The sequence below is a fragment of the Lepidochelys kempii genome, chromosome 11 (genome assembly GCF_965140285.1).
Source record: "Lepidochelys kempii isolate rLepKem1 chromosome 11, rLepKem1.hap1, whole genome shotgun sequence".
In the NCBI taxonomy this organism is placed as follows: domain Eukaryota; kingdom Metazoa; phylum Chordata; order Testudines; family Cheloniidae; genus Lepidochelys; species Lepidochelys kempii.
The window spans coordinates 12,821,937-13,378,011 of NC_136390.1; the positions used below are offsets into that span (position 1 = coordinate 12,821,937).

General features: G+C 42.2%; 6 protein-coding genes and 2 long non-coding RNA genes across 29 annotated transcripts; 3 read left to right on the forward strand and 5 right to left on the reverse strand.

The window, feature by feature from the left end:
- Nucleotides 1–16,423: 16,423 nt before the first annotated feature.
- HEG1 (heart development protein with EGF like domains 1) lies at nt 16,424–109,912 on the reverse strand. Of its 7 annotated transcripts, none has more exons than XM_073305161.2 (27): nt 109,600–109,912; nt 80,232–80,576; nt 79,093–79,239; nt 76,049–76,381; nt 74,166–74,507; nt 72,103–72,444; nt 71,184–71,528; nt 70,110–70,451; nt 68,314–68,655; nt 67,238–67,579; nt 65,243–65,584; nt 62,811–63,152; nt 60,197–60,538; nt 58,197–58,541; nt 57,276–57,617; nt 54,739–56,145; nt 51,093–51,209; nt 50,438–50,557; nt 47,456–47,550; nt 44,785–44,843; nt 44,015–44,175; nt 40,599–40,733; nt 28,521–28,563; nt 28,359–28,396; nt 27,020–27,107; nt 24,614–24,788; nt 16,424–22,950 (listed from the first exon to the last, which is right to left on the reverse strand). In XM_073305161.2, the coding sequence occupies exons 1-27, from the start codon at nt 109,901–109,903 to the stop codon at nt 22,801–22,803; spliced, it is 7,485 nt and encodes a 2,494-aa protein (XP_073161262.1). In that variant the 5' UTR covers nt 109,904–109,912; the 3' UTR covers nt 16,424–22,800. The 7 variants fall into 7 exon arrangements, with proteins under 7 accessions (XP_073161262.1, XP_078710914.1, XP_073161260.1 ...); XM_078854788.1 differs by having other exon boundaries at nt 65,330–65,584; nt 79,093–79,419; XM_073305159.2 differs by having other exon boundaries at nt 79,093–79,419.
- Nucleotides 109,913–122,393: 12,481 nt separating this feature from the next.
- SLC12A8 (solute carrier family 12 member 8) lies at nt 122,394–217,989 on the reverse strand. 10 transcript variants are annotated; one of them, XM_073305176.1, is made up of 14 exons: nt 217,788–217,989; nt 211,438–211,666; nt 206,699–206,845; nt 202,027–202,218; nt 196,839–197,070; nt 170,591–170,704; nt 154,442–154,529; nt 152,440–152,527; nt 143,894–144,040; nt 138,186–138,873; nt 136,874–136,971; nt 131,059–131,176; nt 129,408–129,468; nt 122,394–126,123 (listed from the first exon to the last, which is right to left on the reverse strand). In XM_073305176.1, exons 2-14 carry the CDS (start codon nt 211,555–211,557, stop codon nt 125,958–125,960), a joined length of 2,259 nt encoding a protein of 752 aa, XP_073161277.1. In that variant the 5' UTR covers nt 211,558–211,666; nt 217,788–217,989; the 3' UTR covers nt 122,394–125,957. The 10 variants fall into 10 exon arrangements, with proteins under 10 accessions (XP_073161277.1, XP_073161275.1, XP_073161281.1 ...); XM_073305174.1 differs by having other exon boundaries at nt 217,709–217,989; XM_073305180.1 differs by lacking the exon at nt 211,438–211,666 and adding an exon at nt 207,884–208,016 and having other exon boundaries at nt 217,788–217,985.
- Nucleotides 217,389–246,022, forward strand: LOC140895465 (uncharacterized). Its single transcript, XR_012154201.2, has 3 exons — nt 217,389–217,533; nt 243,446–243,577; nt 245,410–246,022. It is a non-coding gene; the product is annotated as an uncharacterized LOC140895465 (long non-coding RNA).
- Nucleotides 231,434–278,792, reverse strand: ZNF148 (zinc finger protein 148). Of its 3 annotated transcripts, XM_073305170.2 has the most exons (8): nt 278,575–278,792; nt 256,445–256,842; nt 254,269–254,614; nt 252,688–252,813; nt 247,379–247,502; nt 246,555–246,638; nt 239,934–240,052; nt 231,434–239,681 (listed from the first exon to the last, which is right to left on the reverse strand). In XM_073305170.2, exons 3-8 carry the CDS (start codon nt 254,596–254,598, stop codon nt 238,086–238,088), a joined length of 2,379 nt encoding a protein of 792 aa, XP_073161271.1. In that variant the 5' UTR covers nt 254,599–254,614; nt 256,445–256,842; nt 278,575–278,792; the 3' UTR covers nt 231,434–238,085. The 3 variants fall into 3 exon arrangements, with proteins under 3 accessions (XP_073161271.1, XP_073161270.1, XP_073161272.1); XM_073305169.2 differs by lacking the exon at nt 256,445–256,842; XM_073305171.2 differs by lacking the exons at nt 246,555–246,638; nt 256,445–256,842.
- On the forward strand, nt 278,786–314,044 carry LOC140895464 (uncharacterized). Its single transcript, XR_012154200.1, has 3 exons — nt 278,786–278,988; nt 309,894–310,014; nt 312,077–314,044. It is a non-coding gene; the product is annotated as an uncharacterized LOC140895464 (long non-coding RNA).
- Nucleotides 314,045–324,532: 10,488 nt separating this feature from the next.
- SNX4 (sorting nexin 4) lies at nt 324,533–408,479 on the reverse strand. Of its 3 annotated transcripts, none has more exons than XM_073305188.1 (14): nt 408,336–408,479; nt 373,516–373,634; nt 359,981–360,119; nt 359,748–359,897; nt 357,647–357,694; nt 351,867–351,922; nt 345,201–345,273; nt 342,851–342,912; nt 340,676–340,741; nt 334,580–334,669; nt 333,299–333,398; nt 331,930–332,075; nt 330,421–330,535; nt 324,533–326,663 (listed from the first exon to the last, which is right to left on the reverse strand). In XM_073305188.1, exons 1-14 carry the CDS (start codon nt 408,462–408,464, stop codon nt 326,616–326,618), a joined length of 1,341 nt encoding a protein of 446 aa, XP_073161289.1. In that variant the 5' UTR covers nt 408,465–408,479; the 3' UTR covers nt 324,533–326,615. The 3 variants fall into 3 exon arrangements, with proteins under 3 accessions (XP_073161289.1, XP_073161290.1, XP_073161291.1); XM_073305189.1 differs by lacking the exon at nt 408,336–408,479 and adding an exon at nt 380,014–380,190; XM_073305190.2 differs by lacking the exon at nt 408,336–408,479 and adding an exon at nt 380,076–380,168.
- On the forward strand, nt 397,253–482,175 carry LOC140895462 (TGF-beta receptor type-2). 3 transcript variants are annotated; one of them, XM_073305185.2, is made up of 8 exons: nt 397,253–398,490; nt 433,260–433,410; nt 448,910–449,112; nt 456,158–456,972; nt 457,716–457,857; nt 460,258–460,385; nt 464,195–465,605; nt 481,305–482,175. In XM_073305185.2, the coding sequence occupies exons 1-7, from the start codon at nt 398,439–398,441 to the stop codon at nt 464,375–464,377; spliced, it is 1,674 nt and encodes a 557-aa protein (XP_073161286.1). In that variant the 5' UTR covers nt 397,253–398,438; the 3' UTR covers nt 464,378–465,605; nt 481,305–482,175. The 3 variants fall into 3 exon arrangements, with proteins under 3 accessions (XP_073161286.1, XP_073161287.1, XP_073161288.1); XM_073305186.2 differs by having other exon boundaries at nt 464,195–465,367; nt 481,305–482,174; XM_073305187.2 differs by lacking the exon at nt 433,260–433,410 and having other exon boundaries at nt 397,254–398,490.
- OSBPL11 (oxysterol binding protein like 11) lies at nt 464,590–537,117 on the reverse strand. The gene is made up of 13 exons (XM_073305184.2): nt 536,469–537,117; nt 509,413–509,481; nt 507,376–507,551; nt 506,547–506,626; nt 504,131–504,313; nt 495,826–496,024; nt 486,482–486,627; nt 484,780–484,920; nt 482,426–482,924; nt 480,374–480,560; nt 475,586–475,768; nt 474,216–474,369; nt 464,590–471,293 (listed from the first exon to the last, which is right to left on the reverse strand). Exons 1-13 carry the CDS (start codon nt 536,606–536,608, stop codon nt 471,216–471,218), a joined length of 2,235 nt encoding a protein of 744 aa, XP_073161285.1. The 5' UTR covers nt 536,609–537,117; the 3' UTR covers nt 464,590–471,215.
- Nucleotides 537,118–556,075: the final 18,958 nt, after the last annotated feature.

The following is a 556,075-nucleotide window of genomic DNA, read 5'->3' on the forward strand; positions in this document are numbered from 1 at the left end:
GAGGCCCAGTTTAGAGGGTGACGTTCAATTGCACATTTCCCCCACCTCCCTACACACACCTCCTCAGCAGCTGTGTCCCCCAGCCACAGCCCAGTGCTGCTTAACATCTCCGAAAGTCAGGCCATTTTCCTTTTAAATATATGACTTCTAACCGCTCAGAGTCCATTTGATCCTGGAAATGGATATGAAAAACCTTTACTAACCAGGCTCTGGAGGGCATTCAAAAGAGGGGTTAATCTTAAATAATTGTTTTGTCACTGTTTCCCTACCTCAGTGTGAGATCCTCCTGGCACTTCCTGGTTCACTAAAAAGAGCTCAGAATTCATTACCAAAAATGCAATGGTATTTGACACAATGCTACCTGTGAAACAGGAAATACAGCACCAAATATATTGGCAAATATAGTGCCAATCTATTATCTTTCCGGGTACAGAAGTTAAGCTGACTGGTCTGTTAGTAATTCCCCGGGTTTTTCTTATTTCACTTTTTATAATCAAGCAAATAATTAAGCAATCAACTTGCAAACATCTAGAAGATAAGGTGATAAGCAACAGTCAGCATGGATTTGTCAGGAACAAATCATGTCAAATCAACCTCATAGCTTTCTTTGATAGGGTAACAAGCCTTGTGGATGGGGGGAAGCGGTAGATGTGGTATATCTTGATTTCAGTAAAGCTTTTGATATTGTCTCGCATGACATCATAAACAAACTAGGGTAATACAATCTAGATGGAACTATTATAAGGTGGGTGCATAACTGGTTGGAAAACCATTCCCAGAGAGTGGTTATCAGTGGTTCGCAGTCATGATGGAGGGGCATAATGAGTGGGGTCCTGCAGGGATCAGTTCTGGGTCCGGTTCTGTTCAATAACTTCATCAATGATTTAGATAATGGCATAGAGAGTACACTTATAAAGTTTGTGGATGATACCAAGCTAGGAGGAGGTTGAAAGTTCTTTGGAGGATAGAATTATAATTCAAAATGATCTGGACAAACTAGAGAAATGGTCTGAAGTAAATAGGATGAAAGTCAATAAGGACAAATGCAAAGTACTCCACTTAGGAAGGAACAACCAGTTGCACACATGCAAAATGGGAAATGATGGCCTAGGAAGGAGTACTGTGGAAAGGGATCTGGGGGCCATAGTGGATCACAAGCTAAATATGAGTCAACAGTGTAAGTTGCAAAAAAAAAAAAGGGCAGCAAACATCATTCTGGGATGTATGAGCAGGAGTGTTGTAAACAAGACATGAGAAGTAATTCTTCCACTCTACTCCGCACTGATTAGGCCTCACTGGAGTATTGTATCCAGTTCTGGGCGCTACGTTTCAGGCAAGATGTGGACAAAAGAAATTCCAGAGAAGAGCAACAAAAATGATTAAAGGTCTAGAAAACATGATCTATGAGGGAAGATTGAAAAAAATTGGGTTTGTTTATTCTGGAAAAGAGAAGCCTGAGCAGGGACATGATAACAGTTTTCAAGAACATAAAAGGTTGTTACAAGGAGGAGGGAGAAAAATTGTTGTTCTTAACCACCGAGGATAGGACAAGCAATGGGCTTAAATTGCAGCAAGTTGGACATTAGGTTTAGGTAGGACATTAGGAAAAACTTCTAAATTGACAGGGTGGTTAAGCACTGGAATAAATTGCCTAGGGAGGTGATGGAATCTCCATCATTGGAGATTTTTAAGACCAGGTTAGACAAACACCTGTCAGGGATGGCCTAGATAACACTGAGTCCTGCCATGAGTGCAGGGGACTGGACTAGAAGAACTCTCGAGGTCCCTTCCAGTCCTATGATTCTAAGAGGATTGCAAAGAGGGAAGATTATGAAAGAATTGTGTGTAGATCCTTAGTGGTATAAATTGGCGGAGCTTTGCTGGCTATGCAAATGTATGTCAATTGAGTATCTGGCCCTGACTATTTTTATAAGGTAAATTAAAACTTATTTCTGTGAGGAATGCACTTCAAGGCCTGGATAGTGGGGGGCATTTAGCACATTATTTTAAACTTAACTCAATTTTTATTTTTGCCTTGTCATTTTCTGTTAACGCAGTTACATCTTGAAGAAGCCCATTTGTATCTGAAACACGTGTCATGGAGCACTCACTCGCGGACTGGCACCTCCTCCTGGTCATTCTGGGGATTAGCTTGAGGCTGACACCCCCGTCTGCATTCTGCACCCCACCACTCCTTCTCCGCAGTCCACCTGCAGCCCCCCTTCACAGTGTCAGAAACCGTAGTGTCCTCTTCATGGCTCAGCCCTCCGGCCATGTCACTGTTCATGTTCCCCCCTTCCAGGGGAATTTAGCTTCTAGTCCAGCCACTTCCCCAGTGGTGAGTGGGGGGACCCAGGGCTGCCCACTATTCCATGTCCCAGCACAGGGACCTGGTGGATTTCAGCCTCCTTCTGCACCCCTTTGTCTCTACTACCGGTACATTTCCCTAAGGCCACTTTCCAAGGCCACAGCACCCTCCTCAGTCTCAGCAGCCCATCCAGAGCTCTCTCTCTTCTTCCCAGGTTCCTGCCTGCACTGCTCTGTCCAAGGTGCTACAGGTCTGCAGCCTACTCCAGGCACAGTGTTCCCTCCTCAAGCTCCAGGCAGCTACTGACATTGGGGGCCCCCACATCCCCCCCACCATGGGGCCCCATCTCCCCACTCCTCCCCTTCCCCCCAAGGCCCTGCCTCCTGGCCTGGCTGGAAGTCAGGCTGTGGTATGACCTGCCCAGGGAGCCTGGGCTGCTGTGGGGAGTCCGGGATCCTCCACATGTCCTGGATGGCAGGCCCTGGGAGGCAGAGGCATGGGTCAGGGGCTGGTCTCAGGTACCCCAGCTCCTTGCCCAGGGCACGTGGAGGGTCTGGGGCTCCCCACAGCTGCCCTGGCTCCCTGGGAGGCTGTTATTACAGTCTAGGGTGACCATACATCCTGTTTTGTCCAGGACAGTCCCCTTTTTAAGCTCTGGCCCAGACATCCCAAATTTTTTGGCAAAATTGGGCCTTTGTCCAGCATCAACTGGCAAGAGCAAGTGGGACAAATTCCCAGTTTGGCCAAAAAGAAACTTGGAGAGGGGACAGCTCTGTGGGAGGTGGTAGGAAAATGAGTTCAGGAGGGTCCTAAAAGGAAGGTCTGTTTACAAATACAGGGAACAAAGGAGCAGTATGTATATATATTTTAAGAAGAGGGCAAATTTTGGCTGTCTAAAAGGCCCATTCAAATAGGGAATGAAGGAATCTGAGTGTGGGTGAGAGGGGAGCAGAGCCAAGCCCAGATAGCTGAAAGATAATGTACTGGGCTGGCTGGAAAAGTCTTTTAAAAAAAACAGCTATGGGGGGAAACCAGCTATTTACTAAAAACAAAGGAACCGTGTACAGTTGCTGTACGTTATTTTACCCCCTTTATTGTTTTACATGAGTTAGAACTGCCTATCTTATGGCAACTGGTTTAATACAGAAAAACACAATGATTTAAAATACTTCAGTTATTCCTGTTTAACTTAGATACGATATGTACATTTCCCTTTTTTAGGTGGTTTGAGAAGCTGATGTAGTCAGAGCATCTGAGCACGGGCAGTGGAAACGAGTTCTCTTCCTCGTGAGGTGATCTTTGCTTCTTGCATACCTTTGCATTGTCTGAGTTTCCACATCATAAACGATTTGTACGTACTTACCTCCCAGCAGGGAGTGAGGATTAATTATTTAGCTTTTATAAAGCAGCTCGACGTTTAAAAACACTAAATATAAGCTTCATATTTATTGGGAAACTACTAGATGGTCAGCTGCTCAGAATGGGAGCCGTGTCTCTTTACATGTCAAAGAATCCAACAATAATATAACATAGGCAGCATAGAAATACATATGAATGAAAATAAGTGGTTCAATGGACTAAAAATGTGGCTATCTTAAAGTTGTGATCTTGTCAATAAATTGTTTGGTTTTGAATTAATAACCCCGCTGCTACCTGTGATGGTAGTTTTGGAACCTGTAGTTTCCGGTGAGTGACTGTGGCCAGCCGCAGCTGTCTGTACACATAATACAGCATTATGCCAGAGAACTCTGCCTAAGTGCCAAATATTGTAATAGCTAAGACATGAGGTTTGTTATTAAAACAGTGTTGTCTCTTGGTAAGTGTTGGAGACTGGCAGTCAGAACTGTTGGGTTCTCTAACTAGCCGTGATAGTTGAGTCACTTTCTGCTTGAGTGTAGGCAATTCCCTTAACCTCTGTGTGTGTTTCACTATACCCATGTGTAAACTGGGTGGAAGGAGAGGGTTTGGGGGGGGCAGTTCCGCACGGGAGGGAGGGGGGAACATACTCACCCACACACAGCTCCGGCGTCTGGCCTAGCCAGGGGATGGGGCCTCAGAAGGAAGAGGAGGAGCTGGGCGACATCGCCCCAGCGGGAAGGAGAGGAGGAGAGGGGCCGGTGTTACGGCTATCCTATGCGGCCCCTCAATTGGCTGGGGCCCTGCCCCTGGTTAGGGCTCATTGGCAAGTTTTAGCAAAGAATCTTGGGTATTCACTTGCATGTCCTTATTCAGAATGCTCTTTTAGGTCACATTGATTCCATGGCAGCATGGGTGTCCATTTTCAGGGAACAAATGTAAAGGTCCAAGTGTTGCATCTGGATTCAGGTAGTGATTTCTTGTAGGCTTTGCAAGTTACAATCGTAGCTGGATTTTATTGCTTTTGGCATCCAAACCTCTATTGCACCTGAACAGTCAATGAAGATTTTTCATAGCTCATCTGTAGTCCAGGATTTCAGTTCTCCTCTTGTAGGCCATACAACAATTATAGCTGTGATCATAAGATAAAGGGGTAAGGAATTGATAGCTGGAATGCAAGAGACCTGTAGGCCTAGACTTGCAAGAATAGTTTAAGCAGTTAGCATAAGTATAAGGCCTTATAGCCTAAGTAGGACTAGTTGATCAATAAAATAGCTTTAGTAAACTAACAGTGACCTTAAGTCACAAGATGGCACAAGATTTTGTTTATTGTTTTGTAATAATCATGCATGTTGTAAACTGCTCGTTGGTAACTGCATGCAGGCCGTTTGTACCATCATCGTGTTTTTGGAGGGCTACATTAGCAGATGCTCAACCACAGGTAACCATAGTAATCCAACTGATGTATATGTTACTGAGCCTTGCCTAATTAGTATCCTAATATACAGCACCACCGTGGCTCACCGCCCTCACTTGAAGAAATAGAAAAGGCAATCGGTATGATGAGCTCAGGAAAGTCCTGGGGCAGAGATGGAATACTGGCAGAAATATATAAATCTACAGGTCCAAATATATAAATCTGTGGTAACAACACTCCAGAAGATCCTTACTGACATCTGGGACAATGACGAAATGCCACAAGACTTCAAAGATGCCACAATTATTCCTTTATTTAAAAATAAAGGCAGCAAAATGGTCTGTGATAATACTGTGGGATATCTCTCCTGTTTGTTGCCAGAAAAATCTTTGCTCATGTCCTCCTGAACCGACTAATTTCATCTGTCTCAGAAGCCAGTCTAACTGAGACTCAGTATGGATTCAGACCTGGTCGTAGCACCATAGACATGATTTTCAGTATCAGGCAAATACAAGAAAAATGTATTGAACAAAACATGGATCTGTTCAGTGTCTTCATTGATCTGACAAAAGCATTTGATATAGTCAATAGAGAAGGATTATGGATGATCCTCAGCAAACTTAGTTGCCCACCAAAACTGGTAAAGATCATTCGTTTATTTCATGTGGGGATGCAAGGTCAGGTACTTTTTAATAGAAATCTCACTGACTCCTTTCCCATTTCAAACGGAGTCAAACAAAGCTGTGTCCTTGCCCCTGTACTGTTCAACCTCTTCTTCACTCAAGTTCTCAACCATGCTACAAACAGGCTCCACAGAAGCATATACATCAGACACAGACACGATGGCTCAGTCTTCAATCTTAAAAGGCTTAGAGCGAAAAACAAAGTAACAGAACTACTAACAAGAGAAGCGCTCTTTGCGGATGATTGTGCCCTCCTAGCACACACAGAGGGAGCTCTCCAGTGCATCGTAGATTGCTTCACTGAAGCATCAAAATGGTTTGGCCTCACCATCACCCTGGAGAAAACTGAGGGGTTGCATCAACCATCGTCACCGCTCCATGCCCTATCCCCAAGCATCTCCACGAGTGGAATCCCGCTAAAGGAAGTTGACAGTTTTACCTGTCTCGACAGCAACATCTCCCATGATGGATCTCTTGACCAAGAGATCACGAACAGGGCACAGAAAGCTTCTCTGTCATTAGGAAAGCTGTGTAACAAAGTCCTGAAATCCCACAACATACCCCTCTCAACAAAAATAAAACGTTATCATGCTTTTGTGCTCACATCTTTCCTCTCTGGCTGTGAGACCTGGACACCATACAAATGGCATATCAAACAGCTAGAGGCCTCCCATAGGCGGTCTCTGTGCGCCATTATGGGGATCTGCTGGCAGGACAAAATTAGCAATCTGGAGGTTCTCCAAAAGTCAAATGCCATAAGCATCGAGGCCATGCTGATAAAAGCCCAACTACGCTGGATTGGACACATTATTAGGATGCCTGAACATCGACTCCCCAGAAACATTTTCTATGGAGAATTGGCACAAAGACATGAGAATCAAGACCGCCCCAGAAAGCACTACAAGGACAGCATCAAGAACAGCACACACTTTGGTGCAATAAAACCGGATGATCTTGAGAAGGTTGCGTTAAGTAGATCAGCATGGCACCACACAGCACTCAGAGCTTTCCAAGCCTTTGAAGAGGACAGAAGTAATCGACTGTTAGCTGCAAGGGAAAAGCATCATACTACTGCTATAGCTACCAAGACACTCACAGATGACTTTGTCTGCCTGATCTCCTCACAAGCATGTGCGTCTCGCTTTGGACTTCAGAGTCCCTCCAGAATCCACAAAAAGAGAGAGCATGAAAACGTCATCATCGAACCGACGGACTACACATATATACATTTCCTACAGACTAACCTATACGATACGGGAACCCCAATATTATTAGAGTGAGGAAGTTAAGATATAGTAAAGGAGGGAAGAGCTATGCATACATATGCATGAAGGACAGTGAGGCTTATACAACATGTGGTCTCAGGTACAGCCATTGGAGGTCTTCATCAGCATGCTGGAGTTGTACTAGGATCTGTCTCAACCCTTTAGAGCTCCCCGCAAGGACACAGTGAGTATATACCTGTGACGGTCATGCTGACAGTGTTATATTACATCACCTCACTTGTTTGGACTGTTTTACTTATTGGACTAATCATTGTAATCATAAAACTTTTATAGTTACGGAGGGTCTTCCGTGAGTGTGAGTGCTGTTGTCCTTGCCAGGCCCTATGGGGCTGCCAAACCAGTAATTCTGATAATACTGGGCCCGATCTTGGAACAAGAACCTACCAGTTACAGAGTGCTAATTGGGCAAACTAAATCAATACTATAATCACTAAACAATCAATACGTCAGACAACAGGTGTCCCTGGGTAAGCCCTGAGAGGCACATGGCAACTCCTCCTAGACTGGAGTCAAGATATCTCACTTCTGGAAGATTTAGAGTTAAAAATAATATTCAGTCTGTGGTGAAGATTTAAATGCCTGTTTGCTGCAGTAGCATGGTACTTCCTCTTTGGTTTCTTCTTGGTTTTGTTGTGCTGTTCCTCATGTGGTATTTCTTCATTTTTCTTGCTCAACTTATATAATTAGAGGAAGAGTTGGAGCGCACTCTTGGCCAGAGGAGGGGGAGGGAGAAGGCGGCGATTGGGTGATCACTGTTTTGAGTAACAATTGGTAAGGAAGGAGAGTTGTTTTGTTTGCTTGTTACATAGGAGTCTTGTTGTTGCTGAGGGAGTGAGCGTTAGAGACACCAGCCACAGGAATAGAACCAAAATAAGGAAAAGGCTCCTGAATAAGAAATAAGTGGTTGTACAGGACCCTGTAACCCATACTTAGCGGTGGCAGAGGAAGCTGATTTTCTTCTGTAAGGAACAACATAATACAGAGCATAACTGTGGTGGTGTCTGTAACAGTTGAAAGGTCCCAGAGCGCCTCTGGACCGTTCCCCTTAATGGTGGTCAGGTATGAGTATGCGGATTTACCCGATCCCACAGCGACCTTGGTGGAAAGCTTGGGGCAATAACAAAAGAGGGAACTACCCTGACCCTCTATTGATGTAATACTTTTTTGGGACCATAAGGGATAAGAAAGGAATACACGCAGACCGGTCAATAAGGCGAATGAGAAAAGCTAGGTATGGGGAGGTGGGGATTGACTCCGCTACACAAGCTTATAAGTGGTTTTGTTGTTGAAGCAATTGTAATATATTTTGGGGGGAAATGAGTATCAGGGTACACAGTGTTCAGTGGTGGCTACAATCCCTTTGGCCTTGCAATTGTAGTTATATGTGTTCAAATACATTGAGGCAGCTGTGGTCATGAACAGGGACAAGACGTTTTTGAGCAACTCAACAGGCTTTCTAGGTCATCTGTTTGAAGCAAAGGCGATTAAAGAAAAGAGCAAGGAGATAAAAGGCGCAGCTGTAGAATATCAGTTTGTGGCAATGTGTTAGGGCAAAGATTAAGGAGAAAGGTAAAGCAACTTGGCCAGGTGCAACAGGAATTAAAGAAGGAGAGGAGGTTCTCTCAGGGTTAAACAAGCAACTAGGGTCATTGAGACAGACACACCTCACTCTTACCCATAAGCAGCAAGAGTTGGAGGATATGTTTGAAGGAAGTAAGTGTGAGATGGGGGAAATCTGGGAAGGTGCATGTGTGAGGCATCTGAAGGTGATTGAGAGCTTGAGGTCTTTTGCAGAGCGTAGGGTAGAAACGGGGCAGCTGCTAGAGCACATTAATGGGTTGCAAAGTTCTTGTCATGAGCTGGAGACAGCCATGGATAGGGTGAATCAACAAGTGGTGACAGTCACAGCAGGAGCCTCTTCTGGGAGCTCACAGGCTGTAGAAAAGCTGAGTATTCAAGAGCAAGTGATTCCTTTGAAGGTTGCCAAGATGGAGGATGCAAGCAAGGAAGGGAGTCAGCCAGCTGTTCCCATTAGTAGGTGGCTCTGGACCTGGAGACATCAGTACCTCTGGGGCTTGTCACTAGAAGCAGAGCTAAGCAGATGGCAGAGCTGGAGGAATCTGCATTGGTTGCAGTAGGCTATAGCAACACAGCACACCTGGCAGGGAGTGTAAGGAAGTTGGCGGTTTCAGTACAGTGGGTGGTGTGCAGGCTGAAAGGGTGATAAAAGGGAGGCGACAGGCAGCTCAGAGAGAGACGGGGGTGATTGGAAGCAGCAGTGGAAGAGAGATATAGTGCTTCAGAAGGATCAGATCAGGAAGATGTAGGAGGCAAGACTGGCTCAGAAGTGGTGGACAAGGGGTGTAGCCCATACTTTCCCAGGAAAGTAGTGGCAAGCCAGCCTTTGTTTACTAGTCTTGTTGCGGGGCTGGAAAGAGTTACAGCAGAAGTGAAATGAGCATTGGCTGCAGGTGATGATTTTATTGAAAAAAAAAAGTCCAGTGAGGACTCTATGGAACCACCTGCCCTTACACCTGTTTTATGCTATCGGACAACCCCTCTCGAGCACATGAAGACAAGGCTGGCTTGCTGGCCATTCTGCCTAGATCACTACCCCAGTCTAGGGAAGGAAGCCAAACAATCAGGCGTTTGACTTTGACTGTTCCCATTGCTCACTCCCTCCGCCCTGCCTCTCCCCTGGACGATGAAGAGCTGGAAAGAGTCCCAGTTGGGATTATAGTGATCACCAGTTGTGCCTCAGGGATTCTGAGGTTGACCCTGCTATGAATGGTCTAGTGACGAGGAGGTTGGATGTGAAACCTCTCCTTTTCCCATAGCTGTGGTCACTGATGTAAAAACATTAGATTTTGTAGCCAAGTCTGCTGGTCCTATGCAAAAAGGAGGCGGTGGCTGTGAATGCCCAGCATCTGGAAGCCAGAGACTCTATGCTGCAGAAACTAAAAGATGTAACATTCTGGTAGCATCAGTATAAGGGTCACAAACACAACCTGTGGTTATGATGGAAGGAGCCCCCAGCCACCAGGGCGTGGAGCACATGGGCATTCCTTCTTCTCCCCGAGATTCAGCAGGAGGCAAAGTCATGCCCGTACACCTCATGGGAGTGGGGCTTTGCCCTCTCCTAGTTGTCAGGGTCCACCCTGAACAGGTGCTGTGGGGGAGGCATGTACTCTGTTTCAGGTGACACACCCAGGCCTAGGCAGTTACTGGAGGAAAGATGATCCACCCCGCCTATAGCTTAGCAGAAAGAGGAATTTGGACCTGCTTTGCTTAAACTGCAATGAGCAGTGACTGCACAACACAGATGTCAAAGGCCTTCAGCAATAAATGAAAGATATGATCCTAGCCTGTCAGCCCCACCCATCCCATTCCATGAGCTACATCATACGAGCCTTCCTTTCTCATGGCTTCTCCTTCCCGCTTCAGGGTCAGCTGGCCATTATGGAGGGGAACCACAGGCATGACTCCAACAAGCCCTGTGTAGTATTGGGGCCTCTTTAGGCACTGACACAAACAGAAGACCCCTATATCAGCGATGGTGAGGGGCTGCCATCTTATTTTTGTTATCAATACTGGGGCAGCCATCAGCATAATTTGGGACGGGGATCCACAACATTCTCCCTGGTCCTCGGGAACAACCAAAGTCCTAGCCACATTTATAAACATCTGTGTAACAGTGAGACTTTCACGACCACTTGTAATTCAAGTGGGAAACACGAGGAGAGTGCTTGTATTTCCAAATATCAAATTACCTAACCCTTACAGTAATTTATTGGGATCAGATTTTTCTGAGTGATCTTGGAGGTATTGTTGATCTGACTAACCAGCTTTTGTGTGTTCCAGCAGCAAGGGAATTAGACTGTCGACTAGTGGTCATACCTGTGTGTGGTTTGGTGACACCAGTGGAAAAGCCAGTGGTCTGTGACCTGGATAAAGTGGTAGAGAAACATGCAAGACAGAAGGTGTTACAGGCATTGAGTCTGAAACTTGGAAATGTCTGTGCCAAACACAAGCATGATTTGTGGGCGTATGGTAGTTACCATTTTCGTGGATGGTGGAGACGTGCCTGCACAAAGACAGCACCCCTTCCTGGATAAAGCCCCTATACATGTTCCTATGGCATCCCATTTAGAGCAAGGAGTTCTTCACAGATGTACATCAACTGCTTATTTACCTTTCTGGCTCATCCAGAAGCCAGATGGCTCCTCATGCCTTATCATTGATTACAGGCACCTCAATCAGGCCACACCTTCCTATACAACCACAATAGCTAAAATGGCAGATTTAACTAAGTCATTTTCCCCCAAAGCTGTGTGGTTTACAGTCCTGGATATAGGTAATGGCTTTTGGGCTTTACTGCTAGTCAGAGCGTCACAGTACAGGTTTGCATTTACCTTCCAGGCGGTCCAGTTCACTGGGGAAAGATTACCCCAGGGATATCATAACACTCCCACAATACTCCATGCCCAGCTGGAGCAGGTGTTATCATGATTTTCCCAACTTTCTGTTGTGTTTCAATATGTAGATGACATCTGTCTAGTAACTCGGATGAAAGAAGACCATCTAGAGAGACTGGATGAGCTCTTACAGCTCCTTGAAGCTGCCAGATTAAAGTGTAACCCTACCGAAGCACAACTAATGGCCACTCAAAGTTTCTTTCTTCGGAATCACCTTGACAAGATGGGGAAGGACCCTTGCACAGAAAAAGGCAGGTGCTGTCCGAGCATTGCCTCTGCCGAAGAGGCTGCAGCCTTGCGGAACTTTTGGGCATTAACAGGATATCACTGGGATTTTATTCCTAACTAGGCCTCTACTGCGTGGCCTTTATACCAACTTTGGAAAAACCATGTAGCTTGGGAATGGACTCAGCAACACACGGAAGTATTGCCACTCAAACCTATCACAGTCCCCAGTGGAAATTGCTCTCAGGATCATCTTCTATCATTAGATACTTTTTCCCTACCCAGAAAGCCTTCAACATGCCCATTAAATGTTATTCAACAATACAAGACCAGAGTCATAATATTAATAGTTTTATTGTATTCTTTTATGATGCTGACTAGAACGCCAGACATAATTGTACTGGATGCAGGTATAAAAATAATCCAATCCTTAAAAATTATACTTTGCTACTACAGTGCTGTATAATTAGTGGAGGTTGCAAATATGATACAACTTTAAATAACACTGGTTTGGAAAATTAATTAAAAAACTACTCAGAAGCTAACATTCAGAGATATGAGAAAGGAAATCCAGAACAATGTAAAAGACATAAAGCAGGTCTACTGACTGTACATTCATTTTAATAATAGAAACATAAACAAATGTCACATCTTTGCCTTTTGCCACAGACTTTGCTGAAGGTGAACTTTACTGATGCAATTCTGAAGACTATTCCAGCAGTAGTAATGATTCGTGTATCATGTTTGCTTCGTCTTAAGAAAAAGTCCTAGAGAATTTAACAGGGATGAAACCAATAGGTTTCCTCTAAAAACCTAAACCATTTAATAAGGGAGAATATCCTTCCTGTAACTTAATAAGGGAAAAAGAAAAGGAGGACTTGTGGCACCTTAGAGACTAACCAATTTATTAGAGCATAAGCTTTCGTGAGCTACAGCTCACTTCCTCAGATGCATATCGTGGAAACTGCAGCAGGCTTTATATATACACAGAGAATATGAAACAATACCTATTCCCACCCCACTGTCCTGCTGGTAATAGCTTAATAAGGGAAGATATCCTTCCTGTAAGTTCTTCTTTAACCATTCTACATGATTGTATAGCAGGGATACAATTCTCTATCAAATTTTGTAGGATTGTTCAAGAAAAGTTATCCTTTTCTGTTACGTTCCATAGGACTTTCCCACAGCTCACTGTTGTAGTTTTCAGACCTGTGGGCCACACCCTTCACTTATTACTTTAACAAAGTTCCCATTGATTTCAATTAGAGTTTTGCCAGAATAGGCACTCCAGGACCTCACCATTTAATTACTACTTCAAAAGAATATCAGGCCAATACTTCTCAGGTCTCCCTCATCATTAGGGATATCCCTCAGGTTGAACCCAAATTCCACGCATCACACATGAAATAATTATTGTCCTACTTGGAGCAAGGTTTTTACAAAAAAAAAGCCAAATAATTTAACTGGCTGAGCCATTTATTTCTTCTTTTTGGCTTATTGTTTTGGCTCATTTTCTCGCATCATTATGGGTCTTTGTCCTGCATTGGACCTTTGTGGATTCAGGGCAATGAAAAAATAAATATGATTTATTTGGCTCTGTGAAACTTACAAGACACACACAGTATATTAGACACAGCCCATCAACATTGGCATGCTCTGTGTTCTTATTTCCAATGGGGCATTTGAGAGTAAATTGGCCAGTGGTTTCTCAGTACAGGAAACACCATCTTTAGCCCTAGAAGGCTTTCGTATAGGAGAGATGTTGCTCAATTATTAAAGGTTTCCCCACCTAAAACAACGTACGAAATTCTCATTCATTCTTTCTTTAAGAAGGTGCTCCAGATCTTGAAAAATAACGTATGTACAAGCTCACATACCACAGGGTTTGCTACACTATTAAGTACACATTTTAAAATTAAACACAATATTAAAGGTGGTAAATAGTCATACAAATGGCCAGAGTTGAAGTAATGCATGCAGTGAAGCACAATTCATCCTGAAGTTGGCGTGAATTGAGGCTTGAATCAAACACCCATTAAAATCAGTGGGAGTGTGTTCCCATTGACTTTAATGGCAGTTGGATTAGGTCCTGGGTCTGCTAAGAAGCACAAATAATAGCACAGAAAGAAGAACATTTAAGTAAAATGTATCTGTTTCTTTTGATTTTAAGGAAGAAATCTGAAGATTAAACATTGACTAGAGGGAATGAGGAATCCAGATAAATTTGGAAAAGAGACTGGAACTGACAAGTGCTGGGAAGGAATCCCTATAAAGTACTACAGCATTCGACAGTAATGGCCAAACCCACTACATTTGATCATAGTGGTCGGGGAAAGTCCGGTGGAATACTGCAGGAGAAATATATATAATAAGGGAACAAGTTCCTATTTAGATGCATCAGTACAGGATTTTTAAATGTATTTTGCTCCTGATACCTCAGGCAAATGCACCTGCAGTGCTGAGCCCTGTCGGGGCTAGGAGGGGTGGAGTGCGATGGCATTAGACAGGGGTGTCAGAACTTTATAGGAAACGTGGCAACAGAACAAGGATGAATTGTCTCAGTGTTGCTTAATGTATTAGGGGGCACAGGGCAAATTGCATTGACAGTTCTGCTCTTTGTTCTGGTTACGGCCCTGTTTAAAGCTTTGAAGTTCTGTTCGCACATTGCCACGTTCTACTGCAGACGAGAGGTTAGCAGCAAATCACACCAACAAAGCAATCAAGTCCCCTCTCAAATTTAGTGGTGGGTCTTGAACGCCCCCAATAGCCAGGCCAAATTTTGCTGTTCTATTCATCTTAAGTTGGCTGTCCCTCTGAACCTGGCTATTGGGGGCATTCAGCCCATAAAAGCCCCTCGGGCACAGCAGTGTCAAAACAATTGATAAGTCACCATAAAAAACCCCCAACCACATAGACAGCTTTTCCTACCAAGTAACAAAGTTGGTACTTTTTCAAAAGTGAATCAACACCCCACCTACAAGGCTGCCTGTTGGCCTGGTTCTGCTATGATTGGCCAAGCAAGCTGACCAAGCTTTGATGCCTGCTCCTGGTCTCTTGCTCTGCATGCCAGCAGGGGCTAGGAGACCTGCAGATGCAACATGCTAAATTTATGGTGGATGCATAAGTGGAGATGGGATAAACCTCATCTTGCTGAATCACTTGTAGCCTATTAATCAGCAATACTGAAATACTCTGAATGGAGTTCTATCCAACCCTCCTTGCTCAGGAGAATGGCAGCCATGACACATGGAAGCAGTATTAAGAGTGGCCTAAATGTTCAATTTCAGGTACCTAAAATTAGGAAACATAACCACTGGAAAAACCAGGCTACCTTGATTTAGCTGTGTGTCTATGGATTTAGCTTAACATAAGGTGCCAAAGTTTGAAAACATTGCCCTAGGGGCTGAGGGTAAAGAGGAGCAATGGTTTATCATCTGGAACACTTCCATACCTACAGATAGGAATAACAAACAATGTACCATTAGTGTATGGGGCTTAGATACCAAGGTGATAGCGAGATAGAAATAGATGCAGTAGATAGAAATAGACAGGATTAGTGTTTTGTTTTTAATTGAAGCGAACAATGAAAAAAATGTATCATATCCTCGTCACATGTAGTGATGATCAGGACGGACTCTAGCTGTTGCATTTATAGCACTAAACACTAAGGTGCATTGCACCCAACTAGCATTCTCTGCATTAGCAGAGTTAGGATTGTGTCAGTATGTGGCAAAAATTGGAAAATTATATTCTCCGCATACTGTGTTTGAGGGGATCAGCAATCAGAAAGACTGGCTTCGAAATGGCCTGTTTCATGGGGGACATTTTTGATAGCACTGGTATTCTGAAGAATTTCACACAAAAAGTGAAATTCACCCTTGTGCAGAGAGCCACCACCAGCCCTATGCACTAAGTCCCACTTAAATTCTCTAAGTAGAGTTTAAGTCGGAATTGTATGAGGCATAGGTTGCATGCTGACTGTTTACACAGGGTAGATTTCACCCTGGCTGCAGATAACCATTGCAAATTTTCCTAAATGTTGCTGTGAGAAAAAGCGATGTTTCCATTTGCAACCAAGACAGAATGTACAGTAGCTCTATGAGCCCAAGAGTTCATTTAGGTACCAGTCTGAAAGCATGTGGCGTCTTTAAAGGATAAACACTAGTGTAAAAAAATATTTTCTTATCACTACCTGCTGTGCTATGTACAAAGGTTCAATAAAATAAAGATAAGAGTTCTTTCTGGAAAAATCCTGCAGCCATTACCCATGGACTAGAATCAATGTTTCTCAACCTTTTTGCTACCAGGAACCAGCTTGCTGACTTCCTACAGTGTGTCAGAGAGATCTTGGGGACCAGTGCTGGTCCATGAACTCGTCATTGAGAAACACTCTTGAGGTCTCTCGCAGTCCTACATTTCTGTGATTCAGGTAATCCCGCTGATTTTAATGGGACTGTTCACATGATTACAGGCTGCAGGTATGCACCCAAACGGGGGTTTAGAAACAAAGACATTAAAATGAACAGTTAACAGTTAGAAAAGGAATACTTGTGGCACCTTAGAGACTAACAAATTTATTTGAGCATAAGCTGTAGCTCACGAAAGCTTATGCTCAAATAAATTTGTTAGTCTCTAAGGTGCCACAAGTACTCCTTTTCTTTTTGCAAATACAGACTAACACAGCGGCTACTCTGAAAGTTAACAATTAGACTGTTTAGTGATCCAAAGTTGGAGTGATCCTTTCAGTTCTAGGTACTGGTCCTGCAGCCCTTACTCACACAGGTAGTCCCACTAACTTCAGTGGGACTGCTCATATAGAGCTCAACTCCTGTGAGTGATTGGGCCTCCTTAACTCTTAGTGAATCATTAGGAACTGAGCACTTTGCAGGATTAGATGCCTAAAGGCTACTTGTGTGAGGGCTGCAGGATCAAGTCCCTCATTTGTATCATCAGATAAGCCTATGATGGGATGTAGCACTAAGACAGCAGCCCCCAGCGAGGGGGGCAAAAGCATCATTCACTGAATGGAAATACTGATTAAAGTGCCAGGGGTTTCTAACAGCTATATTGAAAGTTTAGATCCTTTATCATAGAATCATAGACGTGTAGGACTAGAAGGGATCTTCAGAGGTCCTCTAGTCCATCCTCTGCAATGAGCAGAACCAACTAAACCTAGACCATTCCTGACAGGTGTTTGTCGAACTTGTTCTTAAACACTGCCAGTGGCAGGGATTCCACAGCCTCCCTTGGTAACCTATTCCAGTGCTTACCTATCCCGCCACTGTTACAATGATCAACACCCCCACAACATACCTTTCAAAATCCACGGATCCTACACATGCCTATCACAACATATGATGGTACCTCATCCAGTGCACTAACTGCCCCAACAACAACTATGTGGGTGAAACCAGGCAACCACTACGCCCTCAAATGAACTCACACAGGAAAATGATAAAAGACAAAAACACCCAGTCACCTGTGGGTGAACACTTTTCACAAAGCAATGTGACCTTTCAGTCCTCGTCCTCAAAGGAAACCTGCACAACACTTTCAAAAGATGAGCCGGGGAGCTTATATTCATTACTCTGCTAGACCCTAAAAAACATGGACTGAAGTGAGACACTGGATTTATTGTTTATTACAATAATCTGTAACACACTAACCCCTCTTTTTGTTAACAGGCCACTCTACGTTGAATGGTTCCTTACCATATGTACTAACTACTTATGCTAAACAACCTGTTCCACTTGCATTTTGCTGTGATGCTGGGAGTATCTTTTCCCAGACCCAAAGAAGAACTCAGTGTGGTTCGAAAGCTCGTCTCTCTCACCAACAGAAGTTGGTCCAACAAAAGATATTACCTCACCCACTTTGTCTCTCTAATATCCTTGTAGTTAGACAGTTTTTCCAATCATGTAACCTACATCTCCCTTGCTGCAGACTAAGCCCATTACTTCTTGTCCTACCTTCAGTGGACAAGGAGAACAACTTATCACTGTCTTCTTTATAACAGCCCTATCTGACTGCTGTTATCAGGTCCCTGCTCAGTCTTCTTTTCTCAACACTAAACACACCGGTTTTTTAACCTTTCCTTATAGGTCTGGTTTTCTAAACCTTTTATCATTTTTGTTGCTCTCCTCCAGACTCTCCTCCATTTGTCCACATCTTTCCTAAAGTGTGGCACACGGAAATGGGCACAGTACTCCATATGAGGTCTCATCAGTGCACAGCAGAGTGGTTAACATATACCAGAATGTTATTTGTCTTTTTTACAACTGCATCACATTGTTGGCTCATGCTTAATTTGTGATCCACTATAACCATCAGCTCCTTTTCTCACCTTGTGCAGTAATACTTTCTAGCCAGTTATGTTTATCTATTAAGCTGTTTTGTGTATTATAACTAATCACTAGAGTTTTCCTTTAAGTAGAGCTCCTTAGGCAGGAGCGGATTATGCAAGAATCACACCGCCTGCTTGTTCAGACTTGAGATATGTTAAATATTACCATCTGTGGCCCTGAGCCTGCACAAGGTAGGTATGAAGTTCAAGGCAAGATCAAAAGCCATAAGCAGGGTGGGAAGAACAGGCGACGCTGACCCTGCATCACTGAGAATGCTGGTGCACAATCACATTGTTACTTCTGCCTATTGCTTGCAGCAGTAACATAAAAAGCAGAGTGCGCAGTTAAGTGCTGTATTTACACACTGCGGATCACACTTAAGCAAATGTCTCCTCAGATACACTCCTCTGTTGCACCTCTCTTATCTCGCAATCTCAAGAGCAAGGGACAAGGCATGAACAGGGGTCTGAAACCTACTGCCATGAAGTACAGAGAAGGAGAGGTTACTCACCTAGTGCAGCAACTGGAGTTCTTTGAGATGTATGTTCCTGTGGGTGCTCCACTTCAGTTGCACCTGCGCCTTTGATCAGAGGTTTTTGATAGCAGCACCCGTTCGGCCCATAATGTGCCCCACACATCCTTGTACACCGGCACAAAGCCTATATGGGGCCGCTGGGAACCACCCTCAGTTCCTTCTCCACCGCAAGTCCCACAAAGGAGACTCCAAAGCCAAGGGGAAGGAGGGCGGGTGGTGGAGCACCCATAGGGACACACATGTCGAAGAACTACAGTTACTGCACAAGGTGATTAACCTCTCCTTCTTCCTCAAGTAGTGTCCCTGTGGGTGCGCCACTTCAGGGGACGTCAGAGCAGTACACCCCTAAGAAGGTGAGAGGTTTGGACCAGGGTCCAATACAGAAGAGAGAACTGCATCGCCTACAGCCACATCTGATCTTGCAGCAGACACCAAGGCACAGTGATTAGAAAAGGTAGGTGCCGAGGGTCATGTCACGCTCCACAGATGTCTACACATCCTTAAGCCAGACTGTAGAAGGAGAAAGTACTCTAGTGGAATGTACTATCACTCTTGAAGGGGGCTGAATCTGAGTTTTGTCATAATAGACTGTAATACATCAGAGATTCACTTTGAAAACTTCTGTTTTGAAATAACCGAACCCTTGTTTCTGTCTGCAATGGACACAAATAGTCTAGGAGACCTTCTAAAAGGTTTGGTCCTATCTAAATAAAAAGCTAATGCTTTCCCAACATCTAGAGTATGCAACATGGCTTCTTGACTAGTCCAATGTGGTGCTGGGGGAAAACAAACAAACCAGGCGATTGATGGCTTGATTAATAAGAAATTCTGAGGACATTTTAGGTAAAAATCTGGGATGGGCCCACAGAGATACTTTCTCTGTAAAGAATACCATAAATGGGGGGGTGGTGGTGGTCCACCATTAAAGTCCCCAATTCTCTGACCCTTTGGGCAGAAGTTATAGCTATCAAGAAGAATGTCTTCACTGATTGATCTAATAAAGAACAAGTACCTAGTGGTTCAAAGGGGTACTTCATCAGGCAATACAGGACTAGGTTCAAGTCCCAGCTAGGAGTAGAGTCTCTGATTTGTGGGTAGAGATTCAACAAACCTCTTAGGAATCTTACCATGGCTGGATGAGCAAAGAGCGAAAAACCCCTTATGGGTATGTGAAAGGCTGTTATTGCTGCTAAGTTATAGCCTAATGCAGTTCATAGAAAGATCCAATGTTTTCAATTCCAGCAGGTAATCCAGTTGATGACTAGAATAGCCTCATGACAAGAGAAACACCTTTTTAAATCCCAGGAAGCCTAGCAATCCCAAGAAAATTAACAACAAATTGATCCCTACTGAAGGGGGGAATGGGACTCAACACTAACTATATATATGAACAAAAATGTTTTAAATAATATTTTAAACTTTTTTGTTGAAAGAAAAGAAAGAAAGAAAGAAAGAAAGCTGTTCCAACAACGACAAACAGTACATATTAACCAACAAACTAAATTCTGAATACAAGCAGAGAACAGGCACAATTGTAGACTCTGTCTCAGGCCGCAGGTGCTTGAGAAGGAACTGAGGGTGGTTCGTCCACACAGCCTCATATAGTCTCTGTGTGGGGCAGGAGGAGTGTGGGGTACATATGCGGACCAAGCAGATGCTGCTACCAAAAATCTCCGATCAATGGCTTAAGCACACCTGAAGTAGAGCACCCACAGGGACACTGCTCTCAAAGAAGAACTAATGCCTAGTACTGAATCTTACTTGTGTGTCTGTTCACACTTGAGATGGGACACAACAACTTGCTGAGTGCTGGGCAAGACTCTTTAGGATCACAGGCTCTATGGCAAACAAACACTATTAAGTATCAGAGGGGTAGCCGTGTTAGTCTGGATCTGTAAAAGCGGCAAGGAGTCCTGTGGCACCTTATATAAGGTGCCATAGGACTCAAACACTATTAAGTGTCAGTTAATTGAGGGTCTGTCTTCACTATAGAGTTAACTCATGTGACCTTCACTGCAGTTACTGCTCTAGATTTAGCCTAGCCAGAGTGAGAGCAGCCACTCTGGGATACAGCACTCAAGTTCCTGCATCCACACTCATGCTGTACTCATTCATATGTGGCACTAAGAATTCTAAGGGCACGTTCCATTGTTAAGCGCTGCAGTAAGCAAAGCCACTCTATAAATTCTTCCCCATGTATTATGGGAGAACCTGTCAGCCTTTTCTGAGCACACAGGAGGAATTGTGGGAAAGCATTGTAAGATTAGTGGCACTAGAGTGGAGCTAGCCTGCATCCACACTGCAAAGAGATAATGTTAATAGCTGATTTGAGTTTAGTTTATACCCCACCTCAGATCAGCTAACTCGGGTTAAGGATTTTTGTGTGTGGAAGGGCATTGAGGTAGGGCCAACTTGAGTTATAATTTGAGTTCACTTTGCAATGAAGACAAACTCTAAGAGTATTTGATTAACTTGATCTTCACCAAGCACCCAACCCTGCACAGAGTGAAGTCAGAGAGCTTTGGATCAGATCCTTAGTTAGGAATGTAATAAATTATCAATTTGGAGCTTCTTCCTCAATGATCAACAGACATTTTTACAACAGCCAAATGTGATATCTTCAAAAATACGTATGTTCAGGGAAGCTACACAGTATTACCAAACAGGATGGGAGAAACAAGTTCAGAGTTTTTCAAGAATGAAACAATTGTGAAGTTAGACCCTATTGAAAAATGCAGAAAGACCTTCATAACAAATATTTTGTAGTTTTTCATGCAAATTTGTTGGTGATCATTCAAATTTTCTAGAATCACAGACTATACAATAAACTTGTAAAAAATGCTTTTTAGTAAAAATGTTGAATTTTTTTGGGTCAAAATGTCACAAATTCCCGACCAGCTCCATTTGCAGTGACTAACTGTCAATCCAATGCGAATTGCCAGCTAATAGGACTGACACAGAGAAGACAGATGGAAGTCCTTAACAGTTTTTTTGTGATCCAAAGCCTTGTGCTGCTCCCACAGTCAAATGCATCTGGCCACAACAGGCCTGATTTTCTGATGTGCTGAGTAGCTCTGCAGCGCCCATTGAAATCATGGCAGCTGTGGCTGTCTGGATCCAATGCAAAGTCTAAAATTCATGGTACATAAATCCAACCAGGGCTATAATACTTCTGTTCTCGCCCACTTTCTCCCTGGAGTTCATTATGGCTACACACATTTTCTGCAAAGCAATGCGATCTACCTCAACAATTCTATGTTGTAATTTATTACTCCATTAATGAATACTTTATCTGATCTTGCTGCTTTTAAAAAGCATTTAAATCCCTGCTGGAGGTTGTGTGACTTACCACAATATAATAATACAAGCTTTGAACAACATTGCAAATCAGTGGGCAATACACTGTCACATGCAGACATTTCCAAACACAAAGGAGATTTTCAAAGCAGTGCAAGGGATTAGTTATACCTTTTCCCACTAAAATTAAGACAGTGTGGCTAAATCCCCCATACTCCTTTGAAAATGTCAACCTATGAATTCAGCCATCATTGCCAGATGCAGTGCTTAGTTAAGCGCTGAGACATTTGACAGAATGACACACCAATAAAGACAAATAATATTTAGTGGACACCCCAGCTCCCCTGTTGCATAGGAAGCAGATCAAACCAGGGAAAGGCAGAGAAGGGTCTGAAATGAACATACACTTCCTACCCAAAAAGAGCACACACTGTATCTTTGAAAGCTGGCCAAGAGGAAACACACAGTAGTCAGACCAATATCTGTAATTTTACGATATCTGTAAACAAAACACTCCCTAGTGGTATCAATTTTAGAGTGCAGGCAACAATTAGTCTGTACTGATCTATTAACAAATTCATGTTATGTGACGTCAATGGCGAAGATAAAAGTGGAGCACGCACGTTAAGCTTTCTTATACTTCCACCTGGGTCTTTTACAGATTTGCATATTGGCTCATTCTTCCCCTCCATCTTCGCTACTCAACAACTACAAATGCATTTTCAAGGCAGCAATGCTCCGTGTTCTTTTGAGTTCAAAGTCTTTCCTGTATGTGAAGATTAAGACTGATATCGGCTGAACTGTCATGTGACAGAGTGTACCTGGTAAACAAGGACACGTATCTATGTTGATCTTCCACTCCCATACAATTATGTTAAAAATAGTCTCTTCGTCTGGTTTCGTCACTAATAAAGGATGGGTTATATTGTCCAGGGTAGATGCATGAATGTCGGGATCCAGGTAAACCAGTGTAAGGAGGATAAAGTCCATTTCTTTCCAGTTCAGCGTTTCTTAGGCCAGTTGCCTATAGTATAAAAAAGAAAAGAAAAGGCTCTTATTCTGAGGCCTGATTCCTATTTCAAATGTAGCCTTAAAATCTTTTCTTTCTCCAGACTCAAGTGATGAAACAGACAAACACTTGAATTTGTTTGTTTTTATTTTTCTTGTCCGAGTTCCCTTTTATTTCAGGTATTTATTTATCTGATGTAAATTAGCATCGCTTCAGTGAAGTCAATGGAGCTATGTTACATAAGAACGGCCATACTGGGTCAGACCAAAGGTCCATCTAGCCCAGTATCCTGTCTTCCGACAGTGGCCAATGCCAGGGGCTTCAAAGGGAACAAAATGTTGATTTACATCAGCTGAGGATCTGGACCATAATTTTAAGCAATGATTGAATACAGTTATTTCAGTGGCTACACGGAAATGTCGTCATTTGAGATGATCTCTCAGATCCATCCCACCTGCTATTTCAGGATTGTTGTTACTTGCTATTTTCTAGGGCTTTTAGTTGTTTGTTCAGTCTAATTTTAAATATCTCAAGCAACGGGGACGTGCCTAGACTTGATCTCTGATTCCACGATGCGCACTCTCAGAGCAGTGGAATAGCGGGACTCTGTGAGGCTCATTAATACATTGTGAACATTTATCTCTATTACCACCATATGTGTGCAAATGCAACCGTCTGGCTAACTCTCAATCGACAAAGTGATACAGGCCCAAACCACTGGTTAGTTCAAATCACTGTTGTTAGCCTTTGCACCTGGTAATTAAGAGGGGACAGGATCTGGAAACTATCAAGGTTTAGCAAACACTTCCTCAGTCACTGTGAATGCAAAGGGAGGCGCTATGCACCTGAAGAGCGCAAATACATCAGCACAGTGTGCTGTGGGAATACCCCTCTTAGGGAGCCCAGAAAGATGTTAGTAGCTCAGCTTTCAAAGAGAAGCTAATGACACATGGAAGCCTCTGAAAAAAGTGCCATTTAGAGACAACTCTGCTGAGTCACCATAGTAAATTATTGGGTACCATCTGGATACCAGCAGGATCTTTGCTTCGTAACGCTTAGACTGTGGAATCCTTACTCACATTGAGAAGTGCCCTTGAGTAGCATGAAACCATTGTTTGATCCTGTTGTGAGGCTCATCATTCCTGTACAATGCACCTGTGCAGGCCCTGTACCAACCACCTGCAAAAACTCACCTTCCTGTTTATTGGTTATCATAAAGGACTTCAGAAAAGTTTGGGAAACCCCTCAATTTCCAAGGTGCTTTTGCTTTCTGAGAGCAGGGACAAGGGCCAATTCCATTGCTATGGTATATCCCAATAAATGTGCTCTGGAAAAACTTAAATTTACCTTGCAAATAAAATGCAAATCAAAACAAAGTAATGCTCATAGTCCTCTTATATCACTGGACAACATCATTGCAAAATATGGACCTGATCCTTCAGCATTTACTCACATGAGTAACCACATTGACTACATTAGATTTACTCACATGAGTAATGGTTTGCAGGCTCAGAAACTGTGCCCGCAAGACTCCCAAAACTCTATTCATAACCTCAGGCATTTGCTTTTGTCTTTTTGTCTTACATGCCATGCGTCCACATCTCAGGTAGCAAAGGATATAATATCTCTGGACCATCAGACAAAAGAGACAGTATAGATGGAACCCAGGAATAGATACCGAATAATATACATCCGTCATCTGCAGCAGGTTTTTAGTGCTTCCGTTTTCTTGCATTTCTATGGTCTCTCTGCCCCACTCCTGTGCTCGAGGATTCTTGGGGTACTCAGCATATGGCGACATTTGGAAATCCCCACTCTTGAAGATGAGTTTACTTATGTCATTCTTATTCTTCCTGTTTTAAAAAAAAAAAGTTAAAAGGCAAAACTGACCTTGCTGTCTTGTTACGGTGACCTGATCTAAGGAGATTTGCCCTGATTCCAGGCAGTGAATCATAGAATATCAGGGTTGGAAGGGACATCAGGAGGTCATCTAGTCCAATCCCCTGCTCAAAGCAGGACCAATCCCCAACTAAAGCATCCCAGCCAGGGCTTTGTCAAGCCTGACCTTAAAAACCTCAAAGGAAGGAGATTCCACCACCTCCTTAGGTAACACATTCTAGTGGTGTGAACCCAGACTGTAGGTGAAGAAAACTCCAGTTTTCTCCAATGCAGCTTATCACTGGAATAAGCTGCACTAGTGTAAAAATTGCAGCTTTTCTTCTTCACAGTCAGGGTTTGCACTGGTGCACACTTGATTGGAATCCCCAGTGCAGACAAGCCCAAACCTTGTGACTAAGGCAGGAATGACTTAACAGTGAGGGTAATTAACCACTGGAACAACTTACCCAGTGATGTGGTGGATTCTCCGTCACTTGAAGTCTTTACATAAGGCCTGTCTATCTTTCTAAAAGGGATGCGCTTTAGCTCAAATACAAGTTATGGGCTTGATGCAGGAATCATTGGGTGAGAGTCTATGGCCTGTTTTACACAGGAGATCAGATTAGGTTATCATAATGGTCCTGTTTGGCCTTAAAAATCAGTGAATTGATGTATCTTAGTTCACAGAAGAGTCATGGAAGTGTCAAAAGTCAGGGAAAGGTGACAGAAAACATGGAAATCAAGCTCCTCAAGTTTCTGTACATTTGAATAGACGTATTTTGCAGGTATAATGAAACTGCTTGGACCAATGCCCTAGGCAGCTGGTCTGAACCCCCTGAATCTCAAAAACATCCCTCCCGCAAACAACCCGCCTATCTACTGTATTTTATGAGAATCTCCTTTGGAGGAGATTTAGATCCAAAACTGTGTCCCCAAAGAGGGTGATATCCCAATGCTGAACATATATGCTACTGAGTGGATAGTCTACTTAAGGAAGGGAGGTGATCTTGTACCTAGATATGAAGACAAGGAGTCAGGACACCTTGGTTCTGTTCTTTGCTATACCACTGACTTGCTAGGTGCCCCTGACACAATCATGTTACCCATCTACAGAACTGGTATCATAATACTTGTCTACTTCACAAAAGTGTGGTACAGTTTTAATTAATATTGTAAAGTGCTATATTAAATACACTGAGTATAGTTCTATTTAACTATGGGGTAAATCCTGCCTCTCATTCGGTGCTTAATTTGCAATGAAAGAGGTGCTGGGGCTCAAGCCTTTAGATATGGGCTTCAAGCAATTTTTTTACTTTCATAACTGACGCGGCAAGCCCAGAGGTGCCGGGGCTATGAACTGCCAAGCTTAAAGATGCTGGGGCTCAGCCCTGGCACAAATTAAGTGTTGCTTCCAGTCCATAGGTACAGAAGGCCTCCTGGCCAGGGTAAATTTGTGGTGCCAAAGAGAGGCAGCACTTGTAAGAACATGTAGAGGCCTGCACTTCATGTGTGATATGGAATCCAGCTCTGCAGAACCTTGCTACATGGCCACGAAGAGGGTGTCTGAGCAGTGGGGCTGGGCTGGGGTTTGGAGGTGACTAGAGCATTACCCACTACCCAAAATCCTCTAGTCTTTCCTATTGCATAAATTATTTCTTTCATCTCAGCTGGAGTTGCCTTTGCAAGGCAGCTCCTTTGCTGCTCCATGGCTCGGAGTAGGCAGGATTCCTTTATCTCCCCATCCCAATGAACATGATTCCCAGCAATCAGCTGAGTTACTTGGGCTGGCTCCTGGGAAAAAAAAAGATTTTCCCCAAAGTGTAAGTACAATATATCCCTTGGTAACTCCACTAAATATATTTCAGAGTAGCAGCTGTGTTAGTCTGTATCCGCAAAAAGAAAAGGAGGTCTTGTGGCACCTTAGAGACTAACAAATTTATCTGAGCATAAGCTTTCGTGAGCTACAGCTCACTTCATCAGATGCATCCGATGAAGTGAGCTGTAGCTCACGAAAGCTTATGCTCAGATAAATTTGTTAGTCTCTAAGGTGCCACAAGTCCTCCTTTTCTTTTTACTAAATATATTGTTTACACTAGGTTTTGTTCTCTGCATGTTTGGCCTTTCAGCTCTAGAGGTGAGGCACCAAGTCCTGTATAATCCATTAACATCAATAACACAGGACTGGCGTCTGGTTTATGATACCTACCGGCAGCAAGTGATGATCAGTGCTATCCCCAGGATAAGCAGAAGTCCCCCTCCTGCAGCTGCAATCACCACGGTGATTAGCTGATACGCTAAACACAAGAGACACAGGAGACCTCACTCACTGAGAAATGATAACATGCTTGTAAATATTTAAGTGAGTATACAGGTATATAGCTACATATCCATCAGGCAAAAGGATTAGGAATTATCTTCTCTTGTTCAATAATTATCAAATAGGACATTAAATTATGTCAAGTAGAGCTGGGGAGTTTTGGAGGACAGAGTAGAAAAATGGGAACTGTTAGACATGGAAAAACAGGTCCCCATTTTGGGACAGTTTGTACTTATGAAAATATGAAAGGTGTGCAACGAAAAGTCTGCCAATTCACTTCAGATCATCTTTAAGCAGCAGTGATCAGCTCATGACAGACTGTACTTTTTCACTTCCTCTGCAGCATGGGGCACGGGTCCCCTGCAGGTTTAAACTAGTGTAAATGGTGAATTCTCTATAAGTTGAAGTCTTTAAACCATGATTTGATGACTTCAGTAACTCAGCCAGAGGTTATGGGTTTGTTACAGGCGTGCGTGGAAGAGGTTATGTGGCCTGCAACGTGCAGAAGGTCAGACCAGATGACCACAATGGTCCCTTCTGACCTTAAAGTCTGTGGGTCTATATGTGTGCAGAGGAGGCCTCCAAGAAGTCATTTGTGTAATAATGTTGAGTAGAGCTGATCGAAAAAATGGATGGAACACTCTTCCATCAGAAAATTCAGTTTGATCAAAATTGAAACTTATTGCAGGAACAAGAAGATCTCAACAAGATGTTCAATGGTAAAATTTTGAAATGATTTGTTATGACTTTCTTGTTTGTTTCATTTTGTTTAGACATTTAGATTAGATTAGATTACATTATTAATGTTTTGATATTATTAAATGAAACTATATGATGCTTTCAAATGAAATGATTTTTGAATTTCTGTTCTGAGAAAAATTTTGAAATTTCAAATTTTGGCCCAATTTGGGACTTTTTTCCACCCAAAATGTTGGAATTTTCTGACCAGCTTTAATGTTAAACAAATGACCACACCACATCAGCAATAAAACTTACTACTCCAACTTTCTAGCATTGTGTAAGAGTTCTATTTTATAAAAAGTATAAGAATTTCTCATTAGTGCTGACTGGTAACTGTGATCCAAGGAAAATTCTGCCCAGCTAAGTAGAAGAACAAAACACTCTGATTGCAGTTCAGGCTGAAAACATATCAGAAATAGAAGAGGCCTTTGTGCCCTCATGACCCTAACGAAGAATAACGTGAAAGGACAAGAAGTTCCATACTTACGGTTTCTACAGTTCAATCCCCCTAAGCCGAACGGGCACCTGTAACATGAAAGAACTATGAGTTTTAAACATCTGAGCCTTAGTTGTGACAACATGTTACCAAAGCTATTTTGGGAGTGGGTGCGGAAAAGGGGGTTAGGTTAAGAAACAGAGATTACTATACCTCACACACGTCTCATTTTCAAGCCTATATCCATCTTCGCAAGCTAGAAAATGAAAGAGAAAGGTGATGAGCACCCCTCAGTGGCGAACTGTAAGTAGGTTTGTATTTATTATTTGTATTGCTGTAGCTAGAAGCTCTAGTCACAGACTCATAGAAGTGTAGAACTGGAAGGGACCTCCATATGTCATCCAATCCAGCCCCTGCACTCAAGGCAGGACTTGGGGCATGTCTACACTTAAAATGCTTCTTTGGCACAGCTGTACCGATGCCGCTGTAGTGCTTTAATGAAAATACTCTAAGTCTGTTGGCTTAGTCAGTCCACCTCCCCAAGAGGCAGTAGCAGTGTCGGTGGGAGAAACTCTTCCACCAACATAGCGCTGTCTACACGGGGGGGTTAGGTTGTGGATTTTTCACACCCCCAAGTGACATAGTTATACCAAGATAGGTCTGTAGTGGAGACCAGACCCAAGTAATAACTAGACCATTCATGACAGGCGTTTGTCTAATCGGTTCTTAAAAGCCTCCAACAATGGAGATTCCACAACCTTTGTAGGCTATTTGTTCCAGTGCTTAACCACCCTGACAGGAAGTTTTTCCTAATGTCCAATCTAAACTTCCCTTGCTGCAATTTAAGCCCATTGCTTCTTGTCCTATCCTCAGAGGTTAAGGAGAATCAGTTTTCACCCTCCTCCTTGTAACAACCTTTTAGGTACTTGAAAACAATGATCATGTCCCCTCTCAGTCTTCTCTTCTCCAGATGAAAGAACCCCAGTTTTTTAAATCTTTCCTCATAGGTCATGTTTTCTAGACCTTTAATCATTTTTGTTGCTCTTCTCTGGACTTTCTCCAATTTGTCCACATCCTTCCTGAAAGGTGGTGCGCAGGACTAGGCAACAAAATGGCAGATGAAATTCAATGTTGATAAGTGCAAAGTAATGCACATTGGAAAACATAATCCCAACTATACAAATAAAATGATCTAAATGAGCTGTTACCACTCAAGAAAGAGATCTTGGAATCATTGTGGATAGTTCTCTGAAAACATCCACTCCATGTGCAGCAGCAGTCAAAAGAATGCTGGGAATCATTAGGAAAGGGATAGATAATAAGACAGAAAATATCATATTGCCTCTATGTCAATCCATGGCACGCCCACATCTTGAATACTGCGTGCAGATGTGGTCGTCCCATCTCAATAAAGAGACACTGGAATTGGAAAAGGTACAGAAAAGGACAAGAAAAATGATGAGGGGTATGGAACAGCTTCCGTCTGAGGAGAGATTAATAAAACTGAGACTTTTTAGCTTGGAAAAGAGAGGACTAAGGGGGGATACGATTGAGGTCTATAAAATCATGACTGGTGTGGCGAAAGTAAATAAGGAAGTGTTATTTACTTCTCATAGCACAAGAATTAGGGATCACCTAATGAAATTAATAGGCAGCAGGTTTAAAACAAACAAAAGGAAGTATTTCTTCACACAATGCACAGTCAGCCTGTGGAACTCTTTGTCTAAGGATGTTGGAAAGGCCAAGACTCTAACAGGGTTCAAAAAAGAACTAGATAATTCATTGAGGATAGGTCCATTGATGGCTATTAGCCAGGATGGGCAGGGATTGTGTCCGTAGCCTCTGTTTGCCAGAAGCTGGGAATGAGCAACAGGGTTGGATCACTTGTTGATTACCTGTTCTGTTCACTTTCTCTGAAGAACCTGGCATTGGCCACTGTCAGAAGACAGAAGATAGATGGACCTTTGGTCTGACCCAGTATGGCCGTTCTTAAATTCTTACATTCGGCTGACTCCCTGGACCCCTTCTGGGGGGCTGCGTCTACACTGCAAAGCAATAAGGCTTGGATCCTGGTTCCCGGCTTAACTTGAGCTTGGATCCTCCAGCCCTGCAAGGTCCTGGGACCCTGCTTCTGAGCCCTGGGTTAGTGCAATTGCAGTGTAGACGCAAGGGGGGTTAGCTTGGAGCCCAGGATCAAGGGTGGGCTTATATTACAGTGTAAATATACTCTTGAAATCTTCAGAGCTTGAAAAGAAAAGACAGGCAGCATCTCAGCTCTTTTCCAAACATACGCACACAAGCTGCAACCACAACAAAGCCTAAAGGTCAAGCATTTGGGATTGTTAATACATAATCTGAGATGGTGAAGGAATGCAGGAGCCATGGCTCTCAGTATGAGGCAGGAAATGCAACATATGATAAAGAAGAGGTCAATATTCACTGCCATGTATAGCAAAATAGAAGCACAAGCTCTTACTAACAAGAAGCTAGGCATTATTTCTGGCATTCCTGGTGCTTTAAAGGCCTCCCATCAAGAGAGCCGAGTACAATGGGGTCCTGGTCCATGAATGAGGCTCTACAAAAATAAATAATAATAATAGGAACTCAGCTATCAGATCACACTGTGCAATTGCTATCAATTTTGGCCCATGCTTAACTTTATGCACAAGAGTAGCCACCTGTCACAGGGCAGTGCCTGTCTGGAGCATCCTCTGGTGGCAGTCTGAGGCATGACAAGCATACCTGCCTCAGTTTCCCTCCTTCAGACTCCCCAAGCTGTCTTTCTGAGTATGAATGGCCCTTGTGGGGTTCGAATGGCCCTTGTGGGGTTTATTTAAAAATAAACCATCTAAACCATAATGAAACAAGACCCAACCAAGTCCCACAACCCGAGTCCAGAGAGAACATCGAATAGAGCCCCAGTGTTATTTTGCCATGCCCCAGATCTCCAGTACAGCACCCCATTCCTCACCATGCCTCAGCCCTCCTGTACGGCTCCAGCATCCCTCATGGTGCCTCACTCCCAGCCTTCTGGCCCTCTAGCTTCAGCTCTCCAACTCTGAGAGCCAGCAGACATCTCCCTCTGTTGCTCTGAGCCTTCAGCCCTCTCCAGCCATGACTTTCTGGCCCAGGAAGGATGGCTGGCTATCCCCTCCATTGGCTTCCTAGCCCTCAGATCTTTTCAGCCTGCTGGCTCTGGCTTTGGCTCTTGAATAGTCAGCAGGCTAGCTCCTCTGCTGGCTTCCTGATAATTCCTCCTCCTTTCCAGGGAGGGCCACAGACAGCTCTCTGTTGCTTTTCCCAGAGACTTCCTTCTGTCTCTCCCTGATCCTTTAACCCCCAGGTGCTGCCCTGTCCTCTTAATTGTCCAAAAGGGAACACCTATCCTGGCACAAGGGAGCTGAACTTACTTCAATGATGGGGGTGTGCCAGACTGTGAAACCCCCCAACTGCCTTCAATGGGACCAATTAAGTGCCTTGCTGGATTGGAGCCTCAGATAACAATTAGAGCTGGTCCAAATGTTTTTATGAAACACAGGTTTCAGAGTAACAGCCGTGTTAGTCTGTATTCTTACATTTGGGGACAATGTATACCTTCAGATCAGCGGCACTGCTATGGGTACCCGCATGGCCCCACAGTATGCCAACATTTTTATGGCTGATTTAGAACAACGCTTCCTCAGCTCTCGTCCCCTAAAGCCCCTACTCTACTTGCACTATATTGATGACATCTTCATCATCTGCACCCATGGAAAAGAAGCTCTTGAGGAATTCCACCATGATTTCAACAATTTCCATCCCACCACCAACCTCAGCCTGGTCCAGTCCACACAAGAGATCCACTTCCTGGACACTACAGTGCTAATAAACAATGGTCACATAAACACCACCCTATACCGGAAACCTACTGACCACTATTCCTACCTGCATGCCTCCAGCTTTCACCCTGACCACACCACACGATCCATCACCTACAGCCAAGCTCTGCGATACAACCGCATTTGCTCCAACCCCTCAGACAGAGACAAACACCTACAAGATCTCTGTCAAGCTTTCTTACAACTACAATACCCACCTGCGGAAGTAAAGAAACAGATTGATAGAGCCAGAAGAGTTCCCAGAAGTTACCTACTACAGGACAGGCCTAACAAAGAAAATAACAGAACGCCACTAGCCGTCACCTTCAGCCCCCAACTAAAACCCCTCCAACGCATTATTAAGGATCTACAACCTATCCTAAAGGATGACCCAACACTCTCACAAATCTTGGGAGACAGGCCAGTCCTTGCCTACAGACAGCCCCGCAACCTGAAGCAAATACTCACCAACAACCACATACCACACAACAGAACCACTAACCCAGGAACTTATCCTTGCAACAAAGCCCGTTGCCAACTGTGCCCACATATCTATTCAGGGGACACCATCACAGGGCCTAATAACATCAGCCACACTATCAGAGGCTCGTTCACCTGCACATCCACCAATGTGATATATGCCATCATGTGCCAGCAATGCCCCTCTGCCATGTACATTGGTCAAACTGGACAGTCTCTACGTAAAAGAATAAATGGACACAAATCAGATGTCAAGAATTATAACATTCATAAACCAGTCGGAGAACACTTCAATCTCTCTGGTCACGCAATCACAGACATGAAGGTCGCTATCTTAAAACAAAAAAACTTCAAATCCAGACTCCAGCGAGAAACTGCTGAATTGGAATTCATTTGCAAATTGGATACTATTAATTTAGGCTTAAATAGAGACTGGGAGTGGCTAAGTCATTATGCAAGGTAGCCTATTTCCCCTTGTTCTTTCCTACCCCCCCCCGCGCCCCCCAGATGTTCTGGTTTAACTTGGATTTAAACTTGGAGAGTGGTCAGTTTGGATGAGCTATTACCAGCAGGAGAGTGAGTTTGTGTGTGTATGGGGGTGGGGGTGAGAAAACCTGGATTTGTGCTGGAAATGGCCCACCTTGATTATCATGCACATTGTAGGGAGAGTGGTCACTTTGGATGAGCTATTACCAGCAGGATAGTGAGTGTGTGTGGTTTTTGGGAGGGGGGTGAGGGGGTGAGAGAACCTGGATTTGTGCAGGAAATGGCCCAACTTGATTATCATGCACATTGTGTAGAGAGTTGTCACTTTGGATGGGCTATCACCAGCAGGAGAGTGAATTTGTGTGGGGGGGTGGAGGGTGAGAAAACCTGGATTTGTGCTGGAAATGGCCCAACTTGATGATCACTTTAGATAAGCTATTACCAGCAGGACAGTGGGGTGGGAGGAGGTATTGTTTCATATTCTCTGTGTGTATATAAAGTCTGCTGCAGTTTCCATGGTATGCATCCGATGAAGTGAGCTGTAGCTCACGAAAGCTCATGCTCAAATAAATTGGTTAGTCTCTAAGGTGCCACAAGTACTCCTTTTCTTTTTATGAAACACGTTTCCACCAGAAAATGGAATTTCATCAGCATCAAAACTTTTTGTGAGAATATGTCCATTTCAATGAAATTTTGTTTTAAAAATATTGGAAACGAAGCATTCTGATTTTTCGTTTTGAAATTTATATATATTTTTAGATGTCAGAATTGGAACAATGTTTCAATTTAATCAAAACAGAGCATTTCAAGTAATCTAAAACAGATTTTTTTTTAATTTTGTTTCTAAACTTTTTGTTTTTTCTGTTTTCATTCCAATTCAGTAGCACGGAGCTCTTTCTTCCGTTAGGAGGTCAAACTGCATGTCCTTCTCTAAGGCCAAAACTAGTGATGATGATCTGACAAGATGTGCAGTCAGCCACCATCCTCTAGCCCTATTACTTTTCAGAGTCCAAATACATCATTTTCTTATGTTCCTAAACTGCACCGGCCCACTGTGATGTGATCAACCTAACCACACATCCTTGGACTCTTGTTGACTCTGGGCCAACACTTTCTAATTTGTACTTCCATCTTAAAGCAGAATATAAACCATATGGGATCTGTAATAAGAACCCAAAGCTATACTTAAAGAAGAGACTACATGTGATAAACACAGCTGACCAGTGAAGGCCACTGCTAACCCACAGCAATACAACTGACAACATCTTTGTCTCCTAGCTCTATGACTGTTGTGTGCAGTTTGCAACGTACGAAATGCCTTTAAAGTTCTTGTATAGCTGGATGAGTAGATATCTAGTCATAACACTGTATCTCTGTGTTCAGATATTTGGCAAGGAAAAGAAAAGTGTGTGACCTTAATCTGTACACAATTCAGATGTGTTGGCAACATCATCATAATAGACCAGGAGAATTCTGTAGCAGGGGGATCTTATAACACCAATAGTAATTGATAGACTCCTCAATTTTAAGGCCAGAAGAGACCACTGTGATCATCTCCTGCATAGCATGGGCTATAGGATTTCCCTGAATTAATTTCTATTTGAAATCCAATAGCTGTGGTTTTACTGGAGCATATCTTTTAGGGAAACCTCCAATTTTGATTTTAAAATTTTCAGTGATGGAGAATCCACTGCCCTGACTGTTCAAAATTTTATTACTTCTTAAAGGTAATTTTAGTCTAAAATTTGTCCAGTTTATTTTTAGTCTAAATTTGTCTAGTTGTAATTTCCAGCCATTCGATCTTGTTATATTTTGTCTGCTAGAAGGAAGAACCCTCTATTATAATATTTCTCTTCCCCATGTAGATACTCAACCTTCTCTTTGATAAGATACATGGATTGAGTTCCTTGAGTTTACCACTGTAAAATAGGTTTTCCAATCCTTAATCATTCTCATGGTTTTTCTCAGAACATTCTCCAATGTTTCAACATCCTTCTTGAACTGTGGACACCAGAAATGGACACAGTATTCCAGAATAATTGCACCACTTCCAAATGTAAAGGCAATATAACCTCCCTACCCCTACTTGACAATCCCCTGTTTATACATTCAAAGATCTCATTAGCCTTGTTAGCCAGTATTGCACAGCGAGTTTATATTCTGATGCTTATCCATCAGGATCCCCAAGTCTTTTTCAGAAGCACTGCTTCCCAGGATAGAGTCCCCCATCCTTTAAGTACAGCCTACACTCTTTGTTCCTAGATGTGTACCATTACATTTGGCAGTATTGCTTGCTCCCAGATTACTATATGGTCCAAATCGCTCTGTATGAGTGACCTGTCCAAACTCAATGTTGGGTCATCTTCAAACTTTATCAGTGATGATTTTACATTTTATTTCAGATCATTGATAAAAATGATAAATAGCATAGGGCCAAGAATTAATCCCTGAGGGAACCCACTAGAAACCCACCAGTTGATTCCCCATTTACAACAACATGTTGAGACCTATTAATTACCGAGTTTTTAATCCATTTAATACATGCCACTGGTGATTTTGTTTTGTTCTAGTTTCTTAATCAAAATGCTGCGTGGTACCAAGACAAATGTGTTACAGAAGTCTAAGTATATTATACCAACTTTGTTATCTATATCAACCAAACTTGTAATCTCGTTAAAAAAAAAATCAGGTTACTTTGATAGGATCTTTCTTCCATCAACCCATGTTGACTGGCATTAGTTATATTACCCTCCTTCAATTCTTTATTAATTGAGTCTCATATAAGCCATTCTATTGTTTTGCACAGGAATTATGTCAGGCTGACAGGCCTATAATTGCCCAGATCATCTTGTTTACCCTGTTAATATATTGGCACAACATTAGCTATTTTCCAGTCCTCTGGATCTTTTCCAGTGTTCTAGGACTTATTAAAAATCAACATTAATGGTCAAGTGAGCTCCTCAGTCAACTCTTTTAAAACTCTTGAGTGCAACTCTTTTAAAAAACTTGAGTGTCAGTTTTCTGGACATGTTGATTTAAAACTATCTGATGTTAGTAGCTACTATTTAACATTTTCCTTAGTTATTGTCGGAATGAAAAGTATTTCATCATATGATATGAATACATTATCTGATTTTTCCCAGAATGGAAATATGTACTGTACACTTCTGCCTTTTCTGCTCGACTGCTCTACCATTTCCATCGAATAATGGGCCAGTACCATTAGAAGGGCTTCTTCAGTTCCTGAAATACTTAAGAAACTCTTTCCTATTGTACTTAACTCTTCTGGCCATAGATTTCTCCTTGTATCCTTTTCCTTCCCTTACCAAATATTTCCATTGCTATCAACTTTCCCTTTTTTCCATTTGTTATTTACATTATTTTGTATTGCTGCTTTCATTTCTCTTTTAAACCAGTCTGGCTTTTTTTTTTAACCATTTCCCCCCCAATATCTTGCTATTGTAGTTTTTTTTGGATATTTAGTTGCCGATCATCATTCATAATTAAGTCTGTCCATCATACTCTTTGTATTAGATTTATTATGAACTTTCTCTTTTGACATTTACAAAATCAAGGAAGAGTCCACAAGTAGAAGGACAAGTGATAAGTACAAAATTATATACACCTGACCTATACATAATAGTGAGGTGTCAGCAGAAGAGCAGAGTGGTTTGTTCATGTTACCAGATCCAGGAGAGGAAAACTGAGTAACTAGATTGGGCATTACAGAACCCTGTGTTGGGAGCAATCCTATCTCCCAGGCTGCACTCCACAAAGGTGACTGCAGCCCTAGCACTCTTCTGCTGCTTGGGAAGTGGGGAAGGACTGGCGGATTTTGTGGCCCAACCTGCCCCCAATCCCTCACCCACAGGGATGCCACTGCACAGTGGTGCAGTCAGTGCACCCCCCCGCTTACTGCAAACAAAATTCTCCAGTCCCACAGACAGGAAAGCTATCACACAGAGGGCAGGGGCAGGTCCTGAATGCCCCACTTCGGTGCATCCTAGGGTTCTTCAAATGTAATGCAGAGCTGCAGAACTTTTTGCTCCTATTTCCCTTTCACTACCCCCCCCCTCCCGCTCTCCCCCTCCTGTCATGCAGCTTCCCTCCCACACCTCTCCCCAGTTCCTTTGAATCTGCTTCGAGGAGAGCTCACTGTGCCACTCCCACTCTCCTAGTTTTTAACTATTACCGGCTATTCCAAAATCTAAACATCGGTGTAGTCCGGGAGAGGCAGGGGGTGCGTTGCCTCCGCAAGCTGCGGAACTGGACCCCCACACACGTCCCCATTGGCCGGACTGGAGCTGCCCCCCAAATACAGAAGTCAAACTATGCCTATGAACCTAAACTGGGAGGTGGAAGGGGGGCAGAGGGGTATTAAGGACTAGAGAGGCCTGCAGCCAGGCAGAACTTTCAACTCCAGTCCTCTTTTGACTTTTCACTCAGGATTTCTTTTTGTCCAGCTCGACCTCCCTCACCCAGTGAATGCCTGAGGGGTCTCTTGGAACCTTTTGGATGGGAGGAAGTGATCAGAGCCTTTCTCTGCTCACACAAGGACACTTGGTTTTACTGAGAAAAATGCACCCTGCAGAAGCTGACAGGGCGAGCCTGTGGTGGCCTTTTCTTCATCAACCCTGCAGGCTTGGTGTTCTGTCCTGGAAAGGATGGGAACAGGGGCTACCTGGAGATGAATGGAACGTATGATGAATGGTATTTAGGCTGAGATTTTCAAGCTCCCTCCAGCTCCTTTGAGAACCCCTCCCTTAAACCTTATTGATACTAGATATTTGTGGAGCCAGAATTACCAGGTGGCAGATTTCCCACAAGTGGGCTTTAGCTTTTTGCCAGGAAAGAGACACTCCTGGAGGTTTGCTGCTGACCATTCACCATGCCTTAGGTGCTCTCCAAATCACACCCAACTTTCTGTAAAGGATTCCGGGTAGCTCAGTACAAAAGGCACTTCCCACAGGAAGAAACACTATAATTAGAATTACCACTTGCGAGCATTTAACATGATATGGGCTACATTTTCACCACCCACAATCAGGGCCAGTTTTTCCAGACACTCAGTCCCCTTCTAGGCACCTGTATGCAGAGCAGGTTTTCAAAAGAGCTCAGCACATTGGGTTTGGTACTCTTTTGAAAAAAATCTCTGTAAATGTCAAATTGGGAGCTGCTGGGTGCTGAGTCCTTTCGAAAATCTGGATTGCACAATGGGGGCTAAATGGGAGCACAGCTTTGTCAAAAATCGGGCCCCAACTACAAATGCTGAGCACTTGAAAAATCTAGCCATGAGCTCTTTCAAAGATCTTACCCCACTCTCACTACAGCAGATGGCTTCCTGCTCTGTCCCCAGCTCTTGATAACATGGAGGTAAAATTCCCCTCAACACAGCTGTGTGTAAAACGCCATCTGCCCTAGAGCAATTTTCACCTATGCCATTTGCAAGCTCATGGAGGTGTCATCCTGTCTAAAATGTGTGGTGCCCGATTGTCCTGCTCATTTGATCATAACAGAGGTGATGGTGTGTCTTTTATTGCTCTGCTGCAAGCCCCTTGACCAATAAACGTATCCTATTTATTTTACAGATGGAATGAGAACAGAATTATCCCATCCCATCTGAGGTACTTACAATGCCCCTATTACCATAGTATTTGAGCATCTCATAATCTTTATTCTTCTCACAGCATTCCCCAGGGGATGAATAAGTACTATTACCCCCATTTTACAGGTGGGAAAGCTGAGGCACAGAGAAATGAAATGACTTGCCCAAAGTCATAGAGGAAGTCTGTGCCAGAGCAAGAAACTAAAAGCTGGATCTCCCAAGGCCCAGGCTAGCACCCTAACCATTGGACCATCCTTCTTCTCAGCCCCACCCCCTGCAAGGTACACTGCAGCAATCTCTGCATCATTTGATACCCACCTTCCTCCATTCTTAGAAGGAAAAAAAGGAACGCTACTTTCTCGGACTGGAGCCGATTGAAATAAAAACTAGATGTTATTTTATGTGGGTTTCACGCATCCTGTCTCCGCCTCTTTGTTGCTGTTAGATGCCAGTGCTGCTGGAGATCCCATTACATGTATGAGGGAAAGCAGGGAAACATTATCACATATTTTTGATCGAAGGCAGATTAGATTATTTTAAGCTTACTTCAAAGCCACTGCAGACCTGACTAGAATTGTTTAGTGCTGGTTGACAAGGTTCTTTCATTGTGCTGTCGACAAGAAACTAGCCAACTAAGGATGGCAAGGTTAAGGACTAATTGGGGATAGTCAACATATTTAACAAAAATACCCCCCTACACACAGGCACCCCCTGCCCCACATGTATACACTCACAAAGGATTCATTTGTTTTACAATAGCACTTACAGATCCCAATTGAGATTGGGGCCACATTGTGCAAGGCGCTGTATATAAATATAGCAAGAGATATACCTTGTCTCAAAGAGCTCACAAATAAAGGTGGGGTGGGAAAACACAGGCACAATCAGGTGAAGTGTCCTGCCCAAGATCACACAGAATGGCTGAACCAGGGTTGGAAGCCAGGACTCTGGGTCCCAATCCAATGTCCATGTGGTCTCTTACAAATTGTGATATTGTCAAAACATGACTAATCACCAACTGGCTGCTTCATACAGACAGAGAGGGGAATAGGGTGTCATCTTTTGTAGACTGTGAGCTCTTTGGAGCAGGGACACTCTTCCCACACGTTTATACAGCATCTAGCATGTTGCACTCACAGCCAGAAACAAAAGTACATAATAACCATCAAAGTCATAAGTGTATTCATGATCAGGAAGCTGGACTTTTTACAACACACCACAGTATTGACTAATCTAAGCAGGCAATGGGCTCCACTGAACCTAGGTACATTTATTTTGATCACCGCAGGAGCAAAATTGACCATAGTTTATTTAAAATGTAGTGAAATAGCTCTGTGTCTGCTAAGGCACTAGTTAAGATACTGGCTCTTGTATTTAAATGTCTATTATGACCCTTTTTAAGATCAAATAAATTCACACTCCTTCTCAGCTACTTGGTCATTTCAAAATACTAAGGATGCATCAATACAGCTTGTGAATTTAAAACAATTATCTTTACTTCCCCTGGAGTTCAGACAAAAGAGCAACACAAAAAAGTGTGCTATGTTATCTGTGCACTATGCCACTGAACTGTTGCCTCTGGCATTCCAACCCCTTGTCTCTTTTCACTGGATCTTTCTGACTTGCACAGCATGCTCCCGAAAGCGATAATATTATGATAACTGTAGTGAGAGAGTATCTTCAAGTTCTTCTGTAAAGCACCATATCCAAATGGAGGAAATCTAAACTGTTAATATTTATTCATAACACTACGCTGCTTAGCATGCAAAGAAATACAAAGAACACATGTGTGAAAATCATTTCAACTGGAAACAAAATATTAAGCAAAAACCAAAGCAAATCTGGCTGTGAAAAGAACAATACCTCTGCAGGAATGATCCATCTTGTTGTATTTAAAGTATCCACTCTTGCACTGGCAGACTGCAATGCCATCCAAGTCATTGCATTCCGAAGTCTCTCTGTCACATTCAGGGTCCTTCTGTTTACACAATCCACCAACTACCATAAAGACATCACCAATATCAGCTCATGTCCTTGTAAATTCACTGTTATGCATGTTGATCATCAGCTTTCCCCATGTATCACACTTAGATCAGGTAATGCTTTCCCCTATTTCTTTATTAACATTTGCTCCCTTTTGAGATAAAGCCACAGGACCCGATATGGCAGTCCCTACAACAGAGATTGGCCCAAATATGTAGGGAACGGTTGGAACCAGAACATGGATCTGAATTCTACAGCTGTCCCTAGCTCTGTGATATATATCCTTTTTGTTATGTGATTGTACGATGGGGTTCTTGTCTATGATTGTGGTCCCTAGCCACTACCACAATGCAAATAATAAATAATAATATAATGGGCATGAATTAAAATTCTGCATCTGTACACTCCCTGGCTTTGGAGGGCTTATAACCTGGATGAGATTTTTGCCCATTTCTGCACTAAATACATAATGTATTTATTAAGAGGGTCAATATTTGAACGCAGATATTAGAGATAGAAAAGACCTACTGAGTCATCAGGTCTATCTCCTACCAACCAACACAGCATTGTTCCCTGCAATATATTCTTGGGTGCTTTGTCCAACCCTGACAGAATTCAGCAGTCTCACAGATCTCTCCATTACGAAGTTGTACATGATATTCAGTCTAAATGTGTATGAAATCTTCAGTTAAAAAAAAAGAATTTGTATATGCTGTTCTTTTTGCCATACACAACTTGTACTTCCAGTCTAGATGATTTCTTTCAGATTAAGGGACACAAATATTAAATCCCTGTTAGAGAGATACCAGAGTATCCTTCACTCTGTAAAGCTCTTCCAGCGTAAATGCCCTCACATCTCCGCCTTCTAGCAGACAGACAGACAGACCACTGACATGTAAAGATGTAGTATATGTAAGGAGAACCACAGCAGCATGCTCCACAAATACTGTTATAATTTCAGCCAAGATGTAGTTTCCCCACACTTCTGGTACAACCAAACCAAACTAGGAGACTAGAGAAAGAGAGGGGTATGGCCCACCGCTCTTAGCATAGAACCAGGAGCTAGAAACTCATGAATTTTAATCCTAGATCTAATCTTGAGTCTATGGGTATGTCTACACTGCAATAAAAACTGGTGGCTGGCCCTTGCCAGATGACTTGGGCTCCTGTGGCTTGGGCTAAGGGGCTGCTTAACTGTGATGTAGACACTGGGGCCCAGGCTAAAGCCTGGGCTCCAGGACCCTGCGAGATTGGAGGGTCCCAGAGCTTGGGCTGCAGAACCGAGCCCAAACAATTACACTGCAATTAAATAGCCCCTTAGCCCGAGATTGGCGAGCCCAAGTCAGCTAGCATGGGCCAGCCATGGTTGTCTATCTGCAGTGTAGAACACTATGTGGCCTTGGGCAAATGACTTAACCTTGCCTCATTTCCATTCTCTTTAATACGGCAACACAGGGAAATGAGCAATTAATGTTTGTGAAGTACTTTGAAGACGAGAAGGGCTATATAAGTACAAGGTATTATTGAGTAAATTCTGCAGTATAGGAATGCGCTCCCCAAAACCAGTTTTGAGCTTTTACAGATTATGGACCAGGCTGTGCAATACATATAATCACAGAACAAGGAAACCCCAATAACCATCTGATCACTGTAATGGACCCAAATCCTCTCCACAGGCTTAAGCAGCATGAAAATGCATCCCATCATCTTAATGCTGAGTCACAGAATGTGGTTGGCCCAATAAAAGAATTAAGAGAACTAGAGTTACTTACTGCCTGTAAAGATTCATAACTGAACTACAGGCCTGTTCCAGCACCCTCTTCAGAAAGACTTCCATTAGCTTCGCTGGGCTTTGGTTCAGGCCTGACTGAGGAGAGCTGGGTCAAGCTGTGTGAACTTGGGTAATAATAAATCACTGCTACAATTTCTACGCCAATATGTTTCCCAACTGGAGCTCATAACCCTTTACTGTCCCAGCTCTTCTCGATTCCCTTCCCTCCTGAATTTGTCAGCTTGATTTTCAATGTGTGTGTCAGAGAATAATTTGTGCTGTCAACAATTCTGTTTATCTTTAACGGGAAATTAGACACTAACCCTCACAAAACAAAAGAGCGGAAGAGGCCCCCGCTGGACTTGGGCTCAGCTGGCCTATCAAATCAAATGCCACCACTTTAATTGGGCTGGCGGCAGGAATTAGCAGGTGAAGAGCTCTGGCATGTGTTATGCAGGAGGTCAGACAAGATGAGCAAAATAGGCTCTGTCTGGCCTTAAAATCTATGAGAAAAGGAGTTTAAAACTCCCAAATTTCTCATTTTTATGCTTATTTAGCTTAAATGGCCAGACCAATTTTTCTTTCAGACTCAGACCCAAGGCTAAATGTTGCCAACTCTCATCTTCAAAGCAAAACATCTACAAGTACGTCACAAAGCTCTGGATGCAGATTTTTTTTTTTAATGGAAACCTTGTCTCTCAAATGTCCCTCATTTCATGGGATAGCACTCATTTTAGTCTGAAGGCTACCTGTGTTGCACACACATTTGGGGTCCCCTCACTTGGACTGTAACATCAGTCTCATGAAATGGAGTCTATAGAAACCTATGTCCATGGAAGGAAGGAATTCCACAGCATTTTGAAGTTTCCTGCATGCATCATGTTTTGGTCCCTAGTCACACACTGCATCCCATGGTTGGGCCTGGGCAGGTGAAGGGGTCTGTATAGAAATGTTACTCAGCCTCGAACCATTTTAATACTGTTCACTTTTACCAGTGGAATCTGGCACCAAGAAAAACCCAACCCACAGCACATACAGATTAACCATAGCAGCAAAGAAAGGCTATCATCAAATTGACGGGGAGGGCTTGTCTCACTATAAACCTCACCTTGCTGTCACCCTCCCCTTTTTTAGCAGCTCTAAGCCCTGCACTCAAACCATTTTGATAGGTTCAAACCACGTGGTTAGAATAAGTCTCGTATTTTTTTTGATCTGGATGGGATTCAATGCCGTACCCCAGAGAGGAAAGGACCATTCACAGTAACTGTAATTCTGCGCGGTGTAATGTCTTTCACCCCTCTAACATTTTCATAAAGAGGCAGATTACTCACACATGCGGGTAAGATAAAACTTGACATCTGCAGTCTTTTTTTACACCGCAGGGGCTTTAAGATGACTTCCATTTAAATGAGATACATATTTGAAAGGGACTTTTCAGAAGGCCACAGTCACTTTAAGAACAAACAAACAAATAAAAAGCTGATTGTTTTGCAGTTTCATTATGATCAATCCGGAAGTTATTTACCTCTGGGGAGCAGCGTATACTTGGAGATGAACTGGCAGGTTTCAGCAGGAGTTTTGCAAGCACTAATGTAGCTTCGTACACTGCTAACAATGTCAAAGAGCGTCACGTTGGATGCTAAAGAAAAGGTGGTTTGGACTGAAACTCGGACAGAATTGGACTCCCTGCCAAAAAAAACCTATGCATCATCGTTTGCATTTTATTTCATTGTTAATATGTCCTCGGCAGATTGCTATTAATATCAGTAATACGTAGCGTGCATACAACACTTGATGTATATTGAAAAGACTGTCCAAACATTAGCTAAGTCCCCATAACAACCCTGTCTTATGTTACCCCCACTTTACAGACACGGCAAACATATACATTTAAGACCCAATTCCGTCCACAGTGGGATACAAGTAATTCACAATGAAGCCAATAAGAGGAGATACTCGTATTTTTCAGGGGCAAAGTTAGGCCTAGGGATATTAATGACCTGATTTTGAAAACAGGTGTCATTGACTTCACTGGGAACTGGGGTTGGTCAGCACTTCTGAAAATCAGGCCATAAGTGACTTGCCTAAGGCCACAAAGAAAGTCAGTGGCAGAGCACTACAGTGTTCCTTGCTCCCAGTTCCATAGCGAGTCCTCTTATGCCACATTGTGTCTATCTTATTATCAGCTGCAAAGCTTGGATCCAGAGCTGAACTTCCCCAGAGTTTTAGGCTGTTCAGATCAAGGAGGTAGCTTCTCCCCTATCCCCGACACATGCATTGTATTATATTCCTTACCTTGCAGCTTTAACTACTGAGTTGTAATAGCCAGGTAACTCTGAGAGAGACACGTTCAGCTGAAGGAAAGAATGGATATTCTATTACTGTTCGGGAATTAAACAGGGACCTCTGACCTTCGCAACAGCCTCCTATTTTAATGAGACAGAGGGGCTTTGTATTGTCAACAAGGGAAGGATGAAGTCGCCATTGTGCAGCTTTGGACATGAGCAAAGTCCTATGGTTTATAAAAATGGGCATCTGTCCCAGGCCTGCTGTGCAGTGAGCACGATGGGCGAGGACCAGCCAGCAAAGCAGTGGGGAAAGAGGCCTGCATAAGGCACTATTCAGAACGACACACTTGGATGCTGCACATTATCAAAGACGCCTCCCCCCGAATCCCACCCTCAAGGAAAGAGTCTCGGACTCAGTCATTTATTTTGATTTCTCCTAAGTCTGTTTAGTCAATATCATGGAGGCTGTCATTCCCTCTTCCTGTTGCTTTAGCTACGTCACCAGGCAAGCTGCCTTGCTTGGTGAACAGGCACAGTGAACTGCTGGGACCAAGGGCTGCTAAAAAGCTGATCTAACTTGTGTGAAGACAAGAATGAATACATGGTAGGCAAGAGAACTACCCCTGGTATGAATGATTAACCGGCTACCTCTCCACTGTGAGGCAGGAGTTTGATTCACCTGCTTGCGTACACAAACCCGCACTCGCTCGTATTGAGCTACGCGAGTTGCAATAGCTGTGTAGACATCGTAGCGGCCGCGGAGGCCTGGCTTCGTTGCGCCGAGAATAAACCTGCCTGAAACTGGTGGAGATGTACTTGGCACAGCTATGCCATACGGCCACTGCCAGGGCTACCATGGCTACACTGCTATTGATTCTCGTGGCTAGCTTGCTGAGAAGAAAGGAGTATGTGTACGCAAGCAGGGGAATCACAACCCTAGCTCGCAGTGTACTCAGAGCCACAGCTCTCTTTTCCAAGCAACTTCAGCACCAGGTTGGTATTTATGAGACTTGTTGCTGAAACTGGGGGAGCCCAGGATTATTGGTCCTGAGTTTGCCTCCGAACCGGAAATAAAGATCTTTATAACCCCTACGCCGGAAACTGCAGTACAACAAGCCACTAGGGGGAGGGCACTCAATAGAAGCCTATAGGCAACCCCAGCCTAGTCAGAATGAGCTTTGCCTTAGTCTAACTCACTCAGCTTCCTTGAAGCAGGGTCTCTCCACTGAGGTATTGATGGGATGGGATGAACTAAGATTCAAAAAATGAGCAGATCTTTGAACATAATTATCAGCCTAATCACCCATCCTTATTTCCTGCCTGGGCAAGCCATCCCTCAGCCAAGAGAGAAAAAAGGAGCTGATGATTCAAGTTCCACACCTAACAAAAAGAAAAGGAGGACTCGTGGTGCCTTAGAGACTAACCAATTTATCAGACCACAAGTCCTCCTTTCTATTTGCGAATACAGACTAACACGGCTGCTACTCTGACACCTAACAAAGCCCATCCCCTGGCATGAAGGAAGAGCTGAAGTTATTCTTTCTTGTCCCATTTCTCACTGCTGAAGCTTGGTTCTCCAGGTGCATAATCAACTGTAGTTTCTGCCTTCCCAGAGATGGGCAACTTAGATTGGAATAGCATGAACACCAACCAGTATTATTTGGCTATATGCAGTTAGTCTAATGTTACCACTATGTGAACTCTTCTGCAAATGCAGCATTCTTATAATTTATTTGTATTGTGGTAGCAACCAGGAGCTCCAGTCATAGACTAGAACCCCACTGAGCTAGATGCTGTACAAACAGAACAAAAGGACAAGTCTTGCTCCAAAGAGCTGATTCATTTTTTCTTCCCACACAAACATAAATTCTGTCATGAAGCACTGGAATAACAGAATCATAGAATCATAGGACTGGAAGGGACCTCGAGAGGTCTTCTAGCCCAGTCCCCTGCACTCATGGCAGGACTAAGTGTTATCTAGGCCATCCCTGACAGGTGTTTGTCTAACTTGTTCTTAAAAATCTCCAATGATGGAGGTTCCACAATCTCTCTAGGCAATTTATTTCAGTGCTTAATCATCCTGACTGTTAGGAAGATTTTCCTAATGTCCAACTTAAACCTCCCTTGCTTCAATTTAAGCCCATTGCTTCTTGTCCTATCCTCAGAGGTTAAGGAAAACAATTTTTCTCCCTCCTCCTTGTAACAACCTTTTATGTACTTGAAAACTGTTATGTCCCCTCTCAGTGTTCTTTTCACCAGACTAAACAAACCCAGTTTTTTCAATCTTCCCTCATAGGTCACATTTTCTAGACCTTTCATCATTTTTGTTGCTCTTCTCTGGACTTTCTCCAATTTGTCCACATCTTTCCTGAAATGTGGCACCCAGAACTGGACACAACACTCCAGTTGAGGCCTAATCAGTGCAAAGTAGAGCAGAAGAATTATGAAGCATCATGTCTTGCTGACAACATATTTTACAGTCTCTGAGGAAAAGTCCCTAGCATCTGACATGGTCATGACATAGTAAATGACGAATGCCTGAACCAGAAAATGTCATTGGTATAAAGATGAACCCATGATTTACAGTCTCTGTATCTTGTGCTTTGTTGCACAGATCATGACACTGGATGAAATCTACATGAAGCAGCATTTGTTAGTGTTCTAGAAATGACACTTACCATTGTTATTATTTCATCTTCAATTCGATGGAGTTCAGAATACTTCCCATGAGTAGTGTTCAGTTTCAGTGCAACTTGACCAAAAAATGTTCTTACTAAAATTAAAAACAAAGCCTGTTAGCTACAATTCATGCAGCTTTGATACCCCAGGCTGAGATCTTATCATGTCCCATGAGCTAGACAGAGTTTAGTCTGGTTGAAAACTATAGCAATGGGAAACCTATGAATGAGTTTACCACTAATAAAGCACAGATCCCATGGGATTCTTCACAAGAGATTGTGTGTCAGCCCCAGTGGTGCTAGCTAAATTCCAGCTCAGACAGTTATATATAATCTAACTGAATACTCCTGCAGCTTAAATTGAAGAGAGAGTTGTTCTTTTTAATTTCCTGTCCTAACCCATTGTGCAGTGGTACTACTTGCTGTTAATCAGTCTGCATTCCGCCCAAGAGGTAACTATATTTCAGTGCTGGGTGCAATAATTCTTGTACTATATAATCTCTCTGTCTTTATCGGGACATTTATATGGTTACTCTGAAGGTCTTGATAGACTAAGATAATCTGCCTCCCCCCCCCACACACACACACCAAGTCTCTTTTTTATACTGCATATATTTTGCTCATTCCATTTCTAATTTTCCATTCTTTGCATCATGTATCTTGATCTTGCTGTTTTGTTTTTTTTTAATTTTTCCAAATCCTTTCTATGTTGTGGTGCCCAAAATTGCATACAGTTGTCGAGGTGAAGCTGCTGTGAATAACCTCAGCATGGCCAACTCTCATGATTTTCAGGTATGATTCGCCATATTTGGTGGTTTTCTTAAAGCCTCAGCTACTGGAGGCATGTGATTAGGTGAGAATCTCAGCTTTCTTCCTTTTTTTTTTATTTATTTAATATAACAGTAATTTTCTAGCCCTTGTCAGTGTAGAGAAAAACTTGAAAATGTGACCCAGGTGTAAACTTGTGATGGGGTCTACAGGCCCCACACTGAAGTTGGGCTGGGAGTGGAGCAATATTGTGCTAAGGGGTGGGCCCTGCCTATGTGCACGGCATATTCCCACAGCAGGGACACTGGTAGCTCAGAGAAGTGGGGAGGGAGCTGCAAGCTCCACCAGGAAGCAAGACTAAAGCTGAGGGCTATGTCAGGAGTGGCAACAGCTTTGTGAAGGCTGCTCTAGAAGCAGGGATTTGGGTACCCCCACTTTTGGGGAGCTGAAAGCCCTAAAAGAGATTACTTCAACATGACACTAAGAGACTGAAGATTGTCTCTGAAGCCAGTGACCATGCTCCAATTGGAATAGCTCCAGACTGGTAGGAAGTGACCCAGAGGAAAATATAATTTAGGGTAGCTCAATAGCTGGGCCAGATGCTTTGATAAACCCCTAGGGCACTGGGTCAGGACCCAGTGGAACAGGTGGGCCCAGATCCCCCTACCTTGCCCACTCCCCCACACCTCTATAGTGACAGAACCTCTGTGAAAGCAATCTGAGCACACAGAAGTGATTAAGGCTGCAGCCAGGGCCCCTTTGGGTTGACTAGGCTGGCAGAAACTATAAGTCCACGACCCAACCGCTAGGACAGCTGATCATCGGACCATCCCGCTACAAACCTCTAGATTCAAAAACTAGAAGGCAAATAAAAATAATTCAAAATCTATTTCTTTTTTAAATCTTGTGGTTTTTAAGCTAATTTATTGATTTTGGGGGTGCCTGACTCATGAGTTTTGAAAGCTTGGGGTTGGAAATATTTAATTGTTAAATATATGAGAGAAGAGATGTCAAGTTTGTGTGGGATTTAGGTAACTTTGGGACTGAAATGTGTGATGCCCTTTGAGATGAGGTACAGTTTAGAGTTAAAAGCACTCTTGCCTACCTAGATTTATACAAGCCTCAGGGCAGAAGCTAATAACCCAAGTTGGAATTTGGTCAGAATAGCAGTGATTCTACCCCTAAATCTTCTATTAAATGTCATTAGACTGTCAGTGAAAATGGAGGATCACAGCTTCAGCTTTATATCCCATCCAAAAGACAAATACAGTTGCTGATAACATTATAAAGCCTCCAATCCTTTCCCATGCCTTCAGGCTACACACAGAGGCCAGGTGCTCCTCTCACGGCAAGTTTTGTACCAGAGAAACCTCACTGACGTCTCTGATTCCTGATTTACACTGGCATAATCAGAAGAGAATTAGATTCACAGTGTTTATATAATCTGCCCTTAGTCCAAAATAAAATAAAATCATTTGCTACCCTAGCAGTCCATCTTAAAAATGCCCTTCATTAATACCTCAGGCATGATTCAACAGCACTATTTTCATATTTGTAATTCTTTCAGATCGTGGCTCACAGTAAAGTCTTGTAAAACAGTCACTTCTACAATGGGTCATGAGAAAAGCGTGAAATTCAGAGTCTTTCTGCATATAGAGGTGATGGAACTTGGATATTGAATAATTGTGCTATATGCGAAACGAAAGCTACAAAATAAGGCCTTGTTCCTACAAAGACTTATACAGTTGCTTAAATTTATGCACATGATTAGTCTAACTGAAGGCAAATTTCACAATGGCCCTACTAACATGCGCCTAAGTCTTTGTAGGAGTAGGATCTAAGTATTTTGTGAAATTCTTTTGGATTGTTAGAATTTGTTAAAAAAAAAAAACAACCCTGGATTTTCTGTCCTGAAAATACAAATAAACCTGTAACCATTATTTGAAATATGATGTTTCTATAGCTTTATGAAAGTGGAGGAAATCGTTAAATATCACTGAATCCCCAGGACATTCCACCACAAAATACATGAGACTACATATCGGTAAAGACAATAAAAGACAATTATGCTCATGGAAACCAGTTATCAGTAGCTAAATTTTAAAGGAAAGGATTTTTCTGATTCCTGGTTTTATTTCTGTCTCAGAAGATTTTTATTTTTAACCAAGTATTTCTTTCTTTCTTTCTTTTTTTTTTGCAGTTCAATTCTCTTACCTAAGTTGCATTTTCCTTTTTCTAGCTGGTATCCAAGAGGACATTTGCAGACATAGGAGCCGTGAGTATTATTACATGTGGCCAGAGCTGGGCATGGATTAGAAAGACATTCATCCACATCTGAAACAAGGGAGAAAACAGAACAGTTGGTAGAATTACAAGAAATCATTGGCAGTAGAACTAGAAGACCCTCTGCGTATTGCTGTACGACTCACTGCATCATTACCACTTATTATTATTTATCGTGTTCTTGATCATCCTACCGAAGCTGAGTGAATAAATGCAAATAAATGCAAATTCCCATTCTCATTGTTTTACTGACTTTGCTTCAGCCCCAGTGAATAATAATGCCTAGCTCTTATCAATCACTTTTAATCAGTAGATCTCAAAGTGCCTTATAAAGGATATCCCCATTATCCCCACTAACACACAAAAAGGTGAAGGAACTTGCCCAAGGTCACCCAACAGGCTAGTGGCAAAACCAGAACCAGAACCCAGGTCTTCTAAGTTCCACACTGGTACTCTAGCCACTGGGGTCACAGCCTGTTTCTACAAACTGCTATCACTCAGGCAATGCAGATTGATTTCTTTGATGTTGCTTGAATTGTCACCAATATAAGATGGAGGAGCCATTGGCTGCAATATTGTCCTTTACCTTCCCTGCAGTCTTCTCCTTGCCAGGCTGGTGAACACTTGCACTGATATTTGCCCATAACACCATTAATAACGCATTTTCCATCATGCAGACAAGGGTTTGTGGAGCAGATATTGACTGTGAAATAAGACATTTGGGGGATTAATTCCTGGCTTGACTAGCATGACTGTAGTTTTGTCTAGTTGCTATGCATGCCGTACAACTGCACATGCAAATTCTTGGGGGGAAAACCATTGGATTCTCACCCTCTTTTCTGCCATATCTGGAAATGCTCTTCATGATGCAAGTGTTAGTCTCATTAGCAGGAAGATAAATTATGCACATGTCCAAGTGAAGAACATAGCCAGAAGGGCTGGCTCGTTTGTTGATTACACGGGATTACAAGACAAGCTAGGGGGCACATGTCACTCGGATCTGTTTTCTGGTTATTACTGAGCAGTGTAATTCACAAAGGCTGTAAGGATGGTTTTAGGGTTAAAGCACAGGAGTCAGGAACTCCCGTGGGCTGTTGCTGGCTCTGCTGCAGGCTGACGGTGTGGCCGCAGACAGGTCACGGAGGCCCACACATTTCAAAAATGGCCACTGATTTTTGGTGTCCAGCCTGAGACAAACTGATTTTTCAGAGTTGCTGAGCGCTCACCCTGGTGACGTCTCCCGAGCGGAGTTATGAGCGTTCAGCACCTCTGACAAGCAGGGCCAGTAACGTAGCCAAGGGGGAAGCGGGGGGAGCGGCCGCTCCCCCTCTGAGCACAAGCGGAGCCTTTTTGATTTCTAGGTGCCTTTTTTCATTTATTCACCCGGCAGTGCTCCGGCTCCTCGGCGGCGGGGGCCTTCGCGCGCTCCGGCTCCTCGGCTGCACTTCAGCAGCAGGGGCCTTCAGTGCCGCCAAGGACCCGGAGCCCCACGCAGTGAGTACAAGCGAGTAGCACCTCTTTTTTATGTCCGCTGCCCCTGTTCACTCCACCTAGCTACGCCACTGAGCAGGGCTAATGTGTCTCAAGCACGGCACCCAAAAATTAAGTAACCAAAAGGTACTTCTCTGTCTTTCAGTTTTCCTGCTGTAATATGGGGAGGAAACCGATTACCAAAAACAGCGTGAGGGGGGGGAGGAGGCATGGAATTGCATGGACGCTTTTAAGGCTTCAGACCTTATTTTTTTAAATATGAATTTGTCAATATTTTGAAACCTGGTGGGAGAAGTAATTGTGAAAACACGGAAAATTTTTCCCGTTTTTTTTTTTTTAAATGTCAAGATTTGGAATAGTGCTAAAAATCGTGAAATTAAAAAAATGTTGACCAGCTCTAAGAATGATGAGATAGGCATGGGACTCCGCCCTGCAACTCATATTCATTTCAGTATTCCCACCGAAATCAACGGGCTTGCTTGCATCAGAAAGGCCAGCAGAACTGGGCTATTAATTCCTTAACGTTTCTAAAGCAGTTTGGAAGGCATTACAAAAATACAGAGCGTTATTAAATCCATAGTACAAAGTGTTAATCCAGGTCACTGAAAGGACTTCCTCTTTACAGTAAATGTCAGAACCGTACTTTTTAAAAAAGAATAAAGTAGCAAACCATGAATCGCTCAATAAAAAGAGGCTACATTAAACTAGGTTCTCACCTAAAATGCATGAACCCATGTCACTATTCCCAATAGAATACTTATATACTTAAATACAATCTGTAATAAAAATATTCAGTCGTAGAGTTCAGTCCCGTAAACACTTATTAGTGGCTGTAGTACTTTCTACTTTATGTAGGTCCTACGGATGTTAAAGGGGTGACCGAAGTCAGTAAACATTACACTGTTTAGCGTTTTCAGCCCCAAGGGCTTTAATTATGGATTATATTTCCATTCTGATAAAAACCTTACTTAATATATTTAATTGAGACAATAAGGAGACTAGACTGCCTGACGCCCTTGGGTTTTTGTGATACAAAGTCCTTCACGCACTCCTCCCAGTGTACTGATGACCTAGCGACAGCTACCTTTCCTCAACCCCCTTAGTCCCTTAAGGATAAGTACATGAGTCACCATTCCAGTTCACTCCTAGAAAGAGTTTTCCCCTAGCCAAGTGTGAAGATGCTTGCTTCTGCCAAATTATGTATTCTTGTTTTATGAAGTGGAGTTTTTGCCAAAGTTTCTGCTTCTAATATCAATATGGTTTCATTTTCTTAACACACAACTGGCTACGACAAAAGGCAAAACTGGAACTTGTGCTTAACGCTTTTCCCCACTTTTCTTCAAAATATAAAATATAATAATGGCTATGACTATGAGTGGCAATAGACTCAGCAAGGATACAGAATGTGGCCTAGACTTTCGCTAACAAGTGACAAATGCAAAATAATGCACATTGGAAAACATAATACTAACTATACACACAAAATGATGGGGTCTAAAGGAGCTGTTACCACTCAAGAAAGAGATCTTGGAGTCATTGTGGATAGTTCTCTGAAAACGACTGTTCAGCATGCAGCAGCAGTCAAAAAAGCTAACAGAATGTTACGAACCATTAGGAAAGGGATAGATAAGAAGACATAATGTCACTATATAAATCCAGGGTATGCCCACACCATGAATACTGTGTGCAGTTCTGATTGCCTCATCTCAAAAAAGATATATTAGAACTGGAAAAAGTACAGAGAAGGGCAACAAAAATGATTATGAGTATAGAACAGCTTCCATATGAGAAGAGATTACAAAGACTGGGAGCGTCCATGTTAGAAAAGAGACAACTGAGGTGGGGATATGATAGAGGCTTATACAATCATGAATGGTGTGGAGGAAGTGAATAGGGAAGTGTTATTTATTTCTTCACATAACACAAGAACCAAGGCTCAGCCAATGAAATTAATAAGCAACAAATTTAAAACTAACATAAGTAAGTCCTTGTTCACACAACACATAGTCAATTTATGGATTTTGGTGCCAGCGGATGTTGTGAAGGCCAAAAGTATAACTGGGTTCAAAAAAGAATTCATGGAGAATAGGTCCATCAATGGCTATTAGCCAAGATGGTCAGGGACACAACCATGTGTTCAGGTTGTCTCTAAGCCTCTGACTGCCAGAAGCTGGGACTGGACGACAGTAGATAGATCACTCAATAATTGCCCTGTTCTGTTCATTCCCTCTGAAGCATCTGGCATCAGCCACTGTCAGAAGACAGGATGCTGGGCTAGAAAGATCGTTGGTCTAACCCAGGACAGCCATTCTTTTGTTCTTATGACAGGCCCTTTTGAGGGAGATTATATATATAGAGAGAGAAAATGATCATAGGTTGTAATAACAGGACAAGCTCCAATGCAAATACTAATGCTGGCCAACTGTCTTTCCTCATTAACAAGACATATATTTATATGTATCTATTTTTTTAATTAGAAATAAAGAAATTGTTAATTTTAAATGTACAAGCAGAGCTGGTCGACGGTTTTTGAATTTCAATTAACTTTTGGTAAAATTTCCACCAAAATTTTCCGCATTTTTCAACAGGGGGATCTATTAAACTCTCTCCTTTTGTTTCAAATGCTTAATACCTAGAATTAAGACTAACTCATATCCTCAAAGATTTTCATACAAGCTATGTCTGATGTTCTCTCCATTCTACATATCCAATGTTTCTGGGCAACCTTTTAGGTGTTTTACCTGTTGTATGAGAAGAAGTTACTAATGCCCTTGTGCGACTTAACAGAGCAATAGTAGTTGGTTTGATAGCTGCTGCCGAAGTGGTGGAAAACCCTACAGTGGTTTTGCTAGGGGAAGATGTTTTGGAAGGATGTGTAGCTGGGATATTTTCTTCAGTGATTTTAATGCTAGTTGCAGTGCTAGTTTCCATTGTTTTTGTAGTTACTCCAGTTATGTAGGCCAGTGTCGTGGCAACAGCAGTTTTAACTCTGCGAGTTTTTGTAGTAAGAGAATGATCTGTAGTTGGCACAGAATGTGGTGGCCCAAAAGTCATGTCTGTTGACAGTGTAACAGTTTTCCCTGTTGTTAATTCTGCTGCGGGAAACACATCCCTTTGACTTGTCGTATTTGGCAAGATACTGGTCGATGCTTTTGTCATCTCAGTGTGTTGGGTTTCCTTGCTCAGACTTGGAGCAGCTGTTGTCAGAAGCAAAGTTGTCTTTTCAAAATGGTCCCCACTGGAAGTGAAGGTTCCTCCTGTGGAGCTCTCTGTTGCAAGTGTGGAAGCTGATGTGGATGGAGAGCTACTGCTGAGCTGTTCCATAGGTTCAGTCTGAAGAGGAAGTGGTCCTTTGGTTTTTAAAGTAGTGCTCTCTTCCAACTGGTGTGGTCTGCTGTGATTGCTGTACTGTCTGGGTGTACTCCCATAGAACACAGCAGTCGATGGCTCCATTCTGTCTGTCCCTCCCGATGTAATCATGGACCCACTGGTTTGAAAACTGTCACCAGTCTGTGATGGTGAAGATGATGAAGAAAATGAAGGTAATAAAGGAAATGATGCAACTGATGAGGAGGTGGATAAAGATGACGGCAAAGATGGTGGTGGGAGTGACAATGATGGTATCACTGATGAAGAGGATGGTAGAGATGACTCTGATGATGCAAATGAATGAGGTGGCGATGGTGTTGATGAAAGCAAGTGATGTACTGATGACTCCGAGGAAGAGGATGGAAATACTGGCGAAGATAATGATGAGCTGCCAGTTAGTGACGATTCAGTGCCAGTGAAAAACAGAGTTGCATTTTGTAGATTGACTGTAGAAGAGTAAGTTGGCATTTTGGAAGAACGTACAAGCAAAGGCTCCGTAGATGGAGCAATTAAATCCCCATCACTTGATGCCATGTTACTTCCTCTGCTCTGAGCCATAAAAGATGAGGATTGTGCTAAATCTGAAGAGTTGGAAATTTCAGCATAAAAAGTGGAACTTTCTGATGATTCGGCAGAGGTGCTGTTATTTGATATAGACAGTAATGTCCTGTCTCCACCTCTACTGAATGTGGTTGGAATGTACATGCTGTCAGTGCGAGAAACAGAGATCCTTTTCTCAGTGTCGATGCTGCTAACTGGTTGATGGCTACTTGCAATGCCTGGAATAGAAGAAAAAAAGTAACATGACAGTAATATATATCAAAATATTTTGGCATTTTACTGAAATTATATGTCTGATACATAAAATGTACTAGTCTGTATATTGGTCCACTCAGTCCGTCAGTTTATAAGGCGGTTATCTGCCAGTGAAAACTAGCTTGAGCGCAATGCTTTTGCAAATGTAACTATATTGTAATTTTTAACACCTTCTGAAATCTTAACCTCAGACTCTTGCAGCCTTGAGTCCCGCACAGGAACTGTACGTTCACTAACAAGTATTTTTACCTCTTTTCAACATGTTGCCTTTTCACATGATTGAGTACCGTGTCCTCTTCTTGTGCTTTGTGAAAGGGTAAACAGAAAAGTCCATTTGTCCTCTATGTCATTCAGAATGACCTTATCCTCTAACTCTCTTCCTCCATTCCAAACTAAGTAAAACCCATCTTTTTTTAAATCCGGTTTTGCACAGAAGAATTCTCATGCCTCCATAGGAAGAAAATACTTTCAAGGACATGTTCTATGTTAGTGTGCATAAAATAAAATAATGTCTTACAAAAATTCACTGATCAAAGACTTTATAATCAGGAAACCTCAGAAGTACAACACGTCACTTTGAAAAGTTAGCCGTGGATGACACAGAATATTAACATTTATTTTACAGTTAATCACAGGAAGACTGTGTGTATAGCGAATTTCAGCGTTTACAGGGAGTTTGGCAACGTTCTTGGAAGTACAGGATGGGATTTTCAAAAGCCCTCTGAATTGGCCTAATTCTGCTCTACTACTGAAAGTTCCCATTGGCTTAGGCCAACCAGGAGCACTTTTGAAAATACCACCCATTAAAAATAAGGAAGAATGCAAACGACTGGCATATCTATTGAGTTTCTTACTAAGACTAGCCAGTCAAGAATCACAGTGTCAATGTTCATAATTCTAGCTGGCTGGATGTTTACGCTTTTGGAAAGATTCCCCAGAATGTATGAGCTTGCCTTTGATTCGGTTACTTTAGATAGCACATGGATATATGGGAGCACCATCTGTCTGCACACATGCAAAGTATTCAATGCACTGGTGAGATTTTGTATATAAGACTGGCATTCTCACGGTGACATACACACAAAACACTTACTTGAAGGATCATTTTGGAAAGAAGAGTAAGTTGGTATCTTGGAAGAACGAACAAAGAAAGTCTCAGTTGAAGACCCGGTGAAACCCATATCATTTGCTGAGATACTTGTCCCTCTAGTCTGTGCCATTGAAGGTGACTGAATTAATTCTGAGGAATTGGCAATTTCTGTATATGAAGTGGAGCTCTCTGTTGTATGGGCAGATGTGCTATTTGTCAGAGATTGTGACGTCCTCTCTCCACCTCCGGTTAACGTAGCTGAACTGTACATACGGTCAGTATAAGGACTGGAAATCTTTTTTTCTGTTTTTGAGCTGCTAAGAGACTGATGGTTACTTCCAATGGCTGAAATGGGATTAAAAGGTGGAAATTAAATTTTATATGCACAAATCCGAATGAAATTGTGAGTTTTATAATAATTTTACCCTGAAATACAGGGCCAAATAACTCCAGCCACTTAAATGGAGCTATGCATGGGATTAATTTGGTTTATAGACACTTTTTACAGAAATAATAGTGGTGTATGAACCACTGAGTATTTAAAAAAACAATATAATTTCTTTAGATGGAAACCTTTATAACCGGGACTTTCTGAGGATGAAAGGTATTGACACAATGTGTGTCAGTAGAGTTGGAATGATCCAGTAGAAGTGCTTGTATGACCTGGACTAGTCAGGAAGTGAACAGTCTCCTACACTAAGACGACACGGTCCACTTTCCTACACTGTTAGATTACTGTTAAGTACCAAATGCAGGGCAGGTGATCTCATTGAAGAGAATCATTACTGCTTACAAATACTGCGCCTGGCAACTGCAGTGGCTTTGAATTTATTAGCAATAATAGTATGTATAACCCACATTGGGGAGGAGTGGGAGAGAATGTTTTTCTTATCAAAATGAGATTTTTGAGTTCAGAAAACTCACTGGGTGTATCATTTGGTAAAGTCAACGTTGAGCTCTTGGAAGAATGTGTAAGCAAAGACTTGGTGGAAAGCTCCGTGAAACTGGCATCACTTGATGAGATATTGAAACCTCCAGCCTGTGATACAGAAGATAAGAACTGGGTTGAATCTGAAGACTTGGCTGCGTCTATATTATGAGTGGAGATTTCTGTTGCCGCAGTTGATGTGCTGCTGTGAGTTTGAGATTGGGATGTCCTCTCCCCACCTCTGGTGAATGTTGTTGACACGTACGTACTATGAGTAGGAGAACTGGAAATCCCTTTTTCTCTATCTGAAATTGTAACTGATTGATGGCTACTTCCAACTCCTGAAAAGGAATTAAAATCTGAAAATTAAAGTTTTTATATGCACATCTTGAGCAGAACAACAATACTTCTTTACACACACACAAACACACACACACACACACACCTGAAAACAAATCTGGCATTATTCACTCTTTACAATGTTATAATTATTTAAAAGATAATCATTCATTAAAACCTACCGCTTAGATTCCTCTAGCTGTTCCAGAGGAGAAAGGTAGCAGAGAGTTGGATCCTGGCAACACAATGGCCAGCAGAAAATTCCATTTGTGCAGGGAGCTATTAGATGGCATAACTGGCTTCTACACCAACTGCCCATCACACCCAACCTGAAAGGTGGAATATTGGAGGCATGCTGGGACATATGAGGAAAAAGGACAGAACATGCCTGTACTATACCAATTCTTTGTAGGCTTATGATCCCATAGGGATATAGCCAGCTGGTGTAAGTTAGAGCAGCCCCTAAGCTGATCTAACTTATGCCTATGGGCCAGGGCCAGTGCAAATGCACCATGAGAATCAGGGAGGTGTAACTTGATCTCTGCTAGTTCCCTTCCTCCTGCACTAAGCAGACCTCAGCACAGGAATCTGAGCCTTTATATTCAGAAATCTTCAGAAGTTTGGGCATCTCTTTGTAAAATGCAGGCTCCGAAAGCCATAAAAGGGGTTACTAAAACAAAATTGGTAATTAAATTCAGTGAAGATAGTCATTGGAATTCAATACATATAGAAATAGAGGTACAGTCTACAGGTACAGTTTAAATCTAAGCAGTACCGATTGTATGCCTCTACAGTCCAGCTAGTTGGTAAAGAATCACTAAAGGTATGTCTACACTGCAGGTAGACACCTGCGGCTGGCCCATACCAGCTGACTCAGGCTCACAGGAGTTTAATTGCAGCGTAGATGTTTGGGCTTTGGATGCAGCAAAGGTCTGGGACCCTCCCACTTTGGGGCGCCTGCGAGCCTGGACTCCAGCCCAAGCCCCAGTGTTTACACTGCAATTAAACAGTTCCTTAGCCCAAGCCCTGAAAGCCTGAGTTAGCCGGCACAGGCCAGCCGCAGGTTTTCAATACCCTAACGGCCTGAATCTCCTCTCTTATTCACACTAATATCTTACAATACATGTAATCCCATTCAGTATAATGGGAGTACTTGCAGGGTATGGCACTGCTGGACATGAGCAATTGTTCCAGAATCTGGCAGAGAAAAAAATACCATTGTAGAGGGGGAAAATGGGTTATTATTTTTTTAAGGTGATTAAAATATTCAGAGCAATGCTAGAAGAGAAGGTTGGTCCAGGGTTAGGGTGCTAGCTTGGGACCCCCATATTTAGTTCCCTGATCTTCTGCAAACTTCCTGTCTGACCTTAGACAAGTCACTTGGTTTTTCACTGCCTCAGTTCCGCATCGGTCAAACGGGGATAACAGCGCTCAGCTACCTCACCAGCGTGTTGGGAGAATAAATACATTAAAGAGTGTTAGGCGCTCAGACACGATAGTATTAGAGGCCATATAAGGACCTTTCAAAGGTATAAGTCTGAGTTAAAGAGCAACTGATTTTTTAATGAAAAGGGTTGACTTAGTTTTTGGGAGTGGGAGGTTCTTTCTTATTGTTTTTTAAACTGTACGATAACCAGCTGGGAATTGCAAAACTCACCAGCAAGATCATTTGATGGCGACGAATGAGTTGGGATCTTGGAAGAATGTGTAAGCAAAGGCTCTGTTGAAGGCTCAGCGAAGTCACTTGATGAGATATTACTTCCTCCAGTCTCTGCTACAGAAGATGAGGGCTGGGGTAAATCTGAAGACTCAGTATTTTCTAAGATAGAAGTAGAGCTTTCTGCTGCATCAGGTGATGTGCTGCTGTTTGTTAGGGACCTGAAAGTCTTCTCTCCTCCTCTGGTGAATGTCGCTGAAATGTAAGTACTGGTGGTATGCAAATCAGAAGTCCTTTTCTCTGTAGCTGAGATGCTAATTGGTTGGTGGCTACTTTCCACAGCTAAAATATGATAAAGAAAAAATAGAATTTCATATGCATAAATCCAAACACATGAATGAGTTTTCTTCCAACAGAACACACATGAATACAGTGCATGTATGAATATTAAAACAAGGTAAGTTTCAGTCTGGAGAAAATGCTGCTTTGGAAAGACATGTACACTTCATATTCAGTAACCCCTGAAATTACTATTTGCAAAAAAGAATATTAGAGCCATGAATAGTGCCACCAAAAAAATAACTGAGACTAACAAGCCACATTCTTAAATTCACCATCCAGTTACACTGCTTGCATTGCATGCTACTGGCACTTACAAAAATTTTTAAACTGTAGAAATAATATCAGTACGAGGGCTGGAAATTGTTTTTCCTTTATTTGAGTGGCTAAGGTACTGATAATTATGTCCAATGGGAGCTATAGTATCCAAAGGTGGAAATTACATTAAATCAGAATGGATTTGTGAATTCTATAATAATTTTGCTTGAAATACAGGACCAAATAAATCCATTAACTAAAATGGAGCTACACATGAGATGAATTTGGTTGATAAAGAATAGATCAAGAAAAATAGTTGTGCATAGATCATTGTGTATTTAAAATAAAATATTTTCTATTGATTGAAATTTTTATAAACAGAACTCTCGGAGGATGCAGGGTATAGACAAAATGAGTATCACTAGAGCTTGAATAATGTCTACAAATCATTATAATCAAAGTGTGACTCAAACTGGTCAAGTAGCTGGCACTCTCCTACACCAAAAAGATGTGGTCCACTTTCCCATGTTGTTACTTCAACAACACTTATAAACTGATTGTGTGTGTATATATATATACACACACACGCATGTAAAAACAAACCTGGAAATTGTTCAGTCTTTAGAAAATGATAACTTAAAAGAAAACAGTTCAGTGAAACTTGTGGCTTAGATTCCAGTGACTGACGCAGACGAGGAAAATGGTAGAGAATAATGGAACTTGACCTAAATGGCCAGCAGAAAATTCCCTTGATGAAGGGAAGGTCTCAGCTGGCTTCTTCACCAACTGCCCCTCACAAGCAACCTGGAAGGTGGAGTACTGGATGCATTCTGGGGCTAGCAAGGGGGCAGGGCATACCTTTACTACATCAGTTCTCAGGAGAGTTATGGTTCCATAGCCCTAAACTGCTCTAAGTTATGCTGATGGGCCTGGGCCAGTGCACATGCATAGGAGAATGAGGAAGATGTAACATTGATCCAAAGAAATTTCCCCTCCTCCTATGCTGAGCAGATCTTGGCTCAGGAATTTCAGCCTTTATAATCAGGAATCTTTAGACATGTTAACATCTCTATAAAAAGTGGGCTCAAAAAGACATAAAGGGTGTTACGAAAGCAAAGTTGGAGCACTGAAGTTGATGACTGAAATTCAGTACCTACAGAAATATTTAAAAGTACAGTCCACAAGTGCAGTTTAAATGTAAACTATCAAGATTGAATGCCTTTTCCTATCCCACTGGTTGGTCATGAGTCACTAAGGGCCTGAATCTTTCCCCTTACACTGAGTAAAACTTTCCTCTGCAAGCATTCCCATTCAGCATAATGGGACTACTTGCAGGGCACGGCACTGTTGGATGTGAGCTATGGGGGCAAAATCTGGCAGAGAAAAAATGGTGTCATTGTAGAGAAAAAATGGCTTTTTTTCAAGCAATTAAAATATTAAGCTCCATGCTAGAAGGGAAGGCTGGTCCAGCTGGAAGAGTGCTAGCTTGGGACTTGGGAAGCCTGAGGTCAAGTCCCAGCTCTGCTACAAATCTCCCTGTGTGCCTTTAACAGATCTCTTTGTGTCTCCATTTCCCATCTGTAAAATGGGGATAATAGTACTTCCCTGACACACAAGGCTGTTGTGAGGAAAAATACATTAAAGATTGTTAGGTGCTCATATACCAAGGTAACAGAGGCAATATAAGGACCTGTGCACCTCAGTCCCTCCTATCCTCTGCCTGTGGCACATAATAGTCTAGTATCCTGTGGGCTGTAATACTGTGGTCTCATTTCTGTCATCAGGTTAAGTGGGCGGATGCTTGGTGCTGTTGGCGGCCTGTGATAAACAGGAGGCCAGACTTAATGATCTAGTGGTTCCTGTGGCCTTAAACTCTGACTCTATGGCCTTTGCTGGGTTTGAGTTACTAAAGAGCATCTGATTCCTTAAAAAACGGGTTGACTGAGATTTCTGGGAGTGAAGGGTTCTTTTTATCTTTTTTTATTACTGTGCAATAACCAGTTATCACAAAACCCACCTGCAAGATCATTTGGTGAAGATGAATAACTTGGGATCTTGGAAGAATGTGTAAGCAAAGGCTCTGTGGAAGGTTCAGTGAAGTCACTTGATGAGATATTACTTCCTCCAGCCTGGGCTACAGAAGACGAGGGCTGTGGTAAATCTGAAGACTTGGAATTTTCTAAGTAAGAAGTGGAGCTGTCTGACACATCAGGCAAGGTGCTGCTGTAGGTTAGAGACCTTAATGTCCTCTTTTCACCTCTGATGGATGTCGTTGAAATATAGGTACTGGAAGTATGCAAATCAGAAGTCCTTGTTTCTGTAGCTGAGATGCTAATTGGTTGGTGGCTACTTCCAATACCTAAAGTGGGATGAAAAGATAGAAATTACATTTCATATGCCCAAATCTGATTGGATTTGTGAGGTCTACAATAATTTTGCCCCGAAATACAGGACCAATTATGTCCCACATATCATTCCATCAATTTAAAGGGAGCTAAATATGGGATGAATTTGGCTTATAAAAATGAGATAAAGAACAACAAGCTGTGTATAAATCACTGCGTATTTAAACAACAATATATTATCTATTGATTCAAACCTTCATAAGAAGGATTCTCGAAGGATGAAAGGTACAGACCACAATGAATTTTATTAAACTTAGAATGATGCATTAGAATGATTATAAATAAACCATGACCCAAACTAGCCAGGTGGTAGGCACTCTCCCGTTAAGAAGATGTGATTCACTTTCCTACATTTTTAGTGTAACACTTATTGATACATATACACATTGCATGGGAAAATAAATCCAGAAATTATTCAGTCTTTAGAAAATGATAACTACTTAAAAGGAAATTACTGAGTGAAACCCGTGGCTTAGATTCCTCTAGTTGTTCCAGTGGAAAAAGGTTTTAGAGATTTGAGCTCTGTGGAAAAACAGATTTTTTAGCTCTCTGGCAATTAAAAAAAACCCAAAAACCAAAGCCAAAGTTTTGGGTTGGCCAAACAACAAAATGATTTGAAATTTTAGGCGAATAAAAAGTTAAAAAATGAATTTCAGTCGAACAAGAGTTTTATTTTGATATCAATACATTAAAAATATTTTTGTATTTAAAAAAATTAAAAATTGAAGGAGATTTCTAAATGAAAAGTCATTTCAAACCAAAAAATGAAAACAATTTATTTAAAAAATATCAAAATGAAATATTTTGACTTTTTTATAGTTTTGCCTAGTTCAGGCAGACAGAGCGATGGAAGTTAGCCCTATGGCCATAGGGAAGCTCTCAGCTGCCGTAGCTGGCTTCTATGTCAACTGCCCCTCACACACAGTCTGGAAGGTAGAGTTTTGGAGGCACATTAGGAATGGCAAGGGGGCAGGACAGGGCGTTACACCATTACACCAATTCTAGATAGGCGTATGGTCCCACAGGGAGATAGCCAGCTGGTGTAAATTAGAGCAACTCAAAGGTGCTTTAACTTATGCCAATGGGCCAGGCCCAGTACAAAGGCACCAAGAAAATCAGGGAAGTTCAACTTGCTCCCTGGCAATTGCCTGCCTCCTGTACCACACAGAACTCAGCACAGGAATCTGAGCCTTTACATTCAGAAATCTTAAGAAACGTTGGAATCTGTCTGTAAAAAATGGGCTTAAAGCCATCAAAGATGATACTAAAGCAAAGTTTGTATTGAAATGCAGTGAAGTTATTGAAGGTTTCAGTCAATGACTTTTGAACTGGAATTCAACAACTCTAGAAATATTTAGAGGTACAGCCCACAGGTACAGTGTAAGTATAAATTAGCAAGATTGAATGCCTTGCTAACCTAGCTAGCAGGTAAAGAATCCCTAAGGGCCTGATTTCCCCTCTTACTCACACTGAGTAATACCCTCCTCTGCAAGTAGTCTCATTCAGCGTAAAGGGAGTACTTGCAAGGCATGGTACTGCTGGACATGAGCAATGGTGGCAGGATCTGGCAGAGAAAAAATAGTGATATTGTAGAGAAATACACAGATTACTACTTTTTTTTAATGAAAGTGATTAAAATGATCAGAACAGTGTAGATGGGTAATATGGTCCTGGGACTACGGTGCTAGGTCGGGACTTGAGAGACCTGGCTTAAGTTTCCTTCTCTACCACAGACTTCCTGTATGATCTATGGGTAAGTCACTTAGCATCTCTGTGCCTCAGTTCCCCATCTGTACAATGGGGATAATAATCCTTACCTTGCCGGGGTGTTGTGAGGATATACACGTTAAAGATTGTTAGGCACTCAGATACTATTGTAACAGCGGGGGAATATAAGGACCTTTGGTAGGTCTGAGTTTGAGTTAAAGAGCAACTGATTCTATTAAAAAAAAAGGTTGACTCGGATTTTGGGGGGTGAGAGGTTCTTATTATTGTTTTATGTTTGTAAACGGTGCACTAACCCATTGGGAATCACAAAACCCACCTGCAAGATCATTTGGGGAAGACGAATAACTTGGGATCTTGGAAGAATGTGTAAGCAAAGACTTTGTGGAAGGCTCAATGAAGTCACCTGATGAGATATTATTTCCTCCAGCCTGGGCTACAGCAGACGAGGGCTGCGGTAAATCTGAAGATTTGGTATTTTCTAAGTAAGAAGTGGAGCTGTCTGACACATCAGGCAAGGTGCTGCTGTAGGTTAGAGACCTTAATGTCCTCTTTTCACCTCTGATGGATGTCGTTGAAATATAGGTACTGGAAGTATGCACATCAGAAGTCCTTGTTTCTGTAGCTGAGATGCTAATTGGTTGGTGGCTACTTCCAATACCTAAAGTGGGATGAAAAGACAGAAATTAAATTTCATATGCCCAAATCTGATTGGATTTGTGAGGTCTACAATAATTTTGCCCTGAAAAACAGAACCAATTAGGTTCCATATATCATTCCATCAATTTAAAGGAAGCTAAATATGGGATGAATTTGGCTTATAAAAACGAGATCAAGAACAACAAGCTGTGTATAAATCACGGGGTATTTAAAAAATAATATATTTTCTACTGATTGAAACTTTCATAAGAAGGACTCTCCAATGGTGAAAGGTATGGACCAGAATGAATTTCATTAGACTTGGAATGATGCATTAAAATGATTATAAATAAAGCATGGCCCAAACTAGCCAGGTGGTAGGCACTCTCCCGTTAAGCAGATGTGATCCATTTTTGTACATTGTTAGTTTAATAACACTTATTTATTGATACATATAGACACTGCGTGGGAAAACAAATCTGGAAGGTATTCAGTCTTTTGAAAATGAATATTACTTAAAAGAAAATTACAGAGTGAAACCTGTGGCTTAAATTCCTGTAGTTGTTCCAGAGGAGAAAGGTTGCACAGAGAGCTCTATGAAAAACAAAAGGAGTACTTGTGGCACCTTAGAGACTAACAAATTTGTTTGAGCATAAGCTTTTGTGAGATGCATCCGATGAAGTGAGCTGTAGCTCACGAAAGCTTATGATCAAATAAATTTGTTAGTCTCTAAGGAGCCACAAGTACTCCTTTTCTTTTTGCGAATACAGACTAACACGGCTGCTACTCTGAAACCTATGAAAAACAGAATTTTTAGGTCTCTGGCAATTCCAGACCCTCTGCACCCTCCAACCCCACACCCCTCCAAAACCACATTTGGCGTTGAAAAGACAACACATTTTTGGTGAGACAAAAAGTAAAACCAATTCATTTCTATCAAACAAAAAAGTTTCATTTTGATTTCAAGTACTTTTAAAATATTTTTGCTTTTTAAAATAAAATTGAAGGATATTTCTAAATAAAGTCATAGCAAACTGAAAAATTAAAACAATTCATTTCCAAAATGTCAAAAGGAATGTTTTGACTTTTTTTTTTAATACTTTTTGTTGGGTTTTTTCACCTGAAGAATTTGGTGGAAGTGACATGAAATCACAGCACATTTCAGTATCACATCTTCATTTTTCACAGAAAAAAAATTTTGGTCAGAAAAATTTCACCCAGTTCAGGCAAAGAGTGATGGATTCTGGCCTTAACTGGCCAGAAGAAAATTCTTCCGGTGTAGGGGATCTCTCAACTGGCACAGAAAACTTCTACTTCAACTGCCCATCATACCCCGCCTGGAAAGTGGAATAGTGGAAGCACATTGGGGCTGGGGAGGGGGCAGGACAGGGCATGCTTGCATTATAATTCTCAAAAAGCTTATGGTTCAGTTGGGAGATAGCCATCTGGTGTAAGCTGGAGTAGCCCCTCAACTTCTCTAACTTATGTTGACGGACAACTCAGATATTATGGTAACAGAGGGTCATATAAGTAATTTTGATTGGTATAATTCTGAGTCAAAAAACAATTGATTCCTTTAAAAGAGAGTTTGACTCAATATTTGGTGGGTGGGAGGCTCTTTTTATCATTTTTTTTGAATGGTGCACTAACCAACCGGGGAAATCACAAAACCCACCTGCAAGATCATTTGGGGAAGATGAATAACTTGGGATCTTGGAAGAATGTGTAAGCAAAGGCTCCGTGGAAGGCTCAGTGAAATCACTTGATGAGATATTATTTCCTCCAGGCTGGGCTACAGCAGACGAGGGCTGCGGTAAATCTGAAGATTTGGTATTTTCTAAGTAAGAAGTGGAGCTGTCTGACACATCAGGCAAGGTGCTGCTGTAGGTTAGAGACCTTAATGTCCTCTTTTCACCTCTGATGGATGTTGTTGAAATATAGGTACTGGAAGTATGCGCATCAGACGTCCTTGTTTCTGTAGCTGAGATGCTAATTGGTTGGTGGCTACTTCCAATACCTAAAGTGGGATGAAAAGATTTTGTGAGTTCTATAATAATTTTGCCCTGAAATACAGGACCAATTTGGTCCATATCATTCATCAATTTAAAAGGAGCTAAATATGGGATGACTTTGGCTTATAAAAACAAGATTAAGAAAAACAAGCTGTGTATGAATCACAGGGTATTTTAAAAAAATATTTTCTACTAATTGAATCTTTCATAAGAAGGACTCTCCAATGGTGAAAGGTACGGACCAGAATGAATTTCATTAGTCTTGGAATGATGCATTGAAATGATTAGGCAAAGAGTGATGGATTCTGGCCTTAACTGGCCAGAAGAAAATTCTTCCGGTGTAGGGGATCTCTCAACTGGCACAGAAAGCTTCTACTTCAACTGCCCGTCATACCCCGCCTGGAAAGTGGAATAGTGGAAGCACATTGGGACTGGGGAGGGGGCAGGACAGGGCATGCCTGTATTATAATTCTCAAAAAGCTTATGGTTCAGTTGGGAGATAGCCATCTGGTGTAAGCTGGAGTAGCCCCTCAACTTCTCTAACTTATGTTGACGGACAACTCAGATATTATGGTAACAGAGGATCATATAAGTAATTTTGATTGGTATAATTCTGAGTCAAAAAAACAACTGATTCCTTTAAAAAAGAGTTTGAATCAATATTTGGTGGGTGGGAGGCTCTTTTTATCATTTTTTTTTGAATGGTGCACTAACCAACCGGGGAAATCACAAAACCCACCTGCAAGATCATTTGGGGAAGATGAATAATTTGGGATCTTGGAAGAATGCGTAAGCAAAGGCTCCGTGGAAGGCTCAGTGTAATCACTTGATGAGATATTATTTCCTCCAGCCTGTGCTACAGCAGTTGAGGGCTTGGGTAAATCTGAAGAGTTGATATTTCCTAAGTTAGATGTGGAGCTTTCTGCTGCATCAGGCAATGTGCTGCTGTTTGTTAGAGATGTTAAGGTCCTCTCTGAGCCTGAGCTGAATGTCATTGAAATATAGGTACTGGAAGTATGCACATCAGAAGTCCTTGTTTCTGTAGTTGAGATGTTAATCGGTTGGTGGCTACTTCCAATAGCTAAAATGGGATTCAAAATGGAAATTAAATTTGATATTCCCATATCTGACTGGATTTTTGAGGTCCACAATAATTTTGCCCTGAAATACAGGACCAATTATGTCCCACATATCATTCCATCAATTTAATGGGAGCTAAATATGGGATGAGTTTGTCTTATAAAAACGAGATCAAGAACAACAAACTGTGTATAAATCACAGGGTATTTAAAAACAATATATTTTAAGATTGAAAACTGATTGAAACTTTTATAAGAAGGACTCTCCAATGGTGAAAGGTATGGACCAGAATGAATTTCATTAAACTTGGAATGATGCATTGAAATGATTATAAATAAAGCATGGCCCAAACTAGCCAGGTGGTAGGCACTCTCCCGTTAAGAAGATGTGATCCATTTTCGTACATTGTTAGTTTAATAACACTTATTTATTGATACATATAGACACCGCGTGGGGAAACAAATCTGGAAGTTATTCAGTCTTTAGAAAATGGATATTACTGAAAAGAAAATTACTGAGTGAAACCTGTGGCTTAAATTCCTGTAGTTGTTCCAGAGGGGAAAGGTTGCACAGAGAGCTCTATGAAAAACAGACTTTTCAGGTCTCTGGCAATTCCAACTCCCACTTCCCCCACTGCCTTCCTCCCCCCCAAAAAAACACCCCCAAAAACTAAATTTGGCATTGAAAACACAAATTTTTCGTGAAACAAAAAGTTAAAAAAATTCATTTCCATCAAACAAAAAAGTTTCATTTTGATTTCAAGTACTTTTAAAATATTTTTGCTTTTTAAAATAAAATTGAAGGATATTTCTAAATAAAGTCATAGCAAACTGAAAAATTAAAACAATTCATTTCCAAAATGTCAAAAGGAATGTTTTGACCTTTTTTTTGTACTTTTTGTTGGGGTTTTTCACCTGAAGAATTTGGTGGAAGTGACATGAAATCACAGCACATTTCAGTATCACCACATCTTCATTTTTCACAGAAAAAAAATTTTGGTCAGAAAAATTTCACCCAGTTCAGGCAAAGAGTGATGGATTCTGGCCCTAACTGGCTAGAAGAAAATTCTTCCGGTGTAGGGGATCTCTCAACTGGCACAGAAAGCTTCTACTTCAACTGCCCGTCATACCCCGCCTGGAAAGTGGAGTAGTGGAAACACATTGGGACTGGGGAGGGGGCAGGACAGGGCATGCTTGCATTATAATTCTCAATAAGCTTATGGTTCAGTTGGGAGATAGCCAGCTGGTGTAAGCTGGAGTAGCCTCTCAACTTCTCTAACTTATGTTGATGGACCACTCAGATACTATGGTAACAGAGGGTCATATCAGTAATTTTGATTGGTATAATTCTAAGTTGAAAAAACTGATTCCTTAAAAAAGAATTTGGTGGGTAGGAGGCTCTTTTTATCATTTTTTTGAATGGTGCACTAACCAACCGGGGAATCACAAAACCCACCTGCAAGATCATTTGGGGAAGATGAATAACTTGGGATCTTGGAAGAATGTGTAAGCAAAGGCTCTGTGGAAGGCTCAGTGAAATCACTTGATGAGATATTATTTCCTCCAGGCTGGGCTACAGCAGACGAGGGCTGCGGTAAATCTGAAGATTTGGTATTTTCTAAGTAAGAAGTGGAGCTGTCTGACACATCTGGCAAGGTGCTGCTGTAGGTTAGAGACCTTAATGTCCTCTTTTCACCTCTGATGGATGTTGTTGAAATATAGGTACTGGAAGTATGCGCATCAGACGTCCTTGTTTCTGTAGCTGAGATGCTAATTGGTTGGTGGCTACTTCCAATACCTAAAGTGGGATGAAAAGATTTTGTGAGTTCTATAATAATTTTGCCCTGAAATACAGGACCAATTTGGTCCATATCATTCCATCAATTTAAAAGGAGCTAAATATGGGATGACTTTGGCTTATAAAAACAAGATTAAGAAAAACAAGCTGTGTATGAATCACAGGGTATTTTAAAAAAATATTTTCTACTGATTGAATCTTTCATAAGAAGGACTCTCCAATGGTGAAAGGTACGGACCAGAATGAATTTCATTAGTCTTGGAATGATGCATTGAAATGATTAGGCAAAGAGTGATGGATTCTGGCCTTAACTGGCCAGAAGAAAATTCTTCCGGTGTAGGGGATCTCTCAACTGGCACAGAAAGGTTCTACTTCAACTGCCCGTCATACCCCGCCTGGAAAGTGGAATAGTGGAAGCACATTGGGGCTGGGGAGGGGGCAGGACAGGGCATGCTTGCATTATAATTCTCAAAAAGCTTATGGTTCAGTTGGGAGATAGCCATCTGGTGTAAGCTGGAGTAGCCCCTCAACTTCTCTAACTTATGTTGATGGACAACTCAGATATTATGGTAACAGAGGGTCATATAAGTAATTTTGATTGGTATAATTCTGAGTCAAAAAAACAACTGATTCCTTTAAAAAAGAGTTTGAATCAATATTTGGTGGGTGGGAGGCTCTTTTTATCATTTTTTTGAATGGTGCACTAACCAACCGGGGAATCACAAAACCCACCTGCAAGATCATTTGGGGAAGACGAATAACTTGGGATCTTGGAAGAATGTGTAAGCAAAGGTTCTGTGGAAGGCTCAGTGAAATCACTTGATGAGATATTATTTCCTCTAGCCTGGGCTACAGCAGATGAGGGCTTGGGTAAATCTGAAGAGTTGATATTTCCTAAATTAGAAGTGGAGCTTTCTGCTGCATCAGGCAATGTGCTGCTGCTGTTTGTTAGAGACGTTAAGGTCCTCTCTAAGCCTGCGGTGAATGTCATTGAAATATAGGTACTGGAAGTATGCACATCAGAAGTCCTTGTTTCTGTAGTTGAGATGTTAATCGGTTGGTGGCTACTTCCAATAGCTAAAATGGGATTTAAAAACGGAAATTAAATTTGATATTCCCATATCTGACTGGATTTTTGAGGTCCACAATAATTTTGTCCTGAAATACAGAACCAATTATGTCCCACATATCATTCCATCAATTTAAAGGGAGTAAATATGGGATGAATTTGGCTTATAAAAACGAGATCAAGAACAACAAACTGTGTATAAATCACAAGGTCTTTAAAAAACAATACAATTTCTATTGATTTAAACTTTCATAAGAAGGACTCTCCAAGGGTGGAAGGTACGGACCAGAATGAATTTCATTAGACTTCGAATGATACATTGAAATGATTATAAATAAAGCATGGCCCAAACTAGCCAGGTGGTAGGCACTCTCCCGTTAAGAAGATGTGGTCCACTTTCATATACTCAGATACTATGGTAACAGAGGGTCATATAAGTAATTTTGATTGGTATAATTCTGAGTTAAAAAAACAACCGATTCCTTTAAAAAAAGAGTTTGACTCAATATTTGGTGGGTGGAAGGCCCTTTTTATGATTTTCTTTAATGGTGCACGAACCAACTGTGGAATCACAAAACCCACCTGCAAGATCATTTGGTGAAGACAAATAACTTGAGCTCTTGGAAGAATGTGTAAGCAACACCTCTGTTGAAGGGTCAGTGAAGTCAGTTGATAAGGTATTACTTGCTCCAGCCTGTGCTACAGCGGTTGAAGCCTGGGTTAAATCAGAAAATTTCGTATTTTCTAAATTAGAAGTGGAGCTTTCTGCTGCATCAGGTGATATGTTGCCGTTTGTTAGGGATCTTAATGTCCTCTCACCACCTTTGATCAATGTTGTTGAAATATATGGAGTGGTGGTATGTAAAACTGAAGTTCTTTTTTCTGTAGCTGAGCTGCTAATTGCTTGGTTGCTACGTACTATGGCTGAAACGGGATTAAAAGATAGAAATTCAATTCAATGTGGACAAATGAAAATTGATTTGCAAGTTCTATAATCCATTTTGCCCAAAATAAATAAATAATAAATCCAAAGTTTAACTCTAACTTAAATTAAGGTATGCAATGAATATGGCTTATAATGAAGAATAAAATCTGTGGGGTATTAATCATTGTGCATTAAAAAAAAACAAATCTTTTCCACTGATTGCAATTTTTATAAGCAGGTCTCTCCAAAAATGCTGACACAGTAAGTACCTAACAGTAGGAATAATGCATTAGAATTATTATAAATTATGAACCAAGCCAGTCAAGTAGCTGGCACTTTTGTACACTCATAAAATGTGGTACACTGACTTACACTGTTAGCTTAACAACACATTTCATTGATATATATATATATATATATATAAAAGGCATATGAAAATAAATGTGGAAACTTTTCAGTCTTTAGAAACTGATAATTTCTTAAAAGAAAATTGAGTGAAATCTATCACTTAGATTGATTCTTGTGGCTGATCTAAAGCAGAAAGGTTAACAGAGAGTGATGGATCTGCCTCTTAATGGCCAGCAGAAAATTCCCCAGGCATAGGGGAGTCCTCAGTTGGCATAGCTGGCTTCTACACCAACTGCCCCTCACACACATCCTGGAAGGTGGAGTATTGGAGTCATATTGGGAATGGCCAGGGGGTCTGACAGGGCATAATTCTCGATAGGCTCATTGTCCAATAAGGTGAAAGTCAGGTAGTGTAAGTTAGAGCATTCCCTAAAATGCTCTAATTTATGCTTTTGTGTCAGGGCCAACACACCATGCAAATCAGGGAGGTGTAAATTGCTTCATGCTAGTTCCCATCGTCCTGCACTGATCTCAGCACAGAAGAGAATCCGAGCCTTTATATCCAGGAATCTTTAGAAACTTTCGCTCTTTTGTAAAAAGTGGGCTCAAAAAAGCCATAAAATGCGCTACTAAAGCAAAGTAGGTAATGAAATTCAGTGAAGTTGGGAACTGAAATTCAACACCTATAGAAGTATTTAAAAGTACCACCCACAGGTATAGTTTCAAGGTACGCCATCCAAAGTTGCATGCCTTTGTCAGTCCTGCCAGTTGGTACAGAATCACTACGTGCCTGAATCTCCAATTTTACACTGTCATATCTTACAATGCATGTAGTCCCATATATCATAATGAGAGTACCTGCAGGATATGACACAGGTGGACATGGGCAATGGTGGCAAAATCTGGCAGAGAAAAAATGGTTGCATTGTAAAGAAAAAATGGATTGCGATTTAAAAAGGGAAAAAGGCTGTTAAAATATTAAGAACAGTCTAAAAGAGAGGTTGTTAGAGTGCTAGCTTAGGACCATAAGGGGAACCAAGTCCAAACACCTGGTCGGCCACAGATTACCTAGGTGATGTTGGACCAGTCAGTCTCTCTGTGCCTCAGCTCCCCATCAGCAAAATGGGGATAACAGCCCTTCCCTACCTCACAAGGGTGTTGTGAGGAGAAATACGCTAAAGACTATGCGGTGCTCAGATACTGTGGTGACGGGGGGCATATAAGGACGTTAGATAAGTATGAGTCTGAATTAAAGAGCAACTGATTCTTAAAAAAAAAAAAGAGTTGACTCAGTTTTGGGGGATGGGAGGTACTTTTTATTGTTTTTTATTTGTAAATGGTGCATTAAACAGTTGGGAATCACAAAACCCACCTGCAAAATCATTTGGGGAAGACGAATAACTTGGGACCTTGGAAGAATGTGTAAGCAAAGGCTCTGTGGAAGGCTCAGTGAAGTCACTTGATGAGATGTTACTTCCTCCAGCCTGTGCTCCAGGAGACGAGGGCTGCAGTAAATCTGAAGACTTGGTATTTTCTAAGTCAGAAGTGGAGCTGTCTGCTACATCAGGTAATATGCTGCTGTTCATTAGAGACCTTAACGTCCTCTCTCCACCTCTGGTGAATGATGTTGAAATGTATGTACTGGTGGTATGCAAAACAGAAGTCCTTTTTTCTGTAGCTGAGATGTTAATTGGTTGGTGGCTACTTCCAACGGCTAAAAGATTATAAAGATTATAATTCCATATACATAAATCCAGATATATTTTCTTCTCATATCACCCTGATGCAAATAGTGCATGTATGAATATTGAATACGGGTACTTTTCATTCTGGAGAAATTGCTAGTTTAGAGAGATCTGAACCCTTTATAGTGAGGAACAACATGTGAAATTAGTACTTGCAAAAAATTAACATAAACCATGAAAAGTGCAACTAAAAAAACTGTGGCAATAACTATCAGCATGCTTAACTTCATCATTCAGTGATATTGCTTTGCATTCCATGCTGCTAGCACTTACAAATTACAAAACAACAAAAATATTTGGAATTTAATTCAGCACGCTTAGAACACTGAATAACTAAGGGCTTGTCTACATGAGATGTTACTGTGCAGCAAGACAAGGTGGGACTCTATAGTGCACTAGCTTGCTGCATGCTAACATCCAGTGTGGACACTGCTATAATGCAGTAGAAGTCCTGGACCATTCTTTGACTTACTATACAAGCAGACATGGCCAATGCTCCTGGAACTTTTAGGGTATGGCTACACTTCAATTAAACACCTGCAGCTGGACTGTGTCAGCTGACTTCGGCTTGTGGGGCTCTGACTATCAGGCTGTTTCGGCTCAGGTTGGAGACTGGGCTCTGGGACCCTCCTCCCCTGCGGGGTCCCAGAGTCTGGACTCCAGCCCAAGCCTGAAAGTCTACACCGCAATTAAACAGCCCAGCAGCTTGAGCCAGCTGACATGAGCCAGCTGTGGGTGTTTAATGGCAGTGTAGACATACCATTTGTGCACCACAGCATTGTCCACACAGGATATTGCTGCATGGCAAACTAGTGGCTTGCTGTGTAATAGTGTCCCAGTGTAGACAAACCCTTAGAGATATTCAAAAACACATGTGATGCTAAGGGGTGGGATAAGTGGATATTAAGACTCCTTCTCCAGTGTAGCTGGCCAAGAACCACAAATCTTAGTGGACACAACAAAGTCAGCACGGCCTTTAGTTTGAATTACTGATGACCGGACTCAGTTCACAGGCAGCAGTATGGTCCAACAGATATAGCAAAGGACAAACACTCAGGAGACTTGGGTTCAAATCCCAGCTTTGATGCATGACTGGAGGTCATGCATGACTTAGAGATAGTAAAAACTATTTTTTGACAGAAAATTGGATTTTGACTAAATAAAATTTTCATGAAAAGTGTCAGCTTTCTGTGTAAAATTTTTGACTAAGTATCAAAAAATCAAAACCCTGAAAACCAAAAACTTTTCAGTTTTTCTACAAAAAGTTGAAATTTTCCACCAAAAATCCAAACCACACCTCCATTTTCCCACAAGCTCTAGTAATGATACCTACCCATGGATACCTAGCTGTGAATTTTGTTGATATCTATGGGAAAAGGCTATATAAGTGCAAAATATTATATTATTCCTCCTCTAGTAAAAGAATAATTAGGCATTTTGTTCACAAAGGCTTTTTAAAATAAATTTAAAAAACTTTAAAACAGCAAGCTAGTGGACTAATAATGCTTACCTTTGGAAGCAGTTTCTGAAGCAGAATGCGACGGTGTAAGCAAAGGATCTGTTGAAGGCTCTGTGAAATCTGTGGCAGCCAATGAGATATTAATTCCACTGGTCAGTGCTATAGAAGATATAGATGACGACTGGGTTAAATACGAAGAGCTGGACATTTCAGTACCAGAAGTAGAGCTTCCTGTTGCATTAGAAGATCTGCCGCTGTTTATTAGAGATTGTAACATCCCCTCTCCAGCTCTGGTGGATGTAGTTGAAATGTATGTACTGGCAATGTGAGAACTGGCAATATTTTTCTCTGAGCCGCTAATTGGCTGATGGCTACCTTCAATGGCTGAAATAGGATAAAGAAATATTAAAATTCCATTCTCATAAGTCAAAACACTTTGACAATTTTTCTTCCAATAATACTCAGATTCACAGTTTGTATGTAGCGGGGAAAGTGAAAATTTTGCAGCTTGGAGAAAATAAATGATACCATGGAAAGAAATTATTGACTGAAACCTTTATACCGAGGAAACCCAACAAGTATTGACAGATGTCTACTCATAGAGTCATAGAAATGTAGGGCTGGAATGGACCTCAAAAAGGTCATCTAGTACTTCCCCCTGTGCTGAGGTAAGATTAACTATACCTAGACCATCCCTGAGAGGTGTTCGTCTAACCTGTTCTTAAAAACATCCAATGACAGGGATTCTACAGCCTCCTCAGGGAACCTGTTCCTGTGCTTAACCAGCCTTGTAGTTAGAAATTTTTTCCTAATATCTAACTTAAATGTCCCTTGCTGCAAACTAAGCAAATTATTTCTTATCCTACCCTCAGTGAACATGGAGAACAATTGAACACCATCCTCTTTATAACAACTTTTTACTATTTGAAGACTTATCAGATTTCCCCCCCCCCCCCGTTTTCTCTTCTCTAGGCCCAATTCTTTCAATCTTTCCTTTGAGGTCATGTTTTCTAACCCTTTTACCATTTTTGTTGCTCTCCTCTGGATTCTCTCCAACTTGTTCATATCTTTCTTAAAGTGTGGTGCCCAAAACTGGACACAGTGCTCTCCAGCTGAGGCCTCATCAGTGCCAAGTAGAGTGGAACATTTACCTCCCATGTCTTACATACGACACTCCTGTTAATTCATCCCAGAATGACATTTGTCTTTTTTGCAGCAGCATCACACTGTTGACTCATATTCAATTTGTGATCCACTCTAGTCCCCAGACTCTTTTCTGCAGTACTGCTGCCGAGCCAGTTAGTCCCCATTTTGTATTTGTGCATTTGAGTTTTAATTCCTAAGGACAGTACTTTGAACTTGTCTTTATTGAATTTCATCTTCTCAATTTCAGACCAATTCTCCAGTTTATCAAGATCATTCTGAATTCTAATCCTGTCCTCCAAAGTGCTAGCAACCCCTCCCCGCTTGGTGTCATCTGCAAATTTTATAAGCACACTCTCCACTCCATCATCTATGTCGTTAATGAAAATATTGAATTCTATTGGACCCAGGACAGACCCTAAGGGGATCCAACTAGATATGTTCTCCCAGTTGGACAACCAACCATTGATAAAATAATGGCTAAAAATCTATTAAAGGATCAGTTAAGGAAAAAAAAATCAATGAACAAAGATGCATACTGAACTTCACCAAACTGCATTGCTTTTGCATTTTCCCCTTTGTCCCTCCCCTGTCTGTATGTTGTCCATGTAGACCCTGACCCTGCAAACAGACCCATGCAGGTGGACCGGTTCCCCAGTGAAGTCACTGAGTTTCATGTGGGGACAGATCAGCTTGCAGGATCAGGGCCTTAGAATGCATGATCGACATCTGTTGGAGAGGGCCTATCACACTGTTAGCACTAAAAGAACAATACAGTAAATCCCCAAAAATATAAAATAATAGAATAAAAATTATTTTTAAAAAGTCATCATAAATAAATAATAAAAATACCATAGCGTGTTTGCAATTAAGTTCAGCATATCTGGGAGACTGAGTACAAAGGATCTTTCTTAAATGTATGGCCTAAGTGCACAAAGTGTGAATTACCGATAATGACCTCCCTCTCCACCTCAGTTAGTTGTTCAAGAAGTACAACTACTAATCAGGCCTGGCTCTTACATAGCACTTTTCATCAGTAGGTCCCACAACGCTTTACAAAAAAGCATTTCAGAATCTCCAAGAATAACTGAACCATTACAAAAATATTATTGACTCATGAAATCTAGAGTGGCCTTTAGTGTGAATTTCTGACAAAAGGACACAATTCAGAGGAAGCCATTTGTTCCAATAGGTAGCAAACAAGACTGAGACTCAAGAGGCCTAGGTTTGCATGCTGGCTCTGTTACAGACTTCCTTTGTGACCTCAGTCAAACCATTTAACCTCTCTCTACCTCTGTTTTCCTATCTGTAATATTAGAATAATGATACTTACCCATCCTTTTGAAGCTTTATGAGATTTATGGCTGAAAAGCACTTTTCAGATTCTAAGGTCAGAAAAGACCATGGTGATCTAGTCTGACTGCCTGCTTAACAGCCATAGAATGTCAACAATCGATTCCTGTATCAAGCTTAATGACCTGTGATGGAGCTAGAGCATGTATCTTTTCAGCAAGACTTCCAAACTTGATTTAAAGATTTCACGAGAATCCCTCCTGCCCCTCAGAAAATTGTTCTAATGCTCAATTACCCTGATTAGTAAAAATCTGCAAGTTATTTCCAGTTTGAATTTGTCTGGCTTCGATTTCCAGCAACTAGGTCTTGTTATGCCTTTGTCTGCTAAATAAAAGAGGAATCTACTATCAGATACCTAATTATGCTCAAGGCAGCTCTTAACCTTATCTTTGCTAAGTAGATTGAGTTCTTTAAATCTCTTACTGCAAATCTCTTAACTGCAAGGCATATTTTACAGCTATTAAATAATTCTTGAACCCTCTCTAAATTTTCAATAAAAATTGCTAAGTGCTTAGTACTATTATTCCTATATTTTCAAAAAATGACATTTTATCATATTTTTACTGTGAAATGACAAGCCTCCGGACTGTAAAGCTCACCTGGGAGACCACTCTTTAAAGGCGAATATATAAGTAAAGGCCCTGTTGAAGACTCAGGGAGATCAGCGATAGTTGACGATCTATTACTTCCTCCAGACGGTGATATAGAAGCTGAGGAGTGGGATAGATTTGAAGACATGGCAATTTCTGAATGAGAAGAGGCGCTTTTTAGTGAATTAATCGAAGTGATGCTGTTTGTTAGCAACTGTATTGTCCTCTCCCCACCTCTGCTGAATGTGGGTGAAATGTACAAACTATCAGTATGAGAACTAGGAGTCTTTTTTTCCATATCCCAGATGCTAGCTGTCTTGTGGCTGCTTCCAATGGCTGAAATACAATAAGGAGAATTAAAATATTTGTATTGTTGTTGTGCTAACAGCACCTACAGTGGCAGCTCTTAAAGACATGCCAATTTTGGCTTATACAAGTAGCTAAAGTTGCTACAATATTTGCACTCTTACCTAAACTTCCCTATACTTCACACAGAGAATACTGCAAATACTGGGGTGATATTGTCTAATTATCCAGTGGAATTAAGCATGTTTTTAAGTGTGAACGCTGTAATCAGACACATATAGCACATGTGAGAATTTTTCAATCACTAGGGGAAAAAAAAACAACAACCCATAGCTCTGCTGCTTTTGCAAAAACTCAAGCATGTACACCGCTGTACTCCTGGTCACAGTCAATGGGACATGTGCATGAAGAAAGTTAAGTGTTTTCAGGATAAGGGTCTAAGAAAAAAATCACTGACTGAAACCTTTCTATGCAGGATCTCTACCTATAAATAAGAAAATGATGTTAGTCGCCTTAATGTTTGTAATGAAATTCAGAAGGGTTGGATGGCTGAGCTCAATAACTTAGAGACATATGTATGGTTAACATAAATTACCAATAATGGACTCCCTCTCCATGTCATTGGTTGGTCAAGAATGACAAATGAAGCTTCTAAGAAGCTCACAGAAAAAAACAGATCACCTTTCTTTAAAAAAAAAATCACCCCCTGAAATTAGGAATGTCCTAGAATATAGTTACCCAACAACAGGGCACGATTCCTTTATAAATCATTACTTACATTTGGTGCAGAGTATTGGGTGGGGTTTACCAAGACTACTGCTCTTATGGATGATAAAACTCACCTGGAGGATCACTTTGTGAAGATGAATAGGTTGGTATCTCTGAAGAATGTGCAATCAAAGGCTCCGTTCCAGGCTCAGTGAAATACATCTCACTTGAGGAGCTATTTCTTCTGTTCTGCTCTACTGAATAGGAGTGCTGGGTTAAATCTGAAGATCTGATCATTTCTGTATAAGAGGTGGTGCTTTCTGTTGCAGTTGTAGACATGGCACTGTTTGTTATAGACAGCAACGTCCTCTCTCCACTTATGGAGAATGTAGTCAGTGTCTCCATATTGTCCATAGGAGAACTGGAAGTCCTCATGTCAATATCTGAACTTCTAAGTGTCTGATAGCCGCTTCCAATGACTGAAAGGGAGGAAAAGGGAAGTGACATTTTTTTTATCTGCATGAATACCAAGTCTGCAGAATCAGATTCTGATCTCTGTTACACAGGGGGAAATCTGGAGTAATTAAGCTGAAATTCATGGAGATTCTTTGGGTTTACACCAGTGTAAATGAGAGCAGAATCTAGCCCATGATGTCAAATTCAAAAATCAATGAGTTTGTGCAATGTAAGCCATGCTGCATTTGGTTCCTTCTCTTTGTCTGGGAAACAGTTCGGGAGAATTACTCTAAAAATAGTAAAAATGAATCCCTTAAAAAGAAATTATTGATGGAATACTTATAAACTGGAATCCCTAAAAGAGCTGGTACCTCCAGGACAATTAGTCTTGGAAGCCAACTATTAGTAATGGAAGATCTATCAGGAATTTCAGTGGTTTAAAAAACTGGAGTTTAGAAACTTCTCTCTTCCTGGATAATAAGATGAAAAGTGTACTTTAAAGTCAGAGGTTGGTATAATCTAGCCAACAAAAAAGGGAGACACCAAAATATTAGGGCTGCATTAGAAAATTTTGGCCACTGTCTCTCGTAGAATCAGAAACAAAACATTGGTCTCCCTACTCTATCCTCATTTCACTCCACCACAGCTGTGTGCTATTACTTTAATGTTGATGTTAAGAGAGGCGGTTGCTTCTCTGTATCTCTAAATGTCAGACTGGGTACCCCATATTGTGCACCCCAAAAATGAAGCACTCTGGGTTGATGGGAACTCTTGTATAACAGGGCCTTAATCTCTATTTTCCACCTGTGAAACAGTCTGATAATCATAGTGCTGACCTATCTTTGTACATCCCTTTGAGGTCTGTAGATGAAAGTGAGCAATCAAGGGAAAGTGTAATTAGTTATTACCATGAAGTGAATCCTAGCTATCACAATAGTGCCTCTAATGTTCTCTGAGGATAAGTGGCATCATTTTATGATGATTACTTCTGAAAGTGGCTTCAACAGTTAAATCTACATAACGTGCAGTGATCAACTAGATGTGTGCAGCAATTTCAATCACATTCTGTACAAAGTCTGAAAAAGACAGTGATCGAGGGGAAATGGAAATAAGTCAGTAAAAACTATTCAGTACGGCTAATAGGAAAATGAGATGTAATTTTTCTTTAAATTTCCCCCCAAATACGTCATCCTTCCCTGCTCCTCATCAGAATTTGAAACTTCAATTAAAAATAGTCATATTTTCAAATGTCAAAAATTTCACCCACTCTGTACGAGGTCAAAAAATGAGACAAGATTTTGGAGAAATTTTTAGCCTGTTTTTCCATCACAATGTCAATAAAAAAAAGTCATCTATTGGAAAATATCAAAAACATTTATCCTGCCCTATTTTACTTTTTGACCAGACTTACTTTTGAAGTTCGTAATTGAAAACATTTTCAACATAGTACAAGCATTCTACTGCTGGTGTGTCACTTTGAACAGGTACGGTTGTATTCAGAGAGAAGGTGGCATTCAGAGCTAGATTAGATTTCTTCTGGCAGTCAAGGCTGATTCAGGGCTATCATTCAGGCCCAGGTTTGAGGCCCAGCACCAAAACCTAACAAGTTGTTCTCGAGAGACTTCGTCCCTAAGTAGAAGAAATCTCCCGAAACAAATTTCAGCCATTGTGGATAATGGAAATCTCAGGAGAACTGGGCTGTGATCTGACTGTGTCCAAACTGGAAAATAGGTCCCATCTGGTTTTGGATGCCATTCAGATTTGACTCGGACCACTCCTCGCTGGCCAGTTCTGACAGGCTGCAAAAGCTGTGTTCCCAGGCAGCATCAGGTGGGGAGGGGGCATCCATAGAGAAGCAAAAAGAGTTGTGAGCATCTTTGCTTTTCACTCCTCCTCCCTGTGCCAGACTCTACTGTGAGAAAGTTGAGCCAGCTCTGCACCGTGCCTCCTGCATCCAGAGACTCCACAGCCCCCAGGAAACCAATGGGAGTTAGGCACCCTGAGATTTTCAAAAGCACCTACCTGCATCTTTAGGCCCCTACATAACTTTACAAATCTGCTCCTAAAAAAGGACTGAACAGCCACTGTTCATTAGTCAGCTTCTTGGTTCCATTACAGCAGTGGTCCCCAAACATTTTTGTCCACCCCCCCTTACCTGGTCTGCACCTCCCTCCTAGAAGCAGGACTGCGGTAGAGGGTCGCGGTTGGGGGCGGGGCTGGTGCTCCGCTGGGGCCTCAGCCAGGAGCGAGCCCACAGTCGAGCCCGGAGCTGGGGGCTGCGGCTGGGAATCGGGGGCTGCAGCCGGGAGTGGGTCCACAGCTGGGACCGGGGGCCGTGGCTGGGCCCACGGTTGAGGCTGGGAGCCAGGGGCCATGACCGAGGCCGGGAGCAGAGGTGTGGCTGGGAGCGGGGCCACAGTCGGGGCCGGAATTGCAGCTGGGGCAGTCATGGCTAGGGTTGCCACTTTGATTGGATGAATTCCTGGAGATATCATTACATGACATAATCTTTCATTCCTGGAGACTTCAGGGCAATCCTGGAGGACTGGCAACCCTAGTCAGGGCCTCAGCTGGGACTGCGGTCAGGAGTGGAACCACGGCCGGGAGTGGGGCCAGGAGCCAGTGGCCGAGGCCAGACCTGGGGCTGGAGTGGAGCTAGGGGCACAGCGGGCCTGGGTGGCGCTCCCTCCCTATGAGGGCTCGCCCGGACCACCCCTGGCTCCTGGCCCGACGGTGGGTCCCCCCCCAACAAATGTTCCTCTGTGCCCCAGTAGGGGACATGCCGCACAGTTTGGGGACCACTGCATTACAGTATTAGCAAATACTGCTGACCCCAGTAAGTCTGTATGCTGGCATTGTAGTTTTAGCCTAGTACTACTCCATAGCCCAATACCTTCTGACCACAGTGCTTAACTATAACTGCAGTGAGCAGTTTGTGGAAGTCAGGCTTATACACACAAACACACACACACAATATACATAGAGAGAGAGTGTGGGTGGGGGCTTGGAAGCATCAGACTTTTATCAGTAAATGTCATCAAGTGTTGATTTCAATGTACGGACACAAAACCGACAAAAAAAAAAAAAACATTTCCATCTGTAGTAATCAAAATTTCAGAGAGGCCAAGAAAGAAAAATGCTGCTTGAGAACTTATTGGAGTTTGATTTAAGGATATTTACTTTGTCTATTTTGACCATCTCTTGTAGATAATTTGTGTTTTAACAGTTATAAAGCTTTAACTTATTTCTGAGTCTCAGAATCTCCTGTCATTAAATAATTATTATCTGACCTCTGCATCATTTCCTGCAACTGTGAAAATTTAAAACCAATAAACATTGAAAAAATGCTTATCAATAAACATCAATACTACCAATAGTAACTGTCAACATTAAAATCAAATTCTGCCAAGCGTATATGTATGGCTGTGGGAAACATGAGGATTTCAGTTCATGTTGATCTCATGAACCAAAACACATGAGTTCAGTTAATCTAAGTTTGCAGCCCCTGAGGCTTCAGTAATGTTTTGTGTTCAAATAACCCCCCAAATCTATATAAATGCCAAATCTGCCGGCTTCACTGTAAACTAAAACAAAACAAAAAGCCCACTCAGTCTTTGCTGATTACCATAAGCAATTTTCTAGGAGAGCAGCCTGAAATTCCCAAACCCTCTTTGGCTCCTGTGTGGGGAGTACGGCAAACTAGCTAGCCTGTTTCTCCATCTTCAGACGGGTAGGAAGCAGTGAGGGAGTGGGTCTGCAGCATTCCGATAAATGAGGAAAAATCTAGCGGATGAAAACCTGCTTCTCCCCCTCCACATCCAGCAGCACTGGGATTCACAAAGCTATAGCATATCCTGTGTCATCATCCCACTGCCAATTACTGACTACTGGGCACCTCAGAACAAGGTAACTGACAATCATGGAGAAAGAAGTGGGATCATCCAGACTCCACCAAAGATCATGCTGCTAAGAGGAAAACCCTGCTCGCCTTTCCTGTATTCCCCAGCCTAGCACTTTTCACAAGAGCAGGGGTGTTTATTGCCAGGCCCTGGTTAAATTCCAGGGGGGCAATTCAACCTCATTTTTAACCTTGTACGTATTCTTAATCATCTTCCCAGAAATGTCACGTAGGATTGCGGTGAGCCTGCCACACCAGAGGTGGCTGCATTTCCTGGCTGATATGAATTTCAATGTGAAATGAGTTTCAATGTGAATGCAGCAAGAAGAGAGAGGGAGATGGAAAGTATTTGATTTAGATAGTAAGTACTTTGTAGTAAGCACTTTGTTTCTAATACAGATTGTAAATCACTTGGGGCAGGGACTATCTTTTTGTTCCTAGTCCAATGGAGGCCTGGTCTATGAATAGGGCTCCTAGATACTACAGTAATATGAATAAAATAATAATACGTTTGCATAATGCTGAGTACAAACAACAACAAGAGTTTGGCAGAGTCGCTCATGTGCTTTGACATCAGCTGATGAAAGACTATGCATTCAGCTGTTACTCCCATGCAAATAAGCACCAATTGTCCCAGTTCCATTCTTCAAGCCAATATCCAGACAGAATTCTTGTATCCAGCACAGTCACAACAAGTCAAGCCTACTCCCCTTTAACAAGCTGCTTGTTGCTGCGGCCCTTTTGGATACAGGGATTCTGAAGCAGAGGGGGTCGGGCTTGGCATTTTATTTGCAAGTCAATACCCAGACTGTCCTTGTGTAGCGGGGCTGAGGCTCAAAAACGTGGGTGTGTTTGTCGAAGGGGCACCAAATTCTTCTCTGCATCCATCTGTCCCTAAAAGCTTTCAGATGTGAAATAGCAGATCACCCTGCTGGTGAAACACTGAGATGAGCTCTCGCATCCATTTTTGCTCTATACAATAAATGTAAAGTAACAGAAACTGAAAAATCCTTTTGGGGCTAAATACTGATAGAGCAAGATTTACCTTCCCAGACTATTGAGTAAATTGTCACTGAACCATCAGAAGGGCACGCTAACGTATATACGGTGATACATTCAGGCAGATTGCACAGAGCAATAATATAATTCAGGCCAAATTCAGGTGCCTAGAGTGCAACTCTGCTGTTAAAATTAATTCTGTAAAAAAGGACAGCCTGGGTCCATACTTATGGTCTCTCAGTGACTCCTGATCAAATGTCATCAGTTTAAAAGTAAAAAGACGGATGTGTTTTTTCTAGCTGCTTGCCCAGCAAACTTACCCTGGGATCTGGGTTCTTTCCTGTTTGCAACATCAGCAGTGATAAATGGCCTGCTACGCCTGTGAAGCTCCACTGTCTTCAAATTATGCCCTCACTAACACCTGTGCAATGCCACCACCTTCAAGGAGGGCAGAATCCAATACTATTCTTGGAACTTCACAGCTCAGTTGATGGTGTGCAAGTCAGAACAGAATCCAATTCATTCTCCCGGGATATAATTCAGTTTGCTTTCCTTACACTAGTTTGGCTCTGCAGGGCAAACAGGAATAAAAAGGGAGTAAAAAAACTTGTCTTAGTCACTCAAGTCAGTAGATCTAACTCTGAATACAGCCAGGGAGCAGCTCCACTGAGTAAGAAGGTGCCATTTTCAGAGCAGAATCGCACTTGCAATTTTGCCCACAAAGTATGTGCAGCTGCATGAGCGAAGGAGGAAGAAAGCATGCCAATGCAGGCTCAGTTACCTGGTTTTGAGGGCACAGTTTACTCAGTTACGTTTGAAAATCTGGCCCACATTTTGCAATAAGGACACCCAAGACAGAATGAAAGAATCAAACATGACAAAAATCTGCAATGACTGCTGAGTCCCTAGCAAGGAATATATGATCTGGGCTCATTACACAGCCATCAAGTCAATCAGAGATGTGAGACAATTACCATCAGATTGTTGTTGACTCCCTTGCAGAAACTGGTCTTCAAACATGACCCTCCACTTGTGCGGAATGACCCAGACCCAAACATCTTGCAAAATAAAATAAACACAGGACCATCTGGTCTCTTCAGATCCACTGAAGATTTAGACTATAAGCAGTCCCATAGATCAGGTACAGTTTTGTCACTTAAGATTTTGTCACATGCTAAGCTGTTCCCTTTGATTTAAAAAATAAACTCCTTCTACGCTGCCACAGCTGTCAAGACAAAAATTTTAATGGTCACGTGAAATTGTCGCAACCCCTGCAGCATCAGTATTTTTGTTTCCAGTTGGAACTATAGGACTAGCAATGATGCTTACCAGACATATCTAATCTTAAGTGCTACTTTTTCTTTGTAAGCACAAAAAGTATGCTACTTATTCACAGCGCAGTTATAACCGGTCCAGTATAAACAGATCAAGTTCCAGCAGATTTTTCAGCCCTAGTGTCTGCTGTTTTCAGCCTTGCCCTGTAACCAGCTTATGAAAGTCTTCAAACACATGCAGACACGTTAAAAGTATTTCTGTATAACATAGCTGGACTTTATTCCCTCTCCTGCGCCAGTGAGGCCCATCACAGTCCCGGTCTCTCCCTGCTTACATACCCAAAGTTCCCTTCATCCTTGGGGCTCATATCACATGTAAACTGTGCCACTCTGGAACTGGTTGTTAAGCTAAAAGCTAATCACAATGTTTTCATAAAATCATAGGGTTGGAAGAGACCTCAGGAGGTCATCTAGTCCAATCCCCTGCTCAGAGCAGGACCAACACCAACTATATCAATGGACATCATTCAAGCCGATTGTCACAAAGCACATGGTTACTAATGGTGGGCACAGTTGTGACCTAAAGGCCTTGAACGGGGAGTAGAGATTTCCACCTCCTGTTGCATCAGGCCTACCATACTGCACTCTGGACAGCATGGCAGACGCTCCCTGTGGTGGGCTGGAGGCGGGCAAGGATGAAAATTTTGCCTGTGCATCATCTCTAACTTCAGCACAGTTTAACTTCTCTGCTTCTTTACTATTATTCACCCCCAGTATTGACAGAGGTGGACTAATCTTTTTTATTCAGACTCTCTCTATCATGGCAGGTAATTTGCTTGGCTTTGCCTTTGCCATACCTCATGAGCTGGGGTGGGCAGAGCAGACCCACATAGCATGTGCAATTGGCACAACTTTTACAAGCCAGCTGGCCAAGCCTGAGAGAGACACAGGGAGGGGCAAGTGACTTGCCTAAGGTCACCCAGCAGATCCATGGCAGAACCAAAACTAGAACGCAGGTCTCCCAAGTCCCAGCCCTGCACCTGCTCCCCTGTGCCAGGCTGCTTCCCACAAGTAGCTGCTTGGCTCACCAGTGAAATGCAATCCCCTCTGATGCAGAACACTACAGAACAGTTTTAGGACAGGAAATGAAGAAGGCAATATCCAATCTGAACTACAGGGGGAATTTAGGTAGGCCAAATGTAACTATCCACACTGGAACTTGGCCAGGATGTTGAGGGACCACACCTCTACCCTTGCATGGGATCTTCCATCAGCAACTTGGTTTTATATCTGAACTGAAAGACAGCACCTCACCCCCTAAGACATTAGTACAATACTGAGTCAGACAGACACTTAATCACCAACAGCAGTCCCTTGAGCACCCAAGGATTATTCCTGGAGGTCACCCAGCCAAGTACTACACAGGCTTATCCTTGTTTAGTTTATAGAGGCTGACAAGTGAACAGCCCAGCCCTGCTCCCAGGGACGTCAACAGCAAATCCCAAACTGATTTCAAAAGAAGCAGACCCTAAAACGGGGGTCCCTTCACTGAAATGCAGGCAGCTTGGGGTGGAACACCGCTGCTGTTAAACTGCGACATGACATACATTTTAGAAGAATATTAATAATAGAAGAAGAATATTGTATAGCTTTAAAATTGCAGGGGGGTTAAAAGCCAAGAATGGGATCACCTGAGCTGAAATTTGACTACAGTGCCAGGGCTAACACCTGTACAAACCATGCAACATGAATTGATCTATCCATTTATGTCATGTTCACTGAACTGAGAAGTACTCTCCATTCTTCTCTAGAAGGGATTTCCTAATTTAACCTCCAGAAGTGAAGAAATGATCCCCTCTAACCAGGGAGCAAAATTAAATTGGAGTTAATCATTAATCAGCAAAAATTGATAAAAGATAATATCCTAGTCACCCAATTCTAGGAAACAACCACCCTTAACTCAGTTTCCATCATGTACAGCAGTCACTTCCCCCCACATGCCTGATTGTTAATCTTCCCTTCACAGCTCATTTGAGAAGAGAAGGTAACATTTAGCAGTGGAAGGACAGGCTCATTGTACGGTGCAGCTGTGTTAAGTTATTGTATGAGAAGAATAAGGTGATGTTTTGTGCCTTTCTGGGACGAAGCATACTTAAGTAGATCTCTCATAAGAAAGAGAAGCTGTAATTGTAAAGCTCCCATCTGTTCAACTACATAATCTCAGCATCAGACTGAGAGACAGAGGGAAAAAAAATCTAAACACAGAAAGCTCCTTGCCAGCTGCAGGAAAACTTTAGGACTCAGATTAGGCCATGAAGGATCAATAAAGACCAGAGCAAGCCATCGACTTGCTGAATCTGTCCAGTCTCACTAGGTGGCACATACTTCTGCTTGTGTCTTTATCAGCCACCAGGAAAATGGCTCTGTGTCATGTTTTGAAACACTGCTGCGGATGTAATGATTATGGGTGGAGGCCATTTGGGAGCCAAGTGAGTTTGTATGAACAAAAGCTACAGCCCTAAATCTGGACTGTCCAGGGCTCTGTGGGATTTTCAGTTTCCTTCCTTGTCCTTACCCTGAAACAGCACTGAGAAAAAATCTGAAGCATAAAAAAAAACCCTTTTCATGCTTTAAACTGGTCAGTTCAGTATAAACATGTTGATATTATTCCTTCAAAAGGGGCCTTTGTGTGGTGCACTAGCCACCAGAAGAGTTTAAAGGGGGGGTTGCAACATATATTTCACCTCTTCATTATTTCTATTGATATTTATAAATGGGCAAGGGACTGAAGAACATAATCTCTAGGAAATATCCTGCTAACACTAGCCAGAATCAATAGGCAAGTCCCGCAGTCTCTCTCAACCATGAGTGGCAGTAACAATGCCACAATGAAGGGCAGCATCAAAAAACATCATCTCCAGACTCCCTCTTCCTGAGAACATCCCTGGTATCCCATCCAATCTCAAGCAACTGCATGAGAAAACAGCTGGGGCTTGCACTGGGTCCTGGAGGCCAGCAAACCCAGGTTCTAGCAGGCCACCATTTTTCCATCCATGCACAGCTATTTTTTAAAATTCAGCATCTTCAGGGAAACACATTAAGTATCACTCAGTGTCCAGTATCCCCAACATGGTTTTGTTTCTGTTCAGCATTTGCACTAAGCCTCTCTACACATTCTATCCCCCAGAGAGCTACTGTGTGTCTCCAGCGAGTTATGGGACAAGGAACAGATGCACTGACAACAGACTTTACGTTCTCCCATTGCACCCATTTCACCCACCCACCCCTCTCTGCCTTCACAAGCAGAGGAGACAACAAAACAGCAAATCCAGACTGTTGCCCAGTGCTGGCTCTGCAGCACACTCCCCCTCTGTCTTCGCTCACAGAAGTCTCCCTTGGAAGGGGTAGGAGGGTACAACCGCTCTTTATGGTGTAGATCCCTCAACTTAACCTTGCAGGGCCACCCCTGTGTGAGCTCACGCTAGCTGGCTCAGCATAAACACTGCGAGCCCCACTATGACCAGCAGCACCACTGCATATGGACGTCACTGGCACATGCTGGAGCTTGGAAGTGTTATAGAGACGCATGTCCTCTTCATGGATGGCCCAGACCTCCGAAGAATCTTGGGGATGCATGGGGTTTGGAGGCTGAACCTTTCCCTGGCCTCGAGGGCAGTGAAACTTTTCCCACTTCTAAAAAGACCAACCAGGTGGAACCTCAAGCAGTTCCCAGTCTCTTAAGTGGGAAATTTGGCCCATATCTTGCATAGGTTCCTCCAAAGAAGATAATTATAACTGTCCAAGACTAATACTAGGACAACCAGCCCAGCAATGCCCACCTACAGCGCCTACCACAATGGACTCCTGGGCTATGACTTGAGCTCCTAGGTGCTACCACAATACCAATCAATAATAACAATAGTAAGCACTTACCCTAGCTCTACAATAACAAATGGACTGAGAACACCTTCCATTTTTCCCTCTCACGGATATTAGGAAATTGAAAACACACTAGTCAGATAGGCAGTGGAGCCACACAGCATGAGGCATCTATGCCAGTCACTCAAGCACGGCTCTCATTGCCTCTGCTCAGAAACACAGAACACGCTAAAACAAAAACCACAAGGGAATCTTTTCTCTGTAGCAATCGCCATCCGGCAATCAAGCTTTACGTGGGGAAACAAAAGGCTATAGGAGTCTGTGATTGAATCACTGAGGCTCACAGCTTGTCCCTTTTGGTGAGTCCTTAAAATGTAAGGGTAGGATATAAGATGGCAGGAGAGGTGAGGAAAAACTTGAAAAAGAGGGGGGAGAAAGGGGCGGGAGGAGGTTGGTCCTTTATATTTGCCTGTGATAGATTGAAAAAAAGCCTAAAGGAGTTTTGTTGTCTGGTTTTTCACCTTAGAAATCTCAGGAATGCCAAGTCTCCCTACTGTTGTTGTTGGAGAACTTCTTGGAGGAATCAGAGATGTTTATTGGGGACTTTTCTCGGCCCTTCACTGAAGGCACAGGGGTGCCAATTCCTTACTGACATGGAGCTTCTCTCTCAATGGTTTAGTTAAATAAGTGTTAATAAAAAGAAACAGAAAAAAATCTTTTAAAAACTGTGAATAACAACAACAAAAATTCCCTTCCCTTCTCAGTTAATCAGGTTTCACTTTCTGCTATGTGATCCTAATAATTCCCCAGCCACCCACAGCATGTAAAAGACCTCAATTTCTAATGGTAAATACTAGCAAGATTTCAATTTATTTTCAAAAATCTTTCAGGCCTTTCTTTTATAATGAAGCACAACAAAGAAGTCGACCACCCAATTCCTCCCCCTCACACACATTTTTTAAAGTTCCCTGGACATTTTCATTAGCTGGAAGGCAGCATCAATGCTTCAGGCCCTAAGCAGCTGAGGAAAGAGAAAAGCCCTTTAGAGATGTATTTTGCTGTCATTTTAATTTTTGCTCCCTTCTGAGGGCAGTGCTGCTGGAGTCTGTCAGACGGCTGGGAGAGGAAGTTGACTGGCAAGACTCCACCAAAGTGGAGCTGCTAGGTCATTGGAACAATAAAAAAGCAAGAAAAAACATCCTGGCTGCAAAAGAGAGAGAGAGAAAAAAAGAGTAAAGCCCATAGCAGATCCCTGGGTGTGTACAGTACAGGTTGAATGGAGTGAACTAAGCCCTAAAACATCAGGACAATGTCACTGCTGACTTTTAGAAGCATACAAGTTAATTTATAGCACAGACTTTTCTGCAGTGCTCCAGTAAGTGTAAGGAAAGAGAAAAAAAACCCCAGTGGGTCTGGAAAGTTTCTAATCATTAGAAAACTTACACGGGGCTTGATGGAACAATATTTCCGAGGCAGCTAGCCTGCTGCTCGTACATAAAGATTAATTACTCTTTGAATGTTAAACAGAGTATCACACAGCTTGTTGCTCCATTAGACAGTTTGCAGCAGCCGTTTGCACTTATTTAAATGGAAAGGCACAGGAAAACTCTCCTTCAATAGGAACAGATTTCAGTAACAACACCAGAACCGACCCCAGGAGGCGTTGAGTGATCTGCAACTCACAGATTCAGGCTCTTAAATAGGAAAAGGTGTGTGGAGCTCAAAAGTTTCAAACTGAAACTCTAGGACAGTATGCATCCGTTGAAGTGAGCTGTAGCTCACGAAACCTTATGCTCAAATAAATTGGTTAGTCTCTAAGGTGCCACAAGTACTCCTTGTCTTTTTGCGAATACAGATTAACATGGCTGCTACTCTGAAATCTACGATAGTGAACCCTAAGGCCAGAAGGGAGCATTAGACCATCACATCTGACCTCCCCTATATCACAGGTCACTGAACTTCACCTAGGTTCCCCTGCTTTGAGCCCAATAACTTGTGTTTGACTAAAGCATACCTTGAATGAGAACCCCAAAACTTTGCTGCTTGAGGCCTGGTCCACATACAGATTTTGTACCAGTATAATTATTTCAGTTAGGGGTGTGATTTTTTTACCATATGGGAGAATAAACTATACCTGGTTAAGCACTTTTTTACTGGGCTAACAGCATCTCCAGCTTTTACTATACCAGTAGAGTTGAAGTGGCATAACTTTTTGTGTTGACAAGACTTGTGTTAAAAATATTCAGCCATATTTCGTCTGCAAAAACAACCCAAGCCCTTCAAATAATTAATACTTGACATTTCTGAAAGACCTTCCATCCCAGGATCTCACAGTGCTTTACAAACATGAATGATTTACCACATACTTCCCTCCCACCCCACCCCATCCACCCGGTAGGAAAGCACTGTTTTCCCCATTTTTACAAAAAAGAAGGTACAAAGAGGTCAAGTGACTTGACCAAAGCCACAGGGGAAGTAAGTGCAGAGCCAGAATTAGAACTCCGGAACATGGTCTGCACAAGGTCACCCAGGAAGTCACTGGCAGAACTAAGAGCACAACTTCAAGCCCCTGACGTCCAACCACAAAACCATCTTTTCTCTTCTTAACTCGACGTTGTACTCCTTGAGCAGATAAAACACCCATGGGACTTTTGTTTATGTTAGGAGTACAGGATCGGGCCCTGTGTGCCTCTCATCCCATCACTCCTTCCTCAAAAATGTTATTCCACTTCAAGACCTGCCCTCCAACAGTTCTTCGCTCTTTAAACCCATTCCTACCCAGCACCTTATTCTGGCCCACTCCCAAGCTGATTCGTCTTCGAAACCTGAAAAAGGGCAGCCCAGCACTTGCAAATGTTCCCTTTGGAGTGAATTTTTAAACACGTATTTACCGTTGTCTCATTGCTTTTTAATCCCATTGTGTAACAGGGATCACATTAACATGAAGCAGGTCTGCAGTAAAAAGCTTCTTTGGTGATCAGACACTGCTGATTTGCGTTGGCTGTTAATCAGCCTCATAAAAGTGTTTATCACTTCGCATGCAGCAACACAGAAAGCATTATCCCACTGATTGAGCAGTTTGCTGGGAGCTAATAATGCATCTCCAGCAAAAGACACCTCAACTGATTCCTCTCTGCATCTCTCCACATTGCTTCCAGACAGTAGCTGAGTTCCCATTGCACATCTCAGCGCTCTCTGGGATGCAGGACTGCAGCAATGCCACTAGTCTGACTTCTGTCCAGTCACATCCTTCCAATACATGGTCTGGGAACGGTGCAGTGCTTTGGTTTGAACTGTACTTGATCTGAACACCCTATCATTTGCTTCCCCCTAATGAGCCATCCTGCCATCTGGTGCATGAAAAGCCTAAGTACTAGAACGGCTTTTCCACTGCTAATCAAAGCATAACAAAGCCTTGTTTCAATTGAACGCAAAGACTCAGGATAGGGGAGGTGGATTACAGCGTACTAAAGATCCTGTGGGTTCTAACATCTGCAGCATTCATCCCCACAAAAGCCACAATTCAGTTTGGCTGGAGGACAGGAATGAGTTTACTGCAAATGAAACTATTGGACTCAAGCAGATCTGTGCTCTGCCAGGTCTCCTTCTACAACAAAGCTGTTCAGTGACTTCTTCCATGCATCACCACTGTGCCTGGAATCTCCTTGCTGACCCCATGTGCCATGGAATCTCACTCCCCTCCTTTAAATGCCTCCCATTTGCAGACCATGGCCACGGCAAAGCACTTAATCACGTGCTCAGCTTTAAGCATGTGAATAACCCCAATGGAATTACTCATGTTCTTAAGTGCTTTGCCGGATCAAGGCAGCAGTCAGGATCTTCCAGTACCAACCTTTACCCAGGTCTTCATTATGAACTGTGTCTACGAACTTCCAAGGTATCTTTTTTAAATCCAAAGTCAAACAAAAATTATTTTACCTCATTATATCTTTCAGTGTTGCAACCCTTGTTCTCCTAGTGTTTATCATCAAACCCTTGTTGTGTAAAGTCTCATTTAGAATGTAAGTTCCTCAGAAGAGGAATTTCATTTTCAGGTTCCAACACATAAATACAGCTTTGTCTTTTCTTAGAGTCACTAAAAAGGGATATAGTCCCCATGTCTAGAATCAGATGACTTTGCTCATATGGCTGTTCTCTGTTAGATCTGCAAAGTGATACACACAGCAGCCAAGAAAAACAAATCTTACTACATATTATGACACACACCACATACTCTTATGCATATTTATTAACTGTAAAGAAAATTAATAGTTATTAAGGCCGGAAGGGACCATTATGACCATCTAATGTGACTTCCTGTGTAATACAGGCCAAAGAACCTCACCCAATAATTTCTGGGTCAAGCCCATGACTTCTGTTTGAGCTATCACAGATCTTTTAGAAAGACACCCAGCCTTGATTTAAATACTTCAAGCGAGGGAGAATCCACCACCTCCCTGGGTAAGTTTTTCCAATGCTTAATACTCTCAGAGTTAAAAATGTGCACTTTACTTTTAGTCAATTTTTCTAGCTTCATCTTCTATCATTAGCTCTTATGCATTTTTCTGCCAGATTAAAGAGCAATATACCATCAGAAGCCTATTCCCCAGGGTGGTTACTTGTAGACTGTGATCAAATCACCTCTTTAATTTCTCTTAGATAAGCTACATTGATTGAACTTCTTACATCTCTGACTTTAAGGCAGGTTTTCCTGACCTTGAATCATTCTTCTCTCTCTTTTCTAAACCATTTCCAAATTTTCAACTTTTTAGAATGTTCAAAATCCCATCTTGGCTCCGCAAAAAACGTACTATATCCCATGAGAACAGCCAGTATGATTCTGATTCTACATAGCATCCACATTGTTTGTAGGGTGTGTAATAGAAATTAAACTAGAACATTCAAAACTCTGCTTCCGCTTGAACTGGTTTCATCACTTCCTGTTCTATGCACAGAAGTGGGAATTCAGGTCAGAGTGAGAAAGTGTCTGTCAGGTTGGAGGCCGCAACACTACAATTTTTGTCCATAACAACACAAACATGCCACTATTGGACAGAAATTGCTGGCTTGGCTTGGGGGAACTGGCTTAGAGTTGCAGCAATGCTAAAATAGGGAGCTGAATTGTGTAATGGATGCTTGCATACTGCCTGTCCCACACTATACCCAGCTCATTCTCTTATTTTCATGAATCTGCAGCCCTGTGCTGCCTTATGGATGAGAGGGAAAACTCAGGTCAATGGTCATTGTGGTCAAAGTTACTGCAACACTTTTCAAAAGAGGAAGAGTTTCAAAGCCAGGGTTCAGGCCAGATTCCAAATGGGATAACCACATTCTGCTTCTGAAAATCTACCCAGTCTTTGAGTTGGGCTTAGTATAGAGCTGAGCAAATGTTGAACTTTAAAAAGGAAAAACCCAGGCATTTGGCAGGAATGATAACATAATATAAATAATAGAAAGTGACATCAAACACTTGCTTAGGAAAATAATATACTGTAAATTCTCATCACAATAACTGAAGTTTTTCAACGAGAGGTTGTGTCACCCCACAAGGGAATCAACGCCTTCCTCTCCCTGGCTGCAAAGCCCACTTTTCACCCCAGCTGTCCTGCCTTTGTCTCTCTCTCGCTTGCAAAGCTCCTTTGCGTCAACGCTACAGTGACCACACTCTTTCCAGCAGGTCCACCCATAAGTGACAGCTCCTCACCTGGAGGGCCACACCAGTTCCACAGGTGCCTAAACTTATTCCCTTTGTCGGTGTCCCATTGGTCAGCCTCACGGGTCATACGGTCTATGTCCCTCATGGCTGGCTCCTTGCACACTGCCCTTCGAAGTCCACCCACCTCTCCCTAGCAAATCTCCCTTTCACCCCAGCGCTGCCTCTTTCACCTCCTTCTTCTCTAATCGCCTTCTAACTGCCTCCATCAGGCAGATTCTGAGCCCCGTCCCAGCTCAAGCTGCCCTCTCATTAGTGGTATCTCTCCCCAGGACAGCATCCTGGGTGCTGCATCACAGCTGTCAGCCCTAACATTACCCCTCTTGGTCAAAACTGCAGCGGGTGATACTGCCAGAGCTACTACACCTGTTCAACCGAGACGAAATGCTTCGGTCAGGCTGCATGCTGGGTTTTAACATTTTTTGAAACAATACAAAAATAAAATAAAAATAAATAAAATAATGTTTTTGGCCAAGAAAATGTTGCCCTGCTCTGACTTAGTACTCAACCATCACTCACTGTCCTGCAGTGCGGTGCGCTTATGTTTTAAGATATTTTGCCATATTTCAGCCCAGCGGCGGCTACATTTCAGTGGTGGGCTATGATATTCAGCCCTCTAGGACTCCTGCTCACTGGCCAGCCATGGGGCTACTGGAAACCAATCGCCCTCAGAGTGGGACTGATAGCAACTAGCTAAGCCTTACCCCACAAGCCCTGCCTAGGAAACGAACTATTCATGACTGGTATGCTATTATAGCACCAGCGATGTCTCACTGACCCTCCCACAGCTGAGCTATCCAACTTCCCAGCAACAGAAGATGGGATTTGGGAGGAGATCGGAGAAAAATGCAAATGAGTAGATAAGCCGCTTAAGGAGAAATTAATCCCTAGGACAGATAAGGCCCCCATCCCCCTGCTCCTGGAAAAGGATGATGATCTAAACTGCACTTCCTAGATGAAGCTATAACCATCTGCCGCAGGAAGTAGTGATGGCAGTGCTGAGGGGGACACTGGAGGGTGTATCCCTTCCAAAGGTTGAGTTAGTTCCTCTCTCCTCCTACCAGGCATGGGAAGAAACTCTGACTAATAATCGCTTGATGTAATGAGCAGCTTTCAATGTGCAGCTAATGCTAGGCCATCTGTGTGATTAGCATGTACACAAATACATACACAGATAATTACACACAGCTCCTTTGTGAGCATTAGGGATGGGGACAGGGGATAGGTATTTGTGTCTACAGTTTTCACTGGCTTTTTTAAATGCCTCAGGGAGGCTCAAAACTGTGTGCCTTCTCCAGGCTCTCTGATCATTTCTCCCTAGGGACTAATTCTGCAGCGAAGAGGATATCCAGAAGAGATTCTCCCTTATGAACTATGGTTCCCAGCCTTTCCCTTAGAGTTCAGCTTCACATCTGCATCATGCCGCCAATGCAGACAAGCCTAGGACAATGGAGAATGGCAGGACAGCGCTGTAAATCTCATTAGTGTCAGTCAAGGTGGACACAGAGAGAGAGTCAGATAAGAAAGATGGAGAGATCTTTGGCAGGGTTTACACCCACTTTGCATAGGTCTGAATGGCTGCATCAGGAACAATGGAGAATCAGGCCCAGTATCTGCTTGAAATCTGTTCAAGCCACAGCCCTGGACATCCACCCACAGTGCACAGACAAGCCCCAGCTCAAAGTGATTGCTCTGGTATTCTCTCGGAATCAAGTGACAAACAAGTTCAGGCTTTAATCCAGCATGTGACCTGACTTCATCCATTGTGGTTTCTTGTGGAGATATGAACACTGGCCGCATTACTAATCCTCGGGGCTGAATTCCAAAGATCTTTTATATTAAAAAATAGGACATTCTGGCAGACTGTATTTTATGAAATGTATCTCAATACAAGTCAACAGGCATGCAATTATAGCCATTCCAGTTCTTTCATTCCAGTACAGAATTTTCCTCCTTTATATTGATCCCTTCATGTGTCCACATTTGCTTTTTCTGTGTCCCCCACATATGACTGTCTTCATGATTATTCTGAGCTCTGATCATGTTACCACTCTAGGAAACTGATTTTCAAAGAGCCTTTATTTCCTGGGTCGTCTGCCAGTCTAATACTAGACCACCAGCCTGCATTTGATAAACGAGCCGATAATATCCTAAAGAGAATTGAAATTTAGTGTTTAGCCCTGTAACCGAATCCGAATCAAATGATGAATGTTCAGATGCCTGAAGCTATTCAGGGGCATTTTTATAAGGTCTTTTAAAACTTGTGCCAAGGGTAAGAAGCCTTTTGAAGAGGTCTTTGTGAATTACAGCTGCTGAAACACTTCTCTTTGTCCTTGTAGACATGGATGCAATTATGCCCAGTTCCAAAATACAAGATAAGTGATAAATTACAAGAGCCGCATTATGCCTCACGATCAAGGTCATCCATTCGAATTCATGAGCAAAGCAGGTAACGTGCAGTTTGATGGTTTGCTGATGTGCCTTTCATGCATGTGCGTTTACAACTTAGCCGTTGGAAATGACTTTAATATGACAATGCTGTTTGCCTCATTTAAGCATAATTTCATGTGGTTTTGGCAGCCATCTTACCTTGACCTGTGAGCTTATCAGATCTCACAATCTAAGCAGGGTCCGACCTGGTCAATGTTTTTGGAGATCTCCAAAAAATCATTCAGATACACCAGAAAGTCATGTTAGTAGGTGCTGCCCTTCCCTCCAAGGCAGTACCAATGCCCAATATGGGGCTAGGGTAGCATGGGCCTGTGCTACTACAGAAGGTATCTTTTGCATAGCACTGAGATCCTGGGGCAGATCTGACCTTGTGTGAATTGTCATAGCTCAACTGAAGACAATGGAGCTCTAACATAGTCCACCAGCTTACGATCCAGCCCTGAGCCTTTAAAAGATTTCCCACAACAGTAAGTCTGTGAACGCCAGTATCCTTACAAACGTGCTGTGGCTAACGGTATTCTGTAGAGCTGAATCCCTCTTCTGATTTCAGCTGGAGAAATGCCTTTAACTTTCTCCTCAAACAACTCTTCTGGCATGTGGCAAATACAGAGTGGCTGCCACTCTCCACCCCAGAAGTGGCTGCATGTCAGTGGCCGGGTAAGTGAAGACTCAGGCTGTTTGGGATCCCTTACGTTGAAAGGCATCCCATAAATCTGAGCCGATATGATTTAGCCCATCTTGAATGAGACAGAATTGCTGATAGAGAGGGTCCTAAATGCTCACCCAACACTGATGACTATAAGGAATGCAGGGTATCTATGTAACAAATGTTGTTATGTTTTATGAAACGTTCATGGTTACAGACAGCAGGAAAGATGGTACTTGGAACAATTCATACATTATACAATAAAGTAGCTTGGATCACTAATGATGTAAGCAAGGTTATGGAAACAAAGTTGTTAAAACTACTGAGAAAATTAAAACAAACCAAAATATATAATGAAAGAAACAAGACAGGGAACATCTTTGTTACCGTCTATAAAAGGGAAACAGGCACTAATAAATCAGCTGATGCAGAGGCCTAGGTGTATGACTCTTCACTACAATGCCAAAGGCCTGGCTTCAAAGCCCTCGTGACAGAAGTGAAAATTATCTATAGCCCATGTTGTGCAAGAGGTCAAACAAATGATTGTTTTAATGGCTCCCTCTGCCTTTAAAATCTCTGAAGTCATAGCTCAGTGCAAAAAGGAGAAACGTAAAACAACCTAATTGTCAATGATAATAATGACGGGGACATTTGACCTTATATCCTAGGAATCTGCATTAAAAACCAAACAACGCACCTGCCCTAAAAGAGTTTTTACTTTACTTAGGGATAGACCATTACACGGTTTTTCTCTTTGCTCCCCAATATTTTGTGATCTCCTTGGCAGTTCAGTAGATTTGGTTTAACAGCAATGTTACAGAAATGCAGGCAACAGCTATGTTCACAGCTTGAAGAAACTGAAGTTTGCAAAGCTTCCTCTCCTCGAGGGAGCTGCATTTTTCTAAGATTATATTATTACTTGGGCTGGCCACTCAGCAACTCAGCATCATTTCCCTTTTGGGTGGGAAAGTTGTCTCCTCATCCTCTGACTCGAATTATGATTTCAGCCTGAAAGGATAAATGTAAACTCTCTGCATAATCGAAGTACAATAAGAAAGCAGTGTCTCGTGAAGCAGAAGCAGGATGTTACGATATGTATGGCCTGTGATGCCTTAAAATATAGACATACATCTGTACACATACCTATTACATCTACACAAAGAGAGGGAAACCTGGCTGGCTATTATAGAACAATTTCCCACAAATATGCACTTGAACTGTCAATACGTTCACTTAGACTGGGTTTGTGCCCCTCTTACATCTGCTCCCCATGAGCATTCTTGCCAACGAGTTTACTAACGTTCATGGAAATAGCGCATTTGAAGTGACAATTGCAAGATGGCCATGAAGAGAGCATTTTGAACATGTAATAATAATAATAATAATACCTAGCTCCTACATAGCATTCTTCCTCAGTAGATTTCAAAGCACCTAACCAAGGAGGTTAGTAATTGTGAGTATTCCCACAAGAAATTGGAGTCTATCTCGTCAATCAGCCAATCAGGAAAGAGAAAACACACCATAGGACCTACATGTCAAATTAAATATAAATAACAGAGCCCCCATTCGGGATATCAAATGCTTACAACAACAAGCTGCTTGCAAACAATTTGCAGGCTATGAATTACTCTCATCTGGTGACTAGTTCTGAATAAAGACATCAGTTTGCAGAATCCTCAGGTAAATCAGAATCCTCTGGTTAAGTTGCCTTTAAGGCTTCTTTGCTCCGCCAGAGAGTACAACGCAGCCTTAGCAGGTGCCAGGAACCAGTCCCGTGCCTTTTCACAGAAACTCAATGTGGGCTATGGGGTGAGTGGATTAATAAGATTTGAATTAACAAGGTGCTACGGTAGGTAGGGGTGGGTGTGGGGGGGTGAGTGGGGATGTTACGGTAGGTAGGGGGAATGGGTGTGTGTGTATGCAGGTAGAAAGATACCTTACTTCAAATGGGAGCGGGGGAAGACCTTGTGAGCGTCCAAAATGCCACCTTAACACACACACCCTCCCAAGAAAACACGAGAATTATTTTGGGGAAGTTCTATAGCCTGTCTTATACGGGAGGTCAGACTAGGAGGCCACAATGGGCCCTTCTGGCCTGGGAATCTATGAATCTACGTAACATCATTACCCTCACTCTAAGAAAACAAAACAGAAATCCCTGAGCATTTTAGAACTTTCTGCTGCCCACTCAGATTAAAATACAGCAAGCCTGGGCTTTTCAAAAGGACTTAGCACTGTGCGTTGGGAGCAGAGTTAGGTCAGCGCTGTGCCTTTTTGAAAATCCCGGAGTGAGTGCTCATTTGGCAAGTTCCACTTTTACGTCAAAATTGTGAAAAGGAAAAGTGGAGAAAGTTGAAATGCTCTGGGGCAGACAGGATGGAGGCTGCTTTGCCATCCAACACTCTGGCTTACACACCCCCACAAGCTGTTTTATTTAGCCTCAGTTTTGAAATCTATATACTTAACTTGGCGAGAATGCTTGCAATTCTGGCAGTCTGGCCTTTAAGCAGGGCTCTTGCTGGGATTTCAGAGAAGTTGGAGAACAGGAAAATTTGCAGCTTCTTAGAAGGAAAATAATAGAAAGCCCAGGAATAGCTTTTCCAGGGTACAGGCACATTATTGCTGCACAGGTGGGTTTTTTTGTTTAAAAGAGCAGTCTGGGGTTTTTTAATGGTGCTTTTATTATATTTCACTCATGTTTTTACTACATTATGAAAGTGCCCCCCCCAAGTGTGAGCGTTTAATAAATAAAATTATTATTGTCAAGTGAAGTACTGTTAAAGCCTCAGTTCTTCAGCCTTTACATACTCATATGATCAATGGTCCTGAACACAACTTTCAGGTCTCTCATGCCATTAAGACTTCAAGTTTTATTCACAGACTTTAAGGCCAAAAGGGACTTTTACAATCTGACTTCCTGCGTCACACAGGCTGAAGAGCCTACCGCTTACCAGTAGAATCTGCCAACTAACTTTAGCCTTCCAAGGAAACAGCTAATGCTCACACACAATTGACTGGACATTTTGTTTATACTTTCAAATACATGGTGACTCACAATGGGTCAGAACTAGGGGCCACCAATAGAGCTGGGCAGGAAATGGTTTTTGAGATTTCCAAAATTTTCCCATTCCGCTTTGGGACAACACCAAGACCTTTCAAAGTTTTTCTGAAAAAAACTGAAGAGAGAGAGACCCACCCCAGGACAACCAATACCCTGGTGGTTAGTGCACTCATCTGGGATGTGGGTCTCCAGAGACTTGAACCTGGGGCTATTGGCTATTCTAGGTAGAGTCTCTCTCTATTGTTTTAAGCAGAAATCCATCCAGGCCTTGGGAAACCCTTTCCCGATGAATGTTTCACTGAAACTTGTATAGTCTCACCAAAAAAACAACAACAAAAAAACCCACAATTTAGAAGATTTGGCATTTTCTGAGGAAAAACCGGTTCGTCAAAAAATTCTTGACCTGCTCTATCTACCATTGTTTTCCAGTGATGTAAAGAAATCTCTTTCCAAGAATGACTTGAAATATCACAGTTCTGAAGAAGCAGTCTGAAAATGTAAGACTTCTGCCCATCAGAACCACAACCTCTGAACAACTCCTTTTCAAGTTGTACGCTGAAACCACTTAAAACAAAAGTCATTTCACGCAAAACGATTTTCTGCTGCACCTCAGGAAAAACAAGTCCGTTTCTACCAGTCAGTTTCAAGATGAAACTTGCACTTGCTTCATTTATGGTAGGCACAAAAGCTCTGTAGCAAAGACTCCTATGATCTCACACACCCAAAGGGAACTCTATGGGAGATTAGGCCTGAATTCGACACAGACTGTGCCATCACACATAAAGTGAACTCCCATCTTCTCACAGTACAATTTAATTTTACAAGATGCCACTCAAGTAACTGTCCCACGATACACATCAGGGACAACAGTGGAAGTGTTACAACAAGAAAATCTGAGGACAAGAAAGTTAAGGCCCTGACTCTGCTTAAGGCTATAGGATTCATGAAACTTGGGTTTTAGGACCAGTTTAGCCACAGAATTCCACAAATGACTTAATCACTCTGTGCCTCACTGCCTCGCTGGTTAAACAGGAGTGGTGTTATCAAGATCCATTAATTTTGTGAGGTGTCCAGTTGTTACAACAAGGAGTGCAATAGACAAGGAAGGTAGAGGATGGTACCAGCAAGTGCCAGGGTACAAACTGCCTGAGATCTTAAGCAGCATTGGAGAGCTGGGGTTTAAGTTCTAGATTTAAACGATGGATCCCAGAGGATGGGGGAAAGAAACAAACTGTTCCAGACACTGAGGATGATGGGCAAAAATACCATAGTCATCCTTATCTGATCAGTACTGTTAACTCTTTTGATACTTACGTAAATCACATTCACAGAGGAACTCACCCAGGGCATGTTACAATGGCAGGAGTATGTCACTTGGACATTTCTCCTAATCCAGCATCAATTAATGCACTGTGAGAATAAACCTTTCCTATTGTTTTTCCAGCCACAAGAAAAATTGCAGCTCATTACATTACCTGTTTTAAACTAAAGCAGTGGTTACTGAGTGGCTGGGATGATCTTAGGAAGCATGCTGGACTGCTGGGCTTGTGTGAGACCTGTGATGGCTCTAATAGTTTGCAATGCAAGACTGAAACCATCAGAAATAGCTTCTGTAATAGCACTTATAATAAAGTATCTCATCTCACATTCATGATCTGCTTATTGCAATAACCCAGCATATGACAGATTCATTCCATATTAATATAGATGTCATAGTCACTGTGAGTCTGGATTACAAACGATTGCATTTCATCATTCATTAATCTGCCATTAAAATAAATGGTTACTGCTTATGGTGCCTGATTCAAAACCCACTTAAGTCAATGGAAAGACACCCATTAACTTCAGTGGACTTTCCATCAGACCCTTAATGCCTGTAAGGATCTGGGAACTGAGTAGCTCTCTCTCCCCTTCTCTTTTGTTCCCCTGAAGGAGCAAAGCTAAATCCATATAACTTCAGGGACTACAAATCTGCAGCACAAAAAATAAATTAATTTACATTTTGCATAAGGATGAGTAGGGAAGGGGGCAAGACAACAAAGTATGTTCGTGCACAGGTCTTCCAGGTACAGTTCAGAGACACGGTGCTTGATGCACCATTGCTCTGCACCTTAAGCAGTCATTTACACCAGTGCAAAGTGGGTGCGATCAGAACGGCAGTGTTTTATGTCCACTTTGCACTGATGTAAATGATTAGATAAGGTGCAGGCAACAGAGAATCGGGCTCAAGGACTGGAGGGAATCATGTGATCAATACTAACTATTGAGTAGGAGGGAGATTTGAAGCCAGCTTGAGGACATAAGCCCCCTCCCAAACCCATCTTCCTCCTCCCCAACCCTCCTAAACTTGCCGCTTCTACCAGAACGCTTCAGAGATGGGAGCGGAGGAGAGTCAATATTACACAGTTACTTCTAATGCTCATAATGTGCATTACTAAAGAAATGCAAGGCAACAACTGGCATGGAAAAGATGACGGAGGAAGGAAGGAAGGAAAGACAACACAGACATGGAAAGGAGGAATCTACTTATTTAGGCATTTGCACGGCTCCCATCATCACCATGCTATCCGAGTGCCTCACGTACCATGGCCACATAAGAGGGACAGCAGAGAAGAAAGGGGAAAAGACAGAAGGGGAAAGATTTGCTTGACTAAGGACCCTTGTCTAGATAGGAAACTTGTAGAGGCCCAGTGCTAGCCTTTATCATCATCGTTTGTATTATGGTAGCACCTAGAGGCCACAGCCCAGATCAAAGACCCATTGTACAAATACAAAGAGCAAGTGGCAGTCCCTGCCCTAAAGATTTTACAAATCAAAGTAGACACAACAGACACATATGAAAAGGGAAGTATTATTATCCCCATTTTACAGGTGAGGAAGTGGAACAGAGAAATAAAATGATTTGCCAGTGGACATAAAGAAGTCTGTGGCACAGTTAGGAACTGAACCCCAATCTCCCAAGTCCCAGTTCAATGCCCTACCCACAGGCTGGCCACTTCCTTTCAGGCACACCCCCTCATGCTATGATATTAAGATAAAACAACTGCCAATAGAAAATGCATAGCAGAGAGATTAGGTGGTCCCATAATTCCAGCTATTGCTCAAACCATTTGTCCGGTTTCTCAGCACGACTGCTTTTTCTGAACACATCTGTACCCGGATTCAGTTTCTATTTTACACAACAAGCAAAAAGGATTTGGCCTAGTCCTAATGTATTCACATCACAAAATGATTGCACAGTTTGGGCACAAACAGCCTACTGAAGGGAATGGAGGTGAAGTTGAAAGTCAAGACTGAGGTGCCCTGGCAGAGGTGTAGAGAGCAGCTTAGATAGGGCCTGCCTCTGTTATGCCTAGTTTGAACCATCTCTGTCAGCTGCTCACTTTCACAGGCATTAATTTGTAAGATTCAGTTTCACTGCAGAGCTCCTCTCTGCTGATACCATCTACTTATCTAACTCTGCTGAGAAAGAACCTTTTTCATTCTGACTTCAAAGAGAGTCAGACCACAAGCTGCCAAGATGCAATCTTCGTTTCCATGTAGCGACAGAGTGATGAGTTTACAAGAAATGCTTGTGGAAGGGTAGGCAGGATAAACAAAAGCTAACTTTTCAAGTGTCTGTAGCTCAAACCCCAAATGATTCAGTAGACCACATCAGCCTACAGCTATAATACAGAATCATTATCTTGACTGACAGGCACAGAACCTTACCTAACATCTAGTTGTCAGGACACAATGCAATTTATTATGTAGTTTACCATGGTTTCCAAAAGCCACCATGCTCACAGCCTTCCTAATTCCTCCTAGGTTAAGATGGACATAATTCATGGTCTACTACAGCATGGTAAATTCTGTGGAGAATGGCTCTCAGTGAAATGCCTGAGCAGTCACTCACAATAAGCCAAATTTATTTTAGAGCTCTTGGGCAGATTGTTTTAGTTTTTCAAACTTTAATGATTGAAATGCATTCCTCTCTCAACTCAGGAGTCGTCAGAGTCATGAAAAGATGCTGGACTGCTATCTGAGCTTAAATTATATATTTTTCTACCCATCTAGGAATTTACATGACCCTCATCATTTAAATCTGAGCACCTGATGATCATTAATGGATTTTATCTCTGTCCGGTGGGGAAGTATTGCCCCTATTTTACAGATAGGGAATTGATGCACAGAATAGGTTAAACGACTATCCAAAGGAAACATAGAGACTTCTGTGGCTGAAAATGCAATAGAACTGAGGCCTCTTAAATGGAGGCCAGTGCCCTATCTGCTGGGCTAGCCTTCCTCCCTTGTTATGCAAGCATTATTGAACATAGTTCTTTATAGAGCTTTATTTGATCCACCCAGTTATAAACTTTCTCTTATATGTGTACATTTGATAAAAGGCACCTTCTGGATATGTTAAGAAAATCAAAATAGTTTTTCAAAGTAGTTTTAACCATATGTTCTGAAATTGTAGCTCTATAAATAAAGTACATCTCTAAATAGCACACTAAATAGTTCTCTCCACAGCAGAAATTACTGGGTGAAATTCTATGGCCAGTGTGACCACGAGGTCAGTAATCATAGTGGTGGTCCCTTCTGGCTTTAAAACCACTGAAGCTATATTTATCACATGCTAGATTTCTTTACACTGTACATAGAAATCCAGTGCCATCTTTTCAAACTTATTAATCACCCTTAGAGTTACGTGTTCAAGTTGGAAAACAGGGAAGTCATGCTGTTTAAAATTATATCCACTTTCCCTATAAAAAATTTGCCCTGTGCGCCAGCCTGTGTAATGACTACCCAAGATATTTATAAAGCACCAATCTAGGCACTGACCAGTGGATACCTGTGTATAGTGTATATCTGACAGATGACTAATAAGAAGAGGATTTTACAGTCCATTGTGACTAGCTTCCCATTCTTCACAGCAGAAGTGCAGCAAAGAAAGAAAGAAATTGTTACAGTTCTAAAAAATCCCCTACATCTGGATCTGATAGGCCAGTAATCAATGTGAAGCAGGATATGGGGAAATCTGAATGAAGAAAACATCTGGGTGGTATACAGAAGAATTCTCACTGCACCTGCTGATTTCCTGCCCTGGAAGCATTGTGTAACACCTGGTAAAATATGCACCTTTGGAATGCAAACAAACAAATTGGTTAGTCTCTAAGGTGCCACAAGTACTCCTTTTCTTTTTGCAAATACAGACTAACACGGCTGCTACTCTGAAACCAACGGCCATTCTAAGAGTCGGCTATTGAACTAAGGACCATCCTGGAGCTTATCCACTTCCTACTGAAGTTCTGCTAGCCTTGTCATTTTCATTTCCACGTTGTTTTTAAAAAGCAGGAGGTAGAATCTTTTAAAGTTAATTCAGTTAGTATAGTGGAAATTTACAATCTGAAATATGTAAATGAAGGAATCTGAATGAATTTTATTGTATTCTTTGCACAAGCCTTCATCTGCTCAAACCCTCCTTTTCTACACTAGTATACAACTGTGCAATGTTCAAGTGATTTCAAGGGACCCAATAATTTATAATTACCAAAGCAAGTGAATCTGTGCTTATAATATTTCTTTACAGTTCAGTTTGATATTTTGTCACAGGCTTCTGTAGTCTGTACTTAAAAGTATAGAGGCATCATACTCTGTTTAACTTAATCATCTTTTAAACCCAGTGGTATTTCTTTTCATATTCTATTCTCTCCCAACAATGTAGCATTTAAACTTTTGAAACTCTAAACTACATCTGAGATTTTACAGAACAGCCAGGAATGTAAATTTTAATTCCATATGTATTAACTAACAGGAGACCATTTATTTTCTTTTTTACAACAGCACTTGTTTTGCATTTTAATAAAACGTTGCCACAAAAAACAGCCTGAGGAGGATTGCAAATTAAATGTAAAACCTGAAGAGGAGAAATAGTCCAAAATTTTCTCTCTCTCCTTTTGTATCATAGGTGATCAGCTACTAAGGTCACCAGAATGACACAAATGCTTACACTGATCAGGGCCTTAACCTTTGCTGTGGTACAATTCCAGTATGTTGAAAGGGATTCAGCCAACAGTACCTTTATCATGTATATGTTATCTCACAGACTTTGCAATCGGAGGCTAAACTCCTTAGCTTTCCAAGGGCACGATTCAAAGAGAGTCTGTCCATCAACTTCAAGGGGCTTTGGGTCAGACCTAAACCCAGCTGAAGGGTGACCGCTGTTCTGCAGCGCTGCCCACACACACCCCCTTGCTGGAGCTCCTACATGAACTTTCCTTTGCAGCCCTTTGTGTTGGAGATTTCCCCATTACCCAGAAACAGCTTCCCCATGCCTGTGTACCCAAATCCGCCAGGAAGTAGACTCGGGACAAGCCCCCAGCCTGCTCGCAGCGTTCCCACCGCAGCCCGGAGCCCCCAGGCAGGCTCACCCCAGCAAGTGACAATGACATAATTCCAACCATCTACCCCAGCAGCTGGTTCGCCACTTCTTAGGACAACTCCTCGCGGCTCTCTCTCTCTCCACCCTCTGGGATAACACAAACCAGAGCCCATTCCCCCTGGATACGCTCCCACGCCGCACCCCAGCGAGCGCTGCAAAGTGGCCGAGGAGGTGCATTGGCCCCCCCACATACACACATGCGACCTACTTGCCAACTTTTGAAAGCTGCAAATAGGGATTTTCGGGGTGGGAGCGGGCGACAAAATAGGGACATGCTTATTTTAAAAACCCAAACCAACTCATCCTCCCTGGAAGCGTAGCGGCGTGGAGGGGATTTTTGCAGAGGGTGGGGAGTTGCAATGCTTTTGCTCCAAAAATAGCCACACACTTGGCCCGGGTCTCTCTGCAGCTGGCTTCGGTGCTGCCCAGCCCTGCCTGTCCTTGCTGGGACGCGGGACGATCTGATCAGCCCCCCACAACCAACACACACGCTCGCTCCCGCGGGCAGCGAGCAAGGGCTGAGAAAGGGGGAGCCCCCGCCAGGCAGGGCAGCGCCTTTGCCGAAGCCAGAAGGGTGCCAGGGCTCAGGGGCACAGAGGGGCGAGCTGGGTGGGTGCCTGAGCGGGAGAGCGCCCCCCACGCCCTCCCCAGAGCAGCAGCAGCCCCTGTGCCTTGCTCCCTCCCGTCCCTGCCTCACTCACCCGGGCTGCTGGTGTGTCCTCCCGCGGCCGGCTCCGAGGTGCTGCCGGACACTGGCGGCGCCCAGGGCACGGAGCTCTCCCTCTCCCAGGGAGGCAGCCGGGAAGCAGCCGCCGCCGCCGCCGCGGCCGAGACGCCCCGGCTGGAAGAACCCTGCGGCCCCGCGGCCGGCGTGGTGGCTCCGCTGAGCTGGGTCCGAGCAGGGGGGTCGCTGGAGGAGGCGAAGGGGCCCGATCCCGCAGCGGGCTCCCGCAGCAGCAGGAGGAGGCTAAGTTGGCGCAGCAGCAAAGTGCACGTTGCTCGCATGGTGCAGCTGGGGGGGGGGGGCTTCACATGCCCGGCGCAGGTCCCACCGGCTAGTAACACTGATGCTGATGATTATTAATGAAGCCGGGGTAGAGTGGGGGGCGGGGGGAGGGGAAGGAAGCAGGAAGATCAAGGGGAAGCAGCGGCAGCAGCCCCTGCCTTAAAAGTTCCTCGGGTCCATGGGGAGGCTGAATGGGGGGATTTCATGGTCGAGCCCCCGAGGGTAACACCAGTAAGTGACTAACAGCCTCATGCTAATTACATGGAGCCTGAAAGTAAAAGGACAGGCACAGGCTCCTCCTAGAGGTTGACATCACCAGCCAAAGCCCGGCTCCGCTGGTGCCCTGGCCAGCCCTCCTCCGCAGCCCCATCCCGCGGGGAAGGGGCCGGGGGCTTTGCAGACCGGGGAGGGAGCGGGCAGGGGCACCTCAGCTTCGCCCTAAGCCCTGAGAAATGAAAAGTGCTACAGAAAGGCCAAGTGTGAGGCTTCTCCTCCCGCCGCCAAACCAGGCTGTGGACGGCACAGGAGAGGGGCAGCGATGGGGTTTTGTGAAAGCATCTGACAGCAAATAATTCCTCTGCCATTATTATTTACTTGTCAAGAGAATTGCAAGAGCCCCGGTAACAATACGTTACACGCACCCACCCACCCCTCCTCAGTTGTTCCTGCCTCTGGGCTCCCAGCTTCTCCAGCGCTGTCTGAGATTGCAAACTTGCCAGAGGAGGTTCTCTTGCTCAGATACATTTGTTAGTCTCTAAGGTGCCCCAAGTCCTCCTTTTCTTTTTGAGCACATTGGCAGCACTTAAACAACAATAAGGCCCTGGTCCATGCAGGGGTGATTTTATCCCAACACCCTGCTTGCACTTAAATATAAATGAATATATAACTAAAACGTTTGTGTGTGAGTTACCCTGGAGTAAAGGGTGTGGAACATTGTGTCACACCAGTAGTCCCCCAAGTCTGGTCTCTTGTCTCTTGTCCCTTGGCAATGACCAGTACTGCTTCAGAAGCAGATGACTAGCTGCCCAGTTGCACAATGGTAAACAAGAAGGAACAATTTTCCTCCGGACCCCCATGGTGTTCATCTGGGTCCATGAAGCATGAGATTTGGTTGCCGTTTTAGGACCCAACCTTTAATTCCCATTGAAGCTGCTCAGGAAGTGCCTTTTGCAAGATCAGGCCCTTAGCATATATAACTGCACATTCTTTCATTGGCTGTAAAGTTATCCAGCCCTGGTTTAAATTCCAGGAGAGCATTTGACTTTGCAGCCACCTGCAGTAGTGAATTCCACAGGCTGGCTGCATGCTGTGTGAAGGATTTCCTTTTATTTTTTTTTAATTACCTACCATTAACTTCATTGAGTGACCCCTTGTTCTTGTAACCTGAGAGCCAATATAAAGGATCGGCCAGATTCCTGTTTACTATACTATTTGTAACCCTAAATAGCTCACTTACATCTACTTTAAGTTTTCTCTTTCCAAGTCTAAATAAATATAGCCTGGGTAGTTTCTCCTCATCTGTAAATTCTGACAGACCTCTCACCTTCTTCTCTGCCTTTCTCTGGAGCTTTCCAGTCTCAGATTTAACTTTCTCAAAGTGCAGCACCCATAACTGAACACAAGGCTCCAAAACAGGGTGCCTCATTATTCAGTATATTGTCACTGGAGTGATACAACAAATCCACAACTACCTCGACATCCACAGCGGCCACTATGCCACACACCATGGCCACTGCGTCTCTCCTGCTCCTGAAGCACCGTCAAGCTAAAGTAGAATCAGATTAGCTGGTAGCAGTATAGGGCCTATGAGTCTGACACACACAATTGAACAGTTCTGGTTCCATCCAGTAGAGGGCAGTGGTACACATGGACCCCAGCCAGTTCATTACACTACAGTATGGTCGATATTGTTTTCTATCTTTTTTTAAAATGTACTCTGGTGTTACATTTGTTTTTAACTACTACTGCATGCTGGACAAACATCTCTTCATTGAGTCCAGTCATTCCCAAATCACTGGACACAAAGACTCATGCATGGTCAGTGCCCATTGGTGGATGATCTTAAACATTCCCCCCCCACACACACACAGTTATGCATTTCCTTACCTCCCCCATTGTGCTTCATAATCGCCCCATGTGGACTGTCTCATATGCCTCTGTGCTTTTGACAGACTTACCAAAGCAACTTGGCAATTGACCATAATCAAAAATAACTTCACTGAACTTCTCTGATAAATATATTGAAATTAAACCAATGCAAAACGTAGAACCCTAGGGCATCCAACTATGACCCTTTTCTCCACTCTGCTCACAACAGCTTTTGGTTTCCTCTTGTTAAAACCCAGGAACCGATTCAATAGAGACAGTTTTTAAAGTATTAAGAAACCGAAGCAAACAAATCACAACTACAAATCTCACATTGTACATAAAAGACCCTAATTCATGACAAAGTTGACATGAGTGAACTAGGCACCAGGCAACTAAATGAAATGATTACAAAGCAGGAGGGTAATTACTAATGCAAGAGCTGAAATGGGACATCAATTTATTTCTCAGCTAATTCTCAACTGTTTTCCCATTCATTCTTTATTGGATAACTTGTTTAAAAAATCAAAGTGAGGTAAAAGGAAGCTATTCATACTTAGCTAAGGTACCTCACAGGGCTATACTAAGGTTTAGTTAAAATTTGTAAAGTACTTTAAGATTTTTTGGATGGACTATGAAAGTATTAATATTAGCCTTTCAAGTACCCATCCTATTTACACACACTGAATTTTCTGGTTTTGCACAAAATGCTTAACGTGCCACTTTGTTTCCTGCCCCTAATAATTATTGATTCTTTGTAAACTGCTTTTAGTTGCTGGAATGAAAGTCTCTATAAAGAACAAACATTAGGTCTCACTACATCCTGTGAGGTAGCCAACTCTGATTTTAGAGATGGGGAAAGCAAGGCACAGAGATGACGTTTGATATGCCCATGGTCAGATAGCTGGGGACAGAATATAGCCCAGGCATAAACTGAGCACCAGACTTACTCTAGAGCTGAACTTGGCCCCAGTGTCATTACACTGAGTCTACTGCTCTAACACACCAGCGAACACTCCCCCCATTTCTAATCCATTTCATTGTTCCCTGCCATAATTGCACTCTCTGAAATTGTAAATCCTACGGGCAGGAGGCACAATATCAAACGCTTGCCTAAAAATCTCAATACATTATTCTGACTGTTTTGCTCAACCCGCACATTGAGAACAAGATCAGAAACACATGAATACAAAATACACATTCCGGGAGAATAACTGTGAATTATACTGTGTATAATTATTAAGTATCTCACTCTTCCACTATACATATTGCTTAGCTGGACCACCGTTATTTGTCATTGACATAACTTTACAATCAGACAAATGAGAGCTAAAAAGAAATATTAATTAAAACCAAAGATGAGCTCAAGCTTCAAATGAGGATCTGAACCTTTCTAGAATTCTAGAGCCAGGGGGGTTGGATAAATCCCTACTCAAAAGTTTCCAGGAGTGTAGATATACAAGAGAAGTGATCACAAAGCCATCTATAGAGAGAAATATATATATAATTTACACACACTCAAAGTTAAGCGTGCAGCAAAACACCAGGAATGTTGAATTAAGGGTACCACATTGTCCTTGACCTAGTGGCATCCTGGTTAAGCTTAATATAGATGGAGGAAAAACAATAATAGGAGGTGTAGGTCCCATACTGCTTCATACGATGTAACCATAGCACCTCAAGTCCCAGGCTGTTGCCTGGGGAGTAGTGCTTGGATTTGTCTTTTACAGCCCCCAGTGTAATAATTAGCCGTCGGTGTGCAGAGCTGAGCTGTGGCTAACTGGAACATTAACAAGAACGAAAACATTTAACAAGTATCTGACATAGGAAAAACATGCCCTCTCTCAGCCATTACAGTCATTACATTTACAGTCACTACTGGTACTGTATTAGCAGGCTCTTGAAATGAAAATACCCATATTCACACTTCCCCAATTTAAAGCTTTTCCACTACAACTGCCCAACTTGTTGGGGGTTTGGGATTTTTGTGTGTGAAAGTTTAAAACTATTGTTTCTTTTCTTCGTGTTCTTTTTTTAACTCTCTCCACTTCACTGTTTTACATGGGTGTAATATTCACCCTTCAAAGAGATTTCCAATGAAAATGGCAGTGCTGCCAACTCTTGCAATTTTATTGTGAGCCTTACAATATTTTGCATTTTTCTTTAAGCTTCAACTCCGAGAGTCATGTGAATACATGAGAATGTCAGCTTTCATTTTTTAAAAAGTAAGTTTCTAGCCTTAATGGCTGCAGAGAAAAGATTGATCTGAGTGTAGTTTGAAGGTTCAAAACTAGAAGGCAAATAAAAAGAATCCCCCAATTTTTTATTTTAAATCTCATTATTTTTAAGCTGCACTCATTATTTTGGGGGTCTGACTTGTGATTTTTGAATGCTTGCGGTTGCCAATAGTTAAATCACGATAATCCTTCGTTCCTCTCTAGCATTACATAACTAAGGATTTCAAATCACTTTACAAACATCAACATTGGTCAAGGTAGGAAATGACCCCTCAGATCTAGATGAAGTGTTGCATGCTGGGACCTGTAGTTTCTGTATTGAGAGAAAAAAGCATGGCTGCTATCAGATCAGTTTCACGAAAGATAAGTGAGGGCCATCAGCATTCTGCACCTTGGCCCTGTGGATCTGAACTCGGTGAAGGTTGAGCACCCCTACATTAGTACTACAGAACTGCATCCTTCACTAATGCATACAAATAATGTGCTCTGTAATGCAAAAGTGATATAAAGGCCAGCAGGCTGTTTCCTTCTCTTTTTAGGACCACAGCATCGATAAAGAATTTAAGTGCAAGAAATAGTACCACGTGTCAGATTTGCCCATGTTTATCCTGACACAAAATATTATCCAATTACCTTCCTGATACAGGCTGTGATCTAAAAACATCCAATAAAGTGAGCTGTAGCTCACGAAAGCTTATGCTCAAATAAATTTTTTAGTCTCTAAGGTGCCACAAGTACTCCATCTCTCTCTGTTTGTCTAATATAGGTGTATGAAAAATGGTTCTCATCTGCTAGTTAATTGAATCCCACACCTCACCCTGCTTGCAGAGAGGAAGAGTTTAGTTAGTTCTGCACATTGTATTTACTTTGAATTTTCTGGTCCTAACCTGAAAACTCCCAGTTCAAACTACCATGTTTTGCATAGTTTCAAGCTGAAACCATTAAAAACTCAGAGAGAGTTCCTCTGATGTAGAACTCTTACAGGATTTAGTAAGAATGAAACCTATAGATTATTTTCTATTATATTAGCTAGGACTTCTCCCTAGGGGTTCATGTGATTTCTATCCAGTATCACAAAATTCTTGCAGTTCACTTGAAATCCAGCCCAGATTTGTCCAAACCTCGGATAATACTTACAAACCTTAGACAAGTTTTGTGTTGATAATAAATTAAAAAACTTGGTGAACTTCACCTAGTTTAATGTTTGTTATAAAAGGTATTAAGATTACAAGTGGGTGAATAATTCATAATTGAGCAAATAATTTACTTCAGCACATCTTTTTTTAGTTTGGAAAGTGTCCACAAATGGATCACAGTTGACTCAAATATATTTGGTATTGGAACATTTTGGCTGAATGATTGTTTGCAAATAACGCCTAGTCTGTAGCGTGTTTGGAAGCAACTCATTGCGTCTATTCAATATTTAAAAATAGGGCTGTCAAACAATTTAAAAAAATAATTGCAATTCATCGCAAGATTAAAAAAATAGGCGTGATTAATCACAGTTTTAATCACACTGTTAAACAATAACAGAATACCAATTTAAATTTATTATAAATATTTTTGGATGTTTTTCTACATTTTCAAATAGACTAATTTCAATTACAACACAGAATACAAAGAACACAAAGTGTACAGTGCTCACTTCATATTATTTTTGATTACAAGTATTTGCACTGTAATAATGATGATAAAAAAGGGCAATCTACAAGTCAAAGCACGAAGGGGCATACAGATGTTTAGCACATCTGGCACATAAATATCTGCAACACTAGCTACAACAGTGCCATGAGAACGCCTGTTCCAGTGGTGCAAGTGGAATCAATTTCTTACTGGTACCGGGGTGGGGGGTGGCAGAAGCTAAGGGAGGGGACACGTGACCCTCCACATGACCCCACCCCACCCCCAGCCCTGTCCTCTGGTGTGGCTGCTTCTGTACAGACAGACCCAGAGGAGACGCAGCTCTGTGGAAGGGAAGGTGGCACCTGGGGTTCTGTTCCTTTTTCCGCTGCGGTTCCCGGGAGAGAGCTGAACCACAGGGCTCTCCCGGGAACCACAGCAGGGAAAGGAGCAGAACATGGGGCCACCAGTCGGCCCCATGCCAGCAGCTCCTCCAGCATGGCTGTACCGCCACCAGCCCTGTCCTTTGGCAGGGCTGCTGTACAGATGGAGGAGACCCTATGTGGAAGGGCTGGGGGCGGTACAGCTGCACCAGAGGAGGAGCTGGGCAGCACCATGGTCTGCTCCTCCTGTGTCTTTCCGGTATGCTGTACCAGCTATTAATATCTTGCTGGTATGGCGGACCAGACCGGACCGCCCTACTTGCACTGCTGGCCTGTTCTCACTTTCAGGTGACATTGTAAATAAGAAGCGGGCAGCATTATCTTCTGGAAATGTAAACAAACTTGTCTGTCTTAGGGATTGGCTGAACAAGAAGTAGGACTGAGTGGACTTGTTTGGTTTTTGAGTGCAGTTATGTGGGGGGGGAAATAATTCTACATTTGTAAGTGGCACTTTCACAATAAAGAGTTTGCACTATAATACTTGTATGAAGCTAACTGAAAAATACTTTTTCTTTTGTTCATCTTTTTTACAGTGCAAATATTTGTAATCAAAAAGCATTAACTGAGGAGCTCCAAACTATGGAATCATACTTGGAAATGGAAGCTCAACCAAACCCTGGAAAAACAATAGTAAGCACATTTCATCTTGATAATAGGAGTGCCAAAAACACACCGAAAGTAGCTTTCTATGGTAAAAATGTGCAACGCAAGTCCACTCCAAAATATCTTGGAGTGAAATTCGACTACACCCTCATCTTCCATGATCATCTTGAGAAGGAAGCTGCAAAGATAAAAACAAGAGCCAACATAATCCAGAAACTAGCAGGTACATCCTGGAGTGCATTGGCATCAGTGTTGCGAACATCTGCAATAACACTTGGACTAGATGACCTCCTGAGGTCTCTTCCAACCCTAATCTTCTATGATTCTATGTTTCAGTAGCTGACTATTGTGCACTGGTATGGAGCAGATGCATCCACACACGACTTGTGGATACCCAGCTGAATACAATGATGCGGTGCATTATGAAAACCCTTAAGTCAACTCCAACACCATGGCTACCTGTTCTAACATCGCTCCCCTGCCGATAAGCCGAACTGCTGCAACATTCCATGAAACTAAGCGAATCCAGGAAAACCAATGTCTTCCTATCCACCAAGACCTTAACACCCCCCGCAACGTCTTAAATCCCGCAAGCCCTTCTGGGAATATTCGTTTAGCCTCATGCAATCAAGCTACGATCATAAGGAGGCTTGAAAAGCAGATTGGGCTAAACAAGACTTAAAAAATAAGCACCATGTGCCAGATCTCACACAAAAGGTTCCTGTGTTTGACCTTCCACTGTCATCTTGGTCAACTCTGAACCAAATCCGAACCAACCATGGTAGATGCAGGCATCTAATGCACAAATGGAAAATCAAGGACTCCCCGGAATGCGTGTGTGGTTCCTCACGACAGACCATCGAACACATCACCATTCACTGCCCAATTTATAGATATGAAGGAGGCATCACTGCAATCAATTCTGCTACTCTTGGTGTAGCCAATTTGACTTGATCAACTTCAGGTGAAATTGTAGTTCCTGCTCTACACCAGCCATATGAAAGAAGACGACGACAGCGCCTGGCATAATAGTGGCCTGCTCCATGACTGGGCTTCCTAGGTGCTACAGTACTACAGGTAATCAATCAATATAGGGCCATGAACACTGTCAAATCCAATGAGTCCACAAAGCGCCATTTGGATTTTGGAACATTTTTTAAAATAGTATTCAGCCAGCTTTAGTTTGGATAGTCCCAGTGACTTCTAGCCCTCTCAGAGCTGACCAGAAAGCCTGCACAGCAGCACAGTTAAAATATAAAAGAAGCTCTTGCCAAGGCTTATGAGAAACATTTGGATCCAATAAAGTTACAGGTGCATTTCTTTGCAATTTCATTTTTCAAAGTGCTCTCTCTAGCTGTATATACAATACAGAGTCACTTCCATTTGCGGTGGAAACCATCCGCTTTCACACAACCAATGCAAATTCCAAATATTAGAAGTCATATCCCAAAGTTTCTGGAAGAAATCTCCCTCTCCCTCCCCCCAGCCGACTCTGTTTTCATGACAGTGAACTGGACTCCCACCCAGAAGCAGCTGTGTGCTCCAGCAATAACAGGAACCCAGTTCCTTGCAGAGAGCCTGCACAGCACTGCAGATAGGCGCTTGTGTGGCAGCAAACACAAGGTTGGAAATGGTCAACAATAAAACTATAAATAATGTGGCGATGTAGGGAGGTTCCCTTATCCTGAAGCGATAGTGGATTCAACAGATAATGCCACAGTCACTCCAGAAATGCAGCTGCTGTTCTGACCAAAAAAAGTCAAGAAAGCAAGAAAAGATTTGCTTTGGAGGGTTCCGTGCTTAATGCCTCTCTGGGACCCTGATCCAAAGTCCATGGAAAGGCTCCCATTGAGTTCCATGGGCTTTGGATCAGGCACAGAGTCTCCAGATTAACCTTGATTAGTTTGCAAGTGTTTTTTTTCCTCCTCCTAACTTAGTCAGCCCTCTTGGGATGCAAGAGTCGAGCAGCATCCTTTCCAGATCCTGGAGCAAAATTCTGCAGCTGAAAATTAGTTCCAAATTTTGCTTTCATGTACATCTGTATCAATCCAGAGTAGCCATTTAAATCAGCCCTTAACTAATCCTGGTGATGCACAAGCCGGCGTAGACTCCAGCGCACTCTCTGATTTAGCTGTGCTGGTTCGGCAGTGCCAATAGACATATAAAGTCATCAGCTATGACTTGGAATACAGGGCAGGCACCAAGGGCTGCATGCACAAGCATAAAGGTAAAAGGATTGAGCAGGTTATAAAAGCCAGAGGAAACAGAGCCTGCAGCTGCATTGCCATGAGTGTAACTCCTGCCTAGCATCCGGAGAGAGGTCAAGGATGGAGGAGAAGGCGGTGCCTCATTAGCGTGCTGAGGTTCACATTTAAGGCCATGACTCATTAGATATCCCCATTCTCCGCCTAAGCTCAGCCCTTTTCACCCTGCACACAGGTGAGAGAATAGGTACACAGGGTGCTCGGTCCAATAGGCTTACCCTTACATGCACCTACTAAGACCTTCCACTTGCAACTAAATTGAATGGTGACTGCCTTGCCCTCTGAGGGGAGCAGCTCTGTGGACCAAGCAGCTGCCATATTCCTGTAGTTGTTTCCTAAGCGTAAGTGCACTTTTAAAAACTGCACAGGAGTTGAAGTGAGAAGTGACTGGGTTTTCTAATACTAGACGGTCCTTTTCAGGGCAGGTGCTCCACTGCTCAAATAAGGTAAGTGTCTGTTCAGGGCTTTGCTGTAGTCTCAGCAACTCCTGGCCTGATTACTTTTGCTCACCCTTCATCTTCTCAACATCAGGACCAGAGATGGAGATAATTCACAGCCCAGCCATAAAACTTGGCCAGCATCAGCACACCAGAAGGCATGCAAGTCCCAACTCAACGTGCTCACAGCAGAACTGAAGGGATAGTCCCAGTGCTTTTGGGTCCATGCATTCAATGAACCAATGCACCTCATTGCTTTTGGGGGGGGCAAGATATTTTGTTTGGAGGCCCAACAAATCCCAATGTTATCCATGCAGGTAGTCCCAATTTTGAGCCATGCAGCTCCTAGGCCAACAATTAGCAACCACATCCTCAACTCCACTGGAACATTTGGTCATGAAGACTCTTTACTAGCCCTGGATCACACTGTGATTCACATCTAAAACATTAGGTCCCAAATCTAGACCTCCAAATCTAGGTCCCAATAACATGCCACTGTTATTTCGGAAATAGAAGCGAAACGATTAGGCGGCTATTTTTAAAGGTTCTACCAAATCCTGAGTCGCCAGTAACACTTTTCTTTTCTCTGTGCCTCCAACCCAGGTAACCCCCTTTTCTAAGCGAGATCAGAGCACTAGTTGTCTCTTGTGGCACCTTAGAGACTAACCAATTTATTTGAGCATAAGCTTGAAGTGAGCTGTAGCTCACGAAAGCTTATGCTCAAATAAATTGGTTAGTCTCTAAGGTGCCACAAGTCCTCCTTTTCTTTTTGTGGATACAGACTACCACGGCTGCTACTCTGAAACTAGTCTCTGTACAGCTAAAGCCATATCTTGACTGAATACAGAAGGGCCCAGAGATGCAAGGAATCTCAGACTCTCACTAACTTTAATTATAATTCTGGGGCCACTACTTGTAATTCAGCTAAACTGATTGTCTTTCCTTGGAGATTTAAATATAATGCTGCACCTTTAAGTTCAGGAAACCAAGCCAATTTCCAAGTCTGAAATTCCAGAGGGTTGGTAAAACACACTGTCTCGTTGGTAACAGACTGGCTCAGGTCCCAATAGCTCATATAATATCATGAGCAACATAATCTACAGGATCAACTTTTCTTCAATATAATGTATTGTGGTTGGTTGTTCTCTATCTAGTTTTCCATATCACTCCTATTACTATCATCTAAGCTGCAGAACTGAAAATGGCAGCTGTCTCTCTCCTTAGCCTGGTCATGCAACTAAAACATATACCAAAAGTCAGGATGGTCCGCGAGATACCCATGAGGTGAGATAAAGGATAGTTATAACACTGGACTGGGAGCTATAGATCTTGGTTCTGTTCCTGGCCTGGCCATGAGACTCCCCATGTGACCTGGCACAAATGACACAAGGCCAAGCCCACTGACTTCAACAGAGCTATGACAATTTATACCAGCTAAGGATCTCATAGACTTTAAGGCCAGAAGGGACCATCATGATCATCTAGTTTGGCCTCCTGCACATTGCCGGCCATAGGCCCCTAACCCCTTATTGTCATAGTATTTCAGTTCCCGAGCTATTATACTGCTCCTGCCTGCTATTGCTCTTGACTATGTATATTGCAAGCATTTCAGAGCAGGGATTGTCTCTTGCTACATGGTTGTGTAGCACCTAGCACAATGGAGTCCGAGTCTCAGTTGGGGGCTCTAAATACTACTGTAACACAAATAAATAGTTATACATTTAAATGGCTGCTTCACAACACTTTGGGCCTGTTTTGCTAGCAGGATAATCACATTGGAAAGAGCAGTGTAGAAAACATACCCAACCACAATACCCCCAGTTTATATTATAGTATTAACAATAAACCAAAATTCTTCTTCAGATCTGTACATTTATTTAAATAATTATTTCCTAGGTTGAATGACTTTTTACAAATCATGTTTATTTCACAGCTTTCTCCTAAAAAAAAAAAAAAAAGCTTGTTATCAATAAATCTGTGGAGTCAAAGCAAAATAGTTACTGAAATAACAAATACAAAATAGTTACAGCTAAAGTATATGAGGGTCCAGGGAGACTTTGAAGCAGAAATAGCAGGAAATTTTCTTTGTGATAGAAACCAAAGGGTACTTGCCTGGGAGTAGCGAGCAGAGATACCTCTCAGAGCTATTCTCTGAACTGATCTTAAGATAAATTATATCTTCTTGCAATCCACAGACTCTAGAGTTACTCTGCTCAAGGGAAGTTACTAACCTGGTGATAGGTTGCTGTAGGGTGGGGAATAGTAACGAATTCCCACCCACACTCTTCCTTCCCGAAAAGGGCAAGAAAAAAATATTTCATGCTCATGAAGGTTTCTCTAACGTCAGAGGAATCAAGATGTTTTAGGAAGAGGAGCATAAGTCACAAGCTAATCTTACGGACGTTCGTTTTGTTAACTTGTAGCATTGCTCAGTTCACGTCAAGAGTTTTTGCTTCTTCCTTCTATCATTTGCTGCTCGTGAAAGAGAGAGATTGAGAACATTACCTAGAGCTGCCCCGGGAGCAGCTAGCTCTGCCAGTGCACCTCAGTCTTGTCCCGAAACACAGCTGGTTCTTTGAGCATGTTGTTGATCTAGAACATATTTCATTATGCAATGGGCCTCATTCTGCTCAGATTTCAGAGTAGCAACCGTGTTAGTCTGTATTCGCAAAAAGAAAAGGAGGACTTGTGGCACCTTAGAGACTAACACATTTATTTGAGCATGAGCTTTCATGAGCTACATCCGATGAAGTGAGCTGTAGCTCACGAAAGCTTATGCTCAAATAAATGTGTTAGTCTCTAAGGTGCCACAAGTCCTCCTTTTCATTCTGCTCAGACTGGTTTTCAATGGGGTAACTGGGACTGAAGTGCTTAAGTCTGGGGTTTATGTGCCTAAGTCCCGTCGTGGATCTGGACCAAGGAGACAATGCCATGGAGAGCTACCATCTTTCAGCCCCCTCTGTACTCACTCAGATAACTCTCTCTGCACAATCAGAGCTATTTTGAACTCTATTCAGCAATGATAAAAAGCTCTTCTTCAGTCATGGAGGCAATTATTAAAGTATAATATTTAAACCTTCCAAGAGCGAGAGCAGCCGATCCCTTTAACCAGACGATACATGGTTAAAATAGGCTGTCTCTGTAATGTGATCTCCCGTGTTCAGTGCACGCCCAGGGTGTGCGTGTGACGTCTTACACTCATGTTGCTGTGACAGCCTATTATTGTGCCCATTTGTAAGAGAGATGGATTATTTCACTGGTGCACAAGTACAAGAAACCATGTATTTCAGTTCATACTCCATCTAATGCTGCAACAAGTGCCATCCTTCCTGAGGGAAGTAATGTTGCAACAGCAACACCATATTACTGCCAGAGCAAAACTATGGACATGCCAATCCTGATGCATTTGTCTAATCATATTAGGGTGAAATTCACTGTTGTGCAGAAGGCTAACAAAACCCTGTGCAGTGCTGAAGTTCACTTTCAGAGCCCCCACAATAGTCCTTAAGTGGCACTTACGGCCTTGTGGTAGGCCTCTGCACAGGACTGAATTTCCCACATTAAAGCCCAGTATAACTGACAGTACTGTTACAGGGCAAGTGGCACAAAGTTGTGTCAGAGAACATTAAGATGGAATGAGAGCGTTTGAGAGAGGTAAAGCATGTTTCGGTGTTTGTTCTGGTTTTTCTGACAGACTGACATTGATAAAACAATATGAATGGTGCACAATCAAAACCTCATTGCACAAAGCTTGAAACTATTGTTTGTATTTCCGGCCATTCACATTGTTACGTCTGACGGATAACTGAACAAACTGTGGTGGCTGATATTTAAACATTCCATAGCAAAACCAGTCATCTGGTTTTAACTAACACATTTCCCAAACAAGATATGGGTAGTAAAGGGACATTTTTCCCCTTAGATAGTTTGCTTCTGTTTGCTGTCTCTGATACCAAAGAGGGCATTAAACTGTTTAGGACCTAAGAAAGAAAATGTAAAACAAAGACTTTCTAACCATCTCTCATACCGTGCTGTGCTATCTGCTTTTCTCTTATTTAAACACCTTATTTCAGAAAAATGGGGGGCTGAATGAGCATCCTGAGATGGGATGAGCAGCAGCATATTTAGATGCCGCTAAGTCTTAAGTGCTATGAAGTTTTGCAGTCTGTGGCCCTTATTATATAACTACGGCTATATATCATACTGTAAAAGGAACAAATACAGCGTGTTGTTTGAGGGCCGAAATCAGCACGAAGAAAAGGCTGCAGATTGCAGAACTACATTAAATACAGTTTACAAAGTCATACTATGGTTAATTTGACCTTAACATTTAATCAAAATTGCCGCTTACTGCAGGATTCTGCTAGTAGGTTTCTGCTTTGAACTGATCTTTTCACAGGCAAGGTATCAGAAAAAAAGCACCTGAAGTGTCTTCACAGAGACACCTATACAAGCTCACGATCTCTAAGCATCATATACCACCACAAGTCCATTTACAGATCCAACCCTGCACCCATTTAAGTCAATGGCAAGACTCACATTGAGATCTGTGGGTATAGGATTTGGTCCTACATTAGGAAAAACATTAGGCTTTAGTTTAAGAGGTGGATGTGCATGGACTCAGAATCCCACTGAATTCAAGGGAAGTATGGATCAACATCCAAACTTTTTTATCTAGAGTACAAAACAAAACCAGAACATCAAATCCAACTCTTCTTGATATTTGGGGAAGATCAAATTTAGATTAGAACACGCTCAGGACCATTTCTATGTATTTCTATCTCGGTTTTTTTTGTTTGTTTGTTTGTTTGTTTTTTTAAAAGGAACGTTACTAAGGAATCCTGAAATGAATGTTTCTAACATGAAACAGCTTGGGGTGGGTCAACCTTCAGGCTGAGTTAATTTGACAGCGTCCCATTAATTTTCACAAGGGTGATCATTTAAGTAATGCTGAATTGTGACCAAAGCAGAAAATTAAAACGTGGAGCAAACTTTCAGTAGCATCCCAGAATAACTTTATTCATGATTTCATTGGAAAAGCTGGTTTCCCTCCACCTGGAGGAAAATATCACATGGTAGAAACAGCGCTCAAATGGGCTGACCCTGTGAGGTGCTGCTGAATGCCTTCAGCTCCCATCGAGTTCAGTGGGAGTCAAGGGCCTTCAGCCCCTTCTAGTAGCATTGGTCCCAAAGCTAGCAGGAATTCACAGAGCTTTTTCTGTAGCAGATGCAGAGAACTGGTTATTATCTCACTGAACAAGAAATAAAAAAATTGAAAGACTCAAAGATTAAAGGAAATTAATGATCACTCCCTTTTTTTATACATTTTAAATGCCCAGACTTATTTTGCAGTACTCACTACTATTTTACTACATACTCCTGAGGCCTGCTCCTTCATTTCAGACCTCTGCAGGAGCTTTGCCTGCATTGCTTCCTACCTGAAGGACTAAGCAGAAGTGATACATTTCTTCTTCTGACTGAAGTAAGGGTGTGTCCACGTATATCCTAAAAGATACTTTTTAATCATTTATATAAATTATTATTTTAACTGGGACATGTCATATTTGGAAACACTGTATACCTTCAGGAAGAGGGTCCCAGATTAGCACCTATGTTTCAAGATTCAGCTTCTCCCAATCCTCATTTCTGAAGTGATATTGAAAACAGCTCTTTAGTGCTGATAAAACATAATTTCACAGTATGACGATACAGAAGAGTTCATAAATTTAAGTGAATGGACTTGATTCCAATTTTGAACACACTTCATAATTATCTTGCCTTCACCATTTCAGCCTATACTCTAAATGCCTTAAAGCACTTTATGAGCACCAATTAATTAAAACACACATCACCCCTGTGAGGTAGAAAATTATTATTTTACAGACAGGAAAACTGGGGCATAAAGAGGTAAAGTGACTAGACTAAGTTTGCACCGAATCAGTGGCAGGACTGAGAACAGAACCCAGGAGTCTTAGGTCTCAGCTTGCTGCTCTAACCAAAAGATCACACTGCCTCCATATTCAGTCCATGGACGTTTCAAATTGCATTCTTCAAGTGTTTCTAGTTTTTGTAATATTTAGTGGGTACAGTATTTGAATTCTTTAGATTTCTAATGCTATTGTCCTCAGTTACTGATCACTTTAGTCCTTGAATTTGTTTTTCTCAACTGGCTCGAATATGGAATCCTAGTTAAAATTGCAAACTTGTCCTTTGTAAAAAAAATAAAATAAAAAGACACAACCCCAAACAGTGGAAGCATTAAAAAATATAGTCACATTGTTCAAGTAGTTTTACCAGGTGCCACAGCAGTGATTAGTGTTAAGTGGCTGCTGGAGTGAACCACCGGATCCTTTTTTTTTCTTTTTTACTGAAACTGATTGACAAACTCTTCTCTTCTGATAACAGAGGAATGGTGGTAGCGGTCTCGAGAGGCAAAATCTGCATTCTCTTCGGTGAGCTGAGTGGTCTCCATGCCAACTGTTGCAAAGGACGGTGTAACAACAATCTGCTCCTCTGGGGATGGCCTTGTCCTGAAAACAGAAAAACACACAACCTTCAGATGTCCCATTGTTTCCCAATCTATCAGCAGCTGTGCTTTGAACTATGTAAACAAAACAAATCAAATCTCTGATGCACAAAGACTTAGAAAAAAGATACTAAAAACTTTTCTTGGTGTCTATGTGAGTTGCAGAACTCAGAGAACATTTTCCTTTACTAGAAAAAAATAGTAACATTGCTCACAAAAACAACAAGGAGTCCTTGTGGCACCTTAGAGACTAACAAATTTATTTGGGCATAAGCTTTCGTGGGCTAAACCCCACTTCATCAGATGCATGGAGTGGAAAATACAGTAGAGAGGTATAAATACACAGCATCTGAAAAGATGGGAGTTGCCTTACCAAGTGGGGGGTCAGTGCTAACAAGCCAATTCAATTAAGGTGGAAGTGGGCTCCATGCTTCTGATGAAGTGGGTTTTAGCCCACGAAAGCTTATGCCCAAATAAATTGGTTAGTCTCTAAGGTGCCACAAGGACTCCTCGTTGTTTTTTGCTGATACAGACTAACATGGCTACCACTCTGAAACGAATTGTTTATAAAGATTTTCTTAATAAATATCCCTCCTCTCCTTGGTTGCTGTCCAGTTGCTCCAAAGCTCTTCAGCCACATAAAGTGAGGCAGAATTTGTTTCAATCACAGTTGCACTTTGTGGCTGCTAACAAGTAAAAAGGATAACCATATATCTTACCAACCCTTTTTGTAAGTTTACAGGCAATGTGGTTGCAGAAAAGTGAGAAGAATTTACTTCTAGTCATCCTACTCATAATAATAAAGGTCAGTCAATGTAACTTTATTCTACAGTAAGATTTTTAGTGATCTCTCTGTCTACAGAATATAATCTACTGTATTCAAGAAAACTTTTTCAAACCTAGGTGTCTAAATTTAGGCAACTCAGTATTGTCAACCTCAAGCATTCAAAAATCATGAATCAGGACCAAAAAAAGCATGAGATTGGCTTAAAAGTCTTAAGATTTTTAATAAATGGTGGGTTCTTTATTGTTGCCTCTGGTTTCTGACTCCTTAGGATGCACACGCTTCATGATTTCAAGCTTTTCTCTGCAACCATGAGGTCTAGAAACTTACTTATTTATTTTTTTAAATGAAAGCTTGAGATTTTCATGGCATCTCTTGATTCCAGGAGCTGGGGTTTGAGAAACACATCAAAATTCACATGACTCACAATACAATTGTGAAAGTTGGGAACACTGTTCCATCCATATATAATATCTGAATAAGTAGCCTGATTTTCAGAGGTGCAAAGAGCCCGTAGCTGCCTTTAAATTCATTCACCATCTTCCAAGATTGGGCCCTCAGTCTCGTTAAAATGTCCTTTCCCACCTTGCTTTGCAATTTGTAAAAATAAATCTGAAGCCAAACCACCCACAATTTATTTGTGTGTGATATCCTGGATATAACACAGCTTCGGGGGTGTGCTTTAAAAAAAGGAAAAGAAAAGAAAAAGAAAGCTCCTCTGGGAATTGACTGCAGGCATTATTATAAGGCTACCCTACCAGCTGTCTAAATTAGAGAGATTTCATCTTGTGACAAGAGATAAATAAGATCAACTTCTAACTTGGACTGCTGCCAGCCTTACACTCAATCCTTCCTAGCTGTGTCTCGACCCATCGATACTACTGACAAAAGGCACCAAGGACTCTATCATGCTGCCAAGCTGCAGTCTAAGAACCTCTGGTAATAGTGACACATCTACCCAAAGATGTGGAACTGGCTCATTACAGGGGGAAGGAACATCTCTCTTTTTACGCCCACAGGGTGCATTGCTTCTCTGTTGCACTGCAGCTCTCTGTTGTGTACTAAACTTCAGCGGGTGTTGGATATGGAATGGTCCACAGAGATTTGAAGTGGGAATAAAAAATATGCAGAGGTGTCAGGAAAGGAGAATCTTTCTCTACATTTGCAATGTGTGTATACAAAGCAAATAATGAATGTGCATATACACCTATGGGGAACTGGATGGACACAGTGTACAGGACACAGATCCTCGTGCTGGGTTTGACTCACTACGCAATGAGTAATTCTGACTAGCCGTTTAGCACTAACCCATCCATCCAGCCTGTTCTCATGCTTCACCTCATAATTCTTCTCTTTCACTCACATCGGAATACAAACGAACAATGTGAAAAAAGAAAGGGAGAAACCCCTGGACCGAATAAGACACGTAGAAAGCTTAATTGTTCCTCCTTTGCCTGTGTTTTGTCTAACTCAGGTTCTGATCCTGCTAACACTAATGAAGGTATGAAGCTTTATTCCTGGGAATAGTCCCAATGGCCACAGGAGTAAAGTTATATGCATGATTATGGGTTTGCAGGACTGGCACCTTTGAAAAAAGACTTCAAGGCAGGTCCCTTGTCTTCTTTTATATAGGGGAAGGCAGATTGTCTAGTGGAGAGGCCACTGGGCTAGGAGTCAGGATGTCTGGGCTCTATTCCTTGCTCTGCCACTGACCTGCTGGGGAACCTTGGCAAGTCACTTCACTTCCGTTTCCCTCCCACCTTTGTCGATTTAGACTGTAAACATTTTGAGACAGGAAGTGTTGATCGCTGTGCCCAGATACTTAGCACAATGCGGCCCCGGTCTTGCTTGAGGTCTTTAGGCAATAAAATAAATAAATAAATATCTAAAAAACGCCATGCGCACCGATGGTGTTATACTAAAATACAACAAGAAACAGTCATCGTCATCTATTCTGAACAGCAAGCTGTGTGGAACCTGGAACCCGACCTCTGCTTTCCTCCAGGACTTGACACTAGCCAGGATCCTCGCTAGCATTCCCATCCGAATACTGGGATAGAATATTGCTATCTAGCACATACAGGGCTTTTCTACACAGTGGGGTGATTCACTGTATGGCATTCTGATTTCTAAAGAGCACTCAGGTGGTGCACATTAATTGGTCTGTGCAGCCTCTGCTGAAGTGCACTAAAGGTTCCCTAAAGTGCATTTTCATGTAAATAGGAGTAAATATTTATTTTTGCCAGTAAAGTAAGCATATGCAACTCTGAATATAAGAAGGGGGCAGGTCTATTGATTTAAGTAGTAAATAGTTTTATGTAGTCACTTTCTCTAGCCATATCAGCACTCTAAATACAAGATGATATCAGTTATATCAAGGAACTCCAATGCACCAAAAGAGGTGTGTAACAATTCTGCAACACAGCCACATTTATGCACAATTTCAACTGTTTATTGTTAAGTGTGAGCATTACTTAGGTCACCGCCAAGTGATTAGTACCAACCTGCATGAGCTGACCAAACCTAACTTAATCCAGCTGAGAAAACTGAAGTTAGCTGCTGCCCCTGCAGAGGGAAAACACATGAAAAGTCACCATGCTGCTAATTCTCTCATAATAGCTTTACATGATCTAGGCTTGGAATAAAATCTCAAACAAATGTGCATATTGTTATTAGCCCTACTTACACAAAAGGTTACAGGTTTAATAACTGTGAGAATGTGTCTCATTTTTTCCCATACACGAAAGCTTTTTAAAGATTCTCAAGAATGTAACCTGAAGAGAGAACCATTGATTATTCCTAGACATAAGCTTTATTAAACTGCAATAATAATATACCCTATATTTTCACCAGTAGATCTCAAAGAACTTTACAAAGGAGTGTGTATCACTATCCCCATTTACAGATGGGGAAAATAGACACAGAGCAGTGAAGTGACTTGCCTGAGATCACTTGGGCAGAGTTGGGTATAGAACCCAGGGCTCCTGAGTGCCAGGCCAGTGTTCTAGTCACTAGGTAACATTGCCCCCTCTACTGCTATAGATTGTGACAAAATGTAGTGATAATTTAAGGGGGGGGGAAACTCAAAAGCATGTTCAAACTGTATAAAAAACAAAGACTGAAAAGCTAGGACGTTTTAAGTTAAGGTAAATCTTTCAAATAATATGTTGGAAAATATGGAAAGATAACATTAAGGTACTCCTAACAACCTTAACTCTGCCCCAATATTCCATATCGGAGATAAACTGAGGCTGAAAAATGGGGAACTGATGTGTAGAGGGTAGATGGGATATTCAACAACTTAACTGCTTATTTCTATGTTTCTTACAATTTGTGTTCATGGGATCTGCAATCTAGCAACCTCAAGTCTAAATTATCAAAAGAGGATATTTTCAAAAGCATGTGAGTGATTTAGGAACTCATTGACTTACTCTTAAGCAAAAGGGCATTGCAAAGGTCTTTGCATGTGATTGGCTTATACTGTACAGGCTACGGTAGCTTTGCTTTCTGAACTTGCTTTAGTATTTAATTTTGAACCTGTACAGTATAAGCCAATCACATGCAGAGACCTTTGCAATGCCCTTTTGCTTAAGAGTATTTGCTCAGATTATGTTCCTCACATATTCAACCTGTTTAATTCAGAATCAAAAGGCCCTCTTGTTTTGCCATTACAAACACTGAGATTTAATAAGATACTTATCGTAATTCCAATTTTCACAGCAGTTTTCTCAGGTGGATTTATATTGACTAATTAGGTTTATTAAAGTGTATTTATAGATTAGCCACTGATGTAATACATTTAATATCTGCAATTCCTACTAACTCTTAACATCAGTGCTTTTACTTATAGTAATTGCTCTTTCTAATTTATTTTACAGCATAGCAAAACAGCTTATTAACTTTTTAACAAGATGGTTAAACTCATCAGAAACAAAAATTAATCTGGTAATGCTAATTGTAGCCAGGAACAAATATATAACTATGTTTAAAGACTCAATTAGCAAATTTTGCTATAAACTAGCAAGGAAACAAAATCTGCCATTTGTAATGTGTAACTCACATGTTAAATGAAAATGCCTTAATTTCAAATTAACTCCAATTAAAATGTAATAGGTTTTTAAGATTATTTAAAAACAGAAGATTAAAAATACTCACCGGGGGGTAGTCCAGGACTCATTTGGCCAATGTAGAAATACAGAATAATTGCTACACTCAGATTAATGAGAGTGTAGATCCACTGAATGACAAACATGATTACAAGCGATCCGATTGCCTGTTGAAAATGCAGTGTTCAGGATTACTACACAGTGCCCGATTGTATTTCACTATTACACTAACAAATATTTCCTGCAAAATCCAGAGGATGTTTTCTGCCATTTTTCTGATCTTGTGCAAGACCTGGCAATACTCTGGCCCCTGGGGGAGTACTACCAGCTACACAGCGCGGTTGCCCAGGGCAGGAGTTTATTCTTCAGGATGAAAATAGGCCAATGCCAATGATGAAGCCAAATAAAAAGCGGCCTGTACCTATGGACAATCTAGTATTTTTATTGAGTATGACAGTACTGGAGCTTTCAAGGTGTCATTTGAACATCAGAAACTTCACCTTCACCAGCCTTGCCAAACCCTGTACACCAAACCACCCACATTTTATATTCTACCGAAAACCTTCATTCTGCACCCCCAGTGCCTCCTCTGGAGTTTTAACCAGTCACAGATCCCCTGGCCGTACCCTACTGGTCCTCTGGCCTAGCTCTCCTCTGTATAGGGGTGGGGAGAGAGCTGCCACAGAGCATGGCTGGGTGATATACAGGGCACAAAGACAGACTTCTCTGTGGCTCCCAACCCAAACACAATGGAAATACACTCTGCCCATCAAAGTCAGCAGAAGTTCAATGGGCTTCAGATCAGGCCATAAACCTGATTCCTTTGTGACTTTTTGCTTGTTTTTCGCAAATTTGGATGAACATTTTCCAAGTTTTTCACCCATCATATAGACGGGTTGAGATTTGCCACCTGTCAACATGCAGCAGAATTTCGCCCAAAGGTCATTACTATAACGATGAGAGAGATCTATGATGCAGCTGCCTTACAACATAATCATCATTATTACTATTTCCTTATTTGCTTCCTGTGGCACCGACAATGTGCAAAGAGTTGTGTCAGTATAACAGGAGGTATGGCTCCTGCCCCAAAGAGCTCACACAGAAGAAAACGGAAAGATAATATAGACAGGAGAAGGGAAACAAGGAGGGGATCAACCTAGAAGTAAAGTGGTCAAGGTGACCGCTTTGTATTATCAAACTCTGTATTACAAATTTAAAAATACAGGGTATAATTTCAAAAGCATCTAAGTTTCGTTTTCAAAAGTGACTTAGGAGCCTGAGTCCCATTGTGCCTAAGTGACTAAAGCCCAGATCCTGAAAGGCATTAAGGTGCCTAACTCCCATTAATTTCAATTAGGTACCTTTGAGGGTATGGGCCTAGACCTCTTTCAGAAAGGGACACAGGCACTTTTGAAAAATGTATCCATACAAAGTATCCCCGTGTTATCCTCAGGCACACCATCCATAGAGTCTCATAGGTGTAAGGGTAAACATGAGCTGTCAGGAGGTGTCTGAATGGGGGTCAGAGTAGTGCCAGCTTAGGAAGCGTGTTCCAGGTCCGGGGGAAAGCATGGAGATACTTGTAAGAGAAACAGTTAAGCAAATCTAGGCTGGCATTACTGCCAGAGCTGAGCAGGCAGGGGAGTGGGGCAGACAGAGGCAAGGGGTCAACAAGTATATTTATAGATGTGCACATATATTATTAAGCTTCCATATCAAGTCTTTTAAATCACTGTGTACCTACCGCAGCCCTAGTTATCCACCATGATCTCTTTCCAATCCAAATCATTCCACAGAAGCCAAGTCTGCTTTAATGACAATGTCAGAATCACCTCTTTACACAAATGTAAGAATTCCCCATGCTTATGGGAGGCGTTAACTGCAGTCGTGGTATAGGAGCTCAGTGTTTGGGAACCATGATGTTTACTGATCCAAAATGCAGGTGTTAGCTTGCAACTGCTTAGAAGATTTCATCCACTCAAGAAAAGACACCGGGCATGCATCCCACCCATCTCATCACAGTCCAGCAGGGCCTTTCTCTAGCAGTTAGCATTTGGTGAAGATGAGCTACTGAGCAATGTGGTTTGAAATGTGGTTGCCAAAGCCAAACTAAAGATAGTGGGCAATTTAATAGGTGTGCTGTAAGTTGTTTAACTGTACTCACTATACATATATATGAAATCACGTATGTGGAGACAATATCCACGTGATAAAGTGCAAAGCCATGTGATAAATTCATTTATCATGTATCGAAGGGGTATCCGTGTTAGACTGGATCTGTAAAAGCGGCAAAGAGTCCTGTGGCACCTTATAGACTAACAAACGTATTGGAGCATAAGCTTTCGTGGGTGAATACCCACTTCTTCAGATGCATGCTCCAATACGTCTGTTAGTCTATAAGGTGCCACAGGACTCTTTGCCGCTCTCATTTATCATGAACTTCTGACCACTTTTCCTGCCACCTGCTCCAATCCATCTCCCCAAGACTCATTTCAATGTTCCAAATCCCTCAGCTACTTCAGACACCTGCGATTTTTTAAAGAGAAATGTTTCCTCCTCCTTCCCCAACGGTGGGAATTCCCTCCAAAATTACTCTTGCCCCAGATCTGGGAAAAGCAAAATTCTATGCAGTAACGGTTCCTTGATACATAAAAATGGCATGGCTTCTAAGCTGACATCTGACTACACTGCACGGCTAGAAAGGGGAGCTTCACACCATTGATAAGGGGGAGATTCCTAGTCATGTTCTTTCTGGTCTGAAAAGGCCCTGAGGTACTGGCCTTTGAATATTCACATTTTTATGTATAGGAAAGCTATTTTTGGTCATTGTCAGATATTCTGATTATGTGCAGTGAGCCCTGTACAGTGGGATTCCTTCTAAGTAAGGCACCTGGGCTCTACAGGTGGAAGGCTAAAAGGTAGTCCCAATCAAAATGGAAACATTCCTAATTGGTTAGTCTCTAAGGTGCCACAAGTACTCCTTTTCTTTTTGTGAATACAGACTAACACGGCTGTTACTCTGAAACTAAACATTCCTAAAATAGTTTTCTGATACATAGGTGGCACATACAGAATGCACGTGGTATTCAGATTCTAGCAGCACAAGTCTGGATTAGACACTTCACTTCTGAGTGGCAAAGCCCTGAGTAAACTATGCTGATCATCCAACGTTAGTGCTTCTAAAAGCTTTATACCATAATACATTGCCAGACTGGATCAGACCCGAAGTCCAGTATCCTGTCTCTGACAGTGGCCAGCACCAGATGCTTCAAAGGAAGGATAGGAACCTTACCATAGGCAGATGTGGGGTAATGTGCTTCCCCATGAAGGTTTCACCCTGATCTGTACTAGCTAGAGATTGGTTTAAGTCCTGAAGCATGAGGTTTAATAAACGTTCCACAATTTTTGTTCACATTAGGTATCACTATGATATACACCATCATATAGCCCGATATCACTTTCTGTAGGGCTGAACTTTACGGGTAGCGAAGCGTCCAGAGGCACCCCTGGACTGAATAGCACCCTCAATGGCAGGAAGGCAAGTGGATGCATGTGACATAGGCAGCACATGGATTCCTCAGCCTGTTGCCAGAAATTTGAGAGAAACAAAGTAGCAAGGAGAGCATTCTTCTGCCATTTACGAAAAGGACCCATAGAAATGTGCACACCCAGCCACTGTGACCAGCCAGGTCTTGCTGACTGATTCCTGTAACACTGCCGGTCTCTCAGAAACCACTTCAAGAAAAGTGCAGTTGGCTCAGAATGCAGCAGGGAAGTTAATCATTGGTGCAAGATATCACAGCCATGTTCATCTCATTCGCACATCACAGCCTGGGCTCCCAATGGTGTGTTTCAAGCTGATTTTACACTGTCTCGTTCATAGTCTTGTTTTGCTTATTTTGCCATTGGCCTACATTTCGTCTTGCTCCTTAGACCCCAGCTTCTAACTACTATGGGCCACATTCTACTCTGGGTTACACCACCTAAATCCAGAGTAACTCTAGATTTACATCAGCAAGACTGAGAGCAGAATGCATCCCTTTCTTCCTAAATATGGATTGGAAGCAGGAAGTCAGATCCTAGGTTTGATCCTCTAAAATTATGGCGTTCCCACCCTATTTAAATAAGATCAACCACTTCTGTCCCATGTTGACTTTTAGTGAGATCCTGGCCTGGCCTGCTCACACATGGAAGGGAATAAGACAGAATACGCCCACTATCTGCATTTTGTGGTAGGTGAAAGCATCCTCTGCAGAGTCACTAAGCCCTTTCCCACTGGCCCAGGTGGGCAGTGATTGGGCGGAACGAGAATGGATAGAGCCTTGGCTCTGTGCCCCCCTCTCAATGCACAGGGCAGCACAACTGCACCAGGTAGAGTGCAGATGCAGGGTACTTGACCCTAATGCATTGAGGAGGTTCGGGATTGGGAGGCAGACTGCGACTTTGAGTCATAACCTCCTTTCTGGGCTATACCTGCAGCAGCCAAACAATGCACTGCCACATACACAGGGCTCATGGCAAAGTCACAGCTAATCATAGAATCACAGAATAACAGAGTTGGAAGGGACCTCTGGAGGCCATCTAGTCCAACCCCCTGCCCAGAGCAGCACCAATCCCAACTAAATCATCCCAGCCCGGACTTTGTCAAGCCTGACCTTAAAAACTTCTAAGGAAGGGGATTCCACCACCTCCCTAGATAACGCATTCCAGTGTTTCACCACCCTCCTAGTGAAAAAGTTTTTCCTAATATCCAACCTAAACCTCCCCCACTGCAACTTGAGACCATTACTCCTTGTCCTGTCATCTGCTATCACTGAGAATAGTCTAGATCCATCCTCTTTGGATCCACCTTTCAGGTAGTTAAAAGCAGCTATCAAATCCCCCCTCATTCTTCTCTTCCGTAAACTAAACAATCCCAGTTCCCTCAGCCTCTCCTCATAACTCATGTGTTCCAGTCCCCTAATCATTTTTGTTGCCCTTCGCTGGACTCTCTCCAATTTTTCCACATCCTTCTTGTAGTGTGGGGCCCAAAACTGGACACAGTACTCCAGATGAGGCCTCACCAATGTCGAATAGAGGGGAACGATCACATCCCTCGATCTGCTGGCAATGCCCCTACTTATACACCCCAAAATGCTATTGGCCTTCTTGGCAACAAGGGCACACTGTCGACTCATATCCAGCTTCTCGTCCACTGTCACCCCTAGGTCCTTCTCTGCAGAACTGCTGCCTAGCCATTTGGTCCCTAGTCTGTAGCTGTGCATTGGGTTCTTCCGTCCTAAGTGCAGGACCCTGCACTTATCCTTATTGAACCTCATCAGATTTCTTTTGGCCCAATCCTCCAATTTGTCTAGGTCCCTCTGTATCCTATCCCTACCCTCCAGCGTATCTACCACTCCTCCCAGTTTAGTGTCATCCGCAAACTTGCTGAGGGTGCAATCCACACCATCCTCCAGATCATTAATGAAGATATTGAACAAAACCGGCCCCAGGACCGACCCTTGGGGCACTCCGCTAGATACCTGCTGCCAACTAGACATGGAGCCATTGATCACTACCCGTTGAGCCCGACAATCTAGCCAACTTTCTACCCACCTTGTAGTGCATCCATCCAGCCCATACTTCTTTAACTTGCTGACAAGAATATTGTGGGAGACCGTGTCAAAAGCTAAGCCCTAAAGCTTTTCATTCAGCACTGTGTATCTGAGCTTTATGATTAACCAACCACATAATGACTTGGGATACTAGAAATGAAAAGCCCCTTACCAATATGCCAATATATTTTACTGCATTGATTGTGATTTGTTTATTTTTACTTTTCTACCATCCTAAAGCAATGCTCAAAGTAAAAGAAAGTGACTTACACCAACAAGGGAAACCCAGTGATTGCAGAGTCTGGAGTAGAAGGAAACTGGCATTCTCTGAATTTCTAGTTCTTGATTTTGTTGCTTTACATTTGTATCTATAGAAAGAAAAAGAAAACCGAAGCATTACAAAACCAACACAGGTGATGAAGTAGAGCCGCATCCTAGGAAGCTGCCAGGTTACCCCTTGGTTAAGGTCTTTGTCCCCAATCTACATCAAGTTACATGAAAACAAGACTTCCAGCTTGCATGACAAGGCTTAGCCAGGTTTAGCGCTGGTTGTAGAGAGGCAGTGTTGTCTAGCATTTAGAGCCGGAGACAGGGAGTCTGGGGTTCTATTCCCAGATCTGCTATGGATTCTTTGTATGACCTTGGGCAAGTCATTCCCGCTTTGTGCCTCACTTTCCTCCTATGGAGGATATAATAATAAAACCTCACCGGGGTTTGTGAAGCTTAATTAATCAACGCTTGTAGAACACTAAGAGCTCGTCTACATGAACAATTAGCTTGCGGCAAGCAGGGGTGTGACTGTACCCTGCACTAGCCTGCCCATACTAACTGTCCCCAGGGAACCTGCTGATGCGCAGTAACAGTTCATTAGTGAGCACTGATCTAGTGTTCTTTGAAATAGGACTAGATCACATGAACAAACTGTTAATGCGTGTGAGTAGGGCCCACACGTACAGTTAGTCCCTAACTGCCTAGTGTGGGCTAGATTCACACTCCAGCTTGCTGTGAACTAAATGTTTCCATAGAGAAGCCCTAAGATTCTCAGATGAAAAATTCTACAAATTCAAAGCATTAAGTATCCAGATCTACAATATAAATTAATTCAGATTCTTAGATGTAGTGATGATGATGTGACGAATTACTCATGGTCTCCTTGCACAGCATGGGTATAATTTCATTTGAAGAACAGGGCTCTAAACTCACAAACCTCCTCCCCCCAATATCAAGATGAAAACAAATGCCATAGTATGCTCAGAAATCTTTTAATGTACAGCATTAAGAATGCATTTGCAGAATAATAAGCAGCATGCTGTATACAGTGAACATTCCCACATAATTTTGCCTGTTCTCCAGCAATTAATCTTCCACAGGCAAATTAGATTGGAACCTCTCCTGTGACTCATTATGATGAACTCTACCCTCACCTATTAAAAGAAAGATATTATTGCCATGAATCACAGAATGACAGCATCATATAAAACTAGTCTCTAGCCTGCCTACAGAAAAGTGCCAGCAGGACAGAGATTATTAAGCATCCCCCCATGAAAACCCAGATGTCTATCTCGGCTCTTGTAATCTTTACCTTCCGCTTTCTGATTGGGAGGATTCTGCAGCTCATTAAAAAGCTGTTCTCCATATTCCATTAGCTCATGGTCACGTTTTTGCTCAGTGTCCACAGCTGATGATAAACACAGCTTTCTTTCACTCTGATGACTCTGTTCAGTAAAACTCTGCAGACTTTTATCATCAGGCTCTGATGTTTTGGTGCAACAGTAAGGAGCAGGGGCAATATTGTGATCGAGATCCAAGAGAAAGCTGTCTTGTAATGTTTGCTTGGCTGGCTTCTTTATCTTTCGCTGTTTGACCTTTTGGTTTAAATTCTTGTCTCTCTCTTTGCTCTCTTTACAAGTCTCTGGATCTTTATTAAGAGGCTTAAAAAGCTGGTCCATGTCTTTTGTGAATGCCAGCAAGGTGCCATCTGATCTGCTTTGAATTATTCCATCTGATCCATAACGGGAAGTTTTCTCAAAGGTTAAAGGCTGGGAAGAGTTGACAGCCCTAGACTCCTCCCTCTGTGTCCTTTTGGGTTTCTGCTGTAGGATATAACTCATAGAGACTGAGAAATAGGAGTAGTCCACAGCAATGTACGTCAGCATGAAGTTTATGGTGACTATAGGAGCAAGGATGTTCACTTGGCCAACGAAGACGAATGCCATGGTGATGAGACTCGTTAAGCAAATCGCAGCCACTGGGGTCTTGTTACGCCCTTTCTATTTTGTAAACCAAACAAACATATTTAAATATATATTTGCATTCCCCATCAACCCCAAAGTGAAGACTACCCTCTGTGTTCACACTGATAGAGGACTATCAATGTCTAAGCAATATTTTGATGGACTGGTCATGAAATAAGGGAACATATATACATATATGAACAGAAGCATCAGAGTCTAGAGGTTTAAGTGATGGACCAGGAGCCAGGAACTACCGAGTACAAATCTGACTTCTGCGACTAACTTGCTGTGTGGCCTTGGGAAGGTCACTTAACTTCACTCAGCATCTCAGGTTTCCCATCCATTAAGTAGGATAATAAAGCAATGCTCAAACTCACAGAGCATTGGGAGGATTATTATATTGTTTAGATGGTGCTTTGGAGAGGAAAATTGCTAATGATCGTTAATCATGCATTTCTAATTTCAGATCCATGCAAAAACATACACTGTTGCCAAACAAAAGGCTTGACATATACAGATACTGGAAAGGAGTTTCTGAAAATGGTTTCAACTGGCAGCTAAGCCAAGCAAGTCTTGTGGGGCAGCGGGGCAGAGGAGAGGTGCCATTTTACATGAGGAGCTGCTGGCCTGGCCTTCAAATGAGGCTAACCTGCAACCCCGGTATTACCGGATTTGGCATTTAGCATTACTCCTCTTTTTATAAAGAAGGCCCAACTGCCCTAAGGCCAAGAGGAAAGGAGCAGATTAGAGGTTAAGCAGTCAAGGATGTTAAAGGGTGTGTGTCAGGAAGAGCAACAAATGATGCCAGGCGAGGGTCAGGAAGGCAACTACCACGAGAAGTATTGTTTAGTCTTTTACTTTGGGACAGGGTGGAGGTAGCGGGAGGATGGAAAGGAGGCACAGAATGAAGTGCGTCAAGCTGAAATAAAGGACTGGGAGTTGGCAGCTCCTGAACTTTAACTCCAGGTCTAACATGCCCTTCAGTCGCCCTGGACGAGCCACTCAATGTTTCTACACTTCTGAGATGCCTGTGCAAAGGCAAGGCTCACGGGATGCCAATGAGGGCACAGTCTGATTGCAAAACCTCTCTTCCAGGCGATGCTGTGTGAGACATAAAGAACCCCTCTCCACTCTCAGGCCTTGTTTTCCCTGGGAAATTCGTGCTTAAATATAATTTTCAACAGCTGAGTTAGCTGATGGACCAGCACAGACCAGGACAAGCTGTGGGCAAATCCTACTGGGATCAGGGTTTACCTATGACTAGCAGACACAATGCTGAACACGTCCTTGTCCACACCGACCGGTCAGAATCACATCACCACTCTCAGAGATCAAATTATATTCAGTGCTAGCTCCGCAGTGAAGACAAGCCCTTCGAGCTTAGAATGAGTTTGTGGGGCTGGCAGTTAAACAAAGATTTTGCTTTTTATGTGTAAATGTGATCTGGAAATCAGCGAGACACACTCACAATGCGACTTTACTAAGCAGAACCACACTAATTAGCTTGGAGGCTCTGATGTAAACCTACAGCACCTAATAGACTCTTCTTGAGGAGTTTGCCTTTCTCTACCCAAACCCTTACATTAGTGCCTAAAGCATCACCTGGGGTAGGAAACTCTAAGGGCAAGAAGGCACCATGACAGAAGTTTATAACCATCAGTGAGGAGCAAATATCAATGCTGGAGAAGGATTATTATTAGACCGGTATAAACAGGCAATGGGACGATGACATTAAGAAAAGGGAAACTTAGCCTGAGTATAAGACAAAATTCTAAAGTGCAACATAGGACTCTGCATGGGAAGAAGCAATATTTTACAGGATCATGGCCTAGATTTATTAGGTTGTGGAATAGTCTCCCTACAGAAGTGGTGGAAGACCATTACTTGAGACTTTTAAAACTGGATTGGATGAGACACTGTCAAGAATAATCCTGCACTGAGGGATGGATTAGATGATTTAACAGGACTATTCTGGCTCTAATTTACTATCAATTATGAACTAAAATGTTATGGTTTTTAAAAAAATTAAAGTAAAAAGATTTTTGGAGGCATTTAAACATTCACCTACAGCAGGAGTTCTCAAACTGGTGGTCGGGACCCCTCAGGGGGTCGTGAGGTTACTACATGGGGGGGGGGGGGCGGTTGCGAGCTGTCAACTTCCACCCCAAACCCTGCTTGCCTCCAGCATTTACAATGGTGTTAAATATATTTAAAAGTGTGTTTAATTTATTTGGGGGGTCACACTCAAAGGCTTTCTGTGTGAAAGGGGTTGCCAGTAAAAAAGTTTGAGACCCACTGACCTACAGTATTGGAAACACGACACTCTGTTTGGGAAGGTGGCTAGTTATTTGACCATGCGGACTAATGTCACTGCCCACGCTGAGTGAAATGCACAAATGAAAGAAGCAGCATAAATGGTGAAAAGGAAATTAGATGTCTAAGCCTCTCGTGGCTTTAGCAACCCAAGGGAACATTTTCAAATAGCAGCTTGGTGCCTAACTCCCATTAGGAGTGCCTAGGTGCCTAATCCCAATAGGAGCCAGCTGCCTAAATGACATTTGTGCCTTGGACAATCTTCCTCCTTAAGGGGTTATTAGTACCACAAGCAAGACATTTAAATCATGGCTGTCCCTTTCATACAATCTTTCAGCTCTGATTGGATAAACAAGAAATAAAATAAATGCTTTTCAAATATAAAATACTAAGACTTTCACCAGCTTCCATATAAACCATAGTACTGACCATACAAAGGTAACTCCAATAGTGTCTGGAACGTACAGTCCTGTTATACCAACAGTATCACAAAATATGCCACCTTGAAATTTTTTCATCCTATATTTTCCTCTTCTGTATGTGCTTCTTTAATAAACGCACAGCTCAAAGGGAAACTATTTCCATTTCCTCCACACTCATTTATTAATAGAAAAAGTAATACATCCTGCACCTTACAGATTTTCCAACAATATGAGAAATGTGTCTCCGGCATAACAGTGTTCTCAGAAAGCATCTTAAGTATTAGAGACACTTATTGAGACAGGGAACAGATGGTACAGTCTTAGGATGCCTTTGGCCTAAGGTTAACAACACAGAAAACAACGTTCCACTCCTTCATATTAACTAGGATTCCGATGACTACAAACATGTTTAAACCACTGTATAAAAAAACCAATGCAGAATGCATTGTTACGGGCAATCCACTTCATTAACCGGCCCGCGAACCAAATCAACAGTCAATTCTCAAGGTAGCAGATACAGGCAGGGAGGAAGGAGATTTTCCCTTAATTCCTAACCTCTTTTCAAAGCACTTCCTGTTCTGGTACGTTGCCAGGACAAAGGAGTTCATATTAGGAAATGTTATGAAAAAACAGAAGCTAACTATGCCAGTGCTATGCCATGTTAGAATCAACTTTGCCACCATTGCATCAAAGTCAATGAATGACACCACAATAGTTGAGTGCAGAATTTGGCTCTTTCCACAGAAGCCACTTAACTACTTTCAATGCTTTGATTTTTTTTTAATTATGATTACTTTTATTTTAAGAACCACAGGAATATTCAAGAAACAATGCACACAAAATAGATACACTTACAGAACATTTAAAATATTAAAAACTTATTTTAAAGTAATTTTTCCTCACTTTATTTACAAAATCTTGCACATGTGAAAAATTGCTCTCTTGAAATTTTTCCAGACTGGTTTGCTATTACAGGGTTGCTTTGAGAGAGGCAGTTTTTTTCCCCTAGTTAGAAAAAAACAGAGTCAGAAAAGAAGGATTTGGTTTGAATTTATGGCCAAATCCTGCAACCCTTATTCATGTGAGCCCAGTTGAAGTAAACGGGACTACCCAGGTGTATAATGCTATGTACATGAGTAATGGTGACAGAAACAAGCCTTAGTAGTACTCAAACCAAAGCTTAGCTTAAAAGAGCATTTAAGATTTGGTCCCCAAAACTGACCTTTAAAATGTATCCGTTTATCCTTTTATTATTTTATTAGGTTTACAGAGTCCAAAATGAGTTAGGCACTCCACAATATAAATAAGAAGTGATCCCTGCCTTCTGGTGCTTACATTCTAAGACCTTGATTCTGCCACTAGCAGAACTGGGCCTAGTTTCAAACATGATGAATCAAGGGAGACGAAAAGATAGCAGGGAAGGGTTAAGGAGGAAGGACAGAGTATACAGACTCTGATTCAGCAAAGCACATAAGCATATGCTTACGCCCCATTGACTCGACTGGGACTCAAGCATGTGTGTGACATCTACATGGCCGTTTGAAGTAGTAAAGGTGGTGGGGGTGGCGGGTTAATATATTAAGACATAAATTAGCCAGTCATTTTTTTATTAACTGGCTAATTTATTGTGGGCATCATAAAAGAAGTGGGTCCTATGGAGGGACTTGAATAAAGAGAGGATAGAGGCCTTGCAGACCAGCTCACGAAGGGTTTTCCATGAGTAGGGTTCTGTCTGGAAGAGACTGATGTGGGAGAAGTGCCCTGGGGTACTGAGGAAGACATCTATGGTGGAACCGAGATGGGGGGGCATACAATGAAAGACAAAGGCAGATAAGTAAGAAGGGGCAGTTATATGGGACCTTGAAGGCAAGGACAAGAAGCTTGAACTTCCTGCCATGAAGGAGGGGGAGTCAATGGAGGGGGTTCAAAGAGCAGACAACGTGAACAGAACAACAGGCAGGGAAGAGGAACTTAGTGACTGTGTTTTGCATGGATGACAGAGGGGGGCAATATGAGTGCTGGTGAGAGCAGAGATTAAAAGAGGAGTTTACAGTAATCAAATAGGAAGATGAGGAGGACCTGGACTCAGACAGAGAGACTTCTCCCATAACTGTGTTTCTTTACAAAGCAAATATTTGAATGTCATTTCCACCTGCTGATCCCCAGTGGGGAAAAACCATGACCCCCTCCTCTCCTGGTATTTAATTACTGTACATCAGCCATGACAATCTATTGACAGCAGATTCATTGTTTCCATGCACCATTAACATTTGTCTTTTATAGAACACACAGCTAATTCTACATCATCACTGATTACTAACCCCATGTCCAAGAAAGGCCAGGGTAGGTATCACTTTTTCCTGGGCAATGCACTGAAGGATTCGGGGTGCTCCATACAAACCTCCCATGCAGGAAGCTAAGGAGGAAATGTACAATCCTAATAAAAACAAGAAACCCACCAAGGACACCTGGAAAATGCAAAGAGAAAACAAATATTTATCAGATTTTTTTTAAAAAACACTTAATTGTCTTTAAACACAGATTTTTCCAAATTAAAATCAATTAATTTCCTTTGTAAATGCTAAAGACTTTGGCAAAAATTTAACAGAAGGAGCTGTGTGAAAGTAGCAACTCAACCTGCTCTGCACTGTGAGTGTGAACTAGTAACACAGTAAAATTATCCCATGAAAGCAGAATCAGTGCTGAACATTCTGTACCAACTGGAAACCACTCGATAAGCTCACGTCCAGAAATATGTGCCACTTGGAGAAAATGCATTGAGGAAGCAGACATCTGATTCCATTTAAGCAACTGGAAGTGAGTTTGAAGGGAGTTTATTTCAGGAGTGCACACTTATATACAGAGAGCATCATACAGGAAGAGCTACACAAGGCTCTAAACCATCCAAAACAGGAAGACAAACCCCTGTGTCCCATAAGGGAATACCAATAGTGGAGGAGTAGTAGGGGAGGGGAAGATATACACAGTGCAATCAAATCAAAGCTGCCATTTAAATAAATGGGATTTCAAAAACATGTTCCAAAGGATATAATGTGACGACCTTATTTTCCTGTCTTAAATGTGTAAGGAATTTCCTTAAGTTAAATGAACATAAAACTTAAAAATCCTTAAAGCAATAGTGCTAAGTAGACTGCTTTATTCCTATTTTTGTATTTAATACCTTTGGTTCTATTGTATCCCAAACCAATATTTAAACTTTACAAAACTTTTATACAGACTCATCACTGAAGGGCAGTCACCTTTTATTACTAATATTTTGTATGATGGAAGGTGCCAATCTGGCAGGTGCAATACACACGCATAGTAAGAGTCCCTGACCTAAAGAGTTTACGATCTACATAGACAAGACAGCAGTGTAAAGGCAGTTAGTTTTCTGTAGAAATGGAAATGAATGTGGGCTTCTTATTAAGTATGAGACTCCTTGCCTCCCAGACTGACTGAGCAACTCCCACCATGTACTGACACATGAATCTGCAGAGTTGTCTAGAAGGTTATTGCGTCTCCCTGGCCCCCACATGCAGCCAGACTTGTCTGACAAGACTTGCCACAGGCTGTCATTCCTAGACAGCGTCCTGGCTTCTACTTTTGCTACTTCATGGAACAGGTTAAAAGATTTCATAGCAAATGTGTCAGCATTTCTAGGACGTGGATCCACCTTACGCACATACGAGTTCACATGCAGCTTTCTGCACAAATAAATCCACCACAACAAGCACACAACAGTTACCAGCTGGCAGAACAGGAGATATTACCAGCAGTGCTTCAGCTATGAAAGCTTGATAAACAGAGCTCATGCCATATTCTAGCCGTGTCCGCACAAGATCCAGTCATGCAAGACAAAGAGCTCCAAAAAGCTGGATAACAGTCTCTTTCCCTCCACCCAGTATTTTGGATAGGGGCTATTTTCTCCTCATGCCTCCCCACCTTGCAGCTGCCATCTTTCCTGCTGTGAAATGGACTTTTGCATAATATATGGCTACTGCTCCTTACCTAGAGATTAACTGTCATGTCTTCTCCTTCCTCTCCCAGCCTATTCAGAATACCCGGCCATTCCACTCTTCATATCCCTCCACTGAAGGAGCGTCATGCTCCATTTTCAACATACTTGCTTTAATCAAAATGGTGGAAAACAGGCAGCCCACCTTCTCACACTGAAATAAGGGGTATTTCAGAGTAACCCTCATGATTTGTAGAGCCCCAAGCTGCTGAGGGGTGGAAAGAAACATGGGGCTGTGAACTGACACAAGGAAAGGGTCTGAATTGTCTGAGGGCCCCATGGTAGATGAAGTAGCCGCAGCCTGCATTTCTCTCCTGGTGGTGGTGGAGAGAAATCATGCTGCAAGTTGCTGAGGCCTACCATGGTGTCCCAAATGTCTTGCAATTGCTTAAGGCTGGCTTTTGAACGGGTGCGGGGGGTGGGGTAGGCCAGTTCGTTTTGAAAGACAGATGCAGGAATAAGGTCTAAAGCATTCCACGAGGGAGTCTCCACTGCACCAAGAATTCTGGCCTGGGGCCCTGACATAACGCAGAGCAGGACATCCTCAACCAGTGGGGCTCGACCCAGAAGTGCATCATGAAGGGGCGACTGCTGGGTTTCAAGAAAAGAATCACTAGCAAATCCCAGACGCTTGGACGTGGGAGCAGCTAGGGCAGGGGTGTGAAGGAACAAACCAATCCCACCACCCACTGCTGCCTACCCAATCCTGCTGCAGCTCCTCATTCATGCTCCCCTATGCACCGTACTCAGCCGTAGGTAGCAATCTGAAGGCAGCAGCGCGGAAGTAAAGGTGGCACGGGATGGTATTGCCACCCTTACTTCTGTGCTGCCGCTGGCAAGGCGCTGCAATAGCCGCCGCTCTCCAGCAGCCCAGCTTTGAAGGCAGCGCAGAAGTAAGGGTGAGAATATCGTAACCCCCCTAAAATAACCTTGTGATCCCCCTGCAACTCCCTTTTGGGTCCAGACCCCTAATTTGAGAAACACTGGTCTCCCCCGTGAAATCTGCATAATATAGGGTAAAAGTACACCAAAAAAACCCAGATTTCGGGGTAGGGGAGACCAGATGTCATGGTCCGTGATGCGTTTTTCACAGCTGTGAATTTGCTAGGGCCCTAGCCATAGGGAAACGGCCCTTCAAGATGCAGCACAGCCAGTTCCACAGCCTTTTCTGGTGCCCCTCCAGAGCCGAACAGCATGAGGGCTGGGGAAGTGAGAAGCTCCACACCCAGCAGTGGCTTCGCCACCCAGGCTTCAGCAACAATCCGGTGAGCCCCTCCCGAGACCTAAAAGCAGCCATATTTTTTGGCCAAGAGCCCAATCCCACAATCCTTTGCAGGACTGGGTGGGTGGCAGTAAGGAGCCAGGGATATTTTTTTTTTCTTTTGAGGTTTCCAGAGGTAAAAGGTTGAAAGCCACTGGCACAGAGTTAGTTGAGCTGAGTGATTACTTCCAAAATGGTGGCACAGAATAGTAGGCCATATCTGAGTCTACCTGTGTAGCTTGGGATGTACCAGCTTCACAGAATAGCAGATATTCCAGTCCATTTCCCCATAATATTTGTCTCCGAAGTTGTGAACCTAGAGTCTCTCTATCTATCTAAGGTATTAATATGGCCCTCATTCCCACAGCACCTCACAACCTGTAATGTATTTATCCTGTGAGGAACGGAAGTGCTATTCTCTCATTTTGCAAATGGGGAACTGGGGAACAAAGACTCTAAGGCCAAGATTTCGAAAGGTATTTTGACATTGCTGCACTCAGCATTGCAGTGCCTAACTAATTTAGGATCCTATATACCGTTTTCAAAAGGAATTTAAGTACTTAGGAGCCAAAATCCTCAGTGGATGCGATTCAATCTCCTAAATCACTTTTGAAAATGAAATTTAGGCTCCTACAACAGTTAGGCATTGCAATGAAGAGGGCAGCAATGCCTAAATATATCTAGAAACCTGGGCCCAAACAGCTTGCCCAAAGTCACACAGGAAGTGTGTGGCCGGGCAGAGAACTGAACCCAGGTCCCCTGAGCAGCACCCTAACCACTGGACCATCCTTCCTCTCACAGGTAAAAATTTCTAAACAAACACATACCTCATCCTGTTCACTTAAGAGGTTATTCCCTGCTTCTTTGTGTTCCTGAGGTTGTACATGCCCAGCTGGTGTGTGCTTGACTAGTAGTGGTTAATAAATGTACATTTTCTAAGAAAGCTCAAGATACATTGGCCTTTCTTCTTATTTACGAAAGCAGCCTGCATTGTAAAGGAGGTTGGATGAAAAGATATAAAATTCATTCTGCTTGGAGACAGCATATAAGTTCATGCTGTGTTTTGAAAACCCTCAAACCAACCCATTTTCCCCCTCCAGGCTACCCCCTCCCCCCAAAACATACACCCTAACGAACTAATTTGGCTCCAGGAAAACAAAGTGTGTTGTGAATGGATGAAAAATACGAGAAACAAATCAATGAACAGAAATTTACATTAGAGAACAGAAGAGCCCCTTTGGATTTCAGAATGTTAATCAATACAAAAACACAATGCTATTGGTCCTATTTTTAAAAAAATACTTGAAAGAAACACTTGATTGTGTCAGGCTTTGACTATCATTTTAGTCACCAAAAACACTTGCATTTAAATGTGCTACTTGACATTCCACTCAGGGCTTAGGGGGGAAATGTCTTTTCACGGAGTTTGTCAAAAGTAAAATTAATTAATTAATTAATTTTTAAAAAGTTTAGAAAGTACAAATACTTCACAAGAAATTGGCAGCCCTAGCCTATTAGATCTCCTTTGAAGTGAAATTACTTTGTGTCCCTATTTTGTAGGTTCACAAAAATACATTCTAAGGAAGACAAGCAGCCAAATGTTTCTTTAACCACGACTGACAGAAATGGAAAGTTTGCACAGGTTTTGATGTGTAATGTTTTCTCCTCTCAAACAAGGCCAATAAAATACGAATGTGCTTATAATATTTCTAATAAGAAGCCATATTTTCTACATTTATTGCATCACCATTCATACTGAACAAGGGGAAAAGAAAATTGTATTTGTTTTTTCTTGTGTTTTTATGATATATAACAAAGGCGTAAGACTCTCTTTCCAGAAGATTCCATAGCATCATAGGAACATAGGGTTAGAAGGGACCGCAAGGGTCATCGAGTCCAGTGGTTCTCAACTGGGGATCTGGGGCACCCTACAGAGTCAGGAGCAGATTTCAGGGGATCTGCCACAATAATCCAGAGAGCAGGGCCAGTGTTAGCCTCACTGGGGTCCACAGCAGAAAGCCGAAGCCCGAGCCCCACTGCCCGAGACTGAAGCAACTTACCTTTGTAGGACTCCCTATGGCATGGGGCTCCGAGCAGTTGCCCTGCCTGCCTGCCTGCCATGCCCTAATGCCAATCCTAGCTTTTAATCTACTGGATATGCAGAAATATAGGTGTTGTGGTACATGTGGGACATGGAATTTGTATAGCATGTCGGGGGGGGGGGGTGGCTCTGAAAGAAAACGGTTGAGAACTGCTGATCTAGCCTAACCCCCTGCCAGGATGCAGGATTTTTTGTGTCTAAACCATCCAAGACAGATGGCTATCCAGCCTCCTTTGGAAAATCTCCAGTCCTCCAGTGAAGGAGCTTCCATGACCTCCCTAGGCAGTTTGCTCCTTTGTCCTACAGTTAGGAAGTTTTTCATGAGATTTAATCTAAATCTGCTATGCTGTAGTTTGAACCCATTGCCTCTTGTCCTGCCCTTTGTGGCAAAAAAGAACAACATTTCTCCATCTTTTTTATGGCAGCCTTTCAAGTATCTGAAGATCATTATCATATCCCCCATTAATCTTCTCTTTTCCAAACTAAACATACCCAGTTCCTTTAGCCTTTGCTCAGATGGCTTGCATTCCATCCCTTTGATCATCTTTGTTGTTTGCCTCTGGATTCTTTCCAGTTTCTCTACATCCTTTCGGTACATTGGTGAATAAAATTGGACACAGTACTCCAGCTGAGGCCTAACCAGCCCTGAGTAGAGCGGTACTATCACCTCCTGTGACTTGCATGCTATGCCTCTGTTAATGCAACCTGAAATAACATTTGTTTTGTTTGCAACAGCATCACATAGCTGACTCATGTTGAGGTTGTGATCCACCACAACTCCCAGATCCTTCTCAACAGTGCTGCTGCCATGCCAGTTTTCCCCCATTCTGTGCCTGTGCATTTGGTTTTACTTCCCTAAGTGTAGCACCTTACATTTGTCTTTGTTGAATTTCATTTTGTCGTCTATAGCCCAGTTCTCTAATTCATCAAAATCCCTTTGAATTTTAACTCTGCCCTCCAAAGTGTTTGCAGCACCCCTCCCAGCTTTGTATTATCTGCAAATTTGATCATTATGCTCTCTATTCTTACATCCAGATCATTAATAAAGATGTTAAATAACACCGGACCCAGGAAAGATCCCTGTGGAACCCCACTTGAGACCTCCCTCCAATCTGACATCATTCCATTAATAGTTACTCTTTGTTTGCGATGGTTTAACCAATTATTTATCCACTTAATGGTAGTTCCACCAAGCCTGCATTTGTCCAGCTTATTCATCAGAATGTCATGTTGGACTGCACCAAAAACCTTACTAAAGTCCAGGTATATTATGTCCACTGCATTCCCCCTATCTGCCAAACCAGTTACCCTGTCAAAGAAGGAAAACAAGCTATTCTGCTTGTTTGTTATGGGGTACTGAAGCTAACCTAATTTTACAAACCTTTTCTCTTCTACTTATTCATTAAAAGTACGAGGTATGTACAGTACTTTTATCATCTAAAAGAATACATTACTAGGGTGCACTGGGAGTCTCACTACAGTTTGTCTCACTGTTTCTTTGTATTTCCCCATCAGATGTGTCTCACTACAGTTTGTCTCACTGTTTCTTTGTATTTCCCCATCAGATGTGTCTACATCTAATTGTTGTCTCTATTCTTATACTAAGACTGTAAGCTTTTGGGGGCGTAAGGACCATCTTTTTTGTTCTGTTTGTATAACCCCTAGCACAATGGTCCATGACTGAGGCTCATGGGCACTATGGTAATAAAGGACTATCAACATTTATATAACAAAGACACTGAATTAAAATGGCTAGCGTAGAATTGTTCCACTTTTCTCCCAGAAACAGTGATGATTTCTGCCTTAGCTATAAGTGATATAAACCCGGTGTGATGAAGCGGGGGATTTTCTTGTTTTTTTCAATGGTTTGCATGCAGAGGGCGTGGGACTCAGTTTCCCTGGGTGTTACTGGTTTAACGAGGAGATGGGAGAGGGAGTTTGTTGTTACAGATGACCAGCGATGGAACTTGGGACCCCAGCCAATGGCCTGGAGAATGGATACCTCAGGGACTGGTGACCTGGGGACCGGGAGGCCAGCTTAGGAGTCACAGCCGGTTCTGGCCAGTGGGAGGGCAACGGGCTGTGGAGAGAGGACCCTGGTGACCTGACCAGCCAGTTGGGAACAAAGGATGGCTGAGAGGAGAGGAAGCCCAGGCGACCCTGTTTACCTGGATAGAAGACAATGGACAGAGGCAGGGCTTCGAGGCAGATGATATCAGATGCCCAGCTGGGAAGCACAGGGTCTCGGGACTGGGGAGCGAGAGCAGGCAGAGCCCACCCGGATGCAGGAGAGACCTAGATGTACTGTGCTGAGGGAGGCCAGGACTGAGGGCCCTGAGCGTTTCCTATGCTGGGTTCAGACGCTCAATAAACCCTCCTGTTTTATGCTGGCTGAGAGTCGCTCCGGTCTGGAGAACAGGGTTGCATTATTCCTTCTGGAAGTGGAGGCTCCAGGGGTCCAGAGCAAGTGGACTCCCTGAGGACGCCCACAGCAAGAGAGGCGTGCTAAGGCTCAGAGAGGTACGGTTCCAGGAGGCGGAGGGGCTTAACCCCAGAGAGAGAGTGGATCTCCAAGAAGGGCTGTCACACTAAAGGGGGTTCCCCCCAGGGACCATACGGGGCCAAGAGTGGGCATGACTTGGGAGTCTGTGATACCCCACATACAATCATATTTCAGTGTAAATCTAAACTATTTTTTCTTATCTTGGAAACAGGACAAAATCTAGGGTTGCATTCAGAGGGAAAATGAAAGCATGCAAATAGAAATTATAGCTTAAACTCTGTTAGAAGAATTAAGAATTAAATAAAAATAAAGCATGCCAAACTAATTTAATCAAAGAAATTCTGTCAAATTGCAATGAGCATATAATTTTGGATAATGGGGGATAATTGAAAATTAGCCATAAACATTTTACTTCCACTTAACGTAAGCGAGCAATGAAATACACTGAAATCTTTTCTTCTCTTTTCGTGAACCTCAGTGATAAGGTTCATTGACTATGATACTACAAACTAGCTTTGTAGGTATATGCCAATGTGGAATGCCTAGGATTTAATAATCCCATTACTTACATTGCAATTACACTAGAGTGAATAGGAAAATGTAAGCCTTGCTTGGCTTAGTAAAGATAAGCAGTGTGATTCTTTGGAGATTTCAATTAGACCTAAGCTTCCACTGATGAAAAAGGCTATACTGAATAATGTACAGTGTTTATCATTAGGCAACATTAGCATATTTTAGCTATTAAAGTTATTGCTGTGGAATTATTCCAAGATTCAGCATTACAGGTCATGTTGGAGAATGCAAGCTATTCAAATCAATTTTACCCAGGAATCTTGGGCTGGGATTTTCAAAGGAGTCTAAGGCACCAAATCCCACTGCTTTTCCCTTAGGCTCTGGAAAATCCCAGCTTAAAATAATGCCCCTGTAGACTGGAAAGCACCGTTTTCTACAATGGATTGAGTTATTTTAAATTTAACTAATTACCTTTTCTGCTATCATAAAGTCATAGCGGAGCGACTCCCGGGTACAAATGGCTCCCAGCAAGAAAACAAAGACTATATATAGAAACCACCTGCAAACAAGAGAGAGAGACACCATTTGTTCCCAAAACAATGAGTTCATTGGGCATTTTTACTATCATGAAGGCCTGAAGAAATTCAGCTACTTACAGTGACCACCATTTAAAAGCTTCACAAATAATTGACATTACTGCAATACTTGTATTCCCTGTTCTAAAATTTAGGGAGTAGCATAGTAGCATTGCCTACATGCAAAGGCAAAAGTGTAAAGTGATAAGCAGCAACTGCTATATGCTGCTTTTCCTTTATTTTTTTAAGTAGTTTATGTTTATCACAGTATTGTACTGTATTTTTTTTTTTTTTTTGGTCTCTACTGCTGCCTGACTGCGTACTTCTGGTTCCAAATGAGGGGTGTGGTTGATTGGTCAGTTCATAACTCTGGTATTTGTAACTCTGAGGTTCTATTGTATGTGAAAAATGGCCTCAGAGAGAACTACTAGATGCGAAATGTCTGAAATAGGGAAATGAGTCAATGTAAATGGACATCTTCCTTCAATCCCTCCTTAAAACTCACCTTTTCCTAAATGCCTGCAAGTGGGCATGCCAAGTCTGCGGCATATTATATTAAATGTGATTGCCTCACTTCTACCTTGTCCTTCCTGCATCTGTCTGAGGGTAGGCCGCCCAGACAGAGATGTAGCCTTCCACAAATCACTACATCCCACCATGCACAAGCAGGTGGGAATTGTTGGGGCAGGGCAGGGAATTGAGGGACCCTAGGCTCCATCCCCCACAATGCACCAGCCAGAGTAACAGCACTGGTTCTCCTCAGGGTGTACACTGTGCCAGGTAACAAATCTCAGTGACACAATCTGCCTCTCTGTCCCAAGGGATAACAGAGCAACCCACTGCCACGTGCATGGGGCAGTTGGAATTTAGCCTGCCCAGAACGATGTGTAAAATGCCTGGGGCCCAAATGACGCCAATGTTCTTTTTTAAGCCTCGGGAATGACCTTCCACGCTTCATGCAAGGTTAATCCCCAAGACTGTGTACCAGGCAATTACAAGCCTTCAAAATCATCCCACCGATAAAACGTTACCCTTTATGGCTGAGAGAGGAAATATTACCATCACACACTGCATAAAAAAAAAAAAACCTGGTCACATTACCATGCAAAAACTGATCAGGATGAGAAATGACATACAAAGAACACAGTGTCACATTCACTATGGGTTTGCCACCAGAAGGGCTCCTTTCATCTGATGCTATGTCTACACAGCAGCTGGGAGTGTGCTTTCCAGCTCGGATACACAGAGGCGCGAGCTCAGCTTGAACTAGTGCACTAAATATTTCAGTGTGGACACAGTTAGACTAGCCCGCCTGACCTCCGAGGTGTGCACACAGGTAGCTAGCCTGATCCACCTCCCATCGCGCCATGGCCACACTGCTGTTTCTAGCGCGTTAGCTTGAGCAAAGCTGGTGCGACTGTCTACCAGCACTGGGAAGCACCCTCCCAGCTGCTGTGAGGATAAACCCTAAGTCATTCTTAATAAAAAAGTACTTGAGAAATTTAGCTGCAACACGTGAGCTAATATAAATAAACGACTCAGCCTGTTTCTTTAGAAGGCTTGTAATTTTTCTTTTCTTAAAAAACCCTAAATCCAACAATTTTGAAATCTACTCCAGAGTAGTCCAATTTGACAATTCTAGAGTTAATACACATTCTGTATTAGGAAGTGGGCCCGAGGGGTGGAGAAGAATTGATTATATCCGCATTAATGAATCTCTTCACTAAAACCATCCAGAGTAGGAGTAGGTAATAGATGATAATTTGAACAAGAGCCAGACTGTAATTTTCCAGATGGGTGAGTAATAAAAGGTTGACTGGAATACGAAATAGATTGGTCACATCCAGGGCACACTCTAAACAGAAAGTAAATTCTTTTCACTCTTTCAAGCGACTTACGAAATGCCGATAGCTGCCAGAGACCCGAGTGGGATGCTGGCCACAGGCTTCTGGAGGTCTCCACTCATATTAAACCCAGCCATCACACCTGCATTTTGTAGACAAAGATAAACATAATTTGGAATTAGATCATTTATCGATCATGTCAGAACTGCAGCTATACTTTGTCACGTTGCTGATGCAAACACTATTTGCCCCATAGCCGTAGCTTTGTAAGTAAGTAGCCATTCAACCCTGTATCCAATGGTAACAAGCTACCAAAAACATGCCCACAAAGGACCCTTTGTTCAGACTGGACAATGACATGAGAAAAAAAGCATGAATTTAAACAAAAACGTCTTATCTTAATACAAACATCACGGGAAACAGTGTTGTTCAATTGTCAATAGAAAAGTGCTGCCATTCATCCCAGTGTCCAGTCAACAGGCCGTATTACCCAGCTCTGACACATGCAGTTAGACCCAGAGAGATGATAGGTTCTTACATCCAGAAGAGACAATCTTTATTATAAAATGGCTTGTACTGTCTGTGTCTACCAACGATGCCACGCACATTTAACAGATAGAGAATAATAATACTGTGCAGGCATATGGCATCTCCCATCCAGGAATCTACTTTGCAGATGTCAGTTAAAGCTCATGACACCCTGGTGAGATAGGCATTATCTCTAGCTTGCAGATAGGGAAACTGAAGCTCTGAGAGGTTAAGTGTTAAGCCCGAAGTCATACAGAAAGCACATGGTAGAACTGAGGACAATCTAACGAAACTGTTGTAATTATTTATATGCCAGTAGTTCCCAGAGGCCCCAGCTGGGATCCCGAGGCAATAGACACATAGAAATACATAGTACGGGACAGACTCTACCCCACAAAGTTTACAATCTAAATAGACATGACAGACAAAAGGATAGAAGAAAGGGAGAATTATCCCCCAGTTTGCAGCTTGGCAAAGGGAGGCACAAAGGGATTAAGTAACTGGCCCACAGTGCCTGAGTCTCGGTTCAGTGCCCATAAGCACAATACCATCCTTCCTGGTCAAAATAGCTTTTTCACACTTCCTAGAAGTATTCAGATACTGGTAAAGAGAAAAGTAGCCATGTTACTTTAAAAACATGATGAGAATTTGGACAATTAGTGTACTATTGGTTGTGCACTACTATTCTTCAGTGTACAATTAGTGTACTTATCCCCATACACCACCGTGAAGTAAGGAAATATTATTATCCCCATTTCACAGATGGGAAACTGAGTGGTCAAATGACTTGCCCAAGGTTGCACAGGAAGTCTGTGGCAGAGCAGGAAATTGACCCTGAGTCAGTTCCAGGATAGCACCCTAACTACTGAACTTCCTTCCTCCTCAGTGATGTTCAACTCATTTCCATGCAAAGTGTTTGGAAGGTGTCCCTTGCAGACTGTAGTCTGCTGGCACGGCAATGACTAGTTGCCTTTGTTGTGGGGTTTTTGCCAAGATGAATTGCTCCTGTCTAGCCTTCGGCTCAGGATGAAATGCCACACAAGGGCCAATCACTTCATGGGAGCACCTTAAAATGGCACCGACTTGCTGAATTGGAGCCTGTCGTCACTTATTCACCACCCAAACTCTGACTTCATCATTTCTGTGCAGCATTAGTTTCCCGTCTGTGAAATGGGGATAATAATACTTCCTTACTTCACAATGGTGTATGGGGATAAGTACGCTAATTACTTTGAGCCACTCTGATAGTACAGCAATGGGGCCACATAAGTATGATAGATAGATTAGATAGTGTACAAGAGTTAATGTGGGCATCATCAACCACAGAGGCCAATACAGCCTCCTCTATACGACACAGAGGCCTCAGATCTTACTGAAGAGGACCAAGGAAGTTCAGGAGTCACAGGTGGTGTCTTGCTGTTTTATTCTCAATCACCTTGTCCACAAAGGACATGTTACAGACAGGGTGATAGCTGGAGAAGATTAGCATCAAGAAGTGCTTTCCCGAGTAGCAGGTCCAACTCTTTTCAAAGAAGCAGCAACCTGCTTACCCTTAATAATAAAGTGCTCCTTCCCTGTTAAATACAAGAAAGAATGAGTCTGATCTGAAAGCAGTAGGGTGGAGTGCTCTCAAAAATTCTAGCTCTCAACAAGAAAAACTGTCCAAAAAATCAACTTGAGAAGCTGGGACATTTCTCTCCTCCAGACATAGATCAGCCCCCATGGAATCATTCATCCCCCTCCAAATTTGAACAATCTTATCTGCAGATTGTTCTCAGAGAGAATTACCCATGTCTCTGTTTCAATCCGATAGCAGCCTCGATTTTCCACACAGACCCATTATCTCACAAAGCAGATAACGGCAAGGCTGCTGGGCAAGGCAGGATAAAAACGTGGTCAATTCAGCCAGGAAACCAAGGGAGTATCAAGACAGCCTGTACATCACAACTACGCCCAATGTAATCCTATTCTGGGAATTATCCATGGGATGGACACATGAAAACTTTTGCAGAAGGGTACTACCTACATCATAGGTCAGAGACAATCAACAGCTACACCACCTCCAGTTTATAACTTAACCACCTATGATTTATCATATATAAAACCAAGATTTTTACATTTTCTAGTACATTACATTATAAATCAAGGTAGAGAGCAAGGGCCCTTTCCATTCCTCGTCTCCTTCATTCCTTCTGGAGATGGGGAATGGAAAATACCAGATAAGTGTTCATTTTTAAAAGGGGCCAAATTCTTTGCTCATGTACATTGGCACCACTCCACAGCCTTAGTGGAGCTGTGCCAGTCTGCAGATTATATAGCCCAAGACTTCTAAATCTATTTGCTGTCACTTTGAAACACCAGATGCAGTTTATTCCAGAATTCAGTTTCAATGCAAAGATATTTCACACTAAAATGACCTCAAGAGGTAAGTTACTTACTTTGTTGTCACTGGAGTTCTTTGAGATGTATGGTCCCCGTCTGTATTCCATTGTGGGTACACATGTGCTTCCTGTGCCTGAGATTGGAGAATTTTTGCAAGCAGTGTCCATTGGTTCACACCTGTGTCCCTACTCCCCTCCCGCTCTGCACGGAGGGCATAAGGGGCGGATCGACCGCTTCTTCAGTTCTTTCTCCACCACAAATCATGCCAAGATCGGAAGCAGAGTGGGTAGTGAAATACAGATAGGGGCCATGCCTCTTGAAGAACTCCAGTTACAACAAGGTAAGTAATGTTACCTTTCCTTTCTTCGAGTGCTGGTCCTTATGTGTATTCCACTGTGGGTGACTGACAAGCCGTCCTTAGAGAGAAGAAGGGTGCAAGGATGCAGGTGGTATAGCTGCTTGTAGAACTTCTGCCCAAAGGATGCATCAGTGGAGGACTCTTGGGCCATGGCATAATGCCTCATTGCCCTGAAAATGTCAAGCAGGGGACCTCTTGAAGTGATGCTACTGAGGCCGCTTGTATCTTGTAGAGTGTGCCCTTACTACATGTCGGGGAGGAAGCTGTGCCATCTGGTAACAGAGTTAAGGATATACCTGAAGAGCTACTTAGAGACCCTCTGAGAGGATACAGCTTGACCTCAAAGCTGTTCTGCTATGGCAATGAAAAATTTAGGTGACTTTCTAATGGGTTTTGTTCCCGGCAGGTAAAATGCCAATGTCGGTGCTCATTGCATGTCGAGGGAAGACCCTGCGAGTGGCTACTAGACCAAATGGAAACGCTCCATCTTGATAGTGATTGGGACTCACCATAAACCTGAGGAATCTTCTGCGGGAAGGGCAAATATCCATGTGAAAGCATGCATCTTTCACAGTGAGAACCACGGGTTCTTTTCCAGAGATGGTATCATTGATGCCACTGTAACCACACACAAAATTTTAGTTTGTGAATAAAAATGTCAAGGTGTTGCAAGTTGAGAATGGGTCTCAACTCTCCCTTCTTTTTGGGAACTAGGACATATTTTGAATAGAATCCTTTTCCCTGATGCTGAAGAGGTACCTGCTCTATTGCTCCCTGCTGAAGGCGGGATTTTATCCCCTGGGAGGAGGATCTCCTGGTGAGAATGATCTCTGGAAAGGGACAAGGAAGGGGGTTTTGAGGGGGGGTAGGGAAACTCTATGGGATAGCTGGAATGGATGATATCCAGCAAACATTTGATGTTATTGCCCTTCAACTGTGGGAAAAGAGTGCTAGGCAGCCACCAAAGGAGATCTAGGGATTAGGTGGAGATGGCACCAACAGTAGTTCACAGTTTCGGACCGTCTTGTCAAAAGTAGCCTTTGGAGATTGGGTTAATGTGACTGAAGTGGAAGGTGCAGAGTATCCTGGCCCTTGCACCCTCTGCCTTTTATGAAGAGGTTCATAAGAGCGGTGATGGTAACTGCTTATTGTATTTCCTCTGGTGGATATATACCCAGAGAGTGGAGGGTTGCCATGGAGTCCTTTAGCAAGTGCAAGTTTTATCTGTCTTTTCATGGAGAAGACGGGTCTCATAGAAGGACAAGTCTTCTACAGTGTTCTGGACCTCCCTGGCAAACCCTAGAGCATAGCCATGATTCCCAGGCAATGGCAATAGCCATTGATCTTGACGTGGTGCAGGCTGCATCAGCCGCAGATTGTAATGAAGTCATTGCCACCAGTTTGTCGTCATCAATAAGAGCCTGCAAGTGAGCCCTGTCCCTCTGGGGCAATTTGTCCCTGAAATCTATAAACTTTTAATAATGCAGAAAATCATACTTAGCCAAAAGCAATTGACAATTCAATACACTAAACTGCAGGCTTGTAGATGTAAACACCATCCTCCCCAGCTGGTCCACACACTTGGCCTCCTTATGGGTGTTGCTGCCTGGATCTCTCTGTGGCAACCTGAACAACTACGGAGCTCAGGACCGGGTGGGTAAATAGAAACTCTGCTCTGTTTGTGGGACAACGTCATGTTTCTCTGCCCTCTTGGAAGTAGGGATACATGTTACCAGTGCATGCCATACAGTCCTATCTAGCTGGATGCCAGGGGTTGCAGGAGGTCTAGGAACTTATGTTGTGTGTCCTGGACCTCCTCTAAGGAGATTTGGAATTCTTCTGCCACCTTTGGTAGCAGCTCCAGGAGTTGCTGGTCATCTCGAGGGGACAGCAAAGCTGGAGAGACCGCCTCATCGGCAGATGAGGAAGATACCTTTGTCAGTACTAGCAGAACTGGTAAATTCAGCTCATAGTCTTCCTCTTCTTTAGGGTCAGGAGGAAGTTTTGGTTGCTGATGTGACGGGCTGCTGGTGGGGTTTGCAGGCAGTAACCGGACTTTTGGTGTCCAGTCAGAAGTACTGACTGAACACCCTACAGACCACTTTTGACCAGACTTTCCGGTCAAAAACTGGGTACCAGGCAACCTAGCCTAACTGTAAAACTAGACTAACTCCACTCCCATCACTGGAGTCATAACACTGAAAATTCAGAAAAACTGAGAACAGAATTTGGACCATGGCCTTAAATTTTATTTTTTTAATGAAATCCCCAGAAAGTACAATTTACTCAGCTTCACTTCAGAAAGACAAGGTGGGTGAGGTAATATTTTTTATTGGACCAACTTCTGTTGGTGAAAGAGACAAGCTTTGTAGCTACACAGAGCTCTTCCTCAGTTCTGGGAAAGGTACTGTGAATGTCACACCCAAATACAAGGTGGAATACATTGTTTATCATAAGTAGTTAACACATAATCTAAGAAACAATTCAAGATGAGGTGGCCAATTAACACCGCTGCAGTCAAAGGACAAAAAATACAGATTAGTGGGTTACAGGTTGTTGTGATAAGCCATAAATCTAGTGTCTTTATTAAAACCATGATTTTTAGTGTCTACGAACTTATGGATTTAAGCTCTCAGGCTCATCTTCTGAAAGTGTTGTGCAGGTTTCGATTGAGGATGAGGACTGAGAGGTCAGATATGGAGTGACTGCTCTGTGAAAAGTGTTCGCTCACAGATGGTAGGATACACAGGGACTCACACATAATTGGAGCCTCACTTATCATTACACACAGCAACAGAGTTTCCTAAGTATCACTTAAATGATACATATCCAGTCTCTAATGTTAATTTACGTGTGTGGCTTTCTAGTATTAATAACTGATTTATTAAAGGCTGGCATTTGGAAAGAACTTTCCATTACTCAAATCCCCTACTTCTATACTAGGACAGTGGTTTTCACCCTTTTTTTGTTTGCAGATTGCTACAAAATTTCGAATGGAGTGCGGACCCCCATTGGAAATCTTAGACATAGTCTGCGGACCCCCAGGGGTCCATGGACCATAGACTGAAAACCTCTGTTCTATGGTAACAACCACCTTTCAAAGAGCCCTTAGATGTAGTGCCACCACACGTGGAAAACCACTGCCCTGTGACAATTGTCTCGCTCTGGGACAGTTCCAATATCCAATCCCCACTAAGTCCCCAACATACAGAACTCCACAAACCGCTTCTCCTCCACAAAGCGTACCCTAATCACTATTAATTGCTGAATCTGAACTTGAACTCTCATGGTGTCTTCCTATGAAGCTCCTCTTCACTCACAGATGTAAATCCCTCCATTTCCAGCAGAGAGAGGGTTCATTCAGGAGAGAGAGGGGTCTGTATCACCCATCACAAAATCCTCAAGTTAGAAGCTGAGGACTAGCACCCTTTGCACTCTGATAGACTGCCCCCCCCCAACGTGGCAGAACCTTCTAGTTCCAAGATTATTTCACTTCTATTATTAAAGAGTCATCATCTCAAAAACTCTCTCCTGCCAGTTCAACTGGTCTGACTCTACAGGTGGCATCCTATCCAAACACCCCTGCTCTCTACCCCCTGACCATCCCTCTGGGACCCCCACCCCTAACCAATTTTCCCTGCTCCCCACCCCCTGACCACCCCTGGGACCCCCACCTCTCTCCAACCCTCCCTGCTCTCCCTGCTCCACGTTACCTGTGGGATGGGGGAAAGGGGAGCTCAGTCCTTTCCCTGTGCGTTTCCCCTGCTCATTTGGCTGCTCTCCCTGGCAGTCGGGCAGGGCTCGCTCCCTGTCTGGGCTTAGCTGCTGGGGACAGGGCCCAAGCATGATGGGGTGGAGGGGGGCCCTGGCTTGCTCTGCCCCTGTCCCCGGCAGCAGGGCCCAAGCCCCTTGGCCGCCCCCCTGCAACCCTCCCTGATCCAGCCCCCCACCAGAACTCCCCCTGCTCCCTGTCCCCTGACCGCACCACCCTGGAGCACCAGGTCTGGCGGCGCTATAGCCGTGCCGCCTGGCTGGAGATGCAGCCACGCTGCCCAGGCACTGGGGGACTGTGACTGCGAGGGAGGCAGGGAGGAAGAGGAGCAGAATGGGAGGGGCCAGGAGCTAGCCTCCGCCCAGCACACCGCGCTGCCGGGGAGTTGGACTGGCTCCTCCGCAAGCCTGTCCTGACCCCGCTCCGTGGCAGGAGCTCGGGGGCCAGAGGGAAGGGTCCTGCAGGCCGGATATGGCCCACGGGCTGTAGTTTTCCCCCCTCTGGTCTACACTGAGGCACTACAGTGGTGCAGTTGCAGTGCTGTGGTGCTTTAAGTATAGACACACCAGGAGCCTGGGTGTGCCTGAGGCTTGGTCTACATTAGCAACTTATGTCCGTATAACTACATCACTCAGGGTTGTGGAAAATCCACACCCCTGTGCAATGCAGTTATACTGACCTAACTTCACTGAGGAGCTACAGTGGCTCAGCTGCATGGGTGCAGCTGTGCCGGTCCAGCATGTTAAATGTAGACAAGGCCTCAATTCCCCATACTTCCTTACTCCCATCTCTTTTCTTGTCTAAACATACTGCAAGTTCTTCCGGGCAAATTCTTCTGTACGTACTGCACCTAACACACTGGTACCTGGATGGGCCCTCTATGCACTGCTCTAATACAAACAGGAATGGGAGTAAGATCACACAATCACCACTGGCACATTGCTACTGCCAGGGAATTGTTTAAACCCTCCGAATAACTGACTAACCAAAATGAGGGAAGTTGTGCGTAGCAACCCAATTAATTATACTGTACATCGCAAAAAGCTGTATTTTAAGAGACTCTTGAGTATTATTACTGGTATTACAACTGCTAACCAATGAAATAATAAACTGCTGGAGCTTTAAATAAGTTCTGTCTATTAGCTTTGGCTTTCCCAGCTGCCAAGAACCAGCAGCGATGAAGCACCATTTAATAACACGAAGGCTAATTTTCTTTGCAGCTTTGTCATAAATACAGTGGAACCTCAGAGTTATGAACATCTCAGGAATGGGGGTTGTTCGTAACTCTGAACAAAACGGTACGGTGGTTCTTTCAAAAGTCTACAACTGAACATTGACTTATGCAGTAAACCCAGAACAAACAGCTACAAGGGGGGGAGGGTAGCAATTAGTCCCAGGGGGTTAAAAGGAGCCTCCCTATCCAATGAGGAGAGATAACCAAGTGGCAATAAGGTTCAACTGGAAAAGGGGCTGCTAGGGAACCAATTAGGTTCAGCTGACTCCAACTACTTGAGACCTTTTTAAACCCTCCCCTGGGTGGAAGGAGGAGGAGTGTGAGGGAGTGAGAGGAGAAGAGAAGCTGCCAGTAGGCTGTTTGCAGCAAGACACCAAACCTTCCCAGTAGGGAGGCTGCACTCCCTCCCCAGAAGGGAAGAAAAACATGCACAAGGGACTGACTGAAGAGAGGAATAGCAGGACCCTGTGCCACCTATGAGGATTTGTCTTGCCCCAAACCTGAGTCTCCAAGGCTAAAAAGGACTGAGCCTGCTGAGGCGAACAAGGTATTTTGCCATACTTGGTGTCAGCAGTGGGATTTGGTGAGTGAGTAAGGTTCTGTGGCAAGCCATCTCAGAGCAAGGTAAATCACCCCCCAAAAAAATGAAGGATGTAGTGAAGGCATTGAAACAAGCCACTGCGGCCCAACAAGAGGCTACCAGGGTACAGATGGCTGCCCAGCAAGAGTCAGTACGCGTCCAACAAGAGATGAACCAATTACTGATGAACCAGGTGGCCCAAGATCGAGCCACCCTGAATGAAGTAGTGAACCAGTTAAAAGCCCTGACCACGCTGATGCATGGGCCCGAGGGGGCCTGGCCACTGCAGGCAAGCAACTATTTACAGAAGATGACTACGGACGATGATATAGAGGCATATCTCCTCGCCTTCAATAGGACAGCATTGTGGGAGACCTGGCCCCAAGACCAGTGGGCAGGTATCCTGGCTCCATTTCTGTGTGGGGAGCTCCAGAAGGCCTATTTTGACATGACCACAGAGACAGCTATGGATTACTCCCAGCTGAAGGTGGAAATCCTGGCAAGATCAGATGTGACACCAGCCATACGGGCCCAGCGCTTCCACAAGTGGAAATACCGGGACAGCAAACCGCCGAGGTCCCAGCTATTTGATTTAATCCACCTCGCCTGGAAGTGGATCCGCCCCGAGACCTATGGGCTGAAGAAGATAGTGGAAATCCACGTGTTGGATAGGTACACGACAGGGTTGCCGCCGGACATACGAGGGTGGGTCCGCCAAAACGATCCTTCCTCCTATGATGAACTAGTTGCCCTCATAGAGAAACACTTAGCAGCCCAAGAACTTTCTCGGACCACCGGGAAAGGAAGGCGCCAGAATCGGAGACAAGTCTCTGCACCGAGGCCCCGGTTTGCCCTAGCACCAGGCCGGACTATGGAGGGGAGGAAGGAGGCGGAAGAGCAGCCAGAGATCCCAGAGAGACTTGAGGATTGGGGGAGAAAGGCTCGGAGAAGAAAGCCCAGTAGCCCGAAAAATCGGGGGCTGCCGTGAGCAGGGTACCGATGTTATGCATGTGGCGAATGGGGGCATATCACTGCCCAATGCCCAAATCTAGAAGAGCCCATGCAATGCGAACTGAGAGATATAGGGGGACCATGTGATCTAATAAGTATTATTATTTCTTACTAGACTAAGTAGGGTCTAGTAGGGATTGCGATGGTCCTTCGTAGATACACTAGACCCATTAAGATGAATGGTATAGAGACCACCGTGTTAGTAGACTCGGGAAGTGCAATCATGCTGGTCTCAGGAAAGCTGGTCGGGCAGGACCAACTACCCCGGGCCAAACGCTCAGGAATATCCTGTGTGCATGGGGATGTCAGTTACTACCCAACCATCCCCATAAAAATAGAAGTTCTCAGAAACCCCACTAAGGTGACGGTGCAAGTAGTTCCGAAACTCCCCTACCCAGTCCTTATCGGATGAGACTTCCTGGGATTTGATAGCCTACTCCCTGGGGAGAAGGTGGAAGAAAATAATGAACTCAGGATCCAGGGGGTGGCCCAGATAGATAACCACCCCCCACCCCCAGCCTTACATGAATTTGGCCAGGATTTGTTCTCCCCGCTGGGAAAGCCCAGGAAGACTTGGAGGGAACGGAGGGCGGATAAAAGGAGGGGAACGAGGATCTTGATCCAGTACCAGAAATCTACGCTTGTAGGGGAAAGAGGTGGCTCAACGGACAGCGGGGTGGGGCAGGTGATCAATGACCCAATCACCAGACCTAGTTCCCCGGGGGTTTTCCCCGAGGGGGAGTCAGAGGTAGATCCCCCTGAGTTTGGACAAATGGGGACCTCACTCGGGACTTTTGGTTAGAATCAGGCCAATTATCCAATATACAGCAATATTCGTAAAGAAGGAGATGAGGTAAATGGGGTCCCCGTGGAGGGGAGAGTTAAGGGCCCAGGGCCATATTATGTGATTAAGGGTGATCTGCTATACAGAGTAGTCCGGGTCCAAGAGCAAGTCATAGAACAACTCTTCATCCCACAGAAGCATCAGAGGGGCGTGATGGATCTGGCCCACAGCCATCTGTTCGGGGGCCATCTAGGGGTAGATAAGACCCTTGATCAGATTCTGCAGAGGTTTTTTTGGCCCGGCATTTATGCAGTGGTCCGGTGATATTGTACCTCCTGTGTGGAATGTCAGATACATGGGCCCTGACCACACCTAAGGGCCCCTTGGTACCTCTACCAATTATTGAAATCCCATTCGAGCGAATAGCTATGGACCTAGTAGGGCCATTGGAGAAGTCAGCCCGGGGTCATCAGTACATTCTGGTAGTACTAGATTATGCCACCCGAAATCCTGAGGCCATACCCGTACGGAACACTATGTCCAAGACCACAGCCAAAGAATTAGTCCGGATTTTTTCCAGAGTAGGGATACCTAAAGAGATCCTGACGGACCAAGGGAACCCCTTTGTGTCTAAGTTAATGAAGGACCTACGTACAATGCTCCATATACGGACCCTCAGGACATCAGTTTATCATCCCCAGACCGATGGTCTTGTCAAACGCTTCAATAGAACATTGAAGAATGTGCTACAGAAAGTGGTTAGTCGCGATGGGAAAGACTGGGACGCCCTGCTGCCTTACTTGCTGTTTGCTGTATGGGAGGTTCCCCAAGCTTCCACTGGATTCTCCCCATTCAAGCTATTATATGGTTGCCACCCCAGGGGCATATTGGACATGGCCAAAGAGGGCTGGGAAGAACAGCCGAATCTCGGGAGAAATGTCATTGAACATGTGTTGCAAATGAAAGACAGGATAGCTCAAGTCACCCGCTTGTGCGCGAACACCTGGAGAAGGCCTAACGGGCCCAACGGACATACTACAATCGCCAAGCAATGACCCAGAAGTTCCAGGTGGGAGACCGGGTATTAGTGCTCATACCCACAGCAGAGAGCAAGCTCCTGGCCAGGTGACAGGGGCCATATGAGATAATAGAAGCCATAGGAGAAGTCAACTATAAGGTCCAAAAGCCAGGTCGCCGGAAGCTGGAGCAGATCTACCATATAAACCTGCTGAAGCCATGGCAGGATAGAGAAGCGCATGTGGTTGCGCTAGGGGCACCATCCCCTAAAAGCGACCAGCCCGACCAAGTGAGACTATCCCCGGAGTTGACTCCGGAGCAACGATCTGAAGTGATCAGCCTGATTAAACGCAACCAGGATGTGTTCTCAGAAAAGCCAGGCAGGACTACTGAGGTTCACCATCGCATCCTCACAGAGCCTGGAGTGAAGGTGAACGTCAAACCATACTGGATCCCAGAGGCCAAAGGAGAGGAGATCAGGACAGAGGTCAGGAAAATGCTGGCCTTAGGAGTCACTGAAGAATCTCATAGCCAATGGTCAAGCCCAGTGGTTTTAGTGCCTAAGCCGGATGGCAGCGTGAGGTTCTGCAACGACTTCCGAAAGCTGAATGAGGTGTCCCAGTTTGATGCGTACCCTATACCCCGGACAGATGAGCTAATTAACAGATTGGGAAAAGCACGGTTTATATCTACCCTTGACCTGACCAAGGGCTGTTGGCAGATCCCCCTGGCCAAGGCTGACAAAGAGAAGACGGCCTTTGCTACTCCAGAGAGACTATATCAGTACACCTTCCTCCCCCTTGGGTTGCATGGGGTGCCCGCTACTTTCCAAAGGCTCATGGACAAACTGTTGCGACCACATGGCAAGTACGCGGTAGCCTACCTCGACGACGTTATCATATATAGCCGCATCTGGGGGACACACTTGGAGAAGGTGGAGGCAGTGCTGGATACCCTGAGGAAGGCGGGGCTGACGGCAAACCCCTCCAAGTGTTCGCTCGGATTAGCTGAAGCCAAATATCTTGGGTGTATAGTGGGATGGGGCGTGGGGAGGCCCCAACTCAACAAGTTAGAAGCTATACAGAAGTGGCTCCGACCACTCCGAAAAAAACAGATCAGAGCATTCCTGGGACTAGTGGGGTACTCTAGACGGTCCATTCCCCACTTTGCCACCAGGGCATGCCCATTAACGGACCTGACAAAAGCTTGGGGCCCAGACATAGTAAGATGGACGACCGCGGCTGAAAAGGCTTTTTCAGATCTACGGACGGCCCTCTGCACTGACCCCATACTCGTGGCCCCAGACTGGGGGAAGGAGTTTATCCTACAAACCGACGCCTCTGATGGAGGGTTGAGGGCGGTACTTTCACAAATGGTCGGGGATGACGAACACCCCATCCTCTTCCTCAGTAGGAAGTTCCTGCCTAGGGAACAGAAATACGACGTTGTCAAAAAAGAATGCCTGGCGGTAAAATGGGCCGTAGAAAGCCTCCGCTACTATCTAGTGGGACGGAGGTTTACCCTTGTCACGGACCATGCCCCTCTGCAGTGGATGCACCAAAATAAAGACAAAAATGCCAGAGTGACGAGATGGTTCCTGTCACTTCAACTCTTCCACTTCAGAGTACAACATAGGTCTGGAATCCAACATGGCAATGCGGATGGCCTGTCGAGAGCGCACTGTTTGCCGACCCAAGTAGCCCAACCCCGCAGTGTTGAGCGGGGGTGGGGGGGAGGCCATATGTGGTAAACCTAGCACAAACAGCTACGGGGAGGGCGGTAGTAATTAGTCCCAGGGGGTTAAAAGGCCCCTCCCTATCCACTGAAGAGAGAGAACCAAGGGGCAATAAGGTTCAGCTGGAAAAGGAGTTGCTAGGGAACCAGTTAGGTTCAGCTGACTCCAACTTGAGACCTTTTTAAACCCTCCCTTGTGTGGAAGGAGGGAGAGAGTGAGGGAGTGAGAGGAGCAGGGAAGCTGCCAGTAGGCTGTTTGCAGCAAGACACCAAACCTTCCCAGTAGGGAGGCTGCACTCCCTACTGCAGAAGGGAACGAAAACAAGCACAAAGGGCTGACTGAGGAGAGGAGTCTCCAAGGCTAAAAAGGACTGAGCCTGCTGAGGTGAACAAGGTATTTTGCCACCCTTAATACAGCTTCGCAACTTCACCATGTCGAAGAAAAATGCTGCTTTCAACCATCTTTGTTTAAATGAACCACGCACAGAAATGGTTTCCTTACCTTGTCAAATCTTTTGTTAAACTTTCCCTTTCTATTTTTTAGTAGTTGACATTTAACACAGTACTGTACTGTACAGTATTTGCTTTTGGGGCCTGTGGGGTGGCTCTGCTGCCTGATTGCGTACTTCCGGTTCCAAATGAGGGGTGTGGTCGACCAGTCAGTTCGTAACTCTGGTGTTTGTAACTCTGAGGTTTTAGCACACTCTTTTTTTCCCTATTCAGCTGGGTAGGAGCAGCGGCACTCCAGACATGGGGATGACATGGCAGCCTCCTCATAGCCAGTAGTCACGGGTAAGGGAGAAAGGAAAAACAATACCATCAACCACTACCTTGAGGCTGGACTCAGAACAGCGATTCTCCCAGGAGGGAGCACATGGTGCCATTAGCCACGCTGACAAGATAGCAGTAAAGGAAAACAAACTCTCATTGGGCACACGCGAGAAGCCGCCTGCCAAATCACTGCCCAACCTGTTTGGACTTAGAATAAGGGAGTTCAGTGAGAGGCAAATAAGAAATAACTCAAGCACTTTCACAGTGGCCCAGTCTCCATTAAGGTACTGAGCACACTCAACCACTGTGGAAGTGAAAGGAAGTAAAGGGAGCTCCCAACATTGCAGGATCGAGCCCATAGGTTGTGCAGGCAACACAACGACAGAGGATTCAGAAGCCTTTAAAGTGCTTCAGTCCTTCCATAGAGAGTGAACAAAAGAGAAACTATTCCCACTACTCAACAAAATGCATGAAATGAGACGCTCAGAGACCAAGCCTTTCTGAGTGCTGAATGTGGTCTGACAGTCTGCTAGGCCTGACACATCACCACCGCCTCTGTCCCCGCTCTGACAAATACTCCCTTTATAATCAGCATAATCAGAACACAACTACAGGAGTGTTCAAGGAAACGGGAAGCAATTCCTTTCTGTAAAAGGCCACACAAGCCATTGAAAGAAAGATTCTTCAGTCGGTCTTTGCAGTAAGTTCACGTAGCCCTGGTGATCCAACTGGGTGAACGAATATTTTGGGACAAAAGGGAAGTAACGGGAACACTTGCTCTTCCAAAGCAAATGAGGTAGATTTCTAACAAAACAAGTATTTATGCTACTGGAACACTCATTTGTTTCATCTGTTTTATGAAACCATATAATATGTCTCCCTGTATTGCAGCAACTCTGCTAATGACTTTCGGCTAGTTGCTTAGAGCTAATCCTCTGAAAATTCATTCTATAATCCAAGGATTCATCACTATGGAAACTGCTTACAATCGGTACTTTTTATAGCATAAAAACAGCATCAACAAGAGGTATTCTAACTCGAATTGATGGTGATTTCATTCCCACTTGGCATTGCCAGATTCATTTTTTATGGCCTTTTTGTTAATTTAGGGAAAGTGAAATAAAACCAGACCCACAATTACTTTTAAGAAATGTGTCAGCTGGAATGATAAGCAGTGGTACTATATCTACCACGTCACCAGCCTTCACCTCACATATGCCACCACAGCAGCAATCATTGCGAGAGTCTCTCAGTAGCTATGCTGAGAGGCTAATGCAAAACAAAATCTATAATTAGGGAGAGAGGAGAACTGTGGGCTAGTGCATTGAGTAAAGGGCTGGGAGTCAGCACAAACGGGTTTTGTTCCCAACTTTACCACGCATTTGTTGTGTGATCTTAGGCAAAACTTACCTGTGCATTAGTTGCCCCATCTAAAATGAAATAGGAATGCCCATCTACTTGAGGAGAAGCATTTAAGAATTATTACCCAAAATTTAGGAAATAAATCTTTTTCATCACCATTATAGGTAAGCACTATCAAATGTGATACGGTAGGTTAATACTGTGGCCTAAAAACACTGACCTAAACCAATGCCTAACCCTCTAGTCTGGCAGTCAGGACAGGTTTCATAGATAACAGTGGACTGCAGTCAAAGAAATCCCAGCTCCCTGTATCAAGGAGTTAAGACAAGAGTCAGTGTCCATTAGGGGAGAAAAGGCAGAAAATTAGAAGGTCACACCAATTACAGCTCAGCACCAATAGATTAAAAACAATGCGGAATTTCTGACCACCAAGAAAAAGAAGATTAAATTAAAGAGTGCAATGAGGCTGTACAGAATGTGAGGCATCCCAGAATCACTGATCCACCATGCACTCACTGAGGCAGGCTGGCATGGCCAACTCTGATAACCAAGAGAGCTGCATGCGTTGCTACCCTGAAACGGTGCTAAGACTAATTCACATTGCTTACGTGTGCTCGCCTCTATAATGCAGTTCCGGTAATAAAGCATCAGGTAATAAAATGTATAGTACCTGTAGCGGCTGGGAAAAACACTCCAAAAACGGTGAAGAAAGACTCCCCCGTACTGTAATCTGGTAGCGTGTTGTTAAACATAAGTTCTTTCGAATATCCAACAAAGCCATGTTCTGCAAACACAAGGGGTTTAAATGTAAACTGTGAGAAAATGGATTTGGAATCTGATAGATGGAAACCCTTATTTACACTCTCTCTCACACACACACACACACAGGGTATCTACACAGCAAAGAAAAGCCCATGGCTGGCCCATGCTAGCTGACTTGGGCTCACGGGGCTCGAGCTGCAGGGCTGTGTAGCCTTCTGGGCTCAGGCTGTCTACATAGCAATGAAACAGCCCCTCAGCCTGACCCCCAGGGGTCAGCTAGCACGGGCCAGCTGTGGGTGTCTAGTAGTTGCTGTGTAGACATACTCTCTCTCTCTCCCTCCCCCGCCATTGGGGAAGGTCTATTTTCCAAACACATGTGACCACACCAATTGGCTTAAGCCCTAAATTTGTAATAACTAATATGAATTCAGGAAAATATGGTCAGTCCTATTTTAAATTTCTGGAGAAACTATAGCTAAATACAACTAAAATAGGCATGGTCAGAGCATCAACTGGTGTAAATCTTCACAGCACTATTGAAATCCATGGAGCTGTGTGGATTTAAGCCAGCTGAGGACAAGGCTCACAATAACTGCCAATAAGGGCTTGTCTGTATGGAGAAACTGACTGGCAGAACTATAGCAGTATAATGATCCCACTATAGCTATGCCAGTATAAAACTCTCCACTTCTAAAGCAGAGTTATTATACTGAAATAAAGTCACTTTTATTCCAGAATCTTGTCCACATGGGAGTTATACCACTGTAGTATAATTTTAGCACTATAGATCTGCCTGTCAATTTCCCCATGTAAAGAAGCCCTAAGTCAGCATTCACAAACATTGACTGTGAGAGTTGCTCCATCAATCAATACATACAATGTATCTTTAGCACATGTTATCAATAAACTCACAGCTGAGATAAACTTGATGTACTGTAGATTCGGTCCTCTCCTGTAGGTTAGACTCAGACACAGACTGAAAACAATAAGACCCTATATTATAGCCAGAGACTCCCACGTCAAGTTTTATTCTTATCATCCCCACGTACATTGTTATTCTGTTGCCGTCTTATGGTTTCAAAAATATAGCTAAACACATGGCTGTGCACTATGACCAACAAAACTCCTTCCCAGATCTTCAGCAGATGTTTAAACTGGTGTGTAAACATGTATCATAATGAAAAACAAATGCCAATAACTGCGTACCTTCTGCTGTTGCTGGAGATTTCATGCTTCCCCGCACCCACCTCATGCTAAGTTTTTCCAGATCACACATGAATTTTGATTTAAAAAAGGAAAAGTGTTATGAAGTATGGAAAAAGGCAACTGGTGAGAGATCAGCACTGTATAAACAATAATCTCAAAGTATCTAAGAAATGTGTTCCCCCCTCCACCACCCACCCACACACTACAGACTTGGATACTGAAAATTAAACCATCTGAATTTGCCAGACATATTTGAGCCTGACAGCTCAAGGAAAGGTCATGGGATGGTCAGAGTAAAAATGGCTCGGATCATGGAAATTTGGTAAGAAGTAAATGATGCATACAACAGACTCTATAGATAAAGTGATCATATTGTCTCAGTTGACTGGGACAGTCCTGGTTTTTCATATGGTGTCCTAGTGTGGCAGGAACTTCTTTCAGGAGACTTGAACTGTACTGGTTTTCCATTTCATTAATCAAAACATTTCCTTTAATAACTACAAAATGTTTGTCCATGGCATATTATTATACCAATGAGAATTTTCCGTGTGTTTATGAGGAACTAACAGTCCAGTGGAATGAGCGTTCTGTGCAATGACCAGTGTTTCACGTGAAGAGAAAAGGTGACTGAGTGTAGACTTTATCACAGCTGTCCTTTGTCTCAAAGGGAACGTAAATGACTCTTTTGATGAAAGAGAGCTCTGCTTAAAACATCTACAAATTTTACTTCTAAAACCACAGAGAACAACAGGGCTTTGAAACCATCACAGAAAATTCATATGGCTAATCAAAAGCTCCTACCGAATCCTCAGATACTCACTGACAAAAAGCACAAAGAAATGTCTTGCTACTATATTTTTTTAATCACAGAATCTTAGAAGTGTAGGACTCGAAGGTCAACTAGTCCAATCCCCTGCACTCGTGGCAGGACTAAGTAATAACTAGATCATTCCTGACAGGCGTTTGTCTAACCTGTTCTTAAAAACTTCAATGACGGAGATTCCACAACCTCTGTAGGCAATTTGTTCCAGTGCTTAACTACCTTGACAGTTAGGAAGCTTTTCCTAATGTCCAACCTAAACCTCCCTTGCTGCAATTTAAGTCCATTGCTTCTTCTCCTTAACCTCTGAGGATAGGACAACAATTTTTCTCCCGTCAACATAGCACTGTCTATACCAGGAGTTAGGTTGGTATAACTGCTTCTGTCAAGGTTCCTTCCCCACTCTGAACTCTAGGGTACAGATGTGGGGACCTGCATGAAAACCCCCCTAAGCTTTTTTTTAGCAGCTTAGGTTAAAACTTCCCCAAGGTACAAACTATTTTACCTTTTGCCCCTGGACTTTATTGCTGCCACCACCAAGCGTCTAACAAATATATAACAGGGAAAGAGCCCGCTTGGAAATGTCTTTCCTCCCAAAAAAATCCTCCCAAACCCTACACCCTCTTTCCTGGGGAAGCCTTGATAAAAATCCTCACCAATTTGCATAGGTGAACACAGACCCAAACCCTTGGAACTTAAGAACAATGAAAAAGCAATCAGGTTCTTAAAAGAAGAATTTTAATTGAAGAAAAAGTAAAAGAATCACCTCTGTAAAATCAGGATGGTAAATACCTTACAGGGTAATCAGATTCAAAACATAGAGAATCCCTCTAGGCAAAACCTTAAGTTACAAAAAGACACAAAAACAGTAATATACATTCCATTCAGCACAACTTATTTTATCAGCCATTTAAACAAAACAGAATCTAACGCATATCTAACTAGATTGTTTATTAACCCTTTACAGGAGTTCTGACCTGCATTCTTGCTCTGGTCCCGGCAAAGGCAACACACAGACAGAGAGAGAGAGACCCTTTGTCCCCGTCCCCCTCCCCCCCCCCCCCAGCTTTGAAAGTATCTTGTCTCCTCATTGGTCATTTTGGTCAGGTGCCAGTGAGGTTGTCTTCGCTTCTTAACCCTTTACAGGTGAAAGGGTTTTTCCTCTGGCCAGGAGGGATTTAAAGGTGTTTACCCTTCCCTTTAGCTTTATGACAGCTTCCCACAGATTTTCCACAATCCTGAGCAATGTAGTTATACTGACCAAAGTTACTAATGTAGACCAAGCCTCAGGCACAAAGAGACTCATGGTATGTCTATACTTAAACCTTAGTCTGGAGATAAGAAGACTGAGGGGAGACATAACGGTTTTCAAGTACATAATAGGTTGACTTAAATGGAAGTTTTGCCCAAGTTAGGATTGCAGTAAGGCTGGCCGAAAATATTCTGTCAAAACTGTTTGATGGAAAATTGTTTTTTCAACTGAACAATTAGTTTGGGCAGAGTGTCTCTCCTATCCCAAGCAGGTAGTCAAAGAAGAGCATTAAGTACTCTGGAGCCCAACCAAAAGCATTTGCTGGGTACCCTCCTTTCTATGAAAATACAATACAAGAGATGGATTTCTTTTTGTAGGGATTCTTGCTTAAAAAGTAAATGGCATGGTCTGTCGGTTGGCTTTATGCAAGAGGAGCCCAAACTTTGACCACTGGGAGCCGCACTGGCAATAGGCCAGCCACCTGCATCTACTTTGTTTATAAATGCACAGAACTGTTAGTGATCCTTGTACTTCTTCCCCTTGTTGCATCCAGTCTTCTCCCTTTTTATTATTTACGGTCACTCGCTCCAACACACCTAATCTTAGATTGCAAGACCCGGCCCCTGTATTTGTTTTGTGAAGTATCTTGTGCACTGTGGGTGTGCTGTATAACAATTGTACTATTTGTTTGTTCTTCCATGTGCCTTGGCAGATGAATACAAAATGCCTATTGAGGAAGTTTATCCCTGACTAGCATCATCCTCACCCTCAAATCTGAAAGAGAGAAAGGCGCTGGGTCTTATTTTATGTCCTTGTGGTTCATTGTGTGCCCTCGCTCATGGATCTTGAAGGGGGTGTTAACGATTTTACCCACTGCTATTATGGTATCAGCCACAATCACAGACACACTGTATACAAACCAAAGGATGTCAGCTACAGTCCAAATAAAGGCTGAGAGCTAACTTGCTTTCAGCTTCAAAACTAACACTGCTGTTACTCTGAAATCTGGCTCCTGGTGAGAAGATTTTGAGAAAAAGTCATGCCTAGAGAAGGGGTTGGTTGGATCCCTAGGAGAACAGAGAAGCCACAGGATTTAGCTCACACTGTACTCAGATCCCTCACCCATGTTGTGTGGTATATTACAAAAGGAAACAGAAAGCATCCGTAACTCTTAACGCTTCACTCACTGAAGGCGAAGAGAAGCTTCCTCACTGAGATCTTAATGCTGATGTTGGAAGCTTTGTGTCTCCTCACCTTTGGCCAATTTTAACAGTTGAGTTTTTTCAGTTTGAAGAAGAGAAAAATACTCGAGTCAGCTTTGAGATGTGGGGCTCGAGAACACAGGACACACCTTAGTGGGCTGGCCGTGTGCAGAGCCTGAGGTTTCCGCCTAGCACTTTAAGAACTTGGAAAATGATTGATTTGGAGACCCTGCCAGCAAGCAGTGGTTATTTGGGGTCAGCCTATTATGCAACTACATAAAGGATATCTGCCCTGCCAAGTTTCATGCAACCTGGAGCTCATTACAAATTAGTCAAGTTTTGGCAGATTCAAAAAGCCTACTCAAAAGCTTAAAGTTAAGCAAACCCTGGCAGGGAGGCAGGATTGAGCATGGAACTAAATCATGCACAAGTGAAAACTACTTTAAAGAACATTCCCCCAAATGATCGTCACTTACTACACTGTACTTGTGGTTAGAGTTTTACGCATAAAGGTGGATACTAAAGGCTTGGAAGACAAGTGAGATTTTAAAAAAAATAAACCACCACTTTTCCATTCCAAATACCACAATTTGGTACCTGGCTTGGATTTTTCTCATTGAAACAGTCAGCAAGGTTTTTCTTGCAGGATGTTTCCTGGGGCTGACCCTAGAATTTTCAGGATTCTGGAGGGTAAGATGTGGGGTTAGGGGAGCCACAGCACAACTGTACAACGCTAGCGTAATTATCTCCTCTTCTCTATTTCTCTCCTTCTTCAATCACTAAATCCTGTCTGTTTCCTCACCAAAGTCGACCCTGTTCCTCTCCATCCCCATGGCCAAAACACCTGCAAAGTCCTCAGTCTTCATGAAACAGCATTTTGGGGAGTGCCTAGCCATTGGGCTATGGGATATTATGGTGCGGGTCTCTCTCAATGTCTCCTGCACTGTGTATAAATAATTAAATGTTTTTTGGAACAGGGATATGGGTCTCATCTGCCTGGTGAGTGCCTAACCATCAGGCTATACAGTCATGTCTGCTTGTACTCACACTCTCTGGTCCATTAACTATTCAAGTATTTTATTCACAGTGGAAGAGCTTCAACAGGAGAGACTGAGTCAGACCCATACCAGAATATCACATAGCCCAGTGATTAGAACTCTCTCCTACACCATAAAAGAACCACATTCACATTTCTTCTCTTCATCAGAAGCGGGGGGGGGATTGAACACGGGTCTCCCACATCCTAGGTGAGTGCCCTAACCACTGGGTTAAAAGTTATAAGGTGGACGCTCCTCCCTGCATTATGTAAATGGTATCTAAGGCCGCCCTCCCCCCTCAAAAAAAGTGGTCAAAACTATTAGGCAAATTCATATTAAATTTTCAAATAGTTTTAGTTGACCAAAACTGAATTTTTCAGGGGAAAAAAACCCAATTCATCCAAAAAAAATTCACCCAGCTCTAGTTGTGGTGTTACGTCCTTTCACCACAAAATCATCCGTACTAGCCCAGTCAGGCTGGTGGTACCCAGAGATTGTTCCTATGTTGGATGAGCTATATGAAATTAATTTGGTCTGGTCTAGTTTCCAGAGGACAAGTATCCCAAGCATAAAGCCAATACAAGTACAGTATCCTACTGAAAACCTCACCAGAGGGGCAAAACACTGACTTGAGTATGGACAGTCAACTACCCTCTCTTTCCTGGTACTGACCCTTCTACATCACAGCTGAGGTATGTATGGAGAAGCTCGCACCACCACCGCCTGTGGGGTGAATACACATAAGACTTCCGTTCATTCAGCTCATACCAGCGGTAAACTCACTAAAAAATTATACCCATAGCCCATAACAGAAGAGCAACATTTTTCTCCACCAAGAAAAAGTCAAGACTATTCTCTTAATTGTGCCCAGTGTTACTCACAGTGATTTTCTAACACAGTGCTAGGGATTAGTTTCCAAATATCCAAGTGGACGATCTCCCATCCAGGGTTAAACCTTAGAAGAAAAACAACTTGCATGCAAATGGATTCCTGAAGATCTGTAAATGGTTTCTGTAATTCATTTGCTTGTAGGGTTTCATGCTACAAATCACAATGGAGATCATGGCACAATTGCTTGCTAACATTTTGTCCCCGCCTTCCAATTTACATAAACAACTGGATTTAGTTCTTATGCAGATGATAGCCAAGATGAGATCCACTGGTTATTATGATAGTTTCGCAAGCTTCACTGAGGCATGACCCAGTGCAGGTGCCATTCGCGCTACTTTAGTTAAGATTATTATTCAGTTATAATTGCCTTTGACATCCACAAACACAGGGGAAGACACTGTCCCTGCTAATCTAAATCAGACACAACAGTAAAAGGTCAGCCAACTGTGAAGGTCACTTGAAAAGGTATAGATCTCTAGTGAGTTATCGTGATCAAAAGGCCGTGGTGAAGATGTGTGGGATCCAAGGAGGAAAATGAATGATACTGTAAGTGCCTTTCCCAACCTGCTCCAAAAAACAAAGTCTTCACACTGCAGAGTCAAAGACAACCCATACTCCCCCCACCCCCACCACCACACACAGACACCTTTCTATGATTGGGCTTTGTTTACAGTGAAATTAACAATAAGATAAAGTCCAGCTTAAACCTCCCCAGGGTGGGCAGCTCCTCAGGCTCTCGCCTTGTCACTACTTAGCCCGCACCCTAGATCCTCTCTCATGGGGGAGTCACTTCAGCCTCCCTTATATCCAGGTGGACTAACACCTATCTCAGAAAGTTAGGAGAACCTATGTAACCCTTTTCCCAGCAACACCTGTGAAATATCTGTGTGGGGTGTTTCAGCAAATGCTGCCAACCTGTTACAGGCAGGACATGGAGGGAGATCTCTGAATGAGGGAACAAAGATGAGAGACGAATACAGAAACAGAGTTTAGGAGGGAGGATTGGGAGGAGGACAGGAAGCGGGAGGGAGTCGGAAGAAAGAAGGTTTCAGAGTAACAGCCGTGTTAGTCTGTATTCGCAAAAAGAAAAGGAGTACTTGTGGCACCTTAGAGACTAACCAATTTATTAGAGCATAAGCTTTCGTGAGCTACAGCTCACTTCATCAGATGCATCTGATGAAGTGAGCTGTAGCTCACGAAAGCTTATGCTCTAATAAATTGGTTAGTCTCTAAGGTGCCACAAGTACTCCTTTTCTTTTTGGAAGAAAGAAGAGCAGAGAGAGAGGCAGAGCTGAACAGAGTTAAGTGTCAGAGTTTCTACTAATCCTACATTCAGGGATAACTTCATTGTAACAATTCACTGTGGCCCGAAACTTGGTATAGAAGGCATAAGCACAAGCGGACTTTCCCCCCCCCCCCCAAGCCCCCAAATGTTACAGGAGAAGATGTGTTCAGCTATTGCTGAGTTGTAAAACAGAACAATTCAAAAGGGAAAGATGAGTTGCCAGGTAAGCCAGATTGGATGAAGCACAAACAAAATCTTTGCCAAACCGGAACTGAGATTCAAACAAGTTTTAACATTTTTCAAACAGAGCTGAGCAGACATCCCTGCACTTCCTGATTTGCTCTAGAAATACAAGAAACTCTGCTTTAAATCATATTTTCTGACAGGCACTGGTGGATTAAAACTACTAGGATGGGGCCAGATCCACTAAAACTTGGCAGCCCCTCCACACAGACAGCAGTAGGTGTGGCATATGCTAGCTGAGTGAGGGTAACATAATTCCCAGCTGCTGCCTGCCACTGCTTTCCCTTGGACCATGCCATGATGGGACCTGCAGAGTTGAAAGAGGGTTCATAGTGCATTTCGCCCTCCCCAGAGTGTGCAGTAGCAACCAACCAACAGTGCAACCAGATTTGCGCCCTGCCACGTTCAGCATACAACTTGCCGCTGCATTCCAGGCCTCCAGCCACTGAATATGGATCCAAAAATCTTACTAAGAAGCCTGCACATGTGAGATTCCAAACCAAACAGCGCTGGACACATTTGGATCTGAACTACCAGAAGCTTTATCCAAAACAATACGTTAACACCTTTTGTGAGTCAACCCATTACTAGCACTAATTTAGGCTCCTGCTTTGCAGTCCATTAACCCCAAAACAACTTCATAAACATACATACAAAGAAAGTTTGGAAGTGTTAGTTCATGCACACTATCAGACCACTGCATGGAACATAGCAGTATTAGTTCATACAAGCACATGCACTGCAATTCTAGACACTACACAAAAGGCTAAGCACGCAGTGTTACAGTGAACCAGCTGGTGGATTGGGTTAGTCCATTTGCCACTCATCTCTGGAGTTCTGGATTCAAATCCTAGCTTTAGGTCGTAAGTGAAACAGAGTCTCGTGAAGCTTGGTTGCCCCACGAATAACTGCCTACATCTCAAAGCTGTCATAGCATTAGGGCAAGAGTGCAAATCTCAGTTCAACTCACACTAGTCGTTAAAGTAGTTATTTTAGCATAATTTGTCTGTGTTCTTATTAAAACTAATTATGGTTGAGGACATGTGGGAATACTCTGCAGATCCTGATGAAATGCAATTTTAGGTCCCACTGCTGCAAGCGGATTGTCACATCCACACAGAACCCCATTGACTTCCAGAGTCGAATGCACTAATGATGTCTCCCTTTACACATGCTAAGGCCTGAGTCTCGTAACGGGCCCTCACAATACCCCACTGGCCAACGTGAAAGACATTCTAGGATAGGTATATCGAACGCTGCAAGATGAAATCAGAAACAATAAAGAAAGGATCTGATTGTTATTTTTTCCTATTCAAAGTATACTAATGATAAAAGAAGAAGCTGACAGTGTTTATTAGAAACCCGGGTTTCCAGGTGGGTTATAAAGTAGGACAAACAATTTACTTCATGCTCAAACACAGCACACTTATATGCAATCCAAAAAAACCAAAAAAAACCATAAAACAACTCTGCATCACCATTTTTCTTGTAAAAAAAAAATTGGAGGGGGGGAAATCACTGAATAGTTTTGAAAGAAAGAAAGAAAGAATCCTGGTCTGAGATGTTTTCCTACACCCATAATAAGCAGGGCAAACCCAAAACGAAAGATTATATAAAGTCTGTAACTGAAGCAGAAAAAGCCACACTTAAAACAATCTAAAAAGACCAAGCCCTGAGAAAGGCAATTTGGACTCCTTATCTTTTGATGGAAAAGAATGTGCTCCCTTAGATTAATGACGTGTTTACCCAAAAGGAAATCACCACCCTTCTGAAGCATTGACTGTTTGTTCCTTCCAAGTTACTGTTTTCTGATTCTGAACTGATCTCCCAAACCTCCTGTTTAAAGTCAACACACAATACAACTTCCTGTCAGCTATTGGCTGTGAGGGATCCCAGAATTAACCCTCTCCCGAAAGCTGCCAAAGGTTGGAAATTTACTGCACCTGTCGTTCTGGCCACTGCCAATGTCAACAAGGAGGAAAATGTGGTATTTAGGTCACACTTCAGTCAAGCTGTACTATGCACATGCAGGAGACTGGGATTGCTCTAATTGAAAATTAGCCAGTGAAATTGTAGCAGGAGGATGAGTCAGCCCCCAATAAATATACAAATATTTGTGTATACAATGAACAAGTTAACAAGTGCAGAGACCGTCAGCGCTTTAAGGGGAAAACACTCACTGTGCATGTTTTATGATGACTAAACAGAACACTCTTTGCAAAGTTTAAACAAACAGAATGCTGCATCTTTGCAGTTCAATGCAGGTTTCAATACACGGTAACACTTTAGATTTTGCATGCATTTCTACAGCATGTCCCCAAAGGATCTCTAAATGCTTCATCAACATTTAAATAAGACCCACAGCACCCTTCTGAGGTAGGTGGTATTATTACCATTCAATAGATGGGGAAACTGAGCTAATAAGAGGTTGAGTGACTCACCAAAGCTCACCTGGTGGATTAATTACCGAGCAGGGAACTCAGGTCTCTTGCTGTAACCACAAAGTCACTCTACCTCTTCATATTATATTCCCTCCAAGGATAATACATTAATATTTACAGTATGAAGAACTGTTTATTGGATGAAGAAATAACTTAACATTAGTCAAAATAAAAGCAGGTTAAAATCTCATTGCTATTTGCTGTCCAGTAGTAAGACCTTTAAAAGGGACTTTATATTGGACAGTGCAGTGGTTCTGATGTATATTACTGAGACCTGGCTGGAGCAGAGGACTTGTTCACTCCAGGGGTTTCAGTAATTCAGCATACAAGGATGTCTAGGATAGAAGTATCCTCCGGGGGTTGTCTGGGTGAGCACGAGCCTTGGGTAAAAACAGGGAATCATTGAATATCTGTCTCTTGTATGAGTAACAAAACCAAGCATTAGGATTGTCTCCCATTGTACCAACCACCGCGCACCTCAGGGAGTTTGGCAAGTTCATCTTGGCTGTGGCAAAGTCCCCATCATTTGTTTTTCTTGAAGACCATGATGATTAGGACAGGTGGGACTCAGATTCTTTAGCCATCAAACTCCACCAGTAAATTCACTGAACTCACTGCAGCCACCTAAAGCCATTTATACTGGATCAGATCTTCCCTCTCAGCTTGTTTACTTCTTGGGTTTCCCTATTGAGATATCAATCAGCAGTCTTCATTTCAATAAATGATTACACTACTCAGACCTTCTGCTGAAAAGGTTCTAGCCAAGACTTAAAAAAGAAAAAAAAACATTAAAAAGTTAGGCTCCAAATTTCCTATTCAATTTCCGAAATAAGGGACCTGATTTTCAAAATGCTGCATTCTCTGCCTCTCCCACTGAACAAATGGAAGTCAATGGAAGGTGCAGGGTGCTCCGCGGTTTTGAAAGCCAAGAGTCTATATTATCACCTTACGCATGTATTAGCTCTGGTGAGCTCTGTGGTAATTCTGATCTCTATGCGCCCTTCTCTAAGCAGATGCTTTGAGAGTAGTGGAAGCTTATACTGAAATACTAACCCTGGTCACTAACCTACTGATACCTGTATGTTCTCATCCTGTGTTGACTTCTTGAAGAACACTGGGGTTTGAGAAGTAAAGAGACAAGGTAGGAGGTTAGAATGTAGGCAGAGAGAAACGCAGATCAAATACTATACTCCTCACCATGCTATCTGAGCACTACATGAACTGTAATGAAACAAGCCTCACAACATCCCTGTCGATGTAGTTAATAGAGGTGGTTGGAACCTCGAATTTCCACTCCAGGAGAAAATCTGAAATTTCAACAACAAAAATTGCTCTGAATCAGAACCAAAAACTGAAATTCTGAAATTTCCTGCAGAACAAAATTCTGAAATTTCATTTTGGAAACATCAAAATGACATTTCATTTACATAAGCTCAAAAAATTATGTTTTGACTTTATTAACTCAACTTCTAGGTTATATTACATTATCGTTTATAATATAATCATGTCATTTTTGTCATGTCGTGACATTATATTATATTGTGACCTCACACTGGAATAGTTGAGCCATTTAAACTATTATTTTTTTATTGTATTGTATATTGTTTGTGTATATTTTATAAATTGGTACTGTAATTGGTAAAATAGTACTATCATTGGTACTTTGTATTCTAACTGGTAATTGGTATTCTAACTGGTTTGGTAATTAGTACTTGGTTGGCTCAATTGGTATTCTAACTGGTCATTTGTAATTATTACTCTAATTAGTAATTGGTTTAGTAACTGTATGGATTTATTATTCGTTATAATTATCATTATATTATATTTTCCACATTGCAGATAGGAACCAAATGCCCCATGCACAGATTTCGATCCATTGCTGATGGTACGACAGGAAATCAAATTAAAAAAGAGAGGCAGCTGGAGAAATAATTTAATATTTGGAAATTATTTTCATAAAGAAAATAAATTAACGTACTTAGGGAGGGCTGGGCCACAAAACAGTGGAGTGACCACTAGGATGAAACACTGAAGGAATAGAATCATGCGACAGAAAAGATCTCATTAATTTAAAAACAATCATTAGTAGACAAAAAAGACAAAGTGATTTTGGTTTTATTTAATTGCCCCATTTAAACATAATGAAGAGGAGGAAAGTAGAGATTATGGGACAGTAAACATTTCCCTTGAACTACTTAACCTTGTTTGGCTTCTAGTACTAAATATACTGCAGCTATAAAGAGAGACGGGGGGAAAGGGAAACTCTAGCAGGATTTATCAAAAAAGCACAAGGCAAAATTATATCCAACACTATAGCACAAGTAGTGCTGACAGAGACAAGGAAGTTCTAAGTTGAATTGGCAAATGCTGCCAATGTTATTTCCATGGTGACTAGCTATCGTTAGCATCTCCATACAAAGACTGGTTAACATAGGGCTTTCCATCCATTGGCCCCACAGCACTTTATAAGGCAGGTAAAGCATTACCATCCCCAGTTCAGAGATGGGGAAGGGAGAGAGAGAGAGGGGCGAAGTGACAAGGCCAAGGTCACACATGTAGTACATGCTATATATTTATGAAGGAAGGGAAAATTACCAGATACTGGTTTTTTCCCCCAGAAATACATGGACGCTTTTTAAAGTTTAGGGCCTTGATTCTGTTACTTGGTGTGTATTTGCAGGGCCATGCAGAGCCCCACTGATTTCAATGGGTTTCTGCCCATATGAAATAAATTGCTGAATCAGGGCCTAGTTTGGTTGATCCTGCAGTCTGTACTTATGTGTGTAGCTCCATTGGATTCAATCCAGTAGGAAGTAAAAGAACGTGAAAAATGGAGCACTCAGAGAAATTGGAAAAACAGACCCAAAAAAACCAACAGAGAGAAGAATATGGACAGAGATGCAATTTCTGCAAACCCAATGGTTGGACTGCCCACCTGGGAAAGCATTAAATGAGCGAAGAGGATAAAGACGGATTAAAATGAAAAACAGGACTTAAGGGGAAAAAGAAGTACAACTTGATAACTGGGATGAAAGAGGTCACAGGCAGAGAACAGTGAATGGAACTTACAGGCATATTTTTCCCCGCCCACTTTATCCACCAACTCCCATCCCATGGCCAAAAGCAGAGAGAAAGAATAAAGAAAGCAAAGCAAATTCCTGTTTTTCTAAATTTAAATATCCTCTTCGTACGACAGCTATTGTTAGCTGATTCAATGCTCTTGGCTCCTTCTAAGGCTCTAACTGAGGTGTCTGAGTGGAAGTGCAAGTCCCACCTCTATGTGCAATAGGGCGACGACAGAAGTTCCTGTCAAAATTAACTAGGTAGCAGCACAAAGAACACCAGGAAAAAAGCTTGGTACCATCACCAACAGCCACTCCTGGGAGCCAGCCACAAACTCACCTCTGCTAGCACTGTTATTAACATTTGTGTCACAGTTGAACGTAGAGCACCAGCCCAAGCGCAGGGCTGCATTGCGGCAGGCACTGTATACAAACACACGGTAGGAGTCCTTCCCTCTTCCCCTAAGCAAAGAACAGTGAGTGCATAGTGGTGCTGCCACAAGACTGCAGCAGGGACTCAGAGTCTCATAATTTGGTCCCTTGTTATCTTCTCCCACCAGGGACGTAACTTGTGCCAGCCCTTTGTCCTGGCATAACTTAGTTCCCAGATGTACTGGCTCAGACATGCATTGGAGGGCATGAAGTCAAGATTCTGCCCACTCCCTGCTTATCCACTACCCACCAGCTGCCCCTGCTGTGCTGTGAGCTGAAAGCAGGTAGCCCCTGCTCAGAAGTATAGGCGTGCCTTCTGTGTCCCCGTTCCCACAGAAAGGGCACACCGACTGGCTCATGATTGAGCCCAGACCCAACAAACCTCTCCTCAGGACACTGTTCCACTCACAGCTTTGTTCACATGAACCTTCAGACATTAGAAGTTGCAAACAAAGGTGCCATTAATCAGGGATACGTCCGACTATGAGAGGACACACTCATGCAGGCATCCAAATTATCGCCCTCTCTGTTCAATGTATAAACTCCAGAGGATACCCATTAGCCTGGCCCTGGTGTCCCCCCCGCAATGCAATGCTATACCCGTGTTACTGTGTCCCCACTGTTTCTGCACTCGTCCATGTGTGTCTGAGAGCATAACCCATGGTTCTTTGTGCTGAGATTCTCTAGGATTCTTTCCCAGTAACTTGTGGGAGAATTTTTCTGGCCTGTGGGAAGTCACTGGAGGGCTACCAGCACCTGAGCGATTTAGGCTGCATCCTCATCGCAAAGTGGGTGGGTTCTAGCTCCAGTTAAAACGGAGCCAAACACTACCCCCAACGCTCAGCTGGGTTAGCTAGCCTGGGCTTAAAGAACCTCCAAACACAGGCCACAGGTTTTTGTGTGCAGACAATAGTGGGCTTTGGGCTAAAACCTGAGTAAGAGTCCAGATTAACTCTGCAGTGAAGACATGCCCTGGATAATCAAGAGGATTAGTGATGAGACATGGGCTGTGCTCCCTTCCCTGCTGCCCCTATGCATGGAATTCCCTGCATGAACTAATCCATTAGGCCATTACCCTCTCCTTCCTCAAAACACAAGCCTGCCACAAGCCCATGAGAAGTCAGTCAGACCCTGACAGCCAGATGGAGGGGCAGCTGGAAAAAGTAGATATTTAGTTTGATTACATGTAGTTTTAAAAAAATCAAATGTGTACATGTATATAAATCACTGCAACAACTGTATATACTTGCTTGTAGCCTCTGTCCACCTCCCATTGTTATCACCATCTATTTGGAGTATGGTAGGACCCACAACGCCCAATCAAGGATCAGGGCCCCATTGTGCAAGGCACTGTACAAACAACAAGGAAGACTGTCCCTGCCCAGGGAGCTCCCAACATACATGTCAGGCAGGACACAACAGATAGATGAAACAGACAAATCAGGTGAACGGATTTGAAGGATGAGGTTACAAGAAAGCAGAGCTGAGGAGAAGAGCAGAAATCACAGCTTGCTACTTGTCTAACCAAAGCCAGGGAGGAGTGATTTACAGGCATATATATGTATATTTTAAACAGTGAGGACGATGAAGCATTGGAAAACACTTCCACAGGAAGTGGTGGATTCTCCACCTCTTGAAGTCTTCAGATCAAGACCGGATGTCTTGCTGAAAGACATGCTTTAGCCAAACACAGGTTTGGGGCTCACTACAGGCCTGACTGGAAGAAATTCTATGGCTTGTGTCCAAGCAGATGATCTGATGGTCCCCTCTGGCCTCAAAAATCTATGAAGGCTGGCAAAAGCAGGTTTTACGTGAGGGTTTAAATGGAGAATATGATGGCTCCGTTAGCAACTTCAATGGAGAACTTTCTCCAGACTTGGGAGAGGGCACTGGAGAAAGTGCTGAGGTTTTTGAGGACCAGGGGACAGGTGGCCCATCAAGATTGGCACCACTGGCAGAGCGAAGGCAGGAGCTGATAGCTAAGTGTGATAATAGAACGAACAGATAGCGGGCGGCTCACTTGGCGTCTGGGTTCTACTGTAATATCAATATTTAATTACTAATAACGGTCTTTTGCACAGATGTTTGGGGGTTTTTATTTCATTTCTCTCACCTTAGTTTGCCTAAACAGATATTGTAGGTGAAATCCTGGCCCCACAGATGTCAGTGGCAAGACCCCTAGGGACTTCCATGTGGTCTGGACTTCACCCATCTCTGAGTAGCTACTCCTAAACATGGCCTTTTGGTATTTTTAAAGGGAGAAATCCAAGTCAAAAGAAAGTCACTCACCAACAGCACTGATCCCTGATCCCACTGAGGACCTCAAAAGCAGCACAGTCCAGCAGACAAAGCACTGGAGTCAGAATCAGAAATCTTAAATTCTATTCCCAGCCCTGCCACTGACCTGCTGTGTGACCCTGGGCATGTCCCTTCACCTCTCAGACAGATTCGATAATGACAAAAGATCCCTTCTGCACTCAAAATTGATGAACGTCATCAGTGGGAAATGATGGCACACAGCACCTTGCAGGAGGTGCTTGAATGCTCACAGGATTGGGTCCATAAAGGGCAGCTTGTTGTAATAAATTTCTGTCTGTGTGTCACCCTACAGACACCATCACACAAAACACTGAGTGTTGCTTAATACAATCAGAGCAGTGGGTGTACATTGGAGACTGGAAAATGAGCAGACAGACAGACACAGGCTCCAAACCTACATAGGAGTGGGAGGGTCCAAGTGTGATAACCCCAGCCTCCCAAAAAAGTTATAGATCAATTTTTTTTAAAAAATGTCTCTTTAAATACTTAGAGACTATACAGACCTGTTTAGCCTTCCTGTCAGTATCTAAACAAGAATCTTAACAATGTTATCACTTTTTAAAACACATCTATACTTCAGTTCCTACTCCATATAATTGGCAGGTAACCAGTTAATAAATTTCTTCGCCAGACTGTTGAATAGACTGGCCTATGGTCAAAAGTGATGTCACGCCGATTCAATGTGCTATAATTGGAAAAACCTGGGTAAAGCAACCACATGTATTTTAATAAATAAAGATCACATTAGCAGTCTCCTGCTTTATTCACCATTGTGTCTACCTTGTTCAGTAGCAAAGTGGGATTTTCTGTTGCCGTTTCTTCAGTGATTTCTACTTAGAATTTGATGCCAATTTCCAGATGTGTTTCAAGCCAGGAAGTCAGCAATCAGGCTGGATAAAGCCTGTGGGATTAGCTGCACATCATCATCTGACACACACATCCTTCCTGTACCTCTCTTTCAAAATGGGGCACGCCCCTTGAACCCCCCCCCAAAAAAAAACTCCATGCAGAGAAAAAGGGTTATTTTATTCTTTGATTTTTTATTTATTTTTGTGATTGAATTTCTTCAAAAAAAAAACCAAAAAAAAAACTGTCCACCAAAGCCCCTGAGACACCATTTTAAGGATCTTTACGATGGAATGTTTATACAACAGAGATCTTGATTTAATGGTGGCAGGTTCCCTCTCTGTGAAAGGGCTCATGAGAGGCTCCCCTCCTCTTATAGCCAGCTGCAGCGCTGATTAACAAATGTCACTTTTCCCTGTCCTGTTACAGGAAGCCCAGGGGATAAAAAGCCTTCAAAGAATACACCCTTCGAAGAAAAGGGAGAACAAACGTTTTTTCCGGGTTTTGCAAAGCTAGTTTCAAAATACGAAAACAAAGGGATGTGACACCAGGGATGTGGTTTATCTGAAGAATAACTCCAAAGAGAATTATCCTAACAGTAATACATTTGGAAATAACAATAGGAGAATATATTGTGTTTATGTAGCACCTCAGCTGCACACCTAAAAGCACTTTCAACCCTACCACTAATGTCTCACAGCATCTCTTATGAAGTGAAACCTCATTTTACAGATGGGGAAAAGCCACAGGCCTTGGTCCACCCTAGCACTGTAGGGTCCTATCCACAGAGAGGTTAAGTGACTTGCTCAAGGTCACACAGCAAAGTTGGCGGCAGAACCAACTCCCAGTCTGAAGGTCACACTGCTAGCCCACGCTGGGTTTAATGATATAATTTGCAGTCACAGCCAAAGAGAACACAAGAACAAAGAGAACGCATTTTCTTTTAAACGAGCATTAGACATTTAAAAATTGCAAAGCAACAATCATTTTTAGGTAAACTGCAATTCTTTTCATCTCAAAAAAGGAACAAAGCATGACAGAATTAACACCAGAACTCTCCTCCAACGCCTCGCCCACACACTCCAACCCTTTTTATTTACTCCCTCAGTAGTTCTGTTTTCATAGAATACCTGAAAGCAATTGCCAAAACAGGAAAACAGGCGCCTATTTGAAGGGAGTACTTGGGAGTAACCCTCCACAAAAATTACTAGAGATAGGCTAGGAAAATAAAAGTAGGGCATTAACAGCGGCCTTATCTTCTTTTTCCATGACTCTAATGTTCTATGCATAAAGGCCAAAAGGCTTTGCATGTTGTTCTGAAGAAGTGATCACGTATACTGCAGTAGTCTTCTATCTTTATCGTTTATTTTTTGTGGGTAGCAAATAGAGATGACTATTGAAATGTATGATCCCAGAGAAGTAAATATTCAAATACAAAGGCACAAAGACAAAAAAGAAAATGGTGTTCAGTGCAGACAAAAATAAGAATACTGTAACAAACACAAGTCCTTATTAGGGGGTCAAAGGGCATCAGGACTTTCTGGTGCTGAGGCGCGTATATTGGACTCAGTAAAAATAATACAGCGTCCAGCTAGCAAGACACTATGGCTATTTTTCATTCCCTAGCACAATAAGGCTCTCCACTTTAAGCAAGCCCCATATTTTATTGAAGCAGATGTTCATAGAAGGACCATGGGATCCAAATTTTCAGAAATAACTAGTGATTTTGGGTGCCCAACCTGAGATGCCTTAAAGGGGCCTGATTTTCAGAAAGTTCTAGTCACTTCTGGAGATTGAGGCTCTGGTGACTGTACCATGGAGCAGCTATAGAAAGCCCTGTAGTTACCAGAGAAAATGGAAGAGTGACATCGCTAGTCACACTCCGCAGAGCACTGGACTCAGTTGCATAGGAAAACTCATATACCTCCCACCATTATCTTCCCAGTCATTCATATCTAGGTAAGGAGCTTGACACAGGTCAGTTGATATTCTTACTGGTTCTCCTTCACTGCATTATTTCTCTTGGTCCTGGTTGTTAGTGCTCTTTCAGCGACATCTGAAATACACAGAGACACTTTCTGCCATCTCACATTACATCTCATCTTTAATTTGCTGCCCACTGTCACCCCCAGGATCTTGCAGCATTACTGATTACCTGGTATTACTATCCTCAGTGGGGTCTGCAACATCTCCCTACTTAGTAACCTGTCGGCTAAGTCATTATGATAACCCGCTGTGATAATTCTCTGCCTACATTTCTTACCCTGATAAGGTGAAGTAATGAATGGTTAACTGTTCTTGGGCTGCAGTTCACATCATTGTGAGCAGGGGTCAGACTGTAGCACTGTGGGGATGGGCAGGGCTATTTGCTGACTCACCCTGGCAACCAGACCAGATGAGGTTTCTTCAGCTCCAGCTCAGGGCTACAAAAGCCTGAGAGATTCTCTAAGGAAGAGTGAGCTAGAAAAACAGAGAAAGGAAGTCCAGCTGAGAAAACCCCTATTCTACAAGTACAGTCCTGCCTCAGAAGTCTAAAAATAAGGGCAAACCACAGGAAAGGAGTGAGTTTTTGGACAATATCCTGATTGTGTATGTGTGTCTGGGGATGAGTTTAGGGTGCGGGAGGAAAAGCCAGGGGACTCTGTCCAAGCAGAACCAAATAAAGACACGAGTTTAAGTATTGCTTAGGACTTATGCCTATTTTTCCTACATAAAGATACAAAGAAACATAGCCAGGGGCATCAGATGAACTATTGGTGAGGTTGACAATAAATAACAATAATAATAAATAATAATAATTAGGGCTGTCCATTAATCACAGTTCACTCACAGGATTAACTCAAAAAAACTAATCGTGATTAATCGCAGTTTTAATCGCACTGTTAAACCATAGAATACCAATTGAACTGTATTAAATATTTTGGATGTTTTTCTTCATTTTCATATAGATTGTATTCTGTGTTGTAAGTGAAATCAAAAAGTGTCCAAAAACAGAACAATGTAAAACTTTGTGCCTACAAGTCCACTCAGTCCTCCTTCTTGTTCAGCCAATTGCTCAGACAAACAAGTTTGTTTACATTTGCTGCCCTCTTCTTAGAATCATAGACGATTAGGGTTGTAAGAGACCTCAGGAGGTCATCTAGTCCAACCCCATGCTCAAAGCTGAACCAACCCCAACTCAATCATCCCAGCCAGGGCTTTGGCAAGCTGGGCCTTAAAAACCTCTAAGGATGGAGATACCACCACTTCCCTAGGTAGCCCATTCCAGTGCTTTACCACCCTCCCAGTGAAATAGTTTTTCCTAATTTCCAACCTAGACCTCTCCCACTGCAACTTGAGGCCATTACTCCTTGTTCTGTCATCTAGCGCCACTGAGAACAGCCAAGCTCCATCCTCTTTGGAACTCCCCTTCAGGTAGTTGAAGGCTGCTATCAAATCTGCCCTCACTCTTCTCTTCTGCAGACTAAATAAGCCCAGCTCCCTCAGCCTCGCCTCATAAGTCATGTGCCCCAGGCCCCTGATAATTTTCGTTGCCCTCCGCTGGACTCTCTCCAATTCGTCCACATCCTTTCAGTTTTGGGGGCCCCAAAACTGGATGCAAGACTCCAGATGTGGCCTTACCAGTGCCAAATAGAGGGCAATAATCACTTCCCTCGAGCTGCTGGCAACACTCCTACTTTTCTATCCAGCATTGCAAGGTATTTACATGACAGATATGCTGAACATTCGTTTGCCCCTTTGTGCTTCGGCCACCATTTCAGAGGACACGCTTCCATGCTGATGACGCTCATTAAAAAAAATAAAATAATTAAATTTATGACTGAACTCCTTGGGGGAGGATTGTATGTCCCCTGCTCTGTTTTACCCACATTCTGCCATATATTTCATGTTATAGCAGTCTCGGATGATGACCCAGCACATGTGGTTCATTTTAAAAACACTTTCACTGCAGATTTGACAAAATGCAAAGAAGATACCAATGTGAGATTTCAAAAGATAGCTACAGCACTCGACCCAAGTTTTAAGAATCTCAAGTGCCTTCCAAAATCTGATCGGGATGGGGTGTGGAGCGGAGCATGCTTTCAGAAGTCTTGAAAGAGCAACACGCCAATGCGGAAACTACAGAACCCAAACCACCAAAAAAAGAAAATCAACCTTCTGCGGGTGGCATCTGACTCAGATAATGAAAATGAACATGTATCTTCCACCCTGCTTTGGATTGTTATCGAGTAGAACCCGTCATCAGCATGGATGTATGTGCCCTGGAATGGTGGTTGAAGCATGAAGGGACACATGAATCTTTAGCACATCTGGCACGTAAATATCTTGCGACGCCAGCTACAACAGTGCCATGAGAACACCTGTTCTCACGTTCAGGTGACATTGTAAACAAGAAGCGGGCAGCATTATCTCCTGAAAATGTAAACAAACGTGTTTGTCTGAGCGATTGGCTGAACAAGAAGTAGTACTGAGTGGACTGCAGGCTCTAAAATTTTCCACTGTTTTATTTTTGAATGCAGTTTATTTTGTACATAATTCTACATTCGTAAATTCAACTTTCCTGATAAAGAGATTACACTACAGTACTTGTATTAGCTGAATTGCAAAATACTATTTCTTGTTTTTTACAGTGCAAATACTTGTAATCAAAAATAAATATTAAGTGAGCACTGTACACTTTGTATTCTGTGTTGTAATTGAAATCAATATATTTGAAAATGTAGAAAACATCCAAAAATATTTAAATAAATGGTATTCTATTATTGTTTAACAGTGTGGTTAATCATGTGATTAATCATAATTGATTTTTTTAAATCACTTGACAGCCCTAATAATAATAATATATTTTTAAATGTGTGTCCAGGGCATCTCTTATTATTGGATGGGCATTCATGTAGACTATTAAAAATCCAAAGAAAAAAATATATAGCACTTCCATATTTCCAAAGTGCTGTGCAGACAATAACTAGTCCCTTTTGCAAGCCTATGAGATGGAGAAACATCAAAAGTACCACCATCCCCATTTTACAGGTGGGCAAACTGTGGCCCACACAGGCTGAGTGACTTGCCATACGTCATAAAGGTAATAAGCATCAGAGTCAGGATTGAAATCCAGAACAATCTGACTCCCAATCCATGCTCATCTCCTAGACCACTGTTTCTCACAGTGCCTCTCTCTTGCCCTCGGTACCTAGGTTACTGGCCTGTTACATACTCACACTATCCTCATGTGACCAAAGTTAGCTGCCAGCCGCAACAGATCTAAAGCTGATTATATACAAATATTGAAGATGTAACATAAAGATCAAGAAGATGAAGACTGTAAAACACTGATCAAGGGCAGAAGTAGTTCTTGAGACTGGTATTCTGCCCATTGCCAAGGACAATTTATTTGTCTTTAAACCACCACACACTTCCCTTCCCTCAAAGCCAGGCAGTATTAATTTGATTTCTTGCATAGCGATTGCCCAGCTGAACGGGGTCCTTCTATTTGCAGTTACAAAATCATTTATTAATCAACAGAACGTGTGAAAAAGATCAGCTGGGTTTATCAATATTTGTATTTATCATCTGTAAATCATTAGATGTTGCCTTGTAGGAAAGGCTTCATGTAAACCGATACAATCAAGGCTAATTTATCTAGGCCACTTTAAAGGAAATCCAGACAGAGCGGGCTATTCTTTCCAAAGCCCTAGTGCTTACAATCAGGGCTGAGATACCACTCAGAGGCCTTCGGGGGTAGTGCAGGACTTCCCTTTGAATACACTTTTCAGGCAACTAAAAAAGTCTCTTATATATAGTTGTTTGTAAATCAAACAAATGAAGACTTCTCAAAACAAGCATTAAGCCAGAAGTTGGATGGTAGATACAGTCTGCACAGTTGGAGGGGAAAGAGAGTTTGGAATGAAGAGCTGGGCCCCCCATCTCCCAACCCTGAGCCACAATCAGCCTTAAGAGACTTTCCTTCACCCTGAAAATTTTCCTCTCCTCAAGTAGGCCACAGATACACTGTAGATTCCATACTGCTAAACTGGGTACCTCCCATCCACCTCCCTTCCTTTCTCCTCTCTCTTTTCTATAAGATAAATTCACGTAAGGAAAACTAATAAAGGAATAAAAAGTTCCAGCTGTAAAGTTGGGCATGTTTTCTCTCTCTCTCTCTATTTCTTATATTCCTCCTTTCATTCTCTCCTTCCAGTTCCATATTCATCCTCCTGCTATAAAGTACGTCTACACTTCAAAAAAAAGATCAGTGTCGGCAAGTATCAGAGCCCAGGTTAACTGACTCAGGCTTGTGCTACAGGGCTAAAAATAGCAGTGTAGACATTTGGGCTTGGGCAGGAGCTCAGGCTCTGAAACCCAGCGAGGGGATGGGTCTCAGAGCCTGAGCTCCAGCCTGAGCCTCTCTGGGTATGTCTACACTGCAATTAGACACCCGCAGCTGGCCCATGACAGCTGACATGGGCTCGCAGGGCTCAGGCTAAGGGGCTGTTTAATTGTGGTGTAGACGTTGCGGCTTAGCCTGCAGACCAAGCACTGGGGCTCTCCCACTTCACGGGGTCCTAGAGCCCATGCTCCACCCGAGCCTAAACATCTACACCACAATTAACCACAGCTTAGCCCAAGCCCCTTAGTCCAAGTCAACTGGCCCAGGCCAGCCTCGGGTGTCTAACTGCAGTGTAGACATAACATACATTGCTATTTTTAACCCAGTAGCATGAGCCCGAGTCAGTTGACCTGGGCTCCGAGACTTGCTACCATGGGTCTTTTTTGCAGTGTAGGCCTACCCATAGTCTCTCTCTCTCTCTCTTACATTGTACCTATTTTTTCCTCTTTATTAAAAAAGGATAGCTAGTTTTAGGCCCAGTTCCCCTCTACTCAAGACAAGTTAATTGAACAGTGAACAACTCTGGAATCCACCTCATGTTTTCTTTAGTTATAAAGCTCACTAACTCAATTTTCTGTACCTAGCACAGCACTCCTCGATTTACTTTTCTTTCCGAGCATCAGCTGAGTGATAAAGCAGGTTTAATTTTGCAACACTTACTATGATGAAATACAACATTGTTTTCCCAGAGTTTGCTTCCTCCAAACAATCCTAAAATGCTTGCGCTCAGCTCTAAGTCCTGTGCCTGTGACATCAGAATAATGCTTGCTATCAGCGTTGCAAACACAAAATATCTTGATGTGAAATTCTCTCAAACCAGCTGGGCTATAGGTGACATCTTCCCATCCCTGTTCCAGCAGTTTTTTTTTTTTAATGTTGAAATCTAAATTAAGGACAATGAAAAATGGACTTTGTGCATTTATTAAAAAAAGAGAGAGAGAGAACACTGTGGTGCATTTGGGAATGGATGGAAATCAAAGATAAAGTGACACCTTCTGTTTATTTGGATAATTGCACTTTTTTTGAGGTCAGTGTCACTTAAGCATTCCTGCACTCCTTTCGCTGCAATCCATCACATTATGCAATATGCTTCTATGACTCCTGGCTTAGAGAAAATCACATGGTTAACATTACTCCATACTGTGGGGTTATTATTAAGTGCAGCTATGTCTGTCTCCAACCCTGGACCACAATCAGCATTAAGAGACTTTCCTTATCCCAGAAAATATTCCCCACCTTAACCAGGCCACCTGTCATCCTGAAAATTTCTTTGCTTTTAAACAGACCAATATTTGCTTGAACATAAGACCAATTTTTACTAAACGTGGTACATTTCATTGTAAAAAGCTACAGAAAAGAGGACTGATATTGAAGTCACAATGAAGTGCCAGAAGTTTTCAATTTCATGCATTTTGGATAGTCTTGCTAATATTTCATCCAGCTCCAAGAGCAACTGCTGATTACAACAACAAAGGGCACATCTAAAAAGAACCGACACAAAATTTTCAAAATTATTCTCCAAATATGTATAAGGTTTTCACATTATAAGTAGAATATTTTCCTGGTGACACTCATTTATTATTTGTTTTATGGTAGCTCATTGGAGCCTCAGTCATGGACTAAGAACCCCTTGTGTTAGGTGCTGTAGAATCAAACACAGAACAAAAAGATATTCTCTGCCCTCAGAGAATTTACAATCTAAGACAAGAGACAGAAGGTGGATATAGACACACACATTGGGGGGTGGGCAGCACAAGGGAAAAAAATGAGACAATATTGCCCATACTGTCTAAACTGTTTGATGTGCTGTCATGCAATTCATTATAGGCTGACGGTTTTATTTTTTAAAGGACATTACAGGCATCAAACTGATAAGAAACACTTAATGTAAATTTGTTATCCTCAATCTTTACGGACACAAATCTTTTAAAAATTGGTTCATTGGACATAGCAGCTCTGTCTGTGCAGGCAATTTTCTATTGTTAGAAAGCTTTCAGAAACTAAGCACTCAATAAAAGATTATAGGCAATACTTTTTAAAGTAGGTACCTAAATTTAGACACCAAAGTTAGGCACCTATGATCCCATTCCTGCAAACATTGGTACTTGTGTTTAGGTATGTATCTTAGGCCTGGTCTACCTCTATCTCAGGCTGCAGCTTATGTCAACCTAATTATGTCAGTGTACAAACTATAGCCTTGCCCTGCTGATGTAAGTGCCTTATTACACTGACATCATAACCCCAACTCCACGACAGCCATAGGGCTTATGTTGGTGTAGTTAGGGTGACACAGTGGCTGTGTAGACACTGCGTTCCTTACATTGGCTGGGAGCAGGGAGCTGTGGGGGAGCAGCTGGGCTCCTGGCGGGGAGGGGTCTCAGCCTCCCCCACACACTGTCCCTCTTCAGTAGGTGGAAGCACTCCTGGTGAGGATACGCACTTCCAACAGAAGGAGGATTGTGTGGACATCAGCCACTGCAGTAATTACCGCGGTGGCTGTAAGTTGACCTAACATGGGTCGACTTCAGGCTGTACTGTAGAGATGCCCTATGTGGTTGCAGAATAGGGGCTCTGGTTAGGTGCCTAATTTTAGGGATCCACCTCTGGAAGTTTTGGTCCATATTTTTGTCTGGATTTTAAATTCACAAAATCATAAATTAAGGGAAAAACAAAATTTCACACACGTTAAATACTGTTACAACTGTAAATGTGAAGCATTCATGAAGTTTTACCTGGATCTAGGTGCGTGAACGATCCAATGACAAAGTCCAGCGTAGAAACAGCCAGCAGGAAGAGCAGTAACAGTTGGAGCCGGATTATCCATTTAACACCAGCCAGGTTAATTCCAAGCAGACCTAGTAAGACTGCCAGTGAAATGCCTCTAACTGCCCAAGTGCTGCTGAAACCCAGTAAGTTGGAGATGGATTCTGCAAACCCGGTGATGTACATAGCACCTGCAACACACTGAATGACATTTAAACATAAACACCCCCACCCCCAGCACAAGTACTGGCCAAGATGCCTGAACAGGAGGATGTTGGATGGCTCAGAGGGTTGGAGACAAGATACAGAGCCTTTAACCCTTGCATCCGATGCAGTGAGCTGTAGCTCACAAAAGCTTATGCTCAAATAAATTTGTTCATCTCTAAAGTGCCACAAGTCCTCCTTTTCTTTTTACAGATACAGACTAACACGGCTGCTACTCTGAAACCTTTCACCCTTTAGTTTCAGCCAGCCCAGGATGGAATTGACTGAAGGTTACCATCTGATGGTTGCACCACGGTGGATGCGAGAGGCGTTTGGTGATCTCAGTCGAATCCCTGCAGGACAGGCACCACATCACAATTTGCACCCTTGTTAGTGTAATCCCCCATCCACTCAGGGGGCGTTCTGTCCCCCTCGAGCGGTGGCTAGGCCACACGCAGAGATTGCTCCAGCCTTCAGTAACAGAGCTGAGCTTTTAGCTCAGGCAATAGAGGCTCCTTGTCCTGGGTTTGATGCCCACAGCCAATGACCCACCCACAGCCTTAGCATAACTTTAGCAGAGAGGCTGAGGATTCCCTGGGCCAAACATTCACATGGAGATGAAACACAAAAATGAGGTATGTTGGCAGGATAGTGAGAGAAAGTTTGGACCTGTTCCGTGGGTAAATAGGGGATTTAAGGCTCTGAGACTGTTAATCTACTGCCTTTTACCAACTCTAAAATGCACCCTTTTTTAAAACAACAGAATAAAACTCAATGAATACACAAAGCAATGGTGAGGTCAGGATGAATTTGTCATACTGACACCCCAGAGACACTGTGCCATCTCCTGAACTGTGCATTTCTCTGAAGTGAAAGAAAATATGTGTGCCCAACCAAGGCGCAAAATAAGAGCACATCTCTGTAATTTCTTGTTTTCCTTTCTTTCTGTAGAGCACCTGCTTGGAGAATGACTGATTGTTTCCCGCTTCATTGTTTTCAAGGTTTTTAACTCAGTATTTAGTTTGGATTTAAAGTTTGCTGTTCCACCGGTTCCCTGTCTCTTTACTGGAACATAGCCTGCACTTCTGATAAGCATGTATTGTGCAACTCATGTTCCATGAGCTCTGGGGACAGCCGTTTATTTTTCTTGAGGCAGAGAAGGACTTGTGTTCTTCACTGGATGTGTGTGCGTCTGCAGGAATGGCATTCCAAAGCTCAGGGAAGTGTGTGCCGGTTAAGGCCACAATTCATGCCAGAGAGAAAACACAAACCCAAGCAATCCTTTCCCTGCCCAAACCAAAATGGCACTACTGGATTTAAAGAAGAAGGAGGGGGTGGAGGAAGAGAGAGGACTTTTATTCACTGCATAACTCTCTAAACTAAAACTTCTCACCTTCCTATTATATCTGACATTTCAGCAGCAATCCTTTTCAACGTGCAGCTCATACCAAGGGTCACATTTCTAAAGTCAGGCATGGGCAGTTACATGTGAACATCAGCGTGCACCAAACATATGGGTTCAAAAAACCAGTGTGTGCACATGCAGGCATTACAAATTGGTGGCCCATATGGGTATTTGAACTGCTGTGGACTTCTGAAGTTCAGGATGAACTTCCTCAGCCAGGGTGAGTGTGCAACTTATGTTGACACAGCATGGGTCTTTGCCCCCGTCTAATGTTCAGGCCATGTATACAGGTTTGAGTCAACCACTATCTCCTGACTAATGGTCCTTGTCCTTTAGTTCAAGCAGTACAGGCTCGTGCTTTTAGATCCAGCGGTCCCAGGACAAATTACCCAATCTGGTCAGTTAGTCACAAACAGCACAAATCCCAGGAAATCCAAATCCCAGGAAAGTCAAACAAAAGACTTCTATTGACTTCAACAAGAGCCAAATCAAGCCCTTACAAACTGGTGATTAACAGACCATAGATCGGATCCTCTGCCGGGGTAAATCAGCACTGCTATATGTGGAACAATACTGATTTCCACCACTTTAGCATCTGTGCATTCAAGGACGGGTATTTCCAGGCAGACAATGGGTGCTCTCAGGTGTGGGAATCTCATAGAATCATAGAAGGTTAGGGTTGGAAGGGACCTCAGGAGGTCATCTAGTCCAACCCCCTGCTCAAAGCAGGACCAATCCCCAGTTTTTGCCCCAGACCCCTAAATGGTCCCCTCAAGGATTGAACTCACAACCCTGGGTTTAGCAGGCCAATGCTCAAACCACTGAGCTATCCCTCTCAATGCATCCATGCAATTGCACATGCTTAATTTTGAAAACTTTGCCTTCAATATGCACGTTTATCACAGAGAACTTCTAAAAATATAATTTCTGAAAGGACGCCTAGTGTCGTGATGGGTTAGTCACAAAAGATTGCATTTGAAACTTGAAAGGACAAGTAGAACCTGACTCCAGACAAAATGCATTAGCCTGAAAAGCCTAATACAAGAAAGAATCCTGAAAGCACAGAGAAATGCCATGTAGCTGTTTGCAGGAAGCACTGCAACTTAGGATTTCAGGGTTCTTTTCAACTGATTAACACCAGTTTTTGGAAGGAGTTAAATAGGATCCTCCTACTTTCGTAACAAGGCCAAGTAAGAGGAAACAGTATGTAGACTTCAAAGGATACTTCAGAGAGTGGAGAGAAAGAAGGAGCCACTGCTAGTCTCCACACTGTAAGTGTCCTTGAAGCAACAGCCTGTCTTTCCTGCGATAAACTCTACCTTCACCAGAAGAATGAAATATTTCTACGCATATAAAGATATTGCTGTGATTTCTACGGTGGAGCCAATTTCTTCATAAATGCACCATGGAAATGGGAATTTTTAAATGGTTTTGAACTATCCATCTTGAAATCAGAAATGCAGATTTCAGTGGAAAACTAACCTCTTATGAGGTTTTTGAAAACCGTATATTCAGCTTGTTGAACGGTGTAATTGGGTTTAAACGTCCACAGTTCTTGACATAAGAGCCACCTGTATCTCTGCTTTTAAACACAACTGTTTTAGAGCTGGAGCCTGACAATCCTTCCTTGCACAGGTACTTCTAGCTCAACTAACCAGGACAGAGGTTATGGTGTTCACTACCCAACTCCTTGTTTGAAACACAGATAGCCCCTCATGTGAGCTTCAGATGGATGCTGGGCCATAGAAACAATATCTAACTGAGGAGGAGAGTATGAAAAAAATACACCAGCTTTGGGACAGAACATGGTTTTCAAACTTTTTAGGCTGTGTAGCTCTTTCCAAATAATGGAGTCTACCGCATACCCCCATCTGAGGTAGACAGAAGTGACGCATGGGAGAAGGGCGGATGTGGGGTCAGTGACCTCCCCCCGCCAAGATTTCTGTCTTCCATTTAGCAAAAGCTTCCAGAAGTCACTGAACTGTGAGGCAGAGGAATGATTTTTGTGGACAAGCGGCAACGCCATGTGGTGGAGCTCGGGGTGGGAGCCCCACCTCCACCCCCTGAATCACCTCAGCAGGCCACCCAGCCTGTCTGGGGTGGAGGGGGCACAACCAAAAATTGTAACTCCAAGGAGGGCCCAGCTCTTTGCCATTCACCCCCCTAAAGTTCCTCCGTGCCCCCTTTGGGGGGCATGCCCCACCATTCAAAAATGGTTCTGAGTCTCACGGTGGCTGTAGTTTTAATTGAAAGGAGGTCAAACATTGATTAGATTGCCAAGTCTAACTACATAAAATGCATTGTCCACCATTACATGAATTTTCTGGCGTACCCCCTGAAGACAGCTCGTGTAGCCCTAGGAGTATGCGTACCCCAGTTTGAAAACCTCTGGGATAAAATACAACGCTGCTAAACAGTTGCCAGTTCCCCATCTCTCCACACCCCATATCCCCCCACATAAAACGTTTGTCTAGGTAAATACTTGGTCTGCCAGAGCCCGGATTCTATGACCTCAGGACATGCTGCACAGCTCAGTTGCTTTCCCAGGCAGGGGGGAGATTGGGGGAATTACAGTGCAAAAGGCTGGGGGAAGTCTTTTTCTTACACGTGTGACTTTTGTGCATGCCCTGTCTTATAACTATTGAATTTGTATTTTATGTCGACTTTTCGAATTGGCCAGGATTTTAAAGACAGCTGCAAGCTAATGCATTTAAATGAACTTTTCTTGTGCGCAACCTTTTCTGGTATTTCTAATACCTCTTCTTTTTTTCCAATTGCTATGGGCATTAATAATCACTTTTCTATTAGTCGGGATAGTTGTTTGTGTTTCTTAAGCCTTTAATTTCAATCCACCGCTTCAGTGGCACATTAGGGTTTCTCTGAAAACAAAGAGCTGAAAAACTGCACAAAATCAACTACTCCTAAGCTCCTCCCCAGTCAGCGCCTCCTCCACACGGGCTCGGGCTCCTCTCCGCTTCCTCAATGGCTCAGACACTATTTTGTCTCCAAACCACCTCATCTCTTTTCCCCAAGTGCTGCTCCTACGCCTCCACCCTCATAAGGAAACATTTAGTCCACTATGGGCAAATGTATAACCCCACAGCTGATCTGTAGAGTTTGTATTGTCCACTTGGCCACATAGGCTTTTTCCTCTTGAGTTTAAATATTCCCTTGCTTGTAGACGAGACGTGTTAGCTATGGCATTTTTTGTGTTTCATTCTTTCTGTTTTGGTCATTGTTCCCATGACAGTGCCTCAGGACAGCAGAGAGATTTCAGACTGTGTCAGAGATGGCTCCATACATGAGGAGGAAATCATTAGCCTCCTCATTAGCATTTCCCTGTTCAAACACGACAGGACTTGTCTGTACTCTTCGATGTATTGCTGTCGATGAGTGACAACAAGCCTGATCATACTGAGAGGAATGAAATTATATGCCTACAACTCTGCTTTTCCATGCCACCCTCCTTCTTAGTGGGATCATCTCATTTACTTTAGAGTCTGGAAGAAAAGGACTAAAGGCGTGCTTGCAGTAACAATCATTTTTACCTGACCAAAAATATAAAGGAGGCCAATGGTCCCTCCAACTTGACCACCGAGGACAGTAGAAATCATGGAATAGACTCCTCCACTTCCGATGCTGCACCGCTCACAAACCCCAATTCCAGATAAGACAGTTACCAGGGCAACCACGACAACAAAGGACACCAGAAACATGCCCATTAAAATGCCAGTGTTTCCCTGTAATGGAGAAACAAAGACATTGAAGAACACAAGGAAAATTATTCAGAGTGGGAAAAAAAAAACCATCACCTTCTGAGATTCCAGTTAACTATAACACAGTGTGTCAATTCATTGTAGGTTATTTTATATTCAGATTAAATAAAACACGCACTTCTCATCTGTAAATTGAGCAACCACAGAAATGTATGTTAATTGTAAAATTCTTGAAACATGTTCAGGTCTCTGAGGTTTAAGGGCCGTCCTTTTGTGGTATGTATGTGCAGTGCCTAGCACAATGGGCTCTTAATCCATAACTAAGGTTCCTAGATGCCACCGTAGTACAAATAATAATAATAATAAATAATAATATTTATCCCCACTGGTTCTTTCTAGGCAATTCTACCCTTATCAACAAGTGAGTGAGAGTCTCTCCAAATGAGCCCCACTTTGTATAAATTCCTGAATGCATCATGTTATCCCACTGATCCCTCGACCTGAGATTTAACACACCAGGGTGTTATCAAGGGCAGATGACTACTCAGCTAAAGTTTCACAGTTACAACTGCCTTGTAACCATGAATAATCTACCACAAGGAAAAAAGAGGGTAGGGGGGAAGAAATATTTTGATCGTTACAAATACTGGGTCAGATAAACACAAAACAAAAAACCTTAGCACCCAACAAGTCTGGAAATAAAAGTCTGGATTTTCAAACAGCTCGTTTCTTAGGCCCCTAAATGATCGGATTTTCAAAAGGGTTCGGAACCCAGAAGCTCTGATTGAGATCAAATGCTTCTGAAAATCTAAGCCACTGAGAACTACTACATTGCGAACACCCAAATCAATGAACTACAAAAACCGAAGGAAAGACTGAATGTACAAGAGAAAAAATAAACACATTATAAGTAATTGCTTGCTGGTTGTTATCTGGACTATACACTGTCTCGTGTGATGCAATATCTCAGTCCACACCCATGTGCTCCTCCAGCTTTCCACAGATGATTGGGACAGTCCTGCTTTCAAGCAGTCCTGTTCAGTGGCCTGCAACATGGAAATTGGCTCGCCTTTGGTGGTATCACAAGCGGATTTGTGCAACCTGTGACTTTTCATTTCCTGATCTAGAGCAGAGGTCCACAAACAGCTGTCTTGGCATATGGCGCTGGCTCGTCCTCTCATTCCCAGCTCTAAGCTGCATTAACAGACCTACCTGAAATCCCTTTTCCATGTATCCAACCACTGTAGCTGTGTTATGAGATGGCAAATGGGCGAGCAGGTCATCTGTGTTAGAATCCCAGAACCCTTCGGCCCACAGGCTTACAAGGAAACCCAATTCTTCCCAGAAACATGTAATGCTCTTGCCACCATGTGCCATGGAGCCTTTGGTGACTGCAGCAGGTAAGTCAGCTTGTGTGCCTTGATAGCCATGGAACTAGGCCACACATAGCCCAGGGCCTCCCACCATCTACAGCTTTAAGGGACAGCCTACCTTGTGTGCCTTCAGTTTGAAGCGTGCCACATTTGGTGGGCTATTCTATTCAAGTCAGGATTCCAAAAGTGAAATAGAATTAGAGACCGTTCAGTGCCTTCAGGGAGTCCCGGCATCAAATGCTTCTCCTGTGATCCCTGTTCTCACCGTCTTATGCTTGTTCTTCATGCTGCAGAAATCTCTTTTCCAGGGTCAAGAGTGTCTCTTTATGTTCCCGCTGAACTTCCCCAGCTAGTGTAACTCGCTGATCTCTGAATCTCAGTCACTTCCCCTGAAAACTCATCCAGGACCCAATGCCAATGCAAAGAGGATTGGAAACCTCTCCCTACCCATGCCTCCCCCCCAGCAGTGCCCCATTACTACAGTAAGATTTTGCATAATTTCTCTCCGCTGCTGGCTGCCAACTGCCTCTCTCCATTTCAGTGGCTCTTGTATCTGAGGGCATGCTGGCCTCTGGCACCATTTTGTTTCTTATCAGCAACAGACGGCTGCTGCTTCTATTTTGTGCTGGTCTAAGTCCCAGATCTTTTTGTTGGTGGTGGGTTTTTTTTTTTTTTTTTTAAAGAGAAATGTATCCAGGATGTTGCTATCATTGTGAAATCCTATTTTGATTCAATATCCTGCTGTTTTAGATGTTGATTTTATTGGATCAGTGGAAAATGAAGCCAGGGCTCATAATGAATGCAGCTGCTAGCTGGGTCTACATCACATGAACCCTTATAATCTAGTTTTGTTTTGTTTTTAGAAAAAGGAACAATTGTTTCTTTGCCTCAATTATGTACAGTCAAGTTAAGACAGTACAGAAAACTTGCATTTTTTAAAAAAACACATTGAAATACTTTCAACAGTTTTTTTTTAAATTGGTAGGAGGAGGGATGGTAGTTCTTGCCCAGTGCTTGTGGTAATGGACAGTCCATTTGGATCTACAGAAGAAACAGTCAATAACACAGACCCTAAAAACCAGAATTCATTCTTGCAGTGCTTCATGGGAAAGAATGCCACACCCAGGGATAAGAGTAGAATGCAGAGCGGGAGAGAAAAATGGAACACTGAAGCTTATTTACACGTGCGTGACAGAACATGCTACAGTTGAGAGTAAAAGGCCCAGTGTATCATTAGCATTATTATCTAATACTTCAATGTGGGCCCAAAGATCTGCAGTAAGGATCAGGGTGTCTCTTTACTGGGTGCTGGGCCAGCACAGTATATGAAGACGTGACCCCTGCTGTCTTGAAAATTTTACAATCTAAGGCCCCAATCTTGCAATCAGATCCATGCAAGTGAACACCTGTGCTTGTGTGAAGCCTCATTGACTTTAAGACCTAATACCGTTATTTTCAATCACTCCCCATTTCCCTTTTAAAAATCCTCTATTTGATGTTTTACTTTATTTATTGACTGTGCCACCAGTAACTTTCTATTAAATAGCAAAGTGACGGGTGGAGGGAATATGACAGTGTTGATGAAGGGCTTATAGAAACCTTTCTGACATCTCAGTTGAAATTAACGTGGGAAAGGGAAGTAAATGATGAAAAAACTCACCTATTATGTCTGGCTAATGAGTGTCAGTACAGGGCCCTGGGTAATCCAATTGGGAATGAGGATCTTTCTGATGATGTCACACCTGCGCTGCCAATGGACTATCAGATTTCATGAGGCAAGGATTGGGCCTGGATGATTCGTGGAGAGACCTCCAAGGAAAATCATGGCAGCTGAAGGAAGTTACATTGGTGATTCAGTGGGCGGCACTCAACTTTCTGAGTCAGTAATGAACTAATCCCTTACGTGGAACTAAGGGAGGGGGATTTCTGGACGTACAGTCTTGAATGAAGGCCTGGACCCTTTTGGTCATTGTAGACCCCAGGGCAATTCTCACAAGAGTATTGTTCCCAACAGCCAATGTGGGAACTACACTGGGCCTAGCCAGGGCTGGGAACCTCAGTACCCGTTGAACCAATATGCCAAATTTAGATTATATAATCAGGAAATGAGTTAAAGTAGTTATGCAAGGGAACTGAAGGCACTCAGAACCTGGCAGGACTGGGTTCAATGTGCATGGGTTCAACGTTTCCCCTGCAGATTCAATTGGATACGGTCATATCTACACTTCCTGCTATAAACCCTTGTGAAGTAATGCTATGTGCCTTTGAACAACTGCTTCATTTCCTCCCAGTAGTGGCAACAGGATTCATCGATATCTCCTTATTATGGGCCTGAGTCACCTCTCAGACTGCGTATCTTCGTTGATATTGTTCCAAATATACCCTGGTGCCATGGGAGATCAGAACCTGGCCCTGAATTTCTCTCCCTGTAAAAACACACAGATCCCTACCCTTTCAGAAGAAAGGAACTATATCAAATGCTAGATGTTAAAAGTTTCTTCTTGGACCTTTAAGAACAGCTGGGCTCATGACATTAAGTCCAGGCTTCAGCTCCAACAGTCCCTCAGGAAGCTTTGGTTTTCCTACATGGAAGCTGCAGAGACCAGCACAATTTTCTGAGCCAGGCTGGATCCTGAGCTGCAGTATCAGGCTACTCTTAAAGCCACGACACTGGGATATACACTACCCTTGAGCCAAGCACAGGACTCTCCTGGATATCAAGGAGAATGTTGCACAATCCAGGGCCTTTTATTCAGAACAGCAGGATCTCCATTTAAAACTGCCATGTTAGAAATACGATTGTTTCAGTGCTGCTTGGAGGAGGACAGTGGAGGATGCGTAACCATGGCAATACATTTTACCTGGAAAGTTATATTTGGATACACCATTACACACGGACTTCCCTATAAATTGTCAGGTTTGATTGGCATTTGCAGAACAGCACATTACAGAGAAAACGGCCCCAGCCGCGATGTATTTTTAGACACAGTCATTTACATTTTCAGAAGAGCAAGAAGAAAAACCAAGAGCTTTAACTGATTCACGAAGCACAAAATCAAACGTAATTGTGGTGGGGGAGAGAATAACCTACCACTTAACCCATAATGTTACCCAGTTTGTCCTTCACTCACCACTAGCCATCCAGTCCTCAGAAAAAGAACCACTCCAAAAATGTTGATCATGCAAGAAGTAAAGACACCATCCCAGGTTCCAAAGAGCACTGGCTCCCAGACGAATAGCTGTATCTTCCACCAGGGTTTGGTCTGTGTTTGCGATACCTAGAGAAAAGTAAAACCTTCAGTTACCTCCATGCTGTCGTCTGGCTGATTGCAGAAGTAGCACAGTGGCCTGCCAAGACTCCTACAACAGGGTGCTCTGTGCATGGCTACTACAGCGTCCCTTTACCTGACATTATTATATAATATATAATTATTAATTAATAATTATTATTATATTACCCACAAAGAGCAGTATATCAACGGAAAGAGGAAACCCTGAGAGGTGGGACAGGACCATGAGGGTCCACAGACCCCAGCAATGCCATGAAACTATTGCAGGCTCCACAACGTGGATGCAGAAAGCACCACTATTAGGTTCTTAATCTGCTTTCTCTGTCACATAGAACTCAGTCAAACAAGTAACACCACACTGAAGCATAAAAAAAACAGTCTCTACTGTACAGAAGGCAGGGCCACAACATCTCAATCGATCTGGCACAGGACGCTAGATGTAAAAGCTATACAGTCAGTTTTTTATCAGGCACAAAAAGATACATTACAGGAGATGCCAAATCAGCAGGTTCCCCATTAATGGAGTCATAGTGGAGTGTACTTGGGCTCTCCTCAGGTTCCCACCCCTCAGCTGTTCTTTTTAGGTGACAAATCTGAGGAACTAGCCCAGACTGAGGTATCAATAGAGGCGGTTTCAGAACAAATTGATAGATTAAATAGTAATAAGTCACCAGGACCAGATGGCATAGGCTCAAGAGTTCCAAAGGAATTCAAGTATGAAATTGCAGAGCTACTCACTGTGGTATGTAAACTAATGCTTAAATCAGTCTCTATACCAGAAGACTGACAGATAATGTGATGCCAATTTTTTTTTAAAAGGCTCCAGAGGAGATACTGGCAACTGCAAGCCAGTAAGCCTAACTTGAGGCAAATTGGTTGAAACTATAGCAAAGAACAGAATTATCAGATACACAGATGAACATGATATGTTGGGGAAGACTCAACACAGGCACAGGACCACGACCAAGTAAAGGGAAATCGTGCCTCACTGATCTATTAGAATACTCTGAGGATTTCAACACACACCTGAAGAATGGTGATCCAGTGCATACAGTGCACTTGGTCTTTCAGAAAGCCTTAGACAAAGTCCTCACCAAAGGCTCTTAGGCAAAGTAAGGAGTCATGGGATAAGAGGGAAGGTCCTCTCATGGATCAGTAGCTGGGTAAAAGGCAGGAAACAAAGGGTAGGAATAAATGGTCAGTTTTCACAGTGGAGAGTGGAAATAGCAGGGTCACTCAAGGATCTGTACTGGGACCAGCGCTGTTCAACATATTCATAAATATTCTGAAAAAGGGCATAAAATGGGGAGGTGGCAAGGTTTTCAGATGATACAAAATTCTCAAGATAGTTGAGTCCAAAGATAGTTGAGTCCAAAACAGACTGTGAAGTTACAAACGGATCTCACAAAACTGGGTGACTGGGGAACAAATGGCCGATGAAATTCAGCATTGATAAGAGCAAAGTAATGCATATTGGAAAACAATCCCAACTATACATACAAAATGATGGGGTCAAAATTAGCTGTTACCACTAAAGAGGTCATTGTGGGCAGTTCTCTGAAAACATCTGAACAACAGAAAATAATGCCACTATATAAATTCCTGGTACACCAATAACTTGAATTCTACATGCAGTTCTGCCCCATCTCAAAAATACACATTAGCATTGGAAAAAAGTACAGAGAAGGGCAACAAAAGTGATAAGGCGTATGGAGCAGCCTCCATACGAGGAGAGATTAAAAAGACTAGGTGTGCCCATTTTAGAAAAGAGACAAGAGGGGATATGATAGAGGGCTATAAAATCATGACTGGTGTGGAGAAAGTGAATAAGAAAGTGTTATTTACCTTTTCACATAACACAAGAACCAGGGGTCACCAATGAAATTAATAGGCTGCAGGTTTAAAACAAACAAAAGGCAGTATTTCTTCACACAACGCACAGTCAACCTGTGGAACTCATTGCCAGGGCACTTTATAACTGGGTTCAAAAATATAGAAGTATAACTGGGTTCAAAAAAAGAATTAGATAAGTTCATGGAGGATAGGTCCATCAATGGCTATTAGTCAGGGCTGCAACTCCATGCTCTTGGTGTTCCTAACTCTCCAACTGCTAGAAGCTGGGAGTGAATGACAGGGGATGGATCACTCAATAACTTCCCTGTTCTGTTCATTCCGTCTGAAGCATCTGGCACCAGCCACCCCCAGAAGACAGGATAGTGGGCTAGATGGACCATTGTTGTGCCGCAGTTTGGCCATTCTTATGTGCTCATGACTAAAGGCTGGGAAGTGCTCTGGGTTGACACATCCTGCTTCAGCAAAGGACATGTCCACCACCTTGGAACACTTCTGCTACAGCATATGCAGTTTACATGGTGAGGAGCTGGAGGGTGGGTGGGTGGGGAAGGAATGTAATGCCTGGGCAGAATATGGAGTGATGCTAATTCAGCTTCTGCATAGTTAAGTGTGGCTCTCCTCTGAAAAGTGCCTCTATAGAAAAGGCATCAGAGGGTTCCATGATTATTTTCTTCCAGTGACTATCCAATGTTTCCTGTTTACAAGTTCAAAGATGTTTTTTCTAACGGCCAGCCCTGCAAACTCAGCCTGGGTTTCTGAAAGACAAGGTGGGGTCTTTCTTTCTCATGGTTCAGCACCAGTACTAAAGGTTCCCCAAGCCAAATTAACCCTTCGGTGACACCTATGCAGCCCCAACATTTTCGCTGGATTTGCATACACGTAAGTGGTGGGAACTTAGTAAGCAATTCTGCTGAAGCTTCACAAGAAGAAAAAGAATCCAGCTCACTCACAGTCATAGAGTTTAAGGCCAGAGGGGACCACCAGATCATCTAGTCTGACCTCCTGTATACCACAGGCCACCACCAGCAGCCAGCGCCCGCACACTAAACCCAACAACCAAAATTAGACTGAAGTATTACAGCCCACAGGAGACTAGACTATTATGTGACATCGGCAGAGAATAGGAGGGATAGGGTGCACCAGTGCTCAAGGCCCCCACAATGGCAGGGAATCTACTCTCTCTGCGTTGGCCCTGCAGAGCTAACAGTACAAACTTGTTTTCTGTCATTACTGTAAGCAGATACCTAGCTTAGGCTGTTATTTAAGTGAATGTTACTGGCTGGTTAGCTCTCTTGACAAATAAGGGCACTTATTTGGGCGCCTAAATGTGCACTTAGAAGCCTAACATTAGGTTTTGGAAACCTCAGCCAAGGCCCGTACAGTCATAATGGAAGACTAGTATTAAGCATGGGTTTGCTTCCTGGCATGCTGTATCTTCAGGCATATACAGCATAACCACTATCAGCTCCATGATATAGACTCATGCTGAACTGCAGATAACAGAATAACTTTAACACTAAAATGTTCATTTTTAACAGTTTCAGGTGTGTAAAATGCTTTAACCCACTCTCAAGTACAATACACAGCATTCCAGGGTACAGAGTAACTGGGTCCTACATAGGAAAGCCATCAAGTGAGCAAATTTATCTGGATTTTTTTTTTTTTACAGGAATGGGAAATAAACAACATTTAAAAGATTTTACTAATGATTCTGTTATTGCTATTTGTTGGTGATTCGGTAAGTGGTGCTGTTCTCTCTGACATGGTTACAGAACCAGGCCCCCCGTATGACGGCAAGGGTTCCTACATCATTAGAGATGCGGTCTTTCAGATGAGATGCAAAACTAAAGTCTCGACAACATGCAATCATCAAGGCACTTTTCTGTGTGAGCTAGTTAACCCCGGTATCCTAGCCAAATTCTCAGTCAGGTACCTCAGTTGTCCAAGCTGTTTCAACGAGACTCAGTTCATCCTCCTTCAAATTATGGACCATCATGGGTGGTGGTAGAATCTTTTAAAAAAAATGGCCTACAGGCAACCAGACAGCAGCAATTTTCCAAATGTTACCAGAGCTGCCCTCGGAAAGAGCCGTCTGAGACGGATTCCCCAAGGAAGGGTTCTGTGCTGTACTGCGAACCATTCACCACACACAGTTGTGCTCTAAGCAGAAGTTTGCAGTGGCTCTGCTGCATGGCCTCAGAGGCAGGGAGTAGGGCCCCGGTCCATTCCTTCAGCTTTTTTAAAACAAAAAACACAAAACCATCCCCTTTTGGTACCAGCATGACTAGAACCTCATAGCGGACAAAGCCAAGAGTTAGAGTTTGGGGAAGGTGACTCTACCCTATACCGCTCTCTGGAAAAGACAGGCCCTTCCTTGCCTGACATCCAGACAAGATGTTCATCCAAGGAGTTTCATAGAGCTTTCTTGGACCAGATGCTGCAGAGGCTACTTTTGACTGGAGGAAACGTAAGACCTTGAGAAAGGGTGACCATCATGCAACTCTGATGGATCTCACTAGTGTAATAAGGTATCCATCATGTTCAAGGCCTAAGGAGGAATGAAAACCTTTCTTACTGGAACACATGTGATTTTGACATAACCTGATTAATTGCAGATATTTGTTATGTCAGTCTGTTCACCTGCCAGTTCACGATGACATCACAAGGGGCTGAAGATGGAACACAAGAGATCAGTGGCTTGGGGAGAAGGGGCCTTTTCAACATACCTGTTGTGCTTCCTCATGGAACAGCTCTTGCACATGCGTGTCACTTCTCAGGCCAGCGGCGCTATTCAGCACAAACATTTTATCTTTTATGTTAGAGCTGTATATCCAACGTGCAGTCATAATGCCAATCACAAGTCTGGGGGGCAGAGTAGGTGGTCAGCTATTCTCCCCAGACAAATTCCTGTAACACTGGGATCTCCACAGACGAGGATTCATGGTTTTGTTACTCCTAGTCAGAAGGGATGGGGAAGAAAAAGAAAGACCAACCTATTGTAATTTTCTAATTCTGCAGAAGACAAAGAAGCCCAAATCTGCCATTTAAGCAGCACCATCCTTTCAAACCATACCCTTATAACGACACCAGCATGTGAAATATAGGAGCTGCCTCTAATAAGGCATCTTGATAGAGCATGTTTAGTATGAAGACAAGAAAACAAATTCCTGACCCTGGGGAAAAATTAGTGGACCCACTGGCAGCCAAGCTCCCCTCACCCTCCATCCCACCTCCTCCTTCTCCCCGGAACGCGCCACGTCCCTGCTCCTCCGCCTACCTCCCAGCACTACCCGCCTGGCCGCTGCCAAACAGCTGTTTGGCAGCATCAGCACGCTCCAGGAGGCACGGGGGAGAAGCGGGGATGCGGTAAGCTCAGGGGAGGAGGCGGGGAAGAGGCAGGGCCGGGGCAGGGATTTGGGGAAGGAGTTGGAATAGGGGCAGGGACTTTGGGGAAGGGGTTGTAATGGTGGAGGGACAGGGGTGGGAAGGAGTGGGTCAGGGGTGGGGCCTCTTGGAAGGGGTTGAGTGGGGGTGGGGCCAGGCAAAGAGCAGGGGTCGAGCACCCAGGGGAAAGAGGGGAAGTTGGTGCCTATGATTTGTACCATACCTCAAGGCAAGGTATGCCAGGCGTGTCACAGAACAGATAGCTTGACAGGTCCCTGCCCCAAACAGCTTACAATCAAAACAGAAGTGTGCACTAACAGATGAGAGTTAGGAGCAGAGGATGGGAAGGGACTACCTGGGTCATCGAGTCCAGTCCCTGGCTATCACAGGCAACCCTGTCATATAATCCCATTCAGAAACATATCAAGCTCCATCTTAAAACTAGTTAGTGTTCTTACCCACACTACTTCAACTGGCAAACTATTCCAGAACCTCACTCCTCTGATGCTTAGAAATCTAATTTCCAACCTAAATTTATTCATGATCAGTTTATACCCATTCATTCTTGTGCAACATTGTCCTTTATCTTAGATAGCTCTTCCCTTTCCCCAGTGTTTATCCCCTGATGTATTTATAGAGACCAATCTCAGCTGGGGCAAAGGACTTAACAACAGCATAAGGATTGAACGATGATGTTTAGCGTATATTCTGATAGTTATTAAATTTGACAATGGGAACTTTTTTGTTCCTTTGGGTTTCTAACATCACTATTAATTACACTTCATGGTAATGGGACTTAACAAATACACACACAAAGAATCAATCATCATTATAAAATCCATGTTTACTTATTTGTATTTGAGTAGTGCCTAGAGACCCCAACTGAGATCGGCAATCCACTGCGCTAGGCGCTGTACAAACACATAGGGAGAGACAGTTTCTGTCCCCAGGAACATACAGTCTAAACAGAGAAAGGACGATTATTGTCCTCAGCTTGCAGGAACAGTGGGACAGAGAAATTAAGGGAATTGCCCAAGGTCACATACAACATCGGGAGGCGAGCTGGGACTTAAATCCAGATCGCTCATGTCCCGGCCCCACAAGGGCCTTACCCACAAGACCATCCTTCCTTAACCAGCCTTCCTTTCTAATTCTGCCTTTGCCTTAAAACATAACATTGCGAGCACACTAGTATAGAAACGACGTCTGTGTTCCCCAGTAGTTGCACTGATGATCCTCCTTTGTAGCATTTCTGCTGTGCCTGGTACATTGGACAGCACAGGAGGTGTTTCTTTACCCTGTGCATTTGTCCTCTTAAGCAGCAGTGAAGCAGTTAAGAGTTCATTGATTCCCTGCTGCTCATTCCCTGCTTTGAAGCAAAAAAGAAAGAAAAAAAGATCCTTGACAATATCACAATCGGCTGCTGTTTTAGGGCGGTTGGGGCTTCAAGCAGGGAAGCAGCAGCAGGAGCAGATGAACCCTTAAGTTACAAAGATTGTGTTTTTATGCAAATAGCCCCAATGATGAAACTAGAGGGAGGAGAATACAGGACATGCAGGCTTTTAGATAAAATATTTTTCAAAGCGTTCCACAAGGCATCAGACTGCTCTTTAATGGGAAGAGATTTTATTTAGTAAAGGTTCCACTGTGATCACCAAAATTCATTTAATTTATGGAAGATACACCTGGAAGTAAAAATTGAGCATCGCTGTCCTTGTTCATTTTACAGTGTTCATTTCTAAGACCCATGCGCTTGTTGGACACACATAGATAAAGCGTTCCTAGCAGCAAAAGTACATTTGCAAGAGTACATTTTCAGCAAGTTTGGAATATCAAGAAGTAATCATTCATTTACCATATCTTCCACAGGCAAATGTAAAGATCTTTTACATAGTAAGGCCCCAGTCATGAAATTTATCACTTGCAGGTGAACTGTGCTATAGGTTTCAGGACTGGGGTGCAACCTTGCCAGGATATTTTGCCCTCCTACTTTTTAAATCCTCCAACAGACTTGCTTCCTTCTTCTAGTCACTCTGGTCTCTGCAAATCCCTGCTCTCTTTTCTACTCCCCAATCCCTCTGCTTGTCTATTACTAACTTCTCTCGCTCCCTGCACACAGTCTCACCCCTGTTGGTCTGAGTGCTTTCTCCTCTGCAACTACTGCTGTATTCAACAGCCTCTCTAATTTTTCTCCCTTTCCTATAACTTAATTCTACAATGATTTGTACACATACATAAATCACAAATATTTGCATTTATTTAGCATTGCAAAGCAATTTGGGATACTGTTTTATGTAGGACACTGTGCAAGATACATAAATGAAAGGAAAATAAATATTTTGCTCTGATTTTGCAAAGACTTACACACGCTTAACTTTGTACAATGTGAGTCATCCCACTGAAGTCGACAGAATTTCTTACAGTATGTAAGATAAATAAACACACTTCTTTGCGAGATCAGGGTCTGAGATTGTAGTCTTTGGGGCAGGGACCTTCTTCTTGTTATGTGTGTGTATATAGGTGCCTAGCTCAATAATACCACCACAAAATATCCACCTAGGTTAGAACATAAGAATGGCAATACTGGTTCAGACCAATGGTCTATCTACCCCAGTATCCTGTCTTCCAGCAGTGGCCAATGCCAGATGCTTCAAAGAGAATGAATAGGACAATCATCAAGTGACCCATCTCCTGTCATTTAGTCTCAGTATCTGGCAGCCAGAGGCTTTGAGACACCCAGAGCATGGGGCTGCATCCCTGACCATTTTAACTAATAGCCACTGATTGATAAATTCTTGGACAATAGATCTAATTCTTTTTTTAATCTAGTTATAGTTTTGACCTTCACAACATCCTCTGGCAATGAGTTCCACAGGTTGACTGCATACTGTGTGAAGAAATACTTCTTTTTGTTTCTTTTAAACCTGCTGCCTATTAATTTCATTGGGTGACCCCTGGTTCTATCTAGCATTTGCCACACCATGGCTGAAGCATGTTAGGCTACATACACCATTCAAAAATTAGTCAGCTAGAATAATAATTCCTTTCCCCAAATATAAAATTAGGGCCTAATTCAAATCTTGATTGATAGTCACTTCCCCAGCACTAAATAAATCAGTGAAATGTAACCAATGACCACGTATCTGTTTCCCCATGGCTTTCATGGCTAAGAGCAAAACAAGAGCTTTTGGGGAAATATGTCCATTGCAATTTTAAGGAAAAATAATTATGTAGGATTGATTTTTTGTTTGCTTTTATGGTGATAAGTAATTTGGAAGTGGAGATACTTTCATATTTAATTATAAAGGCTTATTCTGGAAGATGAAAATTACAGGCTTTAGTGTGCATTCTGCAACTCAAACTGCCTTTGTACCTTTTCAAAGGTTTCAGAGTAGCAGCCGTGTTAGTCGGTATCCGCAAAAAGAAAAGGAGGACTGTGGCACCTTAGAGACTAACACATTTATTTGAGTCTCTAAGGTGCCACAAGTCCTCCTTTTCTTTTTACCTTTTCAAACTAAGACTATTTCATTAATAGTCACATTAAAGAAGCTTCTCAGCCAAAATCACTACTCTAAGCTACTCAACAGATGGCTGATTTTAAAGAAAAGAGGTTAATATATTTCCAACCGCAATTGTGTGTGGTCCAATGACCTCTGAAGGGGCTCCCTTCCTGTTACAGGAGTTACTTTCAAGGCTTGTTTTGTGACAGGACCCAACAGCCTAGAGTACTTTGTTTTCAATAAATCCCCTAAACCCTCATCATGGTCAAGTTTTTAAAAACACTTAATTTTGGGGACACCAAGGAAAAATGAATTAAAGATAAATCAAATGGCAGTCAGCACAATAAACTTAAATAGCACACTCAGGAACGTGTGAATATATACAAATACAACAATGCTCTCCAGGTAATGTAATATCCAAGCTAATTTTGTCACTCTTCTATATTTTGAAAACAATAGTAACAGAGTATTACATATTAAGGACAAACCTTTACTCACTCTTGTAGTATATCAATTTTACAGCCTGACCTGTCTTACTTCTATTTAAAGTTGTTTATAAGGTCCCCACCACCTTAGGTAACTAAACACTGTTACACTTATGCTGTAAATGACCACCTATAATGACAAAACAAGAACAAATCCCACTGGAAGGATTTATATAATAAAATAAATCACAGAAGTAAATGACATTTGCCACCATTGCATTGTTCACTCTGGCTGTATGTCCTCTCTCTTTCTCTGACACCCTGTCTGTCCTATTATACCAGGGGTTCTCAAACTGGGGATCAGGACCACTCAGGGGGTTGCGAGGTTATTACATGGGGGGGTCGTGAGCTGCCAGCCTCCACCCCAAACCCTGCTTTGCCCCCAGCATTTATAATGGTGTTAAATATATAAAATAGTGTTTTTAATGTATAATGGGGGGGTTGCACTCAGAGGCTTGTTATGTGAAAGGGGTCACCAGTACAAAGGTTTCAGAACCACTGATTTAGACTATAAGAGCCTGTCTCTCACTCTGTTTATACAGAGGCCAGCACAACAGGTCTCATCTGCCCTTAGGCACTACTATCATGAATATTACGGTATAAATAAAACACTGAAGTGAACGAAAACATTCTTGATGAGAGAGCTCTCACCTCTTTGACAACCTACAGAAAATACAGCCACCCACCTCTTATCCCTAACTGTTCTTTTTATTGTTTTTGAATCACAAAAAAAAGATGTCCAAGGAAGCTCACAGACGGGACAGCTCTTCCTTCCACGATTTACCAGCATACAGACTAGATCTCGGTAGCCTCTTTGAAGAAAGAAAAGGAGGACTTGTGGCACCTTAGAGACTAACCAATTTATCTGAGCATGAGCTTTCCTGAGCTTCAGCTCACTTCATCGGATGCATTCAGTGGAAGTGAAAGCTCATGCTCAAATAAATTGGTTAGTCTCTAAGGTGCCACAAGTCCTCCTTATCTCTTCGCGAATACAGACTCTGAAACCTGTCTTTGAAGAAAGTCGCTTAACCAGCCACAAACATCACCTTGCACCGCTCACAAGCCTGCTCGGGGGCCCTGAAGTGCACGTTCTCCGAAGCTGGGCTCGCCGGTCATTTCATCCCCGAGCCGTGCTGGGCAGGTGCGTGCGCCGGGCAGGTTGAGGTGGAACTTCCGAGCTGACGAGTCCTGGAAAGGAGCAGGAAGGAGGGCGAGCCCTGCCCACCTTCAAGCTGGGAGCCGCAGTTTCCTGGATCCGGGAGGCACCTGCAGCGCCCTGCCCCCGCCTTGATCTGCTTGTGAAGATCCTGCACCTGAGTCTCCCTTTCCTCTCCTGCCTGTCATTCTTCCCCCCCCCCTGCCTGCTTTGCCCTCGGAGGGGGGCAGGTAGCAGCAGCCGGGCCCCTGGTTCTCTGCTCAGTCAGGGGCAGTTTCCGAGCAGCCCGTTTACAGGGTGAGTGAAAAGAAACCAGAAGTTGTTTGCCCTGGAAGCAGCAACCCCCTGCACGGCAGCCCCCGGTGCTCGCTCCGCGCCTGGGGTCCAGCCCACACCGCCCCGTCCCGCCCCCAGCCCGTTAGCCGGCCCTGGGTTCACATACCCCCACGCAGCAGCGGCTGGCTCTGCTCACCTGGGCCCCCTGGCTGGGGCAGGGTTCACTCCCCACTCCCCCTGACTCTGGCTGGGGGCCTCCCCCAGGCTCGCCTTACCCTGGGGTGGGGCTGCGCCTCCCCTCTGCCCCGGCCGGGCCGGGCGGTGCGTTCTGCGGCGATCCGGGACCGGGGAGGCGAGCCTCCAGCCAGCACTGCCCTGCCCGCGCTCTCCTGGGCCGGGCACTCAGTGCCACGTGGGCCTGGGCCTGGCCCTGCTGGGGCTGCGGCGGCGGGACGTGGGGGTGGCCTCTCCCCAGGCAGGGACGCTCCCTGCTCCTTTGCACGGGAGCCGGAGAGCGCAACCCTAGAGCCTCCTCTCGCCGTCCAGCCGCAGTCACCCTCCGTGCCCCCGACCACAGCTAAAGGCCAGCACCCCCTTCCCCAGCATGGGGCTGGTTGTTGCTCCCGTGCTGTGCTAGGCAGCCTAAAGGGGACACAGACAACAGGGCTTCCCCAAAGAGGTCACTTGCCTCCAGAAAGCAGGATGGGGGGCAACCCCAACAGCTGGATGGCCCTTATTATTGATTTAGACTTACACACATCCAGCTAACCCACCTCTAGCTACCAAATACGGCCCTGAACCTGCCACCACTTCCTGAGGTCCGCAGGCTCTCTGCCCTGACTCAGGGGAACAAGGGCTAGGGCTTTGTCTTTCTTAGTGCTGATATTGGCATTCCCAGACTGGAAATACTCCAGCTCTCGCTCACACCAGTAAATCCAGAGTAACTCCATTACAAGGGTGTTTGATTCAGAGCTGAGAGCAGAATTAGATCCCTAGGGGGCAAATCCTAGCCCCATTGCAGTGAATGGGAAAACTCCCACTAACCTCAGGAGGGCCGCAATTTCACCCATAGTGTGTGGAGACTGGAGGTGGATGAGGCCTGTTTGGTATTTGGCCCCTCCCTAACCCTGTTTGTGCAGCATTGTGTCCTGCAATATATTTTCTATTAGTCCTAGTAAGAGACCACACTTGTTGGTTGCATCCAAAGGGAGCAGCACACGTAACAGGAGCCTTGTATAATTTTGTCTGTTACAAATACATGCAGTCAGAAGGGAGGGAATGCGACAGGTTATATATGCAAACAGAGAATGAGTCCCATTATCTGAGATAATAGGCACAACATCCTGCTTGGCAAGCCTGTTCGTTTATTCTTTATTGACACTCAGGGAACATTATTTTTTCCCCTTAAGGGCGGAGGACAATGAGGCACATAAACAGTCAAATAAGGATGCTAGGCAGCAGCATCCTGTGTTTCACGGAAAACATGAAACCGATCATCATTTCCTTATTTCTTATTCATAATGGAGGCTTTTGATTTATTTGAAAGACCTAGGACTTTGTGAAAAGAAATTCTCACACACCCAAATTCAGCCTGATGGAGCACAGTGGGCATAAATGCCCACTGTGCTCCATCAGGCTGAACTTGGGTATGTGCATAAGGCAAGGGCATTTCATAATAGCTCTTCCTAAATAGCTCCCGCTGTGGCACACTAAGGGGTTGTCTATGCTGGAAATTTGCAAAGCAGATTAAAAAAAAGAAAAGGAGTACTTGTGGCACCTTAGAGACTAACACATTTATTTGAGCATAAGCTTTCGTGAGCTACAGCTCACTTTATCAGATTAAGGCACTCTTATTCTGGAATTCCCTTCTGTCCTATTCAGGTTCTGAGGTCCTGCCCATCATCAGTATCTGAGCACCTTCCCATGGTGCATTAAGCAATGTGACTACACTTCTGTAGTCTGTTCTCTCATCCTCTCCCTCGGGGGACAAGTGTACGCTGTGGAATGCCGTATTTTGGTAGGGGTTTAGAATTTGTTATGTATTTATGCTGGAGAAGGCAAGGTCAAATAAATTTGCCTTGCACTTGGAGCAGAAGATGAAGTTTGATATGGTCCTCAGTTCCTAAGGCTTCATGCCACAGTCTCAGATCAACACCAGATAAAGTTCTGTCTCCCCCAGAGACGAGCTTTAACCTTTTTGTAGAGAGTTACATTGGGCCAAAGGCACTTAGTTGTTGCCCAGGATCTTCATCTCACACCTTTATTCAAACTTTAAGAAATCCTGCCCCCAAGCTCCTTGAAGACTGGGACTGAGACTTTGAACTGGAGTTGAAATTCTATGAGAAGCTAGTGCAGAGAGCAGAGGACAAATCTGATGCATTGGCAAAAGCGTGTGCTGCGGAGGGGGCACTCTGCAGAGTTCTGGATTAGGTGGAGTTTCCTAAGCGCTGAAGTTTTTGTCCCCACGTATATTGCATTGCAAGTAACGAAGGTATGAATAACTGAGGCCAGATCTTCATCTGCCAGGATGGGACAGTCTTCTAGCCAACCACAGATGTTAAAGTATTACTCATGGATGCTGCTATGTGAGAGCTTAACATCAGTGAGGAATCCAATTGTAGGTGGGTATGTTTAATCAAAGGAGACTGAACCGTCACTGCAAACACAGACTCAGAGACATTACGAACATAAGGGACTCTTGCGATGGTCTAATCTGACCTCCTGCATGTTGCAGGCCACAGAACCTCAGTCATCCCTGTAATAGACCCCTATCCTCAGGCTGACTTACTGATGTCCCCAAATCTTAATTTAAAGTCTTCAAGTTACAGAGAATCCACCATTTACTCTAGTTCAAACCAGCATGTGACCTATGCCCCACACTGCAGAGGAAGAGGGAAAAAACCTAAGGGGTCTCTGTCAATTTGACCAGGGGGAAAATTCCTTCCAAACCCAAAATATTGCAATCAGTTAGACCCTGAGCAGGTGGGCAAGATCCGCCAGCCAGACACCTGGGAAAGAATTTTCTGCAGTCAACTCAGGGCCCTCTCCGTCCAGTGTTCCACCTCCAGGTGTTGTAGATGTTTCCTAATAGCAGTTGCAGATCAGCCATATGCCATTGTAGGCAATTTCATCATCACATCTCAATCATAAACTTACCAAGCTCAGTCTTGAAACAAATTAGGTTTTTTGCCCCCACTACTCACCTTAGAAGGCTATTCCAGAACTTCACTCCTTTGATGATTAGAACACTTCATGTAATTTCAAGCCTAAACTTATTGATGACCAGTTTATACCCATTTGTACTTGTGCAAACATTGGCCCTTAACTTAAATAACTCCTTTCCCTCTGTGGTGTTTATCCTTCTGATGTATTTATAGAGAGCAATCATCTCTGTCCACATCCTTCCTTTTGTTAAGCTAAATAAGCCAAGCTCCTTAAGTCTCCTCTCATAAGATAGGTTCTCTATTTCTCTAACCATCCTAGTAGTTCTTTCGCTGCACCTATTCCAGCTTGCATTAATCTTTCTTAAACATGGGAGACTAGAATTGCACACAGTAGTGCAGATGAGGTCTCACCAGTGCTTGTATAATCGTAATAACACTTCCCTATCTCTACTGGAAATGCATCACCTGATGCATTCTAACAGGTTTCAGAGTAGCAGCCGTGTTAGTCTGTATCTCCAGAAAGAACAGGAGTCCTTGTGGCACCTTAAAGACTAACACATTTATTTGAACATAAGCTTTCGTGAGCTACAGCTCACTTCATCGGATGTATGCAGTGGAAAATACAGTAGGGGGGTTTTATATACACAGAGAACATGAAACAATGGATGTTATCATACACACTGTAACGAGAGTGATCAGGTAAGGTGAGCTATTACCAGCAGGAGAGGAAAAAAACCTTTTGTAGTGATAATCAAGGTGGGCCATTTCCAGCAGTTGACAAGAGCATGTAATTACACAAAGTAAAACTATCCCCATCCCCCCCCCCCCCCCCCCCCCCGTTTCTCACACCTTCTTGTCAACTGCTGGAAATGGCCCAACTTGATCATCACTACAAAAGGTTTTTTTTCCCTCTCCTGCTGGTAATAGCTCACCTTACCGGATCACTCTCGTTACAGTGTGTATGGTAACACCCATTGTTTCATGTTCTCTGTGTATATAAAATCCCCCTACTGTATTTTCAATTGCATGCATCCGATGAAGTGAGCTGTAGCTCACGAAAGCTTATGCTCAAATAAATTTGTTAGTCTCTAAGGTGCCACAAGGACTCCACAAGTACTCCTGTTCTTGATGCATCCTAGGATTCCATTAGCCTTTTTATGGCCTGCATCACATTGGCTATTCATACTCATCCTGTGATCAACCAATAAACCCAGGTCTTTCTTCTCCTCTGTCACTTCCACCTTATACATCCCCAGTTTATAGCAAAAATTCTTGTTGTTAGCCCCTAAGTGTATGACCTTGCACTATTAAATTTCATTCCATTTCTATTACCCCCATTTTCTAGGTCATCCAAATCTTCTTGTATGATACTCTAATCCTCCTTCCTATTTGCAATACCTCCTAATTAGGTAAAGTCATTTTACTGCTAGTATTGCCTACCTGACTATTACAGTCAGTGATATTGGTATTATCTTTCCTCTTGTTGTCCATTCTCCTATTCTCTGTTGTTCCTTTTCCCATTGCTATCTCTTTTGCTTGATTTTCCTCCTGCTCAAAATTAGAATCAGGTGAGGAGATTACTGTCCAACTGTCTCCCCCACACTGCTAGCTTAAAGCTCTTTTAATTAGCTGTGCCAACTACCAACCCAAAAGTCTATTTTCCTCCCTACTCAGGTGGAGTCCATTCCGAGAAAACAATACTCTGTCCATGAATGCCTCCCAGTGGTTAACCATTCCAAAGCCCTCCTTTTAGTACCACCTCCTGGACCATCTATTGATCATCATACTCTTGTCTTGCCTTCCCTTTCCTCCTCTAGGGACAGATAGAATCCCACTGAAGATCATCTGAGCCTCCTTACTTCAAGTGGCTTCTCCAGCCTGGCGTAGTCTGGCTTGATAGCAAGAACCTATCAGTATCATTTATTCCCATTTGAAGGAAAATCAATGGACTCTTTCCTGCTCCCAGTAGATCCTTTTCAGTCTCAGGTCCACATCCTGTATCTTAGCTCTCAGCAGACAGCACACCCTTCTGTTCTGCAGATCAGCTCTGGTGACAGACCTGTCTGCTGTTCTTAGTAGGGAGTCCCCAATCATGTAGACCTGTCTCTTCCTGGTGCTGGTGCAATTATTCAGTCTTCCTTCCTTCTGTTCTTTCTGGCTGCAATCTTCTTGTCTTCTCTTCTCACTTGTAGTCTTCTGCAAATAATCCTCTATCCTCCTGGCTGTCTCCATTGTCTCTTCCCACATTGTTGTAGGACTAGCCACTCTTTTCTTCTTCCTTGCTCTTTAATCTGCCCACCAGCATTACTTCTGTCTTGCTCGGGTTTTGCTTCAACCAGTGGCTCATTATCCATGAGCTGATCTCATCCAGGCCCTGGGCAATCTTGTTAATGGTATGGTCGTACATGGTGAAGAATAGGTAGAGCTGTGTGTTATCTGCATATTATTGATCCTTCAGTCCATGTTGTCTGACCAGTTCACCTAGTGGTTGCATGTAAATGTTGAAGAGGACTGGAGAATTGATCCTTGTGGGACTCCACAAATCCGGGGGTAAGTGGGGGAGGGGCAGTTTTCCCTTATTGTTTGTTGAGTGTGTTCCTTCAGGACACTTTACCCTAGACTCCTGCCACTCTTTCAGGTGAGGCAGCATTATCTCATGGTAAATAATGCCAAATGCTGCAGAGAGGTCCAGGAGGATTTGAATGGATGTCTGCCCTTTATCCATTAACTGGAGGAGTTCATCCAGCAATGACACAAAAGCAGTTTCAGCTCCATGTCCTGGCCTGAACCTAGATTGTGCTGGGTCTAGAATATTATCTTAAATTAGGTGATCTTGTAGTTGGCCTTTGCTTACCTTCTCTATGAGCTTGCTCAGGAATGGGAGGTTTCACACTGGGCAGTAATTGGCTAGAACCAATGTATCTAGGGTGGGTTTCTTTAGTGTTGGTCAGACTATTGAGTGTTTGAAGGAGGAAGGGATGATTCTGTCACTGAATAAAGTGTTGGCTACTTCAGTTGGGGAAATATTCTGGAATAGCTAAAGCATTTTAAAGTTGCACCCTACCTTATTTTGAAAATAACTTCCCCATGTAAACATCCTAAAATTGTTCTCTCAGAGACAGGAAGTGAACTGGGGTCAGAATGGTGCAATTAGGTGGAGCACAAACTCAAATGTGGTGGGTAGAAAGCTGCTCCCTGAAGGATAGGGAGGTCTAACTCAGACCTGCTGTCTAGAACAATAAATATGTATGAAAAACATCATCGACTTTTAAAAACCCACGTCCTGAGGATGTAAATCTCTAAAGATCTCTCCTTTCACCTGCCCACCCTTCCACCATCCTCCCTTCAAAGACCTATGTGTTCATTACAACTAGAAGAAAACAGATTCTCTAATCATAGAATATCAGAGTTGGAAGAGACCTCAGGAGATCATCTAGTCCAACCCCCTGCTCAAAGCAGGACCAATCCCCAATTTTTTTTTATTTTTATTTTTTGCCCCAGATCCCTAAATGGCCCCCTCAAGGATTGAACTCACAACCCTGGGTTTAGCCAATGCTCAAACCACTGAGCTATCCCTCCCTCCAGGTTTCACTTACACCAGTGCAAAACACCATTTAATTTTGTGATGTAAAATTGATGTAAACTAGAAAAATCAAGACAGCTGATTTTAGTGATTTGCGTTGGGATTCAGTGTGGATGGGGAGGAAGGTTTGTGTGCACAATTGTACTTTGAGCAAGAAGTTAAGGATAGGTTTTCAAAAGCGTTAAAAAATGACCTAAATATGCTCCTACTTAAGTCAATGGGAGTTTTACCATCATCTTCACTGGGAGCAGTTGGGTTAACACTGGGTATTTTTGAAAATCCCACCCTAGCATTTAAGTGCAACCATATGTGTTCCTGATGAGTGTTAAATTTCATTTACCTTTAAAAATGTTTAGCCCTTTAGTAAAAGGGTCCAGACTGATATGCCACAGTTATTTTTGTAAGTCTACTCAATAAATCATTCCCAAATGTATTTAAATATTTTTGAGAGAACAGTGAAAATGAGAAGTGGTAAGCAATATACTACAGAACACGCTCTAAAATTACATATGGTGTGGTGTGGTATAAATAAATTCTCTCTCTCTCCAACCTGTAAAGCGAAGCTCCTTAGTTCAGCTGTGTGGGGGGAAATATAATTAATACATTAAAACATTTCTAAAAATGTCCTAAAATATCTTTGTTATACATAAGAACAATATGAACTTGAAGTTTGATATCTTGAGTGGTTTCAGGGTCCCTATGGAAAGCCAGGAATCTCCCCTTTCCAATAATACAGAACTCCCATTTCAAGGTTATGAGATAACAGTCCTAGCAGGACTGAATATTGTTCCTCTTAGACTTTAAAATAGAAATATCTCCTTTCTCCATAAAATCATACTATGCCAGCCATTTGAAACTGCTCAGAGGATTGGAATGTGGAGGCAGATTAATGGGCAGAGTCGATGAAGCGATAAAAAGATGATCTACAACGAGAGCAAGCAAGCAGGCCGAGAACAAATTCTGGGGGCCAAGAAGTGTAGCAGATCAGACAGCAGAAAGCAGATTCTTGAGGTGCGAAAGATAGTAGCAGACAGGTTAGTCAACAAGAAGGAAGTGAGCCATATTTAAAATGGCTACCAACTTGAGTGATCATCATTTAACTAAACAGAGACTGGGAGCACTATAAGTGGAGGAAAATGTGAAAAATATTCTTACTTACAGGCATATTAATAAGGACCGTCACAAGGTTCACCTTCTGCACCACATGCAAAGCCCTTTGACCAGTCTTCTCTAACACGCACAGCAATGTGCATATTTTAAAAACAACCTCAAAAGAAAACACTCCACTACACACACAATTCTTGCCCTGGAGAGAGGATGAGAGAGAGAATGAACCACATGTGATGGAAGTTTAATTTGAACTAGCCTGGTGCTTTTGATTTAACAACAGCAAAGTCCCTGTATTTCTGCCTTTGTGAGGTGGCACTAATAATCAGATCTGACCATGAGAAAAAATCATATAGAGGCAACTGTGAAAGCTAACGTGTTCAGTGTCACAGCTTGTACTTCTGTACCTGTGCCAGCTTACCTCTCTCAAATAACAGTTTATAAGGTTATGCAGCCTAGGGAATATTATCTGTTCTGAAAGAAGGCACTGGCTAAAATAGAATATTGGTGTAATGAACTGTGTCAGCAGATAGAAATGTAACTTGTGGCTACGGTCATGAATACACATGTTTACAGACCAGTAAGAGAGCTGTACTGGCATAGAAGATATTGTAAGATACCAGAGACGTGTGTATGCTTGCAGAACCACAGCCGAACTGCTTTGCTAATCAGTGGGTAGTAGCGTACGCATCCGATGACGTGAGTGTAGCTCACGAAAGCTTATGCTCAAATAAATTTGTTGGTCTCTAAGGTGCCACAAGTCCTCCGTTTCTTTGTATGATCTGTTACAGTATCATACTTTGGCTCTTGTGTATGTGATGCACAGAAGCACTGGCCAACAAAATGAACTCCAGCTGGGAAAATGCTAGTCAGGCCAGAAAAAAGGAACAGTTATGGTTTGGTGATGCTGGGATTCAGAACACAGGGCCAAAAGCCGCCTTGCAATACACCCACAAAACTTCTGCTGAGTGCATACAACAGGGGGAAAGAATCAGTCTTTTTCAGAAAGTGCATGGCTGCTGACACCTACATAGATCAGTAGCTTGGAGTGGAAATTTGGGTGGGACCCAAATTATGGTGCATGGGCAATGATGAAAGCTCTGGTGTTACAGCGAATCATTGATACTGCATGTTACTGTGGATTATTGCATATTATATTTGAATACCAGGGCGCATGATTATAGGGGAGTGGTGTAGATAGTGCAGAGAAGGGATTTGAGAGCAGGGATGCTGGGTGCTGAGCTGCTCAGTGGAGAGGAACGAACCCTGCAGTCTCACAGGCAGGTACAGGTTAAGCTGGGGAGGGGCGCTAATCAGCATGCTTGTGGGGCCTGGCTCTCATCAAAGCCATGCAGAGCTGGAAGAAGCTTGAGGTGCTGAGCGGAGGCAGCAGTGGGACTGACAAGGCTGTTCCACTCTGCTCCCTCCCAGCCATGGCGTTCTGCAGACAGGCCAAGAACCACCCACTCTCCAGCCAGGAGTTTCTGATCCATAATCACAAGGACCTCAACTTCTGCATTCACACAGGCTTGTACTTGGGAGGGCCTGCGTGCGAGCTGGGTGGGCGATGGTCCACCGATGGCTACACCTGTGACAGACAGATTTGGAGTGGGATAGGTTGCACAGAAAATGTAGGAAATAGAAATTATTAGTGAATGACCTTTAGGAGGAGGAGGAGGAATTAAGTCCTTCAGCAAAGTAGAGTATGAACTTACAAATACCATTACCCCAACCATCCAACACTTGTGTACAATAAGTTAAGAGGCGGGGGGGGGGGGGGAACGTGTCTGTGTGTGAGAGAGAAATCATAGGCTGGTGTGCGTGTGCATGTGTGAGTTAATAGGCTGGTGTGAGTGTAGGTTGCACTGCTAAATTATGAGGAAGACAATCTAGTGTCAGAAAATTAGCACTGATAAATGTTCACTGGGAAAATGTTCTAACATCCTTTCCTATAGTGAAAGGCAGCTTAAGCATCAATTATTCTTTTTTAAATGTCAATTATTAGCTGCCATCAAGTGTGTTACTAAGATATTCCACAGAGCTGCTCTTGTTCATGTAAGGCTTCAAGGCACTCAGATAACAATGATGGGCAAGGTACCACTTGGTTGGAAGTTAGATACACAAATGAACTACAACATGTTTGTTTTTTTAAAGAAATCAAATTGCTTGGAAAGGCTCTAACAGAGGAAAAACCACTCTGCCTGTTCCACACTATCCTTAGCATTGTATTTAAAAAGAAACAACCGCCCTCAAATTTGAGGCAATCACAGCCTGAGCAATCTAAACTTTCGCCTGCCTTTTCTTGTACCAGAGAAAGTGACATAACCACCTTTGACATAGGCTGAAAGAGTCTATCCGTTCTAAACATCACAGTAGGGAAGGAATACAGGATTAGCTCACAGTATACGATTGCTGAAGGCCCAGAGCTTCCAGAGCACTCCCTGTCACCACACCGACAAGCTTCCTTCCTCCTGGCCCAAACCTTAATAGAGTAAATGAAGGGTCCAGCTTCTCTCCCTGTAGTCATAATTCTAACCTGCCTCCTGAAGAAGTCCTTTTGAAACCACCAACCACTCAATAATGACAAGAACTTGGACAACTTTCCTACCTCCGTAATAACAAGTATCGCTGACCTGCCCATATTAAACTTGTGACAAAAGGGCTCTCTGGCTTTAGCACACAACTCCCTACCTAGACTTGTATCTTTCAAACTTCCCTGAACAAGCAGCTCAGAAAATGAGTTAATGCAGTTCCAGGATACAATGATTCTGGTATACAGCTGCAGAATATATACAATATGGTTGTGGATTTTTTTAATTAACCAAGTGCCCAAACCTTCATAATGACCCTAAAAGCAGTCCCAACCACCCACAGTCCTCTGCAACTTGAGAGACCTGGTTCTATTCCCGGCTCAACCACTGGCCTGTTGGGTGATCTTGGGCAAGTCACATCCCTTCCTGTGTCTTGGTTTCCCAATCTATAAAGTGGAATAGTAAAACTGACCTCCTTTGTAAAGCTAAAGGAACAGAACAGGATTAACACCTTCGCAAAACTATCATGAAAACTTACCTACCCAGGGACAAAACCTACACTCATCTAGTCTTTACCACAATTATAATTTAAAAGTATTATGTTTTACTTGCCTGTGAAAAAATCCAGGCAGGTGGATGAGTAGAATTTTCAAGATTGGATTTACCAGGTGACATTTTACCAAACCATCATATTTAATTCCTGCAAATGATTAACAGAAGTGGACACATCTGCACACATCTGACAGGTTTAATAATTTAAAGCATGGGTTGGATGCTGTGATAGAGCATGTAAACTTGAAGGAGAGCCCTGCAGTGGAATAGAAAGGAGGCGTACAGGAAGAGGCCACTTACTTGAAAGACCATTCCAGTGTTGCTGGCTTCACCAACTTCTGAAAGGAAAACACATACCTGTTCCATTTTCAGTCCCTCTCAAAAAATTGTTGGTTCCCAATGAAAGACTTGCACTTGTTTAACTCCATGTCTTGAGAAATAGATTAGACAAAACATCACACTAGTTACTGTAGGAAACAATCATCCACTGGCTTAGGAAGGGTGATGGATGAGATCAGTACTAAGTCTATTCCAGACTCTGGTAATAACCAGCCTCCACTTATGTGAGTAGATCACTGGAGTAGAGCTTCAGCATGGTTTATCACATGAAGTAAAACGAAAATTCCAAGTTAAAGGAACAGGGATTGTATCCCTCTAAACACATGGAGCAGCAATTCTGACAGGTCAGGCTGCTAAGGAAGTCATATTAAGAGCAAGATGATTACACTTCTCTGTATAACCATAGCAAATATTAAAGATAGCTTAATGTGTTATTCTCTTTGCAATAATATTGGCTCAGTGAACAATTAGGGGATATTTGTATTCCAACTTGGTTTGCAACAATTACTACTTATAAAAGAAAACTGGGGTAGATAAATATATATATTACATCAAATTATTGACAAATGTCCCTATTTTCAAGATCACAGATCTACACTATTTCACAATATTACATTTAAAGCACGAAAGCCAACAGTCTTAGGCTATCAAGTTCAGATTTAAATGTTGCCTTTTTTCCAATAAATAACTAAAAATAAGTATCACTAAAGTAAGAAAATATAACAGAAATACAGAAAACAGATCTGCTGAATAAGGAGGTGCAACTTTCTCAGTCATATTTCAAAGTACGCCCACAATCTAAGATTTGTTTTACACATTTTTAAAATTATGACTGCAATCATGTTTACATATCTTGTGTGGTTCTTTATACATTGTTTTCTTTACAATGCTATAGGTGTACATTTCAGTAAAATCACAACAGAAGTGATGCACCATATTTATATGTATAGTGTACTCAACCCATATTTATTGGATGCATGTTTCTCGTTGCTTGCGCAACCATGTAATGGTGCACTGACTGAAAGCAATATGCATAACAGTACTTAGACTAAAAAGGAGTGGAGTAAGAAGAGTCATACTAGCTTTAACTCAGAGTTTACATGACTTTGTGTGTTATCTTTACATATACTGTGATATAGCTATCAAGTCTACTTCTTATGCAAAGTCAAACAGATTTCCAATCAGCAGATCTATACATTTCTCAAAATGATTTTGTTACTGGAAATGGTCTTATAATTATATACCAAAATCATCAATACTAAAAACATTTCAGTAAAATAATGCCACTAAAAATATGCAAAGTGACTAGAGATTAGCACTAGGGCTTGCTTTTATTTTTGATCACAAGATTTATTCTTCCTTATAAATGCACTATGCTAGGATTTGCAATTCTTCTGATGGATTCTGCTTCAATGCAGGAAGAATACGCTCTATTAAATTATATATTACACACACTGTGCATTTTTTATCCAGGATATTCAAAACTTATTAAAATTTACATTTCTGACATATACAGTTAAACGTACTAAGACCTAATTCTCATTTACACTATGGCCTCCAGTGTACATAAAAATCTGTCTCACTTATCTTTTGCTATCCTACTCCTCAGTAATGCAATCAACTCAAAATTTCTGAATTAAAATTAGTGGCAAGTGTGGTAATAATGTTCTACATCTATAGGAGGGGAAAAAACAGGAAACAAGCCCTATGAAAATGTGCTGTACCCCATAATCAAATATTTAAATATTTCACTTATTTGTTAAAATTATCCACATCATTTCTGGCATACTTGATATATTTCTACATGCCTTTGTCTGCCATGTTAAGAGATCAGATTTTGTCTTAAATCAACTAACATGAAAAATACCGCTAAACAGTTTAATTCATAAAACAGTATTCTATATTTTTATTTTTCAAACAGCCAGTGACCACATTTAAAATGCATCATTTGCAAATATAAATTATCAAACTAATAGATTAAAAATTAAAGCAAATAACGTAATTTCCTTTAGTATCACAATACATAAAAGGGTATTATAAACCCAAAATGGCTAAGTTAACCATAAGAAAACAGTAATGTCAGAAGCAATGAAACCCATTAAGCCACTTAATGAATAAATCAATTCTAAGAATACAATATCATTCACTATGACTATGCATAAAAACCATCTTCCACTGAATTATACAGGCACAACAATCCAATCGTTCATGCCATATTTTGTCAAGCAAAATTTAATTTACAATCACAGTCAAATGAATAGGAATAGCAACTGCCGAAGTATTTTAAAAATTGTTTTTAGAAGAGAAATAAAGGCAGAAAAACGATCTTTTAAACTGTATTGTTAATCAAAAAATTCATTTGGCCAAGCCTGCTAACCAAGTCGTTTTATTCTTTTGATTTTAGAGCAATACAATGCACATTTCTTTTTTTAAATTCCCACTCAAGTAAACAAAGCTCCCATTAATTTGAATGGGAGCAAGATCAAACACTAAAAACTAAACAATTCTGGTTAAATAACTTCCCTGCAAAATATTTTTCACCTTTCTGAATGGATTATTAAATTTAAATGCTTAGAGACTGCTTTGAAATGAAATAACCCTTTTATACTTTTTTGTTTGACAACTCTCTCCCTCTCTCTCTCGCACACACACACACACCCCCCCCCCACCTTTGTCATGAAATCCCTGATCTCACAGGAACTAAGACTCATCTCCTAATTTCTATCAGAAACATAAGGAATTTACAAATTCATACTTTTCAGGTTTATATAAAACCATCTATTATTTATGTACAATTTTTTTACAGATGGAATTTGAGGGTTTGTTTTGTTTTTTTTTTACACAGACAATAAAATGGACGGAGCTGATGATGTAGGTTAAAAGAATACTGTATTACCACTGAAATAAACCTATTATCCTGCCAAAAACTTAACTATAGGGTGTTGGTCTTTTTTTATTAGTTGAAATACAAAGAAGGCATATGGACTTCAGGAAAATAACACTGTATCAGAAAATGCACTGTAACAGTGTTCCTATATATATATATATATATATATATATATTCAAAATCATCATATTTCCAGACTCAATTTAGCACTACATAGTATGCCCTTGAAATAAAAGGTCACCTGTTTTATTTGGATACGAAGTTCCCTTCCAGGCAGCATTAAAATAAAGACAAGAGTACACAGACAAAATCCAGTATAATTCATTTCTGACAATGAAAATTCCCTCCATACTGTTGCAAAATTCCTTCTACTGAAACGTTTTGCTACAATAATAAAAAGCATACATTACATATAAAAGATACCAGTGTACTAAAAGTGACGGAAGTGGACTAGCAAATCCTTCAAAGCACATATTATATAACTGACTAGCATTTAAAAACATTTCTCTTATAAAATGTAGGTCATTTACATTTATAAATCTGTGTTTTTTCTAAAGCAGGGATGACTGTGTCCAAATAGCTATGCCACACTCTACCATCCAATACCTAGTCAGTTCAAACTAAAGTAAGTTTGACACCTTAATAACTGAATAAACCCATCTCATCAGTTGAGGATAGCTCACACTTAAAAGATTAGCACATAAAATGAACATACAACTTGTAGATTCACTATTTAGCTGTATATGAATTATGAAGAGAACTATTCCTTTATATTGGAGCCCCAAGTCACATCAGGTCATATCAGGACTTAAGGACTCTGAATTAAAGTACAAGAATTGTCAGGAATCAGCACAGAAGCAGAAAAGTATCTCTATTCCTTTAAAACTAAACTTTTGCAGTCTTCCTCATCTTGCAGAAGTGAAGTAAAGCCATTCATTTTTTACTGAAAGCGTGTACAGACGAAGTCATAAATCTAAAGACTGTCTCCTCTGTGACTGAAATTGTGCTGTGTAAACAATGTTATATGCTCCAACAGGAGGACAGTTGAATTTATTTATAAAAAATGATTAAGAGTATTGATTAACTCAAACAAGGCTATTAACTCCAAAACTATTTTTGGAACTATCCTTATGCTACTTGTAAAGTTAGCACTGTCATGTATTATTGCTTACATACAGTACAACATCATATGCCTTCTAACATAAAGCAGTACTGTGATTAGTTTGTATATATTTACAGAAATTTTTGTGGGTTTGTTTTTTGTTTTTTTTTTTTAAACAAGCTATAAAAACATTACATACTTTACAGACAATACAGATTTCCACATTGGTACTCAATTCAAACAAATGGAATGCAGAACAATAATCATCATCATAAAGGAAGACTGACATAAGTCCTTGATTGTCAAGACACATTTATATTTATATATAAACTCTAACTGTGCAGAATCAAAGATTCGATCATAGGTACATCCTTATTTGATAAATCATATTTACAGCAAGATATTGCATAAAAAAATAAAATAATGTTGTTTACACAATTTTAGCTTTCCATCCATTGGATTAAGGAAAGCAAGAAACAAATCTTAGAAATGTTTGCTCGCCTCAATTTGTGTATCCTAAGAAAAGAAATAGTTTTTAAAAGGAAACATAAGGTTTTTATATGCAGAGTATAACAAAAGCAACTATAAAATTTATTTCCCTGACTTAAAGCAATTTAAAACTGAACAAAAGTTCAAATTTAAACTTAAAACGTGTTTTTCATTAACAGTAATACTTTCTTAGTACATGTTCTTTGCAAAAGTGAATTCTAGTTTAATGTGTTACATGCTTAACATAAACATGCACCAACATAAAATGAATGAACTTTCAAAATTACAAGGTTTCCATTTAGTAGAACTTTTAACACTAATAAAGCATACAATTATTATTTTGCCTCAGTATTAACCACATAATTTGAAAGTCCACATGTGTATTGGTACCAACTCAAGTACCATAGCACAAGCATATGTCTCCCTGCTAAAGTTTCCAAATGTATTCCCAGGAATATTAGGAATTTCCCTGCAATTTGTAATGAATTACAAAAAAAAAAAAAAATCTAACAAGAAAATTCAGTTTGCAAATTTACATACACAGAATAATGCAATACTGCAAAATTCAGAGTAGATTATTTGGGTCATTTTCAAATTTTTGCTGCACATGATGAAAACTTAAAAATATTCAAAACAAGCATGGAATATATTGTTTAATCCAGATTTTTCAGAGGGAAAACCAAACATTTTTGAAAAAAGCCACAGTAGTACCCCATTAATGCGCAATGACGACTTGGAAAACCATTACAAATGACTGAATTTTGAGAAGTAGCAAGTAAGCAAGCAAACAAAGGCAAGGATATCACATCACAAAATGTACTTCGTTCATTTATTGCGACAACTGTAGTTAGTTTTCATTATACTACTTCAGAGTATTCTGATAAATGTTCTATAGTATACTTGGTTGAAGTAACAGTCATTAAAGTGAGACCTCACTACAGTACTTTACTATTAATACTTTGCAGAGTGGGGAGAAAGCAGATTGTATGTGTAAGAAATAGGGGGTGCTTTGATTAGCAATCAGTGAATTAGAAAGATTTTATTGTATTTCCCCTTTATCACTGAACTGCGCCCTTTCTCAACACATTGACAACCTACAATATAAATATAAAAAGTAATAAAAATGTTAAACCACAATGAGTATTTTACGGGTTGTTGTATTTTCTTCTTGCACCATAATTTTCCCACAGGCAACACCAGGAGACACACAGGGCCATGAAAAAATTCATCTTAAAGCCTGATTTAAATTCTTCATATTACTGTTTATAAGACCAGTGTATAGTAGTACACAATGCTATCCTCCTCTTCAAACTTTGTCATTTATGATTAACTCACTCTCATACCAGTACAAGAAAATGTAGATGCTTACTAATATATCTTTGCAAATCAATTCCTTCATTAGTAGTTATAATTGTGGTAAAACATAATAAAGGACTAGTGCTAAAAGGGATTCTGCCTAGTAATTTAGGCCCAAAATACTATCTATTTAAAATTATTATAGTCTGGGAGTAAATGCCCTCAATTTTCTAAATATATATTTTTCATTTATCCTGATTCTGTCACAGAAAAAACCAGCCACAAAAGATCCCACACCTTACACACACACACATCCACACCTTTCACAACCTCTAAAATAATGTAAGAGCTTTTATTGTTGGCTTGCTGGGATGTAAATGCTATTCCCAAAAGTGTGCTAACTTAATAATGGTGGTAAATGAACAATGTAGTGAATAAAAAGTCATTTTCATTTTTAGTTCCCTCAAATACATAGGGGGCACAGATGAGAATAAACATCCGTCAGATCAAAAGGGGGGAACATGTGAGTGTGTGTTAGGATGTAAACAATAAAATATGTTGAAGAGAAAAATATTTTTTTAATTGATGAAATTGTTAAAAAATACAGGCTTATCTAAAGAGGGAAATTTACTGGCAGAACAATACTGGTATGACTATAGCAACAAAATCATATTGGAAGAATTCTGCTGGTAAATTTCTCCAGGTAGAAAAGGCCTAAATTTCCACGGATTAACTATTAGCACGCCCTCTAACTATATGTATAAAGTAGATCTACAAAATAATCACCATGGGATAGAGTGGGGACTTTACATCTTGCCTTATGTCACAGAGCACAGCTGTAATACCCCAGGAACACACCAGAGAACGAACTGTGACTCAGAGAACCACAATTCCTCCTCTGGGGAGAAGCAAGTTATTTCACCCTTTGTGTGAAACACCATACTCACCACTATGCACAAAGTTAACTATTCTGGCTAGTGTGCAGAGAGTGGAGCCAAGGTCCCCCCCCTTCTCACAACAGAGTATCAGCAGAGTAGCTCGTGCCCTATTCAACATAGCCAGTCATCAATCTGGCAAGGGCCTAGTAGGCTTTACTCCCTCTTATTTCCTGTGTGTCCAACTAAATGCTGTAATAATCTAGCCCCAAAGGAACTTTCTTAAAACAATGGTAAATAAATGGTCATATATTTGCAATGGTAGGATATTAAACCAAAGATGCCGATGTAGATCTATGGGGACAGTGAAAGCTAGGATGTGATGGAAGTAATATTTAATGGAAATGAGGTATCTGCTTCATGACAGGCTGTTTCTTGTTGTGAGTTAGGTGCCATATACGTGTGTATGTCTATGCAAGTAGGACAGGAGACTCAAACAATAATGTAGAAAAAATTCAAGGGACACAATCAGGTTAGAAATATTCTTTTAAAGATGTTTCCTTATGTGTCACTAATATTGTACAATGATTTCGCTTTTCTCCCTGGATGTTTATTTTTCTACTTAACTCAGGGCCAAATCTTCAGACCTGTTACTGTAAGAAAGTGGTAGGGAATATAACCTCTTGCAGCATCATAAAACAGCTGCACATTGGGCCAACAAATCCTAAGAATAGTTAAGGCCATCACAGGGCAATAAGAATCTGGTCTCACTGTATACAAATGAGTTATGCAGGAAGCTCATGTAAATGATCTCCCTGGCCACTTGAGGTGCAGTCTATGGATTCCAGATGAATTTTCTTCCTAAAATGGGCCCAAGGGAGTTACTGCAGCTACAATGATGCAAAACAATAAAATGTGGTTACTATTTTGGGAATGGGTAAGTTGCACTCTCCCACTCGAGTCTGCTGGCTGGGGAGGGTGTTCTTCTTCAGGATGGGGCTCAACCTCCTCTCCAAGCTGATGGTTTTATTTGAGAGATGTCAGCCAGTGATAGCTCTGTAAAGGGATGTATGCATCCATATCTGTATCCCCACTTAATGGTTAATCAACCTACAATGTTAGGTTTAAACTGCCTTAAACTACCTGAACATGTACCCTCTAGGGAAAGGTGCAAAAGAATGAACATGAAGTTCAAAATTTTAAAATTGTTAAACTACACAACACATTTATGTTACTCCAATCTCACCACCTTAAAAATGCACACAGAACTATTTATCGTACCTTACTGTATACTTCAAGCCAAAGTACTATTAAGAAAACATATTCATGGTACAGAGATAAAGTTTGCAGTTTATTTATACTGTGAAATGCAACAAAAGCTTCTGATCATTCATCTATACTGAAAAAAAATTCTGTTCACTAGCATTAGTCAACAGTTTTGGTTGGTAAAATTGTAATGAACATTGTTCATTAAGAAATCGCTAAAAAGATATGAAATTAGAAGGCCCACTTCTCCAGCTTACAGGGATGCTTTAGTATTTTTAATTATCTGAATTGTCAAAGTTCTAGACAGAGAGAATTAAACCAGTTTTTACAGAAGCTAAGAAATTCCAATCTCATTTTATATTAAAAAATAATAATCAGTGTTGTATCATATGATAATGATGCAGCCATATCAGACCTAAAAATCTAAAATAGTTTTTATTCTTTGAGAAATCAAAAAATATCAAATAGAATCTAAGTGCTCTTTGTTAATCACTGTGAATGTGCAGGGTAAAGTACAATTAAGCTTTAAAATCTCAGAATACACAATTTGTGTAAGCTTTATGTAATTGGGAATGTAATCTACAGAGTATTTTAACTAAAACTTCAAAATCTTGATATCTGCATCTGAAAGAATCATAAAAAGTTATGTCTAGGTTCAACTGTACAAAGAAATATGCAACACACTTCAGGACTGAAGTAAATGCATTAGCAGACATGTATTTTGCTAAAAAAGTTTTTAAAGTATTTTAAATTAATTAAACTTTTAAATAATGGAGTTAGTCTATAAGAATTTATTATTACTTCTTTCCTCCAAAACACAGCTCAGTGTAATGCAAAGCAAAAATAAAGGGGATATGGCATATACTTCATTTTAAGAGAGAGGGAAAAAAAGGTATTTCTATAGAATACACCACTGTGGTTTAGCCATAATCTCTTGACATTTAAACTTTTAGTTTATTCTGTTTAGTATATTTAGATTCCCTGCTGAAGAGCAATGACTACACTGACAAGCTTAGAAAATGACAACAACATGACAATTACTGTTCTCCCAAGAATGTACAATGAAACCAAATAGGAAACTATTATGGGAGGAAACCTTACCTTAGGTTTTTTGTTTTGTTTTAAATTTAAGTGTATGTAAAAGAGCAATTTTCTGGTCTCGAACAAGTGAGTAATAAACTGCCTTTTATAGGGGAGACAACATGTAAGGCAGTTCAATGATTGGTGACTAACCAAAAATGAAGTTACTGATCTTGCTATATCAGCTTACTTTTGTTATAACACAACATTCTTAAAAGCTGTACAGCACTCCATCTTATACAAAGCAACACCACCCTTGACAGATCTGTTCTAAAGTGCCAATATTATTTACAAAGATTTTTTTAGCCAAAAGTCTGGCCCGTTGCGGCATCCGGTGAAGAAGTCATCCCAGCTCTATTATCATTTACATTCACCAAGGGAAATTCAGGGAATTCAGCACTTGTCCCTGGCCCTCGCAGGTTCACCTGTCCGTTGGCAGTGCTAAACTGAGGTGATATTCCAGCTCTTGCTCCATGGTATTGAGCTCTGAAGGGCTGCTCAAAGGAGCTCATTTGATAAGCCTGATGGACAGGCTGTGCCTCTGCTTTCTTCTGAGAAGTCACTTGATCCAAGAAGTCCTGTGTAGAGGAGGAGGAAGAATGATTTGCCTCATCACCTGAAAAGGGAAAAGAGTGCTGGGAATCAGCAACCATTAGTCCAAAATGAGACTTGTCTGGAGTTGTTCTTAATGGAGAGTTCATTCCTGATCGAAAGCTATTGACAGGTATAGAAGCATAGACCTGTTTGTCTATGGAAGAGAATGCTGGCTGGCTTGTAAGAGTCTGGTTATCAGTCACAAAATTAAGGCTTGGGTTGTTCAAATAGGCATCATTTTGGCTAGTTCTATCCAACGCTTGTTGTAGAAACTTTGAATATTCTTGTAACATACTGGCTTTATCTGATGAGGAAGCTTGAGAGCTTGTTCCAACAGTTTCAGACTGGGTGACCTCAGATACTTCAGAAGAATTGATTGATATACTGGAGGTCACCTCAGTATCCGTCACATTGAAAGATATTTCATGTTGTCCATTAGCCTTGTGGGAATAATGATCTAGTAGGGTTTGAAGCACCTCATCTGGAATGACATTTTTGTCATGGTTACTTTTAATTTCCACATTCAGTGCCTGTGAATCTAATATGGATGCTGTGGTACTTTCATCAATGACACTTGCTACGGCTGCCTGTGTTACTGAAGGTTGAGATGCTATAGTACCTACATTCAGGGCATATTCTCTACTATTATTACTAGCCGCTTGCAGATACCTCTTTTTCTTTAAAAACTGCATTGCGTCATCATAATTAGTGCTGCTGTGTACAGGTTTACTGGGTCCTTCCTGTAAAGTATCAACTTGGTCAATGTCAGCATTACCATCTGCGTCCAATAAACCTTGTTTATCCACAAGATCAAAGGCATACTTTGAAACCTTGTTCTCTTCATATGTAGATAAAGGTGAAATGGTCTGACTTTGCTCAAGTGGCTGTTTTAGACTTCTCTTACTATTAACTTTTTTGAGAACCAGTTTAGGTGGGTGTATTTCTCCAGAATTTGCATCTTCTAAGTGTGACCCACTGACAGAAGAATGTGGCATCTCAACAGCATATTCTGCCACCATATATTCATCCTTTACTTTAGCACTGGCAGAATACAAGGGCAAGAAGTCATTTTTATCTTTCTTCTGTTCTGATTTATCTCCAATTTCCTTGTCCACAGACTTTGCTTTCTCTGTTTTCTGCCTTTTCTTCTTTGGCAAGGAGCTATCTTTCATTGGTGTAGAGAAGCCAGGATCTTCCTCGGATGTCAAAAGGCCAACTTTGGTGGCACTTCTATTAGGTTTCTTATCACGGCTCTCATGGCACATACGTTTATGTTTCAGCACACGGTCAGTCCTGGAAAAGTACTGCAGAGGATATTTTAAGTTAGAGAAAAATATATAAATAAGAAAAGCCAACTTTGATTGTAAGTTCAGCCACTTCAACTGAAGGCTGCTCTACAACATACATTCAGTTTGCATTTGTATAATTTTTTTACATCAATTTGTAGGCTTGTCAGACTTCAAAATCTAGAGAAATTCTTGTGTGTATTACTCTAGAATCAGGTTTGTTATTTCAGTTTTTAAAATAATGTGAATTATTTCAATTAACCATCTTACCTGCAAACAATATTCACACTGGTAAGGCTTCTCTCCACTATGAGTTCTCTTGTGCCTTTCCATATGATACTTCTGTATGAACCTCATACCACATTCATCACAGCGAAATGGTTTTTCACCTAAAAACAGTCATTATATTAAAATATAGTTTAAACAAAATAAAAACAGAAAAACAAAGGGTTATTCCACATGATAACCTTGGCAAATATTACTAGCCTCTACTGGAAGTAATGGAGAAGAGGATTTAGTATGCTCCTGTTGAAAAAGCAATCTGTGTTCATTCATATAAGTCTCAATTTTCCCTGTATTCACTAATATATCAAGAATACCATGAAGGAAAGCAAAAAAGGGAATTATATACCAAGAAATTCTAATTAAAAAAGGGGAAATTTTAAGTAACCAGTTTCTATTGCCATCTCTGTTCCCTAGGTGCAGATATGTACTGTAAATCCGAAGTGTTATTTAAGATTGCATAGGATAAAAAAAAAATTTTCAAGATGAATTGTTGCCAAAAATACATATTTAGGACAATGAGAAGACTGTACTGATGACAAGGCCTAAATTCTTTCTCTTTTCTTGCACCATTTGACACTATTTTCTAAAAAAGAAATTCAAGTTTTCAAGATGTCAGTGGTTAAAAAAGTTTAAAATATCTGTGTTATTTTCTATAGTTCTCCCTCTTCTTTACCTCCATATCTGTATGAAAAGCTGAAATAATGGCCCTAAATAATTTAAGAATTTTGGTTTGATTTCTAGAATATTTCCAATAATAAGTAAAAGGCATGTTCACTTGACCTTTTCTTTTGGTAATTGAATTAAAAACAGCAAATCTCTGTAGTTAAATTCATTCTGGCAAATGGAAATGGAAGTCTTTCCCTTTGTCATATTATTCATTTGTTCAGACAACATATTCTGAATGCTATTTCCACTCCTGTGCTACCTATACCTCTCACCTAATTTGTTCTTAATTAAAAAATAAACAAAATGTATAAACATCCATTCACATTATAAAGTAACTCAGATGATCTCTCTTTGTTTTAACTTTTGTCCTTTGTCTGATGAAGCCTAAAAACAATCTACCTGTCTTGCAGAGTGTCTCTCTTTTACAGGAACTCACTGTTATTCAATGGAATTCACCTGAAGAGCAGGACATCTCTTGCATTATAGATGTAATATTAAAGCTTCAAGACTGTAGAATAAAGGCAGAAATCTTGTCTTTTTAATAACTGCAAAACAATCTGCAAAGCTAAGGCACATTAGTCTTTATGAATGAATGAATTAATTACACATATTCCCATATAAACTAGTTTCTTAAGAAGAAAAAATTACTGAGATCCTGGTATTTGTCCAGGGGAAAAAGTTCCATCTTTCATAATGGAGAGAGACTGGGGCAAAATTAAATTAAAAAAATAAATTAAACCAGTATCATCTTGGCCAATAGGGTATTATAATACAGCGTGGATTCTGTATAGATGTAAATCTCTTCAGGAAATAGGAATTACAGTATCTAGACATAAATAATATATCCCAGTCCTACCACTTCTCAATAACCATATCTAAGTCTCTGCATTATCTGGTTATGTTTTTGTTCTCCAATGTCAAACTTATTTATTGTTGTTGATGTGACTGATGGTTCTTTTTTCTGAATATTTATTATGCAATCTTGTGATTTAATGAGATAGAAAACAGGGATTCTGCTGACAGCATCTGCCAACATGGTTTTGGTCCTGGAAACAACGCAATATTTTTTATTGCAGACAATACTGGAATCCCTCTGTTTCTAGAAGTAAGGTTTAGATTGTTCCACCCTTTCCATCTGAGCTTATGTGATACTATGTTATCTGTTCTCATTATTACTAAGTTATGAATTTGATACTCAGAGGTATATTTTCCACTCAATATAGAGGAATTTAACCACATCCCAGTACTAATGTAAATAAGGGTAGCATGGCTAAAGCCTCATATAAGACACTAACATTTATAGTACTGCAGTTTTCCCTCATTATTACTTAGAATTCCAAACGGATGATGCAAAATTAAAAAAATAAACACTGTATACATTCTATGTAACCTTCCTTACAATATCCATGTAGTGAACAGATTCTCCATCTACTGTAAATAGCCTACTATTGAAGCTTACATTTTAATTATCTGAGTATCATTATTATTCTGTGATATAATTAGACAGACCTACAGTAAATCTGTATTGGAAATCTGATTCATAGAAACTAGAAAAGAAAAGACCTTTTTAGATCATCTATATATTGTCTCCCTTGGTGACCCCATCAGCTACCACAGTTTCATCTCTCACCTTTATGCAGATAGCTTCCAACGCCAGCTACTGAGTCTTGCATCTCCAGTGCTTCTCAGATACCTCCTCTTGGATGGCCTGCTGCCATCTCAAATTTATTCTCTCAGAAACTGAACTTATCTTCCATCCTGAACGCTCTTTGCTGCTCCTTCCCTGTCTACCTCTCCCCAGGCTCACATCCTCAGTATCGTCTTTGAGTTCTCTCTTCCTCCTTCCACATCTAGTCTCTAGTCTCTAGTTTGTTACTTCTTCCTTTTTAATACTATCACCAAAATCTGGTTTACTTCACTACCCACTTGCTCATAATATGTTCATCTCTTGTATTGAATATCATACATTTCTCCTCTCTGGCCTTCTAGCTTTGTACCTCTCCAACTCCAGTCTACTCAGTTTAGCCATTATTAAAGTTCTCTCTCCACTTTCACTGTAATCAGATCAGTACTTTCACACTTATTTATCTAGGTGTTTATACCACTTTTACCGTAGTGTTGTATTTTTGCCTAACCTTCTACCTGCTTCTTGAATCAAGTTCAAGAACTTCACCATTACCTTCAAAGCCCTAAAAATTCTGTTCCATCTATATTTCTGCTCTAGTTTTATACTCTATATCACTCCCATCATTCCCTATCCTGCTTTCAATCCTCTTTCCTTGCTGTTTCCTTTTCCTGTTTCCTACCATTCCCAATTTTGTGCTATCACATTGTCCCAACTTTTGGAACAACTTCCTGCTTCCTGTCTACCAAATGCTCCCCTTACTGTCATTTAAATCCCCCTTTAAAACCTAACTCTGGGGTTGGGGCAAAGATGGCTTTGCCTCCCACATTTTGGGCCTCCCCAGCCCAAATGGGAACAGCACTAGAGAAAGTTCAAACTTATTTTAGCTTTAACATCCCTATAGAAGTCATTCTGCCAGCCCGTAAAGGCTGGAGCACAGTGCTCTGTTCACACACCTCTCACCCCCAAGCATGCCTCCAGGGCTGCACAAATGGACTGTTGTAGAGCCCTTACACTGCTTTACTCTAACTGGGTAGGCCCTCGGTGGGGTGAGATGGGGAAATATGCTGGTAGGTTACTCTCCCAGTTATCTGTCCCCTTTACACCATTTGAAAAGTGTGAATGGGTCAGATCATAAGAGAGAATTTGGGGCCTTTGCGAGTATACACTAAGTACGCCTTCAAATCTAAACATTATTTCTGTCTAGATTTTGACTGGAAAGAGGAGGAATCTTGATTTGAGGAAACTGTTCCCAAATGAGCTGCTACATCTCGGAAGATATTATTCAGCAGAGTGGCATAATGTTCTTCCAGATAAAATTAAGAAATGCCTTGTGAAGGTGAGTCTGTGAAGTTAATACCACAGTTAACTCTGGTTTAAATCTCTGTAAGGATGAGTATGTTAGAAAAGTATTAAAAATGTATCAGAAAATTCATCTTCTATTCTTAAGATGATCTGATGCCTCCTGTAAACCATTTTACAGAGCTGAAAACTGAAGGTAGACTTTTTTTGTAAAATTCTATCCAACTTTTGAACCAGGACACATTATGTGACTTGATAAGATCATTAGGACACAATCTTCTTCTCTTAAACTAGGGAAAGAGTTGAGGATACATTTTCCTTAACAGGGTTAATGAGTGGGAAAAGACTGCATATAGAAGGAAAGGAATAACTTAAATGGAATGTACAATATATTATGCAGGTTACTGATCTAAGTCATATAAAGGAAAAATCACCTCAGATGTTTTGGACACATCTGTACTGAAAGTCTGTTAATATTAATTCTAAAATGTATTTACAAAGTGCAGCTACAAAGTGTAGTGAACAGGACACTTAACAGTTATGCAAGCAAACGCCTAGGAAGAACTTACAATCTAAACACAAAATTTAGACAAAAGAGTAGAAAAGGCAAGCAACATAAAAACAGTGATTGAGCAATTATGTTTGGCAGATGTCTTGTTAGTCCTAAGACTGTTTTATCTATTTTTTAAATTTTTTGTACTCAAAATGTAAAGTGAGCTGGATTAAAGAACTAGGATGTGAGGCAAGAATGCAGAGGTAGGAAGCTGGTGCAGAAAACTGTTTACAAAAGAGAAAGGGAGAGTTAGGCAGAAACACTTCCCATGGATTCTCACCCTCTTCAGACAAAAAGAATCTATGGCAATACTGAAGTTGAAGACCAAGGAAAAGACTTTTTTCTCCCAGAGTAAAATCATGGAGACAGTATTCACCTTCTAGCCACAGAAGGCAATCTTAAAATGTAAATTATTTGGAAGATCCCAGCATGCAACTGTTGAACAGCATACTGCAACACTAGACAACAATTTAGGACCAGTGGTGAAGAATACCATACCTAAATTAAAATAAAGAAGGATTTTTAGGTGTGTAGACAGTAAGGAGCCAAACTATAACTGAGGCAGGACACCAAAATCCACAGATTATAAAGCCAGAAAGGACCACTGTGATCATCTAGTCTGACCTCCGATATAACATAGGCCCATAGGTTCTATCACTACAGTTTCTGTTTATTTACTAAATGAGATTTAAAAACTTTTTAAGACAACCAAAAAAGTTATTTCCTTTTTTTCAAATAAGCCATATAAACATAATAATCACAGCTCACTGGGACTTATTAAGATTTTAAGGCAGCCCCTACTGACTGCATGCTCAGTAAAGCAGAGAATTACCTCAGTGGAGATTGTCCTAAACATTCATTTAACTGTCATCTGGAAAACACCAGGGTTCTAATGGTTTAAACCAAATCCTCTATTCCAGTTCCAAGAGAAAATTACCAAACTATGCTAAGTCAGTAGGAGGCTGAGGAGAGGGGGAAAATATTTTTCCAACAGTTCAGGAAACAGTAAGGTTAATTTGTTAAGACTGCAGTTTTTTACTCTTATACACAAAAGACTAACACACCTATGCAAGAGTTGACATAAACAAACAAACCAACTCTAAAAGCAACATAACAGCTTTCTCTCTAGGGCTGGAAATGTTGAATTTCAAAAATACTGTACTAATGACATTTACATAATGCTTGTGCCTAGCTGCTAATTGGATACATTGTCCAGTCTCATTTTCAAAGCCATGTACAGGGAAAATCTGCAGAAAAAATGATTCTGCAAAAAGTGACAACATTTAAACCCTTTGCTGCTTTCTTTTTCTTTTAAGGTGTGATCCATTCTTGACAAGATTAATATCTACACAGAGTGAAGGCAGCAGTTTCTCCAGAGTGAAGTTCACCAATTCAGAGCCAGAGGACAAACTAGGAATAGAGCAAAACCACTGGCAGAAAAAGAACGTGGGACTCTTCTGTGGCTGACTGGCCAAAGGAAACCTACTAAGTCTGGATTCATGGCATCATAAGACACAGAAATCCCATTAACAACAGGGTACTTTGTGCATGTAACTCCCTGTACACTGCTCAAAAATTCATTTTGCAGAGTTTTTAACTTTCTCAACTTTCATACACACACCTTCACATTAGTAGCATTCATATCCATTTAAATGCTACAGCCAAGAAACACTGTACACATTCACCAGCTCTGCTTTTCTGTAAAAGAGGCTGAGAAATTGGCATCCAGTCCAAAAGGACCATATCACAAAATATTTACAGAGGGATTGAAAGGCCATGCACCAAAATGCCAAAAACCCAATAAAGCCAAACCTGTTAGAGAATGTGATTTTGAACATTGCAATAAGACAAAAATAAACAAATACGCATAAACTCACTCTCATTTGTTTTAAAATTTTGGCCTTATTTGACTATATATATATATATATACACATATATACACACACACACACACACACACACATATAAAATATATTAAAATAATTCTGCATTAAAACTTTTAAAATAGAATGAAAAGTAATGCTGATGCTAATACCTTGAGGGTTAGGCATTTTGGCCATTACAGTCCTGTTAGTTTTCCTTTACTTCAATAGGAAATAAGAAATCTTCTAAGCTATGAAGACCCCAGTGAAAAAGTCAGTTTTATATGACAAAAGAGAAGATTGAAAAAATCATGGGTTGTTAAACTTTATGATTTGCCACTATGGGACTATTTTAAGAAGAATACTTAATTCCCACATTTGCTCACTACAGTTGACACTCACTTTGCAGCCAAAGAAAAGAGAAGCAATGCTAAAGCACAGAACTAAAACCACTTCTAAATGTTTTGTACCATATATGTTAAAATCAAAACAAACTCCAACAGGATATTAAGCTGCACACTTATTATTGGAAACCTGACCTGATTTGGGAAACAGTTCTTTAAGCACCCCAATAAAGATACTCAAGGCACTATACTCACCAGTATGAATCTTCTCATGTCTCTGTAGCAGGTACTTCTGTATGAAACGCATGTCGCATTGACTGCACTGAAATGGTTTTTCACCTTGAACAATATAATTCCACATCCATAAGTTAATAACTACAAACTGTTTTTTCTGATGATTACTTTGAGGAATAAAATAGTTATCTATAAGAAACCAGCATCTGAGCAGATTCCAAAATAGTCTAATACCAAAAAATTTATCCCTACTAACTATATGGACTTCAAAAAGAAAAGGAGTACTTGTGGCACCTTAGAGACTAATCAATTTATTTGAGCATAAGCTTTCGTGAGCTACAGCTCACTTCATATATGGACTTCAAAATTCTCCCCATGAGTCACATTAACACAATCATGGAGGAGTTGGAGCCGAAATGGCTGTAATTTCTTCAAGAACAAGATCAATCATGATGCTGGCATAAGTCTGCATTTTGGGTTCCGGCAAGCTACTATAATGATAAGTACCTTTTCATTTCTCCAAACCAGAGATACCTCATCAGGCAAATAAGCATCAAGAGCACATATTACAAAGGGTTCAATATTGGCACTTAGGCTACAAGTCAACCCATTACTTTCTGATAAAGAAAGAAAAGAAACCTTGTAAACAGTTATTGCCTCAGTTTAATGAACGTATGTTGATTTTTTCTGGTATTCTTTTGACACTTTGGTGCATGGAATCTCTAAGCTTAGATGCCAAGTTACCTATGCTCTTAGAACTGAAATTCGCATAGGGCTGAAAACATTTTTACTGCGAGTAAACAGATCTTTATATTGGAGAAAAGACAAGTGAAGTTAAGCAGTACCTGTATGAATGAAGACATGTCTCTGTAAATGGTAGTTGGTTCTAAAGGCAGCATTGCAATGCTCACAAACATGAGATTTGGGGGTTTTCAGACCAAGTGATCCATCCTCATTTATTGTAAGGATCTATTTTAAAAAAAGTAAAATTTGTTCTCACACTACCCACTAAAGATGTTTTATTGACTACAAATCAAAACATAAAATGAATTCGTAATGCAGAAAATTCAAATATTTCAGGTAAAAATAGTGCTAACTTCTATAAATCTACACCAATAGGATTTTGGTTTTACATTTGCAACAATTGCCTGTTCCAAACTTGTGTATCGTCAATTGTCAAGAGATATTTCCAGGGGGAGACAAATGCTGGAGACAAAAGCAATTGATGGAAAACCAGCTTACAGCTTCCCTATTCAGAGTGGAGTCACTTTAAATGTCAGTGTTTACTTTCTCCACCTGTTGGGAAGGAGGTAAAGTAAACAAACTATCTTTGGGCACAGAACCATGGATGATCATATTTTAAAGGATAAGTGGAATGTTGTATGATCTTTGTGGAAATAAAGCAAGATTGTATGATTGTCAAGATGTATAAAAGCTTATCCCTGAGTAACCACATAACCTGTCTGCTACTGCACATCATAGCTAAAATTAAGACTGGACTAATAAAACTATACCCCTGTCCAGTTACATATAAAATGTCAGTACAGAAGTATCACAGTGACTCTAATTGTTTAGTTATTTTCCATTATATTCCCTTAGCCTGACTTTCTAATTCTTTGATATAATTTCTTGGTACAGTACTTAGTAGGCTTTTATATCACTTTTGTACGCTAAGTGGCCACAAGACAACCTCTCCCAATATTCTGTAATGTGGAGATGATAAAAAAAAAAACCCACCTTGGATGCCTCCTAACTCGTTCATCTTACAGAGCCCTTCCTCACTTAGTGTATCCCTTGAGAAGATCTCCCTACCAAATTCAGCTTTCTACTTTCAATAATTTTGATGCCATAGTAGATTGTTTTTTTAAGTTGCAAGAATTTTTTAAATACTACGGAAAGTTCATTTCCACACCTCTCCCACATTTGATACAGCTCAGTACAGTTTTGCTCAAACTTGCCCCAAAATAACACCACTGGGAAGAGACCAGCAGGAAAATGGCAGCCCAACAAATGAAATTTTCAGAAAGTTTTAGGTGACTGAAAAACAGTGTTATAATAGTGTGTTATAACAGAATAATCTCAAAAAAATAGTGATTAGCTCTCTAACTATAAAAACCGAAGAAGAAACCATGCTGGCACTCTATATAGCTAGGATATTTTAACAGAACAAGCAAAAGAGCCATTTCATTGCTCTGTGATTGTGGATAAACTCAGTATTAACTCTTATTATAGGACCTTCTTTGAAAATTGTTCTAATTTTACCTGCTCATTCTGCTACAGCAAACCTCACAGACAGTTTAGGCTCTGATCGAGCACACACACTTGAAACCAATGGGATTGCTCACATGTTTATCAATAAGCACATTAATATGTTTGCAGGTGCCTTACAGATCTGTGAAGTCCAATGCTTATAAAATTATGTTCTGTAACAATATGCTACTACTTAAACGGACACTGTCAGATAAAAAAGTATATTTTATAAAACAATGAAATTTCATCACATGTATTATGTATATTACTGATATTTTAAAATAACTATGCTGAAAACAGAAAAAAACATTTCATATTCCTCCATTTTTCCTCTACATTCTGGAATCTTTTTAAATTTTCTGCATTGTAGCTCTGCTTAAATGAAGAAAATCAGTTTTGCCAATGCAGTTTTGCCAAAATGTAGTCCAAAAAATAATGGGGGTAAAAAATGAATAAAAACTGTAGGTTTTTCAAGTAGACAAGTAATAAAAGAAAAACAGTACTGAAAATATTTCAATGTATTAAGTGACCTCCACACTTAAAAACCCAGCTGTTGGACTGGCAGCAAATCAAGACCAACATGCTAGGATTATGCCATACCAATCCTTCTGCTCTTCCTGCCCTTCCTATTTTTATGAGCCAATAAAAGATTGATACAAACCCTGCTCAAGGATTTCCCTCAACCTTTTTTAATCCCTCTTCATCTCAAAAGAATGGAGCAAGCAGACAGGGAGAGAGAGGAAGGAAGCATACCCATGAATGCCATGAAGTCTTCTGAAAGAGGGACACCCACCTCCTGCACCAAACAATACTCCCACAGATGTGGTCTCTGAGGAGAAAGGGTGAGGCATTCAAGCTGGATCCCCCTCATTATAACAGAGAGAGGCGTGCTGCTCTTAGGGACCCAAGAGCTTGGAACTTGCTCCCGAACTCTATCTGAAATATTTATAATCTGTCAGCCCTTCAGGCATGCCACAAAAGCCATCTATATAAGAAGATTTGGGGGGGAGGTTATGGGATAGGTAACCCTGGGAGAATGAAAAGGCTTGTTTTGTTTCAGGAGGTTTTTCTGGGGGGCAGGAGGGGTAGAGGGAGCAGGGGAGATTTGCTGCTTTAATTTATTTGCTGGCTGGGCTGTTTCCTGAATATGCTTATTTTTATGCTATTGTGTGGTCTTCTTTATGGGACTGTGATTTTACTTAACTGCTATAGCACCTGTGTGCTTTATTTTAATTGTTGCATAAATCCAAATAAAATAAATAATTAGCTTGCGTTTTAGTAGAAGAGGGCAAACCCTTGCTGCAGACCCCATTTGGATAGCTGATCCTGGTTTTGTCTTAACAAAAACGTGCCCCTTTGATATAGGAAAATCTAAGGTCTCAGACTGTTACAGGGCAATTCTGTCCTACAGTACCCCCGCACTGCAGGCACTCCCTGTCTCAGTTTCTCCTCCCTAGAATTTTCTGTGTCTCCTAGGGTTCATGTGGCTCAGCCCTCTGGTTGGATCACTCTAAATTCAATCCCTCTTCAGGTAACAAGTCCAAACAAAAGTCTCAAAATTAACAAAACGTACTCCCTGTTCACAGTCCGTTCTGGGTTACCTTTCAGCCCCCACTCTCTCCCCTTACGTAGAAGTCCCCAGTTTGCCTCCCTGAAGCTAAGCTATAAGTTAGACAACTGTCGGACCCCAGTCAGATTCTCCCTCAGCTGGCCCCTTTCCCCCCTAATTAGTCCCCATGCTCAGAAGCCTCAGCAGACCAGGCTTCTCTTACTGATGTCTGCCCAGCTATGAGGGAGGAGACAACATTTACGGGGGTCTGCATCTCCCAGCTTACCCCCAATTGTCTGGCTGACAGGAGAGCCTGGCCGCACCCTCTCACCAAGACTCCCGGCCCTTAAAGACACAGTGATGGAATTTTCTTGCAAGCACTACTTACTCCTGGAACCACTTCTTCTCTATCAATATCTCATAGGACAGGCCTTATATTATGTATGTATAGGACCATTCAAAATCTTAAAAGGCCATGCCATCTGGCAGAGTGGGCTGACCCCTATGCGCCACCTCATTTAAAGGGCAGGCTACCCAGGTGACACAGGTAGATGGGTAAAATTGCTATATTCCTCTTGACAGTAGATCTGGAAAACAAATTCTCAAAATAATGTAGAACAACAGTTATCATGAGAACTTCTAACACAAATAAGAATACTACTCTTAAGGGAATTCTGTGCAAAAAATTAAAAATTCTATGCCAAAAAATTAAAAATTCTGCAAAATCTGCATATTTTGTCAAAATAACACAATATAATCACTATTTTCAATTATTTGCTGACAAGTATTTTGAAATAAATTACCAAAATTGAGAGATTATGTTGTTATTGTGTTATTTTCCAAATAAAATTTTGTAGAATTTTAAAATTTTTAATTTTTTGGCACGGAATTCCCTCAAGAGTACCAGGATTCTGTGTGGCACAATTTGGTGTGGGTATCTTGGTGGGGTGTCTGGGAGGGATCTGGATCACAGGGACTTGTTGTGGGGTTCTGGGTGCAGGGGGAATAGGACTCAGCAGGGGAGTCCAGGTGAAGGCAGTTAGGGCTCAACGGGGGGGTCTGGGTGCTGGAGGAGTAGGTCTTGGTGGGATGGCGGTCAGAGTGCAGCTGGTTGGGGCTCAGTGGGGTGGGGATCCAGTTGTGAGGAGCTCCCGATGCAGGGGGTAAGGCTCATCAGGATGGGGGTTCTGGGGGTTTGGTGGGGATGGTTCTGGGTGCAGGGGGCTCCTGATACACAGGGACAGTGGGATGAGGCTTGGCAGGGGGGATTTTGGTGCGGGGAGGTCCAGATGCACAGGGGTTGGGCAGATAGGGGGAGCAGCACCCTGTACATTAGCTGAGGAGCAATGGGATCAGGAAGTGGGGGAAGAGGGTCACTGTATGGGGAACTGCTTCCTGTCCACGCAACCCCCATGCATCTGGACATCCGCCCTGCTGTGCCTCACGTCCTGCACCTAGCCCCTCCCTCCAACTCTCCGCCCACAGTGCAGAGCTTCCTACAGCCAGGGGAAGTTTCTAGAGTTAATCTGACCCAGTGCCAGCTTCTCTGGGCAGTGGAGGGAGAACTCTGTCTCCATCATCCTCCTCCTTCCTCCCAGGCCCAGCCAGGACGAACATCCCTGGGCAGCCAAGGCATCCCTAAACACAACCCCCGCTCACTGTGCCGCAGTGACTTTCCTCTCCCCTGGCTGCCTGAATAGACCCTGCGGGAGAGGGGTGAGTGAGCACTGGTGCAGTTTCTCTTTGGTTCCCCACAGAAACCACTTTTCTGCGGAAAAGCGAAGAGAATCTGTGTAGGGACATATTTCTGTATGTGTGCAGCAGCGCACACTTCCCCCAGGAGTAGAATATACATAAAGACACTTAAATTTTAGGAATGCTCTCTACCGGCAGGTTATTTTACTAAATTTATGGATGAAAACTTTTAAAAAATTTTCAGAACTGTCATTTTAGATTTGTTTTTAAACTGTTCTCAATGCATAAGGGCACACAATAATTCTCAGGCTCATAGAAAGGTACAACTATTATTAGATGAACATCGTGCAATGATTTATAACTTGTCCACAAAACTACTGACTCATAATTTAAAAAAAATATTTGGAAAGGGAACTGTCTGGAGAGACAGATGTTGAAGTATATCAAAGGTTCATGTTTCTAAAAGGAGTTCAAAGAAATACACTATGAATGCCTTATATCACAGTCTTCTCTGGACTCTGGAACACTCCAAAGTTGCATCTTTACTGTACAAATAAAACAACTTCAGACATAACTACTTCGAATTCTAAAGAAATCACTCAAAGTCATAGCAAATCTACAGGTTCTTTTCAAGCTTAGTTTCTCCAAAATCAGTCTTACCTTTGCTGGTGAACGCTGTTTTCTTTTCTTCTTTTTCTGCATATCTACTGGCTCTCGTATTTGTTTTTTGTCTCTCTTCTGTTGTTCAGAGGCATCAGTAAAAGTAATTTCCTGCTTTACACTGATCTGTTAAGATACGAAGTGCCAGTTTCAGGTGAGGTTCTCATTACAAAAGAGCAATTTTTCATTTTCAGATGACAAGCGGCTGAAATAAAGGCTAAGATTTTTTCTGAAGGAATTGTCCCATGGTTTCATTCTTTCAGAAATTTAACAAAAAAGGAGTAATCAGTATCTTCAAAAGGAAGGAAAGGAAAGAATTCTATACAGATTTACAGTTTGCTCTACCTCTTCATTCATCCAAAAAATGTAGGCTTTTCTTTCTGATCTGTAGTGTCTCCTTGTGACTCCTAGTGTACATCAAAATCTCTCAGATGTGCATGTAAATCACTCTTCCATTTGTTTCATACCTATATTACTTTTGCCTGTCATATTGTCAATGCCAGGATTTTACAGAAATGGATGAATTTACTATATATTTGAGCTAAAAAACTTTTTAAGAACCTCCCAAAAGTACAGCGAATGAACTTTTTCCCAGTAATACTTCTTGATCTGTCAACTTTATTAAAAATCATATTCTTAAATATTCCTGAAATGTTTTCTAAACTGCCCAACAATCTCTGATCTGCAGTTGAAAGGAAAGCCCTCCCAATGTACATTGTTTTAACAAAACTCGTTGAAAAAAGACTATTCTTTTTTTTTTACACCTTTATAACATGTCTTTTTAAATCACTGACATTTCAGTAAACATCCAAACCGTTAAATATAAAACTTAACCGTATTAATGCATATTTTTCAAATGGAAGCCATTTCTATTCTCCCTGTAGTGGATGGAAGACACTTTCTATTAAATACTAAGGAAGACATAATATGGGCATCTACAAAGTGTCATATGTTCGACCTGTAGCATGAATGCAAGCAATAGCTGTCAAATGCTAAATTTCTATATGAGATATACTTTAAAAACATGTACATAAATGCTTCAGGTGGCAAAAAGAAAAAACATTTCCACACATGGCCAAATGTGCTTTTCATAAAACAAATAAATCATGCAGGTCCTTTAAATAATATTACTTATCCTGGTTTATATTTGCTCTTTAAAATTTATTATTGTGTGATTTTTTTAAGTGTTTAATGTTAACCAGTCAATTCATATAGTAACAAAAATATAATTATCTATTTTTTTTATAAATAGATGCTTATTATAAAAATGAAATATAGCTGGATGAAACTCACCTCAATGCAAATGACCTACAAAAGGCTGTAATACACTTTTTAAACCACACTTAAGCTCATGAACCTTGGCTTAAATGATGTACAGGGCCTTGTGTCGGCCCTCTAACGGAGATGAATTTCACCCAGTCAGCAGCTAAAGACATTTTCATAAATAGCATCTATTATTAATAAATATTTTTATAATCAAAATACAAATAACTCATTAATGTATTCCTAACATAACACAACAACATTACCAAACCATGCTTCCTAAATGAGTGTGCAATATTTCATGAAGAAAATGCTTACAGGAACATTGACTGCATACTGTAGCCCTTGAGGAAGTCTATCTTGAGCCTCCAGCTCATCATCATTTTTTACCGTCTCCTCATGGACCATGAGTTCGTCATGTGAAATCATCTCCTGCTGTCGAAGCTCATTTTCTTGTAACACTTCATCTGTTGTAAGAATTTCTTGATGTGCCATAGTCCGGTCTTGAAGCACTGTCTCTTGCCGTTCCCCAGATACTGAAGATTGGTCAGATACTGCACCCATCCCTACCATAGCCCTGGCTGACTGCATTTGGTCTATGCCACCACATTTAAGAAATAATCCTCCAAGTTTGTCTTCAATATTCATGCTTAAGTGCAATACCCTACAAAGAGAAGGATAGCAAGTGAATATCTACAAATGGGGAAGTTATTTAAAAATTTACTTGACATTTAAAAAAAAAATGTTTTACAAAATAGAGTCAACAACACATGCCTTTCTTGTAAGTACTGTCCAGGACTTTCAACACTTCATCTTTGCTGTAACAAGCTAAAGGAGATCTCTCTCTCTCTCTCACACACACACACACACTTTCAAATAGGTTATAGTTGAGTTGTGGTTGTCTTTTGACTACCGATATAACGGGGTGATACAGTAGTTATATGAATTGATAGCCAAAAGAAACTTAAATACATTCCCTACCCTTTAAAGGAAGCAAACTGCTTCCATTTTTTCTTTTCTGCCTCTCTTCCCCATCCCCTCTCCCCATTTTTGTGCCTGATCCCTCTCCTGAAGATGCCTCCTTTCGCTGCATTCTCTCTTCTCCACTCCCCTCTCTTTGTCTGTCTCTCCTGTCACCACTGCTCCAGGCTGCCAGAACAGCTTTATTGTCACAAGGGAGTGGAAAGAGAATTTTTTGGTTCTTGCTGCTGCTGTTGTTGCATGAGAAGGAAGAGGAATAGTTAAACATATTTATAGGGGGGTGATCACCTCCACACCCACTCCGACACTAGAGCATGAATCAGGGTGTTATGGGCTTAACACTGCCCACATGAATAGTGCAAAAACAGAGTAGGAAATAGGCCGTAGTTCAGCATGCTGTGCGGGAGGCTCAGCTCCACCTCAGTTAGGCTTTTTAGCTAATTAGGCTCTGGGTCAGCTCTGTCCCTAATGTTCTAACTGTTCAATTAAATAGCCAAAGAAGCCAAACCATCTTACCCAGCAGTACAGGGCTCTCCATCATCTCCTAAGAATTACACTGTGATGCCCTACAGCCAATTTAACATCCTGCTATTCCCAAAGCATACACTCCACCCACAAACTTGTATCAAACAGATCAACATGTAATGTTTAAACTTCAGTTTTCAGTTTGAAAATAGAAAATATGTCTCAAAAAACACTTGCAGTGACTGAGAAAAATAGGGAGGATTCTGGATTTATCCTAATTTCTAGTGAAGATTTGTTCATTTCACAAACTCATCACACAATCTGGCATGAAGGGCAGACTCGCCCCAAGTGGGGCCCAGGAGCATTTGATATTAGGAATGTGGCCCACTGGCAGAACAGAGTGGTGAAGATTACACATTACTGATCTGCATCATGCCTGATTCCAGACAGTACTATTAGTAGTCCTGATTCTTGTGAATATTCAATTCACTCAAGCAAATTAAAACAGAATTAAAAAGGCAGCCAACATTACCGTTCTCCAGCATTAATCTAGTCAAGACAGGAGAGGATCTGTGCCTGATCTATCACACAAGAGCAAGAATCTCTAACTCCTTGAATATGTCAGAGAGGTGGCTGATTTTTGAGACCTGCAGGATTGTCTAATAATCCTCCCCCTTTTCAAGTTCAAGTGCTCGACTGCCAAGTCAAAAGACTGAACCAGTTGGATATTCGTGGTAAAGTGGACCTTTTCCCAGTAAACTTTCCACTGCTGGAAGTCAGAATGGATTGACTACTGATGTATTCATTCAGCTTGACCCTAAATATGTAGGGTACTGACATCATTAAAAGATTTAATGATGTGGCTTCATTTCCTTTTTGGGAGACACTGAAACCCAAGCCTCTGCATACAAGAGGTCAAAGATATTTATAAATGAATAAGAAAGTAAAAAGGAACCAACAACCTTTAAAAATGTGGAAATATGAAAATGGAGGAATACATTTGAGATGAAAAAGTAAAGACTGACACTCCCCAAATCTACAACCTAACCTGTGAGGTAGCTGAAGAACAAGGCCTCTGATGAAATTAGAGAAGAGAGACTCCAACACATTTGCATGGAATTAATATTCCAGTGAGCAATACCATACAAAAAGGGCTTCCAGACCCTTTGTATTTTCCCAGAATAGATGTCCTCCTAGATTTCAACAAAAATGTTAAATACTGTCATGTTAAAAGGACTCGGTACACAAGATTCCATAAGTGTGAATATCAATGATTCAAAGAGACAGATGTTCCTGAGAGATGCAGAAACCACAGTCTGTAGGGGCAGTTTGGGGTGATGAGGATCAACAATCCTTTGTCTTCGCTGGGGAAGGTAGCAAAGTCTCTCTGCAGGCCAGCCCATGTGAAGAAGAAAGCAGTTGTCCAATCTTGCTGTTGTCAAGAGTCTGGAACAAAATAAAAGTTCAGAACTTTCTTATTTGATAAAATTTGCAAACAAATCTGTTTGTGGAAGGAAGCACATCTGGGTCAGGTAAATCCAGGTGTCCTAAATTTCCAATCTCCTGGGGAGAATTCCTTCTAACTTTGCCAATCTGTTTGCCAGTTCAGCTTTGCTAGATCTCATATACTGCTAGAGAGATAGGATTTTGAGAGCTTCTCATTTAACTTTCTGCTTCTAGTGCCATCCTGCCATCTTACAGTAGACCAGTTACAACCTTTTATATACATAGTGGATAGTCTAGCAGGAACTTTGGGAAGAAGTGATCTGGCACCAGTGGAGTACCCAGAGCTAAAGGACAGTTGGTTGAATCTGTTCTGAAATGGTATGTAGAAACAAAGTTCAAAATTTGGATTGACTGACTCTGGAAGAATACTAAAGGAGCATTATCTTGTTAAGTTTCTGAGGCTCTTTCAAACAGTCTGAGGCCATCAAACAGAACTTGTATCAGACTACCTCTCTAAGTGTGAAAAGAGCCAATCTGAGGCACTAAGGACAATTTGAAAACTTTATCCTGCTAAACTCTAGTTTTTTTCTGATCAGACAGTATGTGCTTGGGAGGGATCTAGTCAGAACGGACTAGTTTCTCCAGGGATACTTAGATAAGCAACTTTGAAGTCTTTCTTATGCATCATCTTCAGGGCATTTCTCTTCAAATGAACGGACACCGACTCTTCAATGTTTAAAGCAGGGTTAGGTTATCTCAGCTAAGTTAAAAAGTATTTCCAGTTGTCTGAATCACATATTACCAAAGAAAAGAATACGATTTCACACTTTTCAAGGGATGAAGTGCACCAGGAATGCCACCAATGATCCCAGGGAGAGAAACTGTAATCCATGGAATTTTTTTTGGAGGTAACTGGGGTTTCATGGCAGCAGGGTGAAGTAGTAGTTCTCCGTCAACGGTGCTGAAGGTTTCCTGGAGAGGACTTGCAACAAGGCAAATGCCATTCTGGGATGTAGTAACAGGAATGTTACATGTAAGACATGGGAGGTAATTGTTCTGCTCTATTTGGCACTGGTGAGTCCTCAGCTGGAGTACTGTTTCCAGTTTTGGGCACCATACTTCAAAAAAGTTATGAACAAACTGGAGAGAGTCCAAACGAGAGCAACGAAAATGATAAGAGGTTTAGAAAACATGACCTATGAGGAAAGATTGAAAGCACTGGGCATGTTTAGTCTAGAGAAGAAAAGGCCAAGGGAGGACATAATAGTCTTTAAATATGTAAAATGTTGTTATAAAGCGGACAGTTATCATTTGTTTTCCATTTCCACCCAGAATAGGCCATGTAATCATCTTAATTTGCAGCAAGGGAGATTTAGATTGGATATTAGGAAAAAATTTAACTATGAGGATAATTAAGTATTAAAACAGGTTACTGGTGAAAGCTGCAGACTCCCCATCCTTGGAGGTTTTTAAGAACAGGTTGAACAAACACCTGTCAGGGTTGGTCCAGGTATATTTAATCCTGCTCAGTGCACGAGGATGGACTAGATGATTTCTTGAGGTCCCTTCCAGCCCTACATTTCTATGATTCTATGCATGTTGAGGCCCACTGCAGTATTAGCTTATTGTACGGCAGCCTTCATAGGAACCAGCTGGAGAGGTGCTGAGATGGGGAAGTGCAAGCTGCTAAGAAGCAAGCATTCAAATGTGAAAAACAGCAGCTGCAGTCTGTCTGTTCAAGGCACAGCTGAAAGCAGTGCTAGGGACTGCTCCAGATGCAGAATATTGCCAAACTGCTCTGAAATCAGGCACAAATTGAGGAATTCCTGGATTTAAAGCTATTTCCTGGCAGAAAGGTACGGAGAATAATGAGAAAAGGGTCTCAGAAAGACAGCAAAAGAGTCTGCTGCTGCTGTCACCAATGAATTGGGGCAGACTGGTTGATACATAGCAGCAGAATGCGAGAGGAACAATTGGTAATGTGCAGCAGCTGCCTAGCAGAGGACACACACTGATAGTATATTGCATTTATTTGTAACATATTGTCAGCTGTTTTACTCCTTTAAATTGTGAGGGATATGACTACATGGCTGCTTTTCACACCGACGAGTAGGCTTAGTCCTTGGGATAGCAGGCATCAGGTACATTTTTCAAGCTCTGATCTTGAGTCACCTCAGGTGCATTATAAGAGCAGGTTTTTAGATAGCTGGCCATTCATACAAAAATAATGAGGACTCAATCTGCAGCATAACACTACAACTGATGAAACACAATCTAGTCTACATAAAATCTAAAAACAGTACCAAATAATATGAAAGTAAAGAAAAACATATAAAAATAGGCTATTAGTCCAAATGAGAAGTGTCCTGATTGGAAATGCCTTGGCAAATCAAGCACAGTTGACCACAAGATGCTTTTGGGAGGGTGGGGAGGAGGGCAGAGGTTGCTTCAGTAAGCAAAATCATATTATTTTAATTGAAACCAAGACCTGTAGTAGGTCAACCAGTAAGTTAGAACAAGCTACATCTGTGAAAGAAGATATCCCCAAAATAAGATTATCCTTGACAGAAGCCATGATAATACACACCACATACTAGTGTAAATTAGTATATACCTCATGCCATAAAACATTGTGATTCACATGGCAGTCTTTTTCCTGGGATTCAAAACTTTTATTTAATAAGATTTTTAGCACCATCTTTGAAAATATAGTTAAAAATCTCTCAATAAAGGCAGAGATCCAATTAAAAAAAGGTAACATAAAAGGTGTAACTTAAATGCTCCAAAGCTAAAAGAAATGCAGAGTTAGGGTGTTCATTGTGCTTGTTAGAGATTCCCCAAACTCAATGTCTCAAGCAAGGCACTTGAATGTGGGGCTCTACAGGACAGACTGCACAGATATGTATACCAAGAAAGAAAGAAAAAGGAAGGAAGGACTGGAGAAAAAACCTCGGAACAGTTGCTCTATCCTAGAGCTTCTTTCTCTTTTGATACAATGCTCAGCAATTGCTTGCAGAACACAGCATTTCTCACATGCGGCCACCAGAGGCTTTTCTTGCAGCCACAGCTGTCTGGGCAATGATTTGGAGGGGGAGGGGAGTAAAGCATTGGCCCCTACCCTGGGTCAGCAAGTAGGGGTTGGGGCCCTGTGCCCCTCTGGAGCCACATCGCCGGAGGAGCAGACAGCCGGTGTGACTTTCTTACCTTCCCGCGGATGGTGGGGCTCAGGCTTCCAGCTTCAGCCCGGGGTGCCACTGTGCTTCAGGGTCACCACCACCCCCATCGCCTCTGGTCTCTGCTGCCTTCCCCGGTCCCTGACCCATCCACCCCATCACCACTGGCCTCCAATGCCTCCCTACCCACCTCCCCATCCAAGGCTTAATTTGTCCCCCGGCTTGCCAGGGCTGAGTAAGTAAGTCTGCTGTGAAAACTGATATTTATATGTTTGTTAATACCACTTTTCACTGCCTCCCAGCTAGCCAACAAGTCTGCTGCGGAGAAAAGTGATATTAACAAATGGCAGTGAAAAGTAAGATTAACTAACATTCAAATATCACTTTTCACAGAAGCAGACTTACTAACTAGCAATTCTATTTAAAAAACAAAAATTATAAAACAAAAAAGCAAAAGAAACAACAACAAAAAAGACAAGAACATACATAGCACCTTATTTGTGTTTCTGTTCTGGTTAGGTCCTGTAAAGAACAGAGACAACTGCATGTTGTTATTATTATTGAGTCTGCAAAAAAAACCCTACATAAATAAATTACGATTTGGACAGGTATATGTGCATATTTATTTGTTTTTCCTAAAGTTAATTACGTTTTACAGAAAAATTGTCATAGCGGCCACCAGCCAGAGTTGGTGACCACACTCTAAGGCCACCAAAAATTTTGTTGTGAGAACCCCTTCTAGAGCCACTGAACCATGTTGCTTTGTTTCAAAAACTGCTGCTCAGACAAACCCTACTACAGCACTTCAGAACAGTTAGCTTCAGTGTGCCTCTCGTAAGTTTTTCCAAAGATTCCTGGTGCATTAAGGAGATCTAAGGATATATCTACATTACAGCTATGAACAAGCCTTCCACTTGAGTAAATGGACTTGCTAAAATTAGCAGTGTGGACATTGTGGCTCAGGCAGCATCTTGGGCTCTCAAGCCCACCCCACTCAGAATGTAAAAGGTACTTAACTGAAAATGTCTTGAAAGCAAAATGTTGTTGCCTTTGCCTATTTAGAACAAAAGGACAAATACCACCAAATTTTGACAGTGGGTAGAAAAGAAATGTGTCCTGATAATGTAACCTGATAGCCACTGCCACGTCGACCCATTCTGCACAAAATGACCCTAACAAGTTCACTAAAACAAAATATACAGAGTTGTAAAGAAGCTTAAGAGAAATAAGGTGGAAGGAATCTGAAGGATTCAGTGAAAATCCTGCAGAACTGTTAAAAAGTTCTGGACCAGCTATTATTTTATGGTTGCAGATACGGCTCAATATCATCCGGAGAGCAGAGTCAGTCCTATACGACTGGCAAAAAAGTGATATTCTACCATTTTGGAAACATAAAGGCAGCAATCAAGACTGTTGTAATTATTGTTGCATTACTCTTCTGTCCACCCCGGGGAAAGTTTTTGCTTCTCTCTTGTTGGCCCAAGCCGCTGATATCTTAAGCAATAAGACAAGACCATAACAAGCTGGTTTCATTCCCGGCTGTTCAACAACGAAAGGAGCAAATCTTCACAGCTTATTCAGAAGGCACAAGAATTCAAGTGCCCCATTCACATTACATTTGTGGATATCAAGGCGTTTGATTCTTTTGACAGGGTAACTGCTTTGGCTGATCTTGAAATTTGCAGGCATCCCTAATAAGCTCTGTAGAATGTTTAGTCTTCTACATGATGACTCCTCAAGCTTCATTCTTGTAAATCGGAAAAGAACTGTCTTCTTCCAAAATTAGGTTGGGTGTTCATCAAGGACACGTTACTACCCCTAAATTCTTCAGTGCCATCATAGATTACATGCTTGACCAGACAATAAGTAAATGCAGGTTAGGCATATGCCTTGATGATAAGAACCTTACCATCATCAATTTTGCCAACAACATAGCACTGGTTGTCAAATCAACAGACAAGCTGGTTGTGGCTCTTAAATCTCTGGAAAACTCAGCAGCCGAAATCAGCGTGAAAATTAATTGGGGTAAAGCCAAAATTCTTCCAATTTTGAATATGCTGTGGCCTTTAGCATATGGACGACCACCCATCTGGGATTGTCAGTGATTTCACCAACATTGTCTATGTTGTTGATAATACAAGCAGTGTCAAGAAAGAACCTGAAGCCTGCACTTCAAAAGCTCATCAGTAATGGGGCATTTTATTAAGAATGTCTTTCATGAACCAAACACCCTGATAAGTACAGAGACAAAGCTGAGGATAAAAAAGCTTCTGTGGTCAGTATCTGACCTATGGGACTGAAACGTGGTGCTTCTCTCTTCAAATTAAAAAAAAGTTGGACACCATTCAGATGAAGCATGTCCAAATGATCAAAAAATATCAAATGGCATGAATTAAAGTCTAATGAAGAAATCAATTTTCTAACTAAACAGGTAGTGCTTTGTCATACCGTCTCCCAACACTCTCTAAATTGGTATGGTCATCTGCTTCAAATGCCTACCAGCTTCCCTGCAAGAATCATTTTCTACTTTGACCCAATGAAACCAGGATGGAAAAGACCCCCAGAAGACCTAAAACACAATGGCTGGACAGTGTCAACAGATCCCTGTCCCCCACAGCCATTCTATCCTATAATGCACCAGATTTGACTCAGTGGACAGCAAATCATGGAGTTGCATGATGTATTCTATGGCCTGTACGCTGTCCAAATGACTGTATGAGAACTAACCTAACTCGATAATTAGGATGATAGTGACTACTCAGTGGAGTAGAACAGACACCCAGAGGAAAGAATCAGCTTGTTTAACATCAGGGTAGAATGCAAGACCAAGCTCTTTGACTGGTTGCGGATGGGTGTATATATGTGTTTTTTCTTTCATTCTTGTACAAATAAAGTTGATTTTATTAAATAATTAACATGCACCTTGAGAAACTAATTGGGTGCATTTCAGAAACTTAGATGTAAATTAATATGTGCAATACAGGCTTAGGAGAATTTGGGAGATTGTAATGAATGAACAGACAATTTGTGCAAAAGAGAAGAGAGAGGAAGTATCTCAAAAAACTGACAACGTAAATAAAAGAGGAAGGAAAATGACTATCTGCTTTCACATATCAAACATGCATTCTTTAACTTCACACTGCTTTTTAATCTAATCTATCTACCTACCTACTGTAGAATAGATGTGGTTGAAATTTTTTGCCAAAAAAATAAATTAAATTAAAAATGGCCCCTTTTTTGAAGAAAATGTTTATATATTTTTTAACATTTATTTCTAAATTTTCTGAGTTTCAAACAGAACATCAAAAAGTTTTGAGTTTTCATAATTTTCGTTTCCTCCCCCCACCCCACCTTCTCCATCCTTTTACAGAGGCAAAATGGCAAAAAGAAAAAAAGAAGAGAAAAAGGGGGGAAGGATCCCACTCCAAAATGCAACATCTGTATATTTTTAAAATAACTTTCTGGGGGGAAACTATTTACCATTTATCAGCCAATTCTACTGTGAAACTTAATTAAATAATGTATTATGAACAGATTCAGGCATTAACTCTCTCTCACTGTGCATTCCAAATTTCAGCCAAGAATAAATGTAAAAATAGTGTGTATAATGGAAATTCTATCAAATCTTTATCAACTAGATGCCATGCTAATAAATCTCTCTTCAGGATTTTCCAAAATCAAAATCAAGATAATGATGCAATGATCTTTGAGAACCCCTGGCTTACAGTAATTTGAAGAGGGTTAAGGTAAACCAAAAAAAGGTTACTTTTATTTTGGAATAAGTTATAGTAGTATAACTATACCAGTATAATTACACTGGTATAACTGATAAAAACTGGCAAAAACCTCCCTAACAAGCAACTTTTGCTGAAGCCTCATTAAAAAAAAAGTACCAGCAGCAGACACACTCTCACAACAAAAGACAAGTGGAGGATTTAAATGAATCAATCAATCAATCAAATTCACAAAGGAAAAACAAACAAACAAAAGCCTCCAGTCTAGTTCCATGGGCCATTCCATGTCTTATTCTTGTGTCTGTGTTCTTATTTTGCCAGAACCACTCAGTCCAAACTCTAACTGTATGTACACTTGTGACTAGGAAAGGTAAGACTGGTGTAGGAACCTTACTTATGCCAAAATTTACAACAGCAGAGGGTTTGTATTTAAATTCTCAAATTTAACCATTAGAATTTGTTTATAGGAGGAAATACGGAAATATTCCTGCAATTCTTTATACTAACAAAAAGAGAGATGACAAAATGACCTAATTATGCTTTAAAAATTGTAAATGCTGAACATGTTTTATTTTTATCCTTTGTATTAATAAAACAGTACTATCAGCAGAACCCTCCTCAGAAATTAAGAAAAGTAGCACTCAAGGTAATAAATTAATAGCTGTTGAGTTTTGAATTGCAAAGAAAGTTACCAAACATAAATCAATACACACACAAAAAGTTTACAGATCCCAAAATTAGAGAATTCTAACTGTACCATATGATTGAAACCCTCTTAAGACTCAGATCATCCAGCATATGCCCCTGTGAATAACTATGTTGCTGAACTTGTGCCAATATAGGCCCTGATCCTGCAAAGATGTACCTATATGCTTAATTTTGTGCACTGTGAATACCCCCATTAAAATCAACGGGACTCCTCACAGCGGAACTATTTATAGTGCATGTGTGAAAACCTTTAGAGGTTTGGGGCCATAGTCTAGAACTTCCTGCTTTTTCTAAACTCAATATTAGTTGACCATTTATCATAATCATACTGTAACGTATCTAGAACATATTCAATACTGAACAGAAGTCTCAAAAAGCTTTCCATATTACTCCAGCAACAAAGCAAGTTAAAAACCACAAATCAGTGAGGCAACCACACTTTCGCCATTCAAAAAACCATGGATGATAAAATATGCAACATTTGTTTACTTTCTGGAATGGAAAGGTCCATGAATCTTGTGACACTATATTACCAGCTTTTCTACAACATTAATAAAAGCAATATTTCAAAAACCCATTAGAATTTCTACTACTGTACGGTTGAAATGAATAGATTACATATGGTATCGGTGTCCTTACATTGTGAAACTTAAACATTAATAAATCTTAGCTCTAGTTTTAGCTTTACTATAGGTGGGATAGTAGCACTGCCTATATTTAAGGTTGCCTGACACTTCTCTGTTTTCAGTTGCTTATATCTTTGCCAAACTTCAGCTGTTTGGGTTGAAATTTTCCATACCAGATGTCTCCCATGGGCTGAATTTTTTGTTTGTTTGTTTTCTTTTTGTTTTGTTTGTGTGTTTGCTTTGAATATTTCAGCCAAAACAGTTCAGCAGTTTCTGAGAGCAAGGCCAGAGAAAAAATACTTCATTGTATTTGCCCATGTTCTTTTGCCCATATTAAAAAAATTTAGTGACCTTTTCTTTGAAAAGCTCCAATGCCCCCATCCTTTGGAGAAGGAACTTGAAATTTGGCAGGGGATGGCTTTTGTATCAGGGATGTGCCTTTTCCACCCCCGTGTCAGGGCACATCCGCAGGTGGCCTGTGTGCATTGATCAGTTACCAAGTTGCAGACAGGTTGGGGTCGGGCCAGGTCAAGATACTAGGAAGTCAGGGTCAGGCACTAGGTTATGGACGGCAGGAAAAAAGCAGAGTTGAAGATGAACCAGCGTCAGAAGTTGGAGACTAGGGTACACAGCAAGGCAAGGTCTGGAGCAGAAGCAAGGAGGCAGTCTGCATTATTACTCAGGCTGCTCCCCATGATGGCTTCCTAGTTTATATACCAGCAATCAATGGACTGAGGGGGGCCGCCACACAGGCCCTGTTGGGTGGTACTTCCTGCAGTGTCTAGCTTTACAGTGTCCTCCAGCAGAAATCCAGCCCAAGCTTCCCATTGCAATGAGGAAGTGCCAGCAACCCAGAACCTCATGGTCCCAAGTTCTAGTCCTGCATGTTTTTATACTCCATGAAAATCTACCCAAATTTAGCCAAATTATCATCCTCTGAAAAATTTCAGTTGGCACATGCTCAACAGACTTCTGTCTGTACCGGGACTGTTTGAGCAAGGACACTGGGATTGGGAGGTGAGGACAGAAACAGCAAGTGGGGGTAAGATTGAGACCAGATGAGGACCCTGGCCTCTAATCTTTACACTGGTTTCCTCAGAATACAAAATTCATGGTCTCAATCCTGATCCTCAAGGCCATCAACAGCCTGGGCCCAGGATACCTAGAAGAGCTCCTCTAAATCTCTGGAGTGAGGACCACAGCTGACAGCTCCACTCCTCAGGCACAACAGAATTGCAATTGTCTACAGCAGAGGTACAGCTTGCATGGACAGGAGAAAGAGCTATCTCAGGGGCCCATCCAAGACTGTGGAATAAACTCCCATAGTAACTGAGAGCGACCATAAACCTCACTATTACCACTGAAAGCACAAGAAAAAAATGTTATTTGACTTTGCTTGTATCAATGTAAACACAGAGTACAGTGTACATATATTGAAATTAAATAATTCCTGTACAACACTCCCCTGGAGAGAGAAACACAAGTGACAGTTACTAATGATGATGTTTAATGCACTTCTGGAAGGTGCTAAGACACTGTGATGATCAGAGCTGTATAAGAACCTCAAGAGGAGAGAACAGTAAAGGTGACACTGAAATGAGTATCAGCACTATGGGTATCTCAGGCAATATTCCATTATGATAACCCCTTCTGACTTTTTATGCATAATTAACAACAGGGGGCGGAGAACCTTTTGACAGTCCATAAAGAAGAGTGTTGAGCAATGATGAGAAAATGTCTATCACCAAATTTTGAAATCTCTCTTCCAGTTATGGAACTCAATGACTGAAGAACAATTCAGCTCATCGCAATCAGGATTAGCTGCCTGGCCACCAACAACACCATGCTATCACCTGTATCAAAGGCTGCTATCAGTATCTAACATTATCAGCAAGGATCATTAGAGCATTCAGCAAGTTGATCAGAACATGTCTGTATTACAAGACAGTTTGAACACAAACTGAAAGAAATAAAATAGCTAATCAACCACAGACTGGTGGGAACAGAGCGCCCAAGTCATGCCTTTCTCAAAAATCTTTCCCAAACATGAAAAATTAGAAACCAGGCAAAACTGCCAGAACAATACAGAATTTTTTTAAACTGAAGGCCCACACCTTCACATATTTAAGCACAGTCAAGACCTTATTAACTTAAAGAGAGTCACTGACATTTATTAGCAGCAAGCCCATTGCTAAACCACTGGCAGCCAGAGAGGTACATGACACTTGTGGTCAGAATAAACCAGGATTGGCAAACTACAGCCCGTGGGCCGGATCTGCCAGCAGAATTGCCACCTCTGTGGTGCCGCAGGCCCCGCGCCGCTCCCAGAAGCGGCCGGCACCACATTCCTGCGGGGGACAGAGGGTTCCGTGCGCTGCCCTTGCCTGTGCCCCCCGGCAGCTCCCATTGGCCGGGAACGGGGAAGCAGGTAAGTGGTGCCAGGCCGGAGCCCACACCCCGAACTGCTCCTGCACCCCACACCCCAACCCACGCCGCACCCTTCCTACACCTCAACCTCCTGCCCTGAGCCCCCGCCCCACCCTGCCTGCACCCCAACCTGCACCCTGCAATCCTCCTGCACCCCAATCCCCTGCCCTGAGTCCCCTGCCGCACCCCGTATCGCTCCTGCACCCCAACCCCCTGCCTGAGCCCCCTGCCACACCCCGCACCCCAACTCCCTGCCCTGAGCCACCTCCTGCACTCCTCCCTGCACCCCTGCCCTGAGCCCCCCCCGCACTCCCCACCCCCTTTTGCATCCCAACCCCCTTCCCTGAGCCCCATCGTACACACCACACTCCTCCCGTGCCCCAACCCTTTGCCCTGAGCCCCTTCCGGCACACCGCACCCCCTCTCACACCCCCCGCACTCCCTCCCACACCCCAACCCCCTGCCTCAGTCCTTCATGGCCCTGCATGCAATTTCCCCACCCAGATGTGGCCCTCAGGCCAAAAAAAGTTTGCCCACCCCTGGAATAACCCACTGAGAACCATTCTGATCTTGGAGTCTGAAACTCAGACTGGGTATACACATCTTGCTCAGTTTAGATATTGGTTTATGACTGTGGCATCAATCTTTTCTATCCTGATTGAACTACTGTCTAAAGAATGAGGAAAAAGTGTTAGAGCAAACAACTGCTGAATCCATTATGGGTCACTGGCATACTGTATTCACCAGACTACCAACAACGCAAACTAGTTCTGCCAGATAATTCCTCAATCTAGTCTAGACTAAGAGAACTTTAAGAAAAAGAAAAACCTATTGGCCTCCACCACAGACTCCACGTGGGCTGGCATTCACCAGGACTTCAGTCTTCTCCCTGATTTTTTAATTACTCAAGCCTTTTATTAAATCAAGCCAAAGGGATGATACAAAAAGAGAGGATGTCTTGGAGCCATTTCATGAATGGCAATGGGAAACACAGTTATACTAATCCATTAACCCACTGAAGAAATGCCTCAATAGCAATTCAGGGGAGAGCCCTCTAACAGTTCTCTGGAAGAGGCACTTTTCTGGGGAAGGACCACTGAAACTGAGCCTTGACCTCAGTGGCACTGATACCCTGATCCCTGTATGCACTAATTAAGTGACAGAATACAGTAGAACAGGCATTTGAACTGATCCAAAAACAAAGCAAAGAATGTTTCCATCTGTGTGTGTACTCCCTGTACTTAACAGGGACAAACTGATGAAAGACACTGGTTCCATGAACTCGCAGAACTGTCATCTGCACTGACTTGGAAACCTCCTAAAACTAACAGCCAAGGGGACTCCACCACCAAGCCAGAATGCATGTAAGATGGTGACTGCAACCAACATCACAAAAAAGGCAGGAAACTACGGGCTTGTCTACACTACTGTCCGGATTGACGGGCAATGATCAATCCAGTGGGGGTTGATTTATCATGTCTAGTATAGATGAGATAAATCTACCGCCGATCACTCTAGCGTTGACTCCGGTACTCCACCTCAATGAGACGGGGAAGGGAATTGACAGGAGAGCAAGGGGAATCGACGGGAGAGCGTCTCCTGTTGACACACTGCAGTGAAGACACCGCGGTAAGTAGATCTAAGTACATTGACTTCAGCTACGTTATTCATGTAGCTGAAGTTGCGTAACTTAGACCAATTTCCCGCCACCTCCCATAGTGTAGACCAGCCCTATGTTCTGGTGTAATATATGCACTCTGACTAATGTCCCACAGTCACATTCGGCACATGCTATAGCTTCTATATGGTGTTCAAGGCCTACCTAGAAGGCAATGCAGTAATTCCAGATATTAATTCCACAACGCATATAACAGCTGACCATCTAATAAGGGTTAGGTTGCTGGGCAGTTAGATATAGCTGATATACATTTTTTTAATTTAAAAATATGTAGTATAACGTGTATAATATTCATAAAAACTGTATATGCCTTTTCCTTACCTTTGTATGCTGCTTGTCTTCTCAGACTCCAAGCTCTCAGGACACAGACTATTTCCCTGTGCATGATGTGCTGCTGGGTATAAGTAAGCATGGGGACATTGTCCAGCACACTGTACTACCAGATTACAAATAAGAAGTAACAAAATAATAAGGCTACCTAGGAGTCACAAAAAAGGCATTTATCCAAAGAGTCTGAAAGAAATAGTTATGATTGTCTTGCAAAAAAGGCATTTTGGGACGTCTTTCCACCTATAGTCACAGAACACTAGCTCCAAAATCAGACGAATACATACAGGACATACAGTTAAACAACTATATTCAAATTCTAAATTCAAGAACTAAATTCAAAAAATTTGCTACTTGGCCAAAAGAATGCCATCCTCCCCAAGACCAACAATGCAGACAAAAAATACTCTCACCACACTCTTAAGATTAAATAATTTGCTTTTAGGTTAAACTCAAACTCTTCAAGTTGTAAAACTGCTAAATACAATCTTCCCTGAGCTGTTTGGTGATGCTGTTTCGAAACTCAACTGATCAGAAGGCCAGAGGTTCCAATTTTCAATGCTGGCTGTCAGCCAGACTGAATATAAAAGATCTTCCAGGCACCATAATGCATCATTCCCACTGCATAAGATGACTTGAGTTCCTAGTGCTGCCCCCTGCATGCTTCTCCCATGATGAATGCAAACACTGTTTAATTGTTTAATTAGTGTAGACCTTGAATGATACCACATTGCATAAAATGCACTGAAGATTCATGTCAGTCAACTGATTTGAGCTAGAAATACATTTTAATTTATTTAGTTCTTTGGAGCAATCATCAACTTGCATATAAATACCAAGTCTGATGGGGTGTACATAGACACCACACAGATGAGGAAGGTCCCAGACAGGCCCTGGGGGCAGCCCGGGCTAGCCCCCTCCCACCCCCCCAAGGACCTGTCAATCTTTTATGACAGGGAGGAGGCATTTAAAAGGGAGGAAACGGCAGCCAGCTATTATGGGGATGAGGAGGGAATTGCCCTAAGCAGCAGACTGCAGGAGTGACTCCTAAAGTCACAGAGGGAACTCCCAACCAGGAGACCTTCACCCTGACCTTACTGAGAGTGCAGCGAACTCCCATGGTAAGCCAGACAGACTAAGCCTGACTCAGAAGCCCAGCCAGGGAGATTTCTCAAAACTCACTATGCAGGTGCTGCATTGTTGGCAGCACTGTGGACTTTTCCCCACCTCACTTTTTGAGGGGTCCTGGGAATGGGGGTACTCTCATATGTGTTGAGGTTTGTGACTTTTCTATCCCCCATCTGGAGAGATTTAAGAAGGCTCACAAAGGACAGCCCTTCCACTCCTCCTTGCAAGTAGTAAGGAACCAGGGCCTCTGCTGGAACCACCCAATGAAAATAACTGTGTGCGGTCAGGTTCTCCTACCATCTGTGGGAACCACAGGGGACTCTGTTACACCAAGTTTTAATTCTAAAAATAAGACCTTTTGACCACAATACTGATTATGGGTTGGTGGCATCTGCACCGTAAGTAAGGTTCAGACTTGTTTTCCATCATAAGCCTTACTTTACCCCCAAAACAACCATAAAAGTTCTTTCAACTTCAAATTTGGTATAGGTGGTCTGTAGCATTAACATAATTTAAAAAAAAAAAATTAAAGGTCATTTAGACAGCCCATTTTAAAGGCGTTACAGGAGATTATGAAGTTTGCATGGAAGAAGGAGAAACCATGAGGTTTTCATAAGGTCCACAAAACAATTACCTAGCTTCTTCATGGCCTCTACATACCAACAGCATCCCTACCACACACGCACCCCTGCAACCTATCTGCTGCCCCAGTGAAGATTCACACAGGACTAAAACTGGCAGGCTTGGCTTCTTATGCAAGGCCTAAGCACCATCTTCTCCTAGATGGAAGGTGACAACCTACCCTTCTATTGTTAAGATATTAACAGTCTCAAACAAGAGTTGATTCAATACACACACAGTGGATTCTACCAAAGTGGAATGAGATCACATGCATGTTGAAGGCCAAAACTCCTCACACACTTCTAGAATACAAGCAAGTGGTAATGGCCCAAATTCATTCAGAGATTTTGCTGCATTTGATTACAATGGGGACTAATCATCACTTCTGAATCTAATAGATCATGTCCATGAAATAAATAATCGCTTCACAACAAGAAAAAACATTAGATTCTCTTTGCAAAATGAGTCAGCTAGGCTATACCAAACTGCCAACCACCTTGAACAATTCTTTTACAGGGAATATTATGGACATAATGGTAGACAAGAAAATTGCTTTTTTTCACATTCACTATACCTACCACATGACTTTAGAAATGCTCAATGCTAAAAATGATGCAACCTAAGAGCTTGACTTTTGCCATCCATCTCACTTGTCACAGGCTCTCAAGATAGCAAGGTGACCTGTGTTAAGAACCATCATAACAACGATCAAGAGCAGATGACAATCAGAATATCATAGTAGGCCACCAACAGACAGGGCCACTGGCTGTAGGATACTTTCTCTTGGAGAACTCTGAAATCTATTTGAGTCCACTAGTGTCCCTGGTAGGATCTATGAAACCAATCCTTCTTAACAGCAGCCACAAGCACATATTGTTCCAAAGGAACTGCCATGCAGGATCAGACCAATACTCCATCTAGTCCAATATCCTAGACCCAACAGTGGCCAGCACCAGGCACTTCTCAGAAAGATGCAGTAGATAGTTGTGCATAATGTGCCCTGTAAAGGTTTCATTCTAATACCTAATGGTTAGACATTGTCTTAAATCCTGAAACATATGATTCTATGAGGTTCTCTCTCTCTCTTACGAAAAGAGTATCAGAAATCTGGGTAGCTTGTTACTCATATAAACATTCAGTCCCTCTTTGAAACTTGTTAAATTCTTGGCCTCAATGACACTCCATATTAGTTTTTCCTAGGATGAGTATGTTGTAAGCAAAATCCATACATTTTAACATCCTGTCATTGTGAAACTTGCATAAGACTGCACAATGGCACACAAAGGCTGCTCTAGCCTGTCCCACATAACCTACAGATCTCAATCTTTCTCCAAGCAGCTTAGTAACAACACCTCTTTCCCTATGACTTTTGAATATTTGCAGTACTCAATGAACAAAACCCTAGGCCAGTTATCTCCATGAGTTTGGGATAAAGAAAAGGAGGAGGAGGCAGTCTAGGGACATTGGCAAAAGCAGAACACTGATGGGTCAGAGTCGGACCAGACAATCATACAGTACACTGGCAAATGAACACCCAACGTGTAACCCACTTATGATGTCTGGTGGCAGAAACAGATCAGAGACAGCAAGGGAATTGAGGATAGCTAGGTACAAGTTATACTTGTTTGGAGCACACCAGAACTCTCTCGCCCGCAACTTCATTGCTTGCAAAAATATAAATGTATTTGACATTTCTGAAAAACAGCCATTTAGAAGCAATTCAGATAGTGTAAAAATGTTTGTCTTCCCTTTCTTAAATATTTAGTGAATGTACAACTATATCACATCTGCCAGCTAACAATCTTCTTCACTCCACCTCCTTCAGTAATGTAACATTATCCAGTCACGATGTTACTTTTGCTGTAAACTGTTCCATTTGACAGACTTTTTTATATTCTATTTTGGGAAACATCGGTAGTAAAAAGTTAATTCAGCCATTGTGGAATATTACAAGAGCAAAGATAATCTTTGCAATTTTTAAGAATGGGTATATTTTTACCCTATGTATATGCAGCTTTCATTTGGAGTCCTTTGTTGTAAAATTAAGATATAGCCTCCCACTTTAAAGAGTTTATCCATACAGTCACCACAACAACTTTATGCATTATTAAAATAACTTGCTATTGCAAGGAATTATTTTGTTTTACAGTCATTTTACATGCTTCTTGATTTTTCAGTGCTAGAGATATAGACAGTTTATACTTGATAGGCTGCTCACAAATTATATCCTTCTGCTACTTGCAGGTTGGATCTTCTGCCCACACAGATTTCATTTTATCATCAGACTATTTAATTCTGCATTTATAAAAATGTCATCCTAGCCATAAAAGAAGAATCAGATAGCACTGTCTTAAAAGTTTTCTGTACAAATTGTGACAAGACGCAGATACTGTAATACTAAACTGTCAATAAAAGCAGTACAGAACACTAGCTCCAAAATCAGACCAATACATACAGCATATACAGTTAAACAACTATTTCCCACATTATTTTTCCAAACCTGAAGGCATATTTAAACCTAAATATATTTCATCACTAGTAAAAAAATGCTACTTAATTATACTGTATTCCTGAACATAAGAAAAATCTCACACTGTCATAACCATAAATGCTGGAAAAAATAGGAATTTTGGAGCAAAAGTACTATCTGATTTTTTTTTAATGGATAATTCCAGACATTGTGTAGACTGGGTTACTAGAATCGTTTCAACACATTAAAAATTTCATTAGGAATATATGTGTATGTAGATCTATCACTCTGCATGATATACTTCTCACTGCATTTCCAAAGGAAGGTAAATCTTCTTTCTGCACATTTAAAAAAATATTAAAAAAAAAAAAATCAACACACATACCAAGCAATATGAGAAAATAATTTTAAGTTTTTCTGATATATTATTTGAACTGCTAACTACAGATGAAAAAAAATCTCATTATGCAATCTGTTCAAGAAAACATTTTTAATCACAAATCCTATTGTAATAGTCTTTGTATATGTTATTTGATATTAATGTGTACTATAAATAAGATATGTTCAATCTGTATGTTAATTATTGCATTTGTAGCTTAAAGCATTGTTGATAATATATAAAAGAACACTGCTATATAGATATGAAGATTAAAAAACCTTAAAAATAATTTAATGTTTAGAATGTATAGTACTAATGAGCTAAACAGATGGGATTGTGTTTTTAACTTCACTGAAAAGTACTAAAATAAAGTGACTGACGGAATCTGTGTAACTGAAGATAAATTTTGTGAAAAACTCTCTAATAAGAGTGCCCACTCCAGAAGTAATAGCTGGAACCAACGGTTTGTGCCTTGCTGACAGTCCATGTCCTGTCAACAGTTAAATTTTTGCTCTTTAGGGACATCAAGCAATTTGTATGTGAGAAGTCGCTATTTGTTCAAGGGTCTTTATCTGTATTTCAGTGTACCCATGCGGAGATTCAGTAGCTTCAGTGGGACTTCATTTGAGCATAAGCATCCACCTACACAGGTCAGGCTGCATGCTAAGGGCCTTAGTCTATTCTCCAATCACTATGTGGCGATTTGAGAAGGCAGCTTTCATTAAAAAGCCTAGTCAAATGAAAAACGTAACAATTTAGATGATTTCAACTGAAATAATTTAATTTGCTGATTTAATTTTAGCCCTTCACTCAGTTTGAACAATACAAATAGACAAATCAGTTTCACTTTCAGATTCTCGTGAACAATGCTAACCAGCAAATATTGCAGGATAATGTTTAAACCCAAAGAGAAAACTTGTAATTTATTTATGTCTTTTTAATTTCACAAAAAACATTTCTCTTAATATTAAGGGGGAAGGTTTCATTTTTTAAAACCAAAACTAAATTAAGCCTAATCTATCTGACAGTATTTCTAACAAACTGGAATTAGGAGCCCATTCCTGCAAGCTACTCCAAGCATGCAAAGCCTAAGTGCTTTTCTACAAAGGGAAACTCAAACTGCTTGACACACTGCAGCAGTGCGCATTACAAGGGTGCAAACTGTAGAATGCTTTAATGTATTACATTCTAACTGCCTCGTACACCTTGCTGACACGCTCTAAAAGGTACCTAGCATGCACTGACAGTCTCATTTGAAACAGCACTGCATTAACACACACTAGGAACTTTTTACAATGTGTCAGCAGGGTCTACACAGGACAGTTGGCATGCAACACATTAGAGCACTCTACAATTTACACCCTTTTGGTGAGCACTGCCACACCATATAGACAAACCCCCAGGAAAGTTAAGGTGAATCAACTACAGGTGTGATGTTCATGTACATAAGTCCTGGTCTACACCTAAAACTTAGGTTGACCTAGCTACATAACTAAGGGCTGTGAAAAATATCACACCCTGTATGACCTAGTTAGGTCATACAGACTCCTGACTGTAAATACAGCTAGGTCAATGGAAGAATTCTTCCATGAATGTAGCTAAAGCCTCAGAATGGGGGGCATTTACTATAGAGATGGAAAAACCACTTCCCTCACTATCGTAAGTGTCTACATTACAGCAGCATAGCTGCAGCACTGCAGTTGTGCTACTGTAGCACTTGAAGTGTAGACATACCTCTAAGTTAAAGCATTTTAACCCGATTCACCCTACCTTTTCTGAGTGCCCTAAGTATATAAATGTTTCCACTGGAGATATTTACAATGGAACAATAGCACACTTAATATTCTTCTTCACAGGGGACTAAAACGACAAAGATCCTTGCCACCACACACATACTTAATCTCCAGTAGAAGACAAAATGTCAGTCCTGTCCAGGATTTTCCCAAAACACTAAAATATGGTGACTGATCACATTTTCATCCCCCAAACTCTCCCTTTAGGGTTCTGAAACTTAGTCTAAACTGACTGAACTCACAACTGAAAACTTTAGTTCCACCATTTCCAAATTTACATCACCAAATTTGCGGTGCACAGTCCTGTCCATGAGCTGTCAGGAATATAAGCTCAGTTCTTTTATATTTGAGTTCATAATATTTCACTGGGATAAAGCATGTCCATAATGGTGTCTTAAAACACCACTAATGTTGTTGTCACAGAAGTTCACAAATTAGAAGCAACAGTTTTCAACTTCAATAGATTTAGAATGCCATTTTCCCCCAGAATAAAGTGCTAATATTTAGATACTTATAAATTGACAACATCATTATCTGTTATATTAGAGACTTTCCATTAAAATTAATTTATTTATAAATGTTTGCAGGATCTGGACTTAAATATAGAATAGGGTAAAAATTAAATACAAGACAATAAAGCAATCAAGAACTATGCCAGAAATATATATTACCTATACACTAGTTATCCCAGGCATTTGCCTGAGGGGGTGAGGGCAGAAAATGTAAATGTTACACTGTATAGCCAAATACAGGAGGCTAGTCTCTTTATTTTGTTTTTAAATTATATTGGCAAAATAACTTTTTTTTTTTAGAATTTCTACCTATGCTAAGACACAACTATGAAGAAAACACTTTTAGAAAATCAGTTAAAAATACAATTATTATAATTAAACAGTCCCTGTTTCTTGTTTGTTTTAATACATAAATATTCTGCAATCCTTTGTGATAAAAACCCATGATAGGGATTTTTATGATAGGGAGGACTGACTTAGTAAAGCTGATTTTGCAGAGTTTTCCTCTAACCATTCCTGGGAGATCAGCATTTGTCCCTGCTGTGAAACCAACAGGATTCCAAACCAGAGCAGTCAAATTCCACTAGATACACAGAAAGACTATGTCTGATAGGCTGTGGGCCCCCCGGCACTGTCCAGGCTTCCCTCAATGACAGCTGTCCCTGGAAGCATGCACGAGTACCACAGGATAGAGAATACAGAAAAGTTAATGCAGCCTGTAGGGGCACAAACTTTTTTTTTTTGTAAATTCAAGCATTTTAAGGCTAGAAGGGACCATTATATCTTCTAGTCTGACCTCTTGTATAACATGACTCCCTTCAGGAAGTGGGATAGGATGATACCATTCCTCAACCTCTTTAACCTCCTCAGGCAAGGATCTCCAAACCTAGGGAGGGAAAGTGTAGGGACAGTGTTCCCCACAAGCAAAGGAGTAGATCTGAACATGGATGATCCACTGTGTTCAGAGAGCTTAAGTTCCAGGTACATATTCCTGGTGACTGAAAAGTAATGTTAAAGTTTGTACTTTGGCTCGTCCTTAATCTAGCATATTAAAAACAAAACAATAAAGATTCCCTTCATTTTAATAAAGTTTTCATTTTATGCAGTTTGCCTTTCCAATAATCTTTTTTTCAACGTGTTCAGGTGAAACCACCATCTCTCTGTCTCATCCTAAACTTCTAGCTTTTCAGAATCACATACATCTATTTTATGATCCATAGCCATATTCCAGGTGGGGTTGAGAAACAAAGTTAAAAGTTTGCTCACTGGATTCTATGTACAATAATACTTTACATCATTATACAGCACCTGTCAACCACAGAATTCAAAAAGGTTTATGAAAATGGGAAAGGTTAGCTAAACATGCATTATATTAGCTAAAGATGCATTATATTTGCAACATTGATGTCTAGCCCATGTCTATGCACCATTAAAGAAAAAGACTCACTATTGTGCTAATGCAGACTAAGGTTTGACAAGGGTATGGGGGGGCGAGTTTAAATCTCAATTAAATACCCGTCACAACTCCCCCACCCCTTTTTTCTCTCTCTTGTCTGAGGACTTCGAAGCAGGCACTTGTTAGCAGCTCCTGACACTAGAGAGACCACTCGCAAAGCTGCCTATAGGGAAGGGGAGGGGGCATTTCTGAGGATTAAATCCCCAAATCAGCAGCTCCCCTTCCCGAGAACAATAGAAAGTGGGGGGTGGGGGTGTCTCCAGGTCTGTCTGCCTCCCTATCCCCGAATCTCACGCCTCCGTCTTTGTCTGTCAGTCCCCCAAGTGCGAGCCCCGCTCGCGGCGGAGCAGCAGCTCTCACTCCGCCTCCTGCCCCGAACTCAGACTCCGGCAGGGAAAGCCCCGAGCGCAGCCCGCATCAAGGGGGGGAGCGGAAGGAAGCTCCCCTCACATTCACCCTCCACAGCAACAAAGGGGGGGTGGAAGCTTCCTCGCCCCCCCCCCGCCTCCTCAGGCTCTGGCCTCGCCAGCCCCGCGGGGGCTCCGGCCTCCTCCGCCCCGCTCGCGGTTCCGCAGAGGCTCCGGGCCGCTTGGCCCGCAGCGCCGCGCACAGGGAGCGGCGAGGCCCAGCTTCTCTCCCTCCCTCCTCCCTGTGCGTGAGCGGCCGGGCCGACCCAGCTCCCCCGCGCTCCGGGGCTTACCGGCCGCGGCGCTGCGAGGGGAAGGCGGGCGCGGCGCTCAGAGTCCCCGGGCCGCGGCCCCGGGCATGATGGGTCCTGAGGGAAAGTTCGGCGGCGGCGAAGGGTCCTTCCTGCTCGGCGGCTCGAGGAGCGCAGCAGCGTCGGCCTCCTCCTGGCGGTGACAGCGACAGGCCGGCCAGAGCGCCGCCGCGCCGCGGTGCAGGCTGGGAAACCGCCGGGAGGACCCGCGGCCGCCCAGGCGCCGGAGCCCTGGGAACCGCCCGGGGTACCCGCCGACGAAGCCTCGGCGGCCTGCTGGGGCGAGTGGCGGCAGCGCGCGGGAACCTCGGCACTCGGCGGGGCCGGAGTCCGGGCAGCCGGCGGAATGGAGGGAGCTGGGGCCTGAGGAACCGGCCGCCTGGGGCAGTCCCGCGGGTAGGGGCGTGGGGGCTGAGGAGCCGGTCACGCTGGGGGCTGAGGGCGGAAGGTACCTGGAGAACCGGTCACTCTGGGGGCTGGAGAACCGGTCACATTGCGGGGTAGGGAGCGGAGCGGGGGGTGTGGGGAGCTGGTCATACTAGGGGCTGGGGGGGCTGGAGAACCGGTCACATTGCGGGGTAGGGAGCAGAGCGGGGGTTGTGGGGAGCTGGTCATACTAGGGGCTGGGGGGGGGCTGGAGAACCGGTCACATTGCGGGGTAGGGAGCAGAGTGGGGGGGGTGGGGAGCTGGTCATACTAGGGGCTGGGGGGGGGCTGGAGAACTGGTCACATTGCGGGGTAGGGAGCAGAGCGGGGGTGGGTGGGGAGCTGGTCATACTAGGGGCTGGGGGGGCTGGAGAACTGGTCACATTGCGGGATAGGGAGCAGAGTGAGAGGTGTAGGGAGCTGGTCATACTAGGGGCTGGGGGGGTGGCTGGAGAACTGGTCACATTGCGGGGTAGGGAGCAGAGCGGAGGGGTGGGGAGCTGGTCATACTAGGGGCTGGGGGGGTGGCTGGAGAACTGGTCACATTGCGGGGTGCGGGGGTGGGGAGCTGGTCATACTAGGGGCTGGGGGGGTGGCTGGAGAACTGGTCACATTGCGGGGTAGGGAGCAGAGCGGAGGGGTGGGGAGCTGGTCATACTAGGGGCTGGGGGGGTGGCTGGAGAACTGGTCACATTGCGGGGTGCGGGGGTGGGGAGCTGGTCATACTAGGGGCTGGGGGGGTGGCTGGAGAACTGGTCACATTGCGGGGTAGGGAGCAGAGGGGTGTGTAGGGAGCTGGTCATACTAGGGGCTGGGGGGGTGGCTGGAGAACTGGTCACATTGCGGGGTGCGGGGGTGGGGAGCTGGTCATACTAGGGGCTGGGGGGGCTGGAGAACTGGTCACATTGCGGGATAGGGAGCAGAGTGGGGGGTGTGGGGAGCTGGTCATACTAGGGGCTGGGGGGGTGTCTGGAGAACTGGTCACATTGCGGGATAGGGAGCGGAGCGGGGGGGTGGGGAGCTGGTCATACTAGGGGCTGGGGGGGCTGGAGAACTGGTCACATTGCGGGATAGGGAGCAGAGTGAGAGGTGTAGGGAGCTGGTCATACTAGGGGCTGGGGGGGGGTGGCTGGAGAACTGGTCACATTGCGGGATAGGGAGCAGAGGGGTGTGTAGGGAGCTGGTCATACTAGGGGCTGGGGGGGTGGCTGGAGAACTGGTCACATTGCGGGATAGGGAGCAGAGCGGAGGGGTGGGGAGTTGGTCATACTAGAGTCTGGGGGGGTGTCTGGAGAACTGGTCACACTGCGGGATAGGGAGCAGAGGGGTGTGTGGGGAGCTGGTCACACTGGGGCATAGGGTGGGTGTGGGGTTTTGTGAATTGGGCCTTGTATGGAGGGGCAAGAGGGGCCCTTCAAGACTGCATAGGGTCAGGGATTGGGGCAGGGCATCCCAGGCTCCAGGGAGATGAAGGGGATTTTGCAGTACTAGATGCCCCAAGGTGTGGAAATATGTGGTGAGGGGCCACAGCATCATGTGCTCTATGATGTGGCATATCCCAAAGCACTGAGAGCTAGGATGTGCAAGGAGCTTTCAGGAATGGTGTGGCCTAGCCCTTTGGAAACCTGCAGGAGCTACTCCCAGGTCAGTAGTGCCTATTGCCATGTGTACAGGGAAATTTACAGCAGTGGCAGTGTTAAATGTGTTGGGAAACCTACAGTGTAGTGAGTGTGTTGGGAAACCTGGAGAAGTAGCAGTAAACAGGTGCACAAGCACTAAGTGAAGAAAAGCAATAGGAGTAACAATGAGATAAGGAACTGCAGGAAGAGCATCAGTATGCGTCCTGGGTGCAAGGGAGCTGTGTGGGTAGCAGTATTCAGGGCTCCAAGTAGAGGAAATATACATGCGAAGTACTGACTGCAGGAACAGCAACACCAACGGCAAGAGGTACTGAAAATCTGCAGGAGTGGCAGCACTTAGTATCCCTTGTCAGATATCTGCTGGAGCAGATAAGAGGGTGTTGGATGTGGAGGAAGTTGCAGGAACAGAAGAACTGAATGGTGTAGACCAGCAAAAGCAGCAGCACCCCACCCAGCATTAGGGGTGCACAAAACCTGTTGGAATAGGCACAGCTCTGAGCACCACATCTCCAGGAAGGCTGCAGTGGTAGGAAAGTAACAAAGAGTATCCTGCATACAGGAAAACTGAGGAGGCAGACGTTCCCGCAGTCTAGGTGTATGATGCCTTCAAGGACAGAAAAACCTGTACCAAGTAGATGAGGCACATTACAAGTCTGGTAGGAATGAATGTTTGAATTCAGGAAATCTGTAGGAGTATTAGCAATGAGATCCTTGGTGTTGGACATGCTGGGGGCAGCTGAGCTCTTGGTTTAGGAATCCTGCAGGTACAAAAAATACAGACCCTCTAGAAGCCTGCATTAGCAACAACCCAGGGGCCAGGTGTCAAAAATGTGTAACGGCAGAAGCACCAAGCAGCCTCTGTGCTACAAAATTGCAAGAGCAGCTGTCTAGAATCCTGGAGAAGTTCAAGGCATGGGGAACAAAATAAAGCCAGGTGCAGGTAAAGCTGCAGGAAGAGCAGCACCAAAATGCAGATTTGTAGAAGTAGCAGCAGCAGCAAGTACGCCAGCTACCTGCACTGTTAGATGGTGTCAAGTCTAACTATTAAAATTAATTTAAAATACAATAGAGAAAAGAGAGAAATAGAGAAGAGATCACACAGTAGGACAAACCTGAAGTCATATGAACCCACCACATCCATACTTTCTACTACACACAGTCATTAAAAGTACACTTATTTTAAGCTTTTACTTTTCTTTAAAGGTCGCTGTTGGGAGAAAGGTGTTTTCCACCTTCGCTCCTTAAGGCAAATCCTGAATAACAAAGGAGCACAGCAAGGAAAGTTAATACCAATTACAAAAGCTGTCTAGACTTTAGTAGAAACGTCATATGGCATTTCCCCAGTGGCTGCGAAAGTTGGGATATCTCACCCAACACAGGAGAATATTTTGATGGCTGTTTTTTCTGTAACTTTTCACTAGTTTGAGGATTTACTTTTTTTATTTAATGACTGGGGCTTCTATCTCTGTGCCATCCAAGGGAATGGGTTTGGGGGGGCAATGATTAAGAAAATCGGAGTATGGAGGACACGGGTAATCATAAAAAGAAAAGGGGTACTTGTGGCACCTTAGAGACTAACCAATTTATTTGAGCATAAGCTTTCGTGAGCTACAGCTCACTTCGTCGGATGCATACTGTGGAAAGTGTAGAAGACCTTATTATATACACACAAAGCATGAAAAAATACCTCCTCCCACCCCACTCTCCTGCTGGTAATCGCTTATCTAAAGTTATTTAAAGTGTATTTAGATTGTAAACTCCTTAGTGCCCAAGTCTTTATGAACACCATGGGAGCTCAGCTGTGGCACGGGCACTTTAAGTGCTATTGTAACGAATAGTTACTAACATTAAAATAAATGCAGCAGGGGACTGAAGCCGGGAGCCCCAGCCCCCTACCCCTAGCTGAGGCTAGGAGCCCCCCGCCGCCTGTACATAGCCCCTAACTACCCACTCCCTGCACCCTGAGCTACTCCCCTGCCTGCAGACAGCCCTTAGCTATCCCATCCCTTTACCTTGAGTGGTTTTCAAACTTTTTGAACTGAGTCCCCCCCAAGTTATATTTTTTGGTGCGTCCACCACAGCCCAGACAGGTGGGATGGCCTGAGTGAGTTAGGGCGTGAAGGTGGTGCTCCCTTCCTGGACCCCTGGCTTGAACCATGCCAGCTTTCCTCCCCCCCCCAATAGAAATAAAACTATGCCTATGCCCAAGGGTCCCTCCCCCTGGCCCAGAGCCCTGAGTACCTGCCTCCAGAGGAGGGCCTTGGAAAGAAAAAGGTTGAGAACCCCATGCCTAGGTTATGCAGGAAGTCAGACTAGGCAATCATAATGGTCTCTTCAGGCTTTAAAAATCTATGGAATAATTTCTTCAGTATATTTTTAATAATTTTGTGACTACCGCTGTACAGTACTTTGGGTTGCACTGTGGGCCATATCTTCAAAAATGTGCAAGTTGGAGGAATTTTAGCATGTACATACCCCAAATATGGATATTTGTACACCTGAGCAGTGTGTGGATTTGTCTGTCTGTCTGCCCCCCTCTGGCAGTCAAACATCTAGAGACCACGAGCAGGTGATGTTCCTGTTTTGCTCCAAATAAATGTCCCTGTCTAGCAAAACACTTAAGCACACGCGTAAAGGGAAGAATGCATTGAAGTGTTTTTGTGGATGGGGCTAACATCTGCACATGCTGTGCAAGGTCATACTTACCAATAAAGCCAAATCCTGTGAAGTGGATAATTCAAACAACTGCAGAAGGTGTTTTCTTCCAAAGCTAGGGTGTCCTACAGGATCTCACTGTCTGCCGCAAGGCTTATGCCTTTCTTCCGTATTCTGGTAGTTTAACAAGCTGCATCTGCACAATGAAGTCAGCAGGTGTTATCAGCTTTGTGCAATTTTTAACTCCTGTTAATAGGGTGCCTCAATAGATGACCTCTTCTCTTTGGAAGGGCATAGATCTTGCTATCTGGTTATATTGTGATGCATTGCTAAGGACAAAATATCACTGAAGTTAAGCTATAGTTTGAGGATTTGTATTATGCTGGCTCTTTGCACACAGGTTTATTCAAACCTTTTGGAAATTGTATTGTGTAATAGATCTGTAAGAACAAAGGAAGGAGTTAATAAAGTATGACTACTTTGCAAGCAGTCATTTTGCATTTTGTTCAAATACAACAAGAAACAGTTGTGGTTGACTTGCTTGCTGAACAAAATGAAAGACCAGATATTCTAAAAATAGGGTTATAGAAACCAAGAAAAATTGTACACCTATGAAATTGATTTTTTTCCTTCAAAGGCAATTAATTTCATAACTATTCATTTTTACTTATCAAAAATTTTGAATCTCATTAAAGGAGGGAGTAAAGAACCTCACTTAACTTGACTTTAAAATACATTTCAGGATTACAGGCCTCTAGCAGAGTCTGCATAACACTTTTTCCTAGGATGCATCAGTGGGAACCTGCTTTTCAACAGTGCGTTTGGCAATTAATAGTGTAATTTGAGGAAGGATTATCTTGTAGTTAAAGCACTGAATTGAGAGTCAGCAGGTTCTGATCTTGGCTCTTGCCTAACATTTCCTCTAAGACCTTGACAAGATACTTAGGGCCAGATTTTCAAATGTCGTCTGACTACAGGTACCTCCATTTTGGGGGCATTTTTTCAGAGGTGCTCAGCACCTGAAAATATAGAAGTGAGATCTGCAGGTGGTGCAGTTCTTCTGAAAGTGAGGCTAGAGCAGCGGTTCTCAAACTGTGGGTCGGGACTCCAAAGTGGGTCACGGCCCTGTTTTATTGGGGTCCACTAGGGCTGGCTTAGACTTGCTGGGGCCAAAGCCCAAGCCCGAAGGCTTCAGCCCTGGGTGGCAGGGCTCATGTTACAGCCCCCTGCCTGGGGCTGAAGCCCCCAGGATTGCAGGGCTTGGATGGGCTCAGGCTTCAGTCCACCCTCCTGGGGTCCTGTAGTAATTTTTTTGTCAGAAGGGGGTTACTGTGCAATGAAGTTTGAGAATCCTGGGCTAGAGGCATACAAAGTTAAGCACCCAAAAATTGAGGCACTTGTAACTAGTGGACACTTGAAAATTTAGGCCTTATCCTCATCTTTAAGATGAGGAAACTAACACAGAGGTTGTTAATTACACAACTCATAGGGCTGTTATGAGGCTTAATTGTTAATGTTTATATACTTTGAAATACTTGGATGGAAGGAGTTAAACATTGCAAACCAGCATAAGAAACAGAGTAGGACAAATGTGTCCTTTTAAAACTTTTCCAAAATACTGCATTGGATTGTTGGTTTTGCTTGTGTCTAATATTTTGCTATGGCCATAGAAATATTTATATGTTTTCATTAGGTAAAAAATTCAATACTATTTAATCTAAAACACCAAAAAATAAAATGAATACCATCAGAATCTCTCCAGCTATGGGCAACCCTAAAACAGTAGCAAACTAACGTGCATACGCTCTGGGAGGAAACAGATTTCAGTTTCAAGTTTCCAAGGGGCTTATAATGAACCACAGTAAGTAACTTATTTTTAAAGTAATTAAAATTGCCTATTCTTTTTCCTTTTAAGCTCAGAGTGAATTACAAGGATAGGAAGCAGGAACGATCGTAAACATTGTAACTGGGATCTTTGGGGGATATTGATTGTTTAAGACCAGCTAAAAACCATGTCTTCATAAATTTTTTTAAATCCATGAACCATTCTGATCGTCTAGACCAGTGGACACCAACCCATTGATCACGATTGACTGGTCAATCCTGGGGACTCTCCCAGTCGATCACGATCTCCGGTTGCAGCGGGGCTGCCTATCACTAAGGCAGACTCCCTGCCTGCTGTGGCCCCATGCCGCTCTCAGAAGCGGCCAGCACGCCCCAGCAGCTCCCATTGGGTGGGGAACTGTGGCTAATGGAAGCTTTAGGTGCGGTGCCTGCAGAGAGGAGCAATGCGCAGGGGCACGTTGGCCCCTTCCGGGAGCGGTGTGGGGCCATGGCAGGCAAGGAGCCTGCCTTACCTCAATAGGTGGTGCAGCGAGGCTAAATGCCACCTGGTGGGAGGCCACACTCCAACCCTGAGACCCCTCCTGGAGCCAGCACCCCATATCCCCTCCTGCACCTCAAACCCCAGCCCTGAGCCCCCTCCCAAAACCAAATACCCTGCACTCCAACACTCTGCCCCAGCCCGGAGCCCCCTCCTGCACCCCAAATTCCTGCCCCAGCCCTGAGCCCCTTCCCAGAGCCAGCACCTCACACCCCCTCCTGCACCCAAACACCCGCCCAGAGCTTGTATCCCTCACCCTCTCTTCCACCCCTGCCCCAGGCTCAGCCCAGAGCCCCTACCCCCTCCCAAACCCCAACCTCCTTCCCCAGCCCGGTGAAAGAAAGGAAGGGTGGGAGAGAGCAAATGACCGGGGGGCGGGGATTGGAGTGAGTGGGGTAGGGCCTCGGGGAAGGGGTGGGATAGATCCTGGGTTGTCCTTAAAATTCAAAAAGTGATCTTGGGCATAAAAAGGTTGGAGACTACTGGTCTAGACTGAGCTGCATAACAAGAAAAAAGACTTCACTTGGTAATTTCTGTATCAAGCCCATAACTTTTTGAACTATTGCGTATTTTGTAGAAAGATAGTCAGTCTTGACTTAGAGAAAGAATCCTCCATCTCTCTAGTTCAGTTGTCAGAGTGGCTCATTACCTTCACTGTTAAAAATGCGTACCTTATTTCTTGTTTAAAATTGTCTTGCTTCAGCATCCAATCATTGGAGCCTGTTATGCCCCTTTCTGCTAGAAGGAAAAAAAAAAAGTTATCTACTACTCAAAATCTCTTCCCCATGTAAGTAATTATAGGCCATGATCAAGTCACTTCTTAGCCTTCTCCTGGATAAACTGAAATCAATTGAACTTCTTAAATCTCTTACTGTAAGGCCTGTTTGTCAGACTGCAAATCTTGTTTTTTTCACAACTCTTACCAATTTTTCAACATTTTTTTTGAAGTGTTGACGCTAGCACTGGACCCAGGATTCTAGGAATGGTCTCACTAAAGCTGGATACAGAGAGAATGCCACCTCCTTGCTTCTACTTGATACTCCCATGCGGGCCCTGCTTATATCAAGGATTGCTTTAGCTCTCTTAGCTGCAGCATCATTTCTGCTATTCTGAGTCATTCCACTGACTCACTCTGTGTCAAGACCAGGTTATTTCGCCTTTTTGTTTCTGTGCTTCCCCATCAATAAAATGGGGATACAACTTCTCCCTCCCTCTCTTTTCCATGAGCTTGTTGTGGCCTCTGAAGTCCTGCTTAGTAGCCTCAGTCTTCCAAACACAGACTTAATTTCACACACACGAGAAATCCCACGGAACTCAGTGTGACCAAGTATGTGCAGGATCAGAGCCAATGTTTGTATAGATCTTTGACACTGTGAAATGCTACATAAACAACTGTATTTTTACTGAGCATTTTAAACCCATACCAAACCTCACACAAAAACCAACTTAAGGAGGGGGAAGTCAATTGGTGGACCAAAGGGCAAATCCAGACAGTCAGATGCTTTTGAACAGACTGTGAAGTCTTTTTATTTACTTATTATTTTCTCTGGTGTCTGGACCTTGATTATCCCTTGAACAAGAAATTTGGACCTTGACAAAAGATAATTGATTACCCCTGGTTTAAGGTGTCATTAAAGTTGAGTATATCTCAGTAATTTAAAGGTAAAACACTTTACCTGGATGTTAAAGTATGGAAATGCACAGGTAACCACGCAAACAACACTATTATTATCTTGTAGTGAGTCTATGCAGAAACCAAACAATTATAGAATCCTAGACTTAAAGGTCAGAAGGGACCATTATGATCATCTAGTCTGACCTCCTGCATAACGCAGGCCACGGAATCTCACCCACTAACTCCTGTAGCAAACCCCTAACTTATGTCTGAGCTATTGAAATCCTCAAATCGTGGTTTAAAGACTTAAAGGTGCAGAGAAGCCCCCAGCAAATGACTCGTGCCCCACGCTGCCGAGGAAGGCGAAAAAATTATGATTAAAGGATTATAGTATTTGTGGTACTAGATTGATCTGATTTTTAATTATATTGGATTTTTTGCCTTATGGATTGTTTTTACAAATGTTGGTTTTGGCATCAAGTGTTTGTATCTAAGAAACCTACACCTCTACATGAAAATGCTTTGAAATTGAATGAACCACAGACAGCATGGCTCTCATTAGACAAGCTAGTTCTGGGTTTATTCTGGGAAGTATGTAATACATTGGCTTAGGACATATGACTGGCCCTGGCGAAGATAATCCTTGACACAACTAATAATGGAGTTAGTTGTTGGCTCACGTGGTATAGGTTTGTGCATTTGGGCCCCAGTTCAGCAGAGTACTGAAGTACATGACTAATTTTAAACAACAAGGTAGCTCAGGTGCAGTTTACATGCTCAAAGTTAGACGTGCTCAAGTACCTTGCTGAATTGGGGTCTTGGTGTCAAAGGTCCAGTTTTGAGCCCCATTGATGATCATAACTGTATCTAGGGTTTATGACACAGTTGGGTGCATTTCAGGAATAAAAGAAATGACTCTTCAGCAGTGCCTATGGGAATGAGGGATGAATGCCAAACCTTGCAGAGATAATTATCAATAGTTAGAAAATGATAGCTACCAAAAGTAGGAAAGTCTCCTTCCATCCACTCTTCAGTTCAAATACTTCACGTAGGATAAGAGGGAGTTTAATGAATATCAGTACAAATACCCAATGAGGAAAAGCAAATGAGAAACCATTGAAGTGTTTATTGTCATTTCACCATCCCTAATTGAATTTGTGGTTTAATTTTTATATTGGGTTTTTAATTAGTCAAACAGGCTCTAAAATTAAAAGTTACTGAAGTAAAATCCTTAGAGGCGGCAAGACAGGGGGAAAAAAAAGAAACAACCAAACAAACATCTCAGTGAGAACACAGCTCCCTACCACTCAACCAGGAAGGCAAGGCGTGAACCCATATGGCTAAATGGAAAGTTTTGAGAATCTATTCAAACCTTTGGTATTTGGAAATTTGACTGTGGCGAAGCCAATTAAAATGGGAGCATGTTGCAACGTGCAGTAAGAGGAAAATTAGAAGGTCCCAAATAGATTTCAAAGAGCAAATAAAGGTGTTAAATAAATAAGCAAGCAAGCCAAGAAATTCAAGTTTCTTCAGAAACAGACACTTGAAAAAGAATGTGTGAGTCTGCTGGATCACTAAGGTTTAAAGGGAACAACTGAGAGAGGGGGACGCAGCTGAGGAGTTATATGATTTGCATCAAGTCTCCACCATCTAGAATGGTGGAAGATTTCTTCCCCAGATCTGCTGTTTTCTGGTAATAAAGATGGGTGCTGTCAGAGATTGAAGTGTTAGGAGGCACTGGAGCAGGGTGATCATTTAAAAAGCAGTAAGTCACCAACCCTAAATGGTACATCCAAGGGTTCTGAAGGAATTTAGATATGAAGTCGCTGAGCTGCTAACAAGAATAGGCAATCTAGTAAACACTGTTCAGGAAGATTGGAGGGGTATCAAATGCTGTACCTATATTTAAAAAGGCTCTAGAGTGATCCAGGGAATTATAAACCGGCAAACTTTACATCTGTTCTGGCAAATTGGTTGAAATAATAATTCAAAGCAGAACACCACATGGAAGATCAGAATGGATCTCCTCAGCAGTTTCTGCAAGGAAAAATAGTGTCCCATTCATAGAATTCTTTGACTGTGTCAACATAGTGAATAAAGGAGGACTGACTCAATTTATTTGGACTTCCAAAGGGCCTTTGACAGGGTCCTACAGAAGAGGCTAGTAAAGTAGCTAAAATAGTCCTGGGGTGAGAGGCAAGGTGTGTCATTGTCAACAAGCTAAAAGACTGAGTCAGAAAGCAAAGTAGATTAAATGGTCAATTTTCATCATGGCAAAAGGTTAAGGGGAAGTCACATGGTTCCAAGTTTAATATATTTATTAATTATCTTGAAAAGGGGGTTAAACAATAAGGTAGGAAGATTTGCAGATGAGTAGGTTACCTAGATTAGTCTTCTCTGGTTCTGACTATGAGCAACATCAGAGACATCCTAAACAAACCAGGTGAAGAGGCAACGTGATGGCAAATGAAATTCAGTGTCCATAAATGTAAAGTAATAATGCACACTGGAGGAAAAATATAAATTACTCTTAGACCATACAGGGTTGTAAGTTAAGTCATCTGAAGAAAGGGACCTGGGCATCACTGTAGACCATTCAATGAAGACCTCTGCTCAATGTGCAGCTGCTGTCAAAAAAGCAAACAATTCGTTTAAGGTGTGTAAGGAATAGGTTGGGGAATAATACAAAAAATGTTGCATGTCTTAATATAAATCAATGAATATTGTGGACAGTACTGGTTACCCCATGTCAAAAAGATTATTCAGTGGGGCGGGGTGGGAGAAGAGTGAGTTCAAGGAAGTGGAATGAGAATGATCAAGGGCATGGAAAACTCTGATGAAGAGAAATTGAAAAGATGACAACAGTTTATCTAAGAAAGGAGATGAATAAAAGGGGTTAGGATAACAGTATATAGGATGAGTGGCACAGAGAAGGTAGTTCAGGTACATTTGTTCTTCCTGTCTCATAAAATAAGAACAAGGGGACATTCAATGAAATTAAAGGTGGGAAATTCAAAACTGATTTAAAAAAAAATCAACATTTTAATCACATTCTCAAATGTGTGAAAAAGTGGAACTCATTGCCACAGGAATCATTGAGACTAGGGCTGTTGATTAATCACAGTTAACACAAGATTAACTCAAAATAATTAATCACTATTAAAAAAAATCAATCACAATCGCACTGTTAAACAATAGATTACCAACTGAAATTTATTAAGTATTTTTGGATGTTTCTACATTTTCAAATATATTGATTTCAATTACAACACAGAATACAAAGTGTACAGTACTCACTTCACTTTTTTTATTACAAATATTTGCACTGTAAAAATGTTAAAGAAATTGTTTTCAGTTCACCTCATACAAGTACTGTAGTGCAATCTCTTTATCATGAAAGTTGAACTTACAAATGTAGAATTATGTACCAAAAAATAACTGCACTCAAAACAATGCAGTTGTTTAGAGCCTGCAAGTCCACTCAATCCTACTTCTTGTTCAGTCAATTGCTAAGACAAACAGGTTTGTTTACATTTGCAGGAGATAATGCTGCCCGCTTCTTATTCACAATGTCACCTGAAAGTGACAACAGGTGTTTGCATGGCACTTTTGTAGCCAGCATTGCAAGGTATTTACGTGCCAGATATGCTAAATATTCACATGCCCCTTCATGCTTTGGCCACCATTGCAGAGGACATTATTCCATGCTGATGATGCTCTTTTAAAAAAAATAAAAAGTGTTCATTAAATTTGTGACTGATCTCCTTGGGGGAGAATTGTATGCCTTCTGCTCTGTTTTACCCACATTCTGCCATATATTTCATGTTATAGCAATCTGAAATGATGACCCAGCACTTGTTGTTTGTTTTAAGAAGATTTCTAAAGATATCTACAGTACTCGACCCAAGGTTTAAGAATCTGAAGTGCCTTCCAAAATCTGAGCGGGACGAGGTGTAGAGCATGCTTTCAGAAGTCTTAAAAGAGCAACACTCTGATACAGAAACTACAAAACCCTAACTACCAAAAAAGAAAATCAACCTTCTGCTGATGGCATCTGACTCAGATGATGAAAATGAATATGTCTCAGTCCGCACTGTTTTGGATCATTATCGACCAGAACCTGTCATCAGCATGGACACGTACTCTGGAAGGGTAGTTAAAGCATGAAGGGACATATGAATCTTTAGCACATCTGGCACACAAATATCTTGCAACATCAGCTACAGTAGTGCCATGCAAACACCTGTTCTCACTTTCAGGTGACATTGTAAACAAGAAGTGGGCAGTATTATCTCCTGCAAATGTAAACAAACTTGTTTGAGCAATTGGCTGAACAAGAAGTAGGACTGAGTGGACTTGTAGGCTCTAAAGTTTTATATTGTTTTATTTTTGAGTGCAGTTATTTTTTGTACCTAATTCTACATTTGTAAGTTCAACTTTCATGATAAAGCGATTGCACTATATTATTTGTATTAGGTGAATTGAAAAATACTATTTCTTTTGTTTTTTACTATGCAAATATTTGTAACCAAAAATAATAACATAAAGTGAGCACTGTACACTTGCATTCTGTGTGGTAATTGAAATCAATATATTTGAAAATGTAGAAAACATCCAAAAATATTTAAATAAATGGTATTTATTATTCTTTAACAGTGCAGTTAATCGTGCAATTAACTGCAATTCTTTTTTTTAATTGCACAATTAATTACAATTAATTTTTTTAATCGCTTGACAGCCCTAATTGAGACCAGTAATTTAAGCGTAAAAGAGGGATTGGATAATTATATCGCTATCAAGAATATTCAGAGTTATTAACACCACGAATTGTGGAAAGGATACTAAACTTTGTGCTTCAGGATTCAAGCCAGTCCCTTACAATTAGTGTTCAGGGAACAAATTATCCCACATCTGGCCACTCTAGGCTTCTTTCCTCTGAAACATCTGGTTACGTCACTGTCAGGATTCTGAACTAGATGGACCTCAGCTCTAATCCAGTATGGCAATTCCTACGTTCCTATATTCTAGTGTAAAAGCAGTGTAGCCCATATTAAATAAATTAAAAACTGGTTAGTTGATAGATCACAATAAATCATAAATGGGAGTGCTTCTAGTTTATGGATTTGTTCTTGCCCCATTGCTATTCAATAACTTTATCAGTAATCTGGAAGAAGATATAATCATTACCATTAAAATCTGTAGATGACACAAACATCTGGGAAGTAGAAAATAATGACGGAAACAAGACAATCATACAGGCTAACATGAATTGCTTGGTCAGGTGGGCTCATTTGAATGACATGCTGTGACAATTTGCTGTGGTTCCCCCTATTGTGAGCCACTGCGTTACTCCTCAGCAAGTGAGAGTTATGCTGCTGCTAAGAGAAAAGGAGTACTTGTGGCACCTTAGAGACTAACCAATTTATTTGAGCATGAGCTTTCGTGAGAGCTGTAGTTGATGAACTGGTAGTTGGTTAGTCTCTAAGGTGCCACAAGTACTCCTTTTCTTTTTGCGAATACAGACTAACACGGCTGTTACTCTGAAAGCTGCTGCTAAGCTGTATGACAGCTCCCCGACATGACATCTTGTCTGCCTTCTCAGCAAACTCTCCTGGACTCTGCCAGTCCAAACCATGCCTAGCGGGTAACAATTAATGAACCCTAATTCCTGAGTCCCTCAGTGACATCTTTCTCTGCACGCTCAGCTCCTCTTACTGTATCACCCACATAATCTTACCAAGTTCACTGTTCCTTTAATGAGACAAGTACACAGCAGCTTATTATCTTAACTGCGGTTAACAAACACTATTTCAATCAAAGCACTGAGCTGACTAATGGTAAAACTACAAGAAGTTTACTAACAAAAAGAACATAGGTTTAAGGGATAAGGATAGACATGGTTACAAATGAACAAAAGTAAAAAAAAAACAAACCACACATATTTCTAAGACTAAAATTCAAACTAAAGTATTTTGTTCAAAGAAGTTTTTCTCCCCACAGTCTTTCTCCCAACCTGGCTGGCTAGAGTTTTAACCAGGACCTAACACACGGAGCTCAAACCACTTGGTTTCTCTGACTCCTTAGGTGAAGGCTAACTCAGGGGTTCACTCCTCCTCTCTTTATAGTCCAGTAAACCTTTGAAATGGATCCCCAGATAAAGTTCCTTTCCCCTTCTGGGTGCAGATGCCATGCCCTGAAGGGTAGACTCCAAGCTGGTTTCTTCCAAGCTGGTGATTTTTACAATGCAAATGATCTCTTCTTTCAATCTCCAATACAACTGAATAGCCCACTTAATGTGGCCAGAACTGGTCTGAAGTGTTGGCTTCTTTCCTTTGTCTGGAGAAAACCTGTTTATCAAGTCCCCCTGCTAATCTTTGTTTAAACACATTTTAGTCACATATTTCCAGTGAGTCTGGCAAGTTCTTTGTAGGTTAACTGTACATACATCACACAAGAATATTAACGATCAGTGGGTTATTAGTTTTCCAATGATAGTTAACTGAAAGGTGACGTGTAATATATCATGACAACAGTGTGCCATCTGGCATTGGGGCAATCTTAGGGTCATACATGCATTTTAGTACAGCCAGATACAAGGCCATACATTTGGAGACAAAGAATCATAGTAATGTAAGGCTGGAAGGGAGTTCAAGAGACAGGACCAAGCAAACCTAGACCATCCCTGACAGGTGTTTGTCTAACCTGTCCTTCAAAACCTCCAGTGACAGGGGTTCCATTTATGGGTCATACTTATAAAATCTTTGGAGTAATAATAGATAAGCACCTGAACATGAGCTCCTAGTACGATGTTGTAGCTAAGTGTGAACATGATTCTCAGATGTTTTAGTAGGGGAGTGGCAACTAGGAGTAAGAAGGTATTACCTCTATATATGGCTTCAGTAACACCATTAGTTTGTCCACTTCACAAAAGGTGTTGAAAAATCAGAAAAGATTCAGAAAAGAGTTAAAAGATTGGTTTGAGCTCTGGAAAACACACCTTATAGTGAGCATTTTAAGGAACTCAATCTATAAATTTATCCAAAAGAAGGTTTAAGAGGTGACTTCAGTATGGCCTAAAAGTACCTGTGTGGGGAAGAGATTTCTGAGAGCAGATGGCTCTCTAATCTAGCAGAAAAATAAAATTTAATGTTTGAAAGATGAAACTAGATAACTTCAGATTAGAAATAAGGCACACATTTTTAACAGTAAGGGAAATAAACTGCTGGAAAAATTTATCTAGGGACATGGTTGATTCTCCATTACTCCAAGTCTTTAAATCAAGATTCAGAGGAACAGCCGTGTTAGTCTGTATTCGCAAAAAGAAAAGGAGTACTTGTGGCACCTTAGAGACTAACCAATTTATTTGAGCATGAGCTTTCGTGAGCTACAGCTCACTTCATCAGATGATGAAGTGAGCTGTAGCTCACGAAAGCTCATGCTCAAATAAATTGGTTAGTCTCTAAGGTGCCACAAGTACTCCTTTTCTTTAAATCAAGATTGAATGTCTTTCTAAAAATATACATGATAGCCCAAATAAAAATTATGAGTTTGATGCAGAGATTACCAGGTGAGGTGCTTTGGACTGTGTTCTACAGGAGGTCAGACTAGATGCTCATAATGGTCCCTTTAGGCCTTAACATTAATCTATGACCTTTCCACGTGGTTTTGCATGATTTCCCTCTATTTTACTCCTCTCCCTCACGGTCCCTCTGTTGAGCTGACATTCCATCCCATCAGTGCTATTCTTTAGCTATCCAGGTTGCTAGAATGAGATGCACTGCATCCTGTTATATTGAAAGCCCAAGCCTCCATGCTAATGCCAGTGCAACAAGCAAGAGTCAACATCTGACATTCAAACTCTTGCCCCTCCTTTGCTACTTCTTGCCTGCCAGGCTACTCACATTCCAAATATTTCAAAAACAACCTGCCAGATATGTTGATAAGCCATACAACATGTTAGGACTAGACAATTCAAAGGCAAATTTTTAATTAGTTGTGTTCCTAAATAAGAATAGGAAAGTAGAATTGAAAAGATTTTGAAACAGGGAGGAGGAATGTTTCTTAGAGAAATAAATACTTTAAAATGTAAACCCATGAAGCCAAATTTCATCCTCAGTTACACCTATACAACCCCAATGGAATGGAGGTCAGAATTGGCCCAGTCACTATTTTTAACTCAAGTTTTGTGATCTGATCCAACAAGATTGATGCTTACCCGAAAAGTTACTGTGCAGCCCTCTAAAAGGCTTCTAGTTAATATTTTCCTAATCACGTAAGTAAATTACATGTGCTAATATTCTTTCAAGTGTATACATATCCAGTTGTTTTGGGAAATATGCAGTTTATCTAGGAATAAACAATGTCTAACAATCCCCAGCCTGTACTAAAACATTCACAAAGAGTCTCTGTAAACATAGGGACAAAGGTCTTCATTACAAAGTCTTATCCCAAGTTAAACAAACCATTACAGAAGCTATTACTGAATAACCACTGCCACAGGTCTTGTATTTATGTATAAATTTCATATCAGTATATCGACTGTGAAATTTAAGACCTGTGCTTAAAGGGAATCCTAAAACAAGAGCAAACAATTATGTAGATATACATTGGAAAGATGCCAGAGCTTGTCAGAAATTGGGTTAAGAAGCTTTCAACTGTAAGAGAGCAATAATACAAAACAGCTGCCAACAAATAGAAGATTTCAGGGAAGGAATCTGGCCCCATATGAAGCAACACAACTGAGCATTAAAAATGTGACCTTTTTTATGCTAATGTGTCAAAATCTTTATTTTATAACTGGAATGATGTCCATGCTAGAAACTTTTTCCTTGACTTAAGTTTGGTAAATAGGGGCACAATATACTGTGTGTTCTTCCTGTGGATGACCCCATTAATTTCTCCAAGGAAGAGCCAGCTAAAATTGATGATTTTCAGGCAACAGCATGGAGGCATTCATTATTTCTCCATGGTTTTCAAAATGACACATGAATCAAAAGGCTGCCTTTCATCTACCCTGACTCTGATTAGTGGCTCCCTTCTATTCTTAACCAGTGAGAGCTATTGAGATTAATGCACCTACAAACTTCAGATTAAATGCTCTGGAGTATCCAGAGAGACACTTGTAAAGTCCTAATCACCATGGCCTAACACTATTATGCTCCTTCATGAGAAAAATGAATCACTTTACGCTCCAACGTGAGATCCGGTATGACGGCACATCCTGCCTTCTCGTTTTTAGCTCAGCCTATGAAGATTTGTATCTCCAGTTCACGCAGCCTTGAAAGTCCTTTCTAAAGCTAGGTCAGATGGCTCAAGTTCACAAAGATTGCTCAGGGTACTTCCAGGGAACCTGTTACCAAATGCTAAGCATGCCTAGAAAACCTGATTGAACCCTATGGGCATGTACATTAACATGGCTAGAACAGTATTTTAAAAGTTCTGTGAGGAGTTGGGGAGATCCCAGCCCAATAACAACAAAAGCTTTCAATAAATATCGCTTTCAAAAATATTTACTAAGTTATGCCTTCCAGCTGGAAAGCAGAGGAAGGTTCTTTGCTTAAGAATCAGCTGTGATTAAAAAGTGTCTTGTTATTGATTGAAAGGACATTTCCCGTTTGAGTGCTGATAGCATATGGTGCATACCCAACAAGACAAGAAAGGGACTAAAAATCCTTCACCAGGGTAAATGGGGGAAGGAACTTGCCCAAGCCTAAGAGAAGCTGCCTGAGCTGCAATGGATGTAGGGGGAGGACTCCATCTGAAACCAAAGAAGCAGCAGATAGAAAAGCGGGGTTGGGATGAAAAAGTGGATTTTTTTCCCTCCATGTAATCTGGAGATAGAAGTTGCCATGAGGCCCTGAAGTAAAGGACCTGACTTGATCCTGAACTTGCCCAAGACTGAGACATGATTTCTTTAATACGATGCTGAGGAAGGGATTTGTCCACTGTCACCTTCTCCAGAGGTTCCATCCGTTGGTGTTACAGCTCCTGGGATGTGGTGCTGTCTAAAACCCGTTGCCTCCAACTGCTTCAAAAAGTTTATCTTAATTTTCACAAGCCTGAGGCCTTGACAGCTGTAGAGGAATGGAATATAAAGTAGCCTCAGGGTTTCCTTTTCAGATTTCAAAAACTGATAAAATATCTAGAAGTTTAAATTCCACATTACATGCAAAAAATATGGAACCACTGATTCAACAGAGAAAGGCAGGCCTCTGGAGATGGGCTAAACTTCCTGTAGCCTTTATGGGGAAAAAATAGCTTTATTTAAAAACAAAACAAAAAAAGACACCATACTATCCTGGATTCCTTATCAAATGCTTCATGACAGACTGAAATCAATACTGTTCGCTAACCATAATGCAGTTTGGAAGACAATAAAAAAAAATCTTTGGCTTCCCTTTAAAATTGTATATTTAGATCAAGATTAAGGCAGCTTTAATTTTGCCATCATAACTACTGCAGATCAGCTCATTTGGTGTATTTAGTTAAAATGGATAATAGGAGACCATAATTGTACTTGGACACAAATTGAGCAATATTATGTAGATCAGTCCCATTTAAAAAACATGTTGTTTTGAAATACAATCCACTTATGTACTCCCCATCCCTCATTAAACAAAAAATATTTGACAATATTGGGGAGCTGTCAAAAAGGGTTTCTGCACTGTAGCTATGCACACTTGTCAATAACCCTAATTTTCCTATAGGAAGTAATTGCTAGACAAAAAATAGACAGAAAAAGGACTGACTGCCATGATGTCCTTAAAACATGTAGCATTGCTTCTTTGCGGAATACATTAATAAAGCCAGCAATATGAACCATCATTCCATTTTGCAGGCAAAGTATTTTATTGAACTAATTCTTTTATAATCCTAAAAGGTACCTGAACCCCAATTAGAAAAAGTAGCAAAAGGTTCAGGGAAAGTTCTCTCCCAGCCTGCAAAAAATACTGAAAACAACAATACAAAAATAGTTGATAGACTGGATCAAAAGTGAAACGATGGTGTCATAAATACAAAGGGAAGGGTAACCACCTTTCTGTATACAGTGCTATAAAATCCCTCCTGGCCAGAGGCAACATCCTGTTACCTGTAAAGGGTTAAGAAGCTCAGCTAACCTGGCTGGCACCTGACCCAAAGGACCAATAAGGGGACAAGATACTTTCAAATCTTGGGGAGGGAAGGCGTTTGTTTTGTGCTGTTTGTTTACGTGGTTGTTCTCCCTTGGGACTGAGAGAGGCCAGACAGAAAGCCATCTTCTCCAGCCCATCCTAATCCAAGTCTCCAATATTGCAACCAGTATAGGTAAGCCAAGCAAGGCGGATTAGTTTATCTTTTGTTTTATGTGAATTTTCCCTGTGTTAAGAGGTAGGTTTATTCCTGTTTTCTGTAACTTTAAGGTTTTGCCCAGAGGTGGATCCTCTGTGTTTTGAATCTGAATACCCTGTAAAGTATTTTTCATACTGATTTTACAGAGATGATTTTTACCTTTCTTTTTTTTTTAAATAAAATCCTTCTTTTAAGATCCTGATTGATTTTTCCATTGTTCCAAGATCTAGGAGTTTGGGTCTTTGAGGGCGTTGTAACAGATTGGTTAGGATATTATTCTCAAGCCTCCCTAGGAGAGGGGGTGTGCAGGGCTTGGGGGGATATTTGGGGGGGGAAGACATCTCCAACTGGTCTCTTTCCCTGTTCTTTGTTTAAAACGCTTGGTGGTGGCAGCATAGGGTTCAAGGACAAGGCAAAGTTTGTACCTTGGGGAAGGTTTTAACCTAAGCTGGTAAGAATAAGCTTAGGGGGTCTTTCATGCGGGTCCCCACGTCTGTACCCTAGAGTTCAGAGTGGGGAAGGAACCCTGACAGATGGTAAAACAGCTCCTCTTCCATATGTAAAAAACCATTTTCACATTTAAGGCATGTGCTAATCTTAGACAAACAATTTTTTATCTTATATAAATTATATTAATACATCTTTGAAAGTAATATTATGCCAGACATTTGTCTAAAAAGATATCATGACACTCAGTTTTGTACATTATGGTCAGTGCCAAAAAGAAAAAAAAATCAATATTACAGGATCAAAGTTTGTTCTTTGAAGAATATATTTTTCATATCCTTATAGCTCAAGAAATAGGAGTATATATGTTGGGGTAAAATGGGATAAGAAAAAATAATGAGACATGCAAAGGTATAATATTTTTCTTGTCATTGCAAAGAAATGTATTCTAAAAGCACTGCATTATAGCAACTATTCCCAATTATACAATGTTGAAACAATACTTACCCATTAAAAGCAAGGTAATTTTTAAAGACAAATAGTTCTGTGTACTAGAGTATTTAAAAATGTTATTTACCATTGAAAGTGGTTACAGTCTAAATAGTCACTTCTCTTATTATTCCTAGTAAATATTTATATTATAGTAGCACCCAAAGGGCCCATTTATGATTGGGGGACCTCTTGTGCTGGGTGCGGGACAAAGAACAAAGAGGCACAATCCTTGCCCTAAATGGTTTACAATCTAAAGAGACAAAAATTAAGGAAGGGGGATACAACATTTTTTCCTTCCTATTTGTGAGCGTATCCAGTTTCTTACTGAAATGGAGTCATGTACAGTGGTTCTCGAGCAAGGGGTCCAAGACCCCCAGGGGGCCACGAGCATGGCCAGCATTAGACTCACTGGGGCCCAGGACAGAAAGCCAAAGCCCTGCCGCATGGGGTTGAAGCCTGGGGCCCTGAGCCCTGCCACCTGAGGCCGAAGCCTGAGCAATGTACCTTTGTGGGGGCTCCTATGGCATTAGGCCCCAGGAAATTGCCCTGCTTGCTACCCCCTAACACCGGCCCTGACTTTTATATGCAGAAAACCCATTATTGTGACACAGGTGGGCTGTGGCGTTTTTATAGCATGTTGGGGGGGCCTCAGAAAGAAAAACGTTGAGAACCCAACGTAGAACATACTTTCACAAGTTATGAGATTTAGTATTGTAGCTGCAACTAAGTTTTAAAAAATATAAATAAAAGGAATGTTGACCTTAAATTGCCTGCTGTACCCAGAAAATGCTGGCAGAAGAGAGCAAAATAGAGTGTTACGGGCTAATTCTGTAGAAGTTGATCATCCTGAATTCTCAGTGGGACCTACTGGTAGGATTAGACGCTCATTTAGCAGTTTTCATAGTATTGTTTATATTACAAGGTTATGGTGAAACTAACGTCTCAGAAAAAAGTTTTTTTACCATGGTCAAAGTTAATGGTAGCGCTGAAACAAATAAACAACTGATGGCAACAACTGAAAGTTTGTGCATTTGAGTGAATGAGCGGCTCTTCAGCTTTTTCTGGGATGAATCATTTATTCTTTCCCCTGTGTTTCTTTATCCTTTTCCTTCAATAAATATTGTGACTAAAAGATTAATAATTCCATCCTGTTTGTGAAACATCATAATCTAGAAAAATTGATATTGGTCATTAAACACTAAGCTGTTTAATTGTCAGTAGGTGTCACCCCACTATGAAGCACATTGCTGCTTAATAGCCCACAAAATACTCAAAACATGCAATGCACATCAAAAGTCACCATTTCAATACAGGAACAAACTGAAACACAAACACTGTGAAGCAGCAATCAGGATTTAAGTGCATTCTCAGTGTTTTAAGATTGGTATCCCAGAAAGAGGCATTCAAACAAAAGCTACTTCATTCCCCTGGTTTCCCAGTGCACCTTGGCTTCTCCATGTCCGGGCTTTGTAGATGGTCCCTCACCTAAAGAATTTAAACAGTTCAGTGTCTTGTCAGACCAGTGAGCTTATTGTCAGCCGTTGGGTGGCCTGTATTCCTTAAACCCAGTCTCCTTGACCTGCAATCTCACCTAGGGTTCAGGGGTTGCACAGCCAGCCTCTAAGGTCTGAGTTTCTGGGCTCTCAGGAGTAGGGTGATCATATTTTCCCCAAAGGAAAACAGGACACCCCTGGGCCAGCCTGAGACACAAGCCTTCCCTGCCTCCCACCGGCATGGAGCCAGGTTGAGGTCCCCTCTGGGGCTGGCGCCAGTGCCCCCCCCCCACCGCTGCCCCCATACACAGGGCCACTCTAGCTCCCCCCACACACACCCCATGTGCAGGACTGGTCCTCTGAGCCTGTCCCATTCACCCATGGGGCTGGTGGTCCAAGTCCCCCCGCCACAAGCTTGCACACCGGGCTGCCCAAGGCCCCTCTCCCCACTTCATGTGGGGCTGGCCGGCCACCCCAAGCCTCTCTCTAGCCCTCCAGTGCAGAGATGGCGTTGCCACTTGGTCTGGTGTTGCCCCACCCCACGTTCCTCCATGCTAGGGGTCCCACCCAACCCCACTTTTTTGACAAATGCCCAGTTTGTCAAAAAAGTCAGGACGGCCAGGACAGAGCCTAAAAAAGGGACTGTCCCGGCCAAAACCGGACATATGGTCACCTCCTCAGGAGCCCTGCCTGCAGCTCCCTACGTAGTTCTTTCCCTCACCTCTCTAGGCTGACAGGTGCGCACAGGGAGCAATCTTCCCCCTGATGACTCATGGCCCTGTAGGAGTCTTATTACTCCATGCAGCTATGCAGGTATTTGCTAACAACCTGTCGCTGTCTCCCCCTTTATAAATGCCAAGTGCCTTCTCTGCAGGCCCATGGGGCAGCAGGAAATCAGTCCAGGAAATCACTGGACCCCTCTCCCTTTTAAAGGGGCTAGCCACTCTGTGACACCTTCCCATTCCCCCACCTTCTGGGAACCTTAAATATCCTCCTGTTTTCTTTAAACTCCTTCTATCTCTCTCTGCAGTTTTTGCACCAGAAGCTCTTGATGCCCTGAAGCTAGGGGGGGAACGAGAAACTCACATCACTTCACATGCCATAAGGGAGTGTAAAAAGGAGAACCCACCTGAGTCTCTTTTTAAAGCAATGTTCTGATAAAGTGGCAGAAATCAATCAGATATTTGCTCCTTCTTATGGTGCAGAGACCACAAGTTACATTTTGCATGAAGGACACAGGCCCTTCTTAACAAGCCAGTGGAAACCCTCTGTGGACATTCCCTCCGGATTCCTGACTGGGATTTGAAATAGCCAGAGAAGAGACTGCCCCAGGACAATCCATCCAAGGTTTTACACCCAGTACAGAGTATCTTAGGACAGGACCTGGGGAGTTTAACCAGTGCTGCATGGGTCCCTGTACAGTATAGACATGATCTGTACAGCTCATTGTTATGTACCTCATTACTGAATCTCAAGACTCCCAGTAACCAGGGACACAACACTATTCAGTGCTCTTGTCTCTGCAGCACTTTACTTTTGCAGATTGCTAATTGGCTACCAATTGAAACCATCTCTCTAGCCTTTCCCTTTTACACTATAAATGCCCAGAGTGAACAACAGATGTGGGTAAACAGCATTCCAGCCTCTTTCTACAGTGGCGTCTAATTCATCTGTCCTTAACCTGCATCCCAGGGACACTCGCTTGATTCAGCATTTAAATTATTATTTGCATCCGCCAGCTCCAAAAGCGTGTTGCCTGTCATTGTTATACTAGTTGCATCTGAATTTCAGGTTTTAATATAGCTCATTTAGAACATCAGTGTCATTGCTGTAAGCAACAGGACATGAGGAATGCTCAGGTGCAGCATCGCTTATTTAATTGTGCTACAAGACTGTCAGAAATAATCGGAATAAGGTAAGGAGAGTTTCACAGCGATCAAAGAGAGATAAAGCTCAGCAAATACCATGGAAGGGGCCTTTGAGAGAGGAAATCAGGACTAGGTTTTATCTGGTATTAAATGAGAAGAACAACCTGGGGAATGGTAGCTTGTCATAACAGCCTAGGAAATTAGGTACTGAAAAGTGTGCTGCATAAAGAAAAAAGTATCTCAGCTGTAAATATGCTGACCCAGTTTCTCATAAGATGTATGCTCAAACCACATTTGTCGTATTTCTATCTGAGATAGGGCCCAAGAAGACAACAGATCCAAATCCCCCCAAACCAGCTGCAGCCAATTTCACGTCTAGCTCCATGCTAGGCTGAATGAAGATTCCAGATCTGTCCACTCAGAACTTTGGGGAAGTCTGGATAGGTTTCTAAACTTTGTGGCCTGGACAGGGCTTCATGTGTGCCAGGGCTTGTAGACGCTGAGCCCCAGCACCTCCAAGCTTGGCAGTTCATAGCCCCAGCACCTCTGGGATTGCTGCATCAGTTATGAATGTAAAAAAAAATTGCTTGAGCCCCAGGACCTCTTTTTCATTGCAAATTAAACACTGGGTCTGGACCCCTCCTATCTACTCCATTAGTTAACCTTACTCAGAAAAGTAATTAGCGTTATTTTAAATTCTGCTGAACCAAACTGCATTTACTGGAAGCCACTGCTTCTAGATCTCTTAAAGGCACAGTGCACTACAAAACTGCCTTCAGTTCAAAGCAGTTCATACTGTTCCATGCTGGGGATGCAGATTGCCCCAATGGGCATGAGCGGGAGCAAGGAGGCGGCCGAGGGGAAACTAGGGAATGGATTTGCAGAAGGACAGTACGTGGCCCAAGCAGCAAGCAAGGCAGGTGATTTTTACATGTTGATGGTTATGGATAAATATATTGTCACACCAGGTATGGATAACAATGGTATAGTAACAAATCCACTTTTTGAAAGTTCTTTTCTACTAGCTCATATTCCATTCAGAAAATGTTTAGTACATCCCTAAGAGTTGTCATTTTACTATGAAATTTGTCAAATGCCAAAAGAGAAAAGAAAGTTTAAGCACATTAACATGCTTCCCACCCTCCCCCATTGCATATAATTGAATGATAGCAAATTGAATTAAAGAGTCAGCTTTTGCCAATAGTTATCACAGAATCAGAGATTAGATACTGCAAATGCTTCCTATACCAAGGACAGGAAATATAAGGGGTGACTCTGTAGTAACTATGGCAAAGCCAGACAATGTTCATGATTGTTTATGTATGGTAAGAGCTGGTGGAACTGGTGATTATGAATAATAATCATTGCGCGTGATTTTGGGGCCCAACTGAGACCACTAAAAAGGCACCTGACTTTCTGAAGTTGGGTGTTGAGCACTTTCAAAAGTCAGGCCCCTTTAAAAGTGTCTCAACTGGGGCCCACAAAAATTGAGACACCCAAAATCACTGGTCAGTTTTAAAAAAAAATCTTAGCCCTACGCCCTTTCCTTTTGTTTCTCTCTCTCTCTCTCTCTCGTGAGTGAATCATTCATGAGCTAATCCCGATTTTCTTCAGAGAAAATTTTTGAATGACAAATATATGTGGATGAATGATGTTCAGAGCATGAGTCAGCTGTCTGAAGATTGTTTGCTTCAACTGTTCTCTATGTTGTGTGCTCAGTGACCTCAAACTCCTAATGTACCGTTTCTGCTTCCTGACTCTTTGACCAATGTTTTAGACAAGAGAACAGCACATAAGGAACAATGCAGTTCATGGCATGAATAATCATTCATGCTAACACTGTGAAATTTTTGGGAAATCCACAAACATTTTCACAAATGCCTAGCTGTTTGAATACTCAAGACCAACAAATAATACTCCATGAATCATAGAGAACTGCACCCAGCACTTATATTAGCTAAAATATTTGCAAATAAGGGGTTTGTTTTGTTTTTTGACTAACAGATTAGATAGATCTATTAGCAGCAGCCTTTTGACAAAATCATGCATGGAAAGAGATTCTATTACTATACTTGATCTGTACTGCCACTGTACATCATCTGACCTATTTTAAAGACACATTAACTATTTAAATAGAAATTTCTTGAAATCCTGAGATCATTTACAAGAGATCTTATTAATACACAGTGCATTTATTGGTTCAGAGCTAACAGACCCAACCAGTGCTCAGTGAATTAAGTATGTCAGTGTTTATAGAGAGTGGTGTTCAAACAACAGCATCATAATTGACCTAAAAGTAGGTGCCAATTTACACAGATAGTGGCAGGATTATTTTTTCCTTTAAGAAAAAAAATGAATTTGCGCATTGGCAGTTGCTTTGTGTAATATGTATGATTCACTACTTAGTGTCTTCTGGCGGGCTGGATAGGAGTCTCCGGCCTGATCTTTTCCACTGTATTTTGCAGGACTGCAACCAAATATCAGATAGCATTATGTAAGGCACGGGAAATATCAAATGAGACCATCATCCATCTTGTCTAATATCCTACTTTGGACATGGCCAATGTCCAGTGTTTTCAAAGGAGGAATCCAGGTGCCCAACTATTAAAGTATTAATTTGCATTTCTCTTTCATGTGGGAGAATGTGTGTTTAAACTGGAATGGTCTATTTGGGGATGCAAAAGAGCAGCATGCTGCCATTTCTCTATAGACCAGGGGTCGGCAACCTTTCAGAAGTGGTGTGCCGAGTCTTCATTTATTCACTTTAATTTAAGGTTTCGCATGCCAGTGATACATTGTAACATTTTTTAGAAGGTCTCTCTCTATAAGTCTATATATTATATAACTAAACTATTGTCATATGTAAAGTAAACAAGGTTTTCAAAATGTTTAAGAAGCTTCATTTAAAATTAAATTAAAATGCTGATCTTATGGCACCGGCCCATTCAGCCTGGGGTTCATTCACCTAGGCCAGCAGTCTGGGGTTCCGTTCACCTAGGCCGGCAGTGGGCTGAGTGGGGGCCTGCGGCCAGGACCCTGGCTGGCAAGGGACTGGCAGCCAGAACCCCAGACCGGCAACAGGCTGAGCGGGGCTGGTGGCCGGGACCCCAGACTGGCAGTGGGCTAAGCGGCTCAGCCCGCTGCCGGTCTGGGGTTCAGTCCGCCAGCTCCTGCCAGCCAGGGTTCCAGCTACCAGCCCAGCTCAGCCCAGCTCAGCCCGCTGCCAGTCTGGGATCCCGGCCCTGCCCACATAGAGTGGGTACCTACCTTCTCCCTGGTTCTAGCCCATTCTCTTCCTCTCTCTCTGCACTGAGCTGAGGGTGGGAGTGCACTGAGCACAGGGCTGAGGGTGAAGAATTAGGCTGGGGGTTGGGGTGCAGGGTCTGGCCAGGAGCTAGAATGAGGGAGGGGGCTCAGGGTTGGGGCAAGAGGTTTGGGCGTGGAGTGCTTACCTGGGCAGCTTCCATTTGGTGTGAGGGGTGTAGGTGGAAATGTGGGAGGGTGCAGGAGCTCCTGTTTGGTGCTCAGGGTGGGGGTGGGAATGTGGGGGGTGCAAGAGTCAGGACATGGGGTATGAGGGGGCTGGGTATGGGTGGGGGGGTGCAGGAGTCAGGGCTGGGGTCGTGGGGGGTGCAGAGGTCAGGGCAGGAGGTTGGGTGTCTGTGAGGAGGGTGCAGGGATCAGGGCAGAGGGCTGGGTGTGTGTGAGGGGAATATAAGGGTCAGGGCAGAGGGCTGGGTGTGTGGGCTGGGGTGGTGGGGGTGCTCCCATCCCCCTGCTCAGAGCAGCTCACAGTAGGGAGCTGGAGGGGATATGCCCTGATTCCACCCCCCTTCCCCAAGGCCCCGTCCCCACCTCTTCTCCACCTCCTCCCCGGAGCAGGAACATGCTGTTCCACTTCTCCCTCTCCCTCACAAGGGCCATCAGTTGATCAGTGGCAGGGAGGGAGAGGAGATGGGGCAGGAACCCAGCATGTTGGAAGAAGAGGCAGGGGAGTCGGGGAGCTTGCCTGCCCTGCAGCAGCAGCCGCCAGGACCAAGCTTCTTCATCCTGCCCGGGAGGGGGCGGAGAAGAGCGGGCCAGGGTGGGCAGGGTTTTTAATGGCACGCGGCTGCCTGCCGGGGTCCTGGCCTGGGTTCGGCAGCGTGCTGAGTGGGGCCGGTGGCCAGGACCCGGCAGGCAGCAGCGTGCCATTAAAAATTGGCTCGCGGGCCGTCTTTGGCACGTGCCATAGGTTGCCGACCCCTGCTATAGATCTTATGAAGAATCTTTGGCACCAGTGGTAAGAAGAAGCAACTGAGACATAGAACTTTGGTTTGAACTCCATCATGGCCCTCCTCAGCTCATTAGCTAAATGGGAAAATGAGTGCTGTCCCCCATAGCTCCTACTACAGGCTTTCGTAACAAAGCTTATAGGAAAGGGTGGCCTGCTTATAATCCTCAAGCAGTAGTTGAGGGTCGGTTATAGTATGGGAAGGATGGATGCCCCATTATTTTTACAAGCATGTAAAAAGGGATGTTATTTTGTGCTACTTAGAATTGCTTTTCCCTGTGCTGTTTTTGGAACATGCATTGCCATAGCCCAGGAAGAACATGGAATACTATTGTTGCTGAAGTGGTACAGTCTCTGTGTCAGCAAACTGCTTACCAAAGGCAGGAGGGGTCACACAGCCAGACTGCACCATCGTGATATGACCATGTTTGTGGCTCTTGTGTGGGGTGGAAGGTGGAGCTGGAACACCAAAGGCAGGGAATGGGCCGGCCTGAGTTGGGAAACCCTGGCTGGTAAGCTCTCTCTAAGAATTAAGCAGCACACACAGTCCAGCAGGGCTCCTCCACCACATGGCTTTGATTGCTCTTTATGCTTCAGATACATCAGAACATAGCAGCAGTTATGTGATGCCCCCTTTCCTACTCCCTGGCTTTGAGTTTGCTTTTTCTCACAGCTACCCAGCTGGTGGGCTATTTACCTCGTTAGCTCATGAGGCTCTGTACAAGTGCAAATGATCCCTTCTACCCTTCCAAACTCAAACTACCTAAGTCCCTTCTACTCAGATCATATAGTGCCCTGGGTGCTGTAAGTGACCAGGGAGCTGGTTTCCAAAGGGCTCAGTTTATAGCTACTAATAGCACCCTGTTACATACCTCCCCACTTTAGGTGTCCCAGCTTGGCTACAGCCCCCTCTTTTCCACTGGGGGATCAGTTTTCTCCTTGATCATGCTCTACTTTCCTTATGGGGGCAGCGATCTCTCATCCCCTCTGAGTTCCTTTAGTCTTCCTTTCCATGGACGCTGATGGTTTCCTATTCTCCATCCACAGAATAAGCACTCTTTAGTTGAGGGGGGGGTCTACCCCCCAATTCCATTTCCTCCCACAGGCCATCACATCAGGGACAACCCACAGCCTTTTGCCATGGATCTATCCTATCCTTTGTCGAGCAAGCCATGACATCCTTCCTTGCCAGCAACACACCATCTGATGGCCTCTGCTCCCCTTCGGTCTTAAGCCCCTGGGGACTTTCCCTTCCTCTGGGCCCACTAGCAGTTGGGTTCACCTCCCACTCTTTTGGGTTGTTCTTGTATGGGTGACTACTGCATCTTCACCCCCTTCTCCAGGTTCTCTTCTGCCCCAGTGTTTCCTACCTGGCCTCCACTTTCTTGGCTTGTTAGTTTCTGTCTAGTGTTCTCTCCCTTCTTGTGGGCTTTGGATACCATGCTCCGCCATACTCACTCTGTTTTCTGCCCTCCATTGATGTTTCTTCCACTGGGCTTCCCTTCATGGGTTCCAATCAGTCCCATGACAACAAGATGGGACCACGTTCCCACTACCCAACCCTGTTCCATCAAGAACCTCCCATGTTCCCCTAGTGGGACTACTGCCACCAGATAAGTGTTTTTTTCCCCACGTATTCGCTCTATGCCTAGAGTGTTCCCCTCCCAAAACCACTGCAGTTTAACCAGCCTGCTCTGCAAAAATGAGCAACTGGCCACTGAATCAATAACTCCCATCTCTGGCCTTCTGCCCACCTTAACGGTCATTGTTTTTACTCTCTCCCAGTCCAGCCACAATATGCCCCAGTCCTTGTTCCATATACACATAGTCCCGCTTAATGTGGCCTTTTCCCCAGCACTGGTAGCAGGTTATAGCCCAACTGGACAAAATGGCCTTTTTTCCCCCTTCTTGTCTCTCTGAGTCATAGGCCTTACTCTTTGAGGGATCTCACCCTTCCTCTGCTTGTGTAGGACAAGCCACTTTCCTTGGAAATTCTGCTTCCATACAGTCCTCGGCAAATTTTACTACTGTCTCCATCATCTCTGGTTTGTGTCGCCTCACTAGACCTTAGTGGTATCTGGGAGGATTTGCATAAACCACTCTAATATCACAGCATTCACGACCACTTTGATATCTTGCCCCCTGGACCTCAACCATTGGTTGGCCCAATCATTAAACTCCTGGACCATACCCTTCAAGTCCACCTAGCTGCCCTAAACTTCTGTAGGTACATTTCAGCTGACAAGCCAACAGGGTCCAATATAGCAGCCTTTAACACGTCATAGTTCTTGGCCTGCTCCTCGCTCAAAGTCATGTAAGTGGCATGGGTGTCTCCCACCAAATAAGGGGCTAATTGTAGGGATTATCCTACACTTTATCCCAGCACTCACTAGTAGCAATTCTTTCAAAAATCAGTTGGAACACATTGGGATCACCCCTGGGGCCTCTTTTAGAGAGTCCTAGCCCCCCCTCAACTTCCATTCCCCCAGCAGGCCTCATCATGTTTTGTAATTGCTGTTGTACCTTGGTCTGCTCCTTCATGAATTCCTGAAACACCCACTGTTGCTCCACCTACCATCCCAGTAGAGCTTGTCGCTCAGTCTGCTGGAATGCCTGCAACACCCTCGGCATCTCCTTCTGTTGGTCTACCAGCCACCACATCAGCTTCTCCTCTCTTCCAGGTTCAGCTTGGCCTCTCACAGGCCACCTACCAACCCTTCCTGGTTCTGGCTGACAAGTAGATCCCAGACAAGCCCCCACTTAGAAACAAGCTCTTCCTTCATCTCCTAGAAGTCCTGGCTGGTAAGCCCTCTTTGTGAATTAAGCAATACACACAGTCCAGCAGGGTCCTCCCCTGGGTGCCTATATTTCTTTTTGTGCTCCAGGTAAGTCACAACATAGCCTCAGTCATGTGAAACCCCCTTTCCTTCTTTCTAGCTCAGCTTTTTATAGTGTTTGCTTTCCTCTCACAGCTGGTCGGGGCATTAGCTCATCAGGCTCTACAGGTGCAAGTGATCCCTTCTACCTTTCCTAACCCAAACTACCAAAGTCCCTCCTGGTCCAACTACTTCCAGGCCCTGGGTGTTCTAAGTGACCAGGCTGCTGGCTTTCAAAGGACTCCATTGCTATCTGTTAATAGCAGCCTGGTATGGGGGAGGGGGTATTGGAGGTTGGTAGGACACACATCATCACCCAATTAACCCTATCTAGATTATTAGTGAAAGGTAAAACAGCACCAGTCTGTTACTTTTTTCTGCAGGGCCCCTCTGCAGAGATGACTTGTACCTGCTGATATTTGGGGGGTGAGGGGGAGGCAAAATGTAAGGGGGGGGACCTATTTATTCCACTTCATCTCTGGGAGGAAACTTCTAGCCCCACCTCCCTAGGCCAAGGCAGCCAATTCCACCGGCCAGGGGGGCAGGGTGGAGGGCTCACAACAACACAGTTTCTCCCTGGACTCCGGAGTGCCTGTGTCCTCAGGGACACCTCAGCAGCGGGATGGGTGCAGGCAAAGCCCTTAACTTGGCCTGAGCAGAGGGAATCTGCTCCCAGCGCCTTCCCCTGTGACTCCGCGCCCTGCCTTGGTCCGCTGCGCTCTCCCCACCAAAGTTTCCTGCAAGGAGAGGTTCTGCCCTTCTCCTGCTGCATCTCCCACTCACAAGCATATTTCCAGGCGGGGAGTGGAGGGGGCAGGACAGAGCTGTTTCTCACGCCAGGTGAGAGTGGCTGCCCTGGTAGGGCTGCCAATTTTAGTTGGACGTATTCTTGGAGATTTCATCACATGACATAATCTTTAATTAAAGGTTAATCTTTAATTCCTGGAGACTCCCGGACAATCCTGGAGCGCTGGCAACCCTACTCCCCAGGTGGCTGCCTCTGTGCAGTGTGGGAGCTGCCTGCGAAAGAGCCTGGCTGGGGAGGCAGTGGTGGCCCACTCCCGACCTGGGCCTGGCTGCCAAAGACAGGGGCCAAGCGAGTCGGACATGTACCAGGGGTGGAGGCTCCAGTTCATTTGTCCCCTCTCCCCAGCGGCTGGGCCTGGGTTGGGAGTAGAGGGGGCAGGCTACCTCCACCTCCCCAGCCAGGCTCTCGCAAACAGCCACCATGTTGCACAGAGGTAGCCACCCAGAGCAGCCACAGTCACCCAGCAGAAGTGGTGGCTCCATCTGGCCCGGCTGTCGGGGGAGCGGCTAAGTGAGCTGAAACTGGCCGAGGGGAAAACAGAGGGAGAAGGACAAAGCTGCCCTTCCTCCTGGCAGGCTGAGCAGAGCAAGCCCTGCAAGGGAAGCTCAGCACACACAGAAGTCTGGTGGGAGGGCATGTGACCCCACAGGTTGGTGCGTTGCTAATATTTCTGTTTTCCTTTAGTTCAGAAACCAAAACTGACTGAAGTGCAGCTCTCTATCATGTTCCTGGAGGGAAGGGGAGGCCTGGCCCACTCTTCCCTTTGATTGTTTCAGGAAAATTACCCTACAGGCCTGATTCAGCAAACTTGTACTACCCTAGAAGTCAATCAGATTATTAGGGTAAATAAGGATTTGGAGGATCAAGGCCTCATGTTGCATCCAGCTGTGGATGTTCATGGGGCACTCCCCCACATGCCGACCCATTTCCAATTGAGAAGTCAGAGGTTTATTATAGACGCAAGTCATCCCACCACATTGAAGATCAGTGTATTGGCACAGAGTGCAGTCCATTCTGAACTGCCAGGGAAGAACTCGCCTTACAAACTAACCACTAACTGGTTGGTGTAGCAACATACAAAGTGCAAAAACACATCACATATGTTGCTTTCCTTTTCCTTTCCTGCACAGATGTTAAATTAAAACACAGGGAAGCCCAAAATATTTCTGTTCTGTTCTAGGCCTGGGAGGCCTGGCAGGGGTGCTCCAAAAAAGCGAGGCTTAAACGCGGCAAAGCAGCGAATAATCGGCTTTATTGAAGGCAAGTGACACACCCGCAACAGAGACTGCAAGCATTGCTGTCACGGAGGCAGAGAGCCCAGCGCACCGGAGCAATGCCTGGGATGGAGTCCAACGAAGGGGCGGATAGCAAGCATTAATATACACTTAACATTATCAGCTCATGTATAAATACTGAGGGGTTGTGCTCCTTTACTGGCAAGGGGCCACACGAGGCAGTCAAGGCCGGTTGAGGACCAGTTTCGACCAGTTCCTCATATCCGACACTGACAGATAGTAACCGTCTGCACGAGAAAGCGTTCTTCCCTAACTAGGCCGTCACAGAGTCTTCCGCAGTCCCTTACAATTTCATTAACCTATTTCTGTGCATTATTCAACAAAACATTTAAAAGCAAGTTCTGACCTTGCATATGCTACTCCTGGGGGAATTCTGCACCACTGAACGTGTGCAGAATTCACATCCCCCGAAGATTTCTTTGCTTCCCTGCAGAAAAATGACTTTCTGACTGGGAAGCAAAGGGAAGCAGCAAGAGTGGTCACGCACCCCTCCTCAGCAGAGCAGATGCATTGTTTCAGGTACCCAGAGCAGTTGGCAGAGAGGTAAATCACAGCAGGGACTGGGGATGCCCTGGGTGGTGGTTCTTACCCTGCACCGGTCCCAGCTGCTAGTCCTGGCTGGACTGGGGATGGGGAAGGAAGGGACTTCCTCTTCCCCTGCAAGGAGCAGCCGTGGCCAGGTCAGACACACCACCAGAAACCTTCCCTGGCTGTAGGAAGCTCTGCCCCCATCACCCACTTCCTGCCCCATTGCTCGTCAGCTGCTGGGAGAGGGATCACTATATGGGGAGCTGCTCCCCATCCGCCACCCTTACATCTGGACCCCCCCATACCCAGACTCCACTGTTGAGCCTCACCTGCCCGCACCCAGAACCTCCCAAATGAGCCTCCCCACACCCAAACCCCCACTCCACTGAGTCTCACCCCCTGCATCCCCTCACTGGGCCCTCCACACAAACTCCCATCCCACCAAGCCCCACTCCGCCAGCACCCAGACACCCCTGCTGAACCCCACACACCTGATGCCCCACTGAGCACCATCCCCTCATACCCAGACCCCCCCCCTCCTGAGCCCCAACCATCTTCACCTGGACCCCTCTGCAGAGTCCCATTACCCCTGCACCCAGAACCTCCAAATCCCCCTGCACCAAACTGCCTGCACACAGATTGCCCCACACAGAACTGTCTCACCCCACACCAAGCCCCTCTATGAACCTACCTGCCCCACACCTGGTGCGCCTGGTATGGAGGGGCAGGTCTGGGGCAGACCTGGCTCTTGTGCTGTGTCAGGGTCAGGTGCTGCTTCACTGCCACGTCTGTGTCCTGCGGGGGCTGCAGGGTGATCTCCCACCTCTGTGCAGCCAATGGCTTGTGCTCCCCACTGCCATGCTGGAGCCTCCACATTTGTTTACTGACAAATAAAATTTGCAGAATTTTAAAATATTGTGTGCAGAATTTTTTTGGGGTGCAGAATTTTTAATTTTTTGGTACAGAATTCCCTCAGGAGTAATATGCAGAAGCAGTTCCCAAGACTTTAAAGGAAGCTCCATGTGCAACATCCAAAGGCAGAATACGATCATAATGTTTTTCCCAAAAAAGTGCAGATTAATGTAGCTTTTGCTCCTCACTTACAGTACAAGTATATTAGTAGAGAAGATAGAACAGGGCAGGATCAACATCTGCAGAGAAAGCACTCAAAGAGTCTCTGGACTCAGACAACACAGAGGTAGGATTGCTATAACTAGAATGCCCAGAGGGTTTGGGTATGGATTCATTGTACTCTGTGATCTGCATTGACTTCCATTTTATTTTCAGGTCAGTGAAAAAAATGTGTTACCTAAGGATTACCTTTTAGGATTGCCCTCTTGCTCAGTCCAGGATATTTGGATTGCACCTCTCTTCCTGTAAATACTGATAGCATCTCAGATGCATTCAGGAGGCTCTGAAGTTTGGTCACACACACCCCTGCTGCCCTCATTCTGGATGAATAGTTCCAGCACTGTTTTGAAAGACTAAATTCTTATTAGGATGTTACCATAACACCTGTTAAATCATATTCACTACCCATATGGACTCCGTAGAGATGATCAAAGATGGACTTTATACATGCAGAGAATTGTTTAGGGTGGCGCGAGGGAATCAGGGTGGTAAAATAGGACTACCAGAAAGAAAATAATCAGGTAACAAATGTTCCATCCTGGACCATGATCTTTACCTGAACTGGGGACATTTAGGACATAGAGAACAGTAAGGAAATAGTAGGGACTAGGAGATATGTAAGATGGAAAGGATTTCCTTAAAAATTAATATAGTGAGACTTTTAAGGGACTTTATGGAGAATGTTCCTGATGAAGGGTGCTTCTACAGAGGAATGAAGGCTAAGCCTGGAGTGTTTTCTCAATGAGTTAATGGATGACCAAGTGGATTAGAAATTTCCTCTGTAGCAGCAGATTCTGTTTCTGCCCAGGATGTCATTGTGGCGCATGTTGAATGGGCTCTGATTCCTTCTTGGACAAGTTTGTCACAGATGTGTAAGCTGCAGCAATACTTGTCCACTTGGCTCTGGAAGGTTTAGGATTTTCAGGGCCAGGCACGTAGGGTGAAAGGAAACAAATAAAAGGTGATGTTTTCCTGGACTGCTCTGCGCTACTATGGTAAATTTTAGCAACTCAGGCAAATTAAAAGGAAGTAGTGATCTCCTGTGATATATAATGAGAGTTCACTTTACTCATGACTGCTTCTGCAGTACGAGGAACCACTTGGGCTCCTTGGAAGGTGCAGTAAGACTTGTGCTTTCTAAAAGCAGAAATTTCAGAGACTCCCACTCATTCAGAAGGGAGAATGTACATCTTTGCCACAAACTTTTTTGTTAGAGTGAACTTGTCTTTGCTGTGCGTGGAACGGAGGGACTAACAGCAACAGAGCAGGCAGAAGTGAACAGATGTTGTTGAATGCAGTTTCCTGGCTTCTGCTATTTTTTGCTGATTTTTTTCCCCGTGTTCACACTATGATAAGTGGACTAAGAATTAAAATGCAACCATGTGACAATTTTCTCTTACATGAACCAAAATGCATCTTTTGATTCGGTAACTGTTGGTTAGTTACAGTCTCTGTGCCTTAAACTGAATATTACATACTTTCTTATGGCCAGCAATGAAATAGTGGTTGCGAATGCAGTGGACACACCATGTTGTCTTTCCTGCCCAAAGCCGGAAGGGACTTTCTCTGTATGACATGCAAACTGGTGGCTGTGCTGTAAGAAAAGATTCGTGGTCTGGAAGGACAATTACAGACACTGTGGAGCACCAGAAAGACTGAGGTGTTTTTGGAGAATCAGATCCAGGAAGCATCACAATTTCAAAGTCCTGAAAGGAACCGGTCTCCAAGGAACCAGAAAAAGTGGAAACTAGAGGAAACTTGGCTGTTCATAGTCACCAGAGGCAAGAGGACCAGGTGGCATTCTACATAGCTGGAAGCAAAAGTGGAAGGGCAGGCTGTGACTACTAGAGAGAAGAGGACTAGGAAGAACAGCACAAAGCTAGATGTAGCCACTCGTTATGTTCTCAGGCTGGAAACTGCAGAAAACATCTCTGATGATCAAGCTGGATGAATGGAATGGAGAGTTGTATGGGACATACCTGCTAATGGCTTCTCAAACCAACCTAAAAGAAAAGGGAAGTGTGTACACAAAGAGAGCTCCTGCTGCCCAAGGAAGACTGATGATCCTTGTTGGCGGATTCTGTACTAAGAAGAATGGGAAGAACATTCTGCAAGAGACAACAGGATGGTGTGCTGTCTTCCTGGAGACAAGACACAGGATGTCACTCCAAGATCGGTTAGGGATCTGAAGTCAATAGGCCAGGCACCACTGGTGATGGATGCGTGTCAGCACTAATGACAATGCTTTGCAGGATACCTCAGAGAACAGAGATGACTTCAGGGAACACTGAAGGTTGCCGAAGAAAAAGAACGTCCAAGTGATCTTCTAACAGAGCTTTCCTGTCCCATGAGTGAAGGAAGACAGAAGGCGGAAGATTCTGGAAATGAACAGCTGGGTGAGTAAGTCATGTAAAGTAGAGGGTTTGGGTTTTGTGGAACATTGGTCCACCTCTTGTGGGGAGAGGGGGACAGAGCTAGGATGCCCTCCTTCTCGGAAGAAGGGGAACCAATCTTCTAGGGGACTGGCTGTCCAGTGTAGTCAGAAAGGCATTAAACAAACGACAACAAGAGGGGTGGGTGAAAAAAGGGGAACAAATAAGCACTTATTTAAAACTAAATCATGATGTTGAGAACGGAAGGAATTAAGGCACCAAGGGATGTGAAAAAAAATTCTCTAATTTCGTATGTAACAAAGCTAGGAGCCTGGGTAACAAAGGGAATTGGAATTGTTAATTTATAAGTGCAAAGTCAACCTTATTGGTATACTGAAACCTGGTGGGAAGATTCATCCAACACAGGAGAATTCTATATTAAACTTTGACAGGTTTCAGAGTAACAGCTGTGTTAGTCTGTATTCGCAAAAAGAAAAGGAGTACTTGTGGCACCTTAGAGACTAACCAATTTATTTGAGCATAAGCTTTCGTGAGCTGAGCTCACGAAAGCTTATGCTCAAATAAATTGGTTAGTCTCTAAGGTGCCACAAGTACTCCTTTTCTTTATATTAAACTTTGTCTTCACAGAGAAAGGGGAATTGATTACAGAAGTAAAAAATTTTTGTGGGTGCTTAGGTGGCAAATGATCATTTTTTGTGTGTAAACAGAATCGAGTCCAACCAGTGATATTTTTACACAGTACTTTAACAGGGCTAATTTCGTGAAGCTGAAAGTGATCATGAGCCAAAATCACATGAGAGAAACTGAATAGAAAAATGTGAATGGTAACTGAGAACTTTTAAAGATTATTTGATTAAAATGCACTCAAAATCCACAATTGAGAAAGGTTATATAGGTTGAAACAAAAACACAAAACAACCTGGCTTAGAGGGGAAGTAAAACCAGCTTTAAAAATATAATAAATGGAAAAACGGAGAAGTTTATAGCATGAATATAAATGAGAAACTAGGAATTGTAGAAAATTGATCAGGGAAGCAAAAGTCCACAAAGAGAAATCAATGACCTGCTGATTTAGGGACAATAAAGAAGGAGTTTAAAGTAGACGAAGAACAAAAGGAATTCTAACAATGGAATTGGTCCATTACTAGATGGAAATGGTAGAATTGTCAATAATGCAGAAAAGGCAGAAGCATTTAGTAAATATTTCTGTTCTGTGTTTGGGTAAAAGCTAGATGATGTATTCATATCATGAGGATGAGGATGAAATACTTTCCATCCCAACAATAACACAGGAGGATATTAAACAGTAGCTAATAAAGACAGACATTTTTAAACCAGCAGCTCCAGATTAAAAAACAACTCCTCCTGAATGCAAGTTAAGAGCTGACTCATGAGCTCTCTGGATTGTTAATGTTGATTTTCAATACATCTTGGAACAGTGGGAAAAATCCAGAGGACTGGAAGAAACCTAATGTTATGCCAAAATTTTAAAAGGTTAAATGGGATGATCCAGATAGTTATAGGCCTGTCAGCCTGACATTGATGCTAAGGAAAATAATGGGATGGATGACACAGGACTTGATTAATAAAGAATTAAGGGTGAGGGGGCAATATAATTAATGCCAATCAACACAGGTTTATGGAAAACAGATCTCAAACTAACCTGATATTTTTTGCTGAGATTACAAGTTTGGTTGATAAAAGCTAATAGTGTTGATGTAATATACTTGGACTTCTCTAAGGCATTTGACTAGGTACCACACAGCATTTTGATTAAGAAACTGGAATGAGACAAAAATCAGCACTGGCATTCATTCAATGGATTAAAAACTGGTTAATTGATAGGTCTCAAAATGTAATTGTAAATGGGGAATCATCATCAAGCAGGTGTGTTTCTAATGAGGTCCCTCAGGGATTGGTTCTTGGCCCTACGATATTTAATATTTTATCGATGACCTGGAAGAAAACAAAATCATCACTGAAAGTTTGCAGATGACACAAAGATTTGGGGAATAGTAAACGATGAAGAGGACAGGTCACTGATATAGAGTACTCTGGATTGCATGGTAAAGTGTGAGCAAACAAACAATATGCATTGCAATATGACCAACAATGTCATACTTCTAGAAGCAATGAACATAGGCCATACTAAAAGGATGGGAGTCGCTATCCTGGGAAATAGTGACTCTGAAAAAGACTAGGGTGTCATGCTGGCTAAAATGCTAAATGTTAGTTCCTTGTGTGATGCTGTGGCCAAAAAGGCTAATAAATCCTTGGATGCATAAATAGGGGAATAGCAAGCAGGAGTAGAGAAGTTAGATTACCCCTGTATTTGGCACTGGTGAGACCTCTACTGAAATACTATGTTCAGTTTTGGTGTCCACACTTGACGGAGGATGTTGAAAAACTGAAGAGGGTCAGAAAAATGACATGAGAATGTTTCCCACTGTTTTGATCAATCTTACTTATGAGAGACTGAAGGAGCTCAATCCTGCTTAGCTTATGAAAGAGAAAGGGGCAACCTGATCACAGTCTGTAAGTATCTACATGTGGCATAGCAATTTGATAAGAAAGCTCTGTAATCTAGCAGACAAAATGGCTGGAAGTTGAAGCTAGACAAATTCAGACTTGAAATGAGGTGCACATTTTGAACAGTCATTGGATCAGTTTACCAAGGAGTATGGTGGATTTTCCAGCACTAGAAACTTTTAAATCCAGATTGGATGGCTTTCTAAAAGATATATTGTAGTTCAAACAGGAATTAATTTGTATATATCCTATGGCCTATGTTATGCAGAAGGGCAGACTAGATGGTCATGATGGTCCCTTCTGACTTTAGAACATATGAATCTCACAGACAATTGTTAATCTAGCCCAAGGAAATTAGCATTAGATGAAAACTATGGGATAAATTCTGTCCTCAGAGCTATACACGGGGCTCCCACTGTGTCAATGGAAACTGCACACACATCTGAGAGCCAAGATTGGTGGGTTACATACAATCATTCTAAAACACACTGCAGCCAATTAATTTGCAGAAAACTACATTGAAGTCAATGGAGTTAATCAGTGAAATTTTGAGTTCATTACTACAGTCATATACAGTACTTCTTTATATTTAAAATGCTCTCTAGAGAACATTATCAGAATGGAAACTGAATATTTGTATGACTGCTATAGACAGTGGTGAATGGCTGCAGTATTTGTCTCCATGGTGTGTATAGTTTACATTAGCCCAATCTGAATTACTTTTTAAGAGACACAAGAGGGCGAGCTAAATTGTATTTTTCTTTTTGCTACATTAATTCCATATGTGCACAGTGAACTTTACCAGAATGCTAAATAGAAGTAGATTATTGACATTCATTTATATGCAGCTATTTTCTAAAGCGAGTGTGATTGTTTTCACCATGTGCCAGAATATGTAAAGAAACCCATTTGTCTGTCAAAACATTTACTGTAAGTAAACAAGATGATCATCACAGCTCACTGAATTAATGGGGTGAATCCTGTAACTGCTCTGTGAGCTAGTACATCGAACACATCACCAGCCACCGACAGTACCAGGAGGGGTGAGCCGGTACAACATCGTGCATCAACTATGGGAAAGGGACTGAGAGGTTTTTTCCATTGGACCATATGAACTGGAACCATAAACTCACTGAACATTAAATCCCACCAAATGAGGGTAGATCCATCTCCATCGTCATATCCACTCATTATACTCCACACCTGAACATAGCCATTATATGGACAACATACCCCCATATCTCAATGTCTGTACTTTGACCCGTTAAACTTTTACCTCCAACCGGGGAGATTGCAGATTATGTATTCCTTACGCCACTCGTTCCTAAACCGAATTTCGCACCCCTTGATAATCTGTACCTTATTCCCTGATAACCAGAAACTTGTATGCTTAAACTCTGTACCGTTTTCTTTTTACTTAAACATTATCTTAATAAAATTACTCATACAAGTTGTCCTGCTGGATCCATGGGACTAGTCACAGGAGCGTTTGCATGCTCAGGCTCTGGGCTTTATCCTGAGTTCTGAAGCCCATCAAGATAGATGCAACTTCATCCCCCACCCCAGGTTCAAGCAGGTTCTGTTTAAAAAAAATGCAGTATTGCAGACTGACAGTTCTGCTGCTCATTTAATCAGTTGCTAGAGTTTGCCACCCCCAAATCTTACCAGCGTTGAGCAAAATTCTTTTAAAGAGATTGTGCTCATCTCCACACCAGCTTCAAACACAGCTGTAATTGTAAATGAAGCTGGAACCAACTACTATTGCTGTTTGCATTCTGGTATGTTAGGCACTGTCCTCACCCTCATTGACACACAGGCCCTGGCCCACAGCGCTCACCCTGTATGCTCAGTTTTGAAAAATTCTAAGCGTAGGGATCAGTCACTTCAGCTCCTGGCAGGCATCCCCTGTTGTTTCTAAGGGAGGTGAGACGTGCAGGGAGTCAGTGGCAGAGCTAGAACTGGAACCCCTGCTCCCAATCCTGTGCCATAAGCCCAAGGCCAGACCCTTTTTCTCCTTAATTATGATGAACGTTTAAACCAACTTGTGTCCAGAGTATTTATGACAATCACTCCTTCCACTATCACGAGGCAGGGTGGTCTAGGAATAAGCCACTAAATTAGGAGTTAATGTGCTAAATTTTAGAAGTCATAGATTCTATTCCTGGCTCTGTCTCTGCTCTGTGACTGCGAGCACATCTTGTTACCTCTCTGCCTCTCGTCCCCTTTTGTTGGTCTGGTGTATTTAGCTTGTAAGCTCTGTAAAGCAGCACCTGTTTCTTACTATGTGTTTGCACGGTGCTTACAGTTTGACTGGGACCTTTGGGTACTACCGGAATGCAAACATATAATACAACCACATAAGTGATATCACTGCTAGTTTAGTCTGCCCGTCCAAGAAAAACACCTCAGACCTGGAAGGAGTAGAGAAAAAGCCATGAAAGCACTTGATAATGGTAGACTTCCCAGATAGTATTCTTTGGCTCTAAAGGACAAGGGTCACCATCTAACATACAATATATGGCTTTGATTAAGATGGATTGGAAAGAGGCAAAGATGCAACAGCCTGAGAAGATGTCAAAATGAAGCTCGATACCTCATGGGTGTAAGTTCTTGGGGGGTAGTATTGTGTTTTTGTTATGTTTGTGCAGGACCTAGCACAATGGGGCCCTGACCTGTGACTGAGGTCCCTGGGCACTGCCAATAAAATTAATATTTCCTTCCTTCTGGTCTGATATCAAATAGCACTTCTAAGAAGACTTCTCTTATCTCAGGACATCACCAATGCAGGGTTGATGAGATTCAGACCACTGCACCACCACTATGAAGAGGAAAACCAAGGAATTTTTCTGATCATGTAGTAATTAAGCTTTTATAATTATCTCGCTCTTTTCTGACCCACCTCAGTTTTTCAACATCCTTCATCAAGTGGACACACACACACACTATCAAATGGAAGGCAAGACATTGAAACACAATGGCAATAGAGTTGATATTTTGGATGCCCAGCCATGAAAAAGGACTCCTAACAAAAGAAATACATCACAATGGTAGGGAGACTTCATCAAGGCCAGGCTGTTTGGGCATATTGTGCAATTTAAAAATGGTCAAATATGGAGAGAGCCAAGGGCTCTATTTCCTCTGAAGTTAGCAATAAAACCGAGTGATGGTAAAGAGTCCGTGGAGAAATGCACCCCCAATTACCTCACCCAAGTATTGAGAAAGGATGCAAATTGAAAATATATATATATATATAATTTTAAAACAGAGCTGATCAGAGAACTTATAAGTAGAAGGAAACATTGTAACGCATTTCCGTGATAGATGTCATGCACCTGACAGCACCAGAAGATGTTGATGATGGAGCAGTTTGGTCCGACAGCTGCAACGTAGACAACGGACCCAATACTACATTACAAAAGTGCCCTTGTGGAGCGGAGACTAGAAACTTGGTGGGTCAGCTACAAACACACAAGCTTTTGCTACTTGAGCTAAAGGAGATATTATGCTTTCAAGTCTGTGACTAAACAAAGGAAGAAGCAGGTTTTCTCCCAGGCAGGAGAGAAGGTAGCACTGGGGAATCAAAACAATGAATGGAAGCCAAATTTACATACGAATCAGCAGGGGTCGGGAAACCCACAGAAAGGGAAGAACAGCATGAGGTCATCCTGGGTCTGGGGACTAAACAGTGAGTTTGGTAAGATCGAAGGAGAAAGAAGCCTATTGGCATCCATCATTGGATAGACACAGCAGGCCAGAAATCTTGCAAGCTGAGAAAGATGAGTCCTTCAGCCAGGGGGTTTGAAGTCTCAAGTTTCTCACCTATATTCAGTTCCCAGTTTAGGCAAAGATCTTCCCTAGGAAGACAAGGGAAACCAGCACTTCGTAATTCTATGGAAGGTGCTGACAGAGAACAACAGCCATGGCTGGGAAGAAAAAAAGATTGGTACGAAATCTACGTTGAACCAAGGCAGTAGCTTATTAAGTCAGTCATTAAAAGCGTATTTCTATTTTATTTGCTTGCTGAACACTACACAGACATGCAGAGAACAGCATTCTTGTCTTCTGGCTGTTGGTATCATGCTATGAGCCAAAGCAGCAGAGCATTTAAGGCACCCAGGACTAGAGCACGTGGTGAGAACCTCTCCTTGGTCTAGACTGCACCCAAAACATGACTGTAGGTCTGAGCTCTTTGAATGAAATAAAAAATCAAAATCTGTAATAACAAAACCAAACACATGGAAAAGGAGAAGAAAATAGCATAGCCAAAGATAGAATGCATCTTGTTTCTGGGTTGCACTTCAGTTGCTGGAAGACCTTAGGCAGAGTGCACAACCCCGTTACCAATTCTGGGACTACATTGGCTCTGGAAAACATTTGGCTAAATTGTCCTTTTTTCCTTTGGCTAGTCTGCTGGAGGCAAATTTTTCATCACCGACTAGGGTGCCAAAATTTGCTTGTTGCTTGCCAAACTGGTCCTAGCAAAGAATTGCAATGTTAAGTCTGTCTTCGCCAGATCAGCTGGACACTCAAATAAGAGAGAAAGCAAGAGAGAGACCGCTAAAAAAGAGGTAGGAGAGATTAGCTGGAAAAGGTAAAGTAGGAAACTTGGGTTCACGTCTCTGGAACTTATCAATACACAACTATGGAGATGCCTCTATCTGGGATGACGATCTTTCAGGATCAGAAAGTAGTAGTGAATGGCACAGTGGTGAATTCCTGAGTCCCGGCATGGTGTGCTGGAGATGGCAATGACAATGCTGGTTAATGCTTCCTGCCACATGTAAGTGGCCAAGACCTCCAGCAATATTCAAGAGGGGTTGGCAACTGTCCCATCAAAACTGACCATGCAAGAACATATAGTCTATACTGGCGAATCTCTTCCTGTGACCTGCTTGCGGCCCAATCAGCACACAGCTGCAGCCTATGTGACAGCCTCGAGGCCATACAGGGAGTATATATATTGTGTGGATGCGACCCACATAACGCACAGAGAGCTGCATATGCAGATCACAATGATAAATAGGTTTAGAACCACTGGTCTATATGGACACTTCATTATAGCAGCATTTTGGTCTGTTCCGCGAATAGTTTTGTAACTGCGGACAATTTAAGAATTAAGCCAAGGGCAGGGATTTCAGAACTGTTCCTAAGGTGTAAAAGGTATTTTGTGGGTTCTGCAGACTGCATCATGGCCGTGCATACTTCACAAAGTATGCATTTTCTAAAGTGCACTTGTTATGTGGACCTTATTAGCAACATGGAAACTGCCGTTAAAAAGAGAATGTCCCCTCCAAAATTTGGCAAAGCCACCAGTAGTTGCCAAGACCAACAAATATGGAGTTTCTAAGCCAAAGTAGGAAGAATGTGACAGAAATTGACCCCAGTTTAATTTTTACACTTTTGTCTCTTCCAAGTTTTGTCAGATTTGATTAAACCTTTCCAAAAAAGTTTTTCCTTGAGTAAGGGAACGGTACATATGAAACTCACATGGCTCCATTCTATCAAAAGATAGGGTGGGGCCAAAGATGAACTTTTAATGGTAATCTAGTTTCAACCTTAGCCAGACACTAGCTTCTTTACATAAATAGCAAGTCAGTCACTTCGTGATTTTTAAAAACATTAAACCCAACTTTGGAGCCTAATCTCTGCAATGTTCTTTTAAGGCCCAAACAGTGCAAAAATCTGAACCCAAATATGGAGCAATAGTTTTCAAAATCTAAAATAAAGTATTTTGCAAAATAAACAAACACAACAAAAATATCAAAGAGCAGTTTTATTTAGCATATTTGGCACAAAGCTTACAAGAACTGTTTTGTTCCCTTCTCAAATTTAAGTCAACTAGCAAGAAAAAAAGGCATATAATACATTTAGTAAGTTGTACAGCATGTGAAATATGGGGGGAAAGAGGCACCAGAAAGATCTATCAAACAAAATCAAAGTGCATGAAAAATATTTACTCCAAGTGCCTCCTGGTATTGGATTAAGGCACCAATACTCTAGAATGTTTACTGGATACTCTAGATGAGCAATTCCTGGTTTCTGTAATGTACAAGTCCTTACTTTACTTGTTATAGGACCTGACTACTACAGTTCTTTAAAATGGAATGATTCTGTATCTCTGTAAATATTAAAAGGAGAGACTCTTTCTGCTCAACATCACTTCTCAGAGGATGACAGATTTGTCATTATCATGTGCCTTGAAACGGTAGAGGAGCTAAAAGTATAAACTGATGTTTAACCTTTTAAATAATTCAGATCTTAGCCTACTACAGCTCTTAATGATTTAAGAGCATAAAATGCCACAGCAAAACACAGAATCTGGTATTGAGAAAATTAATAGATACATTATATAAGGTCTGTTGTATAGCGAATTTTAAAGACTTCTGGCATACATTAAATCAGTATCTGATAATTAGTGTTATTTGTAGTATATAATAAACAAACATATGTGACTCAAGTGAATATTATAGCAAATCTTCTTTTGGATTACTCATTAGGTCTGGCAAATTCCACAAAATTCCAGGGGCATTTTAAACACGTAGAAAGGCCCCATGAAACAGTAGGGGTGGGGTTTCTTAGTTTTGTTTTTGTAATTAGAAACAGCATCTCATATTTAAGATTCTGCAAAGCTAGCAAGAAATAAAAATGCTTGGCTCTTGAACAAATCGTATCATAAAGACAAATAGCTCAGTCTAACAGATTACATTTATTCATCTGCCATTTAAAATGTTACAGCCAAAACACTAAAGAACCACATTCATGTAGGTACTTGTAAAATCAGTTCAAGGTATGTATCTGCAATATTGAAACATGGTGTTTCAAGAGCCAAGCAAAGCCTAGTCAGACTGGTGATTTGCAGAACACCATGAATCTTAAATATTCAAAAGAAAACCAGCTATTTTGATGTTCCACGTATTCATTTTAAAGATGACTATTTCTACAGAGCTAAACGATAACTGCAGTTTTGAAAACAGGGCCACATTTATACCTGGGGTAAGCAGGTTCCATAAAATGAGTTGAAGTTGCACCTGATTACACCAGGTCTGAGTCTGGCCCTGTTGCTCAGTTGGGTCCTTACTCCTTTACTAGTAGTAGAAAATTAGATGACAGACCAATATCGGGATTAATATTCTAATGGGACACAGTAACTGAGGAGTATGGTAGAGAACTGTTGTTCAATTCCTCTACTGTACAGGGTATGAAAAAAAATCTCAGAAGTTTGAGACTGTGTTTAATCTGAATTTTGGAAAAAACAAATTTCTCCATGGAGATGCACAGGCATGTAACTATGAACTCTAAGCAGTACAATGAATTTCTGTTTTTGTTTTCTTACGGTGTAAACCTCAAGAACACAACTGTGTGTGCACCATTAAAAAGCAAACAAACAAAAAAAACCCCCAACCCTAGAGTATTACAAATCCTAACCAGCAAGGGCTGAAAGCGGGCATTGGGAGATGGTCTAATACGGAATGTGATGGTTCAGAAGATACACATAGAGAACAGTTCAGTTGTGTATGACACTATACTTTTTTGGGTTAGTCTGGACTTTCCCTAAAGCCTTTGCCTCAATGTACAGCTGCAGCTTTCATTAACCCCTTTGCCCTCAATTATTTGCTACATGTAAAATATGCCACAAAGTGACTGTTAGGGACTAACGATTTAAGGACATTTCCTTTTTGTCCTCTATTAACACAACTACAATCAGCATAAAGAAAACTGTATTTACTCAACTCATCTATTTCATGATTTACATGTAGATCATGTAGCAACTTAGTATCCATGATTGTGCACTTGTGCTTCTGTTCTCTGGCACTTTGTTGAGGAGAAATTATTTTCTGGATAATCACATTTTGCTAAAGCACTCCTTTGCGTTTGTCCAAACTTGAATTCCCTTTAAAAAAAAAAAGTGATTTTTGCTTATTCTAAACATAGGAACCTTGCAACAAATGAATAAATGTGTCACGTTTGCCTACATTACCTGTAGACTTAAGTCATGCAAAACTCCCACTAATAGGGAAAAAAAGGTTACTCACCTTTGTAACTGATGTTCTTCGAGATGTGTTGTTTGTATCCATTCCAATTAGGTGTGCGCATGTTGCATGCATGGCTGTCGGAGAATTTTTACCCTAGCAACACCCAGTGGGTTGGCTGTGAAGCCCCCTGGAGTGGCGCCTTCATGGCGCTCGATATATACCCCAGCCGACCCAGCGCCTCCTGTGTTCCTTCTTGCTGGCTACTTCGACAAAGGGGAAGGGGGACAGGTTTGGAATGGATATGAGCAACACATCCCGAAGAACAAGTTACAAAAGGGAAGTAGCCGTTTTTTCTTCTTCGAGTGCTTGCTCATATCAATTCCAATTAGGTGACTCCCGAGCCTTACCTAGGCAGTGGGGTTGGAGTGAAGCAATGTGGACTGTAGGACCACTCTACCAAATGCCGCGTTGTCTCTGGTGTGCCGGATGATGGCAAAGTGCAAAGCAAAAGTGTGTACCGTGGACCAAGTTCCGGCTCTGCAGATCTCCTGGATCGGCACCTGGGCCAGAAAAGCTGCCAACGAGGCCTGGGCCCTTGTGGAGCAAGCAGTGAGGGGTGGGATTGGTAGACTGGCCAGATCATAGCAAGCGCGGATGCAGGACGTGATCCATGAAGAGATCTGCTGAGCAGAGACCGGGAGGCCCTTCATCTCATCTGCCACCACAAAGGAGAGCTGGGTCGTCTTCCTGAATGGCTTCGTACGCTCAATGTAGAAGGCAAGGGCCTTACGGACATTGAGGGAGTGCAGCCGCTGTTCCTGGCGACTGGCATGCGGTTTTGGATAAAAACCCAGGAGAAAAATGTCCTGGCTGATATGGAAGACCGATACCACCTTGGGAAGAAAGGCCGGGTGAGGCCGAAGTTGCATCTTATATTTATGGAAGATCGTGTAGGGTGATTCCAAGGTAAGGGCTCTGAGCTCGGAGACACGCCGTGCCAACGTGATTGCGACAAGGAAAGCCATTTTCCAGGAGAGGTAGAGGAGGGAGCAGGTGGCCAGTGGCTCAAATGAGGGCCCTATGAGTCTGGGGAAGACCAGGTTAAGGTCCCATGTGGGGACTGGCTGCCAAACCTGTGGGTAGAGACGGTTCAGGCCCTTGAGGAACCTGCCAACCACAGGACTGGCAAAGATGGAGCGGCCATTCGCGCCCGGGTGAAAAGCCGAGATGGCCGCAAGGTGAACTCTGACAGAGGATGCCGCCAGACCCTGCTGTTTTAGGTCCAGGAGATACTTCAAAATAAGAGGCACGGATGCCTGGAGAGTCTGAACCTCCTAAATAAGGAGTTGCTCGTGAGAAGGATCCCTGAAGAGGGACAGGGAAGGAGGGTGGGGAGGAAGAAAACTGGAGAGAGTATCCCGCTTCCACTGTGCGGAGGACCCAGCGGTCCGTGGTTATACAAAACCAAGCACAGTGGAAATGGGATAAACGATTCAAGAAAGGTGGGGTAAGATCCTGAACAAGGTCCAGTACACTGCCCCCGGGCATCCCTTCAAAAAGCCTGTTCTGAGCCTGATGAAGGCTTGGCGGGCCCTGGCCTTGCCCAGACGGGGGTTTGGAGGGCTTTCTCCTGCCATTACACCCCCGCCTTCTATAGATATCCTGCCTCAGCCAAGGATAGGAGCGTTGTTGCAGCTGATGGGGTTTGAAGGGTTTCCGCTGAGTAGCCGGTGTGTGCATGCCCAGGGACTTCATTATCGCCCTTGAGTCCTTAAGGCTTTGTAGCCTTAAATCGGTCTTTTCCGAAAACAGTCCCTCTCCATCAAAGGGAAGGTCCTGCAGTGTTTGCTTAGGTTCCGGTGGCAGGCTGGAGGCTCTGACTCCAGGTGGCTATGGTCCAAATGGCAACGGTCTGAGAAATGCAACCCCGCCTCGGATCCCGAAGAATGAGAAAAGGAACGTGAGGGCCACGGTGGTGCCAAGCGGATCTGCACTGGGTCACGTCGACAAGGCAATGGGGAACAACGCCACGACGCTGGGAAGCGGTGCCGGGACCTGCACTGGTACCTGGAACGGCGCCTGGATCTGGGCCGAGATGATGACCGGCATTGAGAGTGGCGTCAAGTCTGGGATCTGCCTCTCGATGACGACCAGCAGACAGAGCGGTACCGCGATCGGGACCAGCGTGGGGAGTTGGAGCGGTGCCGTGAGTACGACCGGCACTGCGAAGGAGAGCGTTGCCAGGACTGCGAGCCGCATCAGGACTGTGAGTGGTGTCGGGAGTGGAAATGGTGCCAAGAATGGGATCGGTGCTGCAGCTCGACCGACAGTGCCAATGGGTGGATTAGGACTGGCTTGCCCTTGGACAGTGCTGCATGGACAGGCACCGGTGCCTTGGCATGAGGCTGAGGGGATGCCGATGCAGTCATAGCAATAAGATCCCTTGCAGCCGCAAAGGTATCCGGGATAGATGGCAACCGGACCTCAACCACGCTGTGTGTCGGGGAGTCCAGGGGTACTGGACTCAACGGCCTCCCCTCGGGGCCGGAGTCAACAGTACTGAAGCCGTAGGCTGTGCCCCTAGACGCTCTCCTGTAGGACGCGTCTCCATGGGCAGTTCCAGGGAGGCTGGTTTCTGTGGAGGTGTGCCACCCTTTTCTGGCTTTCAGTGCCACTTCTGGCCATGAGAACGGGAGCGGTGCTGGGCCGATGATGTCGGTTGTGGTGCCAGGGAGCACCGGTGCTGCGGGTCTCAATCAGAGTCCAACCATGGTGCTGTTTCTACTGCTGCCGCCAAGGCGCTGCTCACCGAGGTGCTTGGTGCTGGATCTTGGCGCACCACAGGAGGCTGAGGGCTAAGAGCTGCCTTCATGAGGAGCTGCTTTAAACGAAAGTCCCACTCCTTCTGAGTCTGGGGACAAAACCCTTTGCAGATCCTGCACTTCTCTGCTTGATGAAACTCCCCCAGACACTTCAGACAAGAGTCATGGGGTCGCCCGCTGGCATGGGCTTAGAGCAGGAACCGCAGGGCTTGAATCCCAGAGCCTTGGGCATGAGCCCAAGAGGAGAATTGGGGAGGAGGGGAAAGACCCCCCAACCCCACTAACACTATGTAAACCAAGTGTAACGAACTATAACTATCAACTATTAGGTATACCGTAGGGAGAGTGGAGAACAGCGAAGAAGGACTCCACAGTTCCAACAACCATCACAGGTGGTAAGAAGGAACTGAGCAGGCACTGGGTTGCCTGGGGTATATATCAAGCGCCATGAAGGCGCCACTCCAGGGGGCTCCACAGCCAACCCATCGGGTGTTGCTAGGGTAAAAATTCTCCAACGGCCATGCACACCTAATTGGAATCGATATGAGGAAGTACTCGAAGAAGAACTTTACATATATAAGGATGGGGAAAAGACTGAGGATTTGGTCCACACTGTTTAATGCATACTGTTACCAACACAGGAGAATCTCTCTTAACCTCAGTGCATGCCAGGAAGAGAGAGAGGAGGCAGCAAGTATATGGCATCTTGCATGCAAGGTAGACTATGCTGCAGCTCCTACTCTATTGATTTCCAGCCTTCTGCAATAGAAGTTCTCCCATTTGTTACAGATCCGTCCCTGGGTCCCCTACTACCATTTACATATTTGTCCTGTCTGTCAGAAGCAAAACCTACCTTTTTGCACATACTAATCTGCATCACAGCATAATTTATGAGGGCTTCTTTCAAGTCATGATTCTTTTGCTCTTTGAAGCGTTCAATATCTGCCCAGGCACTTTTCACAAACTCTCTGAAATGAAAACAATATAGTTTTGTCAATGTGAGTTTTTTTAAAAAATACTTAATATATTATGGGCCCCAGCCAGCTGCGACTGAATTTACTGGGAGAAGGACTCTGCCTTTGTCAATACCTGAAGTGCTACACTTTTACAGTCTACGAGTTGGATCACAGTAATTTCTATGCACCTCGGATGGGATCCTCATTTTATACTTTTACTTGCTCTAATATTGGAATGTATGTCACAATAATTCATGTAGTCCTTCAGAGATTTTTAATCGCAAATCACATAATTTTTTTATAACTGGAGACCTTCACAGATAGATCTGACTGAAGTTAATCTATATGGCCACAGAACTAAATTCATAATGAATTTATATTCAGAGCCTTGCCAGGCTCACTTAATTCTTCTGTGCCAGTGCTCTGGTGAGGGGCTTTGGGCCTCAGCATCCTCTTAGATCATCTCATTTCCTGTGAGAATCCTGTAATAGACCATCTTAAAATTCACTTGTCACGAGCATTTAAGTCAGTAATTGATGATTGCTTGAATGTTTGCAAAAAGTGGACACAAGCTTAACTGAAGCAAATTTATTTCAGAATAGAATACTCCCTTTTCTTGTTTGTCTGCAATATTTGCCTCCAGCTCTACTTAACCAGAACAGGGGCAAGTTCATACACTAAAGTAACCCATAGCTTACTGTTTGTACTGGACTTCGCAAACTAGACAAGTATTTGTTTGAAAACTGTTTCCTGAGCTATAAAAGCAGACGTCCAGCAATTCTGTCAAGATGATTAAGGAATTCAATTTACCATGTCCTAATTTCTATTGAGTATTTTGTTGTATTGAACTGCGTATGAACTGGTCTGTTTCTTATCTTTTGGTATGTAAGGATTACAGCTAACAGATAGCACACTCATCTTTCCTATAATAAAAATGAATGTGTTCGGACACAAATATATAGGTTTTGGAATGTGAGCTCCTACTAGTTAGAATACTAAGAATCAGTCATTCAAATGTAGCTTGCTGAAACATTTAATCACAAACAGAAGTCAACTATCCTTCATACAAAACTTTCTAAGGAATTATTAGCTTTAATGTCAGGAGCCATATTTATAGACTGAACTAAAACTACACCTGAATTCTACATTCAAGTAGCCACTAGAAAGCTCAAATCCTCAGTTGCTTACAGCCCACCTGTTAAATATATTACCAGATGAACATAAAACAAGAACTCAGCCATTAAATGGGCTCAGTAACTGGAAAAGCGATCAGTTCTTATATAAGCTACGCTCTCAGACCAGGAGCTAACTGAGCGTACTGTACTTAATTTCACAACTTGCAAATGACAGGAATTTTTATAGACAGCTCGTAAACACCAAGAATATATTAAAAACTCCACCTTTACCTGCCCTCCACATTTTTAGATTTCAATTGTTCTTCCCCTTCATGTATCTGTTCTTCTAGAACCTTTATTTTGCCTTCTCTTTGCTCAGGAGTTTCCTGACCAAACAGTTTGCTCGTCATTCCCTTTAGAGAAAATGTTCTCAGAGTCTAAAATCAAACAGAAAAATGCTCTTTGCTTTGTTCCAGTAGAATGATAATAATTATTTGGCTGGTGGAGTTCAGACACTGACATAAAGGGCTCTTCCATTTGAAAAATGTACTACAGCTAGATGGGTGCAAAAGGCATAGTAGTTCAAATTAAAACCAATAATTAAACAAACCTATATTAACTCCTATTTATTAAAAATTGTCTATCTGAAACTTCACATAGTCTCTAACCTCTTCAAAAACTGCCTTCAAATTACTTCCATTGCTGTATGCAGTGTTGTAGCTGTGTTGGTCCCAGGACATTAGAGAGAGACATGGTGGGTGAGGTAATATCTTTTGTTGGACCAACTTCTGTTGGAGAGAGAGACAAGCTTTCAAACTTACACAGAACTCTTCTTCAGGTTTGGGAATGTACCCAAAGAAGAGCTCTGTGTAAGCTTGAAAGCTTGTCTCTCTCACCCACAGAATTTGGTCCAGTAAAAGGTATTACCTCACCCACTTTCTCTCTTCAAATACTTTGATAGGTAAGAGTCTTATGGCCTGATCCACTGACCACCGGACTCAAGGGAATGACTCCCACTGATTTTAATGGGCTTCACTCGGGGTCCATATTTAATTAATTTGTATTCAGTCACCAATTTCTAATCTTCAAGTAATATTTCTTGTCATATTATATGAAAAAACAGTAAAATATTTCTACATTAAAATATTAATAACTTTAGCAGTAATTGTTTACTCTGTTTATTTACCTTTCAGATTAAATGCAAATATCTGTTTTTAGATATTATCTAATTCAGCCATTTTTCCTGGGGAGACGGGGGAAGGGGGAACCTAACATTTCATAATGGGGATGTTAAGCTTTTAAAAGGTACAACAAAGATTTTTTTCCCTCAGATGACTGTAACTAACCAGAAACTTTGGTCTTCGTAGTATTCTATTTCATTTCATTTGAAACACTTCAGATCACCTTACCTACAAGCCTGCATTTGCTAGGTCTTAATAAAAATAAGCCCTGCACAAACTGTATAAATCACCATGAAAATAAATTACTGTAAACCACTAAAAGATCTACAGCTCACGTGATACTTGTCATCATAACCAGCTGTCCGCATGTTATCTGTTAAATGCCATTTAGATGTCACCCTAACTTGTTTAGCTCTCTAAAAAAAAGAAAAAGAAAAAAAAATCCAAGTCTTGAAGAAGAAAATGGAAAACAGGCTCACTCCTGTTGCCAGTTCTTCACACTGTTGTTTTTTAGATGCCAGGTCCTGAGCAGCCATTTCCAAGTCATACTGCATTAGTTCATGTTTCCTGCAAACAGCCCTGAAAACATAATCAGTGAGCGATTTGTCATGTAATATTTTGTCTTGCTACGTTTTTACCACCTTCTAAGCTTTAAAAAAACAGTAAAAATGGGGTTTTTTTAGCATAAGTCATGTTCAGTTATTTATCTAGCCTGTATTTAATAGCCCTATAACAGTAAACATAACTCTGGCGCAAGCCTGCTAAATTACAAAATGTCTGGTGTGTTAAGTGATTTTATACTTCAGTGACCCTAAGTATATTCTCCTGCTGCTCCCTCTTCCATAAGCTCATACTAAGATTTTGCATGCCATATAAAACCATCCTCTATCTAAGGACATCCTTGTAAAATGGTTTCATTCAATATGTTACAGTAAAAATTCCAATAGCAGGAAACAGTTTACATGTCACTTTGGACACTGTGCCTGTGTGACAGGCAACAATGCACATTAATCTTAAGAAAACGTCTTTCACTGTAACTTAACCCAAAGTCTCCAAATTCCTTAGAGTGTACTAAAATTTTGTTTGTTTGTAAAAAGTGATAACTGTACCTAAATGTATACAGCGCCTTTCATTCAGAAGGATCACAACGTGCTTTGCAAACTTTACAAATGGATTTGCAAACACAAGTGTTGCCACTTCCTTAGTGAATGTAGCAACTGTAACAGGTCACAGCAACAGCACACAGTACTTTAGGGCAGGAAGGAGTACTAGGGGAGGCTAGGGAGGCAGAATGTATCTGTCACAACTGGAAGTTATTTGGGAAACTTAAAAAAAACTCCCATGGCTAGTTTTGAACAGCTGTAAGTGGTCAGAGACTCTCTTTTGTGTCTCATAATGGAAGATGGCATCTCTAGCAGAAGATTGTCCTGCAGCAGCATGCTGGGGCATTGATTCAAAGGGATGAGCACAGCTTAATCAACATACAGCATTACTTCTTAGAGGACCTGGATTTTGCCTGGAGGTTCTGCCATTGAATTACTAACCAGGTAAGCGATACTTAACTCTGATTGGCTTACTGGGCAATAAAAGATGCAAACAAATAAAAGATGCAAGGTATTTGCAGACTTCAGAACGTAACTGTGTAATGTTTTCTTCAAAAGTAAAAATTGTGAAGGATACAGACAGAAGTCTGCAGAGCATGTATCAAAATAAAGCAACAGAAGTACAGGGATTCCAATCTTTTATGTTAATATACTTACCGCAGAGCTTCTGCATAGAAAAGATATTCTTTTAGCTGATCTGCATAATGCTCTTCCTCTTCCAATATGTCGTCAATAGAAGCTGCATACCTGGTAAGTACAACCTTTGGTTAAACAGAAGAACCCCTGATTTAGCTTCTTAAATTATTTAAATACTGTAAAAGGGAAAGAACCCTATTTCTTAGCGGTAATCATAAGTTACCTTAAAAGTGTTCTTTATTATTGGATTTAAAAGGTATATTTTAATGCCAAACAGACTAATATAAACACTCCTAAAGGCCTGTTCCTTAAGTTATTACTACAATGAAGTGATAAATCTTACACTAGTCAACCATTTTCTGCTGAAGAAGAGGCTGTTTTTATTACAGAGAAAGGAAAAAAAATACAACTGGCTAAAGTAATTTATTCCTTTTCTTCAGTGATTTTTCAACAGGCAGCAGCAAAGTGAAAAATATTCATAAATTTCAGAGTGAGCATGGCATCTTTAAGGTTTGGTGAAGTGAACTTGATGCCTTCTAAAATGGTAGAGGCAACACTTAAGAGGTGGGTTTCACTTGACCCTCAGTCAATGGTGATGGAAACAATGGCATTTGAGAGTCCTCAGCACTTTGCAAAATCAAGCCTTTTAGTTCCTGAAGTAGAAAGTTCAACAACCTATGCTTCACAAATCAGAATGTCAGTTCAGACTAGCAGCTATATACGCAAGTCTTTGAGGAGCATATTTTCCAAAGTCCTCAGTATTGCCCTAACTGCGCCTCTTGTAGTCACTGGGAGTTTTACCACTGCTCCCATTGACTTCAATGGAGCAGCATTAGGCTGATGCAGAGACGTTTTGAAAAATCCCATCCCCTACTGTGCGTGGCAGAAAGTGACTTTTTAAATGTACAATCACTTAAAAAAGGTAAGAAATGTTGTCCAACAGCTTTCAATGGGCTCCCGTTGTTTGAAAAAAGTTAGCGTTTTCAAGCATGCTTAGGGACAGAAGTATCTCTGTAAAATGGTTACTGCACATATCTTCTTGTGTACGTTTTGAGTTGTATCTGCTTAGCCTACTGACAGAAATAAGCGTTTACTGTTGTCAGCAACACAGAGCCAATGCAGCTGGGATGAATGAGCTGTGTTATATTCCACCTCCTGTAGCATCAACAAAACCAAGTAAGTTTGGATTCTAGAGTCTTTGTTGCAAAACCTAAAGCAGAAAGTATAAAAAACCCACCAAAATTACAACAAAATATGGAAGTAACAAAACTGCCAATCACCACCACGTTCTTAGGTTTCCTGTTATTCCTTGCATCCAATACTTCATGTGCGTCTTTCACATTGTAAGATCTTGGGCAGTCTCTTCTCCTATCTGTGTTTGTGAAGAAACCAGCACAAAAGGGACCGCTGGGCACTTGTCACCGGGTAAGGCATCTTCATACCAAGCACTACCCATGCCTGGTTTTCTTCCTAAATCATGGAATTTTGAGGGACAGGGAGCAGGTGATAAAGTCAGGCCTGCTGGCATATGTAAATGACAGCCTGTTCTCAGCAGGGAGGCTCTCCAGTAACTAGGGAAGGACTGGTAGTGGCTCCCAAGCTGAAAGAGAGCTGGGAGTGTGATCTGTAAGAGAGCTGGGAGTTCCTCTATTGAGATTCCTGTAGGAAACAACTGTGGCTGTTAGGTCTGCCCTGTCAAGGGTCAGGGTAAGGAGCCCAAGGGGGGACACAGCCAGAAGTTGGGAAGCAAATCAGGGGGCCTGCTGGAAGGTGATGTGAGCCCTTATAGATGAAAAGTGAAAGTCAGTCATGTTTGGGAGAACTATTTGTAGTTTCTAGTTGGGGGACTATGGAATCCTGAGGAGAAGACATGTATAGGAACCCCTCTGCCCAATCCAAGAGCTGGAATATAGAATAAAAAAAATGTAGGGCTGGAAGAGGTTAGCTAGTCCAGCCCCAGGGGCTGAGGAAGTAAACCTAGACCATCCCCAACAGGTGTTTGTCCAACCTGTTCTTAAAAATTTCCAATGATGAGGATTCTACAACCTCCCTTGGAAGCCTACCCCAGAGCGTAACTATCCTTATTGTTAGTAATTTTTTCCTAATAGCTAACCTGAATCTCCCTTGCTCAGATCAAGTCCTTTTCTACTTGTCCTACCTTCAGTCGATCACAGACCTCCTTATAACAGTCCTGAATATATCTGAAGATTATTATCACTTCCCTCCTCAGTCTTCTTTTCTCAAGACTAACCATAGCCAGATTTGTAAGCTTTCTGCATAGGTCAGGTTTTCCAAACCTTTTATCATTTTTGTTGCTCTCCTCGGAACTCTCTCCAATTTGTCCACAACTGCCTCCTGTGTCTTACATACAACACTGCTGTTAATACATCCCAGAATGTTATTAGCCTTTTTGCAATTGCATCATATGTTGGTTCATATTCAATTTGTGATACACTGTAACCCTCAGATCCTTTTGTGCAGTACTACTGTCTAGCCAGTTATTCCCAATGTTGTAGGTGTATATTTGATTTTTCCCATCCTAGATGTAGTACTTTGCACTTGTCTTTACTGAATTTGATCCTGTTGATCTCAAACCAATACAATATATAATTTGCATATTAATAAACCAGAGCCTAGGAGTGAGATTTTGTTCTGGACTGTGACTGTTGTGTGCATGATTTTATAGAAGGGGAGAACTGAGATACAGCACATCCAAGAAGGGTCCAGGCAAGGTGACCTTGTGACAGAAGTCCAATAATGTGTTAACAGCTTGCGTTTCAAAGGAGGTAGGAAGGATACAGGGATAAATTAAATAGAAGTAAAAACACACCGCACTGGAGCTGGAGCAGGGAACATGTTTCAATGCTATCTTTAATTACTGTCTGGTTCTCCAGATACATGGCTTTTTATGTGGCCACAAAAGCAACACTTTTGTGGTCCTGTTCAGAGTTTAAAGCCCACCAGTAATGTACAGCCAAGGAGGTGAGAGAAGGCTTGAACCCCAAGCATGTTGAGAAGGTGCTGTCTTTGAGCTTGAAGGGGTATGGCTGATCTCCTGCATAATAATCCATAAAAGGGCAATGGCATCTGCCCAGTTTTGTGAGAAAGGAGCATTACCACTGTGTCTGTACCAAGACTTGAATTTAAGGCTCTGTGGATTTTTTAAAAAGTTCCTAAAACAAAAGAGTTGGGATTTTTTTAGGGCTACAGATGGACTGTACTTCAGTTGCAGCCAAGTTTTTCAAGGGAAGATTTATGACTGAATGCTAGGAGTCGTTCTGCCCAACTCCCACCTAAACATACCCTAGAGCAGAATTTATACCAAAACTTAAATCATGATTTGACAAAGTAGTAGGTCAGCAGAAGCTGCACTTCTGACTATTTGAACCCAATTTTGCACACTTTAGGCCAAAACAGGTTAAACAAATCATGGAAATCCCCAAAGAGAAAGGGAAATGCACGGCAGTGAGCATGCTTCTACAAACAGTAAAATAAATGTTTCAGAGCTAAAACTTTCCAACATACTAGATTCACCTCATAGTCAATGGGAGTTGTGCAGCTAAAATGCTCTTGTTATACTTCAAACAAATTATTTTAGGTTGTCAGTTGATTATGGTGCAGCAATGCCAGAAAGGCTGGAGTCAAGTTTCTAAATTTAGGGGGGGGTCGTTCATGTAACTGCTGACTGCACATGGGACAAATCAAGGGATAGAAAAAATGGATGGCACCATGAAAACTAATACACATACAGACACTCCCCCCATACTACACAACTATGTGGCTTCTTAAATAATAATGAGTTAAATAAAAGGGACAGAAACATTTGACTCACCATCAAAAATACTAGTAAAAATGAAGCTGGTATAAGCTGGACATGTGCAGAATAGTTTTAAATGTATTGTAGGGATAGGTTTAGATATTTATAATGTATACTTCCTGCTCAGAAACCATACTCTTTGTGCAACACTCTATACTACTTCCCATAACATTAGCTTTGGAGGGGAGGGAGAGTAGGGGAAGAAGAATTGTACTGCTCAATTATTTTTCCAGTTGATCCTGGAGGTGGGAGGGGAAAAACAAACAAACAAACAAAAAAACCCAACTTGTGAGTCATACATTGAGACCCTGAACAGGGATTTCACTACACACACCGTGAACTCCCTCATTCTCTCTCGCCCTCTCCTTCACCCCCATGGTCAACTAGTTACATGCAGTGTTGCCAATTTAGTCACTTTCCAGTCCCCCCTGTAAATTTGAATATCACATTTAGTTTCAATTCCTGGGGAAGACTGTCTCTGAATCTCACAACTGTGTCTCTGAACCTCACAACTGCTGTCTCCAGTAAAAAAAGAGCTAGGGAGGCCACTTCTGGGATCACCTGTTTGTTAGAGCAGAGAGGAAAACTATGCCATCAGAGGTCACCTTTGATTGTCATTCATTAAAGCACGGACTGATATAGGTTACCCTGGGAACTCTTCACCACCATCACTCTGGGTCTTCAACACTTAACAATGTAAAGGGCAGAAGTCTTAGGTGTTAAGTCTTACAACCCTCTTGTGCCTCTAACTGCTGTTTTATGGTAAAGTGGAGCAGGTATAAACTGGCGGGGGTATAATCTCTTGAACGAGGTATTTGTTCTATTTGCTTTGCTTTATTTGATTAAAATATCTTCTCAATGTTCTGACATCACAGCACGGTGCATGTTGATGTACCACAAAAGGGAAGCTAGGCAGGTTCAAGTAAGTTTTCATTTATCTGCAGTACTTGTTCACGCAACTGAAAATAAATTGATTTCTATGGGACTATTCAAATTTTGCAGTATTGTAATAAATATTTAACACTGCACTCCATTTCCTTATTCTTTCTATGCCCTTTTATTTGGGGTTACTTCTTGTAATGGGATTTCAGCTGTATAATAAAACTATTTTAACATTAACCATAAAAAGGTTTTTAAACATGGAAATAAATGCTTCTATGTTTCATTCCTAAACACTCATATTATTTAAGGATGTGATAAAAAATTCTCACTTTTTAAACCAAACGCTAATTTTGAGAATTCACTGTTAAACGAGCTTCTCCATAAAATTCTATCTAGCAGCAGGAATCTCAAAATTTACATCCCTTACTAAAACTGGACAAGGGCATTAACTTACAATACAGATGTAAACTGGCATCATAAAATAGTATTACTGGCAACCTAAAAGTTTTCTCATGATTCACTTTTAAAATAAGATTATCTTTTCCAATTAAAAGAGAAAATAGTCTCCTAGTTCCATTTGCAAAGCCACAGAACTCCTGAATTGGTTAAACAACTACTCTACCAGTGATTATGATTTTGTCAAGTAGAAGGAACCAGACAGAGACTGAATAAAAATTTCTCTACTATGTTTATTATTGCATAAAAAGTAAAACTAGGCAAACAAAAAGAATTCCCTATTGCTGTAGTACAGATACTATAAGCAATCCGAAGCGCTAAACAGGTTATTTTTTATTTTGAGGGTTCTGTTCTCCTTGTTTCATGTACATAACCATCATTGAATCTAATGGAAGTTAAACTTACGTAGTAAGGGGCAAACAGATACCCTTGCTGTGCTCAGTAGTGATTCCTGGTTACAACCACTATTTATTTCAGGGTGGTATTTGAAATTATTTTGGACTCCACTAAATAAGCCTTGGGTGCTGAACAGTTAAAAAAAAAGTTACTTAAACTTTTTGTTAAGTACAAATTAGTGTACCATCTACTGCATGGTGCAAAGCATTCCTGCCAAAAACAAATGGCTCTCATCAGGTCTACAGTACATTACAGTTTAATTCCACTAGTTTCTGGCATAGCAGCTTAAAAGAAAAGCTGGAAGAATTCCAAACACCTCTATAGTTTCAAAATAATAATAAAAAGTAACCCCTCTGACTCTCCTGAGGCCCTTTGAGCTACTTAATACAGTACACGGACTCTAAAAACAGCCCACATCCAAAAGTCAGTGAAATGTTGTGTACCCAATAGTAATATACCTCTCCCCCAAAGTTTTCTCAGTACATTTCTTATAGAATTCCCTGCCCCCCCTTAATATATGTGCATCTGGTATACATCAAACTATCAGATATTCACTCAGTACTTACACATCCATGTGATGGCCAGCACTCTGCAGCCCATCCCCCATCTCCTTTTCTATTGCACTCCATTCACTGGAGAAAAAAGCAAATCCAATGAGAAACAACATCACACATGAAGTTAAGGGAAGTTAATAATCAGCATCCTGTAAATAGTTTCTTTCCAGGTGATATTTGAATGGAAATTGCCTCAAAAGTTGTACCTAGCCAAACTGCTTTTCTACCTCTAAGCAGCAGCACTGAACACAATTTAATAGTGAGACAGTTTTAAAGCATTCTGGTCAGGAGTTGCCCCTGCTCCATCCCTCCCCAGACACAGACACACACACAGAGGGTTGTTGTTTTTTTAGTTCTAGTTCAAGAGGCAGGATGAAAAGAACCTTGTTTTAGTAGTGGAGGAGATTAAGAGAAATATTTTCTAACAGAATTGCAACACAAGGTTCATTCCTTTGTGTGGACACTTTTAGCGCCACTATCTGCAATACAAATGGTCTGTAAAGCTATACTACAAAATCCCAATATGGGAATCCTGCTCTTTTTTTTAAACTAATCAGAGAATAATCATTATACACGAGCAACACATCATCAGACAGAAACCTGCCACATCATACACTGGAAAAACTGATGGATTTATAGCATTCACAGTAGACTGGAGTCTCACTTCTGAAATAAGACTCTCCAAACTGGATTTTTTTCTTAGGATCACTGTATATTGTTGACTATTTCTATAAATAGGTAAAAATCACTAAAGTGCCACTCCACTAAAGAAGCCTAGAGTTACCAAACAATCATATTTTATTTATATGGAGAGATAGATGAGATAAATGATTAAGTGAATGTCAGTTTATGGATAATGCAGCCACCAAAACTGGAGTGGAGATGGCAAGCACTTAGAAGTTCACCACAAGTAAATCACAGTTATGTATTAAACTCATTATCTCTTAACTCTGCACATGTTATTTGGTTTTATCTGTTATCCTAAAAATGTACCTCCTCCCCCATCTCTTAAATATAGAATGTACTTTTAGTTATCCTCCTCTTTGTGTAATTTGTGTCTAGTATTTATTGTTCTATACTTTACATACAATTTAAATAAATTCTACTCTGTTAATGTTGACATTTGTTTATCCTTGTGTTATTACAAAAATGCACCTAATTTAATTTAAAACCCCCAACCAGAAAGACATCTGCAATCCATTAACCTGGTGAATTAAATATAGCACTTGTACAGATTGTATAAGCAGAAGGTTCCCCTTAACCAGAAGTTAGATTCTTTAATTCTCCAGCGAAATAGAAAACTTGAGTATGCAACTCAGGCACATAAATCAAAAACTATTTGTTAATTCAACTTCTAAAACGTGTACTAGAATATACCTGAGAGACTGTTGATTTTTTAATGTATTGAAAGGATCGGGGTACCTTTCAGCACTACAGATACAAAGTAACAATTTATGAACTATATAAAATAAATTAATAGGAAGCATTCTGAAGGAACAAACAGTTTAGAACTACACCTCTACCCCAATATAACACGATCCAATATAACACGAATTCAGATATAACGCGGTAAAGCAAAAATGGTTTTCTGTCTTGTCTACAACATTGGTTATCAAACTGGGGGTCACAACCCAGTTATGTGGGGGATCGTGAGCCCTGACTCTGGCAGGGACACGTGGCTGCGAGCCCCGACCCCGGGCTTGATGTGAAGGAGGACATCAGATGCACCCTTTCTAAAGCAACACCAAGAATAAAACTTCTTGTGTCAAGTACTGTATTAATAACGGATATGCTCGAGGCCAAAGCAAGTTCGATATAACACAGTTTCACCTATAACGCGGTAAGGTTTTTTGGCTCCCAAGGACCATGTTATATCGGGGTACACGTGTAATAAAAAAGACAATAATCATGAAGTTATATTATAAATAAATAAATAAATAAAATAACTTCATCCAGTTCAAACTTAAAAAGTTCAGCAAAGGTAGAGAGATCTGTGTCAAATACAGCAACTTGTCAGTGTCTTAGTACTGAGCAGTGACACTTTCCAATGCACATATTTAGTAAAACAAAATATATCAAAGTTTACATTCCAAAAATAAGGATAAATAAGCTTCATCCATTACTTGCAAACTATCTAAGCTTCAGGAAACTAGATTATGTATTTTAAAAACCTGTTCTAATTCTTACCTGAACACTCTCCCATAATTCCCATGCACTTTGTATACACCATAGAGACGGTCTGCCACTCTCTAAAACAAACATTTGTAAGTCAGTTTTTTGGACAAGCCCATTTCTTTTATATGCGGTTTACTAGCTTCTTGTAAAACATACATATCTTCAACAAAGACTAATGTTTACTGATTAACCCTTCAGGTCTACAACTGTAATTTCTCAACAGCAGTATACAAGATGAAAATGTTATTTTATAAAGGCTAAAGCATAGCTCTGACTTGTCTTTTAAGATCAACAGTATAACTTTTTTTTTTAAAATCAATGGCTTCAAACTATACTGAAAGTCACATTTAGACCATTCTATGTATGAGAATCTACAGAAATGCCCTCATACTGTCTATACATACAGTCAATCAGCCACTCTAGTTAGATCACCAACAACCGAGTTAACGTGAGGCGTGATTCATTTTACCTGTATAATGACGATGTAAGCGGACATCACACAGGGGGAATGTATGTGTGTGTCAGGGGGTTGGGAGAAGAGGGTGTATATGAAAATAGGAAGATAAAAATCTACACTTCAGTTCGGAGTTGTGGTTAAGCCTCTTCCTCTCTCTCACCCTGCATGGCCACTTCCCCATGCAGTCCTAACAAAGGGCTTAAAAATTAACTGCAAAGGAAAGCTGGGTTTGTTCAGACAAAAGAAACTTCAAGGCTTTTCCACACAGGATGAAGAATCCGAAAAGGCACAAGCCTATTTTTTTCTTTGTAATACACTACTACAAAGAATGGGAAAGGAACAGTCAACTCATCACAACACTTGTTGCTAACGCTAGAAATCAATTCATGCGTTCAGAGAATCAGAAACCTGCACATGCTACACTGTTGGTAACTATACAGTTATTGATCTTTCCCTCTACTTTACACTGAACTCTGAAGCACAACTTATTTTTGTCCTTCACAATTATTAAAGCACTGTTTGAGACGTCAGTGAGTTAAACAGAAGCTTTATAAAAGCCATAATTATTCATGTGTCAAAGAGGTAAAAAGGAAATAAGTTAGAACACTGTCATACAGCTCACACACACATGTACTGGCAGGAAGGCAAGTTACTGGAATACAAGCAATTAATCCTCTAAAGTGCCTCCACTCGACAGGGCAATCAATTACAATCCTCCCCTACAGCACACTTTCACCGAAAAGTAAACCCCTGTTGAACACACTAAGAACTAGTATCGTGCTCCCTGTTACCAGGGTTGTAATTTCCTATTTCCTTCTCTGTTTTGTATTTTTTAAGCTTGTGTTTTCAAGCCATAGTAGACAGCCATCCCGATTCCATGACATGTCCGTTCTAATCATTCTAAAGGACATTATTCATTATAGACTAGTCTGTAAGATGAAAAATGTTGTGGGGAACTTGCATAACTCGTGAATTCACACCAGAAGCTCTAGAAAACACAATATTATATGTCTATGTTCCAGAAAACTTCATGCTATTCTAACTCCTTTTTGCCACGTGAGAGAAAGGCAGAATCCTGCTAACTGCACGGTGGTGATCCAACATTTTCTAGTTGATGTGGGCTTCTGGCCCCCTTGCTTCTTCCTCCAGTGGCAACACCTATGAAGGAGATGAAGTAATACTATTCTGCTCATCTCCCTTTCTTCTGAATTGTAATTGAAGATATGCATGTTACTCTCAGGTAACAGTCTACTTCACACTTCTCACTATTTCTGTGAAATATTCAACGTTATGCTGCAGATTTTGATAGAACATGCAACAAACTGGGGTCTACAAACACTCCAAATCACTACAGGTCTTGTCTATTACTTTGGGCGTGACACTGATGTATCAACTTTGAGTCCCAAGGTTCTATTGTCCCAGCTAAGCTCCAACCATCCCTCTTCCCAATTCCCCGAGTGACATTCGTGGGGTTTTAAATTGCCAATATGATGATAAGTTACTGCATGTAAACTATTCTACAAGACAGAATAAAGCAATGAGCCAAACAACAGCATTATGAATGTTTGTGGAAGAATTTGTAAGCATTTTTTTAAACTAGAAATCTGTGGTTTAAGTATGGTCTTTTTCCAGTGACTATCAAAACATGAATAATTCAGACTGGAGAACAATATTGGAGATAAACGTTTCACACTACATCACTCCAAGCACATTTAGAATTCCTTCCCCCAAAAGTGTATTGTTATAAAATAATCTCTCCCCCGCCCCAAAAAAAACATGGGACAGTACAACAAACCAATTTCAAGTGAAGAATAAATACATCCGTTTTCTCTATTGACTGAAGAAGAAATGCTATCTTATAAATATATTATACTATTTGTCAGGACACACATGGGAAATACTTACAGCTCTGACTCGCAGAAGGTGTGATATGACAGACTGCAGTTCATCGCTGTAGTGTTTTAGCTCAGTAAATCTCCTGGGAACAGGAAACAGATAGTACATCATTAGCTATCACAAAAGCAAGCTTTCATAAATTGTAAAATAGAGCAACAACACAACAGCTGGCGACACTGAGCTTGACTTATGTTAAAGTGGAATTAGCTGTGGATTCCTAGAAAATGACAACAGAATCAAACTCCTTTTTAGCAAAGAATTACACACATGCAAAACTACTGTACTTTTATACAATAACAGTAAAGGTTCAGATCAATTCATATGCCATAAATCTAAGAAATAAATATAAACAGCAGAGGTTTTTTTCTGAAAGACTGCTGTATCTGGTTTTTTTAAGAGCACTTATGAAGTGGAATGTTATTTGATAGATATGATCTAAAGAGCAGGAAGAAACTTTTCATTTAAAATCCCATTTGATGGGTTTTATGCTTACTAATGAAAAACTGTTTAAATTCTTTTGAAGTTGATAAAATATTACCTGTACTTACAATGTGCCTTTCATGCAAGGATCTCGAACTTTAAAAAACATTAAATTAGCCTCAGAATACACCTAGGTGGTGTGTAAAATGGATATAATATCCATGGCTAAGCTGAACCCCAGAGCAGTTTGCTGACTTGCGAAAAGCCTCAAGAGGGGGTTATTTACTCCTGTGCAGATGCCCAGCTCAAGACCTATACACCATTTAAGACCAACTTAAACCCTATTTTGAAGCCTTAGATCGTGCAAAGGCATGCATATTATCCAGAGTGAAAGTAAAGAATAGGAACTCAAGAATTGACTAACTACTGAATGATAATCTGTCAATTACTGTAGTGAAAAAAAATCCAGGCCAAGATTTTAAAAATAAACAGATGCCTAAAGTTAGGCTTCTAAATTCTCAATTAGGCACCTATATATAAGTGATCTGATTTCAGAAATGATTAGAACCCAGTAGGTCTCATTGGAAAAAAAAAACAAAAAAAAAACAAGCCACTTATTTAGGTGGCTAATTATGCATTTAAGAACCAAAATTTCAGCACCCATTTAAAAAAACCCAAACTTTGCTTACACCACATGTTTCTAATATTTAGGAAATTGCGTCTCATGACATCCCATGACAGAAAAGGTCATTTATAGGCATTCTATGATTTCTATGCCTAAAGAGAGTTTTCCACAAAAATGTGTGGCATATTAGGGTTAAAGTGTACAGTTTCTTTCAAAACATTTAAAGACCAGCAGAGAAATTATAGCAGGAAACACAAATATAGCCGCTGGTGGGTGTAGTGCAACCCTTTTACCTTACGTTTTATAAAATATATGCCAGCGCAGTGTGTCAGACAGCTTCAGACATGAATGGTGAAGATATCTCAAGTAAATCAAGTACATAAGAACGGCCACACTGAGTCAGAGCAAAGGTCCATCTAGCCCAGTATCCTGTCTTCCGACAGTGGCCAATGCCAGGTGCCCCAGAGGGAATTAAAAGAACAGGTAGTCATCCAAGCTTCTGGCAAACAGAGGCTAGGGACACCATCCCTGTCCATCCTGGCTAACAGCCATTAATGGACCCATCCTCCATGAATTTATCTCGTTCTTTTTTGAACCTTTTTATAGTCTTGGCCTTCACAATATCCTCTGACAAGGAGTTCCACAGGTTGACTGTGCATTATGTGAAGAAATACTTCCTTTTTTGTTTGTTAAACCTGCTGCCTATTAATTTCATTTGGTGACCCCCTAGTTCTTGTGTTATGAGGAGGAGTAAATTAACACTTCCTTATTTACTTTCTCCATACCAGTCGTGATTTTCTAGACCTCAACCATATCCCCACTTAGTCATCTCTTTTCCAAACTGAAGAGTCCCAGTCTTATTAATCTCTCCTCAGACGGAAGCTGTTCCATACCCCTAATCATTTTTGTTGCCCTTTTCTGAATCTTTTCCAATTCCAATATATCTTTTTTGAGATGGGGCGATCACATCTGCATGCAGTATTCAAGATGTGGGAGTACCATGGATTGATATAGAGGCAATATGATACTTTCTGTCTTATTATCTATCCCTTTCTTAATGATGTCCAACATTCTGTTCACTTTTTTGACTGCCGCTGCACAGTGAGTGGATGTTTTCAGAGAACTATCCACAATGACTCCAAGATTTCTTTCTTGAGTGGTAACAGCTAATTTAGACCCCATCATTTTATAATTATAGTTGGGATTATGTTTTCCAATGTGCATTACTTTGCATTTATCAAAACTGAATTTCATCTGCCATTTTGTTGCCCAGTCACCTAGTTTTGAGTGATCCTTTTGTAGCTCTTCGCTGTTTGCCTGGGACTTAACTAACTTGAGTAGTTTTGTATTGTAAGAACCTAATGCACAGCTACAGACTAGGGACCGAATGGCTAGGCAGCAGTTCTGCGGAAAAGGACCTAGGGGTGACAGTGGACAATAAGCTGGATATGAGTCAGCAGTGTGCCCTTGTTGCCAAGAAGGCCAACGGCATTTTGGGATGTATAAGTAGGGGCATAGCGAGCAGATTGAGGGACGTGATCGTCCCCCTCTATTCGACATTGGTGAGGCCTCATCTAGAGTACTGTGTCCAGTTTTGGGCCCCACACTACAAGAAGGATGTGGAAAAATTGGAGAGAGTCCAGCGAAGGGCAACAAAAATGATTAGGGGTCTGGAACACATGACTTATGAGGAGAGGTTGAGGGAGCTGGGATTGTTTAGTCTGCAGAAGAGAAGAATGAGGGGGGATTTGATAGCTGCTTTCAACTACCTGAGAGGTGGTTCCAGAGAGGATCGTTCTAGACTATTCTCAGTGGTAGAAGAGGACAGGACAAGGAGTAATGGTCTCAAGTTGCAGTGGGGGAGGTTTAGGTTGGATATTAGGAAAAACTTCTTCACTAGGAGGGTGGTGAAACACTGGAATGCATTACCTAGGGAGGTGGTAGAATCTCCTTCCTTAGAAGTTTTTAAGTTCAGGCTTGACAAAGCCCTGACTGGGATGATTTAATTGGGGATTGGTCCTGCTTTGAGCAGGGGGTTGGACTAGATGACCTCCTGAGGTCCCTTCCAACCCTGATATTCTATGATTCTATGTATCATCTGCAAATTTTGCCACCTCACTGTTTACCCCTTTTTCCAGATCATTTATGAATATATTGAATAAGACTGGGCCCAGTATAGAGCTGTGGAGGACACCACTATTTACCTCTCTCCATTCTGAAAACTGACCATTTATTCCTCCCCTTGGTTTCCTAGTTTTAACCAGTTACCAATCCATGAGAGGACCTTCCGTCTTATCCCGTGTCTAATCCCCTTATCCCTATTACGGCCGTGCCACTCTAGCATTTCTAGTGCAGCCAAACCTTTAGCAAAGTACGACTTTGAATGCAGATGAAAAGCAGGTAACTTGAGTCAGATTCTGCTGCTTTTACAGTCGCTTTTCAGACTAGAAACACATTTTAATAGAGATACTACCAAGTAAAAAGTCACTTCTGAATGAAAATACTTCACCTACTATTACTACTAGTCATACTTAAGTTTACTATTACAATACTATAACTACTGTAAATGAAAGACACCAGAGAATTTCTCCCTTTTATTTCCAATTATTTTGTGCATTTGACAGTGAAAGTTACTATAAGTATGGGCAATTTCCCCTTCACAAAACAATAGGGGAGTAAAAGGTATTTTTAAGAATAGGTATATAGGGCAAAAAGAAACCACAAATGGCATGGGGATCCAGGCTCAAGTATACTATTGAGAATCACACGAGTTCAGCTGCCATAAGCAGAATCTATTGTCTAATATGGCTCAGCCACAGTGAAATTTCCCAGATCCTTTTTATTCTGTTTAGGAAAGTAGCTAGCATGAGAATTGTTATCTAGTGGACTTTATGAAAAAGGAACAATGCACCACTGGGAAAGCAATTTTTGACTGGATTTGAAGTACAGAAGGAAGACAACAGGAGGTTTGCAACAAAACTGGATTAGAGAATTCCATGGAAATGTCACTGCAAATTTATTTTTGAGCAACAGAAGAGCACATTTTTATCACCACTGACCTCTTCAATAAAAACCACTCAGCCTACCAGAAGACTGGTTTTGGTTTTGTTCCAAACCAACTTCAGTAGTTAGACTTTTAAAATGCTATCCAACTTTTACGGTTGGTTTAAATTAAGGATTGAGAAACCTACTGATAACTTACTACCTCAGGAACTAAGCCGACTAGTCGAGCAAAAGATACTGGTGCTCCCACACTTCCAAAACCAACCTCCTAACTGCCAACCCACCCTTTGCTGTACAAATGAATAAAACAGACTGTGTATGTAATTATAACATTTCAATCAGCTATTTAATAAACTTGTAAAAATGTTACTTGCAATAAGAGCTAATGGCACCACGGAATAGCAGGAAAAAAAGTGTCCAATATATTAGTTGTTGAATTTTCCCAATACCTATTGGATAATATATTTGTCAAATAGCATTTGGTCAGCCATTGAGCAGGCTGAATATCACAAGTATTTGGCAAATAAATTTGTTAAATATTGGTAACATCCCTAATATAACAAATTTGATAATTATTATTATCATTCAACAGACTCTATGCTACTCTTGCTTTTATTACACGTTCTTTCCATTCCTGTCTGTATTCTACTTTTTCTTTCCAAAACCAGATCATAATGCCTCTTTTTCTTAGCAGCATTTAGTATCAATTTCCTCATCTTACAGTCTTAGAAGGGACCATCAGATCATCTAGTCTGACTTCCCGTATACCACAGGCCACCAATATCACCTACCTCTCTCTTTTGCTTTCCCTTCCCCAACCCTGTGTTCTTTCCTCCATGTCCCCTTTCCAAATCTCTCTCTACAAATGCTGCATTTCTCTTTTTTGTGTTACCTCAATTTCTCACTCCCATACTAAGGAGGCTGGTAAAATTTCCAAGCCCTAAAAACAAGAGGACTAACACTACTACTCACAGACTAATAAAAAAAAGATTTTGGGGAGGGGAAGATAATATCCAAACAAGGGCCCAATTCCACTTTCAGATGCTGGAAAAGGGGAAGGTGTCATCTCTTGACACGGCTTCAGAATTCCACCCTTCAGATTCTAATAGATTTTAAGTAGTCTCTTGGTTCCCTCTGTCCAGTGTCAGACTACCCTGGGTGCTGCAGGAATGTCTGCTACTTTACCCACTCCCACTCTCCTAGGGGCTTCAGAGAGAATATCCTGTATCAGTGATTCCAAATGTTCTACTGAGGGGACGCACCAACTGCATTTTGTCTTTTTGTTGTTGTTGTTACTCACCATTACATATATGCACCCTCCACTCTGGCACCACAACCCTAATCCTAGCTCACTGAGAAGGCTGGGGAGGGGAGGGGGGAATTGGAGAGCGAGCCTACCTGCAGCAGCAGCTTCTGTCTCATGGGGCTGGGCCCAGCTCCTCACTCCAAGTGTTGCGACCTGGTGCACATGGTCTCAGCGGCACTGCAGTCTGGGGCAGCCCAAACGTGAGTGGCACTGAAACCATGTGAGCCAGGTCGCAATACCTAGAGCAGGGAGACAGGCCCAGCCCAATGGGAAAGGTGTCGCCGCTGTGGGGTGAATGCAGAGCAGGCTACTTCTCCAACACCACACTCCCCACTCATCTGTGGCTTCCTTTCCACACCAGCTGGGAGAAGTGTATGTTTGCCGAGGCCAGGGCGCAGCAATGGGTTAATCCAGCCCTAAACACAGTGAACCGTCCATAGGTGCCAACTCTGTGGGCACCCGGAGCACCCACAGAAAAAATTAGTGGATGCTTCGCACCCACCGGCAGCCAGCACCTCCCATGATCAGCTGTTCTGCGGCGTGCAGGAGGCGCTGGAGGGTGGGGAGGAGCGGGGACGGGTGCAGAACTGGGTGGGAAGAGGCGGAGCGGGGGCAGAGAAGGGTCAGGGCCTAGAGGGAAAGGGTGGAGTGGGAGCAGGGCCTGGGGTTGAGCACCCCCAGAGATAGGAAGAAGCTGGCACCTCTGGAACCGTCTGACACTTTTCTGCGACCCACTGTTTGGAATACCACTGTCCTATACTATCCTCCTCCGGCCGAAATGAGGAGTGTCTGCTACTATATACTCCCCACACTTCAGCCTCTGTTAATGGGCCTCTTATCCAGCTAATAACTCCAGTGCCTGCCTCTACAGCTACCCACAGCTTCCCAAGACATGGTAGACTGAAATTGATCTGGTTTCCAATAATAGCTGTGAAAACTGGCAGCTTGGGAACTGCAGCACTGGCAAGTGCATATATTTGTGTGTGTGCACAAGAGAGATATTGGCTATGTATGCTTGCAGATTCAGGAAGGTACCACTGCATTAATTTGCGAAGGTTTCTTTGCAAACAAAGCCTAGATTTTTTTTTCTGTTTTTTTAAATAAAAGCTTCGATTCTGCATAAGGTGATGGCATTTCCCTTAAGAGTTTCCTGCTCTCCCTGCGAACTGGGTTTTTCAAACCGCTTTTCACTGCCACTTATTGGGTTTGTTAAGGAGGTTGAAAAAGTGTACAGATAGCCTACATTCAGAAAGGAAAAATTACATAGATAGCATACACTGTCATTCGTAATTACAACTGTAATTAGTATGAAAAATCTTACCTGTCTGGGTTTTTCACTCTGAATGTTGCATTAAGAGCTTTTAACCTGGACTCTGCCTGAAAAAAAATAAAAATGTTATAATGCAATTATATTTCAAAAACATCAAGCAACAATTTCTCTTTACTGGCAGCCACAGTAGAAAGCTGCAGTTTTCTGTCATAATACTTCATCAAAAATTTCAAACATATTGAACAAATCTGACAAGTGAGGGAGCTAATGTCAATCTGCTTTTAGAGAAAAGGCTAGAAAACTAAACTGTTCTGTGAACTAGCATGTAAACAGTATCCAGTATCATTAAACTAGTATAATCATAAACCTCAGCAAAATATTCTTTTCTTAAAATGTTACACAAACCACAAAATTAAGATATATAACCCTACATTCTTTTCAGGTGATGCAAGTAGGCCTAAGGCTATATGGACAAATTTTTTTATACATTTTTCAAACCAAATAAAACCAATAGTGGAAATGAACTTTATATGCTCTGAATTACAAAAACAGTTCCCCAGTGGCATCAAACACAAACCTATTGTGTGCTCTCATTTTAAGAGTTACTGTAGAGGAAAACTATATTATATAAGAGCCAGCTTTTGATGCAGTGTTCTTTTTCAATAGATAGGAAACTGCTATACTGAATCACAAATTGGATCACTGGATTTTCTTCAGTAAAGAAATAATTGCTTTAATTAAACTTTCTGCTCTGTTTCTGAGAAAAATGTTATTCTACCAGTGCCTGCAACAGAAGTATGGAATTCCCAACACTAATTCTTGCTTTTGTATTTTAAATGTTTTAAGAATTTAGTTAGAATTAATCAGTTTTTGTGTTTACTCTGCAAAAGAGCAACACATCTCCACTTATTTTATTTGTTTTACTGTAATTCCTATTACTGTAATACCTACATGTCCTGGTCATTGGGGTCTGAGTGTGCTAGACACTGTACACACAACAAAAAGTCAGTCCCTGCATCAGATAGTAAGGCATGTCTACATGGAGACACTCAAGAAAATCAAGACAAATTAACTAAAGGTAAGAGGTCCTAAATTAGAGCACACGCAATCCCTGTGTGGATGCTCTCCTTCACAAGTTGCCAGAGTTCACTTTAGCTTAATCCTCCTTCAAATTAAAAGAGGTAGGTTTAAAAGAACCATGACTTCTGGTGCAAAAGGCTCAGTAAGAGTGATAATTCACAAGTGTACCTTCAGACAGAAAGAGTTTTTAGCAATGATGTTTGCTATAGGAATAATATTTTATGCATCAATTGTAGCAAAGTCAGCAACTCTTAGGAGCAGTTTTAAAAAGTTGTTTAGCAACTGATTCCAGTAGAACCCAGTGCTCGCTTGGAGTTAAGAGTACAAAGTTTCGCTTCATAAGCCTCTCCGTAAATTCTATTTATGAGATTGGCACCAGAACGAGACTGTTCTGCCTCCCATCACATTGTGTCCAAGCTGTACCGTGTTTGAATTTCACTGTAATATCCTTGACACTGGGATCTCATCTCATGTTGGTAGAGTGCTGAATACAATTAAAAAGCAATTTTGCTATTGCGATTGGCATGACAGCTACTGATGAGCATTATACATAAGTGTGGTCAAGGAACAAAAAGGAGTTACTTTCCAGCAGTAACTCTGCTTTTCCAAACATTCTACAGACTGAGGGAGCAAACATCCCAAACCCCGCATAGTCATCTCTCAGCGTGCAAAGGAAGGGGTTTTTAAATTTTATTTAAGAATAGATTGGCTAGTTTTCAACAAAGATAAGTGACAGGTGTCAAGACTCAATTCTACTCAAAGGTGTCTGACAACATCTTGGTCACGAGATCTGTTTCCTCTGAGCAGTCCGACTTATACTTGCTTACTTTATGGACAAAAGTATTTACACTACTTTATATACAGCTGTTCGAACTACAGAGCTAAAAGAGCTCTCAGAGAGCACGACAGTCAATTCTAATCTGGGTTGTAAATGCATCATCAAAAGGATTAACTAAATTCCAATTACAGGACCAAATTCTGCCCTCATTTACACATACGTAATCTTTCAAAGCCAATGGAGTTTCACAGGTGTAACTGAGGAAACAATTTGTCCTGCAGAATCTTTACTGTTGATGATGCACAAGAAGGAAACAATACAGCCTGACTTCTTGTGCATCATCAATCTGGCCATTTTTTACACACTTATTTCACACAAAATCATACTACAAACTAGCTAAGGGTTACTATAAAGCTAGAGCAAGTTTATGTAAGATTTCTGGACAGACATTTCTGTAAATTGAGAGTACGTGCAAAAAGAATTTACAGAGGTGGTTAAATGGAGTGAATACTTGAAGTGGAACTGGCTGTCAACTGAGACTAAGTCAAGTAGCTTTCACACACACACAAGCAAAAACTGGATGACAATATGGAATATAGCAGTTAAAAAGAGGTATTGCCTTTGTGCTCAGGCATAGCCAGTGCAGTTTTGTTAAGGTTGTTTTTTTTTTTTGGGGGGGGGGGGGAGCGCGAGGGCGGGGAGAAAAGAATTGTACACCATGTTTTTCCTCCTCCAGATTAACTATGACTGGGGTGGGAGGTGGGGAAGATAGTGCATTGTGTTTTGCCCTCTCAGAGCAAAAAATTTTGAGAGAACATTTAAACACATATTCTAAATTGCAGTATTTTGGAGGCGGGGAAACGCATTACAGCTGGCAGAGACAGAATTCTAACCCCGAGTAGTCAGAGTGATCCAAAATAAATCCTTCTGGTTTAAACACAGGATCTTCATCTGTTTGACTAGTGTATTGCAGTGTCTGGACTGTGCTATCTAATTAATCTGCAAACCCATTGGTGTTACAGAACAATGACAGCAAATGGGCCCATGACTCGCCTCTGGTCCTACACAACTACGCACTCCAAGTATAAATCTGCCTCTGATATTATTATTAAGCTACCATAAGGAACCAAATCAATCTGCTTACTAAAGACCTTTTATTTTTACATTCAGCACAGAAACTGAATGTATAATTAAAAGCTTTAGCAAAGGAAAGAGAAAGGCTCTATTCCCCATTATTTTATAAAAAATTCCTTAGAGAAACAGGGATTCCACAGAGAAAATAACCATGCACACTGTCAGAAATCTAGAAAGTGGAATGGCGATTGTCTCATCTTACATTTTACTTAAGATACCATCTGTCCTTAGACAGTTGTTTATTTTGAATATTTTGCAGTAATATAACTGTTGTTCTTTGGGTTCCTTCTTCCCCTCTCAAGTAACTTACATTTTAATAAAGGTAAATGAACTGACGAGGCCATGTATCTGACAATTTGTGTAACAGAAACTATATTTTTCTTACTTGCTCTTACATGCCATAATTTTCTCCTTTCTCCCACTATTATTCTGGAGTATCTATGTTTAGTTATTCCTAAGAGTTTAATAAAAACTTTTATTATGCCCTTCCCACCATTCTCAATGCAACTAACTAAAACCGCCCACACTGCTGTCCTCAAACACAGCCTAAAACAGAAGCTTTCATTAATTGATGATTTTGGGGTACAACATACATATGATGCCATTTAAAAATATGAGTTAGCAGCGTCTACCATCTGAATGCTTTGCAAATTATGATGTGCTATCAGTAATTTTAAGGGATGGTTCAGAAAACTGTCTTCCGCAGTTTTAACACTTAAAGAAGCAGTGCAGTGATAGGATCAAGTTTTTCCAAAAGGTCTGTCAAGCAGATGTTACATCCACATATCAGCCCATAAATAATCAAGAGGTTAATAACAGCATGGTAATTCTTGCAATTCAAATGAATACAAAGGAAAACCATTGCAAATGTTATTCCTATTTCTTAAAATTTTTAATTTTTTACCTTTTTAATATTCCCCTGTAACCCCTTCTCTCTCATTGTTTCCCTCTACTATTAAGAGAATATATATATTTCTTCCTGAATTTACAGCCTAGCTCCTTGGATAATAACTTGGCCTTTCTTTAATAAGGAATACGTATCTTCTTGTTCACCTGTTTTTTTCCATTGAACATTGACAGTACCCTTAATCACGACGTGGAAAATCCCATTATGTGGTTGAGTTCCCTAAACGCCTCAAGGTACTGAATGAGTACAGATCTTGTGACAAACTTTTTAATTAAAAAAAAAAAAGTCCACTCTTAAGACTCCAGTGCCATAAAGAAACTAGAATGATAGTCCTAGATGCCTAGCAGTGTTAGAAGAGACACCCCAAGACAAAGGTCTACCACAAATCCACAGCATGCTTAACCATAATTCTGTGTCAAAGACCCTATATTCTGCAGCAGCTTCAGATAAATAAAAGCTCCGTTTTCATTTAATGGGAAAATTACACAAAAGGAATATTGTACTGGTGTACTATTTAATTAAATCTTAAATTCAATTTATTTTATCCTGCCTCTACATTTTTGATTTTCAATTGGTTGCAGAATTTTTTACTGAACGTACATCGTGGCACTGAAGACGTGGTCTGTATGTGCTGTGTGTGTTGGGAGGGAAGGAAGCTAGAGGTTGTGGTAGGTGGATGGGGACAGGTGCAGATTTTCACACCACGCAGACAGTTTGAAATTACGGGATATGGACATCAGCAGGATGTGCCCGGTAATACAATCAGCAGTGAATTAAAGTCAAATTGCCATTATCAGTAGGAGCCAGCATTAAACTTCCTTGTGATTAATGGGGACAGATCACACCCCAGAATTATTTTTTCAGGCTTTCAGCAGATTCAGGACAACAGTACTTCATTTGTTTATACTTAGTTCACATTTGAAGGTTTTCTTTGCAACCAAGCGAATTAGAGACTATATATTTAAGATGAAGGCTTAGATTCATGCACACTATATTTTGCACCCACAGAAGCAGAGTACATATGGCTATGCCCAAAAGTTGCATCTGTCAACAGATTCCCATGTACCCATACTTTGCCTGTGTACTAATGTAACACTCAGTCACCTATTCCTGCCTGTCCTCCACCTGTTTTCCCTCTCCCATTTATTTATTGCAGTGACTTCCTCAAAACTAATTAAAATTCAAATGGTCTAATTAACCAAGTAAAATTCTGCATAACATATCTAATCTGAGACTCAACAACAGTTGAACCAGGTAGGTATTACTTGGATTACTTCCATTGCTAGGGAGCACTGTCCTTTCTCCCATCTGACCCTTTTGGCTACTCGTCCTGTCAGAGACTTCCTCCTTGGTCTTGGCCATTTCTGCTTCTCTTCTGTTGTCTTGCTCAGGTTTCTTTGAGGTATCTAACTTATCATACCAAACCCCAGGCTCTGTTTCAAAATTCATTCAGGACTGTATTCAGAGCTTCGGCTGAAGCATTTCAGAGTTATTTGTACGTTCCACCACACCACTCCAAATAAGCACCCTCTCCTTCAAGGCTGTCAACCTTTAGAGCTGGCCTTTACAGTCCTGCTTTGGCATGTTATTTGTCTCAGTTGGGTGTCACTCTGAAACCAGCTCAGTCTGCTTATAAAAATACAGGGGTCATAATTCTTAATATTAATTCTATGCTGCATCAAATATGAAACATGGGCAGATTAACTGACCTGTCACAGCTTCCCTCACTTATGAACTCTGGTAATTATCTGTTACATAATACTAGTACTACACTGTTTCCTTATATGGTCAAAATTATGCAGTTTGTCATGGGCCTGCTATTTTTAACACAACAGCAAGTATAACTCTGCAGAGACACTGAATTATGGTCTTTAATTGTGGTCAGAACAGTTCATAGGTTACAACGTTCACTACACAAATGCATACAATTACCTTTAACTGAAACCCGGTCTCGTTCACCATTTCTTTCCATCCACCTTCCTAAAAATAAAAGTTTCACTTCAGTAAACTTCACTAATAAACATATGGCACGCACAGTCTATGTGAGACATGATAACAGCACTATTTCTATGCAGAAAGGACATTGGAGAATCCTCTTTGGGTTATGTGGGAACCACAAGCATCCAAACATGGGCTCAGTCCCATTCACTAGACCAAGTTCTAAAAAAAGGTACGTCAAGGAAATCTTCCTTTCAATGTCTGGACTTAGAATAATGGGTCATTCTATACAACAGGTTTTATGTTTACCCACCATCCCCTCCTTACAACTTCTCCCCTTCACTATGTGACACCAGCAGGCTGCATTATCCTGTGTACTTAAGAGGATTCTTGTCTGACAAGCAATTCACACTTTATAGGAAGAGGGGTAATGGCAGAGTCACTTCTTTAATGTTCCCAGCCACCACCAATGTCAGGATTGAGACTGAGTTGAGGCCTCAATCTGCCTCATTTCTAGCTCATTATACGACTGGCTAAGCCATCAGACCAACAAGACCAAATGAATGAACCAGTTTTCAAAACAGTATATCTCAAAAATAGGGCACATTAATTTTTTTTTAAGAAGTGTCTTAAGTAAGAAACTGAAGTAGTCAAGATGGCAATGTTCACACTGAAAATTTAAAACTGTTCTTTTGTATTGTCTGGGTAATTCAGATGATAAACATTCAGCATGTTAACAGAATGTTCCTCCTAATAACCCACAGCAGAATACTCTAAATGTTCTAAGCTGAACTGTAATAGAGAAACTTTCACAAATAAGAAACAATATTAAGAAAGCAGAGGCAAATACCATACATGCCACTTTCCTGTAAGTTTTAATTACATTTGTCTTCATCAGGCCAATCTTCCTGTGATGATCACTATTAGCAGTGACAAAATATGATCCTAGACTTACACTAGATATTCAGTTGCAGGGTGATGGCAACAAAAAAAAAAGTTCAATCTTATCTGAGCAGAAGAAAGGAGACTAATTCTTATCAGACTGTACCTAAGATACTGCACACAGTCCTGGACCCTGACTTTACAACAAAGACAATTCTTGACACAATGGAGTAAATTCAGAGAAAAGCAAGAAAAAAGGATTAAAGAGCTGAAGGAATTAATCATAAAAATGTAGGGCTGGAAGGGATCTCAGAAGAAGTCCAGCCGCCTGTAATGTATCAAGAAAGATTAAAATGAACTAATGATGTAGCTTGCCTAAGTAAAAACTAAGTGGGAGATGCGAAAATGAAATAATTCAACCACGTAAATACCAAAATAGGCTTGAAGAATTATACTGTATGGTACAAGAGGATATGTATGTGTAACTATGAATCATGAAAAGTGTTCATTAATTTCATCCCAATGTGTAAAATGCAATATCACAACCTACTAGGCACACAAAGCAATTAAAATAATAATATTACCTCAATAAGAACACAAAACTCTGAGTCAAAAAAGAAATTTCAGTCACAGCTTTACAACATGACCTGAACATCAGTAAGTTCTAGTTCGGTTCTTTCCCCACAGTGGACACTCTAGGACTATCAGTGAGAGCATTCCAGTTGATCACAACTGTCAGACTGGAGCATGAAATAGCCAAGATCCAAACCATGTAAGGTTTAATAGATTAGTCAGTTGCATCCAAACTGCCCATCCCCTCAAAAAAACAACAAACTGGAAGTCAGTGCAATAAATGCTGCAAAATGTCTAATATGCTAAATATTTAAATTTAGTGTCAGGAAAGACTTCCTGAGTTACATTAAGTTGTGGAATAAAGTTCCAAGGGAGGTGGTAATCTCATCCCCTAATAGCCTTAGAATGAGACTGGAAAAAGAATTATAAGACACATTGTAAAGCACAACTGTGTACTGACAGGAGGTAGATTAGATAATCTAAACACTTTTCCTCCTTTAATTTGTTAATGCAGAAGTAGAGCAGGCAATAATTTATAAGTCACTGAAGAAAAGCTATTAGTCTTTAATATTTAAAAGCTGAACAACTAAGTAAAAGTGGAGGGAAGTACTTAGAAATAAAGAATGCTTTTCTACAATACCTGTGTTAAAAAGGAATAAAAAATTTTGTCCTGACAAATGATGGGATGCGAAGCCACACGTATTAGAAAGTTTTCCAAACCAATCCTTCGTCTTTCCACAAAGTCTGGATCCATGTTATCTGCTGATAACTTATGCCAAACAAACTCAGCCTGTGTGAACAGAATAGAATTAAGAGCAGCTAAATTTAGTGCTAAATGTAAGGCAAAGTGAGTTGAAGTTTCAACTTCCTTACCCTTTTTTCTGGCAAAGGTGGAACAACAATATGTGGATAGTTAACTAACAAATAATTCCTCAGCAACTCAAATTCACTGTATCGCCTCCAAAGGGAGTCTGGTGGGGAGCATTGTCCTTCAGTCTGTGACTCAACAGCTCTGAAAAATAAAATATCCCAACTGAGTGTTACTGATTTTTTCCCAAGACCATCAGTACAATTGTTACAATTCAGACATCAATTATATATATAATTTAATATAGTATATATATTTAAAAAAATCATAATAACCCACTTGTGATTATTTTAATAATTTAACATACTTCAGTATTTAAGATTATATTTTAAAAGGGACACCAAGTTATTTCACAAAGCTACCTGAACTTTCTTTTAAACCTACTACTGGTATAAGTATCCCTCAAGATTTTTACATTTACCAGTAACTGGAAGATTTGAGATTCCCCCTTCCCCAGTTTTCCTGTTTGTCTATTCTATGTATTTCGCTTCACTCTTCAGATAGTCAGTTAGGGCCCAATCCACCACACAGTTATGCATATGAGTAACTGTACTCATGCGAGTAAACTTATTATGCACTGCAGTAAGCACTGTGGTTTCAATCTTCTAAGGACCTCTAGCCCTCAAGTCCCACAGACTTCTTGAGGAGTCAAAGGCCCTCAGAACTTAACAGGAGTTTTTTGCACATTGCAGGATTGAGTTTTGTGCTTGATACAAGTAAATGTTCACTGGCTCAGCCCCATAATTAAAAAATCAGTTTTCCCTGTTTGTTTGGATCTTCACACAGCAACTGGGGAGAAAACACACATTTTAAAACACATATGTAAGTGCAATTCTAAAGCCATAAAGATGTTTAAAGAGGCCTCAGAAATAAGTATAGTACCTGAAAGATCTTTTAAGTTGACTAGACTTCAAGATGGCGTCCTTTTGCTATTCAGAGGATTTAAGAGTTTACAGAACAAAAAAACCCAAACCCAAATTAAACCAAATGGGCTAAAGGAAGGGTAAGCAGGTACAACATAAAAGTAAAGTAGTCAACGCAACTGGTTAAATCTTGATAATACAACCCTTCTCCCCACCCACCCCAAAAATATTGTATTTTGTTATTTTCATTAGACACATAATCTGCCCAAATGCCCCATAGCTTTGCTATCGTTAGTCAGCTAATTTCTTGATGGCATCATGGTAGAAGCGCATCTTCAGATGGGATTTAAATGTGGAAAATGTAGTGGCTTTCTGAACCGGTTCTGAGGAGTGTTCCATGTGTGTAAAAAGCAGCATGGAAAGAAAGTGCAGAGATGGATGAAGGAGAAGCAAAGAGAGAAGAAAACCCTGAGCATTGCAGTTAGTAGTGTTGGTGACTCCCTAGCATTCTGTCTTTGAGTCAATATAGTAAGAGGACATTGTGCCATTAAAAGCACTAGTTTTTTTAGAAAACATAAACCTGAGATCCTTACTACTCGTGGTTATTCAAGAGTCCATGTCTTTTTGCAAAAAACAGTAATGTATTTTTACTTTGGTGCACTTTGCTAATTTCGGTGTAATTATATTCTACATATAGATTTAATTGGAAACAGTATTCATCACTTCCTGTGATAAAACTGTTGTACAGTGTTGTCATGCACTTTCACACAGCTGACTTGTTTAGTCCCAAAAGTGGCTGTATTTCAGTGCTGGGTTTAAAGAATTTCTGTATTGCTACAGATTGTAAAGCATTCTGGGATCCTTTGGGATGAAAAACTATATACACATCTAATATATTAATAATAAAAGAAGTATGTACTAAATAACCCCCACCCCCCAACACACACCGGAAATTCTCCTATATTGCAACAGTACACGTTAGAATTTAACCAGAAAATATTACTGATATGTTGCTCACCTATAAAGCACCATACAGTGCAGTGGTGGGCAACCTGCGGCCCACAGACCGCACGCAGCCTGTCCGGGTAATCTGCTGGCTGGCCACGAAACAGTTTGTTTACATTGCACCGCCCGCAGCTCCCAGTGGCCGCGGTTTGCCATTCCTGGCCAATGAGAGCAAGTGGTGCAGGCCACAGGGACGTGCTGGCCGTTGCTTCCCAGAGCTCCCATTGGCCAGGAACGGCGAACCACAGCTACTGGGAGCTGCGAGCAGCCGTGCCTGTGGACAGTCAGTGTAAACAAACTGTCTCACGGCCTGCCAGAGGGTTACTCTGATGGGCCGCAAGTTGCCCACCACTGATAAAGTTAAATATGCACATGCAGAGAGAAAGTCAAAACAGGGCCCTCAATGTGCAGACCTACAGTAGACTTAAAAATATCACTACTTTTTACTAAGTGACCAAATTTAATTTTTCTAAGCAGCAGTAAATGCATTCTGGGAACTGCTGGTATAAACTTACAGTGAGTACTATTAACCCTGCCATGGGATTACCAGCTGTAAAGACTTAATAGTACTCGGCAGTACAGTGTACCATTTCTTCCAGCAGACTTAAAGCTGTACAATGTCAAGTTTGAACCTGCTCCTATCCATTGTTTCTAGCTGTGGAGAAAGATTTTTTTTAAATCTATACCGCAAAAATCACTTTTTTTGTATATAATCCAATCAACTCTCAGTGCTATTTAAAACCTGGGTTTACATCTTCCACTTTCCAAATCTCTCAAGACCAAGACCAATAGTATCAGTGAGTCAGCTCTGGAAAATCTGCACACCAGCTTGCACCTTTCAAGGGTGTCTCTGGATAGCAGCAGTCTTCAGCTAAAAACGCTGCTAATCCTTTCCCTAAATGAGCCATAAATATGCTTTTATATCATTAAAAAATTTATCTTCCCACAGAGATACTAGAAAGTCATCCAGGCTTTGGTAATACTACATTTATAAAGGCTGCAGCTGGAATTCAGTATGGCTCTCCATCACTCCTTAAGATAAAGTTAAGGAGTTTGTCTTCCATGTCTGGATCTGCCCTTAAATAATTAATAGACTAGAGCGTGCTGCTTTTTCCCCTTGTTCGTCAGCCTTCTAAAATAATTGCTCTGTTATACCCAGTGTTGCCAACTCTCACAATTTTATCACGTGTCTCAATATTTGGTGTTTTTCTTAAACCTCAGCTCCTGCAGTCAAGCATCAACTTTCATTTTAAAAAAGTCACTAGCCCCCATGGTTGAGGAAAAGAGCCAGAAATACCTTGCAGGGTAATTAGATTCAAAACATAGAGAATCCCTCTAGGCAAAACCTTAAGTTACAAAAAAGATACACAGACAGAAATAGTTATTCTATTCAGCACAATTCTTTTTTCAGCCATTTAAAGAAATCATAATCTAACAAGTACCTAGCTAGATTACTTACTAAAAGTTCTAAGACTCCATTCCTGGTCTATCCCCGGCAGAAACCAGCATATAGACAGACAGAGACCCTTTGTTTCTCTCCCTCCTCCCAGCTTTTGAAAGTATCTTGTCTCCTCATTGGTCATTTTGGTCGGGTGCCAGCGAGGTTACCTTTAGCTTCTTAACCCTTTACAGGTGAGAGGAGCTTTCCCCTGGCCAGGAGGGATTTCAAAGGGGTTTACCCTTCCCTTTATATTTATGACAACTCATATCCAGCTTCTCATTCGCTGTAACCCCTAGGTCCTTTTCCGCAGAACTGCTGCCTAGCCACTCGGTCCCTAATCTGTAGCAGTGCATGGGATTCTTTAGTCTTAAGTGCAGGACTCTGCACTTGTCCTTGTTGAACCTCATCAGATTTCTTTTGGCCCAATCTTCTAATTTGTCTAGGTCCCTCTGTATCCTATCCCTACCCTCCAGGGTATCTACCACTCCTCCCAGTTTAGTGTCATCTGCAAACTTGCTGAGGGTGCAATCCACGCCATCCTCCAGATCGTTAATGAAGATATTGAACAAAACCGGCCCCAGGACTGACACTTGGGGCACTCCACTTGATACCGGCTGCCAACTAGACATGGAGCCATTGATCACTATCTGTTGAGCCCGATGATCTAGCCAGCTTTCTATCCACCTTATAGTCCATTCATCCAGCCCATACTTCTTTAACTTGCTGGCAAGAATACTGTGGGAGACCATATCAAAAGCTTTGCTAAAGTCAAGGAATAACACGTCCACTGCTTGCCTCTCATCCACAGAGCCAGTTTTCTCGTCATTGAAGGCAATTAGGTTAGTCAGGAATGACTTGCCCTTGGTGAATGCTTTCTGACTGTTCCTGATCACAGAATCTTCTATTATAAAGCTAAGTTCTGATTGATTCCCATGAGAATCAATATAAACTAGGCAAGGGCATATTAAACTAGAAGCAGTTACATAAAAATGACACAGAAGGAGGCAAAGCTAGAATAATACTTCGTCTAGATAATACTTAGCCCTGCCATGAGTGCAGGGGACCGGACTGACCTTTCGAAGTCCCTTCCAGTCCTATGATTCTAGAAGGCTGCAGAGGAGGGTCATTTGGACCAAGGACCTAACTGTTGTTTCTTCATTTCTCACAATACTCCCATTGTATCAGCTTTGAAATGGACTGGTTGGCTCTAGCAAATATTCTTAAGGAATTACAATCTAACATGCATTGTTCCTAGTATTCATCAGTCCACGTATGGGGGGGGGGGGGGAATCACACCTCTACATGAGAGACTAAATTGAAAGCATTAAAAAAAAAAAGTGTGTGGGGGAAGGTCACCTAAATTAACCCGTTACTTCCTAGGGGAGAAGCACAAGCTTAGTCTACCTACATGGAGAGAAAGAGGAATTACATATACTACTTAAATTACTGGTTAAGGAGTCTGCACCAAGACAGAGTACCTACGTTTGTGGAAGTTGTCTCATCCGATGAAGTGAGCTGTAGCTCACGAAAGCTTATGCTCAAATAAATTTGTTAGTCTCTAAGGTGCCACAAGTCCTCCTTTTCTTATTATTTGTGTTATGGTAGCACCCAAAGCCCCAGTCATAATCAGGGTCCGGTTGTGCTAGGTGCCATATACACATATAGCAAGACAGTTTGTGCCCTAAAAAGCTTACAATCAAATAAGAATATAAGAGTAAACTAAAAAGGCAAAAGACAAAGGATAGTGATCAGTATGAATGACACAGATCAGGTTAGTTCCCTTTCCTTTTCATTTGTTATGGGGCAAGGAAGAAAGCGGGGGGGGGGGGGGGGGAAGCCTGGCAGCAGAGGGAAGAAAGCGGGGGGGGGGGGGGGGGAGGGTTGAGAGGAGGGTAGGGCAGGCAACCAACGACCACACAGAAAATAAGGTCCAGATTTCAAATTGTGAAAAGCTGCCTGCTAACATCACAAGCATCCAGACACTAGGGCAGCGTTTCTCACATGCAGCCACCAGGGGCTTTTCTTGTGGCCACCCCTCCTGGGCAGTGATGGGGGGGGGAGGTGGGAAGGAGGGAGAGCAGCAGTGGTTGGGCCCTACCCCCCTCTGCAGACACAAAAGCTGGAAGAGCAGGCAACAGGTGAGAGTTCCCCACCTTCCCAGGGACAGTGGGTTCGGGCTTCAGCCCTGGAAAGGCGGGTGGCAGGCAGTAGGCTCCAGCCACGGAGCTTCGTTCCCTGGCCGCAAGGTCATGGGCTCTGGCCCCAAGCTCACGCCCATATTACTCCTGGGCTCTGCTGCCTCCCCCAGTGTCCCATCACCCCTGGCCCCCGCTGACTCTGTACCCACCTCCCCATCCAGGGCTTAATTTGTCTCCAGACTTGCCGGAGCTGAATAAGTCTGCTGTGAAAAGTAATATCTCTATGTCAGTTAATATCACTTTTCACAGCAGACTGAGTGGCCAGCAAGTTGTTTTTGTTTGTTTGTTTTAAAGAAACCAAAAAACAAAAGAAACAACAAGAAAAAAGACAAGAACATGCAAAGCGCCTTATTCTTGCTTCTATTCTGTTTGGGTCCAGTAAACAATAACACACCTGTATATTATTTTTATTATTGAGTCTGCAAAAAATATCCTACATAAATAAATTACAATGATTTGGACATGTACTGTATGTGTGCGTATTTATTTGTTTTTCCTAAAGTTAATTAAGTATTTTAGGAAAAATGTCAGAGTGGCCACCAGCAAGACTTGGTAGCCACACTCTAGGCCACCAAAAATGTGTTGTGAGAACCCCTGCACTAGAGTCCTTGAGTACGCTTCCCCCATGCTCCCTGCTTCTGCTATTCCCAAATGTAGCTGCGGAAATCCCAGTTCCTTCCTGGGGCTGCCTCTATGATTGGGGGGGGAGGGAGGACTGCCTCCACCTTGGAAGGGCTTGCTCCCTCCTCTATATGTCTAGGGAGGATGAATTCTCCCACTCACAAAAGCCTTGGTCTGAACACAGAAGCCAATGGACTGAATGCTCTCATCCCTAGAGGTGGTCACTCCAGATTAAGTATCGAGGTATACTGACATGACAGTATTCTATGGAGATGACTTCAGTTTCCAGAGCTTTAATCAGGTACCCCCCACAAGCATTAAATTCCTTTACCATATTTTAAAAAAATAAAAATGCAATCCTACAAGACTTATGCTTCTCAAGCCTATTATTCAACTAACTTTAATACTCGTCCTAAAGCATAAACTCTTTAACTAACATTTACAGCTATTTATAGTTCAAAATATTCTTTGCTGCAGTGAATAGTTAAAAGACAAAACACCACCTCTACTTTTCCCCCCAATTTTTTTTGCTAGTCTATGAAGAAATGGATGATACGTAACTTGGAAAAATACGCAGAACTGGAGAGTTTGAGTGGGATAAGACTGGGAAAAGTAAGAGCGGATGCTTTTGCAGAATTGTGATGGACAAAAACCATACAAATCTTGATTGTGAACCTTCATCCACAGAATTGGCTTTTTCAATAAGGTACTAATGAGGGACTGGAATTTTGTGGGGATGGATTTGGGAGAAGCAGGCAAGATGGGAGAAAGCATTTTTTAATTTTATAAAATATGTCTCCACATGGCTGCATTATGAAGCCATAAAATGTCACCGATTACAAGAATCCTTCTCTCGAGGATCTTGTTCCAAAAGGAAGTAGAAATTCACAGAGGTACTCATTACACTTAATACCTTCACTACCATCTAATTTTTGAGGCCACATTATGAACTCCATCATAAAATGCAAGTATTGTAGACCCAGCTTCAATTAAGATCATAATCACTTGTTGACATTCAATCAAACTTTTCAATTTGTTTTGGTTTTAAAAATACAATATAATGCTTGTACAATGTTCAGATAGGAAAACCATATGTTTCCCCTCAAAGTACAGTTCTAACAATACACTTTATTCATTGGCTGAACCAGCCTGCCTGGAAAAAATTAAATGACAAAAATTAAAACCTTCAACTTTTACCTTCATAACTGATGTTATCATAAGTGATTAGGAGATTAGGTTACTCTAAAAGCCACATTCCTTTACCCTAATTCAAAGCGCCAATGTGAAAAATTTAGCTCATCTACTTAACTTCTTCCCATTTGCTATATAAACTAATGATCTGAAATGAGCCATTAAACAGCTCTTAATGTAATACAAAGAGAAATTACTGCAGGAATCTTAAATGAGAAAGGAAGGAAACATATGAGCTTTATTTCCTTGTAAAACCAACAGCCCCCTTTAACTGTTTAAGCTACATGGTTAGGTTTTGCCTTTGATCTTTCAGGACTGGAGCAATAAATGACACTGTTGCTCCACTGAAGCACACCGTGTTGATCCTCTATATAGATGCTATATATGTGTACCCTTTAGAAGAGTCATGCAGTCCTTCCCTCACTACCTCTCCAAAAATGGATCTCTATATTGGGATCTCATGACAAACAGAATAAAACCATTAAGGTACAGTAATGTCAAACACCATTTGCAAGTTACCAATCACAGTGTGCCAAAATATATTGATAAAAGGTAGTTTCGTTGGCAGAAAACACTTTTGCATCCAAGAATCACCAACTGGCAAAAAACAAACAAAAAACCCGCCCAAAAACAGGGTTAGCAGGGTTCATCCCCCTAAATCCCCTGAATAAGAATTTAGGACAAGGGTCAAGTCAACACATGGACTGAACCTGAACCTGTGCCTCCAGCAGTGGAAAGATATTTAAAAAAAAACCATACAGACACAAACTTACCATGTTTAGTTCAGTGTTATCTTAGATTTAGCAGATATTCTTACTATACATCATGAATAGTCACCCTGCCTAATGAAGAGATCATACTTTGTTACTTTTCTTTTTAGTAAAGCCTGCATTCTACCATCTTTATATGTTACATCATACCTATCTGGTCATATGCCTTCATCATGAAATCTGAAAACCTATGTCAGTGCTGATGTACTATACTGCCCCCATGGAATAATACTGAATTGTGAAACTTAATTTCTGTTCCACGGAGAAGACAGAAACCCTCACAATACTGTGGTGTAGGGGATAGGGCACTGAGGAGGAGCCAGCAGGCTATGACTCCAGGATCACTTCTCTCACTATCTGTATTTATATATACTTTAAAACCCCTTAAAGTTAAGCAATGGCTCTGATCCCAGACCCTTGGGGGAGGCAAGTATAATTTCTTCCATTTTACAAATAATTTAGCTGAGAGCTTACAAGATCATTTCTACCAGAACTAGAAACAAAACTTGGGTCAAAGCCATGCTGCCCAACGGGCTTTCCTACTGAATGCAACAAACTAAGGTACTTGGCAATCCTGTCTAACTACTATCCCACGCTCTTCCCAGAATCCAGGAATCCTGATACCTGACTATTTGCTATGGTGGTAGACTGTTATGTGTTACAGTACTTCCCCCTCTACTGGCTGGTCTACATGACGGCTAAAACTTTATACTTTAGCTCAAGTAGCAGGGGTCTTTAAGTCTTTGGTTCAAACCCTGCCAACGACCCAAGTGACGGTGTCCTTATTGTTGCATATGATAGAAATTCTATTTTTCCAGTTTTCTTTTTAAGACAACTAGATTTAAAAAGAGAACCACCCTTGAGCAGATTCCATGGTTAAAAGCCATTACAGTTTTTCAGCTGTGGCAGTATGGAACACAGGTGGATCACATTTCATTCACCTGTCTCACATTTCAGTTGTTTCTATCAAACACTGGCAGGTTTAAAAGCTGCCAAAGAGAGCTGTCATCAAACAAAATCACTTATATCAATATTTTCAGTACCTAAAGCTCTTTTATTTAAATTTAAAATTGCCTGGTTTTTCAGAGGTGCTGAATACTTGCATTTCCTCCGGCATGAAATAGGAGTTGCAGGTGCTCAGCATCTCTGAAAATCAGGCAACCATTATTTAGGTGCCTGACTTTTAGGCACCCATGTTCACCCTAGCTTCTCTGCCTCATTTGTACAATGTGGATGGCATTTACCTACTTATCTCAGAGGGATACTGCAAAGACAGGTGTATGTTTATCAAGTGCTTTGAAGAGGAAAAGTGCTCTGACAGTGATTTTATGGAAGCTGTGTTACGGATACACTATCTCAGGACTGTTAGAAAATAGAAAACTGAAGAAAAAAGTTTTATCCGTAAGATCTTTTGAGTCAATGCTAACAATGTAAACCAAGAATTTAAATAAAATGGGATCCCTTTGGGAAGTCCGACATCTGAGATACGCTGGACTTTCGCAGCCTACAGAGCTGCAATGTGTTGTCAGAGAAAGAAATCCACACCAAGTTTTCTAATTGTCACTGATAAACAACAGATCAATAAGGAAATCCTATCAGATGATGGTGTGGTGAAACTTTAGGAAAAGAATGTATGCTGTGAATTTTAAAGGAAGATGGAGATACTATCACTTGCATTTTGAAACAAACCAGTTAGTGAGTTTCATTGACGCCCAGTGATAGTTTGAAACACATTAGGTCTTCTCACGGCTCAGTTTAGGGCGATCAGATGTCCCGATTTTATAGGGACAGTCCCGATATTTGGGGCTTTTTCTTATATAGGCTCCTATTATCCCCCACCCTCTGTCCCAATTTTTCACACTTGCTGTCTGGTCACCCTAGCTCAGTTTGTATATGTGCCCAGCTTGGTATATTTCCAATAGCCACATACTTATCTTCCATTACCAAGGCACATTCATAAGAACGGCCATATTGGGTCAGACAAAGGTCCATCTAGCCCAGTATCCTGTCTTCTGACAGTGGCCAATGCCAGGTGCCCAGAGGGAATGAACAGAATAGGCAATCATCAAGTGATCCATTCCCTGTCGCTCATTCTGGCAAACAGAAGCTAGGGACACCATCCCTGCCCATCCTGGCTAATAGCCATTGATGGACCCATCCTCCATGAATTTATCTAGTTCTTTTTTGAACCCTGTTATAGTCCTGGCCTTCACAACATCCTCTGGCAAAGAGTTCCACAGGTTGACTGCGTGCTGTGTGAAGAAATACTTCCTTTTGTTTGTTTTAAACCTGCTGCCTATTAATTTCATTTGATGACCCCTAGCTCTTGTGTTAAGAGAATGAGTAAATAGCACCTTATTTACTTTCTCTACACCAGCCATGATTGTATAGACCTCAATCATATCCCCACTTAGTCATCTCTTTTCCAAGCTGAAGAGTCCCAGTCTTATTAATCTCTCCTCAGACGGAAGCTGTTCCATACCCTTAATCATTTTTGTTGCTCTTTTCTGAACCCTTTCCAATTCCAATATACCTTTTTTGAGCTGGGACGACCACATCTGCACACAGTATTCAAGATGTGAGCGTACCATGGATTGATCTGGAGGCAATATGATATTTTCTATCGCTTTCTTAATGATTCCCAACATTCTATTCGCTTTTTTGGACTGCCGCTGCCGCATTCAAGTTTAGTTCACTCTTAGTTATTTGTACAATTTGACTTAAAAAACAACCACCACCCCCACATATTTAAAACCTGGACAGTGGAAATCTTGAAACCCATGGATAATTGTAAATATAATGCAACTGTTATTTAATGTTCTTCTTTCATACTATTGTGAACGAATTTTATTCCTTAGCTACAGAATAACAAAATATCCTATTATCTTCAGGAATATTGTGAAGCCCACTCAAAATTTACAAGCTCAGTATGAAGTCAGTTTAATAGCTTGCAATTACATTTGTACTGGGAAGCCAGCACTCCTTGCAAACAGAATGGGACAAATCCACATTTTCAGTATTTGTCTGACAACTGTGTAATTGGCCTTAGTAGTTGCTGGCCACTGAATAAGAATCTGAGTGGTAATGTGTGAGAACATGGGCAATGAGAGACAACTCTGGCACTGGGAAACAGCTGCGCAAGCAAAAGTGATGGGAACTGGAGAAGGCATCAGCATGGTTTGGGGCTGTATAGAGAGACTAGAGTTGTGCTAACAACTGATTTTCCAGCTTGGCCGAACCAGAAAAAAAAAACTGTTTCAGGTCAAACATTTCATTTGACCCAAAATATTTCATTTAAAGGATTTTCCTTTATATCAGTCTGAACAGAAAAAGATCAAAATGCTTGTTTTGAAATTATTGAAATAGAATGGTTCGTTTTTTTCAGAACTGTTTTGGTATTTTCAGCCACAACAATTCGTTAATTTGACATTGATTTGCGAAACATTTTGGTCAACCTAAAATATGCATTTTCTGGCAAAAAAGTATTATCTGAAAATTTTGCCCAGCTCTAACAGAGGCACACCAGAGTGCACTTCATATCACATAGCCACTAGAACTATTAAATATTGCCCCTCCCTAGCTGTCAAATAAAAATACCATTTTGCCAGTATTTGTACCTGAATAAAAGATTCAAACACATCCCTAACTTTAATATAGTACATTTTAAAGAAAAAAATTCTATAGTTTTATAAATGTACATGTAACCAACTACCCAAAGCTACAGTAGTGGGAAATATGTATGTTACTCCTATAAATACAAATAAAGCAGGAATTTCTCTCCTGGAGCCTTTGTTTTATGAAGTTAAACTTCCGAAGTGAGAGAGAACCTCATGTACTCTATTAACATATACAGGCATGATGCACAAAAAAGATGTTATGACCTATTCTTAGAATTGAGGATAATATATGACAGAAGTATTTCTGTATGAGTATGTTGTAGCTTTACAGTATCAACAATCAGTGTGAAATAAATTATCCTACAAAGGAATGTTTGAAAGCCATTACAAATTAAAGAGCCACTTAACTACTTAACGGGGTGCCTCATATCCTGGAAAATGTCACTTACGTTGCAATTTAAACTCCTCACAATATATGAATTTAGTATCTGTGTAAAAGATCATTAAACTTTATTAGTTTCACAAAGTTCTATGTAGACCTCACCTTTCCAGATTTACTCATAAAATATACATACATATACATGCTACTGATGTCAATGGCAACAGGTATAGTACCCTATCTAGGGCTGGATTGTGAACCTTTTACTTTTTTGAATAGCAGCAATCTCCACAAGCTGTCCCATTTATGGGACCACTTAGAGAATAAAGTGCTTTCCAAAATGAGTAAAGGTATCAAAGTGGCTCTTCGACAGGGGGAAATCTATCTTGTGAAAAAGTCTGACCTGTTTTTTTTGGGTTTTTTTGTTTGTTTTTTTACAATTGTTCACTACTGCTTCAACATTTAAAATTGCAAATAGTCTTCATTGCGTAGACAGAAATGTGTTTGCCATATCTGCATTACATATACAGTTAATAGTACTTGATTTGAAAAACCGTTTAAGCAACAAAAACTATTTCCACTTAAAAAACAACAAAAGTATGCCTGAACTGGTACTTGGTAAGAGGAGTAGGTTAATTAAATACTTACTTTAAAATGCCCCTCAAAGAGGAAAACATTAATTTGATTTCATCAGTACCTTTTTTTTTTAAAAGATAAATTTAGCATACAGCTAAATGCTATGAGTTTTGACTTAAGTAGCGCGATTCAAAATATATGATATCTCTTTGCTTTACTGTATGCCAAATAAGTCAAATCATTATTTTCAGCCACAATGTACATTCTGACCAAGCACATTTCACCCCGAAAATCAAGCATGCATCAAGGAAGGTTGCTGTTTAACAGTGTCAAAAAATCTTTCAGATGCACCTTCCAAAAAACACAGGATGAACAGTTACCTACGATATGGATTAGAGCTGCTCATCCAGAGGGCATGTCTACACTAGCAGCCAGATCAACGGGCAGCGATAGATCCATCCAGGGTTGATCTATCGTGTCTAGTATTGATAAATCGACCGCCGATTGCTCTAGCCTTGACTCCGGTACTCCACTTCAACGAGAAGCGCAAGGGGAATCGTCAACATACCGCAGTGAAGACACCACGGTAAGTAGATCTAAGTACTAACTAAGATCCATCTCCCCCCATAGTGTAGACCAGCCCAGAGTTTCTCTAACCCTTTGTCACCTGCCACATTTTCACATAAAAAGTTGTACTATTTCCTATATAAATAGATACTGTGTAATTGAAAGCAGAAACTAACCCAGTTCTCTCACTGTAACTGCACTTGGACTCTAAATGGGAGTTTTAAAGAAATAATGTATCATCAGAAGCTACAGTACCTTTTTTAAAAATAGCTTATCTACTAACCTACCTTCATCTTAGTTCTTATTACCCACCTTGTCTCAATGAGGTAAGCAGTGTAGGTTTCTTGCATGTTCATGGCATTTCTTCCAGTCCGTTTTTCTGCCTCTGAGACAGTGATCTCTATTTTCTTTGACAAACAATCTTCCATCATCTTAGAAGAAAAATTACAAGGGTCACACAAGTCATTTAAGAAAGAAATATGTATCAATTCCTTCCTCCTTTCCCCCATCCCTATTGTTTAAGTAGTAAGGCCTCAATCCTGCAGAGACTTTCCTCACATGCTTAACATGATGTGAACAGTACTACTGATAACGAGTAAAGTTAAGCATATATGTAAGTCTTTGAAACACCAGAGCCTAAGCTTTAATGACTTTCTTCTTGCCTCACATGTAGAATTCCCACACTTACTCTTCAGTCAAGAGACAAGTAGCCACTTTATTAGCTTTTCCCAATGTAACGCTGAGAATTATTTTATTATTTATCTTGCAGCAGCACTTAGAAGCCCCAGGCACAAACCAGGACCTCACTGAGCTAGCGCTGTGCAAACACAGAACAAAAAGACAGTTCCTGTCCCACAGAGCTTACAATACAAAGACAAGAGACAACAGGTGGATACAGACAGATGGGGAAGCACAAGAAAAACAGCGAGAATATTGGTCAGTCTGACTGGCAGGCAGCAATCTGAGCACATCAGCTGTCTGACCACCGCCAAGTTGTTGTAGGCTTTAGGGTAAAGGAGCGTTTTAACGAAGGATTGGAAGAAGGTCAATAAGATAGCTTTGCACATGCTTACAGGGAACTCCTCCCAAGCATGAGGGGCAGGAGAGACAAAGCATAAAGGTGCTTATTTGAACATTTAACAAGTGGATGATGAAAATTGGCGCCAATGGTAGAGTGGAGGCAGGAGGCAACATCTCAATAGCATATGGTAGGCTGTGAAGGGCCTTGAAAATGAAAACCAATTTATGTTTGATGTGATGCAGAAAGAGGAGTCAGTGGAGGCATGCAAAGAGAGGGGTGATCTCGTCAAAGCAACGAGCTACGAAAGTGATTTTTTGCAGCAGCACTGTAAATGGATCTGTGTGGGGAGAGACTGCATTTGGTGCTCTGCAGCAACTAACCTCTCCTACTCTACTCCAAAATGTAATCCTGCAGCTACTATTTTTTCAAGTGAAAGGTTCATGCCATAAGCAACCGTAGAAATTACAGAAAACCTCAGCTCTCATGTAGGAAGAAATGCATGCACATCTATTGGAAGTTGCAAAGAGTGTCAACAGAAAACAGATTTACCATACATACAAATACAAATGCATTTTTCTTTAGCAGGGGTTCTGCTAAAAGATGGTTTTATCACTGAACTTTTGGAGGGGAAAAAAGTTTAATTTCTACAATATGAACAACCAGAGTTAGATAATACAGCAATAAAAACCAGTGGCAGCCGGCCTAAACTTTCACTCCCTTTGGAGCTAGCATTAGTGAAAGACTTTCAGGAAATTACCAGTATAGAAAAGCAGAATGTGGCATTTATTGAATAATACAAAATTCTACACAACAGTTTAAGACAAACTATAACAAAAAACAAAAGCCTTGTTCTACTGAAACTACGTTCTCCCTGCGTAAACTCACCCTGAAATTAGTCAAGTTGAATTTGGGTGGGTCACTGACACCACCACTATCTCTTGGGTGATTTTTAAACAAGAGCTAGATATGCTAATATCAGTGTCCAGCCCAAATTCAAGGTGAATGATTTCAGGGAGTTTATATGGAATCTGGTCAGGACCTTGGTTTGTCATTTCAGCCAGAGACAGACCTAGATGACAGACTCACAGCAGTGGTGGGTTTTTTTATTTATTTTTAGTTGCCATAAAGATATATTGTAAAGTGATACATATGAGCTGTCCTACACAGCATTACATGCTGGAAACAGCAGAATGTGGTTATGTAAATTATGGTCTAAGACCAACAAAAATATTCCAGGAAATGTAGAAAAAACAATCTAGCAAAGGATGTGCTAGGAATCTTATATTATACAAGCACGTTGCAGCACAAGTTTCCAAAAGTGCTCTGTATCATCACCCAAATGAGGAACAGGCTGTACGGCTGAAATAGAGGCCACAAACCCCGTGTACCTGTTCACAGATTATAAAGCCAGAAGGGACGACGCAGTGATCATCTAGTCTACATAGGCCATCAGACTTTCCTGAATTAATTCCTGTTTGAACAAGATCATAAATTTTAGAAAAACATTCAATCTTGATTTTAAAAATGGTCACATCCCCCCCACCCCCATACACACACAAACTCACTCTCCTGCTGGTAATAGCTCATCCAAACTGACCACTCTCCAAGTTTAAATACAAGTTAAACCAGAAAATCTGGGGGAGGGGGGGGGAGGAAAAAAAAAGAGGACACAGGCTACCTTGCATAATGACTTAGCCACTCCCAGTCTCTATTTAAGCCTAAATTAATAGTATCCAATTTGCAAATGAATTCCAATTCAGCAGTTTCTCGCTGGAGTCTGGATTTGAAGTTTTTTTGTTTTAAGATAGCGACCTTCATGTCTGTGATTGCGTGACCAGAGAGATTGAAGTGTTCTCCGACTGGTTTATGAATGTTATAATTCTTGACATCTGATTTGTGTCCATTTATTCTTTTACGTAGAGACTGTCCAGTTTGACCAATGTACATGGCAGAGGGGCATTGCTGGCACATGATGGCATATATCACATTGGTGGATGTGCAGGTGAACGAGCCTCTGATAGTGTGGCTGATGTTATTAGGCCCTGTGATGGTGTCCCCTGAATAGATATGTGGGCACAATTGGCAACGGGCTTTGTTGCAAGGATAAGTTCCTGGGTTAGTGATTCTGTTGTGTGGTATGTGGTTGTTGGTGAGTATTTGCTTCAGGTTGCGAGCCTCGGATTTAAACTTGGAGAGTGGTCAGTTTGGATGAGCTATTACCAGCAGGAGAGTGAGTTTGTGTGTGTATGGGGGTGGGGGGGATGTGAGAAAACCTGGATTTGTGCTGGAAATGGCCCACCTTAATTATCATGCACATTGTAGGGAGAATGGTCACTTTGGATGAGCTATTACCAGCAGGATAGTGAGTTTGTGTGTGTGGTTTTTGGGAGGGGGGTGAGAGAACCTGGATTTGTGCAGGAAATGGCCCAACTTGATTATCATGCACATTGTGTAAAGAGTTGTCATTTTGGATGGGCTATCACCAGCAGGAGAGTGAATTTGTGTGGGGGGGTGGAGGGTGAGAAAACCTGGATTTGTGCTGGAAATGGCCCAACCTGATGATCACTTTAGATAAGCTATTACCAGCAGGACAGTGGGGTGGGAGGAGGTATTGTTTCATATTCTCTGTGTATATATAAAGTCTGCTGCAGTTTCCACGGTATGCATCCGATGAAGTGAGCTGTAGCTCACGAAAGCTCATGCTCAAATAAATTGGTTAGTCTCTAAGGTGCCACAAGTACTCCTTTTCTTTTTGCGAAAACAGACTAACACGGCTGTTACTCTGAAACCTATAATGAAGAAGTTACTTTAAGACTCTAGAGCAGAGTTTGCAAGTCTCCTCAAAGGACTTTTTCATTTAAATTTTTGAATGAAATTCTTTGTTAATAGTTTTCATAAAAACAAGGTTACTTAGAAAGAGCCAAAGAATTTTAAGATCCTAGTCTGACAATGCAATAAAGGTCTATATGTAGAGTGAACTAAACAATCTTTTGCCACTGCAGTACAGGCTTACGTCTACTACAATGGTTTATGTGACGTGCCCTGTAGGTTCAGCCAATTTTCAATCCACTATTAAAGAATCACATGGGTGAGAGTATCAGGAACATCTGGGAACGCCTTAATTTTGCAAACATATAGCTAACACTTATTTTCCTGTACAACACTAGCTTTCATTCACATAATTTTTTTTGTTAAAATAGTTTCTCTAATATAGACAGGGCCAGCTGCGTGAAGTTTGTAGTATAAACTCACCTGAATACTGATAAATCACCAGCAGACTACACTATGTAAGCCATGAAAGTAGACTAGGTGTGTCTTTAAACTATCATTTGAATTGGTTTCCTGACAGTCATCCTAATGAAACAGGCATGCCATTTACTAGGAGCCAACAAGATGCATCCCAATCTATTTTAAAAGTTGTTTTAGTATCTTTTTAAAAGATATGACTATCAGGTAAGATCATCAGTGATAAGTTCCAAGTTATCATTGCTCCAACTCCTTTACACAAATTTCTGTTTTATTTAAAAAACAAGGAAAATTATGAATACACATAGGTTTGGTGTCAAAATTCACAGTTAGTGGGAATAAACGTGTGAGCAGAGGAAATCCGAAAGAAAAGTCTAATGTTATTTTAATATAATTTTGTTTATCATAATACCTGTCTACTGTACCTTCCACCCAAGAGTCTAAAAGTGCTTCACGTGTAGTGAGTTTAGCCTCCACCCAAGAGTCTAAAAGTGCTTCACATGTGTAGTAAGTTTAGCCTCAAAAGGCCCCTGAGAAGTAGGTAAGTGTAATCCCTATTTTATAGATGGGAAAACAAGGCATGTAATAGAATCATAGAATTGGAAGGGACCTCGAGAGGTCGTGAAGTCCACTCCCTTGCACTCGTGGCAGAACTAATTATCTAGACCATTCCTGGCAGGTGTTTGTCTAACCTGCTCTTAAAAATCTCCAGTGATGGACATTCCACAACCTCCGTAGGCAACTAATTCCAATGCTTAACCACCCTGACAATTAGGAAGTTGCAATTTAAGTCCATTGCTTCTTGTCCTATCCTCAGCGGTTAACAAAAACAATTTTTCTTCCTCCTCCTTGTAAAAATTTGTAATATACTTGAAAACTGTTATCATGTCCCCTCTCAGTCTTCTCTTTTCCAGACTAAACAAACCCAATTTTTTCAGTCTTCCCTCATAGCTCATGTTTTCTAGACCTTTAATCATTTTTGTCACTTTTCTCTGGACTCTCTCCAAATTGTCCACATCCTTCTTGAAATGTGGAGCCCAGAACTGGACACAATACTCCAGTTGAGGCCTAATCAGCACAGAGTACGGTGGAAGAATTACTTCTCGTGTCTTGCTTACCACACTCCTGCTAATACATCCCAGAATGAGGTTCACTTTTTTTTTTTTTTTGCAATAGCATAACACTATGGTTCAACTATGACCCCCAGATCCCTTTCTGCAGTACTCCTTCCTAGACAGTCATTTCCCATTTAGTATGTGTGCAACTGATTGTTCCATTCTAAATGGAGTACTTTGCATTTGTCCTTATTGGATTTCATCCTATTTACTTCAGATCATTTTTCCAGTTTGTCAGGCCATTTTGAATTTTAATCCTATCCTTCAAAGCACTTGCAGCCCCTCCCAGCTTGCTATCGTCCACAAACTTTATAAGTGTACTCTTGATGGCATTATATAAATCACTGATGAAGATATTGAACAGAATCAGACCCAGAATTGATCCCTGTGGGACCCCACTTGGTATGCCCTTCCAGCTTGACTGTGAACCACTGATAACTACTCTCTTGGAATGGTTTTCCAATCACTTATGCACCAATCTTATAGTAGCTCCATCTAGGTTGTATTTCCCTAGTACATTTATGACGTTATGTGAGACAGTATCAAAAGCCTTACTAAAATTAAGATATACCACATCTACTGCTTCCCCTCATCCAAAAGTCTTGTTGCCCTATCAAAGAAATCTATCAGGGTGGTTTGTCGCTATTTCTTTTTGACAAATCCATGCTGACTGTTATTTATCACCTTATAATCTTCTAGATGTTTGCAAATTGATTGCTTAATTATTTGCTCCATTATTTTTCTGGGTACAGAAATTAGGCTGACTGGTCTGTAATTCCCTGGGTTGTCCCTATTTCTTTTATAGATGGGCACTATATTTGTTACAGATGGGAAGTCAAGGCACAAAGATTTAGCTTCTATAGTAAATAAGGGGCAGCCACTCTATGCAGTATTTATGGCAAGCACAAATCAGATGTGAGCACACAAAGGCAGGATCTTAGCACCACAGGAAGAAGCGTTCAGTAGGAGCAGTGGTTTAGCTGTGACATTGGCGGGAAGAGGGAGTCAGACAAAGGTCCTGGCATTACAGAGAGAGAGGGGGAAGATTCTGCGGAGGCCAAGACAAGGCACAAGCCAGCTAGCAGGTGGCAAAGGAAGAATTCACAAGAGGGCAGGTGACTGAGGGGGGGGGCACTTTCCACCTGTCGAGGCTGCTGCGCTCGCCCCTCACCCAGGACTCGGGCCACTGTCCGTGCCCCGCTCTGCCCAGGCCTCCCGCCAGCTGGGCCTGGGCTCCTCTCTCCTGCCCCTGGGAAGCGCCCGGCCCCGCTCCACGCTACCCTCTGCCCCGAGAGGCCGCTCTCAGACCGGCCGCCAGCGGCAGGAAAGAGCGGCGCTCCGCAGAGGCGCCTAGGCCGGAGCGGAGCCCGGCCGCCTCCTCTTCCTCAGCCGGGCCGCCCCCGCTTGCGGGTCGCCCGGCCCCCTCACCGTGCCCGCTGCTCCGCCGTCCGGCTCCTCCGCCGCGGGCCCGCTGCCCGGCTCCGCCTCACCTGCCTGGCAGCCGTCGCTAGCGCCGAGCGGCTCGGCCTCCGCGCTCTCCATGGGAATGGGGGCTCGGCTCCCCCTCCGCGCAGGCGCTCAGCCGCGGCGCCTCCCGGGGCTGAGGCCGGCTCGGCTGGGCCAACTCATCGCAAGGCCGGGGAGAACCGCCCCAGGCCTCCCCTCGGGTCCCGGAGCCCCCGGCTCCTCCTGGCTCTCCCCCCCCCCGGGATCCGCCGGCCAGTGACCCGGGGTGATGGGGTGCAGCCCCCAGTCCCCACCCCCCTGGGATCCCCCGGCCAGTGACCCGGAGTGACGGGGTGCAGCCCCCAGTCCCCACCCCCCCGGGATCCCCCGGCCAGTGACCCGGGGTGACGGGGTGCAGCCCCCAGTCCCCCCCCGTCGGGATCCCCCGGCCAGTGACCCGGGGTGACGGGGTGCAGCCCCCAGTCCCCCCCCGTCGGGATCCCCCGGCCAGTGACCCGGGGTGACGGGGTGCAGCCCCCAGTCCCCTCCCGCCGGGATCCCCCGGCCAGTGACCCGGGGTGATGGGGTGCAGCCCCCAGTCCCCACCCCCCTGGGATCCCCCGGCCAGTGACCCGGAGTGACGGGGTGCAGCCCCCAGTCCCCACCCCCCTGGGATCCCCCGGCCAGTGACCCGGAGTGACGGGGTGCAGCCCCCAGTCCCGTCCCCTCCCGCCGGGATCCCCCGGCCAGTGACCCGGGGTGATGGGGTGCAGCCCCCAGTCCCCACCCCCCTGGGATCCCCCGGCCAGTGACCCAGGGTGACGGGGTGCAGCCCCCAGTCCCCCCCCCCCGTCGGGATCCCCCGGCCAGTGACCCGGGGTGACGGGGTGCAGCCCCCAGTCCCCCCCCCGTCGGGATCCCCCGGCCAGTGACCCGGGGTGACGGGGTGCAGCCCCCAGTCCCGTCCCCTCCCGCCGGGATCCCCCGGCCAGTGACCCGGGGTGATGGGGTGCAGCCCCCAGTCCCCCCCCCCGTCGGGATCCCCCGGCCAGTGACCCGGGGTGACGGGGTGCAGCCCCCAGTCCCCCCCCCCGTCGGGATCCCCCGGCCAGTGACCCGGGGTGACGGGGTGCAGCCCCCAGTCCCCACCCCCCTGGGATCCCCCGGCCAGTGACCCAGGGTGACGGGGTGCAGCCCCCAGTCCCGTCCCCTCCCGCCGGGATCCCCCGGCCAGTGACCCGGGGTGATGGGGTGCAGCCCCCAGTCCCCACCCCCCTGGGATCCCCCGGCCAGTGACCCGGGGTGACGGGGTGCAGCCCCCAGTCCCCCCCCCGTCGGGATCCCCCGGCCAGTGACCCGGGGTGACGGGGTGCAGCCCCCAGTCCCCCCCCCGTCGGGATCCCCCGGCCAGTGACCCGGGGTGACGGGGTGCAGCCCCCAGTCCCCCCCCCGTCGGGATCCCCCGGCCAGTGACCCGGGGTGACGGGGTGCAGCCCCCAGTCCCGTCCCCTCCCGCCGGGATCCCCCGGCCAGTGACCCGGGGTGATGGGGTGCAGCCCCCAGTCCCCCCCCCCCGCCGGGATCCCCCGGCCAGTGACCCGGGGTGACGGGGTGCAGCCCCCAGTCCCCCCCCCCGTCGGGATCCCCCGGCCAGTGACCCGGGGTGACGGGGTGCAGCCCCCAGTCCCCACCCCCCTGGGATCCCCCGGCCAGTGACCCGGGGTGACGGGGTGCAGCCCCCAGTCCCCCCCCGTCGGGATCCCCCGGCCAGTGACCCGGGGTGACGGGGTGCAGCCCCCAGTCCCCACCCCCCTGGGATCCCCCGGCCAGTGACCCGGGGTGACGGGGTGCAGCCCCCAGTCCCCCCCCGTCGGGATCCCCCGGCCAGTGACCCGGGGTGACGGGGTGCAGCCCCCAGTCCCCCCCCCCGTCGGGATCCCCCGGCCAGTGACCCGGAGTGACGGGGTGCAGCCCCCAGTCCCCCCCCCGTCGGGATCCCCCGGCCAGTGACCCGGGGTGACGGGGTGCAGCCCCCAGTCCCCCCCCCGTCGGGATCCCCCGGCCAGTGACCCGGGGTGACGGGGTGCAGCCCCCAGTCCCCCCCCCGTCGGGATCCCCCGGCCAGTGACCCGGGGTGACGGGGTGCAGCCCCCAGTCCCCCCCCCGCCGGGATCCCCCGGCCAGTGACCCGGGGTGACGGGGTGCAGCCCCCAGTCCCCCCCCCCGTCGGGATCCCCCGGCCAGTGACCCGGGGTGACGGGGTGCAGCCCCCAGTCCCCACCCCCCTGGGATCCCCCGGCCAGTGACCCGGAGTGACGGGGTGCAGCCCCCAGTCCCCCCCCCGTCGGGATCCCCCGGCCAGTGACCCGGAGTGACGGGGTGCAGCCCCCAGTCCCCACCCCCCCGGGATCCCCCGGCCAGTGACCCGGAGTGACGGGGTGCAGCCCCCAGTCCCCACCCCCCCGGGATCCCCCGGCCAGTGACCCGGGGTGACGGGGTGCAGCCCCCAGTCCCGTCCCCTCCTGCCGGGATCCCCCGGCCAGTGACCCGGGGTGACGGGGTGCAGCCCCCAGTCCCGTCTCCCCCCGCCGGGATCCCCCGGCCAGTGACCCGGGGTGACGGGGTGCAGCCCCCAGTCCCGTGTGCCCCCCCCCCCCGCCAGGATACCCCGGCCAGTGACCCGGGGTGAAGCCCCCAGTCCCATCCCCTCCCGCCGGGATCCCCCGGCCAATGACCCGGGGTGACGGGGTGCAGCCCCCAATCCCCACGTCAGAAGGGCCCAACTACACCCTGGACATGGGAGCAATGAACAGCGCTATCAATAGCTGTCAATAAACGTGCTCCAACTGCAACAAACTAATAATGGGGTTGGTGATAAAATCACAAACTCATAATGCATAGGCTAGATATTTATTAATCATGCAGATTGGAGAATAATTACTAAGGATTCTGATCGCTGGTCAGGGATAAATTAATGATATGTTAACGGCCAGCACAAAAGGCTATCAATTATCTTTCATGATTGAAATGTTGCCATTGTTACATCCCCGCTGTGACTCCAGCCAGCTGTCCTACTGGAACAGAGGAGCAGGTCAATTCCAATAGCAATTGTGGATATATAATTACATTACTAAGCACTGTATTGTACTGTTAGTCATTTTTGCATTATCCTTCTCTTCATTAGGTCATTGTTTTATTATTGGTAAATAACAAAATAGCTGCTAATGTTAGTTAAGAGCTGTGGGATATTGGCAACATATTCAGTGGACTCATTCTGACCACCTCACCCTCACTTTTGAATCTCTCTACTCAGTGCTTTTCCTGAAGGGGAACAAGCAAGCTTCTGATCCTGACCTTTATAAATGTTCACAATTTAGCTACCTTTGTAGCTTCCCTCCAAACTGTCTCCATTGCCTGTTTGCCCATTTTTCCCATAAGCACCTTCATGCTTTCTTCTGTTTTACCCCTTATACATGATATACCCTTCCTGAAATAGTCTATAAACCCTGTTCTACAAAGCCCTGCTCAAAACTCACATCTACCATGATGCCTACAGGAAAGTACTAACTGATAACAGCTAGGTACATGGCCAGTAGAGGCTTCTGATATTTATCTCACTCAGTTGGCCTTTAAACTAATGTTCTTGTTACTACTTACTTTGTCCTCCTTCCCCATTCCTTCTGATTGTTGCACTTGGTCTTAATTAGATTATAAACACTATCTTTTCCTACATGTACGTATAATATTTGGCAGAATGGGGTCCTGATCTCAGTTAGGGCCTCTGGGCACTATTATAGTACAAATAATAATAAATAATTAAGCTGAATATCTTTCACTGTCACTTGAGAAGTAAAACTGTGTTTCATTGTTCTTTCAGTGGGTACAACTTCAGCATTAACCACAGCTGAACTTGCACATATTCTTCATCAATAATTTATCTTTTTCGTCCAGCTGCATTTCAGATAAACCCCCAAACCTTCTTCACAGAACTGTGGATGAATATCCTGCATCTGGGTTCTATTCTGTTGTCTTCAATGTTTGTTCAAATTTCTTCTTAGATGACTTGAATTGTTATCTCACCCCTTCTTTCTAGCAGGATGGAGTTTCCCAAGCTTTTTCACTGAAGGGTTTCTTGGAGTGAAAGCCTTTTACAAATATGTGAGCTGCTGATATATCCTTTGAATATGATTGATTTAAGATTTGTTTTATAACCCCAACGTCCAGTTTAGATGTAAATGCATGATTGCACACTGTAGCACAAAATCTGTTTTCCATTACGGTGTGGTTGTCAGTATGTTTACTCAAGATATACATTAAGATACATATCCTGTATCCATTACATTTGCATTTAAAGGATGTGCATACTCAAAATTTTTCTGATCTATATCAGTAATATAATTGCAATTCTTTAGTGAAACCTATATATAATATCAAACTTTGTTTTTATTATGAAAACAGTGCTATCAGTAAAAAAGTAATAATACACATATCACCTCTTCCAATTATTTCAAAAGCGCTTTAATAATGAATTCTCTTAATACCCTTGTGAGAGAGGTAAACATTATTATATCTGTTTTACAGACAGATAAACTGAGGCACAGAAAGAGATCAAGCGACTTGCTTGATCACATTAACTGAGATGGCAATAGAATTTCAAAGTCATGGGTCTTAGTTCTGAGCTCTTACCAATAGACAACACGGCTTCTCTGTGAATAAGTGTAACACAGAGAAAAACATAGGGCCAGATTTTGCCATCATTATTCATGTTGAATAGTACTCCTTAATTATAAAAGAAAAAATATCACTTGCAGCCTGTACTCAGTTAAAAATACTGTGGGTTTTGCTACCTAATTTTGATGCTGAAGTATATGAACTGCACTTGGTGGCCTAGTCTTCCATGCATGAGGGTTGTATAGACATTCATCTCAAAGACAGTTACCTAGGCATTATTCGACTACCTTTCTCAGGCAAAAGTCCCACTAAAGGCAATGGGAGGTTTGCCTGATTAAAGACTGCAGTGCCAGGGCTGGGATTTGTAAATAGGAATTTACCACTATTAGGTAATTGTTTTCATGCTGTCACAGTTACAGGATCAATGGCATTTGGGACTCCTTTAGTCCTTCGTGAGTGCCCCCCTTAGGTGACAGGCCTGGCTTTCTGCATCTCCTTCTGGGCAGAACCCCACGGTTCAACCACACCGGGATAGGGTTTCTGGGCATCAATCATGTTAAAATGACAGGCCCAACTCAGTTTGGCAACTTTGATCCTTTTTACTTTAGGGACCTGTGACCAGGGAGGTGGTTAAAGTGACGAAAAAAACCCATCTTTTTAAAAACAAAGTAGTTATTTATTCATTCACCCAAAAGGTACAAAGCACACATAGCAAATGCTAAAAACAATCAAGGTCAACATGTATATTTCCATTTACGTAACCCTTAATCTTTCCTTATAAGCTTTCATACATTTCAGATAGCCCTGTACCTCCATGCCTGGGTTGTAAGAAGCAGACTGCTTGTTGCATTATTTTATTATCATTATTTATTATTTGTATTATCATAGTGCCTAGCAGTCCCACCCCCATTGTGCTATGTGCCGTACCAACAGAAAACAAAAAGACAGTCCCTGCCCCAAAGACCTTACAATTTAAGTATAAGATAAGAGACAAAAGATAGGGGAGTACAAGGAAACAATGAGACAATATTTGTCAGCATGACCATCGCTGGTGTCAGCACACCAACAGCATAACCATTGTCACATTTTTTGTAAGCCTCAGAGCATAGTAGTGTATTAAGGAGGGTTTTTGAAGAAGGAGAATGAGTTAGTTTTGGGGATGTTTATGGGGGATCCCAAGAATGAGGGCAGCATGAAAGAAAGCACCAAGGTGCTTGTTTGAAAATTTAGGTGAGTGATGGAGGCTGACATCATGGTCCAGTCAGAGGCTGGAGTTGACTTTTTGATACTGAATGAGAGATGATAGGGTGGGGATAGGTCATGAAGGGCCTTGAAAGTGAAGACAAGTAGCTTATGTTTGATACCTTAGGGAAGAGAGAGAGAGATAGTGAAGGGTTGTAAAGAGGGGTGACATGGTCAAAGCCACAGGCTAGGAGAATGATCTTTACAACCGCATTCTGAATAGATATCAGCAGGGCAAGACTGCATTTGTCAAGGTCAGAGAACGGGATATTGCAGTAACTGAAATGGGAGACGATGAGAGCTTGGACGAGAGTTTTAGCTGTGCGGATTGACAGGAAAGGCCCCATCGTACAGATGTGATGTTGAAAGAATCTGCAAGATTGAGGCATAGTCTGAATGTGAGGAGCTAGAGTCAAGAGTCAAGATGACACTCAGATTACAGGCCTGAATGACAGGTAGGGTGGTAGTGTTGTCCACAATGGCTGAGAAAGGAGGTTGTGACAGATATGGCTATTTCCTGCAATATCTTTAGAAGATCTTAATATATTAAATTTATGTATTGTTGTGGACAGGGATTATATATAATTCCATGGAAGAGGGAGACCATAGCCCGCTAAGAACACTGGGGAATAATTAGAAAAATTCACTCAGGTTGTAACACTTCCTATGAGGTCCCACCAGCTGGTAAGACTTGCACATACTGGTTCAAACTGCATTCTCCAGAGACCAACAGACAAAGCAAGGACTGTGCTTGCTCAGGGAGATTAGAGAAGCTACAGAAACAGCAAACCCAATAATAATGGGGGATTTCAGCTATCCCATATTCACTGGGAACATGGCACCTCAGAATGGGATGCATGCAGAGATAAAATTTCTAGACACCATTAATGACAGCTTCTTAGAGCAGCTAGTCCTGGAATCCACAAGGGAACAGAAAATTCTTGATTTAGTCCTAAGTGGCACACCGGATCTGGTCCAAGAGGTGAATATAGTTGAACCACTTGGTAATAGTGACCATAGTGTAATTAAATTTAACATCCTTGTTAAAGAAACTCAACACAGTAGCATGTAACTTCAACCAGCAAAAGATAGAAAAACTAACAGTAAAAAAGATTTTTAAGTACATCAGAAGCAGGAAGCCTGCTAAATAATCAGTGGGGTCACAGGACGATTGAGGTATGAAAAGGAGCACTCAAGGAAGACAAGGCCATTGCAGAAAATTCTTTGAATCAGTCTTCACTGGACAGAATGTGAGGGAGATTCCTGCACCTGAGCCATTCTTTTTAAGTGACAGATCTGAGGAACTATCTTGGATTGAGGTGTCAATACGGCAGGTTTTGGAACAAATTGATAAATTAAACAGTAATAAGTCACCAGACCAGACTGTATTCACGCAAGAATTCTCAAGGAACTCAAATATGATTGAAGAACTGGTATGTAACCTATCGCTTAACTCAGCCATTCTACCAGATGACTGGAGGTCTGTTACTGTGGTGCCAATTTTTTTAAAAGGATCTAGAGGCACTCCTGGCAATTACAGGTCAGTAAGCCTAACTTCAGTACCTGGAAAATTGGTTGACATTATTGTAAACAACAGAATTATCAGACAGAGATGAACATGATATGTTGGGGAAGAGTCAACAGAGGTTTTGCAAGGGAAAGTCATGCCTCACCAAACTATTAGAATTATTTGAGGAGGTGAACAAACATGGGGATAAGGGTGATTCATTGGATATAGTGTACTTGGACTTTCAGAAAGCCTTTGACAAGGTCCCTCACCAACAGCTCTTAAGTAAGGTAAGGAGTCATGGGATAAGAGGGAAGGTCCTCTCATAGATAAGTAACTGGTTAAAAGATAGGAAACAATGGATAGGAATAAACAGTCAGTTTTCACAGTGGAGAGAGGTAAATAGCAGGATTCCCCCAAAGATCTGTATTGTGCTGTCCAACATATTCATACATGATCTGAAAAAAGGGTGAACAGTGAGGTGGCAAAGTTTGCAGTCAATACAAAATTACTCAAGATAGTTAAGTCCAAAGCAGACATCAAAGAGTTACAAAGAGATCTCACAAAACTGTGTGACTGGGCAACAAAATGGCAGATGAAATTCAAATGTTGACAAATGCAAAGTAATGCACATTGGAAAACATAATCCCAAGTATTCATATAAAATGATGGGGTCTAAATTAGCTGTTACCACTCAAGAAACAAATCTCAGGGTCCTCGTGGATAGTTCTCTGCAAACATCTGCCTAATGTGTAGCAGCAGTGAAAAAAGCTAACAATGTTAGGAACCATTAGGAAAGTGATAGATAAGAAGACAATAAATATCATAATACCACACTATATATCCATGGTACCTTACACCTTGAATACTGTGTGCAGACTGGCTACACCATCTCAAAAAAAGATACATCAGAAATTTAAAAAGTACAAAGAAGGGCAAGAAAAATGATTAGAGGTATGGAATAGCTTCCATATTAGGAGAGATGAAAAAGACTGGGACTGTCTGCTTAGGAAAGAGATGACTGAGGGGGGATATGATAAATAAATAGATAGGGTATAGAGGTCTATAAAATCATGAATGGTGTGGAGAAAGTGAATAAGGAAGTGTTATTTATCCCTTCACATAACACATGAACCAGGGGTCACCCAATGAAATTAATAGGCAGCAGAGATCTACTTAAATCACAGAGAAATCAAATATTTTTCACTGGTTGGTCAGTGCATAAAAAGCAGATTTTGTGGATGTATTCATACAGTGGTATATTCCATGCCACCCTTACTTCAGCACTGCTGCTGGCAGAGATGCTGTCCGCAGAGTGGGGCACCTGGCCGGCAGCTGCCACTCTCTGGCTGCCCAGCTCGGAAAGCTCTCCACTTTGCCTTTGGAGCTGGGCGGCCAGAGAGCAGCAGCTGCTGGCCAGGCGCCCAGAAGGAGGATGGGGCATAAACTACTACAGACACAAAGAAGGGGGGAATGGTCAAATAAGTTTGAGAACCACTGCCCTAATGATTAGTATCCTCCTTTTGGTCCTAGGTTTAGCCTTGGGAAGAGTAAACCATTTTTAGCTTGGCTGGCACTAGTAGAGTGTATTCCCCCAAACAGATTCCTTATTGTTTGTGCAAGGACTCATCTATGTCATTGTTTTACCTCTCTTGCTTGGTTCCTTTGACGATCGCTTTTGATCTAATTCCAAAGCAAGTAGCCTATTGTAACAAACACACAGAAGCATGCACCATATTCATAAAAAATAATATAGATATTCTGCAGTTTGTCAGACACCCTCATTTGCATTAGCGCTATTTACAGCTTCAAAACTATGTGTATTTTTCTTTTTAAGGGGCTTTTTAGAAGCATCTAAAATGAAATAATAAAGATTGCAAAAGATTTTTAAATCCACCATTCTATTGCTGAGAAATTAAAAACCGCCAGGCTTTCTGCACGTCCCAATAATATTTGTACGGTCAGTAACCAAAGCAGGAAACAATTAACTGGCAAATCTTATTCCCAAAGATATGACGTGTGTGTTTGTACAGCACCTAGTTCGATGGAGCCCTGGTCCATGACTGGAGCTCCTAGGCACTAGAACAATACAAATCAATAATGATAATGTATAATGATGATACAATATACTGGCTCAGGGAAATTGGCCTTGGCTCCCCATCCCTAATGGTTGGCTCCAGAAAACATAAAGCCTGCTATTTGCTAATAAAAGTAGTTCTGTAGCCCGAAATGCTAGTGGCTTGTCCTTTTGGTGCTGAAGGGCCTATGTTTGAGCCCCATTGAAGACCGTGGTATCTGTATGCATGTGGCCATGTTTGTTATAAGGATAAACAAGGCAGAAATGTATGTTCTTTAAGAGACACTGGGGTGAAGAATCACTGTTAGGGAATTGCCAAAAATAAATAGTAAAAAATCCTTGATAGCCTGCTTTAGCATGCAAGAATGCAAGAGAGAGGGCAAGGAGGAAGCCTAATAGGACCAAAAAGAGAAATCCTTCACCCAAAGAACCTCATGGATGTGTTCGTATATGAATTGAGTAACTATGTGAAGGGGCCATAAAGATAGCAATAAAAGCAAAAATCAAGCTAAGCACCCAGACAGGGAAGCAGAAACTCATAAAAAGAAAATAATTAGAGAGGAACTGGAGGACTTTCAGAGAAAAGAAGGGACCAAGTCACTTTGAACTCACTTTATCCCACTCACTTTGAACTCAACGGGAGTTTTGCTACTGTCTTCAATAAGAGCAAAACTGGGCCCATAAATACCAACTAGAGAGCCAAAACCAACTCAGAGTTTTGAAAGTAGCCAGAAGTGATCACCAATGGCACAAACAAGGCTTTGCTGAAAACTGTCCAAAAAGCAGCAAGGAGGAAGAAGCAAGAGAAACCCAAAGCCTTATGGGAAGAAGCCAAACAGAAATGGGAAACAATGGAACAGAAAAGGAGATTAGGGATAGCACAGTGGGGCAAACTGTGCCCAGATTTAGGCTTTGTGCATCTTCAGTGAACTGAATGAAGTTGTACAAGGTCTACAACAAGGCAAACCCTATAGAGAAAAATAACACACATAGCAACATAGGAGAAAGTTATGCCATGCACCTCCAATAGGTGTCAATCATCAGATAGGCGTACATGAAAAGCAATGCAATCCATTTGGTGATATGAACAAGAGGTGTGTTAGGTGATGTGTGAGACTAGTGTGTGCGAGGCGAAGGAGAAATAGGTGTGGCAGTGCAAAAAACAGCATAATGTGCCCCCCATTCAAAAATTAATAAGTTTATCCCTGATAAGGAATCACTGGAATAAGCTGTACATAACTATTCTCCATGACCACTTAAATGTCACCACAGCAGATGTTGAATGAGCTGTACCAAGAGAATGAAAAATGACAAAGCCCAACTAAGGTTAGGGTTTTCTCATAGATGATGTCAGGGAACCCATTTAAAAACCAAGCCATATAACCCATTTGTATAATTTCAGTAACAAAGCCCCAGGAATTAGGAGCACTGCAATATGAGTGGACATTCAGCACAGAATCAGAACAAGTATCCCTAAGAACAAAAGATGGATCAGGCTGTTGCACTTGATCCTGCATCACTATCTCAGGCAAAGCTTAGAGTTTGAGAACTGCTAGAATAGAATATGGCCCAATGTTTTTAATTCCAAGTGAGACAGACAAGGTAGGTGATTGGATCACCTTCTGTTGGTGGAAGGGACAAGCTTTCGAGATTCACAGATCTTCTTCAGATCTAAGGAAGGTAACCAGAGAATAAATACAGGACAGATTGTTAAGTGTAGCGGATTCACACATGCTGTCGGAGATCACTTAAAATGAAGTGGGCAATTCAGGGTTAGCAGGCAATAGGGTATTTTACAAATTGTTGTAATGAGCCATAAAACCAATGTCTCTGTTAAGTCCCTAGTTTTTAGTGTCTAGCAGAGTTATGAATTTAAGCTCCCAGGCTCATCTTTGGAAGGTGTTGTGCAGGTTTCTGTTGAGGACAAGGACTGAGAGGTCAGATATGGATTGATCGCTCTGTGAAAAGTGTTCCCCCAGAGGTGATGTGCTGTATTTATCATTTATCATTTTTCCGTCTGAGTCCATTTCAAAGTGTAGTGATTGCCTAGTTTCACCCACATGTTAGGGCATTTAGAGCACTGGATGAGATACACCATATGTTGTGATAGGCATGTGTAGGACCTATGGATCTTGAAAGGTGTTTGTGGGAAGTATTGATTATCATAATAGTGGAGATATGTCTGCAGGTTTCGCAGAGGTTGGGGGTTTATTTGAAGGCCAATTGTCATTTGTCCAACTGTCATTCTGAACCCACTGCTGATAGCAGCTATCTTGCTAAGAAAGTACCATCATATAAGGCAGTGGCTGGTTGGAAGCTCAGTGGAAGAGACTGAGACAAGGTTCCATTCTGCTTTATTATTTGATGAACAATCATTGAAAGGACTTGACTACTTTAAAATTACACATTTGGGGTTGGATTTACTCTGGCTGACACAAGGAGGTGTCAGTTATACCTTTCTGTGCCAGCTGATTTTCTCTGCACTGTGGGAGGAAGGGTGATTCACATGAAAGAAAGGCCAGCAGTGTTGTTGCCTGGCTGTTCATAGGTTTACCACCCGGAGCGCCTGCTAACATTCCTCATAGCTGCTTTGTCTATGACCAGTCCCAGACAGTACTTCACACTGGGGTAGATACCCCCTCTGGTGAAGGAGAGATTGAAGCCACTTTCTGTTACCACAACCTCTTCCTGTGGCAATTTTTTTTATTGCCAGTTTCCTTAGTTCCACCAAGGCTAAATCTGGCCCTTTGTTTAAATACACAATGCATTATTTCAGGTGGCTGAAGTCTGATTTTGGTTCTTTAGTAAAATGTCTTTCAGTCTCTAAGTGAGAATTTAGGAAAAACCACTCCCACAATGCAATTTAAAATTATCCTGCAGAAATCTTTTTGACCGAGCTCAAAATCCAGCCTTCAGTATGTCCTGAGTTATGAGGTTGTCCAGACCTCTAATAGAGGAACAGGGGAATTTACACCAAAAGGCATAAACAAGTCAACAATTAAAAAAACACCATTTATCTCCTCCTCCTCCCCAACGTCTTGTTCCAAAGTTCATTGTGTTCCGTCACTGAAGCAAAGCACTGGAATATAAATTAAAGCCCTTTTGGGCCAAATCCTGAAGATGTTACTCACTTCTTACTCATTCCTTAGCCAGGCAAAGTGCCCAGTAAGTTTGGGGTTTTTTTCTTGCATAGAGTCTGAAAAATAAGGGAGGACTTCAGCCCTGAGCTATTTGTGAGGCAGAGGCCTGGTCTAGTGGGTTTGAGCAGAAAGCCAAAAAAGTACTAAGCTATAAGCCTGGCTCTGAAACCAATTCGTTCCATGTCCATGGGAGAGTAACTTCATCTCCCTTTCTCAGTTTCCTCATCTGAAAAATATATGTAAAACATTTTGCTTGTCTACACAGCGAGTTAGTGCATGGCAAGCCAAGGTGGGAACCTACAGCACACCAACTTGACATTCACTCACACCCCGTGTGGTCACAGCTCCAGAGTTGCCATGCACTATCATGCTGTGTAGACAAGCCCTTATTGACAATAAATAGCATCAGCTCAGCAGACATAAATATAAAATATAGGTTATTGGAGAACTTCATCTAAGCTTATTAAAACAAAAATCTGAAAGCAGACAAAAAAGTGTCAAGGCCACACACACTCTGGAGCTATGCAGGCTGTGGGCCCCAGGAACGGGAGGTTTGCCTACAGAGAAGCTCAGTAGCGCTGGCCACTTACAAACCGCACTGTGCCAAGGGCTAGGGAAGATCTGATTAAAGCAGCATTAGAAATGGTTAGGGCAGCCCCAGGAGAGGCAGGGCCGAGCCAGCTGGATGTTGCTTTGAGTCAGCATTTCTTCCAGACAACCTCCACCAGCCGGGCTATTACAGAACCCCAACTGGATCTTAAAGATGCCATCCCACAGGAGAACCCTGCATCCAGGGTGAGCACCCTCCATTTCCAGCTCAGGTGGGTGAATCTGACCCAGGAATCTTTTCCTAAAATTATATTGCACAGCCATATTGTTATGTATTTTCTTGTATTCCACACTCTTGCCGTTTAACGTTCCATCTATCTCCTATTTTTAGTTTTCAGAGAAGATGAACGCAAAGTGTAAAAGCTGGATTTTGGCTGGGAATGCTCCTAAACATTGTAGCATTCACAGTAGGGTTTGTTTTCGTTCATAAAAAGTTAGGGATCATTTGGATTCACATGCAGGTTCAGATTTCAAACATGCCTGTACTGTAATCTGTGGGTATTTTGATCTAGGTCTTTAGTTCAGGGCTATCACTAGTTTTCTAGCTTCTGATCATTAGAAAATTCCATTGCTGCAATTTTGCCGTACTCGGAGCTACTGACTGTACAGTGACCTTGTCTTGTCAGTGTCCACCACTGTTTAAAGTTCTTTTGGGCTCCTGCTGGGGACTTCGTTTCTCTCCAAGTTTTCCTTCTCCGCAGGAGATTCTTCCTGGTTTTAAAGAGTTTTAAACATCCATCATGAATAATCTGTGACATTTCCAAGAAAAGCCTGCCTGCTTCTGACTTCCACGCACACAAAAAACACACAGTGCTCAAGCCTGGAAACTGAAGGGCCAAACAGAAATTAACTGTCAACCTTTTGAACTGCACTAATTCTGAAATGAGAGGGAGTCAGTGATCTGTTCAAAGAATCCCTGGTTAAAAAATCAGTATTTCAATATATAGATTGGACAATAATTCCTTTTAAAAACGTTATTAAATATTTGCTCATACTTAGACATACAGGGCCAGAGCCTCAGCTGGTGTAAATCAGCATAGCTCAGTTGTAATCAAAATTATACCAATTTACACCAGCTGACAATCTGACTCAATTTATTCTTAGGCAAAATCATATTCTCCAGTTTGTATTTCTTGGAAAAGTTCTCAACTGTGGTAGATCTCTACATATTTAGACACTGCCCCTAGCAAAGAATTCTAAACATTTCAGCCTCCAGTTCAAAACTTCCCTCCTTATTCCACAGATTTTAATGGCAGAAGGGATCATCATGGTTACCTAGTCTGACTTCCTGCATAACACAGGCTATACAAGTTCACACAGTAATTTCTGAATCAAAGCCATAACTGCTGGTTGGGCTACTGCAGCATGTCTTGTAGAAAAACATCCAGTCATGGTTTAAAGACTTTAAGTGCTGGAGAATAATTTTCACTTCTGCCACCACGGCTTCTTCAGGATTCAGACTCAAACCCACCGAGGCTATAAGCAAGATACAATCTGCTAAGTTAGGCAGTCCTTCACAGACTTACTCCCATTGCATCATAGACTTTGCCTCTCTGGGCCTCTCCCAGGCTCCTCTGCTTATCCAATTTGGCCTCCTTTCTTTCTCTTCAGCTCTGGTCAGTTTCACCACTACCAATCCTAGAGCCTTCTCCTCTGCAGTTCATGCTGTGTAGAACAGCCATGTTATATTTCTTTACCTCATTGGCTCTCCATCTAATTTCAGTACTCTTGTTTTTCCTCCCTTAATATCTCTCTTCCTTTCTGTTGTATTTCTAGCTGTATAATGTTTACAGATAACTCCATAAACCTTGATGGATGCAGTTTATATGCAAATGCCATTCCATATTATTATTATTTATTTGTATTATCATAGCACTTAGGAGCCCCAGTCATTTACCAGGACTCCATTGTGCTAGGTCTGTACAAACAAAGAACAAAAAGACAGTCCCTACCCCAAAGAGCTAACAATCTAAGTGTAAGACAAGAGACAATAGATGGATACAGACAGATGGGAGATTACAAGGAAACAATGAGACAGTATTGGTCATCATGACCGCCAGTGGTCTCAGCAAAGCAGCCGCCTCATCATTATCCAGTTTTTGTAGACATCACAGCAAAGTAGAGGTGCTGGCTTGGGTGGGGATAGACTGTGATGGGCCTTGAATGTGAAGATAAGTATAAGGACCTGATGTTTCATTTCTTATTGAAGCTAAATCGCACCTGGAGCTGCAGCTAGCGAGAGATGTCAAGAGTAACAAGAAGGGTTTCTTCAGGTATGTTGGCAACAAGAAGAAAGCCAAGGAAAGTGTGGGCCCCTTAATGAATGAGGGAGGCAACCTAGTGACAGAGGATGTGGAAAAAGCTAATGTACTCAATGCTTTTTTTGCCTCTGTCTTCACTAACAAGGTCAGCTCCCAGACTGCTGCGCTGGGCATCACAACATGGGGAATAGATGGCCAGCCCTCTGTGGAGAAAGAGGTGGTTAGGGACTATTTAGAAAAGCTGGATGTGCACAAGTCCATGGGGCTGGACGAGTTGCATCCGAGAGTGCTAAAGGAATTGGCAGCTGTGATTGCAGAGCCATTGGCCATTCTCTTTGAAAACTCGTGGCAAACGGGGGAAGTCCCGGATGACTGGAAAAAGGCTAATGTAGTGCCAATCTTTAAAAAAGAGAAGGAGGAGGATCCTGGGAACTACAGGCCAGTCAGCCTCACCTCAGTCCCCAGAAAAATCATGGAGCAGGTCCTCAAAGAATCAATCCTGAAGCACTTAGAGGAGAGGAAAGTGATCAGGAACAGTCAGCATGGATTCACCAAGGGAAGGTCATGCCTGACTAATCTAATCGCCTTCTATGATGAGATTACTGGTTCTGTGGATGAAGGGAAAGCAGTGGATGTATTGTTTCTTGACTTTAGCAAAGCTTTTGACATGGTCTCCCACAGTATTCTTGCCAGCAAGTTAAAGAAGTATGGGCTGGATGAATGTACTATAAGGTGGGTAGAAACCTGGCTAGATTGTCGGGCTCAACGGGTAGTGATCAATGGCTCCATGTCTAGTTGGCAGCCGGTGTCAAGTGGAGTGCCTTAGGGGGTCGGTCCTGGGGCCGGTTTTGTTCAAAATCTTCATAAATGATCTGAAGGATGGTGTGGATTGCACTCTCAGCAAATTTGCGGATGATACTAAACTGGGAGGAGTGGTAGATACACTGGAGGGCAGGGATAGGAAACAGAGGGACCTAGACAAATTGGAGGATTGAGCCAAAAGAAATCTGATGAGGTTCAATAAGGATAAGTGCAGTGTCCTGCACTTAGGATGGAAGAACCCAATGCACCGCTACAGACTGGGGACCGAATGGCTAGGCAGCAGTTCTGCGGAAAAGGACCTAGGGGTGACAGTGGACGAGAAGCTGGATATGAGTCAGCAGTGTGCCCTTGTTGCCAAGAAGGCCAAGAAGGCATTTTGGGATGTATAAGTAGGGGCATAGCGAGCAGATTGAGGGACGTGATCGTCCCCCTCTATTCGACATTGGTGAGGCCTCATCTGGAGTACTGTGTCCACTTTTGGGCCCCACTCTACAAGAAGGATGTGGAAAAATTGGAGGGAGTCCAGCGAAGGGCAACAAAAATGATTAGGGGTCTGGAACACATGACTTATGAGGAGAGGCTGAGGGAACTGGGATTGTTTAGTCTGCAGAAGAGAAGAATGAGGGGGGATTTGATAGCTGCTTTCAACTACCTGAGAGGTGGTTCCAGAGAGGATGGTTCTAGACTATTCTCAGTGGTAGTAGAGGACAGGACAAGGAGTAATGGTCTCAAGTTGCAGTGGGGAAGGTTTAGGATGGATATTAGGAAAAACTTTTTCACTAGGAGGGTGGTGAAACACTGGAATGCATTACCTAGGGAGGTGGTAGAATCTCCTTCCTTAGAAGTTTTTACGGTCAGGCTTGACAAAGCCCTGGCTGGGATGATTTAATTGGGGATTGGTCCTGCTTTCAGCAGGGGGTTGGACTAGATGACCTCCTGAGGTCCCTTCCAACCCTGATATTCTATGATTCTATGATAAACTCTGATATATATCATCAGCAACACACACACACAAAAAGTGTAATGAACTGTAAAATGGGTAAGTGAAAAATCATATCTTTACAGTATAAATACATAGTACTATGTATCAATAACTGCAGAACACGAGTCTCAAATTAGAGTAACTTTTTGGCTGTAAAAGAATGGATATCATCACTTCTTTCTCCGTCATGGTAAATTACTCTGGTCACGACTTTAGCATATTTTCAGGGCAGTGTGTTTCAGAGGATAGAAGACAGGACCGGGAGTCAGGACACTTGAGTTTTATTCCCATTTTTCTCACAGACGGCCTGTGTTAATAACTGGGGCAAGCCAGTTCTTTTCTAGGTACCAGAGTTTCCCCATCTGTAAAGTGGGGAGAATATTGCTTACAAACCTTTGAAAAACAGTTTGAGATCTTGGGAAGAAAAACACTGCATAAATGCTAAGCATTATTATTTTAGTTTCTAATTCAGGAAAGCATTTTAATATGTGCTTAACTCCCATTGAATCAATGGAACTTTAAGATATGCATAAAGTTAAGCATGCGCTGAAGTGCCCTTTCTGAAGAGGTATGTTGTCCTGAATCCTGCAATTACGCATTTTTAAACAAATAATTTTACAAATGTATTGACAAAAGTAGAGATAAGGTGAGAAAAGTGGTATATTAGCAATTCTCAGTGTATTGAACTGTCACAGTCTGGGTTTTATTCTAATGAATAGAAGTGAAGTGCTCTTCAAAGATCCTTGGACAATGTGGAGTTTGAAGCAGCTGAACATTGTCATCAGAAAATCAAACTCTGCTCTCAGAGCCAGAGCTCTTCCCCCAGGCTCTCCTCTCCCCCTCCCCCCATATTTGTATATAGTCAGAGAGGAGAGTCAGGCTTAGTTTGTTCATAAACTCCAGTTCCTGGGCGGACCCCACACACAGCTGGATTTGAAACAGCTGGATCCGCCTTCCCTGCAAGTTTAGCCAGGAGCCTCACAAGCCTGGGAGCTTTGGGTTGGGAGCAAAATAATCACAGACTGGCTGCACTGGTGGAGGATGAATTGATCAAAACTGTGAAGCTGGGTTTCCAGTTGCTGGCAGGATACAGAAAATGGGTTACTGGAAGAGGCTGGGTCTGATTTCTCTACTGCTGCTGTCCTTCTGTGAGTAGAAAAATGTTTCTGGTAGGCAATGTTAAGCAGCATATTCATAGAGTTCATTTATTTTGTCCTTCCTCCAGCAGACAGATAATCATTGATTTCTACCCTAATGACCATTAGCTAGAGGGTTTGAAATAGCTGAGATTTTAGTACAATACTCAAGCAGTAATGCTGGCTTGGAAATCAGCAATAAATTCTCTTCTAACAAATGGTAAACATTAGATTTGGATGTAAGTTTCTGCATGCACTTCTGAGCTGCTCAGAGATGTCAGTGTTTACAGTGCAAAAATATATATATAGGTCAATGTTACTTCTTGGAAGGTTTTATTTTATTTGAGCACAATAAAAGCAACCGAGATGTACAGCTGAATGATTTGACTTCAGCTGTGTCCAGATGCGGAGATGTTTGCAGCATAGATTTTTTTTTTTGTAATCAGCCCCAGTTTTATGTGCAGGATTAATCAAACTATTAAAGAAAGGGGGTGGGGAGACTCTGCAGCAACATCTGGTTATTCAGCAAACCATTCCAGCACTTATGTAAAGATTTCTTTGTAATAATACTCTGGTTGGGTTTCTATACCACTCTTAATACTGCAGATAAACTCCCTACACCAGGATTTGAAAATGTACCTCTTATGCTCTAAATTCTCTTGTTTAAATCTTAATGATAGCTTCACGATGAGGAATAGATCTGTATATAAATGGGTGTTATATACACATCCAGTAAGTATGTATACATGTCTCTTTGTATATGCAGCACCTATACGTATGTATACATACACATCTATATATAGTGTATATTTATAGATTTGTGCAAACACTGGAACTTTCTTATGGTGAAATCTTTTTTAAACACAGGTTACTTTTGCTCAATATATAAATTTCACTGACTGGAATTGCTCTTATCTCAATGCAGTGAAGCACTGGGATTTTTATTTCACTTTGTTCACATCCAAGTGAAGTGGTTGTGGGGATCTATCTCCAAATTCACTTTTAGTGGGTCCCAATGTCTACAGAAAAGGGAATGAAATATGATAGAGAGATAATGTGTGTGTGTTCAAATATGACATCATTGCAACTAATGAATCATAGAGAGCCAAACCAGGGATTTGAGTATATATAGTTAGAGTAAGATTTTCAAAGAGTTGCACAAAATTTTACTTGTGATACTAACAATAAGCTGGCAGATAAAACCCTAACTATTGCTATAACGTAGGGGGGACACGATGTTACATTGGAAAGTGACTATGAAAATAAACCAAATTTTTAGCAGAATTAACTGAAGTACTACAAGGTAGTATTTTAATCACAGTATTGAATTATTGTTGGTAAGAAAGGAAACCTCTAATTATCCTTGAGAAATGCCCAATTTTAAAGTTATTTAATTCATGGTTTTCCTCATAAAAGACAAATTTTTAATCTGAAAAGAGTCAAACCAAAAGATATTGCCATTACTAAACTAATCTGAAAGGTTAAATGACTGATATGTCAACAAAGTTAATGTTATTCAATTAATTTTGAGTGTTTAAATATATAATGTCTCAGGGAGGAAAAAGCCAGAATCTCTTTTACTGGATTTAGTTCAACAATGCTATTTTTAAAGTGCTACCTCCTGTTCTCTGATGCATGCAGTTAAGATCAGCTGTACAGTAATGCTGAGATTTTTTAAAGAGTTTAAGGAAATTAGTGCCCAAATCCCATTGTTGTTAATCGGAATCAGGCACCTAACACCCTTAGACTCCTTTGAAATTCCCAGCCCAAATTACCAAATGTTTTAAAATAAGTATTTGATCACCCGTAAAGCGACAAATTCCCCAAACCATGTTGATTAATTGTAAAAGGGGATCTGGATTAACTGTTTAGTGGCAACTGGAAATTAACTCCTCTCAGCATAAATGGCACATCCTTAATCATATAATAAAGAAAATGGGCTGGATTCCATCTCAATTACCAGCGTAATCCCATGAATTTCAGTCTTTATCATCACAAAATAACAGAAATGCAGGGCTGGAAGGGGCATCAAGAGGTTATGTAGTCCACTTTAGGGACATTACTATGGATTTACACTGGTGCTGTAGAGAACCATATTTGGTGCATTATCAGCTTCTAACAGTCTTTTCCATATTACTTTCATCAGTCACTAGATAATGTAACTGAATATTTTCATCTGTATGTGATGAAAGCAAGGATTGTAGTTTGATGTACAGTTATGAATGTAATAGAGGATTTCCATAATTCTCACTAGTAAATTATATAAAGATACACAAGATTCTGCTCAAAATTTTATCCTTAATATTTTTTCCTTGTTGTGGCTGCTTTTTGAAGAGCATTAAAGCTGAACGTGAAGACAGGAAACTTCTCGGTGGCGTCCCAGCAAAATTTGATACTTGACTACATTATTAACTTACGGAACTCCAGTTCTGGAAAGCTAGGAATCCTTTTGCACATGGAGTGCGGGTTGTGCCCAGTTGTGGAATCCAGATTTTTAAAGGAATATTGACGGAACATTGAAGGGTTCAGAAAAGAGTTACAAGAATGATTCAAGGTCTGAAGAACCTGCCTTACAGTGAGAGGCTAAAGAAGATCCATCTATTTAGTTTATCCAAGAGACAGTTAAGAGGTGACTTAATCAGTCTGTAACGGAGAGAAAATTTCTGATAGTAGAGGGCTCTTTAATCCAGCAGAAAGCCATAATGAGATCCACTTGCTAGAAACTGAAACTAGACAAATTCAAAGCGAAATAAAGTGCAGATTTTTTAAAGTGAGGGTAATTACCCATTGGAACAACATGAATAGTAAGATTGGATCTCTTTCTAAACTGGGAGGAGAGGTAGATACGCTGGAGGGTAGGGATAGGAGTTCAACAAGGACAAGTGCGGAGTCCTGCACTTAGGACAGAAGAATCCCATGCACTGCTACAGACTAGGGACCGAATGGCTAGGCAGCAGTTCTGCAGAAAAGGACCTAGGGGTTACAGTGGACAAGAAGCTGGATATGAGTCAACAGTGTGTCCTTGTTGCCAAGAAGGCCAATGGCATTTTGGGATGTATAAGTAGGGGCATTGCCAGCAGATTTAGGGACGTGATCATCCCCCTCTATTCGACATTGGTGAGGCCTCATCTGGAGTACTGTGTCCAGTTTTGGGCCCCACACTACAAGAAGGATGTGAAAAAATTGGAAAGCATCCAGCAGAGAGCAACAAAAATAATTAGGGGACTGGAACACATGACTTATGGGGAGAGGCTGAGGGAACTGGATTTGTTTAGTCTGCGGAAGAGAAGAATGAGGGGTATTTGATAGCTGTTTTCAACTACCTGAAAGGGGGTTCCAAAGAGGATGGATCTAGACTGTTCTCAGTGGTAGCAGATGACAGAACAAGGAGTAATGGTCTCAAGTTGCAGTGGGGAACGTTTAGGTTGGATATTAGGAAGAACTTTTTCACTAGAAGGGTGGTGAAGCACTGGAATGTGTTACCTAGGGAGGTGGTGGAATCTGCTTCCTTGGAGGTTTTTAAGGTCAGGCTTGACAAAGCCCTGGCTGGGATGATTTAGTTGGGGATTGGTCCTGCTTTGAGCAGGGGGTGGGACTAGATGACCTCCTGAGGTCTCTTCCAACCCTGATATTCTATGATTCTACAAAGATATGCTCTAGCTCAACCAAAAGTTATGGGCTTGCTGCAGGAATTACTGGGTGAAATTCTAATGCTTGTGTTATACAGGAGGTCAGAATAGTTTATCATAATGGTTCCTTCTGGTCTTAAAATCTATGAATATGTTCTTGGAAATATGTAACTGATGTCGTGACATCTGTCTGCATTTGCAACGGGGCATCTGAGCACCCAAGGAGTGAATCAAGCTCAGGAAGTCCAGCAGGGGATGTGAGCCTCACCAAGAGAAAGCCAAGCTGAGCTAATAGGTGTACTTGGATCTCACCTACCTCAAAGTGAGCCCAAGGATTCTAGAGGGTGTGCATGATCATTCTTGGAATATCTGCACAATATATAGTGAATGCTGTCTCATGTGGGCAGAGCTTATTTTGTGTCTGGAGCTCAGAAAAGTATCTCCCCCCCCCCTCGGTTGAACTCCAGGGTAATATTTTGGATGGCCTTTGCTACAAACAACACCCAGCATAATTCACAATTCTGCCGCCTAGATTCTAAAAACAGCTTGTTGCTAATACTGGGTCAGCTCAGTTTTTTAAATGGACTCACATCATTTGCTTGTGTCACATAAGACTCAGCATAAGAGCCTATACTTTATCAGTAAACCCTCCTGAGAAAGGACTGATTCCAATGGAAGTCACTGATGCTCAGCAGTTCTGTGCAGTAAATAATCAGGTTATTGTCATCCTTGCAATCAGTGACTCTCAATATTGTTGTCTCATGTGATAGTGACTTTCATGGTCCTTTCCTCTCCTGCTTAGCCCCATTTCTGTAGAGTACCCTTTCTACAAGGGTCACAGATGTATATTTTTCTTTTCCTTAACTCAGCTTTCTCATATTAATTCCCAGTATAGGCCACAGTGCATTAGTGTAATATTTTTGTTCATTTTAATTTTGTGTTCCCTTGATTTTAGTAATTTAGAGCCACATTGACCCTTAAATAGGAATAATCCATACAAGGGAGAGGAAACTCCCCGGGCCTAATTCTATTCTCACTTAAACTAGTGTAAAACTGGCATAACTCTACTGACTGCACTGATATCTACCCGCGCCTGCTGACAGCCTGAAATAATAGCTCTGAGAGACAGATGGACTGCACCTAACCATCCCAATGGGGTGTTAACTCTGAAGCCTAACAGCAGCATAAATGTCAACATTTCAAACTATTTCACTGATGATCAAAGTGTAAGGACTCCACTCACTTGGCTCCAAGTAAGGGCACTGTCATCTGAGTAGCTGTCATCAGGGTTTTAGCAACAGTCATGGGGCTACTGGAACCTTGAGAAGGGGGCTTCTAGAAGGATGTTGGGTACCAGATTAAAGAATGTGTGGCATCTCTAGCGGGCAAAGCAGTTGGTACATCCTGAGTGCACCCTCTAGTCCCCTCCCACAGAACTTCATTTGCAGGGAAACCCAGAGTACCCCATTTACACTAATGGGAGTGACCTGATTTGTTAATAAGATGCACACATGGACTTTGTACAAACTCACAAGAGGTAAGAATCTGAAAATAGATTACTGTAAAAAAAAGGCTGACTGCCTTTACTGCATTAGGTAATTGTAGGCTAACATTATAACCCCTAAGATCCAAACTCCCCCCCCCCGCAACAGATCTCCCTTATGCAAAACTAAATTCAACGCACATTATGGGTTAGCTAAGAATGCTGACTAGTCAATGGCAAGAAAACATTCAGTCATAAGTGCTCAAAATTCCTCTGTTTCTAGGTGGGGATAAGAGACTCCAGTAATGGGGCAGGATACAAGATGCACAACGTTCTCTCGGGAACTCCTGCCTCTCTGTATGAGGGTGAGGTGGGAGAGCCCACCCTAAACTGTAGCAGGAGGCTACCTAGATCCACTTGTGGTGAGTCTCTCCTCCCTTGGTCTCTGAAGTTCTCACAAGCTGTAAACAGGGATCTTCGGTTCATTGTGGCAGCAGCAAGGACTGGTACTTGCAGAGAATAAGCCAGGAGCTCTGGCTATGCCTACAGTGCTCCCATGTGATTCTCCCAACTTTGGGGCTGTTTATCCTCAGCCTTTCAGACTTCCTCCCTTTGGGTAAATGGTCACATTTGCAAGGGTAGCTGAATTTATGACCCCTCTTCTGGTCTCTTGAGTGCGTCCTGTCAGGTCTCAGACCTTGGGCCTTTACCTCTCTTGGGATATAATCCTACAATTCTCCCATTCGTAGACTGTCCCTAGGCTACAGTACTTTATGGATTAGCTGTGCTTACCTAGAAAGACTAACTGGGTTTGGGCACCAGAGGTTCTTTGCTTCAGGAGTCTGGATTACAGTGACCCAAAACAGCCCTCCTATAACAAAGTGTTGCTTAATCTTAACAATAAGGCCAAAACCTGGCATAAGAGAAGATTTATTAAACAAAAAGGGTCTACAAGCATGTCTATCTTGCTCCAGACCCCTAACTTCTGGGAGACTAGGTTTCATTCTGTTCCTCTTAACTCTCCTTCCCCTCTCCTTGAGGCACTGTCTTTTAAAATCCAGCCAAAACCCTTTGTTTTCAATTTAACAGGCCCTTTTTATTCTACTGCCCAAAAAACAATCTGGTGACCTCAGAAGGGTGGTGGTGGTGATGGACTTTCAGAGTAAAGGCGCTTGCATTGTACCTCAAGTGTCGGGAGCTGTATGGCTAGCTGAAGCCATTGTTCCCTTTCCTGCTTATATGCAGCCAGCCTCTTCTTGAACGAACCCCACATATTCATGCGGTAAACACTCTTACAACAAGCAGCCAAACATATAGAATATAGAGTATTCATAAATTACCACAGGCAGCTCCAAAGCTGTCACAGAAACATCCCTAGTATTTGTTCTGAGATCTCTGGTGACCTATCCCAGGCTCCTCAGGCTGCTTTCCGAAGAGGAGGGGCTCTTGTTTCTATGGCAGTTGGAGTCAAAACCAGTGTTCCAGGAAGGCTTTGGAGACCATTTCTGCCCTGGATTCACTGTTGCAAGTTTACATGGCAACTCTTTCCCACAGCTCTGCAGGAAAACACTACTAGGCTGCACAGACACCCGAAACACACGCAAGACAGGAGAGGGATGATCATATTGCGAAGACTAGCCCAATCTACTCCCGATGGCATCTCATTTTGATGCCATACATGAGTGGGTTGTAGGTGGAGCTTAGGAGAGGAGACACTTTCCTTTGTAAAACAGGTTGAGACCTACATCTCTGAATTAGCATTATAATACCTTAATATATTTAGTAGTAGTAGTATTCCCGGCCTTAGCATGACCTCTAAATGTATCCATTTGTATTGGCCCACTTCGACCACTACTTTGAAAAGAGTAGATGGGGAGATATTCTATGCATGGTAAGGCACAAAATAAGGCAACAAAGGGATTCAAATGGTTATTCCTGGATTTTTTTTTAAAAAGATGGGAGATCAAAACAGAACCAACCCACATTTTACCAGTGAAGGGGAGGCAGTATTGTTTGAAAGGAGGCATGGGTACCCAGGTGGGTAGTTGGTGCACATTTCTCATTTAAATACTTCTGCTGTGAGGTATGGGGGGGCGGGAATGTTTTGTTTCTGGCACAGGTGAATTTGTTTTCACTTTTTGCAAAGGGAAGTGTTGCTCTTATGAGGATTTGACTTTATTTATTTTTGCTATTACATTAATAGCCAGAAATGCCCAAGAGCAAATTAGCACTATCAAAACTTTCACTGATTCCCCCTTCAATCTGATAATGGATTAAAGGACCAATCAATGGTTTCTGCCCATAGTTAGCTTTGTGTCCATGGGGGAGAAAAATATTTGATTCTTTGGGCAGCTTCTGCCTCCTTGTAAAGGAAACCTGACACAGACGTTATGAAAAGGCTGAATGAGAGCTGGATTAAAACAACAGCTCTTAGGTAAGCAAATAAAAGGAATAAGGAACCTATTCAACCCTTCAGAAGGCTGAGAACAATCTTGAAGATGCATGGCCAGATTCATGGGTCCAACCAGGTTATGATTGGCTCAGGAATAAATAGGGACAGGGGCACATGGTTCTAACTCATCTTTATATCCCCTTCTCTGCCCCCTCCCCATCATACTGGGATGAGACAGACTGTTTTAGCCCTTGGTATAACTTAAAGCAGCCTCAGGGCTGCTCTAAATTACCCTGACAGTAATGGTTCCCTAGAGCTGTTCCAACTGGCCCAGGATTGCTTGAGTGCAATTTGCTCTGTTCACTATCCCTTATGCCTGCAGAATTCCCCCTAATTGTGGGGCAGGGAGCAGGTGGTATACTACTGATTATGTTAGCTTTATGCCACGCAGGAATTTCCCCTGCCTTTCCAGCTATTTTATGCTGCCTGAGCAGGGCAACACAACCAGAAGGAGGAACAGGGATCTAGATTTGAAGCAGGATGGTCACAACTAAAGCGGTTTGGAAAATGTTTTTATTATTTTCTGTGAAAAAGTTTGAAAAAAAATGAAGTTTTTCATTTTTGTAGAAATTTTGTTATGGAATTTCTCAGATTTACATAAAAATAAAAATCAAACCCCAAAGTTTTAAGATTTTGGACACCCAAAAACTGGAAAAAAATATCGTTGTCAAAATTTCCATTTAATACAAAAGTCATTCTTTTGTTTAAAAATGTTCAGCCAATTCTAGTTACAACACATGTCAATTTTATCAGTTCCTTATCAAAGTCCATAATGTATTTACTCCTCAGATTCACTGATCATGAAATGAGCAATCACTGGCTTAAAAAAATTTTTTTAAAGGGGACTCTTGAAGTGTTCCTGTATTCTGAAGTAATGCCAACATCTATTGTCTACCCTGATTTATATAGTTTTTTGTAAGCTCCACCGTTTGTCTAGTGTGTCTCTCTGAAGATGTTTTTTCTCCCTTCTTGCAATGATTCATCATCATCATCATCATCATGATGTTTGCTTTCAATCTGTTCCTTTATGTATTTGTATTGTAATCTGGAATAAAATGAATGCACCCCACTGTGGACTGTCATGTTTTATTAGATGTGCAACATCCCACATCTTCATAAAAAAGAAGTACCCACAGTACATTAAGGATAGCTCAGCAAACTACCCTGATGGGGACTGAGATGAAACAATCGGTGTCCATGACTTGGAATGGTCTCTGAACTACACCATCTTGCTCCTCTGTTTACATCAAAAGGTTCAATTCCCAGTGCCAAATGTAAGAGAAACAAAAATAAATTTAAAGAATAAAACCTACCTCTAGAAAAGACAAGCATTTATTAGGGGCAATAGACCAGTCAACCACCTACGGCGTTATCAAATCTGTGTGCACCAAGAGAAGATAGTTGGACCCAGACTATGTGCTAAGGTCCCCAACAGGCTCTTCAGGGCCTTGAAGGATTGGGCTAGTGGGTCATAACTGGCTCAGCCTTGCTATTCTGTAGTTCCCTGAATGCCAGGAAAACAATCCTGATCCTGCCTGCCTCTGTCCAGAGGAAGAGAATTAACTCTTTCCTCACCAATCTCCAGAAAGGATCCAAAAGCCCCATCATAGGCATGTTTCTGTTCTTCCAGTGGTCCTTCTATTTAGCGTAGACAACATCAGTTCTTACTGTCAACTGCTGATAGCTGTTTGCCTTTTCAGAAGATCAGACATGTGAGCACTCACAGGTCTTGCATCCACCACTGCAGGCTCTGCTCCAAACAATTGCACTGAACAGGATTTACCCCTGCAAGCAGTTATTGCACTGCAGCCATTGGTAGTGTTTCGCTTCCCTGCGATAAGCCACAAACATGCCTAACAAGCTAAATTACAGCTGATTTACACTGGAGCAACTGCATCTTGTCTTTTGGGAAATTAATTTATCCAGCTGTACATCGCAATCTCACATTTTACAGCAAGCTGACAATCATTGCCTGCGTAGATGCTGGCAGTTTTAAAATGTACCTTAATTGAAATGTTATTCTTGACAAGACAGAATTGTGTATAATCAGATTTAAACATCTTTTTATCATTTTACACAGTGCACAATTTGCGCCTATTAATAAGAACAGACTGCACTAAAGATCCTAGCTACAGTGCCACTTCTGGCAGCTGCTGCATTTCACTTCACTTTTCCACTCTCCTCTATGTTGTAGAGAGAGAACTCTGCTAAAACACTTGGGCTGGGACTTTCTATGGGGCCTAAAATTTCACTTGCCCTCTTCTGCCTGGGGCAGTGTGGCAAAGTCTCTTACCTCTGACTGTGGAGGATGAGGGTCAGTTTTCCTCTCTCTGAGTAGTTTAGTCCTCCAGCCAAAACAAAAACTCCACCTTCTTCTGGAGTGCACAAAAAGCAATCCACCAACAGCAGCTCCATCAGCCATTCTTCGTCCCACTCTCCCCCTTTTGGCTGTCCATTGAAGGCTTTTATCAGTCTTCCCTCAGGATCTTGTTCTGAGAAACAGATCGAGGTTTGGTGAAGTCTTTTCCCCTTGGTTCAGGGAAGTGAAAAGAACTTTGCACAGTCTCATGCAGGGCCACCAGCCTCTCTCGAGGATGCGTCAATCCTCAACCCTATGCCAGGTTCTGACAGCAGTACCTTCAGGCAGGCCCTAAGAGTTCACAGAGAGCTCATGCCTTTCCTCTTGTGTCAGCGCCAGACCTAAGGCTGTAAGTGACAAAGCAGCCATCTGTTCCGCCGTCCAACTATTGGTTCTCCCTCTCTTTCCTAGGCACTTACATAGCCCCCATCACGGTAGTAACCAACTCACAATCTTCAATGTATTTATCCTCACAACACCCCTGTGAGGTAGGGAAGAGCTGTTACAAATGGGGATCTGAGGCGCAGAGATACTACGTGACATCTCTAAAGTCTCCACTTCACTTCACTTTCACCAGATCTCGTTTTATCCAAAGCAGTAACATCTGAGTTGTGGGTGAGGGTGGATAAGAGGTTCTAGTTTGGACCCATCTCATTAACTCTCTGCAGCTACTGGTGTGTACTTGCACATAACAAACAGGGGGTGGCTTTAAGAGCTATAATGCACAATACCTGGGACAGAAAGGTTACTGAGATTTTGACACAGTGCTTTTGTCACTTCAGCCAGTATTTCACAAACAAGGTAGCTTTACTCTGTATTTTGCATTCACGGTGGAAAATGTGTGTGCTCACTTTAAAGAGATTGTACCACCAAGACGAATGTATACCTTGGCTGTTTATCATATATCTGTAACCCATTTCCTCCCCTTCCTAGTGCTCTTTATATCCTCACGTGTCAGTCAATTGCAGCATGTAAGCTTCAGTCCTGCAACTTTGTATGTGCATGGGATTACTAACGCGGACAACATTATTCATGTGAAGAAATGCTTGCAGTACCAGGACCTTAAGACTGTAAATTCTTTGATGAAACTTGAATCATGTGTGTTTTTTTAAGTGCCTACGATACCTCTGGGCTCTATAAAACTAATAATAATAATGTGCAAAGGGCAGCATTCTACATGGATATTGCTTTTAAAAAACCTCTCTTTTGTTTTAATCATTTTAATGAAATAAAAACGCACCTGCATTTGCACATGCAGAGCAAATCTCTATGTCCAAGCCAGTCAGCAATCTGCAAGAAATCAGGACATGAAAATAAAGATTTGCTTATGTCTTTGCTTGCTGAATTATTTTACACTAAGAGAATCTAAAAGCCAGCATCCCAAGTTAGAAGACACTGATTCAATTGTCCTTTCAACGAAGTGATTTTTTCCATGTTTGAAATGTCCCAAATTTAGCCAAACCATTCCATGAGAGATAGCAGGGTCCTTCCTCTTACAACAGGAAGTGATAATACATCCAGCTACTACCAATACGTAGGTGATTAATTCAATTCTTTCCAAATCATAGACCCATGGAATAGACCCATCCACAGAAGCAAGAGCAATGGATCCTGTGGGAGTTTAGTTCCTGTTATGTCTTTAATTTGTCAACAGGCATTTTTCCAGGATTGCTGGAAAATACTCTAAGACATTCTCACCAGATGGGCAGGAAGGTAACTTTCAGGTTGCATTCCCTCCAACACACGTTCAATCCAGTTTTGTATATTTGTTCTATGCTTGCGTGTTTGTAAAACACCATCAGTGGAGGAGGAGTGAGAGATCCCGTTCCATATATCTTCATCAGCACTATCCCCTATGGCACGTAAGGCCTCAGCTTGGAAAGAATTTGCTTAACAAAACTGTTGTTTAGTGATACACTCATTGGAGCATGTTTCAGGGATAACTTGCCGAGCAGGAGCAGGGTTGGTAAAACAAATAACTGTTGCAGAACAGGGACCAGATTATGAGCTGCACCTCTGAGTGGCATAGCCTGGGGCATGTGGGGGACACAGCAGTGGCTATGTGCCACCTTTCTATCCCCAGTTCAGGGCTTTTCTAGTGGCTGGGGTGACTGCTGCTCACAGTTCCAAATGTAGCAATCCCAAAGTCCAGAATAGCCAGAGTGTGGAGTTCTCTAGCCACACCCCTCCCAATATGCCCCTTCCTGTCTATCTCTGCCATGCACCTATACCAGGGGCTGCGAGACAGGGTATGTCATGGGGATTCTACTCACTGCTGGGATGCACCCTTATGGCTGTGTCCTGGGACTAGCTCTGCTCAGACTGATGCTCCCATCTGTCTCTCACTCGCGTCATATCCCTTTTCTAGGAGACTCAGTGCTTCCTCTTTGTCACTTGGCCCTCCGTCTTCGTGGCCTGGCCCTCTGGCCTGGTCACTATACAGTTTTTCCCTTCCAGGGTAACAAAGTCTCACTGAACCCACTGTCCAGGTGCCATTCCAGGCAGTCTTCCCAAAAAAGACTGTGCCATTTTCCCTATGGTTAGTAGGGGAATCCAAGCCCACCTGCTATTCCAGGTGCCAGCCCAGGAATCCTATGCCCAGCAACCACAGTCTGCTCCAGCTCCCACCTTCTTGCTCTTTCCCTGGGCTCTTTCCTACCTGTCTTCCCTATCTTCTAGATCCCCCCCCTGGGTTACTACTGGAGCTTCCTCTGCTCCCTATGGCTACTTCACCCTCTCTTGGGTTCTTCCCAGAGTCTGTATTCCAAGGCAGGATCCCAGAGCTTAAGAACATAACATAAGAACATAAGAATGGCCATACTTGGTCAGACCAATGATCCATCTAGCCCAGTACCCTGTCTTCTGACAGTGGCTGGTGCCAGATGCTTCAGAGGCAATGAACAGAACAGGGCAATTTTTGACATCCCCTGTCGTCCAGTCCTAGACTCTAGCAATCAAAGGTTTAGGGACACCGAGACCATGAGGTTGCACCCCGACCATCTTGGCTAATAGTCATTGATGGACCAATTCTCCATGAACTTATCTAATTCTTTTTGGAACCCAGATATAGTTTTGGCCTTCACAACATCCCCTGGCAACCAGTTCCACATGCTGACTGTGGATTGTGTGAAGTAGTACTTCCTTTTGTTTGTTTTAAACCTGATACCTATTAATTTCATTGGGTGACCCCTAGTTTGTATGTTATGTCAAAGGGTAAATAACGCTTCCCTATTCATTTTCTCCACACCATTCATAATTTTATAGACCTCAATCATATCCCCCTCTCAGTCATCTCTTTCCCAAGCTGAATAGTCCCTGTTTTTTTAATCTCTCCTCAGATGGAAGCTGTTCCATCTCCCTCATCATTTTTCTTGCCCTTCTCTATACTTTTTCCATTTCTAATATATCTTTTTGAGATGGGGCAACCAGAACTGCACACAATATTCAAGGTGTGCACGTAACATGGAGTTATATAGAGGCATTATGATATCTTCTGTCATCTTATCTATTCCTTTCCTATTGGTTCCTAACATGCTGCTAGCCTTTTTGACCACTACAGCACATTGAGCAAACGTTTTCAGAGAACTAACCACAATGATGCCAAGATCTCTTTCTTGGTAACAGAAATTTAGACCCCGTCATTTTGTGTGTGTAGTTAGGATTATGTTTTCCAGTGTGCATTACTTTGAATTTCAGCATTGCCGTCGTCCGATTTTGTGAGATCCTCTCGTAACTCTTCGCAGTCTGCTTTGGACTTTACTATCTTGAGTAATTTTGTAGTGTCTGCAAACTTTGCCACCTCACCATTTACCACTTTTTCCAGATAATTTATGAATACTTGCACAGCATAGGTCCCAGCAGTACAGATCCTTGGGTGACGCTGCTATTTACCTCTCTCCACTGTGAAAACTGACCTTTTATTCCTTTATTTCCTATCTTTTAGTGATTACTTATCAATGAGGGGACCTTCCCTCTTATCCCATGACTCCTTACTTTTCTTAAGAGCTTTTGGTGAGGGACCTTGTCAAAGGCTTTCTTAAAGTCCAGGGGTCACCCTTGTCCACCTGGTGGTTGACCCCTTAGAACTTCTCCTTGCCTTTAGCCAACTCCCCTCTTCTCCAGGGAGTGACTGCAGAGTTCCTCCCTGCAGCCCTTCTCATACACCAACTTCCTCTCTTTATAAACTTATTCCAGCTCAACCCCAGCAGGCTTAATCAGTCATAAGGCTTTAGCAGTCCCTGGCTTTCTGCCAGGTGCAGCCTATAGCTTAATTGGCCTGTTTTACCTGTTTGGGCCTTGTGTGGGGTGAGCACCCCATCAAAAGGCATCATAGAGCCACCTATGTTACTCTTGTACCACATTTATGGCACAGGAATGCCCTGAAAGGGAATCCACCTGTGTTCCATCCCCTTTACCCAAACACCACATATATGAGCTGCATAGTTGGCTGGAAACACTAATTGCCATGGTTTGTCTGTGAGGATGTTCTGCTTCCACACTGGAAGTGCAATTTCATCCTCCCCATTCCAGGCTGCTCACCCACGTCAATTCCTTTGTCCATAGCCCATGTATTCAGGCTATGCTTAGGGACCAGGTTTGCACACACACAATACTCCCATTAAATTCAGTGGCTAGTTTTGTGTGCAGAAGACTTGCAGGCACTTTTTGAGGAGTTTTCTCTTAAGAAATAGTCTTCTTTGTGCAGAGATGTTTCTTTCTTTTCAGGATGCATTCAGCTAAAATTCTTTTTGTTATGCATTCTCCCACACGGCGTATGACAATAATCCACACCAACATGGGATTGTCGTTGCTAATTTACATTTTTCACAGATTTGCCCAATTGGTCACAATCAGAAAAGTATTTGAATCAAAGAATATGCGTAAACAAAGCTACAATTTTAAAAGGTGACTTTCATGCCTCAATTTTTGGGTGCCCCAACCTGAGACTCCCTGCAGGGGCCTTATTTTTAGAGTATGGATGCCTTGCACTTTCTGAAAATGAGACCTCTTTAAGGTGTCTCCAACTCAACAATTGAAAATCACTTAACACTTTTGAAAATTTCAACCAATATACTTAGGAATTTACAAATGTAAGGCCTGTTACTGAGTACGCTCATATCCACTGACTTCAGCAACTAAAGTCCAGATTAGTGGACTTTATTTTAAGTGTGGTTTATCTAGAGAAAAAACAAGACAGAAAGAAAAAAGAACTATCATTCCACATACCTGGAAGAGGAAACTATTCTCACTTATCACCACCAACTATCAACTGATTTAATTCATCATTTGTGTTTCTTGCAAAAAATGGAAAATATGGATGACCTGCTCAGTATCACTGTACACTGACAGTTAAGAATATTCCACATTAAAATTTATGATAGTCTGGCAGTATTTAGACATAAGAGTTTTTCACACCAGTTTCCAAAGGGAAACTATGTTTCACTGTTTTTCTTGCATATCATTTATATTATTAATTTATTGGCAAAAATATGTACATTATGTCTGGGTAAATCAGATTTAATTATTTTCCATGACACATTACTATAAAAGGCAATGAACACCTATTGAGAGAAAGAAGATCATCATTTAATCTTGTATATACATATACAAATTGTAATTAATATTTTGTAATAATACTTTGCAGTGTTATACTGCCTTCCATGTGAGGATGTCAAAGTGTTTTACAAATATTAATTAATTAAGCCTCACAACATCTTGGTAAAGTAGGGAAGTGTTAGTAGCCTCATTTTAAGGCACAGCGTTGATCAGTTGGCCATATACCTGCGCATTCAAAAGTTTGGGTCTCTTAAGTTCAACTTTTACTTTCAGTTTCTTGGTTTGGGCTTGATTGGTTTGTTTTTTTCAGGAGGTTTGGAGCATAGTTGGTTTTAATAATTACAGTGCCCTTATAAAGGTGTTTTTTTTAAAACCTTTATGTTATGGATATGTATTCTCAACTTTAACTTCAGTTTAACAATATTTTTGTCTGGTACAACAGGATAAAGTATTTGGTATCTTGTAGGCTATAATATTTACAAATAAAGCTGGTAAACATTTTATTGACCAGTTCATTTAGTTGGTTGAAAAACAGAGGAAATTTTTGCAAAAATTGTAACATTTCTTGTACAAAAATTATGAAAAAATTCCATCAGTTTGCTTTCCAGGTGTGGGCACATGGGCCTGGTGGGAATGTTAAGATGAAGTACTATACCAATGCAAATAAATTATGACTGTTCATAACACTTCAGAAGAAGATCTTTAGGAAGGAAATTTCTATATTTTTCAGCTTGTTGAGACTGTTATTTCCACGTTAGGGTAGAAACGTAGAAGAGTTGTATTAGATATGAAGGAATAGTCAGTGTTAGAACTTTCTGACAAAAGTACATTTATTTACATCACTGTAAATAATCAAAAGGATTGAAAGATGCTGAAGTTAGTGGATCACTCAGTTATAACAACTACTCCATTCCAGCATGTCTTTGCTGGCTCATCAAAGTCCTCCTAACAGATGGTAAATAGAACGTGTGCCAGGAATTTTCAAACACTCCCCAGGAAGTTCATCTAAATCATCAGTAAACCATTTGCACTTGAAACAGAGCAAACTCTGTTGCCCAAATGTGACCCAGATAATGTTTCTGTTATGTTTACCTATTCTGAGAATATCTTTAGGGTTTTTTTTTTTATTGCCCTTTTTGTTCTCCTACTTCCATCTGCTCCTGCAGAGCTAGGAAAATACACACAATGCTCAGTTCCTGGGCAAAAAAATATAGAAATATTTTTCTTAAGATCAAGGTGGTCAAGGCATAGCAGCTGGTGGGCCAAATACAGCTCACTTTGTTCTGCTTTTGGCTTATTGCTACTTTCACCATTAATACGGGCAGGAGGTGGCCTACAAAGACTAGAGCTCCCTGGTCAGTGTCTTATTGAGAATGGGGTTTGAATGAAGGTGAGCTGGCGGAGACAAAATCATCCAATCTAACCTTTTGTTGGTAGCCCAGAAAAAACAAGCAGAAAAAGACAGAGCTGGTGTTAGTTCCCTCCTTTTGCCACTCAGGTTTGCAACCTGTATTTTATCTAAGTATCTTATATGGGCCCTATCATTTTTGTATCTGAATGCCTCAGACTCATTAATATATTTATCCTCACAACACCCCTGCAATGTAGGGAAGTGCTAGTACCCCCATATTACAGGGGAAGAACTGAGGCACAGAGAGATTAAGTGACTTGCCTGAGATCACACAGGATGTCTGTAGCAAAGCAGAAAATTGAATCTAGGTTTCTCCAATGCCATGCTAATGCCCTAACCATTGGACTGTCTTCAGCAGCTTCTAGACATCCTGATAGTAGCTCAAGACAAAACCACTTCATGGCATTTGTACCAGCCAGTAGATTGTAGTTTTTCTTTCTCATGGGGTCCTCACCTCAATGACCCACGATTTAGCCACTTGGAGATGGGATTATTGCCATGTGCTCTTCATGGGGCTGCAGTTTCTTCTTTCTAGTCATGATATGGTGTATTCTGAGGTGTTGGCTTTAGTCTGTAAAGTCGTAAATGGGTAGGGGTCGTTGGGGAGCTGGTAGAATTTCATGAGTATATTGTCGTTATTCAACCAGCTCTAGGTCCTGGTCACCTCAGGGACCTTCAAGTCACACTGCAAGGCCCTTCTGTATTCTCTCAGGCTTTTCTAGGTGGACCTGAAGGGGATGAAAATGAGGTGAGAGTGTCTAGGGGGGAGTAATTGAAGAGTTTTAGGTTGGAGGGGCTCTAGGTTGTTCTTAGCTTTTGGATATTGGTATGACATTATTATAAAGAGTCTACACATGACACTGGGTGAGCACATGTTAATAAACTGAAGTACACACACATAATGAGATGGACCATTGCTTCTAGGATCCATGGGTTGTATCTCCATATTAAAGATGATGATAGACATATTCTGCTCCATTTTCACTAAATTAGGCAATTAGACATGGTCCTCCAGCAACCGGCAAGTAGCCCCTATGGCCCCCTAGTTGGACAAAGTTTGGATACCATGGTTTACATAGTAACTATTCACATTTGAATTTCATAGTACTGTAATTAACATACAGCTGCTACATTTTTAACAGGTTAGGAACAATTATCACAGGGTAAACCCACAATTGCATTTCTCCTCCATGCCAGTTTACATCACATGGTAATTGCTTTCGGACATACCGAATGTAATTACACAGTAATCTGCAAGTGCCAGTACACGCTATGCAGTTACATGGTATTAAAACAATATTAAGCCGTCATGTCATTAAAGAGCAGTTATCTAATATTTATGTCCTGTGTGACTAGAAGTATTACTGTAATTTCTACCACTGTGCTGACATACAACCCAACTATGGCCAGATTTTCAATGGGATTTACTGGGTGTTGAGCACTTTTGAAAACGTGGTGCCTACTAATCTCAGGGGTGTAACTGTGTATCAGGAATTATAACCACCCATGCCTTGTTTTAGAACAACTTTGCTCATTTGATGTGTTACAGGCAGAGTGCCAACCTCTTGTAATACTCATGTTGAATTGTGAATTCACCCAGGGCCAATTCCCACTTGCTCTCCTGTTGTCATGTCCCATATACTGCAGTAGGACCCTATCAGATGCCCTGATTAAATTGTTCCTTCCCCGAGATGGTGATTTTTATTATTTAGGACTAGTCAAAGTAACTTAGTCTGGCACAGGAATCACGTATAGGGAGCCATGGACAATCATTTTAAAATTACACCACCACAACAGAACAACATTCTGTTACAAGTTATTACATTATTTCTCAACCTAGTAAGGCCCCGATTCAGCAAAACACTCAAGCATGTACTTAATTTTAATTACTTGACTTAGTTGTTTGCCAAATAGGGATGTAATTAAGTATATGCATAAAGTTAAGCCAGTGATTAACAGGTTTGCTGAATCTGGACCTTATTGAGTTGAGAAACAATGGTAGTGACTCATAACAGAACAAAATGTTGGAGTGCTTTGATTAACCAGGTCCAGAAAAACAAAATATTTGCAGACGTTTCTGTGAATAATTTCCAGCAACATTTTCCAATGGGCCTATCTTTCTAGTAAAAAGATTTCAATCAGTTCTGTATGAAACTAAAATATAAGTGGCTACAGTAAAATTTGCTTAAACATCAAACTATGGAGATTCCTGTGGGGTTTGCCATACTCCTGTCACACAATGCTGAAGAAACATCACTCCTGAAACAGCCTGAGGTTGAGTTACATTGATTTAGGTTGCCCTCAAAATGTATGTAAATTCTATACTTCTTGTTGGTTGCATTCATATCCTTTCTGGGTCTGATCCAAAGCCCACTAAATTTAATAGGTGTCTTTCCACTGACTTTAATGGACTTTCTATCAGGTCCTCCTTAACTTCAAAATCTCAGATACATAGGTTGTTGTTTTTCTTTTTTATAGGTCTTCCTTTGCCCACTAATGGTTACATTTTAACAAAAAAAATTGCTTTAAGTAAAACACAAATCATAAATCAGTATACCCACATTTTAATGAACATGGGAAAGGCTCCATAAAAAAGGGAAAGATTGCTTCATTACAATAAATGTTATTACTTTAATCATCTAAACCAAAAGAATAAATATAGAATATTACCTTATAATTGCTTGTAGTTTAATACAGCCCAATCCCTCCATAACTTTATTCCTAAGGGGTAGTAATTGGAGCCTGAATGAGGAGCAAGAGGGAAAAGCATCCTGTAATTATTCTTTTGAATTTGAAAAAGGATTTCAGTTCAGCCCATTCATGACCCTTTTGCATTTACTTTCCACAAACATTTTATCAGCACAGGTTTGCTAGCACGAACGGTCATAGAAAATTAATTCAAACTTGAATATTCAGCCAAAGCAAATAAATTATATATTTGATTCTAATATTCAAAGTTCAAAATGCACCCTGGGGTGGTAAACTAGTTACAGCATGTTAAGCATTGGATAAATCCAAAAGAAATATTAATAAAACAAATCATCCAAACAGGGAAGAGAACCAGTACCATGATTTAGGTCACTAGCCAACAAACCACAAATGCCAATGTCATTTGCCATCATCTGCTTGTGAACTAGTCGCACGATGGGAAAAAAATGTATATACTCCCGTACAATGAATACGTTAAGAACAATCAGTTTGCAATTGCACCATACGTTTTGGGTAGATTGTCACAGCCCTTTCTCAGCTACACAGGGGAGCAAAGGCACAACCCCCCCCCCCATTCCCCTGCTCAGATTGTGACTCCAGAATACCACCTGATATTCCCTGCAAGCAAGTGGGTGGGGCATGAGATGATCCCTGGCTGTGTCCTGCCCCATATCAAATAGTTGCCTCCTCTCCGCCCCCAGACCAAGCGCAGGGAGCAGGGAAGGAATCGTGACTGCCTGAGGAACGATTCCTTCGGTGCTCCTGGGATGACCCAGGTTGTTCTTCCCCTTCCTAGCAAATCACAGTCTAGCCTTCTGTGCACAGCAGAGGCAAAATCTGAGGATTAACTGACTTGCCTTGCATTAGTCACTCAGTTCAAGGTGCAGGCAATGGGCCTGATTTTTAAAGGTAATTAGGTGCCTAAAGATGCATCTGGGCACTTAGTGGGATTTTCAGAAGTGCCTGGACATCTAACTCCCCAATGGGAGATGAATATCTGCATCTTTAGGTGCCTAAATGCCTTTACAGATCTGGCTGTATGGCCCAAACATGCTTCTCTAGTAGCATTGGCTGGTGGGGAGGCTGCTGGAAGTGCTGCAACACACAAGGGAGACTAGAGGTGGTTACCAAGCTAGGCAGCACCTTGTGCACGCTGCTCTGTTTAACCCCCCCAACCCCCCGAGGTTTTCATGACCCCAAACTCTGTGCAGGAAGAATTTGGCTGGAGTCGTGTATTACGCCTTGTGTGTACCTATTATACACAAAGCTGAGGAGGACTGGTAGGAAGTTGTGTTCAAGGATCCCATAAAGGGGGGAGGGCACAATACAGAAGGGGCAGCCCTAGGAGAGAGGGAACAGCAGCAGCTTTGCGTCTGGATTCTGGGCTGCTGTGTGGGTAAAATGGCACCCCAGAGGCTGCTCTAACTTACAATAGCCTCCCCAGAGCTGCCTGTGGGCTGCAAAGCCACCTGGAATCCCCCATAGTGCTCAGTGCTATGGGCACGCACCCTCCCAGCACTACACTCTCTGTAGGGAGGAGGGGCAATATCATGTTGATTACATTGGCCCTACTTTTCTCCTGCTCAGAAGTAATTCTCCCTCAACCCCGTGCACCACCCATATGGCCCTTAGATACCACTGCAACAGGCACCAGAATCAGGCTCTGAATCAGCAAATCAACTACTGGTTGTGTTGGTTTTGTTTGGGTTATTCCCAATGCACGCCTGTTAGCTAAGGGCCTCACGGCAGGAGATCACAGCAGGACAAGAGAAGAGCTGGTGACAATGCTATGAAGGTGGCTCTATCCATTAGAGAGACTACAGCAGTCAGTTACTGTTAGCTCTTCAGTTCCAGCCACCTGTGCAAATTCTGATCTGTAGCCAACACGCTGAGCTCTGTCGAACATAAACTTAACAGCTGTCTGATCAAAGGGCTACAGTGCATCACAGTCCGCTCTTAATGGCTGGCAGGCGTTGGGTCATTTCTCCTCCTAGCCCTCCCAGGGCCACCTCCCTTTCCTCTTCCCCAGCCTGCCACCAGGTAGCCCCTCTCCCGTCCTACAGTATGCAAGCCCTTCATCCGAGGACTGGTCAGCCACCATCCAGGCCCACTCACTTATCCCTTCCTCTCCCTTGACTGCCTGTTCAGCAGCCCCTGCTTCCCGCCTCCTTCTTAGCACTCACTTTGGGGGTTCCCCACACTCGCCTGCCTACCTCTTCCACTCCCCATTACACCTCTTCCACCAATGGCCCCTACTTGTTCAGTGTGACCACTTGAGACTTCCTCACGACTCATCCCGCCTGCTCAGGAAGTGCCTATCTGCCATGATTCCGGCTACTAACCAGCCAGAGAGAAAATGCGGGGTGGGGGTGGGGTGTGAAAGGGTCAATTCCTATACTTTCAAAGTTCAAGCTGACAGTCTAAATGACTCCTCCCGCTAGCTTGCAGCCAAGCGGAGTGAAAACAACAACAGTTTTAGTTTACAACCGTCCTTATTTCATGTGCAGAGTTCACACGATGGAAAACAATTGCCAGAGCGTGCAAAGTACAATCATTTCTCCTCAATGGTATGGCAATTGCTTCATTATTACTGGAAAAATGTGAACTCTAGCTGCACGTTGTATATGTGTGTGTGTGTGTGTGTGTGTGTGCTCGTCATTGCACTGCAAAGGGTGGAACGGGGGAATCCAGAAATAAAAAAATGACTCAGAGGCTGTAGGCGCGATGAGTCAGTCGGCACTGTTGTTGTTTTCAAACGAAAAAGGAGGGTGCCCAATATGGAAAATAATCCTCAGTACCACTGTGCTGCAACAAACCTATCATAATGCAGCGGCACTCTGGTGAGACCGCCCCCGGGAAGTCTATATTCAGTACTGGGCACCTTATTACCAGGAGGAGGGAGACAAACTAGTGGGAGTTCAGAAAAAAAACAACATCTGTGAGTAAGGGGGCTGGTGGGATTGGCTTAAATGGAAAGACTGAAAGAACTTAGCATTGTGTATCCTGCAGCCCTTTCTCACGCAAGAATCAAAGGGACTATTTATGTGATCAAGAATTTTCCAGCATCAGCCTTTTAAATATGGATAGCTGGCTATATGACAACTAAGGGAGGAGGGATATAATAATTGCCTGCACATGTTCCAAGGAGAGGGAATAACTACCGAAGAACTCAGAGAACGGAGGTTGTTCGTAACTCTGAACAAAACTTTATGGTGGTTCTTTCAAAAGTTTACAACTGAACATTGACTCAATAACGCTTTGAAACTTAACTATGCAGAAGAAAAATGCTGCTTTTAACCATCTTAATTTAAATGAAACAAGCACAGAAACAGTTTCCTTCCCTTGTCAAATCTTTTTTTATTTTTAAACTTTCCCTTTATTTTTTAGTAGTGTACATTTATTTGCTTTTTTCTTTTGGTCTCTGCTGCTGCCTGATTGCATACTTCCAGTTCCAAATGAGGTGTGTGATTGACTGGTCAGTTCGTAATTCTGGTGTTCGTCACTCTGAGGTTCTATTCTACTCCGGGTGATACAAGGGGACATGAGTAGACGCAATGGGATAAAATTCAGAATAGGAAAATTTAGACTTAATAGCAGGAAAAAAATTCCTAAGAATGGAATAATCTGCCTAAGGAAGAAGTGGAAATGCCATTGCTCAGGACACTTAACATCAGACTGGGCAAAGCACTAAAAAATAGTAAGATGTAATGCAGGAATGGTTCACTGGGGATCAGCTAGATGACAGGCAGTAACAGCAACTAGATATTATGTTGAGGAGCACATTAAAGAATACCATAGACAGACAGATTAGATAATACATCTTTTCTATCTTTAATTTCTATGCTCCTGTGATTTCAAGAGCTCGAGAACAATTGCATGAGCCAAAGAAATTGAAGTGAAACATAAGATAATCCTTGCATATCATTCTGGGCTTACTCCTGCTTTCTGTTAGCTAGAATGATGCCCTTGACTGCGCTGGTACTGACTGCAGAAATCACATGCAGAGTTTGATGTTTGTTTTGTGACATTGCACCCATAAGTTACCGTATAAAACTTCTTCATATAATGATAAACTGTCATGAGGCAAATGCCGCATGCAAAGCCCAGTAATTACAATGGCGCTTAAACATTAGTGATTAGAAATACAATAGGTTTCAGAGTAACAGCCGTGTTAGTCTGTATTCGCAAAAAGAAAAGGAGTACTTGTGGCACCTTAGAGACTAACCAATTTATTTGAGCATAAGCTTTCGTGAGCTACATCCGATGAAGTGAGCTGTAGCTCACAAAAGCTTATGCTCAAATAAATTGGTTAGTCTCTAAGGTGCCACAAGTACGCCTTTTCTTTTTTTAGAAATACAATAGATTAGACAGCCAGACAGGAGAGAGATGATATTCTACAGATCTCCATTATTCCTATTTTGCATCAGGCTTGAGAACTTTCCTGGTCTAGCCCTTGCACATCAGCATTTACTTTGTAATAGGACTAAGCCTTACTTACAAAACACTCCAATTTAAAGAAGATACTTTTAAGAACAAAAGATAAATGACAGAATAAGTCAGTTACTATCCTACCTTTGAAAAAGGTCCAGCTAGTCCACAAAGGGTATACTGCATGTCTGACTTGGCCTTAGGAAGCACCGTGTCTAATGCAATCAAAATCAACCCTTTTTTATTCACCAGGATACATTATGGACTCACTCCAGCCTTCACAAGTGCACTAGTTTACTGTATAGGGCAACGTGAGGGCAGGATTCAGTTGTATGGACCAAATGAAGTGCAAGCAACACCATCGGTGCTGGAACTAAGGGTGCGGGGGGGGGGGGGGCAACTGCACCCCCTGGCTCTAAGCGGTTTCCATTATGTACAGAGTTCACAGTTTGGTTCAATGGCTCTCAGTACCCTCACGATAAAAATTGTTCCAGCACCACTGAGATTCTAATAGAAGATGTGCTTTGCACATCATGGGGTATCCTGGAAAATTTGCTTCTGAATCTCTCCAACTCAAATAATTTGGTCTGCCCTCCCCTTGATACCCATGTGTATATATGGAGTCTAAAAGTATCTATGTGAGGAACAGACATTTGAAAATAATGGGCTCTTCAGTCTAGCAGACAAAGGAATAACAAGATCCAATGGCTGGAAGTGGAAGCTAGACAAATTCAGACTAGATAAAAGGCACAAATTTTTAACAATGAGTGTAACAGCCATTAAAACAATTTTCCAAGTGCCTGGTGGGTTCCCCATAACTGACAATTTTTAAATCAAGATTGGATGTTTTTCTAAAAGATTTACTCTAGTTCAAATTGGAATTAATTCAGGGAAACCCTATGGCCTGTATTATGCAGGAAAGTCAGACTAGAGGGACAATGGTCCCTTCCGGCCTTTGCAAAAAGAAAGGAGTACTTGTGGCACCTTAGAGACTAACCTGGCCTTGTAATTTCTCAGTGTACAAATCTATTGGGGACCAGGAATATAGGAATTGTCACACTGGATCTAGTCCAGTATCTTGTCTCTGACACTGGACATCATGAAAGGAACCCTGCAGTAGGCAGTTATGGAAAAACTTGCTGATGGGGAAAGTTTCTAGCTCTCTCACATGGATCAAAGGGAAGCTAGATCCCATTGCCTTTTCTTTTTAATATTGAGAAACAAATAGTGTATAACAGGGAAAGAATGTTGTCATTCTCAGAATAATTTTATGAGTAGCTCTGTTATTATATAGCTGTGTTATTAGTCACAGGATGAAATCCAATTCTGAAGTCTAATCCTGGGCTCAGATACACACGTACACCTCATGAAAATGTGCCTCAATCCGTGCTTTTGAGAGGTGCAGGGAATCCTGTGCATTAAGCAGCAGCTCTGTGTGATCCCAGTGCCATTAAACGTGTGTGCACGTCTTCCTCATCGGTGTCTGACTGGGCTCCAATCTGATGTGGTTTGACCCCACGTGAGAGGCCTTAGCTTTGCATCCCAGTTATTCATTGCCTATTGTCTCAGACAGGCATATTAGGAACAAATATGCCAAGTGGAAATTACTGTATACACATGAGGAAATAAACAATGTGCACAAGTTTCCTCCACAGCATATTCAGTGAGAAGCTGCCTTGCTGCCATGTCATTTGACACAGCTGTCAGTTAAAGCAAAGACCCAAACATGAAATCTAGCCCTTGGGGACACCATGTGGCTTTGGGACACTCTCTGGGGCATTTTGTCTCTATTCATCAATAAATGGCTCACACTCATCGACACCTTCTAATGGATGTATAAAGCTCCACTTGGTACTTCAGTGCCATATGGAGAGCCCAGTTTTCAAAAGTAGGCACATGTGAAATTAATTGCATAGCACGTGTCATTGTTTCAGCTGGAAGATGCTTTTTGCTTCACTGGCACATATGCTATATACTACAAATTCTTTGCCATCCTTACTGGTTATCATTTGGGGCCAATGATATTGTGACTTTGCAGAAGGCCCAGCACAGACATTACATGATATGTAGCCAAACTGTGATATGGGACCTGTTGGAGATGTGCTGTGGAAGATGATTGCTCCCTTGTGTGCTCCCAGTGACTTCAACCATCACTGTGTTATCCAAGCACCTCCCGCAGTGCATTCAGATTATCCACTGGGAGCCTGATGTTTCAGGGACTGAATTAAGTCTACTGAGGTGCACGAGATCAGTGCAGAGAGCTGCTGGAAAAGCGATTTTAGGTCACCATATAAACAGGGAGAATATGGTGCATCACGTGTAGAAAACAAGTATCTTAAAGGTAGGGCCATCCTTACCCATACACAAAGTACGCAGCTGCGTAGGGCACTAGGAAATTTGGGGCACCAAATTTCATGGTGCCCTACACAGCTGCATGGTGCTCCAGCTCTTCCCCAGGGCCCCTGCCCTGCTCTGCCCCACCCCCACTCCCCCAAGCTCTGCAGCAGGGCTGGGCCTGCACTCACCAGCGGCGGGAAGTGCAGTGACCCAGACCCAGCCATGCCACCAGTGAGTGCTGTGGGGTGGTTCCCCCCTGCCCCCCAAGCCAGCCTCACCCCTCCCCACAGAGGCCTGGAGCCATCCCACCTGCTCTCCCCCCTCAGAGGCCTGGGGCCCCCCACACCCCTGCAGGGGGACTGCATAGGGCCCCAGAATTGCTAGGGACAGCCCTGCTTAAAGGGGACTGTGATGGGTTCCCTCTTCCAGCCAGGCTTTTCCTGGAGTGATGAGACCTGTTGGTGAATTAAGCAGCACACAGGTACACCAAAGTACCATCACCATGAGTGTTTATTGATTGTCTCCTTCATAAACTCCAGTACCAACTACAGCCACATAGTAACAGAGAATTCTTTCCCATGTGGCTGGCTGGTGGGTCTTGCCCACATGCCCAGGGTCTAACGGATTGCCATATTCGGGGTCAGGAAGGAATTTTCCCCTGGGTCAAATTGGCAGAGACCTTGGGGATTTTTTGCCTTCCTCTGCAGCATAAGGTATGGGTCACTTGCAGGTTTAAACTAGTGTAAATGGTGAATTCTCTATAACTTGAAGTCTTTAAATCATGATTTGCAGACTTCCATAACTCAGCCAGAGGTTAGGAGTCTATTACACGAGTGGATGGGTGAGGTTCTCTAGCCTGCAATGTGCAGGAGGTCAGGCTAGATGATCATGATGCTCCCTTCTGAGCTCAAAGTCTGAGGCTGTGAGTAACAGTTATGAGGATCCCCTTTCCTGCTCCCAGGGTTGGCCTTTTATACTTCCTGCTTTCCTACCTGGGCTCTCCAGCTGGTGAGCTAATTACCTCATTAACTCATCAGACAACCAGCAAGTGTAAATGCTCCCTTCTATCTTAAACACACCCAGGGCACTGGGTGTTTTAAGTCAGTGGTCTCCAAACTTTTTGGCTAATGCACCCCCAGGGTGAAGACGGGAAGACCTGCTGCAGACTCACCGCCAACGGAAGAAGACGGGAAGATCTGCTGCAGGCGGGCTGCCGGAGGGGAACACCAGCCCTGGACGTGCAGAGCTGCCGCCAAAGAAAAAAATGGCGGAGTGCCGTCCGGCAGCACTTCTGCTGCCGCGCACCCCCGGGATCATTTCCCGCACCCCCTAGGGTGCACGCACTCCAGTTTGGAGACCACTGTTCTAAGTGACCAGGGTGCTGGCTTCCAGAGAGCCCAATTTGAAGCTGTTAACAGCACCCTGTCACAGGGACAAATGTAAGTGCAAAAATGGTAGAACATGGGTCCCTCTGGGCTGAGGTGAGCAATAGCACACAGGCAACACGGTAGAACATGGGCCTCTCAAAGCTACTGATAGAATGGTCTTCTATACAGATGGAACACAGGCCCCTTAAAGCAACTGAAAAGCAAACTTTAAAGGCCCTTGGCAGTGGTATCAATTCTGCTGCTCCAGTAAGAGAAACCCCAAAACTTTTTCGTGGTTCATGTCTGTGTTCCAATGCTTAGAGTCAGCTCTTATCCTATCTGGAACAGCTCCTGATTCATAGCAACCAACACCAAAAGGCATGAACCTGTTCCCATACACAAGGACACAAAAAATTACTGTGGAGGAAGAGACAAAGCACAAAGTAACCCACCTATTGGTGACTTCAGACCACCCTTCCAAACTGTTGTTTCACAGTAACTTTGACTAACTATTATTTTATTGGCTCACATCACATCCTTATGGTTTCAATTTATTTTTTGGAAAACCCACCCCGCATTTAATTAGTTTATAGTCCGTTCCAAGTTTTGCTTATCCAGTTTTTTTTTTTTTTGAAGTTTTTATTTTGATGTTTAGCATTTGCCTCAGGAACATCTGGAACCCCTTTATGGAAGCGTATTGTTACTTTTACTGCTTGTGCAGCTTTATTAAATCATCTGAGTATTAATATTGAAAGTGTTCATCTGGGTCTAATTAGGACTACTCTGAGTGATGTGGCAGCTAAATTGTGCCTACGAGCTAATTGTTCAGGGACACAAAGTTCTGAAGGAACTTTTGGTGGGTTTCTTTCTCTTTATTAACAAGTAAAAATAAGTGTAGGTGTTCCTGCCATAATCTCTCTCAGAAAAGATAACGGAATCCATGAAAAACATAGTTTAGGACAATCTCCACAGAATTTTGACTCGTTGCAACATTTCTGGATCTTATTTACATAATTATATTAGACTTTTTTTTTAAACGGATATTTGCATTTATTTCTTCATTTTGCAGTACAAATGACACTGCCAAATAGTTAGTTCCTCCACAGGCACTGGTACAATATTGTCTGGTTAAACAAGCTGGGGCCCTGAGCCTGCAAATCAATATGAACGTGCAGGGTCTGACTGCATGTGGTGTTTTGCAGGACAGGGGCATAAACAAACAACAAACCATTCTTTAGAGAACGTGGTATGCCTGCACACACACACACACTTCAGCAACTATTAAAATTGCACATAGTCCATTCACTCCTCCATTCCAGTATTTACAGTCACAAAACATTGTTTCCAAGCAAACACATAGGGAGCAATGTCCGTTTCAGAGCAACTGCACCTGTATTCCCCCTCTGCGGTCCACAAAGGGCAACTACTTCAGGCTTCCACATGTCACCTCTGCTGGGCAGAGAACCTCATCTCACTTCCTCCTGACCTCCTGGATTTGAAGGCCACAGAGCTCCCTGCCTTGCTCTGTTTAATCCCCAGCAAGCCAGACTGCCTAAAAGGCCAGTGTTTGTGCCTGGCTTTCTTTCCAAGGGCTGTGACCAGTGGATCACCCAATACTATAAGTTATGGCATAGCTTCTTCTAAGCAAGCACATTTATTCTTAAGTAAAAGCATGACAGAGAAAACATGCTAAAACAAAAGGCATGCTAAGAAGTGTGCCAGGTCACCTCTCACTCCAGCCTCAGGCTCTGCTAGGTTTTAGTCCTTCAAAACACAAGTGGATTTTTCCCATGGTTACAAGTTCATGTGGCTTAGATCCAGATCCAAAACCATTTCTTTATACAGCTTTGGCCTTTGATCTTGGCCTTCTGTGACAGACAGGCAGAGAATAACCCTCACCTCAGGGAATAGCTTCAAAAGGCTGGAGTTTTGCATAATCAGAATTATGATAATTTGCATTAATTTCTCTCTTAACACTTATTGTCCCAATTTAGTCTTTTGAACTCCCAGGTCTCACATTTGTCACATCTCCCCACTAGAAATGTTACATACAATCCTGGCCCACAATAATACAAGGAGGTCTTTCAGGGATATTGTGGGGAATTGCCATATCTGTCACAAGCAGAACGTAAACAGGCTAATACATGGACTGAAGTGGGGACTAATGAAATGAACACTGGACTGGAAGCCAGGAGCTCCTGGTTCTGTCACTGGCTATCTTTTATGCCTCAGTTTCACCATCTGTAACAAGAATAATGCTTATCTATCTTGTATGGGTGCAGTAACAGTTTTTGAAGATAGAAAGCACCACACAACTGCTGAGTATTATTACTGATCCACGTTCACAACTCCTATTGACTGTAACAGGGGTTATTCACAGAAATGGCAGTAAATCAAGCATGATCTATTAGTATCTTTCTTAGTAAAAAGATCCAAAAATTCTAAAGGGAGGCCCCCAGACCTTCACACATGGAAACTTTCATTTTCTTTTAATTTTAACCCCATACCTTGTGTGCTTCCTCTCCTTTGCAGACAATGGAGGAACAATCCTCTTCCAGTCTGAGTTTCCCCGGGTGAATATTTGACACAGGCTGGCTCAAGCACTGTCTTGTTCACTGGGCTTCGGGGAGAATATCTGTAAAGAAAAGCACAGAGCCTTCCCACTTGATCTAGCTTTTCAGCATAGCCTGTCACCAACGTTCTAGCTTTGTCTCCTGAGGAAGGCAGTCATCACCCAAATTCTATCTGCATCACGCTCTTCACCTAGATCCACCATGGAGTGCTTGCAATGAGCCCTCCTGCAGCAAAGTTGGGAGCTGGATTTCAATTTCTCCACAGTTGTAGTGACATAGGGCCAGACTCAGTTACACTAACATCACTCCTGTAAACGTGTAAAGGGACCTTAAAGGGGGCATCAAGTATATGTTCATTTATGTAAAATGAGAATCAGACCCAGAGAGAGAGATGAGCTGGTGAGATCCAGACTTGGATCGACTCTTTAAAGCTAAGAGGTGTTTGGAGCCAGGGTTTCAGTTCTGGCCAGTTTTAGGAGGTCCAGTATCAGTGTTCAAAACAGTGTGCTTGGGAGGTTATCCTCAAATCCTGGTCTCACTGAGGTCATCAACAAAATTACCATCGACTTCAATAGGGCCAGGAGCTGGCCCAAAATGCAGAACTCTTTGTATCAGTTTGTACCGAAGTTTTATAGTAACCTTGCCCATCTGCTTGGTTTGATCCCCCCACCCCTCCCAAATTCCCATCTCACAGCCACAATGCTGCTTCTTGGAGACATCCTTGCTGTGTGGCATTTTGACTCTTTCATAGGTCAATTAAAAAAAAAATTCCTCTTCCCAGCCTACGGAATCAACAGATTTGTCTACTCCAGCCAGGCTTCCTTCTTGGTTGTGAACACTGGTCTCAGATCCGAAGCCACGGAAGCTTGTAAATGGTTTATTTCTGTGTTTAAGGGTCCCAAGTGTTCTTTTATTGATGCACGTCAGAGGGGCAGCAGTGCTGATGGAAGGATCACACTAGGCACACGAGATGATGTTAGAGCAGCCTGCATGCCTTAGATTTGGGAAGCAAGGAAGCTAAAATCCTTTAATGCCATGAGGCATCTTTCCACTCCCTCTCTAATTTACAGATTGTCTTTGGGGTTTTCTCCCCCAGGTGCAGGTTACCTGTGTTTAGACAACAGGATGCCTGTGAGTTCACTAGTGGATAACTGGTCTACACTAGTGGATAACTGGTCTACACTAGGGGGGGATCGATCTAAGATACGCAACTTCAGCTACGAGAATAGCGTAGCTGAAGTCAACATATCTTAGATCGACTTAGAATCACCTACTTTGCACCCTCGCGGTGCGGGATCGACAGCCGCCACTCCGTCGACTCTGCTTCCGCCTCTTGCCATGGTGGAGTTCCGGAGTCGACAGCAGAGCAATCAGGGATTGATTTATCGCGTCTACACTAGATGTGATAAATCAATCCCCAATAGATCGATCGCTATCCGCCGATCCAGCGGGTAGTGTAGACGTGGAACATCCAAGGCTAAGTACTTTCCCCAGATGTGTGTCAATAGGAAACTCTGACACACATCCCAGGGCAGAATTTGACTTTTTCATAGAATAAACTTTAGATAATTAATGATGGAAAACTTTGAACTCCATACGACCCAGATGAAGAGGACACAAAGATACTGGAGAAGGATGACTATTCTCAACTGAGGCACTCAGTTACCACAGTGATGGGTGTGATATCAATTCCTAGAGAGAATGTTATTACACTGGATTTTTGGCACTGCTATCCAAAATATAAAGTGACAATAACTAAGATACTTGGGGCCACATTTTCAGGAGCTCGGAGTTAGGCACTGAAGAGAAGAGGTAGGATGCCCAAAGTGCTCAGCAGCTGGAAGATGCAATTGATAGGGACTGCACTGAGGATGCCTTATTGAGAACAGTGGCGGCTGTAGGGTGATCAGTATAGTTGAGTACCTGGTCACTTCATGCAGGTGCCTAAATATGAGCCCTTTGGAGAAATCTGGATACAAAGCACATTCTGCCTGGGGTACTTTAATACAGACAACCCAAGCAACCGAAAATTAGGACTCCGTATATATTAACTGGCCTTTTATTTTGCTATGGTCTGCTACTGGATTTTTTGCCATGTGTGATAAGATTAAAAGGAACAAATCCTTTCTCTGACACAGCAAAATAAGGCACAATATCCTCGTGAGTACAACTGCGGCATCCCCCGCTAACATACCGTAGGGCTGGTGGCATTGGTGCTTCTTTTAGAGAGTTCCTGAAGTTTTTGCTACAAAGTTCTTAATTCACTGACACTTGGCATTCAAAGACCTGATCCTGAAAATCCGTACTCCTGTGAGGAGTTAGGCAACTTAGGCAAGAGGTACCTTTGAGATCAGTGGGACGGCTCATGTGAGTAGGACCTAGCTAGGTGAGTGGGAGTTTGCAGGATTGGGGCTTTATTTTGAAACTTAAGTTTCAGACTAGCCCTTTGTAACAATAAACACGTGAACACAGGCCAAAGTTTTCAAATCTGGGTGCCTAAAGTTAGGCTCCTAAATTAGAGTGTCCTGATTTTCAAAGGCTAAGATTTTCAGAGTCACGTAGGGGATTTGGAAACCCATTACCCATGAAAATTAATGGGATGTTAATATTAAGGCTATAAAGCCAATCACTGTCACAGCAGAACCAGGCAGAGTAGGGTTTTACTGGGAATTGGGTGTCCAAATCTCTTTGGTAGTTTTGAAAATCTCATTGTGAAGTGGAGAGAGCTGACAGCTCTCATCGAAATCAGTGAGGATTTTAGATACTCAGAGCCTTTGCAAATCAGGCTGCTTTAATTCGATGCCTACATTTGGGCCATTTTTTTAAAACACTTCCTTGATGGCTCTTTTGGTTGCTTTTTTAAAATAAAAAAACCGGCTTTCCAACAGGAAGTTTAAATTTAGCTGAGATTTATTCCTTAACCTAAAATAGTTCCTTCAGCTCTGGTACAAAAATAAATAGGATTTTGTACCCATGCCATATACACAGCAGCTACTGCACGCCTGCTGAAATTATTTCTTCATTATGGTGTGTTTAGAATAAGGACTCTCTACACAACAGTAACCTGTGCTGCGGAAAGTGCCACGCAACAAACCAAAGGCTTTAAATGAGAGGCGGGCTCTCCCCTTGAAAAGTTTGGGTCCAGAGTGACATCCAGAAACCCCTCCCCCAAAGTTCAGCATTGTTCAGAAGAGAGGTTTTGGGCTGGCCCATTAGAAGGGTCAGAGACACGAGCTAATTTCAGATTCAGACCAACATTTCCAATCTCCTCATCCTGTCCCTAAGTTCAGGGGCATTTGGAAGAAAGGCTGTGATTCACTCTTATCTCTCAACACCCATTAAAGGGAAAACAACCCTGATCTTTAGCTCCACTATAGCGCTTCTCCTCTGCAGACCTCAAAGCATTTTATAAAGGAATTTTCTTTGTCTCCATTTTACAGATGGAGTAACAGAGGTGAAGTGATCACGGTCAAGGTCACACAGGAGCAGGGGTGAACATAGCATCCCAATTAAATCCGTGCATTATACTAAATCCAGTGTAACCGCTGTGTAAAAACAATAAAAGTACAAAGAGAGGATGACACAATGACAGTGCTGGGGGTGGGGGTGTGGTCTGGTGGTAGGCCCAGCCTCCAGTGCAGGGCCTGCTCTGCTTTGCAGGGCCAGTCCCAGTTACGCAAGGCAGTGAGAGACACCCCACCCAAGATGTGATGGGGAACGTGGCTCCACTCAGCATCTGTTCCCAGCTGCTCAGAAACTCCCTGCCATGAGCCCAGTGCCCTGCTCCGTGTCCCTGTCGCCTGGAGACTGGGACACACCGAGTCCCATGGCACTCCCTCTGGCAGATTTTGCCCTTTGGGCCTCTGTAGAGACTTTGACATCATTATGCAGCAATGTGGCCAGGAGTAGCGCCACCATGGCCCGGGCTATGGAGCCAAGTGCAGCTTCTTGTGCAAAGGAGGAAATTAAGCTGCCTGTTCCCATGCTGGGTGTTTTTGCACCCTTGGATTTCTGATTTCTGTGGGTGTATTGGAATCCATGAACCTCCAATAAAGTATGTCCCGCCCCCACTGCCTAGTGGGTCAGTGGCAGAGCCAGGAATAGAACCCATGTCTCCTAATTCTCAGTCCAGTGCAGTATCCACTGGACTACCCTATCTTCGGTAGCTCAGAATTTTCAGCTTTGAAATAAGCACTCTCCAGCAGGACCTGCTTCCTTGGTGCTCATGTAACTGCAACTGCTGTCTGAACTCTGGCCTAATACACTTGACCTAAGAGTTCAGCAAAGGAAAATGATAAACAAGCGCACTTACAAACAGCAGAGTCAGCTTGGGCTTGTGTGCAAGGTTCCCTCTCCCCTCCTGTGGTTATGTGAATCACACATTTTTTTTCCCATAGGCAAACTAAGTGCCAGCTAAGACTCGAGACAAGAATGACAAAGAAAATGGATAACTCAAAGGCTTTGTTTCTGTTTGCAGCATGTTCTGCCGGGGCACGAAGAAATCTGAAGACCAACTTGTGTAAATGGTGTGACTCCACCTCCCCAGTGTGTGGGGAAAAGGTGTGCTACAGCAACTGTCATTTGAACTCCTATTGTGAGAGTCCATATGAAATCTGTGTGGCCATATGGTAAGCAACAACCCTATTACCAAGGTGCTTTCGGTATGTGACACGAAGCGGGGATTTTCCCTTGTTATGTTGTATGGCAGTCTTACTCTTGAGCCTATATGAATTTTACTGTTTTGCATGAATACTGTGTGCCTCAGTTTCTCTGTGTATTGCACCAATGTGGTGGGATAAGGGTGTGTGACTTTGAGACCCTCGAGGGCAGGCGATGCTGCTCCAGCTGCATTGACCTTTGTACTCTGAGACCCAGGAGAGGGATGCAACCAGGTGATGACCAGGTGACACTTTGCCTGGGAAGCAAGACAAAGACGAGGAGGAGGAGCATCAGGTGTGTCAGAGGTCGGGAGCATCAGGCATGTCAGAGGTCAGGTTGCTGGAACCTGGGTAGCCTGCTTGCGGGGACTGGAAGAGGGGGAGTCCGGCCCAGGGTCCCCCAAGATGAACTTGAATGAACGTCACTGATTTCTGTGCTAACAAACTCTGTTCTACGCTGTGTTGTTGTCGACTAATAAACCTTCCAGTTTACACTGGTTGAGAGTCACTGCTAACTGCAGAGTTGGGGTGCAGGGCCCTCTGGCTTCCCCAGGAACCCTGCATGGCGAGACTCACTGCGGGAAGCGCACGGTTTGGAAAGGGACGCTGCATGCTCCAAGGTCAGACCTAGGAAGGTGGAAGCTTCTTGCCCAGGTGACCATATGCTCAGAAAGAGGAGGCAGCATGCTCCCACAGAGTCCTGGCTAGCTTCCCACGGAGCAGTTCCAGAGCATTGGCCCAATGAGTCCCTGACAGTACGGCAAAAAGTATCTGAATTCTTTACAGAGCAAAAGAAGGACCAGTGTGAAATGATTGCTTTTTAGCATGCTACACATATTATATACACACACAGGACACATTCTCCATTAATAATCTTCCCCACCTACCTCCCTGCTCTGATTCATTCCACTGTATTCACAATTGCAATTTGCACGGATACAATTTGAGACTTTCAAATGCACTATATATGAAATTTCTCTACATTCAAGTTTACTATTGGCCAAATCCTGCAACCTTACTCCAGCAGGGCTGCCATGAATTTAACCTTGCAAGCAAGTTCCATGGGGCCAGATCCTCAAATCCTTCCTCACAGCCTGATATGTCAAACTCTTACTTTTGTGGACAGTCTTCGTTCACATTAGAAGACACCGAATAATTCAGTCATGGCTTTAGCTCTTGGAATAATGCAGCCATCACAAACTAATATCAATCAAACCTCTGCAGCGTGGGGCACAGGTCACTTGCTGGAGGATTCTCTGCACCTTGAAGTCTTTAAACCACGATTTGCGGACTTCAATCGCTCAGACATAGGTGAGAGGTTTGTTACAGGAGTGGGTAGGTGAGATTCTGTGGCCTGCGTTGTGCAGGACGTCAGACTAGATGATCATAATGGTCCCTTCTGACCTTAATATTTATGAGTCTATGCCCTCCTACATGGTCAGATATTTCACGTTTGATGGCTATATGGACAGATACAGACTTTACATAACAGAATGTAAAAGTGCCTGGAGCCAGTGCCATAACACTCGGCAGAAATTGTAGCCCTGCACCCAGACAGAGGATCCAATGGTCCCTTATGACCTTGGAACCTATGAATCTCCTATTCACGATATAGGGAAATGCAGTGATTGGCTGGGTCAGTCAACCTGTAGTTTCATATTAGCTAGCAGGTTGAGATGAAGGCTATGGGGAGCCTAGAATTTATCTCAACCTGCTAATTAGTGTCAAAGCTGCAAATTGCTTAGTCTTCACTATGGTTTTCCCTTCAGTTACCATGTGTTAGCTAACACGAGGTAAACACACACCTTTTTTCTAAGTGAAGACAAGACCTTAAAGTCTGAAAACAAAACTGAGTCTCTCTCTGGGAAACAGTAACCCTGAGACATTTCATTGGCTCTATCAGGAGAAGCCCACAGTTGCCGGAGAAACCAAAACACCACCATTAATTGTCTCACATGGAATCAGACCGTAAATCCTTTGCAAATCACTCATCTTGTCTGGTGAGGAAGTCACCTAGTGGCCACAGGATAACAGATCCTTGTTAATAAATCACTAAGGAAGAGGTATGTTTCTGTGAGCTGTGACAGAGTCGGAGGTATGAAAGCCTGTCACCACACAGCCTCACCTTTCTTTCCTCCTCATCAGCATCCTCACTTGCCAGAAGTTGTTAGCACTTTATCTTATCCTGCGCTGGCAAGCTGTTAGTCTGCCACAGAGGATACAGGTTTCAGAGGAACAGCCGTGTTAGTCTGTATTCGCAAAAAGAAAAGGAGTACTTGTGGCACCTTAGAGACTAACCAATTTATTTGAGCATGAGCTTTCGTGAGCTACAGCTCACTTCATCAGATGTTTACCGTGGAAACTGCAGCAGACTTTATATACACACAGAAATCATGAAACAATACCTCCTCCCACCCCACTGTCCTGCTGGTAATAGCTTATCTAAAGTGATCAACAGGTGGGCCATTTCCAGCACAAATCCAGGTTTTCTCACCCTCCACCCCCCCACACAAATTCACTCTCCTGCTGGTGCTAGCCCATCCAAAGTGACAACTCTTTACATAATCAAGTCGGGCTATTTCCTGCATAGATCAAGGTTTTCTCACATCCCCCCCACCCCCATACACACACAAACTCACTCTCCTGCTGGTAATAGCTCATCTAAACTGACCATTCTCCAGGTTTAAATCCAAGTTAAACCAGAACATCTGGGGGGGGGGGGTAGGAAAAAACAAGAGGAAACAGGCTACCTTGCATAATGACTTAGCCACTCCCAGTCTCTATTTAAGCCTAAATTAATAGTATCCAATTTGCAAATGAATTCCAATTCAGCAGTTTCTCGCTGGAGTCTGGATTTGAAGTTTTTTTGTTTTAAGATAGCGACCTTCATGTCTGTGATTGCGTGACCAGAGAGATTGAAGTGTTCTCCGACTGGTTTATGAATGTTATAATTCTTGACATCTGATTTGTGTCCATTTATTCTTTTACGTAGAGACTGTCCAGTTTGACCAATGTACATGGCAGAGGGGCATTGCTGGCACATGATGGCATAGATCACATTGGTGGATGTGCAGGTGAACGAGCCTCTGATAGTGTGGCTGATGTTATTAGGCCCTGTGATGGTGTCCCCTGAATAGATATGTGGGCACAATTGGCAACGGGCTTTGTTGCAAGGATAAGTTCCTGGGTTAGTGGTTCTGTTGTGTGGTATGTGGTTGTTGGTGAGTATTTGCTTCAGGTTGCGGGGCTGTCTGTAGGCAAGGACTGGCCTGTCTCCCAAGACTTGTGAGAGTGTTGGGTCATCCTTTAGGATAGGTTGTAGATCCTTAATAATGCGTTGGAGGGGTTTTAGTTGGGGGCTGAAGGTGACGGCTAGTGGCGTTCTGTTATTTTCTTTGTTAGGCCTGTCCTGTAGTAGGTAACTTCTGGGAACTCTTCTGGCTCTATCAATCTGTTTCTTTACTTCTGCAGGTGGGTATTGTAGTTGTAAGAAAGCTTGACAGAGATCTTGTAGGTGTTTGTCTCTGTCTGAGGGGTTGGAGCAAATGCGGTTGTATCGCAGAGCTTGGCTGTAGACGATGGATCGTGTGGTGTGGTCAGGGTGAAAGCTGGAGGCATGCAGGTAGGAATAGCGGTCAGTAGGTTTACGGTATAGGGTGGTGTTTATGTGGCCATTGTTTATTAGCACTGTAGTGTCCAGGAAGTGGATCTCTTGTGTGGACTGGACCAGGCTGAGGTTGGTGGTGGGATGGAAATTGTTGAAATCATGGTGGAATTCCTCAAGGGCTTCTTTTCCATGGGTCCAGATGATGAAGATGTCATCAATATAGCGCAAGTAGAGTAGGGGCTTTAGGGGACGAGAGCTGAGGAAGCGTTGTTCTAAATCAGCCATAAAAATGTTGGCATACTGTGGGGCCATGCGGGTACCCATAGCAGTGCTGCTGATCTGAAGGTATACATTGTCCCCAAATGTGAAATAGTTATGGGTAAGGACAAAGTCACAAAGTTCAGCCACCAGGTTAGCTGTGACATTATCGGGGATAGTGTTCTTGACGGCTTGTAGTCCATCTTTGTGTGGAATGTTGGTGTAGAGGGCTTCTACATCCATAGTAGCCAGGATGGTGTTATCAGGAAGATCACCGATGGATTGAAGTTTCCTCAGGAAGTCAGTGGTGTCTCGAAGGTAGCTGGGAGTGCTGGTAGCGTAGGGCCTGAGGAGGGAGTCTACATAGCCAGACAATCCTGCTGTCAGGGTGCCAATGCCTGAGATGATGGGGCGCCCAGGATTTCCAGGTTTATGGATCTTGGGTAGTAGATAGAATATCCCAGGTCGGGGTTCCAGGGGTGTGTCTGTGCGGATTTGATCTTGTGCTTTTTCAGGAAGTTTCTTGAGCAAATGCTGTAGTTGCTTTTGGTAACTCTCAGTGGGATCATAGGGTAATGGCTTGTAGAAACTCGTGTTGGAGAGCTGCCGAGCAGCCTCTTGTTCATATTCCGACCTATTCATGATGACAACAGCACCTCCTTTGTCAGCCTTTTTGATTATGATGTCAGAGTTGTTTCTGAGGCTGTGGATGGCATTGCGTTCCGCATGGCTGAGGTTATGGGGCAAGTGATGCTGCTTTTCCACAATTTCAGCCCGTGCACGTCGGCGGAAGCACTCTATGTAGAAGTCCAGTCTGCTGTTTCGACCTTCAGGAGGAGTCCATCTAGAATCCCTCTTTCTGTAGTGTTGGCAGGGAGACCTCTGTGGATTAGTATGTTGTTCAGAGGTATTTTGGAAATATTCCTTGAGACGGAGACGTCGAAAATAGGATTCTAGGTCACCACAGAACTGTATCATGTTCGTGGGGGTGGAGGGGCAGAAGGAGAGGCCCCGAGATAGAACAGCTGCTTCTGCTGGGCTGAGAGTATAGTTGGATAGGTTAACAATATTGCTAGGTGGGGTGAGGGAACCATTGCTGTGGCCCCTTGTAGCATGTAGTAGTTTAGAAAGTTTAGTGTCTTTTTTCTTTTGTAGAGAAGCAAAGTGTGCGTTGATCTGTTTTGTGAAGCTCAGATTTCCTGTGTGAAGACCCCCCAGAAGACATTGATCTCTCAGGGGCCAATCAACTGAAGTCAATACAGACTCCTACTGACTAGAGTGGGCTTTAGATCCCATCTTCTGTTGACAAAGGAACATTTAAGTGACCTTTCCTCATCTTTTGTTTGGTACCCAGCTTTACATCAATAGTGTTTTCTCCCGTATGCTCCAGATGTAAGTGACAAGTTCACCCCCAAAATACAATCTTGTTCTCAGTGACCCAGAAGGAAGATCATTATTGTAACTTTCAGAATTATTTCCCTCAAGGTTATTGGGGGCCTCCTTGATGTGCTAGGTCAGGTGTCCTTTGGCATTCAGATTTCAGGATTGTAGTTCAGTTTTCCACATAGGCTAGTGGTTAAAAAGAGCAGATCTGGGTTCTATCCCTGGCTCTACCACTGACTTTGAGATGTTGAACAAGTCATGGAACCTCTTTGTACCTCATTTACCCCACTTTGCGATCCCAGGATGGGAGATGCTTGCGAGTGCAGAACATCATGAGTGCAAAGGTAATTATGTTTATAGTTTCTTTATGCACAGGAACTCCCAGGATGCATGTCCTAGCCTCGTTTTTTCTAGGTCTCCATATAGTTTCCAATGCCTTGATGCCTGAAATCTGTTTATTAGTAAACACAGATTGCCATAGAGCAGCAGCCCAGTCCAAACCCAATGAAGCAAATGGGCTTTGAAACAGGCATTCGGGCTCTTAGAAGCACATTGCACTCACCCACTCTGGAGAGATGTGTGGTGGGTACCTTCAGTCTCCACCCCCCCCGAGTGGGGAAAGCATCCACCTGACAACTTGCCCATTGCAGGGTTTCTTTGCCACTCTTGGTGCTGAGCATGGCAGAGGCCCATCTGAAAGAGTTACCTGCTCACAGTCCTAGCAGCGGTAAATGTGACATGGAAAAAGCGCCTGTTTTCACTGGAGATTGTGGCACGGTTACCTCAGTGACTCTCGGGGGCTGGCTTTGCTTTGGCTTTTCATTTCCTTCCAAATTTGTGTTCTTGACGTGCTGATAAAAGCTGGTTTTGAAAGAAAAACTCCAGAGCCCAAAGAAAACACGACGACTCAGTTTCGCGGTTAAGCTCTTCCCCCTGGAGATCGTTGTTAGTGCTCTCTGCAAAGCGCCAGGGACACACATCTAATTCTGGAATGCTGCTTTCACAGTTACTAACAGGAAACCATTCTATTAGCTGTGAAATAGATATGGCTCGATACAGCACACACACATGCGCCACCCATTAGAGCTGGAACAATCTCCCAGTTAATAGCTGCCAAGCGCCCACCCTCCGCTCCTTAAAAAAAAGTCTGAGGCCTTATGAGGCACTCCAGCTGTAAAGACCATATAGCAGAGTACCCCCATGGAGCGGGGCTACTATTGCCATTCATGTTACTCACCATCCAGCCCTGTGTACATCTGTGGTGCTATACAAAGGACGCTATTTTGCGCTTTGAGAGCACCGGCTATCTGAGGATCTCAGGGAGCTTTACTGACATTTAGTTCACAATACCCATGAGATGAAATGAAGTACAGACGCACAGAGAATTTAAGTATCCAGATCACACAGGGAGTCTGTGGCAGAGCCAGGAATATTGTTCTGGTCTCCTGACTCCCATTCCTGTGTCTCAGCCCCAAGACCATGTTTCTGACCCTTATAACAAATACTGGTATATGCACAAATTCATACTGTTCCCTCTTAGAGCAGTATCAAGCACCTCGTCTTCAAAAAGGATCTTCACAAAGTTGTTCCTCCTCTGACCTCTCTTCTCTTACCCTGATCACCTTTTCACTTAGCCCAAGTTGCTTCTCTGGGGAGGTACTCCTTTGTATTTTTTGCCCACATCCACTTTCATACCTTATTTTGTTCTGACTGATATCCCAAGAATAATGCCACACTCTAGCTTCCAAGTCCCAGATCCTCAAAAGGTATCTAGGCTCCTAACTTCTACTGATTACCTTTGAGGATCTGGGCCCAAGTGACTACCTGACCATAGTGTCCTAATCAGATACTATAGTGATGTAGGCCATGTACCAAGACAGACTCCTATCCCTATCGGTCATTCTAATCTATATAGGTTCTCATACAATGTTTAGCAACTTAGTTTCTGAGCCCATGCATCCTCCTCCTAAAACACTTCTCCAAACCCACTTCTCAAGGTGTGTTACATTACTATAGTCTCTGATATTTTATTATTAAATTAATTTATTTCAGAAGTAACACTTGGTTACCACCAAGACACATGCACCAAGCATCCAAGGGCCTACATAACCATAAGTTCTCTTACCATTTCCTGTTTGTTCTCAGTTTAATCTAATCTTCATCTATATTGTAAAGCACTACATATATTGTGGTGATATACAAGCAATAAACAATAACTAAAAATGGACCCAAGCTATCGAATTTGGATCTAGATCTGAACTCTCAATGCCTGCACAAAGGATTTCCATTGAATTTAACAGGAACCCCAGATATTCTCTATAGAGCAAAATTTGTGGCACGTTAGAAGAATGTTTGACATCATAACATGACATAATATAGAATACTAATTTAAAATAAAACCTCAAGGTACAGACTATTGCTATAATAGCTTTGGCCCAATTCTGCCAACCTTATTCATGTGAGTTATTCCACTGAAGTGAATGCAGCTTCTCGAGTGAGTTTTCAGGATCAGGTCCTTAAATATTTTAACTATTCTTATTATTGACTAAAACAACACAGCTACAGGGGTTTCAGAAAATTCATCAATATTTAATTCAAAATGCATGATGTTCAAACAAATGCATTAATTCCAGAAAGTAAAATCTCTTGAGAAGTCAATTACTACTGATATTATGATACGATTTCTATAAGAATGGCCATACTGGATCAGACCAAAGGTCCATCTAGCCCAGTATGCTGTCTTCTGACAGTGGCCAATGCCAGGTGCCCCAAAGGGAATGAACACAACAGATAATCACCATAATCACATACTGGGCATGCTCAGGGCCCTATTACCCGCACGTTATAATTTGGTCAATCAAAAGGTCAAGACATCTCTAGAAACAGTAAAAAGAGTGTCCAAAGGCTAGTTATGTCCTCTCTAGAATGAAAGCCAGATATGGAATGGTCATTCAATGTTAAGCCTAGCAATACCTAAAGATGCAGGTAGGTGCCTAAAGACCTTTAAAAATCTGGCCCTTAGACACGTGAAAATATTCCACAAAGTCCCTGTGAAAAAGGCTGGCAATCTATGGTACTAAAAGTAAATGAACTCTGTCCATTAGAAACATTGTTTAACTGGAGCACTGTACAACTCTAGGATTGATTACATTGTAACACCTCATATAACAACGTCATCAAGAATTATTCCTCTGATAAGGTTTATTGCATGCATTTTCAGGGCATTGCTCACTGTATTACTTGGGTGTAGTTAAATGGTGCAGTCATGTTTAAAAAAAACCCAGTCATTGCCTTCCACATAGAAACCCACTGAAGGGGGAAATTCTCCTGGAACCTCCAACACATTAAGGTCTCAGTTTCCTCTGAATTGTCCCATTTGGAGTAAGGAGAAACAAAGATATTTGCCCCTTAAATCATGGCTGTTCTGAGATCCAGAGGGAAATCCTGCATTCTAAGAACCTCCACAACGTTCCCATCTTTCATGGCAGTACAGCTCTTTCCAAAGCCATTGTCCTTTGCAGGCCGTTGCTGGTGGCTATCCCTGAAGCCTCCCTCAGGGGATGTCTGGATGGCAAATACTAGGAGATAATGCTCAGAAGGGACATCACCCATTCTTTCTGCTCAGTAGTTACTCAGTACCTGAATCCGTTATGTAAACCTGGGCACAACACACATACTGGGCATGCTCAGGGCCCTATTTCCTGCATGTTATAATTTTGTCAAATCAAAAGGTCAAGACATCTCTAGAAACAGTGAAGAGTTATCCAAAAAGACTAGTTCTGTCCCCTATGGAATGAAAGCCAGACATGGGGTGGTCATTCAAGGACAGCATGTTAAACCTAGCAATTAAACCACAAACTTGGTGACCAAACTGAGGAAGAGTCCAGAAAATACCATTTATTGGCTCCACCTGAAAAAGAAGAATGAAATAGAAGTGCTTATCCAAGTACCTTTTTCTGAGTGAACATTTCTATCAGCTAAATTACTGGCACATCTTGGAGAGCAGAGATTTGGATCATCACCACCACTAGTTGCAGACACATCATCATCATCATGTATTAGTATCTCTTGGTGCTACCACAATACAATTGTTGGACCCTGCACAGCTTTCTCTTTGGGAACCTGTGGCAGCTTTCATTTGCAGGGATACAGAAACAGTTTCTAAAAACCGAGCATAATTTATTTTGCACCAAAGGTTACACAGTGATTAAGAGAAGTAGATTTAAAATAGCAAAGAGACCCACTCGCATATTGACTTACCTAAGCTTAACCTCTCTATCTGTAGCTCCAGGGAGTCTGGTTTATTCCCCATCTTGGCCTTAGGAGAAATGGCCCACTCTGTTTGCAGCTCTCTCACTGTCTCTGAATAGCTCAGTCACACAGTCAGCCTTTTCACTAATGCATGCTGGCCAGCCTCTCGCAGCTCACCACACACCCCAATCCCTACCTTTTCTAGGTTCTGTGAGCTTTTTTGAGTTCCCTTTGATCTCAAACTTAGCCTTGGGAAGGGTTAAACTTCCTAGCCTGGATGGAGCCAGCCATTGTTACTTTAACTCCTATGTTCTGCCGCCATTAACGGCCCAGCCATTGTTAGCTTCAAAGGATTTAAAGTATGTATGGGAGGCTGACTTTACCTCTATCATTGTTTTACCTTTCCTGCTAAGCTCTGTAACAGCCTCCTTTGATTTAGCTCTGTGCAGTCAAGCAGGCTGCAGTACAAAACTGAACTGGGAAACGGAGTCACACAATATTCAGAAGAGTTAATACAGACATTTTCTCAGCTTTTCACACATGGAGCAGCTACAAAGAGTTGGGCACCAAGCGTGTCATTCCAGCAGAGCTGGTTTCGAAGCAGGATCATGTAACAACAAGTGTCAATCTCATTATAGTCACCAGAAGATATTTGACCACATCAAATAATGCCATACTACCCATGAAATCTGCCTTAGTGAAAAGCTCCCTCTAAGGGAAGACCATGTGCTGGAATAATACTTTACATTACAAGTAGGACTGTCAAGCAATTAAAAAAATTAATCGCAATTAATTGCACTGTTAAACAATAATGGAACACCATTTATTTAAAGGTTTTTGGATGTTTTCTACATTTTCAAATATACTGATTTCAGTTACAACACAGAATACAAAGTGTACAGTGCTCACTTTATATTTTTGATTACAAATATTTGTACTGTAAAAAGCAAAATAGTATATTTCAATTTGCCTAATACACGTACTGTAGTGCAATCTCTTTATAATGAAAGTTGAACTTACAAATGTAGAACTATGTACAAAAAATAACTGCATTCAAAATAAAACAATATAAAACTTTAGAACCTAGAAGTCCACTCAGTCCTACCTTCTTTGCATTTTGTCAAATCTGCTGTGAAAGTGTTCTTAAAACAAACGTGTGCTGGGTCATCATCCGAGACTGCTATAACATGAAACACATGGCAGAATGTGGGTAAAACAGAACAGGAGACATACAATTCTCCCCCAAGGAGTTCTGTCAGAAATTTAATTAACAATTTTTTTTTTTTTAAGGAGCATCGTCAGCATGTCCTCTGGAATGGTGGTCGAAGCATGAAAGGGCATATGAATGTTTAGCATATCTGGCATGTAAATACCTTGCGATGCCAGCTACAAAAGTGCCATGTGAATGCCTGTTCTCACTTTCAGGTGACATTGAAACTAAGAAGCAGTCAGCACTATCTCCCGTAAATGCAAACGAACTTGTTTGTCTTAGCAATTGGCAGAACAAGAAGTTGGACTTAGTGGACTTGTAGGCTCTAAAGTTTTACATTGTTTTGTTTTTGAGTGCAATTATGTAACCAAAAAAAATCTACATTTGTAAGTTACACTTTAACGATAAAGAGATTGCACTACAGTACTTGTATGAGATGAATTGAAAAATACTATTTCTTTTTATTGTTTTTACAGTGCAAATATTTGTAATAAAAATATAAAGTGAGCACTGTACACATTGTATTCTGTGTTGTAATAGAAATCAATATATTTGAAAACGTAGAAAAACATCCAAAAATATTTAATTTCAATTGGTATTCTATTGTTTAACAGTGCGATTAATCGCAATTAATTTTTTTAATTGCAGTTAATTTTTAGTTAATTGCATGAGTCAACTGTGATTAATCAACAGCACTAGTTACAAGCCATGAATGCAGGGCACTGAAAGAGCTCTGAATATAGACTATGCAAATTCACAATGCCTCAGTAGACTTTGCAATGGTAACTAGATCAAGTCTTGGACTCACTGAAGTCAATGGCAAAACCCCCATTAACCTTGATGGGACCAGGATGTGGCTCCTTTCCCGTGGCACAGAGAGGAGTCCCTTTGAGTGGAGGCACCAAGCACCAAGAACAGAAGCCAGGACCTGAGCCATGTAAGGAGAGGGGAGAAGCTGCTCCAAATAATAATAGTGATAGTAAGTACCAGGGCAAGAAAAGGAAGGAGGCTTAAGCCAGAGCTTGGGGGGGAAGGGCTACACACAGATGTACCACTATATTTTCTTTTCTACAAAAATCCCCAAAAGAAGTTGACACAGTAACTAAGTATGAGAGAGAGAGAACATTTAGTGGTGTGTCACGATGAACCAGGCACATAAATGCTGATTACAACCTAATTCAGACGGGTGCTAAACAGCAATGAGTTGGAGTTCAGAACTCTCAGGATCAGATCCTACCATCATAGTGAAAATAGGCGGAACACATTTAAAAGCTCACTGCTTTGCACTGTCAGGAGGGGTCCATGGACTATCGGAAGAGTTGCACCATTCAATCAATATGTGAAGGATGCAGCTTCTTCCTTGAACTTCTGGAATCAATGGACTAGATCCTCAACCTGACGTAAATCAGCTTAGTTCCATTTAAGGCAAAGGAGCTATCTGATAACCCCACATTGCATTACAGATAATTAACCAATGAGTAATCTACTGATAACAGCTGGATTCTTTGACCCATATCCTGCTATTGATCTCTATTGTAAATTTCCCATTGACATACAAGAAAAGTGTAATTTTTCTTCAATGTCTTTCTACACCAGTGGTTTTCAACCAGGCATACACATACCCCTGGGGGTATGCAGAGATCTTCCAAGGGGTACATCAACTCATCTAGATATTTGTCTAATTTTACAACAGGCTACATAAAAAGCATTAGCAAGTCAGCAAAAGCTAAAATTTCATATGACACCTTGTTTATACTGCTCTATATATTATACATTGAAATATAAGTACAATATTTATATTCCCATTGATTTATTTTACAAGGATATGGTAAAATTGGGACAGTAAGCAATTTATAAATTGATAAATGGGAATGAGGATATGGAGGTAGACATCACCATATCTGAGGTAGAAGCGAAACTCAAACAGCTTAATGGGACTAAATCGGGGGGCCCAGATAATCTTCATCCAAGAATATTAAAAGAATTGGCACAAGAAATTGCAAGCCCATTAGCAAGAATTTTTAATGAATCTGTAAACTCAGGGGTTGTACCGTATGGTTGGAGAATTGCTAACATAGTTCCTATTTTTAAGAAAGGGAAAAAAAGTGATCCAAGTAATTATAGGCCTGTTAGTTTGACATCTGTAGTATGCAAGGTCTTGGAAAAAATTTTGAAGGAGAAGGTAGTTAAGGACATTGAAGTCAATGGTAAATGGGACAAAATACAACATGGTTTTACAAAAGGTAGATCGTGCCAAACCAACCTGATCTCCTTCTTTGAGAGAGTAACAGATTTTTTAGATAAAGGAAACGCAGTGGATCTAATTTACTTAGATTTTAGTAAGGCGTTTGATACTGTGCCACATGGGGAATTATTAGTTAAATTGGATAAGATGGGCATCAATAGGAAAATTGAAAGGTGGATAGGGAATTGGTTAAAGGGGAGACTACAACAGGTCCTACTGAAAGGTGAACTGTCAAGTTGGAGGGAGGTTACCAGTGGAGTTCCTCAAGGATCAGTTTTGGGACCAATCTTACTTAATCTTTTTATTACTGACCTGGGCACAAAAAGTGGGAGTGTGCTAATAAAGTTTGCAGATGATACAAAGCTGGGAGGTATTGCTAATTTAGAGAAGGACAGGGATACCCTACAGGAGGATCTGGATGACCTTGTAAACTGGAGTAATAGGAATAGGATGAAATTTAATAGTGAGAAGTGTAAGGTCATGCATTTAGGGATTAATAACAAGAATTTTAGTTATAAGCTAGGGACGCATCGACTAGAAGTAACGGAGGAGGAAAAGGACCTTGGAGTATTGGTTGATCATAGGATGACTATGAGCTGCCAATGTGATATGGCTGTGAAAAAAGCTAATGTCGTCTTGGGATGCATCAGGAGAGGTATTTCCAGTAGGGATAAGGAGGTTTTAGTACCGTTATATAAGGCACTGGTGAGACCTCACCTGGAATACTGTGTGCAGTTCTGGTCTCCCATGTTTAAGAAGGATGAATTCAAACTGGAACAGGTACAGAGAAGGGCTACTAGGATGATCCGAGGAATGGAAAACTTGTCTTATGAAAGGAGACTCAGGGAGCTTGGCTTGTTTAGCCTAACTAAAAGAAGGTTGAGGGGAGATATGATTGCTCTCTATAAATATATCAGAGGGATAAATACCAGAGAGGGAGAGGAATTATTTAAACTCAGTACCAATGTGGACACAAGAACAAATGGATATAAACTGGCCACTAGGAAATTTAGATTAGAAATTAGACGAAGGTTTCTAACCATCAGAGGAGTGAAGTTTTGGAATAGCCTTCCGAGGGAAGTAGTGGGGGCAAAAGATCTATCTTGCTTTAAGATTAAACTCGATAAGTTTATGGAGGAGATGGTATGATGGGATAACATGGTTTTGGTAATTAAATATTCATGGTAAATAGGCCCAATGGCCTGTGATGGGTTTTTAGATGAGGTAAGGTCCAAGTTACCCGGGAAAGAATTTTCTGTAGTATCTGGCTGATGAATCTTGCCCATATGCTCAGGGTTTAGCTGATCGCCATATTTGGGGTCGGGAAGGAATTTTCCTCCAGGGCAGATTGGAAGGCCCTGGAGGTTTTTCGCCTTCCTCTGTAGCATGGGGCACGGGTCACTTGCTGGAGGGTTCTCTGCTCCTTGAGGTCTTCAAACTACAATTTGAGGACTTCAATAGCACAGATATAGGTGTGAGGTCTTTTTTAGGAGTGGTGGGTGAAATTCTGTGGCCTGCATTGTGCAGGAGGTCAGACTAGATGATCATAATGGTCCCTTCTGGCCTAAATATCTATGAATCTATGAATCAATTTCTCAGTAATAGTGTGCTGTGACACTTGTATTTTCATGTCTGATTTTGTAAGTAAGTGAGGTGAAACTTGGGGGTATGCAAGACAACTCAGACTCCTGAAAGGGGTACAGTAGTCTGGAAAGGTTGAGGGCTATTGCTCTACACCAGGGCTCTCAAACTCAAGTCACCATGAGAACCACATGAGGACTGGTACATTGACCCAAGGGCCGCATCACTGAAACCTTTTCATACAACGATACAAAAGTATAGTCAAAAATGAAAAAAATGAAGAGTAATATAGTATGCTATTAAAAGTTAATGTATTAACTTTTTTAAAACTGTAATGCAAAACGTCAGTGCTAATTTTGACCATCATTTCAAACCCCCCATTCCAACCCCTTCCCCAAATCCCCCACCCCCACTCCACTCCCTCCATGAGGCCCTACCCCTTCCCCAGAGTCCCTACACCAACCCCTTCCCCAAAGTCCCCACCCCAACTCCACCCCCTCCCTGCCCCTATTCCAACCCCTTCCCCAAATCCCCACCCTGGTCCCGACTCTTCTCCGCCTTCTCCCCTGAGCACACAGCATCCCCGCTCCTCCCTCCTGGAAAGTTCTAAGCACCACCAAAACAGCTGTTTGGTGGTGGGAAGTGCTGGGAGGTAGGCGGAAGAGCGGGGAGGAGAAGGGGGTACAGAAGGCGATGGGAGCTTGGCTGCCGGTGGAGTCAATGCCTATGGCGGGCCGCAGTAAATAACTCCGCAGGCCACATGTTTGAGACCCCTCCTCTGCACCATACCCATTACAAAAAATCCATACATCACGTGGTATCAAACTAACAAGCAGCCCAGGTTTGAGATGATTTTATCATACAGGGCGATTGTATATTTTTTGGATGCAGAGATTTTGGCCTGATGCATTGTTGATTCCTTGCATATTTTCAGGAAGCAAGACAATGACAGCATTAAGATCAGCACTCTGTGCCACAACCCACAGCTCCCAGTAGAAAATGTAATGGTTCCAAATTACAACACCTCACGGTGCATCATGACCCATCAGTCTAGTGAGGAAGGAATATTTTACATCTGTGGTTGTGTGGATGAACAGGAATGCAACGATAAACTCATATTTGAAAACCACACCAATGGTGAGTATTTATTATTATTATTATTTAAATGATGGCATGTCACTTTAAAGGTGCACTACTCCCACTGGAAGCCGCAGCCCTCCACACTTTTGAAATTCAGATTAATAGGTATTAAGATCAGAGAGGACCATTAGATCTTCTACCCTGACCTCCTGAATGTCAAAGGCTATAAAGTTTCATGCCGTTATCCCTGCACTGAGTCCAATAACTTGCACTGGACTAAAATAGATCTTCCAGAAAGGCATCCAGTCTTAAACTGAAGTCATCAAGAGATGAAGAGTCCACCATTGGCCTGTGTTTCCTGTGGCACAAGGGGCTCAGATTAGAAACTGAAAGTCTGAGGCACCCACACTTAGTCAACACTTCTGAAAATTGTAGCTACAATAAATCATGAAATTCTAGAGCAAGTTCTACCCAGATACACCCATGAAACCCCACTGATGTCAGGGTGTGTCTTCACTTCAAAAAAGATAGTGTTTTTAAAAACCACAGAATAACTAACGTGTGACTTATTCTTTTTCTAAAATCCCCGTGGAGACAAGACACTGTAGCTTTTACTGTAAGGTAGCTAGGGGAGGTCAACACTAAACCCCTGACTACAGTTCACCTCACCCAGTTTACTTCATGGTACAACTATAGAGCCTTGTCTCCACTAGGATTTTAGAGCAGGATTGCTCGCACACATTAGTTCACCTTTTGGGGGCAAAGCCTCACAGAAATTGCCCAGGTGTAAATGAGAGCAGAAAAAAAAAGTTACTAACCTTTTATAACTGTTGTTCTTCGAGATGCATTGCATATGTCCACTCCACTCAGTTGCTGGAAATTTTTTTACTCAGTGGTACCTGTGGGGGCAGCTCAAACACCTTCTGCAGCCGTGTGATGCTGGGGATGGTATAAAGGGCCCAGATGACCCTTTACCCACTCCATTCCTTCTTTCCGGAAACTTCAGTGCCAAGGGGGGGAGGGTGTTGTGTCATGGAATGGACATGTGCAACACATCTCGCAGAACAATTATGAAAGGTTAGTAACCGTTTTTGCTTCTTCAAGTGATTGCACATGTGCATTCCACTCTTGGTGACTGCCAAGCAGTTAAATAGGCTGGGGAATCAGAGTTCATGGTCACAAAGACTGCAATACAGATCAACCAAATTTGGCATCATCTCTTGAATACTGAATGGCGGCGCAATGGCAGGAGAAAGCGTGCACAGATGACCTGGTTGCTGCTTTGCTAATGTCCAGGATACGGATCTGCACTGGAATGCTGTTGAGGATGCCTGATACCTTGCAGAGTGGGCAGTCAGCTTGTCTGGGAGAGAGACACCTGCCAGATCATAACACATGTGGATACAAGAAGTTATCCGAAATGAAATTCTGTGTGGAGATTGAAAGACCTTTCAATTCTGTCCACTATGGCCATGAACAGTTGGGTGGGCCGCCAAAATGGTTTGGTCCTGACTATGGGCTTGGCTATACTTGCAGATGTAGAGCGCTTTGGGTTAAACCAGCCTTCGTACAGCGCAGTAGGGAAAGCGCTGCAGTGTGTCCACACTGACAGCTGAAAGCGCACTGGCGTGGCCACATTTGCGGCACTTGCCGCTGCATTGGGAGCGGTGCATTATGGGCAGCTATCCCAGCGTTCAAGTGGCTGCAAAGTGCTTTTCAAATGGCGAGGGTGGAGTGTGTTCTGTATATGTGGGGGGGAGCAAGAGTGGGTTTTTGGGGTGCTGAGAGTGTTTCAGCATGCTGTCTTGTAAGTACAGATCCCGCGCCCCCCCCACCCCAAAGCAAACAGCTGTTTGTTTTTTTTTCTCAGCACTGATAAGCAGCCAGCATGCCGCAGAAAAGGAACTTTGAAAGGGTCCCTTCCGCATTCCTGACGGAGTTCACAACAAAGACAAGAGAGGCCACTTCAGTTAATGGGCTTATGGGACGTTTCCGGAGGGCAATCAGAGCGCTGTAATGCAACTCCTCGTTCACACGGACGCTGTAGCGTCTCACCCAATACGCAGCACACCTTATCCCTCTCGGGGAGGTGGAATACCAGCAGCGCTCTAGCCAGGGAGTCAGAGCGCTCTACGTGCCTTGCCAGCGTGGACGGGGAGTGAGTTAGAGCGCTCTGGGCGGCTTTATTGCGGTATAACGTGCAAGTGTAGCCAAGGCCTATGTAAATGCCAGTGCTTGTCTTACGCCCACTGTATATATCTGTTGCTCCTCCCTCTTTGTATGTGGTTTGGGGTAAAATGCAGGAAAGTAAATTGATTTATTGATATAAAAATCTGAAACTACCTTAGAGAGAAACTTCAGAGGAGGGCATAAGTACACCTCCTCCTCACAGGAGACACTGTATGGTGGTTCAGATGTAAGAGAATGCAGTTCGGAGACTCTTCTAGCAGAAGTGATAGCAATTAGGAAAACCACCTTCCAGCAAAAGGTGTAGTAAGGAGCATGTTGCAAGAGGCTCAGTTGGTGGCCCCATAAAGTTGAGACAAAACAAAGTTCAAATCCCAACGGGAAATGGGTTCCCTTAGTTGAGGGTACAATCTTTCCAGTCCTTTAAGGAACCTAATTGTCATATCATTAGGAAAACAGAACAGTTATCTACCTGAGAGTGGAAAGCTGTCAGGTGAGTCTTAATAGAGAAAATCCCTAATAACACTAACTATGAATTTTTAGAGTAAGCAAATCATTTTTATGAATGTAAATGATGCTAAATTTGCAGGTCTTTACAGTTTCCAAAGCCAAATATAGCAGGTACACGAACTTCGGGGAGCTGGGGGAGGAGGGGAAGAGAAGTCCAAAGCAAAGTCCAAATGCTGATATCTGCGTATATCATTTTACACAAAAATAGTGACTGGCTCTTTGGAAATGCCACTGCCACCAAATATTTTCATAAAACGTATTGTGTTGCCAAATGATATATCAAAATGTTATAAATTGAAACAATAAGGTTTCAGACTAGTCAGTCATAGAATCATAAAAGATTGAGGTGGAAGAGACCTCAGGAGGTCATCTAGTCCAACCCCAACTAAATCCTCCCAGCCAGGGTTTTGTCAAGCTGGACCTTAAAAACCTCTAAGGATGGAGATTCCACCGCCTCCCTAGGTAACCCATACCAGTGCTTCACCACCCTCCTAGTGAAATAGTTTTTCCTCATATCCAACCTCCCCTACTTGCTCCTTGTTCTATTATCTGCCACCACTGAGAACAGCCAAACTCCATCCTCTTTGGAACCTCCCTTCAGATAGTTGAAGGTTGCTATCAAATCTCTTCTCACTTCTGCAGACTAAATAAGCCCAGTTCCCTCAGCCTCTCCTGTGCCCCAGATCCCTAATAATTTTTTGTTGCCCTCTGCTGGACCCCTTCCAATTTGTCCACATACTTTCTGTAGTGGTGGGCCCCAAAACAGGATGCAATACTTCAGATGTGGCCTCACCAGTGCCGAATAGCGGGAATAATCACTTCTCAATCTGCTGCCAATGCTCCTGCTAAAGCAGCCCAATATGCCATTAGCCTTCTTGGCAACAAGGGCACACTGCTGACTCTCATCCAGCTTCTCGTCCACTGTAACCCACAGGTCCTTTTCTGCAGAACTGCCACTTAGCCAGTAGGTCCCCAGCCTGTAGTGGTGCATGGGATTCTTCCGTCCTCAGTGCAGAACTCTGCACTTGTCCTTATTGAACCTCATCAGATTTCTTTTGGCCCAATCCTCCAATTTGTCTAGGTGACTCTGTACCCTGTCCCTACCCTCCAGCATATCTACGTCTCTCCCCAGCTTAGTGTCATCTGTGAACTTGCTGAAGGTGCAATCCATCCCATCATCCAGATCATTAATGAAGATGTTGAACAAAACCAGCACCAGGACCAACCCCTGGGGCACTCTGCTTGATACCAGCTGCCAACTAGAAATCGAGCTGTTGATCACTACCAGTTGAGCTCGACAATCTAGCCAGCTTTCTATCCACCTTATAGTCAATTCATCCAATCCACACTCTTAACTTGCTGGCACGAATACTGTGGGAGACCATATCAAAACCTTTGGTAAAGTCAAGATATATCACTTCCACTGCTTTCCCCATAGACACAGAGCCAGTTATCTCATCATAGAAGGCAATCAGGTAATTGCTCTTCTGCTTTTATTTATCATCTGCCCATCTTGCCAATGACAACTTTGCAAGACCCAGACTTGATTCATCTCCTTACAAATGGTTTATATCTTCTTATAGGATTTTAGAAGATTGTTTGCATTTTGTTTTTTCAAACTTTAACCTTAAATATTAGAGACACAAAATCTGATTAAAGACAAATGATTATGAAGGAAATGACTAAAGCAGATAAGCATTTTTCCAAAGCAATTTTCCATTTATTTACAGTCTTAGGGCCAGCCTTCATTAAGGAAATCTGGGACTCCCAGTGTGACACTGCACTAGTGTAGAAGAAAATTTGCAGTGGAATGATTTACTCTGGTAATTCGCTGGGACTAAGCTACACAAATGCAACATGTCTACACTGGAGCTCATCAGTGATCCCATTACACGTGCAGATGGGTCATTTCCCCTCCTCCCCTCCCACAAACTATGCTTGAGAACCCCAGCCTAGGAAGCAAGGTGCTGGTGGTGGAAATTGAAATGATGCATTCAAAAGATGCCATTTCTTGTTAAATATTGAGGTGACTTTTCAAAACGTTGTGCTGATGGAGCTTGGCCTAGGAGTTCGAATTCACATCAGACAGGGATTGAATTAAATGCCCAGTAACGCACTGCAATATTTGGTTTTCAACGTGCTGCCTGTGTTTTCAGAAAAAAAATCTACACATTTAGTGGCCACACTCACATCTGGGGATTTTGCAGCATGTAGGAACATCATTGTTAAGGAATTGGCAAAAGTTATGCTCACAGCTCTGACTATTTGTTAGCAGGATTCATACATGTAATTCCCTTAAAAAAAAACCCACCCTGAAAATTCTTTACTCGCACTCTGTTGAACTTCAGCTTTTCAAAGAAGTGATCATATCCATCGGGTAAACCCTTCAGAGCAGTAGGTGATACCCACGCCTAGCACTTTCCAAAACCAACATATTCCTGGGTTAGTTATCGATTTATAGCCCTTTGGGCTGATCTTGTGGTTTGAACCTGATGCCTATTGTAAAAATACTTTCACAGCTTTGCAGAAATTAGCTGCAACGGATTTTTTTGGAATTTGCCAAGTAAAACAAGCCAAGGGATCCGTTTTTCCAGAGCCTGAATTATAAACTGTACACAGAGGTCAAACAGCGGGGGATTTTGCTTAAGGAATGCATGTTATATTCCTTCCCCTCAGTTATTGTACTTGGCAGAAAAATATCTGAGTAAGATTTTACTTGAATATCTCTACTGAAGTCAGCATTTTTACTCCAGGAATTGCAAACATCAAAGGATCAGCTAATTATATGTTGTGTGAGGGTCTTCTTCAAGTGATCTGAATGCTGAGAGGGATTTTTTAAAAAACATTCTTGGTCAATATTTGGGTGAAACGTTTTTGTTTTTCATATTTTGTTAAAAGTTTTCTATGGGCAGTCAGACCCTCAGCCACATTAATCTCAAATTATATTCATTCACACTAGCAGTAATGCCAGGAACTCACTCACTCTCTCATCATTCTGATTCAGATATCTTTGCTCATTTTTAATAGCGCCCTGCTACAAGAGTAGATTCACTGAATTCAATAGAAATACTGTGCAGTAAGATACTCCTCAGTTAATACTGGCAGAATTTAGCCCGATATAAGACTGCATCTAATGCACTGACAGAAGAGTTTCGTTCTCCATTCCACCTTAATCCACAGCTTTATCTCCATTAACAATTTACATTTGATTAGAACACCATTGGTTTTGACTGTTTTGCAAAGGGCTTCTGTTTATGAACCAGATTCCCGGATCCAAACTATCCCAATCTTTGAGGTGTTCAAAATGCCAATCCAGACTTTCCAGCTTTGTTTCATTATTGGCTTTCGGATCACTGGACGATTTGTGCACATAGTTTATAATAAATCAGTTTTAATAGGTCCAAGATGTTGATGAACTAATATACACATGGGTGGTGTGCACATTGCATAATCAAAGGATGTAGACGAACCAACCAACAAGATTTCCTGACATGACCTTAGTGAGGATGCTGCATATCAAGGCCACTTGGGACTTCACGGAGACAGCCGGGATAGAACCAAAACTCTTCTCTTGATTAGTGGAGCAGTAGAAATATGCTGGGCTTTGTGTGCAAGTAGTCACAGGTTGAATCCCACCTCATCTGTTACAAAGATGAATGTTCTCATACCTTGAAATTTGGTGAGCAAGTGTGGCCTAACAGAACACTGGACTGGGACCCAGGTGCCCTGAGTGCTATTCCTGGTGCTGCCACTGGCCTGCTGGTTGACTTTGTCACTTCACCTCTTTGTACCTCAGTTTCCCTATATGGGAATAATGATACTCACCTCCTTTGTAAAGTGCTTTGAGGTGTACTGATGAAAAGTGCTATATAAGAACTCAACATTATCATCTTACAAGAAACCTCTACCATTTGAGCTAAGACAGCATAGGTACTGGAACTAGGGGTGCTGCTGCACCCCCTGGCTTGGAGTGGTTTCCATTAGATATAGGGTTTACAGCTTGGTTCAATGGCTCTCAGCATCCCCACGATATACATTGTTTCAGCTCCCCGGTAAGACAGAATTTGCTAGCTTACAAGACCTCTGGCCAACAGTTGAGCAGTTCTGATTCCATCCAGTAGAGAGCAGTGGGGCACATACACTCACTGAGCTAGTGCATGAAAATACTAATTTCTGGAACCCTCACCATGTTGCACAAGCTAAATGTAAGGCCTAAAACTAGCTGACAGCATCCCTTTAATAATCAGAGAGAGGTGAATTCTTACCCTCAGAGTTACGGGCAGCGTGTGTTATGTCCTTGGCAATACTTAGTAACTAGCTCCCATTTTTCTCCCCAGGCACTACCAAAACTAGCTGTTGCAAGTATTTTATAGCAGCAGATTCTTATTCATTTTCCTTTCTGCAGGATACTCCATGCTGCAGAGCAAAGAGGTCATTCCTGTAGCAGCAATAAGCCTGCTCCCCCCTCTGCTCGTGGCTGTCATGATAACGGTGATATTTTACCTCTGCCGCACCCAGAAGCGGAGAAAGAGAGCCAAGGACTGGGGTCAGAAGCACACACAGCACCAGGCTTTGCCCAAGCCAGGAAAAGCCGCTGAGGACGATGAGAAATTATCTGTGATGACAGATGACAATCACTCCAGCATGAACTTCACCTGTGCCAACAGCATCAACCATAACACCGAGCTGCTGCCCATTGAGCTGGATGAGATAGTGGGGAAAGGCCAGTTTGCCGAGGTCTGGAGGGCCAAGCTGAACCACACCACTTCAGGGCAATACGAGACAGTAGCTGTGAAGATTTTCCCATGCGAGGAATATTCCTCTTGGAAAAACGAAAGCCAGATCTTTACAGATGCCAGCCTCAAGCATGAGAGCGTCCTTCAGTTCCTTACAGCAGAGGACAGAGGGTCTGGGCCCCGGAAGGAATACTGGCTCATCACTGCCTACCATAGCAGGGGCAACCTGAAGGACTATCTGTCCCGACACATTCTGAGCTGGATAGACTTACAAAAATTGGCCAGCTCCCTGGTGAACGGCGTGGCCCACCTGCACAGCGACTACACTGCCTGTGGCAGGCCAAAGATCCCAATCGCTCACCGGGATATCAAAAGCACCAACATCCTGGTGAAGAGCGAGTGGGAGTGCGTGATTTGTGATTTTGGCATTGCTCTAAAGCTAGACCCTTCCTTAACAGCGGATGACTTTGCTAACAGTGGGCAGGTGAGCGAAGCCAAAGCTGGGTTATTGACTTAACTTTACAGAAATTCTTGGTGTCACTTAACAATACATCTCAAGTATTCCATAAGCTGAAAACCACATGCTGCCAAATGCAAGGCTATGCTGGAAATGAGACAGAGTGTGTGGGGAGAGGGGAAGTATGAGAACTTTATGAATTCGCTCACATGCCATTTAGATTTAAAGCAGAAATTTAACAAACTAGAGTTGCTCATCTGATCAATGTGCTCAGTCTTGGACTGGGATGTGTTTAGGCATACCTGCAAACCATGATGCTATCTTTAAAATTACACACAAACGCAGTACAGTCATTGATCTTCTTCAGGCCCCAGGGAGGGAGTTTAGATGTTTCATTGCATAGTAATGTTTAATGATAACGCACAAACTATCTACTGTAGCTTTTCTAAAAGAGCTGGTGCAGGAGTGAGACTCAGATACCCTGTGATGGGGCCCACCTGCGGAGTCATTAGGCAGACAGTGCGTGGTCATTGAACTCCCTGTGGCTGCTCATAATGAAGCTGAACAGGAGGAAGAGAGGTTGGAAAACCATCTTATATACTCCTAGTGCTTAGCAGTTGGTGTTAGTTTGCTCTTGAGCAAGAACAATCAGGCCACGAAGATGTTTCAGTGTTTTTCACCTACTCAACTCAGTTGTAACGTGGCAGGTACTTACCATGCTGCAGCTGCTCTCAGATATATTTGCTGATCTCTGTTCTTTTTCTGGCTAGGTTGGCACTGCCAGGTACATGGCTCCTGAGGTTCTAGAGTCTAGAGTGAATTTGGAAGACCTGGAGTCCTTCAAACAAATGGACGTCTACTCCATGGCCCTGGTTTTATGGGAAATGGCCTCCAGGTGTGAGGTTGTAGGAGGTAGGAAAACTGCATAGTCCCATGTATTCCCTTCTTTCTAGAACCAAAGGCCATACGAGCTAGCCCCAGCATTTTTGTAACTGAATCACCTTTAGACAACAGTTTCCATGCTCTCTTCCCACCAAGCAACAATCAGTCCATTACATCTCCCATTGATACAATCCTGCTGCTCATCTCACATACAGCTCCGTCTTGGATGCTCAGCAGTTCCTGAGGGGTGCTGGGCACCAATGGAAGTTAGATTCTCCAGCACCTGGTAGGATCAGGCCTGCGATCTGCTAAGCATTCCCTGCTTGCTACATGCCAGCTGCAGAATGGTTTTCAGGCACAGGTTCTCAGAAGCCATGATGGTGTGCAGGATAAACAAATGCCCATGGAGAAAAGAGCAGGATCTCCACGTTAGTTCCCCATTTTTGGAGGCTGTTGTCCATGGTGATGGAATACTACAAAGGGGAGGGAATGGGAACAAGAGAAAAAGGTGGGTCTAAAAAGAGCTCCTGGGTGAATCCTAGCCCCACTGGAATCAATGGGAGTTTCCCTAATTGACTTCAGAGGAGCCAGGATTTTATCCCACGCCTCCAAGCAGGCCCATAACCAGCCAAGTAAACATACCTACGTGCACAGAGCAGAGCCCTGCAGGGGCACATTCCTGGTGCTCCTCCCAGTTTCTAAAAATAGCATGATTTTGACTAGAGACTGATGGGATCCTAGGGGCTCTCATCCCCCCAAAAATGTGAAGCACCCAGTGAAGACTTCGGCATTTCAGAAGGCAGATTATACACATGTGAGTGCAGACAGTGAGCTAGCCTGGGAATTAACTAGCTCACCAGAGGGAAGTTATGTTCTATTAAAACAACAACAAACATATCAAAGCCACCAGGCCCTGAATATACACATTTCCCATCAGCCAGGCACATAAAAATATTGCAAACTGCATTAACAACACAAAAAAAATAATTTATATTATATATATATATTAAGAACCAAAGCAGGCTCCCCGTCCCTTTAGACAACACCATGAAGCTCATCTACCTCCCATCCAAAAGCTTCACAAGCTTGGGCATCCTACCCAGTCATGTCCCCATGACATTTTGATCAGTATCTTTTTCATTGTCATGTCCTGGCACTAATCTTTCTGTACAACAATTGACTATGATTCTTAAGTTTTCTCCTTTTCCTTCTCTGCCTGTCTTTCCTTCAGGCTTTCAGCTTTCCCCCATTTTCCTTATGATTAATCCCCCCCCCACCTCCATCCAAATCTCCCCATTCGCCTCAGCCCTCTCTCCCCGCTATCCATACTCCCTCCTGCATTCTCTGAGCTCTCCTGGCCTCCTTTTATGCCCCCACAATTCACTCCAGTCCCCTTTCCCATGCCCTGTGCAGGGAGTGGAATGGTTCCTGGAACAGAGGAGACTCTCACATCAAAAAAGAGGACCATTGCTAGGATCTGGGATGGGAGAAAGCAATGGAGATCCTACCCTCCTCTTTCAGCAATCCCTACACAAACCAAGGGGTAGCAAGAAATGCCATTCTTTGCCATGAAAGCTGCCCGAGAACCCTCCCCTCTGCTACACCACAGAGCAAAAGAGAAAAAGGCTCACAAGGCTCACATAAAAGGGAAAATGAGTCTGACTTACAATTGCTGTGGCATCTAGAAACCTCCCACCATTCCCCTTTTTAACTTGATACACACGGATATAAAAGCACCTCAAAAATCTGAAGCGAGTCACTGTATCTTAGACCCTTCCTGACAAAAGCTTAGCTGGCAAGAATTTTGCACCGTATTCTGAAGGGTAAGTCTCTCAACTCCCCCATGCCACAAGAGGTAGCTATTTCCACAGCTCTGGAGTCTCCATCGGGAACACTTCCCGGTCTCCTACTCTCAAGAGGGCACATGTACAGTCTGTGAGTGGGTCTCCGCTCCCAAAGTCACTCTCTGAAAACACTAACCGAATCTGTGATGAAATAGTGCCGTCACAAGGAGGCAGGAGGCCAAAAGCAAAAAATCCTTTCCAACAAAAAGATTCTGAAATGTTTTAATTTTTTTTTTTTTTTTTTAAGAATCAGTGTTTTCTCCTCCTGCCTTTTCATTTGCAAGTCCACTGAGGTCAGGTACAGCAGGGGCTGCTGTCATGTTTTTGCAAATTTAAATTCAGTGGGGGAAGGGGTCATTTTAAGTTAATGATGAACCAAAGTTAAGCCTGAACCAAAACCCTGCTCCAACACTCCTGACCTTTGAGGATATTAAGCTCTGCATCCAAACTTTGTGGCTCTAGACCGGTCTACAAAAATCATACTCTTTCTGGTTCAGTGCCATGGACAGCAGCCAGATCAACAAACACATGCATACCACCAAACCATGAAAGACATCCGGTAATGCTCCTTTGATTTATCACTTAGAGATAAAAAGTTACGAGCTACCTTTTGGGTCGAAAGTCCAGGAGCAACCCTGTGTGGATACCATGAGAGACATTGTGCTGCACGGCAGAGGGCGCCCAGAGATACCTTGCAACTGGCTAGTGCATCAGGTAAATACTAAATCAAAGAAAAGACTATAGCAACCCAAGTCATCTATACATTGTCCTGACTTGGAATGGACATGATTATTCTTGAATGACAATATCAGTATATCTATGGTCCAAATCACCTGAATCACAAAGACACTGGAGGAAGGGGGTGTTTCATAATTGCCTAGGTAACTTAGGAACTCCTAAATCATGTAAGCACTTTTGAAAAAAAAAATCCCACCCCTATTCTGCAACTTAGCTCATTTGAGAAATAGACTCGATGTTAGGAGCCAAAACCTATAGCTTAGAGCAAGTCACCTGTACACACTGTGCAATTGCTCACTTAATTCACAGGGTATTGGTTTCTGCTTCCTAAATGGAGGTCCTCTAAACCCACAAAGAGTTTTCAAGATGGCCACACACACAAGACTTGCAGAATAAAATTTGAGCCCTGCATTTGCTACATTTTGCATGAGCCTCTCTAACAAAACACTATTTGTATAAACACTTGTAGGAATGGAAAGAACCATGCTGTAAACAGTGTCAAAATGAATCTGTGGCTTCTAGCTGGAAGAAAGTTTGTGAGCACATTTTTGGCAATGTTCACTCAGCTGCTATAACTTGCATTTGAAGCCAGTCATTAGCCCTCAAATCTCACAACTATGTTCTTTAAATTTTTGAACATCGGGTGCAGATTTGCACCCTACCTGCTTTTAGGTAAAATTTGGAACTGCAGATAAAATATGCACCTACTTGAGGCTATGCCAAGCTAGATTCCAAAGGCCCAGCTCTCCCTCAATTGATTTTTATTAAGCTGAAAAAGTGTTGTGTTTCAGATCATGATCCTTATCTTCCCCTGGCACATTAGAGTTAGTTCTCCTAAAATGTGTGTGTGACAGCCACCTGCTGGGAGGAAAAATAGAACATGTGTTTATTCATTCTACAACTATTTCCCACCCCACTACCATCAAAGGTCCTGTGATGTCAGGGTCGGGCCTGATGGCTACAGGAGAGTAATAGAAGGCAGATGTATTAGCCCCAGGTTAAGTAGGTCCCTTTTCCCTGGGTAAGGTAACAGGGCAATCAGGAACCATCTGGAGACAATTAAGACAGACAGGCTGATTAGAACACCTGCAGCCAATCAAGAAGCTGCTAGAATCAATTAAGGCAGGCTAATCAGGGCACCTGGGTTTAAAAAGGAGCTCACTTCAGTTTGTGGTGCGCATGTAAGGAGCTGGGAGCAAGAGGCGCTAGGAGCTGAGAGTGAGAATACATACCATTGGAGGACTGAGGAGTACAAGCATTATCAGACACCAGGAGGAAGGTCCTATGGTGAGGATAAAGAAGGTGTTGGGAGGAGGCCCTGGGGAAGTAGCCCAGGGAGTTGTAGCTGTCACACAGCTGTTCCAGGAGGCACTCTAGACAGCTGCATTCCACAGGGCCCTGGGCTGGAACCCGGAGTAGAGGGCGGGTCTGGGTTCCCCCCAAATCCTCCCAACTCCTGGTCAGACACAGGAGGAGTTGACCTGGACCGTGGGTTCACAAAAACGGTCAAACTGAGGGCTGCCGTGAAGCTTCAAGGCGAGCAAATCCGCCAATAAGCGCAAGACCCACCAAGGTACAGGAGGAACTTTGTCACAGTCCTTACTACTTAGAGGAACATTATCCGTTTGATACTGAGAGACTGGCACAAGTTACTCATTTTAATGGGAGTTACCCACAATCCTCCCATGAAGAAAAAATGAGAACAGGCTCCAAGTTCAATGCACTGCTCAAAATGCCAGCTCCTTTTGTCCTGACCATTTTAGGCTGAGATTATCAAAGACACCTAAATGAGTTAGCCACCCAGATCTGGTGCCTAAAACTCCCTTAGACTGTTGGAAATTCCAACTTTAACGTAAAGCTGTTAAAACAACCACAGACACATTTACTACCCTATATTGTAAATGTGACATGACTCAAATGTAAAATCAGGTTGAATTTAAAAAAAAATATATATATATCTAGTTGTGCCATTAGAAAAGCAAGAAGAAACTTTTTTCAACTTGCTTCTTGTCCTCTTAGCCTAGAAGTCGCCTGTTTTAAAGGATCTAATTTATTTCTAAACTAACTTTTTTTAAAAACAAAATGTTTATTGCAGGGTAAAATAAGACATTCAGGAAAGTGGTAGATAATCTACTACTTAATCAATACAACCAGGACAGATGGCAAAGCTGGGTTCTATCTGTGGAAACTTTATTAAAAGATTAGGTTGAAATTTGTTCATTGTTAAGTGAATCTAAATCTTTTCAGTAAGACAAATACATGAATTATTTTAGGAGGTATTGAAATGCGGTCTCTATCACTTTAAATAGACAACTCCATTCTCTCTAACTTTTGTCATCCCAATGTATATTCCTTAATCGGAAGAGAGAGACTGGTCTGAGATTTGTGTGAGGGGTCAGAAAAGGGTATGGAGAGTATTGGAGAAATACTTCAAAATATAATACTTATCTTTAGCATTAGGGTCCTTGAGGTTTTTAGCGATATTGTAATTGTGAATGCACAGAATACACAAATTCATTGAAAACTATGAACATGTTTTATTTAGAAGAATTTCCTCTTTCCAATAGTGTCTGTTGCAAATTTGACATGATGATGTAAAATGCAGTAGCACGAATTAGGAATTGTGGGGTGAAAGGAAGGTTAGACACAGCTTCTGTGCAGTTGTTAGCTCACAGAAAAAATTATTGGCCAGTCAACTGCCATTTTATTTCTACACCTGACAGTTCTGGTCTCTTTTTAAAAGCACTATAGGATAAAAAGTAATCGGCTGTACAGAGCTTTGGCTATTATAATGGAAAGACTAATGTGCTAGGGAGTGCACTGACAAACCTGGGTGAAAAAGTATTTCCTCTGGTGGTCAGTAAACAAACCTTTTGCTTGTGTATCACTATGTTCTTTGGCATGATTTCCTGGGGAGAAAACGGCAGTACAGCACACTGGATTTTAAAAAGGGTAAGTTTAGGAAAGACTAACTGCTCTGGTAAAGTCATTTCTTCTCCGCACAGAGAGGCATCGTGCTCCAGGGGATGCGTCCCAGGAATGCATGTCAGGAGACTTGGGTTCTAGTCTGAGCTTTACAGCCGGCCTGCTGTATGACCTTGGGCAAGTCACTTCACCTCTCTGAGCCTATTCTGCTACCCACCTTCTGAAGGCTCCAACCCCCTAGACAAAACAGATGAAAGGAGACTAAGGGAGTTGAGCACTTAACTCCCTTACGCGCCTTTAAAAATCTCCCTCTTAGATTATAAACTTTGAGTCAGTTTAGCTATGAGACTAGGTAATGCCTAGCACAGTGAGAGGCCCCATCTGAGATAGGGACTCTAGGTGTTCCTGTAATACAAATATTAAGTAATAATTAGAATGGCAGCATTTACCACCAGTTATGACCCAATAGTATCTGTGAAACCGCTGTTTCCTGTGTACTTAGAATGGGAAATAACTGCAGTAACATTGAGACAATTACAGGTTTCAGAGTAACAGCCGTGTTAGTCTGTATTCGCAAAAAGAAGAGGAGTACTTGTGGCACCTTATAGAGACTAACCAATTTATTTGAGCATAAGCTTTCGTGAGCTACAGCTCACTTCATCGGATCCGATGAAGTGAGCTGTAGCTCACGAAAGCTTATGCTCAAATAAATTGGTTAGTCTCTATAAGGTGCCACAAGTACTCCTTTTCTTATTGAGACAATCACCTAAAGCACCGTAATCCTAGAATTTCAAAATGTGGATTTCCCATGCCTCTCTCTCCTGACCCTACAAACCTGATCTCAGATCATCTCGTTTCAGGGAATGCACTTTCTGTGCGACACCATCACAGAGTGTTGGGACCATGACCCCGAGGCTCGCCTTACAGCCCATTGTGTGGCGGAACGGTTCAATCTGATGGCACAAATGGACTGTGATGACATCCTCAACAACAATACAGACAACGAAGGCAGCAAAACAGCCCCTCTAAGTGGGGAACAGTGACGGGAATAGAAATACCCAGTGACAGGAGGAAATGAAAGCCTTGTATCAAAAAGAAACAAGGAGATAAAAGACAAACACATGGCTCTAAAAAATAAACAAACAGATCTCAATTCATCTTCCTAAAATGAACTAAGAGCTAGTTTATAACTTATTTATCGGAACCTTTCACTCCATAAGTACAATGCAAAGAGCCCTGGGATCAATACTTTGGCTAAAGTGCCACATTGTTTAGAAATTTATTATTTTGTACTTAAGTGTACAATGTTAATACATTTTCTTTATTATTTTAAAATTAATGTTTAACCTTTATTAATAAGCACCTGGATTCCACCTCTATTCCTTTAAGTTTATTTTTTTCATGTTCATTCTTGCACCACTGAGCTTTACCCCTAATTTTCTAGCCTTTCAAACCTCAAGTGTTAGACAGGAGCTCATTAAAACAGGCATTGTCTCTGATTACCCATTCAGAGATCAGCCAGCCCTTTTCGTATTGCAAGGAGATACCTGAAATTAGATTAGCAAAAGCCTGATTGGCTTTAACACCAACGCATCTTTTTCCAATGTATAATTCCTGGGAATACTTGACTTTTCCAGCTGTGTGTTAAGAGTACAAAGTTACTTGGCTAAAAAAACGAACAAGAACAATTCAGAGAATGTGGTTCAACTCTAAATAGCACTTATGCGGAATGTCAGCTAAGTATTAATTTCAAGTCACATGTCTCCTGACTCCCAGCTATCTTCTAAATCAAACTAAAGAAGATATATTGTAACAGCACGTGCACTTTAACGGTGATATCGGCAAGATGACTGGGGAGAAGGTCTAGTTCATCACATAGATGGTTTCCATCTCCACCTTCTGTGATCTAAGAGTCAAGTGGCAAATGACATGAAGGTTGGTGGGGCTTGGACCTTCCTTTCCAATTACAGCAATACTGTGTTGGGCTCCTCCCCTCTACTGGAAAGGCTCTTAGCTGAATGGCAGAAGATAAGGTAAGTCACGCCCCACTTCCAAACCTCTTCATTGACCCAAACCCTGCTCCTCTCCTCCACACACACACTCCCATGCACAGCGAGGACTGAAAGGCAATGAGAAGTGTGTGGCTCTGCTGTGCAAGGAAGCCTGCAAGCTCTGGCACGATAAAGTCATCTCCAAGAAGGCAATGTATGGGGTGGCATTCAGAGGGGCACGTTGCCCATAAGTCTGCAACTGCATGGATCTACCGTACAGGTAAGGGGAAGGGTGGGAAAGAGTAGCACAATGGCTGTGCGGGATTTTGCAATCTTTGATATTGGGAGGGATTCTGTATAAAGCCTCCTGACTCTGGATTTGCACCGCTTCAGTGGAGTGTAACCTAAATTAAAAAGGCTCCTCCCTCCTAGATCCTCCCAGCTGTGTTTCCATCTCTCTCTCAGGTTCTTACATGGGGCAAAGGAGAGAGACTGAGTATAGATGTGGGTGTCACAGAAGCATCAATTCTAGGGAATGTTTTTTATTGAAAAGGTTTTCTAGGTATTCTGGTGGGCACCTATTTTAAACCTCCATCTCATAGCCCCTGGCCACGCGCTGTGGTTCAATCCTCTCCCCTGACTCCTCTGTACCTCCTCCTCCTGCTTGGGACTTGGGGCCTTCTTTCAAGCGGCTCTCTGCACTTGGAACAGCTTCCCTTCTCCCGTTTACCAGGAGCATCCTCCCTTTCCCCCTGCATCTCACTTCTTTCAGCCACTAATCACAATTCTAATGTAACCCACTTCCTCTCTTACCACCGATTACACAGAAAGAGCAAGACAGCCGTCTACAGCGTACACTTAGGAAAGAAAAGTTGAAACTGCCACTCCCACATCTAAGGGCTGCAGGTGGCTAATATGAATTCTGCATTAGCTTTTGCAGCTCCAAGTTTGAAACTGACACTATGCGGAACAAACAGTGCAACTCACAGAATAAGTATAAACTTAAGATGCTTCCAAAGGCATCCTGAACTCTCTCTCACAAGGGGAGCTGTATCCACCAAAGTGTGGGGGGAAGCAGAACATTGTAACCAAGAGTAAAGCCTACTTATTATATCCTAGGGTTAAAGTCCAATTCCTTTGCAAAGTGAGTATACATAGTCTCTGGGCGATACTGTAAAGAGCACGTGGGAGCCAAGATCGAGACACACTAATTTCAGTGCTACCATCCATCTTTGCCCCATTTACAGCCATTTTAATCAACAATCACACAATGTATGGTTTCTATACATCCGCACTTGCTTAGGGGACGTCTATTCTCCTTGGCCAATTATCTAGCATGTTTGTACTGGTCAGTAAATTGCCTTTGAAGATTACCATCCCACTGATATTTCACTGGCTATTTAAGAAAGTTGTGACTGTCACTTTCTATTTAGTCCCAATTTTCCAAGAATAGCTGAAACTAAACATTTGTGTTTAGTTATATTGCTGTCTGCTTTCAGACTGAAAGTGATTGTTTCTATTGATTTTGTCCAAATGTTTCACTGAAATACTTCTAATGGTCCAGGAAAGAAACATTGACACACGAAAAATAGTATGTAGACATCTGATTCTTCACCTTCGATGTCAATGGAAATTTTGTCATTGACTTAAACAAGTGCAAGATCAAGCCCCACCGGAAAGAGGGAGGATGGAACATAGGCCCAAATATTGCATTGTGCTGGGCCCCCCCAGAGCTCCACTGTATGGAACTGTAGGATCAGAACCACAGACAGGGCTTGAAGGTTTGCTTACAAAGTAGCAACAAATACTTCCCTCCACTGCAGGATTTACAGGGCGGAATTCTGTGGCCTGTGTTCTGCAGGAGGTCAGACCAGATGGTTGTAGCAGTCCCTTCTCATCTAATCCTCCGAAAATCTATCAACCTAGATCAAAAATTGTATCTTATGATTTCACTAAGATTCTTAAAGGAGTCACATAAAATTCATATTGTTTGAATCTAATAGTCAATAGTAAGAATTATGGAAAATGGTCCACAATTACCATTACATCCTTTATCTCCCCAGCAGAACTGACAAACTGCTTTAACACACTGTAGCTGTAGCTGTGTTGGTTCCAGGATACTAGCTTTAAGACAGGAGTTAAAATCCAGAACATTAAACCTCTTCCAGCTATGGATGATGATCACCTGAACAACAGAGGAAATTCCTAGGAGGTCTTTTCAACACCTTCATGTTGAAGGAGTCTTGCCTCGCATATTAAAAAGACAATTCCTTTAGCAATCAATGTTGTTCCATTTGGTACACTATCGATATTAGCTACAGTGATATTAATGTGAAACCAGTCATACCAAGTGGGAGAAATCTGACTAAAAACCAGAAAATAAGAAAAGCCATCAAGGTTAAGACTGAAATGTCACCTGAACTCACCCCCTTTATAAACAGGTATCCAGAAGTGGCTCCAGGTCACATTTTTAAGTAGGGGATTGTAACTTGCTTTAACTGCATGTGCTTATTAACAGAGGACACTTTTGAAGGAGGAACTTGGTCGTCTGCTATAGCAGCTCAGGTATTTAAATTAAGATCTGCTGTGGCTGCTGCTGCTTTGAAGCCTGGACTGTGTGCTACCACACTGACCCTTGCAGGAATCCTGTGTCACAAAGCCTGTTTTGTTTTTTTTTTAATTAATAGCCGTGAACTAAGCATCAAATTATGAGGAAGGCTCAGTTTATTTTACTGATTTCCCCTGCCTGCAACAGCAGGTCTAGACCCCAGAACCAGAAGAACTGCTTGACCTAGTCTATGTCCACACCTTGGTGTCCTGGGTTACATGATGATCTCAAAGGGAAAATCACCACCACTTGCAGCATGGATCCTGACGTATAAAAGAAGCATGCACACTCATGCTCCAGAGCCAGGCAGGAACCCCCACTCTCCACAGTGGGGTTCCTGCTCCGTCCATGGGACCTGGTTAATAGCCTATGAACTGCTGCCACTCTTCGGCACATGGCTGGAGGGCGAATGGCCACACCCAGGATGGGACAGCACCACCTCAACAGAGAACCCTCTGGAGTGCTGGGTTGAGTCAGGGGCGGGGTCCTCTCCAGTGCCTTCTGGTGGGATGTCCCCAGACAGCAGCCAAATGCTGGGGAAGGTGGCATCAGAAGGTGCCCCGCTGTGATAAGTCACAGGATAGTGGTGGGGGTGTCTGCCACTACTGGTCTTGAAGGTCACCCTTCTCACCTTCCGGGCTGGGTGTGGTATACGAGCAAGGAAACCTCAGGGCGCCACAAAGCCAGCAGAGAACTCTGTACATTTCCTTCCACCACAGCAGACCCCTCGGTACCATTATCCCTTGCCACTTACTTCTCTACTAGGGGCTGAAGCCTCCCTCCTTCTCCTGGACAGTTCCCAACCCAGCCAAAGAAGGGAGTAGGCAGCCAAGGAGGGGGGAGACCCCACATTTCAGATGGATTTTTCATAGATAGCCCCTGCCACCACCATCCCAAGGGCCCTGGATTGCCCTAACTGAGCACTGGCAGTGACAGAGTTAGCAGTGTAATGCTATTAGCATGTGCATAAAAGCTAGACCTCTGAAATAGCTGGGGACAATACAGTGGGTAAAGGATAAAGTTTCTGCATTCACTCTGATTTCTTTGCTTCTGTGGATTTAACAAACAGGCCCTTGTACACCATTACCATGTCATTAAGCCTGTTATTAATATGCTCTCTCTATATTCCTTTAAGACACATTCATAGATGGAGCAGTAAGAGTGTACACTGACAATAAGCACAGCCTGTCAATCGAAAATCCTGAGTGAACCATTAAAAAAGCATTAAAACCAACAGATATTCTGTTTTCTTTACATCTTAATATTTTGGCTAGTATAAAGTATGTTTTTATAATAACGATTAGTCAAAATTATAGCAACATTGCCTTTAAAATAAATTAAGATTTATTTTTCAAACACAAGGGCACTACAGGGAACTAAGCCAGTAGTTTCAGTTTTTAACATTACTCCTCTGAATTTAAGACATTCTAAACAATTTATTTCAAAATTTGTAAGGAAAAATAGAGGGTATTCTATACAAAGTTAGAAGCATATAGTTTACACAGGGCCTAAACTGCACACGCTTCTTCAGAAGGAAGTTATTCTGACAGGTACGGGTGGTCAGATACTACGGCTTGGGGAGGCCGTGGAAATATGGCTAGACATACATGAAAGAATGATGTACGCACAATATTCATCCTAATCACCAGGACTCTGGGAAAACAGACAAAACAAGCTAATCATTTTGTAGTTTTATTTCCCCCCCCCATTTTTCCTCACACATGGACTCTTTATGACTTATATTCAGAGCAAAATGTACAAGGGAATCAAAGTAGTTGTGCATAAACCCAAACTTTTTTTTACTTTTTTTTTTGCGCACAATTTACAGTTTTTTGTTGAATGTTAACATGGTTATTTAAATTTCCTTTGATGCCTTCTTACATTCTTATGTCTTCAATGGAAAACATCTTACCAGATCACACTGTTACGAGTTCTCACGATGATGGAACAGGTCAAGCCATTTACAACGGCTGGTGAGTGGCAGATAATGTTATATACACTGATTGGAAGACTACATCAGAAGAAAAAACAGAGTAAGGCACCACTCTTGGAAAATTAAGGTAGCTTGTAGTAACAATAATGAAAGACAATCAGTACTACTCATAATTGCCAGCAATTCTTAGACTTCAATAAAATACTTACACTATAAAAAATGAAGGATGTTTGTACCTGAATACATTTTCCTGATATCTGATTGTATGTACATTAAAACACAGTCTCCAGCAAAATAAGCCTTTTCATGTACTATGAAAAAACCAAACCACAGTCCCTGTGTTCAATGGTCACATTTAACTGCTGTTTTCTGTTGTTCTGAACAAATATACAAAGGAGAAAAATCAAACCAATCCAATGGACAGCATGTAACACTGGCACTTCACCTCCAAGATGATCCCATGCACGGAGATGAAGAAATTAATACAACCGTGGTTTTATGGTTGCTGTTCAGTTTGAAAGCCTTAGTCCTTCGGAGGGGGGGGGCCTAAACTTCCTTACATTTGCAATGTGAGCAAATCCTAAACAGTCACTCAGAAAGTGAGATTTAATAAAATTAGGAGCTGAAAAGTGTTCTGAATTATTCTTCCAATTCAATTCTTTCAAGTATACTAAAATGTTTCAGAGGAAAAAATGTCTCCATGGTTACAATTCCAATCAATTTTATAAATCCTTAAAAAAAAAGGGTAGTCTCTACTTAGCTTCCACATCCCTCCAGGGCATGCACATATTCCTTCTGAAGGAAAAAAGTCTTGTCAAATCCAGATGATTCTTAACACTGATTCCAGGTGCAGCTTCTGAAACCTCCTCCAGGTTTCTGTCAGGAGGTTAATCGTCGGATATACAAGCAACAAAACTTTTTTTTTTTGTTTACATGGGTACTGAGTATTTCAGTGTTATTGAACAGAGCTCAGTGCACAGATTCTCAGAAAAGGTTCACGTGTCACTCCAAAGGTAAAGCCATTGAAGCAACAACATTTCATCTGACTTCTGCTGCTCAGGAAGTCAAATGGTTTATATCTTAAGCAGCTTGCAGTAGGACCTGCTTAAAAGATTACATAATTTAGATAAAATCGTTTGGATCATACAAAAACAAGTTGGTGAACATACCTGGCAAGGTGGTCTCTACACCTTTGATTATGTGTAACCTTTAAAGTGCCCTAGTATTGTATTCCTTTACGCTCATTTGAATTTGTGCAATTATAAAAACAGGGGACACAGTGTTATTTACTGTGTTTTGAGAGTGACAGAGATTAGATAAACAGAGAAACTCATCCTGAAGAGTCTTATCTAGTTAGTGTCCACTTGCTGAGTCTGTATGGTGGGGACTGTTTTCCAAAGGGGATTATAATACACCCAGCCATCTCCCTGCAATTGAAATGGGAGGGGGAAAAAAAAGTTACACAGAATTATAATAAAAGAATTCACATAGAAAAGTATTTTGTGATGCCAGGTGTCGAACTGACAGCACTGGAAACTAGAGGTACACAGCTTATGTATACCATAAATATCAGTGCAAGCTTCCCCACAGTCTCTGCTCTGGAGAGACCATCTCTAGGGATGAGGATATCTAAGGGCTTGGCACATGCTATGTCTGAGTGTGGACAAGCTAGGATGTAAATCTACAGTGCACTAGTCTGCCACACACTAAGTCACAGTGTGAGCCCTATTATCATGCACTAGACTAGAAGGTCTCTAGTGCACCTTGTTATCTGGCTGTTTTAAACAGAGTATGCCAAAGTGCTCTACAGAACTTTCAGGGTATGACAGTAGTGTCCACACAGCCAGTTAGCACACAGAAAGTTAATGCACTGCAGATTTACAGACCCTGGCTTGCCACACAGTAACTGACCATGTAGACAAGCCCTAAGAAATCATGCTCATTCCAGTCAAGTACAGTATTCTGCTGGGACTAACAACAGCAGCAGTCGTCAGCCCTAACTGATGTAGATATGAGGATGGAACCCTGGCACCCTGTGGTCTGGATTGAGACCAGCAGCTTATTTTGCAAAGGCTCAGCAAACAGCCATCAGAGAGAAATGGCTTGTGCTCACAAGCAAACTGGGCTACATTTGAACTGATGATCTGGAGATGAAATGGTTCTGGATCTTATTTACCCTACTCTGAGCCATCCAGTATCTCAAATTCTGCTTTCAAATAAAATATCTGAAAACAACGTTGTTTTTTAAAACCACACAACCTGCATTTCTCCTGTCAACAGTCACTCAGGGATGCAATTAGAACAAACTACTTGATTAAAAAACATTCTTAGTCCGAAATATTTACTTCTTGCGTTCACAAGTTAAAGGTAGCAGTTTCCTTGTGCGGTGAAAATTTTTGTAAGCAAAATGATATTCTCTCCCAAATTTAAAATTTTATCTAGTTAAGTCATTCTCTCTCTTTGCTCACTTTGCCACAAATAAATACACATCAGCGAAAGTTTTCAGAAACCAAAAGTCAAAGTTTATTTAGATTTTTAGATAACACTCTGAGATCAAAGAGGCTACTTAAGCAAAGTTTCTGAACCATGAGAGATGGGGATTTGTTACTGAGGGTATGTCTACAATGCAATTAGACACCCACGGCAGCCCCAAGCCATCGGACTTGGGCTCCAGCAAAGGGTCTTTTTAACTGTGGTGTGGACATTCAGGCTCGGGGACTTTCCCACCTTGCAGGGTCTTAGAGATTGGGCTGCAGCCTGAATGTCTATATCGCAATTGAACAGCCCCTTAGCCTGAGTCAGCTGTGTAGACATATCCTGGGTGAAAAGGAATACTCTGCAGTGGTCCCTTTGATTTAGCTTTAGAATACCCTGCAGTTTGTGGTTCAGAACCATATCTAGTTCCAAATATTTTAAACCTTCTGCTGAACTGGAGATAATTTTTTGCTTTTCATATTTTACTGTACTATTGCATTTGTGATCACACAAATTTGTCACAATATGGATCTGAAGCTCCACAGCATAGCTGAAATATACACCTCTATTCCCTCCACAGAGGAGGGCCAGGCTGCCTACCTCAGCAGCTGCTAGTTTCCACATAGGAAAGAAAATCTGCTCTCAAGCGGTCACACCAGAAATTCCTAGTCTTTTGGGGCACCTTTTACAGATAACCAGGATAACAGCTTGATCATGCTCCAACCATTGAATGGACAAGCTGCATTAAAACCTGAAATCTACATTAATGAAAAGCTGATGAAGAGCTGGTAGTCACAATGATGTTTTTGTTTTATATGCACACGGTGCAATCAGCTCCAATAGCTTCCTTTGTGTTTTGCTCAGGTATTCATGGTCCATTTTTAAACCACATCACAGTTTCCATGTGTCTCAGCTGAATTGTAAAAGTTGTTTACTTTTGAAGGAAGTTAAGCCACACAAAGAAATGCTTGCAGTTGTGGGGTCATAATTGCAAAACCAGGGAGCGCTGTGAGCTAGTAGATGATGTTCTCCTGCATGCTAGGGGTTTGGGTGCTCTTAAACCATCTGGCTGTTTTACAAGGCAATCCAGATTCCCCAAAAGATGAACTCTGAAGCAAAAGGCCAAGTACTTTACCTTGACAGAAGACTCAGATTGAACAGCAACTGGCTGTTCTAGGATTGATATTGTGGATATAAGTTCTTACAACAGCTAGCAAAATGAAAAGTGTGTGTGTGTGTGTGTGTGTGTGTGTGTATCCCACATTAAGAATGACAGAGAACCAGCAGGCGAAGGAAGGAAGAGGGAGCTCCCCTCAGGGCTCTAAAGGGATTTTTCAAGTTAGAGGCTTAATAACCAAGTTCTTGGGACAGCTTGAGAGGGTTAGAGGTAATAAAGACCCCATTCAAGTCATATGATTTCTTAAACCACTTGGTAAGTTAGTATAGAAGACTACTCTTTTTCTAGTGCTGGTTACTCTGGGTGAAAAATACATTAGTGCTCTGGAAATAGAGTCACTGTATATTTTTATGCCTTTATAGAAACTTATCAAAAGCTACTGTTTCCATTTTTATTATTTATGAGCAAGGAACTAGGTCCTTAACACTTATGTTTCGTGCACAGAAGTTCTTTACCAACAACCATTTAGCTTTAGAGTCATTCAGTGTGGAATGAAAATCATAACATAAGAATAGCCTTGTATAGAAATGCATTGACTGATATTTCATTAAACGTATTATAAGATCCAAGGCCCTATGGCATGCTGTTATCAGCATTCCCTAGAATGTCCTCTATAGACTCACGACCTGCACGTTAATATACATGCTCATATGTGCATTTACAATACATACATTTTTCACACACAATAGTTACTTACTTCTTTAACAAAGTATTTTGTGCTCCACGGTGCCTCTGTTTCAGCACGAAGTCTCTCTTCATTTCTCTGCCGTTCCTCAAGGGCTCGCTTATGCTCTGTTGCTTTATCGATGTCTCCATCCTTCAGAGACTCTGTTACATGTTGCCACAGTCGCCTACAAATCAGAAGGAAGGCTACAATTTAGTCACAGGTATTTTTAGTAAAAAAGTCATGGACAGGTCACAGGCAATAAACAAAAATTCATGGCCCATGACCTGTCCATGACATAGACTATAAATATCCGTGACTAAATCTTGTGGGGGGACTTGGGAAGCGGGGGGCCGCTGCTGTGGGGGGAGAGGTGGGGAAAGGGGCAGGGCCAACGGCACCAGTTGGCAGGGGTCATCAAAGCAGCGGCTGCTTGGATAGTCCCAGGGCCAGCCACACCAGCCGCTGCTCAGGTGGTCCCCAGGGCTAGCTGCCCAGTGCTGCCCAAGCAGCAGCCGGTGTGGCTGGCTGTGGGGTCACCCGAGAGGCTGGCTGCAGAGCTGCCCCAGCAGAGGCCAGTCTGGCTGTCCCCAGAGCCAGCTGATTGGGCAGCCTGGGGGTCAGCTGCACTGGCCACTGCAGAAGTCCCGGAAAGTCATGGAATCCATGACTTCTGTGACCTCCGTGACAGACACAGAGTCCTAATCAGAAGCTTTAATTGATTTCACATTTTTCAGTGCCTTCCTGGATTGCAGTCACTTGACTTACAGAACTGGTGTACAGCAGGTGACATTATTTCACAGTTATACTCCAACCTCTTCTCTGGCATGCCAAATTAATGTAAAACAGAACAGGATTGAGAGGCACAAGAAAAAAAGGAGCTCGTAATTTAGTCCTCTAGGCTAATATTAAACTGCTCTCGACTGCAATGCTAGATTGGCACATAAATGAAAAGGTCTAGGAATTTTCAGCCTAATCCCAAATGGACATTTGTATGCATCTTAAAACTGCCAAACAAAAGTTTTGTTTCTGCTGAGGACAGCCCCTGTAAAGAACTGCTGGGCTGCACAGAGGAATATTATTTGTACTGTGTAATGTCCAAAGGCTTAAGACGGAGGTCTTCCTATAGCAGGCACTGTATGTACTCGTAAGACAGTAATCATCTGTGCCCTGAATATGCAGTTTAAATAGCACTTGCCTGCACTATGTCTAGCTCTAAGCAGTGTTATCCATTCCTGAATATTCAAGATCACTTTGGCTCTACTGGTCCCACACACTACCCAGTTTGGATATTTAAGTCTGTAGATTTCTCATAGGCAGCCTGGTTTGTAAGTTGAGGAATTCCATAAATTTTATAGAACAATTAAACAGATGTAAATTTTTTTTATTATTATTATTTTTACCTAGACTCAAACGGCCCTTGTTTCTCTAGGGGCCGTACTCGTTTTCTTGTCACTGACAGTTTTGTCAAGTCCACATACTTGGTCTCTCCGTTGCTGTAGGTGAATTCAAGCACACTATTCCATTCACCTTGCACTCTGCAGGCTACAGTGTTTGTTGCATTCTGCTTTACTTCACCTGTGACTCTGGAAAACAAAAAACAACAACAAAAAAAAGACCACAACTGAGAACAGACTGCTAGGGCCTATTCTGACATTTCATTTTGGAAGAAACTGCAAGCTAGTCTTTCACACATTCTAAGTTTTTAAGGCAGTTACTTAAAGTATGTATTTGCATTGAGAAGCTGGGAGAGGGAATAATGAAAAAGTCATTTTTCTATTATTCTTGTGATATTACCCAACAGAACTCAGCTTTTTGGCTTTAACTTAAAACTTGCAAGTCTTTTCACAGGAGAACTGAGCTGAAAAGAAACTGACATATGGGTTACACTCGTAAACCATTACTACAGTTCATATTTTTCTCCTGGATATCAAGCTTGATATTTAACATAAATAATATTTATTTGATATTTATGTTAACAAGCTAACTCTCTCTGTAGAACAATTATCTTCACCTGCTAGCCCTGTAGGCCACTTGCTCTTTATTTTTTAAGTTTATAATGCAAGTATCGCATTAAAAGAGACAATGAGGCAAGAACAGAGGGGAAGATAAATACAAAACTAAGGAGTCGGACTTGGAGATCTGTGTTCCATTCCTGGCTCTGCCAGAGACTTCCTGGGTGACTAAGAGCAACCAGGGTGCTGAGATGGATTCATGCTTCATACAACATTTGGACCCTCAGACAGAAGGTGCTATATATACACACAGTATTATCATCACTCCCATGAGTGCATACTTGGGTGCATGAGTGTGGAAAACAAAAACAAAAAAAAGAACACATGCCCAAAGAACGCATGACAATGGATTTACAATGAAGTGACACTGGAAAGGGAGACTCGAAAGCTTGATTGACCCAGTCAGACTTAGCAACAAATAGCCAAATTTCCCCACCCTTTCATTCAGTGAAGATTCATTCTCCCTTATGAGAGAGTGAAGGAGTGAGGGTTTGCTAGCGATTCAGGCAAGACAAGCAGTCTCTCAGCTGCATGGAGTTCAAGGCTTCACTGGGGATGCCAGCCCCTACCTTACGTACCTCCAGTTATCTGTACAGAATGGATCTACACCATGGTTACTCCCCAGGTTCTCTTTCCCACTGGAAACGAGGTTTGTTCAGTGGTGAGACTGCCGCTGATCCACAGCCACATCTACATTCTGTGGGACTCCGTGTGTGAAGTTACCGTAGCATTAACTTCAGTTACATATATGGTACTCTGAACCACCAGGTGCAAGGAAAGGAAGCCAGGTGCCACTTACGGAGCAGAAAAGGGCTGGCTACTGGCCATATATGACTAGATGAGAATTCCCCTGTGGGATGGAAAGCTCTCAGCTGGCACAATGTTAGTATAGCCCGTACACCTCTCCTGGCCCAAGTGTAGGTGACATGCCAGGGCTGAGCTGGAGCACAACTGCACTCCAGCAGTTCTCAGGTGATTGATGCCAGCTGACGCAGATTAAAACAACATCCCCATGTTTGCCCTAAGCTACACCGGGACTGTGGCTGGAGCTGCACAAGGCGGACAGTGGCTGCCTGGAAGCCCACCCCTCTCTCCCACACTAAGCAGATCTCAGCACAAGAGAGAATCTGGCCCTCTGTGTTTTACTTGTGGGAATATTGCATATTTTTACAAGTCTTTACCAATGTTCAAACAATAAGTTTAATTTTACCCATATGAAAAATTTTGGAGTAGTTACCGGAATATTAGACTGAACAGAATTGATGCATCTTAGCTATACCCTTGTAGTTGAGAAGGACACAATGCAAGAGTCAGACGAACATTAAACTTGAAAATCGTATTTCCATGTGAAGGTTTGTTTTACCAGTTAGCATGGCTCTCCCTACGGTGTACCGATAAAGAGGGTTAAACAGTTTTTGAAAACAACTATGAAGACTAGGCAGTAAAGTACCAGTCCATTGATTTTATGCTGTTTTTGCATCCTCTGCGACTTTTACACATCGCTGAAACTACATTATGAAATTTTCATTTATCTCAATTATATCTCTAAACAGACTGGTGCACTCTGAATGAATTACAGACTAAGATGGCCAGTATGTGTGTTTACACATTTCATGTGTTTATCAGCTTCATATTTAAACTGTAATACAGTTAAACTGACACTGGATGCTTGTACAATTTGAGATATCATAGTGTCAATCACAAATTGGTATCTTTGCTTGACTTAAAGGTAAAACTGGGATTTTAGCTCAATCATGGGTCTTCACAAGTGAGTGATATTCTGCACACTGTTAGTGATCATTATGACCTAAATTTCTTTCTATTAACATTACCTTGCACTGCACAACCATTCCCAGTCCTGAATATCACGCAACCTATGGCAGAACAAGTTTCAGCAAAGACACCACATATGTCTTGATACTGGGTTTTTTAATCATCTAGATTACATTCATATTACTCTGTTGAATATTACTATCCTCAGCAATTCAGTTGGGTACAGTGCAATCTTATCTGGCACAGGGCTGACAGATATCCAACCAATGTCTTACAGCAAGGGTCACTCAAACCAAATCGATAACGGTTGCTGTCACAGCAACATTCACTAGCGGCCCATGTCACTATAACAACGCTGCTACTTGGTCTCGTAGAGAGATTGCTTTGGGTAAAGTCCAAATACCATAATTTCAAAATTTCATTGAAAATATGTTCATGCAACTGTGGCTATATCAATGATAAATGTGACACCAAATAGACCCTCTATGTAAGAGTTTCTAATTTTATGTAGCAATATACTACACCACATAATCACCACCGTATACCACAGAAACATTTCTCCCAAATCACTAACCAGTACAACAATAACAAAATTTGTTAACACACACACAGGTAAAGAAAATGCCATAACAAAATGATTACAAAGTTGGAGACACAATACATATGGTATGAATAAAAAGCAAATATGCTATTTAAGTAATTTTAAAAATGACAAACAAAAAGAACAGGTAAACTTCAATTATCAAAATACCCTGGAGGACACATTAAACCTGTCAACAATTAGATTTTCATCTTCCATATGAATCTTGGGATTTAGGGACAAAAATGTTTTACAAACCCAACTACCTGCATTAATTGCTCCTAGGAGAAGGGGGAGAAATCCACTTGATGCTATCTAACTGACATATGCTCCTGCCTGCAGATTTCTGTGCCCACCAGGGTACTACCCTGGCACCATGGGTCTTCAAGTTTGAGATGCTTTTTACCTTTTATTAAGATAGCCTCCCTAAACTGTTTCTCTGCAACAGCAAATTGCAGAGTCGCAATAAACTGTCAAAGCAAATTACACTTAAAAGCCTTTATTGTTCAGGCCTATTGGACTAAACATAGAAAAAATATGAAATATTTAAGTAAGGGTTTTTAACAACAAGCACTGTGTTCAGTGGATGGTTGAAAAATGAACATGTGATGTCAGGTAACAGAGTATATTAAGGCCCAGAAACTGTTTCACTACAGGACTCCTTTCTATACGTTTCCTTCTTCCATCATTTGAGTGTCTGCATCTTTGTATGGGAGTGCTCAAGATCACATGTCTTACTATACTATGTCTTAAAAGGGATATCATCAGTGTTAATGGGCCCCCAAAGCCATCTAACTTCTCTCTTCCCTTGAATCCAAAATGTCTTAATGTGAAACTCATTCCCAGCCTTTACCTCCATATCACACACAAAGCCTGAGTAAGTGTGTGGGAAACAGAATAGAGACTATGGGGAGAGACTCCAACCCCCAACACTGCACAGCATGCAGTGCATCACATCCTCAGTGTCTACTAAAGCCTTTGGGATGGAATAGCAATGACCACAATGGGTTTTTGGGGGATAATTTAGTGTTATTAATATTTACACGGATTATAGCTTTTGTATTGTATTCACCCCTTTTCTGTATTTAATGAAATTTCATTCATATTTTATTCAATATTACAGAAGTCTGTAAATGTTTCTGTACTATATATTCCTGGTCATGAGACATGCTTTCAGTTAAAACTTATCATTGGCACCCCACTCTCCTTCTCAAACTAACAACCTTGCAGGGTTTTGGTTTTTGTTTTTAATTTGGTTTTTACTGCAAGTTGGAGATTCTTTCATCAAAACAGTAATAGTACTTTGATAACTCAGACAGAAAGTGCAATATAAATACGATGTGCTTTACAAACATTAAACTTCACACCATCCTTTTGAGGTAGATAAGTCATGCATGTTTCACACACACAGTAAAACAAGGCAGAGCAAGGTTAAATGGCTTGCCCAGTCACAAACAAGTCATTGGCAGAGCCAAGAATGAAAACCTAAAAGTCCGGTCTCCTGATCACCTGAACTGGGTGCATGGGTGCACACACACAGATACTCGCAGCCTCGAATTTAACTGACTAATTAGCAATGAAACAGTCTTTTGCTTGTGACGTTTGTGTGGCTAGGCCATGCAATATGCCTCATAACTCCAAAACCCCTCAACAGTTTCAAGAATAGGAAAAAAAAATAATGCATCACTGAATACAGTTTTCTTAGCACAAGGCTACTCAGCATGCAAACAGATGGTGACAAAAAACAGAGGCAAGGTATTCATTTACAGAGTTTGAGTGATACAATATAGGGAGTTCATTAAAATATAAATGAGTGTACTTACCGGTGCAGTTTGCCACCATAGAATGGTTTGGTATGGAAAGTAATGCTTGCAGAATACCCAGTTTTTGCACAATTAACATTGACCTTTCCTCCCAATTCTACCCAAGGAACAGTTAAAATTGATCGAGCATATGCACAAGGTAGAGAAAATGTGTATTCCTCTCCATATTCCAAAAGACTTAAGAGTCCTGCATGCAAAAATAAGAGTCATCAAAATGTTTCCAATTTATAGTACTGAGGCAAGTGGTTGTTGAAGGAAACACATCTAACACACTCAGTAAAACTATCACAATTACAGATTCCAGACACAAAAAGAATTTTGTTAACCCCACAGTGCCATTAGTTAGGTTGTACAACAGACAAGTGCAGACACTGGGTATCATGGGTACCAGTATATTTGCTGTTAGCCTTGAAAACCCACACCCCTCATGTTACAGGTTCAAAAACATGATCCTAAAAACTTAGCTGCTACTATGCCTATACAGCACCAACTGTTCACTTGTAACAGTTCTATTGCTATAATAGTGAGAGAGTCACACTCTGGAACCATACTACAAGCATGAGATGAGCAATGAATTACCGAAGCCAGAGAATTTGGAGTTTGATGTTCACATTTCACTTCCCTCCCACAAGAATAGATGGTACATTCCACCTTTCCTGAAAGGGTGTAGCAGCCTTTGTCCTCCTTCCTGTCACTTCCTTTTTCATTACTGACTTATAAATGAACACAACTGTCTCCTGACTGCTGTTCATGTAATAGTCATTACAATTGATTTTAAAGTGATAACTGTCTCTTAAAAAAAAAAAAAAAAGAAGAAGAAAATGATTTTGTGCTGTGCATATGCCAGCTGATGCCTCCTGTAGCCTTAGGTCACTGTGTTTCTTCTTACACTTGATTTTCACAATTTCTCTTGTATCCTTGTCTTTTTCAGGTTCACCACTTAAACCTTAACTGTCATCACAGTCTTCTGCTCCATCCATGCCTTCTCAGTAGCTGACAGAGACCCTTAAGAAGGCAGCTTTTCACCTCCAAAATGCTGAGGGATCACACCCCCCACGTGAGTTAGGCACAGCTCCTCTCACCTCATGGGCAGATGAGAGAGGCATCAAGTTTTAAAGAAACTGCCTTAGGGCAAACTTCAAATCTTTGAAGAACAGCAGTGCAGAGATGCTCACATGCTCTGTTAAACTGTCTGGAAGGAGACTTCTGCTCCAGGAGTTGCTTTCCTCAGACTCAAAACACTGATTTACGTGTTCCTTGCCTATCCTCATTTTATCAGGAGTGCAGATTATATTCAAACATCTGTGAGTCAGAGTAATTGGGCAACACAAACATGAAGGATAAAAAGAGCTGAGATGGCATCTCCAGTTCAAAACCAGCAAATTGGTGAGTTATATTAAGGGAAAATGGAATCCTGGGATAATGAGCAACATTCTTATTAAAGGGATCCCATTATTAAATGTAAAGAAAATTTAAAGAATCTAAGTGTAAAATATGTTTAGATACAGCAACAGAAAAGTTAACATTTATGTTAAGTATTTTATGTTGTACATTCTAATTTGGTTTGTGCTTTGGAGACATAATAAAAAAGTTAGTTTAGATTGTACAAATTGTACTTTTGCTTCAAAACCTCATGTTGTGTTTCTAGATACATAGTCTTGCTTTTCTGCAATACTATAGCCCCGTGGAGGTTTGTGATCTTACACCATCTTTTGATTGTTTCTGCCAGGTACATGTGGCATCTTCTGTACTCCGTAATAAACAAATATGTCATCTAACAACAGGACTTTAAGGTTTCTCAGAGTCTCTTTCTCAAGGTAAATGGAGGAGACCCAGGGGTATTTTGTTAAAAAAACAAAAACCAAAACCAAACCACCTTAAAATACCCTATAAACAACCCTACAAATGAATTCTTTTGAAAATCCTATAGATGAAACTCCTGAGCAAAATTCGTTTGTTATTCTGACACTGGAGTTCACAGAACTTAATTTTATATTTATCCAACTGATATTTTTAACCACCTTCCAGTTCTGCAGTGAATAAATTACTCACCTTCACCAACCATTGTTACTCCTATTGACATTCCCAAGAATTTACTTTTTGTCCAGACATGAGCATTTACACACATCTTCTTCTCTACACATTCAGCGTAAAACCCTGAGACGGGAGGATGATGGGACACTTGCTCAGCTACAAATCTCACTGTATAGTAGTCTGGCTCCACTTGGCCCTCTGGCTCTTGTGAAAGAGTGGCTTGCTCTGAGAGGGAGTGGGATGAAGAGTTACTATTTGAGTCAGAGGGTACTTCGCCCTTAGCCATCCTCCAAGAGCAGTGAAACGTTTCTCCGATGATTGGATTGTATGGTTTCTTAGCAATTGCTCCTTTGCGACCTTCATGAAATGAAGTGAGATAATATTCAACAAAGCGGATCATCCTCTCCTCCGGGGTTGCTCCATTTGTGATTGCAATGAAGAGGTCCGGGTGAGACATGAAGTCTGCATACATCTCCAGCAAAGAACGTTTCTCTAAAATAAAAGTTGGAAGAACCACCTGAAATAAAGACAAAAAACTATAACAACTTAAAAGTAAGTAGACTATATGTTTATGAACAAATTCTTGAAGTAATCACAATACAAAAGGAATGGGAAATAGGGATACAATACTTTTAACAGAGATGCAAAGTCCATACTGGCACCAATAAGCAAAATGTTCTCAGGATAATGGGAATGACATGAAAAAGAAAGTTTTAAACTTATTTTTAATGAAAGACTTAACACAAAAAGCAACGCAAAAAACTTATGGTGGAGTAAACACCAAAACCTAACAGAACTTACTCAAAAATGGGAAACAGCCATAAAGAAAGGGAAAACATGACTGACAATTTGTTATGAGGAAAAGGGGAAGAATAAAAACAAACCTGAACTTAACTACCTTATTATCAATGGCAGTAAGGACCAAGTTATGGGAGAACTAAACTGAACCCTGATTGAGCAGGGATAGTAAAAATGTGGCCTATGGGTACCTTCATTTTTAATGCAGGAATGCAAGCTCCACCAAGCAGACCACCACTCAGATCAGAGAAACTTGAAAAACCCAATCTCGTATGGTGAGGAGAAAGCTTTTCTGGCCAAATATCCTCAACTTTGCAGAGTCTAACCTTTAATTTTAAAAAAGTTTCTAGTCTAGTTGCAAAGAAAATCTCCCCATCTTCCATGTATAAACTAAGAATACATCAGTGGCAGCCTAATCATCCCAGATCTGCAAAACACAGTTCCAGTGTCTCTGCTTCCATACCATGCTTCCCCAAGCCATGCAGAGGGACAACTAATTAGGTTTTGTCAAGTCTTCACTGCTGCTACTGGGATCCTCCAGGAAAGCAGTGAAACTGACAAGTAGCCGCCAATTTCTTTCTGCTACCTTTAGATAAAGTTCTGAGCAGCAGGAAAGCTGTGAGTGGGAGGTCAAGATAGCAGAGACCTCTTACTTCCCAGCAGCAAACAGAAAACAGAGAATGAAAGAGTAGCAGAACTCCATTGCTTGCGAATGCCAGGATGCTCTGGGGCTGGGAACTGAATGAAAGAACATTCATTCTCCATTTTAACAGCCAGATGAGGATTGGAGAAAAAGGGAACTCATTTATAAAACTTGCTAGCCAGAGACTGCTAAAGAAGATACACAAAGCTTATGCTCAAATAAATTGGTTAGTCTCTAAGGTGCCACAAGTACTCCTTTTCTTTTTGCGAATACAGACTAACAGGCTGTTACTCTGAAACACACAAAGCTGGTTCTAGAGTCAGCCCCTTCCTCTCTCCCAGCAGTTGGGGGCAAGGTTGCCCCTGGATGACTCCTTCTGTCTTCATCTTGAGCCCTCTAGTTACTAAGAATCTGGTGAAACCTCCAACCCCTTTGTGTTAGGGTGTGGAGATGAGGGGATGTGAGAGAGTGGTATGCAGATGTGTCAAAAGTGGAGGGAGAGGAAGAGAAAATATTGGAGAGAAGTAAAGAAAGTAGGGAGAGAAAGAGCTGCAAGAAGGAGAGAAAGGGGATGAAGAGAGAAAATTTCATCTCTCTCTTTACACACACACAGTTACAGCATACAGCTGTTACTTTAAACTGTAGGGAGGTGACTTTAGGGTGGTACAGTAAGCTATATTTTATCTCTCTCTCTCTAAGTGGCTAGTAGACATCAAATACATGTTTCAAGTCCTGCAGATCAGGCTGAAGTTGGGACCTGAAGTCTCTACAGGCTGAAACTCTACAGAAATAGCTACTATCTATTCCATTTTACACAAAATAGGTGCGTTTCCACAAGTTTCTAGCAAATTGCCATATGGCATTTGGATGGACAAAGGTTAAGTGTCACTTCACTTCCACTACAGCCAGCTTTCACACCTTGGTTACTTACTCTTGTTAAATCCATGCCAAGTTTCAGCTGAGATAGGAGATGTAAGATAACACTGCGCTGTTCTTCCACTGCTCCAAGGTCATCCTCTTTGTTAACACATGTATCCTCCAGCTCCTCATCTGGATTTATTTCTTCAGGTTCCTAGTGTGAGAAATCCACAGTTACAAGTGTCATTTCAAAGACCTAATGGACTAAAAAGGTAAAGCTTAGCCTGTGCCTCATGGGGCAGGAGAAGCAACTGTAAAAAAACCAAACAGAGAAATCTCTCAGACTGGGATTGGTCTCAAATGAGCTTCCACAGAAAACGAGACCACTATATTACCACAAGTGTTCCACTTCTCCTTCTGCTGATGCTACACCATGTTGTACTCACAAATGAAAGACAGTACAGAGGTTTTTAAGAACAGGTTGAACACACACCTGCCAAGGGTATAGGTTTACTTAGTCCTGCCTCAGAGCAGGGGGCTGGAGTTGATGACATCTTTGAGGTCACTTCCAGCCCTATGTTTCTATTATCCTATAAATCTAAGTCACTGAGGGTAATTATATTCCAATCACAGACAATGTAGTAATCAAAACACGTCTTACATACTTGCCCTATGTTTAAATCCTTTGGTGAGACAAATGAACCTAGAATGAACTTTGTAAAGGTAAGGAGTTATTCATCTTAAGGGTAATTCTGCTTCTTGGCCTATAGGGGTTGCTATCTGTCTGTATTACGGAAAGAAAAAAAGTCTACGTGAATAGAATCATAGAATATCAGAGTTGGAAGGGACCTCAAAAGGTCATCTAGTCCAACCCCCTGCTCAAAGCAGGGCCAATCCCAAATTTTTGCCCCAGATCCCTAAATGGCCCTCAAGGATTGAGCTCACAACCCTGAGTTTTAAATACTTAATTTCAACCTAGTCTATATTTTTAGGTTTCTTATACAAACTCTACTGAAAGATATTATAAAACAGAAAAGTGAGTCGATATTGTTACATGCATATAGAATAATAATTACCCTAAACATATAATCTTTCCCAAAGAGTTGTTTAGTGTCAAAAACACACAATTCTCAGAAACCAAGTTGCCTACAACCGCAACTTAAAAACCTGTTTCACAATCTTCATTATTCTTGTATTTTACAAGAATGTTTTTGCACTTCAAAATAATTGATAATTTAGAGTACTGAAAACACAACAGAATTCAACATCTTTTTAACTGCTCTGAAGTGATTAGTTTTTTCAATATAAAGATTGAAATAGAAGTATTTTATAACTTATTTTCCTAGATGATATTACATTTTTCTAACAACTAATTTCGCTCATCTACCCTCTGCTGAGCAATTTTCAAAAGTAGTTTATACTGTAAATACTTGGAAAAATCCAATTTATTCACTGCACACTGATTTCTAATATTAAAATGACACTAACTGGAATAATGTGTACATTTAAATATTTTAAACTGATGCTTTAATTTGCGCCTTCCCCATACCTCTTAACACATTTCATTCATATTTCACCCTGCAGCTGTTTACTAGAAAAAGACAGACTTGTCTACAAACCAACAAAACATTTAATTCAGAAGTGGTCCTCCTTTTTCTACTCAAATGTCTGTACGGGGGGGAACCTTCACTGTATAAAAATATTGCTAAATATCTGCAGATAATCCTGCAAGCAAAAACATTCCTCATAGAACTTGGGCTGTCACATTACCTTACCCTTGTTAGATGGCAGGGCTCTGGCACAGACTGCTCCTCTATGACAGATGCTGGCTTGTTTGGCTCTGATGAAAAATTTTGAGCTGCTCCATTTCTGAAATGGTTTGACAAAGATATCTTTGGTTCCAACCAACTGATCGTTGTCCCTGAAGCAAAAGAAAGTGTGCGCTGAAACTTATTCATACTCTGGGAGTTCAATAAAAGATGTTTTCGAGTAAGCACTTTTTGAAAAAGCTGCAAGCAGTTAACCTTGTTCAAAAAACAAGGTGAGTGCACCAGGACAACACCTTCTTTGATCATTAGCATGAGCAATGTGATTGGGCGGCTGTAATATATGCAACTTGTACTGGAGAATAAGATAATGTTATAAAAGGTGTAATCAGACACTAGAAAAAGAACCCAATCTAACTGGAATGTTATGTAACCACTTGGATAAGTTTTTGCACCAATTAAAGAAATGGGAGCAATAGCTCATTCTCAAACTTCTGTCAGTTTCAGAAATCTAAAACAAAACTATATTTTGGCATTGTTTCCTCTGGAAAAAGTACTTGTCTTTTCTCAGTTGAAGGAACAACATGCTATGATGAATAAATAATAGCCGCTCAAAGAGATAGCAGCAGTACCTGGAAAGCTATCACCCACTAATTTAATGATTCAAGTGTCTAGTTACTCTCAGCTAGTCTATCAGAATGGATACAATTCCTCATCAATAATGAAAATGTTCCATTTTATTTCAAAGGCTAATGTACAGTAGACACCAATAAAGTTCTATTAAAAACACATACAAATGTTACGAGACAGAAACATTCTGGCTATAACACGAACCCAGAAGCAAAAGAATTAGTAACAACTTGGAATCTTCTGTCCATAATTCCGTATTCTGCATTTAGGTAAATTAAAAGAAATTAGGGAAGTTCAGGAAAAAAAACCAACATATTGGACATTTCTATCCTTATAGAAGATAGAAATGTAAAGGAGGTTTCATGTAAAGGAGGATCAGAAAAATGGAGTAGCCTTTTTATGAGGGCAACTTGTGTGCATGGGTGCTGGAACTAGGGGCGAGGCACCCCCCCTCGGCTTGAAGTGGTTTCCATCATTTACAGGGTTTACAGTTTTGTTCAATGGCTTTCAGAACCCCCACTAGAAAAACTGTTCCAAAGCCACTGTTTGTGTGATAGAGTTGTCTAAAATATCTTAGCTAAACAGTTTTGCCTGGACTCAGTAGTAAAACTCAGCTTTGTGTGGCAAGATTTAATCTTCATGGAAACAAGAAGAATATTACCATTGCTTGCATTAGCATCTAGATAAACAGTAATCTCTCATCAGTCTGTCAATCTTTTTTGTGTCAGAAATTATACTTTCAGCATGTTAATTGACAGGATAGAATAAACAAATTCTGTATTTTGCAGAATTCAGGTCAACAGTTTGAAGCCTTCCAATAACCTACACATTCTCAAACTTAACAATTAAAATATCTTGTGATTTGCAGTTCACCTTGACAGTAGGTCCAAGCATTTTTTTGTTCATACTCTCGTTCAGTCCTGAGGGTGTGTAGCAGATGCCCACTGTCATATCTAACTTGTATTCCTTGTATTCTAACTCAAGACATATACCACCACATTCACAGATTCATAGATACCAAGGCCAGATGAGATTATTATTATCCAGTTCTTAGCTATCAAATTGTATCTTGCTTTTAAGTACGTTTTCCACCTCTTCTGCACTACTCAGTTATACACACCCAGTAGGTCTTTGTCTATTTAGTATCACTTCTAGTTTGTTATATCCTGCATTTCTAGCATTAGACATGCTGACACATTTAGTCTTCTTCATCTAATCAAAGAAGTTACAGTAGGAAATGGCCTATTAGACCATCCAGCTTATCTTTCTAAAGCTTTTATTATTTTCTAAATCTTTCCATCTTTTATTTAGGAACTTCATCCTCACCTTAATTTGTATGTCAAAAGTCTGTAACAGATCATTTGGGTTAAGCAAGAAATCCTTAACCTTCCATAAACAAGTTTTAAAGCTTGCCTAAAGACTCTGCAATTCAGGTCAGTACCCCTCTTAGTTAAGTGGAGGCCATCCAATCCAAATAGGCTTTCATCAAAGCTGACATTCCAATGCTTAAAGAATTGCAACCCTTTTTCTCTATACCTGCCATACAGGCATTCTTTTGTACCCACTTCCAGGCTTTTCCTTCCTTCTGGATTTTGTGAGAAAAATCACATGCACTGCTCCCATCTTCAGTTCTTCCCACGGGCTCCTAAAATATTTCATGATTAAGGATGGTTCTCTTGGGCAGTGTTTGTTTCCACACAAACTATATTTGTAAAGAATTCTAGTGACTTTTCATTGATTTGTTACTCTTATTGTGGCGTTGTTAGCCTTGGCACCTGATAGGCAATATACCATGAAAGTTCTGAATGATATTTTTAAAGAAGAAAAAACATGCACACCAACCTACATCACTGTTCAACTTTTTCCTGTTCAGTGATTTTTAAGACCACCAAAAAACAATTCACAGATTACAGCTTCTCCACAAAGATGCATATAAAATGCTGTAATTCAAGTGGTCCAAATGGGACTGCACTTCTCCCAGATCTCCCCCTGGAACTGTAACGGCTCCAAATTTTCTAACATTAGCAGTACACAAGATTAAGAACTAAGAGAAAGCCCTTCTGCTCTTTGGCCAATCTGCACTTGAAGGTTTAATCAGTATCTCCAGCCCCTTATATTAAAAATCTTATTTTGTATGAGAAATAGTTAATCTGCATGCAGTAGCTGCTTTTTAACAGGAAACAATTTTCCCAAGTACAGTGGGTTTTTTAGTTTGTTGTAAGTTAAAGCCACAAAAAGAGTCAAAGTTTTGGACAAGCACCTTTCAAATTTCCATCTTAAAAATTAAACCTTGAAGTTATAAAGGCACAAAGATGGTTTACCCCTACAATGTAGTTGTTTAAAACCACATCGTCTAATTTTTGTTTAAAGAGCGCTAAAAAAAAATTATTACTGTACAATTCATCAGTTCTTGTTGCAAAAAACAGTTCAGCATAGCTGGGAATCTCAAAATATACATAATGCAAAACATACTACAATACCTTTAATATATTCCCATCATGTAAGTAACTTCACTAGCTTATTACAATCATCATCAAGAGGCTGGTATAATTGTAGCTATTCAGTAGAAACCATTTGCTTCCTTAAAAGCTTTTACGAACACAAAAACACCCAATAGATATACTAAAATTAACATATTAATGTATAAAGAGACTCACAAAAGGAAAAGGCACATATTCAAATGTGCACAAATTAAGTGAAAACAGTTCTGGTAAACATCTGCTTGCATGAAAATGAACAATTAGAGACAAACACATGCTCTGTGCACACACAGGCACAGCATATTGTTCCATAACAATTACTACTTGAAGAAATCATAGAATCATAGAATATCAGGGTTGGAAGGGACCCCAGAAGGTCATCTAGTCCAACCCCCTGCTCAAAGCAGGACCAATTCCCAGTTAAATCATCCCAGCCAGGGCTTTGTCAAGCCTGACCTTAAAAACCTCTAAGGAAGGAGATTCTACCACCTCCCTAGGTAACGCATTCCAGTGTTTCACCACCCTCTTAGTGAAAAAGTTTTTCCTAATATCCAATCTAAACCTCCCCCACTGCAACTTGAGACCATTACTCCTCGTTCTGTCATCTGCTACCATTGAGAACAGTCTAGAGCCATCCTCTTTGGAACCCCCTTTCAGGTAGTTGAAAGCAGCTATAAAATCCCCCCTCATTCTTCTCTTCTGCAGGCTAAACAATCCCAGCTCCCTCAGCCTCTCCTCATAACTCATGTGTTCCAGTCCCCTAATCATTTTTGTTGCCCTTCGCTGGACTCTCTCCAATTTATCCACATCCTTCTTGAAGTGTGGGGCCCAAAACTGGACACAGTACTCCAGATGAGGCCTCACCAATGTCGAATAGAGGGGAACGATCACGTCCCTCGATCTGCTCGCTATGCCCCTACTTATACATCCCAAAATGCCATTGGCCTTCTTGGCAACAAGGGCACACTGCTGACTCATATCCAGCTTCTCGTCCACTGTCACCCCTAGGTCCTTTTCCGCAGAACTGCTGCCTAGCCATTCGGTCCCTAGTCTGTAGCTGTGCATTGGGTTCTTCCGTCCTAAGTGCAGGACCCTGCACTTATCCTTATTGAACCTCATCAGATTCCTTTTGGCCCAATCTTCCAATTGGTCTAGGTCCTTCTGTATCCTATCCCTCCCCTCCAGCGTATCTACCACTCCTCCCAGTTTAGTATCATCCGCAAATTTGCTGAGAGTGCAATCCACACCATCCTCCAGATCATTTATGAAGATATTGAATAAAACCGGCCCCAGGACCGACCCCTGGGGCACTCCACTTGATACCGGCTGCCAACTAGACATGGAGCCATTGATCACTACCCGTTGAGCCCGACAATTTAGCCAGCTTTCTACCCACCTTATGGTGCATTCATCCAGCCCATACTTCCTTAACTTGCTGACAAGAATACTATGGGAGACCGTGTCAAAAGCTTTGCTAAAGTCAAGAAACAATACATCCACTGCTTTCCCTTCATCCACAGAACCAGTAATCTCATCATAAAAGGCGATTAGATTAGTCAGGCATGACCTTCCCTTGGTGAATCCATGCTGGCTGTTCCTGATCACTTTCCTCTCATGCAAGTGCTTCAGGATTGATTCTTTGAGGACCTGCTCCATGATTTTTCCAGGGACTGAGGTGAGGCTGACTGGCCTGTAGTTCCCAGGATCCTCCTTCTTCCCTTTTTTAAAGATTGGCACTACATTAGCCTTTTTCCAGTCATCCGGGACTTCCCCGGTTCGCCACGAGTTTTCAAAGATAATGGCCAGTGGCTCTGCAATCACAGCCGCCAATTCCTTCAGCACTCTCGGATGCAACTCGTCCGGCCCCATGGACTTGTGCACGTCCAGCTTTTCTAAATAGTCCCTAACCGCCTCTATCTCCACAGAGGGCTGGCCATCTCTTCCGCATTTTGTGATGCCCAGCGCAGCAGTCTGGGAGCTGACCTTGTTCGTGAAGACAGAGGCAAAAAAAGCATTGAGTACATTAGCTTTTTCCACATCCTCTGTCACTAGGTTGCCTCCCTCATTCAGTAAGGGGCCCACACATTCCTTGGCTTTCTTCTTGTTGCCAACATACCTGAAGAAACCCTTCTTGTTACTCTTGACATCTCTGGCTAGCTGCAGCTCCAGGTGCGATTTGGCCCTCCTGATAACATTCCTACATGCCCGAGCAATATTTTTATACTCTTCCCTGGTCATATGTCCAACCTTCCACTTCTTGTAAGCTTCTTTTTTATGTTTAAGATCCGCTAGGATTTCACCATTAAGCCAAGTTGGTCGCCTGCCATATTTACTATTCTTTCGACTCATCGGGATGGTTTGTCCCTGTAACCTCAACAGGGATCATCTTCTCTAATTTAAGAGACAGGGTAATTTTATATTCAACCCAATCTGAAGTTTCCGATAAGATGATTTCTGCCTCAAAAAGGCGCATAGCTTAACGTCCCTTATCTACTATTCCTGTAAAAACTGGATTAAGCTAAATCAAAGTAGGAGTAGCCACATACAAACTTGAACGGTGAAAGCTTGTGCATAGACAAGGCCTAGAATTAGAACTTAATGTTTGTAGTGTAAAATTTTAAAAAATATAGGCTATGTTCATGTCACTACTTCAGAGTGACACTAAAGTTCTAAAATAGAACAGTGATAGAATTCACTGGAGCAATTTCTCTTTTTTTTTTTAAACCCAAACAGAAGAAAATTATGTTTTTCAAAACCCCTGACACAGTTCATGCCCCAAAGAATTTCCAAGCCCATAAAATTTTGCCTCCATCATCACTGCTGTCAAGCATGCTATGCACATATTGGTTCCAGCCAAACCCACAGGTGCCTTTCCCGTGATTGCTCGATCCCCGCTCTACTCCCAGCCTCGCCCCCAACTCCACCCCTTCCATGAGGCTCCACCCTATGTCTTCTCTCCCCTTCCCCAAAGTCTCCGCCCCAACCCGCCCCCTCCATGCCCCTATTCCAACTCCTTCCCCAAATCCCCGCCCCAACCTCACCTCCTCCCCTGAGTGTCCCACAGTCATGCTCCTCCCCCTCCCTCCCCAGAGTGTGCTAACATTGCCAAACAGCTGTTTGACAGTGGCCGGGCAGGAAGCGCTGGGAGGTAGGCGGAGCACTCAGGGTAGGGGGCGGATGTAGAGGGGTTGGGGGGTGGGGTGAGGGGAGCTTGGCTGCCAGTGGGTGCAGAGCACCCACTAATTTTTCCCCATCAGTGCTCCAGCCCCGGAGCACCCATGGAGTCGGCACCTATGCTACACCCCAGAGGTAGCCTCATTTTTGTGGTGCTGCATGCACAATAACATGCTCTGAGATCCTTGAAAACGAAAAGCAGCTGTATAAATGTAACTGCATGTTACCGCACGTTGTGATACCTTGTGAAAGAAGAGGCACGCTGAAATGAGAGCAACAAGTTTTGACAAAGTCTGAGCCACAACAGTAATCCTAATCTTAACTACAAAATAATTTGTCATTAAGATTTTTTTGCATTAAATAGGTATATATTAAATACTGTTCTTAATCTTTTGCTTTGATCAGCTAACATTCTGATTTATAACAATGCATATCAGGGAAAATGCAACCTCGATGGAACTACTATAAGGTGAGTGCAAAACTGGTTGGAAAACCGTTCCCAGAGAGCAGTTATCAGTGGTTCACAGTCATGCTGGAAGGGCATAATGAGTGGGATCCCGCAGGGATCAGTTCTGGGTCTGGTTCTGGTTCTGTTCAATACCTTCATCAATGATTTAGATAATGGCATACAGAGTACACTTATAAAGTTTGTGGATGATACCAAGCTGGGAGGGGTTACAAGTGCTTTAGAGAATAGGATTAAAACTCAAAATGATCTGGACAAATTGGAGAACTGGTCTGAAGTAAATAGGATGAAATTCAATAAGGACAAATGCAAAGTACTCCATTTAGGAAGGAACAATCCCATTTTGTGTGTGTGCAACTGAAATGACTGCCTAGGAAGGAGTACTGCGGAAAGGGATCTGGGAGTCATAGTGGACCACAAACTAAATGAAAAAGTGAACATCCTTCTGGGATGTATTAGCAGGAGTGTGGTAAGCAAGACACGAGAGGTAATTCTTCTGCTCTACTCCGAGCTGATTAGGCCTCAACTGGAGTATTGTGTCCAGGTCTGGGTGCCACATTTCATGAAGGACGTGGAGTCCTTAGAGAGAGTCCAGAGAAGAGCTACAAAAATTATTAAAGTCTAGAAAACATGACCTATGAGGGAAGACTGAAAAAAATTGGGTTTGTTTAGTCTGGAAAAAGAGAAGAAAGAGGGGACATGATAACTTTCAAGTATGTAAAAGGTTGTTACACGGAGGAGGAAGAAAAATATGTTTTTTCTTAACCGCTGAGGATAGGACAAGAAGCAATAGGCTTAAATTGCAGCAAGAGAGGTTTAGGTTGGACATAAGGAAAAGCTTCCTGTCAGGGTGGTTAAGATCCAGAATAAATTGCCTAAGGAGGTTGTGGAATCTCTGTTATTGGAGATTTTTAAGAGCAGGTTAGACACAAACCTGTTAGCAATGGTATAGATAATACTTAGTCCTGCCACGAGTGCAGTGGACTGGACTTGATGACCTCTCGAGGTCCCTCCCAGTCCTATGATAGTATGATTTTGAGTGTGTTTGGTTTTTTTTTAAATTAATTTTAGGGAATCTGAAATGTCTTGAGAACACTAATGGCTGAGAAAGGAAATGACAAATTAGCTTTAAAGGGCTTCTGCTGAAAGATGTAGAAGGAATCAAAGGTAATGGGAAGGTTCCATGATTCCCACCACCAGGCGACATTTGAAAATAAATATCCACCAACTGCTCCTGTCAATTTAATGGTCTATAAGCCACCATGAACACCTCTGGCTCAACAAACCTATGCACCACTACAGACTAGAGACCGAATGGCTAGGCAGCAGTTCTGCAGAAAAGGACCTAGGGGTTACAATGGAAGAGAAGCTGGATATGAGTCAGCAGTGTGCCCTTGTTGCCAAGAAGGCCAATGGCATTTTGGGATGTATAAGTAGGGGCATTGCCAGCAGATCGAGGGACGTGATCGTTCTCCTCTATTCGACATTGGTGAGGCCTCATCTGGAGTACTGTGTCCAGTTTTGGGCCCCACACTACAAGAAGGATGTGGGAAAAATTGGAAAACGTCCAGAGGAGGGCAACAAAAATGATTAGGGGACTGGAACACATGACTTATGAGGAGAGGCTGAGGGAACTGGGATTGTTTAGTCTGCAGAAGAGAAGAATGAGGGGTATTTGATAGCTGCTTTCAACTACCTGAAAGGGGGTTCCAAAGAGGATGGATCTAGACTGTTCTCAGAGGTAGTGGATGACAGAATGAGGAGTAATGGTCTCAAGTTGCAGTGGGGGAGGCTTAGGTTGGATATTAGGAAAAAACTTTCACTAGGAGGGCGGTGAAACACTGGAATGTGTTACCTAGGGAGGTGGTGGAATCTCCTTCCTTAGAAGTTTTTAAGGTCAGACTTGACAAAGCCCTGGCTGGGATAAATTTAGTTGGGGATTGGTCCTGCTTTGAGCAGGAGGTTGGACTAGATGACCTCCTGAGGTCCCTTCCAACCCTGATATTCTAGGATTCTATGAAACAAGGGGCTAGACTGAGCCTTTAGTCTTAGTACTGTGTGGAGAGCAGCATGTAGCCATGCCTCCCCAAGAAGAGCAGTAGAAAGGACTGTGACTCAGTCACATCTCTCCAGTTCATCCCTTTCCCGGGAAAAAGAGTAAGTTGCACCCCACACCTCATGCCTGGAGATGAACATGGGCTGGAGCAACACCTTTGCCTGATCTCCACCCCACTATTCACATAAGAAGGGAGAGTCCTGACAGCACTACTGTGGTCACAAAAACTGGAGAGTTACACTTCCCACCACCTATGCGATTGCTTCAGGACTAGAGACAACCTGCCCTAAAAAAAAAGGTAATCATGCAGGAACATAATAACTGCCATACTGAATCAGACTAGTGATCCAACTAACCCGGTACCAAGTCTCTACCAGAGGCTGCTTCAGAAGAAGGTGAAAGAAACCTTGCAGAAGGCAGTTTTGGGATAACCAACCCACAGGAAGATAAATTCAGTAGAATCAGCATTTCAATTAAAATCAATTAATTCTAGGCTTTATGCTTCTGTCACACAGAATGTAGACCTTTACCTTAATCCATGACCTACCTGGTAATGATCCCTTCTGCTGCGATGCATGTTGTAGTTGGAGAATATGGAAGCAGTCATTTAAGCAGTTCATAGTGGCCATGGAAGTTGCTTTCAGCATTAACAGGTCTGGATCCAAGGATGTAAGGTGACCAGAGGCAGGAAGGCATTCTATGTTTCTAATCAAGTCTCTCTGCTGTCCCTCAGCCTGAGACATCATCTACCAAACAAAACAGTGCTGGTGTCAGAGAAGAGGATAGACATTTTTGTGGTATACAGCTATACTGAAGTGCTTCGCAAACAGACAACCCTGAAGAATATTACAAACTTAATATAAGTCCCAAAGAATTAATAAGAATTAGTTTTATATGTGTCAAAAATAAAAGTACATCTTGTCACCTAAAATGTATGGTTAAAGATGAATTTATATTTTTCTTTTACAGTTTAACACATTTCTGTGCTGTGCCCTCAATAAACCCTCCACAAAATGCATGCCACAAGTCCCATGCAGTCCATGGTATTTATTGTATTATAGTTACACAGTGAGAGAATATATCAAGACGATTTTACAAAGTGAAAAAGAAATCCAAACATATTAATCTTAAGTGCTGAGTGCTCTCCATGCTTGGTTGATACATACATACAACACTGAAAACCATGCTTTATATAGAACACAGTAGCAAGCTCACAGCTCTAAGAACATGGAAGCTGACACAGTATCTTGTGGAATCAATGGGATGGGTAAGGGTGCTCAGTACCTTACAGGACAGGATGTATTCAGTTCCTTAAAGGGTCAGGCACTAAATTACACAGACAGTTTGGCTCAAACTTACATCACAATATACATATGTAAAATATGCATGATAGGTTGAAAAACAGCCTTCCTGTAGTCAGTGGATTTCCTCCCTCTCCCCTCCCCTGTTCTTCCCATGCTGCTCCTTCCCCCAGAGCAAGGTTAGACAACACGTTCAACTCTACAGCCTGCTCTATAGCTACCATCAGTGAAGCTACAACAGTGACTAACTACTGGTCCTACATTTTGCAGTGAAGCCTAAAAAAGGCACATGCATTCATACACAGTATAGTGTTGGGAAAACTGAAAACAATTTGTAGGTGAAAAAAAATCACTCAGACAAAATATTGCACAGGTTTTTTGTGATCACAGGTACTCTCTCTCTTCCTGGGTAGAGGCAACAAATGGAATACTAAGAAGAATCCTGCTGCTCTCTGGATTCTTACAAATTTCTGTTAACTGCCTGAACACAAAAATAGAACTGACAGGCAAAGGAAAAAGATTTTCTTGCATGTGCTTGTGTCACATTCATGCACGTGTTTGATTTCAAACGGGCTGGTTAGGTTTTCAGTTTACCTACTTTGACAGTATCCTTTCACTCTGTTTTCTATCAGCCTCCTAATACAGAGTCTCTACTAGGCAGCTGGTTTTAGATTTCAGAGAAATGTTTAAACAATATTGTACATCAGCAAATCACAAAGATTGTTTGACAAGCTCACAGTATTATTTGGTAACACTATATTACTATGTCTTTTGCCAACAACAGACTACCTAACACCAGGTACTCTATAATACACATGTCAAATCCACCTCTTCTTGTCACAGTGTTCTCTAAATGTCTTACATGTGAGCTTTTCAACTGTCCTGTGCAGAGTAATGCTGCAAACTAGATTTCAGGATCAATCATGCCATCGAGGTGCTTAACTAACCAACAAACAACAAAAAGAAAAGGAGTACTTGTGGCACCTTAGAGACTAACCAATTTATTTGAGCATAAGCTTTCGTGAGCTACAGCACTCCTTTTCTTTTTGTGAATACAGACTAACACGGCTGTTTCTCTGAAACCAATGAACAACACATACACATAAGCTCTCTGGGAGTCTTCCTCATTTGTTTGCACTGTAGTAGTACCTAAAGACCCCAAGCTAGGACTGGAGTCCCATTTGTGCTAGGTACTGTACAAACATATACGAAGAGACCATCGCTGCCTCAAAAAGATTCATAGTTTGCAAAGCTGGAAAATAAAGTCACAGGATAGCTTCAGGTTATGTCTCTCAGCCTTTATTAGTCTATTCTAGCTTATGCCACCCAACCTCTCTATTATCTCAATGGGATGAAGAAGCGTACACAAAATAGCCAGCCAATCATGAAACCTCTCCTGTCGCCATGCAAGCGGAATGAGAACAGCTGCACTCAACACAGTGAAAGCATTCACAGGAGAGTACTTAAATCGCCCAGACATATCTACTCTTAAAAACAGAGCATTCTTTCAAGGATTCTAAAACTTTCCCTCACTCAACCAGGTTCATATACAACAACAGTTCCCACTCAGTTCAAAACTATCAACCAGTCCAAAAAGTACACTTGCCATATTTCCTAGGAAAAGAGCACATCCAGAAGTACTGCTGCTCAGAGTAAAGTGGTCTCTTCTCTTAGACCTCTTGCTTTATAGTGCAAGCAACTACCTCAAGGTTTCCAAAGCACCAATACAACATACAGATTCAGTTAAGAGCCAAGAAAGTCAGGAAGTTGACGTTTTGTGCAGTTTGGGGTTATTTGTGGTCTTATTATGTGCAGATTTTATACAATTTAAAGGAGGATTGTGTAATGAGCATTTAGAAAGACTGGTTCTTCCACAGACTCTTGAACTGAGACTGCAACTAGTCAAGTCATGGTATATCCAAGTATAGCATTCACAAATGAACATATACAAGTTTATATAAGGTTAAAGAAGGTTAAGGGGTGACTTGATTACAGTCTATAAATATCTACCTGGGGGAACAAATGTTTAATATAGGGCTCTCCATCTAGCAGAGAAAGGTTAACACAATCCAATAGCTGGAAGTTGATACTACACAAATTCAGACTACAAATAAGGTGGGGGGGGGGTTGTTTTTTTTTTTTTTTTAAATGGTCAGAGTAATTAACCACTGGAACAATTTACCAAAGGTCATGGTGGAGTATCCATCATTCACAATTTTTAAATCAAACTCAGATGCTTTTCTAAAAGATATGTTCTAGGAATTATTTTTGGGAAGTTCTAAGGTCTGTGTTATACAAGAGGTCAGACTAGATGATCACAATGATCGCTTCTGGCCTTAGAATTTACCAATTTATGAAGTATGTGTTATGCATTCTGACACAGAACTTTTAGACATGCCTATCAACCAAGCAACAACACACTGAGGAAAAGAAAAGCAGTCTGCTTAACACATCTAGATTAAATAACCAACACTCATGATCCCTTGTCTTTATTTTATTTTAAAAGTCTCATCTTTAAAACGGTGGCTTTTTATCTTTTCTTCACATCTTTCTTTTGCTTTTTGTATTTTACAAGCAAACTTTAGAAATCACATTGATGGCCCTACATATTTGTTGTCCTACTTTGTAAGTGACACGTGTGTAAACGGTTACCAGAAGATCTGTGAAATACAGGTCCCTTAGAATCATACTTTACCTATAACTTATAATATTCTCATCCCTTTCATAAAGTCTCCTTCCTTCCTTTTCTACTTTCTCCCCCCCCCCCCCGTTTTTTTTGGGGGGGACGGGGGGGTACAGAGATATTTATGAGGTTAAATTCTCTTTTCCTTAATCCTTTTCTGTGAAAGGGGAGTAGTGGAAAGGTCTCTCTTACGTGCACCATGTGTGCAAGTTGACCTGAAACTAACTTAATACTGTAAACACAAAACAGCTACTGGGCTCTCACTTACAAGGTGTGTTTTAAAGAGAGCATGTATCTACTAAACTAACACACTAACCACCTAAAATAGTTTGAACATAATACCTGCAATTTGAGATAGATGTGTTGATTCAGGCCTACCACTTTAAGGGCTGCCTGGCACGCTGGACAAGTCCGCAGCCATTTGGGGGCACTGAAGTCTGAGGGGGCTTGTGTGGGAGAAAAGACTGTTGAGAAGGGGTATGTGGAGACTATGATGGGTGGACAGCACTATCTAGGACCCATAGTATAGGGAGAGGAAAAGATGGGCAAGGTTTCACCTTCAGGGGAGACATGTAGATGAAGACAAGCTTCACTGGGATGATCCACAGGCAGTTCACAACAAGGAACTTCTCTTCAACCTCACTTCTCTGACCCACACTTGTCCACAGCATTTTAAAGTAGAATGAGGTATCAGAACTAGTGAGGAAGGCGATGTGGGAGGCATGAGGGAAGAGTAGAGATGTGGGAGAGGATGAGGCTAAGAAAGGCATGAGGGAGATGAGGGGCACAAGGATTGTTCATGTTAAGGCAATTTCCACACTAACAATCTGGAACTGACAGCTAAAGGATGCTTAAATGCATTTTTTATTCAAACAATACCCAGTTAAATCAGGAGTCTCCTCCACACCAATCTAAGCTTGCTTGCCTTACTACCCAATCCCCAAACATACTGAGACTCCATGGTAAACTTCCCTTACTATTCCAACATATAACCAACCATCACACACATCAAATTCCTCTCTGCCACACACAGATGCACCTTAGCTTCAATCTCACACAACCTGAATTCTTACACTTCCTAATTTGAGGGCTTGATTCTGCAAACTTTATGTTTAACAGATTCTATCTGGTATGGAATGTAAGAGTTGTACAAAAAAACCCTCCAACACTCTCAGCCTACCTCCCTGATTGAGGCTGTGTTTAGCACAGAGAGTCAGGAGGAAAGAGATTGTGGGCAGCGTCCACTCACCCTGACAATCTTCCCAATTTGTGGTCCCTCTTATTGTCCTCCAACATCACAAATGCCCACACTGTGCCTAGCTATGCCCTCCAGCCTCCCTGCTGGCAATCCCAGACTGATGGACCACCTGTTTGTGGTTTGGGACTCTCCTCTGGTGAGCTACTGAAAATCTGCTGCCTACAGAAGCAGCTACTTCAGAAGCAAAGCTGGTAACTTTACTCCAGAGACACCTCTTACCTAGGGTGACTAGATGTCCCAGTTTTATAGGGACAGTCCCAATATTTGGGGCTTTGTCTTATATAGTCGCCTATTACCCCCATACCCTGTCCCGATTTGTCACACTTGCTGTCTGGTCACCCTGCTCTTACCAGACACCTAATTCATTGATATGGTGCAAGGAAGCAGAGAAAAGGGAACACAGGTATCTTAAGCTTCACTTTAGGCAATACTGGGGACCAAGTTCTTCCCTCAGATACACATGCACTTAAATCAGTAGAAGTCAAGCCCATTTATTCAGTGGCAAAATTATGACTTTTTACATTCACAAGCCTTACTTCCTCTCCCTTACATAAGGCTAACTTGTAATACCCTATAACAAAAGAAAGCTACGGATAAATTATTTAACCCTACTCTAACAAGATGAAAAGGCCAAAGATAAAACAGTTAGCTCTTTTCATACACAGACCACGGAGTCCATTACACAGCAACATCCCATACATTGCATTATCCCTACCTTCTATTAGAAAGTAAACAGGAGGATAGTTGTTCATTCATGGACCATAACTGCCTAGGAGTCAGAACCTTCTCCCTTCAGAATTTGTTCCCTGCTCTCAAAACTCCAGTGTTTCATGATGCTTACAGGAACTGCTGAGCCTGTTAGCAACCAAATAGAATGCAGGGATTTAAAGAGACCAAACCCTGCCATTTCTATCACTTTCCTTATATTTTCGTCTCATAAAGCAAGAATTCTTTACAAGTATCTGTCTGTGACCCAGGTTTCTCTCAGTTCTATGGGGTAAAGAAGTAGCACATGCCATAACAGAAAGGAAACATTACTGGTAGGCAATTTGCATATTTCAGGATGTGCTGTGACAGAGAAAACTTTAGCTACAAGGAGAGATCCTTGTCCAAATGCAGGCACCTAAAGGAACCTTGCAGATTGATTAGTCTGTAGATTATAAGGATGCATAATTGGTCAGAAGACCTCTATTTACATATGGAAAGTAGAAGCATTTTTTATCTTGTGGCACTGGAAAGATGTTTTAAAGTGTACACTGCAAATAAACCCCCACAGCAGCAAGTCTCAGAGCTCGGGTCAAGTAACTCAGAATCATGGGGCACCCTGTCCCCGCCCACAGGATTTTAGAGCCTGCGTTCCAGGCCAAGTGGGAACATCTACACTGGTATTTTTAGCCCTGTAATGCAAGACCCGCAAACCCAAGTCAGTTAACCCAGGCTCCGAGATTCGCTATCACAGCTTGTAGGGAGTTCTTGTTTTTTTATGCAGTGTAGACGTACTCAGCATGTCTACACCTTGGACTGCTTTTCCAGACCAACATGTTCCTTGAGTTGATCCACTCCTAACCAGCTGTAAGGAAGGGTAAAATTAGATTCCATGAATTCTGTAGCTGTATTTTTCTGAATTATATACCACATCTAAAACAATAATTTTGAATGATGCAATGTGGAATTTTTGATTTTTTACACAGAAATGTCACAATAAGTGATGGAATATTTGGATCCATTTCATGAATACTGCCAAAGTTTTTGTTTCAAGATATTTGTGGGATCAGGATCTGTATGCAGATTAAGGGGGAAGGATGCATTTTCAAGACTGATTTCACCTTGTAATATATTTTCTAAGAGCCATGCTATTAGCGTTGGTACTCATATTGGCAGTCTAGTCACTGGCTCTTCAATATCTCAGCCATCTCTCCACCACTTTAGCAAGATACCTTCTTGCTATGGTACGTTGACAGCCAAGGCTCTTACAGAACTCTTTAACAAAGGAATTTGATTCTTGTGACTGTGGAATGCCCAGTCTATGACAGTTTGCCAAGCCTCACACTCAACATGTTCCTTTTATAAACTTGCCTCTACTGCAAGCTCTACAATAATCTTATAATTAAAAGGGGAAAGAAAAACTAATTAATGCTTGCTCACCTATTGATTCCCTAGTACAGTATATCCCATTTTCTGTGCATCTACCTTTTAGTGGCCAAAAACCATCTGTAACCCACACACCTGGGTGTGGTGTTCTGTCCCATCTAGTGGCACCGAGACCACTTAGAGAGATTAATGAGTCTGCTCTACAGCCTTAGCTAAGGTCCATATGGCTTTTAGCTCATGCAGTAGAGGCTCATGGATTTAGCTCCAGAAGTCCCAGGTTCGACCCCACCCACCAATGACCAGGGTCTGTCGGTGTTACACATCTTTTGTTTAATGCAATGTGATCAGCACATTACAATTATTATTAGTCGTGATAATACTAATATTGATAATACTAGTAATAGGCCAACACTAGTTAGAGATCTTATGAGAAGAAAGAACGATTCAATTTGCAGAGCACATTTTAAGAGATTCAGTGGGCAACACATGTTGATTGGCACTGGAAGGGAAAGTTGATGGCAGAACAACAGGAGGCAGAAAAAGATCTTGGATGGACAATGTGGTATCCTGGATGGATCAAAAGGACTATTCATCCACAAAAGATTAGCAGAGGATCATACTGAACAGGCTAACATGGTTGCAAACCTCCAGTAATAGATATGCCACATAAGAAGAACAACAGATAATTGATACTGGTGAGTGGTGCAACAAGTTTTCCTTTTAGAGATATGTTATATGTAGGTGATATTTAAAAACACTTAACATATATTTGTAACTTTTTATATTGGCGACAGGGATGGAAGGATACAAAAAAGGATCGTCATGCACCGTAGTGCTCACCCCTTTTACCAAAGTATACCATTCATCCAGATTTAGTATTCAGTGGAATCATATTGCTGGCTTGCATCTTTTTCTTTGCTTTCCCCTCTCAATCACACTTTGAGGTTTTGGCCACAAAACTTTGTAACATTACTTTTTGCATATTAGGAGCAAAATTCTCTGATACGAACCAAACTGATTCCTCCTCCATCCTACGGAGGTCATGAAAAAAAAGTTCTGCCCTTAAAGAAGTCAACTCTTCCAAGGCTTGAGAGGGGGAAAAAAGGAAGAAGTATGTGATATGACATCTTCTTGAGCTGTAATGCTAGGACTAGCAGGGACAGGAATATGTGATAAACCATCTTCAGCGTCAGGACGTTATAAGAGCTAACAGCACCAAAGTCACCTCCCACCCAACAATTTAATTTATAAAGAACTTTAATGCCGAAGCATATTTAAAAAGTGAGATAAAAAATACATTCTGATCACTTCCACCACCACTGAAATACTGCCAGCTCTGGGGTGGGAACACTGCAGCTCTTTAACCTCACACAGCAACACTAGCAGTTGAGGCCAATTTAGGAATACTATAACCATCAAATTATCAGGGTTTCTCTGTCATCCAAAGTAGTAAGGACAATAATATGTTGGTTCTCTCTCATTCTCAAAGTAATTTATTTGAATTTTGATTCATACAAACCTCTCTAACATCTATGAGGTGGTCTGGCTGCAGAATAGGAACTCTCTTTCCTGCTGGCAACTTGTGATGTCCAACATTAAAAAAAGAAACTGGATTTTGGCTGGGTCTCCTCTGAACACCAGGAGAGTTGCCACTTCCTTGGGATGCAAGAGAGAAGCTGCGAGATTTCAGTGGAGGATTGTTCTAGTGAATAAACAAGAATATAAAGAAATTTAAAATTCCTCATAGTCAAAAAATATTTCATTAGGCACATAAATCAGAATATAAAATCAAGAATTAAATAAAGTGAGGGAAAGCTAGCTTAACTCACTGTTTTTCAACTACTCTGGTAATTAATGTGCACAAAGTGTTAAGTGAGGAAGTTATCTGTTCCTTTGTGCTATTTCCTGATAATTGTCTTGCTCCACTGCTTAAGTCAGCTTGTATTTGCTTACATGCAACCCAGGAATTGCGCTGAAACAATATACGTCATTTTATATGATTAGGAAGTAGGCCTTTCAATTCAGGTTTGAGCTCTGCAGGAAGATTAACATGTAAACTGAGAGGCAACAGACTACGCAGGGGTGAACCTGACATTTAATAGAGAAGAATTTCATTTACAACCATTTAGAAGACAAAGTGAAACACATGCAGGACTTGTCTATACTTACAGTGCCACAGCACTTCGTGAAGACGCTACCTACGCTGACAGGAAAGTTTCTCCCATCGACGTAGGTACTCAACCTCCAGGAGAGTTGGTAGCTTTGTTGATAGGAGAATCCCTCCCTCTGTCTACACCAGGAGTTAGGTCGGTATAACTATGTCGCTCAGGGATGTGGATTTTATACCATAGTTATAACGACATAAGTTTGTAACTTAAACCAGGGCGCAATCTGATGATAGGGGAGTCACAAGGAGTTAATCCTGCTTTAGAAGGACCTTAGATTTTGGATTTTTTTCCCCCTCTCCCCAGATTTTAGGTTAAATGAAGCAAAAATTTAAGAATATACTTCTATAACGTACAGTCCACGTATACCCTAAATCAACGAAGTGTTGAAAATGGATTGTGAAAGGAGCTAGCAGGCCTTAATCATCAGGCTTGCTAGAAAGTCCTCTCAAGGAACATGGACTTATGGAGTTGCCTTTTAAAAAAAGAAATCTAATTCAGGGGAATTAATTTGGACATAAACAAATTTTCCTTTTAAACAAGCCAAGCAAAAAATGAAAATTACAACTGGAAATCTGAGCTACAATTCAAAACTCAAGTTCTAAAACCAAGAAATTTAGGACCAAAAGCTGTATTCAATATAGCCACACTCCCTGAGTTTTTCAAGTATTGAAAACTATCCAGATAGCAAAACTTTAGTAGAAATGTATTGGGGGGGCAAATACAAAAACAGCCTAAGTACAATAATGTGGTGGAGCTGACTTCTTGTCTTACGAGATAACATTCACCGTTGCTGCAGCAAGATATCCTTGTTAAATAAAAGAATGTGACCTCCCCACAAACATTTTCACCTTGATGAATGTCTGCATTGTATCACTGCCATAAATGAACTCCTGAAGTCTTATTCCTTCACCCTCAATTCACTCAGGGTCATACCTTTAAAATGGACCTGCTAAAATTAGGAATTGCATGACACAGTGAACAATACCTTTTCATCAGATGTCTGCTATGCTACTCCCCGTCTAGTCAGCAGGTCAATACAGGAATTAGTTTACAAAACTTAAAAACTAAATAAAAATAAACACTGACTTTTTAAAAAACAAACATCTCTAGAAATGCCTTAGGAGTAAAATATTGTTTTTAAAATCACTGAAAATTAAAATAAAAACATCAGGTGATTTATAGCATGTTGCTAGAACAATTTTATTGTACACTTGAGGTTAGGACACAAATGTTAACTCAAGTCATTAAACTCCAAGTTTCATCCTAAAATGTACCTGTAAAATATATCTGGTATAAACAACCAATGAAGGAGAAATCAAGCTCCAACCATTAGTCCTTTTATGGCCCTTTCCTCAGGGCTTGTGGGGTTACCCACAAAACAAAAGCCATGAAAAACACTCAGCTTTAAAACCCCCAGGGGCTTCAGCTTCCTCTTCCTTTTATACTCTGTACTATCAGCAATATGACCAGCTGGGACCTGTTAACCCTTCACAGGCTGCAGTACCTTCACCAGTTCATAGTATCATATTACATATTTTAGGAAAAGGCCATTTCTACTCCAGACTATATGTCAAGTGTACTCAGCCACACTCATGTTTCCTCTTTAAGTATTGGGAACTTTTCAGATTTTTCCTTAACCTTATCTGGCTCATGGATTAATAGAATATATCAGTTTTCAATTACATTTACCACAGACCCTAACTGATAAAGAACATGAATATTCTCTCATATGTTTTTATTCAAGAACACATTAAAATCATGAAGTACCTTTCCAATTGCTTCTGTGTGATGCTGCGTGCATATCTGAAGTCTGCTAACCCAATGCTGCCGTTCTTTAGCATCAGTGGCTGATAAAAAGCAAACAAAAATAATTTTACAGGAACAAAAATTAAAGTATAGGCAAGAGTACAGATAATTTTTCTTATTCCTTTAAAATAACACTAATGTAGCACTAATGTAGTACTAGTACAGATAAGCTTTTTTTCTCTCTCTGGGTAAAGAGAGAAACCAAATAAAACTATTTATATAGTGCATGGAACCAATACCATATCCTGGTTTTATTGCCCTTCAGAAGGAATGTACAATTTCCTCTTTGGTAAATCTACACATGATACCAGGAAACATACACAGGTCAGGAAGAATGCAATGGTGAGCCTCAAGGGAACAGGAACAAAAAGACTTTAGCCCAAATTTCCATAAAAGTCTTTTCCCTGGCTCTAGACTAAGATGCCTGTATAGCAGTGGTTCCCAATCACTGATACTTGAAGCTTTTTTCCATTGGAATTATTGGCTGGCTCTCTTCCCACCAGCAAAAGTTACCTAACATAAGTTATGAAACACTGAAATATAGAATTTAAGGGACTGTCTATTGAGGTTCCTCCCCATATCAAATTTATGGTCTTGGACCAATCACCATCCCATAGATTTTGGGGTGCCACACACAAAAAATTAGGATATTATATTCTGTGTGTGCAGTTTTGTTCATATGTTTCTAAAGCAAACAAAGAGACAACCAAACACAAAAACTACAACCACATATAGGAGGCAGGAGTATCCTCTAGTGGAAAAATCTTCTGTCCAAGAACTTAAGTCATACCTCTTAGTTTATACTGCTCTCCACTAGCAGCATTAACGGTGAAGGTATGCGAGTCTTCATCGCTGGGTGAAATTACAGCTCCAGCTAGCTGCAAGGTACCTCTGGGCTTTTGATTTCTAGACTGTTCATTCACGAAGTACTCCAGCAGGCCAGCTTCATTGTTTAAAACAAAAAATCTGTGATTGTGATAAAAAGTCCATTTATAAAATAAAACTAACACACATTTTTAATATAAATAATCATCACCCAACCAAAACTATCTCCACATAAGTTTGGGGAGAATTCGTTTTTGTTTTAATCGGACCAGGAGACGTCAAATGGTTTACGCGAATACCACAAGTTGCCAACACAACCTCACCAAATATACTAGCTATAGCTTAAAATTGCCCAAGATTAGACTCATACAAAGATTCTTTAAAGATCAAACCTTTGCATGGTGTACGTGAACTGTCACTAAGTAAATTAAAAGTACATTTATGATACTTCAGGAACACAGTCTTGGAAGACTTAGCACTGTGCATATGAGAAACTTTAAGACAAAGCAATACTAGCTACAAAGATAGGGGAGTGTAATTTCCATCACTGGACCAATGCCAGTTAGAAATAGACACACTCACAACTTATGCAGCACACAATAGAAGGTATTTCTGTTGTACCAATAAAATAAAAACCAGCAGGATCTTATTAAAGGGAAAAAGGCAAAATACCACATTTATTGTGAATACAGAAAGAATCATAGTAAGCAGTTAGTTATAGTTATAACATTCCATTCAGTCTCAAATTTATTCTCACATTCATTCATACAAACATACACACACACACACACACACACACAGGTTCTGCAAGGTTGTTATCATAGTTACCAGCCTTAGAGTTGCTCATGCCAAGCCACTGGCCAGGTGGCCTGGACATGAGGAGGGAGCAGGGCCTTGTCAGATGCTCATCTGATGCTCCTGGAAGTTGGTTTGCAGAATCAGACCCCAAAGTTCTCACTTTTTAGAGTCTATTTTTATAGGAATTTCTTCCTATGCCAGTCTATGGGAATTGCTTCATCATGCTGTTGCTGAATCAATCAGCAGATAGCACATTCCTGACGGCTCCAAGATGTTATCTTGTTCTTTGGTTCTCCCATTCTTGAGGCTGTTGGGTGGATTCCAGTCTGCCCTCCGGGTGGGGTCCTCTGGTTATTTCCACTTGACACCTTCTTCAGCCGATGGACACTGGATTCTTAGGCTGGCACCTCCCTGATCATTCAGTTATTATCCACACCAAGCATCCATCCACATACATCCTCTATCACTATTTTAATCACAATTGTTAATACAACAAAAGGGTGGGGAGTCTCTGGGTGCTGTTTCTGTTGTTAGAGTATTGTTTTGAGTCTCTCTCTCTGTGAACTGCTTTGAGAACAGACTCTGTCTTAGAATGTACTAACACAGTTAGCAGCTTGCAAGTTTCACACATAGAGGGAGAGAAACAGTACCAAAAACCAAGAGACCTCTTCATTAGTAATACCCTGGAATTTGAACTATGGGGAATCAAACTCATTTGTGATTTTAATACAGAACTTCTTTAACATGATCCAACATTTCAACAGGTGTCCTTAGCTCAACTCTCTGCTTCTACTGTTGTGCAACATACTGCATTAGACAGCTTGTGCCTCCAACCACAACGTTGGTTGTATTGTTGTAGTGCCATGAAAAGTTTGAGAAAGCGTTGCTGAATACCCCCCCTTACACACATACATCACAGCAACCAAAAAAGGCCATTGAAATGCTTAGTAGTCCTTCTCTGCTTTTCATTAATCTCTCAGTCACATGCTAAAACAAAATGTTATCCCTAATATGAATGTAGCAGGTCCAACTCTTATCTACTTGTTGGTTTAATCCATATTAAATCTGAAAAATACATAAAAGTATTTTCTATTATGTTAATTGCTTAGCAGAAAAAAAAACTGTGTGAAAAACATATCGATTTAGATAATGTCAATCAACCTTGTTAAAAAAATGCTACAAAAAAACCAAAAATCAGACTTACCGATATTGCCAGCCAGTGACGAGATTGGTATATTTCATTAAATAGCCATAAATATTTTCCATGTGATCACTGTTAGAAAAACAACAAGACAAAAACCAGTCAGATGAGACCAAATAAAGTAACAATTAAAACCATTAAAGTAGAAGATCTAGATTTTCATTTATGCAGTCTAAAGTCCACTTTCAGCAAACTGCTCAAAATTTATTTTAAGAAGGAGAATTTGTTTGAATTTGTTTTTGCAGGCTTACTGCAGAATAAAGAAACTTTAAGCAGACTTATTGGACTATCAGTAAAACTAAAGAATGAAAATTTTCAATATTGTTGAAGCAATGAAAGACAGTCTGGATCCGTAACATAAAATAGACACTTCTGGACACATTTATGATGCTTCAATATTAAGTAGTCAATATACTATTTATGACACCTGCCTGCCTACCCACCCCTCTTCTCTCCGGGGGGGAGGGGGGAGGAGGGGGGTAGTTTTGAGTTTCTACACAAAATTAATTTTTACCACCTTAAAAAAGACCCATATTAATCTCAGTAATTAAAAAGAAATCTGTCATTAGGCACTACTAATTAAAGTAAATACAGTTCTATTCATGTTGAACTTCCAGAACCATCAACAACTATACTAAAAACTGCCATATTGCAAATAGAGAAGATGCTCTGAGAAACCCAAGAGATAGTTTCAGATCACATTAAGAAATACTTTAAAGTATTAAAATGTCTTCACCATTTGTTTTACAACAATTTGGCACAAAAGATAAACAAATAACTTCTCTTCTGGGGCCCAAATCTGTAAGAAGCTCAGCACTATCTCCCAGTGAAGACAAGAGGCAATGAGGGCAGTCAGTACTTTGCAATATTAAGCTCCATATACAGAACTATTAGTATATATTTGCCAAAATAGATACTCACTCTGAATGTACTTGTTAGGGATGGTCTTCTTATGAGACCAGATCAGAGTTGTATTACAGTAGTTCCTGTAGGCCCCATTGTGCTAGGCACCATGCACACACATAGTGAAATATAGTTACTGCGGAAGAGGTTACAATCCGAATAGACAAGACAAAGGGTGGAAGAAGTTCTCAATTTTACAGTGGAGGAATTGAGGCATAGAAAGATTAAGTGACTTGCCTACCATCACAGAGGAAATATGCAGCAGAACCAGGAACTGAATCCAGGTCTCATAAGACTGCAATCACTGGCTGCAATGATAATTGTTTACTTTTACAGAGAATTATAAAGATAATTCTCTAATAATATTTTCATCATAGTTAAACCTCTAATTAAATCTCAAACGTTTGCTTTATTATAGTAGTTGATGGTTCTTACATTTCCCGGAATTCAGAATATATGGGAACACCTTACCTAGATAACTTACTGATAAGTTTTTCATCTTTACTAAAAGAACATATGCAGGCAGAATATGGCTACTGAAGTCAAGGGATTAATGTAAAATCCATTCATTAATAAAGACTGCTAAGCACAGTGGAAAATCTTTGTCTGTATGCACAAATCAAATTGTTGCCTACGTTTTGTTTCCAAAAGATTTCACTAGTATGACAATGTTAAACTGTTTATATATGTGAAATTCTTACTATTTCAACATTATGTAGAAAAATTACACCCAATTACATCTTAAAGTCTTTTTTATGACATACCTAATCGGACAATCCAAAGTAACATGCTAAATCACTATTCCAGTAAGAGGTCTTGCTGACTTTGTCTCTATGAAGGTATTCAGTTTACGAATAATACTCTTTTAGTTTTTCTTTTTTGCAGAGGAAATCAAAACAAACGCACTAATTCTTTCACCCAATTATAGTACATTAAAAATGGCACATCTGAAGCACAGAGCTTTAAAGAAAAAAAAGTAGGGCAATTTAATTTTATGTAGCAACTGGCTTGTGACCTATAAAACACAAGTGGCTATAGTTGCATGTGGTCATATAGCATTACAAAACTAGGTCTACATAGGGCTGAGGAGAGGTTCCTAGTCTACCAGACAGACACTTTCCTAAAGGCATCATGATTTTGCTAAAGCAGCTGGACAATTAACTCTATCACACACAAAATGTAGAAACTGTGTTGGAGGACACAAATGACTGCAACTTTTAATAAATGAGGACCTATTTTCCCCCTTTGGTAGTCTCCATCAAAGTTCTTTCCTTTCAGAACTATGCCCAGAGAGCATGTAAATAACTGACAAAACATAAGGACTGAAACATTCATCTTAGAGAGAGAACATGAGAAAGAATTGCCTAACATTATTGAAAATCTACCAACATTTCTCATGTCAAAAAGTATTCTATAGAAACCCAGTGACTGGTTCCTTTCCCAACTCCATCCATTCTGCACAGAAACAGGTCATTCAAGCCTCCTTTTCATCAGAGAATTGCAGCACAGCAATTTAAACAGGTGTGACAGAACCAATAGAAGTTGCAATATTGTGAGTGAAAAATTAGCTCCATCCTGTTTCAAACAGTACACCATGTCCACACACAGCCCCCCCCTTTTAAATATCGTACAGCCTCAGAATTGTTCTCCCAGCCCACAATTCCATGAATGCCTCCTTGGACCCAGTTAATAACTTCCATGGTATGGGTCTATTAACAACATTTCATGTTTTTGGTTTGTCCGGTGGATGTTTTGAATGGTTCCGTCCTACATCTGAGGATCTACATGAGTCATGAGACACTAGAAGATGCCACGGTGGAGGAGGTCCAGCAACTCCTGCCACACCACCCCCAGGCTTCAAGGCCTGGTATATAGTATGAATTCCACTGTCTTTGGGTGACGCTGCTTGCGGATTTTGTGTGCGTGTGTGCGCTCACACACACGTTTATTTGATCTTTTCATGTTGAAAACAGTTTATTCCCCTCCCCCACCTTTCATAGCTGCAACAACAATTCCATTCCCCAGTGTTTTCTTCTAGGAGGGAGAGACAGGTATGCTCTAGATCTGGAGGGAAGACATCTTTTTGGGTCCCTCATTATGGCCTATAGTAAGTTCCTCATCTTCCCTTCCCCAAGTAATGCTGTCAAGGATCCTGAGGATGATTCACTCTTCAAAGAGTGAGGAGAATAATAGGTGCTGGAGAACCCAGGGGAGTTAAGTACATATTCACGAGTTAAGTAGAAGAGTGAGCTGCCTGTCTATGTAACCTCTAACTAATAATCCTTTTGTGTTTTCTGTTTTAAACTGCTCAGGAATACAGAGATGCTGCTCAGGCAGTGAACTGACTGTTGTGACAACTTCCAGTAAAGTAAATTCATTGAGGTATGTGCCGGACACTAACCAACCGCTGCTTGTTTCCTTTCTATATAGCAAGAGAATCCCTGTGGACAAAGTCTACATGTTTTAGAAAGTGTTACTGAAGATGTATTTTTCATTCTACAGTTGTAACTTCCTCTGCTGCTGCCCTGAAGGTCGGGGCAGTAAACCTGGAGGGTGGAGGAAGCAATGGGCAGAGCTCAGACCTGCTGAGCACTGCCTCTGTGGCTCTTGAGCCTGCACACAGCCAGTAGGTAAGTGCTCTGAGCTGCTGAAGGTGTCACTGACGCATGGGTACAGGCACTGCAGAATTGCACTAAAGACCAATTGCTGTTCTGAAGCCCATATTATAGAAATCAATTCTGTTGTCTTAGTCTAGTTCCTAAATCAATAGATGTCTATGTAACACAAACATGCCAGAAACCATTAGAAGAATTACAGAACATTGACAGGTTTGAGAAATAATTATGTTCCTGTTTCTGTTTCTCCTCCAGAGTAGGATGCAGTAGCTGAGTGAGCATGATAGGAGGAATCTTGTGGTCCTACTGCAACTGCCATTCCTGCTTGTGTGGATAAACGGGACTTTAGTGTCTGCATAGAGCACTGGACTGACTACACCAAATTTCATTGCCCCTCCCCATACAATCTATTTCGAAGCAATTCACTCAGCCTCTGAGAAATTCCTCACTTTAATCATGAGGAAACATGCCCAAAATAAGAGTTAGTCCATGATTCATTCTAAGATATAACTACAAAACATTTTAGTAGCAATATCTGCAGACAAGATCAAAACAGAACAGAGTGGGTTGGGCGTGCTCTAATTAGAGCACAACAATCTCCTCCACTCTTTCCCCCACACCCTATTTAAAAACAGAGCTTAATAGTTCATATCCAGCTGTTACCAGCAGAATCACCCTTTTCTTCTATGTGGCAGCATTAAAGTAACCTTGCAACAAAGAATCCCCAGTAAGATGGCAGACTATTTATAGTTGCTCAAACAATACTACAGGTCTAAAACAAAATCATTCGGGGAAGGGAATCATGCAGTCATATATTCTTAGGGCCCTTCATTTTCAGTTCTTTTATTTAATTTTTCCCAGGAATTTATCTGTGTTTATTACTATGTTAACAAAAACAGATTAAAATCAGTGGAAAAAAACTTAATTTTCTGCGTAAACATGGGGGGGTTATTTTGGTGGACGGAGGGACAGGGGTAAAAAGTATTCATAGAGTAATACTTTAATTGAATTCAGTATGGTTTGCTGCAGAACCAAAACTCAAAACACAGTGCCACCTCTGAGTTTAAGAAAACAATACATCTCTAATCCCCAAATAAAACTTTTCATTTGAATAAACAGTTCACTGTTGTAGACTTAGAACTATTAGCCCATAAATATTTACATTTAATAATTGGGCCACACCATTTGTAGTGCATACACTCAATTTCATGTTTTCCGGTTTTGGGGTTTTTTTAAATTTTCAATTAGTTCCTTGTGGTCTGAAATGTCTCCTGATACAGATTTTCATTTTCTTTCCATTTTAGTGTGTCAGACCTTTAAACATTATCTTCTAAGAGTCTGAATGTATACGTAATAGGTGTGAGATTCATCAGTACATTTAGAACTTGCATGTCTGTTTGTTGTGTGTATCTTTTAGATTACTACACAGCCTTACTTTAACAGGCAGCTTGGCATATAGACAGACTAGTATATGATCGTAATACATCTCTCTCTTGCAATGTACTGTATTTTCCTAATAAAGCAAGTTATTTTTTATATATATTTGAATGATATAAAAGTAGGGTGAAAATCAGAAAAAGAACAATACTTTTTGTAAAACCCAGGACTTTTTCAGTAAAAATATCGGTTTCAACTGAAAACAAGGGACTTATATATTCTGAATACAGAATTTTTTAAGGGAGAAACAGTAACGGTATAAACTGTCTGAAAATGCTTCAGAACTGCTACCATATTATTGGCATACACAAAATAAAAAAGTATCAAGATTTGAATCAGTTGCACTCATTTAGAGCTACCTAAACTTTGGTGAAGTTTTAACAACTTTGGACAGAAAAAAGGTGTTTTGAAATTTTAAAGGACAAGCTTGCTTGTAAACATGTATGAAGTTCAATTTTTAAAAAGTTTGGTCTGAAACTTGTCTCCAATCTCCTTCGACTGGATTCACCCACCACTTTTTCACGATATGAAACCAACTGCAGAACATAAATCAAGCCCTGCCTTTCATTTACACATCCCTTAGAACACCGTACACTCAGAAAAAACAGAACCACCACCATGCTTCATGACACCACAATCTAAATCATGCTTATGCTGTAAAATAAGTGTGAGGAAATTCAGAGTGGTAGCTTCTGCAAGCAACACCTCAAGATGAGGAAAGGAAACCAGCCAGTAAAGGACTATGGCAATCCGCATACTATGTTTTGGAAATCACCTTATCGGATTATGATGATGGTGAATCAGATGGTTTAAAAAAATTAATGAAAATACATAAGTAACAGTGAAACAGAGAGCTGTGATCTTCCCAGTCCGAGGACACTGACTGAAACATAGGGAAGTGCAGCTCAGCAGATGAATACAAAAGGGAAGTGACTTGGAGACTTTCACAGTGGAATTAAGTTAACTTCTAGTGAGTAACAGTGGAATTTACCTTAACCCCACATGGAGTCTCCAGCCTCCCCCACATTCACCTACACTGAGCAGCACTTTTCACAAACTATGCCAGCAGACGACATTTCCTGAGTACAGTAGGAGCAACATAGTCCCCATCACCTTAGTATCTGACCAACTCACAATCTTTAATATATTTATCCTTACAGCACCCCTGTAAAGTAGAGAAGTGCTATTATTCCCATTTTACAGAGATTAAATAACTTGCCCGAGGTCAGACGAAGTTTGTGGCACAGCAGGAAATTCCACCTTGGTCTCCCACAACCCAAGCACACCAATGAACCATCCACTCCCTCATCGAGATACACCCAGTAAGATACACAATTAAGGAAATAATTAAAGCTTGGCTGGAAAAATTTACCCAACATATATCAGCCTCATGACTAAGCCTCCTCACCAGGTTTAAAAACTACTTGTGTTGCCATGCCAAAGTCATGCCCTCTTTAAACAGAAGTACATCCGCACATTTCATTCTGTACTATCATGGAAACCAGGGTGGATAAAAATCATTTATTTAAAATCGGTTTTTTGGATAAAATGCTTTTTGAGGAAAAAACCTGTCTAAAGATATATCTTTGAGCTATAATGTCTCATCATGGAATAGGGATTATAAATTCTAATTCTATAGTATGAGACAGGTTTCAAGTGAGCTGTAGCTCACGAAAGCTTATGCTCAAATAAATTGGTTAGTCTCTAAGGTGCCACAAGTACTCCTTTTCTTTTTAGTATGAGATAATCATGAAATGTTTAAGAAAAGTTTTGTAAACATGTTTTGTAAACAATAGTTCATGGATTAGGGACCCCATTTTATGGGGTTCCAGGAGCTTCTGTATAGATTATTTAGGTTAATCTTTCTATCTACCCAATGGGACTCAGTGTTCAGTCTAGAAGATACCATCAGAGATGCTTTGTTTTGCAGTTCTCAAACTGTGGATTTGTGTCTCGAGAGAGAACATGCTTGTTAACAGCAAAAATGTTTGGAGAGAGAGAGAGAGAAAAGGAGAAACAACAGACATCATCCCTATTGTCCCTCTGCAAGTTTGTTTACAGAGTCAATCCCTTACCTCTCTCTAAAAGTGCAAAGTTTCAAAAAGTTCAATGAATAGAAGATGGTTGGGACGGAATAGATCTGGAGAAGAAGTCTGGAGATAAATGTGAGAACGGAGGGACAGGCAGTAGAAACAAAAGTGAAACTGTTTGAGCAGCATATTCCAGAAGTCTTGAGGTCTTTTTGAGCGTAGCCTTCATTGAGTTGAAATCTACCATACCATTCTCTCACTAGAAGGGGAAACCTATTATGGCAGACCCAGTTTGGGAATAAGAGCCATTCAAGAAATATAGGTTTGCTGATGAGGTTTTAAAGAAAGTCACACCAGTGAACTGGTGGAAGTCACCTAAGCACTTGGATTCAGACACTGTTGAAGTGATAATCTTACTTTTAACAGCAGTAACTTCTTCTGCTGGTGTAGGAAGATGATTTTCTTTCTTTGGACTAATTTATTCCAAATTGAGAAATCGTTTGGGACCTGAAAAAAGCAGGAAAGCTTGTTTTTCTTTTCCAGATTATGAACAAACAGGAAAATGAAGGTGAAGATGACTGAGTCAGCTGCAGAAGCCAATATTTTAAGTTTCTCATGTTAACCTGGCTGACAGTCTATTTAATTTTTTTTTAATATTTCATTTAACTATTTTAGTTAAACAATTTTAACAAAAACATTGAAGTTTTTTTAAAATCAAGTTTGACTAAATTCAAAAATTCATGTGCTTATTTTGTTAAAATATTATGTTTGCTGTTGAAGAAAAAAATCCAGAATACATAATGTTGTTGTTTTAGTTAAATAAAACAAATTTAAATGGTGATCTCCTCCTAATACAGCATGGCAAGAAAATCCTCCAAGTATTAATGATTAACCTGTTGAACTGGAGATAGTTCACCTCCCAATAACTTCATAAGTATCTGCTTCAATTACCTTTGTCCAAAAAAAAAAATAAAAAAAAATACAGCACTATTTTATTGGGTGGAAAATAACACTTATGCTCTTTTCAGGGATCTACAGAATGCTTTTAATATTCTAGAATTTGGTCTGGAAATTCAGGCATTAGCTTGGTCACAGATTAACTGAGTAATGGAAAATAGGTGGTAAAACATCAGAAAAAAATAGGGTTGTCCTTAAAGTCTTTATCAGGGTACTTCATGGATCAATATCAAGACCCCATAAAAATATATAAAAATAATGACCTTCTTGTACAATTCACTCTAAATCTGTGATATGCATATCTGATTCAGTTATTTGTAACAGTGAAAGAGTGAGTGAAGTGTTCAAAATGACTTGGGAAAGGATTTTGAGTATCAGTAATATAAACTCTACACTATCCTATTAAGTGGATAGTAACTTGAAATTGTTACAACCGTTCATAACTTATCTAAGTTGCAGGAGTAAATACACTTGGATGTAAGTATTTCTAAGTCCTGACAAGCTTCAGAGGGGTAGTCCTGTGCCACCGTATAGACTAAGACATATTGGAGCATGAGCTTTCGTGGGTGAATACAAAAGTCCTGACAATATTCTCAGGCCCATAAATAACAAAATTAAGACAACCAATCTCAACAATCATTTAATCTAGAAGACTATATTTTCAAGAATGTTAATAAAATAGTTTCCACTGTATTACAAAAGATGAGTTATGTATACAGTAAAAGTATTAGCAGAATTACAGCACGAACATGGTGTAGATGTTTCACCCCAAAATAAGATATACTGGGAACACAACAATGTGGCCCAATTCCGACTGGGGCCTTTGGATACTACCACAGTATAAATATTTACTACTAAGGCTATGATTTTGGCACAGAGGTCACAGAAATTGTGAATCTAAATAAAATTAGTTAAATTCTGGAAATGGCTGTGGGAAGAAGAGGGAAGTACTTCAGCTGCAGAGCTAGGCCCAGCTTCCTGCTCCAGGTGTTGCTATCTGGCACCACTCAGGTTTTCAGTATCCACCCCTCTTGCAGCTGGAGAAGGAGGGGCAGATGGGCCAAATCAGAATGCCACTGCAACCTAGCACATGGGGTCACACCACCAATCAAATTTGGCCCCATCTACCCCTCCATCTACAGAGCGGCGGATACCCAAAGTTTAGAGGCATCAGGTCTCATGTCCAGAGTGGGGAGCTGAGTCCAGGAACTGCTGCTGCAGGGTCAACTTGCTCTCAAACCCTCCCCTGACCCAAACTTTTCCAAGATTTCACTGACTAAATATTTAGGCCACCAAGGACATGAAATGTCTTTTCTGTGAAATGCCTTGAATGAGAAGTACATGGCTAATCTGCCTAAAAGCAAAACCACATTGCCCCTGCCAGGAATGTTGGTGACATTCCTGTGACTTTTCCTTGAACCTCCGCCGTGAAATTTACTAAAACTTCTTGTGCCAAAATCTTAGCCTCATTTACTGCTCTCCTGTAGTAGTTGTAGTCTGCCACTTTTATTATAATAAATGTCAAATATATTATACAGGTAGGCATATGTTGCAATGAAATCCTTGCACCTACTTTAGAGAAATCCAACAAGAACTCATTTTGCACTCCTCTGTGAAGCCTTTATTTTGTTTTTTGAGATTCCTCGGTGTGCAGTAACTGCTTTTACAAAATATGTCCATATATCATTGTCATAAATATAAAGGGAAGGGTAAACCCCTTTGAAATCCCTCCTGGCCAGGGGAAAGCTCCTCTCACCTGTAAAGGGTTAAGAAGCTAAAGGTAACCTCGCTGGCACCTGACCAAAATGACCAATGAGGAGACAAGATACTTTCAAAAGCTGGGAGGAGGGAGAGAAACAAAGGGTCTGTGTCTGTCTGTAGTCGTCTTGGCCGGGGACAGAACAGGAATGGAGTCTTAGAACTTTTAGTAAGTGATCTAGCTAGGTATGTGTTAGATTATGATTTCTTTAAATGGCTGAGAAAAGAATTGTGCTGAATAGAATAACTATTTCTGTCTGTGTATCTTTTTTGTAACTTAAGGTTTTGCCTAGAGGGGTTCTCTATGTTTTTTGAATCTAATTACCCTGTAAGGTATCTACCATCCTGATTTTACAGGGGGGATTTCTTTATTTCTATTTACTTCTAGTTTTTATTAAAAGTCTTCTTGTAAAACCCTGAATGCTTTTTCATTGTTCTCAGATCCAAGGGTTTGGGTCTGTGGTCACCTATGCAAATTGGTGAGGCTTTTTGTCCAACATTTCCCAGGAAAGGGGGGGTGCAAGTGTTGGGAGGATTGTTCATTGTTCTTAAGATCCAAGGGTCTGGGTCTGTAGTCACCTAGGCAAATTGGTGAGGCTTTTTACCAAACCTTGTCCAGGAAGTGGGGTGCAAGGTTTTGGGAAGTATTTTGGGGGGGAAGGACGCGTCCAAACAGCTCTTCCCCAGTAACCAGTATTAGTTTGGTGGTGGTAGCGGCCAGTCCAAGGACAAAGGGTGGAATATTTTGTACCTTGGGGAAGTTTTGACCTAAGCTGGTAAAGATAAGCTTAGGAGGTTTTTCATGCAGGTCCCCACATCTGTACCCTGGAGTTCAGAGTGGGGGAGGAACCGTGACAATCATAAAACAAGATTGAACCCTTATGCGTTTCCTTGATAAACAAGCTTCAGGCCCAAACTTGTATACAGTATCTATATGGAAATGTTGATCTTTGATAGTTCTTAGCTAATGGAATTTATTTATAAACTTTGCAAGGACACCACCACCAAAGCACCTGCTCATGTCAGACCATGTTTATCTTCACACCATCATTCTAAGTAAGGGTGGTATTACCCCCGTTACACTTAGAGAACTGCACAACAGAAGACTGAGTTACTTGCCCAACATAACACAGGAAGTTTGTGGCAGAGAAAAAACAGAGCAAATCTGAGCCACAGTCCAGTGTCTTAGCCACAAAACCATCCTTCCCTTGGAATCACTGCAGGCTGCTAAAGTTAGGCAGCTCCTTATATACAGCACTTTCCAACTCCTTTACAAACACCCCTCTGAGATAGGTAAGAATTATCCCCATTTTACTGATGGGCAAACTATACCACTCAAGTACCTTTTCCTAACAAGCCAGATTACTTCATTAGCCCACACACTCCCTTGAAGAAAAAAAAGGCGGGGAAGCCTGTCATAAATATAAAGGGAAGGGTAAACCCCTTTGAAATCCCTCCTGGCCAGGGGAAAGCTCCTCTCACCTGTAAAGGGTTAAGAAGCTAAAGGTAACCTCGCTGGCACCTGACCAAAAGGACCAATGAGGAGACAAAAAGAAAAGGAGTACTTGTGGCACCTTAGAGACTAACCAATTTATTTGAGCATGAGCTTTCGTGAGCTACAGCTCACTTCATCGGATGCATACCGTGGAAACTGCAGCAGACTTTATATACACACAGAGAATATGAAACAATACCTCCTCCCACCCCACTGTCCTGCTGGTAATAGCTTATCTAAAATGATCATCAAGTTGGGCCATTCCAGCAGGAGAGTGAATTTGTGTGGGGGGTGGAGGGTGAGAAAACCTGGATTTGTGCTGGAAATGGCCCAACCTGATGCTCACTTTAGATAAGCTATTACCAGCAGGACAGTGGGGTGGGAGGAGGTATTGTTTCATATTCTCTGTATGTATATAAAGTCTGCTGCAGTTTCCACGGTATGCATCCGATGAAGTGAGCTGTAGCTCACAAAAGCTCATGCTCAAATAAATTGGTTAGTCTCTAAGTTGCCACAAGTACTCCTTTTCTTTTTGCAAATACAGACTAACACGGCTGTTACTCTGAAATGAGGAGACAAGATACTTTCAAAAGCTGGGAGGAGGGAGAGAAACAAAGGGTCTGTGTGTCAGTCTATATGCTGGTCTTTGTCGGGGATAGACCAGGAATGGAGTCTTAGAACTTTTAGTAAGTAATCTAGCTAGGTATGTGTTAGATTATGATTTCTTTAAATGGCTGAGAAAAGAATTGTGCTGAATAGAATAACTATTTCTGTCTGTGTATCTTTTTTGTAACTTAAGGTTTTGCCTAGAGGGGTTCTCTATATTTTTGAATCTAATTACCCTGTAAGATATCTACCATCCTGATTTTACAGGGGGGATTTCTTCATTTCTATTTACTTCTATTTTTATTAAAAGTCTTCTTGTAAGAAACTGAATGCTTTTTCATTGTTCTCAGATCCAAGGGTTTGGGTCTGTGGTCACCTATGCAAATTGGTGAGGCTTTTTGTCCAACATTTCCCTGGAAAGGGTGGGGGGGTGCAAGTGTTGGGAGGATTGTTCATTGTTCTTAAGATCCAAGGGTCTGGGTCTGTAGTCACCTAGGCAAATTGGTGAGGCTTTTTACCAAACCTTGTCCAGGAAGTGGGGTGCAAGGTTTTGGGCAGTATTTTGGGGGGAAAGACGCGTCCAAACAGCTCTTCCCCAGTAACCAGTATTAGTTTGGTGGTGGTAGCGGCCAGTCCAAGGACAACGGGTGTAATATTTTGTACCTTGGGGAAGTTTTGACCTAAGCTGGTAAAGATAAGCTTAGGAGGTTTTTCATGCAGGTCCCCACATCTGTACCCTAGAGTTCAGAGTGGGGGAGGAACCTTGACAAAGCCTCAGATGTTTTTCAAGAGACAGATTTTAGATACCTAAACAGTTATATCCAAGGATCATTAAAATGTAAAACTATTTTTCCACAACTTACTAACATTAGTCCATTTGTATTATTACTGTTGGCCCTCTGTCAAGTGACAGCAGATGTCAAAGCCTTGCAGGCCAGCTTCCTTTTGTTGGAGAAATCAGTGATGCTAAACCAGGATATATTCTTTGTGCAACTTGTTTACTTCACACTATATATAGCAGTGCTTGAACACAGGTGGTCACAAAAGGCATGCAGGCAGGCCTCATTCGAGAAACTCTGCCAAAACACCAATGCCCGGTTCCAAGGAGCAAATATGTTTCAAAAACTGATCTTAGTAAGGCAGATTAAAGCAGAGAGCAAACTCCCAAACTGCTTGCCATGGCTCTCCACACAAAAAAATAATCTAGTAAAAAAAATTAACATTGATGCAACATTTCAGCAGACTGAGAAGTGCTTGCATGCTAAGAGAAAACTTGAAGACTAACAGCAAGATCTGACGACTCCCATCACAACACCTATTTATTAGGGGATAGTACATGAAGGCACCTCCAGGATCAGGGCCCCATTGTACTCAGCTATGTACGAACACAGGAAACCAGAGTCTCATCCACTGAGAACTTACATGTTGCCTTCAATTCGACTGTAACAAAGTGAGTAAAAAAAAAAAAACAAAAAAAAAAAACAAATAGCAGGAAAAGGGAAAGAAGAGGGTATTCGTAGCTAATAGAAGGCACAACCCTATGTTTTTGAAAAATGTAAACTAAGTAACGGTTTTAAAAATTCCTAATTGAAAGGTAAATACCCCGATCTCACTTAACATTTGCTCATCTAAAAATCTCAGGAAAAGTGTGCAGGGGCTTGCTGACTATATTAGTTTATTCCCCTTGCATATGGACTGTCCAAAAGTTTCCATCTACATAGCATTATTAGTTCCCTTTTAAAAAAGCAGGGGTGGGGGGGAAAAAAACCACCCCACTACTTCCTCTGAGGACAGGTTCCTAGAACTGTGGTGCCACACCCATGCGGTACTGGGAAACCACCCAAATCTCAAGAGTTCTCCTTTCCCTCCTGCTGTCTTTTGGGCATGGGTGGGACCCTATAGGCATCAAGTGAGAGACAGCAGAAGTTGCTTGATCATTTAAAGAGCATATACTCTGACATCCTATTTTTTTCTCAAAAGCTATTTAGAAGGGGGAAATAAAGTAAGATTCACTGTGCAATTCACCAGCATTTCAATAGTCAACTGCAAACTGGAAGCAGCGGTTCCTGTTCCATCATTTAGACTTGTGGCAGAAGAAGTTGTATTTTTCACACTTACTGTTTTCTGTGGCAATCAGCACATTCTCCTCCACTCAGTCAAAATACAGTGCAAGCAAATCTAGGAAACAAGTTCCTCTAGGGCAGTGGTTCTCAACCAGCGGTACACAGAGGTCTTCCAGGGGGGACATCATCTAGATATTTGCCTAGTTTTACAACAGGCTACATAAAAAGCACTAGCAAAGTCAGTACAAACTAAAATTTCAAACAATTACTTGTTTATACTGCTCTACTATATACTGAAATGTAAGTACAATATTTATATTCCAATTGATGTATAATTATATGGTAAAAATAAGAAAATAAACAATTTTTCAGTAACAGTGTGTTGTGACGCTTTTGTATTTTTATGTCTGATTTTGCAAGCCAGTAGTTTTAAGTGAGATGAAATTTGGGAGTACAGAAAACAAATCAGATTCCTGAAAGGGATACAGTAGACAGACAGTTGAGAGCCACTGCTCTAGGGTACTTAAGGAACTAACTGAAGCAATCTCAAAACCATTAGCAATTATTTCAAGAATTCATGGAGGATGAATGAGATCCCAGAGGACGGGAAACGGGTAAACATAGTATCTGTTGTTAAATATGGGACCGAATTACAGACCATCAGTCAGGCTTACTTCGACACCTGGAAAGATACTGGAACAAATTACTGATCAATCAATTTGTAAGCACCTAGATGATAAGAGGGTTATAAGGAATAGCCAGCAATCATGTTAAATCAGCCTAATTTCCTTCTTTGACAGGGTTACTGGCCTAGTGGATGGGGCCGGGAGAGGGTGGGAAGCCGTAGACAAAATATATTTTGATTTTAGTAAGGCTTTTGACACAGTCCCACATGACAGTCTCATAAGCAAACTAGGGAAATGTGGCCTAGATGAAATTACCATAAGGTGGGTGCACAACCTTTTGAAAGACCATACCCAGAGTAGTTAGCAATGATTCACTATCAAACTGGGAGGGTGTATCTAATGGAGTCCGGCAGGAGTCAGTCCTGGGTCTGGCACTATTCCATATTTTCATTAATGACTTTGATAAATGGAGTGGAGAGTAAGCTTATAAGATTTGCGGACATCACCAAACTGGGAGGTGTTCGGAGGGCAGGATAGGAATTCAAAATGATCTTGACAAATTGGAGAGTTGGTCTGCAATTAAGAAGCTGACATTCAATAAATTGCAAAATACTTCATATAGGAAGGAAAAATCAAATATACAACTACAAATGGAGAATCACTAGCTAGGTAGTAACACTGCTGAAAAGGAGCTGAGGGTTACAGAGGATCACAAACTGAATAGGAGTCAACAACATGATGCAGTCATGAAAAGGCTAATATCACTGAAGTATATTAACAGGAGTTTCATATGTAAGACATGGGAGGTAACTTTCCCCACTCTGCTTGGCACCAGTGAGGCCTCAGCTGGAGTACTGTGTCCAATTCTGGACACCACACTTTAGGTAAGATGTGGACAAATAGAGAGAGTCCAGCAGAGAGCAACGAAAATGATAAAAAAAGTTTAGAAAACCTAACCTCTGAGGACAGAGTAAAAAAAAAGTTAAAAAATTGGACATGGTTAGTCTTGAGAAAAAGAAGATCTGATGACAGTCTTCAAACCCATTAAAGGCTGTTATAAAGAGGACAATGATCAGTCATTCTCCATGTCCACTGAAGGTAGGACAAGAAGTAATGGGCTTAATCTGCAGCAAAAGAGATTGAGTTTAGAAAGCTTCCTTCCAAGAGAGATTGTGGAATCCTCATCACTGAATGTTTTTAAGAACAGATTGGATAAACACCTGTCATGGATGGTTTAGGTTTACTTGGTCCTGCCTCAAGGTGGGGGACTGGACAACCTGGGGGTGGGCAAACTATGGCCCGCCAGCCGTTTTAATCTGGCCTTCGAGCTCCAGCTAGGGAGCAGAGTCTGGGGCTTACCCTGATCCTGCGCTCCAGCCAGGGAGCAGGGTCGGGAGCCACTCTTCGTGGTTCCCGGAAGCAGCAGCACGTCTCCCCTCAGGCTTCTACTTGTAGGGGCATCCAGGGGGCTCCACTCCACACACTGCCCCAAGTGCCACCTCCACAGCTCCCATTGGCCGGGAATCACGGCCATTGGGAACTGCAGGGGCGGCGTGTGTGGATGGGGCAGCGTGCAGCAGAGCCACCTGGCCATGCTTCTGCATAGGACCCAGAGCGGGGACATACCGCTGCTTCCAGGAGCCACTTGAGGTAAGCGTTGCCCAGAGCCTGCACCCGAAGCCACTCCCCCACGCCCCAACTCCCTGCCGAAGCCCTGATCCTCCCCCCCAACCCCTCAGCCCCAGCCTGAAGCACCCTCCTGCACCCCCAAACCTTCATCCCCAGCCCCACCCCAGAGCCTGCACACCCAGCCAGAGCCCTCACACCACACACCCCTGTCCCAGCCCTCCCGCACACCGAGCTCTTCATTTCTGGCCCCACCCCAGATCCCACACCCACTCCTACACCCCAACCCCAATTTTGTGAGCATCCATGGCCCACCATATAATTTCTATACCCAGATGTGGCCCTCGGGGCAAAAAGTTTGCCCACCCCTGTGATAACCTCTCAAGGGCTCTCCCTTAATTTTTCTAGGATTCTGTAACACAAAGACATCAATAATTTGAGGACAACACAAAGTAAGCCTCTAGAAGTGCTCCAAGACACTTATTTCAGTTAAACACACTGCTTACCCCTTTCCATTTATAAATGTTTCAGGCTATAACCTACTACCTACAAGAGATCATCCCTCTTTGTTCTAAGTTCAAACTGAGAGGATTTGCTATTACATTAGATTCTAGTTCAACAACACTGCTCAGTTTTTGTAGCAAGGCTGAAATCCTAATATGTTATAAGATATTAATATTTCTGTACCCACTGAAAGCGCCAGTATGCACTGGGAGAAAAGAGTTATTCCCCCTGAAAACTTATTGTCAACAGGAATTTTAAATCAGCCCTAAGTGTTTTGAAATACCATTCTGCCTGAACTTGCAAGACAGGGAGGGAAAGGCTGCAAAGTAATACCTACTGTCCATTATATTAATGAAACTCCTTAAGTGACCACGCTAACTCTGCTAGGGCAGAAATTAGCAAACAGAGCAAAGACCCTACACCTAATGAATAAAAAGCAAAACATTGCTCTCATTGGACAGCTGTAAAATGGCCTGTTTAACTGCACTGTCATTTAGAAGGCTCTTTAGCACTCAAAATATATCTGCCATACAAACACACTGAAGTGGGTGTTTAAACAAGCAATTTAACTTCTGCTTACATTAATACTGAAACTACTCTGTAAATACATCTAAATTTAGCAAAGACTCCTCCCACATACACAACTATGATCATCAATTCAAAATGAACTCTAAAGTAAATCTATGGGCGACACTGGCTTACAGTATCAGAAGTACTGGAGATTTCAGAAGCCTCAGTTTGAGGCATTTTAAAGAGGCCCAATTTTCATAGGGTACATTCTCAGCACTTTCTGAAAAACAGGACCCTTTAAAATATCTCAAATTGAGCACCTAAAAATGGAGACATGCAAAACCACTAGCCATTTTTGAAAATCCTATGGTTGTCTTATCTGGCTTCTGAAGACCACCATTAAAATCATCATCAATACAGTCTGGCGTATACATCTAGATAAAATGAACTGCAAGGTTTTGGAGATGGATGTGTCAAACAAACGTCCCAAGATGCCAACATTTCAATAGTATGGTTATGTTACACAGTGGAGCACAGAAATTGTTACTGTCTCCATAGGTATAGCTTCATTATCATTTTTATATCAACAAATTTCCCTTTGAGTCTGGTACCACAAATTAAGCAATGCACCACTTCACTTAGTAATTGCAGTTTCTGATAAATATCAACAGAACATTCACTTGCTAGTCTCCTGACATCAATTTCATTCAGTTCAGAAGGTGAATCAAAGCTGCTCTACTCAGAATTACGTTACAACACAAAATTTGCTTCTATGCATTTTCTTGGAATTAAATGTCAGGCTTATTCTTGAAACCAAATAAAGAGGATTTCACTTTTAGAGTAATGGACCCTAAGCAATAATTATGCACAGAAATAGGCAAAAACAACAACAAATCTCTAAAAGAAAAGGAGTACTTGTGGCACCTTAGAGACTAACAAATTTATTTGAGCATAAGCTTTCGTGAGCTATAGCTTATGCTCAAAAAAATTTGTGAGTCTCTAAGGTGCCACAAGTACTCCTTTTCTTTTTGCGGATACAAACGAACACAGCTGCTACTCTGAAACAAATCTCTATAAAGCGTATCTAGGTTAGCACAAGCATGGCCCAGAACAATAGTTTGCTCTGCAGCTCCTATGTCTCTTTTCACAACTGCATTTCTTGCTAAACAATAGTACGTAGTAGGTCCCAGCCTACCAAGAAACATGAGAGAGTTTTCTTGTAACTGTAAAACTACCGTATCCCGGAATAATATTGATACTCTACATGGCTGTTATAGACTTTGCAGCAAACATCAAGTCATAAGCAATCTGAATAGCCTACATCTTATCAATTATGCAACCGATTGGCATCCGCTATTAAGTCCTTTCACCATCCCCTAAACCACCTTTGGAAGAATCTTGGAAGAAAGATCATTAACTGTTAAGTGCCACATCTCAGAAATGGTTCAAAATCAAGACTCTCAGATTCATTGGTTTTATTCTGTGTGTGTGTCAGCTGAAAAGCACCTAACAATGCTAAATTCATTTTACAATAAACTGCAATTTGTCTGGATACTCAGAGGATTGTTTCAAATACTACGCATGCACACCACAAAATTAAAAGTTAAAAAAACCATTAAGGTTGCAAAGTCAAGCACTCAAAAGCTAGGAAATGCCAGAATTAAGGTTGCCTTTGCCATTTTAATTTGACCTCCATGATAGTGTTTAATTACATGGGGTTTTTTTGGCCATACCTCATTCAGAGTACAGAATAGACTATGCTCATTTAACAGCTATTCAATATTGTGTTTTCTCCTCCTTGCTCAATGTGTGGCCCCATGCCTTATTTGCTGTACATTATTCAAACCTTGCTCTGAAGACAGAATTATTAAATTTCCCCATGGGCTTTTCTATAGTGTGCATCACTGTAGTATCTAAGTGCTTCACAAACATTAATTTATTTTCACAACACCCTGGTGAGAGGAGAGGTATTATCCCCATTTCACAGATGGAGAACTGAGGCACCGAGAGATCAAGGTCAAAATTATCCACTAAGTTTGGATGCCCAATCTGAGATGCCCAAGACCTGATTTTTCACTGTACATAGCATTATATAGTATTTTATATATTCAAAGCACAGCTCCCATTGACTTCAGTTGCAGCTGTAAGTGCTCAGAACTTCTGAAAACCCAAGCCTCAGAATCTGGATGCCCGACTTGAGAAAATAAAGAACACACAATTAATGACCACAAGTGAAAAGTTTGGTTTAAGCAATGACTAGCATCACACAGGAGTTCTGTGGCAAAAACAGAGATGGAGCCCTCCCAGTGTAGATGCAGTGTTCGGGGTATCTAGCTGCTAAAATCTAAGATGTCTCTACAGAGCATGTACACACTGCAATTTTGCAAAGGCATAGAACTTGGCCAAATTTGGGCAGATTTTCACAGAGTTAGTACACAAAGGTCACCACCTGCCAAATTTCAAGGCTCTGCTCCAAAGCATGGGGGGAGCTACAGCTTTTTCAAAGAAAGGATTTCCAGAATTTCTTAACATGGGCAAAACAATGTATTTTTCCCTAGCATCATTCTCAAACGGTTGAACTTCTCCCCAAAAATAATCTGCCTCAGGCAGCCACCTAGCACAGAAAATTTCAGTCTAAATGGTTAAAGTTTGGCAAAGTTACAAGCAACTAAAAACAGGGTCTTATAATGGAAAGCATTAGGCAACCGTAATGATAGACGATGCTACCAGCTGCACCTATAATCTAATGTGAGGAACATGTACCATGATAGAATGCTCAGGATAAGTAAGAGTCCTGTATACATTCCCTATTTTTCAGGGAACTATTCTATTCTTTGTATGTTCTTATACTGTGTACATAACTGTAATAGTCAAGTGTTTTCCTGTAGTACATTATGTGACATGACAAACATCTGCCATGCATGGTTTGTTCTCCCCAAGGAGAGAATTTCTTATGTTGTGCCTACTGGTACGTTTTGTTTTGGTAATATTTTTACTCTTAATATACATGTAGTTATGTGTTTACATTAGAGAAGACAAGGTTGAAGACCTTGCACTTGTAGTGAAAAGGTAATGAGATTTGTGACGGTCCTTGGTTCCCATGGGAATTCATTCCACAGGAAGCCATCAACAGCATAAATGATCTGATCTCTCAGAATGACATGTTAAAAACATTTCCCCTGTACATTCTATTTAGTTTTAATATCTAGTGATCTTGGGTCAAATCACTAAGACAAATATTCTACTATGATACAGTCAACAGAGCCTTTTGCACATTCCTGCCCCCATGGGTTCTACGGCCTTCACTTTCAGGGTCCTACATGATGAAGACGCTCAATGGCAGCAAGACCTGGATAACACTCTTAGCAACCACTCATCAGCCCTGACAAGCCAGTGGAGAGGAACATTCAGCACTCCCTCCCCTTTGGCCCACTTCATGTGTAATTGGGCCCAGGTATTTTTTTCTTTGTAGCAGACAGCTAACCATAGGAGTTGCACCTCTGAGTGTCTGTCCGAATTCCTTTAGCCATTCTTTCATAATCCTGTCCACTTCTTTAACACCAGCCAGGTTCACTGCTCGTACGTCAACATCCTGTGTGACCTTCCCTTTGTTCCACCCATCTAGTGCTTTAGTTCATGCATAAACATGAACATAAACTTGCCTACACTGGGGAAATTCTCTCTGTTAGAACATTTGTTAACACAATGTTAAAGACTCAAGGTAAACAAGAAAGGTTGTGTTTTAAAAAATCACATCTCATCATATTAATAATTGTGAACCCAGGATGGACCCTAAGGTTAACCACAACCAGCTGACAATTTTAAACTCGACAGTCCTTGTCTATATTGAGTGATAAGTTGTGCTTAACTCCTTTGTTAATATGAATTACAACTAGGGCTGCCAAGTGATTAATCACGCAATTAAAAAAAATGATTAAATGTTAACACTATTAAACAACAGAATACCATTTATTTAAATATTTTTGGATGTTTCCTACATTTTCAAATTTATTGATTTCAATTACAACACAGAATAGGAAGCGTACAGTGCTCATTTTATATTTATTTTTATTGCAAATATTTGCACTGTAAAAAAAGAAAAAAGTATTAAATGACTTGAAAAATACAAGTACTGTAGTCCAAACTCTATCATGAAAGTTGAACTTACAAATGTAGAATTATGTACGAAAAAAACTTGCATTCAAAAATAAAACAATGTAAAACTTTAGCACCTGTAATTCCAATCAGTCCTACTTCTTGCTCAGCCACTCACTCAGAAAAACAAGTTTGTTTACATTGCCAGAAGATAATGCTGCCCGCTTCTTGTTTACAGTGTCACCTGAAAGTGAGAACAGGCATTTGTATGGCACTGTTGTAGCCGGTGTCATAAGGTATTTACATGCCAGATGCGCTAAAGATTCCTATGTCCCTTGATGCTTCAACCACCATTCCAGAGGACGTGTCCATGCTGATGACGGGTTCTGCTCGATAACGATCCAAAGGAGTGTGGACCAACACCTATTCATTTCATCATCTGAGTCAGATGCCACCTGCAGAAGGTTGATTTTCTTTTTTGGTGGTTTGGGTTCTGTAATTTCCGCATCAAAGTATTGCTCTTTTACGACTTCTGAAAGCATGCTCCACAACCCATCCCCCTCAGATTTTGGAAGGCACTTCAGATTCTTAAATCTTGGGTTGAGTGCTGTAGCTATCTTTAGAAATTTCACATTGGTATCTTCTTTGCATTTTGTCAAATTTGCAGTGAAAGTGTTCTCAAACCAACAACATACTGGGTCATCATCCGAGACAGCTATAACATTAAATATATGGCAGAATGTGGGTAAAACAGAGCAGGAGACATACAATTCTTCCCCAAGGAGATCAGTCACAAATTTAATTGACGCTTTTTTAAACAAGCGTCATCAGCATGGAAGCATGTCCTCTGTAACGATGGCCAAAGCATGAAGAGGCATATGAATCTTTAGTGCATCTGGCACGTAAATAATTTGCGACACCAGCTACAACAGTGCCATGCAAATGCCTGTTCTCACTTTCAGGTGCATTGTAATTAAGAAGTGGGCAGTACTATCTCCCATAAATGCAAACAAACTTGTTTGTCTTGGCAATTAGGTGAACAAGAAGTAGGACTGAGTGGGCTTGTAGACTGTAAAGTGTTACATTTTTTTTTTACATAACTGCACTCAAAAACAAAACAAACTACATTAGTAAGTTGCACATTCATAAGAAAGATTGCACTACAGTACTTGAATGAGGTGAATTGAAAAATACTATTTCTTTTGTTTACAAATATTTGCACTATAAAAATGATAATCAAAAGTAATATAAAGTGAGCACTGTACACTGTGTTCTGCGTTGTAATTGAAATCGATTATATTTGAAAATGTAGAAAAAATCCAAAAATATGTAATAAATTTCAATTGGTATTCTATTGTTTAACAGTGCGATTAATCGCAATTAATTTTTTAAATTGTGATTAATTTTTTTGAATAAATTTGCATGAGTTAACTGCGATTGACAGCCCTGTAACATGGTGCAATCTCTCAGTACAAAGATAAGCTGCAACAAGCACTAAGTCTTTTCAGCCATCCCCGCTGACAAATCACGACTGACTGCATGCCCATGCAGATCCCCATGACCGAGGCTTGCCAATGCAGCTCCCAACAGACAATATTTAAACAGTGATGCTGTAACTCCATGCTGGCATGTAATTATTTATTATCTTCTAATCACAGGTGCACACTGTGCTTTACAGACTGCTTGAGTGTATTACTTTGTAAGTGGGTAAATTAATTTGTCTTCACTTTGAATTTGTTTTATTGGGTTTTTTTAAATAAAAGATTTATTAACTTTTGCACGATCCAGGGCATGAGTATATTGTGCCGTAGAGGAGATCAGTCATGAAAGAAGCAACTTCTCAGAGATTTCAAGGAGAAGGAGGTCACTGGATACATAGGAAGAGTGAGTCTGTAACAGGCATAGGGGTGACACACAAAAAAGGCACAGAGTTGCAAATGGGAAGAGACTATGGGGGAAGTGAAGAGCAGGCACTATACAGGAAAAGGAAAGCAAAAAATGGAAAGGGAAGGAGAAAGATGAGCTTTAAACAGGAGAAAGCACATACTAATTTTAACTTTAATAATAAAGGATTTTAAAAAGCCACACACATTAAGAATTAAGGCCCAAGTTTTCAAATGACTATCTGGATGCCTCAAGTTTTTGGTACCCAACTTGAGCCACCTTAAAGGGTCCCAATTTTCAAAGGGTTGGAGGCTCAGCACTTTCTGAAAGCCAGGCATCTTTAAGATGTGTTAAGATGAACACCTAAAAATTGAAGCATCCAAATTTCTAATCATTTGAAACTTTAGAGCTAAGGCATTTAACCAATAGGAAAGCAGTATGAAAACACAGGAAAGGTAAAGGTAGAAGGAGAGAGAGAGTGATGCCAATTGGTGACTTACTTCTTGATGTCACAATTCTAGCACCCAACTATGAGTTTTTTTAAGGGCATCGGTAACAGAGAAACAAAGGGAGGGGGAAGAAGAAAAGCAAGAAGGAGACAGAGGAGATGCAAGCATGCCAGCTCTAAAACAGACTTATCAGGTAATAATAATCTGTCATTTAGCCTATCTCTGTGAAAGGCGCTGTGGGCTGGCTGCTGCAAAGCAAAAGAAGTTTAGAATAATAATTGGAAATCACCACCAAAAAAAAAAAATCCACAGACAAGGAGTCTAAGAAGTTTTACCTTTAAACAGAACAGAGCAGAAATGATAACAAGAGAGAACAGGTAGGGACAAGAGTTAGAGTGGAAGTTACAAAGAAGTGTCGTAAGAAAACTGGCCACTAAAACTGATGCATTGAACTTCCTTACTCCTCACAATACTAGGGACCTTGACTTTAATGGAAGCTCTGGCTTATTCTCAAAAATCCAATCTTAATCAAATCAGTTACTACTAGCTATACAATTCTGATGCACTGCACAGCTAAAACTTTAGTTATAATGTTGACATAAGTATATAACAAAAAGAAAATCAGAGTTGGGAATCAAGGATCAACCTACTGCAGAGGTTAGAGAATAACCAACCAGTGCTCTCAAATACTATGTGTGCTGCAATAACTGAGTTTACTTGGTTTCCCTAATTTAATTTGCAGTCTTAAAAGGCAGACCAGTAGGCTTAAAAATTGGCATTTTGGGGGTTCAGATACTCTGGTGATGGGCATGTTATAAGAGCCTACAGATATTAGATAGATCCCTCGGGGGAGACTCTCTGATCTTTCAGATTAACTCCAACTCATCCAAACTTCACTAGAAAGGATTCTTATCAAAGTCAACCCCAAGAGGCAAATCACCTTAATTTCAAAATATATGCCTTAGCTGTTAGTTAATTTTAGATCTGATTAAAGGATGGTTTTTAAATGTATTTCTTGGTCTTTCACTGCCTTACACATTTTTCTTCCTACTCATAGCTTGAAATGCAAGAATGTTGAACTTTTTAATCTCCTCAAAACTTTACTCCAAGACATCTGGGAGCAAGGCTTTTGTTTGCTGTGTCCATTGCCTTTTGATTTCACTTCCTGCAATATTCCTCTAAAGACTGCATAGTCAGTGTGCATTTTTAAAATGCAGAATATATATTTCTTTACCTTTCAGCCACAAGTTATTCCACGTCCTTAATGCCTGCACATCTGCTCAACAATAGAAGTAATCCCCATGTCAAGGTCAGTAAAGTTACTTTACAATATATAACCCATTACAATCAAATACTGTTCTGTATAAAAAAAGGTGGATACAAGATCTAACCTATTTTGACTAATATTTAAAATGTAATACTTTAAATGTAATGCCATTTAAACGGTCAGTCACTTTCTCAGTTTACAAAAAAAGTCTTACAAACAGCATTATTCGCAAAAAGAAAAGGAGTACTTGTGGCAACTTAGAGACTAACCAATTTACTTGAACATAAGCTTATGCTCAAATAAATTGGTTAGTCTCTAAGTTGCCACAAGTACTCCTTTTCTTTTTGCGAATACAGACCAACACGGCTGTTACTCTGAAACAGCATTATTGTTATTTAGAATTTTTATTACAATAGCGTGTAGGAACACCAGTCAAGGATCAAGGACTTACTGTACATATGTGTAACAAAGATGGTGCCTATCCCAGAGAGCTCATAATCTATGGGGGGGTGGGATTTGGAGAGGGGGAGAGAGAGATATTAAATGGCAGAAAGGGGAATATGAATGCAAAACAAAAACAAAAAAAGAAGAGGAATTTCACAGCAAACATAGCACCCAAATCTACTGAATTTAAAAAAAAAAAAAAAAAAAATTCCCACCCTGCCTCCACAACCACTGAATTTACCTTTTACAGTTTAATTTGTCAGGCACATTGGTAACATTGTTTTTCTTTTCTTTTAAAAATGGCATACACTTACTGTTCAACTGAATATTTATGACATCAAAGGTCTCAACATTTGAGAGAGAAAAGTCTCTGCATTTTGTAGGGGGAAGGAGTAGTTTCCACCTATCATCAGTCACTGAAAAGTATGCTGTTTCAGTATAAATTATAAAGGTTTTAGTAAAACTCTGAAAGACACTGCCTGGTCAAATTTGGCCTGTAGTTTAAGTTTTGGGAGGAAGTGAGGAGAAAACAACCTTTTTCGAAAGTTAAGACAAATAAAAATGTTGCCATGTTTTGATTTTTTTAAAAACCAACAAACATTTCCTTATAGCATTTGCAACTCAAATATTGCAGCTTTGTGCTAATGCACAAGAACTTGAAAACGTAACTGACTGGAAACTAACATTTTCATTGTCTAAGCTGACAGAAATGCAAAAAAGTGAACAGCATAAACACTGAATAGTTGATTTAAAAATAATTTAATCTGAGAATACTATAGCTTTAATACTATAACTAATATAGGTTAATATTTCTAACAAGCTTTGGGAACTAAGCATCAATATTAATACGAGCCTAAATAAAATACAGACGCAATATAATTAAATCCATGGCCATGTTATTCCATGCAAATGGAATGACTAGGTGTGATTTTATCTCACTCTTCATAGAGTATTACAGTACTGTTGACAACCATTTTATAGAGTAAGATCAAAAGAAGCTTTACAAGTGGAAGCCAGCAACATCCTTGGTTTCCAATTGCAACAGACAAATGTCACAAATGACATGTTGTTGCCATGAAACAGAGGTATAAAATTTCACAGCAGCACAAATAATCTAAAAGTTTTTTCTCTGTGCAAGACAACTGATTTCACAAAGGTGACTTCTCAATCAAGAAAATTAATTCACTTAGTAGAAACAAGGAACTGATTAGACAAGTTCACTAACCACAGAGTTACCTTGTAAACCCTAAATATCAGGGTAAGATCCGAAACAACTCAAATAATTAAAAATCAAAGAAGCTGAAATGATTTGGGATTAATTTCCATCTCTCTCATAGTAGTCTCTCTAACTTCAGCTTCCTGATTTTATTAATTATGCTAATAAATTACAACAACGGATTTACATGGAGTAAAAGTGAACATATCGTCCTAAAATGAGATGACAAATGAATAAGTATGTAGGTCAGTCAGATTTACTTGAGATCTTTGCTTCTGACTTCCCATTCTGTCTCCTCTCTCCAGCCTCCCTTTCTCTCCTGTTCAGCTCTGTGTCTCCGACCTTTGAGGTCCTGGGGACTATCCTCCCCGCAAAGGAAGGCTGGTTCCCCCCACGTTTTGTCCCCTCTGGGGTTACAGTATTACATCACAGGGCAGTCGGGGTCTGGAGGGAGGCTGATACCCCAAGCGAGATGCACCTGGGAAAGCAGGATACCCTAAATAGCTCACACAAGGGATCCCCTTCACCCCCTTTCCTTAGGGGATGGTCGCCAGGCCACCAGAGCAGGACCTACCTGTATTGCCAGCCCTTGGTGCTGCCGCCCCGGCTGCCGGGGCTCCTGCTGCTGTTCTGGGCCGGGAGCGGGATCTCCAGCTTCGCTTCGCTCTCGGACACCCTCATGGCTGCGGCCGAGGCCGACTCCCCACTTTGCATGGCACCGTTTTTAAGCCACCCGACCCAGGAGGAATCCGAAGGGCCCTACGCCCCAGGCGCCGCTCCCACAGCACCCCGCAGGGGGCAGCGGGTCTCCGCGGGAAGCCGGCGACCCAGGCGCGGGAGGGGGAAGACTCTGGCCCCGGGGTGCAGCCGTCACCGGGGCAGAGGAACCGGCTGGAGCTCAGCAGGGAGAGGGCGCGGGGCTGCTCCGCTCCCTCCCTGCCGCCCGGCGCTGGGCTCCCCGTGGCACAGGCTCCGCTCCCTGGCTGCGCCTGAGCCACCGCCCACGCCAGGCCCCCGCTCCGGCCGTGGGGCTCGGCCACGCCCGCCTCCTGTGGGCTCTAGGTCCCGCCCTCTCGCTGCTCCCCACCCACCGGGGTCCGGCCTCAGCGTGCGGCGGACGGAGACACAGAGCCCGCTCGGCTGGGCTGGGCCCGGCCCGCCGCCGCCGCCGTCCTCCCTGCGCCCAGAGAGCGCCAGCGCCGCCTCCCCTTCCGGGTCAGCCGCCCGGCGCGGGGAGGGAAGGCTCGGCTGCCATCTTTGTCACGGGCATGGAGGGGCGAGGCGGGCCGCCTCCCTCCGTCACCTCCAGGCGGGCCGCCTCCCTCCCTCACAGCGCCCGCGGTCCCGCCCTCCCCAGGAGAAGGGGGCGATTCCCTGTCACGGCAGCAGCCCCACGCAGGGGTGCTGGAACAAAGCGTATCCTGGGGTTAAAGAGACCCCTTGAACCAAACCGTATGATGGAAGCCCTGGGACAGCAGCCACCCCAGCACCCCCACCCTGGTACTGCCCCCCCAGGGGAAGGGGGCGCCTCCCTCCTTCACAGCAGCTCCTTGGGGCGAAGGGGGACGATCCCAATCTGGGACAGGAGCCACGTCTGTGGGGAGCGGTTTGACGGGCAAGGGGTTGGAGAGAGCCTTTGCAGGGTGTGTTTCAGTCAGGCCCTGAGACGCTCCTGCATTCAGGGTGCCAGGGCAGGGTGGAAACCTGCTTGTGGGAGTCTGGAAGCCAGTCCTGTGGAAACATGCAAGCTTGTCCCCGGGTCATGTTGGGGTTCCAGCCACGTCAACACAAACAAGTTTAACCTGCACCTCAGTCTGCTAAGGGTGGCAATCCTATCTATGGTACTTACCCAGCTCCCCTTGTCGCAGTATCTGAGCGCCTCAGACTCTATAGTATTTATCATCCCCACACCCCTGTGAAGTATGGAAGAGCTATTTATCCCTATTTTACAGATGGGGATAAAAATCACATAGGAAATCTGTGAGAGAGCAGCAACTCCAATCCAGATCTTCCAAGCCTAAGCAAGTGCCCTAACCACTCGCCCTTTCTTCTGCCCCACTGGGAGAGGGCTACAAACATTTGTTTTAAAAGTTACAAATAGGGCTATACCATAGATCTGGGGTGATACCTGTGTGGTAAACTGATTACTTGACTGATTAATTTGATAATCTGACTGCCTGACCTGCACTCTGCCCTCTTTATCATCATCATCATGGGATGCCCTTTCTGTTCTGGTCCTCTGGATTTCCTCTTTTAAATCCCTCCTGCCCCACTTTTATAAGAGCCCAGTCACATATGTATCAGTTTCATGAATCTCTATGGAGAGAGGGGGTTGACTGTTGGGAGGGTCCAGTAAGGAGAATTGGAATTGGTGTGGAAGAAAGATAAGGGATGAATAGGGGAGGGAAGGCAGGGCAAGGAGATTTAGTGTATGTGGCTTTAATAGAACAAAGCAAAAACAACAATGTAATTAGTAAGACTTGAGACTATTAGCATCCAGATCACTTTGGTTGGGAGATCTTTGTCTTTTTAGATTGTATCCCCATTCAGGGCAGGGAATGTGTCTTCCTCTGTGTTTGTACAGAGTATAGTCCAACGTGGCCACAATTCAGACCTGGTCCACAAGGCACCACCATAACAAATATTAAATATTAATAAAAAATATTGTCATACTAAAATGCTGCCATATTCTCAGTAAGCCGCATGTGATGGAAAACCATTGTGGGGTGGGGAGCATTATTTGAGAGGGCATTGTAACAACCAAACCTCACAGACCTGATGGCAGGTGTTTTGCTCATATTTGTGTTCCAAGGCTGTCATAGCACAAGGAAGGATGCAATTTATTCAAATGGTATAACTGGGGAACAAACCCCACACCTTCTAATCAAATCAACACATGGCTTCCCACAGAAAAGGTTTGTTTGTTCAGCAGTGACACACAGGTTCTTAATCTGGTTCACCACCTCTGAATGAGCTGAAATGTGAAGGTATCTGGAGCACTGCATGTATCTGGAGCACTGCATCCACCCAGGCATATTTTGTGTGTGTCTTTTTTTACTGTACATAGTATGGCATTTTTCAAATACAGTTCTGATTCAAATTAATTCAGACAGCTCAGTGGCATTTGGATTTCCAAGGATTAAGTAAAATTTGAGGTTTTATAACTAAGCTAGCTATTATGTATGTGTAATCCACTTCTGACCCATGAATAGAATCCAAATAGCTCAAATAGCTCCACTCTGTTACAGGCCCTGTAATGCTAAGGGTTAAAGGACAGTCTCCCTTAGTTCAATTAGTCGAGGCTTATGTAGCAAGGGTTTCTGTCCCTGTTGCTGCTGTAAAGTTGAGAATGGCCATGGTATACAGGATAGCAACAATCGTAAAACCCTAAGTGGCCCCTGATTTGTTACACTGGCGTGAGCACTCACATTTAAACCCCTCTGTACCCTAGACATTTAAGGGCAGCCTCTGTCCAATGGGGAGAATATGTGCTCTCCCCTCATGTTTGTTGTATCTAATTGTTGAGTCTCTTCTTACACTTAAAGCAAAAGTTCTTTGAGGGAGTGACCATATTTGTGTGTGTGTACAGTTCTAGCACGCTAGGTTTGGACTTCTAGGCACTACGGCAGTACAAAGAATAGTGATGGACTAGCTAGTATGTATGTATACAACTCCTCTAATGAATAGAAAAACTACTTAACTGTATCATATTCTGCCAACAACTAACAGAGATTCTCCTTTAGCTCTGTTGGTAAAGGTCTGCTCTTTTGCAGTAGGAGGTTTTGAGTTTCATCACTGTGAAGTCCCAAATGGCCATGCTATGTAGCACAGTGACAATCCTAAATGTCTACAAATGTGTTATGCTATTTTAATTTTATGAGTGCAAAAGAAGCACCTGAACAGTTTTTTAAAATCACAAAAAATTACTCTTTTCTCACAACCAGCCAAATGGAATTCTTTTATCCTTTCCAAATCTTTTTAACAAGATTTTTAACTACTTGTTTTTTCAAGCCTTTTTTAACTGGTCCTTTTCTTTTTCCCCCCATCCTGATGTATGTCCCGGTAATACTGTTAGAACGAATACCTTAAGTAATGTAATACAGGAAGAGACTGTAAATCCTTGGGACTGGGTTCCATATCTATACAGTGGCTAGCACAAGGGGGTCATGACTCTAATAACCGTGTCTTTAGGCACTACTGTAATATAAACAATAGAAAAAAGGTGATGGTACCCTATATTTCCAGGAGATAAGGGTCTTAAATTCTTTCAGAGCTACAATTTAAAATAAAGGTCAGCATGTGGGCATCAAGTGTTTAAATTATTTTACCCTCAAATAAAAAAAGATCCAAATTGTGAGGACAGATTAAATAAGGGCTATCAGTTGTTACATTCTTCAGCCTGGCAACAGCATTCTGGCTGGTTTTTGTTTACCTTGTTTCCCTTTCAGGTTTCTTGTTACTGTTTGTTTGAGAAAATTAATCTTTTCTTGTATGGTTTAGGAAACTCTACATATATAGGGAAAATAGACAGGAATATGCAATCCTTTAACCCTGCCAACAAAAAAAGCTAAAATTAAGTGCTGTTCTTACTTGGATGAAGAGCTCAATATTGTTTCAGATCTCTTGAGTTCAAAGGATGACATTTCTTTAACTAGATATCTTCTGTGGTATCTGTCAAAGTCACTCTTCCCACATCAGTTTAGGTAATGGGCCTCACCAGATTGCAACCCTTTATAGAACACTCTTCTAGCCCTGGCTCTGACCTGTATTCTCTTTTGGGGGAAGCCTTTTGCTTCAAAAAAAAAAAAAGAAGAAGAAGAAGAAGCTATTGTTTTTGTTGATCAGTTGGTGCCCTCTAGTGAATGAGGGATGTTAAAGAAAATTGGATTTCAAATCAAGTACTACACCTCGAAGTCAAGGTTGATAATAGTGAAATAACAGCAACAGTTCCCCTTACAAAAATAAAGAACTTATGAAGTGGCGGCAGAATGAAAAAGCAATACCAGACCATTAAGAGACTCAGTTTTTCTCCACAGGACAGGTAATCCCTGGGAACAGACATCTTCCTGTAAAAAGGCAGCAACCATACCCACCCCTAAAAATAGGTCTAACTCAGAACTCCTATGGCACTGTATGTATATGTTATAAATGTTTAAAATACTTGAAACACATGGCTGCATAGGCTACACAAGACTAAGGATATTGTGGGACCATTTATCCCCTCCCAAAAAAATTCAGTACACAATTCTATCCCCTTAGAGCTGAAAGAGACACTTACCACTAGCAGCTCGCTTTATACTACACAAAGGCACTCTTGGGCCATGAGAATATCGGTGACATTCATAACATCCTTGCCTAATGAGGCAATAGACCTTCACTAGCATCCAGTATTAAAAGTGAAATTCTAGAACTTTTGGGGCCAAATTCTTTTCCCTCACCAAAAGCCTGAATGAAAGGACCCAATGTGAGGGCTCACCATAGTAACTGGGGGTGTGATTCCTCCCCCAGAGCTGAACACAGACTGAACATATTGGGGCAGGAAGAGATGCAAAATTCCCTTGTTTTGTCTTTCTGCAGCCTCACCCCTCACTACAATAGAACCAGGCTGGTTTTACTGCATTTTTGGCTTTGTGAACCCATGCAAAATTGGGCTGGGGGCCATAGAATTTCCACTGAAGAAATTCTCTGCCAAAAATAGCCCTCTCGCTGGCCCTGCATTATAAGGAAAAATCTTGTATTTTGACACAGGCACATACTCGGAAAATTTTCTGCAACATGAAACACAAGAATTAAGTCAGAAATTTCATGTCCCTGATTCATTTCCTTCTGTTGTGGGCAACTGTTACTGAAAGGAACACAGTAACTTTTCACCTCTTTCCACTAGGCCCTTAGTGCAGGTGCAGCAGCAGTTACAGGGATGCTAATTCTGCCTGCAATCTGTTACAACACAAGAGTAAGGCAGTTGCTTCCTCCTAGGGGTATCCAGGACCTCTCAGAATCAGGCGCTGGGTTATAAGAATATAAATAAAGTATAGATTTGCTTTCATACATGGTCAGTTAAAAAAAACTAGTTAAGTTGTTTACTTATGTCATTACTTGCAGTACCATGGAGTTCCCTAATGTGGCATTAAAGAGATGTACAATCCCATAGCAGTGCAGGTAACAATATAACTAAAATAACAAATAGTCATCTTCTGTTGTCACACATATTAAATCAAATTTGCAATGATTTGTAACCTGGTCATTACAAAAATTACCCAGGCCTGATCCTGTTCACTCACTGACTTCATCTGAAATGAGCAGAAACTGCGGGTTCTCCACACCTCTCTGAATCAGCTTTTCCTACAGTCCTCACTGGGGATTAGCCACATTCAAAGTTTTAAGTTTTTAAAATCAGCTGAACTTCAGTTATTTGTGACCCAAAAAGTCTTATTTAAAAAAAAAAAAACGACAGGCAAGATATTTCCCAATACACCCACAACAGCTGAACAAATTTCTCTCCAGTTTAAAAACAAATTACCTTTGGCTGAGACCAAGTTTAAACAGCCTGGCTAATTGCATTGTGTTCTCCTCCAGTAGCTGGTCCACACAGAAGAAAATGGTAGAAACCTATGCTTTGGTGCACGTGGTCCTGGTGAAGAAAAGAAGCTACTCCACCTTCCTCACACTGAATTTTTTTCCCATGAGTACTAGTGAATTAGATAGTTACTCATTGATGAGAAAATGGGTGGCAAGATATCATTGTTATAGTGCTCTTGCCTGTGTTTGTAATCTTTGCAATGATTGATCAATAACTGACTATTAAGGTTAATCACTTACTCAGAGCAACTGGCATTTGGTCTATGAATAGTCTAAGAACACACATTTCTTGCTTCTTGTGACTCTCTAGCTGATGGCTATAATTAAGTAGAAACTGAGTGCAAGGGGTATCATTCAGAGCAATAGCACAAAATCTGAAGGGAAAATATAATTAAAAGAGCAGCCTTGCCTCCTAAAATAACCTGCATACCAACTGGTATTCCCTGCCCCCATTACAAAAGTAGCCAAGTCATAGAATCATAGAATCATAGAATATCAGGGTTGGAAGGGACCTCAGGAGGTCATCTAGTCCAACCCCCTGCTCGAAGCAGGACCAATTCCCAGTTAAATCATCCCAGCCAGGGCTTTGTCAAGCCCGAGTCAGTGTAACACAGAGCAGAATTTGACCTATAGTATTTTAAATTGCTGAAATGGCCAGGTGGAATTTCTAGGTTTCTGACCTTTATACAAACTAAGGGCTTGGTTTTATCGGATATTGCTAATTCCCCATGTAGCTTTAATAGGCCAACACCTTTTGTAAATTATTTGTAATGGTTAGTAGCTACCCACTTTCTCATAATTTCCTCACTTTTCTTTCTTAAACCCAACCTTAGTCATATAGACGTAGGGCTAAATGCTGCTCCCATTTACACTGGTGTACATCTAGAGTCACTCAATTGAGTATGTAACTGAGTGCCATGGCCGAATTTGTCCAGAATTTGGCAGCAGTTCACTCTGTGTATGAAACTTCCCTCTTTTCCCTATTCCCCTTTCACCTCCTTCAAACTCACGTTCTGCAATATTTCCAGTTCTGCTTAGCATTACTCATTGCCACACTCTGTGCACATGCATCAAAGCATCAGCACATGAGCCTTGCTTGAAAATATAAATGGGACTTATTCAATGTGCTGGGAAGCTTTGGTACTGAAGCCCGTCCTTCTGTAGGATTTCATGCTTGGCAACTTAAGTAGCTCTCCTCACAAAAAAAGCACAGTCTAAGCAACGGGCTGTGCCTGTGCCTAAGGGTGTTATGCAGAGACTGGGGGGCAAAATAAATCCTTCCTCCAGCCTATGGAACAGCTACTTCATAGCTGCTATTGCAGCTTCTGAGGTAACTGCTTTCCCACCATGTGTGTATATGTTTGCAAAGGAGGTTTGCTGCTGGAACTACATGATGATGGGTCTCACGTTGATGTTAAGGTATGAGGACTCAGCAAACACTATAAGTGAATATCTATATGCAAGGTCAGACAAAAGTGAGAACTACAAACATGATGCAGGTGGGACAGACAAGACCATCCATGATCATTGTAGGCTGTTCATGTTTTTCACATAAGGTGTTAATGCACTTTCATAGAACCTCAGGGTGTCATCTAATCCAACCCCCTGCTCAAAGCAAGACCAATTTTTGCCCCAGATCCCTAAATGGCCCCCTCAAGGATTGAACTCACAACCCTGGCTTTAGCAGGCCAATGCTCAAATCACTGAGCTATTCCTTCCTTTCCTTGAAAGGCAGCGGGGCGGCGCTTCCGCCTAGCAACGAGAGTGTTGGGGGCGTCGCTAAGGAGGGGGAAGCTGCCGGTGCTGGACAAGGCAGAGCGAGCGCTGCGGGTGCGAGGCCGCGGAGCCCAGATCAGAGAGAAGCCAAACAAATTCCTTAGCAGCATCCAGAAAACTACTACAACTCACCATCTGAGCCTCAAAGGACCGGAAAAGAACCAGACACTGCACAGCAACTGGGAAGGAACTTCATTATTTAAAAAACAAATTGAAACTAGCTTATCTCCATATATAGAAGAGAGTCCCAGCATTGATGACTTAGAAGAAAGTTTGCAGAAACTTAAAGTTCAGGTGGACAGTTTGGCCTCAAGTCTGAGTTTTGACCCTCATCAAGATTATGCCATAGATTCTGGCACTACAGTCAACTCGAGCACTTTTAATTCTACATGGCCAAGATTTCATAATGGGACCTATGCGGAGGCAGACACTGGAGATTCACCAAAGCAATCTGCAGAGTCAGAGTGGTTTCTGAACCCAAGACATCTAATCAAACCATTGGGAGAGTATCCAGCACTAACAAGCTTAGGCCTTCCGACATTCTCCACATCACCTGTCAACCGTGTGCCAGGGCTCCTGGGGAGTGAGATTGCAAGTAAGAACTATGTGCCATCACTGGATCTTACACATACAGAGTCTTTCCCAGTGAAGCTTGGTGCTCCTCATGTGATTGGAGTCAGGTCATCGTTGCCCCCTAAAATCCCGGTGCAGGATCGCTCTCCTGAAAGGTCCCTCTCCCTTGATCGTTCTGGGACCAATCGATCCCGTTCATTCTCTCCAGCTCCCAAAAGAACCCGGTGGCTAAGATGTCACTCACAGTCACCTAGAAAAACTATTCCATTGACTTGAGAGGAGCATTGTTGATCTTAATAATTGGGTAGACATGCACATCCCCCAGCACAGGCTGGTATAGTACTTCAGTTTTCTTTAAGCTATTTATTAAACCAAAATGGCTGACTGCATGAGCAAAGTGATTGGTTAAAAACTGATTGTCATCGAGTGAGCTACCAGTGCACAGTTATCAGCAAATAAAGGCTTTTTAATGAGTAAATCTGTCACTTTCATGTGCATGGAAGCATTGCAGACTATACAAACTTCCCATCAGTGTACAACTGCATAAATACTTCTCTGTCAAAGTCATGAAATGCATCCATAAGCATAGCTGATAAAAGGGATGGAAAAGACTGTGGGAACCAGCACACAACCTTATTTGGTGCCATTAATGACCAGAAAAGGGTATGATACCTTGCCATTTTCCACCACTCTGGCCATCATCCCATCATGGAAGGACCGAATGACAGAAATTAACTTAGGAGGACATCCAAAGATGAACAAAAAGTTGCCAAAGTCCCTCATGATTTTCAGAGTCAAAAACTTTAGCTAAGTCAACAAACACTGTATAAAGACCACAGTTTTGCTCTTAGCCCTTTTTTGGAAGCTGACGGGATGTGCAGATCATGTACATAGTGCCCTATCCAGACCAAAATCCACACTGAGACTCGAGGAGGATGGTTTCCACAAGATAGTGTTAAATCTATTCCATATGACCCATGCAAGAATTTTCCCAGGAAAATGTCACAATGATTATCACAGTTTGTGCTCTTATGTTTATAGAGGTGCACAATGTTGGCATCCTTGAAATCCTATGGCACTGTCTCTTGCTCCCACATAATACGGAAGAGCCACGTGAGGTGTCTTGCAGTGTGGTAGCCACCCTGCCCGTAGATCTCTGCTGGAATGCCAGCTGGTTCACGTGCTTTCCTTTTTGACATTTGCTTGATTGCTGTGATAGTCTCATGTAAGGTGCAGGCTAGTGCAAGCGCTTCTTTCAATGGAAGTTGCGGAAGAGCATTAATTGCTTCCTCGGAAATGTTGGAAGGGAGATTGAGAAGGGAACTGAAATGTTCCATCCATCACTTAAGTTTTTCTTCTTTGTCAGTTGAGCCAATTTTCATCCAGTGACCACACTGGGGTTATCTGACTGCACGTGGGGCCATACACAGCACAGGGGCCAGCAAAAGAGATTTTGGTATCTTTGTGGTCTGCTGCCAGTTGTAGCTCTATACTTTCTTTTCCCACCACCGGTATTTCATTTGCCGAAGTCTGATCTCAACCGTCTTTTTGGCTCAATGATAAGCAGTCTTCCTAGCTGCTGAATCCTTGTCCTCTATGTAAGTTCTATGGATAACATGCTGTGAGTTCAAGAGCGGATATATTTCAGGGCCATTCTCATCAAACCGATCCTGATATTTCCTCTGAATGAAACCAAGAACTTCAGCAGCCATGTTATATGTTGTGTCTCAAAAATGTTTCCAAGCTGTCTCAGCAATCACTGAGGCTTCTGTAATTGAGGAAAATGCTTCTATGACTTTCTGTTGGATCTTAGTCTGTGTGTCACAGTGCTCCAGGCTGAAAATTTTATTTTCTTCACAAGCTTGAGAGCAATACAGAGAAATATTTGACTTCTCACTAGTCTATGGTTCTGAGTAGCAGTCAGGCCTCTCATGACGTGAGTGAGCCAGACGTCCCTGAGATCTCTTCACCTACAGAACATATGCCAGTGTTTTGAACCAGGGAGCATCCAGGTTATCTTATACTTGTTGGTGATGACTAGATTGTATTCAGTGCATTTGGAAAGTAATAGCAAGCAGTTAGAGTACATATTACCTATTCTGTGATGACCTATCACATTGCCCCATGATGCACAGTGATGACCAACCGTGGCACTGAAATCACCTGAAATGATGAGCTTATCATTACATGGGACCAACCTGATGATTCTACCAAGACTTTGATAGACATCCTCCTTATGCTCACCTGGATGGATCATTGTCAGTGTGTATGCACGGATGACAGAAACATAACAACCTTTAACAAGGCCTATACAAACAAGCATAAGTTTGTCATTAACAAGCTTTGGCAGTGACACAGGTTTACAGGCCATTGAAGAGCCAATGGCAAATCACACACCACAGCATCTGCGTTCAGCCTCAGATTTGCCAATCTAGTAAAAGGTGTAATGAGAACTCACTCCTAGCTGTGGTTCGCCAAGAAGTCTTGACGCACTGAGTGAAGCCAATAGCTATGTTGTACTGTGCCCTGCTATGCCCAGGTCCATTGCCTCTGTCGAGGCACATGAAAAAATTCCAAGTTTCAACATTTATTTGGGTTTTCTTTATATTTAGACTGCAGCAGACAGATGCAGAACGCTGACAGATTTGGGTGGAACAAGTGTTTTTTTAGAGATCTTTTTCCATCCCCTTCCCCAGTTGAGGAGAGCAGCACTGTCCCTAGATAGGGCTGTTCTGACACACAGGACAGATATGAACGTGGCATCTGCTTCAGTCTATGACAAATGACCATCACTCTCAGGCCACCTATATGCAGGATTGTGACTCAGGAGCTCCTGTATCATCCTCTGCCTGTCTCCATCATCGGAGCACTTAGATTAAGAGGTTGCAGAGTCAGCCTTGTGTTGCTGAATTACCTGCATGGTGATTGGATTACAGTGGAAAAGATGGGTGCAGTTCCAGTGCCACTTTCTCGTCCACATGCCATACCGGTGCAGAAATTGCAAGGAATAGGGTGACAAACACGGGTGCAGATGTAAGTTCAGAATTCCTTCTCCTAGCAACTGCCATTGAGCCCTCATAGTTCCTCCATATTTCCAGAGCTACTTCTGGAGGGGCCTTTGCATGCCCCAATAGCAGTGGTGGGCAACCTGCGGCCCGTCGCTCCCTGCAGCGCCCATTGGCCGGGAACGGCAAACCACGGCCACTAGGAGCTGTGGGGGGAGGGCCGTGCCTGCGGATGATCAACGTCAGCAAAATGTCTCGCGGCCTGCAGTCAGATTACCTTGATGGGCCGCATGCAGCCCGTGGACTGCAGGTTGCCCACCACTGCCCTATAGGTTGTAATTGGCTGCCCGCTTATTTGATGGCAGCCTCCATTCACCATGTCTAGTAACATCTTTGGGCATCTGTGGCATTTTATAAGGGCAGCAGCGCCTCCACTGTGCACTGTTGGCACTGCTGTCAGATTGCCTGCTTATTCAACAGGTTTCCCTGCTTAAATCACAGCTACCCACCATATTTGGAGAGCGTTCTGCCATGCACAACCCGCAGATGCCTTCAGTGGCAGATGACGCTGCCCCTAGGAAAGTCACCCACATCTACATAGTTACAGATCAGCTGATCATGTCCCTTCCTGTCACAACCCCCCTATATGTGCCGTCATGGCTGTAGCTTGCCAAACTCAGTTGCACAGCATGTGAAATGCATACAATCCTCCTGCACCCCCGCATGTGCTGCCAGAATTATGCCCCTACACCTACGCAGCAGAACCTCACAGTCTCACTGCATCATGTGTCTTGTGGAGGCAGGATTTCAGGATGACTTTTAGGTCCCCTCTGCACTACGACTACAACCTGGTTACAGAACCGCAGTTAGGTACTATCTACACTACAGCCTTTAACCTGCGGGTTGTCATTTGGTTAGGGGACAACTGTGTTGTGGCCAGATCCCTGGACGCTGTTGTAGCCAGTCTAGATGAGGCCTCCCACATAGTCTGATGTAGTCACTTAGCTGTGACTCCTGCTATTGGCAAAGCACCTCCCCAGAGGCCAGCAGTGATTTTGGAAGCAAGCCCAGTTTTTAAATTGGCAGTGTGTCAGTGCTGTTGTTAATAGCTGACTATGTGGACAAAGCCTTCGTTTTGGCTTCCAGCCTCTGCATGTTCCAGTCACGCAGGAACCCTCCCCTGCCCTTTTCACTTATGCATATGCATACGTTGGCGGAGGGGGGGTTTCCCAAGTCTCCCTTTGTGTGGAAAGGCCAAGCCACTCTTGCACAATGCGAGCATGTGACTAAAGCATGTCAGCTGAATTTGCTAATTTTGCACAAGCTAAGGAATTTGCTGCAGCCTTCCTCCAGAACTTTGCAGCTCATGAAATGGCTGTTTCTGTTGAGGCAAAAGGGACCACTTTCTTCCCTGATGGTAAACTCTGTAAAATGCTTTGACAGGGAGGCATGCTGGGAGCACAGGGACTGGAGCCAGCTGCTGCTGAGTTCTAATCCTGGCTCTGCCACTAGTTTATCAAACGGCTTTGAGTAAGTCACTTTTCAGCAGTGCTGAGCACCCCTATCTGCAAGAGCTGGCCAAGGCAGCACTTTGCAAATGAGGCCATTGGTGTCTAATGTTGAGCCCTCTAAAACTGAGATGGCTAGGATAAGAAGTATCCCTTGAAAATACGATCCATAGTGACTTTGGTCTGATCCTGCAAGGGACTGAATGCTCTCAGCTCCCATTGAAATCAATGGAGAGGCAGAGTTTGTCTGTAGTGAGAGTGGAGGCTGCTCAGCATCTCTTGGGGGTACTCAGTACTTTGCGGGATCAAGCCCAAAGTCTTCCTTAATTCTCCCACCTGCAACATGGGGATAAATACTGGAGAGGGAGAGGAATTATTTAAGCTCAGTACCAATGTGGACACAAGAACAAATGGATATAAACTGGCCACCAGGAAGTTTAGACTTGAAATTAGACAAAGGTTTCTAACCATCAGAGGAGTGAAGTTTTGGAATAGCCTTCCAAGGGAAGCAGTGGGGGCAAAAGATCTATCTGGCTTTAAGATTAAACTCGATAAGTTTATGGAGGAGATGGTATGATGGGATAACATGGTTTTGGTAATTAATTGATCTTTAAATATTCATGGTAAATAGGCCTAATGGCCTGTGATGGGATGGGATCTGAGTTACCCAGGAAAGAATTTTCTGTAATATCTGGCTGGTGAATCTTGTCCATATTCTCAGGGTTTAGCTGATGGCCATATTGGGGGTCGGGAAGGAATTTTCCTCCAGGGCAGATTGGAAGAGGCCCTGGAGGTTTTTCGCCTTCCTCTGTAGCATGGGGCACAGGTCACTTGCTGGAGGATTCTCTGCTCCTTGACGTCTTTAACCACGATTTGAGGACTTCAATAGCTCAGACATAGGTGAGGTTTTTCAGGAGTGGGTGGGTGAGATTCTGTGGCCTGCATTGTGCAGGAGGTCAGACTAGATGACCATAGTGGTCCCTTCTAACCTTCATATCTATGAATAACATTTAGCACCCTAAAAGGAGGGTTGTCATCGCATTCCAGGATGTAGTCATGACTATTAAGGAGTTCTGACACCACTTGCCCTGCAACCTGGAGTGCCTCACAATGCTTTGCTGCTATAGATCCCTGTGATGGGTTCGGTCACAGAGACCCCCTTGGGATTGTCACCTGACATGCTGAAGTTACCTCGAGCCCATTTTCCCTGCCAGCTTGGGACTCCAGAACCCTGTCTTGTTGATCCAGACATGCTAGCCTGCTGCAACAAAGACCCAGGTCTGGTCCACACCCCCAAAGCTGCAGACTTTAACCAAAAACTGCTCACCTATCTCCAGCACCCAGACACCCAGTTCCCAATAGGATCCAAACCCCAAATAAATCCGTTTTACTCTGTATAAAGCTTATACAGGTAAACTCATAAATTGTCTGCCCTCTATAACACTGATAGAGAGATATGCACAGCTGTTTGCTCCCCCAGGCTTTAATCACTTACTCTGGGCTAATTAATAAACAAAAGTGATTTTATTAAGTATAAAAAGTAGGATTTAAATGGTTTCAAGTAACAACAGACAGAACAAAGTAAGTCACCAAGCAAAATAAAGCAAAAACACGCAAGTCTAAGCCTAATACATTAAGAAACTGATTACAGGTAAAATCTCACCCTTAGAGATGTTCCAATAAGCTTTTTTCACAGACTAGACTTCTTCCTAGTCTGGGCCCAATCCTTTCCCCTGGTACAGTCCTTGTTAGTTCCAGCAGACATCTTAGGTGGAAACTAGGGGTTTTCTCATGACTGGCATCCCTAGGTGATAAGCAGGGGTGTTCTCATGACTGACAGCCCCCTTTGTCCTGTTCTACCCCCTTTTATAGCTTTGGCACAAGACAGGAATTTTTTGTCTCTCTGGGTCCCCACCCCTCCTTCTAAATGGAAAAGTACCAGATTTAAGATGGATTCCAGTATCATGTGACATGGTCACATGTCCCTTGAGACCCCAGCCTCCATTCTTCCTGGGCTGGCCCACATGTACACAGGAAGGTTTTGCAAGTAAACAGAGCCATTTACAGTTCATTGATTCTGAAGCACCCTTAATGGCTTTCACTTAATATGTTTACATCAGTAATACAAGTTTATATCTTATTTTTCTAACTCCAGACATAGAAATAATACATACAAACAAATAGGATGAACACATTCAGTAGATTACAAGCTTTCTAATGATACCACACAAGGGGTATTTAGCATAAAGCATATTCCAGTTATGTCATATTCATAAGCATATGAAGTGCAACGTCACAATCCCAACCTGGGCAGATCACATACAGCCAAACAGCCTGTATGTCACATCCTGAGTGTCTGTGTACAGATGCAGCCTGCCAGCATGCTGCAGTCACACTCTGGCTCCCACAAGCCTTGGCTTACCACTTGCAGAGTGACCCCAACATACAGATAGTCCCAAATTTTCCCCCCGAATGTGTGTTCTGCAGTGTCCAACCCTTTCTTGGACAGTTCAATATTTTAGGTCCATTACCCCATAAGGGAACAATATCCAACAGTTTGCTACTTTAATTGGAGTTACCCAAACAATTCAGTTTGAATGCAACACTGGATTAGTTTTGATTAAAGAGTAAAACAAGTTTATTTAATACAAAGATAGATTTTAAGTAAGTACAAGGCACTACAGTCAGAAATGCTTACAAGAGAAATAAAGATAAAATGCTTCCTAGTGCTAAAACTTAACAAACTAGACTTGGTTCAAGATAATATCCTTACCACATGCTCCCAGCAACAGAGCTGACCAAATTTCAGGTCAGGATCTCTCCCAAAGTCAAATGGCTGCTTCTTTTGCCTACTTAGGTAAAAGAGAGAGAGAGAGAGAGCGCGCTACCTTGTGGTGTTTTTGCTCCAAACATTTATAGTCCAGTCCCCTTTGAAAGGCATTTTCCTGAGGATTACCTCTAGATAAACTTCATTCCTGCTGCGAGGTTGGAGTCATGATGTCTCACAGTGAAAGAAGGTCCATGCTGCTGTTTGCTAAAATGTAGATCCATCTGTTTTTGCCCCCCTTCATTGCCAAAATATGGCGACTTGACAGGAGATTGCCGAACAACTTTGGTGACACCTGGCTAGAGGAGTCAGCTTGTCCTCTGTCTTTGAAAAACAGGTTTATCCATTCCCCAGACTTGTCTGGCAGCCACATTTTAGCTATAATTTTCAGCTTATGTTTGTAACTTTATATATAATGTTGCTACACACATCTCACCATGATATTATTCACCAGTGAGTTATTAGTTTTGAAATGATACCTCACAGAGCATACTTTGTACAGAGATTATTACAGTAGTGTGTAGGGTGTGAATACAGAGGTGCATTCGGTCACAGTTCTGAGTATATATTAGTTCATGTCTGTAAAATGCTTTAGCAATTAATAATGCTAATGTCTAAATGTGTCCAGCTGCATTCATTAGGGCACGCTAGATCTGTTCAACCAACATTGCTCATAACTTCATAGGACACCCTCCCAAACTCTGTTTTGACATATCCTAAATACCACTGAACAAAGAGTTAGTACCACTAAGAAAGTGCATTTGCTTTCTAATTTTGAAGAATTTTTGCAGATAGGTAACATCACACATTTTTCTTTTATAAGGTGTCCACATTTCACAACAGGACCCCTCAATTGTTTCCCTCTCACAACTTGACATTCAGACATGTTTATTCCCCCAGCTGCACATCAGGTCTCATGAATGCCCCAGAATTCTTTGCTTCTAAAGCTTTAGAGAAGATCGGGTGTAACTGTTGGCATCATGAAGAGGACCAGTGTTAAATAATTAGGCAAAGTGACAACAGTGGAAACACAAAGAGCAGAAACAAGCTTGCAGCCCTTCTAGACAACTCATAGCTTCCCACTAGGCTCCATGACCTCCATGATAAATAAGGCTCTACATTATTCAGAGCTAACTGTAGCATTTTATATCAGCCCCGATTCTCACCCTGATTTGGAGACACCTGCTGGGAATATGACTGGCTGCTGCATGGTATGTCAGAGACCATTCCATTCACTCTCCTTCACAGGTTTCCTTGGTACCCTCATACTTTTTCTACCAGTGCCAGGTGGTTTCCTTCTTAAGTATCTCTTCCCATGTAGGGGATCATCGCACCCATAAATCTTTTCTCTTTTTGACTAGTTTTCAGTGTGTCTATTTTTGCAATGACTTGTACCTCAGATTTTGTCTGACATTGCCACTGGGTTGAACTAGGAATAAGGGACAAGGAGGCTGTGAAAGAGAGAACCCATTTACACATCAATAATTTCAGGCGCTAGCAAACATGTCAAGAGAAAACAAAAAAAGGTGAAAGAATTTTTGCTTGAAGTCTGACATGTTTGAAGTGTAACCCTTCTGCCCATCAGAGTTGGCAGCAACAAGGGCCGGGTTCAATATCTAGGGGATCCATTCCAATAACACAATTCAAACTGGCTCGAGCCCCCTCCCAGTGACCTGGGACAAATATATACTACCCCCGCTGGGCGCCTCCAAGAGGCAATACTTCCCCTCTCGCAAGCACCTAGTCTGAGTGTAGCAAAAAGCCTTTTAATAACAGAGAGAAACAATGTGGCATTATGTTGGGGAACCACCACCAACAGGATTCATAACACAACCCATGAGCAAAAAACCCACCCCAAGCAAATTGGGGCATGCCCTTTCCCTTTGGTTCTTGAGTCCAGCAACCCCAAATCACCCAAAGTCCCAAAAGTCTCTGTCCCTGGTCAGGACAGCCCCAGAGTTCGAACCTTTATCTGCAGAGCTTTACCTCCCAACCTGGGTGGAGATGGGGGCGGGGGTAAAAGGCACCTTACATGATCTGAAGCTGACCGCTCCATAGGCCTTCGCTTCACTCCGCTCCACCAGCCGCCTCACAAACTGCTTTGCTCAGCTCCGCGGCCTACCAGCAGCTCCCGCCGTCCTATGAACGGCTCCACCAGCCTGTCCACAAGGCACTCCAGCCATCCCGCAAACTGCTCCACAATATATCTTCAGGCTCCCCCCATTACTTAACACAACACTCAGTGATTTCAGCTCTTAGTCAGTTCAGCTCTTTGGTGAATTCAGCTGGTAGCAGGGGAGCCTCAGTGCTGGTGCACCATTAGCCCAAAGTGAGCTCAGCAGCCTGTAACTAGACTCCTAATGAAATCAAAATTAGCTCTGATATTCTACAGTGGAGAGAGGAGAAAGTGCAATTAGCATGTAAGGCCCTCACCAAGGGGCCCATACCACCAAGTATTAATACTTAGCCCCCACCTCTCTCAATTCATAGAGTTTTGGAATCCATGACCCTTGCCTAGCAAGTGCTACTTACTTGATGGTGAGTCCCTCCATCATAACAAAAGGCCAAGTACAGTTCCAAGCACAGTTCCCATAATCAGGGTAATAACAATTTGTTCTTCCTGCCCCAATAACAGAGACACTGGGGATCCCACAGCAGCCAAAGTGACCATTTGGGCAGCTATGGCCTCATTCTAGGTGGGGTGGGTGTGCCTATGCAAATGAGATCAGCCCCTGAAGCTCTTTTCCACAACTTGCCACACCTCACCACCAGATGTCAGGGTGGAGCTCATCCTGACACTGCTTACAGAAGCTTTCCCCAGAAGGAAAGTCCTTCTTTAGGGCTTGATCCTGAATAGTTCAGGTGTACAGAGGCAGGGTTGAAATATGAGTAGACAAGGAAGCTCAGAGGATTCCCAAACCCACAATAATGCTGTGTGGCCAAGTTGCTCCTGCCTACTAGCAGGAATGAGGCAAGAGAGGGGAATGTGTAGCATCATTGGCTTTATGAAGCTCAAAAACTGAAGTTGCTGCAGACATGTCCATTCTCCACCTATATGCCACCCATTTTTACCTTGCACTTCTGAGAGAGAGTGGGGGCAGGATCTGTAAAGATATTTAGGCATCTAACTCCCAATGTGCATTAAGCATCTAAAAGCCTTTACATATCTGGCTCTGGCAGCGCAAGGAGCTATATCTGGCAAGCCCAACTCCTATTATATATTTTGTGAGTCCTGTGATTTTGCTGCATTTTTTTCCTTCATGTGATCTCACAGGAAGTGCCAGACAGCTCAGCAGTTTTGGCTGAATTACAGTGGATGCTTCAGTGGCCTCTGCCACTAGAGGCAGCTGTTGGTAGCCTGACCTCCTGCAGAGGCTGGACCTCCTGCAGAGGCTTCCCCTCTTGTGGAGAGCCAGGAAGCAGCAGCCCATGTGCCCCATCCCCCCAACTCTCCTGCATAGTGCTGCATTGGGAAGGTGAAGGCTGGGAGAGGCAGAGGTGAGCAATGGGGTCATTGCTGAACAGAGCAGAGAGCTGCCTGGTATAACTAGGAACAATTCTGGATTGTGCACTGTGAAGGGGATGTAAAGTTAAGTGTAAAAACATATGTAACACAAACTCTCCTTGCATAAGTCTGAAGAACACCCGACCCCTTGCAAGGGGAATGCAGCCGGAACTTCACAGTTCAAACACTGAGGGCCTGGTTTTCCTCCCAGTTACAGCAAAATGGGACCCTTTATCCGTTTTGCACCCTCCCTCCTCTCATGGGTGCTTCTATAGGAAATGGAGTTGGGGGTGAGCCACTTTATGAGGCTGCTCCCTAAGTCACAGAGGAGCAATAAAAGACAAAGACCTTTTTTGTTTTGCATTCTGTTTCTCAATCTCTTTGAAAGTTAATGCATTTTATTAATAT

Coding starts and splice junctions, on each gene's coding strand:
- HEG1 (XM_073305159.2), bottom strand. CDS start 109,903: ATGCGAGCAACGTGCACTTTGCTGCTGCGCCAACTTAGCCTCCTCCTG. Junction 72,445..74,165: donor TTCCCCAAATGATTTTGCAG/GTGGGTTTTGTG, acceptor ATCCCGTTTCAG/CCATAGTACGTAGCAACCAA. Junction 44,176..44,784: donor TCAGTAGTTAAAGCTGCAAG/GTAAGGAATATA, acceptor TTTTTTTGGCAG/GGAGTCCAATTCTGTCCGAG.
- SLC12A8 (XM_073305176.1), bottom strand. CDS start 211,557: ATGACTGCACGTTGGATATACAGCTCTAACATAAAAGATAAAATGTTT. Junction 129,469..131,058: donor GAGTCCTGGACTACCCCCCG/GTGAGTATTTTT, acceptor TTCCCTCTGCAG/GGGCAGCAGCTAACTTCAGT. Junction 126,124..129,407: donor GGTTTGGTCAGCTCATGCAG/GTTGGTACTAAT, acceptor TTCTGTTTTCAG/GACAAGGCCATCCCCAGAGG.
- ZNF148 (XM_073305169.2), bottom strand. CDS start 254,598: ATGAATATTGAAGACAAACTTGGAGGATTATTTCTTAAATGTGGTGGC. Junction 246,639..247,378: donor ACATGTCTTCATTCATACAG/GTACTGCTTAAC, acceptor ATATTGTTCAAG/GTGAAAAACCATTTCAGTGC. Junction 239,682..239,933: donor AGTGTGAATATTGTTTGCAG/GTAAGATGGTTA, acceptor TATCCTCTGCAG/TACTTTTCCAGGACTGACCG.
- LOC140895462 (XM_073305185.2), top strand. CDS start 398,439: ATGGGTTACTGGAAGAGGCTGGGTCTGATTTCTCTACTGCTGCTGTCC. Junction 449,113..456,157: donor ATTTGAAAACCACACCAATG/GTGAGTATTTAT, acceptor TCCTTTCTGCAG/GATACTCCATGCTGCAGAGC. Junction 460,386..464,194: donor GCAACTGGCTAGTGCATCAG/GTAAATACTAAA, acceptor ATCTCGTTTCAG/GGAATGCACTTTCTGTGCGA.
- SNX4 (XM_073305188.1), bottom strand. CDS start 408,464: ATGGCTGATGGAGCTGCTGTTGGTGGATTGCTTTTTGTGCACTCCAGA. Junction 345,274..351,866: donor AGAGTGAAAAACCCAGACAG/GTAAGATTTTTC, acceptor TCCTGTTCCCAG/GAGATTTACTGAGCTAAAAC. Junction 334,670..340,675: donor GCTGGCCATCACATGGATGT/GTAAGTACTGAG, acceptor TGTACTTACCAG/GTATGCAGCTTCTATTGACG.
- OSBPL11 (XM_073305184.2), bottom strand. CDS start 536,608: ATGCAAAGTGGGGAGTCGGCCTCGGCCGCAGCCATGAGGGTGTCCGAG. Junction 504,314..506,546: donor ACACAGAAGCAATTGGAAAG/GTACTTCATGAT, acceptor TTTATTCACTAG/AACAATCCTCCACTGAAATC. Junction 480,561..482,425: donor AGTAACAATGGTTGGTGAAG/GTGAGTAATTTA, acceptor TTTTGCATGCAG/GACTCTTAAGTCTTTTGGAA.